Below are 523,205 nucleotides of genomic sequence, written 5' to 3'. Positions count from 1 at the left end.
GCTTAATCTGATACCCCAAAATGCTTTACAAGGTGAATAGACACTGCTAATACTTAAATAGGCAGGGTGATATTTACAGGTAGGGAAGGCAAGGAAGAGATTAGTCACCTTACAAAAGGTCATACAAATGTCAATGGCAGGAACTGGCTTTCCGATTGTCCTGTCTAATTCTGTATCTGTGGGGCCACGCTTCAGTAATCAGTGCTGTTTTCAGCTACGTTTTGGAACCTCGAGTACAAGTAATTTGAATGTCTTTCATATAAAGGTAGTGGGAAATGTATATATTGAAAAAAATCCATTAAGTAATTCAACTGACGTTTGCTAGATGCACAGATACAATGGTAAAGAAAACAATAGAAAACACAATCCGTCTGCCTGGACTGGCTCATCCCCTCACACAGCGCACTACAAGCTGCCAATGTCAAGAGAATAAGTCAGATAAAGTGATATTGCCTAGACCTAGTTCTTCCCTCAGACCTACATTCACAGATCTGCCACACCTCAATGGAAACGGCACAGTGATATCTGCAAGTGGGAGATTTTAGAAGCGGTGTTGGTAGAGTGAGAGATTGATGTCTCTGGTTTTAACGGCATTTTATTTTAGAGCTCTAAACTACTGTGTATCAAAGATCCTACATTATTTTCATCAAATATTTGGGAAATCATCATCAGAAGACAGACACTTTCTGTCCATTAACCACATCTACAACAGTAGAAAAATAATTTAATCTCATGGAAAAACTGGTTAAGTGCAGTGGTTAGGAAGATCCTTGACCCTCTTCTGCTCCACACAATTTCACTTAGTTGTTCAGACAGCTTCTCAGAGATGCTTATTTTCATTAGAAATCTCTAGTATTAACCATTTCTGCCATGCCTATCGTCCAAAGCAAATTAAGGCAACAAAAGTAAAAAGTTCCAGGAAAAATTGTCAGTCCAGCAATGTCATGAAACTTTTAAGACGAAAGATTAGTCTTTTTTAAGCTTTGGCTTGCCAATTTTACATATTACTGTTAGGCGCTCTTCATTACCAGTATCAGTATGCTCATAACTTAACTGAGGTGAGGTTATTATTAGTATTTGAGTCCAGTGGAGCCTTGCGTGAGTTTCTGCACACCGTTTGGCAACCAAGCCTTTCCTGACCACAGAGGCACGTGCAGTCCCCAGGCAAAGCAGCCACGATCCCTGATGGCCGCTGGATTGCGCAGAGCCCTGCTGCAGCCTGGCCAAAGGACCTGCTGCTAAAGGCACTCCATCGCTTGCCGTTAATTCACAGCCCCAAACTGGGAGTTACGTGCTTTAGACACAGTGCTTATGCCTAAATGCTGGTCAGGGCTTCTGGTTTTGACACACACACAAGCGAGAAAGAAAAGCTGTGAATCAGGATTATTTCTGATTTACACTAGTGCTGCAGGGGTCAGGGCAGAGTCGCAAGGGTTAGCACTGAGAATTGCTTTTGTACTAACTTTTCTCTTTCTGTATCTTTTCCTCCCTTAGAAAAAGATGAGAAGAGAACAAACATCTCACAGGCAGAGGTAAGTGAAATATTTTATTTTTTTTTAATATATTTATTGTTAAAGCAGGTCGGTCTGTTGTAACAACCCCTTTGAAACTCTGTTTCATCCAGGTTAATGTCTTCATTTACACTGTCACACCACGTTCAGTAGCACAGCCTTTTAGGAACTGTTGCTTTCAAACCAGAGCTGTATAAAGCTGTGTTGTGTCCTGGCTTTGCTGGATCTCCCTTCTCCCTGAGGCAGGGAATTGGGAAAGGAAAGTTTCCCCTCTGCCTTACTACCATGCACTGGCAAATCATAGTAAACCTGGCCCAAGGCGACCCCACCAGGTCACCTCATCCAGCATTGCTTTGGGTCCGCAGATCGCTGCTGGTCTACAAAACCATTGCAAACTCTTCTCTCTTCCCATCATTTTCCAAGCCTACAGCAGGTAGTGCACTGGTATCTGTGGAAGAGTTAAAATTTTGTCGGTTCCTCCGATTTCATTTTCTTACTTCCCCTTGCATAGCTCCTGCAATTCTCTGATCCCTGTCTCCTTCACCCATTGCTCAGAGAAGCAGACAGCACTTAAAATAGCAGCAGGATGTATTGATTGGTTCAGGTTTGGACTCAAATACAGACTTATATTTAGTTGGGCGAGGCTCAACAACCTATCCTGCAGTGTTTATAAATAGCTTTCTCTTTCAAAAGAAGACAATATTTTATTTATAAATGTTATCATTCCATCCGTTGTGATAAGGTAAGGTAATAGGATTGACCATACTTGTGTGAAAGTGATTTTCTTAAGAGCTGTCTGAAATGTTCCTTGAAGAAATAGATCTGATTCAAATTCACAGGCTATGTACCAGTCAAAATACTCAGGGGAAAAGGCATTTTTAGCAAATATTTGGGAAAAGACAACCCCACAACTAGAAATTGGTTAGATGAGCAAAAATAAAGCTTGCCTACACACAGCTGTTTTTGAACCTTTTTTCTTAGGAATGTGGTATGGTGTTTATGTCTTCAAAGGCTAGCTATATGTGTGTGACCTTATGTAGTTTTATTCTCCTTTGTGTATGGACATATTTCATGTTGGTACAACATGGACACCAATTTAACTGCTTCCATTTTGCGAAAGTTCCTCTACTTTAGCACTGGAATGTATTCTGCTTAGTTTTTTCTAGCTGTACATTAGTATAATTATACTAATATTACTCTATGTGTAATTTTACTACCATTATTTTGGAGTGATTTATCTTCTGTGTCTAGGTGTGATTTTGGTGGAATCATAAAAGGTTTAACTGTGTCTAAATATATCACTTAAATCAGGCCTAGTTAAAGGCTGAGTGATCTGTTGCTGAAATTATTTTAGGAGTAATAAAACACATTGAAGAAGCGCAGGAGGAGGGATCTTCCATTTATTTATGTAAAAAATTACATATTAATAATTATAGTAGTACCTTACCTGTACATATAATAATTTGTTACATTGTATTTAATTGGAATATTTGTTAACGTAAATCTTGCAACTATATTAATAGATGTAACATTTATTTGCCCTATGAGAGTCTGTTACATAGACTGCTAAAAGCACAGGCTATCTTGATTTTATGCCTAACAATATTTTTTTAGAGTGGAGGGTAATTTTCAGTAGTATTGGGTCTGTTTTGCCTGGGAGCCTTAAAGGTTGTCCATTAAACACGTATTTTGCCTATCTAATCTTAGTTTTCCCTGTACTCATGCGAGCCTGGGAGCTGGCACCAGATTTATACAAGATTATTTTCTTAGAAACTTCTCAGAGTGGTGTGCGCCCCCTCTGAAAGCAGCTGTGGGGCGAGCAGAAACCTCTCCCCGTGCCCATCTCTTACTGCCTCTCTCTGTGTTTTGTGCCCCCCAGTCGCAGAGTGCCTCTCCCAAGCAGAGGAAGCAGAGCGTCTTCACCCCGCCTGCCCTCAAAGGTACTGTGTGGTGCTGCCCCTGCCCTGGCAGGGCGCGTGCCCCTGCCGCCGCGGCGCGGGTCTCTCCGGCAGCGGGAACGCCGGGCACCTGGCCGTCGCGGTCACACTTCGAAGTCACTGTCTGGCATCGACCGTCTGCCTGACACAGGCCATCTATATGTCCTCACCACACCATCTTGCAGCAGTGGCAAATATTATTATTATTTTTTTTTAATAATCTTCTTTTTTTGAGAAGTCTTGATACTTGTATTAGTTTGATATAACAGGTATTTCTATGCCAACCCTTGAAGCCAGCTCCTGGAATATATGAATTCTATCAGCACTGGCCTATACAGCTCTCTGTTTCTCACGTAAGCTGCTCCCACGCGCTAGGCCCCCTTTCCAGGCAGCTCTGGAAAGAGCAGCCGGAATTGTGGGCTGGGGATCTGATCATAGAGAGTGTGAAGCCTTTAAGCCAGGGGTCCTCAAACTTCGTAACCAGGGGGCCGGCGCGGATGCAGTGGCAGGCAGTCATCTGCGGCTGCTTGGTTTCATCCCCCCACCCCCGGTGGGGGGGGCGGGGGGGATCTGTAAATACCGGGGGGCGGATTGAGGACCCTGGGGGGCCGTATCCAGCCCGTGGGCCGTAGTTTGAGGACCCCTGGTTTAAAGGGCTTACGTGCTTTTCAGAAATGAACGTAAAAGCAGCAGGAATATTAGCTGGGGTCGGAACAGCTACACTTAGGCCTTGTTTGTCAAATAACTCTGAACAGAGTTTGACCTGATGGTGCTTGCAGTGGAGCAAGATCTGTATCGATTCACCAGCACTTCTGACTGACACGTGTCAGCGTAGGACTGTTCTCAGCCTGTAGACCAAAGGCTATCCTGTCAGGTGTCTCTTGATAGATAATGAATATCCTCTATTTCCATTCCTTCTGCTTAACACAGTTTATTACCTGGCAAAAAAGGCAGGATAGATCTGATTTGTTGTGCAAAGTACTGCTGCTGCTTTTAGATAATTCACCGTATCAGCCACGTCTATGTATCTCATTCTGTAGCTTCAGTTCCCTAGTGCTTGTCCTAGCAACAGTGAAAACATCACTCAGGTGGCACACGAGGCTTACTATCTGTTTGTCAAAATGGGCTGAAGTTTGCATACTGGATATTAGAAATAATCTTATTACAATCAATTATAGTGCTTTGTGGAAAGAAGCAGCTTTGCGTGGGTAGCAGCAATACCTGTTGATCTCGCCGCTGTGTCATTTTGCTGTGCAAGCCCAAGCCAAATACTGCGCAGATGAAGTGCTCTGTGAAACAGGTCCTTACATCCCCGCCCAAGGGCTGCAGCCATCTCGGTGTTACCTCTGGTACCCTGCTGAGACCTGGGGAAGTACCTGGCATAGTTTGCTTCTACATCAGCTTCATTCCTAGGGAGCAGCAGGGAAGTAGGAAAGTATGTGATTCAAGATAGATCACAACTAACCCGAAATGTCTTGTTAACAGGACAAAACAAAGCACAAAATACCTCTCCTCAGCACCTTAATACCCCAAACTGCACAGTATTCCCAGACACACAGGTGGGCACCTGGAAGTTGATAACCCTTCCTGTAAACAGTCTGAATTGTTCCAGATTTACCATACTGTAACTGTCATAAATACTATCCTTTTTATTTTAAAATTACTTGAAGTAGAAAATGCATTGTTCCTTCCTCTTCATTGTTACAAAAACTTGAATGTTATTTTGTGTAGACTAAGAGATTAGGAGGCAAACGTAGCAATGTGAAGTACACAACACTGTGAAAGCGTTACTGAGAAACAGAGTTTTAAATTATTCTAGTTTTATAGCAGTTGAAGATAGCAATATTCAACAGCATTTTCAGAATAACAGGCTTCATAATTACACCCTATTCCCACGGCTTTGCATATGTTTATTTCCTGTGGGCTGTTTCTCCCTCAGTATACTCACAATACGGTACTCCATATACAGTAAAGAATGAGATTCTGGATGCTGAACCTCCCCCCTCCACACCCCCTTTGGCTGCTCTGCATCCTGCGGGGCTGTTATTAATGGAAGGTGGGAAAGGCTGTAATCCACTGCCTTGCATTCAAAGATGGAGATAACGAACCTCCATGAAACAGAAGTCATAGTGGAAAAGAGGGACACACACCTTTGTTTGCTAATTTCTCTGGCATTTTAGTAGCTTTTAGCTGCTGTTAACTCAAAGTTCCCAGAAATAAGCCCAGCCTGCAGGCGGGTGCAGTGAGCTGTGGGAGAGGCGCGGGGCCGTGGCACCAGCTCTGCTCTGTGCCTGCCGCAGGGAAGGGGTCAGTACAAACCGTGGGGACAGTCATGCTTCAGCCGAATCGCCAAGTAGCTCTTGAGATCGTTATTTCTTCAAAGCAAAAATATTTTTGCTGCACTTCCTGCAGGTTCCTTGAAATAGTTACACAACTGTGTGAGTGAGAGGTTGCTAGTTTCATGAATTCATGGCTGAGCAAGAGTAAATGAACCCACATGTTGCGATTACAAACAAAATAGGAAGTTGTTAACATGGTTGAAAGGAGCAGAAGCAACCTCAGACAGTACTGATGACTAGTTACAGTACCAGAACTACAGTACATGTTACATGGAATATGCAAATACATGAAAATATATGAAATAAATGAAAACACAGTCCTGCTGAGGTTCTGCATGTCATGGTAAATATATGGAGATCAGCTTGTTAGTTAAATGTGGGCATATTTTTCCCCTCTGCCATAGCAGTCACCTAAACTGAAAGACAATGTTGTTATCTAAGATGTCTCCTAAATATTTTGGTTCCATCCTCACAAGGGCTTCCTGCAGCTCAAGGCAGGTTTGTAGTTGCTGCAGCAAGCTATAGCAAACCCGTCTGTCTGCAGAGCCAGCATCATGTTGTGGTGCAACAGGCAGGTTCTTATTACTATATATTTGTGTTTACTTTGGCTCCTGCTTTTATTTTCCTAAACGAAAATGCACCAGAGTCCCTACAGACAGGACAAATAGCTGACTCATCTCAGAGCATTGCTCTTTTTACTGGAATACAGTGTGCTGGAAAAATCAATGTGAGAGCTATTGATTTAAGTGGTAATCTGGAGAGTGAATCAGACAGCAAACCAGATAACAGCTCAGTGCAGTGTTCTTGTTAGTATTACATTACCAAACCTAATGGATGTCACAGAGGTTTTCCATTTTGCTTTCAAAAGCATTTCTTTTTCTAACCCTGCTACACTAGTGTTTGTTAATTCCACACTCTTATGCAGCGTGCGATGTTGGCAAAAGCCATTATCTGAAGATTGCACCAAATTATTTGCAATTTACCTCTTCTCACATTTTTTTCTAGGTATAGCAGCACTCTTAACTGAGGGTTCTGACTGTTTGTGTCACTTTTTTCTTCTGTTACTCTTGGGCTTTGATGTCTGAACTTCAGATTCTCACATCCTTCTGTAACTTCCAATGCCCTACCATACTAATCTTGAATCTCCATCACTTTCTTTCTTTTTAAGCTCTTCATGTGTTGGAGGTTGGCTTGAACCTCCCTATGAAAAACACCATAAAAACAACCAGGGGAAGGTTTCTCAATTTGAAGAGTCGCCAGTTTTACCTGGGGCAGACTTTTCCAGCCAATTCTCATTGCATAAGGCTTGTTTCTCCTATTTACTAATCTGTTTCTCATTCTGTATGACAAAACCAAGAAGAATCCTTCGGTTCTTTCCCTCTGTATCAAAGCAGACATCCATCTGCTTTAGCACAAGTACCTATCCTTCCATCCGCCATCCATCCAACCACAAATAACATCTTTAAGGATGTCTTCATTGTTCTAGTCGGTGGGTTAGAGGAGGTCCTGGAAGTCTTGCTGGATTCTCACCTTTTTCCTCTCACAACTTGCCAGAGAAGTCTAAAATGGGACGATAACCCTCCCAGGTAGAGAGGGACCAAGTGGAAGGCAGCTCAGGCTGCCAAGACAGAAGCAGATTGCACTTATCCCGGGTCATGGTGCTTCCTTGACGCTCCATTGCCACTTGAGAATCAAAAGAGCACATTTGAGCTTCAGAGCTACAACTGCGACTTTCCATCCCGAGGCATAGTTTGTACTGAGGCAGGTTTCCTTTTACCTAGATAGTCATTTTTTGTTTGGTATCTCGGCTCATCCTTGGAAGGAAGCACGGGCTGAAGTGGCAGGAAGCAAGGGTTACAAAGGCAAACAGACGACAGCCCGAGCTGTTCCCAAACCTGCGCTGCTCCCCAGAGCTCTCAAGTCTCCACATTATCTACCAGATATTGCTATTAATACCAGCAGCTATTTAAATACCATCAAGGTCTCCCCCTGTGAAGGAAGTGCACGTTCCCGAGTGGTTTGAGGATTTCGTTAACAGTGAGCCTACTGGTGTGGGTGTGCTGGAGGTCAGGGAAAGAGGAAGCCCTCCCTTGTGCCTGTTCGCCCTGCAGGAGGCTATTTAGATCAGCACCAAGGTCCTGCGAATTTCAGCGGGCTTTAAGGAGAGTTCTTGCAGCTTTCTGTGTTCACTGGACCACCTTTGCAAATAGCTGCAAAAAAATGAAATCATAATTAAAGTCTTTCCCTACAGAGGTGAAAGGTACATGTGACTGTTTTCCCTCTCGGCCTTTTGGGAAATACATTCTTTAAACTCCCCTCTTAATGTGTTTTTCTTTGCATAGAAACAAAGACTTTTTCTTGAGCTAGACCCCAGCTACAGCATTTGAAATGGGATTAAATCTGAGTTGTTACAAATCTAAGGAACATTCAAAGACACCATTTCAGTTTGACTCATTAAAACAGCCAGGACTCACTGGCTGTTCCCAAAGTGTTCAGGCCCAGGGATTTGATACATGCATAATTCTAGTATTTACAATGATGGTTGATATTAAATGAGCTCTTTCTAGCTTCTGCCATGCATTTCAGATGCTTGGCTTGTTTAGTGCCTGCTTGTTCTTCTCTCCAAAGGAAACAACATGCAGAATAAATGATTAAAATCATGATGTCCCTCCTGAAATATGTAATTTATTAGAAGCAATTAGTACAGTATGTGGCCCTCATCCAGATTTGTAACCCCTTAGGCCAGCTTGATGATGTCTGATGCATCTCATTACTTTGTGACTGAAGGTTAACAAGGAACAGGGATAGAGTCTGGAGACATAAAGGATTATTGTTAGTGTGATAAGCACCGAGTTTGGGACCCACGAGAATCACTGTGGAACAAAAGTCTCAGGCTAAATTTACTTCAAGTGGCAGAGGAATGAAGTTTGTCAGTCTTAAGCGGTGAGTACAGAAACTTGTATCATTTTACAGGCTGCCCTCTTACACAGCAAACTCTGGGAATAGCTTCTAGCATTAGCTGAAGTCACCAGCATAAGAAAAAGAAACATCATGTTACACTAGAAAGAAAAATGTGGTGTCTTTGTGCAATTTCTGCTTCCTACACTTCTTACATTTAATTTTTAGGACATTAATACTAGCCACAATATAACACATCTCACACAGTTTTCTGACCATCAAGTCCAGGTCTATGAAAATTCACAGGCTGAGCTGGTGTGCAGTCAGACTTTTCTTATGTGAGTAAGTCACTTTGGCTCAGGGTTTTACATTTTCCCAGTCTCTCCAACGATGATCCTTTTGTTTTAATGTGGTTGTGCTGCACACGAGGTCAGAACAAGAGAAGGAGATGTCTTTCAACTGTCCTTGTGTATTTCAGACCTCCTTGCTTTTCCAGTGGGCTAAAGTGTTGTGATAAATGCTGGGCACATGGCTAGGACCACTCCACAAAAGCAGGCACCATCCAGTAGCTGAAGCAATCCCCGAGGCTGGGGCCAAGTCCTCCTCTGATGCCTTAGCAGAGCTGCAGTGTTCCTGGAGCAGCATCTTTAGCCTGGTGACACCCATTCTTCAATCCATTCCTCTTAGGTAGAAGATCTATCTTAATATGCTGTTTCTTGGGTAACAGAAAGCGAAGTTCTGCCTCGTTATTCATGTGAGCTGCTCCTGTTTGCTCACGTGTTATGATGTGACAAAGCACCTTCAGTGCATTTAGTTTCATGGGTGGAAGTCCCACAACAGCCCAGACCTCCTGCATCCATGGGGAAAGAAAATTTACGCTGCAGTCTTGTATCATTATGATTTTCCCTTTTGCCTAACCAGGTCACAAAAGAAAGGTGCAGCTTTGGTTTCAAAAATATCTTCATTTATATATCATTCTTACCCACACCTTAGTCAGGTTGCACCTTGATGCAACCACACCACTTAGCGTAGTGAGGCCTTGAACAAATTTTCCTGGTTATCTTTTCCAAGGTGCTACCTTCCTTCCAGTGCTTGGTCTCTTTTTCTCACTCTCTCTACCCTCCTCTCTCCTTCCTCAGACTCGTACAGTAGTATGATGACAGTAGATACATTTAAAAAAAAAAAATGAGCTGAATTAATTAGCGAATCACTGAGTTGGTGAATGGGATGCATTAGATTGCTGCCATCTCAAGTTCAGTTGGCTGCTATCAGTCTGCTACTGCCCAAAAAGCTGGCAGACGCTGCCGTAGTCTGTATTTAATTTCTTACTGTTGGCAGCTTTGAATGCATTTCATTTCACACAGCTGGCGGCTTCTGCTTCAAAATGGCTCTGGCCTTGGCTGCAATAAATACCACGGTACCTTTAGAGAGACCGAGGTGTTCAGTGGAGACTAAGCTTGACATCTGTTCTACAGCAAAACTGGGATGTTTGTGTTATAAGTTGTCATCTGCCACTATTACCTGGAGTGTGAAGAAGAAAAGATTGTGCCAAGCACTAATATTGGTCCCTAAATTATCACGTGTGGTTTGAGGGCCTGATCCAGCATGGACCGAAGTCTAAGGGAGTATTTTCACCGTCTTCATTTGGTTCAGCACGAAGCCCACCTATCAGATGGCTCTCTAATCGTCATGCAATGAATGCTGAACTGGCTTCTTTTTAAGGGTAGGTTTTTATTTTTATGGTAGAAGGGTAATCTTACAAATGTCTGTGAAACGGCATTTATGACTTGAAAATAGTGTTAATAAGCATTGTTGTACTAAATATAGAGCAGTGTAAACACCACAGTATTATTAATTGCTTCTAAGCAGTTACAGACAACATTAAAAAGTCAACCTTTAAGAGATAGCATAAAATATTATAGAAAGAGAATGTGGGAGACTTAGTACTCATTGTAAAATATAAAGTAGAAAGCCCAAGAAGGGCAGTGTGTGTTGTTCTGGTTACTTTATATCATGAGACATATTTATAGTGAAATTCCAAAGATTTTGGCAGTGCTGTGCTCTGAATTGAAACAGCTTTTGGAGAAAAGATAATATTTTTGTAGGAGAAGATGTAAGGTTCTTACGAAGCCAGTCATTTGGCAGGGCATTACATTTTATTTCCTGGCTTTAACTGTATGTTCTATGTTGGAGGTTAACAACCAAGCCACGTGGCAGACACTGACTCCAGCGAGTCCTATTGTAACAAATAGTAATTGCTGCTTTGTTTCATCTCAAGCATCAATCCTGAATTTGATCCCAAGCAAGATGATGGAATGAAGACCTAGGTTACATGTTGCTGCTCCTGCTTACAGTTTGGCATCTCCTGGGCTCCTGGACAGGAGCTGCAGGATCGTGCGTACAGCAGGGACAAGTGTGTTTGTCAGGTCCTTACCCCTCCACAGCTCTGTGCCACGGATCAGCCCCGCTGGGGAGAGCACATTCCTCTTACAGCACTGCCGGGGGTCTGGTGCGTGGGGAGGCAGTGGGGGAGCTTGCTCAGTTTATCTTGGGGGCTTCTGGAGACAGAGATAAGTACAGCATGTGAATAGAGAAGTACCTGTCTAAATACTATTTTTCTAAAAAGCCTCCGTACCATGTAGGCTCATGTCTCATCTAATTCACCTTCAAAAGAAAAGCCTTCCCTATGTTAGTATCTACCTGCATATTTCTGCAATTCCTCTGTGTCTGTTAATGTGCCCTCTCCATGAAGTCGTATTTCTTTTATAGAAGTCTCCACCCCAAAAAGGCAAAGCTTTCAAAAGGCAGCATGGCAGGCTACAGGCAAGCCCAAGGTTAACAGTGAGTTTGTATAACATCAATGGCATCACTGTGCATTGAACAGTGGTATTAGCTTGGTACAGCAAAACCATCCCGTGACCTTCCCAGCTATCACTCCATCAGCTGTGCTGGCCCTTAGGAGCGTGTGTAAGAGGGGCAGGCTCACAGCCCCTCAGCAGAGCTCCCACCACCCACACTCACTTCCCCTGGCATCAGGGCTGGGAGCTTGGAAAAATGCAATGATTTCCTTAAGAGCAGCTTCTGCCCACAAGTTGTTCTTCCAGGGGCAGCAGTTTACCGTTAATTATTTTACTTTCTACCGTCAAGTTTCACTCTGGCCCAAATAAATGTCCAAGTAGCAAGTTAGCTTTGTGGTATCTCTGTCTCTGAAAATGTGATCCTTATTTCTGCAGTTAGGCTAAGATAAACCTTGTTTCTGATTCTTAGAGACCATCTGTGTTGGATTTCTTGTGGTGGGGATATTGCCTGGCTTTTTATAGTTTGAATGTTCTTTCCCTTTTGAAGTGTATGCCTATTAGTCTGAATTTATTGAAAAGCAAAAATTTTATAAAGAAGACTATATGGTTCTCCTCCCCTCCATAATTTCTCCCTTCCTTCACCCCTTGGGATGCGACATTGCCCAGTTTAGCAGGGACACAGAGTTCCCAAAACCATCCACCAGAGCTTTGGCATGGAGACAAGAACACGAGCAGCCCAAAGATTTCAACCACATCCTTCCAGGCCCACAGCTAGGACTGAACACTCACATGAATTATGTGTGTGAATGTAACCAGAAAAACACAGGAAATACTGCAGCTAGCACGTGGATCTGAACAGGGATCCATCTTCCTGTGAGCTGCGCAGGCCAGAAGGATGTTGTTTAAAAACCTTTCATCTGGTGTAGCTGCTAATTTTTCTTGAACTAGTGGGAGGATTTTTCAGGTTTTTCACCTCTCACCCAACCTGTGAACCGATGTTACTCTGTGGGTCTTTTATAGCTGGACGAGACTGTCAGGAGGCTCCCACCAATCTGTAATATTTAAAGGCATCTAATTTTTAAGAGTGATTTTAAGAACACATTTAAAGGCTCAGGAAGGATGAGACCAGGTAAACGGAGAGCAGCAAAACCCCGCTGAAGCGATGAGTGACACTGGTGGCAGAGCCAGCTGTGTCCTCCATCCCAGCATAGCAGAGCACCCACAGGCTGGCCACCCCTCAAAGGCAGAAAGAGGCATTAGGGTTTTCATTTTCTTTCAGGAACGAGGAGAAATTATGTAAATTCGGCTTTCAGTCTCTTTGCAATGGTCAAGAACAGAGTTATTAAAGATAAAATAGTAAAAAATAAATCCAGTGGGATTTTTGGCTTGAAGCTCCCCCTGGTGACACGCAGGTGCAGTTCCGTACCGCCCGTACTGGTGAGCTACTAAATGGCAAGGACGGTTGTAAGGGAAGGAGTGGAATTACATTAAAGTCTGACTGCAATTTCTAATGCCAAGGCAATATCTGGAAGGTTTTTACTACTTTTCACCTGCGTGCCAGTGGTTTTCCCCAAATCTTTGCGGTGGTTAGAGCCTGGCTTTCTTCAAAGTCACTCTCGGTGAGATCAGAAGTAAGAGCAGCGTTAAAACTCATTTTTACAGAATCTATGACTCTGATACGAATGTACCTAAGCCTTTAGAGAAGAGTCTACCTTTTCTATACTTTGTCTATATTTTCCACAATGAAACGGAGTAAACTAATGTTCTTGCTTGTGCTTTCCAGAAAAATTGAGGACAATACTTGTTTTCAGGCTCTGACTGTTAATGTGAGCGATGGCGTGCTTCCACGCTGTAATTACATTCTGGTTGTACTGGATGCTGGCTCTGGGGTATTTGGATGCCGTAGGCAAAGCAGAAGAGGTAAGTTTCTCGCAAGCTCAAGTCACTCACACAAAGAGCCACTAAAGATTTTGCCCCTGATGTTTTGCTGCCCATGGCAACTGCAAAGTGAAACTGGTTGTATCTACTGTAATGCAAACAGTTTGCGGTGCCTGCATTTTATGTTGAATAACTGATTTCTTAACATCGGGGTTCAATTTTCCAGCAACCCCCAAAAATTTAGATACAAGGATTTAGTGGGTTTTCAGTTGTCAGTAAGCTTAATAACTTAAAATGAAAACATTCCAAATTTAAAATACTACTAAAGATGTCAAAATAATCTTTTCACTGTTTTCACCTTCCCTTTTCTCCTCTCCCAAGAGATCAGTGCAGAGATACTGCCCCAGACCCCTTCTGATATCTAAGCCAGGACTTTGGTTTTGCTGAATTTGTGCAACAGAGAAGCGCTCTGGTTGTGCATAAACATTATGTACTAAATTGTTTTGTGTTTCTTTTGGGGTGGGAAACCCCACCTATATTATTATGCAAAACTTCATAAGTCACTGTGTTTTACTTTGTCTCGCTTGATTCAAGGGATTTGTACCTTCACTTTGTGAAAATTGCTCCTTGCAGCAAAGCGATGCTGTTCTCTATCTCTCCTGTTGAAGTCACTGTGGTCAGGCAGTTTTGGAGAACCATTCTCCACCAGATGTTTCCGATGTTTTATGGGAAAGGTCACCACTTTCCCAGATGCCAGGGAAGGGTCTCCCCCCAGCCTTGCCCCCCGACCAGCATGTGAGTGAGCACAGTTCAGCCCCTGGCTGGGACTAGCAGAGGTACCTGCGTCCTCCTCTTCCTTCTGGCTGCAGCAGCTGGACTTAACAGGTCACCAGCCATCTCTTGAGAGTTTAAAGGTGTCAGCCTGCATCTTGGGGGGACTTTCCATCAGGAGCCCCAGCTAGGGGGTAAACAGCACCTGTCAGTTTGCTCCTGCTTTGCTGCTGGTTTGCTGATGAGGCAGCCCAGCTCCAGGGGCCAGGGTCCCCACGGCCCCCATGCCCCTCCACACCCTGCCCGGTGGACAAGGCCACCTTGCTGCCCAGGCTGGTCTCCCACCTCAGCTTCAGCCTAGTGGGGACGTCACGTAAGCCTGGGGTCTCTGGAAGTTGCTCTGTGCCGCAGAACCTCATGGTGTTTATTCTCTTGCTCTGATACGAAATCTCAGCCCCCGCAGGCCGCTGCGCCAGCCCACGGGGAGCTGTGCTATCCCTGCTCCTTCCCACAGCCTGCTGTGTCTGAGGAGATCTCAGCACACAAAAATATTTGCAGAGTCTCAGACTTATCAGGAAGTTAAGCAGGTAGAAATGATGAGAGATCTCACGGGGCGTGTCAGTCTAAATAGCAGTAGTTGAGCACGAGGTCAAAGCCAATGCTTCTGAGCGTATTTAAAACCTACAAACCTGTTACACGAGAGAAAGGAACTAGACATGCTTTTCTTGTCCTAAGAGTGCATTTTTTAGGGGAACAAAGTAGACAGTCAAGTTGCAAAATGCTCAGCAGTGTAAGGTCCGACAGCTACATCTGCACAAGCAGAGCTTGGTTCCCTCCCGAGGCTGACTGGCCCCACACAGCTCGCATCCATGCTGCACACCCTTCAGCGCTCCCAGATCATGGGCATCATCCAAAATACCCAGTGGAAATGTTCTCTGGCCTGTGCCTAAACCAGGCTGGGAATTTTCTGGGCAAGAGCCAGCTGGCTCAGACAAAGCTGGGGCCTGGGCAGATGGCTGGTCAGTGCAGGCAGAGCAGGTCAGTGCCCGGCATTGCCTCCTGGCACCTTTCAGTGTGGCCGTTAGCTGCAGCCTGCAAGATGGGTTCTCAGGGGCCAGCGTGCATTTAGGAGTCAGGAGCATGGATTCTTTGGAAAAGCCTACGTTGAACACTATTGAAAATCAGGGAAATCTATCTGCTGTCCACACTGCCTCTTCTACGCAGTTACTTTCCAGACTAGAGATGCAATTTTATGTGTACATACGGTTATGTCTTATGAAACAGTAATGATAGGCACGATTCCCTTGGCTACACTTCTCTGTGCTGGAAAATGAGGAGCTTGTATGCAATGAGTCAATTGGCACGAATGAAAACACAGGAAATTCAACTTAAACACAAGAAACACAAGACTTTTTTTTTTTTTCTTCTTTTTTTTTCTGTGACAGTTGTCAAACAGTGGAATGAGTTGGCTTGTGGCATCTCCATACTTGGGGGTACTCAAAGTCTGACTGAATACAGTCCTGGGCAACCTACTCCAGCTGACCCTGTGCTGCTGAGCAGGGATTTGGGCTAGACAGTCCCTGGAGGTACCTTCCAGCCTCAGCCGCTCTGTGATTCAATAGCTGTTTTACTTACCATTTATGAAATGTAAACCTTTCATAACATGGTAATGACAAGCACAGGAAAAACTTCATCCCACAGCTGCCTACATTAGAATTTCACCTGTCAGTCCAACGGCTAACATCACGCTTTGTGGCAGTACATTGTCCGCTTCTGTAAGAGCACTCTCTACATGTCAGTTTGGTTGATACTCTGTCTTAACGTCTCAGAATCAAAAGTTAAGATTAGGGTAGGCTGCAAGCCCCAAATAAGTTAGCTCTTAGCACAAGAAAAACTTCTCCAGCAGCAGGGGGTGTTGATGAAACAACAATTCTGGTCTCCCAGAAATACTCCGGTGCTCCTAGACAGTTAAGATAACTTGATTCATAACTCATATGGCAGGCTTTGCTTTGGGTAGCATGAAACGCCTGCTGCAGAGGGGGAGGGGAAGGGTTCAAATCATCTTCGCCTTCGGTCTTCTGAAATGGATCCCAGCTGCTTGAGATGATCTCAGCAGCTCACAGGCACAGAGGTGGTGACAACCGAAGAGGCTCATTCTTCCTGACAGATTCCTGCTTGGATGTAAGGACTACAGCTACAGTACCTGTAATATGAAGAAAATGGTAATTGCCTGTAATTCATATGCCACCCATGAAGCAACTGCAATGGGGATAATTTAATGTAAACACTGACCTATCAATCACTTGTTTAATCATCACAATGTTTTTGTAATTTTGAAGGTGTTTATAAAATACTTAAAAGAAAAGAGCTCATTTCAACGTTTACAATATTACTGATGTCAGGTTACGCTGATGCCAAAATCCTATCTCCTTTGTCATCATAAGAAGGATCACAGTGAAGATTATAATTATAACTCAGTAGGGGATTCATCAGCAAATTAACAGAGAAGCTTATAGACTTCTGACAGAAACCAAACAGACTGGATTAATTAAAAGTGAAAGCCACACAGCACATGGAATGTGTATGGCAGAGAAACACCACCTTGGATTTTTGGCTGACCAGCAAGCATTTTGGTCCCGTGTTCATTTTAAAAAGTACAACTCACTGGAAAGCTTTTCATTCGCGCCCTAAAAATCTCAGGCTGCACAGAGTATTCAGCTAGAGATCTAAATCTGTCATTAACGAATTCTGCGCCGTGTCTGCCCCAGACCATGGAAAGAAATAACAGCCACAAAAAGAATAACAGAAACAGAAAACATGGATCCAGAATATAAACTGAACAGAATGCTGAGGGTACCGTGCCAGGCCTGGGGCTGAAACAGAAGAAGCTGTGAAACAGCAAAAGCTGCTCAGTCGTTACACGCAGGACTTTGCTCACCCATCATGTGCTCAGGCTTCTGCTTCTCAGGATCACAGCTTCCCCTTCTCTGTCAAGGATTCTCTCCCCTCAGGATCGGCAGTAAGTTTTTTCTCATCTGTTTAGGTTTCACGATCTCAGAAAAATCCCCAGGTCAGCCAAAATATAAAGCAGTAGGGCCACAGTGCAGGTGTCCAGGAAAGAGCGAGCAGCTGGATAATGCTGTCTGTTAATGGTGAAGTCAGATAACAATGCCTAAAGAAAACTGAAATACAGTTGCTCAGAAATGGCTCGTGAAGTGATGGAAATGCAAATGTTTCCTAAAGCATTTTCAGTATGGTTTTGAATGCAAAAACCTTAATTTCCTTTGTGTTTTGAACTTGTATAAAAAAATTAAATTAATTTTACTTTAGTCTTTCTAAATTTTTATGTTTAACAAACTAGGCAAAATCAAACTTTTTGGTACTGCTAGTATTAAATGTTTTGATGAAATGTTTTTTCCTTTCTTTACTCATAAAGGAAAATGTGAAATTTCCAGGGTTTTTCTAATCACAAGCAAGCAAAAATTGTAAGGCTCCAAAGAACTGCAAATATTCAGCTACTGAAGCCTGCTACTGTCCTTTTTACAAATGCTCTGGCCTGGATCCATCCTGCTTAAACCCAGCCAGGCATGGAGCTACCCCGGGCTCGTTAGAGGCTGCCAAGTGAAGAATCAAGCCCTGGAAGCCTCTCTCTGCTGACCGCACAAGGCATCACAGGCAAGTGCGTTCAGTAGTAAAGTACCTGAAGGTCGGTGGGCATCTGTGCTTAGCCACACGCCCAGGCTTGGGCATCCCACAGGGCAAGTTCCTACGTTGCCACAGCGGCGAGCAGGAAACAAGGGAGATAGAGACCGAGGAAGCAGAGGTAAAGTCAGGTTGGCTCTGACCGTGTAACCTTTTTTAACGGGGTTTATAATTATCACAACAAGGAGGGAGAATCACATATTTTTGTACTTAAAAGCAAAATGGAAGCTGCCCAGGGTCTAACAAATAATTGTGCATTGAGCAAAACATTTGCCAGGCAGCATGGCCAAAACTAGTGAGACCGCAGGGGCACTTGCCCTGTGTAACTAAGGGCAGGCATTTCCAATTACTTGTTTTGATTAAAATCTTGGTGAAATCTGATCCCAGATTCTGTCTGCAGCTGACCTGTGACTGGACCTAAATCCAGCTGCTGGTCCTTGTACGATAATCCGGTCACAGCTGCCAAATACCTGGTACGCCCAGTCTGGAGGGGGTCTTACATGTCACATATCTCCTCAAGTCTGCCACGGTATTCAATACTGCAGAGGTACCTATGTCCCCTTGTTCCTTATACGCTGCTTTTTAAGCCTACCTTTCATAGTTAACAGAATCCTATGCATATTTAGGACATAAAAACATTACTCCCTACACAGGTTAAGTTTTGCAGAGAAACTTTCTGAGGAAAAATTACCTGCCCAAAGGGGTGTGAGCTGCAGCTCCAGCGCAGCGCCAAAGCTCGCTTGGGCTCTACAGAGCTCATCAGGCTGAGAATCCTAGTCGCGTAACTAAAGTCTACATCAATAAATGTCCCTAGGATTAAAAAAATACCCTTCTTTGCCATCCAGAGACCCAACCAAACACAAAATTATGGTGAGACAAATATTTGTTTTCACAAAGGGAATAGATCCATTCTCTTTTATTCATGTACATGTATTTTTGACATTGTCAAAATGTCAAAAAAGCTGTTTGCTTTTTTGTTTTTAAAGGGAATCTAGAAAATTACCTTCCTCAAAAAAAAAGGTTTGTGGAGGGGCCAGGCTGGAGAGTGAAAAGGTGGTTGTTACTGTTATCAGTGGTACTGCCACACATTGAGAGGTTATTTTGCTGTATAAGATTTCATTCCCCTGCTTTACTAATTGGACTTTTTATCACACATTTTTATTTACGAGCCAATCACTGTAAGCGAAGGGTAGGTAAAAATGCTGCACTTTGTTCTCACTGCTCAGAAGTTTGCAGTTGAGGAGGGGTGTTCCTTTTCCATTCTGTTTCTGCCACATGCCCTGCCAGAGCAGCAGCGTGCAGCACGTCTGCCTTGCTCCGGGCTGGCTGTCGCAGCCCCCCAGCAGCCGCGTGCCCCACGCTATCTTTGTGACAGATTTTGCAGCAGAGGCACGCTGCTTCATCTGTCCCCACTAGAAACAGATCTCTGCCAGCCAAGAAACTTTTTAAACCCTAATGGAAATTGCCATTCGAATGGAAGCCATTTTATTTGAAGTTAAAACATATGGCATGAAAAAAGAGCCATGCTACTGTTGTGTCACAGTGTACTTTTCCATATCATGGCAGCCGTAACTACCTCACATCCCAAGTAGGTGCAAATTTCAGCCCACTTAAGATCCAAACAGCTCAGGCTCCTTCAGTTCAGCTTCTCTAATACATCATTTCCCCCAACAATTAGTTGCTGAAGTAAAACCCTTTAGAAATGCTGATACATTTGCTTTGAAGACCGGTTTGTGCAGCCTCAGCAGCAGTTTTGGACAGGATGAATTTCTGCTTTGTATTAGAAAAGATAAAGTCTTGAATAACTGTGCTGAAGTAAGAGAAGCAGCCAGGAGAGAACATCAGAGGTTTACCATTAGGAAGTGGGGAAGAAAAAATTTTAAAAAAAGAGAAAATGTTCTTGGTTGCCACTATTGGCAGGAACAGATTAAAGGAAATTAAATTGGTATGAGACTCAATTCCCTTTCTCACAATAGGATATAAATCACAATTTAATATATTAATGTACTGGGGGCAGAACTCTTATTTTTTTATTTTTTTTATCCTCAGCAAAAGGAATAGTAGCTGCGAACAAAACATTTGTTCCTAGAGACAAGGGGAGGATCACTTTTGTACATGCTCATTGATCTAAGGGCTAGGAAAGGACCCTTATTTTTATATAATTGAATCTCTGGCATAAAGCACACCCTTCAGCCTAATTCTCCACTTGATCCCTACTTTATGTTGCACGATGCCATGTATTTTACAATGCAGAAGTTAAGACCTCATATGAAAGTTAAGATTTTCCTAACCATCCTTAGCCTTTCCCTTCACCTTCTTACAGCAGGCAGGATGGTAACATTGTTTTATTTTGTACATAGCAGTCTGTATAGCTAGTATTTGTCTTGTTTCTACTGGTAAATGGACTTAGATGTTGCAGTTGAAATACTGAGCATCGTTGCATATTGTCTTGAGCATCAGCTTTCCCAAGTCTTGACTGATGTGATTTTCTAGCTGTAAAACCAATTTCTTGTTTTTCCCTTCGTGGCTTATTTTAAGTTAGTCAGCCTACAGAGTGTCTCAAACTGGAAACATGAACTAGCCCAGAGCAACATGTGGTGAATTGTAAGAACGACAGAAGTTGCCTGGGAAAATGTAAGATATTTTAATATAAAGAGGACGTGCTTAGATAATGCTACTTGTAAACTTCTACGGCCAGTGAGTTCTAATACATATTTTGTGACAGTGGAAGAGCTATTGGCTTCTGTTATGGAATAGCTGATCCAGGTTTGAAAATATGGCCCTTTATTTGATGGAATTACTGTAATCTTTTGACATAAGGGAACAATTCTGCCAGTCCTGTGATTTTGATCTGCTGTTAGACAGACAGCTGCCTGGCTGCGAGTGGTGCTGGTGTTAAAAGTGAGGGCTTAGCAGTTCCAGCAAACAAACACATTGAAAGCCATGAAACTTGGCTTCCAGGGAGCTGCTCTCCGAGGGGGGGTCTGGCCATCCAACCTTCCCAGGACCTGCCAAAGCACAGCACCTTTGAAGATCTGCCTGCGCTGACTGAATTCGAGCACACTTAATCAACAGCTCTAAGTCTAGCTCTGAACTATGAAAAATTGGGATGAAAAAATGTCAGCTGAAAAACTTTAATCCTCTCCTGGTGGCAGCCCGCGCAGCGCTGCCCAGCCTCAGCACCAGTGGGGGAGTCATCGCCGCACGTTCCTCGGCACAAGCTGCTGTTGAGGTATTTGACCAAGAGCCATCCTCCACAGAATCAGCTGGGAAATATTTTCTGGCTTTCTGAAGGATAGTTAGCGTTGGGCTGAGATTGCTGGAAGCTGAAACCTCCACTTCGCTGCCTGCAGGGGCTTCTGCTGCTCACTTGAACCCTGCAGACTGGCTGACTTCTGCAGTCTGAGGGCTAGCGAGGAAGGAAGGGACCAGATGAGATGTTTACATACCAGCAGCAGTTGCCTGGGGCGACAAAAGCCTCTCTATTTACTCTTTTGGCTACTGTAAGTGGGAGATGCGGTCCCTTGGGCCACAGCGAGCTGACCCCTGCCTGTGGTGCATGTCCTGGCCAGCCTGCAGAGGACCGACAAAAGCCTTTCTGTGCTGGAGCAGCTCCTCCGTGCTTGCTGTATGGAGCCAGTGCGGCTTCAAGCCACTTCTGAGAGGGAAAAATGGAGTGGGAAGTGCTGTGAGGGAACAAAATGGAAAGCAGCCAGACATTTGCAACATGAATTTTGCTGCTTTCATACAGTCTTCATTGTGATAGTTTAACACTGAGTCTTTTGATGGGGAGAAAGGAGCACGAGACCCAGAATCTGTCATGTAAAAGGCTCACCGTGAGGAATGAGTATTGTATGACTACAGCGAAAGAGAAATTAGTAACAACCAGCAGACATTTAGAAAATTAGTCAGCCCCTGTTGCTTGGTTTCCGAATGATCCCTCACAAACATCTATGAGGCCATGGTGACCTGCTGGATATGCTGATGATCTGATCCAGATCAGATATGTGACCTACATAAACCTGTCATATTTGCCAGTGCTTCAGATCATTCGTCTTGATTTAGCACTTGTGAAAGAGATGCACGTTAGAGAAAAAAAAAAAAAAAGTAGATGAAATTGCATGACTGAATAATATCTTGGTCTCATAATCATAACATCTAAATTTTTTTCTCCTCCTCAGCCTCATCTTAGGTATAAAATAATGAAGCACACATTATTTTTTTTTTTTGCTGATTTATGGCTTGCTAAAATGTCAACATAGTTTAAACCACCACACTGGTGCTTCAGATTCTTTTTATTCTAAATGTTGAAGGCCACCATGTCTGCTGGCCTTTGAAGACTCTATCAGCTGTGAAGGACAAAGTGACAGCCTGACTTGGCTTTTCTTTGGATAATCTAAACAGGATTTTGAGAGGACCTAGTGTGCCAATTTTCTGTGTCGCTTTCTTTATCCCATACCTCAACTGTTAAAGCCACATAGAACATTAATTTACAGTATTTCACATACATTCACTGTAAATAAACAGTAGCTATTTTAAGTTATTTATTTTTTATAACTGGAAATTCAGATCAATCACGGAAGCTGACTCTTGTTTCTCCGAGATCAGTGAGAGGAAGCCCCGTTAACTTTGGGAGCAGCAGGACCAAGCCCTGTGTAGTAACAAGTGACCTGGTTGTGTTCAGACTCCTTGACCACAAAGTAAGGGCAGACCTTTGCCTGTTATCAAGCCTCAAGTAATTAGTTTGCCATGAAACTTTGGTTAACAAAAGCTTACAGGCACGAGTGCCATTCAGAATCCCTTGAGTGACCCCCACAGAGCAGCATTTGTCAGTCTTTCTCAGCAAAGAACAACCTAACTTTTAGAAAACTTCCGAAGGCTGTGTCAGGCAGACTGTTCTCAGTTGCCCGCATCTATAAAGCAAAATTTTCCACATCCATTTACTTTTATTTTGTCTTCTCTTCCTCACATTTGTTTTCTGTTTGTTCACTCATGCACATGGGAATTGTCAAGGTCCGGGTCTATGTGGTTTACTGCTGTCATGTCACAGATTGCTTTTTGATGTTCTTTGGGCTACTGGTGGCTCAGGGACCACTCAGGAGAGTGGCTGCCTTGGGACACACCACGGCTGCCACCCTCGGCGAGGCTGGGCCGCTGCTCTGGTGCGGGGTCTGCTCGGAGGCAGGGCTACCCTCCTGCCACGGGGGATCTGCCGTGATTTATGAACGTGAGCATCAGCAGATGAAAGAATTGTTGCCAGGTTGGAGGACTGAAGCCATTCTTGTAGGCGGGAATGCAGAAACACAAGGAAAGGTATGTAAAACACATTTTTCTCCTTGCATACAAATATCATGTCACGGTCGAGCTCTTAGTTCATACTCGGTAACCCCCCACTGATCACTGTATGCCACAATTGTCGTATTGTATCGATGTTAACATAGCACTCAGGAACCTGCACCAGGGATTAGGACCATGCCACATTAAACCTTGCTCAAACATTTAACAGAATTGGGTTGTTGCACTGGGGAAGTCCCAGCTGGGGTGTAGCAATCAAACCCAGGAACAGATGCAGAGTGCTAGGGAAGAATGCAACAGCCTTTGTCTCAGCATGTTGGTAACCAAAATATTCTCTGGTTGTTTCTTAAATTCCGTAACGGAGAATTTTGAGGAGGATTTGGAAGTGGCTGGGGAGGCTGGCAGTCGTATCTCTCCAGCATTCAGTCCAATGTGGGAGAAAGGATGAAAAAGCTCATTTAAAAGCCTAGCAATCGGAGCACTGAAGCTTCATAGCTTTTTGGCGAGCTGAATGGTAGAGGGAGGAGGGCAGCAGCTGGGGAGGCAAGTAGGGTTAAGGACAGGGTCAGCGCATTTTAAGGTGTTACTAACAAAAGCTTAAGCACTGAACTCTGACTGGTATGCAAGGAGAGCTTATCTAAACCACCCAATTAAGTAAAAACGGATTAAAGGTTTCAGGAACTGGTTGTACAGATGAGTGAGATAGAAAGCAGGTCATTTATGCAAAGAGGAAACAAAAGAAGGTTTAAAATAGGCATTTGGGAAACACTAACATTTTTCTGACTGATTTACTGTCCTGCTCTTGCATGGAATATAGACCTTTCTGTATTTCAGCTGTTTAAAACAAAAAAATGTATGTAGTAGGAATTATTTTTTTTTCTGGACAGACAAATTAATTTTTGATCAAGAAGGTCAAAGTTCCTAGGACGTGTGTTTCCAGTGTGTGTTCAGGGGGTAAGCCCTGAGTTTTACCATAACCAGTAATGACAGCTGTGTTTCTGATACTTTCACCAAATGGGACAGGGGGAAGACAAGACATCGAAATAAATTCGGTAGTGTAGTTGGCATGCACCTGACAATGAACATTGGAAAACTACTAAATCTGCTTTCTCTGAACTTTTATGAAGAAGAAAATGCTGAGAGTGGGGGCTGGTTAAGCTGTATTCTGTTGTACTGATAAAAGTCACAGAGAGGAAAAGCATTTAATAATTGCTCGGCTGCTATGGAAGGAGGTTTCTGCCAGGCAGCTGCTCCTGCGGGCTCTGATGGTCCTCGGCTTGTGTTGGAGGTGGGAACAGCAGGAAGCGTTTTGTGCTTTTTTTTGGGTGTGTGTGTCTCCCTGGAGCAGGGGGCTGTGCTGTGCCTGGCTGAGCTGTGCTGCAGTGCCTGTTGCAGGGAGAGCCTCGGTGATCTCCCCTAGCACTGACCCGCAGAAGGGAGCATGTTTCCTCACATGGAGCACTCGATGCTTCTGGAAACATCTGGCAAAACATCTTGTGAAGTATTGAGAGTCTGTGTCACTTCCATTGTACAGATGCCCAGCTGAGCAAGAAAGCAGTTTCTTTTGTAACAGGAGTGTGCAGGCTTTGTTTGTCTTACACAGTATACGGGTTTTAAATCTGTTACATCTGCAGGCAGCCAGCATATTCTTTTAACTGCAGTGACAGTCCTCGGGCACCGTGCACCAGTGGAGAGTGACCGAGACATTTACGATCTGCCCCTGCAAGCCCGGCAGAAAGATGCCCCATTTCAGCAGCAGCAGTAGGTGCGCTAGGACTTGCTCTGCAGGGCAGCCCGCTCCTATGCCTCCTTCTCCGGGGACTGAATTTTCTTCTTTGACATTTCTATGCACCTGGGATGTGATTTCTATGCAAGATATTGTCTGTAGGTGTACCGGTCACATACAAGCGATGCTCCATGTGTCTTGATTTTGGAAATACAGTAGCACTTGGTCTGATGCAAGCCCTTAATCCCCTTGTTTTCATCCCTTTTATTTGGGAACAAATAGAAACATACATACCTCACATATATATATATATATGTACGTATATGTCACATATATGTATATATAGATCACAATGGCCACAACCCAATTATGAGTTTGTACATTTCCCAAAATTAGTATGGAAATGCTGATTTAGCCTGGCCCCACAATTTTATGGAGTGAAAAGCCACCTCGTCCCTGAGATCAGCCTCACAGGTGCAATTACACCCTCCATCTGTGTTCCAGAGAACGCGAATACAGTATTGCAGGCACAGCCTAATGCATGGTGAGTAATTGAGGACCTCTCCTGGTTTCTACAACCCTTCAAAAATGACAAAGAATGGCCTCATACTGACACCAGGTGGTTCCTCTGCACCCTCGCATGCAGCCCACCAGTCCCATGGATTCTGTGGGTCAAGATTTCTCAAGGGATCGCTTAGTCAGCATTTCCTCCCCTCCTTGGACTTTGTGGGCACAAATACCTGGTAGAACTTCTCAGTCCAGACCAAGGCAAAGAAGGTGCTCAGCACCTCACTTTTGTCTATGGCTAGATTGCTCACCGAGCCGAGCTGCATGTCCACATTTTCCTTGTTTTTCTTTTACCGGGAAGGCGGAGGAAGAAACCCCTCTGTAGCTCCTGACACCCTTTCCTAATTTCAACTCAGTCTGAGCCTCAGCTTTCCTAACACCATCCCTGTATTTTGGGCCAGTATATTTTAATATATTCCTCATTTTTACCTTGTCTTGAATTCTATCCACTGCACACATCATCTTTTTGGCACTGGAGCACTGTCATGGGGTCCCGCTTAACCAAGACAGTCTTCTGCTACAGCTGCTTCTTCTCCTGTATCAGTGTGGGTCACACCTGTGCCTGGAGGAGGTTGCCCCTGAAGACCTGCCAGCTCTTCTGGGCTCTGTCACCTTCACAACTGCTTCCCACTGCATCCAACTTAGCCAAAGACCTGTGGTGGATGCTGTTTTTTCATTTGTTTTGTTTGTTGGTTTTTTTTCCTGTTGTTTTTTTAATTCAAAAATTCATTTCAGCTGGGGAGAAAACCCCACCAAATCAGGAAGAAGTTTCAGATAAGTCAAAAAGTACTTGACTGACAAAATCAAACCAGAATGTTCCATAAGAAAGAAAAGTTCTTTTTCCTGTTTAGTGGCATGAGTACATGATTTTTGTTTTGATATTCTCATTTTTGCTGGAGGAACCCGAACATATTTCTTTTAGGATTGGCATAAAATAGACATCATTATTTGGCCATTATCCTCTTTGGCCAGGTTTGTTTGCTTGGTAATTTCTAAGTGATTCGAGTTCTGAGACTCTGAAAATCAAGCTGCTTTGTCTGTGGCTCAGCTACACCTTTCACTGCTTTCTGAAAATCTGCAATGTGTTTTTGACAGAGAGAGGATCATAAAACTGAATAACCCTTCAAACTTTAGGGAATTCAAATTGCCAACCAGATTTCAGTCCTGGGTTTGGCAAATGTTAACACCGTTCTTTGGACAGCGAAGTGGGGTGAAGGAAGAAGTGTTAAACAGGATGGGGAGCTGCTTTAATTACTTGAGATGGGGAGATGCCTTAATTACTGATATTTCCCCCCCCCCCCCCCCCCCCCCCCCGGGAGACATTTAATTCAGGAGCACTTGTTTTTTTTATATCTTGTGACACTGCTTAGCCTTGTAATCTGGTGCTCTGGTCAGATGGAGAGAAGCAAAAAGACAGCTGTTGATTAAACAGCATAGATGTTATTTTGTGACTGCAAAAATGCCAGAAAGTTGTCCCATTCGCACTCATAATTTATAAGTAATCTAGAAATATGCTTTGAGGGAGTGACTTCATCTAAAAAGAATTACCAGTTCAAAGTGTATTAGTGCATGACTGCTGAATCTGGCTTGGCATTAAGGGTTTCTTTATCAGCATTAATTGGATTAAATTACCTGCAGTGAAATACGAGCCCTTTGAGGAAAAACAATTCTTGTCCTGCTGGCTTCAGAAGCACGAAAAGGAGGGGGTGGGGAAAGGGAAAAAGAAACCGAGCAGCAGCGTTCAGACAAGCTTTGTTGTAAGGCAGAGCGAGGGAGAGCTGGAGCACGCTGCAGGGATGCAATCATCGCCAGCGAGCGGTGGGAAGGGGCTGGAAGGGGTTAGCTGTCAGCTCTCCCAGCTGAGGAGCGAAGCCCCAGCCAGGGCGTGACAGCGCGCAGCAGCAGCTGGGCTGGGCACAGTGGGAACTGGGGACCAGCGGGATGGCTCGGACCCCAGGAGCCACCTCCGCACCAAGGGCAGGGCAGGCGGGGGCAGAGCAGCCGGAGAAACGAACCAGCATCAGGACGGTGCAGGCACAGTGCTTCAGGAGGGTGAGGGTGCCCACAGCTTCAGTTACCCGCTGCCTGGAATAAGGGACACTGATGGGACAGGGTAACTCTGGATCAGCATTTGCAGTCCTCCCTGTTTGCCACTGAAGCTTGTATAGTTTACATGGAACCAGTAACTTGATGTTTCTAAGTTGGATCTCTGTATGTACAAACAGTATCTTCTAAAATATCCCCCATATATCCCCCCAAATACCCTGGCTTTTGGTTTGGTTTGGTTTGGTTTGGTTTGGTTTCTTTTTCTGCAAGCAAAATCTTAGCGTCTGTATTCGTTGCTCGTCTTTACCGCTCTGCTTCATCAATGAATAGAAGCGAACCCCAAAGAAGAGCACTGGTGCCTAGTGATTACTATCTGAGAAAGCTGAGACCATGAACTTTGTTACCAGTGTATGAAGATTGAAAAGATGGGAAGGAAATACCCTTTCTAATAAATTAACATTACCATGGCAGCAGTCGTAGAAACGGTTGGGGTGACCTGAATAATAAGTTTTCACTCAGTCTCTAGCAGAATGCAACCTTTCAGCAAAGAACTCAGATATTGCTAAACAAAGATACTGGGTATGAATAGATTCAGCTTATAAAAAAAATATCTCTGTGGATATAGCTCCACCTCCGCTACCTGCTTATCCTTTGCTTTCTGTTGACAAAGGGCAGGGCACACAGCTCCAATAACCCTGCTGGAGAGACGCGAGCGCCGCTGTAGCGGCCCCTCTCTGGAGTTATTTTAGCTGAGCAGGAGATGTGGATGAATGCGCCACTGTGCTCCTGGGCATGCCCAGCTCCAGCGCCCAGGGCCTTCTGACCACTCTTGGCAGCCACTGTGGTGCAACGTTACGTGGCTAGGTAAGCTTTTAATCTGAGAGTATGATTGCTATCATTGAACTAGGTATTTTTATTACACCAGACTTTTTTTGTGCTGTAAACGTCTGACGCTTTGTGCATGAAAAGTCTCTTTTCAGGAAAGCCACCAATCTTTTCTGTCACACATGTTCTTCAGCTACTGACAGGAATTTCATTACCTGTATGTCGATTTATGCTACCTTACTTTGCTGTGTAGCTGGGCATCTTACTTCATAACGCTACACATAGGGTCAGTTAACTCTGACAACCTGATGCCATCAGCACACCCTGAGGCCTATGAACAATGACACCAAGCCCTGTGTCCACTTACTGGTCAGTGCAGGAAAGCCTGCGAGCCCTCGCTTCCAAATGACGCTGTGGCATTAAATGACTGGCAGAGGTAAAGGCAGGCCAGAGAACAGAGGCTATAAAAAGTAAGTAAGACTGATAGTTGCCTGCTACTTGAAAATCAGCGAGTAATGCTCATTGATGTCATTCCTCTCCATTCCCTCCAATTTTCACTTTGATTATTGCAGTTAAACCACACAGCCAAAAGTTTTCACTCCTGCCAAAAATACCACTCCATGAAACTTCATCATACTAGCTGTGTATCACATGCCTTCTTTTCTGTCCGTAACTTTCCCTCTTTCATCTTTGAAATGTTCCCTAAAGAAGGCCACATTCTGGCTCCCAGCAGTTCCTCTCTGAAGTACTGAATAGTAGCTGCTAGATGGGTACTGTGAACGCGCAAGAAATGGCTCTGCACGTCCAGAGGTAAACACAGGAGACAAATTCGCCCTACAAACACAGCATCATTTTGAAATGAATGTCCATTAACCTATAGTTTGATGAAATCATATTTAAAGTGTTTGTCTTACTAAAGGGGGTTGCTAAAGAGGCCAACTTGGTGGTAGCTGAGCACCCTAAGTGTTTCTCCATGTGTCACGGTTACTTAATTGGAAATGGTTTGATTATTGCAGGGCACACCAACTGCAGCTTGCAAGCATTAATTTATTTGCTTGTTTTACGTCTGAACAACAGTTTCCCAGGGAACCAAGTACTCTCATTTGTGTGGGAAAAAAAAAAAAAAAAGAGAGAGGAGCCCGGAGCCCAGCACAGAGCAGTGATGGCTCCTGTTGGAAGTCGAGCCTTCCCTTGTACGACCCATTGTAAGAGCCGGTTTGCAGCTATTTGTAACTTTGTTGGACTGGAGTAACTTACGTTGTAAGATCCTGTTTGCAGCTATTTGTAATTTTGTTGGACTGCAGTAACTTCTGTTGAAATTTTTTTTTTAAGTGATGCATTCGGAAAAAACTATCTCATATTTTGGAATGGTGTGGACATAAACAGTAGCATCTAGGAACCTCCAGGTTAAGTGGTGCTGGGACCACAACTCTTGAACATACACTATCAATTCCTCTCACTCACAGCTTGAGGTAATCTGGCTCTTGCCCTGTAAACCTTTCTGCATACAGGGTCCATCCCTTTTTTGAAAGTTGTGCTTCTACAAGTGTTATGACAGTGGGGTGCTTGATTATCCAGCTGCTTTTATCTGAAGTAGCTGGGCTGCAGTTTCTCCTCCACAAACAGAGGAACTGATGCATAAGGGAAGCTTTTTTTCTAAGAATTAGAAATAGTGAATAGAACTATGTATGATCTACAATGAAAGAAAAAATGTTTCCATGTTACAGAAGTAATGTCAGAAAACCTAATTCAGGCTTACATTTTCAAAATCATGCATTTTTGACTAACAGTGATGTTACCACTACAACTTTTTTTGTCAAAAACTAGGGGAACCAGAAACTAATCTTGCGTGTTTCCTGTTTAGATTTTCTTGAAAATAACAACCGTTCATCTCTTGTCTCTCCTCTCTGTCATCTTTTTAGCTTGTTTTTGACTCCTTTTTTAGCTCGAATTCTATCACACCAAGGTGGAGTGGAGAAGGTGGGATTAGGCCCACTCATTGAGCCTGCTTGCTTGTACTAAACACGGGACAGGAAAAATAACCTTGCAATTTGATTAGTTTTCATAGAACCTACTTCATTTGCTGGCTGAAACCATTCAGCAGCAGGAACTTCACAACTTTCGTCAAACCTAAACTTCTAGATACCCCATGGTAGGTATTTACCCTTTACATCCAGCCCCACATGGTATTCAGAGGTCAACAGAATGCCTTCTCCATGTGAGAAATGATCCAATCTGGTCATGGCTTCAGCGCCAGCATTCCCCCTCTGTTGGATGCAATGCCGTCTTTGTGTCAGGACAGCTCTGCAGGTCCTGTGCAGACTACAGGGATGCAGGCTGGAAAACACCTCTGGTGCATATGGGAAGGTGTGACGGTGGGGCACTGGGTCCATGTGAGCAATGGCTTTCAGCAGATCTGTCTCAGAAGGTTGAAATTCTGGAAGAATAATTCCCATGTCTACTGTCTAAGCCTCGAGAACTTTTGACTTGCTTGAGATGGTCAGTACTAATCTGATCAAGGATTACCAAGGGAAAAAGAGAAGAAAACACTGTTCTGTTCTACAAGGCATCTTTCAGGAGTATCTTCAACAAAATGTGATAGATTTCCTAAGAGCCTGTATTTAAAGAAGAGAGTATTTCTTTTGAAAATACACCATAGTATTGGTTGAACTAACTGAGGTTTGTGAAAAAGGGCGTCAGCATGGGCATTAAAAAACTTGCCATTAGTTTGGAGGTTTGACTCTTCCTTCAGGAAAAAAAGAAGTGACATGAGCTAACTCAACTTTAACCATGACTTCTATACTTTCAGGGATTAAGCATCTGAAGAGTCAGAGTGAGTCAGCGTTTCCAGAGGAAGAAGAGGGAGTCAGCGAACGGGAAGAGGAGTGGGGCCATTAGAGAGCGTGACGCTGCCTCGAGCGCCGTCGCGGAGTGACTGAAGCGAGCAGCCGTGCGTGTCACACCTTCCGCCACCACTCGTGCCCCCATGCCACCGCGCTGGGCGTGCTGGCGGCCCTGGGAGCGCCCTCGGCTGGGTTTGGCAGCCATCTGCAAATGCGTTCTGTGATCCTTATATCTGAAGATAAAACAGCTATTTTAAAGTCTTTTTTCTTTAATTTTCTATGACTTAGAAATGTAACTTGCAAACATGTTAGTGACCTGACATCAGTACTGCCAGAGCTTAACTACTGCGTGTGAGCTGTACTCTAAGGCCTGTTGTAAATAAAACCAACTTAAAAGCTACAAAATAAATAATACGTACATTTAGACAAGACTGTATATTGTACAGTGGGTTCGTCTAACGTACAGAGAAATGTTCGTATAAAATGATTTTTTCAGCTAAGGGCAGCTTTTACCAGTCTTGCTAGTTACTTGCAGTAACGTAGACAGAAACAAAGCAAGCAAAGGTGACCCTTAGTCTAGAGAAAGACGCGAAGGCTCTTTCCCGTGTTCCCTGGATATGCAGCGCTTCAAGTACTTGTCTTTCCTTTGGTCTGAGGCTGCTTAGTCACATCAGCCAAAATGGTTTCTCTTTACACAAGACCATTGCTATCTGGAGGCATTAGAAGAAGTTTCAATTTGGGAGTGACAGGGTGCCCCCCACCAGCTGAGCCAAAGGAAACACTGCGGTTCCCCTTCATCGCCCGCAGCAAACACAGGGTACAGCCGTCTGCAGCGGGGGGCAGCCCGCTCTGCACTTGCCACAGTTTCAGCCAGTAAATGGTACCATATCAAGCTGTGGTGACTTGGCAGGTGTCTGAGCCTTAGGGTTTTGGCTGAAGTTTGGCGTGGTCCATCCATCCCAATATTATTATTGGTCACACCAAGCAAACTCTATGGCATAAAATGAAATAACGTGGAGAAGGAAAACAGTGTTTCTTCAAAGTTGCATTTGATAGATCATTTCCTTTGCTATCAATGGCCAATTTTTAAACCAATTCACTGTCATTTTGTATTAACTGTTTGCCTTTGATACAAAGATTTATCATTGGTTCAACTTTCCACTCCTTTAAATCTCTTTTAAAGGCTGAACTAGTTAAAAAAAAAAAAAAAAAAAGAGATGAAGTGTATGAAAACACAGAGCCTGCTGTGTATGCCTTGCATGGTGATTTCACTCTCAATCCAAGGTCTTCTGCAAAGACCTGCTAACAACAGGATCTTTCAACAAGTGTTTTTGGGAGTCACCTCTTTGCCCTCCATCTGTATCTGTCCTCTTTGTTGCCATTCTCTGTAGAAAAACTGCAAACAGGACCCGTGGCTCCAGCTCGGCATGGATATACAAGAAGGACTCTTCAGTTGCACAGAAGCAGCTACAAGACTTACAGGACTGAGGATTTTTTCTGCCACAAACAACAAAAAGAAGGAACTGACCCTTCAGAAACCATTTGAATCGCCCAAGGTTAAGACTGGATTGGTAGCAAGAAGAGCTGGGCTCTGGTCCCAGTTACACCACAGCTTTGCTTCCACACAGCACCAGGCTCTTCACGTAGTTGTTCGTTGCCACAATACGCCCAGTTCTAAAACAGTTGTTGGTGTTTAACCTTGCACCATCTATCTGTGTTAGCTAATAAAGCACTTTTCATATTAATGGCTTTTTGCTGGTTATTAGTACCCACAGGCTTGAGATGAGAACTGTCTAGGACTTATGGGCAAATGAAAAAAATGTGCGTCACTTGAAATACTTGATACCAAGACACGGTATCAAGCACTTTGGAATCAACATTTCAAAGGCAACACAAAACACCTGATGAGAGCTTGGAGAATTCGTCACTAAACATCCTGTTTCAGGATGACTGTTGGACTTGAGGATGACTACACTTTATAAATAACGGGGGGGGGGGGGGGAAGAAAGATTTAGTTTGGACTGGAATCCGAGTGTTTCCAGGATTGTTACTGCAGCAATGAGAGGACAACAATTCTGCCTTACAGCCACGACCCAGAGAAAGCATCAAGGTCCGATAAGGCCTTGAGATAGCCACCCCGTATTTAGATGCATCTCTAAATCCAGGTCTTATCAGTTCCCCATTTCTAAATATTCCACCTGTGTTCTATCCTTTTAAAAACACATTTCTTTCTTTCTTGACCTAAGGTTATGCACGCATCATGTCTGAGTACAGGAACAGACTCCTCCTTTCTGGCAAACAGACAGGACTTGTTGCAGAGATTTTACTATGGATCCATCTTGACATCATTTGCTGGTGGGACCTCAACTGAAGGATGAAGTCACGATGCACGTTTTTTTATATGACAGCCATTTTTAGCTTAAAAAGATAAACAAACCTTGTTTGTCTGAGCTTCCACTTCTCAGGCATACAGTAAGTGGATCTGTAAGGAAAGAGTCAGTAAAACAACAGCACCCAGAAAAAGTGCTTGTCATGAAGCAGAGCTGAAACTGCAGTGGACTGTCAGTGAACCCCATGATAGAAATATCCAGATGTGGGGAAATTAGAAGGGAAGCTCAGGAAAAGCAGTCTGCTTACCAGACTAGGTCTTTTCTGGGGTTTGGCACAGCCTCTGACATTTGAAGACAGCAGCCTTAGAGAGCCTCTCATATGTTTTGGCGTGTAATTAAAAGCTGTGATTGCCTCACAGCATGATGAGCTCCACATAGGTTCACTTGAACGATGCATATCGCTTTGTGGAAGTCAGTGGTCAGTCATCGTTGCCCAGCATGCTGACGTCACCAAAATCATGGATTAAAACCAAAAAATCCATTAATGTCATCTTTTGTTCTAGTGTAAACGTATCAGTGGGGGATTGAGAAAGTAGACAAAAAGCGAACATCAAGTGTCTCAAAGCAAACGTCAATATGGAAACATCTCAAAGAAAAGTTGCAGTGACATGTTCCCCGTTTGAGCTGTCTCCTCTCACAATACCTGCTCCTGCTGGAGAATCTTACAGGTGTGGTACAAGCAGGATTTTTAGAGATGGGTTGTATTACTCTATTTTCCACAAACAGGCCGATGGAAAAAGAAAGCAAAAAAACCCTACACAGGCAAGGAATGAACATGGGTCTTCCTTCACGAGCAATTCCGATTTGTGTCTTTTTCCCCTTCCCCACTCCTCATTCTTAAAATCTACTGCCCTTCCATGCTGTGGTGTTTGCTGTTGTTCTTGCTTTCAAGGTATTGCAGGAAATGTTATTTGCCGAATTGAAAGGAAGCTGTCTCCTCGGACTGATCTCGGTCTTTTCCCAGTATCCCTTAACTCATTAATGTGCAGTGGTTTAAAGGCGTTTTGTTATTGCATTTTACAGCCTTGTTTCTTTTTCTTATGCCATACTTGTTATTCCATGACAGGTTCTTCCCTTCAGAGAGATTTATTGAGACATTGTGCTAATAAGTTACTTGGAAAAATTCCATGGTTTGACTTACAGGATGGTATATGTTGTTTATTCTCCAGGTGCAAAGCCAGATAATACTTAAGTAGATACAAAGTAAGAGCCAAGGTATAAAAGTCCTTTCTAAAACACAATTTCCACTGAAGTCAGAGGAATTTTGCCTGAGAATGGCCACAGGTTTTGGCCAACAGCATATTTTCTTTTGGAGAAATACAATGTGTAGTGTACAGGGAAGCTTCTCTTATACTGTTATCAATTTAATTACTGAGTTTCTTGTTTGGTTGGTTTGCTTTTTTTTTTTTTTTTTTTAAATTGCCATAAAGCTGTTGAAGTCTTCAGCGGCTACCCCACTGTCTTCTCATAATATCATTATTTCTCCCTGCTAATGTAAACTGAAAAAATCACCATTAGTTCTTGCACCACCGGTGTTATTGTACCAAAACTATCACATCCAACACAACTGTGTCAGCTCCACGGTGGGCTTCAGGCAGAGGTTCTGCTGCCCATGCTTGGGCCAGGGACTCCCACGGTGTCCAGGCTCCAGGGCAATCAGTAAGGAAGGGAATTCCAGTCAGTCTGCACTTCCCCTAACTGACTACAATACCGAGGGGCCAGGTCCCAGGTCAGTGGTGGCTTTTCCTCTTTAAAAAAAAATAAAAAAAATATTTTATTCCACAAGGGAAACTGTTGGGTCTCTCCCCAGAGCTGGTCTGGGTAGGCTCTGGTGCTGCAGGTGGCTGGGGAGGGACCTAAGTGTGGCTCCTGCAGGCTGTGGGCTGCTTTTGTAGGAGCCTAGCAGCTGGCACCGTCCAGTGCAATGTCCCTCCTCAGTGCAGGGCTCCCTCCCCTCATTTTCTTTCTCTTACAGATTGAGACACAGGGCTTTTGATGAGGAACCTTACTCCTGCAGTACACAAAGCATCATCTATCCCCTAACCCTGGGGGCGCAATGTAAGGGCATATTTAAAACACGCTGTCCCTAAAACTCTCCTTTCTTCCTCTCCCACAGCATTCCACGTTGGTGCTCAGGCCCACGTATGTTCTCTTTTTCTTTCCTTTTTTTTTTTTTCTTTTTTTTTTTCTTTAGCAGCCTAGTGCAATGGTAAACTGCAGCAAGAGTTTCAGTTGTTCTGTTGGACCCTGACACCTGCAATTACATTTGACCTTTTCATGCAGAGCATTACACTTGGCAACAAAGTGGATGCTAAATGACTCCCGTGCTTTGCTGTATTCTCTCCTTTATCCTCCAGTTAGGACAGCAGCACTTTGGGCAAATCTCAAGCAAGCTATTCGTGCACCCTCTACTAAACCTCAGGCCACTTGATAAAACGCCACTAATCTCCAATTACAGCAAAGTTGGCTGATGGAGTTTACACATGTTCAATGTCTGTATTTTTGCTATAGAGTTTTTTGAGTATTTTTTGTTTGGTCTGGTTTGTTTATTAAATAATCTGCGCTTTTTAGGGCAGAAAAAAACATTTTGTACTACTGCTAGGCCAAACACGCTCTGTTTCAATTTTGTAATGATTCATTTGCTTAGTATATACTGACCCTTAGTGGTAAGCTGAGATTTGAATTGCATTGCCAAGTCTCTAAATTTTGCTTTTCTCTTTGGTCCAACTGTTCAGAAAATGGCTAGAATATTTTCTGTGCATCAGGATACTCTACCTATGTAAATAGCCCACATTGCCTTCAACAGACATAATAGGCATGTTAAAATAATGATGACAGGTGTTATTAGCTCTTCTGAAGGGAGGGCTTGGGAAGCAGGAGTGTCGAAAGGTTATTCCAAAATGCAAAACAAAAACGCTGGCATTGAGAAGCAATACTCTCCACATAATGAGAAACAAATAAGAACTCAGTATCTGGCACTAACGAACACCTCAAGCTAACTGTGGAATGAGTATTAATTAGGTTTCCAAAATAGCATCTTTCTGAAAAGCAGCTGAGGTGTAATATTGCTCCTTATTAATCAAAGCAATGGGACAATGTGAACTCTGCAAAAAATAAATGGTTTGCAGATGGCTGTGTGCATCTTTAATAACGACAGAAGAACAAAAGTTACAGCTTTAAATGCCAGAGAGCCTTTCTGCATCTTCTCCTTTTCAGAGAGCGATATTTGCAGTTTTCGAGGCAGTGAGGAAAGTGTGTTGGTTTCTTATTACATTTTCCCTGCAGCATAAATTCTGTTGATGTGCTTCCCTAATCATGCTAATTATACTGCCATATGTTGCTCTCATCTTTCTTTTTCTCTCCTAATGGGACATAGATTCTCTCTTTTGAATATGTCATTTGTTTATTACATTTATCAAGGGTTTTAACATTATATGGGACTTTTAATTGCTTTTTTAAACACTCAGCAGATTGAATATTAAAAACAGACATGAAGGTCAATTATAAATAATATTTAAATTGCTCATGCCATTTTCATTCTCTAATTTACTGGAAAGATCAGCTCTGTAGTCCTGCTCCTGTACCTACTATTTACTTGAGAACACACACATTTTCCCCAGAACTACTCTGGCTGCAATTGCAGTTCCGCCCTGCCCCAAACTACCTTGTGACTAACAGAATAGGGGTCTTTCTCAGACAGGAACACTAAAATAAAGATGCCTCATGCATCATATCATAATGCTTGACATAAATATGCTGCCTTTCATTCCAATTGTGAACTACTAGAGTACGCCAAACAATAAACGTGAATGTTCATTTCTGACTGGTAAGAAAAATACAGTTCTCTGTCAAAGGAGAGAGGCCCCAAAGAAAAGGAAGCACAATGTCAATAAAATAATTTTAAATGGCTTAAAGTTGGGTAGTGCTTTGTGCCAAGACATTAGACCCTCAGAGTACCCTCCACTGTAGAAAAAAATCAGTAAACCAGCTGAATACAGAGAAAGCAAGAGACAACCAATGACTATCTAATTGCCAAATTAACTCCTGGTATAATGACAGTATCTCTCTTGGCTTTTATGGAATTGCATCGTAGGTGAATTTGACCCTTTGGCTCATTGAATTTGGATGAAGATAATCATATCAGGCATATGCAAATAAATAGCAAATGATTTCATGATATTTGATGTTTGTTCATGGTATTATGACGCAAGTCCCGAAGCCTAACTGTAATGAAAGTCCTGCCAGAAGGACTTTGCAGGAGTCCTTCTTAAAAGCAGGAGTGTTGCTTTTAACAGCATCAGCATTAAGACCTATGTGATGATGACACAGGTTTAAACCTACAGTCCAAACAAATGTCAAAAAACTTCTATTGTCCTTAACTGTGTTCCAGCTCAAGGCCAGATTGTACCTACCATTTTGATTTTGACCACCTTACTTACGTAGAATTTTATATTACTTCAGTTTTGTAATAGTTATCTATACAGGATATTACAAATGCATAAACCTCATCAGCTTTAAAGTTCATATATTATGTAACTTGTCAGAAAAGCATATTTGCTTCAGATATTATCTATCCAAACTCAGCTGATGGAAAATTATCCAACATTTCTCCACAAAATGTCTATGAACAAAGGACTTGCTTAAGCACAAGGGAAGTATTTTGCAGCCCAAAACAGTCAAAATCCCAGTTTTTGTAAGAGAATTTTCACATCTATAATTTTGTGGCTGTGACTTCCTTCTTTGTTCCCAGGGGACTACTTAGACATTCACAGTTTGATAAAACTTCTGAATGTTTGCCCTGGGACATGGAAAAGAGGCCTCTGGAGACCCCATTAAATAATTAAATGAACAGGAAAGTAAAATTATCCCAGGGAAGTGGCCTAAATGTTTCCACAGTGTGTTTGACAGGACACTTTCTTTTCCTCATAGTATTAAATGCCATTTCCACTCACTTTTCCATACTGGTTTAAAAAGATGTGATTTTTCAAAGAATGATTTAAAAGTGGATGCACCCCCCTCTGAGACAAAGCTTTGTCTGCTAAAATAAAATTAAAATCTCTTTGAGTTGCTTTTGAAGAATGTTAGTCATACATACTTTTCCTCTTTCTCACTTAATAGCTGTGTAGTATGTTAAAAATATAAATTTTAAGACACTTACCAGTGGGCATCTTGCTTTATCTGCTAATTTGAAGTTATCGCAGTAGTGGCTTGTTTCATTTCTGGCATCTAAACAACAGAAGAAGATCCTCTGCACATGTAGCTGGGGTAGCATCTGGGAAAAAGGAACTGCAAAGAATGTCACATAAAGTAGTTGTCTTGATTTTTTTCCCATCACGTACCTTGTCAGGATTTGCTACAGGTCTAGGTCAATGGAATTCTTTCCATTCACTTCCAGTCTGGGTAGGAAGGGGCCCTGTTTACTCCCTGGCTCCACTGAACACAGACGATCAAATTTACACCATGCCATGGAGATGCCTCTGAAAGTCGTACTCTTCCTGAAAAACCGTTGCTAACATGAAAAATCCCAGTGACTCCATCAATACCAACCTACGGTAAGAATTTTTTGGGGCAAAAAGAAGTTATATTGGTTATGGGTTTCTTCATAGAAGGGCCATTTTGGTAGTAAAGGCTAAGAAGGCAAGACTCATGTAAAGAAATTGTTTTCAAGAGTGCTGTGGGGATGCATGTGAGCTTGTACAGCAAACTGGCACAGTTATGGTAAAGTGCAGAGTCACAAGTGAGTGAAAGGGTTGGAAACAACCATTTATGCTCCATCACAGTTCAAAGACAATCATATGCAAATGAGCAAACAAGCTTCAGGAAAGCAAATTTGCAACTAACACTCAGGAGCTTCACAATCCTTGCCCTCAAATCAAATTTATTTGGGAATATCATCATAGGAAATACGGACAAATACAGCAGAATAAAAACACACAGTTTTAGATTGCCTTGTTGAAAATTAAATAAAAAAATACTGGCTAGATCATAACTCATAACAGTATTACGTAATATATCTGTCAGATATCTCAAGATAAAAATACAAAATAAAACTCTTGAGGGCTAATCTATAGCTACAGCTCCTCAGTGTGCTCAATGCAGGGGTACATGCCCATAATGCTGTGGGAGAGATGCACATACACACACCATTTCTTGTGGCCCCATGCAGTGTTTTGGTAGCGCAGCCTTACAGGTTTCAGGGATAAACTATTGTTCAGGGAGAGGCCTTCTCAAGAAGCCTTTCTGCCATCTGAACACAAATTTCACCCAAGGTCAAAGCCTTAACTAACATGTCTTGGCTATAACAGTATTCTCCACCAAAGAAAATTTCTCCTCATCCAAACAACACATTAAGCTTTGGGTCATGTCCAGGTAAAATCTTGCTATGAATAAAGAAAGAAAGAAAGAAAGAGAATCAGCTGGCATTAAGGAAAAACTAAGGACTCTTCTTGTGTTTCAGTAACAACTACCACAGTGATTAAAACTGAATACAAATGAGCAAATAGGATTATTTATACACGAATCACATTTCTATATTAATGAAAGAATTCTGCAGGCAATGAGTGCCCTCCTGTGAGATCAGGATCTCCTAGTTTCTGCAGTGGCAGATCTTGGTGCCGGCTATGATAACAGGACACTGAGAGCTCCGAAGGATGCTCCGAGTATTCTGAAAAATCTGTTATAATTTCTGCTTGTATTTCCAGGAGAAAATTCTTGCAGAATATATAAATCACAATGGGATAGACACACAGAAAAAAAAGTCAAGCTCAGCTATGGTAAAAGTCTGAAATTGAAAATACAACAAAAACATTAAATTCTGATTGCTCCAGACTTTCAGTCTCAGTGAATCATAAATTACAATGTTGAAGAACACTCTAGCAAACAAATACCTAACTGGCCTAGTTTTTAAAGGTATCAGTCATCTTTTGTTCTTTTCAAATTTGGTGGGAACTGCAGATGCTCAACATATCTGAAATAAGGTCTGAAGTTCTCAGATCTTAACCAAGAAGATTTTCCACTGCCGCAGCTTACCGCAATTTACAGTTAAAAAAATCTGATATGACCATTATGTTTCTTCTTTTGTCATAATGACAATAAGAAGCCAAAAGATGGTTTACATTTTATTATAAAGGAGGGAGAGAAGAAAAAAAAAAAAAAAAAAAAAAAGTCCAACATTCCCAAAAAGGATGCAAAGGTGCACGGAGTGGTCCAGGCTATTAATGAATCGCTCAAACACTAGCAGAGAATATATAAAGTCTTGACTCTTAGCAAAAAATATCGATTGCATTATAACATATATGATACAATTTCATTCATTAACATTTCATTCATAAACTGCACTGTACAGGAATTTGTCCATGCTAAATACAAGCCCTGGACCAAATACACAAAACAATTTAAACGCACTTTTTACATCCTATATGCACAAACATTTCTTAAGTTAAAACTATGCACACTACTTATGCATAGCGTGTATATGGCTTACATATTCAATGACAGGAATTCCACCTTTTGGCATGCCCTTATCCCAGGGCTCGGAGCTTGCACCGTTCCCAGCTCAATTTCATTTGCTCCGCTGTCGGAAAAGAGACAGTCAGCAGGTATGAACGTGTAAGGGTCCCTCAGTCTAGGGTGACTGGTTTACGATTCCTTCTTCAGTCGGGACAAAGTGTGCCCTGGTTGAGGTTGAGCCTGATGCCTGTCGAGCTCTGGTGAGATCCCGCAGCAGCAGGTGAACAGCACACAGGTCTGTCTTCCACCAGCCTCTGCACAGCGGGGAGTGCCACCGCCCCCGTGAGTCCTCTTCAGAGCGGACCTCGGCTGATCATAAAGACTTTTTGGTCAGTGAGGTAATAACCACAGGGTCCAAAAAGGAGAACTGGGAGTGCAGTGACCCAAGCCACCCGAGCACCTACAACACCAAGGGGAGCACAGAACTTTCCTGGCACGTTCCAGCAGAGGGAAATGAGGTTGGCTGCAGCTGCGTGGGACGCCCAGGCAAGCCAGGAGGGGTCACATGCAGCTTGAAGGAAACAGAGATGAACATGGAGTCTCTTTCTGGGCACAGGACAGGCTGGAGGGCTCATTCTGAGGCTTCTTGCAGAGGTAACTGCCCGTGTGCTCTGTTTTCGCTGCCTCTCAGAGAAAGATGGTCTGGTGTTTTCTTTTAATGAAACAAATGCTAGCAAGTATTTTGCAGGATCCATGTTGTCACCTTTGCATTTGAGACAAAATATGATATAAGGCCTCAGTGTCACCTTCCAGTTCTGAGAAGCAACACAATATTTTGCTGAACAGAAGCAATTTTCATGTATTCTTGTCATTGTCTCTTCTACCCTACAAAACAGTAAGCACCAGCTTCATGGTAGGGCTGACACCATCGGTGATGTCTTCCAAAATACTACAGGACTGAGGCCGTTTTAATCTTTAATACTGGATGCTAATTAATTAATTTTAAAGAGATATTTCAAATACTGATTTGTTAAACACCAGTTCTTTCCGTATGGCAGCCGCTGCAGTGGGGAAGAATCATCATCCACACAGGCCGGTTGGTGTAACTCCACAACTTCCCTGCACAGTATACATATTTTTATTTCCAGATATTTGAAGAAAGCTAACAAGTAGGACTTTTATGTTGCATGCAGCATGGTTGCGTGAACAAGTATTTATAACAACATTTCATTTTGACTTTCCATCTCCACTGGACGCCAGTAGCACTGCCACATAACAGCAATCCTGGGCAGATGATAAATGTCGTGTTTTCTCGTCTCATGGTTAACTGGAAATCTCTGGTGTCAGTGATGCAATAAAGTGAGGTCCAACTTTGGCTGAAAAAATTATTTTGGCTAGTTTAAGAAAGCAGAATAGAAGAGGAAATAGCAACAACAAATACAACTGAAAACTTGCGAGTTGTTAAGTGCCTTGAGTTGCCAGCTCAGGGTTTTACAATTTACACTTTTGATCATTTTGTCCAATTACTCTCCATAGAAACAGGATGATACAAGAACAAGTTGACACATAACAGCCTCTGAGAGCACGGGGTAGGAACAGCTAGAGTTCTTTTCTCCTGCAACAGAGGTCAAATGAAAATTCATAAGCAACAGATTTTTAATACTACTACTTCCAGTATTTAATATACATCAATCAAGGATGTTCTATTGCATGATCATTTAGTCTGACATTAAGGATGCAGAGATGTGAAAGTATTGGTTTTGCCTTCTTTATATTGAATGGCTTTTATGGGGACATAGAAAGTGGGGTATACCATGTCCCCATTTCAAACCCTTGTAATAAACCCACAACTGGAGTAGAACAAAGAGGATAAGAATAGCACTGAGTCTTTATAGTATAAAACTCTCCACATAATAAGAAATAAATGATAAAATTACCTGTCCTGCCTGCAGTGTCAGAAGCTTTTAAGAAATGGCAAATCTAGTTCTGTATCAGTGCTTCTTTTTGCTCAGTGGCTTTTACTAGATCTTCTGACTTCTTACAGTGTTTAGGCTCACCTGGAAGACAAACAAATGTGATTGGGAACCTGAGTGAGGATGTTAAACAAGAGAATCTGCACAGCCCTAGACAGACAGGAACTTTTTCCTCCTGACTTATTTAAGGTTAAAATGAGGTTTCAGTCACTGCTTGCTTTAATTGCTTTTTCACCAGGTAAGCATTGGATTGAATTAACTAATCATTATGGTTTATCCATTAGGCAAAAGATAGAATGAAAGCAATAGATCACAGCATGAAACAAAATTATGAAGACATTTATACCAGTAACTGTTAATAAAGTGGGTTCGGTTTAGGTTTATTTTATCTTCCAACTTACTGAAAGTCAAAATTCATCCTCTGCAGTGAAGTGCTGTTTAAATCCTCTTTAACGTAGGCTTTCAGAGTCAGCTTCTCTCAGATAATGAAAGATGCCAGTGTCAAGTTCCAAGAATTTAATTAATTCAATCAGATAGGAGGAGCAATGACACTGAGTGACACAAGCAGCTTTCAAACTAAGTATATACAACACGACTTTCAAACTGACAATCATAATATTAAGCTTGTGCTTAAACTATTCCTTCAGTAACTTTGAATGAGTACAGCTGAGGAAATTATAAACTGAGATAGTAGGCATGGGGACAATGCAGCAAGCTTACAGTACCATTTACTATCTACATAGTAACTTCTCAGTTTTAACCAGTTGATTGAGTGATCCCACCAGCGATTAATAATGCTGAACTGAAAATATGATAAAAGAAAAGCACAGAAGTCTCAGAAGTGGAGAAGATAAGCTGGGAGAAGCATAAAAGTTATTAAAATCACAACAGAGGCAGAGAAAGATTTTTGAAAGCCAGAAAACAAAGGTACAAGCAGTTGACAAGTAAAGCAGATGATGACATATGATCTGAGAAGCAAACTGAAAGAGAGCAAGATAAAGTTGAAGGGGCTCACAGTTTACAAAAGAGAAAGGGAAAAGAGGAAAGGTAGCTCATGAGAATAAGGAAAAAAGAAAATTAATAGCTATGAATTCACCATGACTTCATTGTAAGTAAGGAAGAAATGCTACTGATTTTACCCTTCTATCATTGCCAAGAACGGGTGCCGCCACTCTGCAACGTGGCCACCAGCAGATGGGCCGTATTCCCCCAGGCAGCATTCTTCATTGTCTCCCTTATTTTACATAAATTTAGTGTAGGTGGAATATAGACAACCAGTTCTCCAAAAGCTTTTAAAGTGTCAAAATCGGATTAACGTGAACTAAAACAACGTCTCCAGATCTTTCAGCCTGCAGTTGTTTTTGGACAGCTTTAGCAAAACTTTTACTACTATCCATAAAAACAAAAAAGGGGGTGGCGACAGGTATGATTGTAAAACCTAATGATCTAAATATTAAAATTTTATACTTGATGTAAAATGGTTAGTGGAATTTTAGGAGTGGGATAGGAACGGTTTGTGGAGGCCTTAAAACAAAACCATTATGTTTAGTTTTCATAAAAACTAGACATTAATTTCTAAACCATATATAACTTTCTTCCTGTCATTGCATCAGGTATTTTATGCGATAAACTCTGTCTTACAAATGGTTGCTAATGGCTGTTATCTTATAATCCTGATCCTTTTGATAAAGACATCATTTGGTCTTTTAATATAAGTTCCTTCCATCCTCATCCCATGCACGAACATGGATGCCTTCCCTTAGTACCAGGATCCTGATGTGCCGTTGCTCTCTTTAGCCACACAGCGTGCACAAGGGATGCTAGCGAACCAGGCACGCAGCCACCTGTGCCCACTTTGCACGGATCCAAAGGGTTCCACCCTCAGCTGAGCACCGCAGGGCCACCGCCGCACTCAACAGTCACTAGCATTGCACGGCACGGATGACTGCTCGACGCCGCCTGCGTGATCATAAATCAAACGGGCATGCTGTTGATGTGGGTCTGTCCGCTGCTGTTTAACCCGGTTCCCCTCCAGGGCTTTGAGGTACTGCCTGCTGGTGACGCGGAACGCTTTGTACCACGTGGTGCGAGCGGGTAGTCCTCTACTGCCATACAGAAGTGAAGTTACTGATGATCTGTTTTATCACAGATTTATTATCTCCTTTACATTTTGATATTACGGATTAATGTGGCTATCATCATGAGTGAAAAGTTAAAAGTGTGCCAATTAGCATTTATAAATCATTGAAACAGGGAGTTGTTTAATTAAACATAAGCAGTTTTTAACATTAATGTTCTAATTAATAAATCACTCAGGAGAAAAGGAAAATAATCACTTAAAAGAAATCACGTTATAATAGTTCCACTTAATCTTGTAACATTCAATTAAATGAAAGTGAGATGATGGAAAGGACAAAGGTACAGTGGAGGAAAACGACTTTCAGTCCTAACCCGAGTCCTTGTAATAGCAACCCTGCGGCTCTCCCTCTGCACTGCCCAGGACCCAGGTCAGGGCTACTCCTGTCAGTAAAACACAATAGTCTATGAGAACTAGACCTAGAAAAAGATGTGATATGAGGAGAGGAAAACAGGCCTTCTTTCTTTTTTTAATGGGGAGCCCCCTCACCATAGTACATCTAAATATTCGGTGACAGTTCCCAAGAAAGCAGGTAGATCATCTCCCTGTATTCCCCATCACTGTTACAATTCAATTGCTTACTCACAGAGAACCAAACTGAGTTTTCTGCTTTTTATAAAGGACAGAACAATGACAGCTAACATATGAAAATTTAATCTGAATAACTTTATTGCTTTTCTTCTTACTTTCTATCTCATTCTCCCAGCCCCAGCACCCACAGGTTCTTAATTCTCTCTCCTGGGAGTGAGCAAGCACTCTGGACATCGCTTTAGCTTTCTACCACCCATCCTCAGTATGGAAAGCACAGAGGTAGAAAAATCTCACACAGAGAGTGCAAATAATGTCCTGGTAGATGTATAGTGCTGCTTAGAATACTCAAATAACTCTAACTTGGGAATCAGGTTAAAAAATGTAAGGTCGGGTGTACACTACCTTCTGCTTGCTTGCAGTGACATTCCACTGAAAACCTCTGACCTTGGTTAAAAGAGTCCTGTCTGATCCGCTGGACATCAACAGAGGTGCAAAAGTGACACATGGGGATGCTACCCATGCTGTCTCTCCCTTCTGAGCCAAGTGCTACTGCATCATACACAACACACTCACCCTTGACCATCCCAAATATCACTTACACAGAGAAAAAGGAGGGGGCAGTGAGAAGAGAAAATAGACTGCTGTGCTCTTAGTAGTTATGAGGCTTCTACACACACTGCAGCAATGAAAACTCTTGCAAAAACACTAATATCGAGTATCTACATTTAGACAACGACAATGGCAGTTAATGGATTCCCTCCATTTAGAAAGATATTAAATCATTTCACCACGGTGAAAGAGGAATGTGAAACATTTTGGCCTAAGTTTTCCCTTTGGTATTGAATATTGCAGGCTAGACTAATACTAAACTCCTGCATTGCCTTTCTTTTCAGTTATCTTTAACATGGTGGCACAATCTCTGCAGAAGTACTTAAAGCTGCTGCTGAAACCCATTATTAATTCATTTTTTCTCAAAGAACCAACCTGAGCCTCACCACGTGTTATTAGAAAGTCTGCTGCCCCAACCCCTGCGCGCTACAGTGATGTAAATACCTGCAGTATACTTTTTTTTTTTAATTGGCAGGCACAGAAAAAGCCCGTATCATTTATTTATATCATCTATGACATAGTTGAGAAATTAATATTAGATCTCCTCTGTGGTTTATTAGAAGCATGAAGTTCTGTGAAAGGGTCAGTGCTGACTTAAAGGATTATAGTATTTAAAAAACATACAGATTTCTCACTATATAGTAATGGGGCTGGTCTGTCCTTAGGAAAGAAAGTTTTAAGAATATGATAGCATATCCCTTTGTAAATAATTTCAAAAGTCCAGAAAATATTCAAAATATTTTTCTATGACATTTAAATATTGGGAAAATAGGGAAAAATGCAAGAATGAAATGTCATTAAAGTATAAATCAAGCTATTTAATAACATAAAATCAGAATGTAAATGATATTCTGATGACCAATAAACCCCTACAATGGAAGAAGGTTCAATGGAGACGGGCAAGGGCGATGTGCCCACCAAGCTCAGGAGATAATGCAAAGGGTGACTGACTAGAGCTTTTGCAAAGGAAGCTGACGGTCTCAACACAAAGGGGAGAGGGGGGTGGCCTTAGGTTTAGATAAGCACTGATAGTGGAGTGGATCCAGTGGATCCATTATATCACAGACACGGGGATTGACCAGTGGTTTCTCCTTGCATTCCTCGGAAGAACGTGACTGCCTCCCCGGTTAGCCAGGCCAGCAAAGAGGGAGTGAATATGTGGTTCAGCCAAATACAGAGTATAAAAACTAAACAGCTAGCAAAAGAATTCTGAAGAGAGCAGTGGGCTTGAGCTGGCTTCAACCCGTGTATGCCTTACCGGTGACTGGGGACACCCAGTGTCATGATGGTGAGCATATTCTGGACACTGGTAATGGGACTCGCATCAGCATTGTGACTGAGCTGTGTATTGCTATTGCTCTATTTTGCTAAGTGTAACTTACATTTGTAGGGTGCTTTCAGTATATTTTGTATCACTCTGCTAAATCAGAAATCCCATGTAACATTAACTACCTTCATATAGGTAAACGTTACATCCTTCACTATTACATCCTTCACTTGTGGAATACCTAAAAGAACCTGGTTAGAGAGTATTAGACGCTGACATTAATATGCTACAGAAACCAGGCAAAACATTCATCAAGCTCTCCGTTTACCTGGGTATTTATCTATGCTGCAAAGTGAACACAAATAATCACTGAAGGAGATGGAGGAGAGTAAACTCAGCATACCACAGTGAACAGATGTTTCACATAAAATGACAACTAAAAAAGCCTCCAAACATCAAATGCCTTTAAAAATAACACATAATCAGTATCATTACCCTATGCAGAGCAGCACTCTACTGAAAGTTTGTGATAGTTTAAATCAGAAATCCAGCTTCACCTTGTGGTTTTCTGGCTTGAGTGACTGACTTACGAGGGGATCCATGAAATGTTTGTAAGACTAAAAGAAATGCAAACTTACTTTCTGTAGGCTTAAGCTGGCTGACCAGGGATGCACATTTCCATCGGAAAAATTTTAAGGATTCACAGGTCTAAATAGGTGAAAAGACACTATTCTAGAATGCAAGATCCAAAGAATTTGGAACGCATATATTCTCTGAATTTCCCATGACAACAGCATTTTGACAATATAATTTTTTGTGACAATATGATTTCCCATGACAACAAGTACCGCTGACTACATTTGTTCACAAACCATATCAGATGAACAGTTTTCAAACTAATTTGGAAACCTGTTCAGAGCAGAATTTTAGAATGGCAGGGCATGTGTTCAATCAACAGCATGAGCAGTAGCCTTTATTTTTCACACACTGTCACCAGCAGGAAAAGGCACAGTTTGTAATAAAGGAGGGATAGGAGAAAAATCCTTTCAGTTCCATTTCATTTCCAAGGATCTTTATACAGCAGTTTAAGCTTTTCAGGCACGGATGTTAAGTTTCAGTAGAAAACCCTACATTTCTCTACCAAAACTTTCCATGGCCATCAGCAGCAACTGAGATGTGTGCTGCAAAACCTGCAGTGGCTCAGATGCAAGTTGGGGGATCCTAGTAAGGGATACTGGCTCATGACTCTGCCTCTGGAGTTGCCTTAAAAATAATTTGCTGCTTCTCTCACTGTGCAATTAATCACTCAATGCAGTTATGTCTACTGCTACATCTCCCCTCTTTCTATGACTTGCTCTAAGTCCATGGTTTAAGTACCATTGCCTCTTCAGTGACCTAAGAGCTAAGCAATGACATTGTATGAACTCTGATTTTTAGTTCAGGACCTTACCAATACTATTTATTTCCACTAAATAATTAAACTCTTATTTCTATTTTATTATTTATCTGAAGGCTTTTTGAATATTGCCATCTCTAGTGAAGGAACATTCTTGGATTGGGGGAATTCATGTTATTAAATCTTTTTTACCATCTCCAAGAAAAAAATAGCTTCCAGATCACGTTTGCCTTCGGAAATACACCATTGCAAACTCAACCACTTCTTACCCTTTTCATAAATTTTGCAGTTTGAAGTATTAAAATACAAGGCATTCTGTAGAAATTTCCCTGCCTTATAAATGAATGGGATTAGCTTTTTCTAAGATAAGAAATCTCTGTTCTCATAGGGAAGCTGGAATGTAAAGACTGACAAGGCAACAGTGTGCACTAACTGCATGCAGACTTGTATCTGACACCTCAAACAGCATTTTTGTTGTTCAGCCATCTAAAGACCCCCAAGTGCAGCTACACCCCAACTGCCTTTTGCATAGTTTGAAAGGTAAAAGATGCAGCTCTTCCTGCCCTGTTCCTCATCCAGGAGATGGGAAACTTTTTTTAAGGCACTTAAATTTCAAGCTGGGCTTTAATACAAAAATTGGTGCAAATAATACATGTCAAAAGACAAAAATGTCAGTTATAAGACAACTTCAAATGCTGTGAAATTAATTTTACTGTAAATATTTTGATTTACGACCCTAAATTAACCATCTGTTATTTCTGATGGAAAAAACCTGTCAACAATAAAAGCATGGAGTGCTGGAAAGCAGAACTCTAGAATAAGTGGGAGTTCTCCATAAAAAGCATCTTTGAGAAATATGCCAAGTCATATACTTATGTCTAAGCTAAGCCTTATAAGCACTTTGGTGTTGCTGCTCAGACAATGCCATACTTCTGGTACAATATTGCAAGGCTCCCTGTCATAAAAGCATTAATGAGCTTAGCATTTTAATTAGAAGCGAGGAAAAGAAGTGTCATTACCTGCCTTGATTATTCTTATTACCCAAATACTTCAAAGCTTATTCTAAATATAAGCAAATTCAGAAAATAAAATTAAAATGAACAGCACCTTTCTCTTACTTTGGTATCATCTATTCCTATTGCTTGGGTATCTTGCCTTTGATACTGCATTATGATCACCAGATACTAAATCATATTCAGCTTATGATAAAATACTTATATTCTAAAAAATATTCTGACATGATAAGGATTTTCTGGCTGTTTCACTTGTCCTGCAAACTACAGTCAGGGGACTGATCTTTCTGATGAAGAGAATGACAGTCCCATGCCTACAACAGTTAGCATATTCCATCTACTTAAATCTAACTCTAAAGTTCACATTACAGTTAGTACAAAGGATGTGGCTTGCAAAATAATAATCATATTAGGTGCCTAAACTAAGGGGAGTGTATTTTAACAGCATAAGAATAATTACCTATTCGAAGAGAAAATGTTAGATAGTTCTGTTTTGAAAGTTTACCTCATTCTCCAATAACGAACTGCTATTTAATTGCAAATACACATCTTTAAATCATTAAATGACTAAATGATCATCTTTAAATGATCAAAAATCATTCTTTGCGTTCAACTAAAAGTCTTGGTATTGTATGTAAGAAGTTTTCTTCTAGATACCAAATAGCTAATATCAAGAAGATGGTATTTGCTTACATCAAACAGCTTTTAATTGATGGTTTGAGGACACTACTGTTTTCACACATGCCTGATGGTGTGAAACTTACACTGGTGGTTTGTACAACACCTTATTACAATACATTACTGTCGATGTTTGACAGGGAGATACCAGACACTGCTGCAGCTTCGCCCTGGACAGCTTCATTAAATTGACTGGTGCTCTGTGATGAAGTATTACCATTCAGTGGGTCTGTATTCTGTGTTTCTTGCTGGGCATCGGTGAGATCTTTCTGGTTCGGATCAGAGTTAGTGCATTTTTCTGAGTTGGATTCATCACTCAGAGGAGTGTCGAAAGAGACTACTTGTAGGACGATGGATCTGGGAGGACAGGCTGTACCATCGCCTCCCTGACTACTCTCATTTTGTATCCTTGTTGTCTCTTCCTGTAACTGTGCCTCTGTGGAATTTCTGCTTTGGTCTGTTTCCTGTTCACCAACATTTTTCACAAGTTCTTCTACAAAGAGGGAACAAAATATGTTAATTAGATAAGAAGGATATGCCACAGTTGTTTGATATCAGTAGTGACTGATAGAGCTGCACACGGGAACACTGTGAACATCGACTTTCTGCACGAGGACATGTGCACTGGTGTGTTTAATATGAGTCAGATTCTTCTCCTGATTACACTATTGCAACTGAACCATAGTGGTCCGCTTTCTGGTTTGCTCTCTAATTTGTGCCTCTTTTTTTTGGCCACAGTACAGGCAAGCAGCAGCATCAGACACACTGTAAGCTGAAGGATGGGAGCAGGAGGACCCCATGCTGCGGGCACGTCCCCCAGCAGTGGTGTCTGTCGCCACAGGACTAGGAGGAGCAGAGCTCATCAGTTCTGCAACAGAGAAAGGGCATGGAGGGGAGCACCTTGCTGCGGGATGGGGGAGGCATCAGAACTGAAGGAAAGGCCTGGAGAAAGTTGGTCTATCAGTCTGGAGAAGTCCAATGCCAGCTAATACAGAGCTTCAGCTGGAACAAGTTATAGAGGGTGACACACGCATACAATCCAGTACTGCTGCCATTATGGTTAATGGCACATACAGAATGTGAAGAAAAAAATATGAGGGAAATGGTGCTTCAGGGGACAGCAATTACAGGAGACAGCAATTAATGTTTGGAAGGCTCTATTCCCCTTGCTCTATTGCAGAAACCTGGAGAACAGTACAAAGAAATGGCCCAGAGTAAAAGGAGACAGAACAGAGCAGCACAGAGAGGTGGTACTGGGAGGAACTAGATTTAGAAAATGGAGAATGGAAAACTTGTGATGGAGAATGAAAAGTCTGATAAAAAATAACTGTACCATCTTTGTGGAGGGCCTGTTTCTCTTGCTATTAGAATCTCTGCTTTGTAAATTCAGATTTCAGAATCTGTATACTACTATAGAAGATACAAAACACTATCAACTTAGAAAGTGAAAGCATTGCAATTTCCACAACTCCTGCACAAAACAGCTGCATGATATGGCATAAAATTTCTAACTTGGCTGTGCACACTGTATTAAGGAAGGAAACTGAGCATTGAGATATTTATTGAGTTCAACTGGCAGCTCCCAGAAACCCTGGTTATGAGTGACCAGTCCGAATGTAGACCAAAAGTGATTGCATATGATAACTGAAAGACAGCCCAGTGTCACATTTTTACCACAGTGAGCATTTGGCAGCTTCGTCACATCACTTTTCTGAATCTAAAGAAAGTTCCCCCTGAAGTACAATTTGGCTTGTGAAATTGGATAGAAAGGAACACCTCCAAACCTGAGCTGATGTGCAGGAGCATGGAATAGTTAAATAATTTCCTGCTTTTGTCAGTTCTTACACTTTCTGGTATACTTTTAAAAAAATCAAGAGCTTTCAAATTTGATCTGTTTCTAAATTGTTAAGCCAGGTTTTTTTACAAACTTTAGAGACCTGCTTGTTTTGGACTCCAAATCCTCTGAAACTTGGACAGGTACTCTTTTTCTACAGACTTCAATGCAGCTCTTCCAGAGAAGTGGTTGGGCTAAAGACATTAAGAAATGTATATATGCAACTTGAAGCAATTCTGATGTTCAATCTAGATATGTTAACTCAAGCATCTGTCACTCATGGCATAATCTACCTACTTAAGGCTTTTGTCCCCCCAAAATGATTTATGTGCCATATTTGCCTCCATATGGCAGAGCTACAAGCATTTTACTGAAAAAAAGGAAGAGACCAGCAATAAGCATCAAAACTTTGCAGAAAATGAGAGGACTGACCCTGGTGCTTCTGGGACTCCAACATAAGTTTAAAGACATGTCTAAGGGTTCCCAAACAACTGTGATTTTTCCCAACCAACCTGCCATTTTCAAACCCAAGAATACATTGCAGTAACCCACAGTTATTTAGACATGTGTTCCTTCTGCTTTCAACTCCTTGCACAAAGATGTAGGAGGATATAAAACCACTGCAAACCACGTAATCCAGTGACACTTGATGTCACAGCATTGTGACATATAGAAAATGTAGCAAAGTTTTAATTAGCTACCCAAACTTTTTACTAAGATTCCGTTAAAAATAATTTGTGCGTTTATGGTTTTCTAGGGTGGCTACCTCCACCTTTTACTTCTCTTTTGCTGTTCAGCTGTATAAGCACAGGGGCTTGAATGCTGGGACTTTTGGGAGAGGGGAAGGGAGGGACATGCTGCTCCAAGCCTACTAGAGGGAAAAGGTGTTTAAAGTCATGTAGTTTGTCATTTGCAGAGGTGGCCCAGCTCTCTAGCGTATGCTCCAGGGGGATATCTAACAGGTTCCAGTATCAGGTTCAGTTATCATTCCTTAGTCTGTGATTTACCAGGTGCTGCCACTACAAAATATGTCTTCCTACTCTTAGCTCAGCCCATTCATTACACTTCCTCAGACCATGGTGAAAAATTCTCCTTTTTCCACTGTTCTTAACACTTTTCTGAATTAGCTCAAGAACTGCTTATGACCTAAATAATTTAGCACTGCAATTAAAATTACTGTCACTGGTTCAGATGGGACTCCTTTAGCCCCTGAATTTACTTTTGTCCAACAGATTAAAACAGCCCATTAGAGTAGATTTCATGTGCCAAACTGTCAGTTGGTTTCTGTGACTGTCACACACATCCTCCCACCACCCACCCTTCCTAGTGGCTGCTAAATCACATTAAGATGCTATCAGATCATCACTCTCAGATTTTCGCATTTTAGCAGCTGTTACTCTCTTCTTATTAGCGACTCTGCTGAGAAAATCCTTCAGACAAAATGGAACCGAACCCTTTAGTTATTGTGACTGGAAGTATGCAGGACCGAAAGTGCCCGAGGGGGGCCTGCAGGTACCCTGCAGAGGTCTTCCAGAAGAGACATTTGTTATTCAAAGTTGCTGCCCACAGGGGAAAAAAAAAAGCTGATCTCTACTCCAAAGACACAATAGTTGTCACTTTTTCATATTTTTACTATCAAAATTAAGCACAGGACAGTGCAAACCCCTTGTTCAGCCTCACATATTTTTCAAACCACCCCAATGCGGTCAGTCACCCCAGACATGCACCTTCGAGCCACGCAGCAAGTGCGCTGCCAAAAGGTGCTGAGGACAAGGCTTGTCACTGGTCACTTTCCATACAAGTAACGCAACCTTTGGTCGGGTCCTGTAACAGTTCATTCTTCAGAAGAGTTACATAAGCATAAAATGGGAAAACCAAGCAAAACTGCTGTTGTATTATCATGATGGGCCCATTCGATGGGCAGCTGGACCCTTAGTCTGTATGATATGTTCCCTCATACTATTATATGACCTGAGGTGAGTGTCCTAAGTTGTCTGTGTCTCTTTTTGCTCAACTGTACAGTGAAGATAATGATACTTATTTATCCCTGTAACTTTATGTACAATATCTACTGAACAGACGCTAAGCATGGTTGCTAGTCCATACCCTTTCATTCTTTTAGGAGTACCTGAGCTTGCCAACCACTGACCAACTTAATTAGTAAATCTTTAGAACATTTTAATAGAACAAAATAAGCAAGAAGGAATAAAAATCGTAGGCATAAAGACTAAACGTTTTATTTTATAAATGTTAAATCATTGTGATGTAATTTCTCTGTGTTCAAAGAACTGCTGCATATAGGATCTTACATAACATTTACATCTTTCCCAACAAGTTGTCTGTTTCTTACAGCTTTCTCAGTAGGTCAGTAACTTCCAGTCCTTAAAATCCATTTAGCAAACAACTTCTCTAACAAAAGAACTTCTCAGACTGATGTGAGCATCTTTACTATTTGCTACAACTACCAAAATTGCAAATAGCAGCAACTATCAATGCTAGGTGTTGAAAAAAAGGACAGGATGGAATCGTCTCTTTATCACTGTGTTGAGATGAACAAAGACAGATTATCTGGTGATTAGGGGTTTGGAATATTAATTAAACATCAAGGCTTTCAAATTAGAATCCCAGATGTTTGATCATTATGATAATTCCCTGTTAACAGCATTCCCTGAAAGGTCTGAGAAACATTCCCCTAATTCTCTGGTGGTGAAAGGTTGAGGACCCTTAGGCTATAGAGCACTGAGCTTCTCTGCATCAATTATACAAGATGTGGCCTTTTTAGCAAAACGGAGCCATTTTACTTAGTAACCTTCTGTTAAGGAAGCTCTCAGACAGCTGCCTAGGTAAATACACAACTTCCTCACAAACACAGGCCTTTCTAAAAATAAAGCACACTGTTCCTTGCCCAAGCTGCTTGCTCTGAATTAATTCTCAACAGCAACTATCTTTGCAGGGAGGGGTAGCACCAGCATCTCCAGGAAAGTTGCTCTGTCAACAACACTGCCAGTGTGTCTTGGTCTTCTTGTCTGAACTGCTTGGGCATAAGAGTCAGATCATCTTCAGCCCTTGCTGAGGGAGCCCTTGCTCCAGCTGAACTGCCTCCCAACCTGTGCTCCATGAGTAGCCTTCTTCTGAAAAGGTGAGAAGCCTGAACGAGCTCAAGTGACCCTCAGGAAATTCTGTGGATTGTTGCTAGTTACCTTTCTATATTACTTGTGCATCTGTATTACTACATTCTGTAAAAACAACTTCTCCTGAGCCTGTGAACTAATCTGGGAAAAAATGTCTAGTGTTTGTGGAGCCCACTGACAAGAATGCAGATGGTTCTTGTAACAGCACAAGTACTGTTTGTCATAGTCAGCTCAGGAGCCGTGTTTGGATATTTACACTAGCAGCCAGCCTGCTTACTACCATTGCACACTGTCCTCACGTGTGACCTCCTCAGTGCACTCAGCTCTTTCTGGCTTGTCATAAACTATTTAGCTAGGAACATCGATAGCCATAACAACACTCATTTCACTTGGCAGTGATTTACCCCTGATATTTCTTCCCTCAGTACGTGCTCTTACTAATATATAAATAAAACACAGTTTCACACGTGTGCCCAGAGCAACCTAAAGGGCTTTCATCAAGTAATAGAGTCAGAGAAGGTAACATGAGATCCAGACAGGATGGAACAGATTAATCTGAGGTTCAAGGTCTCAGCTTATTCACTTACAAGCTTAGTCAAACTTGAGTGCAATTTGAAAGGAATTTCAAGTGGAAAGGGGATGTATTTCAATATTTTTCCTTCATTACTAGATGTTAATTTTGCAGTCAGATTAAGGAATTTTAGCTGTTGCATGGTGCAGCTTCAGAGCAGGTACACTGCTGATCTGGACCAGTTGGGGAAAACTTCTCCCATTATGTGACAGGGAACTTCTGTGCTAGCTCACATAGTTCTCTATAGAGGGCTATGTTCACTTGGTGAAAATCTTCTCCAGCAGCCCTTAGGGCCCGCATATGGGCTAACTGCCCACACATTCCATTCCAAATGAATGGAAAATATCTTAACTTTCAAAAAACCTATATAACCCCCCCTCCCAGCTTTTAAAAAACTTAGCATCTGTGTACTAACAAAATACAAACCTGTACTCAAAAGTATTTGCACTAATCACATGATTCTATTTTAGAATAGATTCTAATCAGGCACCCTGAAGGTATCCATGCCATGCTCCAGCCACCTGCAGATGTTGTTGCAAGTAGTCTCTTTACGGGTACAGTTTTCCACAAATCTCTTTCTTGCTCTCACAAATGTTTTCCAAACCAGATTCAACCACAATCACACAGAGCCAATATTGTTCATCAAGCTCTGGCCTCAACACCAGCTATCTGCACTTACCCATCAGTTTTCCTAATGTACATTCTACTGTAATTACATAACTCTGTTCAGGAAATTACTTCATTAGTCAAGTAGACAAAAGAAAAGAAGGGCATCCTAGAATATGGACATCTACAATCTCAACAAAGTTCACGGAGCCTTGAACGTTAACAGTTTTGTTTTTCACAGTAGAAAGCATGCCCAGAGTTTCCCGGATCTTGCTTGGCCTCACATGAATATTGACTGTATAGAGAAGCAATCATTTACCGAGAAGAATTTTTAAATCTCTTGCTGTGAGAAGCTTTGTGTTTTCAATGGCTGTCAACAGCCCAGTACATCTGGGCTAAACGTATCAGTAATTTATAGAGCGCTACAAAGCACTGGAAATGAAGGGAAAATTACCTCTTTGATAGCACCCTACACCTCCAAAACAATACACCAAAAAGCCGATGTACCAAAATCAAACTGGTTAGTTACATGTAACTGGAAATGGCAAACTTCCAGACAGCAAGTTCTCATTCCTCTGTATTGAAGGACCTTGCATGTAGATAGCTCAGGGCTGCCTGATTTCTGCAGGCTGTAGCTAAGGGGTCTTGGGCACCTGATGGTCTGCTGTTACTACTGATCATCGCAACTTAGTGGTTTTGTCCTTTTGATCAGTCAGAATTAGCTGGACAATACCAAAAAAAGCTATCAATCATACGCAGCTGCTCATGAAGGAGAGACAATATGAGTTTAAATCTCCTCCTCAGCTGCCTCTTCTACCTAAGTCTCCCGTCATTGTCACAATAGGTGCATGGAAACTTGTTCTTAATATTCCCCTAATGAGAATATTAATTCGCAATTTAGCATGAAGTTAGAATTAAGCACTGCTCAGCAGTGATTTTCTGTCTTGTCTGACACCTCTTGGAGAAAAAAGGTGCTGCTTTGGATGATGGGATGAAAGACAAGGCTGGCACTGGACTCCAGGATACCATTCCCTGCGGTCACTATCAGGTCACGTACAGTGAGATCAGCCCCAGCTACTGAAATACTCCAGGTACTTACTCAGAAAAAACATAAGACTGTGGACAGAATACTCCCAAATGGCATTCACTTAACCTGCATCAAGGTTATAAACTGTATTGAACAATTATTACAAATAATTTCACACAGATAACTGTAACTCCAGACAATTTTCAGGTACAGCTTATGAATTAAGACACTTGATGGAGATTTGACTTTATTAACTATAAACCGGCAAACAAAGAGTCACTTTTTGCCTTGCTTGGGCCTAATACATGCTGTGATTGCCCAAATCTTTAGATCCACAGGGTCATTTAAATAATTGCCTACAGCATAGTCCCAAAAAGCCTGTAATACTGAATTTTGTTCCATACAGTGGGGAACAAATAGCATTTCTAATAGCAAAGTACAACTTTTATGTTTCATAAGAAATGTGGTATCACATACTACTTTGAATTGTTGATTTTGGCATTTGAAGCAGATGTCTGTATCAGTTATGATTAAATGTGCAAGAATGCGCATTTCTAAACCAGACCTCTAAAGATAAGCTGTGCAACACAGAGCCTTATTGTACAGGTTATAAGAGGAGTTCTCATCCCCAGACCAGCTACATCTCTTTATACCTCCTGGGAGAGGAAAACAGGACCATCTAAACAAACATTAAGACATAAAATGTATGAATACAAGACAACTAGGTATTTTTATAGGCTGAAGAAATTAAAAAAGAATTAAAAGTAGGGGAGGTCTTTGGGAGTAACCCATAAAAAAATCCCACCTTAGAATATCATACCTTCTACTGCCAATTCTTTCCATCTTTCTTTGTTTGCTTGAATGATCTTCATCAAATTGTCCTTAAAGCTTGTTAGGTCTACAGTTGCTAGAGAATTTTCTGTGTGAGTCCCTCCATCACTCGCACTTTTAAAACTGGGTCGTCTTTGTGCTTCGGCATTGTTTACTGCTCCCAAACTGTTTTGGCTGCAGAAGGGAAAAAACTCTAAATTATGAACACAGTCAGGCAATTTGATATTACACAGACAGTTAATTGGAATCTAATTCCTTAGGACATGCATGCAATCACTAGCTCAAAATAACAGTTTTCACCACAGATTCCCAAGATACAAGCTATTTCTTCATCTCATGAAGCTGCAACCTGGGACCGATTCTCAATGACCTTTTTCCAGGGATTTATTGAAAAAAATGTGGCAGCTGAAAATACATTACTTGTAAGTTGGTTCTTGAAAGAATGTTTATGTAGCCATTTCAGAGCACCTTCTTAGCTGTGTTTTTGAACAGTGAATGGTATCTTTGGGGCTCACAGGAAAGACATCTGATGATTGTTATTTTTTGACCCATTTTAAAAAAGCAAGACAAAAAAGTATATGACAATTAAGTTCAGCTTCAGCTGAAAATTCTCTCCAAGGTACGTGCCTTCAAGTATAGTCAAAGCAGGATTTAGTTCAGTGGCTTTAAAATCCACTTAAGAGCTACTGCAGCTACCTTACACATAAAGTAAGGTAGAAGTAAAATTTATTATTCATATATGAAAATGCAAATACATGTAAAGGTGGGGGAAAAAAATGAACTCTCTTTTTCTCAGGATTGAAAAATCAGACCTATTTCTGACCTTGTACAGGTAATCCTGTCATACCAGGTTTTGTTTACTCAATTACGCTGCATAGTTCAGCTCATTGATACTAAACACAAATGCTAATATGCATATAAATGGTTTTCCATTAATCAGAAAATATATCTGCAGTGAACATAGCAGTGAGAACTGCACAAGAAGAGTTACTGTCATTTCTGTGTGCTCCAGAGTTGTTGAATGGGATGGAACTGAAAGAATAGGTTATAATTCTAATGTTTTCCAGGCACCACAGTGAATGACACACTCCTGGTGTCCACCCAGTAGTTTCTGTGCAACTCTGCTGGCTCAGACATCTCTGTATCATGCTGTTGGCTCTCTATTCTCTTTGTAAGTATAGCTCTTGATTCCATACTAATAAAAAAATCACTTTATCCTCCACCTCACATGAGGAAGCTTTGCTGGATCATAAGCCTTTGCTCATCTCCACGTAGCCATGAACATCAACCAAAAATGAAGCATGGAGCTCCTCATCATCTGCAGCTCCTAACTACTCATTTGTGAAGAAGTGAAAAGGTAAACAAATTTGTTATCAATACTGCTTTATTTTAGCACTGTTCCCCAAAATACTAAGAACACTGTCATACATACCTATTTCTAGTAACTTCTAGTTACTTCTAGTAACCGAAATACATGTAATCACGATCAGAAAAGAGCTAGGTTCATCATTAAACTGAAGGAGGGTAGATTTAGATTCTTCACCATGAGAGTGTAAGGGACTGGAACAGATTGCCCAGAGAAGCTGTGGATGCCCCATCCCTGAAAGTGCTCAAGGCCAAGTTGGAAGAGGCTTTGAGCACCCTGTTCTAGTGGAAGGTGACCCTGCCCATGGTATTAGGGTTGGAACTACAGGATCTTTAAGGTGTCTTCCAACCCAAACCATTCTATGGTTCTATGATTCCATGATTTCACTATTAAAATCTAACTAATGCACAGAAAATGAAAAATTGCCCTGCAGAGTAGTTATCATATTAGTAGCGTCAGTGAAAGCTCAAATTACAGTTTTAAAACGAAAGAAAAGTAGATAACAGAGGCAATATTTGTAAAAGCAGCATCTCATTATCAAACAATGCTTTCAGCGTGGAGTCCCTTGGATCATCTGTCATAGCTAGTTTGTTTTATACAAAACTTCTATCATGATGCAAAGACCAAGAGATTGATGAGCAAACCCTCCCCACCCGTGCAGTGCCATCTCACTTATACTGTATTTAGGTCTCTCAAGTGCAATATAAGTGAAATCTGTTTTGTCTCAAGTGTATATATAAAATAATACTAATATGGAAAGGTGAAGAAAGAAAGTGACCTACAGCATAACAAAACACAGAAAGAACCCTGAAATCACCTTTACCACCTCCACTTCCAATTGCCTCTCAGAAAGGAAAGAATGACTTTTGTTACTGACAATTAGAATTGTACTGAAAATGGTTCAAGGTAAGAGAACTAAGAACTTCAATGACCTGTTGCAAAGATTATAGTCAAAGGAAACAAATTGCTATTAGGTATGCTGTAGAAAATCAACTTCATATTTTATATGTGTGTATTCTGCTTGTAAGTGTTTTTTAACGGTTCTGCTTTTTTATATGCACAATCATCCACAGCCAATTAACAGCATACTGCAAATACAACGCAGCACCACACGGTGGCAATACTGTACAGCTATTGACGCTACTTTTCTAACTTAAAATTGTGATGAATCTGAGAATTACATTATTATGTTAGTTCAGTAACTAAGCAGTGTGTTCATACCTGGGTGTCCCAAATGCAGGACTTCCAGATTTTGACGCTTCCTCTATAAGAGGCATAACAATTTTCTCCATTGAGTCCGTAAGAAGAGAAAATGTTGGTTCTACTATGAAGTCAATGAAACCTAAAGATGAAAAAGAAAGAAAATCAGATTTCACATTTCCACAGCTCTCAAATCTAAATACATGGTATCAGGCTGATTTTCTGGCTGTAGTCCTGATTCAATATAGTATACCACTGGCATAATCTTGAAGAAAAAAGCTCAGCTAGAACCAAAGCCACCTGAAGCTGTACAGATATAACTAGATTGTAACAATTATAGCTTTTCATTCCCTTTTCTTGTAAATTTTATGGACTGCAGAACACACCTACCATTTGAAATGAATATTAATTATTGAATAGAAGGGAAGCTACTGTTGAGCCAGGGGGCTAGAAGTCATACTGTCTCTTTTACCATTTGGAGCTTCTTGCCAAGGAGCTAATATTTCACACTGCTGTTTATTATTCTGTGGAGATAAAGTGTTATTTCACAGTGTGTAGGAGTGTTCTGTCAAATCAGTGAACAGAACAAGTAATATCCTTAGGAGACAGCATCTATCCCACAGTTCTGAGATGTCAGCTCTGAACAATGTCTTTTACATTTTAAAGTGCTCATCAAGGTATGGAATGGCACAGTGAGAGAATGAAGCATTATTCTCTGCTGAGCACTTAACGGGGGGGGGGGGGGGCGGGAAAGCTAAAACATGAGTTAGCAATGAATTTCCAGGTATCTTCATACCCTAACCATGCAACGTGGCACACAGGTGAGCAATGTACTTCATCCTAAGTTCCAACTTCCCTTCTGCAGCAGGTATGATGCTCAGGCACGTTGCCTTTCAATGCTGGTGAAATGGAATAAAGGACATTTTGAATGGCAAGATCAGACAGGACGACATGCTTCAGTTCAGGGATAAGACACCGTTACCTATAGAATTTCTCCCTGAGCACTGTGTTCACTCTTGTAAAAGGTACAGCTGTTGGCAGGATATATGGCTTTACTCAGAATGCTTCTAGGGTTTGTCCTTCTGACTAGCCCCAGTGATCTTTACCAGGTTTTGTCTCCTTATTGCTGATGGAAATGAGTACAGGGAGAGCCAAGAGCCACATTTCTGAAAGGGGGAAGTTGAAGTTTGACCACTGCTATCAAAACTGACAGGAACAGAATGCAGTGGTCCTTGTCAGACCAAGGAGGCTTGACCTGTGTAGTTTGACCCTGCCACACTGACAGTCTTAATTGCTGTCCAGAGATCTGATGTATGAATCAGCTTTACATTGAGATGCATCCACAAAACGGCACCAGGCTTTCAGCTAGAGACAGGCCTGTGAGTTCCTGAGCAAGAGTCAATCTGAAGACAAGATCTACCAAACTCTACAGTGTGCACAGCAAAAGTTGGGCTCATGTCCAGTACTTTGGTTAATCCCTCTACTATCCCCTCCTTGGCATCACATATACTAAAATTACTTCTTTTGAGACCAGCACATTTCTTCTGTACGAGCATATGAGTTTGGTGAACAGATAGGTGCAACGGAATACCTTCTATATGATGGCATTTGGAACATTTAAAAATCATAAGAAATGTCTGCATGCTTTTACATGCTCCTACACATACAAGCAAAAGAAAACCACAACTTGTCATTACCTATTTGAGACTGAGCTACCAAAGTAGACTTGCGGTCACAGAGTGGGGAAAACTGAAGACCCAAAGCAGCCTCCTTGTCTCCCTGCAAACAACAATGTTTAATATTATACGCACATATTTGACAGAGGGATGGAGAGACAAAGGAATCTGAATTATTCTTAGTATTTATTCAACAGATTATTTTATTCACTAATATTCCTAAATATAAAAACAAGCCACAGGCAAAACCCCCCTCATTATTTTTATCTTAAAACTTTCAGAAAAAGTAAAAGTCAAAATTCTAACCTACATTTGAAAGTTTTTTTATAAAGGAACTTATTGTAAGCAAGTTCTCCTCAAGAGCAAAGCAACTGCCAATGAGATTTAACATATATGAAGTTCTTCAATATTCACAGTTTAGTCCTGCTGGTCCCAGATGTCATGGGACTGGAGATATTTAGACATATTTGTAATAGTATGCCAAACGCTAAGTGTTTCCTTCTATTACATTGGTTTATCCGACATGTAAAATTTCTTCGATGGATTTACACAGGTCAAGGGAATTATCTGACTTGAACTCATTCTCACTAGCAGGCATGGCTCTCTGCTGCTGAAGCCATAAGAAAAAAAGATCAATTTCATTACAAAGGTGATTTGTACAACCTAGATCTGAAAATATTTCAGCACCTAATACACTAGAAGAGCTTTTTTGTCATAACAGTCTTAGTAGCCAGGGGTGTGTGTTATCTCCATTTTCAGCATGATACACTAATTGACTTGCAAAAGCTCAAACAGAAAGTCTAGTGGTGCAAAAAATCCTGAAGAGACATCTTTCAAAGGAGGCTAGAAATCGTGTAGCTGGACAAACCTGGCCCCCAGAAGCATTGACATTATAGACACAGGAAAACTTAAGTCTTTCAAGTAGGATGACTCTATGCATTACACTAGTCATGGAGAGTGCTGTTTCATGATCATTCAATGGGGAGCAGTACATGAACCTACCATTTTCCCAAAGATCTCACCAGAAACTGATGGATGATGGGGGTAATATCAACTCTCCTTAGTCTTTTCATCATGTATCATTGAACTAGATTTGGGAAAATTTTAGAACTATAATACCAATAAAACTACTTCAGCCACAGAAACAGATGTACCTCGCAGATTGCATTTCATGTGGAAGTGGAGCGTTTTATCACTATGGCCTTTAAATTTTACACCCAAGTGTTCATAATTTGACTTCAGAGTGTAGAACAAATGAACGCTTACTACTAGGAGCAGTGCTATAGTGGCATCCCCATGTAAATGCAGGAGCCAGACTGTGATATAATGTAAAGTGGGATTGTTGTAACTAACCAGTTGTGAGCCATTTTTGGACACAGGATTTACAAAGTAATATTAATTTTGTCATCTTCCTTCAACCAGGTATTAAAAAAGAGAAAATTCCACACTAGCAAAGAATCAGTTTGATTTTTTTTAATATTTTCAAGTAGCTCTTTGCCCCAATTATGAATTACTTTGCAATTAATATAATACATAATTAATACTTAAATATCATATAAGTCTAAGTCTATTGTGACTTGTAATAAGGGATACAGCATTAATATTGAAATTGATCATTATAATTTCATGAGACTTAAAACCAAGATAAAGATCAAAGCAGTAAAAAAAGACTCTCTGTGAGGTGGTGAACTCACTGGACAAATTCTCTTTTTATGCTTTTGGATCTACTCAGGCTGAGAGCAGAATGCTATAGGAGCTTATGTTATGTTATGATACTTCTTTGTGTGACTTGAACTATGCATTTCTTTATTTTTACAGTTTTGAGATGAGTGGGTGTATTTCTATTTTAAACAAGTAGCTCAGATCTTCCTTGGCATTACAACACACTTTCTGTAGTTGTTGCTTTTAATTTTAAAGCGTTATTTGGCTTTTTCCCTGAAGTTAACACTGGCACATATTTTACCCATTAGCTGCAGTTAACAAAGTTTTTTGTCTAGTGTCTAGGTGAATGTTCATTTTTTGCTGGTGCTCACTACTTTGAAAGCTGCCTGTTAAAACATTTTGGTTTTGCACTGGCAGTTTCAGACCGTTGCTTTTTCCTGTAAGGCAGCAAAGTAGTTGACTTACTATCTTTTAAGAAAAGCAGAGGAGGAATTAGTGGGTTTTGTATACATTTGGACTACTTCACCTTGGCTGACATGGATTTGGAAGTCACAGAGATTTCCTCCACACATACCCAGATCAACAGACCAGAGGATGCACAGCCAAGCCAGTGCATTTAGGAAGCAGGAGACCTCCTGTGTCTGCGCTGCTCAGTGCATTTCTGCAGGTACAGTTACTTCATCACGCCTTAAATGTGTTGGAGCTACTCTACATGTGCTGTTCTTTTTAGTACATATAAAGAGGGAGTCAATTCCTTGCAACTCCTCTACAGCCTGAAAGTCTTTCACATTTTATACTGCTGAGTTGCAGACATACATACATGGTGATTTGATGCTATTGTTAAATGCCTCCTCAAATCTTTGAGCGACTTATTTGGGATCCAGTTACTTCTAATGAAAGGATAAAGGAATAACAAAAATATTAGCTGATCCTAGGCACTCAATGACCAGTGTGGTACTGTTCACTGCTAACGCTACTTCCACTTGACTGGACACATTGCCTCAATGTCCTATGGGCTCTATCTAGTCTGACTGTGTCTAAAATGTTTTTACAGTTGGTCATTTCTGATCTTCTCAAGTAATATATACTGGGGTAATCTGCTCCTCCTTTTCCCTCTCATGTTCAAAATGCTCATCATTTCCATTTACAGAAGCAGACACAAACCCATGACTCTGCTCATTATTTCCACAAAACTCAGTCCATTTGTTATTTAGATTAAGACACCAGCTCTCCAATCTGCCTCTCTCATGCAAAGCCCAGATGAAGGATGTCCTCATGATCCCTACAGAGAATTCATATAAAGAACCTCTAGGAACCAAGCAAGAACCTTCTAGGGCAGATGGGCCTAACAACCTAACAGTTTAATATACTGACTTCTTTATTCTCTGATATATTCTTCAAGTGTGACCCATCTGATTTGAAAATATCAGCAGATAGCAAATTAATGACAATCAAGCTGAGCAAGACATACACTGTTCTGTTAGTTGTATTAACCATTTTTACAACCTGTGTGTAACTGCAGAAACTGTGTAATACCTAAACTGGATTTTGTTTATCAACTGTACTTCATTAACTGTTATGTTAAAAATGTGCATGGTCACAAATAGTCATTAGAGGGAGATTATTCCCCTTTTGGAGAAATGTTTTTTTTCCACCTGCTGAGGTGAGTAAAAAAAATGGCAGAAGTGACACCAACATCTACTGGCCTTTCTCTTTGAATACAGTATCTCACAGAAATTGAGTCTGTCACAAAGGTGTGTCTTCATTTTTGTTTTAGGGTATATGGCCACAGCATTAACAGGATGATAGTGTCTAACCTCCCGTGTTGGATCAGCTATTATTAAAGCAAAACATTCAGACCTATGTGGCATATGCATGGGAAGAACTCAAGGAAAAGAAATAGAAGGGCTTTCTGAAATGTGAAACGGAAACAACGTTTTGCCTTCTTTGCTGAAAATTAATTCTTCCTATTTTCAAGTCCCTCATTCTACCCTGCTGGTGCTTCTTTTTCACTCAAAGCATATATAAATCTCTGTCTACACAATGAAAACAGCTTGACAAGTTATATTATAATTGAAAGAAAAAAATGCTACAACACTCAGAATCCTGGTATCAGCTGAAACAGATATAAAGCTATAACAATTTCATCTTATTCAAGCACATAAAAGTTGAATTAAAGTCAGTGATATGTATGAAGAGTAAGGAATATATACTACTGACTATGCTTGTCAATCACAACCAACAGTATCCTTGTTGGCAGACTTAGGAAAAGATTTAGTTGTGTAACCTCTGCTTCTTGAATTAGATTTCTTAAAGGATTTAAGAAACAGCACCTGTCGAAAAAATTCTTCCATCAGGGCCATGGTCCACCGATAGTGCAGTTCCCAGGATTTTGCTGGATGGCTTATGTCTGCTGCATGTAGAATCAAAGACATGGCTTTGGCTTTGTCTACCCTGTCAATTCAAGGACATGCTCCAATTATCTCAAAACAAAAGCAACTATCGTACATAAGCTCATTGAAAGGCTACAGATAATGAACAGAATGGGAAAAAAACCTACCCCTCTGTCTGCTGTAGTGTATGTCGCATCGTTTTAATTTGTTGAAAATGGCCCGACATATCTGTAGACAAAACCATCTCAATGACCAAGCTACGCAACTCCCTAAAAATAATTAAAAGCGAAATGACTTATTACAATTCATTTATTCTATGTATGGTACCTTTGTTTAAGCAGTACTTGTTAATTTATAACTTCCTAAACAACACCACGAGTTTTATTACATTTTAAAAAGCATTTAAATAAATGATTAACAACTTGAATGTTGTACCCTAAAGCGATTCTGTGAAAGAAATGTACTTCAGAAAATGCACTCTGTAACCATTACTTCAGTCACACTGTTTTGTAATTCCTCTTTTCTAGTGTATAAGCTAAAATTACATGAAGTTCTGTTGCCCATTATAAGTCTTTCCTTATTTTTCCAGCAGTACAGCATTCAAAAAACCGGTTGGTCTCCGGGCTTACTACCACCCAAGAGAATATATTTGTGTCTTTTATTAGCACCCTTGTATTAGCACAGAGCAGGCATAACACTAAGCCTAGGGAGAAGGCTGTGGAAACACTCAGAAGTGCAACAGGTATTACATCTGCAACACCATCAACATTATACCACTGATTATGACCAACTATCCTTCATCTCAAAAATACCTTAATGCCTATTTCATGAACCAGAACAAATTTGGGAGTTATAATTTATGTTTATCATGGTATTATGGTCAGAGATGTTGGCTTGTCCATCAGCTTACTATTAAATGAATATGAAAATAGTAAAACATGAATCATGTAAGAAAGTGTATTAATTCTGATTGTATATGAAATTACATTAATTCTGTCAACAATAATTACTGATTTGGATAATTCGGTTTCCTTGACGTAGAACGATTCTATATAGACTATGTGGGAGTCTACCGGGTCTTTCTTTACATGCTTTTTAAATGGAGGGTTTATGCGCAAGTGTCATTTATATATATACTGGGGACAATTCACCACATAAAAACTTTGATTATAAGCACACCCCCAATCCCCAATCTTAAGGATGTCCAAATATCAATTATAATAGTAGTATCCTACTTTAGTCATTCTCACTGATCTTTCATACTGTATTCATACTTTTGATTTACTTAACATTGTATTTTTTTCATAGGACTATGTTTGAAAGAGGTAAATTGCAGTTTTCTTCAGAGCTGTTAGAACAGTTTGTTATAAAACCTATCAAGATTACTTTTGTGCCAAAGTAATTGCATATTTAATCTAATACCCCTATTGATTTTTGTGTATTTATTCCTGATTTGCTTTGATGCAACTGGATAAAGACTCAGTCCTCTCACTTCTACTCAGTAAAATGCAGCCATAGCAACTTGAGTTTAGAAAATGTCTTACCTTACCTGACCTCATAATAAGATACTAATTAATTTGCATCCCAACTGTTCCTCCTCCACATTGCTTTGAAACTGTACCCTTCAAACACAGCCAAACCCATTTAAAAAAACCCAACAAAACAACAGCTAACACTGCATGAAAACTGAGGGCTCTGCATTGTTTGTAAGACTGAAATAATTACCACTTCCCCTTTCTATGGGAGATTTTCTTTCCACGTCTGAACTTTTAAGAGTAATCAGAAATAAGCTCACCCTTACTACAGAATACCACACACAGAAGGAAAATGCTGCTTTCAGCTTACTCATACTGTCATGGCAGCAGACAAACCCTATTTCTTAACTCCATCACCTTAATAAGGATCAAAAAATGTAGCACTCAACATATTCTGAAGATTTCAGGCCACTGAAAATCTGCTTGACAGCAAAGGAGAAGCTCTCCACCTATGGTCTGCAATTGTTTCCTGCCTGCACCCCCATGCATCGTCAATAGAGAAATGGAAAATTGAGAACTGATGGGGAAATATTAAATAAAGCTCTACTAGAGCTACAAATGCTCAGTCTACTACCATTGCACAAAAGATTACTCTTGGACTTAAACCATTCCCCCTTTTTTTCCCCTGGAGAAAAAAAAGACCACCTCAGCTTTCACACTGAAGGAGACCTCAGCTGGTCTCACAGGTAACTCCTGGGCAGAAATCTCTGCCCCTTTTATCAAGCACTCCACAGCTACAAGGACATTGGGATAATACAGTTAGCACTGCTCATGCTACCATGGCAAAAAGATACGTATGTGTTTCATCTTTAGTTCTATGATGGGAAGCGGTAACAGTATTCACGTACAGCGCATAGCAGTTTTTGGGGCCCACAACTGGAAGATTAATGGTTTTGAGTATACAATCTCCATTTTTCTTAAGTAAACTGTCATGTCCTGTGCTGCCATCCTTTCTTAACCCTCCTATATCCATATGTCCTATGGATAGCATACTGTAAAACAATAGATGCAAGATGATGTGAAAAAACAACATGAATAACGCTGTAATAAACAAGAGACAAGGATTGGCACATGGAGTTCTCAGAACAGCAGTTAACTGATAAACAGAAACCAGCTTTACCTGGATTTGCCCATGTCAGAGACACTTAGTCAGCTGGAAACTAATGAAAAAATGTAGGAACAGGCTAAGCTGAGCGAAAGTACGCTGGGAACTGAAGACATAAGGTTAATCTCGCAAGTTATAGCAATCCTGCCTTCCTCAAACAGAAGACTCCCAAAGGAATTGGTGAAAGAAAAGCTGTTCATCATGCATTGTATACAATTCATACTGTTTTGTTATTCCTTTTTACATAATCGGGTAATATAACGTTGTATGCCTTATGAAGGGAATGGTTTGAGATATTAATACCACCTGACCACCTATAACTGTTCACATAACACACGGGGTGCTAGAAGCCTGGTAAATAAAAGAAGAAAGGAGGACAAAAAAGGAATCCTTTAGTTATACAGGGACGCTAAGCGACAGAAACAAGACAATATGGAAGACTGGAATATATTTTCAGAGTTGAGGAAAGTGTGAGAAATCACTATGAATGTCACATGCACTATCCACAAAGGACATCCTCATCAGAATGCCAGCAGTGTTTCCCTGCCCAGACCCAAACCCTATGTTTTAAACTTAATTGAAGCTGACAGTTTATTAGTGCATCTATCTTCTTAATGTTAACGTGTAGAAAAGCAAATGTAATACTAAAGTCATTCTTAGTCACTTTGCTTCATCTTGCTGAAATAATTAGCAGAAACACAGTTTAAATAGGCAGTGGTATTAATTTTTTAAAAAATGAAATCGCTGCATCTCAAGAAAACAGATCTGACAGTAGACAAGAAATTAATCAATGCCAGGAAGTACATTAAAAAGTTGAACAAATTATCATCTCAATTTACTGCCAATTTAATTCAGTGCAAACTTCAAAATTGTTAAGTCTAACAGCATGAATTTCAGTACAGATCCAAGAAATTTGCTCTAGCAATAATTAGAAAATTGAAGACCTTTTAAATGGCTAACAGATCTGTCATTGCACCAATGAACAACTGTATTTGATGATAGGGTAAAAGGATTTTTTTGATATTAGAAACAAATACCAGGAAACCATCATTTCCATGACCAACCCTCTAAATTAAAGCATCAAACTTCAACAGGTTGTGCAGGTTCTCGCACTAGCACTTTGGAATTTACTGGTTTGTAAAGTACAGACTGTAATTGCCTAGCTAAGTGACAAAACATGGAACTGAGTGTTCTGGTTTAGTTGCTTGAACTTATTAGTCAGTTCTTACATTTCTTCTAAGTTGTACTGAATAGCCGCAACAAGAAACCATAAAATCTACTTTCTCAGGTTGCCAAATTCCACCAGCTTCAAACTGGCTGCTTATAGTGGACTGGATCTGTGCAGCCACTGCATACAAACAAAATTTGCAACACTAAGATAAGATCCTCTAGGAAATCCTAGTTGGGTTACAGTGAAATTGGACTGAAAGGCAAGTACAAACACACTCACTGTGTGATTGAGCAACTTCTGAAGGAACGTGGTAGTTTATCACAGGTTCAAAAGCCACAGAGAACTGAAATGCAATAGAAGTTAGAGCAAAGGGTCTGTAAGTGGACTGGAAAAAGGACTGGGGGAAGACCAGACTGAGCAATCTATGCAGAGAAGTGTGCGCTTCAGAAATGTGAAGAGTCTATCACATTCCTCCCTTCATTCTGTTGCAGTCCACCAGAGCAATATGTATAAACATCACACACCTGGAAACCATAGGCTCCTCTTTCCATTGGCAAATATTTTCTTTCACAGGAGTTTCCATCCTATCACTCTTTTCCCCAGTGACATAACAAAAGGGAATGACTGGGACGCACTGTACTAGCTGGCAGCCAGATTTCTGTCAGCTGGACCAACTGCATGTTGCTGCAGGGATTCCCAAGCTATACTCATTTATGGTGGTCTCCAGTGATGAAGGAGCCAGGACTGGGGAAGCACACAAGTGTCTTCAAGCCATTCTTGGTCCAGTCCTGAACTGAAATTCAACTGCAGATCTGCCCCTTTCTACCTGGAAGCATTCTCTGGTAGGACACAATATGAAACAACACTTCAAAAGAACATACTCAAGGTAACAAGTCTCAAGATTTGAAAATCATCACCTCTCTACAATGATGGTTTTAAAAGACAAAATACCAGCCTCTGCTGGCTCTCTACTGGCACAATCACTTTCTCCATATTGAATAGCTAGGACAAGTAAAAACAGGGTCACAGAGCTCTATCAGCCCCAAAACTATCAGGCCCCAAATATTTCGAAGCAGAGCAAGGCCGACTCATGTTGGCAAAGAAAATATAGGTGTATATGACAATTATTGTTGAAGATTACAATTTACTTCCAGAGATCCTTCTCCAGAACAAAATATACAGCACAATTTTTGTGATAACTAAATCCAAATGAGTATCTTCTGAGAAGAAATCTTTTATGAGAATGAAAAGGTGTATGTTTCCTCTCTCTGATGTATTAAATAAAAAATTATAAATACTTTAATATTAAGTGTTTTAGAGTAGCTACAGTTAAATAATGAATTGAAAACCAAAAGGGTCAGCAGGCTTACATACAATAAAAGCTTTATTTAGAAGTGTTCTGATTATGTAGGTAAGTAACATAATGTAAATCTACCATGTAAAACAGTCCTTCATCTGTAAATATACACCACACCAAAATTTGATCTGACATTCACATATTTCTTCATAAATTTATAGCTTTGTGAAAATATATACAAAGCAGAGTATAGCTTTCTTATTTGTGGTGGTATCATTCATAGTGGAAGACTTTTCTGGAAGCAGAACATCTCTCCCTGACTTCACAGTCCACCTATTTAAAAGTTATTTTTTGAATCTCTGAATAATGGCTATGTTTACAGAAATACACAGAAGACTCATTTTAAGTGCTATAGGTAGCAATCAAAGATGTATAAAGATAACATCATTTTTAATAATGCAGAAAGTCTTATCTCTAACACTTGATTAATTTTGGTCTTGCAGGTATTTGTGACATCAATTATGATCCTGATTCTTTCAGCTGGTCATATTTTCTTCAGAATCATACTAAAATTAAGAAGCAGAAATTAAAAAAAACCAAGAGCGATTTCTGGGGTACTACTGTGCCTGGCCTTTGTTATTATTTTTTTTTTACTCTCCAGATAATTCATTTTTTAATGCTTAACCAAGATGTGACTACACTGTGGTATGTTACTCAGCAGAAATCCCAAAGGCAGTAGTGGTCAAGTTGGCAGCAGTGTGACTCTGCACTGAGGTTTTAACCCACTGTTAGACAAAGATAACCTAGCTCAAGACGGGCAACGTTGTGGTTTTCCTGAAGAGCTATCTCACCTGAGACACTGTCCACACAAGTCCAACTCTGTGCCTCATAAATGCACAACCTCACTTGGAAAATTATATGGAGTCTCTCAAACAGTACTTCTTTACACACAGCAGCCTTTCCTAAGCCCTAAATCTGTTACTCCTTCCACTGCCAAAGTTTCTTCCTGTAATTTGAACTCTTAAAATAGACTCCACAGGGAAGGCTTGGTGTTTTTTATTATTTTTAAATACTGGAATTAAGTTTGAATGTCACAGTAGGTCTTACCTCCAGTCATCTTTGGTTAAATTTGCCAGGATGTTCATCTCTTCTTCTTGCATGAGTCTATAAGCAGCACTTACATGATGATTTTCAAGAACAGAACGATCATTGTACAATATTGCAACATCTGACCTAGTGTTAAGAAAAAGGCAGAATTTGCAATAGCATCCTGATGATGGCACCGAGGAAGGTAGGACTGTCTATTCTCTGGGAGAACTACTGATATATATACCAAACTATGTTTATTTATTCCAATTGTATCAAATACTGATAAAGTTTCCCTCCTAAACGCATAAAAATGTATCATTAAACCATTGTATATACTGTTTGTGGGAAAATCATATTCCTAAATGTGTAATGTTTTATTTATATAACTGTGACAAAAATTTGTGAGGCGATCTTTCAGCTTCTTGACTGTAGATAGGATTGTAGAGCAACAGTAATGCTCTAATTAGGCTGCTCAAAAGTACACATTGGCAATCCAGCCGTTTAAAACGCAGTGCATTCACCAACAGAGGGGTCTCTGCACATAGCATGGGTATTAAGTTAGTACCCCTGTTCTGAGACAGAGGAGCTGTGGCCGATGTCACTCATAATTAGAAGGAGCTGCAAGTAATAAAATATTTTAAAACTTCAATTTCACATGTTTTAAATGGATGCCATCTTTTGTCAGAAAAACTGTGAAACTTTGAGCCTCGTAGCAATGGAATGGAAGAGATGCTAAGCTGAAATTTGATTTGCACTCAAGTGCTTCCGAAAGCCAGACCCTTGCATAACGTTATCATCCTTGATAGTATCCTTTCCTTCTTAACTAAAGACTAATCTACAATACCAAAATTACTTACAGATTTTCAAAAACTTTGATGTGGTATGGATTTATCATCCTTAGCTTCAAACTTCATTAATTCTTGGGGAATTTGTTTCCCCAAGACCTGGTATGACTTGCTAAGCAACCTCAGGTTTCCCCTCTCTGCTACACTTCTGTTCTGATAAAGCTGTTCTTGAGTATTTCCATTTGGCCAACTGAAAAGTCTGTGCCAGGAGAAAGGTGTGATGATTTAGCAACGTAACTTACTATGATATTAATATGGTAAATCCAGCCTTTTGTTCTGTTGAGCAATAACATATATTTAGTGTAACCACCCACATGTATGGTATGGTACCAAGGAATCTAAAAAATGAAAATAGGACTGGAAATTTTATTTAGCGGGAACAAACCATAACCTACCTAAATAATGAATATGTTTACATACATACTCCTACTAAAATCATGGGAAAATCTGTGATTTGACAATCACATGTTTATGAAGCACACTTTGATCCACATAGCTACTTACGGTTAGTTTTAAACAGTGCTAAGATTTGCTATGACTATGACAGCCATTTCATCAGCTTTTCTCAGGCAAAACAAGCCTGGAATGCCACATCAGAGACAAGTTCCACTAGTAGGGAAGAATGAGTTAATTACAAAACAAATACCTGTTTGCAAGTATGCCCAAGTAAAATTCAAAGGGTAACAGCTTAATTGATTTTCCACTTTTGCAATACTTCAGAGCAAAATATTAAGGACAAAAATAGAAAAGTAATATAAACTTGGGATGACAAACTGATGTTTATTTTTAGCCAGACTATGCTGAGGGAGAAAAGAATTCTGTCTTTATTTCAGCTGCAGATACATAATTTGTTCATTAACAAAGGGCACATCTCTGAGCACAAGTATGTTATGGATTTAATTTAAATATAACCATTAGGCACTACATCTGTATAGGTGAGTGTGAGGATGCTTCTGTTTGAAGTAGTAGTATTTCTAGCACAGAGCTGTTTTGTTAGAAAATGCCAGTGCTTTGCTGAATTTTTTTTAACAGCAGGTAAAGCATACTCATCAACTGAGGATACTAAAAACAAAGTACAGCCTAGTGTGACAGAAGTGTAAGATGCTTTGTACTAGGTTAAGTATCGGGTATACGATTTATCACCCATTAATGGACTGGGCAGTGATTTTCCTTTGATAAGGTGAAAATATGTTAAGGGAGAGAGGTATATGCTGTTGTTCTGGACCAGAGGCTAGGATGACATGCTGCACCTGCAGTTAGCCTGACTTTTAAACTGGATTTCTTTCTAGATTTCTTTTTCGTAACTACTGCAGATGCTATCAAAACAAGCTAGGAGATGACTTGTGGTAGGTATTTCTAAAGCTGTACTTGAAGGTTTCTCCCTCTGTACTAGGACCCTGTAAGTTTAATATGCAACTTCCAAAAAAAAAATGTAGCAGCCGAAGTAAAGTGCAGACACATTGCTGAAAGTGGAATGGTATTTTTATGGGGACACTGCAGAAGAAATTTTTAAGTCAAAAGTATCAAAATTTAAGCAAACATACAGAGGGGTGAGGGGCTTTCAAGTCTGTGATCTGAATCTCTTTGAAATCTCTCTTGACATATCAGCTCCAAAATATAATGATTTCAAACACTATGGAGCTAACTCCTTACTTTTCCACACTGTCTTTGCTCATGTCAGCAGTCCCATTAACTGTACAGAGGTCAAGGAAGCAATTTGTAAATTCAGGAATGACCCGGCTGCTTCCTGGCTGTATCAGTAAGAGGTATGAAACAGTTCAGACCAATGAACAGCAAACTCCAGATATGACCCTTAAGAGAGCACCTCGCTTACCTTGTCTGAATATGAAAATTGTTTGTGGTCCCAGTATGTTCATAATCATGGACGGCAGCTGCAAAGATCATTGCTAAAATTTCCAGTTCTGTGAGCCAGTGCTGGTAAATGAAAAACAAATCTTAGTCATATTTTCTATAATAGTCTAACTCAGATTAAGTACTACAGTACTGGAAAAGTTTTGCATTATCTTCAACTTAAGGAAACTTTACTCTTGTCTTATTTCAGGTAACTATATATCCTTAACACTTCACTATTATACAGTAAAATAACTCCTTGTACTTATGATTTCTCTACGAACAAGTCAAAGTCCTTATGGTCACTAGCAAAGTAAATATTGGCAGCCAGAAATACAGTAAGTTATTAAGATAATTACATGGTATACTTTGTAGCTGTTTCAAGTAGGAAGTACCTAACCTGCTAGCCCATACATGGCACTTTCCAAATTATGGTATATTCATCTAAAAACCTGTTACAAATTGTCTTTTAGTGAACAATATAGACAGTTCATAATAAATTCTGATACAACATCAGCATTAACTATATTTTACCAGTGTTTATAGCACTAAAATTAGGCCCATAGGAGATTTTTCCATTCTACGTTTTATCATACTTCATACTAATGCAAAAAAAGGGTGCATAAGGCTAGTACACAGTAACTGAGAACAAAAGGTAATACAGGTCATGTATACAAAATAATGCAGACCCTAGAGTTTTGTGCACTTTTGTAACTCTTGCTAACCGAGCCTGTTCTCTATCAGTCTGTTTGTAAAATAACCTCTGCTATTTTATCTTTCAAGTTCTATTTCTTGAATGATAAATCATCCTTAAGGAAAAAAATTACTCCATCTAAAAATGAGGGCAGAAAAATCATATGATAATTAAACCCCGCAGTCATAGGACTGATTAAGTCAAATGCCAGTCAAGCATTTCCACACATATTTCAATTTTTTTTAGGGTGGAAGTAAGCTTCTGTACTAAAGGATCAAAGAATGATCTCATCCTTATATGCCCATATGTGCACATACGTGTGCATGAATGGATATAAGGTGTATAAGCCGCCAGAAGTATTAAAAGCAGCCAGCAGTAGTACTTCTTTCAAAGAAGAAGAAAGGAAACAGTCAAGATTCATAAGTAATAAGAGAATAATGAAATAGGTCATTCAGTGACAAAATAAGACTGCTGAGGAACAACAAGTACTGGCTGTTGGTGAAGCAGTATAGATTTTAAAAGGTCACAACAGAGGAATGAGAATGTACTGTAAGCAGTTCTAAAAATGGAAACGATGACCTTCATCATATTGTGTGTCACAAGAAACCAGGCCATGACCAGTCCTGGCTTTCACAATGTTTTCAACATACCAGACAGAACAGAAACCCAGAAATTATTAGTAACTAAAGCTAAACATAAACTTTCGCTTTAAGACGCCTTTTCAAAGATCAGCTTGTTTAGTAACCAAAAGAGTTGCTAGACAATGCATTTATAAGTAGAAGAGGATTTCTTACAACAATGTCTACAGGCTACACAGAAACTTCATACGTTACTATATGACAGCAACTACTCTAGGGACTGTAGCTGTACAGGCAAATTTCAGATCTGTATTCAAATCACAGACTCAGAAAACTACTCTAGCTAAAGGATTTCTAAGGCAGTAGGAGAAAGCTCTTAGAAAGACACTTAACAAGTGTTTTGCTCAAAGGGAGAGGGAAAAGCAGGTATCTGGAGGGCTGCAAGATTGTGAAGAGCTGGAACCTACTTCCCTCCGGGAAGATACTATGTAATGCAGGTGTAACACCTATTGGAAAAGATGTTTACTACTGAGAGATGTTTTCCAGCATTATAAATTGCTTGTAAGTAAATAAATACATTTCAACTTTTCATGAGCTCTGGTTCAAACTATTTTTTTAGACAACAGTGGATTAAAAAATGAGTAAGAAAGGGAGTCTCACAATGCGCTTATTGACAGTAGAGACATTTTTTCATTTAGTTTGAGCAATACAGGTATGTGGGAGGAGAAAAGGGATAGTGGGAAGATGATCGATGACTCAAAAGTTCTTTACAAGATTTATTCCCTGGGACTTGGATTCTTTAATCTTTATAAAGATGAAGACTTCATAAATCCAAGGTTGACTTATATTTCTCAGTCGTATCATCTGGGATTTAATCTCTTAGGAAGGCTAATAGACTATGTGCCATCTGTGATATCTAACTTTTTAACACATTGATCTGAGGTGGCTGGATCTTGTTTCTTAAGATATTATAAGTTGGAAATTACAATGATCATTTCAGTTCTTTAACTGTGACTCTGAATATGTGTTATTCTTCACCGGAATCTCTCTAAAGGCTTGTGGAGAAGCATAAACTCTGACCAGCCAAATTTTTTGGTAGACGCTGAAATGTGGATGTTTTCCAGGTGCCTATAAAAGGTACAAAATGTATGATCTTAACAACTGGAATTGTGAAAAGGATTTTCTAAAATCCAGCTTTTTGAAACATTTGCTTCAGTATGTCTTTCAGAAGCGAACAACGAAGACAGCAATTCTTTGCATGATTTGGGAGTCAGTGTTAGTTCCTTAAGATACAATGAAAGCATAAGAACTTCAAATCACATACCAATCTGCAAAAAATACATGGGAATTTGATATAGAATTGCCTCAAATTGACTCCAGTCCAGGTATTTGTTAGAAGATACAACAGAGAGAAAAGAGGCATTACAACGGACAGACTCTGAAAAATATTAGCTTGAGAAGCAAACTTCAAATTGTTATTGAGTAGGGTTCTGCAGGGTTAACCAAGGAACAGGAAAAAATCCCCCAAAAATAAATGGAATGTTTGCATCATACTGATGCGCTCTCAAACTGCAAATGACGTTTGGGACATAAATACTTTGCAAGCTGCAGAATCACTAGGCCCTCTTTCAAACACTGATTTCTATAAACGTTCCTTCTGCCTGGCAAGCTACATCTGTTTGAAGGCACTCTTGACTAAGTGTTGTCCTAGTTAGATATCTTTCTAAGAACTTTCCAATATTATAATTCAGCAATTCAAATGTATTTAAAATATGGTCTAATTATATAGGAATATTTTGTAGCAGCATTGCAACATTAATGAGGTTTTACAGCAAAGTAACAGCAATGAAGTCTAAGCTTTTCTGAAAACAGTTATCTAAATCACTTCAAAGTGCAGTTAGAAGGTTGGGATGCTAATATGGTAAAACTTGAGTTAGAGAGGCCTTTCTCATCCTCATGTATACCCTGTAGAACAGCAGATACCCAAATATGAAACAGGTTCCTTCATTCAGTGTTCAGATATACACAAAGCATGTTGTGAAGTTGTTTAATCAATGGTCAAACATCTCAGATTAACTAGGATAGCTCTGGAAGTTGGAACCTTGTCCTGGCACCACATAGAAAATCTGGATGCTATTGGTTTTTTTGAAGGGCAGAGGGGCACAGTTACAATGGGCCCAAGGGATATTTGTGTCGTGTAATACAATAAAGATTTTCCTCCCTGTTAATTTGCTGATCCAGCTGTATACCTACAATAAAAACATGTCTCACATCACTTAATGCTTGCAGTTGATCTTACAGTAGAAGACAAGGGTAGGATAGGAACTATGATCTAATCTCTTCAAGCTTTTTCTTTTTAAAATATTATTTTGATAGGTGAACATCGTATAAAACAACTTTGGTTTGAAGTCATCTTGGCAAGAGCTGTCTAGCCTGTCCTTCAGTCTGATACGGAAGTTCTTTCTTAAGAAAACACCTCCATGTGAAAAGGAATCTTGGCTGGTGAAGACTCCAGGCTTCATTCTGCAATTAGTACTTTTGTTAAAAGGTAGCTTTAAAAACTTGATGCTTAGAGGCAAAACACTCTCTTCAAACAGTAGAATCAAACCCTACGATGCCTAGGGACTTGTTCTTTCCTCCGCTGAAGCCAAAGACAAAGCTTTCAGTGAGAAAGAGCTTAACATAAGTGAATGACTGTCATTTATTGTGTATATATTGGAGCACAGACATATAGAGTCAGCCCTAAAACTTTCCTTTCCAGAAGTCTTATGGATTCGTTTTATGACTCTGCAAACAGAAATAAGGCATTATCACTTCCCACCCCTTTTTTTTTTTTTTTATTTGAAACAAGTGCATTCATAGTGAAGACAAATCATCAAAAGGCCATTGACAGAGATGCCTGTTTTCTTTCAGTCAGTATTTACTTTTTTCCAGCAAGCAGATAGTGAGGAGACTCCCATTGCTGGTATTAAATCTAAGGTAAGTGTTTAGAATAAAAATGCTTGCACAGACTCACTTCAGTTCCCAAAGCAAGCACTGAAAAATATTGGGATATTGCAATAGTGCAAGGCAAATACAATCTCCTGCCTAGTATATGCATATACACAATGCAAGAACAGTCCTAATTAAGGTTATAAACTAAAAGAAAAAGCAGCTGCAGAGTATTTGAGTAAGCCTGTACTGATTCAGTGTATCTTTCAATGGCCAGGACCTCAGCAGATGCTGAAGTTTCCTTGCCTGATCATACCTCCCAGGCTCTCATGTGGAAGCAAAAAAATTCTCACCACTTCTGCAAATGATCTCCTTTAATACGATATATAATAGCCAAGCCCAGGCAATGAAAAGCAAAAGGGATTTAAGGAGGATTTTTTTTTTCCTGCTTTTTCACTCCACATCAAAAGAGTTCCATCCTGGAAGAACTCTTAAAATGACAAAAAGTTCACAGCTTGAATGGCAGTTTGGAATCTATCTCTGCACAATTTTTAAGGGAGCTTTTTCCTTAAGAAAAGACACATATGCACAGTTATCCAAAACAGTACAGTCTGAGAAAAGCAGTAAATCGAGCTTTGCAGTATTTCTTACCATGATACCAGTGTGAATCATTATGTAATGCACCGTTTGAGTAACATCAGCTGCATGGATCAAATTGTGATACGGATTTTTGTATTTGCTGTAACCAACTTCAAGAGCTTCAGCAAATGAAATAAGATTGGGAACAGGGATCTGGGGGGAAGCAAAAATTAAAATAAATTTTTTATCCTACAACAGCTGCAAAGTTAATCATGCAATAAATAAGCCACAAATAAATATACCATAGAATTTAGTTAAAGAACAACAAAAGAAAACTTTAAAATGTAAAGGTCTTCTATGCATCATGGACTCTTCACCCAGTTCTTGCAGATGTTACATCTCTCTACATACACCATGCACAGCATGTGGTTAGTGTACAAGAGACTGCAGAGCTATCAACCAAACGGTTTTCAAGACACCTCTTGTCTGTCTGTACCAGGAACGCATACATTGTTCATATATATAATAAAGGCATGGCAGATAGGAGTCTAAACATAGGATTATCTCCTTTTCTTCACCAGTTTTACCTTGCCTGAGACAAGGTTTCCCTGAATCTAACAGTATGACTTCCCTTCCTTTTCTTCCTCCAGGCAATGTATGAAGTACAGGTATTATCTAGTCCCATTTATTTTCCCATTGTGCTGTTTTTTGGTGGGATAGAGTTAATTTTCTTCATAGTAGCTGGTACAGGGCTATGTTTTGGATTTGTGCTGGAAAAGGTGTTGATAACACAGGGATGTTTTCATTATTGCTGAGCAGTGCTTACACGGAGCCAAGGCCTTTTCTGCTCCTCACACTGCCCTGCCAGCAAGAAGGCTGGAGGGGCACAAGAAATTGGAAGGGGACACAGCCAGGACAGCTGACCCCAACCGACCAAAGGGATATTCCATACCTTATAACGTCATGCTCAGAAATAAAACGAGGGGAAGGTTGGCCACAGTGCCACTGCTCGGTGACTGGCTGGACATCAGTTGGTTGGTGGTGAGCAATCGTTTTCATTTGCACCACTTGTCTGTCTTGGGTTTTATTTCTCTCTCTTTGTTATTTTCCTTTTCATTCAATGTCTTTATATTATTATTATTATTATTACTGTTGTTGTTGTTATTATCTCCATTATTAAACTGTTTTTCTCTGAACCCACGATTTTTCTCATTTTTACCCTTCCAACTCTCTTCCCTGCATCCTGCTGCGGGGGGGGGGGGGGTGTGAGCAAGAAGCTGTGTGGTGCTTAGTTGCTGGCTGGGGTTAAACCACAACCCCCATATAATGTAATGACATTTTCCTTAAGATTTTTTTCTTTATTTAAAAGCCCTGAAAGGCAAACAGTGGGATCGAGAAACAGGCTCCACTGAGCCTGTACTCTCTGAAATTTTGTGTACTTTTGGACTGTGTTGTTAAGGGCAGCCAGTGTGGTTCTGACTTCAAGCACCCAGAGCTTGAAGGGAAAAGCTTGATGGGAAAAGGTGAGTCTGGGTTATTGGTTAAAATTAAAATATTCAAATCAACTTCAGGGTGAGGCAGCCTCCTCAAAAGGAGCATGGAGTTTTGCAGTGCAGAGATTCTGAAACTATAATGAAACTTCCATTCAATACTACTACAATGATAAATACGGCATTTTTATCTCAGCCTTTCGAAGCTGGTTATAAGTACTCCATACTGTATTGCAACATTCTGCAAACACCATGGGAAAGCAGCCTTATCTTTATATATCTCCCAGGTTGGTTAGGAAAGGAAGGTTCAGCTGAAACCCCTGCACAGTGGTAGGCAGCATGCTATGATCCAGACCATGAAAAAAGTACTTGGGACTAACGACAGTTTTCTGCCTTATTGGGAATCGTTGTTCTATGAATCTGGGACACTGATTCAGTACTGCTGAGTGAAGAGGCTGGATACATAATCTGTTTATTTGGCACTCACAGCATTTATCTGCCCACTAGTAACATCCCACCCCAAACTGACTTAGACAGGGCTCTACAGAGCCTTCCATTTTTTGGGTTGTAGAAAAATTTGCAGGCTCTGGGTGAAGTTCCATTTGGTAGAACTATTGGCCATATTACAATGTTCGATTTGCCATATTTTTTGAAATTCTGCACTACATTGTACAATTAAAAAAAAACATTTCAAACATATCCTGGTTTTCTTGTATTTTAAATCTAACATACTTATTTTTGCATACATATTTTTACTTCTGACTAGTTTCTGACCTTGAAACGGCTCAAAAGGTCATATCGGGTAAACAGCTCATACATCATAAATTTCAGACTGTGCTCTCCACTTGCTTCATTTAGGGCAAATACATCAAAAGACCATTTATCAACATCCTGTAGATGAGGGAAAAAGAAAAACAAAACATAAAATTTCCATCTGTTTAAGTATGTTTCCAGTTAAACACTGGAAAAGATATTTGGCGGATTTTTGAAGGGAAGAGGGAGAATTTGGGGTTTTTTTATTGTCCAACTCTTTCCAACTCCTACTGCAGGTAACACATTAATGACTATTTCAATGTTAATGATGAAAATAGTTGTGTCAGTTATGAATAAAATACTTGTAACATGAACTATGCCACTTTGTATGCTTTGAATCAAAGGCATTAATATTTAAAATTAAACTATCTGTGTACAAACTGCCTATAGAACCTCAAGGAGCTGATGTGAATACTCATCCTTTAAATAGGCTATTATGAAATGTCATTAACACTATAGCCATATAGCAATTTGAGATTTATATATCAGTGACTCTTGAAGGGGAAAAGGTGAGCTACTACATTCTCAAGAAATACCAATTTTTAATTGCATACACAGCTACAGGAAATTTACTCCTACAAAAGATAGCCTTTCGAGTAAAATACAGTAATGCCTTAAATTCACAGCAAATACTGTACTTGTTCCATAAGCTGCAGCTTCCTTTGTTAGCTCTATCCCAATACTACTCCTTTTTCTTTCCTAAAAAGGAAGCAAATGCTGCTGAGACACTGATCACCATACCACTGGGAGCTGATAAAACCATGTCTCACATTTCTATAAAAATTCTATACTAATTTAAACCTATTGCTCTAATAATATCTAAATGAAATCACAACTAATCAGTGAAACAATAAACAGAATCATATGCTAGTTCTGAATTTATATTTTTAATTTCTCTGTTCTGTGTGCTCAGTTCTGTAGTACTGACTATGGCTAGGGTATGTTCAGTAAGAAAATATATTAATTTCACCCTAAAAGTCACAAAACATAAGTACAAATTCATTCAAATTCCACAATGATTAAACTTATTTCACCTTAAATGTTACAATCACTTCTGCTGGGTAAGCCAAACCAACCATGCTAGAAGTTCTTCGGTACATCCTAAAAGAACAAATAAAGTGTTAAGGAATAACACTCCTTTAAAAATTACTGAAAAAATTTCTCTTTTTAATTCATCTTTCACGGTCTGTGAAATAAGACTAAGATATTTAAGGGTCTGATCCCAAAGATGACATAAATCTTTTTATGAACTTATGAGCGAAGCCCCTCTGCTGGTATATTACTCTTTCACATTAGTGCAGGCTTTGCTACATTTTAGTGTAGAAGTTTCAAAACCATAAAGTTCATTCCCAGAATTTCCCGAAGTCCAGGAGATTTAATCTCAAATTTAGAGGCTTCATCTGGATTTCTGTATAGAAAAATAGAGCAACTGCAGAAACTGAAACTATATTCTGGCTCAAAGATTTGCTTCAGGTTCATCCCACCAGTTAAGGGATCTGCAGTGACAGACACTGTGGTTAAATGCAGTACTTGCTGTAATAAGAAAACAAAGCTCTCACCTTTCAACAAAAATCCCAGCCTGTACAGCATGAACAATGCTTCGGAATTTGGGCTTTTCTTCAGGCCTCCTCTTCACTATCCCCATTTCCCTCGTGAATGTAGAAGCTAACCAGTCCCGCACTTCCAGCGGGACCGAATCTGACTGGATGTCAGAGAGCTCATCCTCAGTGTCCAAAAGCTTCCTGCAAAAAAAAATTAATACAAGGTAACTGAGAAAATGACAAGACAGAAGCAGAATGAGTATGGACAGGTGATCAGCTAACAAAAGTTAATTTAACAGGAGCAGAGAACTGACTCAGCACATCACTAAATGTGTTCTCTGCTAGTCATACTGAGGCCACTGGGAAGCTGGGCACAGCAGACACTTTCCCCCTCTCCTGCTGCTCATGTTCCAGAAGGTAAAAGATACTCAAATGCAAGATATTCAAGTAAAGACAAAAGATTTTGTACAAAGATGTCACAGCTATGGTGGATTGAAGTGTAATCAATGAGTTATAAAATCCTAAGGAGACATCTAAGACAGAGGTTGGCATAAACACCTACAGGGAGAGGGGTTGCTGCTGTAACCGAGATCACCAGGGTCCACCTGATCGCTCCAGCAAAACAGCACAAAAGATGTTTTGATACTTACATGCAAAGTAAATGATATTACACAGCAATGCTACAGTGAATGCATTTCAGTGAACACCCTTCATACATGCTCATCATGTTTTTCCAGTGCAATAAAAGTATTAAAGAGAATGAAATCCTTCTGTGTGGAGATCTGTATTCCTTTTGAAGGCAGGGTAACAAAACCATAGCAGTAAAAACATTACACAAGATCGGATTGCAAGTCAGCTTTCACAGTTCTTTGTTCAAAAAGTTAGAAAAGTTATGTATACCTCTTGCAAAATAGAAAAAGTATTAAAAACAAACTTCAGCAAAACTGGAGGACATCACTTTATTTAGAAGAAACATGTAACTAAGTATTATCTTAAAACAGACTCAACACTTCAATTCTACACTTCTATAAACGTACCAGATGTAGGAACACAACTTTTTCCTTGCTGTTATTTGCCCATATCACTTAGTCTGCTGGGGTTTTCCAAGAACCAAATCCCTTATTTAGTCAGGTAACAAGTTTTCCTTCATGAAATTACGCAAGAAACGCCAGAGTCAGGATGACCTGAACATATGTAAAGCATGCCACCTTTTAAAATACTTTAATAAAAGTGGTACCAATTGTATTACAGGCATTATTTGATTACATAGATCTATTTTTCTAACACTGCTTTTCTGAAACTGCTCAAGTTTGTGTGAATTGGACACAAAGCAATGACAGACAAAGTATTTATCAGACAATGCACTTGTCAAGTTAAAACTTGGGTCTCTTCTCCTGAGCAAAGAGGATTCCTGGAGAATGTATTTGTGGGAATTCATCTAACAGCATTTGCAGACGGGCACTTGGGAGAGGAAAACTACCACTTTTCCATTTTCATGTTGTCACATCTGCCACTGTCTTTTCTCTCTACTCTTAGCATAACTCTGTTGACTCTCCCCTGTTTGTGCACTCTCTCCTCATATTTATTCAGCATCTCTTTCACACCTTTCACTTTCTCTGTTTCTCTTCTTCAATGTTTTCGAAATGTTGCCTAATCCAGGTCTCCTCTGGCATGGAGAGGAATTGAACAGCAACGTGGATGATGAAGAAAAGCCTGAATACAGTATAGTCCAAAGGAAGCCCCACATGAATCTAGGAAGATGCCTATAGGAAGCATGACACCAGAAGTGTCATATACATTATTGGTGAATGGTGAACATAGTATAGTTGTGCTCATCTGCCCTGTTCTCAGTTTCAGCAGCTCATCTGGCTGGCAGCATATTTTGTGAGACTTTTCAGCTGGGTTTAAAAAAAAATATCCATAAAATGCCCCCAACACCACTACTGTTCATTGGAAGAACAGCAAAAACATTCCTATTTTTTAGGGACATAGAATCAGACTTGCACTCAACACACAGCGCAAGAGGAGCAGAAGGGACAAGAGTGATGAGGTTTTCTGACAGTGAGACACAGACCAAAACTCAGTAATTTCATTTGGAAGAGAAGGACTTGTGTAGAGGAAAGGATTTCAGCAAATTATCTTGCAAAACCGAACCAAGGCTGAGACTGGCTATAGGTCAAAGGCTAAAAACTGATTGTATTTCCAAAATAGAATACCATGTTATAGTCCACTGAAATCCCTACTAGTCTAACACTGTTATGAAATATCCCTGGAGAGATCAGTACATTTTATTTCTGAGGAATATTTGTCATTTGATGTATATGTAGTATAATCAGGAATAAACTTTATAATCCCTAAATCATATTTTTGTAACTACTTCAACTCTCAAATGAGATGAAACTATTCCGGTGATTAAAGGACCATGGGCATTAGGCTACCTCAGAGCACACAGCAGTGATATTGCACATCACCTGTGCAGCACGGAGCAGAGCTCTGTATCAATTCACTATAGTTTGATGCAGATCCAAGTTTGGGACCAAGTCCTGAGCTCTGCAGATAGCAGCCACCAGCATACAAATTAAGGCTAGCAAGACACACTGCAGTTTCTCTAGTCTTTTAAACCATTCATCTGTAAAACAGGACTACCCAGTCTGTAAACTACAGCAACAGGAGTTACTTTACGAAGACAGAACAGAGAAAACAGTACCTGAAAAAAGTGTTTATTTAACCAGTAATTTACACGAGACCACTGCTCTGTTAATGAGAGGTGACTGAACAACATGCTAAGTACAGGGGAGAGAGAGTTTCAGTGTCTCTGGTTCCCCCTTAAACAACTTGGGAAGCAACTGCCACACAGAATTAGGTTGTAAGCACAATCCCTTGTCAGTACAAGCCCTTACAGATCCCTCAACACATAACCTTAGTAACTTCTCAAAAAGAATTCATTTCTTTCAGAAGTCTGACTGAAACAACATTTAAGGAGAGGAAACAAAGACTCATTATTCATCTCATAACTGTCTATTTTCTACACTTTCCTAGCTTTTTGAAGAGTAAGATTTATATTGGGAAAAATTACTCATGGCATATGCATTGCTAGAAATGGCCTTTTAATAAATTCACCAGTGACTGACATTCTTCTGTAATTACAAGGACAAGGCCCATATATAGGTCCACACATCTGAATAAATGGATGGTTAGATGGATATATAATTTGATGGCAATTTTATTTATATAGGGAAATAAATTACTCCATACATTGCACCATACAAACTATACGTAATTATCATAAATGCTTAGAATCCAATATTCAACTCATTTCATAGTTTGTAACTTGTGCTAGCTTTTACTCATCTATTTATACCTTGACTATAAAATATATTATTTCCATTATATTTCCATGGGTGTGCATATATATGTATACATACACAGTATTGTGGATTCTGTGAAATACATCTAATAGTTCACCTTTTACTTGCTGGTTTCAAAAATACTTCTTTAAAATAACCCAAATGAAGCAAATTTATATGAGACATAAAACCATCAAACTGTTTTTATCAGTAACTTTACTATTTACAAAATGCACATATATATTAATTCTACAAAACTTCTAATAATTATTAATTAATTCTAATAAACTAAACGTAACAAAAAGAATCTTCAGCAGAAGTATCAGAATTTGTACATATTCACCAGAAGTATTAACAGTAGTTCAGCAGTTACATTACAATAATAGCTAACATTTTCTTTTTCACCCAACAAGAACCAGTTTTTGATTGGCCACCACCATTATTTTTGTATATGGATCTTGTTCTTTTTATGTCGAACTATTTTGCAGCTTGTTTGCTGGCCCCTAGTCTACCAGTGCACATCTTTGCAGTGAATATATCAAGTAAATCACAGAGCCTCTACATGCTCGTCCTTCTTGTTGGTGCTACTTCTGTTGCCCAGAATGTAACTGCAACAAAAGTTGACTCTTGGAGCAGATATATATGACGTCACTCTGATGCAATCACTGAGCATTATAAAATGATAATTTCTCTTCTACAACATTGTTTATAATTACTGGGAAAAATTGTAACTGTCCAAAGTGTATATTCAGAACATTCGTATTCCTGAGTTCTTATATTACTGCTGTTTTAATTTCTATCTATTTAGAACTGACAACTTTCAAAAGCTTCAGTAAAATCAGTGAATCAATAGGATGTTACTGGTGTCAGTTTTGCCTAATGAAAATTATTGCACAGATAAATGGAAAATATACTTATAAATTCTGCATTCTATAATTCTACTCTTATGTAGACTTCTCGCTCTAACTTGCCACTTTATGAATCACAGCTGAATAGGTAAATTATGAAGAAGAGAAAGGTGAAATAGTATCAGAAGAAAGGGTCAAAACAAAGAGAAATATAGCTAAACCACTGAACTCTCTACCAAATATTACAGGGATTTTTGCAAGATTTTGCAATATAATTAGTAACTGTAAGTTGTAAAATGCAATTTGTAAATGGTAATATAATTTTGCAACATTTTGCAATATGTAAACTTTTAAATAGGTTCAAAAAATGCCATTGGATAAATTCACAAGCAGAATACCAAGGGACTGTAACTGTCAAACACAAGGCTAGAATCTCTGCCTTACAGATATTTGGAGTGGAGTGACTGCAAGATCCACAGCCTCATCCTCTAAATCAACCACACTGAAGATCACAGCTGGTGGGCATTTAATTTCTGTTTTAAAGTTACATAGCTGTTCCACAAAGTCAGCCTTGAAGTAAAACTCTATTGAGATCAATCCCATTCAACTGGGAGGCATGAACTCCAATATCCTAGTTGAACTGAGTAAGTTGAATTAAATAAATGCTAATATACCAAGGCACACATTTTAGCCTTTTCTTCCTAAAGCTAAGCAACACCTAATAGTGCTAATAAACAGCACAAAGTCAGAATTTCAGTTACATACACTTATTTTGCTCATATATCATTAGCCAATTGAGTAGATGCAATACAAGGAAGGGATACGTGTGGGAAGGGGAGGGGGAGGCCTGGGTTATTTAATTCTACTTGTTCCATGAGTGGAACTCCTATTGACAGTTGTCGGAATAAGTAAGATATGGCCCATTGCATTTCAGCTCAGCAATCAACTAATATTGCAGTCATAGTAACTAATAACCTGATCTTCTTGTCACAGTACTGTGGTTTTTGCCAAGAATAATTTTTCAAAATGCAAGTAGTGACAATTTCTAGCTCTCTTTTCATTTAATCAGAATTTTAAATATAGTAATGGACTAGTCAGAAGTGTGTTTCTTTTCCCTTAGGAATATATCAGAGGTACTATGGAGGAGAAGAAAGAAAAGAAAATGAAAAAAAAAAAAAAGATAATGGCTATGGAGAAAAAAAATACGTCAGTGCTGATCAGTCATGCTGCCTAACAGAGATGGTGAAAGATCTCCAGAGGAGGGATTGAGAAGGCGGTATTAGCTCTTTAATTTTGAGTGCATTAGTCAAGCTAATGATCAATCCTTAAAGAGTGAACTGATTGAAGTCCTCCTCTAGGTCTAGAATGCAGAAAGCAAAGAATTTATAGTCCAAACAGCTGATTCACATTTTTATCAATTTGTATTCTTGTGTCTCACTATCTTCCTGAATGAGCATGAATCAATATATTCAATCATATTTACATCCTCTATAGTCCATTACAATTTCCACTAACATCCACTAAAAGATGGTCTTAACTCCCACCGAGGATAAACAAATTGCAAAAAAGATTGAGGTGTGTTTTAGTGCCTGAAGTACTAAAGTACCTTTCTGAAGGAAATTATGAATTTACCAACACGTTGTACTCTTAAAATTTAGCACATTCTTGGAAGAATAGTCCTCATATTAAGACCTACCAATTAAATTAATAAAAAGCAAAGACTCTGGATGAAATACAGTTATTACAACAGCAGATAAGTAATGGAGTAAGGACCACTGCTACTGGAAACATTCACTTGTTGATATGTAGTGCTTATTCAGAAATAGAGACATACATACCAAAGGCCATCAACAATATTAAGATTCAGGTCAGAATATTCAAGATTAAAAAATATAATTTTTCAGGAGTACAGCTGTGAGCTAATGTTTTTCCCTTTTTTTAATTCAATTGCTTTAATGTGGCAGTCTTAAAGCTCTGTAGGGCAGGGACTATCTAAGGGCAATACTGTAGGGCAGGGACTATCTAAGGGCATTACTCAAATAAATAGACAGCAATAACTTTGAGATTGAAAAATTCAATAACTTCAGAAAAGGGATTCAGGCCATTTAGTAAATATCCTAAATGAACTGAAGAGTTTTACTTAGAATTTAACATATTTTCAGTGATTTTAAGTGCATTTTTTTTATATAACTTTGATGCTGTTGTAATCTTCCCTCTCAGAAAAAAAACTTTGGCTTAGTAGAAAAGATTTTAAAGGCTTATTTCAAGCTTTTATAAGGGTGGAATATACTGAATTAATCTCTACACAATAAGCTTTTTCTCAATAGCAGCTTTTACAAAACTATCATTTGTAGATTCCCTTAATGGATGAACTGAAGGATTTACTTCAAATGGTACATTTGTTGCTGACAAAGCAACTTCAGGCAAAGTACATTTAACCATTGGTTGGCTATGGAGAACAGCAGTATACACTCACAGCAAACTTGACTGAATATTCAAGATTATGATTTAACTTCATGCTTAAATAATTGCCACTTCCAACCTCTCAACTAAGTCAGCTCAGAGAGGAATCATATAGAACATATTTTTCATCTGGCAAATAATTTACCAAGTAGGGCATCCCAATCCACTTGTTTTATCCTTGTATCATGAGGCAGATTATTTCCTTTAATATTCCCAGATTTTTTCAAAAAAGCTCATTTTGAGGAGAAATATTGTCTAGATCCTTCAAAAGAAATAATGTCATTGACCACATGTCCCGCTGTTCTGTGAATGAAACAGTTACCTTCGTGTATAAATGAACAAATTAATCTGTCTTTTCAGGTAAACAGACTGGGAACATATGCTTTAAAATTTTTTTACAAATATCTACATCTCTATGATGTAAGAGAATTTAACTTTCTCAACCCTTGCACCTGCAAAGAGATTTGCTGGTGTGACTATCTCTGCTGGTTACCCTGAATGGATAATGGTAACCAGAATTAGCACAATTTCTTCCATAACTAGAGCCTTACGGTCACTGAAACTATGTGATTCACAAAGTCAGCTAGATATTGCACGCTACAGGTAGAAATGGAATGGAACTGGTCCTGTAACGTCAAGCAACAGATTCCTGCTGTGAGGTGCTCAGAGCAGCTGATGTAGTGCTAGCCTAGAGCCTTGCAACACTGATACTAAAATACGGCTTGTGAAAAGGAAATACAAGAAACAAAAGATGGAGCCTTCACTGACTTTCATTCTCATTTAAAACACAAGAAGCCACTAAACCTATATTGTTGGTTAGAAGTGAGAGAAAGCACAGGGGTATCAAATAAGTAACTTAGTCCATTATTTTTTGAGATACTAATTAATAGCCTAAGACAGAGCAGCTCCTATGGACTCAGGTTCCATTGCAGTACTGAAATACTTGAAAACACCCAGGAACAGTCTTGTCCAGCTTGCAAACATAACCAAAACTGCATACTGAAAGCTGCCCAAGAACAGGCTATGCTGACCATTCCTTACCTTGGGATCACCTGGAAATGGAAGAATTTCATTTGCTTGTTGGGCTGTTGCTAAACTCCATTCACACTTCCATGACACACAGCTCTGTGAGCACCAGCACCTAGTCAGGCATTTGCTCCTTTCTTCTTCCTCAGGCTCCACAACACAAAGATACACACATGCATGTTCCTATCACAAATACTTCTGTGGCACACTTTAAGGGTCACACAGATATTTGGTGAGATGAAATGATGAAAATCTTTCTCTTGCAAGTGACATGATCACAATTCAAACTATTTCCTTTTTGTCCACATTTTGAAGATATGTTTGTCCCTGCTTTAGGTCCAGAAACCACAGAAATATTTGTTGCATTACTGGAGTAGTGCACTGGAAACTCAGTATGGTCCAAGGTGTTTATTTACAACAGCAGTCAGTAAGCTTGGGCTTAATGAACCCCTTTTTAGCTAACATTATTCATATCAGAATGTGCACTTTTTAAAAGTAAGAGCTTTTTCTCAAGAAGGACTGTGTTTACCATTATATCATCATTGAAATACCTTTACTATTTCCAGAGCTCTCATGCAAACATATGTTGTTATAATGCTACTTACCCTTAATGAGATTTCCTTTAGTTTTGTGAATGTAGCAATAACCTGTATTTGTCATTTGGTCTTGCTGAATCAAAGATGCTCAAAGCAATTGCCAGCTATATAAAACTGATTTACTTTATATATTACTGAAACTCTGTCTCTTCTAAGTCAAAAGTTCTCAAGAGGTTAAAGCCTTTTAAAAGGGCATTATACAGCCTAAAACAAACTAAAAACCACATATGGAATTGAACCTGCACAGATAAATATCCTCCTGAAATGAAGTATATTTTCTAAAATATAAAGGCATTTAAAAATGTAGTAAGACCATAACTGGAATAAAATATTGTGATTTTATCCAGTACAACTTAAAAATGTTCTCCACAAGAAGTTTAAAATTTTTGTTTTATTTGGCTTTGGAAAATACCTTTTAATCTTGTAATTTCCATCTAGATTTTATTTGACTTATTTTCTTCTCCGCATAAATAGAGAGCTGTGTTTACAAGGAACGGAACAGCTGTCATGACTGAATTATCACGCTGTATTTATTTCCTGTTTCACTCTAAATATCCTTCTTCCACTACCTTGAGCCAAGTGGCAGGTACTTATGGAGAAAATTTTGTAAGATTTGTCAGAATTATTTACAACACCTATTCAGTAACTTTGAACTACTTCTACAGAGGAGATCTGCTGAGGGGCTGGAACTGTGAGCATTTCACTGGTTATTTTCAGCTGACAGTAAACCTCTGCTTCAGCTACCAAAGGGCTAGATCTCTTTCAAGGAAGTGTTTAGTGCAGCTTATAATTATTCAGCACTGAGAGATGCAGCAGTCCTACAAAGAGCTTGTTAAACAAGCTTATTCATTGACATGGGGCCATAGGTAATTAAGCTCATAGGAAAGCAGCACATACATATGTCTGATTTCTCTGTGCTTTCCAACTTTCCATCAGCCCAGAACCTTTTATATGGGAAATTGACAGTCATTGCCCCAAACCAATTTTTCATAGTTTTTGAAGGCTGTCCCTACTGTCTATCCCTTTTCTAAGGAGTCTGCTCTCAGAACTCCATAAATAAAACCTGCCGTGTTATGTTTCTGCCTTTTCCCCAACCCAACTGCATATAGTTTTAGAAAGAGCATGTATAGAAACGAGTATGTGTCCATAGATTTAAAAAATGCTATCTTATGCTCAGATAAAAGGCTATAGTGTGGAGCAACAGAGGAGCAGACGAAAGGAAAGTAAGAGGACCTGAGAAAAATACTTCATACTCTGCTAAAGGGTTTGAATTCTACAGCCAGTTCCAGCTGACTGTTGCACTATAAACAAAGATTCAAGGTGTCATCAGCTTACACATTTGCGTGTACTTCTATGTGCACACACAACTTTATAGAACAATACAGGGGTTCCAATCAACTCAAATGAAGTAATAATATACAGGGGAAAAAAAAAAGGGGGGGGGGTATCTCCTACTGTAAGAAATTGGATCTGACCACTGAAAAAACTCAGGCTTATGAAGAAAAAGTAGTTTTGCTAGACTAATGCCTGAGATTTAATTCTTAAGCAGCACAAATGGTTCCACAGAGCTGTGAAACAGGCCAGGCTCTTCCTTCATCCTTGGTTAGTTTATTGGACATGCCCTGTGAGATACTTCGTACTTGGATCTCTCTGTTGGCCTTAGCTTTGATTTTGCTTTTTGCTTTTTTCATCTCTGTGCCTGTGAAGAATTGCAGAAGGTCCTTCTGCTATAGGTGTGGGACCATTTTATTATACTGTTTAATAGGATGTACGTCATAACAGAAAGATGAGCTAGGACGATGCTCCTAACCCACCCTCTGTTAGTTGCTATCCCTAACCTGACTTCAGAGATATTCAAGAAGGCATTTTCTCAGCTGATATTGAAATCTGTCTGAAGGGTGGGGAAGAAGAGAACACCACAGACAGGATTCAGTTTTAGGTGGCAGGTTGAAGCCAAGGTCTTCCTCTGTTTGGATGTGTAAGCAATGGGTCAGTAAATTCATCTGGACAAAATCCAGGGCTCAAGCAAGGGCTTAAAATACAAAGCATGGGTATTTTTTTATGAATTGCAGAAGCTCTGTACTGAACCTTTGGTCCTAAGCCTGCAAGACTTTGTACCTTGTAGAACCAGGCATCATTAAATTTTCTATTTTATAAGCCAAATCTCAGGAACTATTATATCCTGTAAAGCATGCAACTTCCTTCTGGGACTTAGTTAATAAAAGTAATCTGTATTCAGATGGTTTTCTCACTGCTTTACTCTATGCATTAATTGTCATTGCTCTATACTATAGCAATTACTTTTATCCATACACAATCCATATGTAAGAAACTTACTCAAGGAATTCCAACTTTGTGATGTATGAAATTGTGTGTTCAGGCTCAGCAGGAGTGGGCCATTCTGCTTATGATCTAAACTATTATTTGTAATCTACTAATGAGTTCAGTTAACTCAGTTCCAGACTCCCAACAGTGGTAGCTCTGTGCAGGACAAAGAACCTGTATTAATTGGTGGGAATGAGGACAAATGTAAGCACGCAGCTAATTCCAGCCTCCGTTGCCATTTGACTCAATGATACACTGCTTTTGTTCCTTGAGGATTAGCTTCCCAGAAGCTAAAGAGACCTTTGTGTGTTTACCTTTAAATGTTTTGTACAGATTTAGACGACAGAATGCTGGTCATGCTGTTTAAAATGTGATTATTTTTGCAGTTTGCCATGCAAAAGAGTTTACTATGAAAGTACGGGTAGCAACCACATTGCCTCTCTACCACACAATAAGTATCTTAATTTTAAAATCATTTTTAATGGGGAAGTGTCAATATTTAAAACAGCACTATATATAATACTGTCCAACTAAGAAGCAGAGGCTTACCCTATGTTTGTTATAAATTTAACAAAGACCACCAGGTTCAAAAGATGCATCATTCTAAGTCTGAATTTCACGGAGCCTGCATTATTAGTCCAAAGAAGGCTATGGTCTGACCTGCTGGAGGGCAGCTCTACGGCAAAGGACCTGGGCGTGCTGGTGCACAGCAAGGTGCCCGTGATCCAGCAGTGTGCCCTTGGGGCCAAGAAGGCCGACGGCACCCTGGGGGGCATGAGGAGGAGCGAGGCCAGCAGGGGAGGGAGCTGATCCTCCCCCTCTGCTCTGCCCTGGTGAGGCTCATCTGGAGCGCTGTGCCCGGTGCTGGGCTCCCCGGTTCGGGAGAGACAGGGAACTGCTGCAGAGGGGCCGGCGGAGGCTACAGAGATGGTGGGGGGAGTGGGGCATCTCCCTGGTGAGGAAAGGCTGAGGGAGCCGGGCCTGTTCAGCCTGGAGAAGAGAAGGCTGAGAGGGATCTTGCTGATGCATACAATTATCTTAATGGTGGAGTGCCAGGAGGATGGGGCCGGGCTCTTTTCAGTGGTGCTCAGTGACAAGACAAGGGGCATAGGGGACGAACTGCAACACAAGAAGTTCCTCCTGAATACGGGGAAGCACTTCTTTACCCTGAGGGTGACAGCGCTGGGACAGGCTGCCCAGAGAGGCTGTGGGGTCTCCTTCTCTGGAGAAGATTCAAAACCCACCTGGATGTGATTCTGTGCAACCTGCTCTAGGTGAGCCTGATTTAGCAGGGGGTTGGACTAGATGATCTCCAGAGGTCCCTTCCAGCCCTGACCTTTCTGTGATTCTGTGAAGAGAAACTAAAAGCAAAACAAAATACTATAAACCAAAATTAAGAATATGGAGTATAAAATGTAAACCACTAAAAATAAAAGAATAAAAGTTGAAAAGTAGGTTTCATTAAAGTTATCTCCTTTTTAACTATTACTTATAGCATAAGTAACATGGGCAAGAAAATTTGTTTTATATGTCTGCATACATATGCTTCAGAAATATAGCTGTACTTATGGAATCATATACATAAACCATATGCACATTTATACAAGGAGTGCTCCCAAAATCTGGTAGGTTTACAAACTCTTTGTTGCATTGGAGAACAGAAGTATTCAATAAATTAGAGCAAAAGAAGATACCTGTCTTAGGCATTTCCCTTCTGACAGTACAGTGAAAAAACAGATTATTCTGCAAAATATTGGATGCAATAAATAAATAAGATTAATCACTTTTATGCATCAAGCTAGGGAAGAGCAAAAGCTTTATCTGTATACTGAAGTAGAATTCTTGAAAATAGTCACCATTATGAGGTCATAATGCCTGTAAGATTAAGAAAATAGCCTAGAGGACTATGAAAATCCTCCAAACCACTATAAAATTATGTTTATTTTCATTTGGGCAGTTTAATATTCCTGCTGTCAAGTCCTATGAGGGTAATTAGCTTATTTAAAGATTTTTTTACAGCAAAAATAATCACAGAATCATTTAGATTGGAAAAGACCCTTAAGATTGTCAAGTCCAACCGTTAACCCAGGACTGCCAAGTCCATCACTAAACTATGTCCCTAAACACCACATCTATACAATTTTTAAAAAACTCCAGGGATGGTGATCCCACCACCTCCCTGGGCAGCCTGTTCCAAAGCTTGGCCACTCTTTCAATGAAATTTTTCCTAACATCCAACCTAAACCCCTCATGGTGCAACTTGCAATTGTTTCCTCTTGTCCTGTCTCTTGTTATCTGGGAGAGAAGACCAACCCCCACCTGCCTACAACCTCCTTGCAGGCAGTTGTAGAGAGCAGTAAGGTCCCCCTTGAGTCTCCTCCAGACTAAACCCCAGTTCTCTCAGCTGCTCCTCATAACACTGGTGCTCCAGACCCTTCACCATCGACATTGCCCTTCTCTGGACATGCTCCAGCACCTCTGCATCACTCTTCTAGTGAGGGGCCCAATTCTGAACACAGGACTTGAGGTGGGGCCTCTCCAGTGCTGAGTACAGGGGGACAATCACTCCCCTGGCCCTGCTGGCCACACTGTTTCAGATACAAGCCAGGATGCTGTTGGCCACCTTGGCCACCTGGGCACACTGCTGGCTCATGTGCAGCTGGCCATCAACCAGCACCCCCAGGCCCTTTCCAGCTGCTCTTCCCCAAGCCTATAGCATTGCGTGGGGTTGTTGTGTCACAAGTGTAGGACCTGGCTCTTCTCCCTGTTGAATGAACTTCATACAACTGGCCTCAGCCCATCGGTCCAGCCTGTCCAGATCCCCCTGCAGAGCCTTCCTGCCCTCCAGCAGATCAACACTCCCACCCAACTTGGTATCGCCTGCAAACATACTGAGGGTGGGCTCAATCCCCTCGTCCAGATCGTTGGTAAAGACATTAAACAGAGCTGGCCCCAGCGCTGAGCCCTGGGGAACACCGCTTGTGACCGGCCACCAGCTGGACCTAACTCCCCTTAAAAAGGCTTTACTGAGGTCAAAGGCTTTACTAAGTTCCAGGTAGACAACACCCACAGCCTTTCCCGCATCCACTAGGTGGGTCATCTCATCGTAGAGACCTGCTTTTCATCAACCCATGCTGGCTGGGCCTGATTACATGTTTGTCCTGCATGTGCCATGTGATGGCACTCAGGATGATTTGCTTCGTAACTTCCTCTGGCACAGTGGTCAGGCTGACAGCCCTGTAGTTCCCCAGATCCTCTTTCATGCCCTTCTTGTAGATGGGCATCACATTGTCTAATTTCCAGCCTTCTGGGATCTCCCTGGCTTGCCAGAACTGTTCATAAATAATGGAGAAATGCACCTGTTGCTGCCAAAGCCTATGTATTTTCAGCTGCACCAGTTTTCTCTGTGTATGAAATGTCTGTTACCTCTCTTGATGCTCCCACACAGAGCCAGAAAGACTGGATTCCTCATTGTAATGATACTATTAATTTCCACAGAGGCTGCCTCAGTTTAGAAACCAATACATTTCACGCTGTCCTGGAGCTACTACTTAGAAAGAGCTATGAATACTACACCAAATTAATCACAGCGTTCGGGAGGTGTATGAACAGAATAACCAGTGGCTTATGCCCTTGTCCTTCTATGCAGCTTTGACACGGGTCCCATGGTTATTAATGCAAAATATGAGATTAAGCTCTGACTGCTGGTGGTGACACAGTATCCTGTAAGTATCCAGGGGAGAGAGGACTGTGATCTTCCAAAGCTTCCTGAACATGTGAGAAGTGCCAACAAGATTTATGTTTGGAACAATTGCTGCAAAATGAAATTTTATGGCCTCTATTGTGGTAATACGAGCCCAAAGAGAAGTTTGTTGATCATTTCTTCTATCTGTCTACCTAAGGACCTGTATCAGTTTAACTACAAAACCCTCGTTTAATTAAGTTTAATTTAACTGAATCTGTAAACAACCTCATAACACGTGAGCCCTCCGGAAGTCACTGAGGTGCCTAATACTTTTCAAGTTGTGTATTTAACTTGGGACTGCTAGCAACACTTTTGAAAGTGTCCCTAAGAACTATATTGCAGCTGAGAGGCTGCTCAGGAAAATCTCTAAATTATTAAGAGTTTTGTCATCTTTTAACAGAAACGGACATGCATGCACTCTAAGGGCACGACACTAAGTATAAGTGATCCTGCCAACCTCATCTGTAATATAATCTCTGAAAAATGGACCACCGATACCAGCTTCATTTACTATTGTTTTTCTTAAGTTGTTTTGAAATGGGTAGGCCTTCTAATGCCCAATAGTAGATGCTCCAAATTCCTGACTAGCAAGGTTTGGTGTGTGAATAACACTCTTCAAAGGAAAAGAAATGGGAAAAAGTTAGAGCAGTACTTTAAGCACTGTATCAAATGCATAGATTTGCAAGCAGGGGTGCGGTAGAGTGGGGTGTGGGGTGGTGGGGGTGGCGGGTGGGGGTGGAGTTGTGACACAGGGAGAGGGGCAGGGGGGAGTCCATGAAATAATCAGTACAATGCCAGACTTCTTAAATGTAGTATGGAACTGAGACATATACTGTACGCTCCAGCAGTATTGAAGAAGTTTTGGCAGACATCTTCATAAGATTATTCTGCTTAGAAAAAAATTAAAAGAGGACAGCACACTGAAATAAAAACTGTAAGTTAGCTAGCTAACTTCAATATAGTACATATCTCAAAATTCTTTCAAGAAGCCAAATACTTAGAAATTCTAATTTAATTGTAGTCAACTCACATTAAAGATGATTGCCAGTAATACTGCCAGTAACAATAATCATAAACAAAGCATCAAACATTACAAAATAAATCACAGCTTTTCATGAATTTATGTATTTATAGGCCAGATTATAATATTCTGACTCATCTCTGTGAGCATTTCATTCCAAAACAGCCCTAAGCATGATTATCGGTATGTGGCCTGTGGGGGAAAGGAAATCCATCCTTCACAAAATTCTTATGATTTTATGCTGTGAACATTTGACAGCTGAGGGAGATAAGAACTAGGCAAACTCTACAGAAGATGGTTATATCTGACCTTTGGAATTTTACTTGCTTAACCTTGTCACTAAAAGATCTAAGAGCCACATATGATCCTTCTGATGTGCAGAGACCTTTAGCTCCCATCAGTTACAATTGCATACAAAGACCAAATTTCTGAAATGTGATTACCAGCATCCTTTCCTTCCCCCACCCCCTCCTCAGACTTACCTGGTTTCATCAATATAAACTGCCTCCAGCACAGATGCTGCATATTCAATATTCTTTTTTAAATCCACCACATTGATGTCACCCTTCTCCAGCTGCTTTACCAAGCATCTTAATCTGTGAAAAAGCAAATAAAAATATTAGTGCGTTGCTTATATCAAATTGTAGTGACTGCATTTTCTATCTGAAATACTGGAACCAATACAAAGGCCAATGACATAAGAGACCATCACTGCATCTCTTCTCTTGTTTTAAAAAAATCTGGGTTTAGAACACACAGAGCAATGACCAGCTGCATGTTTTTACAGCTTGCTAAATTTTCAAATCTATTAAGAAAAGGCATATACTTTCCAGTAAATCAGAGAGGACTCAGTAACTACCATCAGAGCAAATTCATATTAATTTGTGACATTACAATTACACCTGAGTCTCTAATTCTCTTTAAATAATAAATAAAACTTTGCAAGTTGTCTTACCATAATTTTTCAGTTGTCCTACTATATTTTTTCTGTGTTTAGAAGGTTGATATTTTTTTATACCCCCTATATACTGATTTTGCTTCATTTAAATGTCTTTAATTTTTATTTAGGCCTCCAGTATGTTTTTGCTACAGGATCTGTATTTCTTATTAGCATGAGCTAATGCAGAGCTCCATTGTTTCTGTGTTTAAAGAAAATTCATCATTATACCAGATGAAAGGTGATGGCTATGGCATTAGAAAAATCCACGTATTTTCCCAAGTGTGCTTTTACTTTTAGTTTTGAGAACTTTCTTTTACATTACAAACAAGGATATGCCCAAAGAAGATTTTGGAATGCATCAGCTCATGCTTCTGTAGCGATACAATTATACAGATGAACTCCTTGAATACCAGATTTTTTCTAAACTCTCTGATGAGAAGAAAACTTCTGACACTGCTCAACCATACACAGTAGTCACAGCACTGAAGTGAAATGAAAACCTTATAAGTAACTGTGTAGACTGTAACTAGATGGATGCTTAAAGTAGCATGGGTATTTTCCTTCTTTCTGTGCTATATGTCTGAGTTGAAATAATCTTCAGTTTTGTGTCATGTAAGATAGATTCCTGTAACTAAAGATACATCATTATTTTAACATAACTTTCACGAAATGATCTTTTTTCTGTGTATGAAATGTGAAAAAATTGTGTGAAACAAACATTTAGTTAAAAAGTGGACTGAAATTTAGTCAGCACCAAGCTGACTTTCAGAAAAAAATCATACTTATGACATGAAAGAGCACATATAAAAATATACAATCTGTTATATAATTTTATATATACTACACATTAGTTTTATTGGGTATATACAGTACTTGGTTGGACCTAATTAAAATGCATTACTTTAAAAAATGCAGTGACATTCAAAACAAATCTCTCATAAACTTGGAAAGTACTGTTCCATTACACAAACGCTTTATGTTTTTTCTTTATATTTATTTGGCCTATGTATAATTATATCCAAACCTGCAAGGACAATTTTAGCAAATGGAGTTTTAAGACCAGCCTCCTCAGTTCTCTGAAGTATTAATTCAATTCAAATTAGCACAACACAAATAAGGCTCTTAGCAACGATAATTATTTGGTATTTTACACGGTGCATTGCACATCAACAGAATGGAAAGTTTAGTGTTAAAAAAGACTTCTCAGAGAGGTGAAGTGGGTAGATGAAATACTGTAGGAGCACATCTCCTGGACAAAAAATAACCTTATGCTTGGGAAGGCAGTTCTAGTACAAAACTCCTTCCACTTCAGGGGTACCTATAGACTGAAGAAGCTAATTCACAGACACTCACCTCGCAGTACACACACTGTAACTTCTCTGGGATGTCTGCTTCTCAGTAATGCACGCAAACACACACACAACCCCTCCTGAGCACCAACGCCAAAATGCCCAGGTGAATCTGGCAGCACCATCACCACCACTTGCAATTAGCCGTAGGGTGCCTCTACCACTTGCATTGTTCCCTCCGTGTTTGACTAAGTGTGTCCCAAAACCACACTTCCACATGTAGAAGCATAAATAAATTTCAAAACACAACACTTCACGGGGAAGTGGGGGGCGCACTATGGTAGAACAATATTAGCTCAAAATGTCTTCAAATCCTACGATTTCCAGTGATTCCACATTTTCTCAGGGCACAGACCAGATGACAGATATATGGAACCATATTTACTCTCGCAGGAGCAAAGGAGTCCCTGGGGGAGCCTTTAAGCCACAGTGGCAATTTCCCGCTGCATAGGTGGCAGTCTGCGGCTGCAACTCACCCTGTAGTTATAGTTCATATTCGAGGAGGAATGCAGGACACAGTAACAGACCAGGCAATTTGGAAAAGCTGCTCAGGCAAAATTAAAGTGATTCTGAAGGGGTTACAGAATCACAAAAGGATAAAATTTGTGTAATTCAATAAAGACCAGTGATCTTGTTACCTCACGCAGCCACGCTTTCTGGAGATGTCCTTAAGAGTATCTGTAGCTGACCCAGTGCAGATCTATCATAGAACCCCAGGATAATTTTGGTTGGAAAGGACTTTCACCTGACTCAAGCTCTTGTCAAGGAAAGGCAAAGCTCGTTGTTAGTTATAACTTCAAACTTAGATCAAATTTCTCAGAGGCACTTCCAATCGAGCTTTGAATTCCCGGAGATTTCACAAACTCTCTGGGCAATGTGTTTCATTGTTCAACATCCCTCAGGGTGGATTATGGATTATGTTTTTTTCCTAATATCTAACTGGCATGTCCTTTGTAGCAAATTGTGCCCAGTGGTCCCCAACCTTTGCTGCAGACATCCAAGAAAAATCTGTCTCTATCTACAGTACAACTTCCAACTTGGAAGCTGGACACAGCAATAAAATCTTTCCATAGTGTTGCTGATCAGACACTTGTCAGGTGATAATCATGAGGTTTATCCCCCAGAAGACAGAAAAATGGCAAAATTAAGTGGGTTATAACAGAATATGAATGATCTGAATATACACCACATATTAAGTATTAAGGTGAAACAGCCACTGCATTTAAGAGCTGACATTTCAGTAATGAATCTAACATCTTAATAAAGCACAAGTATGTCAATTTATAAGACAAACCAACAAGTGCTAATACTCATAGCCGAGCGTTCTGCAAGACGAAGAAAATTGTAAAAAGGACAAGGAAAAGTTAAAAAACCCCAACTATAATACTCTAGCTGTATTGCACAGGATTTTTATTTCTTTGTTTTAATTAAGCATGACACATTGAAAACAAACATGAGAAATACCATTATTTTCAAGTGAAAAATTACAATATATGGATTACTAGAAACCTTTTGTTATGACAAAGGATATAATTCCTTCTTTGTGTTTCTGGCAAGATGGAAATAAAATACTGACTATGAAAAAGGAAAATCCCAGATACAGTTGTAATATTTGTAATACATGGCTATAAAAGACTAGACCTGATCATGCAAACAGATGAGAGATACTGGAGAAATATCCAGAATATGGTAATAAAGATTCCAGAGTGATCCCTTTGGGTGGTCACTTCTGTTCCCCTGCTCCTACCTGCAGTTACAAAGCAGCCAACTAACATGGCTTCAAAATGGTTTAATCTTTACTTCAAGGTTTCTTACATTATGGTAGGGAAAAACACGCTGATACTGGGACATTTTTCCAGTCAAGGCAAGGCCAGGATATCAATGGAGAGCAAGGATTAGAACTGACAATTCTTGACTTGGACCTTGATGTGTTTTACTTCCCTGAAATCATACAAGACACAGTTTCAAATACAGTTACCTCATATTTCTTCTCATTAGGAGTCCTCTCTCTGTAAATTCTGATACTGAGAAATTCAAGAAAGATATATCATATTTTCAGTGCTGCAAATGTGTTTCACAAAATTACTTCTCAGTCACTGCTGTGTCTGAGCATATGCACAGGAAGCCTTGTGGTTGCTAAGGGTTTCACAAATCACATTCATTTCATGATTATTTTAAGCATATGAGTGGTACACACTGATCTGTAATCATGATTCAGTCATTAGAAAATAAATATTGAATATGTTGGTAGTTCAACCAACATTTAGATATACCAAAACTTCAATCCCATATTGAAGAATTAAAATAGAAGTTATGCAGCTATATAAAACACACTGAAATTTACACTTTCTTAAAGATAAAACTGCATTTTCATGGGGATAGAATTGCATTGGCTGTTTAAATATCGATCATGTTTATGCAAGATTAAGTGGTTTTCCTTCAAGCAGGCATTCTCTATTAGGCTTCAATTCGTTTTACCTTAGTCATCCTATAAATGTATTATTTAGCACTCTAATACTGTATAAATATTATCCTTTGGGTCTCATTTAGTAACAGGTTCAAGTATGTTTAAAGGCTTAATCAAAATTTAGTCAAAATTCCAAAGTTTTCTTTAGCACCTAGCTAAAATCACAGAAAGCCATAGAGTCTTACAGTTTCCACCTAAAACCATAAAAGTGATCCAAGCTCTCTAAAGCAATTTTGAATAGTTCTCAACAAACCTGATCAAACAAATTGCAAGTGCCTGAGAAGCCGTAGTGTCTCATCTTCAGTAACATTAAAGGTCTGCTGTTTGAGGCTCTACAGCCTTTCACCATCACATCCATCATCACCACCTGCTGCTCTGGAGAGACAGCCCAGAGAGGGGGGGTTAATCTGGGATCCTGTTGATGCTGCTTTTCCCTGCTGTCTCTCTCACCTCCCCCAGTTACCCATTCCTCCCTGAAAGTAACTTTCACCATTAGTCGATGTATGTCATCAGCACAAATTCTCACACATGAATTTCTCTCACCTTTCCTTGTGCCCACCCAAGATACAGAATGAAACCTGTTTCAACCAAGCTTTAAGTATCTTTCAAACTTTTATCTCACTTCTGCTAATGAACCATCATCAATGCTAATTTGGCTCCTCCCTTCAATTGCTTTCCTGGAAAAATCCTCAAACTTCAAATCACTTACCATGTATATATGTTCAGGTGTTTTATCTGCTTTCTGTTAGATACAACAAGTAACCAGCTAGTCTTACCTTACTCTAAACTCTGCCACATTTCTATTGCCTCAGTGTCCATTTCCATTTTCTGATATTCCCATTTCACAATCAATCCATGAAATCGCAGACAAATAATGTACAAGCTATAGGACTGATTTTTAAATCGCAAATTATCCTTCTAATGATCTTTGCTGAATATTGATTTTTGTCTGAAGATTGACATTTGATCTGTAATTTTCCCCTGAAATGTATGTATACTGGAGTGCTAGCTAAAGCCATTTCATCTTGAACTTATAAGCACTTAAACTGTCTGTATGTCTCAAAGTCCTCATCATAACCTAACTAAATTCATTATCAACAAGCTGGGAAATCAAACATAAACTCATCACCTGCCAAAAACCATGCTTGAAGACGATGGAAGACTTTCAGTACGTCTTACTTGCTGAGGCTAATGCGATAAACACAGAGAAAAGGCACATTGCCCTTATTCCCCACAGCCATTTAAAAGCTTTATTTTTCCTGCAGACAGCAGCTCTGAGCACAGTGATCAAAGCAGCTGCTAAAAGGCAGAATTTAAGCCTCTAAATCTTCCAAGCCGTCCCCTCCATTATTTTTAAAAAATATTCCATGACAGAAGAACGATATTTCTAAATAGATCACCTCACACTCACGTTTGAGCGTTGGCTTTACATTCCAGCAAGAAACTTGAACCCAGACCTCTGTGCCACCTGAAATTATCCAAGGAGCGCAGGCCTGGCACACCTCACTGTGTTTGTTTCAGAGGGACTCTCTTAGCCCTGTCTCACAGCTCCCAGTCATCACAACTGCATCTCCCGTACTTGCAAGAAAGATCATGACCTACTGCCTCAGGGATGGTCAGAGTCTCATGGGAGATGCTTGCTGTTTTAAAAGAGTTCCTGCTAGAAGGCATTTCTCCAGATGACAGTATTATGCCACAATCCCTCTGCATTTCACATGATCCAGGCTGTTTTCATATGACTGCGATGCACTAAATATTTTACCATATCACACAACCTAGCAAATGGAGTCTCTTGTCAGCAACTACATAAATTTAATGGTCTGAAAATGTCTCTCTTCTCCCTCTCATGTTCCCTCTGCTGCCTAGTCCTGCTGGAAACTACATTTTGCTTTAGCTACTCTTGAAGCTCATAGATCAGACAGTATCTTCCCATACAGTGGTATCTTATCAACTTATCAATTATCACGAATGATAAGGGTTTGGAAATGGATCTCTCATTTCTCTTTCTTTTATTCTGTCTTTCTGCTTATTCACCTTGAAGTCATTGGTATACCCATCCTGAGTCAACATGCTGAATATCTCCTTCATTTCTTGGGATGAGAAAATCTGGGTTGAAGAATGTTGATACTCGTTCTTTGAAAACAGCATGCACAGAGGTAGAAAGTCCTTTTAGAAACATTATGAACAAGCTGTCATATAAAAAATCAGTTTATGTTCTTTCATTTAAAACTGCATTAACCAGAACTGGTAACTTTGTTTTTAAAGTATTTCTAGACTACTGCTAAGAAAGTATGTTGCTGTCATTGTGAAGGCTTTTGAAAGCCTTTTTGGAGAAATTTCTGCAGTTGTTAAGGACAGAAGATTGGTAAATGTTTGGCACTAAAAATAACAGCATTGCCTAATGATCAAAGTCTTCATCTATGATACCATGAGTATCCTTTACTTGATAAAGTCACACACGAGCAAACAACCCAGGAAATGCCCTTCGTTAACATTAAAATAACAACACTTTATTTTGCGATTTCTCTGTGGAATAAAACTACATTAAATACTATAAATTCTGTATATAATTAACATTTTGATTTCCCCAGGATAGAAATTAGAACCAGGACAGAATTTCCTTGCTGCATACCACAGGTCAACATAAATAAACGTGGCCAAACCTTTACAGCTAACACTTCCGACAACTTACAAAATTTGTTTCAGTAATAGATCTTTTTGAGACATCAGACTGTAGAGTCTGGGTCCTGGTAAGTAATCTGGGTCCTCTGTGCTTATTTAAAAATGATTTTATATTTATTTCTGACCTGTTAACTTCCACGAGCAAAGCATGGAATATAGTATCATTTGGTTGCTCAGTATGCCATCTTCCATTCTATTTCTCTCAACATACATAGAGCTTATCGCTGATGTTATATTAAGTCAACAGAGGTCACAGAAGGACTTATATAAAAATATAGGTCTTTTGCAGAAGAAAAGCTTTTTGAAATGGCAGTCCCTCATATTCTGTCTAAGAATCTGCTCAGACATGGTGCCCCAGCTATCTCTGCGCCCTATTCCACCCCCCTTTTTCTAGATATTATTGACCCCCCATACCGGACAGCACACGTGTGTGTGTAACAATATGTCTTCAACCTGATATTGCCAAAACTGTCTGATTCACCTTCAGGATATTTTACAGCAGGAGGATTTCTACTGAACTCTTTCCACAGAACACGATTAGGGGTCTATACTATCAGCTGAAACAGGGTACTTCATTCAGCTAGCCTAACAGGTCAACACAACAACCAACACAACCACCAAGATAATCCTACTTCAGTCTAAGCTCTAACTTGTCATTGGTTTAGAAGTCCTACTTATAATTAAACACTTGAAGTACCAGAAAATAGAAGTTATACTTTTAATATATAATCACACTTTCCAGATGGGATGACAGAGCCAATTTATCGTGAATTTTGTTTTTAAAGTGTATCAGGGGTTCTGAGAAGCGAAGTACAAATTTCTATTTGTTGGGATAAAATGGTGAAATGTAAAAAATACAAATTTTGCATTATGAACTGTTACAGATCATTGAATAAACATTAAAATACTTCAGGAGTTACCTTAGTCTGCCTAAAATGTTGCAGAAAAAATACCATCACTGTAATTCAGATGTCTTTTTACTGAATAATTAACAGCTTCAACAAATCTATTTTCACTAAAAGAGTTTTTCATTCAAAAGACAGAGCAAGACATAAATGCTTTAGCACAACAGCTGTAGTAATTACAGTACAATTTTGCTGTAAAATCATTACCATCTCAGTAGTTCTGAAGAAAGGATACAGTACATGTAATGTATATGACAATGTAAAAATATGAATAGGGCTTTTATTTAAAATTGCAATACTGCAATTAAAATGAAGAAAAAAGAAAAAAATAGGATATGCTAGAATCTAGCACTCTATGTTATGTGCGAAACTAACTTCTGGCATTTAGGATTGTTAAAAATAAATGTTCTGCTGAAGAATTGCCAAATCAAAGTACTTCAAAGTAGGTCTTGGTAATGAGAAGTAGAACATTAGGAAAGCTTAAACACACTTGAGAGCTGTATAAATGTTTAAATGAGGAAAGAATCAAGCGGGCAAACTTTCCCTCTGTATTCTTTAAGAATGATCAGAAACAAGATGAGATGTAACACCACCATTCTTATTTACACATGTGAGCTTGATCGAGGATTTATCTAAATGAGAAACTAAATTTGAATTAAGGTCAAGCAAGAAACAGAAATTCACTATCTGTTTTTGAATAGCTCCATCTTCGACTACTTCAGGGTGAGCAGAATTAAACAGAAACAAGTACCTTGAGCTCATCAGGAAGAATATTTCCAAAAAAGTAATTCTTGAACAGTATCACATTAAACTCATTATCTATCATATAGTATATATGGGCTATATGCATATTGGGTTTGGTTCTGGAAACAGTTGTGACAGGAACTGAAGCAAAAAAAAATAGAAATCATTTGTAGCCAATGCCTGGTACATAGCTGCCTTTTTCCTCGGCCTGTGAAGTGCCTGCCACCTCAGTATATAAGGTTCAGGCTTTGTAGCTCTGGGAAGGTAAACTGGATTAGAGGACATTCCTTAGCTGCTGCTGTTTCCTTTGCCTTAACCCACGCTATTCCCAAGACTTTCCCCTATTCCTTCCACATTTATTAAAAACAGAGTAATAGACTGTGAAAGCATTATGCAGAAAGTAGCAAACTTCAGCCTTACTCTAATCTAGAGGACACCTTGATGGGACAGGCCACTATCCTTACCGCAGAATTGCCTACGTTTTTTCCTGCTGCGCTCAGGACTTCAATGAGTTTGGGTCTTTGTTCTTACGCATCTCATGAAGTACTTTAACTCATCTGTCCCGATAATACATATTAACCCCAACTGCTGATCATATTGTCTTGTCTAATTTGAAAACATGCTATTAAACCAACCTGATTATCAGGCTATTCACTAAAAAGTGACAACATTTTCATAGCTTCCAATTTGATGTTCCAGGTTTGAAGCAGAGCATCGCTCAGAAGTCGTAGTCCAGAATCTATCACCAAAAGTGTTACTTCTGTCATATTTTGTTTAAACTGAGAAAATTTAGCACCGACTGTAATTCACCTCCAAGATATTATTTTAACACTTTTTGCTCATCATATATGTAGCTGACTGTAATTTGCCTGTTGATGTACATTTTACACATACTATAAGCAGAGGATTGAAAAATCAGAGCCTAGTGCTCAAACTGAACATGACAATACTCAAAGAATATCTGTGATCAGAATAACATGGAAATTACACTCGTTCATCAAGAATTTTGCAGCACAGAACATTTTACCTAATATCTCTCTATCTGCAGTGAAAGAAAACACAACACAAAAGATACCTCTCAGCCTGCATGGATTACAGCTGAATTTTTCAGAACGCATCATGTGTCCTACAGAAGACACATATGGTTCTTTATTTTACAAAGAATGTTCTTTAATTTATTATCACTCAGTTCTAAGGAGATACACCATTGTACAGCTGGCCTTGCTAACTACAGCATCAGATCCAGCATCCTTTCCTAAGGCATAGTACACGGACTGTGCCTGATAAAGCACCTCTTGTGTTCTTATGGCAAAAAACACTAAAAATAATTCTCAGGCTTTCTGTCCAACACAATGACCATCTTTCTTAGTTGCCAAATGATGTACTGCTCTATTACTTCCACACGAAAGTCCTACACTGATTTCAAAATGAGCCACAACCAAATTCATCCAGCTGTATTTAATTACTTGTGCTTGTTATCTACACAAATACTATACCAGAAAGAGCTTTCAGCTGGAAAATTACTGGGCTTCTAAGCACACAGTGCTTTGTAAGAAAATTTCAAAACCAGCTTTTAATAACATAAAGTTCTGTTTTTAATGTCTATGCCTTTCTAGGAGTCAGAAATTAATATCTGAATTCTTCAAGGTGATGACAGTATAGCATCCCTAAATGTACTCCCCTAGGGACATAAAATCTAACCTGAGAAGTTCAGCTCTCTTATGGTCATGACTAACATAATTGCTAAATTGTGCTTCATTTTTCATCTCTCTCCTGAATGAATCACTACCCTTCAGTCTCTTTGCAAAGCCTTGACATTCCTTTCAAGTAAGAACCTGGCTACATTTTAATTTCAAAATAGAAAACTAGTAAATTCTTTGTTCAATGTTAAAAGATAATGTTTGTTTACACACTCACTAAGTATCTTGGAATAGCTTGTGTGTATAAAAGATCAAAATAGACAGTAAACCAGTTTGTTAGAAAGTGTAACTACATACTGCGATTTGCCTGTCATATTCTCAAACAATACATTGTTTTATTTCCCACTGCTTTTCAGATTCCCCTATTGCAGCATGTTTTATTAGAATCCTCAGTTTTGAAATCAAATTATTCACTTTAATCTAAAGTAGTGTTACTCAGGGCAGTAAGCCAGTAGTTTGCCCAAGAAAAACAAGCCAGCTTTAATACAGTAGCAATGAATGCAGTGTTTGATCCTGAGGGAGTGCCTACCTGAATAGTTCCGTTCTGGTGAATGTGGTTTTGCATGTGTGCCTTGATCAAACAAATCACAAAAATAAGAGCTCAGGGTTAATGAGAGTATTTACAGACTGTTTGATTGTGGTCACTGGGATAAAAGGTCTCGGCAATGTTATTGCCTTTACAGATTGAGAATAGTCATGTTAGACTGCAACTTACTCTGCAAAGTTAATGTGAAAATGACAGCAAACTAGATGGATATCACCTTTTTGGATGCTTACCACCCTCTCCTAGATCAAGAAATCAGAGTAACTGCTGAAGACTGTCTATGTGCTTATATGGCTTGGATACCAGGGTCAGGACCCTGGCTGGCTATCTGCTACACAATGCTCAATGACACTGTATTTGCCCATACTAGGAAGTGAGTCTTCTAAGTAATTTTGTATCTATCTCAGCTTATTATTTCTGTGGGTTTGGGTTGGTTTTTTTTTTAATGCCCTATTCTATGATTATTGGTGACTAGAAATTCAATTGCAAGGAACATGAAAGGAACTTGTGGACTCTAAGTGATTTTTAAGTTGATTCAGGGATGCAATTCTGAAAGATGAGTAAGAGATTTCAGTGTTAGCATTGGCCAGAGATTTCCATTTTGTGCAGTGATACACACGGAGAGAAAGAGAGAGAAAAAAAACAACCACATTTCTTAACATAGCAAGAATACACCTCAAAAAAAAAAAAAAAAAAGGTAAAGAAAAGAAAAAGCATGAAAAACACTCACCTGGAAGATAAATACATAGCTGGAAACTATGCTCCAGTTTCTTAAAAACTTTCTAGTGCCAAAGTTGTTAGAAGTATTTCCATATATAAATAAACTAAATACACATTGAAGTAGAAAAGGTGCACTCATCATGAGGCTGGGGGATCAGATCAGGCAGTGAAAAGATCTAAATCCAGCTTTTTAACATTTAAGGCAAATGCAATAGTTGTTAAAGGAAGGATTTGCTTCCTTTTTAGGTAACCTGTGTTGAAATGCCTGATTGATTAACTGAGAGTATGCAAGAAAGTCAGGTTAAAGCCCTCTTCTACCACAGTCAGCCAAGGAATATGAATGAAATGTGAACAAGCCAGAGTAGAGACACCGACATTTAATACAGTAACTAAACTAGCAAAAATGTTTATGAATAAACTTGCCCAAGGCTTAATAGTATGAAATATACAGGAACAGCAAACAGTTACGAAGTACATTTATGTGCACCCAAAAGAAAAAGATATGATCCATGGCATAACTGTTGGAAGAATATTGTTTGAAGTATTTTGTATCATTTTGTATCATTTTTCTATTAATCTTCAGGTTTTATTATCTTTGAAATTTGCTGTCTAACAATGTTATTCTAATTTGCATAGATCAGCATACATCTTAAAATACTGCTAATATTCTACTGTTGGGTACATATTAGTGTATTTTATGTAAAGAAGAAATATAAGTAAATGCAATGTAATAATTTTTCTCCTGTAGATACTAGATCAGGTATTAAAGAAAGCCATTTGTATTACGGTGAATCACATTTAATGTGAAGTTAATCCAGAGAGTAATCTAAAGTATGCTTTGCTATAAAATATCTGGTTTCTACTCGTTTTCAAAATGTACTACTATATAAATACTTGATTAAGCTTTTCATTCACTATGATTATTATTTTGAGGTCACGTCAGCTGCATTTAGTTTAAATTTTAATCCAGAATAGTTAATCTCAGACTCTTCTGGAATACTTTTCCTAAAGTTCAAATAAGAGCACCATGAAATGAACAAACACAAAACTGCAGAGTAAGATATTCTTACAGTACAAAGAAATAAATCTTTTCAAAATTGATCTCACAAAATGACAGCAATAACTCTCAAAGAGGATTGATCAAAAGAAGATCTAACTATTTCATGCTAATAGAGTTTGCAGGCGCTTACTCAATCACAGCTATTCTGCTAGACTCTGATGTATTTAAAAAAGAGATCTTAGCACTTCAACCACAAACATGATTACAGAAATGACATAAAAATTTACTAAATTTTCACGACCTCATTTATGCTATCTAGTTGTCTGACATGAATTTCAATTATTTTTGCAGTAGGAGGAATTAATTAATTCCACTCAGAAGCAGAATAGCTTGACATGCAGGTATACACTTGATCACAGATTGACATGAGCCCCCAAATCTGACAACATATAATTTAATCACGGAAATAATTCCTTTGTGAGGTGGATTTCTGAGTGGCTTATCAGCTCTGGTTACAACCAGAGTGTCCTAACATTTTAAGGCTGAAAATCCAGGCCACAATTCTTTTTCATTAATTACATTAACCTCACCAGTCTAAGTGCATTGTGCACCTACAGACTCTTATCTTTCAGAAGCCTATGAAAGCTGCTCAGTAAAGCAATTCAGATTTTTTAAAACACCAGTACTCACTTAATTTTGTCCAAAAATACATAAATACAAGTGCAACGATCACAGCAATAAAACCTGAACCTTTTCCTCTGCTTTGCCATTCATCTTTTCATTCGTTTCAGGTTGCCTCCACCTCTGACCAAACACAGGCACTTCCCTCCTCTCTCCATGTATTCCTGTCAGGACACATGGACACCCACCGTCCACTTCCATATTCTAGTCACGATCATTAACCTATGCAGCATTCCCTCTAATCTTGGGGCCAGGCATGTGCAAGACAAACGTTACCCCTGTAGGCCTTCCTTCACTTCAGTTCCTCGACACTTTCGGTCTGAACTGAGCCTGGTCCTTCCCAGTTTTGTTTCTTGGTGTTTGGGTTGTTTTTTTTCCTGCTATTCAACTCGCTGCACTCAAACAGACATGCCAAAGAGGTGAACTGAGTACTGGCATTAAGAGGGCACTTTCCCTCACCTGGTCTTTCGTCTACAAAATATGCTACATGTAATTGTGTAGTTCACATACTGAGGAATTTTATTAATACACAGCTACAGTTTAAGTTTTGATGTATGATTTCATCAAATTTTTTTAAGTGTTTATCTACAATGATATGAAAGGAACATACTCGCAAGTATGTAACAGTCGAGTCACTAGGCAAGGCAGCTTCCTACAGATTATTCTCAATGGGTGATGTTCACATGATGATGATACAGGTATTTATTTTCAATATTTAATTGGTGCAAAGCAAGTGAATATGAAATACCTTACGTTTGCTAAGACTGAAGGCAACTGCTTCCTAGGTCTTCATCACTCTGCAGTTTAATGCTGATGTCAGTAATAGTGTTAGTCATCACAGGTCAGAATTTTAGGTGGCATAAATCTCACAGACATGGAGAAGTTAAATCAGTTTACATGAGCACACACGTTTTCTGATGCATTTTGTTATAATGGCACAAATTAAAAAAATCAGTGTTTTCGAGGTGTAGACTGCTTGCACGGATTTTTTTTTGTCCAGTATATTTTCAAAGTTTCATTACAAAGCCATTGAACAACTTCAATTATGAAGACAGAAGAGTTGTTTAGAAATACATCGATACCTTATGCATATAATAAAGATATATGGATTAACAGTTCATGAAATATATTTTACTGCTGTCACCAGTGCAGCACAATTCGTGCTTCAAATTGCGCTTAATTCAGCAATATTTCAGTCCTGAAAATACATAAAATCATAAATTCTATCGGTTTGAGATAGTAAATTGTCCAGTATACCTTCTTTTCACTACAGGCCTAGCTGACAAAGAATTCAGGACAGACTCCTCTGAAAATCCCCAGTACAAGCAGAACTACACTGGTGTCCCACAGAGCCAAAGAAGCAGGCATCTGAGCCAAGCAACTGATGTCACCAAGGTGGGACTGGGATTTGGGAGGCCGAACAGCTCTCCCAAGCATAGAAGAAGGACTCGTTATAAAAGTATTTCTCAAACAACACAAGTACCAAGTTGTCTCTTACTATATCTGCATCTATATATCCAGATTATCGGAATTTATGACAGCACTAAACTTCATTGAGAACAACCTTTCATCACCACTATTCTTGTTACACACCAATAATTGACTTGATCAGAATAGATGGTTTCCGTTGCAATGCTGGGCTTTTTTTTCAGCAATGCAGCCTCTTCCAAGCTACAAATTATAAACTGAGTACATGGCAGAATGATTTTGAAATTGCATAACATACTGTAAGAGGAGAACAAATCATCTTTAACAAAATAATTATTTGATTTTGCAATCCTTTTATGCACAGTTCATTTAACTCCACCAGATTTCTACTAGCAGAAGGCTTAAAAATTATGTCTTAAAATACCAATTTTAGGTGTCTTATAAAGCAACTCAAATTTTCCTTTCTTTGATGGTGGTAGAATAAATGCCACCTTAAGTGTCACTGTTTTTCAGTGACCCCTTATAACACTGCAAATTTAATACATTAGGCCTAGGTCTGCTTTGGAAATTATTGTTACATTTTCTTCAGATTTTTTCCAGTGTTTTATTGTGATGAATAAGGCAGTTTTTGAATTGCCTTTCTGAATCTTGCCAGCAATTCCCCATCCCACTTTTGTAAAACTGTGGCACCTTTCCAAAACATATTGACTCATAAATCTTATTTAAACAGAAAAATCTTTAAACAGTATTTTGTGGACCTACATCAGTGAATGAACATGGAAACTCTTGCTTTATACATAGGATTATAGGAATCAGATAAATGTCAGTTAAGAGGTTTTTCAGACCTTTTATAGAGATTTGAGTTTTAAAAAGAAACTAAGATAAATATATCATGATAATCCTATTCACAGTCCCTATAGAATCTCTATTTATTAGACCTGTTATTGTATTTAACTAGCTGCTCATAATTATTAAAAAGATAAACACTGTTGTAAGATGGATTCATGGTAGTATGTTCTCTCTATTAATAAAAATATGTCCCTACAATTCCTCTACTGTTGGATTAGATGGTAGAATTATGTTATTTGCCAGAGCATTTACAACATCCTCCTATAGAACTGGACTGTTTTTATTTAGCTACTGTATTTAGCTATCATTCTAAAATCTAAAATGAGAATGTCTAATCTTGTAGTACTCACAGTACACCAATATGTTACTTTTATTCTCCTAAAGTCACGTTGTATTCCGTATTCAGATTTGACATGATCTCAATATTCGACATTTATGTTTACATTCAATGCTATAGACATTCTTATCACTTAACACAGTAAACAAAAGCAGAACTTCCTCAGACCTCCAATATATCCCAGAGAGAACAAAAAAGCTATTTCCGAATAATGTGGATTTATCAAGTAGGCTATGCATATGGATCTTTTTCTCAACCAAAATTTCATTGAAAATTATACAGTATCAGAAAAGCTTTTGCATTTGAATAATTGGCATTTTCTTATGAAAAGCAAGCCTGTATTTTGTCAAAAACCTCTTATCAGTACAGCACAGAACAGTGAAAGCATTTTGCAGTCACTTTCTTTTTTTCTGCGTATTCGCAGTGGTACATGACAGAACAGATTTATGTCTTCAGCAGTTGATTCTCACATGCATCAGCCTCTGGGCCATCTGATAAGGATTGTTCTGTTTCTCTAAATCAGTAAGTACATAAGCCCTCTTCTTAGCTGACGTAACTACATCTCAGCCAATTCCTGAATGTCTGTTTTATCAGGGGAACTCTCAGCTGCCCAACAACAAACAGCAGTCGGGTCCTAGTTCCTAGCCTCAATGGTTGTGTAATCCAGTTTGCTCACAGCCACTCAGACTAGGACACCAGGATGGAGTAAGAACAAGGATGTCCAGCTACGAAAATAAGCACATAATTTTATGATTCTCTAGTTTCTTTGTGTGCATACTTTAGGCAATTGACTCCTTTCGGAGAGGAGCAGGTAATAAAGCATTGACAGAGAAGGAGGAACAAAAATCATATGTGTAAAAATTCATAAGGAAAATAAACGAACCTATTAAGTTCCCGTTCATGTTCCTTTAACAAAACTAAATTTCCTCTTATAACTAATCAATAAATTACTAGCAACATTATTTTAAACCACTGTGGACATGTTTTCAGCTCAACAAAGGGTGAAAAATTCTGTATTTTATGCTCAGACCCCCGAGTAAGAGCTATTTCCACATAAATCAACATACTATAACACCTAAGCTAGCTCTACTTCCACCAGAACAGGAATAGTCATCCACTGATATCAATAGATTCAAAATTTCCAGTTGATCTCTACGGAGCCAACTAGACAGGACACATAATTGTCATCGCTCTAGAACAGGTGAGATGACCTGTACAGGAGACTTTTGCCTTGTGCAAAAGTATTTGATCTAAAGATCTGCTCACTCAAACAGATTTGGATTTCTGTATTCTAGCCCTCTTGCCAGGAGCTGCAATAAATATTAATTATGATATTTAGAAGGTTTTAATCCCATATTACCTATGTATGTTTAGAAGACAAATTTTCTAGACGGGATTATTGGATGGATTAAAAGAAAGATAAAGGTTCTGGAGGACTGAAGCATATTGTATCTACTATACAGAAATTTCAAAAGTTCCTGAAGGCAGAACGTAGATTTTTGTTCCTGTTTTGTTCAGTCATTTTTGACAGAATGATAGAAAATTTCAGATTCAGTTCTTCATCTCTAGAGAGACACAAATCAACTGAAAATATCTATAAATGTCAGAAAGAAACACTGTATAAAATTGCTTGAAGAATCATAACTGTTATAATGCCAAAAGATCCCTTGAACTTTAACCTGCCTATCAATACAGAGAGCTGGCCATTGGTATTGGCTGGAGAGGTCATGTAGCTGAAAATGCCTGGGACCGATCCAAGCAAAGAAAATTAAGGAAAACTATTGCCACAGCAAATGAGTAATTTTCTTTTAATCTCTTGTCTTTGAGATGTATTTCTACGTATCACTGTAAAAGAAGCACTTCCAAGGAATTGCATATACCTGATGTACTGGAGGAATTGGCTTCCTCCCATGACCCAACAAACAGTGCCAGAAGTAGCATGCAGGCAGCAAACCATTCTCAAGCTAGGTCAAAGCAAAGGAGTCCATCTACAGAGTAATCCAGTCTGTCTTCAGGTTCAAGGTTTGGCATAAGTTTCAGCTCTGATATCATGTTAAAAATTCAGTTATTATGAAAACCTGAAAATCAGACTTGGAAAAGTATTAACAAAATGAATAATCAGCCTTAGATATGGAAAAGAGGAGGGGAAAAAAAAGCAGCATTCATAATTAAACTAGAATATACCACAACTGCTACCAATACCCATCTCAAGTAAGGAAATGTTTCTTAAGTAACAAAAGAAAGGTTCCTCTTATACTGATTTTGCTCTAAATCCTCAGCATTTAAAGCCGTGCAGCCAGTTCAACATTTGTATGTCTGAAAGGCATCTCACTGGGAATGCTTTATGCCTCTTTTTCTGTCTTGTTCCCTGAAATAGAAGGAAAAGCAATATAGGCACGTAACTATGGAGAGGATTCAAAGCTGATTAAATGTACACAGACTACATCAAAAGAGACAGATTTTCCATTTCCATCAGCCAAAAAAACATATCAACCTCTTTAAAAAGCCAGCACATATAAATAATGTAGCTGCTTAGGTCATCAGCAAAGCTTTCTATATAGTAAAAAAATGAATTATAGTTTCCTGTTCCGTTATTTGTTGTCTTTGGTTACTACACAGGTGCATGGAAAACTTTTCAAAGTAACGTTTATCACTGAAGAAAGAAAATTCTTGAGAGCTACAAACTGGCTAGCTTCTGTAGCAGGAAGAAGAGGATTTGCTTAATGTTGTTCTGGCACACAAAACATAAATCTGGTCTGAGAGAGAGGTGCTACATAATCTAGTCTTTTGCTTCTTTCACAAATTGTATGCTGCCAGCATTGAGAGAAGATTTTACAAGCCCTGAAGTGCAAAGCCTTCTGTGTAAATATACATGTTCATTTTTAGTTATTAGCTCTAAAAGTTGTGTGGCTTTGCTCTTTCAATATTGTGAACGAGGCAAATTTTGAATGGTCTGTTGTTTATCAAAGTTCCCATCAAGAACAGCTGCTGCATAGCCAGAACCAGAGACTGGAGAGCTCAGTTGCAGTCGTGTACATTTTACCCACAACAGTAAGCAATTCTGTGTATAAGCAGTTCCATTAGCATCAAGAGGGAGAGGACGTAATTAACGATTTGTACAACCTGGCCTCAGAACAAAACAAAAACAGGAACTTAATTTCTGATCAGCCGTCTTATCCATTAAATATACATTATGCCCAGAAACAGGAGGTTCAAATCAGTTATCTAAGACAGGCATCTTGTGCCATTGGAGATGCCCTGGAGTATCTCACCTGGTCCCCAGCTGCTGCTCCAGAAGAGCACAGGTGTCCTGCAGGTCCTGTGTCATATCTGCCAGCCCTGGGTGGATGTCTCAGGCACCCTTAGGTGTCTCAAATGGCACTAGATGCCTGTATTTGAGCGACTGATGCAAGCCTAGGCTGTCATGTCTTTACAGGTTAAGCAGATATACGCTCCTTCAGACAGAAGATAATCAGTTCAGAAATCACTGAAATCTACTTGAAGATAAACGGGAGAAGGGTTACATTTCTTCAGAGACAGAGAGTGTGTGGGATGGTGCTACTGCTGCAGTATGACATAAAAAGCCTGGTCTCGTACATGTGTTGTGAGAACAGAAAAAAAGAGAGAGCCACAGAGATGGAGACAGAGAAAGCGCATACATACTGCAGTCTTTGGAGATGTCAGGAGCACAGTTATCACTTATTTTGTATGATTTTTCAGCTTTTGTGATGGATTATAACCTGGCTTAACAAAGGAGGCCTCGTCATTTACTACCGTGCCTAGGTTTTACCTTGCTTCTCAGTCAAGTGTGACACCTGAGTAACACGCAGAGGAAAGGAACATACATTCTTAACATCAAAATATTTTTAAACCACCAGCATGATATTAAAGAAACACAGATTAAATCTGCCTCTGCTGCTGGGCAAATAATGCACTGGCCACAACATAAGGGGGAACCAAACACATCAGATAAAATGTATGGTAAATTTTTGTTGTTCTCTTTTGAGATCAACTATGCTCTGTAGTCCTAGCTTGGACCCTATGCTCCTAATCCAATTTACTAGTTACTATTAGGTCTGATTACCAGGTTACCCAGGGAACATGCAAGCACTCCAGCGTAAGGATCTCCCTCCTCCCCTTTCCTGCCTCCCACTACTACATCTTTCCCGTCACTCCTCTCACCCCTCCAAACCAAGGACACACACTGTGGTTCCCTGGGGAGACACTGGCTGAGGTTATTTTTCTGTCAGCTGCATGAGATGGTACCTGCTCCCGAGGAACAGGACTAACATTGCTGCTCATCACAAACAAAGATGTAATCCAGTCTCTCACCTGTCCTTCTCATGTCATCTGCTCGTTTGACCTTAAAATTCCTCCAAATCACATCTTGATATTTTAATGTGAGGACAGAAAAGGAACTAAAGGGCAAACTTGTTTAAAAGAGATGGTTATCTTAAAGACAATTTTCAGACATAAGCTAATAATAAAAGGCTACATAAAATGATAGGATCTTTAAAAATAGGTTATCATCTCACCCTATTTAAAAAGAAAAACCCGTGCACAATAATTTAAAAATACAGTTTATAATGTTCAAACACACTTTTTAGGCTCTATGATTGCATGTGAGGTCCAAAACTTATTTAATCTACTAAACAAGAATATTTTTAGAGAGTTCAAATAGTACAAGTAAGATGGATACTAGAACATTAGACACATACATTTTTATGTCAAGCTGACACTTATAGTTGGGGAAGAATCAGCAGCTGACAAGAAACAACTGAATGATTGTCTAAATGGATAATTACCAGAATATCCTGGCTGGATTTAGTGAATCTGCATCTTGTGTACTCCCACTCTAACTAGGACCACAGGGAGTTCAAAAGGTTTATCTGACAGGAGGTGCATGCCTTGTTCTCCTTAGCTCCACTGTTTCATTTATACAAAATTAGAGACTATAATTTATGCACAATACTTTATACCACAGGCCAATAAGAGGAAATTATTAAACCAATCAAAGTAAAACTTTCCTAGGCAGTTTCTAAATGTAGAATTCAGAGCCACCTCAACAGTGTCTCTGTTTTTTGCCGTGATCATGGTACAAATACATCCTCAAAGAAATGATCAATAATACTTTCTGTTACATGAGGCTCTGAAAATCATTAGAAATTTATGAATACAGTTGTGAAAGTATGAATGGATTCATGGCCACTGTACATGATATCCTTATACATAAACTTTTAGTTATCTTTTTCTTTTTTTAAAGAAAACAGCATTTGTTAATACAATGCCATTTTATCTGCTACAAACTAGAAAATGAATGTGTTCAGACTGTGGAAAGCATCTGTGGTATGTATGCAAGTAATTCATTTAATAGCTTTATATGTTCAAATTGAGACATTATTCTGGTTTTGAGATTCTCATCAAAGCAGAGAGTGGCCTATGGCACTACTCTTGCCATATAGAAGTTTTCTCCTAAATAGCCATTATAGAAGTAATAAAAACAAACACATCCTTCTACCTTTATATAGTCTACTCCACTAAAATGAGATGGTTGCTTTATTGTTTAGGAAACCATCAAAACGTATAAAGGGTCTGTATGACAGAGCAAAACACTGGCCTGGCAATAATTCAGACACCTTCTTCAGCTCTTTTAAGACCCCAGTGACCCTCTCATATTTCTTTCCCACTTAAAGATGTCAGAAATGCTATTGGCCCCACGCAGCACAGCATCTGGGGTAGCTGCATAGTAAAGATCTGAACATGGCTGTCCCAATGATGAGACAAAATTAAGTTCAGCCTGCACTTCTGAGAACACTTAAATTGGCTCTGCTGCAAATCTATAATTGTAATAGTTACAGTTTTCCAAAGGAAAGAAGTCCTATTTGTTAAATCAGAAAGTCTCGCTTGTGAACAATGGAAAATACTACTAAACTCTACTTGTCAAATAGCACCAGCTATTTTGCTGCAGAATTGCACAGCATACCATATCACGTCACTGGAGACTAAAATAAAACCTTCCCAGAAACCCAACTGCCCTATAATACTAATTTTAAGAGATTCCAAAGTTATCCCAAGCAAATGGTTTTAATCTAAATTTGGCTATTAATTCCTATAGTCAAACTGATTTTGAAAAAGACTATGTTTGGGGTAAACATAACAACATGGAACAATATGTTTTCTCTGTGCACCACATGAGCTGTATGTCACTGAATGTCAGCTGAAAAGTAGAGCTAAAGGTTAAGAGGACATTCTTTTTTTCACTTGTGATTCTGCCTCGGCACTAAACTCTCAATAATTATACAAAGGCTTCTTAGCCACTCAGTGATATCTGAAGAAAATCCTTCATAGCAATATGTTTCTGAATGTGTTTCTAGAGGTTAGAAAGTAATGTGTTAGTTACAAGACCATACCTTCAGTTGTACAAAATACCTCGGAGTTCTTGTCCGTCAAAAACCCTCAGATAACATCAAAAGGGACTCACCCTTTTCATGCCAGGGCCCATTCATCAGTCTGGTGTATTTATTTTATTATAGTTTTGCCTATGTACTTGATGCTACCACCATTAATGAAATTTCATCATGATATCATGTACCAAAAGAAAACAGAAGCAAAAGATAGGAAAAGAACTGGTGCATCAGCAGAGGAGTATAATAGTAGTAAAACTGTATGAAAGTTCCTAGCTGCCAGCCTTTTCCTGCCTATTTTCTATGGAAAACCTGAAAAGATCACAGTCTCATCCCACTGCTTCCTGAGACAAGAGTAACTCCCACTGTTTAATTAATGGCTAACTACCCTACCACTGTTTACATACTTTCTGCTGAGTGAAGCTTTTATTTATTTCGTGTGATTGAGCCTGGTGTTTTGCCTAGAAAACCGTTGAATTCAGCATAGGGCAGCTGCAAAGGCCTGAAAGTGCTGAAGTCTCATGAGTCCTGACAGAGGAATTCCCTTCAAGGTCAGGGACATTCATGCCCTGCACATTCCCCAGCCAGAAGAATTTCTTCACAGGAAGGTAACATACAAAAAATTATGTTGGGAACAAGAAAAAAACTCCTACCATTCCTATCTTCCAGTAACTAAGTAAGGGAAATTTTTATCCTTCTCATTTTCACATCAGATAATATTCATTTAACTCACTCAGTCTTCTTTAAGCCAGGAGATACATTGTGTCCAGATTCTGATAGTTTAAATTATGTCTTAATCTGAACTTTAAAATAAAACCACAACTTTTATCTTTTCCAACAAGAACAGGTTGTGACATTAAAACTATGGATCTGACCCAGTGATTTTCAAATAAAAAGACACAAACCTGCTTTGCCCTTGGCTTTGACTTCAGAAAGTAATTACATAAATGTGAAAGAGAATATACACACACATTACTTTTGATAAAAATTATGGTGATTTTAGGTTACCTGGCACTTTTAGAATAGTCTAGAATTTTGTGGAGAATGTTAAATCGGAGGTTTGCATTTTCCAGAATCAAAAATAGGTTCTGACTTAAAAGATGGTTTTCAAAAAAAACCCCAAAACAACTAAAAAAACCCACACGGTCACATAGAAAACATATGTTACGTGAAAGGAATGGGGTTTTTTTGAAAAGTTTCATTAAAATTGTAAATTTATCAATCATTAAATGGCTTGAAAGAAATACTTTCAGAAGAACTCTGCAGTCAATTGGTCACATTTGATAATTTGGAATTACAAGTAAAGGCTCTAAAGAATCAGCAATAAGCTGCCTGATCTTCTTTTAAAACCTGCATATTTTGCTCTGCCATTACCTCCTAATACCACCACCTTGGCAAAGGTTACTCTACTGTATATATAATCTGACAAGCTGTTTCAAGTTAGTCACGTCTCAACTAAAAATTTACTAAAAACTTTACAGAATCCTACCAATTTCTTGTCCCTGGCTAAAGAAAGAGTTTTTAACTTCCTGGAATTTAAACATTGTGTATCTACTTGACTTCCATATTCAGTCTTGAGCAAAAAGCAGCAATGCATATATATATATATGTAGTAATGTGTGGTTCTTCACATTTTATAATGAGTACATGACTAAGAGTTTCTATGCTATATAGATATAACCATATAGATATAAGCTTTCCTAAACTATTTTGCTTTTAATTGATGGGAAATATACATATATATATATATATATATATATGCGCTAAGTGTTTGAATTCCAAGGCATCCAAATGAAGATAGGAGTAAACTAACTGTAAGAGTGTCAGAGATGCATGAATTTCTATCATTGAGACAATGTACTTATTTATTTCTTGGTCACGATGGTTTATTTGCACAGAAATCAGCTGTACTAAAATGTTAAGATACAGAGTGGAAGAGCCTGGTAATGTGGGGTTGTATTTAGTAGAATAGATTATATTTTCATAGCACTTTCTATCCAAAGATATTGTGACATTTTATAAACAAGCTGAGACTTACACACCAAATTTTATCTCTGTTCTACAAATAGGGATACTGAGGAACATGAGAAGGTAGGTACCAGGGGTCATGGGAAATAGGACACAACCCTCTTGATTCACAGGCTTATTCTTGCCACTCTGTACCCTGGGTTTCTCCCATATGCTGAAAAAACAGCAGGGAGTTAGTTACATTGCCCAAAACCACTACTGAAAACTACCTGCCTGGCCAAACCTAACTTTTAAACAAAGCTCAAATGTTTCCTACAGGTTCCAGTCCTGATGTTTGCATTCTAGTCTTTAAATAACCTTTCAGAAATACTTTCTGTTTTGCTCAACATGATCATGCTATTCTCCAGTTTAAAAAACATAAATAATGGTTTCAGAGGAGCTGACTGTGGCAATTATATCAGATGGTTAAACACGAATAAAGAGCTAACTTAAAATTGCACATTTCATTGCAAAATGCAAACTTTTCATTATGTTGAAAAGTTACACAATGTACATCCTTTCTTTCCTTACTGAATAGTGCAGGGAAATGAAAAAAAAAAAAAAAAACCAAACCAACAGGTTATATTGTAACTGATACAACACAGTGGATCCATATTTGCAGGTAGCTAACTCACTTGTTAAAGAAGCGAAAATTCTCATATTACTTACCAAAAAATGACAAAAAAGGTTGAAATTTTGAGTAAGGTACTTGTTTATAATAATCAGTTCACCCCAAAAGCAAGTTGTTTAATGCAGATTTCTTGTAACAAAATCAAGAATCAGTAAACATAGAAAGTGCATCGACTTGAAAAAAAAAAATTGTCATTTTTTCTTTGACTTTGCTCATTAGTGTTCTACCTTTTCTGTAAAATGCAGCAGCTCAAGTAGCCCAAGTAAGATAAATTTATTAGTCAATGCAAAGGAATTTGAAGGATATCAAATGTACATGGCAACAATCCTATGGGAAACTATGGTATATTTTCATTCAATATATTTATAATATTGAAAATTGAGACAGGTAAGCCATATATAACCATTGATCTGTCATAAATCTGTGAAGGCAATCTTTCTAAGAAAATTGCTTTCATTGTCTTTCCTAATTCTTTATTTCAAGATGGATAATTCCGGAGTGCCAGAAACTATAATCAGTCTGACAAAAAAGGATTGATTTCCAGCTGCATCATGTTTAAAAACGATCACAAGGTGGTGCTTCAGTTCTCAACAAATTTATGGAACTAATGATAACTCTCCAATATCGTAAAATTCAAATTACAGTCATGAAAGCTGGAGTCATCTGAATATATATGCAAATACAGAGCTAGAAACTGGAGACCATCCTTGTTTCCAAGTGATGTTTAGCTGTACAACTCAGTGCTGCTATTTGTTACCAAAGGGACTTTTTTTGCTAGTAAAATAAGCAAGGATAACAGGATTTTTTTTCATCTACAGATTATTTTATAATTGGTATGCTCAAAAGCACAATAATGCTTAATGTTTCATGTTTCTCAAACCACAGGAGAATAATTGTCTGATATTTTCAAAATTCTTGCACAGGACGAGAGAAATACCTATGTATCATTAAATGACACATATCCTAATTTTGTTTAATCTCCCTTTCTAAGTTTGTCTTTGTTACACAATGATTGAATTCCCATCACCAGCTCTACTCCTTCTTAGCAAACAGCGACACTAGGGCACAGTTACTACCTATTATTAAGTAAGTACTTAAACAGGCTGCCATATTTGGGATTAGATGCTCAGAGGTATATTGATGCCAAGATTTGCTGCCGTAACATAAAAAGCAATTTTTTTGTGCAGAAATAAAATTGCTTCAAAAGCAACTGGGAGAGAGGACACATAATATTACAAAACTTCTGAGAATGCACAAACCTTTTTGCTGTCAAACAGGACAAACAGCTCTACATCGGAGAATGAATGGATGGTGTTTCTCATGTGCAATATTTACAGTATTTCCAGTTATTTACTACTAACCTCAGAAATATTCATAACACATACTTCCAAAAACATTTACTTTTCTTTTAGTATTTAGGCCAATGATAGCAACCCCACTGAAAGGTACTGATGAAGAAACTGATTATTTAGCTACATTTTTCTTTTGAAAAGTCTCCACAATTTATTGCTCTCAAACCTTGTCCCCATCTATAAATAAACTCCACAGGACCAAAATGAAATACGTATCGTACCGTACTATAACCTTGAAAAGTTTCTGAACCTAAAACATGGTATTTTTCAGCTCAGTTAAGAATTCCTGTGATGACTGCTTGTCCAATAGCCTAATCTGCTCTGCAGATGGGGGAAACTCCACCCACAAGCAATGGTAAAGGCATATGAAGCCACTAGTGGAAGCAGTAGTTTCCTGAAACTATCAGAAGTTCACCACTTGCCTAAGGAGGAAAAGATTAAATACTTACAAGCAGATGCCTCTTGCTTTATTTTCTCTAATTCAGTCTGCCCAGATGCTAAGCACATTTTTCCTGCTATGTCAGAGGTGCATATTGCTTGGAAGACAAGTTCAAATAATTGATTACCAAATGTACAACTTAAATTCATAACTGTTTTTCTGATGTGTAAATCCAATTAGTTATCAGCAAACAAAACACGGAATTAGTCTTTCAGTCAGCAGGCTACTTAAGCATGTGGGCAACCAGCCCATTTAAGTCAACTGCCAACTTCCACGTTTAAACTTCACAGATTTGAGAGTCAGAACAGAAAGCTTAGCTCACCTATTCTGACAACTTGCATAAAATTTTGCAATTGTTCAAGCTAAACAATGATCAGTGACTCTTTCCAGTCTGCTTCCTCCCCCCACAGTATTTCCCAAGCAGAGCTATCGTGTGGATTTTCACGGCTACTTTCTGCAGAGCCCTAGGAGGCAGAACACAGAACCTCACCAGCTACCGACCACCAGCTGCAACGCGGCCGCTGGCACACAGACGTACCTGGTGGCATGTCAGGAGATCTTTACAGAAAAATTTGCCTGCTTTCCCAGTTCCTCTGCATATTAAAAGTGTACCTCAGTGCCCTCTCACTAGATCCTCAGGTAGGAAGATATACAGAGCCAAGAAACTTGACACAAGGGCCTTAATTTTGAGTTACCCAAGAAAAATCAGTGGTGATTCTTATTTTAAATCCATTTTTGAACTTTAAAAATACCAAGCTGTAACTGCAGAACATTAGAATGGATCATTCAGAATATGGTAGGGGAATTACATGTGGATTGCAAAATATTTTTAATTCTTCCAGTCTTTTTGTACAACTTAGTTTTGGAGGATTTATTTCAAAAACTTCAATACTGCAGTGTTTAAACTTCATTGATTTATGCTTTATGGTGCAATGGCATTTGTCTAATTGTGTTTTTTTCATTACTACAAAAGAAATAGCCAGGCTTTCTCAACACAATGTTGCATTATTTTCCAGAAAGAGAACTGCTCTACTTCTCCCAGATGTCCATGCCCAGAATTCAGTAAGCATGATATATTGTCTTCATAAGGATGTTTCATGGCAACACATCAGCTAAAGTGTGTGTATTATTCATCATTAAACAGGTGGTAAAACCAGAGTTCTTTAGCTAATAATGTTTTTTTAAAAAAAGAACACTAAATTACATTATCTCCATCATTGGACTCCAAGGATGGACCCTCTTCCAAACCCAGCTGAACACCCTGCAAAAATCTGATCAAAGTGGGCCCTACTTTGGGGGTGGGGGTAAAGACAACCTCCAGAGGTCCCTTCCAACATGAATTATTCTACAATCCTATGATCTGCAATCCAGTAAAGGCTATTTAAAAATTCTTTCTTCGTGATTTTCAGAGCCATTGCTTTCTCACACTGTGAAGTTACCTTTACTGAAGGAAAACCAATACAATAAGCCATAATAGCTAGAATAAGCTTGGAATCTTGGGGAAAAAAAAGATATGAAACAGCTCCTTATCTACTTCATTGAATGAAGTTAAAGTAGTCTTTGCTACTGATAACTGAAAGCATGAGTTTCTTGTGAGTTATTAAACACAGTAGACCTCCTTTAATCACACTGTGGTTCCTGCTGTCTTCTGCAGACTTTAAAGGAAGAGGGAATTTTGCCTACCTGATTATGCTGCAGGTTAAATGCCCTGGGTCTTTATTAGTTCCAGATGTTAAATCAAACATATCTTCCTAACTCAAGCAACATTGGTCTCTTCCCTTTCCTTCGCCTTTCTAGTGAAATCATATTAGTTTATGAGCTTTTCAGTAAAAACTGAGACCATTGCTTTTATTTTTGTTCATGGTAACATAAGCATATCTACACTGGGTCACAATAAAAGTCTGTCTAGCTCAGTATGCAGTTTTGAAAACGGCCAAAAGCAGATGTCCAGGGAAGAGAAAAAGATCATAAGTAGTATAGAGTGATACTGGATATTCTCCCAGCCTCCAGCCACGTGGGGATCAAGGACTCCCTGACACAGAGATAGTTTCTACATATCTAGATATATATGACTTTTCTATGAAGTTGTTTAGTCTCCTTCCACATGCATGTAAACGTTTAGCATCCACAATGTCCTTTGGCAAAGAATCCCTCAGTATAATGTTATGTTGTGTAAAGGGCCATTTATCATATATTTATAAAATGTCATGATGATCTCTTTTTTATTGCTCATTTTTTTCTTGCTTCTAGCCATTCTTAACATATTTATAATTCACAATTTGAAATCCTGTTGGCACTATATGCAGCAGCAAAATACTTGCCCTTTTTAACTCACAGTTACCTAAGCAAGTCATCAAAAGGTTTCATCACAGACTACAGAACCGTGTGCAATACATTTAAGAGATATTTTTAACACTCACTTTTCAGGGAAGGGTATAAAGCTCAGTGCACTACCCTGCAAACTGGATTCCTGCCAGAAAATTGTACGCTCCTTTTCATAATAAGTGAGTCAGGATACCCTTAAAAACCAAAGTTTTCATCTTTATCTCTCTTGCACATATCAGGAACACATCTTCCATAAAGACCTAGTTGCTCCTATAAGTCTGCCTTTCATTTACTTACTTCCTTTATTCCCAAAATACTTCCCTATATTTAGTTTCAGTGGCCGTCTTCTTAAAGACCCTACTTCGTTGCCCATAGGGGCAGGACACACTGGTGACTGCTACCGCCAGTGCCTTCCCAAGGGAATCGCTCGATGCCATGCACTGTCATCAGGTTAAGAATAAAGAACCTAGTCAGAGGGCACTTCTTCTGCCTCCAAGGACGTAATGACTGAGGAGTGAGATAAAAGTATCCATATCTAATAAGAACTGACCAAATACTTCATACAGAGTTTTCCATAAAACCCTTAGTTGATTTGCATAAGCTCAGTAGGTCCAAGAACTGGAGACGACAAATCCCACAGCACAGCTGCTTGAATTACTCCTGTATTGGGACAATTAACTGCTCTGTGTGCTCTGAAAGTAAGATTAACAGATTTTCTTCTAGGCATTAAGGTGGTCTAAATGTAGGTGTTAAAGTCATGGTTCTTAAATTAGCTGATTACTATGAATCTGCCAGGATACAAACATGTAGCCGAATAGTCCGTTAAGTCGACTGGTACTTTTAAACTGTGCTGATGATTGAAGTCACTCTCATATAAGGACTTCATATAAGCAAAGTCTTCAGATTTTCTTTTTCATTAAACACAACAATCATCATGAACAGATTTACATGGGAAAGAATTTCATATGTATCAATGAGTGCTCCAAATACGCTTAGCTAGAAGGAATTAGCAAAAAACCAAAAAGCTTACCAGTATATGGACAATATACATATCTAATACCAGCTAGACACCTGTGAAAAGTAAATATTATAACCAAAGGAAGTAAATAATGATGCTGGCAGCTATCAACAAGTCATTTGAATTTGTAGGTCCATAGAAATTCAGAACAAACATTAAGAGGATAGCATACTGATTAGCTGGGGAATTACGGAACCATGAGCAATTTAGCTTTTTGGGTTTTATGACTGAACCAAATAATCTCAAGCGCCTTCTTGACAGAGCAGTAAAACAAGTAGATAAATTAGAGTAGAAAGCATACCACCAGTTTTCCAGAAAGAACTGGACACTGGAATACCTGGAAATGTAATTCAAATTGGCTCACAAAGGACAGTAGTTTTAAGAACTGAAAATTGGCAAGAAAATCATAAACAGAGTAACATCAAGAGAAGAAGCTGTACCTTTGCTAATATCCAGGACTAAAACATCTTTCTTTTTTTTTTTTTTTTTACTTATTATTTAATAATGGAAAAACATTAATGAAAATTTTGGATTTCAAGACAGGTGAGAACAAAAAGGATTTAAAAAGTATTTCAAATGCACAGAAAACACCACTATGAGAATAATCTCACAGCATTGGAGACTAAGCAAAAGCTGAAAGAACATATTTCAGCATGCTTTTGAAGGGGAGAGCTGAAAATGAGCACTAGAGATGGACTTCAGGGGACCAAATATTCATGCTAGCATGTCACTAAAAGAATCCTGTAACTTTGAGATGTTTAACTACATCTTGAAAAACAAAGAAAGCATTACTTCTTATATGACTTTGGCACAAGGAAAAAAGAAATTAAGTTTTCCTATAACAACAAAAATCCATGTAAAGCAGAAATTGCTTAAAGAGAGCATTAACTGGGAGCTTGAAAGACTCAATTAAAGAGGAAAGTTAAAAATAATTAAGTATAGATATGTTCACATATGACTAGACTGACAGCATCTACAAATATTTTCAGACTATAAAGTAGAGTAGTTATTCAGTATGAGACTTTCATATTAATAGCCTGAAATTAAACATGGAAAAATTGAGGCTGAATATCAGGAAAGCTTCCTGGCAGTGAAACAAACTGAGCTCCCAAGGGAAACAATGGAATCTACATGGCTTTAAACTTTTAAAACTAGACTAGACAATAACACTCAGTGTAGTTTGGGGAATATTTTTGCATTGGAAAAAGATATGGCTGCATGACTTGATACTGGCAGGTCATTGCCATCTCTGCTTTCCATATTTCTGCAAAGAAATATACACACACACACACACAGAGCTGCACTGTCAAGAAAGTTATCTGTCTCTATTTTCATAAACATTAGCAAAAATTGCAATCACAGTTCCCCCCAAAAGACCTGTCTTTAAAAGGTTTTAGTTGTTCAAATGAAACTATTTGTTTCCAGTTGTTCACAAAAAACTATTCAATACATAGGGCAGAGCCTGAGTTCATGTTTGCTGTGCACCATAGCTTGCTCATATATTAAAATAGAATAAAAATACATGATTTTGGGGGAAGCGGGATAGCCAATGTTCTGCTGATTTGATGTACTAGCTTGTAAGCTAACTGTGCTGCCAAGTAATATTGTTACATGCTTTGTGAGTTTAAATTGTTGCCATGGTGACTACGGTTAGTCTATAGGTGTCTTTTTCTCATTTAAAATCTAAGGCGATGTTTTTAATAAAGCCAAAGGGAAAATATTTTTAGTTTAAAGTTTAACCGTCCTGTTAAATATTTCCTTTTAATAATATGCCAAAACTTTTTAAACCCTCTTGATACTCATTCCTTTCTGCACACATTGTTTTCTTTACAAACAGAACATTTTATGTTTAGTGCCAATTACTGGTCTTGCTTAACTTCCATATAAACTCAACTGACGTCAGCCAGAATGCACAGGTGTAACTGTCCACAGAGCAACAACTCAAACTTAGCCGTAGTGAATTAAGTACGCTATGTGCTAATATGCCATTAAACATCGTGACTATCCCAATTCAGGACATTTTAACAAGTTGCAGTTTATTGACATATCTCTGCAGATTAAATCTTTCCTGATTTAAGTCTCTGAGTTAACTGCTAGGAAATAATTCTACCTTGTGCGCCCTAAATGAGAAAAAAAATATTGCCCAGAGCAAAGTTGTTCTGCCTGTTATTTATGCCACAGAGAAACAAAAGTTAATATTCACTTACTGGCTAATCTTTGTAACATGGAAACATTTTGCTTTCCAAAATTAGATGCTTGATTCAGGGTTAGTTAGAAAAAACTCCTGTTTGTTTGAGAAACAAATCTGAACAGGCAAAGTATTTGAAGCAGTGTTCAGCAACTAACATGAAACAGGATTACAGAGGAAACAAATCACATACCAGGAATCTTTTTTTTTTTTTTTTTTTTTTTTTAGGAATAAAGAAGTTATTTAATTAGAAAGAGCTTTTCATTCTGAGGACAATTAGGAGGCAGACCGTTGTTGCAATACACTAATCTTGTACCTTTTAAAACTGTTGTAATAAATTCTGACATACTAAGATAGTATTACTGATGGAAAAAGTAACAGTGAGAAAGTGCTAATAAATCCAAGAAAAACATGATACTTATTTGTGAAACAGAAGATTTGATGGCACTGTAGTTAAGGATGCCTTGTGGCTTTTAGAGCTCTGTTTATATTTCCAATACACTATGCAAACTTTCTTCAGCTAAAAAAAACATGCAGTAATGGAACCAGGGGGGAACAGGCTACACTGCGAACAACTACTCTTGTGATATAGCCATTACAGGGGTCGTGTCCCCTGAATGGCTGAGAACTGTGCAGTTCGTCTTCCCAACTTCTTTTGCTGTACAAGAGACTTGCACCTCTCTGCAGACGCCAACATAACCTTAGACTGTCTTTAGGGGTGAAAGTGGAATTTAAACGGTAATAGGTCTACTACTGGCCCTAATTTCACTGCAAATTAGCACTATATTCAGACATGTTAGCATAATTAAATACGCAAGGGGAGTTACATCACTGATGCGGAAGTGATAAAACGTACCTACAGGGACCCATCCCTGAGATCAGTATTTCATAGCCTTTAATATTAAAAACCTGGTGTGAATTATTGACTGCAATGGTGAATCTGGTTTACCAGGGCGAACCTTTGCCTCACTGTTTTACACAGAACAGCTCTCTATCCATCCTGCCAGACCTAACTTCAGATTCCACCCAATGAAGGTAACAGTGACTGATACCCAGAGTGCAGTGACCACACTGTATTCTCCCCTGTCATCCACGTGCTCCTTCCAGTTTCTCCAGATGGGACCTGGTAGGGTCACAAGGTGAGTCACTTCAGCAACCTGAGCTGAAGAAAATAAAAGCCTCTCTGCAACCCAGGTAAACAAAAAAGGGAACGGGGCTTCTCCAGGCTCACCTGCCTAAGCTGACTCACCTCTTGGCTTCTGCTGCATCCTGCCGTGATAGGGAGAGGAAGAAAACATGCAGCCAAGAAGACCTTGGTGTAGTGCAGGTGTAGTGTGAAACTTTACTTTTAGTAACACTGCAGGGTGTGAGTCCAATCTCAGTGGAACATAAAACAGGTTGTTTCTTACCAAAGCTATCCCTATAACATCCTAGGAGCTATCGTGTCTGTGTGTGTACAATGAAGGTCCCATGGCTGATGGGACCAAATAATTGTTTTCTTTTAGGGAATTATGTACCTTCTAAATTCATATGACAGTACAAACTGACACGCTAAGAAGTTGGGGGCTGTTTCTGGTTTATGGGTCACTCAGTTTGATAATCACCTTTGTCTTTTACAGCAATCTTGTATATACCCTCATAAGTTTGTTTACTTCCAGCAACACATCAAAATTAATGTGGGTTCTTCTTTACACAAGGACTCAGAAAGAAGATGCCAAGAAGTTTAGATGCAGGCAGAAACTGTATCTTGAAAGGAAATACAACTCTTTGAAAAGGTCTTTGTGCAAGGTCGTACTTAACATCAGAACAAGAAAACACTGCATTAGCTGAATAATCTTTGTGATCTCAGTAGAGGAAAACCTTGCCAGTAAATGTTTTCAATGCTAGTCTTGACATATTTCTTTTCCATACCCACATTTGTAGAAAGACTGTTTAACTAAACATTAGAGCCTTGAGATGTGCTCGCATGCAGGACTGTTGCTGTGCATGCTGTAGCTTAGACTAGCTATTAAGCCACTTCTGTCTGGAAAAAAAAAAAGGCAACGCTGAGAAATACAGTAGATTGACAAAGTTGTGGCAAAAGAGAAGCTGGTAAATAGCTAAACTGTAAGGAAGAAAACCAATATTAACAGAGTGTACAAAAGTTCAATTAAACAGACCAACAAGAACTTAAAATATAAACAAAAAGCTGATAAAAATCAATGAGATCAAAGGGACACTTTCAGCAACCAAGGTAATATGAATTAGGTAAGAAGTAGCAGAAGCAGCTTGTACTGATTTTCCCATATGAAGTCTATTTCAGTATATGCACTATCCCAACCAAGCAGCATGAGGAGAAGGTGTTTTGAAGTGGTAGCAAATCTACAAGTAAATCTGCTTTTTTATCTATTTTGAACTTTTCTCCTCTGTCTTGGGAAAATTTTAAAACTGCTGACGGGCCCAGCATGGAAAATCATTACTTAGTACAGTTTCCCCTGCAACTGTTTTCTTACCTGTGCATGCACTAATGATCAAACAGTTCTTGCCCACATTTCTTTGAAGAGGGCTGCATAGCACTACAGGCAACTAGGTAATATTATATGAACTATTTGCAGGCTTTCACCTTTTTATGAACAAATATTAAACATAAAAACAACACAGGCAGAAGAATGCCACTCTTCAGAAAATATTTTAAGTCAGAAAATATCTACTTTTTACATTGTTTTTTATAATTTTGTTCATAAAGTAGTGAATGATAGCCCTTATATTATTTCTAAAAGCGTATCTGGGGACACGATCAATGCCTGCAGCGAAGACCTCAAAAATTGACCACTGAACATGAACATCCATGTTTAACACAGAATAGGAAGCAAAGAATAGAGTTTCAGGCACTTATTCAGGATATTTAATTTTTAGGTCACAACCTTACCCAGACAGATACCACTTAGAGATAATGGACAGCTGACGCTCCACAACTGTTGATTCACTATTTTTCTAGTATCCCTTGAAAGGGATCTGAGCAATCAGCAGGTTTAAATTAAATTATAATTCTACTAAAGTGCTATTTTGAATTCACAAAATGAATGTTTTGCCCTCCTTTTTCAGAATATATCAGAATCCCAAAATACAGCCCAGGTTTCAAAATGTTTGTGATTTCTTTTTAAAATACACAGTTTCACAGTATGATATACATCAGTCTATCAAACCCTTTTTATAGAATGTGGTTTAAGATTACTTCATTGGGAGGAAGGAAAATTAAATCTTTTTTTTTTTTTTTAATCAGAAAAGTAACATGATGTAAACAAACTGTAGGCTGATCACCAGTTTTGTGTCAGACAGAAATGAATTCCCAGATTCCACGGCTAAAAGGTCTTAAGTTCATATCCCTTTTTTATTATTAGATATTTTTAAAAAGAAATCAAAGTTCCCTTTTTTCATCAGTCAGAAACTGTACTGAAGTAATTTTATGAATAATTCTACTCTACTTTCATATCAAGACAGAAACTAAATAATTAACAGTTGTACTATGGCAGACACATTTTACACAGATGAGAATAGAGAACTTACAGTCAAGAAAAATAACAGAGAAAAGGTTACAAAAGGAATTTTCCCATGAGCTTTTTGCTCCCTACATGCTATAAACCTTCTCATCTGAGAAAACTCAGATGGTCACATCATACCAAAAATTACCAAGTGAAGGGGGGGTAGGATAGTAAGTGACTTGGAAAAGCAATAACACTGTTTATGCACTCTTGTTTCCTTGTTGATGGTAGTGCATTCACATAATAAACTAGATTTTAGACGTTTTCTTTGCAGTAACTATCAAGATACAGAAGACAGAGCTTTATGAACTAATGCAGAGAGAAGCATAACTAAAAAAAAAATACTAAAGGCAGAATCAAGTACTTCACCGTACTTTTCTGACTCATATACTCCCTGAGAATGCATGTTATTTTTATTGTTTAGTAGAAGTCCCTAGACAAATGTAATGTTGTTCATTTGTTTCTCTTTAACAGCAAATTTTGTAATACCCTTTTTGGCATGACCACAATAGATTGTGGAAATATTTAATAGCACTGGTTTATGTTTCACTTTGTTCTATTTCGACAAAGTTTTTAAAAGAGAAAATAAAAAAGGAGAGAAGTTTGCTTCTGCAGAGAAAGTAACTAGGTAACTACTGCTTTACAAAAGCTATGCATCGCAGGACTTCAACTGTAGGAGATCAAAAAAGAAAAATCACTCCCCAAAAATGGGCCAACATCTAAACATTCTGCTTTCTGGACTTACTGCACTGTATTGTACATGGAGCTGTCAGGAAGAAAGCAATCTGAATATATGCTGAAATTGTGCTGGTCTGAAAAAAAAAAGTTTCTCCCCCCCCCCCCCCCCCCCCCCCCCGAATGTAAATAAAACCCTGGATGTATGAGGGTTTTTGATCTGCTTTACTGAGCAGATTCTTACTCAGCCTTGTAGAGCAGTTGTAGCTTTAATCATTTTGAGAATCTTGAATTTTTGCCCTGAGCTTCAGGTCTGCAGGAACCAGGAATCTCACAGCAAAATTGCTAACAAAAGCACTCTGGAGAACAATGTGACTATCTTGGAAAGTCCCCTAGCATAGCTGCTTTGTAATTTCAAACCCAACCCTGTTGGCATAAAGGAGCTGTGGAGATAGAGCCCCTCTCTAAGTTGGACAGAACCCCCTGGGGACTGTGCTTAACAATCCCAGCAAGCTAAAACTCTGTCTACTAAAACTCAAATGTAGTAGAAGGTTACTACTATCAATTTGACATAAAACTTCATGAAGTCAGTAAAAGGTACAATGCAGATGACAAAATTACCTTTCTGTCACATTTCCAGTGTCAGTGAAGCCAAGAATGGCTCTAAACAAAAATCAATATGATTTTGTTCAAGTGGAATACAGTATTTTTTGTGTAGCTTCAGAAATGGCTCTACCATCTTGGCTAAAACCTTCAAACGAGTTAAAAAAAAACCAACAAAACAAAACCAAAACACACATACACACCACCACCACCCTGCCTCAGCCCCAGATCAGCCAGGGAAAGGCACCGAGCACGGCAAATTTCAGTCTAGGTTTATAAATGAAGGAAACAGGTCTATAACCAAAAGCGTTAAGCAACTTTCACCTGATTGCATTTTGCAATTTCCATTACTTCTGCTACATTTGTATATTCGTCTTTCTTTTCCACTTGAACTGTATTACTGCCCAGAGACCTTTCTGCACGTAAAAGTTCATTCTCTTTCTGAAATGCCTACTCTCCCCCATCTTCTCCTGCAGCTACCTACTACAGCACATGCTAAAAATACTGCATTATCACTGAACAGAGTACAGCCACAGTATCTGGCTCTTATTAAGGCTGTAGATGGGGCATCACTGTCTTAGCAGGCTATGACCTCCCATTCAAGAAACGGCATTCACAGGATATAAATCTGTTTAAAGATATTTTTCATTTCCCTTTAAACATCATTTCCTCACAACATGTTTTCCTGTGCTATTCCAGCTCATATTCACATGAACAGTTTGATTTTGGAAATGCTCTCCAGCTTATTAAATTTTTATTGTGAAATATTTTGATTAGAAGATGAAGCACTCATCTCTAAAGCAGAATGGAGACAGTAGCCTGTATGCCCCTTAAATGAGCCAAGGGTTTTCCTGTTCACTTCCATCACAGTTTATCACAGCCAGAAATCACTGTACTTTCCATAAAGTTCCGTAAATACTGAGAAAAGAAAAAAGCAACTTAATTGTATCTATGGAGCACTTAAAACTTAAGGATAAGAAACAATCCAGGAAAAAAAAAAAACAACTTATAATACGTTAAATGTAAGAAACTATTTTTGATACATTTACTTATTCATTTGCCCGATCAAGAAAACACTTTGTCCAAGGTCAGATACTGTCAAAGGTTTCCATATTATGACTCCAACTTAAATAACAAAAATGTTTTTTGAGATGCCGCTCCCCAAAAGGTCAATAAAAAGGGAGGATATTTCTTTGTGTTGACAAGTATTCAAAAGCAAAAAATCTCTGAAAATAAAGACTATGCATGTTTCTAACAACTATGTATGTAACTCCAGAGTAAGTTTACTTATTTTATGTATAACTTGACACATTTTAAAATAAAACAGAGTGATAAAAACAATCTATTATTCTCAATAACACATATATGTATATACATTTCAAGTCCTGAAGATGTTCTAAAGGTCTCTGCAGTTTCTTCATAAAGCTGCTTTACCACTGTTACTTACTGCCAGGGACAAAAAGTTTTGTAGGAGTTGCTGAGGGGTAGTCAGTAGATGCTAATATTGGAGGGAAATGTGAAATAAATTCAATAGTCAGATGGTCCTCACAGAAATCCCATCAGCTTCTTCTGCTATTCTAAAAGTATAACTCTAACTGAGGTAATCCTAGAGGTCTTGGTGGTAAAATGAGGCCTTAACAAATAACTTTTTCATATGAACGTATTTACTGTTCCACATTTAATTTTCTTTAGGTTCATTATCTTCACTCATGGTCAACAGGACATCACTCCTATACCTTGTTTGTGTTCTACCATATGTCTATAATCAAATATCCACAAATAATATTGTTGTGAATACTCCTTCAATTGCCTCCAGATCTGTCAACACTAAAGAAAAATTTTAAAACCTCACATTTCCTATGCCTCCCAGCTTTTATTCCAAAAGCCTGTTAGCCCTCTTGTATCTGCTTCATCACATCTTGTATCTGATGCCAGTATCTGATCCTGAAACATTTTTCAGCATCTTGAGATTCATTGTTCTACAAACAATTTTAAGAAAACATGTTCAAAGATCCTTAAGGAACATTTTCCGTTTGCACCTTCCAAAGCACTACACTAATTGTGACTGCAGCTCAGTAGGAACATTGGTACCAAATGTCTGAAACAAGTCAAATACTCTCAAAGTAAAAAATGGAAGGAACCACTAGAAGGTAGTAAGTGTGTTTTACACAAAGTGCACATTTCGAAGACTGATTAATTGATTTCTACCAATAGCTTTTAACTTTTATTCTTTCAGATTTATACCTTTTTTTATCCTAAAAGGTAACTTTATATTGCTACATCTATAATTTTGTCACAGTTTCTACTCAAATTAGGAACACTTTAAACTGCAAGCCTTAAATATCAAAACTTCACTGACAAATTTTAAATTAAATAAAATGGACCTCTGTTATAAGATTCCAAGAAGCAAAACTCTTGTTGCTGAAACTGTAAGACAGTAGTCATGTTTAATGATCACTTTAGAGAAAAGACAGTCACAATTCTGTCTAGCCTTAATTTATATTCTGAACATTGAAAAAATTAGAAACAAACAAACAAAAAAACCCCATAAATCACTCTCTCTACATTTGACAGCATGTGTACCTAGCTAGAGCTACAAAAAATTAAATCTAGATTTGTGAAGCTGCAACAACCTGTTTCATGCTGTCAGACAGAGGTTTGGGACCAAAAAAAGTTTTACTTACCATAAAACATTGTTTGCATATTTGCAAAAAAAAAAAACCCATGTCAAACAAAACATGTCCCTGTTTGGATTTGATGTTGCACACATGGTATTTCTTGATTCCATTTGTATCTGCCTGGTAAAAGTCCATGTTTGGTAATCCTGGAACATTCTGGTTTTTAATAAAATTGTTATGTATTTGGTAATCCTTGTAAGAGCTGTTTATCACTTTGCCAGAAGCTTTGCATACGGAACTGTAGCATTGATATAGTTAATATCTGGCAAGGAACATAATGGAATGCATTCCATAGGAATTGGTACTTATGTTACTAAGCTGAGTAGGTGCTTGGTACTTTCACACCAATGGAATAAGCCTGCTCCATGAATCTAGAGAAGAGTCACAATGACTGAAGCATCCCTCACACAAGAACAGATGCAGAACCGCGCGAAAATACTTCTGACATGATGTTCCCAATTGCCTCTTGAGGATGAAGATCTGACTTCCGATATCTGTACTATTACACTGGAACCTTCAAGGTAAATTGTAAAGCTTCCTAAGTTTTTTTCAGTAAAAACTGCAGTTCTCAAAGAACTGTCTCAAATGCTGAAGAATGCCTTACACGTGTTGCAACGGATGTGAGAATCTACTGAATCAGCACAAAGCACCTTCAATGATGTTCTGTTTACAAGCTGAGCATCATTAATAAAGGACTTAAGACTCCCTCAGGTCCTAATGAAATTAGTCTGCAAAGAGGGTCTGGGAATCCTATGCTGGAGTATATAAAACAATTACAGCTGGACTTTTACATATGGAAGAGATTAAAACTACTCTTATTCAGACTTTTTGCTCACTGCTTCTACCACCAGAAAGTCCAGCAGAGGACAAGTAAAGAACCGCTCACATGAAGGCCCACACTAATGACAATCTGCTTTCTTGGAGATTGGTGGTAAAGAATCTGTTGCTTGCCAAAGGAATTTCGACATGTCCACCAGTTCTAATGGGTAAAGCTATCCGTCCAGGCACAGCTGTGTGCAATACATCCAACACTGTAAGCATCTTCCTGGACTGCTTCCACATAGATGTCAAGCAAGTTTTCTCATAAGATTTTGGAAGGATTTGTAATCATCTGGGATAAAAGAGTATGATTAAAGGATGGCTGGCTCAGCTGGTGCTGACAAATATAATGGCATCTGCTATTCCTCCTCCCGAAAATCCTTTTCCAAGTGAACCAGATCAGTAACAGACTGAGCAATAGGAGGAATAAATATATCTTTCATGGTTTTTGTGGTGAAACCTTATGGAGTTTTGAGACACCCCATGGTGACCAAAAAGAGGTAACACTTGGAGAGCTGAGGCCCAGACAGAAGGATCCCTGTAAGCAGGAAATTAAAAATGTCTGGTGCAGGGAGCTACAGAGAGACAGGATCCATATGGTTTGGAGTGGAAAGTCTCTGTTGCCATGCAAATCAGACGAGTATTTCAATAAACCTAGATCCTTTGGAGGGTACCAAGATAGGCACCAAGAAACTACATAAGGGAGTCCAGTAACACTGTGTGTAACAAATCTCTGTTGACTCTCACATAGTGTTAGAAGGCTGGGTAATAAATTAAATTGGAATTATTCATTGATAAGCATGCATTTGCTTTTAATTAATAAATTGTTTAATTGCGATCTCAATTACTAAGATCTGATAAAAAGACTCACATAATTGAAATGATAGAAGATTTCATAAAATACTGAGGACAATCAATGCAGTTTAATCCACACCTGATCATTACAGTTTGCAATTGTTCAAATCTACCCTCTATCTGATTTATGGAACAGGTCTCCAATACCTTACGGAAATGTCCTAATTGTCATGCCATAAGACAATCACAAAGTAGATCTTCAGTCACTCCTTTACTGAGTACTGAAATAGTCACTGAGCTAAGTTTGAAAATGGATATTTAACTTGGTGATTGAGACATTAGCATGGGAGCCATAAACTGGAATTGGTTTCTGTCCTGGTAGATAATTAAGCGACAAAATGTAAAAAGACTCTTTGAGGCCAAGCGCAGAATACCTTCCAATCCAGTGATTAGCTATTTTTGTATCAGGTGAGATAATTTGAACTAAGTCATATTTGTTTCATTTTGAGTGAATACATATCATAAATCTAATTATTATTATTTTTTTAGCTTTTAAACACATAAAGATCTGTATACATGTGTAGCCTTGCACAGGTAACATGGACAATCTCTAAAGCCATTTTACATTTTTTAAATTTCCTGCGTGCTGTGGAACTGTAATATTCAGTTTCCCTCTGCAATACATATCTGATATTGAAGTACTGCAGCATGTAAATGACGAAGATAACATTAACAATAGTGTACAGACTATTTCTCAATTGGTCTTCACACAGAGCAGCACCAATCTTAAGATATGTAGCATCTGTATGAACAGTTGGACTAAAGCTTCTGCAGAGTTATATGATAGAGCTTTAAAATTAAAATATTTGCACTAAAGAAATATCTTGCAAACTGAATCAACAACATTTTTATATACCATATTTACTCAAACTGTGGACTATATTCCCTTAAAAAGAAGAATTTACAATTATGTCCAGGATGCTGACACTTTCTTTACAGTCTAACATCTCACAAATATAATCCCTTTTATGCAAATGTAATTTGATCATCACTCCATCTACTACAGAAGTCTTAATGTTTTACTTTTCCTTAGTAGGAGAATGGAATTAAAAATAACTCTGTGTTCAATCCAAATCAGTGTTGGGCAGATTGTTTATTTACCTTCTACGGACCGATGCTGTGAAACCCTAGCTGTCAAGTACAGTGTTTTCTTACGTGCACTTTCATTGACTTCATTAGACTTATGATGACTACCCATGGGCAGAATTGTTCACAGAATCACATCTTTACTTAGTAAAGAAACACCATCAAAGGATAATCAGGAAAAAATACGGATATAATAAAGTCAATCCCTTTACCAAACTAGTCTGCAAGTTTCTATAATTGCATACTTGGCAATTTCAGAAGGCAGTTAGTTTTACATGGAAGTTTTAAACATCTGTGCTGCAGCCTAAAGAATACCACATTAATGGATCTGTTCAGGATCTATACAACATCTTGAGACAGTGGTAATAGCAATACAGTTTGTCCAGTCACTCTTTATTCTGTGAATATTCACTATACAAATTAAGGAGAGTTTTACATATGAAAAAACCCAGCAAATCTTATTTTAAATGAACACTTGTAGAACAGCAGGTGCACTTTTAAACATTTAAACATAAAGATTTTTTAACGTATGTAATCCATGCTGTTTGTCTACTGTTTTCAATTTCACTTAATTTCGTAAGAAAAACTACACTGGACATTTCTTCTGGAGAGTCTTCAGCGTAGTTAATTAATTTTGTTTTCATTCCTGAATTTTTTCACAGCTTATTTACCAGCACAAGAGATATACATTTGTATTTGGTGTGTTAGTCCATGCTAAGTTGAGTTTGAGTCACATTTTTTCTTTAAATGAGAGGTGGTAACTCATGGCTTTATTGCCCATGTGAGCAGTTCTTTCAGTGCCAAGTCAAACAGAATAATTTCAATCTCCTTTAGCAATTATTTAAACTGATTTCTTTGACTGCAACAGAATGAAGGAGAAGCTGCTGCTACTAGGACCCAATTCCTAACAGCTAAGACACAGTAATGACCATGTAGTCTTCCCAGACTTTTGACTAAAGCCCTGGTTCTACTTTGTTGCTTATACTCAGTCCTGCAGCCCTGATTTAGTTTCTCCACTTGGTAGATGAGTTTTAACACATACTAGTTTGTAATGTGTGCTGTAAGGTATGGTTAGGCATTACTATGGATCTTGATGTCACACTAATCTGGCTGTGTAAAAGTACTCTGATGACCCTGGGAGACAAACTGAATTAGCCTGCTAAGTTCACCTATTGAACCTATAGTCTCAGAGTCAGGCTTTTCTGTTGCTAGTTCAGATGTTACAGAGGGGAAGTGAGTGGAAAGCAAAATGATGTCAACACCACTATCTCCTATTCACTCTGCATCTGCTAAGTCTTGGCCCACAAAACATTCTTGACACTGGGGACATCCACCCTGGTGCTAATAACTAGACTGTATTCCTGCCAAAGAAAGCTGGGCAGAAGCACCACTCAGTCTGGGAGATGTCTGCCAAGGAAGTCCTTCCATAGTTCAGGAAAGGAGCAGGAGGTCATGGTTTGAGTGTGAAAATTCCTGGAATAATGGACTTCAACAAGATGAACGTAGTACATGGATTGAGGGAATTAGCTGACTAGTGAAGACTGCAGTTACATCAGCAGCTGTGTAAGACTGGCCACTGCTTACTCACATTTCAGACAGTGTTCTGCCCTCACTGCAAATCTTCTAGCCACCAAGATCCCAAATCTCCTATTAAGCGAAGTGATTCCTGCTGGTGAGAGAACTCGCACTTCTCTCTTCTGCTAGAAGTCAGTGCAAGATAGTGGTCAAAAAACGTTCTGCCTGAGGTACGTGTTCTCTGCTTGCTGCTGCTCATCCTTGGTGATGCCAGACACAATTCCCAGAGCAGTGAAGCAATCAGTAGCACAGCAAGCATTCTAAATCTTACTTCCAGCTGAAGCTAAAGGCCAAAAAGAGATAAATAAGTATCAGAAATAAGTATGTAGCCCAATAGTGGCAAGTAAAAAGACTGGAAATATATAGAGCCTTTGGGAAGAAGTACCTTTATTAAATGACTACCACAGGGACCAAATAATGAAGCAAATATACAGAAAATTACAAAGATAAGGAAGAATAGAAATTGCCAAAAGCACACAAAGATAATGAGACAAGAGCCCTGAGGTTTTTTTCATAAAATAATATGGCAGATAACACAAAGTATATAGGAAGGAGTTGGGAGCAACTAATTGTTTCAAAAAGCAGAGATATTTACAGAAGGAGAGGGATTATAGGTCATTATTTTGGGTTTATACACAATAACAGAAATATGCTATGATAGGGAAATGCAAAGAAGTTTTGATTAAATTTATTAAATATTTGGAGGTGACAGTTATAGGAAAAATTAAGGATCAGAAGAAATTCAGTATGAATGGGAATGAAATCAGAAAGGCTGAGGCATAAAATTAATTAAACTAACAAGGATTCATATAGGCCTAATGAAATTCACTATTACATACTTCAGGAACTACCTGAATCTTGTTCTCAGCCATTACAGCTTCAAAAACAAATAGGGAGGGTGTATTAGAGGGCTGAGGAAAGGCACGTAGTACCTATCTTTGAGGAGGTAAAGAACAACCTGGGAAATACATCTGTCCATTTCACAGATTCACAGAAAGAAAAAAATGTCAGAGTTAATGATTCCATTTATAAGAGCATACATGTTAAAGAAGTAGTAAAATACAGCCAAAATTAATTTCCCAAAGCAAATAATGTCAAACTTCTTTACTTTTCTTCTTTGCTAGACTAACTGGTCTAGCATGTAAGGAGGAAGTAATTATGTAATATATTGACTTTAATAAAGTCCTCCTGTCCTAATGAGACATTCTCATAAAGAAAGTAAGGAAATACAACTTTGATGAAATTACCTAAGATGAGGATATTTCTGGTTGAATAAATAATTAGCAATGTTTCATTGCTGAAGAAGGAGCACATTTCAGGCTGGGTATCACAAGATACCAGCTCAGATCTATTGCATATTCTCTTAGATAAAGAAATAAAGCTCAGTGACAAGAGCTTGTGAAAGTCACCAGAGTGGGTAAAGTTGCAAGTACCTAGGAGCTCGGGTAAATATTTCATTTGGAGAAATGGTCCTCATTACATGAAATAAAATTTAATATAGACAGATGAACATTGTTATAGAAAGGAGATGGAGACAATTGATGAGGCAGCAACAATGTAGAAACTTATCTGGAAACTATACTGTGAATGGTAACATGAGTAAGAATGATAACATAAAAAAGCAAGTCTTGGTGAGGCGATATAAAAGAAAGCTGTGTATACAATAAGACATACCATTCTTCCATCAACTAAGCCCTAAATAATTTGTTGCTGGAATAATCTGCCTGTATGGAGGAATCACAGTTTGAAGAAAGCTGAAGATGTACCACAGACTGAAAAAGAAAACAATAATAAACCCTAGAAATTTAAAAAACACCACCTGAAGGGCAATATTGAAGAACTGGATTAGTTTTCTCAAGCAAAGCTAAAAGCTAGAGGTACACATGGGAAAGTTATTACTAAGAAGCTAACGACAAACCATTCCTCCATACACTGAGGAAACAAACTTTTCAAATTGGGCATGTTTTTACAGTGTATCTCATTGTAGTGCACAGATACAGAGAATATGCAAAGAAGCTGGCAGGTTGTGGAAGCGTTCAGTAGGAGAGCGAAGCTCAGCCTGCACCAAGATACAGACTTCGGGGTTCCTAAGAAAACCTTTATGTAATCTGGTTTTACATCAGGTAATAGAGTCATTAAAGCTGTTTTTCACATTCCAAGAGGATGGAATGTAAAAAGGGAGACCTGGTAGTACATTTTAATTTGGGCCCTGAAGGGACAATCATTCTGGCTAGATCAGTCTTGCTGAAAATTGTTTAAAATCCATAGGCATTTTTACAGGGACTTGGTAATTTGTTTGGGTTTTTTGGTTTGTTTTTTTTTTTTTTCTCCAAAAGAACAAGAAAATACTGTTAATTATTTAGAAACAACACCCCAGTTATTCAAGTATAATATCAAATTAATTTTCATTTTAATGCAGCATGTTACAGCACTAAAATCCTTTCTCCAACATTAAGGAAGCTATTAATTTGATGTACAATAATGTTGAAACAATTCCTTGTAATTGTTCATTATCAACAGAGAAGATTACTGCAATACATTAGTTTTACAACAATGCATTTTACCTGTTTTACATTAAAAAAAGTTCCAATCTGTGCCTACCCAAAGCCACAAAAAAGCACATGATTAGTGTTCAAATGAGAAGTTAACAGGACCTGTTACTCTGGTGCTTGAAACTGGGTTTTCTAAAATTAGGGGTTTCATAATTTAAGAAAGGTCAACACAACACAAAACACTTCTCAGCTGATGCCACCAGGAAACCAAACCAATTTCCTCAAAAAGTACAAATGTTTACCTATAAAGTCTAAAACAACCACCACAACATGGCAAGAGCAGCATTCTTTAAGGTCCGAACACCGACTAAAAACCTTTGAGGTCCAACAAACAGAATGGTAGTACCGACAAACTGAATCATAGAACCATTTATGTTGGAAAAGACCTTTAAGACCATCGAGTCCAACTGCAAACCTAACACTGCCAAGTCCCCCTAAATCATGTCCCTAAGTGCTACATCTGACTTGATTTCAGATGCAGACTTTATTTCTTGATGTTGGGCAATGTTTCAAATACTAGATGCAGACCCAGAGGAAAGCTGTATGTCAACATTTCTGGTGATCAGGAAATTGCTTTACTTAATTTTTGCAAACTGAAAAAAAACCAACCCCACCAGGATGTGTTTCCTGAGTGGATTTTTCAGATCACTTAAGGAGTCAGACATTTTTAACAACGAAAAATGTTACAAAGCTCACTCATGCCAGTTGGGAAATGACTCAACATCTGATCCTGTAATGTAATATCTCTTGAATTCATCATTAACCTTAGAAAAGTTTGCCTGGGAATAGTACAAAACAGCATACCAGCAGTGTCCCAGACAGACCACAGGCCAATATTAAATATTTAATGTATTTCACCAGTGTCACTGTCTGTAGTCTACCTATAGGTAACATAGAGTAATTAACACAATTTACAGTTTGGTGTATTAAAGGATAAGCAAGCATGAAAACCTGCAAATGACCATATTCTCATTAATTTCTTTGTCAGCTCACCACCTGCTTATCTTTATATTTCCACATTACTCATAATATTGTTACTCATCCTCTTCCTCTTTTAATCTTGCTGTTATCCATTTTTCTCTTTTTCCTTCTTTTTTTTTTTTTTTTTACTTCACATAACCTCTGTAAAGTTTCTCATCCTCCTCCCTTTCTCAATTCCACAAACTCCTACTCAGCATCTCAGTGTTCCCCTGCCACTAAAGCCACTGACTTTTATATGTATTTAACATATTCAACTCAATCATCAAGTTCAGTTCTGGTGCTGACATACTATATTTAAAATTCTGACTCTTCATCTGCATCTCTGGGGGGGTCTGCAGAGTCCACCTATGGCAAAAGGGCCAGATAACATCAGCTGTTAAAATAAGAGCATGAGCGTAAATAGTATGTGTGGAAGGGATACACAAAACTCTCGGAAAGGGTGCTTTCCCAAAACTGTTTACATTAAAGAGCAAGATGACCATCAGCCACATTAAACATTAACTGGGGAATTATGAAGAGACTTCTGAAACAAAAGGAGTTGGCTTGGAAAAAAGGTATAGAGGAAGAAAAGACATTTGGAACAGCAGGAAGAGACCTTGGAGTGGAAACAGCAACACTCGAAACCTGGTTTGACACTGCCAGAAGTCACTGTGCAGTCATTGCAAGCCCTCCCTCAGCGTGAGCTTGTGGGGTGCCTCGGCAGCTTTCAGAGCAGCGATGGGCACACACAGTGCTGAAGAAACCTTTTCCAAAACCCAGTCTCTTCCCCTCCCACTACCAGTGTGCAGTGATCCCCATTTAAAAACAGTGAGGTCTGACTCCTCCTCCACTCTGAACTATGAACCGATCTCCACCTCCAGCATCAACTACATGCTTGGCTTTCCTTCTTCTTAACCCACCTAACATCCATCTACAGCCATACCCCTGATTTATCCTCTTTTTTTGATGAGATTACTAATATTTTAAACTTTTTATGAATCTATCATCGAAGTGCAATGACAGTATCAGTACACCACTTAGCTAGCATAAAAGGGTCTGAATCTGGACTGAGCCTACTAGATGGTAACATAGTACAAAAAGTAATAGACAGTGTTGGATGTATTCTTCACGACTAAAATTGAGGGTAGAATTTTTCATAATAGTACAATGATCTATTAATACGCATAACCAGAAAGCACCTATCACACAAGTTCACCATGGGTATAATTTTTACAAATATTTGATCAATAAATCATATTTCAATGATTTGCAATTTCTTTGCTTGCTCTTTTTGTAACCATCCAATATTCCTGCCTTACATCTCCTAGTATTATAGTCTTGATTTCAAAACTTAAAAGATGAAGTAATGGAAAATATTTCTTTTTCTACACTGTCACGCATGCTTCTTGTTAAAAATTTTATGTCTCCACAACATAATGCCTTGTGGAGACATAGGGAAGCTGCAAATGAGTTCTGCTTGATACCAGAAGAAAATCTACATTTTTCCTGTTAGTTCCACATTGGGCAAGCTAATTTTACACTGAGGTCACAATATATAAATGAAGACAGAGAGTTTTATTTAAGGCTACATACAAGTTTATGCATACAAGTTAAGATATTAATTAAGGCTAACATAACTGAACTGCTTGTATTAGCCAAGTTAGTATTTCTAGATGATCCTGTATTATGCATGAAGCTTTCAAGTCCTTTGTATTCTCCCCTTTCTCCTCGTGAATTTCAGGTTTCCAAACTCTGAATAAAACCAGATTGCCAGAAAAGAACATCAAAGCAAGTGGTATCATTTTAAAGGTAGTGTTGCAATGGCCAACTAGGTTCTTATCAGAGAACATACCAGTAAGTCCATTTTTGCACACTAGCAGCTGAGCTCAGAAAACCACAGGTTTATGCCAATGCAGCCTATACTGTTGTCTATAAAGGTCATCAAAGCTCATATTTTTAAAACAACTTTAAAATCATTCTTGAGAGCACAATTCAGAAAATACTTAGGGATAACAGTTCCAAAGCTTTATGTAAACTGTTCCCCAGTCTCTCTTTTGGCTGTGACGATTTTCTTCATGATTTTTTCATTATTGCCTCATAGGCATCATAGTCATGTCAAAAAGTCAGAAATATCTAAAATATAAATGATTTTTAATTCCCTGCCAGATCCTGTTTTCACCTTCAGATTCACTGAAAAAGTAAACCAATATAGTTGTCATTCTTAGATGGGTAGACAGTTTGTCATTTTTTCTACTATCTGCCTTTTTCATGTACATAAGAGAAATTTTGAAGAATTAAAATGAATGCTTGCAAGTGTAACCTTGTTCAATGGAAATGTAAATGTTTCAGAAGTCAAGATTCCCGTAATAGCCAGTAATAAACAGAATATTGGTTTGGATTCTTCTTCACTGTTCTCTCCTGGTCTGGAAATCAAGTTTTAATTACATTACCTGACAGGTCCTTAAGGGCAAGCCAAAATATTATAAACACAGAATACACTGAAATATTAGATCTATGTCAGGGAAAAAATGAAAGCATTATTTTAAACGTCATGTCTTCCTGATATACCCTGTTCTCATTCCCCTATTTAGTGAAGGTAATGTCCAAGCAGATTAATGAACACGTGCTAATGAGCCTCTCAACACTGTTACCAACCCCAGCATACATGGTTCTGCTACATGGGTGAATCAGGATTTCTTTTGCTTCAAGCGCATTTATGTGCACACAGGCAAACTGGAAAGCCAGAAAGTCATCCTAGTTGGTTTTTAAACTGATGGTCACAAGACCCCTGTGATCTAGTCAGAATTATGCTGGAAGATATTCAGCCTGGTTTTATAGAAACAGCTGTTTAAAAACCACACAAAGGAAGTTCTCTTCCTCTTTTTGCCACTGCTTCTAGCAGGAGTTGGCCTCCGCTCCTGCCTCCACTAATTTCCACACCCAGATACGGAGGCAAGAGACCTGCTTTCATCCCGGTCCCCGACGCCAGCCGGGTGAATAGCCAATGCACTCTTACCACCACCACAGAGACATGAAAAACTCTGCCTTTACAACATGTAAAACCTACCCATCGCTTAAGCAGGCAAAACAGGGCATATTGCCTTTGCTAACTCCTTAAGTTTTCTTAATGGAGCCACTGCACTGGATAAGCCACAGTTTTCATCACGTGCTTTCTTACATGGATACGAATCATGCTAACCTGAGACAAGACAGGTGCTGTGTAGTCTGGGCACTGTAGGAACTAATGCTTTGGGAAAGAGAAATGAATATTCTTACCAGGTGATTTAAACCTATGACTTTCCAGGAAAGGATAATGCAAGGGAAGAGCAAAAATAAATCTCTCACACCACACTGAAGGCTGCAAAGTCTGTGAAATAACAGTGACTCTACCTTTTGCTACAGCTCCTTTTCCTACCAATTTGAAAACATAAATCACTACTAATCTGTGCAGTGGGTCAGTGCTTTGCTTTTCACCGTATTCATTTACGGTGTTCTTCACTCACTGGCCTTGTCTCAAAAACATGAAGAATGCAGCATAACAGGGAGGGGTTTATGGCTATTAGGTCTGACGAAACATATTTCCAATACAATGTTTCACAATGCCAGGACCCCAAATACTTGCACATACAATTTACTTCTTCTATTTGCCTCCAGAGTAAGTTAATTCCACCCCAGAATGAATTATATTTTCATTCCTGGTTTTTCAGAGAAAAAAAGGAGAAAAAAAATTCCCCACCAGGGGAAAAAAATCAATTCAGCCTCAGATCTCAACAGAATGCTATTTCTTTAATGCCTATTATGCTCTATTTCCTAGGATGTGCAAAAAAATCAGTCGTCTTTTGAACCTTCTCTTGTACCTTCTTCACTGCTTTTTCCTCTTTAAGGAGTATTACTACAAAGCTAGGTGACAGCTGTACAGTCACTGCTCATCACTCCTATTTCTTCAGGGATAATAGAACTTCAAGTCTTCCCTTCTTAACTCCTCTGAAAAGCAACTAACTATGCCTGATCTGCTGCTGCTCTTCTGCTACTATCTGAAAAACTGCCTCCTTTTGATCCTGGCTGAGGCATAACCTGACTCTGCTAAGAATGTCCTTCCAAACAGGGCAAATTATTAATTCCAACTAAAACTAATCCTTAGAGATGAAAATGTTAATCACTGAATGCACATCAATTGTCACTTAACGCTTCCTCTTCAGAAGTCTACAATCAAAGTTAGTGTTAAATCAGTTCTTTATTATGTAGGAACAAAGCAAAGAGAAAGTTGTAAGAAAAAGCTTGAGATATGTAGGCAAGATTGTTTTTCCTATGGTATGTTCCCTAGAAAGTATAACCTAGGGCAGAACAAAACTGGATGTACAACAATATAAACCAAAATGCTTTTCACTTAAATAAATAAAACCCTCACTAATGAACTCTCCTAAGTTAGGAAGTTTAGTAGACCAAAATACAAAAAATGCAATAGTTCTTACCCATCAAAAGCTTCCCTTTTCAGCTGTTGAAAGTACCAGAATAAATGGTCCTTTTCACAAGACTGTTCTTAAAACCACTCAGCATTCCCCTCATCACTCCAACAGCAATCTAGACTACCATTACTGGGATGGCTATAAACGCTCTTCTAATTTCCTATCTCAGTGTGGTTATTGCCAAGCTACCTATATTATAGAGCATGCCGTGCTATAATGTATTACCTATTCATTTAATTTCAAACAGGTTTTTTTCTTGCTGAAATTTCTAAAATTTATTTATTCACCTTTTTCTAGTATGATTAAAGGGTTGAATACTAACATTTGGACAGCTGTTCAAATGTATCTGAACAGTTTGAAGCTACAATAGCACATGTAAGACATTTGCTCCTTTTCTTTTGCATTTCTAACATACTTGGTTCTGCCTTCTTTCAATCTACTTATTGAATAAACGTGTATCATCTGTCTGAAAATCGGAGTCTCCATGCTTTCTCCCTACTTAATCTACTGTTCTGTCTCTCCTGCTTTCTTAAGTTTACAAAATGCCACCTACTGTCCAAATTTTTTGATGCACTGCATTACGTGTTATCTTCCTTTCCACCATCTTCTGGAAGTGTCATGGTTCTCAAAACCAGTGTAATATATTAGCCTGAATTTCTAAAAAAATTTTACACCCTTCACACTATTCTGGATACTCCTCAAGAATATCTTCACTTATTGCTTCAATCAAATTATTTTTTCATAGCTTCTTATCAGGCTAGGAACAGACGTTGCTGTCCTATCAATCCTCCCCCAAAGCCCAATTTTTTTTATTATTAGTTGTTTATACCAACCTCTTTCTCCTGCCAATTTATATGTTAGCTTTTCTAAGGTACTGCCATTTAAAAAACCAATTATTGACAGCTTAAAATTATTGAGTATTTACCCATTAGTATAGCCATTAAAGCCACCCAGGAAGGGGCAGAAGCAAGCACGTGGGCAGAAAAGATCTTTAGCTGCATCAACATGATGGTCATGGCTATGACTTATATGTAGCTTAACAGAAGTTGCAGCAAACTTTGCCATTAGGGCAAAGGGCAATCAAGAAACAGAGCGTGATTTCAGGGTCGTCTTCTGGTGCTGTGCTTTTATATTCCAGCCTTTTCTTAGAGCAAGAAGCAAAGGATGACTGCATCTTCTCTTCCCTGCCCACCTACCTCCTACACCACAGGAATAAATTGTCACTCATTAAATTAATATGCTACATTAATTTACAATTAAACTATCACTAGCAATAATGATATATAATGTATATGCATGGTAATTGCAGTGCACGATTCAACATAAATCTGGCAAAGTTTCCCATACATCTGCTAACTCCCTACACCCAGTATAAAGATAATAATAATCTGGACCCATTTGAAGACCACTACAAATGAAGGGAGGAAACATCCTTTATTTATGTGCTTCCACGCAGATAAAATCTACTGCTTTCTAGGGTGTCCACAGGTAATAGTTTTTTTCTTATTTACTGAGAAAGTTGCTGCTTCTTCATGTTATTCTGATTTGGTACCTTTTCTGCAGACACTAATTGAAAAGTTGCTAACACCAGTTACAGCCATGCAAAACACAGATATACCCGTTCAGTACATACTATACTGAAGCCACAGGATGAAGTGATTAAGATAGAATTCACAAAGAGGGGAAAAAATACATTAGCATAGTATTAGGATGTATTGGCTTGTACTTTGTAAAACTCCTGAATATTTTGAGTGTCCAGGAGAGAAGAAAAAAAAAGAAGGAAAAGAAAGAAAAGAGAAGCCATGTAAGGGCCTTACACTGATGGGATTTTTTGCTAGAAAATACTTGTTAGTATATTTTTTCAAGAGACAAAGAGTCTCTGCCAAAAACTTACAATGTCTAGAAGTCGCAGAACATGCTGTTTCTAATATTTTATTACACTGCATGTGTGTAATAAAGTGAAGAAAACCTCAAAAGTTATTGATATGGATTATTCTTATTCCACAAATTACTGCAGTACAAACATTTCCTGGAAACCAGGTCTTTGTAAACATTTACAAGATACTATACAGTATATACAGTATATAATTACCTATGTGCTCTGTAGTGGTGTAAAAATCATGCTGGAATAGTTTCTGCCAGATTCTGCTAGTTTTTGGAGTTGATTTTAGTATAGAATAAAATAATGAATCAGCCATACATATTTTAAGGGACTAGAAGCGAGAGACCAAGGACTGGACTGGGTCATTTTCTTAGTAAAGGAGTTTTCAAAGTTTCAGAGAGATCCAGATTAGTTAATTACAGTTAATACAACATTCATATATATAGTGAACAAAGATAACTGGGAAAACAGCAACAGTACAAGGAGCTTCTCTCACATGCAGATACCACAGAAAAGATAATAACAGAGCTCCCCGAAGAGTCAGAAAACAAGTGTTTTTCAACCTTGTTCTTTCTCTTGCTTTCAGCACCATGCGCTGAATTTTCCTGTCACTACTGCTCTAAGGGAAAACCCTTGATCCAAAATTGCATGAGACCACAGAAAATGTACAGAACAGAAGAGAGGTATTTTGAAGCAAATGCATTAATATTTTTAAACACATTAAGAGCCTTAAAACAAAGATGTTACATAGCAAGAACAAATTCTTTGTTATTATCCAATATCCTTTTGAAATCTCAAAAGGGCATGGGTTTCTTGAAATAGTTCCAGGATTTCTTGGATCCTGCCAAGGCAGAGACACCAAAAGAACAACTTTTCTTGTGATACTGATCCTTTTGCTTCCATTCACAGTCAAGACCAGGAAGACCAAAGTCATACAACCCACCACACCACTGCTGAAGATGGAAGCAGAGTGCAGAAAAACATGACCTTCAGTATAAGAATAACAACTGTGGAGATTCTTATGTTAACAGAAATCATAGAAATTTGAAAACTAAAACACCTATTATGTCATCTAATCTATGCAGTTGGCAGGGAAGGTTTTGTTCCCTAAAGCATTTTTTATATGGCTTTGTTCAGTCCAATTTTAAATGTCAGAGCTATGAAGCTCTCTGCTTTCTTTGAGAAAGCTGATTTGTTTATTGTTTGAATTAATTTCACCGTCTCCAGTTATAGCAAACATGCTTAAGATACTGTTCTTAATAAAAATACGGAATGTCCTCAGTAACATATATGAGCATTAAAAAAGCCAGTGAATACCCAATCTACAGGTTTTGTTGAAATACATCTTTGTATATACAGTTCTTTTGATACTAAGGAATGCAGAAATCTCTAAGTATTTGGCAGTCAGTTTGTGATGCAATTACAAAACTTTATCCAAATTTATGTGCTTTAGTAATCAGTTCAATATGGTTCATAAGACTGGCTTTTTTTACACAGTTGTATTTCTGAATGATTTTTTTTAGTTTTTTCCAAGCACTACTGACAGCAAATACCAAAAGTTACACTTTGTTCCCAGTATTTTTAAATGTTTACTTCTTCATGAATTCAGAACTTATAAAAAAAAAATTTAAATTAGCCAGAAATATATTTTTATTATTGAGTTTCCACCTTCAAACATTAATACCTATTCCACTCTTAAGGAAAGGCTTGGTGATATTGAAGGGATTATTTAGAACAGATACTCAACCCCATTTTTTTCACTACCGGGAAGGCAACTGAAGTAAAAGTACGGATCCACTGTAAATGAATTTTGCCAAGTAGGAAGATACTTGTATGTACTTACTAAGTTATAACATAGCTCTCAAGAAAGACCTGATTTTTAACAGTAACTACAAGTAGTGCTGGCTGCAGGTGAGACATGGGTAAATATAAATATATAGAAAATTTGGGTAATTTGATATTTTCTTCTTTTCCTCTTGAGGGAAAAATTGACTAGACTGAAAATTCAGTTATCTCAATGCAAGATTTGTGCCCAGTAAAACCATTTCACCTACACGGTGAGAAAACTACAGTATTAAAAGGAGTGAGGTTAAATCTTCACAGTTCTTGTATGAGAACACTTTTTCACTGCAGAAATAATTTCCAAAGTCATAAGGAAAATGAATACACATTAAAAAAACCCCAACCAACACCACCAAAAAACAGCGCTTTCATGTACTATGATAGCATCTGTATTTACTGTACATGATAGGATCTTTATGGCATACGGAGATTGTCTTTCTCTTTGAGCTGCCTAAAGTATTATGCTGGTCTTGACCTTGGAAACATTTCTTAAGCATTTACTGTAGTATATACAGAGATCTTTTGCCAGAAGAGTCACTGCAGAGCCATGGACGCTTAGGGGGCTTTCCATATTAGGGGTTTTCTTGCTCTGGATTAAGCATGCCAACAGTAGTTAGTTGCCATTCTGTATTTAGAAAGGATTCTCAGAAATAGATTTCAGTAAGAAATGTTGAAACTTCTTGTATTTCATTGAGTTAAGTTCACTCCCACAAGACAATTTAGGGAAACTTCCATTATGAAAGCTTTTGCAAACTATCCAGTACTACACTAGCTACAGAAGGTTTCTATAGCAGATTCCCGAACACATCAGGAAACATGTACTTATCCACCTGCAATTCTAATGGCTCCCAAAAGACCATGAAGGATGTGTGTTTAAAATACTATTTTTTTAAAGTCACAGTTTATGGAAAAATTATCCTGGATCCTTAAAAATAATTATTGATATTTAAACAGAAATCTATTCAATTAAACTATTAGCTTAAACAAAAATATATGACTTCAGGAAAATATCAAATGTCTCTTAATCATCAATCATAAGATTTCTGTGAAATAACTTCTTAACTCCACTGTAATAAAGCGCAAACTGATTAATTTCTTTTATGATATAAATTGCACAGCAAATCCACAGAGGACATTCAAATTTACAGTTAACAATTAAGCCATTTCACTCCCATAGTAACCTTTTAATGTCCAGATTCTCCTTCTGCACCATAACTGTAACCCCACTGAAAGATTTCTCCACATGGAACATCAGTAGGTCATAATCCTGGCATGACTACCTGTCTGACCTTACTCTGGAGTTGCAATAACAACTGTTACTGTACTCCCATAGTATATGATAACAGTAGTGGCCATCCAACACATAATAATCCTGGATTTGCTCTGGGATCATCTATGATCTTATATTTATTTGTCATATCATCACTGTGGTTACAATACCCTACTGATGTCACCCAGGAGGAGCTGGAGTTTTGTTAAAGATGTCATCAGCCATAAACAGAAGTGTGAACTATTGCAGGTTTATTTAACCTTACATCCACTGCATCCTGTTCACAGTAGTTTTAGAAACATTATTTCCTACTCGAGGTCACTTGGTCTGAAGCTAGGACTGTCCAAAGGAAAAAAAGGGGTCTCCTGTGGTAAAAAGCACAAGTAAACTAGATCTACACCTCATCTGTAAAAAGAATTGTATAATTGACTTTAAAACATAAAATAATTAGAAATAGGTTTCATAGATCAAACTAACATATGTAGGAAGCAGTGAAGAACCACCTCCCAAAAACTGCAACCTGTTATTATTTAAACTTGAACCCTTCCTGTTAGAAGAGTCTTACAGATTAGCTATACTATAAGGGTTTGTCTGCACGTCTCAGCAAGCGAGCTACTTTACTCTGAAAGGTGTATCATTTCAAGTATTAAAATTCTGCCATCCAGACATAATCAGCTAAACCAAGAACCACGTTCCACTTTTGAACAGTTTTATAATTCCAGAATACACTAAGGGACTGCAGAGCTGTAGGAAAACAAAACACGCAAAAAAAGTTTTCAAGAGCTACGCTGCTCCTCTTTCATAATAAAGACAATCCCACACAAAACTTTAGAGAACGCAGATGACAGAGAGAAGAAAAAGAACTTCTATAGGCTCAGTACAAGTGAAAAAAATATATTCTGAGCATCAAAATCATCTAAGATGTTACTAGCCTATGCAATATTAAACTCTTGAACAATTTTTTGAGTGTTTGCATGTGAACTTCAAGTTAAGAAATAGGATGTAAAGTTCCTAACATTTTCAGTTCAAAGGAATAATAGCATCACTTACCTAAAGATCGGTCTTTGGAGATGCTTTTTCTTGATGGTAACACAATCATCCATTTAAAGTGGAGGAAAAGACTTCTTCCAGCAAATAACTCCAAAAAGACCAGGGAGTAATTTGGAAACTTGTTCTTAGCTACTGTGCTGCAGAGAGCACAAAGAATGATATTTTGGTGCTGGGGGAAGCCTCCCTCCCTCTTTCTGACAGTGGAGCAGAAAAGGGCCATAGAGGCCACATAAGCCAGGCACAGCCGTGCACTACCAAACTGGGCAGGCTGCGCAAAACTGGAATCAAGTTGATCGAAGCACGGTATTATACTGGATTCCTTTCAACTGTGCAAGAAAAAGGGGGAGCTTTGCCAAGTGCTACCCAGGTAAAGATTTGTTAGATTATTCCAGCCATGAGAGCACTTCTTACACATGCTGGTCAAAGTCTTAAATGCAGAGTCACTCTCTCTCTCTCTCTCTTTAAAACACACTGTTCCGAGGCTCAACTTTTTTTTTCTTCAAAATAAAAGTTGTGCAGCTGTTTCAGCATTCCCATGCGAGTACCTTCAGAAAGTTTGTTCTGGTAAGAGAACTGTATACAAATTAATGAAGACGGATGGATCTGGTCTGTGAGGCTGGCTCTACTTCAGGAGATTGTAATTATTTTACAATCTGGCTTTTATTCACTCTGGATGATGTGTGGATATAACTATGCAAATTAAAGCACTGCTCATAATTTTTAGCATTCATAACCTAATAACCTAGACTTGGCTGAAGCAGAGTATGGTGTTTGCAGCTAGTAGGACCATTACTACATAAAACAAACTGACGCTACATGAGTGAGGAAAACAAAAATGACCAAGTTCAGATAGTGACAGTAGCAAACTGTTACTGTTTGCAAGATAAGGTTTCAACAGAGATCCAAACTGAAAAGCTTGCTCTGACATCATGCTGACATAAATCAGGAAGAATTCAACCGCAGCAAACACAGGCTGTAAACAAAGCTATAAAGCAGAAGCGGCTGACCATGGCTCTCAGTGAACTGAAGCCATGAGTGGTTCAGGTAAGATGCCATTTCCCGGCACTGGGCTTGACAGGGAGCATGGCACCTGGCCAGCAGAGCAGCAAACCAGCAGCGAGCCCCCGCCGTGCATGTGGCGGTAACGGCCTGGCCACGTCGTGCCCGCGTCCCGCGTGCCCCCTTCCCGCCGCAGTTCCTGCGCCCCTGCCACCCAGCAGTGCAGCTCCCTGGCGGCTTCGCTCAGGAAAAGCGCTCCCCATGTGCTAGGCAAAGTTACAAACACAGGACAAGTAGGATCAGGAAGACCGGGCATCTTTTGCAATTGCATTGTTGGTTGGAGGGAGAGAGGCGTGGTGGATTTACCCGGTTAAGTGCCTAACACTAGCATTATCAAATTTGAGAGATGCTGTAAATCCACTGAAAAGGCAAGATAAGTAACACTGAGATGTGTCCTCGGCTGCATATGACCAAGAAAGTTCATATTACATTATGCACGTATTATTATTAAATTAAAATTTCCATGAAATAATGCTGTACAACAGATAATGAACATTCCAGTAACAGATAATTTCACAAAGGAAAATTTAGCAGTTTAGTGGATTTACTGACAGGTAAAATCTCTTCCTAGAGCTAATATATAATGCTTATACAACTGAGTGTTCACGTTTGGTTAGGCTGAAAGGGCCCAGAAACTGATCCCCACACGATATAAAACTATTTTCTTCATGCAGCCATGGAGTCATTATCTGAAGGAAAAATTATCAGATAGACATCACCAGTTACTTTGAGTCAGTTCAGTTTCACTTTGCCCCACTCTTCATTTCTACTCCTTTGAGAAGCAGAGGAAAATATATCTTCACCAGGAAAACAATTATCTTTATCAGATCACAGATTAGTTTTTGCCAAGATTTTGAAGGATCTGGAGATCTTTCTTCAACAATATGCAGTGTTCAAAGTGTTGTTATATTTTTAAAGACTTTTGTAATCATGATCTTACTTACTCTTGCCTGCCAAGATTTGTAATTTTTCATGTAGTTTTCCGGCTCTGGGTTTCAGCATTTCAAAACAATTTGCTGCTTGTTGAAGTGCATTTGCTCACTGTCTATACAGAAAGCTGAAAATGACAAAGAAACCTCCCTTTTCCTTCTGCTTCACATTAGGTGCATAGGACTGATGCAGTTCTGTTATTCAGAGGGATTATACGTAGCTCAGGGTAAAAGTTCTGATATCTTTTGAGAGTTTCAAGAAAGAAAAAAAAAAATCTCCAAACTCTCTGTGAGAGCTATACCAAATATGTTTTTCCACTGAACTCCCCAACCTTTCATCTGGTAGTTTTATTGGTCCCAAAACTAGTATGCATCTTAAAAGCAATTTTTTTCTGGGTCTAGTCTAATGTACACTGTTGTTCATGGGACTTCCATTCAAGCATGGTACTGTAAAAAGTACTATTTGGGGGAGCTGAAATTTCTGCAGTGGAATTACTTCGGCTACAAGGAATTTTGAGCTGTTAACAAAAAAGACCAGGAAAGAAAATATTAATATAAAATGGTGATTTTTTCATTCAACACAGCAACAACCCACTCGCTTTTTCCTTATAATATTCAGAAGTTATGACTACATGTTGAATTCACACAAATTTTTCAAGAAAGGATATTTCAGAAAGATACGCTAGATTAACTAGACTGCCTGAAGCCTCAGTCCCACTAAGATTATTCCTGTAATGTTCATTGGAAAAAATCACATGTATGAAATTCACCAGCACATAACTTTTTGCAGATGACAGTATCAGAGCATATTGGAGTAATATTAGTCAATTGTAGGATATACCTGGACCTGATCCACAGAATGCACTGAAGAGGTGCATTTTTATTTGAATGAGGAAGTCTTTCGCTTGAAAGCATTATTGCAATTTTAAAAAGTCCTCTGTAGTCTTCATACCTCTTACTTCAGACTAAACCTTTCAGCACTAATTAGAATGGTAAAAATCTACTTAAATGATGTCCTAGAGATGAAACTCAATCAGAAAACTCCTAAATTGTTTTTCAATTCATTTTCTAAAAGTCATTGCTATTGTTTGCCCATCACAACCAATGACCACTGCTCCTTCTATGTGATGCAAGCTATTTTTAATTTTATTTACCATGCATATGTTCACGTGAAAGCAGACTTTTTGGACCAAAAGGATGTAATATTTAGCACTTTAAAAACCTGGGTTTCCCTAACCTGAAGATGAATAGCAATAGTTAAGTAATTTGATATCTAGTACTATGTCTCAAGGCAAAAGACTCGTGTGATCTAGAACCCAAAACACTTTATTCTGCTTGTTTTAATGCCACATTTTTCTTATTGATCTGTAGCTCATTGCCAGAAGTCTAGAAATGTAACTATTTTTCCTACTTTAATTTCAAAGCTATGGGCAATTAAGATGGTAAATTTAAGAACCTATAATCTGTATGTGTCTGACAGTTGATTCTTTCTATTTTCTAGCTAAAATATCTACTGGCTAATGAAGATATGTATATGCATTGCTGGTTGGAAGTAAGGGCTCACCTATCTCTGTAGAAAGATAGACAGGTGGGAGGAGCAACAGAAAAGTACCACAAAGAAAATAACAAATGCATGATCAACCACATATGGGAAAAAAGAAACTATCTTTACAAAACTGCTGGAATACAATTCAGAAAAATAACTGGTAAACTGTACAAAAAGAGTAGCAATTCTGTCAAAGTAGAAAGATAATTTACCTAGGAAACTTGCTGTCCTATGGCCAGCGCTATTACACATTTTCTTCAATAGCTTGGATAGAAATAAGTGTTAAACTTAGCCCAGCACTGACAGCATTAAGCTAGTAAGCTCTTCAGAATGTCCTTGACAAACTGCATAAATGCTCAGGAAAAAAAGAGAATGCAAAAAATACTAAGCTCTGCATACACATAGGAACAATTGGCTGGACAAGGGGCCATTGGCTAAGCAGCACTTCAGAAAACACATGGGAAGTAGCAGTGAATTATAAAGGAAACCTACTATCACAGTCTTACGAAAAAACAAACATCACCCTGGGACACATACTAGGGAGCAACCTCTCATTCCCTCTGTATTCCTATAACTCACCTGAAGCATTGCTTCTTGCTTTGGGCAAATGGATTCAGCAGAGACATACTGGACTAATCCTTGAGAAAACAGAATTCTAGAAAACATTTCATATCCAGAAAGGCAGAATGTCACACATAATACAGCCTAAAGAAAAGAGAAATAAAAGAAAATACTAAATCTTCCAGATGAAAAACGTAGGTGGTGTAAGTTTATGGAAACAGACTATTTTCCTTATCCTTGTGGTCAAGAAATAATGGCCTGCAAAATAGCTCATAGGGCCATATGAATAAAGATTCAATGGTAAAAAGAGGAATTTTCAATGGACAGTAATTAATTGCTGGGGCAATGTGTTCATGGAATCATAATGAGTATTTTTTTAAGGGTAGATTTTTAAAAGGCTGTATAAACAACTTTCAGAAATTATTAGCCTAGCCTTGGAGAAGGAAAGAGAGTAAATCTCTGAATACTCCATCCAACTTCATTGTTCTAAAATTCTTTAGTAACCAACTGCTATTATCAGCATCTAACTGAACCTGCTGTTTAGTTTGGGATTTTCTGTGCACAAAACCATTTACCAACGAACTGTACCATTTGGACTTTCAACTCTTTAAACTATTTGCCACTTTATGTGAATTTTGAACTTTGGTCCTTAATTCTGGCAACAAAGTGTGACACTTAAAGCTTTATTCCATTAGATGCCATAATCTTTGTTCTGCTTCCATAAGAAAGCAAGGGGTCAGAGGCTTTCCCCTATTGTTCATGAGTAATGAGAACAAGTGGAGAGCTAAGTTTCATGCATCCATTTATTTTCTGGACTAATTAAAGGTGGGGGGGAGACAACAACATGCTTCTACATGCTTCTCTTCTTAATTTTTTTGAAATGTACAGGTTTGAAATATAAAAATCAAAAGCAGGACTTATTACAAGAATGCTGGTTTACTTTTCAGCATAATACCTTGCACCAGTTCACCATTTAGGGAATTGTAATACAATTAAATCACTAACTAAAGCACAGAGGAAAATTTTTACAAGAGTAAAAATCTTGTGCAACTCCCAACAGGATTTTTATTAGAGTATTTATATGATTGGTGGATTAAATCCACTCCATAAAGGCTGCATACAGGCCAAGCATTTAAATTTGATGTATAAGAAATTGGAGCGGATGACATGAAATCCATTTATGCCATCGTTGTCACTTCATCCAGAAAGAAGGTCTTCAAAGTTTCTCTACAAGACAGAATAGCTGTCACAGCCATTTCTTGATAATGAAAGGGATATGTCTCTCAGCACCCCTTTTACCAGCTTCCAGTTCATATGCAGGATCTCCAAATCCATCTATACTGAGCCAATAAAATGTCCCAGGTGCCTGATTTCTTGTATTGCCCCCAGACACAGGTTAAATGTTGTAGGAGATGCTGCGATTGCCTGCCATAAAAAGGGTAATCTTTATCACAAGCATGTAATGCTTAATATAGACCACTACCTACTAGAACTGTGTTTGTGTAATGGTTTAAGAGCTACATTATAGTTACCCACATTCTCCATATAGGCACCCATATTCCTCAGCACAGTTCATCCTGTCATGGATCAGGCTGAATAGTTTTTCACCCAACTGCTCTACCAGGTTTGCATTAAGCTTACTGCACTCTGTGTACATAAATGTATAGGACAATCTCAGTTTACTTCATGTTGACATCTGCAAAGCACACACTAAAACTTAAACTAATGACTCCTCTAAGCTTGAATAACTAGACAGTACTGAAGATAATTGTGACTCAGAGTGGAGACAGAAAAGTTGGCAAACATTACTAGATCTATTGCAGTGCATGTGGTAAAGCTCTGTGGAAACTGTTGTGCAGGCCTTTAAGTTCTGGCTTCCTTTTTACCTCTTGTAAGTAAGACTATTTATAAAATTGTTTTATTCTCTCTTGCTTTTGCTGTTTACATGCACACACAAACCGAGCAGAGACTTACGTCAATGCCGTCACGCAGGAGATTAATTTCCCTGCTAGGAGTTTCCTGCTCAGACTGGAGCATAGGAACTTGGCTTCAGAAGCTTCCCAGTCCTTTACTTTTGCTTTTATATTTTACTACATCTTAAGAATCCTAGGAAAGCTCAAAGTAAATAAGTAGAAATACCAAATAATACAAATAACAGTGTCTCATAGGGACATTAATTTTCCTGGTTAATAAAACTCTTCTGAAGAACATAACCAGTATCACAGTTGTATTTTGTTTGATTCTACCTGATATTATTAGGATTTTATACTCTGCATCTTCAGTGAAGGGGAAGAGGGAGATGAGAAGGAGAGGAAAGGAGGGGAAACAAGAAGGAGGAAGAAATGCCTTTGGGATATATGATGCTAAATTAGCACTGAGATACACAAGTCAAAACATGGCATTCTTTGGTTTTGAGCCAGTGCAATATTATTATTGGCCATGTTGGATGGAATTGCAGTCTCTATTGGAAAACACTGTAATTGATGTGCCATGTGGTTTTTAAATGTATACATATAATGGTAACTACATACTGGACAATAGAGCAACTACTGACTAATAGACAACATACTGTTGTATGCCTTAAAGAAAGGGAGGGGAAGTGCAATAAAATGCCCAGAACTTAGTACAGAATATCAAGCAAAAAATAATGGCTAAACTCTTTAAAGATAATGATTAAAATGTATGTCAATATAAATATTTGGTACAATAAACAGAAAAAAAAAAATAGTTTAGAACTCCAAAATTATCCACAAAGGAAAAACATGACTAACTGTGGCATATGTTAAGAATGGTTGTTGGACAACAACAAGATCATGAGACCAAAAGAATTTATCTCCTAAACTGCAGTTCGCCATGAAAAATATACGGGCATTTAATAGGACAGAGGCTATGCTAAAAGGAATCAGAAGAGACATGGTAGGCTCTATCAATTTTCTCTATGTACAATAGTTCTTTTCTGAAAAACTGGGATAAAGAGGACAAAATCTTTCATAACTACCTCTCCCCTAGATAGGTTTTTCTTCTTAACTCACATTCAAATCCAGTTTTAAATTTCTGTTGAGGTGGCAGATTATGAACTTAAACAACCATCAGTCATGCGTAATAGAAAAAACCATTGTAAGACAACAAGAACTGTAGGCCCGTTCTGATGAATGGTATGCAAAATATAAATGTTAATTTTTAATGGTTTGAGTTTTTTTCAGGCAATTCTGCTTCACCTACAATAAGATTTTAAATTATTTTTTTCCATTTTAGATTTTGAAAGTATTTTGCACTGCCTTTCATCATGATCTCCAAGTTCAGCTATTTCTTAGTTTTCTAGAACTCACTTCATTTGCATTGGTTAAAATACTCTGGGTCTTTGCACAGTCTTCACATTTTCTGGTTTTCATTATTAGATTTCTGGCATCCATTTTGAGTGACATGGAAACTATGTGGAAGTGTACACACATGCATTTCTTTAGGGGATTAGCAGTATCCGGGAGTTGCTGCAGTATCTTTTCCTATCAACTATTTGTTCTTTGGTCACATTGCCACTATCCATTGGTTAGATACAAAAGAAGGTACAACAGCAAAAAGTCTACAGGTGATTATATATCATCTTACAAAACTGTTCCTTGGAAATAGCAACACTAATAATACCAGAGCTTTGCCTTCTGATTGTGACAATTGCTTTTAAGTAACAGTTTCCCCACAGATGTTTTGAAATCTGATGCTCATTTTAAAGTCTTACAAATAGTGTTAAATAAAATTCTGAGTTCAGCTCTATGCTCAGATACGTAACATGGCCATAGACAAAAAATGTCTTGTGCATGACTCTGAGATCTATTATGTTAACACAATAACATTTTGATCATTCTTCTTTCTTTTACAAAGATATTAAAAAAACATAATGCATACAGTAATGATCTGAATTTTTTTTCTTCCTATCTAGATTCTATTATGACCTTTGCAATACACAATACTTTTTCTCAAGGATAAGAATACTCACAGAGTTGTATCTTTTATTCTACATATAAACTACCTACATTATTTTCTTCCCTATACCATCTCCCCAAAACCACACACACTTCTTCCTAAGTCTCCATTTACTGTGATGACATCCTTCTAAGCACGCCACATTTATGTGTACTCGTGACATAAGACTAGTGCGAGGTTAATCTCTTCTAGCAAAACTTTAAGGAGACCCATTAGGAAACTCACCCTGTTTTGTGGCAATAGCATTTCCAGAGAAGAAAAACAAGCAAAGGAGAAATGTAGACTGTTTGTATATCAAATATTTCTCTCTCTCTCTTCCCAGTAAAGTTAATTCTTAGTACAACTGAACTATGTAAAACAAGGCTCTCCTGCTAATAATTGTAGTCTAGGTATGAGAGAACTTTGCACGTCAAATGCATCAGCTCATTTAATTTTAAAAGTACATATGCAAAACCAAGAATCCTTCAGCCTCTTGCTAGAGAAGGTGAGTACAATTATGTAAGTGTGGGAAATACAGTATATTTGCCACTGAAATCACTGGTTACAATCCTGAAGAAGGGTTCACTGGTGTGTTCAGAACCTGTTACTCCTTTGGATAAATTTTGACAGTCAGTTAATCTGCAGTGAGTGAGCTTGTCAGAAGATCACTTATTTAGTAAACATTTTTTAAAAATAAAAATTATGCTCAGAAGTAGTTCAGTGCTTACACTTTTTATCAAGCATCAAAAGTTTGGCAGCATTATAAAATAAAAAGAACCTGACTAAAGAATATGAAACACACAAAAAATTATAGTTGATAAACAAGGAATGAGTCACCGTTTCCTGCAAGGTCTCTGCCTAGGTCTTTTTTCTCTTCCCATCTTCATGGAAATACATCTTTTTTCATTCATACATTTAAAATCTCATTTCAGAAAAATTAATTTCATAACCATACTAGAAATGCAAACTGAAAAAAACCTAAATATGCATTCATTTTATACCGTAATCTGCCTGAACTCAAGGCTGAGGCAAACTAATTTTGCTAGTTAAATTCTCTGAGATGTCTGAATGTTGGTATAATCTAATTGGCTTTATTACTCACGCAATTATTTTACAGATTAATTTAACATACACGTAATGGGCGATGCTCCCAGCCACAGAAAATGCACTGTTTTGCTATCTACTAAAAGACAAAGCACACACTAAGACATTGTTAAATTCCTTACCTATGGTCTGTAGGTGTATCTGGGCCGAAGAATGAGTTGATATTTTTCATTCTAAAGTCTTAAAATTGAACTGAAAGCAACACATAACAGATTTTTTAACAAAACCTGTGTACTGATGACTTTCATGGAATTATAAAACTTCTCATGAGTCACTATTGAATGATAAATTAAAACACAATATTCAGTAAGAAAAGGGTTTTCCAGTAGCTAAAAACCTCTTGACAACAGCTGGAAAATAATTTTAATAAGATGTAGGCTAAAACTGACTACTGTATAATATTCTTTCAACTGAAGACTGTGTGTATTTTCTATCCTCCCAAAAGGTGTCAATTCTGTAGCTTTTATTAGAATTTTATCACTTAATTCCACTCATCCCCTAATGGAAGGATGAACAGTTTTGCTTCACACTCATTTCGTCTCACCTTTTTCTCTGGAACCTGTCAAAAAACATGCTGAGTTGTATTATTTGTTATGATTCTGGACTATGTTATATGACTACCTTCTGACTAGAATCAGAACAATTTGAACTAAACCACAATTCAGATAAGAATCATTAATGCAAAGATGCAAGATTCTTCTGCTGAGTTCCAGGAGCTTTATGGCTCCCCTGAGTCTGCACACTGAAATATTGTGCACTTTCGTCATATTCTTTACAAATTCTCGTGACAAAAGTAAAAGTTGCCTTTGCATTGTGCAATACAGTCGTCATTTTTACATAAATATCTTCTTTGACAAGTGTGTTTTCACACCAGCATTTGTTTTCTTGCTCCTACCTATTAAATGTTTGACACTAGCAATTAATTCCTAATCTAATTTTTATGAGTAACAAAATCAGCTCTCTGCTGATGTATAATATACATTTTTCCCTTTAATATAAATACATATTCTCAACAGCTTTTAAATACCACTCCCATGAGCACAGTAAGTCTCTTTCATTATACATATTATTGTCAAGCAGTAAAGCATAATAAGACTAATTTAAAATTAATTATCTAAATAGCCAAGTAGCAGATTTTTAATTACTTAGTTGCAGAATTTATAGTTAAGCAGGGAGATCTGTACATTCATTAAAGCTACTCTGCTACTATCCTGACAAGACAAGCTAGAACTGGAATTAACATGTCCAAGATGACAATATCCAATCCAGTCAAACAATCCATAACAGGTACCACCACATGTATCACAAACTGATGTTTTTGCTGAAGCCCAGTAGGTATGCCATAGGGAATGTCAAGCATTCAGTGGATCTGCTATTATCAGATTTTTATTTTGTTTACTACTCTATGCTTTTGAATATTCAGACCAGACTGCTTGGTATAAGAATTAAATTCATGAAATATTGAAAAAAGAAATGTAAGACATATGTTGTCATGTAACTAGTCCCAGTCAGCCACAGTAATCAAAGCCCATCACACTTAACAATACCAATTCGTAGATTAGAATCAAAGAATTGTTTAGGTTGGAAAAGAACCTTAAGATCATCGAGTCTGACCATTAACCCAGCACTGCTAAGTCCATCACTAAACCATGTCCCTAAGTGTCACATCTACACATCTTTTAAACACCTCCAGGGATGGTGATCCTACCACCTCCCTGGGCAGCCTGTTCCAATGCTTGGCAACCCTTTCAGTAGAAGAAATTTTTCCTAATATCCAATTTAAACCTCCCATGGTGTAACTTGAAGGCATTTCCTCTTGTCCTATTGCTTGTTACTTGAGAGAAGAAACTGATACCCACCTTGTTACAGCCACCTGAAAGCACAGTGGTAAGGTCTCTCCTCAGTCCCTTTTCTCCAGGCTAAACTACCCGTTTCCTCAGCTGCTCCTCAAACAACTTGTTCTCTAGACCCTTTACCAGCTGCACTGCCCATCTCTGGACACACTCCAGCATCTCCGTCTGTCTTGCAGTGAGGGGCCCAAAACTGAACACTGTTTGAGGTGTGCCCTCACCAGGGCCGAGTACAGGGGACAATCACTTCCCTGGTCCTGCTGGCCACACTGTTTCAGATACAAGCCAGGATGCTGCTGGCCACCTGGGCACACTCCTGGCTCATGCTCAAGCCAGCCATCAGCCAGCACCCCCAGGTCCTTTTCTACCAGGCAGCTTTCCAGCTGCTCTTCCCCAAGCCTGTAGCGTTGCATGGGGTTGTAATTTTAATTCATTACAATTAATCTGCACAGTTAAACAAAATTCTATTAATTCAGTATTTCACACCATGAGTTGCAGTAATCTCATCCAGGACATTCTGAAAAAGCATAGAGCCTTTTATACTCATCAGAGAGAAGTTGTTATAACATCAATTCTACTGATGTCAGTAGCATTCATTGCATGATTAACTCACTGTCAATGTGGTCCTCAAAGAGCAGATGGAGCAATATTCATCAAATACACTGTATGTGGCAAATCGTGCTCCCAAGAAAAAGACCTATCCAGTTAGGACAGGTCCTAACTAATCAGAACGTCTGCAAAGGAAAATAAAAAATGTGATGTGAGACACCCTTCAGAAGGAACTATTCCTGTTCCTCTAAAGAAACAGGTTTTAGTGGATCTTGAAATACACCTATGGGAAAACACATTCTCCTCTGAATTTTACCCTTGTCCCCCTGTAAGAGCCATGAACTTGGGTAACACCTGTCAGATGCACTTCCAGAAACAGTAGTAAAGCTCACTGCCATTTTTCAAGTGAGGAATTACACCCTTTTATCCATGAACAATACGAGCCATGAAGATGCTCAACATCCCTCCACATAGCCAGTTAGCAGCACTAGTTTAGCTCAGAAACAGGAATATTAAAGAGAACAGCCTCTAGCACTACCACTCAGCCCTGAGCTAAGCAGGGCATTTAGCACGGTATCTTCTCCAAGCCTTATACTGAGATAACCAGGCATGGGTCAAATCAATCTTTCAGTAGCCGATGCTCACCTGCCAATGCCCTGTGCCTCACTGCAAACTATGCATACGGAGCTTATGGCCCTTTCTCTGATACTGCTGTTCAGTTTCTTGAGGCCCATCGGTTGAACCTTTCATGTTCAGGTAAGCCTTATCTTCAGATTGAGACAGCTGCTCCTATTCTTCAGTTTTATTTGAAGTAACCCACAATATTTATTGCAAGGTCACTATAGTAAAATACTTTAGAATACAATAGAATGATTCTGGATTGGTAAAGTGAATGACTTTGCTCTACAGATACATAAACTCAGGAAAGTATTTAACAATGGGGAGCGTTTAAATAGTATGTAAAATGAAATGAGCATGTTATAATTAACGACTATATGCTAGGTGCTAAAATATAATTGTTCATTTAACAGCCTTTCTTACAGAGTGTTTGAGACATTTATGAACTGGCTTTCACCCTAACTCTATACAAGCAAGCATCTGTGCCCACATGATTTCTGTCAGTAAGATGTCAATTACGACTAAGAATTTTTCTCACTTGGATCAATGCAATGCTATTTAATTGTCCCTTTATCCAGATTATGTGAATTCTTCCATTACACTCTTTGACCCTTAGGAACTTATTCATTTAGCGATATTACAGGAAGTAGCTCAAAAAACACAATTAAGAAAAACATTTCACAAAAATCATATAGCCTAAGAAAAATGTTACAGGGTACTCAGTTAAACTCTACTAAGGTTGTTTTGGCATGATCATTTTTAGAAAAGAAACACAGAGAAAACCATGAAATGCCAGGAATATGTCTATATAAAAACAAGTTGTTTTCTATTTCTGATAATGTTTGTCTTTCATATTCCTGTGTAAATCACTGGGTTTGTGATTCGGATTTCTCTGGTTTGGGGAACCATATCTTTTGAGAAGGATTTCAGGGTGAATTCAAACAGTGACTGTTCTGTGCAGAAGCTCATGTTACAAAGCCATGGAGGGCATAATGATTTGGGATTATGATGAATTAGACTTCCAAGTGGTATCAAAAGCAAGAACATGTCTGCAGGAAGGGATCCATTAAAAGCTCCCAGAGACCTGAGGCTTTTTGGAAATGCAAGGAATAACGACAGATTTAAATAGTGCTTCATTGGTCTCTTCCAGCAATGGCTGCCAGCAGTGAGAATATAAATCTGAAAGTAGGTTTAGTTCCTAGAATAATTGGTTCTGATGCACTTCACATCTCAGTGTTTTCCTGTTAGATAGGCAAGGAGACTATGAAACTATTGGCAGATGGCTGAAGAAAATTGCATTCCATCTAAAACTGAAGATTTTAAAACTGCAAACACATATTCTTGAAAAGAGTGAAAATTGGAAGACCTGGTCATTCATTAACAAAAGCATGCAGTCTGAATCTCTGAAAACAAAACCAAAACCAAATAAATCATGATGGTGATCTGGGAGAAGTATCTCAGAATGATACTACTAAAAGACTGTATTTGTTCTTGACCAGTTAGATTTGCAAATAAAAAAAATGTTGCACTTCAGGTTGACATTGTGAACATATAAAAAGGGTACAAAACCTTTCAAGAATAATACTGTGACTGGCATGTAGAGCTCAAAATCAGATACATAAGCAGTATTTTGCAACCAACAGAAACAATACAAGCCGAGACAATGACCAGTGTTTGGAAAGAGATGCATGATATGCAACAGTTAGATCACTGTGACAGTGTTCACAAGTGCTAGCAGAGATTATATCTCCCAGAGTGATATTTTACCTGTTTCACAACAGCAGGACACAACTTCTGTTCAAGATGGTGATTACTACCTCAATCCTTTTCCATGGTATTGTAAAGCAGATAGTTTTTTCCCCATCCTGTTTGTAGAGCTGCTTACTGTCACCTAGATGTGGCAAAACTCTGGCAATTGCCCTGCATTTTGGGACCACAAGTATAATTTTTTAATTCTAATTTTGCCCCCGCTGTATTTGCAGTGCTTGCTGTAAGTTAATAATACTCCAGGCTATACAACAAAACCAAACGTGTCTCAGCACTTCTGAGCCAGTGGATACACCTTTCTATTCTGACAACAAACATTTGGGAACTCTTTTGCTAAATATAGTTTCCAGCCAGTGTATGATTCTTAGAAAGTTCCTCCAAGCCCTAAAAGCCATTATATGGATATGTTTCTCAAGGAACCACAGAACAAAAGAAGTGATGGAGCAAGTCACTGTATTCACTCACTGTGACAAGGGCAGAGGAAAAACTAAAAGGCAAAGCCACCACACAACAAGCATCATACTTGCACTGTAATTTCAGCCAACTAGTATCAAAGCATACCTTCAAAACTGCAGGAAAATATCCTTCTGTTGGTAACTGTTGCAACCCTTCCTCCACCTCTATCTAAAGTGGTGTTAACAAGTGAAATATAAATATAAATTGGATAAAAACCAATTTCACCAACCATACAAAGCCACCTTGGAAACTAAATGCATCATGGCTAGTAAGTACATTATCCTCACAGTTTTTCTTAGATTAATCTAAAATTATGATGTTGAAGTGACAGTTGATGCATAGCAGACAGCTTCAGTTCTAATTTACAGAGATTTAGCTTGTTATAGCTAACACTGCACAGCGCCTTGTGTGCTTATACCGTCAACCTGATTGTTTGACAGAATGTCCTTTGTAAGTGAAGTGAGTGCCATTCAGAATAGGTTAGTGGCAAAAACAGCCTAGTTATGTTTCCTTGTTGTACAAATATAAACTGTGAACTGAGAGAGAGGACCCTGGGCTGGGACATAAGAACCCTGAGCTTTTCACTAGTCCATTGACTGACCTTGGACAGGTCACTTTCAACTCAGACTGCCTAAGTTTCAACACTGGGAGCTGATGAAATTTCTTCCTTTCAGAATGTGTTTTGATTTTTACGGACTAAATTTCTTTGAAAGAGCTACACATTCTTTCTTCCTTTATTTCTTCTCCTGTATCAAGCAAATTTTCATTTCAGTGGCTTTGTAGCAAGTTTCTTTTGAAACCCCTTTCCTATGCAGTCATATCTAAAAATATCTTTTTCTTCCCTCTTACGTATCGTGCCCTAGTCCCATACAGATCTCATCAATTTGTGCATATGTAAGTCACTATATCTTATTAGCATTTGCTACAAATTCAGTATGTCCTTTGGTATAAGCTTTAAGGAACTGCTTTGAAGTGACAAAAGGCAAATATCAACTTGTTCTCAAGGTTTCTGCTTGGTTCCAAAACCACACTTACAATTTGGAATACTGCAGCAATTTCATGAGCTATGCAGGTGGTTTCTATCACACCATCATTCATATTTTTGGCAGGTTTTGAGTCTGCATAATATACCCTGAAAATTTCTTAATGTGATCTGTGCCAGGAAAGGAAAACTTATGTTCTGCCAGCTTGCTGACAAACCCTATCTATGATATCAGACTTTGCTCAGTCAGTAATGCAAGTAAAACCTCAAATCGCAGTGAGAATCTTATAGAAGGCGGCCACTACAGTTGATGAGGCTGACTCACTAAATCACAGGGTTACATGTAATTTGTTGCATAATCATAACCTTGGTTTTAAGTAAAAAATATCTTAGTCGAGTCTGGAGTTCAGCAAACCTACCTACCCTCTCCTATCAGCACAATGCAATCTTTCAAGTTAAGCAACATTATGATGCAAGAACAGCATCTGTCAATAACTCCCCTCAAGCTGAAGATAGAAAACGAAGGATGGTTATCCCGTTTCAGCTTCTTAAAGGACTCTTCAGTAACATCTTTGACTTGGGGAGTGTAAGGAGGAACAGTACTGAAATTTCACAAGACAGCCTCATACAGGTTGCCTGGAGAAGAGGTCAAAGACATGAATATTTTAGACTCTATAAAACATGTAGAAACATTGCAGGTGTTCAGTGCCCTTCCTAGCTACCTAATTACTCTAATAGAGAATGAAATAAAATCTGCTTTAATCTCTAGCACTTTTTGATACTATGACATTTAAAAAGGCAAATCCATGTAAGAATCTAAACTGGATATCACAGAGCAGAAAATATTCATTTATCTCTTTTCCTGATGTAAAAATACTGAAATGTCTACACTTTGACACAGTCCAATATCTTCGCACATTCTAAAGCTGAAAACTACTTTGAAATGCTGTTTTGTCCTACCGTAATTAATCAGCAGCTGGGCATTGTGACTGAAGGAATTTAGAGGATAATCTGGGTTGGGGCCATTCCCACACCCATCACCTTACTACTTCCATTGAAGTAATTTCCTCCTTCCCTCCTGCCACTCTTAAAACTTCTTTTGTTATGCACCATTTGATTTCTTCACTACTAGTACTAGTCCAGGATGAGACATGTTTTGAGAAGGCTTTGATTCTAACGTACCACAATACTACAATATAACATTTCAGGAGAGACCTTCAGCTAGAGTTGAATGCCACAGGATCAGGGAAATTAAGGCAACTTTTTGCACCTAACCTCCCTGGATATGAACAGAGCTCAGGTGACATGAAAAAATAAATGCTGAAATACTAAATAATACAATTTACTTGTTACATAAAGATTTTTTGTGAATATATCAATCATTCATTTATAACAACTTGGGAAAATTTTCATGCACTGTAAAATTTTTAAACAATGTATTTTAAACACTTGTTTGATGTGATAGTACCCAAAATTCCCAGTGGTAAACAGACATCATTGTACCAGTTGCTACAATACAGAACAAAAAGCTGATTGCTACCCCAAAGATCTCACAACATAAGTTATCTGAGAAATGAGTACATCGATACATTGCCAAGTCTGAATTTTGTTTTAAACTTCCAGCAATGACTGGTGAGAATGAATCAGCATGCCACAGTCGTTTACTTATAGGGAGAATCAATTATGCTTTGAGTCATTTATATACAGTTCAAAATACAGAGAAATTACAACTATACCTTGTTAAAATGAGACTCTGTTTGCTTATAGATAATTGCCAGGGAGCATCAAAAGGAGTGAAGCTGTAAGTGATTTGCTTAAAACAGAATAAACACACAAACTGAATACCAAACTGGATCTCCAATGTCCAAGTTTAGACAGTGAATAAACGTCCAGCTAAGAGGTGGAACTGGTTTCACGTTTCAGCAGTTAGCTTCCAATAATGACAAGCACAGTAGCTAAACCAGCTGAAATGCTTTCTTTTGTATAGCCAGTACCCTAACCTCAGCACACAACGTTTTTATGTGTGTCACATATGTGTGTCACACACGTGACACATTTCTTGCAGGTCTTTCTAAGGAAGGCAGCTCTAAGAGTTCTGGAGATCAGTATCATTTCCAGTTTTAAGCACACACCTGTGCTGCTCTGATTTTTTCAGTTGATTCAGTTGAAACGATAACTTTCTGAACTTACAGTAATATTTAGCATATATCTAAAGGGTGCAAATAGATAATGAATGGTGATTGCAGTGATAATTATACTTGCCAGGAAGTGATGAATCACTTCATACTCTCTTGCTGGTCTTAATTTAAAACCTGGCACTTATCTTTGTGGTTTTTGGTTTGGTTTTTGTTTTTTTTTTTGGCATATGTCCAAAAAGCTGCAGCATATTTTTCTAGACCAAGGGTTAAAACAGACAGAGAAAAATGTAACAAGAAAACAACTGTTAGAAGAAGAGAAAATAAAAGGAAGAAAAGTCAATGACAACAAAAGTCCAAGAATTTCTGAAGATGTGGTCTGAGGCTCTACTCAAACTGTCAGAATGTCAAGCTTTCCATACAGGTATAGGAAGGAAGTATGGAATAAAGCTCTAGAAAAAATTCTAAACAAGAACTAAGAGGAGTTTTAAGCTATGGGATATGATGAAAGAGCTGCAGAAAGCAGTTACATGTAAATGGATCTAAGAAGAGGAGAATGGCTAAGAAGATGGTGTTGAGTTTGTTTCTTGTGATATGTTGATACTTCAGTGAAATAATTAATGTTATGTCCATTATCTGAGCAGAATCTACTAATGGTGGAATTTATCAACATCACAGACTGAAGCAAGACTATCAAAAGTGCCTTAAAGTCCTCTGCTTAGTTTCCATCAAAAGTTAAAGGCTAGGCACTTAAAGACCCTAATTACTTCCTAAAAGTCCAGTCTTGATTTTCGCCATTTTATCTGAAATTTAATTAAAAACTTAGACAAAAGTCAAGTCACTCCTGAGGTAGTTTCTCATGTCCAGCACACAGCTGGGCTCTTCACAGAGGTAAGCTAAGAAAATAATGTTTAGAAATTTTGATTTAGAATAGTTAACCAAAGCAAAGCAGCATTTTCTACTGTATTTGATTATGGCATTAATGGACAAGTAGAATCAGTAGCATCTTTTAAGGAGGAATCTGAAATAAGAAATACTTTCTTTATGCTTTTTCTCAAAGTGACTTTGAGCACTGAGGATTACACGAACACTGAGATACCTGGCAAGCATTTGATTTGAACATTTTCACATTCATGTTCTCCAAGAGCCACTGGAAAAGAAGGTCTCTGAAAGGCTTAAAAGTAGCAGGCAGCACTGTTTGATTCTTCCATGTGTTGATCTGACAAGAAGAGATTAGAAAGTTCAAGCATCTGCTCCTGACCCGGACACAAAAGTACAATAAAGATTTTCTTTTAAAAAGCCTGCTTGGAGTAGCAGTAAATGTTAAATAAAATGAGTACTGGCAGCCTGTAAATTCACTTACAAATAGCCTAGACCTTTTTTGCATTTAAATTGTGGGGGTTTTCTCATTATGAGTATTCTGCATTTCATCACATTTGTCAGACTTTGACTTCTGGGAAGTAGCACCATTAACAGTGCAGCCTAACAGCTACACCAGCAGTCTGGAACCTAAACAGCCCAGAGGATAATTCTCAGAAACCTCTAAAGCCCTTTTAGCAACTGTACTGTAAATAATAATAAGTTCTTATAAGGATAGAACTTGCACAGGAACTTAATGATCTTCTTGCTTTTTGGTTTTTTTGGTTGGGTTTTTTTTTTTTGGGGGGGGGCGTGTCAAGAAAATATTTTTCTGTGAGATTCTTCAGTATACCTATCTTCAACACCTATTTTAACTGTGGAGACTGCATTGCCCTACTTTCGTGCCTCTTTAGTTTCCAATTCTTGTCTAAAGTACCAGTTGCATGTCCTGGATTATTTTTTTTTTTGTTATTCATGTGCGTTCTCCTGCTATTTCTTATGGGTCTAACATTATTCAAATTGGAAAACTGACAGAAAAAAATCCAGAATGAATACAAATAGTACTTTTAAAATTTATTATAACTTTCAAAAACTGTGGATGAGCCTGTCTGTCTCCAGCCCCTCAGATACATTTTTGGCAATGGTATGCAGTGCTGTTATCTCTAAAAATTATTCTTACATTCTGTTAAGTAAAAAAAAGTATCCAATTAATTTATTTCTCCACAATTTCTGAGGGCAAATTGGTGTGAATTGAATTGATATTGGTATATTTAACCTCACATATCTAAGTGTTCTAAAGCATTCAAATTCACCTAAGTAACAACATGTGAAAAAGTATCAGATTTCATGGGTATTTTGAAGGAAAAAATATCACTGTTAGTAAGAGGAATTTTCACCCCTAATATATATATGTAAGTTTAACATATATTTTAAGTTTAATACAGCTGAGTATGAAAAAAAAGTAAGTATTTATTCTATTTTATCAGCAAAAGTACATTTACATAAGAATCAGCAAAAAGGAGATAACTTTCTGTTATACATGAAGGCAGCATGCTTATCATGACATTTACGCCTACTGAGATGTTCATCTGGGAAAGTCATATTGACAGCTTAGTACTTGAAGCCATCATTGTTCACAGACACATACAATTAATAGCTAGACAGTAATGAGATGTAAGTCTATGTGAGTATGCAGAGGGCGGAAGGTTGTAGTGCACCCACATACATCCACTATAAAAACTCCCTATCGCAAAGGCTGCCTGTGTTAGCAAACCAGGATAAATCAAAATAAAATACCATTTTTGTGAACGCTGGATAGAGCTACTTTCCAAGTCTGGATAACTGTCCAGGATCTTTTGTTTGTAGGTTGAGGGGAAGAGGGTGAGGAGAGGTTTCAGAATTTGTTCTCCCTGTGTGTCGTCATCTTTAACTAGATACCGCGACTTTGCAAAGCAGACTTGGGCAGTTCCCATCGTGATAAATCACCTGAACAAATCAGTAATCATGTCTGGGGCTCCTACTGAGTCCCCAGATGAGCTGATTGCATAAAATATCAGAAAAGTAAAAGATGCATGAGTTTCCCAACCTTGAAAGAGTTTGCAACCTGGTAAGAAGCCTACAGAATTTAATATTTCTTATGCTATGGGAATTTTAGCGTTTACTCAGTTTTACCAGTGAGTCTGGATTTCAGAGGCCTCAGAAGTCAATCCAGAGAAATGACATCTCAGGCAGGCATATATCAGCGGAAACACTGAATAATCAAAAACTGCAGAGGCAAGCAGGAGTAGAGATGAGGAGAACTCAATATAACTTTCTAGTCAAGTGACTTGGTTAGCTGATTTCGCTATCTTTGGCATAAAAAGAAAAAAAAAAGAAAATACAAAAAAGCTCAAAGTCCCTTTAAGATGAAAACCAAACACAGAAATCAACACTGAAATCACAGATAGTGTAATTATCTAGAGTGTACAGCCCTCGGCTATAGCCTTCACTACCCATCAGCTCCGACTCATAGTTCTGTACATATATGATTAGTTACATCCACAATCAACAGCAGTCAGAGATGTGTCTCATTGGCTAATATGAATGCGTGCAACACTTCCTTTCCTGTTTTTCTTCGTTTCTTATCTAAAGCAAAATATCAGGCATATTAATAAATCCTGATAATTTGTGTTAAGATATATTTCCCTTCTCCATTTTTTTGTCATAACTATTCCTCTGAAATACCTTTTTAGTACTTTTGTTATTGCAAAGAAATAACAATGAGCCATCCACCCAAAAAGCACGTTTCCCAAAGCCCTATTAACATACGTTTATCTGAAATGTCTTGGGTTTACTTAACAGATTTTACTGAGGAAGAAATCCCTCAGGACCGCCAGTCATTCATATGACTTCAGCCTCTTTCTCTTAGAGGTAAAGCGTTAAAAGAAACTCTCCTGATAGCAGAACACAGTGACACGATCAAAACAGTATCAACTGAAACTAAAAATTAAGCCTTTATTCTGTGTCAGGTACTAGTTCACTCTCTTGCTTTCAGAACAACAGGTATTTGCTTAATAGTCCCAGATACATTGAAATTCTTGTACTACTGGAGCTCAGAAAAGCTACTTGAAATATTCAAAAGTTGTTTGATCACCATGAATGTAGACAGTACAAGCAATACAGTCATAATGAACTACAGCAGATGGGAAACACAGCATTAACAAGAATGTGGAACAACGACCTAATTTATACCAATAACTGCAATTAAATGTGAGTTTAGGATTTTGCAACCTAATCACTCTGTAACAAGCAGGACAAAAATATTGATCAGCATTTTTAAGTGGAGGGCAATCTGAGCATATTATTTGAGTACACTGTTTAGAAGCCGACTGACAAAAAATGACTAGCGAGGGGGAAGGGGTGGTGAAAAGATACCCTTTGGGTTTAGCTTGAGTGAAAAGTACCTTAACCATCATGAGAAGACTTGCCCGTCACAATATTTCTTAATGCCAACGAACGAGAGATAATCTATTGGTATAATTTGGTCTGTTTTGCTAGAACAAACGAATTTAGTAAGGAGTCGAGAACTTGCAATCATGTCAGGATTTCATGTGGTATTGAAGTGACTAAACACAGAAGGAATGCAGCATGCATCTTTCAGCAAAAATGGAGGGGGATAACAACCCGCTCCATAAATATTGCTGTCATCTACCTTTAAGACTAGTTTTTCAGACATTAATAGGAAGAGAATCAAATAACACATTTAGAAACAAAAACAAGTGCATAACCTAGAAAGGAAGTGAGCCATTTTGCGAAAAAGAAAAAAAAACCCCACTATTTTTCTCTGCTGCTTTCTCTTTGTGAGTCATACTCCGGGAGTGGTACCAGAATGTCTTGTTGTCCTATTTCTATGGGAAAAATCTTTGAGCAAGTTCATTCTTGATTAAGTTAGCATGGTGCCAAGCAAATGTAAAACATTGAATCTTTGATTCAGTGTTTTCTATTGTTCCGATTGCACTGGGGGAGGGAGGGAGGCAATCTCATGGTTTTGTTAACAGTGCTTCAGCACTGGCATTGCTGTGAACAGCACTGGGGTAACATTTCCTTGTGTTTGTCAGCTTCAATGAAGGAAAACCTTTTTGATACCATTTAGAGATTTTGGTTCTCAATACACCAGTTTCAGCAGTGAATTCGTACTTGCACCCCAGCTCTGACAGTTTATTCCCACTCCATGCCACATCCATTATCCCTTTAACTGTGCCAATAAAACAGGTCCTTGAAATTATCTGGATTCCTACAAACAATTGGGATTAAAGGTAACTTGCACTTCCCCACCCTTTTTTGAAAGAAGAGAGAAGAAACCAGCTTAACTATTGGAGCAAGCACATGTCATTGTGCAAAGCTGTGAACTGAAGCTAACACAGATAGGCGGCATAATTTCTGGTGTTAATAATTTCTCCCACAGTATAAATGCGACCTTTTTACACTTAGTAAATCTATTAGGAAAGTTTTAACGTGAACAGAAAAAAAAGCTATCTTTCATTGAAGTACAAGTATCTGAATAGAAGTGTTATAATTGTATAATCACATCACTATAATTGGTATTATACTGCTGCTCAGATAATGCCTTTGCTCATTTTCACTTTCATAATTCATTTACACAGATAAGGCAATCTGGGCAGCTGCAATCATGTATCTAGGCATTGGTGCTTTGTGGAAAATGAAGTTAAAAATTAAAAATGGTAGTCCACATACACTTGTTCATTAGCAGTTTGCTTTTGGTACAGAGATAGTTTGCTGAGTAAAGCATCTCTTTTACATGTGTAACTGCTGAGCTTAATTTTTTACACATGAAGGAATGGCAGCTTCTAGACTCACAATGTTAGGAATGGCTTTCAGTGTTAATTATGAAGAGAAGCATAGTGAAACTGAAATATTTGTGATAGGAAGAGACATTTTGTAACAGGGTAATAATGCAAAAGAAAAGAGTTCTTTCAATGTGGAAGGCTGGATTTAATCATGAAGTGAAGCAACAAAGGCTTTTGTGCTTCTGACACTTTCCTCTGAGGCAACTCAGCAGGGAAAAAACATAACTTCTATTTGTTATACACTTTGAGCAGTGCTGAGTGTATAGTGAGAAGCCTTCAGCTGCCTGGAAAAGTGCAAGTACAGCATTTAAAACTTCATCATTTAGTGTGGTATATACTTCTGCTATTATACCAAATATAGTACTGTGTAATTGTATATGTAAGATATTGTGCATATCATGCTAGCTGCATGCTGCACTAGAAAGGAATGCAATGTAATCATTTGGTTTAAGTGGGGGTGGCATTAGATAAAACTGTCCCTTTCCATCTATCTCTCCCTTCCTCCCTGTTCCCATTCCCCAAATTACTACAGAAAAACTGATAAAATTTTAGATGATGCTGTGCAACTGTTTTTTTTTTCTTTCAGCGTCTAACTCCCCCCATCTGCACAGTCAAAGCTTCACAGTTGCATTAAACACAGTGAGATCTAGTCGTGACAATCACAATACAAATTAAAATCTGCTGATTTTATTGTTAAAAATAAATTTAATGACAAACTGGGATACAGTTGAGTATGTGTGAGCTGAGGATCCCATCCTTAGCTTGCCTATCTGCAAAAACAGAGTTCATAAGCAGGAGTGGCAAAAATCCAAATCATAGCAATAAATAGCAAATTTGTTGCAATCTGTTTCTGTGTTACTACTATAGCTGCAGCCAAGTGATAGACAAAGGGAAGTAAACATCTTTCTTTCCTTTGGGAGAAGGGGGGAGGAAAAAGAACAGGAAGAAAAAAAAAGAGAGAGAGAGAGAAGCTTCAGGGAATCATTCTTGTCCTATCAGGTGGCTTGTTCACTTAACAAGTAAGAAGAATCGCATCTAATGAACAACTAATTCTGAAAAATTACAACATACAAAGGACATAGCCCAATGTTCACACAAAGGACTGACCGATAAACTTAGTCAAATTCCACTGCACCTACAAAATACTGTGCTCTTTTGTCACAATAAAGTAAATATGTTTTGAGGTCTCATTTATTGTGTTCTAATTCAATAGCCTCCAATTATACCGGTGTAAGTGAGACCAGAAGCAGGCTAATTTTATTGAATTACGGACTTGATGGAGAAATCACAGGCTGAAGTTCTATGATCTATGTTCTACGAGCATGGTATCAACTGTATTATGTTAATTATGTCACAAAAACTATTACATACCTTTTTTTCCCTCATTCAAAAACTCCAAACCTTTTTCACACTGTACATTTAAGAAAAATCATCAGACCAAAATCACATTTTACCTAAAGGAATTAAATGAATGTTGGATCTTGACATTTTCTTACATCTCTGAACTGTAGTCTTGCAAAGCTACAAGATTTTCAGATCTTTCAGACTAAACCACAAAGTCCCAGTACAACCAGGAATTAGAGTGTCTTTAATTATTATTAGTTCCTAATGGATTGGATAAAAGCAGATGACTGAGCAAGTAGAACCCATTGCTTAGCCATGAAGTACTTTTTTTGCTGAGATACAGAATGGCATTTTGCAGTAACTCTTTTGTGAAAATCATAAACTAATTTTCAGAAGTGAAGCATCATATTGAGATTTTTGCACTCATGCCCATGTATAAAGCTGGAAATGGTCCCATGATGTAGTAGTCTGCCAATTTCAGTAAGGCATGGGTGCCAGCTAAAGACAGATTTAATATAGCTTATACAATATAAAAAAATTTCAGTTTCATCATAATGTTAATCATTGTCAAATGATAAAGAATGCATCTTAGTGTGAGAAATCACATCTGTTGTCAATTTACATTGTCGTTACCAAGTTTTACACAGTATCTTTCTGAGTCTATGTCAATGCAGAGTCACGATATGTAAAGCTGTAATACTGTTTTTCATTACTGGGAATGAAAAGAATACAGCCAATCTCTAAAACTTCTATGAATTCTACCTTTTCCTCAAGACCTTTCCCCTTCCTCAACTGAAGTTTATGTCTTAAAGTATAAAGTTTCATTCTATTCCCTTGGTCATTCAAACTAAGAATGTATCTGAGATTACATTTAACAGATAAAAACAAAGGTTAAAAATAGCCACATTTCTGTAAATAGCAACTTGATTCAAGGACTCTGTAACTTCTGAGTCCTCCTCTCCCAAACCAATGAGATTATTTTAGCAACAATGATGAAAATGTTCCGAACTTTCAGACAAAAAAGTCTTAAGTAAAACTTGTACGAAATTATATATTTCCATTAACTCATTATCCACTCTACATTTTGCTTTCATCTTGTATATGAACACAAGGATATTTTTAAACCACACACAACAGCATTCTGAACACAGCCCTTTGTCATAAAGAGAAGATCAGCACAGTGCTGGAAGGCTAAATCTCATGCTAAGACAAAGCTGACTCTCTTGTGTATATAGAATGAATCTGGTCCAAGCTGAGTGTAAGTCAAGGGAAGTATAGGTGACAGAGATGGCTCCACATGGCTTATGCCCACCTCAGCCACCTAATTTTTCCATGAAGTGATAATATTAACATCTTAGGGCATGATTATTGGTGTTGAATTTAATTAGACTGTAGCAGAGCTGTCATGTGATGTTAATAGATATGCAAGATTCTGATGAAAAAGTAGATATACAATTAGAGGACAAAATCAAAGCTGAGATTTTTCGATAAGAATTCTAATACCGTGTTTATTTTAAACATCAGGACATGCATTGTTGTATTAAATCTGTCACAATTTAGTCTTCTAAAAGTCTCTATGTGAACACAAACTTTGGTTTAGGCTGTAACAGTGATAGGAGAAACTCAGAAAGTTTGGATTGAGCTATAAACTCTTAAAATCTTCTGAGATGCTCATATCCTGTGTTAACCTCATATCCACCTCTAAAGCAGACTTGCAGCTGTTTTATATTCATTTTTAAACCTTTTTGTCCCTATCTGTTATGTAGGCAAACCTTTTTCTCTTAGCTAATGTTCAGTTTCATACAGCATATGAATCACATTTGCTCTACAACAGGACTTTACGTGCATGTTCTTGGAATACTGAAGAATGAAACATGTACTGGTGAAGGAAAAGGGAAAGTTTTGTTATATTAAACCAGCATGAGGAATCATAAGGCCTAGGCCAAAAGTGTTAATGAGCTGTCTGTTTTGCATTCTTGGAAATTCAATTTCTGTTTCACAGGACAGAAAATACATTACCAATCTTTCATTTCTTACCAAAAAGATCACCTGATATAACCCACTTAACAGTAGAAAGCTACCAAGTATTCATCATACTTTTTATTACAAAGCCAGAAAACCAATTAATTATATAGGTTCAGAAGTGTGTTTAATCACAATATTTTAACACTTTCATGCCTAGTTACTTCTACACATTATATATTTAAACACTTCTGGAACAGTAGGGATGTTCTAGCAATCAAATGGAGAGGGAATCCTTTTTTGATGTGGAGCTCACAGAAGGCAGACAATGGCTAATTAAACTATTCAAGAGAACAACTAAAAATAGAATTAAGTATTTCTCTCTTGCAGGTGAGTTATCACTATCCTCACAGTTACCACTAAAGTATTTACATGTGTATGTTATTAACATTCTTCATTCTGACATGTCTTTGAAAAATATTTTTTAGTATTTCCAGAGAAACAAGCAATACTAAATCAATCTGCTTAGAAAGCAACTTCAAAGGCCCAAATAAGCCAAAGTTACCTACAGCATTTTAAGTTAAGAGTATAATACATCTGAAAAAATTTACATAAATCAGAAAGTATCTAGTAGAGATAAACTTATTTTGAAGAGTATAAATTTTTTTCACTCCTTTTATACTCTCTCCACTCCAAGAACACTTTCTATGATCTAATGATTACAGTTTTCTTTCCAGAGGTAAGTGTACCATTTCACTCAATAAATCAAAATAGTTACAAAGTTTTGAGGAGTCTTCATGGTGGGAATAGGCGGAAAGGGCTCAACACATTCTGGCACAATGTAGTAACGTGCCATTACATTAAAAGCATCAAATACATGCACTACACGGAGAGACAGATATTCATTATTAACGTGGGCTTGTAACCAAACTAGGCTTCACAGAAAAAAGAAGAAAAAAACCTCAACACACCCCCATCCCCACATGTATTTGTTTGTATAACACACTTAAAGAACTGTAAGCACAAACACACACAAAATAGTCACAGGTAAATTAATTTAAAGTCTCATTTTTGTTCCAGTTACTTAAAATTAAGACCAATAATGTCTGCTCAAGAGAGATATAACACTAAAATAAGGTTTCCTTGTCACAGCAATATACAGTAGGGAAAAGACTATTTTATCTCCACCTCACTGCCATTGACTGTTACAGCATTAGCCCATAAACCTGGTTTGTAAACTTGAACTGACATTGTAGCTGGTGAAGGTGTCTTAGCAGCCATTGAAACATATATTCCAAATTACCACAGAATTAATATATGAGCACAGAAGACCTTCTGTAATACTTTAGCAGTTTTCTGTGAAAGAGAAACATCTCATTTCCAATTACTCATAAAATCCAAAGTATTTCTATTTAAGTTGTAAAGAATTAAATCAGAGTTGGTCGTTAATTTCCTAATGGAACGTTTTCTCCAAGGGAGAAGCTTACTTATATACCATTTTATGAGCAATCTCAGAGATTTCCTGACCACTGGGTTGCTCAAAGCTGTGTTCCTGGTTCATCTTTGGCAGCACAGGGACCATAACCATTGGTTTTCAAATAACTAGTTTACTGCCACCACAGTTTATGGTCTTGGAAGTAGAAAAAGTCAGAAAGAGATGCTGATTCAAAGTTTTTTAAAGACATTTCAGAATACTCATTCTTCTGAAGATTTAATCTTGGTAGCCTTTTCCAGGCTTTTAATGTATTTAATTTTCTTTAGAGCAAGAAACCTGCATTGCAGCCCACCGTAATGGAAATTGGTGCCAATGACATAATGCTTTTTGCAGGGCAGTTGCCTGTGCATTAGAAAATAACACACTGATGACAAAAAGGGACTGTCAAAAGGGACAACCATTTGCAATTCCAGCTGAGCCTGGCACGTTTGGCATATGTGCCAAACAGGTGTCTCTGTTATCTTAACTGAATGTATTTGGGGTTAGGAAATACAGCGATATTAATAAAAATCTTCGTTTTAGCAGAAAAAATTTCTAACCTTCACCAAACCTTTAATGAAAGAGGAAAAGAAAGCTACTGAATATGATTAAATAAAAATACCTCTGATGCCATGTAAAGGAAACTATTCAAAACAAACAGTAAATAAAAATATTAAACATATTAACTGCAGGTAAGCATGATGTTAGATTTTGATTTTTCAATAAATCCTTCAGACAACACAACAGGAAGAAAAACCCCAACAATATTATTTAATTTCAATTTTCCCAGGCAGAAAAAAAGTTCTGTATTGTAGAAGAACAAAAAGAAGTACATACTACCCAGTAGTCTGTTCCTTAGCGCCTTTCTGGCATGGAACACACTAACAGTGAACCATTCACATGTAACTGCCTCCAAACACTATTTATCAGAGAAATTTGCAACAATTACATGTCTGCATAATATTTATGGAGGCTACTGGTTTTCCTGGGGGCGCCAAGAGTCTGGAGAAGGGTTGGGTCAAACAAACTGCAGCCAATGTCAAACAACAGATAATGGAGCATAAGTGCTTGCACAGAAAAACATCTTCCTTTAGATCTCTCCCTGTTACATCACACTTCATCAAATAATATCTGCATTATTCTTAGAAGGTTGCACTGCTGGAATTCAACAGTTTCTAAAGCTGAAAAATGCATTAAATAAATAGCAACAAAACCAGGCAAAAATGCTGAATTACTATGATTATAAACATGTGATGCCACCATGCAGCAGCCATGAGATCAGTAAGAAAGACTTAAGGAAAAGCTGCTTTTTTTTTTTTTTTTTTTTTAACTGGAGGGATATTTCTAGAACTACTAGTTCTGGAAAAAAGTAAAGTTTTAATGTATGTCTCGCATTTTTCTGCTCTCCAGTACATGATACCTCAAGGTATACTGGCTTCTCTTGAAGTTCTAAAACTTTTCAGATATATTTGCCTAAATTGCCAAACAGGGAAGCCACTTAGGAATACTTTTTTCCCCATCACTTTATGACACTAACTCAGATGAGCATTACTTCTCTTACTCATTCTAAAGAACCTGTATTAAATCCCATGACTGTTCAGCTTCATTGTACAGACCATGAACAGCAAAATGGCAGCTATTCGAGCCAAGTGTAATCAAAATTTTAATATAGCATTTTTCACCTTTTTTTGATTTGCAGACACTTGATATATTGCCAATGGTGGCAGAGAGCTTTATACAGCAAAGGCAAACAGCAGGCTTAGGAAGGTTTCAATTTCAGTTCTGTAACTGCTAGTTATAGATTACAAGGAAATACTTGACTGATTCAGTTGAGGTGCAAATATGTGATTACAATTGTCTTCAGCTAGCCAAAGTACACAACACAGATGTTTATTCTGGCCTTCTTTCAGGGCAGCTTTCTGTTGGCTACAGGAGCACAGATGTTCTCTGATGCGTCATAAAGCTGGCGTGATGTGGGCAGTACTTATCTTCATAAAATTCGGTAGTTCAAAGTTAAAGTTTCAAAAATACTGGAAGAAAATTGAACCCTCAGGACAAGTTCATACTGGATCAACACTTTCTGTCACGTTTTGATCTAATATGAGGTAGCCTAGAACAGGATTTACAGTATCACAGAACTAAGGACTTGAAACAAGAGCAATTTAAAACTATGATTGTTTTGTTGGAGAACTGCTTAAGCAGGATTGTCTCCTTTAACTTCAGATATTCCCACCCTCAGACAATTTCCTCCATTATAAGGATGCAGCCAGGTATGGAAACACAGAAGGAATCCAACTAGGAACTGGCTGAAGTTTAAATTTATAGTAGGGGCAAAAAAAAAGTTTTACAGATTATTTTTAACACTGAAGAAATCCCTGCATGGCATCAAAACCAGTCATACTAGAACAGCTAAGAAAGACAGCATAGAGGCAGCAGTGAAGGCTGGGAGGCAAGAATGAATCATGGGAAACAACTTAATCCATGATGGCTGCTGAAAAAGGTCATCTTTTAGGGACCATGTAGCTGACAAACTCCCTCAGCTCACAGAACACCAGTTTGGAAAGCACTTTTCTAGCAGAATCCACAGGAATAAATGCAACAAGTCATCATAACAGTGTTTGACTTACCCTTATGAAATTATATATGCTGGCAAACAGAATCACCCAAACTTTTAAGAGTAATTCACATACTCCTTTAAGATCACTATTTCTTGCATGTATGTATTCAGAGAATGTGTGTCTATGGTCTGAGCCACAGACTACTCTGCAAGCAGCTGCAGCCCTTGACAGATACTGAATGACACTTGTAGTTCTTTACAAGTCTAAACAGTTTTCTAAAAGAAAGGAGAGGCCAGGGAGAAGTCTGGCTTCTTCAGTCTGCAACACGGCCTGACTAATTGTAAAGCTTTACGGACCACGAAAACTGAGTCACTTCATTGTCAGCTGTAACTTTATAACTGATGTACTCAATTTCTGTTTAGCTTCCCTTAACCACAGCAGAGTGCAATTTTCTCTCTTATCTTGGTCACAATTGATCAGTTTTCTCTCTCTCTTTAGTAAAATTAAAGGATTGACTTAATATAAAGTTCTGACCACCTCTATAGCTCCTCTCTATGAAGTCCTGTTTAAAAGTTCCATTAATTGCATTGGTGACCTCAAGTACTTCATGAAGTTGTACAGGAAGGCAGTAAAGGAAAAACAAAAAAAAAAGCCTCCAAACATCTGCTGTAATTAGAGAGAGTAAAGTACCCTCCATCACTCTGCAGTCTGTGGGTCAAGCTTAGCTCATGTGGTCCTTGGTTGGTTGGTTGATTTTGCTTCCCTTTGGTGGGCTTTGGATGTTTTGTTTGATTTTTTGACAAAAAAGAAAACCTGCCAGTTAGATATGACAAAACAGTGGCACTAGAAGGACTTGCTACCATACAGTAGATCTTAAATCTTTTCTGCAGTCCTTAGTTTTCTAATAGTCGCCAGTAAATGGCACCAGAAATAATTGAACCTGTTTTGTTCTAGCCCTCCTCCAGAGATGATATCAGGAGTAAACCCGATCGGATGGCAAACAATGCAACCAACATGGAACAGTATTAGATCCTTAGTTCACTCCTAAATGATTATTTTGGCACCTTACAGGAAAACTTCTGTCAGGCACAGACGTTTTGATAAACTTGAGGTTAAGTTTCTCTTTTGGATGTATGAAGGCAATGCCTATTTTTATTACAACTTCCAATGGTAAATATGTAATTGTAGTATTTAGGCATTTGCATTTTTCCAATTCTATATAATTAGCAAGACAAAAGGCATTGTTTTGCCTATCCAGATATTTTGACTTCATTCTGTTGTGGAGGTGGAGCAGAAACTGGGATTTACATGTGGGAAGGCAGTATTCTTCTCCGAGTTTTTGACCAATAGCTCTGAGAAACTGCTAACTGTTTTGTGGCAGGCTTCAATGTGTACCAGCTAAATTGGAGAATGAAGTTTTTGAAAGAAACATTTATAATAATTGGTCACTCTGCAGGACAGACAAGGGTCCCTGCACAAGTAGCTGACGGGAGTTCAACGTTGGAGGAAAGTAATTATTTATGTAGTGGATTATATGCAATCACTTTCTAGGCAGTGATATGAATTGAACATTTGTAAGTTAAACAGTCACAGAAAGCATCTTTTAGGAAATCTTAGAAATGTTTGATGTAGCATAAGTAGTCTCAGAAGTCTAAGCTAAACAAAAATAGAGTACAGAAATTTGAGACTTTGTTTAATTGCAGTTTAGGAGTCAGCTTTATAAAATGTTATGTTTAATTTCCTTTGCAGTGTTCTCCAATAAAGTACTTAATTTTAATTGGAAGCAGATGTGAGGATTGGATGTACATTTAAGGGTCTACAAATGAGGAATTTCAATATTATATTATATTATTTAGGAACCATGAGACCTGTAAAGAAACACTGCTGCTGTTCTTAGTGATATCATAGGCAAATTATGGCTTATGCACCACTCCTTCTAGTAGAGCTTTCTATAAGCACAGCAACTCACCTATCCACAGTAAATTTGAAGATTAACATTTACTCTAATCAATCAAAAGCAATGATATATGCCAGAAATTCAGCAAAAAAATAGTATGAACAAACAATTGCATCTTGTAGTACACAATAATAATGGAAATAACTTTCTAAAAGCAAAATATCATTATTCTAATAGGACTAGATAAAAGAGTTCTCTATATCTTTATATATCTCTATAACCTTTATATCACAGAATGTTAAGTTTTGGTAATTATAATCTCTTCAACTGACCATTACTGGACTTCCATAGTTTTGGCAAATTGAGCATACAAAAAAGGACAATAAACAATCACAAACACCAAATACATATAAAATAAAACGTGAACAAAGGAACTTAGAAAAACAAAGGAAAGACCTCTGTTTTATACGGTATTGGAAACTGTTCTATAGCTTTTTCACTAGTATCTACAAATCTGCTGAAGGAATGACTGGGTGAGGTTCCCTAACTAAAGTTACCCATTCTGGTCCCTTTTAGATCTAACAGGCTGCTAATCTGGGTTCTATCTGATGCCTTTAAAAGCGTTCTTTCTTCTGATAGTTCAGCAGGTGTGGAGGAAGCCATTTCTGTACTTCCCTTGAGATCAAGCCAGTGACTAGGGCCCCTTTCTCCCTCCACAAAATGTGCACACGTGCAATGATAGGCGCTTGTCACTGCAGCATTGCAGGATCATCAAACTGGGTCTATGAGTCAGTCCATCCTTTTTAGTGTCTAAAAGAGTTTAGACCCTCCTTTCTGCAGAAACTGGGGTCTATTAGGTTTGATATGGAGGAAACGAAAGGGAAGAAGGTAAGGAAAGAAGCTTACGCTTTTCTTCAAATCCCTGGTGTCATCCAAGTTAGCACAAATTAGTTTTAGGACAATGATGGCAGTAACACATATTCTCTTTTTAAACACCAGTAACAATTTCTTAAAGTAGCCTATTCTAGCCACATGTGAACTCCAATCCCCCAAACCCTTGAGACCTTGGATTTTAACTTTCTCTATTCAGAGATTTTCTGGCCTCTTACAGACAATTCTAGCAAATATGTGCATCTATGAAAAGCAAGTTATTTTCTCACTAATGAATTCAAAGCTCAGAAATGGAACTCAGTCCCTAATACTAGGTTCAACAGTAGTGGGGATCACAAGAAGCTACTTGCAAAAAAAGATGCCTACTTGCAAAATAAGATAAGGGGGGGGGGGGGGGGGGGGGGCTGACTGTTCTGTGAGTGACACTGAGTGAAGTGGCAGACAGCCACTTCAGTATACTGTAAACAGACAGCACACAATTCCACAAAAAGAACACAGAGCCAAGTCAAATCTAACTGCAGATTAAGGAGAATACCAAACACTGTAAGGCCAGTAAGCATACAGAGCTCTGCTTTAACTCTGATTCTCAGGGTTCTGAACCAAAATGGTTTAAAGAATCTGCTTCTCTTTCAGAGCTCAATACCATGCTCTATCAGCACCTGAAGATAAACTTTCCTAGGCAGCAAATTTTCTGGTCCTATTGACACCAGAATGCATTTAAACTGAAGGCTTAGTTACTCGTTAAAAGAAGATTTCATCTGATAGATAATGAAAGGCTAAGGGAGTAAAAGTGCAATCAGTGGCATTAAATGGTCTGAGAAGGAGTACCCTGGCTAGGTTGTGACAAAATGTCTTCTGAAGTAGGTGTACAACGCTCCCCTTCAGTCAGGCAGCTGGTACTCCAACACTGGCTTGAATGGCTACAATGGGTTTTACTTTTCTGCATAACAAAGAATTTTAAAAGTCAGACTATTACACAAGTTATTTAGCTGTCACTTGTTATTTGGTTTTGCTTTCTCCCTGAAGTACAAAACATTAGAAGCTCACAGTCTGCATACTGAAAATGTCTTAATTCAAAGACATATGACTTATTTCAAATTATTATCAAATGACTTAATTCAAAGATCCAGCCAAGACAATGTACACGACTAATTTTCACAAGTCCTGTTTTAGTGATCTTCTGTTTTATACACTCAGGCATCGATAAACTCAGCACCAATGCTAATAATCAAGTTATTAATTCCAAATTAATCTCTGCCAAATAATCTCCTTGTTTGCAGCACTGCTGCAATTGCAATGTAAAGAAAATAGAGTTGGATTTTTACTTGCCATGCAGAAGCTAGAGCTTGGCTGTAGGGCCATGTGGACCCAATGAAAGTTACGTATGGTTTTCATTTTATTCAAAATGTCCAAGCCTTTATTACAGCACCTAGGGAGAGCATTAGGTTAGCAAAGTCTATGCAAGCCTATAGAGTAGAAAACCCACAGAAAAGCCCTTTCATTCAAGCTCCCACAATACCCAGCTTTTCTTATTGGGCATTCAAATAAGGATTTTCGTTTATCCTTAAGCGTATTCAACTCAACTATCTTATAGAACAGTCTGCATTTACAAACATAAAAAAAACAACGAACCACAACAAAAGCACCCCAAGATATATGACGTTAAATGTATATGGAAATCTGCAGCCAAATCCATAATTAAATGTCTATTATGTGAAAAGCTGAAATGCTAACAGAAAATAAAAGCTCATTTTAAGTAAGGACCTGCTGTGCAGCTTTTAAACACTATCCAGATAGTTACCTAAATGAAATTCAATGTTCCTTCAGAAATAATGATCTGCTTGCAAGAAGATAATCAGTACTCTCAACTGGCAAAATACAGTAAAACTGTGTTGAAATCACATGTACACACTGGTGAAAACTCTGCAGGCCTGTGGACTCTATCAGCAAGAACAGATTCAGTTTCCAAATTCACGTCATGTCTTGACTTCAGCGTAGATATACGACCACATACTATTTTAAAAACTCAGTAATTTGGCTTCATACATACTCAGTTTCATTAACAGTTCTCCTCCCTAAGATGAAACAATTCTTTTGACTGATGATTTATAAATGAATTTTTCCCAAATCAGATTATCCGTGGCGGTCCCACTTATCTGCCCCTCTCCCCTAATACATACAAACATACTTCTATGTATCAGAAAGATGAATTTTTTCCTTAATGAGTAATGTTTTTACTACAAACCGAGAACAGGCATCTGCTCTGAAAAACTCAACTCTCTAAAACTTCCTCATACAATATTCATAATATTGACTAGTGAGTGATTTCCAATTGACCAGCAAATAATTAAAATTAAATCAAGAAGCCTCAAAAATAGTCAGCTGACCATGTACCTAATAATATAACCTGTTTCTTTTAAAAGGAAGTATTTTAGCACTATCTTGTCCTGCAGTCACAACAGTCATGAGATTGGCACCAACCTGTGAAAGATGCAGTTTTCAAACACTTAAGCTCCATTTGATTTTGATACACCACAAACTCCAACTATTGTTTTAACTGCTCCTAAAGAAGCATAAACCTTATTTCCTGGAGCTGTTGTACTGAGTGTCACTAATGGTTAGTTATTTATGCTGGTTTGTTTAATGGAACCATTCCAGAGGCAGCTGAAAGGAAATGTTTCAACCCAAGAACCCGAAGTAACAGAGCACTTAAAGAACAAATAAAACCAGCAGCTTAGACCCTACACAAATGGAAGTCTGCATAAACTGATGAAGGTCTCTAGTAGCAGAAACGCAGAGGCAAGATGTGTGGCATCAGGAAACAGTAAAAATGTTTGTTTTGCTATGTACACTTTGGAGTTTCTAGGAGCAAAATGGTTCCCAAAGTGCATAATCTTAAATGGAGAGATTCAGAGCAAATATTCAAAAGCATATCACAGAGAAGTTTTGATAAATCCCTGGCCACAACTGAAAAGTGACTTTCCAGTGAAGCAAACCAACTTTCCCTTGAAAGAAAGCAGATGGTGGAAACTCCCTTTCCCACAGCCAGCTTGAATCTCTACCCATGCATAGGGAAAACAGGCAGTGCTGTAGCCAATGCATCTAATCCTCTTAGCACTGTAAGTAACCCATTCTCCTTCAACAGCTGAGGCACTATATAGCATTTGTGGAATACCTCTAGAAACCCAGCATTTCAAATCTTTCTAGAAAGAATAATAGTACCATTTCCTTGCTTCCAAAGCAAAAAATGTAACATGTATTTATTTGTAACATTCTGACATCAGATTTCAGAGCAAAAACAGACAAATACTTAAAAGAAGACACTGAAGTTTAAGGGGTTTAGAACACATTGGTTTGATAGAGTTTCTCTCTGACAGGTTGCAGATGTTTATTTTGCACCAAAAGTCTACATTGAAAATAGCATTTGAGAGGAGTGAATAAGACACAGCAGGTGCATAGTGCCCCCCCCCCCCCCCCCCCTTCAAATAGTCCTTCAATCAGTTTTTAGAATGAATGAGCACCAAAATAATTGGGGGGGGGGGGGGGGGGGCAGATACAGCATCCTTCTAATAGCTAAGCACCTTTTAATACAGACTTCTTTACCTGCACTCTCAAAAGGCAATGTATTGATACCTCCTACGAAACTGCAATAATACACTTACTTATATGTACTGACAGGAATGATGAAACAACTCCAGCAACACTGATTTTCAAGATAACATTTACAAAATCATATCAGAGCTATGGAAGTGTTAACCTGAAAGGACTTACCTGCATTTCAATGTGGATAACAACTCTCACTCTCACGAGTTATATATCTTTTAAATGAGGTGATTGAACCGTATACATTATGAGAGCAAATACTATTCACAGCTGAGAGATTACTCTCCCAATTTGCTAATTAGTCATTTTAACAGACAAATGAAAACGATCTTTCCCAGGGAACAGAACAAAAGCCAAGGAGAGAAGCTACTCACATTCCTTTGAGCCGTTGCCACATTTTCTCTGTGTGTCCTCCTATTTGATACTTTATAGAGGTGCTTTCCAGTTCCCGAGTTGTTTCCGTCGCTCGAGCCCCCATCGTTATTGTCCTACAGCGATACAGTTATAGTCAGGCTCACCAGCAAGCACAAGCATTCTTTAGTCCACTACAAATGTCAGAAGATCCACGCGTGTTAGACAATAGCTGCTGACATATCAAAACACATCAGAATTACAACTGCTGAGGGACGATCTTGCCTGAATCGCTATTCCCTTTGATAGACAAATCCACTCTTCCCCGCACCCCCCCAAGCACAGAGCAAGTACACACAGCTCCTCTGACCTCACGAGTCTAATCCATACGGGTGAGCCAGCTACTATACTACTGACTGCTCAAGCTCCTTTCTCATGCACTTTTTCTGCTGTAGGAATATGCACAGAAGCACAAAAGATTCCTTAAAATGGACTACAATTCATTGCCATGCAGCATAAATGTGAATGGCTTTAACAATCCAGAAGGAAAGAAAGGCTGGTTTCTGCCCTGCAGGTTGGAGAAACAGGCTGCAATAGGGAAGCAGATGGTAGAAGCCAGTATCAGCCACATCACCCTACAAAAAGAGTGCATGTTCAAATGTCAGAGCCTTCCTCTTTACTTGATCCTCAATTGTTTCTTAATGAATAAATATCTACCAGCCTGTCAATGAAAATATGACTGTACAAATGCAAAGTCAGTAGTGAAGACATGTATAAATCCCTGCAGAAAAGAAATCAGAGAGCTCTACAGGTTGTTATTGAAGGAATATGCTGTAATGATGACTATTCACCTTCTCCTAGCAACTCCACACAGTAGGCAACTGTCAATTTAACTGGTGGAAATGCAGCAGCTGCAAGACAGTCCGCTCAGCGAATCCTGTGGGACAGCAGTATGAGTGTGTCAGAATCTGATGCTGAACTGCATGTGTCTGACAGCAAAAATCAATTAAGTGCATGCAAACAGTAAAAAGGGTTGACAACTAAACGGTACACCAGCAGTGCAGCAGATTGCCAGCTCTGCTTTTCAAGTGCAAACCTAAGAACCTAGTTGTACAGCCAAAATTGGGGTTTGGAGAAGGCAAAGGAGAGGATTTCCTCGCTGCTTGCTCAGCCACAGACTTCGGTTTGCAGAGCAGCTCCTGTACTCTGTAAATAGCACCTGTCTTGTTTGGTGAGTCAGTAACAATCTTCATTTCTGAAACAGCAGCCAAATAATCAAATATACCAAGACTTATCTCGGTGATCATGTTTGTTTCCATCAGAGTAAGAGCTCTGCAAGAAGCCAGGCAAGAAGGGTGTGCCAAGTAGGAGTAAATATGTCTGAGCTTTGCCAACTACTTGTGTCACTGCCAGCCAGGAAAAGGGGCTTTGGGTCCACCATGCCATAGTGAGGATGAGTGTTCACAAATGCTGACTGGAAGGAGCCCTAAGGGTAGGAGATGCTTACCTCAGTACAGCTGTAACTAGACAGCTTTATCAGTGTTAAATTTTACAAAGATGTGAGATGAGAGGATCCCATCTATTGCAATTGGCAGAAATTGATAGTATCATTATGTACTCAGGATTGTACAGAAAAATAAAGAGGCCCACTGCTTTGAAATAATCCTAACACTTCAGAATCTCCTAATCAATTTCCTTTCTCTAGGATACTTTTAGGCACATCATAGATTTAAATATACCCTATGAGAGTTATAAACCAGTTTGAGATGTGTCTTTTACACACTGATTTCAGGTGGATAATGAAGTAGCACATTTAATTTACTTCTATGTATGTAACACATAAAATTTTAGATTGGTATTAATTCACAGACTTTCACAGAACTATTCCCGACTCGGACATAGAAGAGTCAATCCCATAAAATTCTCTAGCAATATCTGAAAAACAATCACTGGGAGCAAAATCTCTTACAGTTTTCAAACAGTATCATAAGACAACAGTGAAGAAATACAAATAGCTGTTTTTCAAAAACTGCAAAACATTTATTAGGTTAAATGTGGCAGTAGTGCCCTTGAAAATTCACTGAGGAACCACTTAAAAACTTGCAAACTTTCCACTCCTGTTATGCATGGAGTCCAACTAAAATTTGTAAGAAAAAGTATAAATATCCTTCCATGGAATAACTAATGAGAACATCTCACACTAATCTGGGTTCTTCCCTGCTTTTTAACTGCCAGACATCTGAAGCAACACAAAGAAATTAAGTATTTATAGAAACTACACAAACCTCCAGGGACAGAGGGAAATGTTAAGGGCCTGTTTTTTCTCACAAAGTATTCCTGGCTCTTGTTGTCCAATTCTACAATGAAAAAATAGTGGTGTTTGTAAGCTGTTCTCTCTCCACGTAGTGAAAATACATTGCTTTGATTTATTGGAGTAAAGTATTATGAGCAGGAAGAGAGGAAGGAACAAACTGCCCAAACAATATCACTGCAAATAGAGATACACCTGCTGTCTCCACTAGAGAAGGAAAACTCCATGAAGCAGCTACTTTAGGAAGTCAAACCAATTGGAGAGATACCATCTGAAATGATAAGTTGTCTTAAATAGTTTTTCTCTTTCCACCTCCTGTTCTTGTTCTGGTTTCCTGTTCTTGCTCTATCTAACCCAGTGTTTGTGCTGCAGTCCCAGCAAGTTGTTCTTACAGTTCATCTTCTTCCCATAAAAATATAACTTTTTTTGCTCTTTGCCCACAGCTTTTTCTTTTTCTTAATTTTAGCTTAAAATTTTCATATTGAAGTGAACAGTAAAGGAAAGCTTCTATTAGTCAATATGGATATATTTTAAAATAGAAATAATGAACTTCTTTACTCCTAATTATGGCAAAATAAAACTATCCCAGTGCCACTTAATCTCAGATCAGAAGCTGCACTTAATGAGAATGTATCCTTTGCTCCTTTTCTTTCATCAAAAACACTTCAGTAGTAATATCAATGCAAAGAAATAATTTTAAAATACACCCAATAACAAAAAAATCAGGTTGGTTTTGCAATATTGAGTACTGAGAGACCTTTACAGTTATGCTAAAATCACAGTTACAATGAAAACAATTTACTTTAAAATTGGGAAAAACCTACAGCTAGACCAGTTAGAGATTAGCTATAGAAATGGGAAAGGGATTGTACAGGTTTTGATGAGGAGAATTAGACCTCTGTTTTTAAATATATCCTCTGCTCCTGAAGGGAAATTAAATATGCTGCTTTGTTTGAAATTATCTTCAAAACATCTAACTTATGACAAATGGAGAATAAGGAAGTGTGAAGAGGCCTGCAGGGTGACTTGTCAGACTAATACTCATCCCTCCAAACCTGACACAAAACACAAACCTCCCTGTAGTGGAACTGCAGGAGAGCCATGAACCAATTAAGAAATTTGAAAACATAAGGAAAGCCAAAACAAAACCAATAAACCCTCAAAAAGAAAAAAATATTCTAAGTAGTGGCAGCAGGTATTAGATCTGTATGCTGACTATCCTGACCCTGATCTAGCAAGCAATAATACACATTTAATGTCAAGCAGGTAAAGCATTGCATTGATTTGCTGAGTAAGACAGAGTTCAACACTACTGCAAATAATGGAGTTAAATCACTGAAGAACTACCTGCAAGTGGACTTGAGTGTTTCATGGTACTTCATGAACAGAACCCAAGGTATGACTGTGAACAGAACTTAAGGTATGACAGAGATCGCATGTCACATTCTGCTCATGCCAGAAAAGGAATGGTTTGGAAGACAGTATTCTCCACATCTCCTTCTGCTGCCCTCTCCATTGTCTATTACATTCACATGTGTGAAGTGATGTGCAATCCCCTTCATAAGCACGGTTTCCAGCTTGCTTGCAATGCCTAAATGTGTGAATTTTTAATCAATAAGCGCAGCAGAGGGAAAAGGAATATTTGGTCTTGTTAAAGTTCATGGACTTCATTACATACATACATCTCCAGCAATCCGGCAATGGCAAAATACTGATGTCATGGTAATCTTGGATTTTCAGATTCTCCATGGAATGTATTAATAAAATTAGTAGAGTTACATAATTAAGGAATAGCAACTTTAAAGAGCTACACATACAGCCTACACATTGCATTGGCATTGACTCAATTAAGTAGGTAGAAGAGTTGGGATTGATATATTAACAGTGATTAGATGACCTAAACAAGGAAACTCAACAAGGAACAATTTCCCCCTAATTTATTTTATTTTAGTATTTTCTGCTACATCTGATTTACTGTATTTGAGGCTTTTCATATAATCACTAAATTATGTTTATTCATTTACATGTCCTGCAAGTACCAAGCTTTAAGTATAGCATGGAGAAAAAATATCTTCTATTTGTTTCCTGTGAGTTTGGCATATCATATTGGTAATGAACAGGGAGTCAGATTTATTGAAGCTTTTAGGCAATTAAAAATGAAAACAAATACCTGTGAAAGCTTGCAAGCAAACTAGCTGATAAACCTCAGGGCACAACTAGACATGTATTTGCAAACCTACTTACGACATACTAAAGACCTTGTCACATTTGATTGCTCAATACTGCCTCTTACTAGAGGTCACCAGCTCCAAAAGTCTTTTGTGACTTGTGTGTTTATACACAGACCAGTTCAGTGCCAAGTAAAGTTGGGCTGATTAAAGCAGATGTCTTAAACCTGCACTAATGCTGTCTAGGACTTCACTGCAGTCAACAGAATTTAGATGTCCACGTGCCTTAGGCAAGTGTCCAGGTACCTTAGGCAGGCACATCTATTTTTAAGTTTACTTTGAATATGATCTTTCACTCAATTTACTTTAAGGAATCATTCATTTACTTCAGTGAAGCAAATAATCTGAAAAATTCTGGGAGATGGAGAGATGGCAAAAAATGAATAATTGCAGAGATGTGGAATGCATGAGAAGCGTGTTACAGATAATCTGAACAAAAAGAACTGCAGAGGAAAACTTGCTACTGCATCATCAGTAGCAAGACAGAAGAAGATAAAAGATGACTGGTTTTTGAGCTGCAGGACTTGGAAAGAGGCCTTGGAAGCAGAGAGTTTGAATGGTGTTGTTAACGCAGACAGACAGCTATCAAGAAATCAAATGCCCAGTGGAAAGTCTGTTGCATGTCAGTGGATGAAATGAAGGAAGAAGTTGTTCAAGGTAAGGTGATAAATGGATTATCTTGACCTGCTTTGTAAGACAGATGCTCAGTTAGCAGTTGCATGCTACATCTTTCTCCAGGTATGTGAAAACTGGTTAGCAGAAAGTCGCTGGTAATTTAAGCTGAAAGAGAACTGTTTCATACACAGGAAACAAACTGGATGTTGAGTGAAGAAAAATGAAGAGTACAGAATAGGTCTGAGGTTTTCTTTAGCCTTGCTTCTCATTAAAAGGGACTCTGTTTCAACTTTTCAGTACTTAATTGTAGTACTTCAGAAAGAGAGAGGCTGTGGTTACCTTATTTAAAACATGACTATAGAGAACCACTAAAAACCAGATTAAAGTTTCTGAAAACAGGAACTTCAGCAATTGCATGTAGCTCATACAGTGTCACAGGGCTATCAGCACAACCAAGCACAAGTTACAGGTAGTTAAGGTTTGGTGGCTTTTAACTTCTTTATTTAGGATGAATTGAAAACTGGTTTTGAAGAGCACCAGCTGAAGTTGAGGAGAAACATTCATGAAACTAACTTTTAGGAACTTGTTAGCAGTTTGGCTACAAAACTTAATATGCTGATTTTTGCAAAGAAAGGAAACCATTCTAGAACAGGCAGTAGTGTTGAAATAAGATGGACTGAAACTGCCAGAGACAATCACAAGCATAATGGTCTACTTCATAAGAACATGAGATTGTTACCTTCCAATGTCAAAAAGGGCAAGACGGCCTCCAGAGTGTAGAATACACAGTTGTAGACTAAATATAAATGTTCCCGGTTAGTTGTGCTCCTTTCATCAGAGGCCACTGCCTGTTTTTATCACATTTCATATATTTTCAGTCTCTTCTTTAGGAGTTTTTATGAAGCCATTATAATTTTGATAATCATGCACGGAAGAGGTAATGGTAAAAGTCATTTGAACACAAAAGCTGTGGCTAACTGTGAAAACTTGTAACTGCAAGTTATTGCCATGAGCATTTAACTAGAGAGAGAGAATACAGAATACAAGGCAAAAGGGATTAGGAAATCTGGATTTGGCAAAGCATTTGCCAGTTAATCCCACTGAACTACATCAGCCGTAAAGAAAATAACTAGTACATGATGGCAAGATGTGTGTAGACAAAGACAACATGAAGTAAAGTTGTTTCAGCCAATTATTGTCTAAAAGAGGTTATTTCAAGCATTCATTTTGAGCTACTTGACAAAGGAAACAAGAAAATTCTCTTTTGCTATAAGTTACTTACACAAAGACCATAGCAACAAGAAAATGTTTCTTCATATTTATAAAAGACAGAACAGATGCCAGCAGATAAAAAAAAAAAAAAAAAACAAACCAAGTCTCTTCATCTCAAACCAAAGATGTCAATTAGGGAATCTACCCTTACCATAACTGTTGTTATTGTAAACCAGCTTTCCACTAGTAGTTGACCCCAGCAGGTGGAATCAATTCATTACACCCCACATAACAGTCCCTTTCAAACCTGAACTACAAATCTGAGCTTTCAGGACAGAAGGGCAAGGGCACCCCCTTTAAGGCACAAGATCTTTTGCATCATAACCCCAAGCATCTTCTCTAAGTTTGGTGCAGTTCTGCATGTGATACCTTGAAAGCAGATTACATCAGAAAGTGCTTTCAAAAGTAGCAAGGTCTTCACTCATGCATGCTTTTGCTTTAAAGTAAAATAAGATGTTCATGACCTCCTCCACCCAGGTTATAAAAGTAGTGGAGGAAATATCTACTTAGCAATAGCAGCATATTGCATCTATGAAACAGCCACTTGATCAACATAAGAAAGCAGTAAAAACAACTAAACACATAACCTGATTCTTTTCATTTGGAAATGCCCTAAATGCACAGTTACTTTCTTGCAGATATTACCCGGACCAGCCTTGTCTCCTGCTTATGGGGCTGGGGTGCGGGGGGGGGGGGAACGGGGAAGTAAAAGAAATCTGGTTTTCTACATTTTATTGAATGTGGAGACAGCCACAACTATTGTGTTGCTGTTTAAAATCTATAGGTTATGCTCCCACCATCAGAAGAAAGCACGCAACAAAGATCAGGGTCTTTCAATCCTATCTTCTCAAACCCTGGATGCCTGTATCAGTCCCATAGTTTTATCTAAAATTTGCATTTGAAAAATCAGAAAAATTCAGAAGGTGTGTACAGAAAGCTAAACCATGATTATCTAAACTATAGTTAAGAGGATTTGAGGTTTGGGTTATCAGAAAATGGCTTCCCCCCAAAAAAATAAGCAGTACATGAATACTATACTCCCCTCTTTCTTACTTTACATATTCTGATAAAAGACAAGCACCTGTAAAGTAAAAGCATTCTAACCTGGCTTGTCAGGTTTCACTTGGGGCCTTTCCTACCAGTGAGAGAAGAAAGCCCTGATCTCACAACAAATCTCTTTCATCCTTAGAGAAAACATGAGAAAAAAAACATTCAGTAGTGATGACTGGCAGCTTAAAAACAGGGAAAATAGAGGACAAGACTCAACAAAACAAATCAATAGTTAACAGGAAAATTTGTATTTTCACTTCACAACAACCCTGATAACTACTTAAATTTATGTAAGTGTTAAGGAGTAACAGAACAGAACTAAAATTCTCCAGGAAAGTAACTGAAAGTAATTCTATACCTACTGCATTACTAAATGTGGAACTCGACATCATGTAGCAATGGTGAAGACCGAAAATATAAATTACTTCCCAACTAGATAGGATAGCAAACACAAGTCCAACAACGGCTGTTAAACAAAATGGTTCACATTAAACCTCCAGCTCAGGATGTATACAAACTGTGGGATGTTACAAGGGAAAAAAGTGTATTAGAGAAGGATTGCTTTACATATTTATTATTTGTAATATTCCTTTCCTAAGTATTTTCTCCTGCCCATCACCGGGAACAGAATACTAAGTGATTAGAAATATGGTAGTTCTTACATCTTTATTCAATATAAAAGTGCTTCTTATCACATAGAAAAATATTTCTGATTCATTAAAAAAAAAAAAAAAACCCAACAAAAACCTGTATCTGTAGATGTAGTAGGTTTTCTCCTTAATTTATTATGCAGTAGTCTCCCATAAAACCTTTTCAAAATGCCTTCTGCTTCAGCAAACAAGATGATGGAGTCATTGGTACTGCATAGACATGCTAGGAAAGTAAATATATAGACAGTCACTAACAAAGAGCCAAAAATATGTTCCATGCATCCTTCAGCTTGGCCTGGATAATTTGCTATATAGTACAAAACCTACAGAAGACATGGAAAGAACCTGGAAAAAATCAGCAAATGCAAACTTATATTTCACAGCTTCTAATTTAAAAAAAAAAAATCAATCTTTACAAAATAGATATCCTCCAAAAGTCAGTATGAAAGAAGATAATTGTATTTAATATTATTAAGTACATGATGTGACTGTGTTGGAGAATGCACAACATTATCTCTGATTCAGAATTAGTCTGTTCAGAACCTCTACACTTCAGGGAATTGCTACATAACTTGAAATCTAAGTGCAGCTGAAATCAGAAAGGCCTTTTCTTAACATATTCTGCAATTTAACCTTAATTCCAGCAAGACAGATTCCAGCTTTTGGCTTTTAAACATCTTAAAAGATGAGTTGAGTATTATACTGATGGTAAAAACTGGCAGCACATTTAAAAATTAGTTCAGCAGTCTAGCATGCAAAAAGATTAACGACAAGAACAAAACTCTGCTGACAGTCAGATGTTTAGTATCACTTAAATGTGTTTAGTATCATTGGAACATGCAAGTTCAACCAAAGTGTAAAGGTAAAGTTTAGGTAAGTTTTAAAGTTGTGCTGACAAAATATCTCTGTGTCAAGTTTTTCATATCAGCCCATGATTTGGTATAGATGTCTATGCATACCTTTTCCAAACAAAAATTAGAAGAGAGAAATACGTGATTTCAAGTCAAAAAACAACTAAAATGATGAATTTTCAAATAAAACATTTGTTTCTTAAATGTTAGACTGGTTATAATGACAAGTTCTAAAAGCATGATTTAATTATCTACCTTATTAATTTGTATTTTATTGACCCTTGAGCAACTGAATGCTAAACATATGTTGAAAAACTGATTGTTAGTGGAGGCCAGCAAAACTACTCACATTTACAGGCTGAAACCTGAGGCCAGAGGAACAACTGAACTATACCTAATGCCAAATGCTTTACTGATGGAGCAGTACATTAACAATAAGTTTACATCTTTTGTCAGGTATACAATCAAAAGAGCTTTTTTTACTGTAAGAATAGTTGTAACTCCTCCACCACAGACTGTTTTCATTAAAATGCATTTTCGCACCTGACATATTCTAAGACCACTGATAGGACTGCTGGGTAGAGTGGGAACTGAAAAATACCATTGCTCCATCTCTTAACTTACTTACTCCATACAGTTACTAAGACTGATGACTAAACTTTGATATGGCCAGTGAAGTTGCACTAGCAATAAAAACTTACAGAAGAACAGCGTAAAGGAAAAGTACACTTCATGCAACTCACCAGAATCCTTTTTTGGGTTATCTTATTTTTCTTCTGCTTGTTTGTCTATTTATCATTATCATGCTTCCTGCCTGTATTAATCTCCACCAACCACTTTTAGCATATTTAAATAGCTGTAAGCCTATGACCAGCAAAAATATGAGTAGAGATTAATTCAGACTGAACTTATGTCAGGCACTGGGAGGTGGAAGAGTGAACTCGCTCTGCTGTGTTAAAAATGTAAAAATACTTAATAAAACAGCGAGGTGGTTTCCCTTGAAATAGAACACAGACTGAGCATAAACCAAGCATGGATTTATCAGCTTGCAGAAGTGAAAAGAATTTCTGCTTGATCTGACACAGCTACTTTATCAGATCAGGGCTTTCCCTGCTCATTATTAAGTCAGAAAGGTAACTACGTTGCGAAAAAAGGCAATTTCAGAATATAAATCAGTAAATGCAAAATACAGGAAGTGTTTAGGAGATCTCAGGTAAACTCTTCTACCCAATTTTAGGACCCAAGCTTTAATAGTTTAGACTGAGTCCTGAGGTGAACAATGAAAAATGGCATAAGTATAGATAAATATAAATAAAGTTAGCATAAAGAACGGATATAATAATTGTATTTAGTAGTCTATAAAATTCTATAAAAATTCTAAAAAGTCTATAAAAACCCAAAACGGTTTGGTTAGATATGATGCTTTATATATGTATCTATATGTATGTAAAGGATGCCAATACTAAAAAAAAAAAAAAACAAACAAAACAACCAGTGGTTGTCAATATATAGCTAGGGTAGCAGAAGTAGTAATCAGTTTAATTTGTAACAGACAAAATTTAGGCTAGAAATTGAGAAATACTCTGCAATTACATAGTTAAACACTAGAGCTTAATACCAAGGGTGATAATGGAACCTTTTTCACTGAATCTTAAGAACAGGACAGACAAAGATCTATCAGAAATATAGAGAGCCCCTTGCATCTTTTCTATTTTCATTTTTTTAATCCTGATTTTGTAAACAGGTGTTTTAATTAACCTGAGTTGAGATATTCAAATATATAACATGAAAAAGAAGAGAGCAGCAGGTCCAACAGAGAAGCAATGGGATAGCACATTACAAACACAAGAACACTCAGCTACTCACAGGAGAATTCTCATGACTGGTAAAATCTAATTTTCATTTCTATTAATAAAGTACAGTCATTTTCTTACAAAGAGAGAAAGTGTTCTTAAAAATACCCATGCTATCAATCCAACATTCTAGAAACACTTCAGCACCAAATAGCAGTTTGTACTTCACTCAAAATTAAAACATTTCTGACTCTCCAGAAAGTACCTACAGAAAGAAATGAGCATATGTTTATGGCCTATGATCTAAAAAGTGCATTGTTGCATCCAGTCAGGTGCACTGCTGAACACAGATTAGCACACTAGTTTGACCAATTCCACATCACTTTCAAGAGCAATGGTAACGTTGAAGTATATCTTTACAGAACATTATTTTTTTAATTTTACAGATTAGAGTAATAGATGATAGTAAGAAAGAACCAAACTTTTTTCTAAATTGTTCCAGTGTTCAACTACTCTTTTACTAAAAAACCTGCCCTTCATTTCCAACTCTTTAGCTCCAACTTCCAGTAATAGGATTTTTTTTCCATTTTCATCTCGCCTTATAAACCCTTTCTGCAAACATTGCTTCCTCTTGTCCATACCTACGGATCATATTCCAATCACCACATAATCTTGTTGATAAACTAAAAAACCCAGAGTTCTTAAATCTCCAACAAAAAGGTGCATTTGTCACTCTTTTACAAGATCAAAACAATTTTCAGTGTTTACTAAAAAAATTTCATTGTGAAACCTGCCTGAGTGTCCCAGCTGAGCTCTCACACAGTTGTATTTTCTGTGCTGCCACAGCTGTTTTCTGTGAAGTAACTTAATTTGTCATCAGAAACATTAAGTTAATGGAATTTTTAAAATTTTTTTAATAACTAGTGGTTAGCAAAAGTATCATATGTTTAATAGCTTCCAACACTGATGGGTTCATAAATCAGATTATTTATATGACTTTTAATAACAGGCGAGTGAAAGACAGACCATAAGCCTTTTCTTATTTAAGACAACAAGCCCTTTCTTACTTCAGGCTACAAAATGGCATGGGTGAATTTGTAAGAAAAGAAACCCATTAAAACAGGAGAGAGGACTAGTGACTGATTGTTAGTTCAGAACTATTTAAAGCATCTTTACACTCTTAAACCACTTCTCAGGACAGCATTTGATGCTTAAATGACGACCATTAGGACAGATGTCTGACTAACAGTGCAGAAATGGAAAATCTAGAAAAGGAATTAAAACCTAACATTTTGTTTTTCCTCTGAAAAAAGAATTACAGTATATCCTCTGAATATTCCAAAATGCTAAGTTCGGGAAACATTTGAAGTCAAACACGTAATTATCAATATAGATAGAAAAAGAGGTGCAGTATGTCTATTCTAATGTAACAGCTAGTTTTACCAAACATCACATGGTGATGTGGCTTTTTTGTTTGTTTTAAGGATGACTGTACATTAGGATATACAAAATATTTACTATATTGTGATGGAAAATGAGGAAAGTATAGGACGTTTAGTAAGTCACATTTTAACATCATCAACATTCATTATAGGTTCCAATAGACATCAAATTTTTTTTGCAGTTCATGTAACATTTTTAGTCTGGTTAAGATCTTAAATAATGTATTTTTATTTCAGGCTACAAAATTTTTCACTAGGTGCAGTCTATTTGAGGATTAAAGGGATTTCCTTCCAACTATGTACCTTCCTGAAAAAATTGAAGGAAAGCTGTTATTCAACAACAACAACAACAACAAAACAAACAAAGAAACAAACAAAAAACCACCCAAATGAAAACCCAAATAGTTTAAAACTTTTCTGGTACCCAATATAAACAAGTGGTCCAAGTAATTAATAATATTTAAATAATGTCAGTGAACTTAATGACATTAGCTTGCACTTACATACGTGAAAAGCAGTTCATTTACCCTTCATGTAGAGTCAAACTTTGGTGAGTCCATACTGATTTTAATGAGTCTGTAAACTAAGGAGTTCTGCTTTGGGCTTTTGCTTGAGAAAGTGGTAATATAACTCAGACAGTTTCACTGTTTCCACAAGGCCCGATTCAGCTCTCATGGAGGTCTTCTGGCCTAGGGAACTTTTCTTTGTGAGGCTATTGTGCGTTACCAGCATTGACACAAAAACTGCAAAAGAGAGGCCACACGATGACACAATCCTTTGCATTGTGTGTTTTCTTACAAATGAGTCTTAGGGTGGTAAGTCCCTTAGAGCTGCTGCACTATGAAGGATTTCTCCTGTATGTCATGGAGCAGGAATTTTACACAACAGGAAATATCTCCTGTGATCCTATTTTTAAGTAAAGGTATTAAATTTTGACAGATAAAACAGAAAGAATGTGCTCCAGTCATTAATCTTAAACTTCTAATATCAGCATGATTTGACCTGTAACTCTAAAATTCTTGCAAACATTTACACTAAAGAGTCACAGCTCAAGTTTAAACTGAAGCACCTGCCAGAGTATTACCAAGATCACTAAAATGCTGGATATGGATGGAATACTATCTTTCTTTTTGTTCATTAAAACAGCCCGGTTTCTGGAATATGAGGGCTATGAAGACCTTTGATTTGATTACTGCACGCCAATATCCTGTCTGCAAAACCAGCCAACACTACATATCTAGAGAACAAATGTGAAATTAAGTAAGCATAGAATAAGCCTTCTCCAGCATCTTCCCAAACTTTTTGAGCCAGAGATTACTTTGATAGCATGTCCCATGGCCCCTGCTAGATTTATTCCATATGAATTTGCCTAAAGCTTTCTTAAAATCCCTTATTCGTTGTTCTCCACAAGATCATGGGGCAATCCTTTCCACACTTCAATAACCCACTATGGAAAATATATTGACATTTGTATGTTTTAAGTGTAACGCACGCTTATTGTGTATGATCTCCCTAAATTCTTGTATTAGAGGAACATATTTCCTGTTCACATTCTCCATACCATTCACAGTTTCATACAATTCACATGTAAATGACATGGATTTAGAGTGGCATAATATTTCATGTTGTAATCTCAGTTCTCTTCCTAAGAATTGCAAACTTTTCTTGCGTCTTTTCATAGTTGCTGAGCCCTGAGCTGGCTTGTTGAGATAAATACTAAAACAATACCGAAATCACTTCCTTGCATAATAAAGACATTACAGAGGCTATTACTGTGTACGTATAGTTCAGAATTGGTTTTTTTCCCTGTTAATGATGCTTCATTTATCCACAAATTGTCTAACATTCAAATTGTATCTGTCAGAAATCATAACATTCTTTGCTCATTTTTAGCAAAGGGGGGAAAAAAAAGCTATCAATTACTTCTAGCATGCTCTTCTAATTCAGCCTTTTCAGCATTCCATCATGTGGATTTTGTTCCATTATGCATTCCAACAAACCTTCACAGAACATGAATTACATATTATGCTTTTCTATAGTTACACAACTAAGTTTTATTAAAAGACTGTATTTCAGAGAGAAACATATTTGTTTTGCAAAAACACTACATATATTCAAAAAACTTCGAACTGTGTTCTCTGAAAATAGAAGTACAATACTGAATATAACTGGAGCTAAACAATGTAGTTCTGTGAAAAAATGCTTACTTCAGAGATTTTTACAGGAGGTCTAAAACTCAAATTACAAACTTTTCCTTTTCTGTCAAAGGTATTGATGTTTTAAAATTACACAGTTCAGGAGTGAGACTGTCACTGGAAAAATTGCAAGCAGCTTACCAGTCCTCATAACATTTCAAAAGGTAGGTATCCAAGGTGGCTCTGTTTGGTGACACAGTACCCTAAGCAATGACACCATTCAGCACATCCCAGCTGAGGAAAGTATTATTCCTTCTCCCATTCAGACATGAAAAGCAGTTCTCCACAAACCCTGCCTTCCACTTACCACAGCAGAAGAGCTTACAGTCAGAAGTGAGAAGGTACACACTGCCACCTCATTCTCAGGAAAAAAAGACCATTACTGGGGTCAAAATTTGAGCTGCAGCAGAGGATAAAATAAAACAGGAAAAAAAGCATCCCTGTGCAGATGTCCAACAGCAGAAAATTCCCACTTTAGTTAACTAAACAGTGCTAAAATTTTGCTGAAGTGTTGCGCAAATGGTGGGGTCAGAGTAAAACTTCCTCACTGTGAACTTAACCATGCTATGGCATATTTGCAAATCAGAACTTGCCTGAATTATGTGACTGATGAGTTCTGAAGAGGAAAGAGCTTTTGAGACTAGAGAGGCTGATTGTTCAAGAGTGTTGCTAAAAATAGCAAAGGTTTACACGTCTTATGTGTCTCATGAACATTTTTTTTTAATATAACTTCCTCTATCTTTTCACAGACTTAATACAGAAGACCAGAGAAATTAACGGGTAGTGGATAACACAATTTCTAATACAGTTTTAAGGTATGCTCACCTTGTATAATAAAGCAGCTAGATGTTTTACAAGAATTTTGTACCTGGTCTGGTGAAAAATTATTAAATTGATTACTGCTTATGAAAAAGACTGTCTCCCTAGTTAGGAATTGCGTGACTTGGATAGTGAGCTCAGGGAGTCAAGGACAACTTTAATGAGCAGGTGGTGTTTGTCCTGAGCCCCCTGAACAAGCAGAATATAAGCATGACCATCTAGACAATAAATATCGTGTGCAGCTGTGTCATGATGGTAGTAACTCCACCATGCTTGGGCATCTGGCCAACGTCCCTGGCACATGTGAACCTTACAAATCATGAGATACTGCTTGCATGCACTTAGCATAAACTTAAAAGTACACTACGTTTGTAAACTATTTTTGTTTTTCACTGAGTATTAAAGGCGGGCAAGCTCTGGGACTGGGCCAGAAGCCTTACCTACAGGTGGATGCACCGCACAGGAATTTTCCCAGTTACCAAGAGACTCCTGGCACCAGCTGCAATGGGCCTTCCTAGATGAGCTGTGAGCCTGGATGACGTTAAGGTGGTAATTGGTGATGTATCCTTTTCTTAGTTTCTGTAACAGTTTGCAGTAATGATTTGATGCTTCATTCCTATGCTCTTTTATCATATTGCGCACAATAACTATAATGTTTCCCTTTATCATTGCATGCTATTTGCTTTTATTATATTGTAATATAAGAAAGTGGATTTATTCTTATGTTTGATTTTTAATTCGTTGTTGCTTGGTATGCAGTCAATCAGCAAAACACCTGGTTTTCTGAATTTCATAAATAACTGGTGTTGGTGTGGGAAATTGCATTAAACGAAGAAGAAAACAGAAGGAAAACAGACAAGTAAGCAGCAACATACTTCACCAAGTGCTATGATGAGTATACAAGAAAAAAAGCAGGTGTAAAACACACAAGTATACAATACAAGTATAACACCACAACATGATAGAAAGATTTCATCTTACACTTGTCTTCAGAATTCAAAACAACATTGTTTCTGCTCTTCTAAAAGAATAAAACAGTATTCAACTACCACTTCTGAGATCGAAGAGATTAATTACATTAGGAAACCCAGCAAATGTTTTCTAGCATTCACAACCTACTGCTTGGTATTTTTTGCAACAGAAAGTTAACAGTATGTCTAAATTTAAAAACAATAACAGATTAGATCACATAAAGACTTTGTATGAGCCGAAGTCTGGAAAGAGGAGAATGTAACAGTTAAGATGAAGGTTATGTTGGTATCCTCTTATTTCAGCATTATGAATCAGTAAATCCTCCACAGAAAAAAAGAGGGACTAAAGCTACACAGGTGCAACCTAGCCAACCTTTTCTTCTGCAGGAATGGCAAACCTGCTCCTCCCTGCCTTCTCTGATTGGTCTCAGCCAAGAAATTCTCATGATATCTATATAGTTACTAGCATTGGTGAAAGACAGGTGCGCACATAGGTGAAGATACTATCTGGAAAAGGGGAAAAGAAGGGATAGTAAAGAAGATTCCCAGGTATCTTCATTGGAAGGCACTAAAAAAATATAGAAAAGAGCATTTTACTTTTCCCTAGAAAGGCTTGCCCTGAGGCTTCCCAAGTCCCTAAGCATCCTAGCAGACACTGTGGGAGTGAAGCAGTACTCGCTGTAGAGGGAGAAAGGGAAGGGATCACTCAACCAACTTGGACATCAGCAAATCCACAAGACCAAATAGGAGGCATCCAAAGGGTGCTGAAGGAGCCAAACGACAAGGTCCTTGTGGGGCTGCTTTCTATGATCTATCATCTGTGAAAGAGCAAGAGAATTGGGTAGCCTGTAGAAAAGAAGGTTCAGGGGAGACCTTATTGCTCTTTAAGGCTACCTAGTCAAAGGAGACAGAGGAGATGGAGCTAAACTCTTCTAAGCGGTGCATGTTTATAGGACAAGAGGCAACAGACAAGTAGAAATATGAGGAATTCCGGTATTTGGGGGGAAAATTACCAGGAGAGGTTCAAATATTTTGAAAAGAATTTTCACCATGAGGGTGGCTAAGTAGGGGAAGAGGTTGCCCAAAAGGGCTGTGGAATTGCCATCTTAGGGGGTGTTCAAGGCTCAGCTGGACAGCTCCCCAAGTACCTTAATCCTGTTTGACTGCATGACCTCCAGAGGTCCCTTTCAGCTACAACTGGGGCTTTATGATTCTAACACAGCAAAGTACTGCCACCATGGATAAAGCTGTATTAGCAAATCTGTGCTTTGCACTGCAGTAATTTGGGACTTTTCATTTTCAATTACTTGGAATTTCTTTTAAAGAAGTACTTGAAATCTGAACACATTGTCTCCAGTAGCAGGATATAGATGATATGATTCACCTGCAGAATTCATTGCTGCAGGATGCAATTGATTTAATTATGTTATTAAGATTTTTAGTAGATTAAGTATAAATAATAATAACTGCTATTAATGTAACATGGGATACAAATAAAAAGGCTAGCAATTTTCAGGCTTTAGTCAGACCATAAGCATATCTCCAGATGGAACAAAAATAAAATTATCTTGTTACAATAATACAAAATCCTGGCCAGGTATATCTAGTAGACAGTACTATCAGAGACAGAAAATGGAATTGAACTATTTCCTACATGATAGTGCTAGTGTTTTCACTGTCAGATATTTGAAGGACTATTTTGTGAGTTTGATTTTTGAGGGTAAGTAACAGACAATACTGCACATCAGCAATTATTTTTCTGCCTTTCCCTTTACTCATTCCTCCAAAATATAAAAGAACAATTATGACGGTATGCAAAAGACAGACAAAATACTGAATTTTTTACTACTTACAAATTATCGTTGAAACAGATGCATCTATTAAATCCATGGTTTTGTATGCAAAGGTACTACAAAATAGATTTAAAATTTACTATTCAATAACCCAAAGTATAATGGTTCATTCAGCCCAAACAAAGGCTAAAAACATTAAAAGGCTAAAGCCTGGAAGAATTATCTGCTTTGTTTTAAAAACACATTTAAAATGAAGAGACCTTAGCAAATTTAATCTGTTATAGCTGACATCATTCCTGGGCATGGATTCAAATTCCAAATTTAATTTCAGTGAAGCTTTAGTAAAAGTAATGCCTTCTGCAGATTCAGACCCATCTGACTGACATTATGACAATAACAAGTAACTTAACCAAATACAGTTTCTGTAAACAGTTCTTACAATTAAGGACAGATGAAATATATGTCAAACTGGCTTGGGACATTCTATTGAATGTTGCTTACTATTAGCATCATTTATGCCCTTTCAAGTAAGTATCAGCACAGATATGAATGTATTTTTTCTTTTAGATAGAGACATGCTTTGTGTCGCAATTTGCTGACTTGATATATTGATATGGTGAAAATTAATGTACTACTGAAAAGAGATGTATGGGAAGGTGGGCAAAGCACAGAAAAGAGAAAAGGAAAATCAAAGTTGGGGAAAATCTCTGCCACAGCCCTATCTCCATGACATTTAGCAAGGTTTTAAATTTGAGACCATGGTAAAAAGAAGATTAAAAGTACTTTTATTTATATATTTTAATTTTTATGGTAGATATCAAAGGTACTTAACTCATCCTTGTTAATGACTTTGTGAAATTGGCAGGAAATTGCATGAGTTGAAACTTTCTTGGGAAATTTTTAGATTCCAACTTCGCTCAGAAAAATTATCTGAAAGTACACTTGGCAGAGTCTTCTATAATCTCACAAAAGGCCACATTGGAATTTGCTGAGGATTGACAGAGCTCCAAGCCATATATTTGCGTATGCAAGAAACATTACTTGCATGAAAAAAATTGCATTTTTTCATACAGACTGATATTTAGGCAAATCAATTAAATACTAACTTACATAACAGCTCATTAATCCTCATTAGTGTGCACTTGTATAGTCCCTAGGACTTCTATTTGTAAGTGTCTGAGAGGGTAAATACTTTTCAGTTGCAACAAAACTTACACGTACTTTATTTGTCTTATGTCTGATAAATTACAGCATTTAAAACAAGCCCGCAAAGGTGCCAAACACATAGTATTAAAATCCTTCTCCATTCCCTTATCTGTTCCTCAATTCCTTCCCTCACAGGAGCAAGAGTTAAAGAAATAAGCATACCCCAAAGTAAAACTTAAATTAAGATATTAGCCATATCAAGGAGCTTTTTTGCAAACACATTCCTACCCCTTAGACTAGAAAGCTAGAGAACATGCAAAAAGAATCCAAAACCAACCAACCAACTCCGCTAACTCACTCAGAACATCAAGTTATTCAACATGTTCATGGCCTTTGGGCTGACCACTGGAAAAGAAAGCACCCATCAGTGGAAAACCTACTTAGGTGAGTTTCCTTAGTTTTACCCTCCTAATCAATAAATACCTTCAAAATAAATTTCTGTTTGTAAGAATACCACAGTTGACTATATACTAGAAAATGGTATTTTAGAAAAAAAATCTGAGATACAATAGTAGAAAAGTTCCCTTTGTGGACTATGAATAAGCCCAAAAGCTTCTGTGTTAACAAAGTTGTTATACTTAGTTAAAATGAGCACTGAGAAGGCACAGGTCTTTACTTATTTTATTAGAATAAATGTCATTTCTCAACACTGCCCCACACAATCACTAGCAGATAAAAACAATTCTTCCCACATTGCAACCACTTCCTAAACAAGCTGGACCTTCTATTTTGATAAATTTTTTAGTCCCCATTACTTTTCTTCAGCCTCCACCTGTCACTCCCTAAAAAAGGGGAGAAATTTTCTTCAGCTGTGACCTCTGCCAACAGCAGAAATAAGTTGGGTGGGGTTTTTGTTTGTCTGATTTTCTGTAGGATTTTTGTTTCGCTTTTTTTTTTTTTTTTTTTTTCATTTGGGTGGTTGGTTTGTTGTGGGTTTGTTGGGGTTTTTTTTTGGGGGGGTGGTGTTTTAAAGCTAGAGGAAGAGAAGAAAAAGAAGCTAAAACATACATGATTTTAGAATTCCTCAGGAAATCATGAAAGTTAAGAAGCTCCTGATGATAACTGAGATAGAATTTCAAAAGCAAGCCTGATCTGCTTGATTAGAAATATTTAACTAGGTTATAGTCTTTGCCAAAGGCAAATAAACCTCAGAAAGCCTTCTTCCAAATTATTTTTTCACACAGCAAAACCAACCATGTCAGGCATGAAACAGCTGATTTCCTTTAGAAGTTGTGGATTTAGAGTTGCAAGGATTTTAAAAGATGATAGCACCCAATTTTTAGCAGTTTGCCAAATACGGATTTCTTGGCAGCTCGAGGCCTGCAGAGCAGCATTTTCTTACATAAGGCAAGGCAGGGGCAGCGCCACAGGGACACAATGGTAGGCCATAAATGGAGAAGTTAACCAAGGCCATGACGGATAACTTCACCCCATCTGTAATTTACTGCTTGTTTGTGCATCTGTAAGACACTGTTCACGATACAGAGTTAGTATAAGCACATCCTTTTAAACACTTTTCTAACACTTTTTCATATCAATTATTGTAGCTGAAAGTCATAAAGAATCAGATTAGAATAATAAAATGTGAAATATTTGGTATCTCATAGTTTACATAAAGCTCAGGCAAATGTAAGAGATTATAGCATGTGATGAAAGGGCTGCATCTCTGGGATAAAATAATGCAGAAGAGAAGAAATGATGGCTAGCTTTCACTGTATAGCTCTATACAGTAAATTAACACAAGGCCAAGGCACCAAGGGCTGCATAAAAAAAATTATACTTGGCACGGGTGTAAGTTTCAAAGAAATGTGGCCTTTCATAACTAACAAATATTCAAATATTTTGTTCTGTGGAATCATTTTAGTCCAAAATTTCTGATTCTTCCTATTCTCAACATACTTTTTATAGCAAGTATCTGGTGGATTAAATGGAGTATTTTTGCTAGAAATTTAAAAAATATACAGTATCTCAAGTTTCTAATAATCTCTCCATATTTTCCAAAGCAGCTCTCTGTTTCATTTTGCGTACAAGCTTTCAGCTATTTATATGAACAGAGCAGCTTAGAAAGATCTTTTGTAATGCACCAAAAACAATAGGAGAAAAAATCCATAAGGTTTATGTTCAATGTTCTTGCTGCAAATTCAGTGTAAGTAAAACCAGGCCTAATCCAAAATCAGCATAAACCCATGGCAGCCCAAAGGATGCCACAAAATATTTACAGACATGCTGGAAAGCTCAAACTGAAAAGAAACAAAGGAAAAATAAACTGACAATGGCAAAGAAAACAAACATCAGGAGACAAAACCAAAACACTCATCACTGATCACACTAACACAGAGATAATTTTTTACCCATAATCTGTTCACTGTCAGGCACTTCATAACTGTCTTCAAAATCCAAGAAATAACATGGAGTTTAAGTCTTAAAAGATTTCTCTGATGAAGAATTTATGGTCTCTAAATAAAGTTTCTAATCAGACTTGGCATTTTTATTTAAAGCAAGAACAGCAGCAAGAACAATGATGAAATTACAAGACTGACACTTTAAAGAAATTAAATCTTTGCTTTTTATCCTTCTATTCCTTCCATTTTTGTCCTTCTCATATGTATATTTAGGGCTTAATTATACAGAAAACACAATTATTTGGTCCCAAGCCAAGAATCCACTGGCTGAACAAAAAGTGTAAACAGGAGAATAAATTTGAAAAACAATCTTTTGGATTTTTAATTAACTGATAAAATCTTGGAAATCTGCATGAATTACACACTGAGTTTTAGAAAAGAAAATAATAAAAACTGTAGCTGTGGTCCTACTTCAAAGTATTTATGAGAGCGTATTCTGAAATACATTAATACCCATTTAAAGATGCTTATGCAGAGAAGTGTCTCTTTATAGTTTGAACGCAGACCTGCTAACACAGCAAGGCAGCTCTTCCTACAGTGGACGTTTCAGGGTAGTTATTAAGTGAACTGTGAGCAGGCTGCTGCGGGTACCGATAGCCATTAGCTACCATTGCACAGATGGTGCACAGCGACAGGTAAGTGGGCTTGCACACTTCACCTGATGCTACGTGCTGAAGGCATCCAGTACATCTGCTAGCTTTTCTGAAGCTATGAAGTATGTTTAGACTCTGCCTCAACCTACAACACAATCACAGCCACTTGTCAGAGGGTGCATCTGCTGGCCCCTAAATAAATAAATAAAGGAAATCAGTAATATCATTGTAACAATACTACTGGTATTACTACTAATCATCTAATTAATATGTTGTAAAAGCAGAAAGTAGAAACTCTTTAGCATTAGCTGATTGGGTTTTGGATTTTTCCTTCATATCTGAAGGATTCAGATTCTGTATCTTCAATGGGACAAGTCAGCCCCTTCATGAGCCATTTTATGAACCTATTTCTCCTTCATCATTAAGCACTCAAGGGCAGTTGCAAGGATTCCACAGAAATACTAGCATGGCTGCATAATTATATAGTGCACTCGCTTGAGGCTGGGTTCTCTAGGACAGCCACTGGACAGCGAAATGAACCTGAAGCTGACTTAGGAGTCTCTTCAGTACAGAACAAAAACAGGTATTTTTAAAAAAAATATTGTTATAAAGAACATGTAGCATATACATTCTGCTGTTTTAAATTGCTATTAAAAAAAATCAAATTTTTGTGTTAATTCAAGCCATAGCAATCTAGGTCCTTAGCTAATCTTTTGATCATGGGAATTACTGGTTAAATCTCACTGGTTTTAGGTATCACTGAAGATGTTATTCTTAAAACTATTAAAATAGGGCCCTATACTTCTTGGTTTTTTCTATTAAAAAAATTATAGCATCCTGTTGCTGTCACAGAGTTTAAATCTGGGAAGGAATAGACCCAAGAGAAGAATCCTCAAAAGTAAATTATATGAAGCATGGAATATATTCAATGTACCTTTATCCTAAAGAAGGCCTTTAGGATTCAAAGATATTAAGTCATACGCATTCTAGCATAGCAATGGGACACTAACATCCAAGTTTATTTTAACTACAGAGTTGTCAGTCCTTCCATCTTCCTTACCTGCAGTCTCATTTACATGAATGAACAGTCTCCATGTTTTCCAAGTACTAAAATTGCAACACAAAAGTTCCATAAATTTGACCATTTCAACAGCAAATGCATCATATCCAGAATGTTCTTAGATGTAAATTCTCCCTTATTTAGTCTTCAGTGAAGACCACAGATGGGAGAAACATTTGTTCACACTTCATTACAGAGCAGACTATTTAATAATCAACGTGATGGAACACTGTTCATTTTGCCTTAAAATAAGTAGCTTTTAAAAGAAGTAAGTTCCAGTGGTTAAAACTAAAAGTTTTCTGTTTCTTTTAAATGCAGCATAGAAGTTCAATGCGTGTGCAGTCCAAAATCTTGAAAGACTTTACAGCAGTTGCAACAAAATTTATACACATATAATCGTCTGTATGATCACCCTAAAGTTGTAATGTAATTCTGACTAGTTAACACAAGTACACTGTTGATGTTTAGTGAGAGTAGAAATTTAATACTCATTTGAGAATTGAAAAGTGAACAAACTGATGCATCAGTGATGAAACAATTCTGCAAGAAATGACAGACAGGGAAGGGAAATCAACCATGTGCTATTTTCTTCGTACATAGTACACAGAAACATGACTTGAACAGGCACTTACCCTGTCCTTGCTATAACAATGGAACTGCAAGGCAAAGCTAAAACAAACCTCTCTCCCAAGCAAACCATTAGTACTTTGGGAACATTTTAATACTATGCAAGAAAAGCATCTGATAAAGGAAAATAAAACATAAACATAAAACAGCTGCATACAGCAAAACTTGATTTAAGCAAGGCAGTGGAAATAATATGTCCTAGATTAAAGTCATTTGTATATTCCCCATTCTCTCTCAGCTACCTGCAGAAAACTGCCTGTATCAAAAATAAAGATCAAAATGGCTAATGTTGCATTTTAAAGGACATCACATAACAGGGCACTAATGTTTTCAGGTTTGATTATGCACTGTTTTCTGTATGATCACCTACTTCTTTAAGTTGGTGCAAGATGTAGCCTTCTGTAAATACAAACTCAAAGCCACTGTTACAAATTGCTTACACTCAACTCAGTCATCCCAACAAAGCCTACTTGTAATCAGCAAAAATTTCATTTTCATATTTTTTGCTATGTTGTACACAAAGGCATGTTCTGCTTCAGTCTATTCTTTTCAACTACATTTTTTCTTTGTGATGCATAGTATAGAATGATAATATTTATTATTTTAAGTTGGTTTATTCTACCACATACCCATTAGCGCCACTCTTACACTTCACAAAGAATTCATTCTGGTACACAGAAACATGGGTGTGAGGATACCTGTGCAGATGTTAAGCCCGTGAGGAAAATATAGAAGAAATACATGTGATACTTCCTGTATCCACTCACACTACGGGAGAACATGAGAAAATACTCCTTTTTAATATTATAAAATGTTCTTAAAAGTAAAGTGAAATCATTTTGTAAGTAAACTGATTTTGTAACTACACTGACTGTTTTTCCAGATACTAACCATTCAAATAAAAATCCAAGTTTAATAGTTCTTTATTCTTATACTTTTGTATTTCTGTATCTATCTTCCATTGATAAAAAGATGCTTTTTGACGGAACCGCCATTCTGCTTTCCAAATCACAGCTCAGATTTATTAACTTAACAGATTTATTAATGACATTTAAATAAAACATGTCTCAGAGTTTATTTTGGATTATGTGAGTACAAAAGGAAATATCCTCAAGGTTCAAATGAAAAGGAGTCTCCACTTACAGCAACACTATGAGTAAGAGCTAACAAAAACAAACTGTTGTGGTTTTTTTTTTAAAAGTGTGCCTTTCTTGATGTACGGCTTTTGCAGATGAGGATTCAGTATCTTTTACCAGTATCACACTAAATGTACAATTATAAACTATTCTAATTCAGTTATAGATACATACACACTGAGGAGCCTTTGAAATAAATGAATAGACGTGATATCCTAAGAATGTGTCTGACTTTTTTTTCATAAAACTTCCTTTATACTCACTGATACACAGATTCAAACTGGAAACTTTTAATTGCTGTGATTCATTTTTGGAAAGGAATAGGGTAATTTACGCACATTATACTGCCATAAACTGGTCACACCTGCTAGATTTAGAATAAAGTACTATTTTATTTGCAGTTGTTTTCATTTATATACTGAGAACGTAACTTTTCCTAGAACCTAAGTAATATTCTGCTGTCTGGCCAAACTTTGTTAAAGGAACACCATTAATTTAGCAGGACCCTTTTTAAAGAGTCTCCTCAAATACTTCATCATTTTAATTTTATACGTTATCAGTGCTGCCATCTTCTCAATCAAATTGGTTTAATAATGGACATACTGGAAAAAAAGGTTGCTACAAGTGCACCTGCCTAAGAATCTGGAGAGGGAGGGTCTATTTTTGTCACAGGTTGCCTGTATGATCTTTCCTAACTTGTTTAGTCTCCCCATGCCTCAGACTCCCCTTCAGCCAGTGAAAGCAAAGCATGTGTTCTCCATTGTAGGTTTGGTGGTGTAATATTTTATCATTTTCATTCATTCCTTGACGTGTCCCTTAAAGAGGGAGAGGGGAAGCCAGGATGCCAAACCAAAAAAGGGCTTTTTTGTAGTTATCTGGTATGCATTACATCTGGAGGGATTTCAGTGGTGTTCTGGTTTTTTGGTGTTGGGGATTTTTTGGGGGGTTGCGGTTTGTTTCTTGGTTGCTTTTGAGGGGTTTGTGTTGGGCATTTTTTTAGTTCTCAGTGCTAGAAATCTAAAGACTTTCTGTGTTAGGATTGTTCACCAAGTTTTTCAAAGTTCCTGTCTCACTTGCTGGAATTCAGTCTGTGTCCCTCCAAGAGAATCCTACTGCAAAACCAATCCAACATTGTCTGGAACATCCAGACACATTTGCAAGTATTTGACTTTACAAACTGCACACACTGTATAGCTCACAAGGATGACCTGGAAACACTCCTGTAAGGTCTTATCGTACCTGGAAGCATACGGAAACAAAAGAAAAGAAACAAACAAAAAAAAAATCTCACAGAAAAGCTCTCCTATACCATACACTAAGGAGCACTTTGCTCCTTATGGCTACATAAAACACAGTGTAATCCTTCACAAACACTTTTGCAGATCATGTTAGATCACTTTGTACTGCCGCTACATGAATATTTTCCAAACTCAGCTGCCCATAAATGCTAGAACACTACTTAACTGCTAAAATATTTCAATCCATGTAAACAATTCTTTTGACATGTAGTGAAAAGGTATAGATTCAGCTAGAACTACTGCAATATACTTGGATTCTTCACTGAGCTCAGTTTCTTTTCAAGCAAATAAGTATTTGTAGTCCATCAATGCAATAAAAGCAGTTTTAAAGTACTTGAAATTTTATGCCTTACATGGGCCTTTAAAAAGCATTAACACATTCAAAGGCTCAGGCATGCATATTTTGGTAATTATTGTTTCAATTATATTGCATTATATCTTAAATGTATTATGCATCTTAACTGTATCTTGAGACATCTGAAGTATTTATTGTTGTCTGCTTGTTCATTTATTTTAGTTTGCTGTATTCTGTCACATTTTCTTTTTCTTCCTTCTTTCCATCTACTTTTTGTTCCCTACTAACTGATCCACTGCTGTCGCATGTCTAGGCCAGGTCAAGTTAAAGACCCAAATCTCTAAACAACCATTCAGATTCTGGTTACAAGACGGACCCAAGTAAAAGCTCCCAAGGTTGACTCTCACTAGTATTTCTAGAAGTTTCTTTTCTCCTAGAATACAGAGTACAGGCACGAAGTGTGAGTTTTAAATGAAAACCAAGTTTTGAAATCAGTCTAAATGGGATGAGATTGCAGAATTGCTCCTGCAGCCACTCTCCTGCCATGAGCAAAGGCTAGTTGCACAAGAAACATGGGGGGTTCTGCTGCCACACAGCTCTTGCACCTCATTTCAACTTGTGTCATACTGAAATGCCTTTACTGCCCCCTGACAATAGTATTTCACTGAAGGAAAAAAAAAACAAACCACCAACAAACTGGAAAAAACTCTGTTCCCTTCTGCTCTTGCTACAAAGTAATATTATCCACTGTGCTCTGGGCTCCCTCTCATCACCCACCTAAATAAACTTTTCCTCTTTTAATTAATATTTCATGTCACTCAAGGATGCCAGCTACAGCTAGGCCACGCAGTGTACATTCTGTAAAGCTGCATTCTTCTGCCTTTACCAAAAACCTTTGGAAATCACTACTGACCCAGATTTTCAGATCTGTCTCCTGCTTAATGCTGACCAAGATAAGATACACTAGATGAGCTTTTGTTTATTCTGCCAATTTAAGCCTTTCCTTTAAGCAAATCAACAGGCAAGCCTTGTGGCCTAACTCCACATTACAAACAGCTTACAATAAAGGACCTGAATTGTAAAATGCGTTATACTATTGTATGACTAACAACATTGAATATTCTCTTCTGACATTTTCTTCATTCACAATAATTTGTTAAAGAATATGCTTAATGAAATAGTGAAGATAGTAAAATATAAAATCTGCTTGCTCCTTCAGCTCCTTTATTTTTTCTAAGGAAAAATGCCCCGTGGAGATCCATCCTCCTGGGAGAGCTGGGGTTTTACTCCAGTCTACTCACAGCTCAGTTAATTACCTCAATAATAGATTGCAATAGCAGTAAGTCTATACAGCTGAGAGTATGATATCTCCTCTACATGTGTGTCAGGGGGATTTACTCCAGAGAAGCTCTGATCTAGTCCCTTGGATCAATCACCACTTAGTGTCTGGAAAGCACTGTGTGTGATCCTGGAGCAAATGTTATTTACCTTTACCCAAATAGAATCGAGTTCATGTCCTCCAAGACATATTTGTAGTATGAATGGAAGTGTGATAACTGAGGAAGATTATGACCTTCCATGTCCATCAAAAGTATTGGAGAAGGTGAGTAAATGCAGTCACCTGTTTTCATTTGCCATAAGAAGAACAAAGAAGTTTCCTGTGTTTCCTGCGGCAATGGCACATGACGAGATGCTTTGAGCACATCAAACAATAACCTGTAGGAGTCAATAATCTGAAGGAAAAACACATCTTTAAGGCTAGAATTTTTAAGGTCAGGAGCCTTCCTAAAACTGTCATTTGTTGACCAACACTTTTGAGCCAGAAAAGTAAAATGGGGAACAAAGGGAGAAGAATACATATATGCTTCCTTAACTCTACAGCAAGAAGCCAGGCAAGGAAACACAGTTCAACGCAGAGGCTCTTCAAGAGAGCAAAGACACTGGAAAATTTAGTGCAAATACTGCTTATTATCCTCATGTAGCAATTCTTATTTCTTTTAGAATTAATCTAGAAGCAATTCATTAATAATAAATATGATTTAAATATTCTATTGGGACATCTCCTTAGTTAGGATATGGTGATTCACAAAAGCATGGGGGGGGGGGAAACAGATGCAATGATTTGCATAAATATAACTTGTTAAAACAATTTTTGATTGGAATGCAGTTAAAATGTTAGGGTTCTACATGCTGTACATTGCTACATTCTTTTTTATACCAGCAATGCCCTGAGTTTTGCTCTGAAGACAGCTGCTATGATTTTTAAGACCACCTAACCATTTTCCTTGAACATTCCTCAGACGTAAAAGCTATTTTCCACACTTTGTTTCCATAGATACCGTGATATTTTTTTTTATTAATCAGAATGATAGCCTGCAAATTGCTAAGCAAACACATCATCAGCAAGCAGTTAATATTCCACACTGTGTCTGTTTAAACAGGGTTCCACTGTGATCACATTTAATTTTGGACAGTTAAGGCAGAATGGGATGGGACAATGTGATAATTTCCAAATGGAGATTTTGACCCTTTGGTTCAAGACAGAAAACCAGGCCAGTTATCACTTAATACCACAGTTGCAGAGCATACTGAGAAAAGCAATCAGTTGCTGCTTAGGGGAGGAAAAATCCCTGTCAGGGAAAGCAAATTAAAGCATCCAAGTATTTGACTAAATTGATTTTTAATCCAGGAAACCTAAACAGACAGACCAAATAGCAGAGGGGAAAGGGTTCTCTCAATCTGTCAAGTTAAACAGAACAACTCTGGAAACATGCATTCAAAGTAAAGGCTCCACCATCTTTTGCAGAGGCAGCGATTTGGGGTTTTTTCTGTTTGTCTGAACAGGACAGCACAGTAAAGCAAAACAGATGGGCTACTAACTATTACTGGGCTCAAATTGCTGCATTAGGGCATTCCAGGACAGAAAAATCTCAACCCTACAGCTTTAGCATATACATTAAAGTATCTGAAAGACTGAAGTGGGAAGACTCAGAAATATTCAGAACTCATAAGTATTTTAAAATAAAAAAGATAATTTAAAATCATATCTACAAACATTTTCTCTCTTTCCTTTATCTTCTCCAAATAACTGCTTAAAAAGGAGAATCAGATTATCTCAAGAATATCTGCAGCAAATTGAAGACATAAAATTAAGCATGATTCCAGACCAAAAAGAGGAAAAAGGAAGTGTGTTGCAGAAACACAGTATTAAAACTGGTCCTCCCTGAGTAATATTTACATGAGGCAAGTATTTGATACTCATGCTAAGTGTCTCATATTGAAATATTCCCCAGTATAAAGCACAAATGTAAGGTGCAATTCCAGTCAACTCTAACCAAGAGAATACAGTATTGTCATGGATTAAAAGTAATTCTGTGGACTCATCTGTGCCCATCTCATATATTTATATATTCATATTTATCAAATAAGGCAGCAGAATGCTGGACCTCCCAAAACAGTCATATAACTAGGGATGATCTTAAGCAAAATTAGGCTTCATTTATGTTTGTGACAGAAATAACTTCCAGTTTCTTGGTGTTGCTGTGGCTAATGTATCTGTCATGATGTTAGTCTGAGAATTGTTTTTATTTAAATTTCTCAAGCAAGTCCACCACCAGTGGGCAGATATTACTATGGCAACTCAGCACAATTGGAGAAACTGTTCTGAAGTTGTTAGGCAACACAATGCCATCAGCTACTGATGTTGCTTAAGCTTAGTGCAGTTCATGCTGTCTGGAATCATCTAATTAAGTACACCAAAAAAAAAGAGCACTCAATTGGGAAAGCGATGTGGAAACAAGCTGTCTTTGTGATAAAAATAAAGAATAACAATACAGGTGAAAAAGAATAAAACAGAGAAGTGGCTCATTTTTTTCTTAATAGAAAACAGAAAAATTAGTTTAGTAGGTATCTAATACACAGGTATGTAATTCTTAATAAAATTTATATAATTAGGTGGGGAATCATAGTGCAGAATTTTTTAAAACATATGTAAAAATTTTTTTCAAAAATTACATTCACTTTAGAACACTCTTTTCATTCATATCCCTGCAATAATTTTAATTTGGACTATATTAAAAAACCACCTATATAAAACAAATCTTAGTAGCTTTCCTGAGAAAGAAAATTCTTAACATAGTTTGAGAAGCACAGATCATGAGTGGAGCTGCCCTTCACTCTGGCTATCTAAAACATTAAGAACTCATGGTTACAGAGATAAGCGCTTTACCTCACATAAGGGATAGCTCCTGCAGAGGAATGAAGTACAGTGCCAGAGCAACATGGACAAGTTAATGCTCCTGCTGCCTGCCATGTGTTTGCTATGTGGGGAAAAAAATAAATAATAAAACCCAACTTCATCCTTTCTTTTTGGCGTGATGGAACAATAAATTCAAACAGAACTTTTAAAGCAAGGACTAATCAGTGAACTAGGAATTGTTATCTAATGACTTACTGTTCCACCTTTCTTCTGTATAGTGAGCTGAGTATATGTTATTGGTTTGGAAGGAAGAGAGACAGCAATAATACCTTGGGAAAACATTCTTCTATATGCAAAAGGAAATCCCTACTGCCAGCATCCACTCTATTGCTAATTGTCAAAGGAAATGGAGAACAGCTAATGCCACAAAGATGACTGGAAAAGATTTCTTGAAATGTGCAAGTGCAAAGGACTGAAGACAGTTTGGGGTTTTGTTGGTTTGTTTTTTTAATCTACAGTTCCAGACATGCAAACAATTTCAAAGGGCTTTAAGATGCACCAAGTCAAAGTATCACACAGAAACTTGTTTTGCCACTTCTGATTATATGTGAAATGATTTCTTTGGGCCCAATACAGCTAAAAAAATAGAGTGCTTTATACCCTGAAGGATCATAGCACTACCCTTCTGCAGACAGAAGCACAGAAGCACTAAGTGATAACAACTGCAGATGCACCTGCTTAACTCTCCAAAGTAAAAATGAAATCAGTTACAACAGCTTTAAGAATTATCTGCTAGAATAGATGTAACTCTCGCATTTCTGCCCTCAACACCTTAAGGACTGCATCTCTCCAATGGTGCTAGTTACTCATTCTTGCAACACTACCTGTGATAACATTGTGTGACTTTACATAATATATCCATGGAAAGCTCAGATGTCCCTGCCTGAACAGGTGGAGCTCTCTTAACACCAGTATCTTGCCTCATAAACCTCCAGATGACTTTGAGGAAAGTGGCAATTCATTGGAGATTTTCTGTTCTATTTGAAACACAGTAGCAAGACAGGGGAAAAAGTATTCATAGATCCAAAGAGTCATCCTGAATAGCATTCATCAAACTCTACTTCAGCCCCACCTTACCTCTTCATTTCACATGCACTATCCATTGGAGAATTATCTACTGGTATTTAGTTTATATTCATTGCTCCACTCCTCCTTGCTAGGAAATACTGACCTGCCTAGTTGTTAGCAATGGCAATTTAATTACTTCTTTCCCAAAATCCTAGCTGGGTTCAGCAAAAACATGGACTTACAAACTTGGGGAGGTACAGAAGGAGAAGAACTTCTCCTTTGTCTTTAAGAACTGCCTTTCTCTTTAAGCAGAAAAATAACTTCTACAGAAGTGTCAGAAAATCCTTTTGAGCTAGAAAATTATTCAGAGTATAAATATCAATTAACTTGTAAAGTCAGACTTCAACAAACCATAAGGAACCATGTGGGAAGATTCTTAATACACCAGAGAAGCTGAGGGTCAGTATAAGAATTGTAAAATACCTAATACGCCAGTCATAGGAGAGAGAACATGGGTTTTAATGCAGGTGGGACTGTCAGGCTACAGAGGTGCCCAGGATGTTCGTGTTTCAGTAACTACTATTCAGTTTATATTTCATTGGTGATACTAGTTATGATGTGAGGCATGTAAATATATGCATGTTTCACTAATGACAAAATAATAGTTATCAACCTACTGAAATGCAAAAATTACAAGAGTTTTGGCCCCATTTCTTTTTTGCATTGTTTCTTCCAGCAAAACAAGTGGAAGAAATTCATGTAATAAATCTCCTCAGACTAAACCAACACTGAGTCTAAACATCTATTATATTTTGTTTAGAACTCAAAAAGAATCCAGGAGGATCCACTGACATAGCCTGTTGCTGGACACTCCAAATATTTATTTTACATATGTATCTTTACTTGACAGCTTATGCTATTGAAAACATGTGATGAATAAAGAATAATATGCAGTGTGTGTAGTGGAATTAACTATTTTCTCTTACCTTTTCTCCTAATTAAAGTAAAATGGCAACAACATAACTCAGATCTTTTTCTCAGTTGCTTCTATTTGAAGATCACTTCATAAGTGAAGACAGCTATTCTTGGTCAGTTCTGTATACCAGATTTTCCAAAGGCATCTACAAAACACTAGACACCAATAAAGATATTCTTGGGTCCCTTCCCGATTCCATTAAAGTCAGTAAAGAAATGTAGTTCTGTGTAATGGCAGATAAATCAAAGTACTGTGTTGGAAAACTAAATTTTAGAAAGCAGCATCTTCTTCAAGCTATAAAATCTGCAGTCAGTAGTGTTATCTCCAGTGAAGCAAAAACCATCTCTACAGTCACTAATGTTGTTGAGTGACAGCCACAGAAGCATGTCATCCGTATACATTGTTTGGCACGTGGAATTGAAAAGTTCTAGTTTGCTATTTTTTTTTGGTTTGGTGTTTTTGGTTTTTTTCTCTGACAAGCAAGGCTTCAGTGTGCTGAAGCATGTAACGATTAACCAGCTACCTGTTCAACAGCACTGAACACATCTTTGGGCACCCATCTTTGCTGGAATGTCCTCAGCCAATATGCTCCTAGGCATATGTTTGCTTTTTTCAAGGTTACACATCTTCTTGTGCCTCGTAATCAATGAACAGTCTTTTTTACCAGCATTTATCAGCAGTCTTTGATAATCAGGGACATCTCAGTTGACTAGAAGTTAGCCAGTATGACACCCATCTACAAGAAGGGCCAGAAGGAACATCCAGTGAACTACAGGCCTGTCAGTCTGACCTTGGTGCCAGGGAAGGTTGCGGAGAAAATCATCTGGAGCCCCATCACGTGGCACATAAAAGACAACCAGGTCATTAGGCCCAGTCAACATGGCTTTATGAAAGGCAGGTCCTGGTTGACAAACCTGATCTCCTTCTATGACAAGAAGACTCAGCAAATGAGGGAAAAGCTGTGTGTGTTGTCTGCCTACACTTTAGAAAAGCCTTTGACATCGTTTCTCATAGCATTCTGCTGGAGAAACTGGCTGCTCATGGCTTGGACAGGTGTATTCTTTGCTGGGTAAAAATCTGGCTGGATGGCTGCAACCAAAGAGTAGTGGTGAATGGAGCTACAACCAGTTCGCAGCCAGTCCAAGTGGTGTTCCCCAGGGCTCAGCACTGGAGCCAGTTTTGTTTAATATCCTTACCAACAATCTGGATGAGGGGAATGAGTGCACGCACTAAGTCTGCAGATGACACCAAGTTTGGGGAAGTGTTGATCTGCTGGAGGGCACGAAGGCCCTGCAGAGGGATCTGGACCAATGGGCAGAGGCCAATTGTGTGAGGTTCAACAGGGAGAAGTGCTGGGTCCTGCCCCTGGGGCAGAACAACCTCATGCAACACTGCAAGCTTGGGGAAGAGCGGCTGGAAAGCTGCCTGGTGGAAAAGGACCTGGGGGTGCTGGTTGATGGCCAGCTGAACATGACCCAGCAGCGTGGCCAAGAAGGAAAACAACATCCTGGCTTTTATCAGAAACAGTGTGGCTGGCAGGACTAAGTGATTGTCCCCCTGTACTGGTAAGGCCACACCTCAAACACTGTGTTCAGTTTTGGGCCTCACACTACAAGAAAGACATTGAGGTGCTGGAGCATGTTCATGGAAGGGCAGTGAAGCTGGTGAAGGGTCTAGAGAACAAATCTTGAGGAGTGGCTGAGGGAACTGCTCATGTTGTTTTGCTTGGAGAAAAGGAGGCTCAAGGGAAATCTTATCACTCCCTACAACTACCTGCAAGGAGGTTGTAGGCAGGTGGGTATCAGTTTCTTCTCCCAGATAACAAGTGACAGGACAAGAGGAAATGGCTTGAAGTTACGCCAGGGGAGGTTTAGATTGGATATTAGGAAAAATTTATTCACTGAAAGGGTGGTCAAGCATTGGAACAGGCTGCCCAGGTAGGTGGTAGGATCACCATCCCTGGAGATATTTAAAAGATGTGTGGATGTGGCACTTAAGGACATGGTTTACTGGTGGACATGGCAGTCTAGGTTAATGGTTTGACTCTATGATCTTAGAGGTCTTTTCCAACCTAAACAATTCTCTGATCTTCTCCACCACTTTCAACTGGTGGGCCTCCAGTTTCTACTAGAAATGTTAATTCATACAAGCATAACCTTACCTTTCCCAATATTAAATTTCCTGTTATTTTGTTTCACAAGGTCATACAATTCCTTTTACGCAAAATGTTTACGACCACCCTCACTAATTTGTACCTTCTGACTTTGTGGCATAAATAAACTGAAATCAGTACATTCCTACTTATTGTACTATGGCTGTTAGTAAGTCCAAGACCAGGCTGTAGGCTGATTTTTGGGAGTATTACCTAGTAACCTTACTCCACCCTGACTATATTTTTTTTTGTCTTGGCCCATTTTTGTCTCTCTTTTCCATAACTGTTTGTCCCCAAATGTGGTTGTTTAATTATTCTGTCTTTCAAAAATGTGTTTAGAGGATTTTTTTTTACTATTGTTTTGATACAAAGGGGTCTGCATCTTGTCTGTTTCACTCCCTTTCTTCAATTCTCTTCAATTTCTTCAATTCAAATATCATTCTCCAGTCTTCTGTTATCAACTAAATTAAATAAAAAACCTCTCACATTCCATGGCTGTTAGATGTCTGGAGAGGAAATAATTTGATCCCTTTCAGGTGATCATATTAAAATGTTTTGGTTTTCCTTCCAGATGTAGGAATGCTCATTTTCATGCAGTTATTTCTGTTAACCACCCTTTTTTTTCTCTATGTTATCAACCTTACTGAAAACTGGAGCGAAGTATTCATTTGTCTGGGGGCAATATCCACACTATCTTTAATCTCCAATTAGAAAATAACGGCTAACAGAGAATAAAGTCAAACAGAAAATGACATTATTATGAGGCACTTAATTTTAGATATAGATTGTGAAGCGAATGCTATTTCTGGTGGCAAATCCTTAAACAATCACAAAGCCATCGAGAATGGATGCTATTTAGGTGTGATTTTAGTAATTAGTGAGGACATAATATAAGAAATTCCTTTAGGGGCAAAAGAATGAGCTGAGGAGAAACAGCTATTTAGTTCTAATTAAATTGAAAGATAAGCAAAAGGAGATATAGTCCAAAGATTCAGTTTTAAGTGTACAAACTTCGATTATTAAGGGCATGATTTGGAAATTACAAAGCTTTGAGATTCAAATACAGAAGAAACTTGAAATTTCTTTCAATTAGTGGTTCTCAAACTCCTTTGCCAGTGAACTGTCATGCAGCGGTGAAGCATGGAACAGGGTCTCTCTTACATAGGGGGCACATCTATAGGACTGGCCATATGGTTGGGAAAATGGTAGGAGACATGAGCTGCTATTTGCATCTCATGTTTGCACTATCTGCATTTTTCTCAATGGAAAGTGTACCTTTACGTACATTTTTAGCTGTGGTATGTCAAGAAAGCACATATATACACATATGAAGATAAGTCCACCAAAAGTTCTCAGTCATCCCTTTACCTCCTCTTTATCACTTACAGACTTTACTAGTGATTTTAAGAATATTATTGAAGCTGTCTGCACAAAAGCAGACTGTTGCTGCATACTAGCAAATCACTTTGGCTGATTTTTATTATTATAAATGTGGCAGTCCTAATCATTTTCCAGAGGCCTATCACTGATCCACAGCCTGTCAGTGACTGCCAGGAGCCTCCCAGCAGCCTGGCACTTGCCCTTTCCCACTGTTTCTTGGGTTACAGTACAGTCATTCATGACAAGGAATTATATTGAACCTATACTCCAAACACAGAGCCAACATTCAAAGATCTGCCAAGAATTAAGACAGATCTAGCACAAAAGCCCAGGCCAACTCCCTCTATTCATTGTGCACAAGAGAAGGAATAACATATTTGTGACCCTAATTGTTCCCACTGAATGTCCTCCATTTGAAGGCAAGCATTTGAAGGTATGCTGCTGCGACACCAGATTAGACAGCCATGAGCATGATCATCTGTTGACATTGGTGGACACAGCCACCAGAAAGGGCAGGTCCTCTCCCTGTATCAGCATGCCCTGCAGAAGCATTGTGTGCGCCACAAGCACCTCCAGGAGGCCCAGTACCTGGGCTTAACATACACTGTGCAATTCATTATAATCAGTGAGGCTGACCTCCACTTCACCAGGTGACACTACTACAGACAAAGCTAAATGTCATACTTATATCAGAATGGCTCGCTAAAGCAGGAATTCCACCAGTCCTGAGTTTCAGGTAAAAGGATTCTGCTCTGGAAATTGGACACAGCCCACAGTATGGGAGAGATGAGAAGATGAGAGCAGTAGAGCTGAAGTGCTCTCCAACAGCAGGAGTCCCTGAAAATATTCTATGTGACTCATTAGGAATTATTCTTAAGCTGAGCAGAGAAAATTGAGTCATAAATGATTCATCCACTTACCAGATGGGAGGAAAGCATATATGAAATTTGGGACTGCCACTTTGTGAACATCATGAGCCACTACTGCTTGAACTGTGAGTCAGCTTCGCTGCCTGCCACAAAACTGGGAGCAGAGTGATGGATGCAGAAGCAATATATGCCTTCACCTTCTGGCTAGTCCCCTTATCAAAGTGTATCACGAAGGAAGGGTGTTTAGAATATGACTTCCATCTCCATTTAGCTACCAAGCAAGCACAGATGTTAACTGGTCTTATCCAAATCAGGCTTACATCTTAACTTCTACACAACTGCAATAGGCAGTCAATAAAAGTTCAGGAGATGAATAAGACTTTTTCATGTCTGTTCTGTTGCAGGTAACTTCTTAGCCATTAAATACATATTTTTGCTACCAAAGCAATAGGGCACATTAAAGGCTGGTGATCAATGCCAGAAATCTGTAACCTTGCACATCGTAACTGTTCCAATAAAAGTGGAAAATGAAGGCAGAAAGAAGGCAACAGATACTCAACTTCAGTGACACTGGCCAAATTTCAGGATTATGCACTTCATCTTTTAGAGTCAGAAATCTCAGATAGCAGAAAGACTAACTTCAGTGTGCATTTACATCAATCCCTTAATTTGACCTTTGATTTTCCATACTGAAAGCCTCTCTGAGCTGCCTGTGTACGTGCTGGAAAGTCCATAACACCCAGTCCAGTCCTTGAAGCCCTAAGCAGTTTCCTCTGAGACTGGAAAGCTATATAGATGAGCTTCAGGCTGACATCTAAAAATACAAGGCATATGGCCACCCATTCTTTTTCTGGTCTGACATCTGACAATTCAAAGTTAGTCAAGGGCCCATCAGCCCTGCCCTACTCATTTACTTACTAATGTCATAAGCAGCCAAGTCAGACACAGCTCTTAAGTTTTTTGTCTTTAGTCTTATGGTCCAAACATTCCAGACTTCCACCTGAGTGATGCAGCAGCCTCCCTGGCAGTGCGTTATTCTGCAGCTTCAGCAGAACCATGTTCACTTGACATACTGCATTGGGACCTGAAGATGTAGCTTCTATGGGAATGAAAAGCATTTGGAAACCAGGGTCTGCTAGGTGCCACTAGTCCAGAATTTAAACCCCACCTCACTGTGGTCACTCTATAGATGCATATTTCCTTGCAATCATGGTATAGGTACCCTACTGTAAGTATGATACAGACTTTCATAACTGCACAGTCAAAAATCCCCACATTATTACTTGTCACAGCCACAGAAATCAGCTTAACAGGTGTTCCAGTATGACTTAATGTACCTTAAAGTCCATGAGCTATTTTCAGGAATACCTTACGCCAGGGGTCCTCAAACTACAGCCCACGGGCTGCATACGGCCCCCCAGGGTCCTCAATCCGGACCCTGGTTTTTACAGACCCTCCCCCCCCCCCACACCCCCCGGCAGTTGGGGGGGGAAAACCAAGCAGCCGCAGATGACTGCCTGCCACTGCATCCGCACACCGGCCCCCTGTTTTAAAAGTTTGAGGACCCCTGGCTTACGCAGTTCCTGATAAAAGTATCATGGTTAACCATTAGCATTTAACTAAATTCAGCTGCAGAAGCTGTTTTCACAGTACCCAAGGAAAATTCAAATTAGAGTATTTGGTCCTTAACGTTAAATAGCACTGCATATCTTCTGACAAATCCAAACTACTTCCCAAGAAACATCAGCATTGTTACATGTCATTTTTATCTTCTTCCATTTTGGAACATAAGCAGAAAACTGGTATTTGTATGTATTAGTTCCTTTGACAGTATAATACCACGGCTACAAGGCAGAGTGGGTTTTCTTATGTGAGAACAACCCCCTCATGGTACCAGGCTGTCATCATCAACATCTAACAGGCAATTTGTGTACGAGAATGTAAAATAAGAGATTAAATATTGCCAACCATAAAATTCTGCTTAGAAAAGTGTCTTTATCAACACTGGAAGTACAAGTATTGCTTCTGATTTACGTTTCACAAATAATGACTGATGCCTAAAAATACATCACCATCATTATTATTATCATCATCAGATATCCAGCCACATTCCTGAGCCTTCTCTTGCCTTTCTTTCATGGGGACAAATCCATACTAGTGATTTCCATGCCAAGTATTTTAAATATCTGAGTAAAGTCTGATTCAAGTCAACTCTCCAGTTTTTTTGGATGTATGTATTCATGTGTGGCAAAAACAAAAATACAGAGATTTTCATCCAGAACAGCAATTCTGTTAGGAAAAATATAATCCTGGCTGTAGCATTCACTTTCATTCTTGAAAGAAGAGCCCCTAGTAGTAACTAGAGTTCTCTCCACCCATTTCTTTGGAAAATGAGACTTCTCTGTAGCTACAATTGCAAATCTGAAGCAATTAAGTAATTCCTTATTTCCTTGTGGAGGCTAATTTCAAAAATGCAATATGCAAGGTATGACAGGAAGAAACATCTATAGTTACAGTGCTCAAACACAGCAACCTTGATGAGAAAATTCCAGATAATTTTTCAGTTTACAGCTATTGGATGCATTTCAGTCTTTCATTCCAAGTCTTTCTGGCCTGGACCCACAAAGGGACATAGATATGTGATCTTCGTGGGTCATACTTGTCAAAAAATTGTTTCACCACCAGGCTGACAGGGACAGGTGGCCCCAAACACTCATTCAGTGCTTTTCTTTAAAGATGCTGCATTTTTTGCACGAAAGACTGAGAAACAGAACGTACACAAGAACAGCCTAACTACTGCCAACCAGCTGGCTAATGTCCTAGGAGACACACAACTGCATTATCACCTGTGTTTCAATGCTTGCTTCTGGTGTTTTGTAATAACACGCTGAAATATTAAGAAGTGGAAGAGATTTCAGGCAGACTTTGCTTAGCCTTCAAAGGACACAGGAAGTTCCTGCTGACCACCTAAAATGTGACTTAATACCACTGTGTCAACACTATTGACTCACCTTGTGTTAAACATTTAACTTTTTACCTTAAAAGATTTGGGAATCGACCCGCTGGATGTGAATCATTAAAGCTGTTTATTCAGCCCTGGGTTCAAGCAATAAGGTCTCCTGAATTTGAGTTTTGCTTAGCAGACTACTGCTGAATTATCCAGAAGTATGATACCCGATTAAAGCACAGTCCTGGGGGTCAAAAGATCTGGAATGTATTGCTTTTGTACTCTCCCACTGAGTCCTGCATTAAAATAAATGATCATGTTTTTGCTTTGGCTTCTTTATCTGTGAAAGACTGAACTGTAAAGCAATTCAAAGTTATATTCAAGAATTTCAAGATCCATACGTAACTCCTGGGAATGGAATATTAGGAGAAATAGATTAACATTGCTTTTGAACTGTATGTTTTAAAATGTTAGAATTATGAGACTTACAGAAACTGTCATAATAATAATTATTTCCCCTTTGAATGCTAAAAATTAGCCTAGTTAAAAATCTTGAAAGATTCATTGAAAGACATCATTTACATCACAAAAGTGACCCCTCTGGCAGAACAGGGGACATCAGAAACTCCCCAAAGAACTAAGTCTGGCTTCCTGAGTTAGCCTGTTCCTCTCTCTTGTCCTAAAGACAAGACAGTAATTGCTGAATTTTCCTTACTTTTACCTTAAGGTACCAGACACTGAGTGGCTGCAAAATAAACCGGAGTTTCTTTGAAGAGTGGAGTAGGTTTTACTAGAGAACAGGTACTACAAAACTGGGCAGTGGAAGCCAAGTCGCCTCCTATAGCTATCTGAACATGTGCTGCTCACATTAAATGCAGTCCTTGATGTGACCACAGAAGATACATAAAGCAATAGAGGATCTAAGGTCTCCTACTGTTGATAATGACTCATATCCTGTATTTTTCACATAAGACAGCAAGTTCCAGCTATTTATGGTACAGCCCATTAAAAATTTCTTTTCATGAACAAAAAAATGCTGTCAGTTGCCATTCAGGAGTTGATGTAGGAGGCCAACTAGCATGTTACAGAAATTATCAGAGAAAAATACTATATCCACAAAAGAGCCAAATGTTTCCTCTTGAGCCCATTGAGACAGCAGATGCATAGTCATAAGCAGAATCTTTTGTTTCTGAAGATTTTGTTCATACACAGATCACCCTAGAAAAAAAAAGTGTGGAAAAAAATGGTATGAATTATTTTGGCCCACTCAGTTCTATGCCGTGGCTCTCATGGACACAAAACTCTTCCCTCTACTCTGTCCCAAAACACGATGTGAACATACCTATACCATTGTGCAACTAGGATGGGGAAAGAGTGGAGTGCGTGCATGTGCCTGCCGTTGACTCGTGTTATACTCAAGATCTTTCAGACAAAAGGGGGAATACTATTTAAATACAAAGCTACAATTTACATTAGTTTAATTAAAGCCTTAACAGTCTAATCAAATAATTATTGTCCAGTTAAAATGTGATACTAACATTTATAGTTCAAATTCTACTGAGTCAAAACCGATATACACAAGCTTTCTACTATCTACCCATTTCTCTGTTGTTATGCCCAGCCTTTCACTGCCCCTTTGGGTCCTAAGATCAGTCACTTTGGCCTACAGGAATGCTATAGTGAGCTGTCAGCGTCCCAGATCTTCACTGGGAGGAGCACAATGGTGGTGATGTTGATGAGGGGAGAGGAAGGGAAGAGTCTTCCCTTTTGCAAGAAGTGTGGTATTACATGGATAGTTTGTTCCTCCTCACCCTATGGACCACTTGGGGCTATTTTTATACATTTTCTAACATGTTTTTACACCTTGTTCTTTCACCAGGTGTTTCTACCTAGTGGTTATTTCCTATACATATTTTATGCAATTGGAAAAAAAAAATCAACTACAGTATTACTACATTATAGGAACTTAAAATAAAACTCACAGTTACTGCTGTTGAATTTCAGTTGTGAACAAAGCAGTCTAGTAAAAAGATTAAAAGACATTTCTAGGTAAAAGTGCTGACTTTTGCCAATGCAAGTGGAATAAATTTTAATAGATGCCTTGTTTTTTCAGTTACAATTTTTGACTGATTTATCGTATCCAGGTGCTAAACACTGTTCGTATTTCACTACATATACAACAAGAGTGCCCAGTTGCACAATGTAATTCATTTCAAAGTAGTCCCTGATTGCTGAGAGATGGTTTATAAAATCAAAATGGCCCTTTAAAATATCACCAGGCAGTAAATTTTACAAGTGCTGGGCTTCAGTCATGTAGGAAATTAGGTGCTAGGAAGCTTGAATATGATATTGATTGATCTCTCCAGAACCACATTCTGGTATCATTCCCCTTGGAATCAACAGGAATTTTCAATGGAAATCAATAGCAGGATATTACACTGTGATTAAATGCCTTAGGGATGATGTGTATAGTGAAAAAATGTTGAGATCATTTAAGACGGGATTATTGATGGCATAAACACAATCCAATACAGAATTGCAGTTCTCCTGTTGTGAGGAAACTTTCACATAACCACAGAATGGTCAAGGTTCAAAGGGACCCATCATAATCATTCAATCCAACCCCCTTGCTCAAGCAGTGTCACCTACAGCAAGTGGCCCAAGGCCACGTACAGTCAGATGTGAGTATCTGCATGGATGGCCACTCTATAACCTCTCTGGGCAACCTGTGCCAGTGTTTGACCACCACTTTCGTAACAGAAGTGATTACTAAACTGTGTACCCCTATTAAGAACTGATTGTGTAAATAATGCTGAAGTGAGAACAGACGAAGGTATTTTGCACGATAAACTATACATGCCTGTGCTGTCAGAATTTTCCCCATGTATGTAGTTTCAAAGTGGAAATTTTGCTTCTTCACAGAAGTAGTCAAGGCCAGTTCTGACATGCTGGTCTTTGGAGACAAAGAGAGCATCTGCAATCTACATGTACAACCTCTGATCGAAATACTTATACACAGAAGGGATGAAGATGGACAGGAGATGTCTCTACCTGGTTATGAGTCCCAAGGGATGGTTACTTTATGAGCATAAAACACATGCATTGCTTTTATCTATAAATATACCCAGACTAGAACTGCAAACAACAGGACAACGTAGAAAATGCCAGCAGGTAACACAGGGTCCACTGTTCTGACCATGATTTTAAACTAAGATTATCCATGCCAAAAGCTGCCATGAAAGACCAGAGGAAAAGCCAAGTGCACTATTCAGTAAACAAATATATCTGTTGTCAAGGTCCACTTATGCAGCTGCTTCAGTTTCTGGTACTCTGCAAGATTCTTGACTGTGGAATGGTCACAAAAGGAAGGATTTCCTAAACCTGAATTCCTGCAGTCCCATTCCAGGGAAGAAAAGATCAACAATACCCCTTCACCCCACCCCAGACACCCCACCCACACCCCCCAAAAAAATAATGATGAGGTGTGTGTGCTTCAGGAGGTCTCTAGTTCCAGTTCCTGCTCCAAGCAGGGTCAGCTATGAGGTCAGATTTCTCAGGGCTTTAACCAGTTCAAAAACTTTTCAAAATTAAATTTGAAAATTACTCCTCTGAGCTACATCTCCATCAGCAGGGAAAACTGGTAAACTGCCAGAGTATGGCCGATTTACAATCTGCTGCTGAACTGGAAAAAATATGTTGAAACTGCCAGCATCAAGGTCAACAGACAACTCAGGATTCAAGACATTTCTGAACTACTATGAAACTTCCTGGATTGTTGTTACAGCATATAAACATGAGACAAAGAATCCCAATTAATTTGTGCACAACACTGGACTCTGTGGGACATATTTGAAATAACCGTTCTGTGCTTTAGAGAACTCCGTCCTCTGTCATAATAAGAAACTTTATTGCAGCAATAAAGTAATTTATATGGCTTAGACTTTGAGGCTCAGACTTTTAAGGTTTCTTGCCTCAAACAGATGTGCAGTCCAGCCCACAGGGACTCTTAACCTGATACTCTTCTGCCACACTGGTATTAATCAGAGTAATATCTTTACTAAAGTAAACTTTTTCTGAATCATGTGTTTGGCCAAATCACATTCAGCACAAGAGGAACACCACGCAAAAAGCAGGAGTAGGACAGAGATGTTCTGCCCAGGGCCAGAAGTGCTTCTGCTTTTGGCCAGATTATTCTGGAGATGTAGAACAAAATTATTGCATAACATCTGGAATTCTAACACATACTCATATCCTATCAAAAACTAATCACAACAGTTTTACATTTGGAAAAAATCAAGTAGAAATAGTAACTAGTGAAGAAGCATTTAGTAAAAATCCTCCAGAAATTTCCCAAGCTTACAACAGCCCCAGTATGAAAAAAATCAAGTACCATCTGAATATTTGCAAAATTGGTAAGGCAGAGGGGAAAAATTCAAAACTGCTTTAACAACAGCAAAAAAACACCAAAAAACAACCCTCCATAACAAACACCCTCCCCACACCACCCCCCAAAAAAAAAAAAGAAAGAAAAGACAAAAAAAACCCCACAGCCCTTGCCACTCACAGGTCACTGCAATCCTTCCAGATGCTGGTTCTTGTAACTAGGTTCACCTGAAGAATTTATAGTTCTAATGTTAAAAATTGGAAAATAGTGATGAGTGGATAGTTTCATTAAACTTATTTATTTCTTTTTTTTTCTTCATTCCATGTACTTTATAGAAGCCATTATCAGTAGCTCAGGTATTATAATGCAAAATTTCTACTAAGGAAGCCTGTGCTCATGTGCTTGCAAGAAAACATGCAAATGCAAACTTGACTCCTTGGAGCATACAGCCAATGGAAACAGTGCAGCATAAAAAATCGTGTATGTACTACAATAAGTGCTTTTGCTAATCCTCTGCCTGTTTGATTGATTTCTCAACCATCTCAAAGAATGACACTATATTAGTAGTTCCTACATTTACTTTCATGTAACTGAATATAAAAATAAGGATCAAATTGTCAAAGAAAGAATAATCTGTAAGCTCATTCCAGTTTATTTGACGTCAAAATACAGTCCATCAAAAGAGTCATTGTATTTATTTTTTTTAATATCATCTCCACACATACTCTAAAACTTAAAAAAAAAATTAAAATAAAAATCATTGAACAGTTTTTTGGAAATATGCCTAAGTTTATCTCTTCAAAGGTACAAACAAGCAGGAAGGATACATTTTTGCAGCACTTTGAAATTCGTGTTTCAGAGAATGGTTTATGAAGTCTGGGAGCATGCCATGCAAATAACCTTTCCTTTCTTCCAAATAATTAAAATATAAAAGACTCTTAAGTTGTATCAGTTTTGGCAGTGACTGTCTTTCAAGTACCTGGATTTAATCATCAACAAGATGCCACTCACATTCTCTTCTGTTGTACTCTCATTTTATTGTTTGTTTTTCCTATTACAGAAATTCTCTAATTCTAACAAGAAAATTCAGAATTTAATCCTCTAAAATGTCTTTCTTCCATCCACCTCCCCTTAAACACATTCAAAGCTCACACTAATCCCAAGACTGGAAAAGCTGATAAGATCTAAAGGCTGGAGAGAATACAATCGAAGAAAAAAGGAGAAAAGCATCCTGATGTGAAACATGAGATTTGCTGCCAAGCAGGTGCAGAATGTTTGCATATCATCACGCATATTTTAATTTGATTGTGTCTAACCTTTCATATACTTGAAAAATGAGAGTAAAAGAAACATCCTCTAGTAGTAGCTGTATTAATGGATAACATATTTCACACAGAATGGCGATGAATTATGTAGTTTGTAAAAATGTTATTGCATATGTGAGATTAAGGGTTTCTTACTTGAAAGAATTATCAAAAGTTACATGGACTACTGCATTAAAAATGCTGCCTGAACACAAGCTTATCTAAGCCTGTTTTGTATTGCTTCTATAGTTAAACTGAGGCCCTGTTATTCTAGTTACCAAAACGTAACCATGAGCCATTCTCACCCTCAATAAAAGGAATTATTTCAACCCTGAACAAGCTCATGTTAGAAGAATAAATATACGAATTAAATGAATTCTAGATTTGGGAAAAATCAGGAAGTCCTAGAGGATCTGAAAACAACAAATTGCTGGTTAAAAAAGCCAATCACATACTTGCACCACATACATGTTTTGACAGAACAAAGAAAGTAAATACTTCCTTTTTTGTAGGATTTTCTTCTTTTCTACCTGTTCTTAACTTGGAATTCAGTTCTCCCCACATTCAGTCATGTAGGGATGAAGACCTCCATAAAACATTCTAATTTTCTCATATTAAAAAAAAAAAAACAAACAAACCCAAAACCAAACAACAAACCACAATTAAGCTATAAAAAACAAATGTTAACTCAGCAACTTCTCACTTGAATACATACTGAGAACAGAAACAGACACTGACTTTAACAACTAAAATAAACCTTTCTGCTTCTTTTGCTGCTCCTAGGAAATCAGCAGCCCAAGCAAGGAGTAAGCAACTCTGCCTGGACTGCACCTGCCACAGGTAAACATCTGCAAGTAGATCACAGTATACCAGTAGGAACATTGTAATAACTCATTGCTACGAAAGACAGCAGTTCTTCACTGCCAGACCAGCTCAACTGCACCACACATCTGGCCACAACTTAGTCAGATCAGATGCAGTACTTCTCCATAAAGAGATGTTCAGGAGGTTGGAGGGTATCAGTTTGAGTGCTGCGACTAGCTAATAAACAAGTCTGTTTTAAAAAACAAAGAGGCTCCACCCCTAGACCTTGCTAGGATCTATCTTTGCCACCCCTAAGGGCTACTGCTATGTCAGCTCAAAATTAAAATCCCACTAAGAAAATCAGAAAGTTGGAATAAAATGCTTCTGAACAGAGCAGCAGCAGCAAGTATCTCTACTGGCAGATAGACTGAGAGTGCTGACTTGAATGTGCAACTTAGAACATGGATGGTAATTTGTATGCCTAAAACACAGATCTTAAATTACTTCCTTTAAAAGCTGGATACTTTTAGAAGAAAAGCTTACTGAGGATGGCAAGGAGCGAGAATTAAACTGACAGGAAAAAATGTCTAATACAGGAAATGGTCTGGGTAACAGCAACTAACACTTTAACTACTGATATAAACAAAAATTAGTATCTGCAACACTACAAGCACTAACATTGTAAATAGCAGTGCTTTCCTCTCCTGGAAGCCAGTTTGCCTGCTTGCTTTCACTTAAGGTTCCATCAGCATCACTGTTTAGTGGCTGTTGCTGCAGACATAGGGTTAAAAGCCAGTGCAGACAAGACCACTCTTTCCCCTGCACAGCAACAACAGCAGACCTTTACTTTTAGGAAAGCAAGGAGCTTTCAAATGCCATGCTTCACCATGCATCAACGGTATAGTCCTGTTATAATGGACCCCACTGGGAAAGCAGAGCAATGACACTAGGAAAGGAGGACACACTTCCAACCCTTTGAAGGACCCTAGACATAAGTGGTAACAGTCACGAGTGCAACTGCTTTAGTTCATTTAATTCTCTAATGCCAGACAACAAAGAAAATGCTTCAATGGACCACATGAATCCAATCTAATACCACACTGCTACCTAAAGGGGCAAGCTCCTTCCCCTTACTCTAAGTATTACTGCTGCTTCCCTTGTATTAATGGAAGCATTTGTGCAGCCACATGGTGAGCTTATCAAAAAACTGATTTGGCTGGAATTAAGCCAGCAAAAAACACCATAAAAACTGATTCATTTTCAATCAGCATGGTGCTTTGCTCCAGCATACTGTGCGCTCTGTTGGCAACAGCCCAAAGGACAGGGCAAAACGCATGGCACAGGATGAGAGGGAAGGCAGGATCTCTCTTTTCGGTAGAAGTCTGGCTTAAAAACACTGATGTCAGAGATGTGGCATTAGTTAAACAATCTGAATGGAAATTCTGGCCATGGACTGTACATCTTCTATCCTCACTTAAGATGTATTGAAAAAAAAGCCAACATTTCCTTAGTAATTAAAATCAGAGATATTTGGTTCAGTAACGCATTTTTGACAATAAGGGAGTGCATATGATTTTCTTTAAGCATATAAGTTTACTGATAAGGGAGTGCGTATGATTTTCTTTAAGCATATAAGTTTACTGAAGTGAAAAGTAACACCGTTCTTGTCTTTCTAGAGATGAAACTTAGTATATATGGTACACATTTCATAAAACTGAGAGCCTGCTTTGGAGACCAAAATAGTAGCTCCGCAGTCAGTGCTCCAAAACATGAAAGCAATGGCTGGGTATGCTATTGAATGAATCATAGGTGGGGAGTGAATTAATCAGTGTAAAAACCTCAGTGCATAAAGTAGAGAAACTAAAGGATCTGCAGCTTGAATTGTTAATTTCATTGTCTTTTCAATGTATTTCCATGGTACAGCCAATCTTTCATATCCCCCTGAGGCATCACTACTGCTCCGGGCTCTTCAGGGAAGCTAACCACATCTGAACGGCTTTAGTTTCACATAATTTGGATATATCTGCAACCAAAGCTTTTCGATTTCATTATTGACCAAAGAGCACAATCTAATGTCTTCAATTCTTTTTCCTCTGTAGTCACGTTTTTATATGTACTTAAGACCAACATGACTATCATGCAGAAGTGGTTATGCAAAACTATGCCTATTTCTACCATAAGAGGGTGGGGGTGAAGGAACTTATGCCTTTCAACAAGGAACTTTAATGCGGAAAAACACAGTTTATTTTAAAATGTCATTCCTATGACATTTTTGCCTTTTTTGGAGACATGTGGCTTGTTTAAAAGATACAAGCACTTCAGAGCCCACAGTTCCCCAAGGAAATGGAAATGTGAGTCTAATTTCTTGCAGTTGCATAGAGACACAAAACCCTCAAGCATTAAATCTTAACTTTTTGTTTGATTATTGCTGAATGACAACTTCAGGATCTTTAGGCCTTAAACAACTTCCTTTCCTAAAACATCCTACCAACCAGACCTCCCATGAAATAAAACTCATCTTTTACTACTGGACTTGCAAAAGCCACAACGAAGTATTCTCAAATCTTGTAGCTGATTTAGACTGCTAATAAGAATCCTTTATCAAATGTCACAAAACCTGTGATTACACCAACTCCATTTGTGGATGCCTGATTGCAACTGAAATGAAATGCAGGAGGTATTCAACTGTGCATAAGGATTTAATTAAATCCTTCCAATACGTGGCATTATAGATATTCATAACACTGAATTTTGATCCCAGAATTTTATATATTTCAGCTCTCTGTGTCTTGAATGGAAGTTGTTACATATTCAGTATTAGACATGAAAGAAAACAGAAAGAATTACTAGTATATGTATACAGCTATATAACATCCTGCCTCTGAAAAGCATGCAAAAGACATACACAGACATCACTGAGCTCTACAACATTCACTCATACAGGACTGCTGCAATGCCACTACTTGTACAACGAAAGGTAACACCTTTAAGGAAATGCAGGCATTTTAAACTATAGGATAGCTATATCCCCATTTCCTCCCACTCTCTAAATGCCAATGGCATTTACTGGCAACTGGAAGTTTTTCCTCTAGAAAGCAGCATCTCCAACATCACAGCATTCTCCCGGTACTCAGGAGTCAAAAAGAATTGGCAGCTAAAGGCACTATACCAATCTACATATTCTTCCCAGATTATAAAACTCTTGGTATTTTGGTTTGTAGTGCAAAAAGGGCATGTTTTTCTTCCTTCTCCCACTGGTATACACACAGGTTTTCTCCACATCTTTGCCCCATTCATTCTAACTCAACAGCTAGTAACACAGGAGCGGCCTTGGTTTCTCCCACAACTTTAAGCTGACCAGTTCAGTACAAAGGCATTTCTAACCATAGGAAGTTCCCATTTTAATAAATGCAAGTTTCTAATAGTCTCACTACACAACACACATGAGATATAACATTGTAGTCACTCAACTCTGACCACAGGGGTAAAAAGGCCCCCGAGAATGCATTGCAAAACTATATATAACCTATATATTAACCAAAAGGGCAATTGTTTGTGGAGTGGTTTTGTGACAGAATTCTGAATTACAACACTGTGTATGGTACAGAAAACTGAACATCTATAAGAGGCAGAAACAGATTGATCTTAGCCTATTAAGAATGAAATGGCAAGACATTAATGCCCATAAATTCATGCTAGAAAAATAGGTGCATTTCAGATAAAAAAATATATTTAAATTCTAAAGTGATAGAGCAGCCTTTATCATTGTAGCACATAGCTAAAAGAAGTAAATTAAACACATACATACGATTCCTGTCACCTGAAATATCTAATGAAGCACTCCTCTCTCCTAATTTAAGTGTTCTGCTACTGTTCTCTGCTGCACCGCTCTGTTAACATTAACCTCCATGTGATTTCTGTATCTACAAAAACACACACTTATGTTACTGTGGTTACTCTTGTTAAACAAACCTGCACACCATAAAGTCACACTTCTGTAAAGGATGTTGCAATATCTGTTATCATCAAGTAATATTTAGGAAGATGTATCTATTTAAAATGATACGACAAGTGATGCTATACTTAAGAAACAGGATCGCCTTCAAAAAGAAGTATCAATGATTCCACAAAAAGCAGAGGACACAGAAAATGCTGCTGTTCGTCATATGTATACTCATGTGTGTGTATATATACATGTACATATATGTGTATATATATGTGTGTATACACACATAGTGCTAAATATTACAAGGTTTTTATACCCAGTTCTACTGGGATTCTCTAACATATTACTCAGATGAATAAAAGGATGAAGATTCCTTGTGTTCAGCATTTTTAATAGATTAATTCAATTTTTAGAATGGCAAAAAGAAGGCAAAAAGATCAAGTCAAGAATAAGTTATCCATTGAGGCTGGATTTATGTACATCACATTATACTTGCTAGACAACGCTGTAGTCTCTAAAAAAAGTACTTTCTCCATTTCTGTATGTGCATTAATCTCATTTGCAACACATTCGAAAGATCAGCCTTCATCTTTAATGGTTGCTTTTTGAAAAATAGAACAGTGATCTCAACAGCAATTTACCCATGCTGCAAGTGACACATTCAATCTGTCCTTTCTAAACAAATACATAATGCATTTAAATAAGTAATCCTAGATCACACTGTTAGTCAGCACTGGAATATAATTTATCAGCACCCATTTCCAGTTTAATTTGCAAAAATAATTAATCATATGATGAAATTACAATTATATAGAGAAGAAACTATGTCATTATCTGTCAAAAGTAGTGCTAGACATATCTCTTACTCATCTTTGGATATGCAAGATTCTGAAAAAACTTCTAAAATCAGACTTACATGTAACATGACCTTTTCTAAAGTGAGCAATTAATGTTCAAATCAGGCAAAGAGAGAGATGTATTTTTGAAGACTAAGACAATCAAGTAGAATTTTTGCACTGCTCCCCAAGTATGTGGTAAAAAGTAAATGGCTACATAAAATGCACATGGCAAACAACAATTTGGAAAAAAATCTGATGTATTTTGATTGCATAAGTAGCAACAGAATATTTCCTACAAATGACAATGGTGAATTTATCTGCCAGCACTAGCACTGGGGACATAAGATGAAGGATAAAAAATATAACACATTACAGAATATTAAGGTTTAGAATATTTTGAAAGTTTTTGGTCAAATCCTGTAAACAAGAGATTTGCTTTAGTGGAATCAAGATTCCACATGAGGGAATAAAAATCAATAATCACTTTGAACCCCTTAGTCACACTAATCTTTACATAGAATCAGATTATTTGCCAATATTACCCAAGCTTACCTGTACTGTTACATAGTAGGCAGCACCTCCTGTTTACAGAAAGCCAGTTACCTTTAACAAGGGTTCACTCAAGTGTTCCTCACAACATGAGGCATGAAAAGTTATTAGAACAGTGGGAGCTGTTCACCAGTTAGCAGGATTAGGTAGGCCTTTACTTCTTAAACAGGAAAGTGAATATTAAGTAACCAAAACACAATCTAGTTTTCAAGGCAGTCACAGAAACTAAGTTGAATACGAGGTTGAACAGTAGGGAATTCAGAAGATAAAACCGCCACATTACAAGAATTAGATGAACAAAACTAATCAAAATGTGCTCTATCAATCACCAGAAATTCCTGCCCAGATTCAAAATACTGCAAGACATCGCAACCCTGAAATTGAAGACATTTAATATCACAAGAAGAAACAACAATTTTGTATTTTCTGATAAAGTAATTTCCATCTTCCACATTCAGGTTTCATTGTTTCAGAGAAAGGGGAGAACGACAGAAGCCACTTCCTTATATTGGGTCTGGAGAAAAGGGAGAAGAGAGAGGAAACTCTCTGGTTCACTAAATAATATGGTGCAAACCAGCAAGATCAACAGGGGTCAAGACAAGGGGTCAAGACAAGTTCCCTCTTGTCCAAGGGGAACTGACTCCTAGTTTGTTAGCATCACAGAGGACATCCTTCAAAACTTACTTCTGCAAGTTCCTAACTTCATGGTCACCCCTACCTTGTCATACCTCTCTTCCACAAATTTATCACCCTCTAGCTTAAGGTAACTTAAGTTCTAATGATGATACTACTTTTCATTCAGCTTAGACCACAGAGTCTTGTCTTTATACAGTAAGAAATTAATTACTGTTCAGAAAAACATTACAGTCTACAAAAAGCATCTGCCTAAATATAAGAAGCCCGCATCTGGTTACGGAGTCAAGAGAAAAGGAAAGTACAATTACCTTACAAATTCTGTAGGATGGAGAAAATGTCTAATTCACAAGTATTTGCTTTCGTCTTTCTCACAAAACAAGAAGCAATCCCCAAATGAGCCATATTTCATAGAAAATTACTTTGCATACCTCTCAAGTATAATATTTACTTTGCATAATCTTCATGATTATACCGACATCAGTCACAACAATCAAGTCTCACAAAAATAACGCCTCAAAAGGGATATTAAACAATTAAACAATCAGTATAAAAAAGTACTTAATTTTAAAGTATATTATTCTGGTATTATTCTTTGATTATAGACATATAGTGAAAACATAAGTCTACACTCCTACAGCCTTTGAAATGCAGTCCTGGACATTTTATTGTAGAAACATGGGTCTCCATCACTCAGATTAAACAAAACCCTTCCAAAAATGTTGTACCTAGTTTGTAAATCAGCTAGAATAAGACAGGCACTGGAGTAAGGCTGTTCATCAGTCTACCCAATATTTCAGGCACACTGGCCAGCACGTTGCTCTTAAAACGGAGCCCATTCTTGAGAAGCTGGTTTACTCACACCAGTAAAAAACCAAAATCCCTCATCAGAATACAGCCAAATAAACTCAAACCCACATAAGCTTTCTAGTTACTTCATGGTGTAGTATGGGGCACAGGGCATGCTATTCCATGGCACAGGGTTCTGCAGCTATGCTTAAATACATATTCCATTAGAGTATTCTCTTTCCACACCTTCTGGTCAAGACAACTAACTGTAATACTACAAGGCTCTACCAAGAGATTCTTATCGCAGATGGAGCTCCACCCTTTCACATATTTCACACAACTGAGCAGTATTTTGTTTGCATTCCCTCTCTGACAGTAATTGTAAATACGTAAGAAAAGTTGTATTATGAGTTTCCTTCTTTACATAAGAATAGACTGGAACAAGTAGACTGGTACTTGGGACTTATTTTTCCCCACTTTGTGGCAAAAAAACCTGCTATGGTTTACTTCTGGCAAGTTAGCCATCACCTTTATTATAAAAATGTAAGACAATTTTGTTCAAAAGACACTTCAAGATTTTTATCTTAAAATACAGTTGCATACAATCAAAATACTGGAAGCAGATTCACCAATTAATTTTCAGTAAATTTATTTCAAGCTTACTACTCAGGTAAACAATTACAGAAAGCTAGAATTATTTTCTAAATGCATCAGTATGATGCAAGACTAGCACATATTTTGCTTTGTCTAATGGAAAGACCATTTAGGCTGTATAAAATGCTAGTGATGGAAGTGTCAATCATTCAAACAACTAAATAGCTTTTTTCCTCCAAATTACGCTTTCAGAAGATTTTCATAGCTACTTAACCTCAGTCCCTCACTACTTGTGAGTTGTTAATTGTCTTAAAGGTTCCTCCTCTCACTCGTGTCCAGTAAATCTTTATCTCCAGCTACTGGGAAAGTTCTGAGATTCACAGGTCTGTGTATTTCTCCAGACTCTCTGAACCTGAACTTCAGACACTGAAATCTAGCATGTACAGTCTTCCACCAACACTTGAATACTGTTTAATACATCAACCCCAGCCAGGTCAACTGTCATCTGAAGAACACTTAGAAGCCTACAGCCCGCAGGCTGTAATTCAGGAAGCTCCTTTCTCCATGTAAGACAAGAACCTGCCTCCACAGCCAGTCCTTTAAAGAAAGACTTTCTCCCATTTCAGTTCATTATACTCCACATCTAGCAGAAAGAGCTACTTCAACAGTACTATCAGGTGCCTTTTAGAGCCAAATCCCCCTAGACAACAGGTAAGTGAAGGCTGAGGAGGCTGAGCAGGGAACTGACAAAAATTAACTGGGATGCATATGCCCCGGTGGGACAAAGTAACACATTATATTGCAAACAGCAATGGCTAGTAAGTGGTAGGTAATTACAAAATGTTTCTTAACATGACAGTTTGGATGCAACTAACCTGCTAACTTGGGACTATATTCTATTCTTGGTGTCACTGGTTAGCTGAAGAGTTTAGTAAATCATTCTCTTTCCAGCTGCTTATTGTCGTCCTTGTTGAAATACAGTGTCACACCTTCCAAATCTACTGCCTGTTTGCTTGTATGATAATACACCCCAGGCCTGTTTAAGTAAGAAAGAAAAGTTGTGTCAGAAGAGCTATATTCCTACTGGTTAAACTAACCCAGCTTATTTTTACACTAGTGGGTAAGAAATTGCTTACGTTATGGATCTTCAGGAAAACAGGAGTGCTAGTAACCTGTGTCAGTACAGGTGGAACTAGAACAAGACATGCATCTAGACTTAAAAGTTAAGTTTCAGAAGGCTACATAGCTTTTGCTTTTTCTTTTGCTTAAAGGTGCATATAAAGCTACTTGCTACTCCAGTATTAATCTGAGCATTGCCAGTTTTAAAATGGGAAAAGAAATACCCCTTTGCTTCAGAGGAATGTTCTGAAGATCAGCGCGTTGATATTTAAAAACCTTTTGTAGATCTGTGCTAAGCACCACAAAGGCCTCTAAAATTAACAGTTCTGTCTTCATTCTGTGCTAAGGACAGAGAGCAGAAATAGCACTAACTTGTCTTCAAAAGATGAAAAAAATATAAATAATAGCTTTGCACTAAACATATATAAACTTTTAATTAATACATTTTGATATATTAAAACACATAAACAACCATAAGTTGCTAATTTTAAAGAACTGCAAGTGGCTGCAATTTCTTAATATTAGGAGTAATTTCCTATTAATCTTGACAAAGCTATTTCAGATAAGTTCTTTGTGATTATAAGGCACCTTGGACTAAACCACAATGGGCTAAACAATCTGAACTAAACTACAAATATAGCGCATGGTGAAAAATGGTATATACACTGAAGACAGACATTTGGGTTACTATTTTCTGAATATTCTAAGTTTCCAGAGCATTCTAAGAGCACAACATAAAAATGGATGGAGAGAGTGTGTGCTGATTAATTACATACATCTCTGTTCCTATTTGAACTGTACATACAAGTTACCCTGTGAATAAATTGCAGTACACACTTACATAATATGCTAATGTGAAGTGTTGAAAAAAATGCTTGCTGTTAGCTAGAAGCATGACAGAGTGATTTGAATGCAAGTAAGAAGCAGTTAATACTGAATACTGTCTCTGTAAACTGATTTTGATGGATTTAGCGCCATCATTTATAAACCAAGAGACTAAACATGAAGTGCAATTAGGATACTGAATGTCTTCAGTACCAAATCCCTTGTGAATTCCTACATGAAATATGGAAGCTGTCACTCAAAATGAATAAATACTGCATTTTAGTATTTTATAAAAACAACAGGTTTTTCTCCACTGTTCTCTATTAATCCAAATTTTGGAAACATTCCATCTCCTGGTTCCTTGCAAGTATCCAGCACAGTGAATATAAGGCTGGGCAGCTGAAACTGAACTCTGCTTTTAACTCTGATCCAGACTTTCATTCTCCCTTTGGGTGAGTCCAGCTGTATCCAAGGTGAAACTGGGAATGCTTCCCATTTTTTGATTTAAGTGTTTGCCTTGACTATGTAACAGGAGGAAACTGCGTGGGCACTATCACCTGGAAGTATCACAGGCAGAAAACCCATGCAGGATGGAAACAACGTCATACAGTGCAGGTACAGCCTTGAACAATTTGTTTTAGACAAAACCCTTGCTAAATTCTAAAGCCTCTTTATTTAGTGAGGAAAAAATAAAATCAACAGGTTAAGGACTAAAATTAAATAATCACTATAGCCATGAACTATAAACTGCTGTAACGTTATTCAAGGTCTATTATCCAGTGCCAAGTAACACACAGATAGCTAGTTAGAAACCATGGCTAAAAGAGTTATTACTGCATCACCCATATTTTATGTGCCCACTGACATGTGTCAGGAAGCTACATGCAATATACAGGCTTTCACCAAAACAATGTAAAAATACGTGTTCTGACCTTCTCAAAAATCTCATGTTTGCACTCTGCCTGCACAAGTAGAATGCCTCAAAATGCATGTACTCAAACCTTTCCTCTGTGATGCGTTCTTTAAAAGAGAAAGGTCATAAATTGTGTTTTATTATGCAAGCACAAGATTGAAAATTCCTCTGTTGTACACCTTCCACAGTATTAAAAAATACAGATAATGGTAAGGTAGAATTGACTTCATGAACTGAAAAATTTCTAAAGATGTTTGCAAATAAGTGTCCTACACTACTGTGATTTTTTCTTTTGTACCTCAGGGCCAGAAGAGACTTCACTTTAAATTACTCATTAACAGAAGCAGTTTTATTATTTTTGTAAAGCCATTTCTCTCAATGCAGAAAACTGTGAGATGGGCTCCCTCTAGAGTCTTAACTCTTACACAAACTTTGAATCATAAAAGATTGCATAGGTCATTTATGTGTGCCAACATCTTAGTTCCCTTCCAAAACAAAAGTTCTGAGATACCACTAGTGGAAAAAAACCTTCACGTTCCCAGTTAAATAGGTTTATGTGTTTGACAGATCAATGAAATTCTTAATACAGTGCACTAACTTTTGCTTTTCTCTATATCACAAGATCCAAATTAATTTTAAGATATTTAAAAAACCTGAAGCTAAACTTAGAAGTGGAATCTTCTATGTGTATATTTTGAAAAAAATTTTAGATGAATGAATTATGCATATGTAAAAACATCCCTTTCACCTGAACACCTCTCAAAGTTCTTTCAGTAATTCAAGTAGAACTCACAGCAACCTAGAGTTTGATCTTGTTTGATTCAGGTCAGTGAATGCTTTCCCCCTGGTATGAGCATAAGAACATGCAAAAAGATTATTAGCTCCACAGCAACTAGTGAAAAGCATAAAATGTGTGGGTGGACAACTTCTGTCATCAACTAATGAAGTATTTATTATAAGTCATACCCATGGAAGACACATTATTGTATTCCACCAGAAGACAGTAATGGTGGAGGGAGGACGGTGAGTAACAGAACAAGACTGGGCTGCGTCTTCGTTCCTGCACCAAATATACCAGGGAAGAAAAGCTGAAGCAGCATCAATGGGTGAGTAGGCTGAACCAGGAAAAACACTGGCATTGTCAGTTTTTCTTCCCTCAGCAAAGGGAAATCATATTGTGAATCTCAGGATACAGTCCCTGACAGATTTCCATGAGCAGCTCCACGCAAATCTATAGCACTTACTTCTCCACCTAACACAAACTGCAGTGATGAATCCTAGGGACAAGGAATACAGCAATTTTACAAGAATAAGCTGTTTCATTTAATTTTCTATAAACTGGTAAAACAAAAAAAAAATGAAAAAAACCCTTTTGAATATATAAAACCAAGTGTAAATATAGCACCTCCCCAGCCTTGTGTTTTTACGTTCTTTTCTTTCCCACTCATGGGGAAAGAAAACACATGACTTTGCCTTCAGAAAAACGTATTATATTGTAGATGTGGCAGCCTTTTTAGAACAGATTATTACTTCCTTATAAATCTTGACAGTTACAATGATGTAATTAACACAGCTGCACATATATGTTACAACAAAATAAACATGTGGATTAAAATCTGTCATTGACAGAGATACTACAAATCATAAATGCTTCCCTCACTTCCTAATGCTATGATTCACGTTCTTGTTTTGCTCTACAGTTCCAGAGCTCAATCTCATATTGTACTTTAAAAAAAAAAATTAAAAAAAATCATCACATCACTAGGTTAAGATGGCTATTGTTTTCTTCAGAACAGTTAAGAATAGTTTTCAGGGTTTTTTTTCCCCCACTGCAGATTGTCATTTCCCTTTGCAAGGTACTAGATTCATTGCTAGGTCTGATATCACAGTCATCCTCTGCAGAGTCTGGCAAGGAAAAGATGCAATGAGTAAAAAGTCTGACACCTTAACTGTCTCACTCTTCCTTAAATTCTAAGGATGCACATGGAGAGCTGTCTGTACAACCTCTTAAAACAGTGGCACCGCTTAGAAGAATACATTGAATGGCATCATGCAATCCCTTGGGCTTTTGATACATATATGCCAGAGTTCAGTCAGTTCATAGGACTACAGGTTTAAAGAGCAACAATATTATAGAAAAGTTTCTCATTTTAAAAAATCACCTTGTAATAGTAAGTAAGCATCAAGACAAATAGAAATAAATGCATTATGTCACAGTTTATGCTTCAGTGCAATATCACACGTGTAATCACATCACACAGATTTTCATTACTAATGCAGTTAAGACTTCCTTCTAGATCTACCTATTAATAAAACAAGCTAGCATCTGTTATAATGGGTGGGGAAGGATCGTCAAATGTTACATACAACATCATATACATTTTTGAACACAAAATTAATTCAGGACCTTCTACAAAGCTCGCTCTACCTTGAATTCATCTTAGCTTCCTTTCTCCTTTCCCAGGTCCTACAGCTCTCCACAAGCTCAGTAAAATATTTTTGCGGGTTTTGGGGGGGGGGGGGGGGGCGGTGTAGCATGCTTGGAAGGTAAGTTTTTGAAAAATAATCTAAGGAATGTATCACTATCACGTTTGTTCAGGGAGAATCCCTTTTGGTCAATCCATATTTTATTTAAAAGGCATTCAGTCAACGTTCGTCCCAAACCTGAATACACTGTGTCCCACAATACACCATCAGAAAGCATAGTAATATTTAGTCTGTGATTAAAATAATTTTATGACAACATCCTACAAAAAATATGCTCAAACATGAATAAATTAAGCAGTTACTCTAAACCACTTGTCAACTGATTTCCTTAGGAAATTAGCAGTCACAGAAGCCAATCCACTGTCCTATCTCCAGCAAGATAACTTTGCAGCTCCAGGATGTTCCTGCAGCTAGTCCAGCAGACTGTTTGGCCTGGGGCTGAGCTGAGGCTAGGCATTCAATATTCCTAACCCAAAAGCAAGGCAGCACACTTTGGGGGGCTCTGATTTGTGAGGTAGACAAGATGGCCTCAAAGCAGAGAGATCTGAGCCTTAAATTGCTGCATCCTACTTGAGACAGCCCCCACGTTTTCTCCGTTCCTCAGAGGCAACAGTTAAAAAATAGTCCTTTCAGCTGAGCCTGGTACCTTCTGATCCAGTGCTCTTCCTAACACTACTACTGCTAATCCATCCCACTACTGAGATCAACACGATCGCACAGGCACAGCTCCTCTGCACTGCAGTCCATTTCACCTGCAGTCAAACATCCTTGACTTTACCAGCTGCAGCCCAGACTGTAGTAGGGAACCATGTCCAGGTGGAACCTCAGCCTAGGTGGGACCCAGGTACCCCACCAGTGGGCCCAGGTCCCACTGCAAGGCCACGCACAGTGGCAATACCCTTCTCCAACAAAACTGGGATATGCCGACATCTCAGATCTGCCACTTTTGCAGGACAGGACCGAGCTCCTCGAGTGCTGGCCCACAGATGCCCACACCTGCCATCCCCCAGCACAGCTTCCACTACAGCACTGGTTGAATACTGGTATCAAGGTTGTTTACTCTAAAAGCAACTACAAAGCTCTTACTAAATATCGCATTTTTGAACAAATGCCAAGCAGTTAAAAACTGCTTACATATTTACAACAAATATCAAAGACAGTCAGTGTGGAAGCATGTTGATTTGCCAACTATGTATGAATGCTAGTTTACATAACAAAAATGATTCATGGTAACTTTGGTTTACACCACATTCTGATAAATTCTTGGATCGTGTCAATACATTAGGGTATTGCTACAGCTGTTAGAACTATTACCTTAATTGTACACACTTAAGTTCTGCAGACATTCACACATAGAAACATCCTTTTTGCTTTTTAAAGTATAATGCACTTCAGTGCAGTCATGGGTTGTGGGGGTTTTTTGAACAAATGCACATGAATGCAAAGTGCCTACAGAAGTGAGACCATGTGTGCTAAACAGTTTCCTCTTACTTTGAAAAGTATTTCTTTAATTAATAGCCCTAATACTTTATAATTTCCTTATAAGAAATCACATATTATTAAAACGTTTCAAATTAAACATAAATTGAGGACAAAGTTAAAATCAAACGTAAGTTTGGGGTTTTTTTTCTTAATTCAAATACCACTTGGTAAAGAAGTTGAAATAATCTGAGATTCCCAGCATTACGAAGAGAACACCATGATAATACTCCACGAGTTCAATAAAACTACACCAGTTCACGTCACAGAGAAAGCAGTTTTCTGTTCAGGATCCAGTCCAGCAACCAGACTGGGCATTTAAAACACTCTGTGTTTTGATTCTAGCACATGCCTTTACTGCAAGAGTCTCAAGTGCAAACTGTCTAAAATGACAGATGCTTTAAAAAGCTAGTGTTAGTTAGAAATCTTCAATTAATAAAGTGAAACATAATAATTTAAGCATAGAAGTTAAAACTATATGATGATTCAGAGCATGAATTAGGAATCTATTTATGGATCATGAATTTTAACAGGAGCAAAGGGAACAATTTTAAAGGAATATAGATAAAAATAATTCCATTAACATCAGTTTCAAATTAATGAGCCAAGTTTAGTTGGTTATCATTCCTCAGGTTCATTAAGGCTGTCTGAATGTAAATCAGAAGAAATTTAAAATAATATATCAGGTTTATCCATCAGGCTTTTTAAACATTTTCTTTTCATCAGAAATTAGAAATACAAGGTGAATAAATGGGCAATGCAAACAAATCAGTTTTAAATTCTCTGTACTATCTCAAAGGCTTAAACTGCAGCACCTTGTACAGTCTGATGTATAAACAATGATATATGTTGTACCAGTGGAAATGAATGCTTTCTCTTGCAATGCCACCATCAGAAATCAAACTAAGCATGACAGCTAATACATAAACCCCGCCTTATGTTAAGACAACTACAATATAGGTAGAAAAGGTCATGTTAATACAGCCTGTAAAGGTATGCAATGTGATGTTCCAGTTATTCTAGAACATGCTCATAATGAATAAACCTCCACCTACTTGCAAAGTGGAAGGGGCAGTGTTGTCACTGCAAAAGACAGCAGTCAAACACCTGCTCCATTCTTCAGGAGTAAAATACTAAATAAAACCAAAGGAATTACTTATGTGCCCAAAGGGAAGATGATTCTAAGTCTCAGTGACAACAGAACAGTTGTGCTTCTAATCTGCAAACAAGCTGCCACACAGTTTACTCCTACTGTGTATGAGAGTATGTAGAGATTTGATGAAGACCTATGGTTTCCACTACAAGCTGCATGTTACAGTTCAGGTTAGAAGAAATGCAACAGCCCTAAGGAAATACTGAGACACAAGAATACAACTGTGACAGACTTGCATGCTGACAAGGGGAGGTACCCTGCATTAAAGAGCACCACACAGCCCCATCACAAACCCCTCGCTCTGAAAAGGATTTACAAGAATAATGCTTATGATGTCAAGGGAACTATTTTTGTGAATAAATGTTCATCAGTGAGAGTGAAAGTTCAGAACCTAATCCATTAATATGAAAAATACTGATCTTAAAATAACCAATGCAATATGACCCCAGCATTCACTTTCACTGCCTCCAACAAGCATGGTTTGATATCCTCTGGCCTAAAAACGGCCAGCTCTGCCTACTCCAACCCAATTTGCCTAATCACTGAGTCTTCTTTCTCTTGTTTGACTTTTGTCTCTACTGCCTGCAAGTACAGCTTTTCCTAGTCCAGGCAGCTAAGTTTGGACTAAAGAGTCTACAGGGAATAACTGCACTCTCTGAAGAGCACAACACCCAGGCAAAAAGCCACAAATGGAGAGTGGAAAACCTGGGCTTCAGCCTGGAGCTAATACTTCAGCCGCAGATAAACACACACTAACAGACAATGTTGAGGAGCAAGAAAGCTGTGCACTGAAGGGACGAAGCAGTACAAATACAGACTTGTCTCATTTCATCCTAATTCATATCATCAGCTTGAAGTCAAACAATTTGATTTGCTGTTCACGGGCCATAGCAAGTAGTTTGTAAAGATGCGAAATCTTAGTACTGTAGTAAGAATGCTTTGTTTTATTGCCAAACCATGCCAGAGAGCTTAGAAATGCTGAAAAGGGGCCAGTGCAGCATGCAAAGTGGCAGTAAGTCAGCAGAATTAGAGTAGGATGCTAAAAATCTGAAAGCCCCAAAGGGAAGTTTAAATGATAAATAAGAAGAAGCAAGCCCATCTTGCATATAGACTAAATACTGTGAACATTAAGAAAGACCAAACAAATGGAAGCATTTTTGGTTTTGGTTTTTTTCTCTGTACACTGACAAATGACTGCCACCACTATTCTCTTCAAAGTGACACATCCACTATAATTTTTGAAAGTTTCTGCTTTGGTTTTAGACTCAAGAGCTGCGCTGTTGCTGTTCTTGTTCTTTAATAAAAACTCCTTCAAGGATACTAGGAACTGAATCATCAATATTTAAAACATCAAATATTGAAATACTCAGCCAGCTCCACCATCTGCTACACTGTGGTGGTTTGCATGCCCCCCTGTATGGGAAGTCTCACTTCAGGAGATGTGGAGCTCTTTAAGAATCAGGCAAGTTTATGGATGCATTGTATACAAATTAGCCACACTTGTCCTTAAATTATTACTGAATTAGGAAAAACTGTGAAGCCATGACAGAGTAGGGGAAGACAGGAGTTTTGGAATAAAGTCTGTCAACATTTTTAACCTTTTAGTGGACTACAGTGAAGCCATCTAAACATCTCTTCAGCTGTCTGCAAATCCTATAAAATACTGCAATTCAAAGCCTATTTCTACAAAACAGTTTATCCTGTTTAGACTTAAAAAAGCATCAGTGTTAACGCTTCATATTATTATAACAATGTCTGTAGATATTAAACTGCATTAAAACAGGTATAAAGATTTCTTGGAGGCATTAGGAAACAAAATGAGGTACAAATCTGGAACGTACAAGGGAAAAAAAACACTTTGTAACATCATAATCGAGAGTTCAAACGATCAACAACGGACAGATCAAGTCAGATAGAAAGTACATTTTTGTGTTCAAGATCTGTAAAGAAACCCTTAAACCGTGAAGTATACATTACAGGAAATTTCTGCCCCCACAGTCATACCTCATTTTATCTCCTCATCTTTTCTAAACTGTCAGAAACTCTCCTTCTCACAAGCACCTTGCAAACAGCATTTCAATTGCATCAGTGAATCTCCAAATACACTTGAAAGTTACAGTCAAATAATGCTCTGCCTGTTCATAAAACACTCCATTTACAGAAGATTTTGAAAGTTTGCTAACAAGGCTATGGAATTCCTAGTGGGCTCCTTTGAATGTTTAGGTTTAGTTTGGATTTGGCAGGTACCTTTCATTTGCGGAAGGGCTCCCCAGGAATTCTGCCACTGGGAATGACTGAAGAGTATCCTTTCTGCTCACACCCCTCCTCCCACCAGCTCCACAAAACATGATTTCATGTTGATTCTTCAGCAGTCTGCAGCAGAAATTAGTTTGCAGACACCACGGCCTGAAAGAGCTATATCCTATGACACTTGCAGCTATTAAGTATCAATGAAATAGTTTGCAAGAAAAGCCCCAGCTGACAATTGGAAAAAAGTAAAACCCAGTTCCTCCTAAATTAACCGCCATGCGTCATACGCCTTTGAACTGCCACAGCTGATTTAGCTTTTGATCTGCTTTAAACTGCTTAAGTTAAAAAACTTAAATGACAAAATCGATAAGTTAAAGTTCAAAATGTGCTAAACTGAACAGAATTTCCACTCAAAATTCCCTTCATTAACAATTATTGCATATTTCACAGCAGGAAAAAAACCCCTAAGTCCTTAGGAAAGCTGAATGCTAATTTTAAAGCAATCAAAAATGCATAGATCTTTTAAATTACAAGAAATGGCTCTGTAACATCTTGACTATTTAAACAGAAACAGATGGTTTACATGGCTTTACTGCTTAATTAAACATTTTACATGTTCTATAAAATGGTATCTGATGACATTCTTTCCAATTGGCTTTGCAAATATAAATTTGCAAAGTAGTTTTATGTATGCACCATATTAACCAGAAAATTAGTTAAAATATTCATATCCAGTACTAACTTAACAGACTAGTTTCAGTTTTCTAATACATGTGAAAAATCTAACTGTCCACCTCTTTCTTATTTCTTCTTCATGACAATTCTAACACTTTTTCATAATTCTACTGGATTCCTTTACTTCAAACAGTCCTAACTTAAAAGCCAATATTTTAGATTTTTCCTTCTTATCCCCTTTACAAAAAACAAAATAGTGAAACGGGAAAAATAAGATGGAATTTATTTTACGAAGATCTTAAAACCAACTCCAAACAAGATATAGGTATGGATGCTACTATGATAGTAAGATACAACTACTGATGAGCATGAAAGATTTGAGAGTGACAATAATGAAGAAGGTTTGAAGAAATTGCTTAGAATTCATGTCATGAAAGACAGACAACTGTGGAAAGGTATGCTGTCCCCGGAGGAAATAAAATCAGGTTACATGGTTCCACAAAGCCACAATCACATGTTGGAAGAAAAAAGAGGGATGCAAATAAAACATTGAGCATAGTGGGTAAAGTTTTCACAAAAACTTTACTGAGTACAAATGTGATGTGTTAATTCTAGCAAAAGGAAGGGTATCACAATTATTATTTATAGTTACTGGCATGACTTTTTAAAGCCAATTCAAAACAAACATAGTAAAAGATAGAAACAGGCAAACAACAATATAATCACTGAGCCAGGGGCTTGTTTAACTGTGTGACTACTATAGACAAACTTATAGAATGAACTTTGTTCTGTTCTTACAGCTTATAGTTTAAATTGGTGAGAAAAGGTAACATCATTCATTCTGTGCACAAATGGCCCTCTCGGTTACACTTCAGTACAATCCTTACGTAAGCAGATGATAAATGTCTGTCACAAAGCGAAGCATGAAGTTGCTTTTAAGCAACTCGTGAGTCACGTAAAGTCACTAGGGTCACAGTCATTACAGCCTCCACCCAAAATCAAAAGCTCTAGGCACTAGGGCATGTTACACATTTTAAGCTACAACAGCATTTCCTGGTTCTTTCTGGGCATTTATTCAGCACTCTACAGCTCAGAATTCCACAAAACTTTGGGGGCCTCGTGTGCTCCTCTTGACCCAACACAAGCCCACACCAATGAGCAGGGGAGCAAACCAAGCCATTAACAAATATGCTTAATTGAAGAAATACAGCCATGTCATTGCACAGTTCTTTACATACAACCAGTACAGTGTAGAAAGAGAAATAACCTTATTTTCATCTAGACATGCAGACATGTATTTTGACTAAAAATAGCAGTTTAAAAAAAAAAAAAACAGAAACATTTTAGTGAGTAAATCAGAACATCAACTTCAAAAAAACTTCAGTAATATGATAAAACTAGGATAGTTGCTAAAGTGATCAGAACCTGTAAGATTATAAAAGTGTCTGCTCCCCATTTTCTTTAACACTCAATTAGACATTCAAAACCACTGACAAAAAGAAAGCAGAAAAATTCACGAAGCTCCATACCATTAGGAGTCAAAACCAAATACCTTAATGAATATTTTTAGACATGCATTGTTTTCAAAAACAGAACAGTAACTTAAGTTAAAGCTATTATTAACATTTTAATCATGCCTGAAGACCAAGAAATGTCTAGCCCTGTATTCTTTTAGCTAAACAAGAGAGCTTTTACACTTTCCTACAATACATCATGCATTACCTTCTAACTACATATGAGAGAGAACTGGTTTTGCTTACCTAGCAGTTGCTTATATTCCTCTAAGTGAAGCCTGGGCTAAAAAAGAGGAAGAAACACCTGATGGTTAGTTACACCAAACTGACTTAAGACTGACACACTTCATATGTTTTAGGATGCATTCTTTCCTTAATACACCTGAAAGCCCTTATATATCCTCATGTGCTAAATTAACATTTAACTATTGCAAGGCAATATCCCCACCCTATCTGAAAGATCCCAAGTCACTGAATAGGCACATAAAGAGATAAATATTGCAGCAAAAGGTCAGTCCTTCTGTAAAAATTCTCATTTAAATTCTGAAAATTGAAAATTAAAAACAAAGGAACCATCCACTGACCTCCTTTGTCACATAACTGTTAGGAAGGAAATATAAATGGTTCAGTAGATAGGTTTTTCACCATTAGTTTGACAGATGTCTTTATTTCTGATTTCTGAGATACGCTCCACTGGAGTATAATATCTTTGTCTTTGTTAACTAAATAATTCACAGTGGAAACATATGTTCAGATAGCCAAGACTAAGAAGCAAACACATAAAGCATGAATCAATTCTCTTTCAACAATGAGCTTTAGGTGCTTCTATGTCAGTTTGACATTGGCTGAAGTATCTTAACTCGAGTTTGGTTTTGTCTATGTAAACAAGAGTAAGCTCAGAGAGTGAACCGTAAGACTATTTGACGTTATTTCAGACAAAGCAAGGGCATGGAGGGGCAAACTGCAAGAAATTCTGGATTACAGGCATTGCAATATAATCCAGAATCTCTGAAACAGAAAATACTTGCAAAGACTTCTGGCAATGTATACGTATTTGAGAACCTGCTTTCCAGGCCCTGTTCATAAAACCAAGTATGTTTTTTCTCCACAAACAGTAATAACTGGTAGCAAGCTCAATTGTTCCTAACCATACTTGAACTTTCAGAAGAAATCCACCCCATCCCCCAAAACACCCCGTCACTTCCCAGTCCCTTCGTAACAGGACAGGACATAGCCCCACCTCAGTGAGGACCAGCACCCGACCTGAATCGTGCGTTGTGTGATACTTGCTCCACGGTTCCCTGCCCAGCAGGAAGAGCTGCGTGCAGCGGGAAGCCTTCGGGGGAACGTGTAAGGCCTGTTTGTGTTCAGAGATTTAGGCCGCTGTGGACGTGTATCAGGAAAAGCAAGTGATGGGCTGCAGGGCGACCACCACTGTCCCTCTGCCCGCCCTCGGGAGCCGCTTCCCTCCACTACCTGCCTCGCTGAGGCAAGGGCACCTGCCCCGGCTGTAGGCAGCGTCCCTGAGGAAACGGGCCCCTTCGCTGTCTCGTCTACAAAGACCTGTGAGGCATCTCCGGCCAGGGCTCAGGGCACAGCCCGAGGAGCCCGGGGTGGGCTCTCCTCAGCAGCCGCATCGCGCCGCTCTCCTCCTCATGCACTCGCATCTCCCCACGCTCAGCCTCCCGACCCGCCAGCCGCTCCTCAGGGACGCGGCTGAGCCCTCCCGCCTGGCGGCGGCCCGCGGACCCCGCCACGGTGCCGCCCACCGCGCCTCACACCCGGCCGCGGGCGGCGGGAGCGCGGGCTGCCGAGGGCAGAGGGCGGGCCCGGCTGTGGGAGGGGCCGGAGCGCCCCGGCAGGGAGCGGCCGGGAGCAGCCGAGCCCCCCGCCCGAGGCGGGCGCGGCGGCCACGTCAGCCCCGGAGCCGCCCCGCCCGCCTCCGGCCCCGCGCCGGATCCCGCCGCCGGTCGCCCTTCCGCCCGGCGCCGGGGTGAAGGCGCCGCCATCCCATGCTGCTCCGCGCCCGGCCCGCTCCGTCTGCCGGCTCCCGCCAAGCCGCGCCGCCGCCGCTGCCCTCCCTGCAGCCCGGTAAGCGCCGCGCCACCTCCCCGGAGCTCGCCCGGTACCGCGGCCGCGCCAGCGTGGAGGGCGCCGCGCGGCGACCCCGCCCCGGCGACGGCCCCTCGCCGCCCACCCCCTCTTCCGGCCGCCTCCCGGCCTCGCGGCGCCGTTACCTCCGGCCTCGCCGCGGCGGGCGGCACCCGGCGGCCCTCCCGGAGGCGGCGGCGCATCCCTGCGTCCCGCCGGCCCCCTTCGCCGTGGCGGGGCCAATCGCGGGTCGTCGGGCCGAGCGCGGGCGGCCGGCGGCGGCTGCCCGGCCTTCCCCGCCAGGGGCCTGACGGCGGGCCCCCGCCCCGCGGCGGCTGCGGGCTGGCGGCCGGCCGGCCCCCGGGGAGCCGCGTCCCGCCGCGGCGCTCATAGTGAGTCTGAAGGAAAAGTGAGCGCTGCTGAAACCGCCCTCTTCCCGTGTGTGAGCGGCCGGTGTTCGGTGTCGTTCGTAAAGCTCTGCGCGATTACCCCGCTCCCCATGCAGGCAATAGAGGTGGCCTGTCGCTCCGGAGAGCAGGTCACTGGCCATCAGGGAACTTCAGGGGCAGTCCTCACAAGCTGGCAGTGGGGTTCTTTGCTGTTGTGTGTTTACCTGAAGAAGTAGGAGAATGTACTTAATTGCTCGTTTCTCCCTCTTCTTACAGGTTGTAACTTCTGCGAGAGTTGTGACATGGAGTAGGACAACCATCATTTTGAAGAGCTCCGTCATAAATAGGCTGAACACCCGTGTATCTGAATGCTGGCGCGTTTACTGGAGACTCTTCCCAACACCTGCTTGAATCAGAACCTGTAAACTTTCCAAAAGCTTCCTAATGGAGTTCCTAGTTTCCAAGGGAGATTATAGTAGATACTTCAAAAGATCTTTACTGCTGCTTTCAGTATGTGTAATAGTTTTTGTGTGCACTGATCAGGACTACTATAGTTTACTTGGAGTATCCAAAGAGGCAAGTAGTAGAGAAATACGACAAGCGTTCAAAAAACTGGCATTAAAGTTGCACCCTGATAAAAATCAGGTAAGTTGCATCTTCAGCAGGTCAAAGTTGTTGAGTTAATGGATCTTCATGTTTAAACAGAAAGTGGGTTTAGTTTATCTAAAATGTTTCTCTGTTCTTGTGAAGTAAAGTAATTGCGTGGTAATGTGGTTCAGCTCAGATTTTCTGCAGAAGAAACTTACAGAAAGGGGTAGACTGGTCATATGTGGTTGTGTTGAATTTCAGCAGTATTAAATTGCTGTAGTGAAAAAAGGTGTTGAGATCATTTAATTCTCGATTATGTTTTTGTAACTAGCGGAAAACTTAGGTCTGTACCATATTACCTGGCTGGTAAACTTTAGCTTAGGGGAACTTACTGTTTCCCTGACATGAAGTGTCATTGAGACTGATATCAGTGTCCAAGTATTGAATAGGACAAAGCAGAAATCCTGGGACTGCCAAGCCTTAACGAGGGAGGGTAATAAGGAGCTGTAGAGTAACTAGAGAAAAAACTGGGAATGGCTCAGTTTATGCTACCATGTTTTCTGAAGTACAAAGGAACCACTTTTAAATTTAAACATCATCAATTTTTCCTCACGATTTCCTGAAATAATTAGAAATTCACAAGAAATACGAGGATTTGGATCTTTATGTGTGCAACTGCATCCGCACAGAGCCCCAGAGGACAGTAATGTACCATATGAGCTCAGGGCCTGCCTGCACTGAGTATGTTGGAGCCTCTGAGATTGAAAGAGAGAGCCAAATTTCAACAGAGTTAGAAATTCCAACTTGTAGTTATTAATTGCAAGTTTTGTTTTCCCTATGTTGATACTTTCAGAATAAACAGATTCTGTAGTTTCCAAAGATGCAAATACTACTAAAGATTTGTCAACAGATTATTTTCGGTGTTAAAGATGATACACAGAAGATGTAGCCATTACACAAATTCCACAATAGTAATTAGTTTCCTATGTATCTAGGTAAATACCTTAAGAATCTTTAAGAAAAAGTATCTTTTGAATGAAGGATGTAAGCAGAAGTTAAAAGGGTGGGAGAACGCTACAGATTTTGCTCATCACTTTTATACTGCACCAGCTTAGAACCCGAACTGCAGGTTCAAAATGCGTCTGCAGATTTTTCACCGTTTTAGTTCTAAAGGTACCTAGAACCAAAATGCTTTTCAAATAAAAAAGGGTGCCTCTGTCTACACCATAAGATCAGAAGGGACGAACCTGTCTTTAGGTCAGAGATTTTCAAATGAGTGTGGATTCTAGGGGAGTTGAAAACATTATAGAGAAAATAGTGTGTCTTCATTCTTGAGTACTTAATTTTTTTTCCCCTTCCATTGAAGCAAGAGTTGAAAGAAGAGGGGTCACTGGAGAATGTTACAACATCCTACCAGTTCGTTCTGTATTTCAGTTGGTACTTTAGTGAGGATGAAGAAATGAGAAGATGCATCTGGCTTCAGGAAAGGAAAACTTTACTGTAGTTTGTTGGGAGATCCCAGTGTAATGTCTGCTTCCATCACAACTGACATCTTTAGTAGGGATATAAAAACACTTGCAAAGCTTATTTTCTCAGCATTATATGTACAATATGGTTTATTGATTACTTACTAATTATAGTTTTCCTTACATAGAATGATCCAAATGCACATGAAAATTTTTTGAAAATAAATAGAGCGTATGAGGTACTTAAAGATGAAGATCTGCGGAAGAAGTATGATAAATACGGAGAGAAAGGTCTTGAAGATCAGCAGCAAGGAGGTCGTTATGAAAGCTGGCACTTTTATCGCTATGATTTTGGTAAGTTACGATGTACGTTTGTGATTTGCTTACACCAGTCACAGGTAAAGGCAATATTCAGATCTTTTTATGCATTTCTGATGTGTCCTCCAAATTTCTGCCCACTCGGTTGTTCTCCTGTAGCTGTCATTTTCTCTGTGGACCCAGTCTTTTATTTACCCTGTTAAAAGTCTACCCAAAAGTACCAAAAATGTAATACTCTGTTTGTCTAGCCTTTTGTTCCTGCTGCTTACCTTTTTATTCGGTTATCTAACTTCTTGGGTTTTTTTAAAGTGCAAAGCCGTTTTTTTTCCTTCACTTAAATTCCAGTATTAGTGTTTCATCAGTCGTCTTTTTGACTCTTCAATGCAGGAAGATGTTTTCTGTTTAGATAAAGTATGCTGAAGTGGATTTTGAGAGATTTTTGCACTGCTAAGCCTGGTTTATATGCAGTTATACAATCAGATCGGTAAAGAGGTAGTAGAAAATGGAAGAATAGTAATGGAATCATACCTAAAAGGATCTTGAGACAAGTTATTTAATGTTTGTCTCAACACATTTTTAGGTAGTTGTAGGGAAAGGCTGGGATAAACTGTTCTCAGAGCTGCTGAGTAAGCTAAAATAGGGAGCTGAAGAACATGGTTTGATTGATATTAAAGAAAAAGCTGAAATGAACGCCCACCTTGGCAAAATTTTTTTCTTATGTGGTTTGATTTAGTATGTCCCAATCTCTAAAAAATGAATGCCTGTGCAAATTGAAATTGGATAAACCAGAGGTACAGCTGTCACAGGAAAATACGGAAATTATCCTAAAACTTCAGATAAACAGATTTAAGAAATTTTACCTGACTGAAGTTGCATTGCTTGATTGAGAAACAATTTTCTTGAATGTCTATTAACCAGTAGTTTGGAGAGTGTCTGTATTCTGTATCTATGTTTTTATATATGTGTGTGTATATGCAAATATACAGATATTTTGTATATCTATACACAGATGATCATATATATTATATTACATGATATATAAATGGATAGTAATATAAAAAGTACCTTGTCACCTTTGGAAATTAATTTCTCTCATTGTTTATTTGCATTTAATCAGTGTATACCTCAGGTGAAATGGCATCTCACCATGTTAGGTACTGTAAAAGGTCTGTAGCTATAGTAGCATAATATGATGCTGTCTAATAGTATTTCTGGTCTCTGCACTGCCTTTCGTGCATACTTGAAGTAGTAGACTGTTTTGCAGTGATGTTCTGGGTAGGACTGGTTAGCCTTTTAGAAAAGCTGTCTTCCTTACCTTTATTCTGTCCGCTTTATTCTACTGTGTATTCTGTACTATACTGTACTATAGTATTCTACTATATAACAAGTGCTGTTAGTGGAAAAGCTTGTGGCTGAAACACCTTTGTGATCTAAATAGTTAGGATAACCAGAGGCTGAGAGAAGTGAGAGCTTCAAGATGTTACATGTATAGCAGTCTCACTGAGAGCTGAAGCTTCTTGATTTTGACCTGACAACTGGTTGATGTTATTTCTAACAGTCTTGCTGTAACAGTGGTAGTTCAAGTTCTCTGCTCACTTGGTGGCTGGTCTACTTAAACAACAAAAGAACTGTTCTGTTCTGATGGTGACTTTTCTAGCATGAGGGTGCAGGAGTTAGCAAGAGATTAAATAAACTAAGTTTACCTATTACTAAACAAATACAGCTTTGTTGCCAAACTCTTTGCCAGCTTACTGTTTCAACTTGTGTACTGCCTTCTGTCTTGTGAATAAGATGATAGTTTGTGTCTTTGTTTTAAAGATGGCAAAAATAAAAAGCAATTATTGGTGTGTTTTTTTAATAGGTATTTATGATGATGATCTTGAAATTATAACATTGGATAGAGGAGAATTCGGTAAGTTTTAAATAAATAGCTCTATGTTTGACAACATGGCAACCCAAAGAAATAATTTTTACATTCTGAGCTGTACAGATATAGACTTCTATTGCATATCTATGCAAAAAAACTGTCAGAAAATAATCTTCAGATGAGAAAAACAAACCCACCTGTAACGCTTCCTGGTAAACACTAGTTAGTAAGCAGATCAATATCAATAAACAGCTTAGATTAGCTTGAAAGGTATTTTGTGAGATCTGTAAGAAGAAATTATTTGAATTAAAATTCTGTTTCTCCTAATTTATCATTACTATCTTTTTTGGTCTCTTGTTTAAAAATTCACTTGATTTTTTCTATTTTTCTATTTATAACTAACTACTTTTTCTAACTTTTCTATTATATTTGTATTTTTATTTTTTTTTAATCCAGTCAATTGTGCCTTGCACAAGAGGTTCAAGAGCAGAAGGTGATAACCAGATATTAAAAACACAGCGAAGTAAAACAAGGTCTAGAAAGACAACACTGTCAGTGGGGATATCATCCAGGTTTTTTAATTTTAAAATTACAGCTGTTCATAACTAAAAGAGACTAGAGAGAAAAAATACTGGATTTTTCATCTGCATTTTGAGTACCGTTTGCTTTGTACAGACAGACTGGATCTACATGCTGAAACAGTTTTGTAAACTGTTCTAACAGCAGAGCCTCATGATGCTCTCCATGAGAACCTGGTCTTACTTTGGTTAATTGATTTGCTGAATCTGTGCATTCTTTGTAAGGATATTTTAATATAGGCAAATATAACTTGGAAAATTCACTATAAAAATTATATCCAAAACCAGAGAGACTGAAAGCCATGTAATTCAAGCTGATAACCTCTATGTGTGTATATTTTGTTGCTGCTGTTTTCTTTTAGAAGCAAGAGTATTTAATTATGTTTTCCTTGACTTTTCTAGTAATTATATTAACTTGGATTTTTTAATTGCTTTTTCACTTATTAGAGAGGGATTCTACATAAAAAGATTGCCTGGTGGAACCTAGAAAATACATAAAGTGATATAAGGAAATGAAAAGTTCTAGCGAGTAAAAATCTTTCAGAAGTCATTTTTTATTTTAAGGGTAACCGGATTTATGCTATCACACGTTTCAGCTAGGTTAATCTGAAGAGAGTACATTTATTCTTAATTAATAGAACAGACGTTGAAAGTCAGGGTGCTGATATCCTCTGAAATACAGTTATTTTTTTTGCACTTGCCTATGGCAGCTAGTATGTGCAAGTGAGGTGCAATCTTTATCCCATCCGAGTTACTGTTACTAACTGTGACATAAATACTTAATTCAGCTTTTAGGGAAAACAATATAGGACAAATTTACATTATAGATATAACTACATTGTAGATTTGCATTACTTAAAATTCTATTCTCTATCTAGATGCTGCTGTTAACTCAGGAGAGCTGTGGTTTGTGAATTTTTATTCTCCTCGATGCTCCCACTGCCATGAGTTAGCACCTACGGTATGTGTAACAAGCAAACATACTTGGAAAATTCATTGCTTTTAGCAGCATAAAACTTAATGAAGTGAGTTCTTACACTGAAACCAAAGACAGCAATTCAAGATGCCAGGAATAAAAGATGTGCTGATTTTTCATAATACCTGTATAGGATTATATCCTTTTCTCCCCCCTTTTTTTCTAGTGGAGGGAGTTTGCCAAGGAGATGGATGGAGTAATACGCATTGGAGCTGTCAACTGTGGCGATAATAGAATGCTTTGTCGAATTAAAGGGATTAACAGTTATCCCAGTCTGTATGTTTTCAAAACTGGAATGGTGAGTGATAAAACTTAGAGCATTTTTAGAGAGATTGGAATCTGGAAGAGTAGTTCTTTAATACTTGTTCAATCGTAGATCTTTTATAAAAAAGATCTTCCTTTTAATATATTACTTCCTTTTAATATACTACTTCTCTCTTTCTTCATCTTTGCTAATTTGATTTAGAAAGTTAACTTAAAAAATAGATATCCGGTTTATACAGTAGTTTTTATGAATCATTTTATTGTGCAACATACCACTTCTGATTTGGGAAGATACTGTCAGCAGCGGTGCTGTAGCAAAGCAGCAAGTCTATCTGAACAGTTTCTCTTACAGTATTGTAATGGACTTTTTCAAATACAAAGAATAGTCTGGTTTTTTTGAGTCTAAAGAATATGACCATGTACCTAAAGAAACTTGGAAATTCCTTCCATAACATTTCCTCCATGCTAGCTGCATTACGTACATCATGCTTTATAGCTGTTTGCTAAGTAGTGGTGCCAGGGGTGGTGTACAAATTGCACTTGAATAGTTGGTTATGTTTTCACAGTGATAAGATTTGAGAAGTTGAACATAGAAATTGTGCATACACTAAATGGGCTGATGCAAGCAATTTTTATTTAAATAGAAATATAATCATTGGGAGTTGGTGTTTCTAAGACTAAATTATCCTTGTGTTGCTGGACTAGGAAAGAAATCACATTACAAAATGTATATAAAAATTAAATTCCAAACATTCTTTATTCTTTTGTCTTCTATAGCAACCAGTGAAATATTATGGAGACAGGTCGAAAGAGAGCTTGAAGAACTTCGCCATGCAATATGTTACAAGCATAGTCACTGAGTTATGGGCAGGTAATGTTCACGTGTTTTGCTTGAGTTGTTCTTGAAATTGCTTTTACAGTATAAAATGTGGCAGAATCTATCAACTGTTGCTAAGTGTTATTTTTGAGATTTAAAAGTTGTCTGTAATTTGCTAATATACATATAAAACCTTGTTTCATAGTCATGTTTAGTCTCAAACTGATGCAAATTGTTTCACTCTTAGGAAACTTCGTTAATGCCATTGAAACTTCATTTGCTTCTGGTGTTGGTTGGTTGATCACCTTCTGTGCTGAACGTGGGGGTAGGTGTATTAAGAACTTTCCAAATAAGGCAGACAGAAAAAAGTACTAATGTTGATAGTGGCATAATCCCTTTTGCTTCAAATAAAAGCTGTAAAAGATCCTAGATGATCACAGTACTTGGACTGTGGGTCATTTAAGCTCCATTTCAGAGGCAGTTTGACAAAAGGGGTGTTAATAGAAAGATTATGCTATTGAGTGCTGCTTTAATGACTTATGTGACATTACAGAAGCACAAGTGTAACCCCTCAGGAAGGGAACTGCCAGAAAAGGCCTCTAACTTTCCAGCTCGGGCTCAAATGAGAGATACCGGATAAGAACATGTCAGCTTGTCATGGTAGCTGAGTAGAAGAAAGGATGTATCTCCACTTTAAATCACCAATGCTCAAAAAATTACATCAGTATTTTCTCTTAAATTAGGTTTAGACATAGTTTTGGCTCTTACTACTGATGTCATGACGGAGTTCAGATTTGCATTTTTTTTTGTAGCTGTTTATCACTGAATTTCTTGGGATCAGTATTGGATACAGTGTATGAGAAAGTTGGGATCAGTATTGGATACAGTGTATGAGAAAGTTGCCTTGGTTAGCTGGTAGAGCTAAGTAAATGTGCTACACCTTTGACAAATAAAGATTTCTCCTTCTTACAAAGAGACCTTTGTTCTGTGAACTGAATAACTAGAGCTGCAGTCTTGGATTTGCATTTGTAAATAGCTTGATTTCAAGTTGCAGTCCTTTTGATATTAAATTTTCAACTTCGGTCCAGTTAAAGTGAGCTTGATGCATATTCTTATTTCAGAAAAAAATCTGCATCAGAAGGTAACTATTGAAAGTCTGGATGGGTAATTACAGCATATGATGTATTTATTATAGTGAGTTATGATTTGAATCACAGAAAATTGGTCTTTCCATTGAAATCTCATTTGAAGTCAATGTATAAATACCTCTTGGGGTTATTTTTTTTAGAACATTGATCTTGAAGACATTTTAAAGGTCAGTCTTGGTATAGCAAATAAAATACTAGGGTTTTTTTTAATGACAACTCTGTTGATGAAGCAAGACAATGTTATTCACGTTATTTTTAACTTAAGATTAGACAACCATCAGGTGTTAATTACTAGATACTACAACTTCAAGTCACTGAAATACTGGATGAATAGCCAGGAAGTGTGCCCTTTGAAATGGTCACCTTTTTAGGGAGGAAAGGGGTAATTTTAAACAAGAGTAGGTTTAGTGCATTAATAATTTGAAGGTTTATGTTGTAAATAAATCACTTCTATTTTGCAGATTGCTTGAGTTACCAAACGCGCCTTAAGCTAGCTGGCATGTTGGTAAGCAGCGTTTCACTTTGAAAGCACTACCTGTTATATTTAAAACAAATTAACAGAAGTGAAAGCTTCAAGTTGTAGCTAAAACTCTCATTGAGCTTAGTGGAACCAAGTTTTCATCCATTAACTTTCAGAAGAGAAGAGTGATATATCTTTGACTTACTAGCAATTGGAATAACACTAAATCGTAAGATAATTTTATGAAATATGAATGAATGTTAGTTAATGAATTACAATGTGATTTCCTTCCATTTTCTCAATGTTGTATATAATTGTTTCTGTTGGGATTTTCAAAAACATTTCTGACCCTGAAATTGAAAAATAATCTTCTCTGGTTTTGTGTCAGTTTTGTGGTTTTATTTATTTTTCTTTTTTCTTACAGGAAGGTCTTGTTAATGTAGGCTGGATGGACTGTGGCACCCAGGGTGAGCTTTGTGATAATTTAGATATCTCATCTAGTACTACAGCATACTTTCCACCTGGAGCCACCATAAATAACAAAGAGAAAGGAGGTGTTTTGGTACGAGTTGTTCCTCAACTGTTCTGTATCTAGATAAAATAAGGTGATGACAAAGGAATGTGTAAATAATTTTCAGACTGATTATATACAATTGAAAAGATACTTTTTTCTTCTAAGCTTGGATGCCCTGGTATGAGTTTGTATCCCTCCTGGCTTCTAAGGCAGCGGTCCCCAGTTTGCTGGTGTGCTTGAAGAGTGAACAGGAGCATGCTGCAGCCTGGAGCTCTGCCTAGCCACCTCAGGAGCCTCCACGAGCAGCTGTGGGAACACGGGGTGGGATGTGCTCTGTGACAGGCCCAAGAGCTAGTTCTAAAGCTGCTCTGCTACCCAGCTATCCGGGGCAAATTTGGGGGTCTCCTCTTCCAAGTAACAAGCGATAGGATAAAAAGAAATGGCCTCAAGTTGCACCAGGGGAGGTTTAGATTGGATATTAGGAAAAGATTTTTTGTTGAAAGGGTTCTCAAGCATCGGAACAGGCTGCCCAGGGAAGTGGTCTTTTAATGCCCTGGCGGTAGATATAATGCTTAAGGACGTGATTTAGTGGTGGACTTGGCAGTGCTAGGTTAACCGTTGGACGTGGTGATCTTAAAGGTGTTCTTCAACGTAAACAACTCTACAGTTCTGTGATTTGCCACATGCCCCACATTTTTATTCCAGAAGGAGTGTGCCCTGGGTATCACGAGTTTGAGAAATACTACTCTGAGCGGAGTACTGCTGTGTGATAAAAGTACTCCTACGATGTCTGTCAGTATGGATTGTATTGTTCAGCCCTGTTCTAATATTGCAACCTCCTCCTGGGTTTGTGTGGTAGTTTTAACTTCCTTAATTGATGGGAGACACTTTTCAGTTTGAAGCACAGCTTGTTCCTTTATTGTCACTACTGTTACCTGTATCTTTAAAAGGAGGAAATTAAATTTGTAACCTACTTACTTTCAACCTTGTAACTTACCAACTCTTGAGTTACTGATTCATATTACTTCCTAAATTTTTTAAATTACTAAAACTTGCATATCTGTACAGTACAGTTAAGGAAGGCTGTAAGACTAGATTGAAGATCAACTTGATTGTCAAATTTGGCTTGAAATTTTAATTTTAGCCCCCATTTTGACAAAATGTGATATTTTGAGTTTAATATTGTAGGAAAAGCTAAAAAGCAGTATTCTGAGAGGGGTGTTTGTTAAATTATATATATGCAAAAGAAGTCGATCAAATAACATGTTATTAACTGTACCCTTCAGTTGACGGCAAGGAACAAATCAGAATAATTTCCCTGACACTTTGAGTACTAATCATCAACAGTCAGGTTGATGTTTGTAATTCCTTATAGTAAACACAGTTAACCTTTTTTCCTAGTTTCTTAAGTCCTTGGATGCCAGAGAAATATATCAGGAAGTAATGCAGCATCTGCCGGACTTTGAAGTTATCTCTGCAGCATCGTTAGAGGTAAATTTAAAAAAAAAATTAAGATTTCTTTAAATAATGTACTTTTGTATCTTTATCATTACTTTTTACACTTTCAAATCCTGTTGACACAACAACCTAATATTTGTTTAACTGAAAATTACTTTTTTTCTTTGTAGCCAAAATTATTTAACATTGTTTGTCTGTGTTTACTTTTGTTGTTTAGCAAAAAAACAAAAGCAAGGGAGGGGTTTTATTTAATAGGAAAATAGAAAACCACAGAAATTGCTATTGCAACTTACTTGAAAGTTACAATTGCAAAGTATTTTAAAAATTGACTACATTGTAGAGAATGTTCTAAATTTTGTCAGTAATGTAAGAGAGAAAAAAAAAAACTTGTTGATCCATGATAAGTTATGTATGAACTGAAATTGGGAGTCATAAATGTTACTCATGTCTTAGAGGAAAAAGAAGAAGAAACCTCTTTTCATACTTGTAATAGCATTTACCAGCTTGATCTACAACAGGAAACGCAAAAGGAAACAAAAAGTGTAGAAGGTAGCGTGTATCCAGCTTTTTTTTCAGAATTTTTTTTCCTCTTTCCCTCTTACAAGACAGTAAAAGGAAATTTAGTGGCAGGACTACATGAAAGAATTTGTTTAGTGTAGGAGGTCATTTGGAGATCAGCTGAATAATTGAGTGTTTGCCTTTGTAAAACAAAAGGAATTTACAAGTTAGTGTAAGTTGGGAATAATTTTTTTGTGTGTGGTTTTGTTTTGTTCCTTTATTTAAAGGACCATCTGGCTCATCACCGATGGCTGCTTTTCTTCCAGTTTGGGGAGAGTGATAAATCAAATGTACAGGAATTTAAGAAACTTAAGTTTTTACTTAAAGATGAACATATTCAGGTAAGTGCTCACTCATCTAATGTGAAGTACCATTTACATTCAGAGAACAAGTTATGTTTTTCATTATTATCAGCTGTTACTATCACCTGTGGTACTGAAAGAGATATACTCTCATATGGTATATCTGTCATAAAATTTTTAATTTAAAGCAAGCAGTGAAGTTTCCCATACAGTTTGAATCATTTAAAAGTAGTTAGGAAATATTTATCTTTTAAATCTGCTCTCTCATGGGAAATGCTGCAGATCTCATTCAGTTAACAATTAAAAGTTAACACTTCAACAACAAATGTATATGAAACGTTATTTTAATTATTCACAAAACCCTATAATTGTCTTGAAAGTTTTCTTAATAAAAAAATCAAATTCAAACTTTGTACTGAAGACATATGGATTGTGTTAATCTGAGGTATGAATTTTTGAAAAATTGTTGCATTGACTAGAAAAATTTTAATGTCAAATCTATTTTAGGTGTCTTTTTGCGTCCTTGCTATTTTATTAGAGGGCGAAAAAAAGAGGATTCTTTTAAGATTTTATTCCCCATTTTGGCCTTTAATTTAAAAATTAGCAAGCAACCTAATACAGCTGTGCTAGTAGTTTTCCTCAAACGTCATAGTTAAGACCTCTGCTTACTTTTCCATATTTTTACCTTTTCTTCCTTACTCTTACTGACTTTCAAAATATGTTAATCTATATAAATTAGGATACTGTAATTAAAATGGCACTGTCTGTTAATTAGGTTGGCAAGTTTGACTGTCTTTCTTCACCAACCATCTGCAACAAACTATATGTCTATCAGCCTTGTTTAGCAGTCTTCAAAGGAAAAGGAACTGGAGATTATGAAATTCATCATGGTAAGGGAAACTTTGACAAATTCAAGTCATTACATAATCCCTTTGAGATGACACTATCTTTGGCCAAGTGCATTTGTTTTCCCAAAGAACCGTTTTGTAGTTCTGGTATTTGCTAATTTTCCTCTGACCTTACTGTAGCCTTGAACAAACCTACCAATTCCTGGGTTTTTTTTCCTGGGCAAGCCAAGGGATTTATTTTGTCTTTATTATCCTGCCTGTTTCAGTGTCATTTACACAATTACATACAAATGAAATCTCTGAAGCTGATCAGGACAGCTTATACTTTGAGTAGGATAACCACAGTGGTGTAAGGCACACACTTCACAGAGGCCTAACATGCTAGTTACACCGTGCTGCCAAGCTGAGAAGCTCAGGATTTGATTATATGTCTCACTGCACTAAAACTAGTTCCATGTTTTGTTGGCTAACATCCAAGAAAATCTGTACTGAGACTTTTACCACTTACTTTCATTTCCAAAGTAGTAGTTTCCTTCCAGGAAAGGTTGGAACTTTGTTACTATGTACCGCTGAAAGGATTCAAACATACTGGTTGAAGAACTGAGCCTGAAGCAAAACCTGTAGCTTGCAGCAATAGGTGTAGCTTCATCCAGAATGCATCATCACAAGGCAATGATGCAAGATGAAGTTCTCATTTTTCAGCCTCTGAAGTATTAGAAACAGCTTGCTAGAATTAAGTTTCAACCCCAGTACTGTAATAAAGGAGGAAAGTTTTTGACTGCTTCGAAAAGATCAGTTGTATCTAAGAGGGAAAGATGATTTCATACATTTAATGGTTCCTGCTGGGAAAAGCCTTCTATACTTTTTGCAGTTCCCCCTCCTGCAAAGAAGCCAAGAAAGGGTTATATACATACAGCATTTTTAGATCTCTTTATAATGGCATAGGTTACAAATAATGTAAGAGAAATACATAGGACTACAGTGCATACCTTCTTTTCTGAATGGTTTGGTTTACTATTTACAAAATAGATGGCATCTAGAGCATTTGCAAGTCATCTTGCTCCAGTATTCATAACAATGAATATGCGAAAGAATCAAGCTTTTTTATATGCCGTGTTGAAGAGCTTTCAGCAGTTTAAAAGCTTTTTAATATGCTGTGTTGAAGGGCTTCAACAGTTCAAAATCTAAGAACAAAAATAAATCTTACTAAGTCACTGTGCAGTGACTTCAGATTTAGTTACCCTGAAGTTCTTATTCTCAGTTCATTTCAAGACACAGACTCTCATTTCTGCTGACAAGTATGTTGAAGGGTATGAAGAGATTTGATCTTTGCCCACTGGAGCTGTGTCAGCAGGAACTTCAGTTACACCTAAATAGCTGTGACTTACCAATATAATTTATTTTGCTTGAAGTTTTCAATACCTTTGCCAAGGCAAGTGTATCTAGAATAGTAACTTTTAATTCCAACAAACACTAGTAAGATGGTATAACAGCCAACAGACCATTCAAAAAAACCAGTGATTTTATTTGACAAAAACATGTTATGTCTTGGATAAAACATTTATTTGGCTAATATTGGGTAAATATCCAGTTTAATATTTAGCCAAATATCAACTATCACCTAGAGTATGTCTTTCCTGTGTAGGTTAGGACAGTTGAACATTGTCATCCTGTGAAAAAGCAAGCCAGTACCTGTCTAATTTATTTAGGCACGCCATGTTTAAAGATCAGCCAAGGGAACTACGGGACTCGTGTTGCTGCGGCTAAGGTTTTTTTAACGAAATCTCTCATAGAGAAGAATAAATTTTCCTTTTTACATTTACATTTGAAGGAAAGAAGATCTTATATGACATTGTTGCATTTGCCAAAGAGAGCGTCAACTCTCATGTTATCACACTGGGACCTCAGAATTTTCCTGACAAAGAGAAGGAACCATGGCTAGTGGATTTCTTTGCACCGGTAAATATGTAGTATCTACATTTCCCTTCTTCTAAAATCTGTTAGGTAACTATGTAACAAAATACTACCAGTATCTTGAAAGTGTCCTCCGTCATCATGAGATGGTACTGTAATTTCTCATTCCTTGGCAGCACTAGTTCCTAGTCCGTGTGGGTTTTGTATTGAGTGGAGTCTGTGGTCAGAGCAGCATATTATTCATCTCAAACCGTGTACGTTCTCTTGAGAGCCAACTGCAGGGAAAGCAATTGCACTTACTTGCATTTTATTTTCTAGTGGTGTCCTCCTTGTCGAGCTTTGCTACCAGAGCTGAGAAAAGCATCAAAACATCTTTATGGTCAGCTTAAGTTTGGAACACTAGACTGTACTGTCCATGAAGGGCTTTGCAACATGGTAAGATGCAGAAACTTTTTTAAAAAAAAAAAAATCCTTTCAAAGAATATTATTTTTCTTCTAGTTGGGGCAGTGGGATGGGGGCAGACAATGCCTGTTCTTTAATATTACTTTCTTAAAGGGTAGTAAACAAAAAGGGACACTTGTATCATTGTTTTCAAAGGAGCAAACTATGTAACCACTACAGATAATATATTAATGCAAAATACAAGTCACACCTTGTTCTGATTTCATAGTGTTGTTGGAAGACTCTGGAAGTGTCAGAATTTAATAATTCCTGGGGTTTTTAAGAGGAAAAAAAGAATTAAAGCAGACCCAGAAAGTTTTTCCTAGTGTGTATATACATATGTACATGCATTCTTTTGTTCTTCACATAGAAGTTTAAAAACCAGTAAAATATTTTAAAACACAAGTTTTATACTGATATAATGCTCTTTGAAGGTGTCTGCAAAACCACTTCTAATTCAGTTCAACCTTAACTGGCTTTGCTTTTTGTTTTATAGTGCTTAAGTAGTGCAGGATCAATTTCAAATTAAAAGAAAGTTTATTATTTACCAATTTGCATTTTATTTAAAGATATAGTAATGGAATTAATTTAAAAAAAATCTTGACTAGTTTTTCATATTTAAATTTACTTAACTTTTACTTCAGTGAATTTATTGTGGTAGAAATTACTGTCATTACTTTTCCTGAATTCCAGAAAATCCCACATTTTGACAGCTTTCCTGCAACTGGCAGGAAATTTTTTTTATTTTAATTTTCACAAGAGCTTTTTACATTAATGTTTTATTTATCTTTAAAATGTGAACATCTTAAAACACATGAAAAATAAGCAAAAAAGGACAAACTTTTTTGTTTTATTTAGATGTATTTACACACTGAAGAATTCAAATCATTGAAGCATCTGTATTCAGTAGTAAACAATACTGTTATTCATACAGTACAAGTATTTGCACCTGAAGACTGGGAATAGCTTTAAAGTTAAGGCTTAGAAGGCCCATGGATTAATTCCTTTATTGTGGAGCACAGCAAAAGGACTACTGGCTGGTTTTCAAATTCAGAACAAACTGTGCCATCTCTGAATACAATTGGCAACCTACCTGTACTGATTTGTATTGTTTCAAACTCCCATTTGCATCTAAGTCTGAGCAGTTGTACTGTACAAACTGTACAGCTTAGCAGTTGTGAGCCACTGATACCAATGGCAGTTAAAGTACAAGAAGCCTAATCGTTCCTTGCAATTTCTTATTGTTTGTTTTTGTCAGCATAACATTCGAGCTTATCCAACAACAGTTGTGTTCAATCAGTCTGATGTTCATGAATATGAAGGACATCACTCTGCTGAGCAGATCTTAGAGTTTATAGAGGTATGTAAATTATAATTCTCATTGCATGCTCTGTATGCAGCTTATCCACAAACTTGTTCTTTAGTTGGAAGAGTCCAAGATTTTTATTTTTTAAAAATAATAAGACTAGTAAGATAAAGAGTGGGGAAAAACCCAACCTTTTGGGCAAGGGAAGTGATCCAGCAACTGTCCGTCTGGGACTTGACACCTGATGGAATAATTTCCTACTCTGTCGAGTAATTTCTTCGAGATCATTAGCAAATAACTTAAGATCCCTTCCAATCTGCAGAGTAATAGTAATGATTTCTATCTCATAGACAGGATAAAGAAATTAAAGGCATGAAGTGCTACAATATTACAGTGAAAATGCCTCACGTACACACCTTAACATAGGAGGTTCACATTTTTGTCAATTAGCTTGCTGCCCTCCATGCTTCTCAGCTGTTTCTTGGTCTGTCTTAACTTGCTGAACTGCAAATCGTTGGTACTTGTCATTGTTGCTGCCAGAGTTCTGGCACCCATCTTTCCTCCAGCATTCAGGTTCTCTCACTGCTAGATCCGCAGAGTGTTTTCTGCTCTTTGAAGAGACTATTTGTTCTCTCCAGGTAGCCCAGGAAAAGCAGGTGTAATAGCACACATGCAGGAACAGGTGGACATAGTCTTTTTCAGCTGCTATCCAGAGGCCCCTAGTGCACCAGAAGAATACGTATGGTGTTGACAGCCTAAACAGCATGGCTGAGTCTCATAATGCCTGTTCTTGCCAAGGAAGCTGAATTTCTTGCCTTTTGCGGCCCTTTTTGGAGAAGAGGTAGAAAACTTTTGCAGCCTGGCTATAGTTTTTTGATCACTTTCCTCAACAAATCAGGCATGTGATTGTAATGAAGGGATGATTTCTGATGCTTCCATGCCTTTCAGTGGCATGGAGTCCTCCCTACCACAGCATCAAGCATATTTCACTAAAAGACGAACATTCCCAGGATTTGGTACAGTCTGTTTGTATGTGATGGCACTGGATACGGGATAATTTGTTCTTGCAAAGTATGTATATAAGCTGTCTTCACTTTAGGATCTTAGGAATCCATCGGTGGTCTCCCTAACACCAGAGACATTTGTCGAATTAGTTCAGAGAAGAAAACGAGAGGAAATCTGGATGGTTGACTTCTACGCTCCATGGTGTGGACCTTGTCAGGCTTTAATGCCAGAATGGAAAAAAATGGCCAGAGTAAGTGACATTCAAATATTTCTCTGCTTCTGAGTCTTCTTCTGTGCAATTATTGAGATAGTACAACTGCTGTCTTAGAGATCTGTCAGCCAAGAAAGACTAGTGATTAATACTGGGGACAAACAGGGACTTCTTACCTGACGACAATTTTATATTGTTTCAAATACAACGTTTTTCTTTAATTTTTTAAAAGTTCAGTACATCGATGTTGTATGCCAGTTTTTTCCTGTTGATACATGTGTGTTTTCCAAGAAAAGATTCAGAGTAGCTAACTTTCATCGATGCTTAGTGCTTTATATAGACAACAGCTCTGCATTTGTTTAAGACAAAATATGAAAAAACCACATTTGTCCATAAATAAGAATTGGTTGAAATAATTTGCCGATTTATTCTCAGTATTCTTTATGATCATTAGTCATCTTTAGGATAGCACATAGACCTTGGGGAAACCTCTGACTTGAATTTCAGGTTAAAGGAATTCGGTCTTCTGCATCTTAATTATTTCCTGTACTAGGAAGACTCTTTTCTGAGCTCTCGTTTTCTTCACTGAAAGTAAAGAAATGTTAAACATACACTTTCAAGGCTCATTGTCAGTTAGCTGAATTACACACACATCAATATGGAATTGTTGGGATTGGGGAGGGTGTTCTTGTTTTGCAGGGTCATTACAATGTTCTCTCATTTGCAAAGGTAGTATTACTTTAATGAAAACCATCTGGGTCTTCCTGGACACGTTACCAGGAATTTGAACTAGAAACTTTAGGTAGAAAAGACAGGGCTTTGGAAAAAATTCCATGACTGTCAGACATTTAGGAGTTCTCGCCAGGATTCTGTATTCTAGTCAAATGTCTGTGAAGTGTCAGTAGCTCTGTAGTACGTGTTCAGTAATCATCAGCTTCCCTGCCCGTGTCACGTGGTTTGGGCCTTTGCAAGAAATAGTGTGGTCAAGACACAGGTCAGCTGTGCAACCGATAGCACATCCGTACTGTCATAATTACTGAGCCTAGGATATGAAACACGGTAACAGGTAGTTCTGATACTAAATAATCACTCATATGCACCTTTGAGGCAAGGCAGGTGCCTCATGAGCCCTGTGCAGGCAGCTTATACTCAAATACATGTGCATGACAGGAATGCACCTGGCTGGCTGCCTTTCATTAGGTGCCAGTGACCCACCTACAGGTAGGAAGAAAACCATGTGATAATCTTGGTTTCTTTTGTTGGGTGTTTGTCCCCAACTAAGTGATTAAGACTTACATTCTGAAGCGTTACTGAACTTGTAGTACAATTGATTAGCATATTTGATTGTAGGTTTTCTTCTTTTTTTTCAGATGTTAAATGGATTAATCAACGTAGGCAGTGTGGATTGTCAAAAATACTATTCTTTCTGTCACCAAGAAAATGTTCGGGGATATCCTGAAATAAGACTCTTCCCTCAAAAATCAAACACAGCTCATCAATATTTGTAAGTAGGTTACTTCAGTTTGGGAAATGTTAGATGATGTGGAACAAGACAAATAAATACCTTCCGTTCTGTAGAAAAGGCTAGTCACAGCTGTTAAAGCAGGCTGTTACGGTATTACTTTTATATTACTATTATATTATGTTATGATATTACTTTTATATTACTATTATAACATTACTGTGCTAGATATTACTGACTTTGTTACTTCAAACTAGTGCCATTCTATTATGCCATTTCATTTCAGTAATTTGAACTGAGACTGCTTCAGGAATCTTAATTTTTATTTCTTGTTATTTATTGATTTGCAGTTTTCTAACTTTAATTGCCTGTAAAGTCAATTATTTAAATCATATAATATAAAAATACTACTAGGCCTAATTGATTGCAGCTTTATCTTTAGGGAACAGTGATGTAGCCATCTGATCATCCCCCCTGCCAGCGGTCTGTTAGGATAGACAATTTTTGCAAAGGTGCTATCTCTATTATCCCATTCACTGTGTCATTAGTGCGGAAGCATTAGTCATTAACAAAACAAAAAAAAATTCTATGGGAAATAAAATCTGGCCAAAACCAAACAGCCTGTCCCCTCTATTCCACAGTACTGTTCCAAGATCCAGGGATTTTGGGAAGCACATGAATATTTAAAGATAGATAACCATCTGAAATAGCAGATGTTTTGCTTCATTATTTTACAAACTGGAAAGTTCTATTAAGTGTTGGCAGAGAATAAACTGTAATGCCTCTCTATCATAGTGTTTAACAGTAGACTTCAGTAGCTTTAATCATTGGAATGCTTGCTTTTACTCAGTTCTTCTAGAAGAAGTTTCTTTGAAAAGCAGATATATTTTTCTTGGTGAAAACAACTAAGTTGGTGAATATGACTGTTAAGTGCCAAATTCCTAATCACGAGTGAGCTATTTCCTGCAAAAATAAGGAAGTCTGTCTCTTAAAATAAAGATCACCCAAAACTATCAAGTCAGATTTTGACCAGGTAATTGAAAAATACTTCGTTATAAAGTTGTAAATTAGTGGATATGAATCCTGAATTAATCTTTTTTTCTAACCTGCCACTGGAATTTCAAAACTAAGCAAATGTCCTGGAAGTCCAAGTAACCAGTTTGCCTGGCTTTTCCACTGTCACATTGACGGAAATATATATATATATATATATATATATATATATATAAAAAAATAACTCTGTTCTTGTAATGAATGAACATAAATTAGGAAATATATAAGATGTTTCAATTTAATTCTCATGTTTCTTTGAGCCTGAAATTTTATCTGGAGTTATTACTGAAAATCTTTCATTCTAGCTATCAAAGCTTATGTGCTCCAAATCAAGTTTCTTGCTCTCTTGACATAGAATTTTCTTCTCTTCATCTTCTAGTCCTTAATTCTGTATCTTTGAATTGTATTAATAAGATTTTTATTTATTCAGATTTGAAAGTGAGGTAGAAATACATCCTAATACATCTGCATTTAAGTTCATTATTTTGTCATCTCCACTCTACGGAGTGTTTTTTCAAACAATGCAAACTACTGTGCAACTGGATTTTTGTTTTCTTTTTAATCTTTTAATAGTAGCTACAATGGATGGCACAGAGATTCATATTCACTGAGAGGCTGGGCATTGGGGTGAGTTACTGCATTAAACTTTGTTCACAAGCTGCTTATATAGTTTGCTTGCTAGGAAAAATTAATGTTTAAATGCTCTGTAAATCAAGAATTAGAAACATTCAGGTATATGTATTGCTCAAATTGAGATGTTAAAAGTTTCCACCTCTTTTGATTCAAGTTTTTAAAATACGGAGAAATACCATATTCCTTACTGTCAACCCATTTTCTGAAGACCATATTATTATTCTGTCTTCCACTTTTACAAAGCAGTTGTCTTATAGTACAAAGGGTAAAAGTAGGGATTTTCAGACTAGTAATATTCTTTATTTCAGAAATTTTTCTTATGCTTAAATGGAATTTGGGTATGTTTTAAAGTTTTGAATGGATTATGACTGTTATTTTTCTGTTCCACAGATATTTACCACAGGTGTCTGTAGACCTGACTCCTCAGAGTTTTACAGAAAAAGTTCTCAATGGAAAAGATCACTGGGTCATTGATTTTTATGCTCCTTGGTGTGGACCTTGCCAAAGTTTTGCTCCTGAATTTGAGATCCTTGCAAGGGTAGGTTTTTAACTGTATTAGCGGATTGTTATAGTGGTAATGGTTAAAATACAATTGATTGGCACTTTCTTTCTTAGCAATCATCCAAAAATCACATACCCCCAGTGAGCCTCCTTCTCACTGAAAGTCCACGCCTGTAGGTCCCACTTGCCAGTGTGCATTGTCCCTTGCACAGACCCTCTATGGGGACAGATTTCAGCTTATGATGAGGTGACCTTTGGAACCGTGATGTGCTTTGCCCTCAATTCAAGTAGTAGTGCTCCGCTGAACATGCAGGGACTTCTCATACAAGGTTAACAGTCTGAGAAGCAAGCAGGCAACTAGCCTTGAGATATTTAAAAGATATGAGCAACACTTTTTGTTTACTTCCAGCTGCGCTGCTGGCTTATTCATGATTTGCTTAGTCACCCATGGAAATGTGAAGTTTGTTTCTAATACGCATTTCTTTTTAGAATGTTAAAGGAAAAGTAAAAGCTGGAAAAATAGACTGTCAGGCGTATGCTCAGACCTGTCAAACAGCTGATATCAGAGCCTACCCTACTGTTAAGTTTTACCCCTACCAAGGAGCAAAGGTAAAGTGTTTCCTTTGTGTGCGCTGCTGAATGGGTACTGTTAGTAGATCTATTTCATGTCGCAGTAAGACTTAAGAGATTATTTCTGTAACATATTAAAATGCATTATTTTGATATTCTGGAGATGCAGTAATAATAAATTTCAGTAGTACTTAAAATAGTAGGACAATGATAACGTAAAGTTTATTACTTTTCAATAACACATTGTTACTGTAACAGAACAGTAAAATGTGGGCTTAACTAGAACCAGGGTTTAATTTTTCAGGGATCTCATGTCACAAAGTGTTTTTCAGCCTTAACTAATTCTACCACTGGCTACCCAAAAGCAGGAAAAGTCTCTCTCCAAATGAAATACGGACAACTTCGTTTTGGCTAAGGAGAAATCTCTTTCAGTGTAATCGCAGTATTTCATTATAATTATCACTTGAAAAATGATTTTATGATTGAAAAATGACTAAAAATACTGTGTTCTGTCTCAAAAATAAACCTTATCAAACCATTTCAATTATCACTGTGACTCTGAGATCAACATATGCTACTAGCAGATCAGTAGTAATAAATTAAAAAATTGAAAATTATCCAAATAGGTCTAGGAAATTGCCTTTATTCTGGTAAAACTACTAAATTACAAGAATCTTATAGTCATCTTTTTAAATGTATCAATGCTGAAGAGAAATATTCAATGCATTCCGATAGTTAAACCAATTGTTTTAATTATACTTTCCTTTTCTTTTTTTAACTGAATCTATTTTGGAAAGTTTTAGAAATCCTTCTTGCCCCAATCCCATCAAATTCAATGAGACTTTTCTGTGGTGAGGAGGAATGGCTTTCCAGCTCTCCATAGTAGCGACCCACACAGACAGATTTCACGAACAGAGATTACAAAGTGGCAGACTTTGTAATGGTTGTCTACGTTACTGAGCTGTATAAATGTGAGAAAATTATAACTATTTCAGGTTTCTTGTAAGGATCAAGACAAAATCTACGTAGTTCAAATCTTGTGTCATTTTGAAAACTAGCAGCCAAGAGTGGTTCTTACTATAATTAGCATTGTTTAAAAGGAGCTAAAAATATACCTGTGAATCATAAATCAACTTGCCAGAGCTACCCTGTCTTCCTCCCTGCACTCCTCTTGAATTTTATCTGAAAGTAAGCGGATTTTCTATTCGGTGTAGAGAATGGTTAATGCTACACAATTTTTAATATATTTTTTTCCCAGAAAAATGTTCTTGGGGAATATATAGACAGCAGAGATGCAAAAGGTATTGCTGACCTTTTGAATGAAAAATTAGAAGCAATTCAAAATAAAGGAAAAAGAAAAAAATCTAGAAATAAGGTAAGAATACTTATTGTGGGGCCTTTTGCAAAAGACTGATATTATTGTAAAGAATAGCTGCTTTAAATGAAGTTAGTATTTGCTCTTTGTGAAATATTAAATGCTGTATCTTCAAATAGTACCAGGTACATCTTACTTCCAGTCGTGTTTTGGTTACTGTTACTTATTCAAACTCAGTTCTCCCCTGTCCACAGGTGTAGCAGAGAATACTGCAGCTGCAACACTAATTATGCCAAGACCCAGCAGAACTTAGATATCCACAGGACATATAGATGTTCATGGGACAGCTGCATTAAACATAAGATGGTTGAGCTGTACTGTATCCTTAAGTGTCATCCTTAGACTAGATTTAGCAAGCAGGCACCAAATTACAGAGGCTGATTAGTGCAAGAATGGGATTGACATTTTAACTCAGAAGTACCCTGAATTCTATTTAAGAGAAGCAGGTTTCCAATTGAGAAATTAGTACTACAGAGAAGTCTAAAATCACAGAAAAAACCCACCAGTAATCCTGTTTTGTTTTTGTTTTTGTTTTTTTTTATTTGTACTTTCAGAATAACTTGTTTATTTTCCTGTCACTAGGATGAACTCTAAGTGGTACTGGAGGTAGATATGACTCGAAATATTCTGAAGCTGTGAATATAGAGGACACCATGAGGAAAATATGAGGCTGATTACTTTCATGACAGGAGAAAAGAGATGAAAACTAGTTTGACTTCACAGGCATATGTGATTGTATGAATTCTGTTAAACTGTGGGGAGATGAAAGCATTTTGGTGGAAGCGTTCAGTGTTTCTGCAAATGAATTCTGCATGTCCCTCCTCTGACAAACCAGCTCCCCTCGTCCTAGTCAAAACATTGGAGCTGACCAGAAATATGGACTGTATCACTTTTGCCTACTCATTTACTGGTTCCTTATATTTTTCTGTCTCTTTTCAAACTCTTTTTGAATGTGGCACTCAGCCTATGGCTGAATATGCACTCGAACCACTCTGCAATGCAGAAACACAATGAGGGATTGTCTATTTGAAAGACAGTTTTACCTGATGATTATTCTGCTTTGGGGTTGCATTATGTCTAGTCAAATGTTAATAAATAAAATCAAGAACTGGTAGCAGGACAGGTTTGTTGAATTACATTTGCTTCTGCCCTGGAGTGGATGACTATGTTGTGGCACTGGTGGTGGTGCCCCGATGAAGAGAGCTTTGAAGAGCTTCTTTAGTTGTTTGGTTTGGTGGGGGTTTATGTTGGTGTGGGTTTTCTTCTTTTTTTAAATAAGGAAAAAAAGTCAAGGACTTTAAACTCAGTGTTTCATGGGCTTCCACAATTTCAGTTATGTCATTGAAGCATCTGATTAAGTTATTAGGTCATAACTTTATTATTGTCTTTTAAAATATGAATGTATTCTGTGGGCATATTAATCTTTTTTGGTATTACCACTTTTCTCTGCAGACATGTTTTGGAGGTTTTGTTTTTTGTATTATCTTTAGGCAAGCAGGAGAGCAAGTGCCTTTTAATAATGGACACTGTACATTGTCTCCTCATACATGTTAATAGAATTCCCACTCTTTAATCTTTTCGATAGCTTCTCAGTAGACAAGAAAAATGACAAAGGACAACAAAACAACTGCTGCATTTAGAGTTCAATGTTAAAATGTTTCACATTTTCAATAAAATGCTGCTGAGACCCTGTCAGATGAACTTTTCTCCCTGCTCTTCATGGATTTAGATTTGGCATGACTAGTCACTATAGTGTGAGTATTATAATTTGTAAATACATTATTTACAAGTAATTTATTTTATAAAGAAGGCAGCAAGAAATAAAAGGAAGAGGTTCTCATAACTATGAGCCATTCACATGGTTCTTCCCCTGTGTTCAGGGCTGCCACTGTTGCTTTGTGGTTTTGCAGTGTTTTGATCTGAGAAAGAAGAGAATGTATTGCATCTATTTTTTAATAAATTAGGCCTTTCCCCCATCCAAATCAAACTTCAAACTCAGTCACTGGCAAAAATGAAAATTTTGGTATTTTGTGACTCCAATACAAACTCTGTTTTAGTCAGTTTACACATGTATGTTTAACTGTAACTTCGCTTCCTACCTCTTACCTTCTTCCTGGAGAATGAGGTCATGGTTACGTACTCTAGGATCCTACCGTTAAAAATCTAATAAATAACCTACTATAGGGATGTGTGCAGTTTCTTCTTTATTCCTGTTAGTGTATGGTTTCTCTCTTATTTCTGCTAAGAGGAACAGACTAGTAGGACAGAAAAAAAGTGCCACACAGCAGTCTCTCCAGAGGATGATGGTAACATACAAACTTTCTAGCTTTACTATGGGACTATTCATACTTAGAGTTTTTGTAGAAAGTTACTTTATCACTTACTTGGGGTTTAGTCATTTGAAGCATATAGATAACTACTACGAAAGACAAACACTATTATCCTCATCAAAGTATCTTCTATACTGACTGACTTCGTGTTGGCTACTGGTTTTGAACTTCAGTTAGGCTGTGGGGAAGAGGATTTAGTCTAAATATTAATAAAGTTAATTTTTGAGATTGAATTTTGTATATGATACTCTTTACATCCAGGTTTTTGAATTTAAGCTAGAGACCAAATGGATGTGCATGGGGCAAACAGAGGGAGAGCAAGCAAGCTGTGGGCACTGCAGGTTTCTGAGTTTTTCCAAGTTTTCACAGGTTTTTTTGACAGATGCCCTTTTTGAAAGTTTTCAGTATGCAGTGAGTAATAAAGTCTTGCCTTTGTTCCTAGCCATACAAATAAATAAAATCTTTCATACATAGCTGTATCTCCAACCTTCTTTTAAGAACAAATGCATGTAATTCCATGATCCAATTTTTACCAATAAAGGGCTTAAACTGGTTACTCAAGATACTTCTGGAGCAGCACTGGTTTTAAATAAGAACATCTTGAAGTAACCAGGTCCCTCAGTTTTCTCCTGTAGAATTATGGAGGTGTCAGCATTGCCTCATGCTTCAGAAATCAAAAACCACACCACCCCACCACAAAACCACCCAGAACAATAAGAAATTTCAAAATGCAATAAAGAATTGTATTGGTCAACAAATATTTTGGAATATACTTCCCCCCATGCCAAAATGCCAAACATAGTTCAAAACAAATAATAGTCATATTTTAGTGGCTGGTTTGATACTTAAAGTTCATTTCATATTTTAAAAGAAAAACTTTCAAATGCACATGCCCATCAATAAATCCAGTAGAAGATGAACCCAAAACAGTACATGAATGAATGCTCTGGTTTTAAGTAATGTTCCACCATTCCTTGCTCCCCCTCTCCTAAATAATTTATTTTAAATATAATTTTACATTCATTTAAATTCATTTTAAACTTAATTGCTACTGTCATTGTATGAACAAGATTGTTCCACTTCTCCTTGTAGCTAGCTGTAGATAGTGTTTATTATTCTTCTTCACTCCTTTCCTAGCACCGCTAGTGAGACAGCACCGGGGTGGACAGGTGTGATGGGCTGCGGGTTTGTGCGTGCCACAAAAAGCCTCGCTCAAGGCAGAGCAGGGCACGAGCACTCTCCAGGGCCTCTCCTGCTTAGGACCTGCCAGGATATTAAGTAAAGATTGGCAGCCTTGCCCTGTGTCTGAAGTTGCAAGCAGCAGACCACAAGGTCAGCCTTGTACCTTTTCCTTCCCATGTAACTACACACACAAAGGAAGAGCAACACGTAACGAAAACACAAAATACGAGTGTGCTGTACACTAGGTGGCATAGCGCATATGGAAGCCTAATGGCTTTTAAATTTATCTCTGGCACCCTATTTTGCTCTAATTAGAAGGAGGACTTCTATGGCTGTTGAGTGGCAAGGAACTGATTATCCGTCATGCCTTATACTAAAACGACAACATTCCCCAGACACGTCTGGCTCCTTTAGCTTCTACTGGTGCTAAAAGACATAAAACTAGAATAGAGAGGATATGTGCCATGCGAAGGCACAGACCCCAAGTCAGTGAAGAATTGAGATCGTTCATTGCATACGCAAGTGCTGGTTATATACAATCACTTAGCCACCCACGTTCTGCCCTGGAACATGCCTGGGCACAGCACAGCACCTGGGAATTTGTCCGCGTGTAGCAAAGCGGTTGCTCATTACGAGCTGTTCACACACTTGTGGTTTCACGGCCAAAGTTAGCTGCTTCTCTGTACACTAACGGTTCTGCCCATTCAGCCTTGCTTCTCTACAAGCTCAACTTATTTTCATCCCTTACACTTCCCCCTTTTTTATTTGTTAAATCGGATAAGGTTAAGGCTGTGTGAATTTGAACCATCATAGCTTGATGGACAGCCCTTTGTATCATGGCTCGCATCAGGTGCTTCAGACACGGTCGACATATAACGACGGCCAAAACCCTTAGCAATGTAACAAACCCACACCAGTATTTTTCATATCCAAGTACCTAATCCTAGTGTCCAATCCCAACCTTCAAAAGGATTCCATCTGGAATCTTCCTTCAACTTACACATCAAATCATGTAGCTGTTTCAAACTTTGATGAATTGACACTGAGTTATCACTCAAATTCATACAGCACATTCCATCAAACTCCGCACATCCATGCCCATGAGCTAATAACAAAAAAACCAATCGCAGCTTTGTTTTGCCAAGTGGCACATCGCACTGATTGTACCGCGATGGTAATTTTTCAAGGGCCAAACCAGGTGCATCAGTCTGTCTGCATTACTCTGGCTTGTTCTCTGGCTCGTCGTCGGTAGGAGGTTCGTGATCAGCTGGCTGAACAAGCGGAGCGGGGATCCACCGAGGCCCTGGAGCTGCGGAGACACAAGCACACCCTTTCCCCCACGTTATTAGTTCTACCCCACTGGTTAGCTTCTGGGTCTTTGTAGCAGACCTGGGGCAGTTCCCACCAGGCAGGACAAGAGAAATGCTTATGTACAGCGCTATGGTCAGAAAAGCGACTTAAAAAATGGATCACATACAGAGCTTGGCACAGTTGTTCCTGTGGTGAGGTACCCAGCCTATTCCCCCTTTTCATTTTTGCAGCATCTTTAATTGACCCACGAGTCCGTTCAGCAATGCCCTGCCCAGTGGGTGAGTGGGGAATTTGGATAGGTACGTGAGAAATACGCAGTTCCAATTGTAAGGGTGAATCAGTCGAAGAGCGAAGCGATTTACGCCGAGGAATAGAAAAGGCGATGGTTCCACTGAAGTCGGCCAAAGCAGACGGTAGCGAGAGGCTTTGCTTAACCCAAAAATCAGAATCCTGTTTGGCCAAAGGTATAAAAATGGTGGCTGGGTCACGGGCCGTAAGTTCCTGCAGACGATGTTGACTCTTTTCAATGAGGATCGCAAACACGTCAGAAAGTTGTCACTGTTTTGGAAATAAAGAGTGAGGCAAAAAGATCCACTCCAAAATTCTTACTGGATCCCGGTGGTCAGCTGCCCATTGAAACAGAAGAGCATAAGGCTGAAATGCATTATAAATCAAAACCAGCCAAACAAGCAGGGTTAGTGTAATGCGATGACTCCGATGCTCCTCTATGTTATTAGTTATGGTTTGCAAAGCCCTTCTGGCCTTGAAGGTGAGCGTACGTGGCAACAAACTAGAGTCTCCTTTTAACAAGGTAAACAAAGGCGCTGGGTCTTGTGTAGCTATTCCCAGATGTGGCTGCACCCAGGGGAGAAGGCGCGAGAAGTGCATGGAAGGTTATTTGCACGCTCTACTGCCACCGACCTGGTGAGCTGCGCAGAGGTCCTGCTCCATTAGAAGAGCCAAACTGCGAGGTAGAGCACCATGCACGCTGCGCGCAGAGCTGGCAGCCTCCAACAGAGCAACCGCTGCGGAGCACGCAGAGGGCTTAGCCTCTGACCAGGCAAATGGGATGCTATGAGACCCAACTGCTCCAGCGCATGGAACAGACTCAGGTATATTTTAGTCACTTTATTTGTATCTATATACAATACATTTTGATTCTCCAAGTAGTCAAGGCAGTTATTCTCAAATAGTTTAGTACATCAATTCTATAAAATACAGCTGAACCAAAGTAGATTAGAAATACATACACTATGGTACATTAAGTGCTTTGAATAATGGTTAGTCCGGCCACCTGCTGGAGAGCAGTTCATTTGGTTTTGGTCATTCTTGCAGCGGAGAGTCTGCTCCACAAGTAACTCCCCTGAGCCCAGCAGAGCTACTTCACCAACAAGAGTCCTCCCCCTGCTTTTGGGGGACAGAACACATAACTGGGCCACTACAAGGCATTTTGCTGTCTACACAATGACTCAAAGCAAGTCATCAATTCTAACGGGGACAAGATTTACACATTGTCACAAGGCCTCCAATCAAAACAACAGAAGAAAAAGAGCCAGCGTAGCTCTGAAGAAACGCAGTCTTCATGTCTGCGACTGGGATTTGCTTACACACATATACAGTACACTTGTACTATAAAGCAATAAAAACACTCTAATCAAAGGGTTCATGTAATACCTCAGCTGTTCCCCTAGGACATCCTTAGGCATGCTGCAGGGACACACACCTAACAGTCCCACAAGGAGCTCTCTCAAAGATCTCTTCCGCATGACACATCGCTCTCCTTTTGAGAAAGTCAGCTTGTAGCAATTGAAATACCAGGACAACTGAAAGGGGAACATCTGAGGAGATTTGTTCAACTGCTGGGATACCAACTCGAAATGTTTACAGCTCTAAGTCACATCACACTCAAAGGCATCCCAATTCCAGTCGATACTGCAGCCACCCTGTTACCCATGACTAGTAGTTTGCTATTTACTTGGGTCTGGTCCAGACTAAACTATCGGCTACATCCTGACCCAAAGTTAGCTGTTGATGCCAGCTCAAGATCACTCCTGCAAATCTCTCTAACCGCTACAACTTCAGCCCAAGAAAGTCACAATTCACACACCTGGGCTCCATGTCCACAGGCTGCAAAACAGCTGGCCAGTGGAAGGTTCTCTCATTTCTGCCGTGCCGAGGGCCTCATGCTGTCATGTGCAGGGGAACATTAGCTACAGCCAGATGTCACGTTGCTTTAGAGCCAGCTGCTTGGGAGTCTGGAAGACAAGCAGTATAGAGCAGCCACACATCACCGGAATAATTTACTGGTGACAGGACTAGCACATCACAGCTCTACATTAGCCTAGTGTAGATGCCATGACACCACCCATATTCACGCTCCATCAACCAATCCACTTACTGACAAAGGTGGAAGATAACATAGCCAGCGGCTGTTGGGTCACCTTAGCTGGTCAGGCAAGTCAAGTTTTTTTTCCTTGTAAACTTTAGGAGGGGAAGGAGGAAGAACACATGTAAACTTTAACTGAGACTGGAACAGATTCAGCCTGCATGGCGAGCTCTTTCCTATTGATGGACCAAGACAGAAGGTAGAAGCCACAGAAGCGAGGGCAGCATTGAGCTGATGGACTGGTTGGTTCCTCATTACACCAGGCCCCACACCGAGCCAGCCACCCTGCGAGTACATTTCAACACAGGAGGTGAGACATGTCCCAGAGGGGGTCAGCCGTACCCGATTCACTGTGCCGGACCGAAGGGATTCTGGGCCAGAGGGAGCAAGTAGTACTGTATCATCTTTCCACAGCACACATCACTGCAGTTTCCACTGCACACCTTCACCACCACACCCCCAGAAACAACGTATACATTGTACGGAGGAAGTAAGGACACTTTCATTTCTGCTGCTTCAAGATCAGCGCCTTTGCTCATTCTCCAGTAGGGCTTCGCAATGGGGTGGAGAAGATTTCTTCCAACACAGGTAACTGCTGCTCCTGACAGCTCAGACCTGAACTGCACTGGTTGGATTTGGAGCCAGCTTCTCAGTTCTCAGTGCTGGCATTTTCCTTTCTCAGTGCTGCCCAGCTTTTACTCCTAAACAGAGACACCACCATCTGCTGCAGAATAGTGACCACAGGAGGAGTGAACAAAATGCTTATTTCAATCCACAGTTACAGCGAAGATGGCATTACCAGGCAACCGGTCAGAACAAGCAAGTGGTCATGAAGAGCTATACTGTCCCAGATCCACGTTTGTCTGAAGTCCTTCCATCAGAGACTGGAAGTCAAAAGGACAGTATTCTTGCCTCAAACTCGTAAAACCCCCTCTTATTTACTGGCCTACATTATATATATATTATATGAAGCTAAAAAGTAAACTCATCACCTACAAAAACAGGTAAAAATTATTAAAAATGGAAAGAAGTGCTTATTGTCATAACACAGATTCACAGATCTCTGCACACCTTGTCCATCACGCAAGATACCTGTTAGTTCAGGTTTTTCTTTTTACAGAAAAAGACAACTACATTCATCTCAGTGGTGCAAAAAGAAAAAAATTTAATACTGCTGAAGAGACAGTTTTGCCATTGGGACTGCACAGTGTGATGAGATCTGGATGCTCATTCTCATCAGCATGTCACAAATGCAAGAAAAACATCCTCCTGGCAAAGTTTCTCCATGAGGTAAAAGGCATTGTTTGAAAGTTCTGGGGAACTGAAAGGGATTTGAAGTGATCTGCCAGGAATGATGGTTTCATTAAGCAGAAAGATGTCACTCTAAGGCAGTATGCTTCACTCTATCAAGCAACTTCGTGTGTTCTGCTAAGGGAAGTGTTAATCATCTTCATAACTATAATTGATCCAAGTCTTGTTGAATTAAAGGGTGTATTTTTTTAGTTACTCATTTCCAGAGATTTGCAAAACATTCAGATCAAAGTATTGTTTAGGAATGAAGGGATATGTTTTGGGGTTTGCAGTATGCTGATGACTGACAATGCATTTTTATGGGATTCAGCTAAAACGAAATTAGGAGAGATAAAGACAGAGTTGTACTGCAGTAATACAACTTAGAAGATGTAGTGATATGACATTATAGTTATGGAGCTGCCTTTCGAAAAAAAAAAATACTGTTTACAGAACCCAGGAAAAATTGAAGCTACAGAGCATAAGCAGGACAAGTTATTCATGGATCCTAAACTACAGACGACAGCAACAATAGCAGAACTCAGGAGTTAACTTCATCCTTCTCTCGCCCCACCCCACCTCCACACACAGAGGGAGGTTTATTTCACATTTGAAGCATCACACATCCACTACAGAAACGTAAGCTGCTCATACTCAACACCACATGGGCAGCGCAAGACTTACAGAGATCCTGTACTTCTACACCACCATGAACTGGAGAGTATCTGTTCCAGTGCTCTTACTGGGACATAGCATCACCTTCCCTACCGACAGGGGGAATGTCTTAGCAACGCCGTTCAGTGGTACCTTACGGCTTAGCTCCTTAGTGAGGCTGGTTTGCTTATCAGCCTCCAAGAGAGGATTAAAGTGCAACAAGCAGATTTCACACTTCACGACATGACGCCCGTGGTCAGTGTAGACATGGAACTGCAATCCTCTTGCTTACTGCTCAACAGACCACAGGAAGAGAGTGGCCTATAATGTCATTGTCCTCTTGTGCTTTCCCAATATGGGCTTTAGCTTAGCAATTCAGGCCCAGTCCTGTCCAGTGGTCTGGCACCATCAGGAAATACTTGTCCATAGCTTCACAAAACCTGGTCCGGTACAGTTCTGGAGAGACCACAGTTGGCATCTTACCTAACGTGTAAGAGTCAAGAGCAGTTAGAAGTGAGCTGAAGAGTATACTGCAGTACAGACAGATGTCACAAGATTACAACACCAGGCAACGTAATCATGAAGGCATACTGTACATGGAAGGGTCTTGGAACCAACAAGCACTATCAGCTGTGGGTTTTGTTGGGGTTTTTTTGGTTTTGATCTTAAAAATTTAAGAGAGAATACAGATCCAAGTCTGGAATGCTTAGCACTGAATTGAGATACCTGAAGTGAGAGGAACCACCTAGGCTTTTTATATCAGCCCTGATTGTTTCTTTTTCTCTTCTCCTGTTCATGGGTCTTTGAGGTTTTGCACCAGAAACGCAGATTTCTTCCATGAAAAATTTCACTATGGACATGCTTTTATCTCCAAACACCTCATCAGTGGTACATCAAGTGTACCCCTTCCTTTCTCTTTCCAGCCCTCCTAACATGGGGCCAACTCTAGGCAATGCCACACAAAGTGAGGTACTCCACTCACTTCCACAAAGGGAACATCTCAGCTCCTCAAAATACGGGCAGCCATTTGATAAGGATTCCTCCATACTAGCAGCTCAGCATATATCTCATTTCTGGACTCAGAAAACATCTTCTGAAATCAGGCAGCAAGTTTTTTTGCTAATATCTCTGTATGGAGATCTAAGTTACCAACTACTCGCATAGAAACAGAACAGTCTGATAAGTAGGTGACCTTTACCCCATTCCCAGGAATTATAGCACTTAAAGGGTCACTTACAGAGGCAGATCAGTGTATTAGTTTTTCTGAAACTTGTTATTCCTTCCCCTGCTCTGGACAACTTAATCTAGTACGGCAAATCAACATGGTGGGGAAGTTGTGGCTTTATTAGCACATTACTGGAAGCTTCCAGGTAGCAAAACATCATCAAAAGTTTTGCTTTCATTCTGGACTTACCTTGTCCTCCCAAAATGCCAGTTGACTTCACCACCATTTCAAGCTTTTTGTCCCAGGTAAAAGTGCGAATATAGTCTGTTGAATTAAAAAAAAAAAATTCCACACGCAAATATGTCATATCTGCCATAATCCAAGTAATGCTGTTCTAAAATGTATCCATTTCCCCTCAGAAAGGGCAAGAAAGCAGCAGGCTTCCACAGCCAGAACTTCAGTGTTCCCCCTACCAGTTGCCTCACTTTCTGGGGTATTGATTATATTTGGGTAGGGCGAATATGCTAGCTCAAAACCCCAACGAGATCCCAGTCAACTCTTCCCGGCTCTGCACAAACAGACTGCCCAGGCACGCTAGCGTTTCAAGGGCTCATTTACAAGAGTCACATAGCTGATCCTCGTTCCAGAAACACACCGAGGCGGCCCGCTTCGCTGTAACAGCTCCCACTACTTTACCGCAACAGCTAGCAGTATCAAGACTTGGACACCTATCCATTTAAGCCAGTAGTATTCCCCATTGTGGTAGCCACCTAAAGGTTCGGTAACAGAAAGCAAACACTTTTCACTTCATGATACGGAAGATTGGAAGAGGGGGCTGCAAGGAGAAGACTTCAGAATTGTTTCCAAGCCCGAGGACGAAGCCACAGTAAATTTTTCAATACTGTGTTATCACTATCTACTAACATTTGACAACAAGTGTAATTATACCGTTTTGAATTTACCGTTTCTAGATTTACAAAAGGCCACCTTAAGTATCCACATGCTTCACTTCAGCTGTCCTTTACACAAACCTCATCAAGACCTGCCAGTCTTAAGACTTACCGATTTATCTGAATATTCTTTGAAAATGCTCCCGTAGAGTGCTTTAGGACTGATACCCGTTTGTGCACTAACTACTGTCACTTCAATCCCCAAGGGCCTGAGCCCCACGCAGCAGGGCCTACAAATAAAGTCTTTACTTTTTATTTAAGTTCCTTAGAGACCTTAACTTAACTGTTTCTTGTATCACATTAGGAAATCTAAAATAGGTAGAGATTCTGACCTCAGCTTCAAACTTAGTCCAAGCTAATAGGTTTTAGTTCTGCCCCCACAGCAAATACAGCTTCAGTACCTCGTAAGTTCTCAGAGTATCGTTTAGAGAACATCGTGACAGCCTGATAGAGCGGGCATGCTCTCTCTTCTTGAAGATTTGTGTTAAACAAGCTCCTTCAGATCATGAACAACTGTTCTCACCACACCGAAGGAACTGTTAGCTTTAAACATCCTCTAAAATATACTGTTTAATCAGGCAAGACTTTCCATAGGACAGTGAACAGCTGCAAGTACAGAAGGAGCAGAGTCTTATCCCATTTACTCAAACATTCAAGAGTGTACAAAACTAGAAAGTAAAAAACAACTTGCAGTTCTTTGTAGCTGGGCCTTCGGTTCTCAGCCAGAAGTGTTATTGGAATGGCTTTCAAGGTTTATCAGAAAAAAAGTAATTCAGAACTCCTGGCTTGGGTCTCATCTGGAAGCATTTCTGAGCTAGGTTTCAAGACCATCTCATAAGGATGTTGTGAGGTTATGCAGGGAGAAAATTAAAACGGCAAAAGCCCAGCTAGAACTTGAGCTGGTCACTGCCATAAGACAACAAACAGCGCTTTTACAAATACATTAGAAACCAAAGGAGGGCCAAGGATGATCTCCATCTTTACTGGATGCAGGGGGGAAAGAGTGCCACAAAGGATGAGAAAAAGGCTGACGTACTTAATGTTTTCTTTGCCTCAAGATATTATAGCAATATCAGCTTCCCTCTGGGTACTCAACCCCCTGAGCTGGAAGGCAGGGACACAGAGCAGAATGAAGTCCCCACAGTCCAGGAGGACATGGTTAGTGACCTGCTGCTCCACTTAGACATGCATAAGTCTCTGGGTCCAGATGGGATCCACCTGAGGGTACTGAGGGAGCTGACAGAAGAGCTCACCAAGTCACTCTCCATCATTTATCAACAGTCCTGGCTAACCAGGGAGGTCCCATCACCATCCCTGGAAGTGTTCAAAAAACACACAGATGTGCTGCTTAGGGACATGGTTTAGTGGTGGACTTGGCAGTCCTGGGTTAGCAGTTAGACTTTATGATTTCAAAGGTCTTTTCCAACCTAAATTACTCTACGATTCCCAAAATCACTTTCACATCCTGTAAAATGACTTCACCTCCAAGTTTTTTTGCACAATACATGTTTTCCCCTCTAAAGATGAATGCCTACTTTGCAGTCACAAGTCAGAGGATACGGCAAGGTAACTACTGCATTGCCACCCATATTACTGAGGTCAGACTAGGTGATCAGAAATGATCCCTTGATGTTTAACTTCCTTCTGCCATGCCTACCAACACTGTTTCTCCTTAGATGACCTCCACATAAAAGTTTAAATTTATATGGCTACATAAACATTACTGAACTTAACTTTAAAGATTAAACACACTAAAAAAATAACCTTCCCTACTTCACCGGAGTCAAAATATAGGTTAAACACCAACTTGACTGCTTTTTCGCTACCCATGAGGCCTCTTGCTTATATTATATGAGACTTCCTGCCTCCACTCTGAACACCCATGAGAGGTGAGGGTGGTGTTCCATCAGGAAAACCAGCTTTCCTGACATGTATCTCTGTGGTGGTGGTCCAGTTCAAGGACTATAAACACCTAAACCCAAAGAAAGCAGTTTCCCCAGCTGAAAGCAAGAAAATACAAAAGACAACCTACCGATGATCCCAACCACCAGCTCATTGTTGGTATCATCACGACCCACCAGTAGGGAATAGTCGATGATGAGGTGGCTGGAGAGGAACTGAGAATCACTGTGTATGGAAGCTCTCAGCACAGCCTTGCAATGGCAACGGATGTACAAAGGATTGTCCCGGACCATCTTCAGAAGGTTCTCATCCAGAAGGACTACATCACAGCTTTCCTTGCCTGTGTCTGTTTTGACATTTCTATTCCGGAGGGAGCCCTTCAGGTCAAAAACCTGCAAATGGAGAACAGCGCTAATTTGTTCCATTGTTCTGTGAGGTTGAAGACTTCACCACACCCAACTGCAGTGTTTAAGAAGGCAGCACGGCAGGGCAAGTCTTTCCTTCTCCACAGGAGGACAACAGTTAACAAAAAACACTTTCATACTACAAAAATAAAAATTTTCTGAGTGAAGAGTAGCATATGTAAGCCTTTATGAAAGCTCTGCTACCTCAGTTCACATGTTTTAGGCAAGTTATTTCATTAATATTTAATGTAATTTAAGGGGAAAAGGGTGTCTCTAATTTTATATTGTACAGGTAAACTCAGTTTTCCAGTCAGCTTCTACAGTCTCAAATGCTGACAACAGTAAAGTCACTGAAGAGGGAGGCGGATCTTGCATGAAGTACTGTTTAACACGTGTTAGCAAGAGACAGACCACCATTATGTCATAAAGAATCTCTGGAGGCCGCCGGTCCAATGCCCTGCTTGAAGCAGGTCCTGTTAGAGAAGGTTTTTTCAAGCCCTGTCCAGCCAAGATTTGACTAACTTCAGGGACAGAGTCCACAGTCTCTTTGGGTCTGTTTTAGCACCTGACCACCCTCATGATTAAAAAAAAAAAAAAAAAAACACCAAACAAAAACCACAAACAAACAAACAAAAAGAAAACCCACAACATCCTTTACTTCTACTGAGAATTCCCTTCAGTTCACTTTCTCCCACAAATATCCCCTGTTTGAGGTCAGGCACTGGGAGGGAAGGCAGAAAGCATTGATACTACCTAGTTTTAGAAGCGACATTTGTTCGAAATTCCTTTTCAGCATCAAGTCTGTATTTAAAGAGAATTTTCCCCCAGTCATTTTAAGGTCTTCATTCTACTGTCTTATAAAGGCCGCTTTTCCTTTACTAAGAGCAAGACTGAGCTCAAAATCTTGTCCCACACATGAAGTGGTTCAGGGAGAGAACAGCAGGTTCAAAACATGATTAGTTCCCCCTCCATTGCACCACCTCCACTGGTGAGGCTTTCCTTAGCAAAATTAGTCTGTAATCCCAGTTAGTTCTTCTAAAAACTATGCAAAAAGGTTTCACGTTTCCCTGATCGGGCAGGCAAAGTTTTCTCTCAGACACTGCAGATGCAGGAACAAGTGAGACTTCTAAAAACTGAAGCCTGCCCTACAGCCATCTGAACTAGCAAATACAGGCAGCAATTTACCAAGGGTCACATAACAAGAAACAGGCACAAACTCTCCCAGCTTTGAGCAGCGCTAGACACAGACAGCACATGCGAAGTTAAAAGTTACCCAGACAGCCACTCGTAACCCCGCTGGCTCCCAGTCAGAGCTGCGCTGCAAGGGAACACAGCGCTGAGCTCTTACCTGAGCCATCTTCCTGCCATAGAAAAGATTTTCCATGACAAGCAGATCCAGCTTCTTTTCAGTGTTGTTTTGAGAGTTCTTGTATCCAATTCTATACACTCCAAGGATTTTGGCCAGTGCTGTGGGCTTCTGATGAAGAGAAGACACGAGGTAAGATCTCTCCGTACAGGCAATCGGCAAACAAATACTAGAGGCACCACTGTTCTCTCTGTATTACAGCTTAGAAGCCGTAGCAAAATTCCTACTTTTCATCTTAAAAACACATTATTAGTACAACTCATACCCTCCAACACTTTGGTTTTACTTAAATGAAAGGGGTTAATGGAAACTGTTACTGGTCTGTAAAATACAGAACACTGTCTAAAATAAAAGGTTGATTTAAATACCTTCTGCTGAACTGCATTAATGATGTAAGTGAAATAGTGTGGAGCAAAGTCAAGGAATGATTGAACTTCCAGACGAGGCATCTGCTTCAAGATGAATCTATCATCTGTTTTAACATCAGAGGCAACAGGGTTACATACAGTAAGTGATCTACTCTTTGCAAGTTCCTTAGGTCTGTCACACAACTGAAGTGGTTTGACAAATTAAAGGACTACAATTCTTTTAAATCCTTAGCTACAGAAGCTCTTTTCTAGAAACTTTTTTACTTCATATATTCTGAATTTCAGTCTTTTTGCAAATCAGGGAGAAGAGACTGTCTGTGCTAGATTTACCTCAGCTATATGGGCTTCTAATACAGACAACAGAAACAGCCTACAGACTTTTCCCTTCAAGACTTGTTTTAAGTAGAGGCCTACAATGAGCCACAATTAAAAAAAAAAATCCTATAGATGAACTATAGCATGTGGAATTAATTATAAGAAACACTGTGTCTTTAATAACCAGCTTTTCTTGAATTACACTCAAGTTTTTGTTTTCTGAAGCCTGCCTAAAAGAGTACAGCCCTTCTGCTCAACTGGCCTCCCTAGCTGCTATTACAGAGTAACAGAACTACATTTTGTTCTGCACATACAAAGAGACAAATCATCTGATATTGAAGATCCCAAAACAATCCACTTTCCCTTCTGAGTGGCCACTGAGTCAGCAACCCTCTGGCTAGGCATAATCAGGAATTAAATGACACTAACGACCACCATCCCCAAATAATACCCTCTCGTTATGAAGGGGGAAGAGGCTGCATTTACCCTCAGTCACATAGAACGCAGCCCCAGATTTGCCACCTCGTGCCTGCCAGGGCATAGAGTGAGAGAGGGATCGGATGAAATCCTCTTCACTGCTCCCCAGTATCACTTCACGCATCTTGTGAAACTCGCCAGCGTAATAAATCCGGCAGTAGAACTTGGCATTTGCATCTGAAAACTCTGCAAAAGAAAGGTCTTCCTCAATAACAGCACGTAAAACTTACTGACTACCCAAGATGACACTTAAAAAGATTTTATTAACGTCTAGAAGAATATTATTGTGCTCAGCATTCCTCTCTCGTACCTATTGTACTTCGGAAGTTTAAACAAACAAGATTTAAACGGAAAATGTACAGGGAAGTCAACCCCCTTTAGGTTAGCTCACAGTATATGCCATGGAAAAGCATCCAGACAAAGGATCAATTAAAGAAAAAAAAAAAGTTTTATGGGGTATTCTTGAGAGACTGATTACAGTAAGTAAAAATTGCATTGCTCTGTTCTTGATTTATTTTTCCTTCGTTCTCAATGCAAAGAAAAATTAATTAACTTCAGGATTTCCATTACATTTGTATGAATAAAGGAGTCTGTCAGCTAAGACTTCAAGTTACTGTTTACAACTACTCACGGAGTTCCACATGGGGATTCACCAGCTGTTTCTTCTGTCCATCTCCTCCATCTACATCATCTGAAGGCATAAAGGGACAATTCATTCAGGATTGTTCATTATTATTAAGAAAGCCATGTAAGATACTACTTGTCAACTCATACTACAATAAAAACATTTTATTTTTTCAAGAATACAGAGAGAACTACACATAGGGAACGCGAGATACAGCTACAATGATATATGTATGCTAGAAGAGCAGTGCTGTTCATGGGTCAGATAACTACAGGCTTTCTCTTCATTAATTTTCCATGAGCTGGAACAATGGAAGATAAAAAGGAAGTGAGGAAGAGAGAGTAAGCTGATTAACTAGAGTCAACCAAATCCAAAGGCATTCAAACCCAGACTACAAAATGTCCCTATAGTCACCGGGGTTTGAAAGACCCTATTTCCCTTCTCATAAAGCAAAGCAATGTCTTTAGGAGGAACCTAATTTGATGCTCAAATCATTCATTTTCAGTGCATATTGAGTAATCTTGGACTGTTGAAGAAGTATGAGCAGAGTGTGTTCCGGGCCTTAGAAGTATGGTTAAGTTTTGGGAGAAGTAACAGCCCAAGACAGAAGATGGACTCAATAGTCTTGTACCTTGAGTCTCTGCTCCCTGGTTTTCTGCTCCCTCTTTGCCCATCTGTCCAACCTGGTAGTAGGCACTATCAGCACCACGTAAGGTCTCCTTCTTCTGGGAAGACAGGTCTGGACTCTTCCCTCCCGTGCCACGGAAAAATGACAACACACCAGATGGTTTCTTCGCTACAGTGAAAAGGAATAAAGAAGTTGGCCTTGGCATTTCCACAGGCAGTTTAACAAAAGCATGACTCATATGAGCATTCTCCATTCATTGTTCAAACTACAGGAATGAAGTCGTTACACTGTAACTCATTTGCTATTCTTCAGGCAACCAAGGTCCATCAGGTCAGCTGATTTACGTGTTCCAAGTACCATGCTGGAATGGTGAGTCACTTGACAACACAGATCAAGTGTGAGCATCTTTAACGTAAGAACCTCACTTCTCCATTTCAAAATATTTTAACTGCTATCTTTTTAAAGATGACAGTGACAAGAGATCGGAACATACGGGCGTCATACCCCACTGAACAGACTGAACTCAAGAACAAACCAAGGTCTACTACATCATAACATACTAAATCAGGGAATGATAAGTCTGAACTTGTAAGAGTCACAGAAAGACATCATGGGCACAGACTTTAAAAAAAAAAAAACACCACACACATGCCCTCACCCCCTCCTGTTCTACATCAAGTCAACTCTAGGACTAGTCACAATTTCAACTCAGAACGCATTTTCTTTGTTCTCACTTAACTTTCACAAGAGTTAGAACTCAGGTTAAGTGGACTCAAGTCTGAGCTGAGATTAGCACCATAGATAAGATTTTGGCAAAATCATCTTACGCTGTTCTGGTTCTGCATTGCGATTTGAAGGACCCATGTTAGCCTCAGGCAGGCGGACAGGGCTACTGCTCTTTGGTTTGCTGTCTGACATGCTGAAAGGAGAAAGAAAAAAACCCATAAATACTGCTACCCAGGCACACACTGTACAATGTTACTCCTGTACGTTTATTTCTCCTCCATGCCTAACACTAAATACTGCTAAGGGAAGAGGATGCAGTTCAACACTGTAATGGTGTTAGACTCTCCAAAGCTGTTCTCCACCTCCTTGAGAGAAACCTCTTGTGGCTCCATAGCAACAGTTCCATCCATCACCACACGCAGAAGTAAGCAGGCCTAGTAATCCCTACCATGCACGCAGTCAGGGGATCAGGTGATGGAGCCAGCACAGTCCCCAACGTGAAATGGAAACTCAAGATACTGCAAGTACGTGTTGGCTGCATGGAATGCATCAGATTCCATCAGGAAGCTAGGGTGCTAACAGAGGCATATTTTGAGGGTCCTTCTCCATCCTAGTTTTGGCTTATTCACTACAATCACTGTGCCTTTCACTGTGTACTACAGCTCCTGCACGTAACCTGTTCGGCTGTAGTCCTTCTTCAGAACTGTTCTTCAGAGATGCTTTGGACAACTCATCCAGGGCATTTCTGTACTCCTTGCAACTGAACGGAAAAGAAAAATAAAAGAAAGAAAAGAAGGAAGAAAAAAAAAAAAAAAAAGGAAAAAATGTTAGCTGTTCTGTGGGAGACTTTGTAACACTAACCCAAAGACTCAGTTCAGAGTCAACCACGGGGGAAAAAAAGCCCTCCACAGTACAAAAGCCTTTCCATCTTTTCTTACAATTAAAGCTTCATTCCCTTACAACAGAAGCTGCTCTAGATCATACCCCTTGTTTCTCCCTCTTCCACAATTTGAGAACGTGCTTCTCTAGAAGTCTGCCATCATGTGACACAAACCCCAAGATTTACTGGCACAGCTAGTTTGGAGAACTGAGTAGTAGCAAGAGCTACTACAACCACAGGAAAGTATTCATAATGCAGTCTGTCTCTTGCCTAACCATTGCTCCCTAGCTCAGTTGCACTTTATCCAGGCTGGAGAGATGAGCAAAATTTAGTAGCACTTCTTTCTCTAACAATATCACGTTACAGGGAACGCTAATTCATTTTTTCATACTAGAGTTTGGCAAGAGAAAACCAAAATCCAGCTGTAAGTTGGAAGACCTACTTTCCCTATCTCAGTAGTAAAAGGAGAGAGTGTCAGTTCTGGCAGAAACTCTCAACACTGCTGAGTGAAAAAATTCTGTCACGCTTGTTACATATCACTAGGATTTAAATATTCCTTGCACAGAAAAGCTGCCAAAGTACATGTGCCAGATGCACAGCAAAATCACACCAGTACCTGAGAGCAAAAGCTATAATGGAGCTTGGTTCTTTCTCGCAGACTGCAATAGGTACACGTTCATGTTCATACATTAGGTAGTGCTTATCCGGGTCACTAAATGAAAATGACATAGGGAGACTGTTAGAAGATGGTAAAAGTTTGTGGAAAGAAAAAGTTTTGGTCAAAACCCAGATCTCATCACTGCACTCCCAGGCACAAGCTGCAAGTCTCAGCGTGGAACCAAAGCTCCCCAGATCAGCTTCTCCCAATAAGCACATTCATAGCGATGTGGTTAAGTCTAAATGGTATGTGTTAGGGCAACCAGCACTTCAAGCAAGCTGCTTATATCAGAACACCAGCTCCAAGTTAGAGTAAGAGTCTGTTTCTGCTTAGCAGCCACTGTTACTAACGGCACCAAAACCTGCCTGAGTTTGGGCTGACTGTCCTGCAGCATGATCTGCAGAGTGAAGTTAGGGGACACACCTGCAATCTTTTCTGAACAAGCAGTTTAGTACAGAAAAATCCCCAAAGCCTCCTGGGTTTCTGTAAGATTTCCTTTTACTGACCTGTAAGGTCCAGTTATTTAACTTTTACCTCATTAGCTCACGGCCTCCACTACTACCCTGGGCGAGGATTCAGAAGTTAAACTCAGGCTGCCAAACGTTAGGCTCATGTCAAACAAGAAACACTACAAAGCATGCAGACCAAGTAGCTGAAAGACTTTCCAGCCTGCCCGTTTTCACATGAGGGGGGGACTTGAGGGCACATGCAGTAGCCACTGAACCTGACCTACACCCAGGCAATGCCAATTTGAGTCCAACCCTTGGAAGAGGTCTGGAAGCAAAAACAAGAGGCAGCATGTAGCTTTAGTAAGTCTTTGTTAAGGAAGGACATTTCTGCTCCCTCCCTGCAGCAACAAAGCTAGAAGGTTTCTCCCTCTTCCCCTCCCATAAGAGATCTGAGGAGGCATGCTAGGAGGAGGAGAAACTGATAACATATAGGGACAAAGGTGGCGCATTAATAAGAAAAGCGGGTAACCTACAAACACCTAGAAGGGACACAGAAAACTTCTTACCTCGACCAAGTTCCATAGCTTATTCAGAGGCAAACCCAAGTAAGGACTTAAATTATATACTGCGCAAAGGAAGCATCCATGGCTGTTTGCAATTTGACCAGGCTACTGGTTTTCTACCTCATATGTATTATGCAGTACTTACAAGGGAAATGGAATGGGGTTATAGTTGTTTCCAGGCAAAAAGTTAGCCAAAATAGCTTTCATAGTAGACTTCTCCTTCACTTGACTGTCTGTAGATCCCAGTGAGTGTCCATCAAACACATCTGAAACAGAGATAAGTTAAGTCTGCATCAAAAAAAACAAACTTCAAGCTGTAAATTCAGAATGAAGGCTGCAGACCACGGTTACCAGGTTTACTAAACAGATCTCACACACAAGCAAGAGAAAGAATACAAGGCCACGACTGAACTATACCTTCTGAGCTGCTTGTTGTATCCTGTTCAGACAGTGTGTTGGCACCAGTCATATGCTCCGATACTACCTCTGGAGAGGTGGGCAGCTGAAGATGGGTGGAGCCCGTGGAGCTCTGACTTGATAAAGTAGTCAGGAATCGATCCTCTGAGATTAGAAGGACAAAAGAAAGCATTTTACATGGCTATCAGAAGTAACATTGCTTGCTCCCAGGCCAAGCTATCACCAGTGTCTATTTTCAGTAAGTTTTTATTTAAAGCAGGTAAGGCCACCCACCCAGAGCAAAGAAATGGGCAAGCCCATCAGTGTAGCACATAACCTCCAGAAAATGCACATACTTATACCCACTACTCTCAGTTCCCACGAATTCTCAGTATGCCTCACAGATAAGAGGTCTCAGCACGCACAACTACTTCACAGAAGAGTTGAGAGGCATTTCCCCAAATTCCTTGTTATTTAGAAAGCCTCAGAGTTTTTAAACAAGCTCAAAGGAAAACCCTCGCTGGCCCCTTTAGCATTGGTAGTAATACAGCTTCAGATTAGAAGCAGACTTTGCTGTTTTTAATAGTAAGCTAGAGATCAGCTTATTCCCATCTGACACAAGGAGCATTCACCATTCCTCCAAATTACTGAATTTGACAAAGGCTCCCATGTTATATCAGGGAAAGGGTTACAGCAAGCTTCTCTTGGTAGTTTAAGAAAAATAAATAAACGAATAAACAAACAGACCTTTTTCTCCATTTTGCAGTGCTGGAGAAGCATTGCGTGGGGAAGCATCCATGCTACTGATCTAGGCAGAACAACAAAATGCCGATGATGACGCCAAACTCTTTATAACAGCTGTACCCCTTCCTCTGTGGAACACTTGCAAAAGCAGATGTGCCACAACAGAACACTCCCCCCCACTGTTCTCAGCCTCTGTACTGTCGCCATATCTGCCACCAGATGAAAAAGACAAGGCAACAGCAACCCAGCCTCACAAGATGGTTATGACTGCCGCCATCTCTGTATGCTGCTTTAAAGGCTACACTCTTCTTCCATATAAACCTACTTGCTGCTAGATGAAGGCAACGTGCGTTTTAACATCCAAGAAATGCGTGTGAAGTGGAAAGGACGTGCATGCACACAACAGAGCAAACCCAGGGTCTCGTGGGGTTACTTAGTGCACCTTGCTAGTGTTAGAACTACTGGGAGTTCAGTCGCTCTGTACGATGCTTATATTGCACTGCCTTGCGGTCTGGCCATTTTCCTCAAGAGTGTCAGCTGCCCAAAGGCAGCATGCTGGCAGCTCCACCCTTAGACAGAGCTCGAGGCACCAGTTCAAAATCATTTATACATCCCCTCAGCCAGTTCCCCTAGGACATATCACAGAACAGAGATGAGCCTGCAAATTCATTATCGGTCTTCCCTGGTTTCTTTACTCTGCCTCTCCTGATATTTTTTTTACTTTTCCCTTTTCACAAGGGATAAACCTGATGGGCCTAGGGTCTAACAAGGCGACCTCATTCTTATCTGGGCATACACTTGACAATCAGCTCTCCACTGTCAGTATTCATATTAACACCATGCAAACACCACAGAAAATCACCAAATCTTAGTCATAGTCTTCTGTATAATATGGCTCTTGATTCACATCTTTAGGAAAAGATACATGCAATTCAAGCTTTTACAGCTGAAAGCTACATGATGCAGTAAAACAAGTTTACTAATTATTAAAGTGAACTGAAACCAGTCTTAAGACTACTGTGTTGCCCCAGGGGGGTAAAAAAATAATATGTTTAAGTAGCTTCTAGCCTGCTACTTATACCTTGCTTTCTTCACCTTGCCTCAGTCTCCCGGGGCTGGGTGGTACTGATGGCCGTTTTCTCCCTTTCTCTTGTTGGAAGAGATCCTGCAATCTTAAAACAAAGCAGGGGGGGGAAATAAAAAAACACCACAAAACACACCACCAAAGAAAAATTAACCAAAAGGTAGGTTACGGATATTAGCTGTGAAAGGCACAAGTTATAAAGTTTCTCCACAGTAGCATGCAGCCTTCACAAGTCTTTACTGCAAGCTCAGATGCTTGCTAACATGTGCCAAAGCTATGTTTCAAATGGCAAGACACAACATTTTCTTCACCTCTGAAGTAATTCCACCCAATTGCCTACTCATGCTCCCCTCTTCCCCTCTCTTCCACCTTTATTCAAATGACACTTTCTCCTCTCAGATGCAAGCTGTGCTCTACAACACAATACTTTTATTATACGGCCTCAAATGATTTTCTGTTCCAATCAACCAGCTCTGTGGTCTTAACCGGCAGAGGACATTCAGCACAAGCTGTTCAGATTATGTTATGACAGCAAGGGTGCTATAGGAAGAAAAAGTACAGAACCTCTTCCCACATACAACCAACACATTATCAGTGTTGCTCACGGTTCCAGCACGTGCCCTCTTACCTGTTGTTCCAGGCTTGCAGCATCTCACAAAGTCCTTGCTTTTTAGCTATCAAAGACTCAAAAACAGATTGCAGCTGTTGAGGTGTATCTAATGATGATGACAGCAGCCTTGCTTGGATTTTCTCAGTCCAGTTTCGAAATTCCCCCTCTTCCATCTGCCAACAGAAAAACTGTCAGTGTTCTGTCACCAGAGATGACACTAGATCCGAGTGGCTTCTCCACACACTTTGCAGCCTATGGTCTGCCAATGCAGAAGGAATCTATTACCTCCTTTTGGGCAAAAAGGTCTTCCATCTTCTCTTCCCTCGTTTTACTGAAAGTATCCGTTTTCAGAGAAGCAAGGCGGTCATCAACAGCAAGATACACTTGTGACACCCTGTGAACAGGGATGCAAAGAGTTAAGCTGTGACTACTTAGGACATCTTCAACATCCTTTATTAAAGTCTGAACGTGTTTAAGGCTAGCGTTTAAAAATGCAAAAGACAGCATCTGAGAGTCTTCTGCACAGTAGGCTGTCCCACTGAATTTATAGAGAAAGTTGGAAAAAAATTGTTAGTATAGCAGAAACCTAGAAGTTACACACATTGACGTTCCTCTCCACCACTTATTGTTTGCAGTGGAAGCTGTCAGAGCACAACACAAAGGTCACAAATACCTTGCTAGCAAAAAGGAACTGTTGTGTCACCTGTGTCTAGGAAGACTGGGGCTGCAAGCTAGACCTCCACCAGCAGGGCTCAGGGACAGCCAGGGTGAGAGTACCTCTGTTTCAGCTCTAAACAAAGCTCCACGGGTTTTGAAGTCAGGCAGTCACAGAGACATCAGCCACATAGGAATGCCACCACCGGGCAGAACAGCAGTCAGGCTGGATTTAATAGTTTCTACCGTGCCCACCTCCCACCTTTTTTCTCCTATGTTTAGAAGGTGTCTAGGCTTACAGTAGTTTACCTTAGACTACAAGAAGGTACCAGACTGTCTGCTGTTACCATATTCAATAGCTAACAAAGGTAACGTCTTTTACATACCAGAGAGTTTAGTTGCCACGCCACCAACATAACAAAAACAGTTCTGTTAGGACAACAGATCTGAGCAACGCTTTTGCAGTTTTTCTGGCCTGAAGGCAGGATTTAAACTTGGTCAGATCTTCCAAAAAAGGAACATTAGCAAAGTGTAAAAAGCATTACCTGCAGTTTTCAGATTAAACTGTCTAGGACTACCTCCCTCTGTTCCATTTTTAATATTAGAGAAGGAATTAAAATACTTCATGAGTGCCCGAGTAGGCATTTCTAAAGAAAAGGTGACATTTCAGACACCAGCTGAAGGTCAAATTTTCAGTGGCTACTTGGCAACATCATTTAGAAATATGCTGTATCACTCAGATATCAATGCAACATTCAGGGATCGAGAAGAGAACCTTAAATTTCTACCAGCTATGTTTAAGCTGAATTGCCACCAGACGAAAAAGTAAGAAATTAGTACAGAGCAGGTAAAGGTAATAAAGGAGATTCCAATGTCGACTTCCCTAGAACTATATACACATATAAAGGTGTTTTAAACCACTACTTTCCAAATAAAGAATGAATGTTTAGCAAGTCTTATTTATAGTAGCAAAAATAGTTTTGTGTTCTGCTAATAGAAGTCCAAACTACAAATAAGCTGAGGAAGGCATTGAAAACAAAGCTTACTTTTGAGAGAAATCTTTGAGATCCTGTAAAATAGTAACCTTTAACGGAGCCTGCCGTTTGATGTAGATCTTGGGCAGTGGGACACACACTTCAAGCAGCCGGATTGGGGAGTAGCTGTGAAGGCAATACAACAGCTATTAACAAGATTCTCCCCACACAGTGCTAATTCCGCACCATACTGCCGTTTGTGGCCCTTATATGAAAAGATACCGTATCAACGTGTCCTGGGCTTTAGTCACTTTTAGTAGCAGTAACACCCAGTTCATTTATCTCCTAAGCAAAATGTAAAACCACAGACCATATTGCAAAAACTAAGTTCTGAACATTTTCAAGATCAGACAGCGAAAAGCATTTCCCTTTTGTATGACGAACTGGAGCCATCTACTCTTAGGAACACTGCCTACCCACCCCAGCCAGAACAGCGATGGCACTCACAATGCCCTCTGCAAGCCAGCACACACCCCTGCTCCTGTGGTTACAGCGCAGTTACGCTACCCCATGCTATACTCAAAGCGAAGGACAGACCTGATGAATCCTTACTAGAGGTACTATATGCTTCACATAGTACTAGAGAAAGACAAGGAAGTTTTTAGCAGTGGACCTCACCTGAAAGATGCCACCATCTGATTATAGGAAAAATACTGGTGATAGTCATGGTGAATGGAATGACCACAAGGCTCGGCATTGGCCCTCCGAGTGTACTGGTGCCCATAGAATCGCAGCTCAAGGTATTTTGCGAAGGACATGGACCAAGAATCATTAGAAAGAGGAACAACGGGTGTCACCTGAAAAATTGAAAGCCAAGTGTTTTAATTTCATCCTGCCACCAAGATTAAGGACAGGCTAACCTAGCCAGTAATCTAGTATTTCTAGTACCACAAGTACCCATGGCCCGAAACAAACTAAACAACAACAAAGATAGCATTTATGCAAAGCTAAGGCTAACACATAGTTAAAAATCAATTGGATAAACAACAGCTGCTAGTTGATGATGACAGCTGCTAAGCTGGGGGACTCCAAACATAACCTTGATAGAGACTTATCTCTCAAATGCTATTTCCCTGCATAGAGACAATTTCCAGCAACAGCGGTTTCATCATATACTTTTCCCCCAGTGATTCTTCAGCTACAAATACGCTGGTGTTGCTCTGCAATGTATTTCAACTTCAGCAGTGCTTGCAAGCTTATAGTAGCCAATTGCTTTATATATACTTAATAGCCACAAACATATTAGTGTTTACATGAGCACACAGAAATGAAAGGTTAGAGAACAAGCGTATATACAGCCGTGTAGGGCTTGCCTTCAGCAATTACATTAACTTCCTCCGGGTATCATTAAATCCAACAGCCATGTTTAAGCCGGTGTAAGTATGTGAATTGAGTCATCCACATGGGTAATTGAGATGTTTTGCATTTCAGGCACTACATGAATCTTTTTTTATTGTTTTATTTCTCATCCCTCTGAAGGCTCTCAAGTTTTGCAATGTTTAGCTTGAAGTAAGTATCCAGTTGGTAATGGTTTTTTAGCTAAATTACAGAGCAAGTTTCAGACAATACAGAATCTTACTATCTTGTGGGTTTTTAAAGCAATTTATCATTCCTCTAATGAAGATTTTACTTACTTTCTAATAACTGCTAAAGGAAGTCTAGACACCACATGGACACACTGCACTGTCCAGTTCATAGCAGATCAAAGAATACCAAGTGGTTTTAGCCAATTACTAAGCCAGCAGGTCTCAGTGTCTGCCCTTCCCCATGTACGCATTCCTCTGACACTCGTCCCGATTCACTGCAGGGAAGGGACCATACTCTTCACCTCTACAAGGGCAACGCCATTTTTTCAATGTGTCAGAAAGTACAGGGCCAGCCACAACAGGAACATTAAATTGGAACAGCGATGATTCTTAAATTCACATCCTTACCTGTTTGCACAGTCTACACCAGGAATAAGTCAGAATGGTGTGCTGGTACCCAGGGACCGGGGAGTCCAGCTCCTTTAACACAATTTGCACACAGCCTTGCCCGTGAACAAAGCGACGAATGTGGTGCACCATTGGTGTTTCACAGAACATGCTGGGGCACTGGTAGGAAGGCCTTATGCAGAGAAATGGAAATACTTATGAATGATCATATGCTAGGTACTGCTGAAGAACTGATTCAACATATCTAAGGTGCCTTTTAATATCACAGTGCTATTTATCTTTCCTGTAAAAGTCTCCAAAGCCTCTAGTGAAGGCTAGTGTTTAGGGAGTGTGAACTGTAGTCATTTAAAATAGCATGTAGGGAAGTTCCCTTGCCAGCAATGTATAGGTCCCAAAAGCAGTGACTAGACACTGGTTGCCATCACAATCTTTTTACAATGTATCGCTTTCTACCAACATATTCCATATAGTCCACAAAAGAGGGATCAAACACCTGGAAGTGCTTGGCCCCAAATTAGAAAACAACTTTGGCAGTGCACCATAGCAAAGGCTACTGAGGACAAAGATGTGCCAAGAGTCTTCAGAATGGTAACATTTCAGCTCCTTAAGGAAGAGGTGAGCAAAATAGTGCCATATAACTAACCTCTCTGAACAGAAAAACCCATGACCTTTCTTTGGATGGGTTTCTTTTAGGTCAGGGAAGAGAGACTGACATCCGAGAAATAAAAGCTGAATCGTTTAGGTACCAAAGTGAAATAGGAATTCTTCACAAAAAGGCAGAAAGATCCCAAAAGAGCCCAGATCCTCCTTGCTTATACTGCAGGGGGGAAGGAAAGAATTTTAATTCCTGAAACTACGGAGACTGAGAAGCATTTGCTTTAGCACACACCAGCTGGTCAGCAGAGAGAAACAAGAACTCAGAAGTGGGCAGCTAAGCCCCTCCTGCTCAGTGGTCAGCACAAGGAAAATTACTTGTTCCTCCAGGGAAGGCTGAACGTTAAGAGCATTTTGCTACTGCAAGTGACCAATGGAGAAAACTGGGTAATCTTGTCTTTTGAGGAGCCACAGGATACCCATCCAGTTTCACAGCCTGCTGAGACTCTGTGTGGTGTTCTGGCAGTACTGGTTATTACTGAAACATAACAACGTGCACCTCTGTCAGATGAAATAAATTACACAGTACTCTGCCAGGGCTAAAGGTCTTCTGGACTATTTACCTTAGCCACCTTGCAAATAACACAATGCCTTACTCTGAGATGTTCAGATAACACTAGAAGAGTAGGTTTTTTCCCCAGAACTTGTATTTAAGTTCAAATAGGAACCTCAGAAAACTGTCATCAGTACAGTTGTTTCCCTTGGAAAACAGCCACTTGGAATACATGCTCAGACTATTAACTAGGCCCTCAAAGCCCTGATCGCTACAAGAAAGCGCTGAGTGCACACATCCGTCTTTATGAACTTACAAGTCTTGTTTCATAATCTGTTTCACCTGCTCATTAAAGGAAATAAAAGGGACAGGAACAAAGTGGGAAAGCTGTGGATGTATTTGCTTGTAAGGTATGAGCATGAGTAAGCGAATTCTTACATCCTGTTCCTATTTCACTGCAGCATGATAATACAAAGGGAGCCACAGATTTAAGTGGTAAGCTTTACAAGGACACATCTGGCTCTGCAGACTTGCATGCTATTGTCCTGAGTGCACAGGGAGTCAGTGAAGAGGGCAACAGGTCGACTTCACACAGCGATCAAAAGCTTTTGTTTTGTTTAGAATGAGACTTAGAACGAGTTCCTCCTCACCTGAAACAGTAGCGCTCCAGAAAAATCCCTAGAGTCAGGTCATTTTTCCCATAGAATTCCATGGTCACAATCCTAAAGCAGAGAGAGAAAAGCTTTAGAGGGTGGATATTGCCACTGTTAGCTGTGCAATAGCCTTTAGCTGCACAGATTTACACCTGCTGCTAGCTTTTTGTCAGCCCTGTACACCTTCAAAGGCTTTTTTTCCTCTTGGCTACCCTTCCTTAGATCCCTGCTGTCAAGTTTCTTAACAATGAGATCAGAGTCTTACAAGAACAACTTTCAACTTGACATTTAAAAGTCAAATACAATTCAACCGCACTTCTAAAGATCATTTTCAACAATATCTATGCACAGAAGTCTAGAGAGCTTGAAGCCTCAAACACTAACATTTAAACAGTGACAAAAACGGTACAACCAGAAGATGAAAAAAACCTTAAGAAAACTTTATTCTTCCAGAAAACTCAATAGCAACTTTTGTTTTCTCAGAACCTGAGGGGATCAAGCCATTTAAAATGTGTATCAGTTGAAGTGTCACAATTCAGACATCTCTAATATCAGTAATTTACATCCTCTTACTGTTGCTGTTCCGTAGGCTTATCCCCACCTTCTTTAGTTCATTCCTAAGCTTTTACAGCAAGTCTAGACCTTTTCTTGTAAGTGAGCCACCTCTATATTTTCACCTGAGTTGGATGATGAAACCCCAAGACTTGCCCCGTTTAGCAGAGCTAAAAGCATGTCATAAGTTGCACACAATTAACAAATTACAGCCCCCTAAACTGGAAATTCTTAATGCCACTGACTATAATATGAGAAAGTTAATAATATATTAAAACGGCACTCTCAGATAATACAATCTAGAAGTATTCTGAGATTCCCTCAAGGTTTGTTTTGGGGCTTGGACATTCTTCTGTGTTTATATACACTAACTCTTCCCCACAAGACTTCATGCAGTGCCCTCCCCACACATTTATTACTCTGCAGTGAAAGGACTAACTAAAGCATTCTGGTTTAGGCTGGGCTTTTTCATTCATGCCCTGGGGATTACAAGGGCTATGGTATACTGCTCTGGATCCACCCAACCCGGCAAGATAAAGTTACTTTGGCAACAGTTCCTGTTACAGGATGGGCACAACCTACCAAGGAATCCTCAAAGAAATACTGCTATATGAGGCAAACACTGACCTTGATTTGGGAAGAAAAAAAAAAAAAAAAAAAAAAAAAAAACAAAGAAAAAGCAACTATACAAGTTGTAGAGGAGTCATTTTCGTACCAGGGGCTAACACAGGCACTTGGAGCATTGCTGGACTGAGCAGAAGAGCTACTGAAGAGAACACAGAGCCTCTGATGGTTTACTGGACTCAGGCAATCCACCTGACAGAGAGAAAACAACTTATTTACTGGTTACAGAGACCAGACCACATAGAACTCCCAACAACAAAATGCTATTCTAGTAGTTTTATTTAAACATGAGTCTCTGCTTGCTCCTTTTGTACAGATTAACCTTGCATTATCTCTGAGCTTCAGGTCGATTTGTACCATGTATAATGGCTATCTGCAGTTTTTAGAACAGCATAACTAACATGCATAATGAAACCAATGCATACGCTTTTGTGCGTGGAAAGCTAAAGGAAACAAAAAACAACAAAAGCCCCAAGACAAAGATCTAGAGTCTCCAAAGCACTGTACAGTTTAGGACATGTTAGAGTCAAAACTCTGCCAATATATTATGCCTCAATTACTCATTCCGGCTACAGAAAGACTCCAACTTTCTGTCCTTGTGAAGAGATTTACCACGCTGCTGCTGGAATGGAGCTGTTCCCCCTTCCACACCCCACACAACTATGCAGTTACCAAATACTTTTCTTTGATCACTGAATAAATTTAAAACAGCATGAACCAGTCTGATCCAGAGCAAAGGCTTGTCTTACAGTTTCTAAGATTATGGCCTGTGAAGCTACACAGATTTACGTTTAAGCACCAATTAAAAAGTGACTTCTGCTCATGAACTTGAGAACAGACTGGCTCAGCAACTAAAATGTTTGACTATCTCACTCACATTCATAGACTTTTTCCCTGAATGGCTTGCAGTTAAAGTCCCAAGATCCTTTTCCTCAGATAGAAGTTAGTTGTTTTCATGGCAGTTTCCAAAAACTTTAAATATTTTGATTACAAGCACATACTGCCTGCCTTGCTTTGAAATTTCAAAAGATTTCCTGCAATCCCTTATGAGATTCTCAGATTTCTTCAGATCACCCGAACTTTTACAAACAATCTAATACTTCAATGTAATCAGAGCCCACTGCTGTTTCCATGGAATAAAACCTCTGAAGATGCAAACATTACACTTCTGGAAATCACCAGTATCAGCAGCAAGAAAGCTCAGTTTCAGAAACTTCTTTAAGTTTGCTCTCCCTTCATGTACTCATTTCCAGGAATCAGTCACGTACAGCTGAGCTGAACAGGCAATGTACTACACTGACTCCAGGCTGACTTTATATATGATTTGAAGTAGTGTTTCACTATCTCTTCCCTTCTCAGGAAAATTTTTGCAATCAGTCTCTTGTTCTGCTTTCTTATATCCACATAGTCCCTGGTTGTATTGGCTTGTCCAGAGCACTGCAATCTAAAATGCAGTTTTGACCCAGTCAAAAAAAACCAAAACAACAACAAAAGACAACCAAATAAAACCTCACAAGCAAATTAAATCTGCTCTGCTTTAACATTTAATATCAGACACTACACCACCTGTATTACCAGGAGAAACTGACGTAATCTGAGTTTTCAGCAGCACAGCTTTTAATCTTACCTTATGAGACCATGAGGATTCACTCTGAGCCAGTCCTTTCTCATCCTCTTCAATTTTACACCCAGTTTTTCCAGTAGGGACACTAGACACATCCTTACTTTGGGCAAAGGGATCTGTGCTTTTCTGTAGTATTCTCCCTCCTCTGGCCCGATAGTCAGCAAGCATTCTGGCTAAGCTCTGGCTATCACCTAGATGTTCTGCTATTCTAGTATTAACCAACTCATGAGAAGGTAAGATTTGGATAGCCTTGGCTTGGATACTCCCATTCATCCCTTGTAGCCCAGAGAGATCCCGCAATAATTGTCTCTTTCTTCTGCTCTCCAACTCCTTGTATTCCTTACTGAGGAGAGGAGACCAATAAACTTGCTCAGGGAAGTATTCCCGGGCAGGACACCTCATGCCTTTTTCAGTCAAAAGAAACGGTTCGCGAAACGTCAGTACAGGAGAAATACAGAGAATGACATCTTTCAACTCCTGCTTGAATGCTGCCGAGTAAGTCTTGAGACGGTCCTCAGAAGAAGTTACCTCTTCCGTGACATATAAACCAGTATCATCCTGGAGGGGGTCTCTGAAGACTCTCATCTGACTCTTGGACTCCTGCAGATCATCTGCCTGTTGAAGAGGCTCTAATGTCTGGCCATCCAGAGTGACCAAGTGCTGATCCATGCCATGGAGAGGCAGCAGGGATGTTTCAGGTATTGCTGGAGGTACAGAGTTGAACACTGGAAATGGCAACTCCGCTTTGTGGTGCTCTTGCTGTTTTGAGGATGCTGTTGCCAGCTGACTATTCTCTTGATCGCCTCTCTCAAATAAACCTCTTTGTTCAAGCATGCTGACCTCATTAGAGGACACAGACTCAGAGATCACAGGCAGCTTTTCAGAGGTTAGTTCAATGTCTCCAACGGCTGTGCTGAAATCATCACCACTGAAGAGGTTCTGTTGTTCATTTTCATCTCCTGGCTCCTCAATAAGGGAGTGAAAGGAGGTGGTTTTGGTCAGAGTAGGGGGCATGGCAAACTCATCCATAAGGAAAGAGATTTCTAGCTGGGAATGATAAGCCACACAGACCATGAAGATCAGGATCTCCTTCACACGGGCCAGCTCATACTCTGCAGCACCACACAACTTGATAGTGCAGCCCAGGTGCTGGGGACACCCTTCGAAGAACATCAGGGTTTTTGTCTGATCTAAAAGAAGGGAAAAAAAAAAAACCACCAACAAAAAGACACCCAAAAACCTGTAAGAATTTGGATGACACCTAAGAGCAGGTTACCTATAGTTCTCACACACTGAAGAGACCGTAACAGAAACTAAGAGCAAGTAACATTGGTAGCACAACCCAGCTGCAGAAAATCACAGCACTGTACTGAAATAACTTATTTTTGCAAACATAACAAGCATTCGCTATAAAAACTTCTCCTGCTTGGTAAAACAAATCATCGTAAACTCCAAGTGAAGGCCACGTGAAACACATTGGCCTAAACAGTGTATTCTAAGATCAGTGTAGATTCTGCAGCAGTGAAGCAAAAGAACCACTATCCTTCCAGGCATATTTGCTCATCTTTACAAGTCAAAAGCCTGCAAGATTTTGAGTGCAATTTAAAGCCTGGGAGAGGGCATGGGGAAAAAGTGGAAGTGATGCCAAGACTGCATCTCCACAAAGATATGTGTCAATAGAATTTATGTGTGCCAGTACCACTAGTAACCAGAAACAGCATTTTTTCCTTTGCAGACTTCCATTGCCTAAAGGGGGTTACAAAGAAATCTGGTTTCTCAAAGGTACACAATGACTGAACAAGGGGCAGTGCACACAAACTGCAACAAGGCAAATTTTCATTGGATATGTCAAGGCTGGACCAGATAATCATAGAACAGCCTGGGTTGGAAGAGACCCCAAAAGATTCTCTGTTTCTGTGTAGAAGAATTTTTTATGGCAAAGTGATTAAGCAACTGAACCGATGCCCAGACAGGCTACAAAATCTCTGTTCTCTAGTATTTTCAATAGTTGGCTGACAAAGACCTGAGAAATCTGATCCTGCACTGAAATTAATCCTTCCTGTTCAAAACAGGAAGTTGGACTAGACAAGCTCCAGAGTGGCGGAAAGAGAAAAACCAGTCTGGAAGAAAGAAGCCAGCCTAATTAAAGTCTGGTACGTCTCATCTTAGTAAGATCATGCTTTTGTGTCTGCAGCCAGTTCACTGTAGTTCCAAGATCTAACAGAAGTAAAGAAAGAAGAGCAAGAAGGATAATACTTGATCACACAAGGCAACCAACAGTTCAGGTCTAATTAAGAGGAGCAAGCATTTATCCTTTCACACACACAAGCTAAGACACATCAAGCTTTACTCACCATTGGGCAACTGAAAAACTTGCATATAAAATTTATGACAGGTTCCCAAACGTGGTTTGGTCAACAGTTGATCCATTGACATCACTAAGTCTCCCTGGGTCATTCGACTTACCCGGTCTAACACTTGCTGTGAAAGTGGAAAGAACAGTAAGAATCTACGGTGCAAAGAGGACACTAGCATCCTTAGCTTGCTCTAAAAAACCCAACCAACCAACAAAAAGCCAGAGTGATCCAGGAAGCTTCTCACTGAGATGCAAACTCGGGGTTAAACCCAGTCACACAAACACACACCCACCCACAATATACCAGAATCTTAGAAAAGCAGTTGGGTAAATATTTCTGGTGAGAAGTTAAGATTGTGCCCTTCCTCGGAGACGTCTGGATCTATTGAAGTGAAAAGAGCTCCAGGAGGTACAGTGCCGTCAGCACAGGGCTGGCTATCAGGAGCTCAGCCAACTCCCACAGCTGCTCTGTTTGGCTGTCTGTACCCTGTCTCACAGGGACAGAGAGGCTCTCTGGCGACCAGTGAGGACCCATGCAGGATATCTGCCACAAATAGGTGTCAGAGTTAACTACAGTCAAGCCAGGGTACAAGGACCTACCAAGCAAGGACACAGCAGAACAGCTGTGAAGAGCTGAGGAAAAGGCATTCGCTAGGTTTGCCTAGTTTATCTCCTTGGAAGAGAAGTACTATCAAAAAAGAGCTCAGGTTTAGTTAGAGAAGAAAATAAGAAAACTCTTTGCTTTCTCCAGGGAGCTTGCTGTAAGAAGAAAATACAGAGATCCAACACAAGGCCCAGTCTGACAGGAAATGCTCACCGGCTTGACATTGATGACCAGAGTGATACCATGCTCCAAGAGCATGTCCTGAGCAATGCGGGACACGGTCTTCTCAACAAGGACCAAATTAGGCCTGACATCAACTATGCGCTGTACGTAGTTCTTCAAGAACTCCCTTTCCTGCAGACAGGAACAAAGTTTGGCAGTTAACTACTGCAAACCCCTCTGAAAAACGCCACTTAAATGTTTAATATTACTTACTCATATATATATATATATGGACCTTTCCTATAAGGAGGGAAACTTGCTATCCAGAAAGCACTGTCAGCTGCCCATTGTGCCCATTTCCCCCACCCCCACAGCACAACATCCAGTTTACAGTAATTTGTTATACACTAATTGCGCACGAGGATATAGTCCAATGACAGCCTGAAGTAAGAGACTTGCAGCAGAATCCAAACATGCATATATGCACCTATCTCCTTACATGGAAAAAAGGCTTTATGCTCAAAAGGTGCTAGAATTAGAGCATCCTAAACCAAAGCTGTTTGCAACATTACGTTCTCCATTTTTAGATACATGCTAACGTTGAGTGCTGGCAGTCAGGGACACTTCCATTCATGAAGAGTATGCTGATGCTCTACACCCCTACAAACCTATACACAGAGCGTCGGTCCCTCAATCTGCACTTGGGGACAGTGCTTCTGGAGTGGGATCCCAAATGCTGCACACTGTAAAGTTGTTCTTCTAATCTCTCTGGGGCTAGAAGATGAAGCCCGCTTTCTGGCTTCATCTCACTGTTCCCCACGCACTTTTATTACCATGCACGGAAAGAGGAAGCAGGCCTGCAACTCCGTCAGAACTGAAGGCCTACACTGCTATACAGCTTCCCAAGCCAGGTATTCTCAACTGTGTTATTGTAGCTCACATCAGTCAGGTTTTAAAACTTCCATGCCAGAGAAAGACACCACAAAACCAGTTTGCCAGCTCCTCAGTACACAAACATTCACATTAGGGTAGCAAAGATAAAAGTTATGCCAGAAGCTAACCTTCTCAACTGAACTACTATTTCACTAGCATTTTCTGTCCATTAGGACTTTCATGCAGATACACAAGTAGTTATGATATATATAAAGTAGTTACGAAGCAGACTAATAATCAGAGACCAATATTTTTAAAGTACCATAGATACTTCTACCCCATTCAGACAACGGACAAGTCTCAGTTTAAGCTTTTACTAGAAAACCAACTCACTAGGCAGAGACAAGTTCCATTGCAAAAGCTTTCACACTTGCAATCCTGTCTAACAACCCCCAAACAGAAATGGTCTTAAATACATGCTAAGGAAATAGTCAAATACCAAAACAAACGTTATGGCCCAAGCTCAGCAGAGCACCAAATACCCTTGCTATGAGTATGCCGGCAAACACCTGAAGACAGATTCTCAGACAGGAATGCAGTGCGTTAACAAAAAGGTCAATCCATTTCAGCGTTTTCTTACTTAAGGCACCTCCCCGCTCACAGGGGCAGGGCATCTGTTCCAAAGCAACATTTCGTAGTTCATCACTTCATTAGGTTCATTGTTGTCCCATTTTTTCAAGCCTGACAAGAAGTAACACGGCTGCAACCTAACTCTCAGCTATACTGACTTTTCTAATGTTTCTTCACACACCTAAACCGTATCTAGCTCTGACTTTTGAACCCTAAATTCCTTTTACAGCATATCATTAAACCCAAAATATTTTCTGGAGTGCTGCATTTAATTGTGAGGATCAAAAGATCATTCTCAGTACATGTAACTCAATAACAAAACCCCTCATCACGAGACCACAAGTCTGTACTGTATTTACTGCAGCAGTTTTCTTTGCTAGCTGCTCGAAGAGGAAATTTTTCTTTCCTATGTGAACCCACTCACTGAAAAAAAAACAACAGATGTGCACTGATCATCATTTTGTTTGTTCTAACCAAGAACAAAAGCATGCTCTTACCTGAAGTACTATAGGGTCTATGCAGGTAAACTTTGTTTCTTCTCTGTAGAGGTACTCAATTGAGCACTTCAGCAGAAGAATTTTGGGATTTTTTAAGCAAGAGTTCATCTAAGACAGATACAAAAATAGTTAAAATAAAACCACAAACACCTGAAATGGAAAAAGTACACAAGAAAAAAAGACAGGCTTCCCCATGATTGATTCCCTGCCCCTACCCCCCAAAGTGTCTTAGCTACCATCCTCCTGCAGATCCAACTACATACACATTCTTCCTTCTTATGAAGATGTTACATCCAGTTGTTGGAATTTCACAGCACTGTCCAGTAAGAGTGCAATGCTAGAGGTTTCTACTCTCACCCCCAAGTCTTGATACACTTTAGAGCAAGCCTCCATCCAGATCACTTCTAGCTTGACCTCCTGCCTTATTTGAAGGCTGACATTACTATATTGTCTTAAGTGCAAACCACAAATGCCTTTTCCCGGCTAAAACTTAGGGTAACTATTAGATGCCTTCTGGGGCGGTAGGGGTGGAAAGGATGTTTTTCCATACGTGCATGAGGAAAGCTTCCCCCCCCAGAATCTCTAGGCTACAAGAACACAGCTTGACAAAGAAATGCTTTAAAAGCTGTTCTTGTTTAGGGTCTTCAACTAGATAAAGTTCACAAACCTCCTGAGTGGCAAGAGAAACTTCACAACGCAGAAAGAAAATCACAGCACACTTGTTTCCTCAACATGCACTACAGCCAGCACTTGATCAATCAAGCCTACATTACCTTTTTGTGTGCAACATTCTTAGTGCAAACAAATCCATTCACCACCATGGAGTCAAACTTCTTTCCACCAGGAATCTAACAAAGCAAAGAACATTTTTAGAACTACTACACATTCCCATAACTTCTAGTGCAGTAAACCTAACACACAGAATACCTCTTGTGGCTGATGCGCAAGCATCAGCTACACCCTCAATTATCAGATGAAAGATCAGATACAGTCATGCTGGACACACAACTCTTTTCCTTTAAAGTCTGGCAAACTAAGGACAATATGAAAACAAGTACTAGGTTCCAGGATCTCTACACCCCTCCCAATACATCCGTGTTTGTTAAGCTGGGGGTACACTCTGGAAGACAATAAGGGAAGCTAACTTCTATAGGCCACAGGGAGCATATATGTTTGCACATGCCCTTTCCACTAACAACAAACAACATGTAAGGAAAGAGAAGGGAGAGGGGGTGAAGGAAAAAAAAAAAAAAAAAAAAAAGGAAACCAAACCAACCTCTACCTACTATTTGAACACATGAAACACTTGACTGGAGTGCCTACAGTCACAACCAATCACAGGAGTAATAAACAACATGGAACAGGTTTCTGAATAACATGTTTCAGTGGACATTTCTGTTACCAGCATGCAAAAACAGCAGACAGCTACAAAGAGCTTTCACTTCTGAACATCTGCTCTTTGAACTGGAGTTTCAGGAGAGGCAGCAACAACTGATGCTGTCTGAAGAGAAGCTACAGAGCTACTACCAGAACCATAAGGCTCTCCTCATCTCTTACATGGCTTCCGAACAGAAGCAGCCTCCCAAGGTGAATTTTGCCAAAGAAAAGTAAACTCAAGCCTTCGATCCACAGTCACACTAGCTCCTTGGATGTTACTTTCACATCAGCCTCTCAGAAGAAACTGCATGCCACAACTCCAGCCTTACAGTTCAACAATGCCAACACCAGGCCATCTGGCAGAACTGGATGCACCATCCCATAATAATTAAGTTTTCCTCTTCAAGAAAGTTGGCTTACTTGGCATGGGAGGAGTTCAGTCCTCTGTAATGGATAGTTACAGGGCAATAGATTGCTACATAGAGTCCTGCAAGCTACTTAGGCAGCATTCAGTACATCTCCAATCCAAGCACAAAAGCAGCAGAAACCAAAAAAGGAAGCAAGTCATTACAGAGGTGTTGCTCTTTGCTATTTTCTGCAGCCTACAGTCTGAAAGAAGAGGTCAGCTCCAGGGCATTAAAGCATCTCTCACCGGACACAAAGTTTCTTCTGCAGAGCTTTTTCCAGTATCCCATCCTACCCAAAGGCCATGTTGGCCAGTTACACCACCGCACATGCTGGGGGCAGTAGGAAGGGGACTCCTCCCTTCAAACAAGGGGTGCTGCCAGCAGCTGCATCCTTTTGTTTCCCTACATCCACTGTGTGAAACTTACTTTTTTGATGTGGACAAACTGACGGATATCCATGTCGTCATCTCTGTTCTTGACATCAGGCCGTACAGTTTGAACTACCTGGCAGACCACAGGTACAATGATATCCCTCCAGGACAGTGACAGAGACTCATTGTACAGAAGCTGCTGAAGCAGTGCCATCATGTGGTTGTGATTAGCCGATCTGTAAAAAAGGCAAAACAAGTAAGATTTCTTGTGAGAAAAATACAGAGCAGTGATTAGCTGAAGTCACATTTCAGAAGTAAAATTAACATTTACAGTGCAGGAAGTCCTCTGAAAGAACAGCTGCCTAGAATGTTCTACAGTCAGCTGTGGTCCTATACTTCAAAATATAAAAACTCATATGAAAAAAGCAATCAAAATATACTGCAAAAATGCTGTTTTCTTAATGCAGTTTAGTTCCTTGTACTGTCCACTGTAGATCAAGTCCCACTGAAAGCTGGTGGGATAGAGGGGCTTCAGGAATTGTAACTCAAGATATTCAAGTTCCTTTTTCTACATGTTTCTTACAGCAGTCTTTCCATGGCTTGTTTCTCTCCATTCTCTTCTCTCAGCAGATCCAGATTGCTGTGGTGCCAGCCTAGCGGTGTGAAAAAGAGTTCTTTGGACTTCTCCTCCACCCTTCTGTTGAATAATGACTCTGTGAGAGACAAACAAACCTTGTTAATATAAGGTCACAGCTGAATGCCTGTGTCTTTCTGAAAGGCTATTTTGAAAAGGAAAGAATATACTAAGACATAAGTCTAAGCCTCTTGAAATACTCAGTTTGAGCTAGATGTCATGGTAACATGATGCTGCAAACAGTATTGATTGTAACAGTGGTGAGTGTACAAAGGAAAAGCGAGCTACTTAAATTTTTTTACTGCCAGTATAGAGCAGACAGTTGTTTCTTCTGGGATTGAACTGTTAACAAGTTTAAGATAAGAAAAAACAAAACAAAACACCCTTATATCCTATTTTAACTATAAATCAGCAACAAATTCCAAATAACATGCATATTCATAATGCCCTTTAGACTTAGAGCATTGGTCAAAGGCACTAATTTGATCTACAAAAAGCTGCTGCTTTGAAGACATCTACATGTAAGTGGCATTAGAAGATCTAGATATTTCATTCAGGCTGCAGCACAAGTTATCAAAAATATCTTGGTAAAGGTCTTGTCTAGCACACCTCTAAAACGTATTTTAATGAAAAGCTATGCTACCAATTCATATGTCAGATTTTGACTCTTTATGTGACTTGCAGCCCTGATCCCACACACCGCTACTGCTCAGGTGTGGATGGAGCTGCCAGCAGGCTGGTTCATCTAGCCTGTGTCACAGTGTTTAATACTACAGAGTTCTCAAGGATCTTCTTTCATGAAAAGCTTGCACCACTTAAGATCTCAGCCCGCTTTCTCACCTTGATCCACCCAACCATCATGCACACAAGAATCTCTCTGCTATGATAAATAGGATGCCAATAAAGGCTATATCCACTGAATACAATTTTTTAAATCCTAAATATCAATATAACCTATAGCTTTTTCTGCTTTTTGAAACAAAAAGCATGTTTCAACAGTATAAGACAGTCCTCACTTGGAGGGAGGGGGCCTGTCCTTTTCAATCACTGTATTCTGTGGGAACTCCTTAGAACTGTTCTCTGTTTTGCAGTACCACGATCAAAGGTTATTTCAGCACAGCCTTCCGATTTGAAAGAGTTCCTAGGTTATTTCCCACACAGGTCCTATGATATTATAGAGGGAAGTTATAAACTTCCCCATTCCCATAATGGTTGACTATATTATAAGCCATTTATGTTAGTAGTGTATAATTTTCCATCAGCAAGTATGTAAGCCTTCAGATTTCAAGCTTAAAACTCCTCAGAGTGCATGATCCAACCGCAAAACCCTTACTCAGCAGTAATCTGAGGAGTACTAAAAAAAAAAAACCAAACCAACTTTAAAAACAAAAACTAATTTCTTCCAGATGCTCCATGCCCAAAATTCGCTGTGTAGAAGATTAACAGAAGTTACAGTGTTTTTTCCTCTTTCCTTTCTCCTGAAAAAGCTCAGTGAAAAACTAAGCATCAGTTTAATCAAAGACTTTCTTCTTCTGGCTGCACAGACATTGGGGTTTCCCCCGCTACTTCCTTCTCTTACAAGCTCACTAAAATCAACGGCATGAACTGGGAGGAAAAGAAACCCACAAGTGCACCTGGAAGTGCACAATGGAAGGCACAAGGGTTTTAAAACTCACAACTGCATCTAATGGTGTTTTATTTCAGAAGCAGTAGTGATGGTGGCAGCGGCAATGACAGGAAACCCAAAAAGATTTAACAGATGAAGCTTTAAGCTACTCTGTAGAAGCATTCCAACTAATCATACCACATCTTCGTTTCCTTGCACAAAGTTAAAAACTGGTTACTTAAGTTTGGGAGTGGGGAAGTTGTGAATAGACTTGTCACACGTATTTTTAAAAAAGTTTTTCTTTGAGTGCTTTTGAATGAAGAAATCTGAGAAGCAAAAAAAGTTTAAACTTGCACGTGCATTCAAAGAAGTTAGCTTATCTACCAGTTTTGCCACAAATAAGTTCACATTTACTGTCAAGTAAATATTTCTAAAGGGTCAGTGCCCTATTAAAGGAGTATCAAGGAGTCTTCATCATTATATTAAAACCACACAACAGCAACATTTGAAGTTTCTCCTTACCTTTAATGAAAGCATCACTTATAGAGAACATCTGCTGCCCACCGTTTTCAGGATTCAAGTACTCTGAAGGAAGAGAGAAGAGGGAGGTAGGCGGAGACAAAAAAAAAAAAAAAAGACAGGTTACACTGGTGTGCCCATATAATTACAAGGTACACGCCCACACCAGAAGACACAGCATTACTCATCTTAGTGTTCGGTCACCAATTTAGCAACAGCTTGATGAGTGTTCAAGACAAGAATATCCTCTCATTCTTGTTCTATCAAAAAGTTCTAATATGACAAGAAAATAGTACTTACTACTGTGAAGAAACAAAACCAAAAGTAGACATGAGTAGAGACTGAACTAGAAAGATAAGATTTTGCTTTTCCAGTTGACCCACTCCACATTTTTCTGCATCTAAGTACAAACATGTTAAGCTGCAAGCAGACACCGTAGGAACATCCAGACACTGAACAACCTTCTGGTCTAAAATACAGCTTCAGAAACCATTTTGCTCTCACACTCTGCTGAAGTACATCAGACAGAGAGAGGCCAGCCATAAGATTTATCTTACACAGTGAAGGAAACAAAACACAGCCCACCTTTCAAGAGCTAAAAGTTTACGTCTAAAATTAAGTGTTTTCAGGAATCCATGCTGACAGAAGCGGACTCCCAGCAATAAAGGAAAGCAAGAGATATATCACTTTACATATAGGAAGTAGCATGAAGCTCCATCTACTACCCTTGCTTAGCTTGCTAGATCTTGATCTTTCATGCAGGCTGGCTGGCCACAAAAAGCTTGTTTTCTCCAGAGGCCACTAGCTTGTTGTGCCTTTAGTCAGTTCCTTGCTTCTATAAAAAGGGATTGTACAATGCAAAAACAAGAGCAATGGCCCAATTGCTTATACAATGATCCAAAGTCCACAGCTAACCCTTAATCACCTTTCCTGAGACCAGTCCAGACCTACTGCCACAAACAGAATGCAAAGCCAGGCAGCTTTCAGACACAAACAGAAAGCAACAGAAAGTTGACAGGACACAAGCAATCACAAGTCTCTGAACAGCAGCACTCGAGACCCGTTACATACCACCATTTTAAAAATCTGAGCTTGTCTACAGTTGCCCAGCCTGCAAACAGATAATTAATGTACTAAAGGGAAGTTGCAGGCCTCCCTTGCAGCTCGATGGTTATTTGCAGATTCCTTTTGTCTCTTATATAGATTAAGAGTTTAGCATTACAAGCAAACCTACTGCTTGATAAAAGCTGGCTCACCCTCAAGACTACCTAGACTAAGTCATGTCACACTGCATCTACACATGAACATGCATACTAGCACCTCCATCCCTCTCTGCCTTGCAAGAGCCTCAGGGCAGCAGCTCCTGCTGTTAACACAGGCACATTTCTTACCTCAGATCACCCCTACATGCATCATTGCTCCACAGAATGTTGGGCAGGGGGGAAGGAGGAGGAGGTTCCTGTAGCATATTTTGTAGTCTTGTCTGCAAACCGTTAGCTATCAGGAGACTATCTTACAAGCATCCCTGAACAGCTTCACCAAATCAAAACAATAAAGAACCAAAAAACCCACCCCAGAACATACAAATTCCTAGGTCTGATATCTAAGGGCGTCATTAGAAGCCAATACCACAGTGCACACAAATTCACAGGTCTCCAACAGAAACCTGCAGGTACAGATTTTATACACCTTACAGAATGCTCTGGTTAAACATCAAAACAGACTGGCCAGCAACAACATCTTTTACCTTATATGAACAAATATGCACACATCCACAGATATCCACTGAAAACTAAGGCGCACCTCCTCAAAAGAACGGGCACCAAAATGACTCCTGGCAACAGCACACTAATCCTTGGCAAGCAACGGTGATAACTAACTGTGTCACGGTTATTCAGATCCTCTACTCTTTCCCCCTCTAACTAGATGCAGGCATCAAAAACTAACTACCCAAAATACTTGCTATCAGGATCAAGGATACCTGGCTGCAAAGACATTTAGAAAATAAAGTTTCCTGTACTGGTAACTGTATATCTTTAAGAACAGCAACTAAAACCCACATTTTAAATAAGTCACTTAATTTCTTCCCCAAATTTAAATGCAGAAAGCAATCTCACTTTGTTTCCCATTTTGATACACACCATTAAGTACCATTGCGTTTAGGCAGATGATACTATGAATGAGTCACCATACTCACTTGTAAGATACTACAAGCCAGCTAACGTGGAGTCACTAGAATTTCATAGAAACACACAAGACATTAGTCAGCCTGTAACATCACAAGAAGTCCTGCCATTAGACTCAGACTATATACAAACCACTCTGTTCCAAAACACAGCTGGTACATCACAGGCCATTGCTTCAAAGCAGCTGACCTCTGTGACTGATAGAAATTGCATATCCCTTAATCATTTGAAGAAACCCACTAACCGCTTAGATCAAAGTTGACCTGCACTTCTAGCACTGATGTTTTGTCCCGTCAGCCCTCCCCAATGACTGTAATTTACAGAGTTGTGAGTAAACTGAGTTACACTAGCCTCAAAAGGTGGGTGTGATCTTTAGTTTTACTTAATTTTCTTTGAAATAATGAAGTCACTGTCATCCAGTCTAAGGACAAAAGTCAATCCCAATGAAATCAAGCCCAATACATGTGTCCAGATCAGTCATAAGGAAGTTACTGACCCCTGACAGTAACAAATGCACCATGTCACTGATTAACTACAGTACTCTGTTCTTAAAATCACTGTGTCCCATCTTGCATAGAAGCTCAACTATCTAGCCTTCGCTGTTTAATTACTATGATTCTCTGTAACATCCTGGATGGCATCTTTTGTTGAATACACCCAGGATAAATCAGGAAAACAAGCTGAAAGTCTTTCCACTCTTTAGTATTTCCAGGTCAAAGTTTCAGAAGTCATCCATTTCACTACTCTAGGCACTACAGTATGCACTGTAGGTTTTGACCCACCTAATTTTTGAAAGCCTTGAAAAAAAAAAAAAAAAACAAACCAAACAAATCTAAGTACCCATGAAATTTCTGTCTCCCTATTGCCAAAAAGTGTTTCTTGCTATTCAAAATGTTGTCATTCATTTTAACTTGTTACTCTTTGGTTAGGTCTTTTTCCTCCAGAGATGGTCATGCCAGGAACCCTCTGTATTTGCAGGGGACACAGATTTTTCAAAAAACCTGCAGAATAATACCTACCTCTGCATGGTGTGTTTTTTAATGACTCACACCCCCACCCTATCCTAGTTCTGGGCATATTACTGAGACTTTCCCCTCAAGGGAAATCCATTCTCTTAAAAGCAGTTTTTCCCAGTTTTCTGGGAAATTCTATAAATTACACTCCTGCAGAATAACCTGGGTAAGAGACCACACATTTCAGGCACAGGTAACAAACACCAGTCAGCAGAGATTCACACAAGATAGCAAAGTGCTGTCAACATATATAATTCAAAGACAGAACTGTCTCTCTCTCTTCAGTCACCTAACCACTTGCCTTTTCTGATCTTCTCTGAGCTCTCCATCATCAAAGCCTTTCTCACAAGAGCTTCAGTTCTGGCTATAAGAAGCCTTGATTTGGTCAACAGTTTCCAAGAGAGGCAGGCTCTCTTACGTTTCCCCTTCATCATGTACTGCTCTTTGTATAAGGAGACAAAGACTGAGATAGGTCTGAAACCAGGACTATCACTCTGCTAAGTCCTTCAACACTGACCAGAATCAAGCTGAGTATTACCTGTTTTACTGCCAACACACACTCATAAAGATAAACATGCTACAGCTGTAAATTCAGAGGATACTGCAGCACACCTGGGCCTGTTTCAAGCTCATTTAATCCAGCATCCCTCCTTCCTAAAAGGAATTCATTAATATATTCTCCCCCTCTACACCTCTGCTTCCTTGCAGATGCGTTAGCTTTTCATTTGATTAGGGCATGAGCCAGAAACAGGTTGAAAGCAACCAATAACGAGCTGGTGTCAGCCATGCTGACAACCCATCCCTACTGTTGGGTCATCTGACAACTCAAATTTCAAACCTGCTCTGCTCCTCTCTTCGGAGGAAAAACCAAGCAGTTAAGATTTCCCTTCTTCCAGACATACTTTTAGCAAATAGCAAGAAGTGACTACAATGGGCACTGATAAATTCCTTCTCTAATTTGCCTCACTCTCCCTCCCGTGTCTAACATACTATGAAAGTCAGCTGTGACCAGTTCTCCTCCCTCACTCTCTTTGGTGACCGTTTCAGAAAATGCAATCTGTTTACAGGCATAAAGCAAGTCTTGCATGCTGATCCACAAGTCTGTTAGACTTTACAGAAGGATGAATTCATTGGAAGGAGTCCAAATTAATTCACATTGGATCATCTTGTAAAGTTGGAAATACTGAAGGGAGGGGAGGGAAATAATAATTAAGAATAAGAAACTCCTTAGAAGCAGCCAAAGACAGAAGTCTACAAAGCTGATGTAACCTTAAGTAAGGAATACATCTGTTGCTACCCAGCATGTAAGGCAACTAGAATATACTAGACCCAAGCCAGTGGCAAGCCCCAATTTCAGTCAGCCCTTGTCCAAGTTAGTGAATGCAGTTGTCAACAGGCAGGCACATTATCTTTCCATAAGGATTTTGCTTATAGTTAAGAGTCTTTCCATTTAGTACTCACTTAGGAGAAAAAAATTTCAAAAGAAGTCTTCGACACTGAGTATTTTATTTCTTCCTACTTCACTTAAGTGGCTGTTCTCTTTTGAACAAATGTTACATACATGGATTAAGTTAGGCCTCATTGCTCAACAGGTAAGATACTTCTGTCAAATGTAAGCTTATTAACATACAATTAGAAGTCAGCACAGAGCTCTTCCATATTGTGGGGTTTTTTTGTTCTTTGGGGTTTTTTCTTGCTTGCTTTTCCAGTTTAATCTCAAACTGTAGAGACATGTATCAAACTGGTTTATGCACGGACTATTTTTCCACCCCTGTTAGCCAGAAACTGTATATATGTGGATCTACCCTGTTATGTAGGTATGCTTCAACTGCAAAGAGAAAGTCACAGGGGAAGTTACACACTCTGCAGAGAAGGTGTTTCAACAAGTCTACTGAGCCTCCTCAGAGGTGAGCACATCAAAACTGCAAGTGAGTGCCAGCTAGATATCATTATTTCCCCCTCTGTAAGACAGCTACAAAAGTAGTGTCCAAATAGGTCAGTATTACTAGGGCCTAGCTCTCCATCATGTGCAACTCCAGCTGGTGACTACCTCATACCTTTTTGGTCGGCAGGGTGAGGGGGCACATGAGGGTACTTGGAGTGCTTCTTGATATGGAAGTTCACGTTGTCCAGCTCCACGTTCAGGCTGATGGAAGCGGCTGAATCACTGTCCATTGTGGACTGGAAGCTGCTGACTGAAGTGCGCTTGCTAGGGCTGGCGGAGTCTTTTAGTGTTGGGTAAGGGGGAAGATACGGGGAGGAAAAGGGTTCAAATGGGTATCATGAGGGTACCGGAGAGGAGAAAAATTGTCTTTAATACATAAAGACCAGTGTGCATTACTAAAGGAATACAGTATTTTCATCGTTCTAATCTTATCTTCATGTGTGCATGCTGACATATTGGGCATTCTTTAGCGCATTACTGTAAGGCCCAAATTAAGCAGAAGTCTGCCCGAGAAACAGACGGCAGCAATTTACATGCTTCTCCTCCATTAGAAGTATGAAGCTTTACCAGTTCCACTAAACACAAAATACTGTATATCCACCATAAGAAACAAGAGGACTAGCTAGGTTATAGTTTGCTTAGATCCTTACAGCCCATGCACGCACACACACAAACACATACACATATAAAGCAAGACACGGTTAAACTACTGTGTCCTGAGGGACTGGGGATAACGGGGGAGAAGGCAGAGTGAGAACAAGACTTGCGTGAAACTCACTGGCTAAGTTATCTTCTCCTTCATCAGCAATCTGCTCTGTGTCACTGTCAAACTTGATGTCTTTGAACCAGGATGGCTCTGAGTGTCCTTCTACAGAGTTCACAGAGTCACTGTCTGGAGATGGGGTTTCCGAGAACTCCGTGCTCTAGAAGACAAGGAAGAAAAAAAGGTGTTAGAAGTGCAGCTCTGCCGAAATATTAAGCAGCTTTAGAAAGCAGTCTGCTACAAGTGCAGATCACATATTTTAAAAATCAGATACTCTCAGTGGGCTGAGCCAGGTTAGTCATAGAGCCACCCCCCTTGCCATGAAATAGTAACTCTTTGGGACAGGAAACAAGTACTTCTTTACACTTCCCACGTGCTTAGTCTCTGCCTTCTCCTCACTTCCACACAAGTTGTGACTCAGTGGCACTAAAGGACATGTCTATTCTACTGCATGTTTTCTGTCACCACATCCAGCTCAGCAGTGTTGAATACTTGCTATCCCCAGCCAAGGTGGCGATGACCATATCCTTTGCCAGAAACCAGCACACGCAGCTTTTGGAGGAGGCTAGTTCTAAGTTACTGGAGCGATCCTGTGACTGACCAAAGTAGCTCTAAGTTTACTCACAAGTCAGGCTCTAGCTGGGGCTACTGCATCAAAGCAAAGCCTGGCGAGGGTGCCAGAGAACCTGGAGAGCACCTAAGCAATTTCCATCAGTCATCCTGATGCCTCCAGTCAACTCAAGAGGAAGTTCTCACTGTCATTCCTTAGGCTACAGTGAGCGCAGCAAGCAGCTGAGTCAACACCACTGTTTCTCCTGACTCTGTCCAGGGGAAATGAGATCAGACAGCACTTTCGGCTGATAAGAACAAGAATTGGCTTTAAACCTTGAATAACACAAGCCCCCTACAAGTAGTTACAAACAGGGATCAACAAGCACTTGCTAGTTAAGGGAAAACTTTTACTAACAAACTGAGACAATGCAGCTGACTAGCTGAGATACCAGATGAAGCCTGGAGCAATCTCAACGGAAGACCATGTGACTGTGGTCAAGAGCTGAAATGCACAAGGGAGACAAGATGCTAATGGCTACACGCTTTCTGACCGAAGTCTATGAGACAGCTGAGCCATTCTTTGTTGTAAGAAGCTGCAGAACATGAAAGACTCGGCTGAAAGCTTTCAGGTAATAGCAAGGCTACAGATAGATCTTGTTCAAGTTAAAAAGTGTCTCTCAGTCTCTCAGGCCAGTAACTGCTCTTACCTCTCAGCAAGTTTGACTGCAATGAAATACAGTACGATAGCATCTCTGGTCACTGGTTCCCTGCGTCCCCCTCAGCTAGCTAAGCTTATCTGGAGGCATGACAAAGACTCCCTTCCAATCTTGCATCATGTGGCTAAGGTACTGAATTCTTTATTCTGCCATCACTGGAGATCAGAAGGTGGTTACCAATATAATATGTAAGAAGATCCAATACTGTATATCTAAAATATTCATTCTTTGGAAGTTTTTAAAGAAGGAGTTTTGAAACAGAAGACCACCACTGTGTCTCAGTCACCAGTAACTGCATACAGACTCCAGATCCTGCACATGATAGCACAGCTGCCACAAGCACAGACTGTACCGTCCCAAGGCCTCCGTGGAAGATGTTCGCCACGAGACGCACTGGCCTAGACTGGAGAACCTTTCTTCCACTTTAAGCAGTACTACATATAACAACTCATCCACCACATAGGACAGCCTCAAAGTTTTCTGGGCAAATGCTGCTTAGGCTTTCCACTAAGGAAAAAGGCCTGGAGCCCAGCTCTCTGTACAGGAGAGCTGATTCAGAAAACATACAATGGCTGTTGAGAACAGGATTAGAGAAGATTCTAGTCAGCAGCCAAACCCAGCAAGAACCACAGCTTTCCTACTCCTTTTACCTGTAATGGTCTGTAGAGAGCATACTCATCTCTGAAGAGCTGATCATGATGACTGACACATTCTAGCCAGCGTCCATCAACTAATGCTTGTCCTATTGCAATGGCTTGGACCCTGGAAGCATAAGAATAGAGATGGTTTTCTAAGTCTAGTCCTAAACACACATGTTTTATGGTACAAAAGGAAAGAGTAATTGGTGACACACTATTTGACTCACCAGTATCCCATTGCTATGTTTAACCAAACACTAGTTAAAATACTGTGGAGAGGCAGCAGTGTACTGATTCAAGTATGGAGCTACACAAAGAGACGGCCAGAACTCTCAACTCAGCTGAGGTGCCCCACAGATGATTAAGACATACTGCTTGTGATCCTCTAATATTGTTTGGTTGATTTACAGATACTGAGCATCTCTGCTGAGCAAGGACTGCTGGTCTATGCTTAAGAACCATCTCAGTTTTATCCTGTTCACACATAGTTAAATATAACAGATTCTTTACACTCGCTTACAAGGATAAAAGTCTGCCAGTCCCACCAAAAATCTAACCACCAAACACTATTACACATATATAAAATATATCTCTGATCCCAGGGGCAGACTTGCTCTTTGGAGTATTACTGAACATTTCTGGACAGTCTTTGTAATACACTCACTGTTCTCCAACTGTTCGAGTAATACTTGTCCCATAAGCTACCTCCCACACCAGCTCCCAAACCAGACAGCCCCCTGTGCCCTGTTGTTTTGGGCCACACAGAGTTAGAACCCTACCTGCTTTGGCAGGCAGCAATGAATAAAACCGAATTTTCTTTCTTTCTCACCTCCCTGCAACAGAATCTATCTCTGCAATCTAAGGTAGCCTATATCAGCTAAAACTCACAACCTTCTGTCACAAAGACAGAAGACACCTGCTGTCCTAAAGCACCAGGGTTACCTTGTGGTTATGTGCCCATTTCTAATGAGCCAGTTGACCAGCTCTTTTCCCACAATACAGTTGGGATGTGTCCGCAGCCAGTAGCGATGGTCTTGAAATTCCATCCCACTGTTGTGATGGCAGATTTTCTTCCAAAGATCTTTCAGCTGGACTGAGTCCTGGACAAGGAGATGTGCAAGTTACTTACTAGTCTGACCTTAGCACTGGTTTCAAGGACATCAACCCAGGCCCTCAGATCAGCTTCCAGATCAAGAGCCCTCTGCAAACAGGCATAAAATCTAAGCTGTTCTGCACACCCTATGTGAAGGTGCAAACAGAAACAGCAAACAAATGTGAGATCAGCTCCTTCTATCCTTCCTTTTACATAAAGTTGAGAACAAGAAACAAACAAAACAGGTACCTTCAGACTGAAGGGGGTTTTGTTTTTAATGCAGCAAGGTTTTGTACTGCCTACAAGACACATCCTCATTACTACCCTCTTGCACTCGATTCTCAAACTCAGGGGGGTGTGTGTAAGTATAGAGGACAACGAAAATCCATCCTTTGGAAAAAGGCTTTTTTATATCATCTGTGCTCAACCTAGGCTTTGTGAAGCCTAGTAGTCCATTATCAAGCCCAGATATAAAGCAAATACTTGACACAGCAACACACACTGCTATGTTCAAGTTACTGAGGATTCCTTTTTGTATTGTCCATTATCAAGCCTTTTTTAGACACTGCTAGCTTTGGCTACTGAGCAAAAAAAAGGTGTGCACCCCTCCTAACTCAACCATTTCTGAATCTCTGGATCTCTTCCTCTCACCACTTGGAACAACTGCAGCCTATACCCTCAACTTATTTTGGAGCCTGTTGAGCATGTGTGTCAACTCTTGTGTAGGCTATGCTCCATCCAAACTGAGCTGTCGCTGCACCTGGCCCCTTTTGCTTTCCCTTATGTGCCCTGGCTTGACACAGCACAATCCGTTGTTGCAGAGTGGGAACTGGGATTATTTTGAGCGCCACAGAACACCCCAAGGGGTGGAGAAGAGACACTGCAGCTCACTTTCTCAAATACCTCACTCATTCTATTTTTGTGTAACAGGGCGGAAGGGAAAGCTGTAATTAAATTTTACCTGGTTTCAGTTTTCCAGTTAACTGCCAGACCCACATTATTGCACTTTCCCAAGGGTGCCCTGAGATCCAAGAGTTTTGCTCCACTTCTGTTACTGGACTGGCTTTCTGCTTTTATTTCCAGCAGTGACTGTCCTGGGTATTATCATAAAACCAGTGTCGGTAGCTCCCCTTCCATACACAGCACAGAGTCAAATGGATCAGTAACAGAACACATCACAGTATCACAAGATTTTGTGCAACTGGAAATTTCACAGTTCAGCTGCCTTGTAGTTTACCCTTAACTCACATGGTAAATTCAGTAAACTTGACAAACTGGCAGAACACAGCAAACGCTTTCAACTCAAGGGTTTTGACCTCTAGTTCACAGAAATATGTGCTCACCCCAGTGTATGTAGACCCTCCCCTACCTTTTATGTCATGAGCAAAGTTCATTAGTCTTCTGAACGGAATATATTAAGCTTTAAATTAATTCTTGATATAGTCAGCTCCACATGCTAAGGGCATTAAACAAACAGTGGGAATTCACAGAAAATCCTACATTAATTGACACTGCATCTTCTGCTCTGACATGAACAGAAGTGATACTGCCAATCCTTTTCTCCCCCAAGGAAGGAAACAGACAAAAAATTGAACACTGTGAAGCTGAAATGCACTGGGACTTGATAATCTTGGTCCAAGTTGCATTCATAGCATTTAAAATTTTATTTTTCTCTCAGTAACATATATGCATGGGGCAGTGTGGTATAAAGATGTGCCTTAAAAATGTTTCTCCCACACACGGTTATGCATTCACAGCACATCCAGTAAAGGAGTTGTACAACTGAACAGGAGCTAGAGTGTTTTCACACCTTCAGGAATATTTGTATGCATTCTGCTGACAGCAGGTAAATACCTGACAACACAGAAATTAGCCTTCCCGATTTAAAACTGGCAACGGGGAGCAATCTTGAATTTGCTAATGTGTGAAAACCACTCCCTTCCCTTCTCTGCATCTTTTTTGTCCCATTAGTTGGAAACACTTCCCCTCCCTCAAAAAAAATCCCTACCGTTTTCTACTGAACACGGTGCAGTAACTGCCACCTACAACACCGCCTCTGTGGGGAGGAGATAACAGGATTACATAGAACACTGCTGTACATTGATTTTTCTTTGAACAAGTACGTCACTACAACCTTCTACAAAATGTTATATTTATTCTGCAAACAAAGAGGCGGGCCAAGTTATTTGGCCCGATAAGCTGTAACAGCTTTAACTCATTCATTCTGTATGCAGCCATTTAAAGTTTCCTATGTAGCCTATGAAAAATACAGAATCACATCATTGTGATACAGCTGCAACCATGATGGGTTTAACCCACAAGAAGCCACCACACACCAACTCCACACTGCATAACACACTTTCCAAGACGAAACCTGTAAACACCTTTATGTAAACACTGCATGAAACTATGATTTGTTTCAGGCAGATGGAAGCACCCAAAGCAGCATCAATATTCTCCAACCCTGCCCCACCTGAATGAGGGGTCCAGGTAAGGTAAGAGTGCTCAGAAAAGAGCTTTTAAAGGCAGCAAGATACTCCTGCATGATATAAGAAAGACAAACTTCACTGCCTTCACAGAGCAAGACAAACAGAAGCCTGAAAGGTACCAGAAGGATTTTGCGCTCATCCTCGCTCGTCTCAGCCTTCATATGCGTGCGACTGGCCTGTGGGCTGACAGATGTCTCATAGGCAGGCACCATCGGTGAACCTGACCGATCCAGTGATAGGTTAGTGATGCTGGCTGATCTGTAGCGAAAGAGAGAAATATTGAGATGTAAGTGTTCATTGTGCAGTGCTTCACCAGAGCAGCCATTGATCTTGTAGTGTGCCAAAAAGGAACTTAAGCCTGTGACACTGTTCACTCTCCTCAGTACAGACTTACTGCTTAAAGACTCTTACCCCATCAAAGCAGAAGAAAGGATCCCTAGGAAGCAAGTGTACTGCTTTAGAGCATCTAAGTTAAATATAAACTTTTGTAAAGCTCTTTGTAGGAAGCAGAATTAAGTTAAGACACAGCAATTCATATATGTCTGCATTTGAATAGACTGAGGCAGGGATGGGATACTGGTTAAGTAGAAGCTCCAACAGTTTGGAGGCAAGACAGATGGCATGCCAGCAACAGATCCCATTACAGGATCCATGTAACAGGGCAGAGATTCCCCTTCTCCTTGTCTTATTTAAAATTCCTTCTCTCCAGCCCTCTGAAATATATGGTTGAAAGCTTGCAGAGTCTGGAAGTTTGCACACCTATTCCCCAGCTGGCAATCTTCCTTGTACTGTGATACGCAATATCCATCTGATCTCAGCTCAACTGTTAGGAAATCTTGGCTAGTTCCAGATACCCTCTGCTCCAATGTCCCACAACTAGAGTAAGCCTCTCAATAACTAGGGTGCAACTTCTCATCACACAGCAAAAAGCATGCAGTGTAAGCTATTAATGCTAACAGCACTCTACGGAGCGAGGATGGAAAACACTTCTGCATACAGCAACAGGGAAGCTCAGAACACTAATGCTGAACTGCCTCAAGAGGCTTGCAGCAGTCTCAGTGATGAGAACTGTTGCCAGCCTATAGCCTTTGGAATTAAACTCCGATAACTTCACAGAGTTTGCTAAGTGGCTAACAGACACTCTAATTAAATTCCCAAGAATTCTCAATGGTTTGTGCGGCTGAGTCCTGGCATGAAATAGTAATGCCACCCTATTTCAGATTTTGTACTGCAAGAAGGCGGCACTGAAGGTGCAATAGTCTCAAAATCATTGCTTTTTCCTCCCCTGTCTCTTGAGGAGGAATACTGGTCTGATAAAGGTTTTTAGTTAGGTACTTTTTAGCAGAATCAAAGAAAACTATGTTGGCTCTACATCCATGTAAAGGTGACAAGCAAAAATTTTCTGTCATAGTCAGGCATTCAAGGCAGGCTAAAACTCTGCCAGTCTTCTACTGTTCAGATGCTCTCAAGTTTACAAAGTTAAAACTGGAAGAGTTACACAGCTTAACAGAAAGCATTCTTAGTGGAAGATGAGACTGACATCAAAGTCCACTATTAAGCACTCCTCCCGTGTGCTTTTTTTTGCAACAGTTACTTTAACTGTACCACCTACCTGTAATCAGCAGGTATTTTTTTGTGTAAAAGGGCATTTAACAAGCACTCTAACAGTCAGATTTCATATCTGTGTCTTTGTCATCACCAATTACATCTGGGACTTAATTGTATTTATCTTTTCTAAAAACAGAGGGGGAGATTTTGCAATGGCAATCCCCATCCTTTAGAAGAACCTGCAAATGAGAAGTTCAAATCCCTCTGCTTGCAATGTTTGACTGTTGTGCTGGGGTTTTTTTCCCCTATAAATAATCAGTCTGAGAAAAAAACCAACACGTCCCCCACCCACAGGGAAAACAAATAGTATTAAGTAACTTCTGCTACCTGCATCTAAATGCACTCAGCCTGCACCTTTTTTGCTTTGTCTCATCTACAAAGTGGCATGGTCAAGCTTGCCTCAAAGAAACTTCAACAGCTGCTTTGAGAAGATCTAAAGGCTAGCATTGCTCAGCCCAAAGCCAATAGCTTTGCTTCCACAGGTTCAGAATTTGAGCAGAGATAGGTTATACCTCATCGTTATTTCTCAAACAGGAGTCCAGACAGGTAAGTACTATGGTGAGGCCATGATTAGCCAGAGAGTTAAAATTTAACTTTAATGAGTGGTTTGAGCCTGCCAGGTCCATCTTACAAACCTCCTACTACTGCATGTGTGAGCAAACAGCAAAGGCCTTTTAAAACAGACAACGTCAATTCAAACAGGATGCACGACAGCATCCTCAAGTTTTCAGACATGTCTTGACATCACTGCAGTTATTTAGCATTGACCTTTTAACTCTGAATTCCTTGCCATTCCAAAAATCTGGAATTGATTTTTGGCACGAGTTTATCCACCAGTACTTTACTTCCCCTAGGTGAGATCTTTGGTTCTCAGCTGTACAGTGTGCACCTATCTTCTCCTAACTGTTCCCATCTCACAGAAGATAGATTCCAAACAGTCCGTTCCCTGAAAGGCACACCCAGCATCCTTCTCAGCAGAGTTCCCTAGTCTTTGCTGGTCCTGCCAGATCCCTCTAAATTGCTAAACATTCTGCATTCCTGCAGCACCAATGTAAAGAAGTCTCCGAATATCTCTTGCCTCCAACACTGAAATTTGGATTATCTTTGCTCTGCTTCTCATATCCTTGCCTCACCTTCATTCCTCCAATTTAACCATAACAGAAGTATGTAACCAGAACCACAGCAGAAGCACTATGAAGTGGAAATTACTTGTTCTTCTAATACCACGGTATTTAAGCTCAAGCATTCACAACTTCTGCTGAAGATCTCACATTTCCAAGTTTACCCAGCACTCTTGCATAAAGACCTATGATGGGATTTTAGCCTAAGGAAGCCTGGTAACTTAAAGATCGTAATTAATGAAAGTGCAGATGGAGCAGATAGAGGAGGTGGAGGGGAGGAAACCCACAAAACAAACAGATGAACACTACACCTCTGCTCCTCCATGACCTCAGTCTTTGCCTACCATTACCATATCCCTGTTAAATCCCTTTTCTTCATCTTCCTCAGAACCACCTTCCTTAGCCAGTTCTTCCCCTTTCTGTCCTCTTTACCACCACCTCTATTTGACTGACTAAGCAGCAAACTACAGGTTCCTCAAAAGTGGTATATTTATTAATATGAATATGTGCCTAAATGGTCTTTCTGTAGCATTACATATGGGTAATGAGGTGTCCCTTTTTAAAGATGAAACAGCATGCTCAGTAAAAACAAGCCCCAAAATACAGGCTTTACAGATAAGAGTGTGCTAGGAGTGCATCCAGGACAGAAAATATTCAGATATGATTAGTTTACCTGTTCCTAGCTGGTGACTTCCCTGCATCCTCCTGCACAGACCCAAGGCGTGCAGACAGCGTGGTAGTTGAAGAGTCTGGGTGAATCAAACTGCAAGGAAAAGGAGCATGTTACAGATGTTTGAGAGATTTGCCACATGCAGCAGCATCAGAACAGTTGGAATTAAAATAAGGTTAACCATAATGTTACCTCTCATTCACACCCATGACTTAAAACAATGAGGGAATAGGGAAATCTTTCTCCAGCTGTGGGCCAATGATATTTGAAGGACAGTGCTCAAGTTCTCTCCATTCAGACATAAGTCTTGGACAATACAGACTCTTCCCACTTCTCGTATTATCTTGCCTTCACACCCTCTTCCCCTATATCACTTTCTTACACATCCTCCTTCTTTGCAGGCTGTCATTCCACCCTTTGGAGGCAGAGGCATTACCCTCATCTCCCTAACACATCATCTTTGCAATCCAAGCAATGCTATCTATAGCTATTGCTAGACAGCTTTTACCAAGACAGCCTGACAACCTTCTGTAACTGTTTAACCTGATCACTATCACCTTTGCCTTCCTTCCCCTTCCGCTGCAGGAGGGAGGACGGCAGATATTCATACACCATCAAAGTAAATTCCTACTGGCAAAACTGTTAACAGATAAAAGCCACTACACTCCAACTGACAGAGCCATACTGGCTGTACTCTGGGATGTAGACACGTTACTAGCACAATAAATGTTCTTCACGAGAAAATGTACACAATACAACTTTGCCTGAGTACCTGTACTTGCCAAGAGTACACCACTCCTTCACTTTTAAAGGTCACAGCCCTTCAAGTTAGTTAAAGCAGAAGCCCATGCCTCCATGTTCCAACTGCTCAAATAGCAGAGCAAGATTAGACAAGTAAATACAGCATCACTCCCCTAAATGCTTTTCTCACTGTTTTGCAGTGTATGACAGCAACAGGCAAGAGCCTTATCTCAAATACATTATTTTGGGAAGAGACTCAACTCCCAAGTTTTCTTCTGAAGCAAACCACTTCTCACACGGAAGCCATATATTAGAAAAAGAACTTTACTTCCATTACAAAGCTGTGAGTTGCCACCTTCCACTGTGGTGGCATTTAAGTTCAATGTCTTGAGTTCACACCCTTGAAGGTCAATCAGGAACATACCAAATGCAGTATTAAAAAAAGCACCATAACCCACTGCAAAGTTTTACATTTTACGAGCAACACTCACTGAAGGAAATTACCTAATCTCGCTCTCTCCCTTTCACACACAAAAGCAGCCCACGTTTACTCAGTGTTCCCCAACAAGACTAAGTGTTCTACTACAGAAAGTTACTAGGCTTTCAAGAATAGCCACTATTTCCCTTGAGTACTACAAGCTGCCCAAAATAAAGACATAAATACTTGCTTTACATGTTCTGCCTACAAGCTGTTGAATTGCTATAATAAAGATACTAATAACACATCAGAAGACAGAACTAATGATACCATCTATTATTTTGTACACCTGAAGAGAAGCATTCCGAGCACACATACTTACTCCCCAATTCAAAATCTGGTAGCATTTATCCCAAGTATTGCAACATTACTGCTTTAGGTGACCATGACATTAAACCAGAAGTACTTTCCTTTAGGCCTAAAGCCAGCTCTTTAATTGCTTCCATATAGGAGCACCATACTCTGAAAAGCAACATGCAAAGCAAGAATCAGGGCACTTTCTGAAGACAGTTGTTTCTGAGGTTTTCCTTTTAAAACTATCAGAACCACCAGAAGAGATTTGCTGAGAGGCACATGTCACTAACGCTACCCCTCAGTTAAAGAAAGACTTTGACTCAAGATTGTCTCCGTAGTTTCATACCTGCCTGTTCTTCTGTTTTTAGTGAAATGAACACAAACACCACATCTCACTATTTCTCCAGCCCACCCTTAAATTAAATAAAGGTCCTCAGAAATTAGCTTGTATACCATTTGATAAGTAGTACAGCGATCTTTCATTCATGGCCTGAAAATTAAGAACGCCTCATTTGAGAGCAATAAGAAAAAATATACTTTGGAAGGAGATCAGAGAACCTTTATAGCTGTCCTTTCAATCCCACTTCAGTTGAAACAGGTGGTTATTTCCACCTTTTCTCTTTCATTTACACAGACAGCATCTCTTTATTTTCTCGCTCAATTGAAAACCTGACAGGTAAAGCATCAGTGTTACACTGACTTGCCTCTCAATACATTGGCAGTTAGAAGGGATGGGGTTTTGGTTTGTCTTTTTAAACTCTGAAGCTAAAAGCCTGCTCTGCAACTGGTATAGAATCACCGATTCAGTAGGTTAAAGGAAAAAACTGCAAATAATTTAAAACTCCACTAGGAAAGTTGCCACGTTTCAACTCAAAAAGAATACTAGAAACAAGCACAGGATTAGAATCTTTTTACAGATCTACTACTAAGTTTCCCAGATGGAAACCACCAGCTTTTGTCTAGGTGTGTCAGCCTGAAAACAGTTACGATTCTGGAGCTCAGCATGAAACCATTCACTTTACCTTTGCCAGGTTAGATCCTCCTCCAGAAAGATGTTGCGGCTAGCTTTACGGCTCCCAACTGGTGTGCGCGGCTCGCCAGGATCCAGCACTGATACAGAACATGCAGAATCTGACAAAGCATTTAAGTCTTCTCCAATGGAGTTACTGTCTGTGGAGTGTGCATAGCTTAAGGCTATTTTGCGGCAGTAAGTGCAGGCTCGGAGATCCCCTATGGAAAGAGGAACCAGAGAGTGTAAGTGAACAGGAACAAATAGTACTCTGTTCCTACAGGATGAAAGGTGTGTAGGGTAGAAAAAGCAGGGTTTCCTGTTTCAAAACCTCTTTGCTTGTTTAAGTCTACTTCTCATATCCCCTTAAAGAGCAAAACCCCAGATAACTGTACATTCAGGGAATTCCTCCAAGTCAAATGATGGATAACACGCGAGATCAGTAAGAGAGAGACAGGTTGTGGGGGTAGGGAGAGACAGCACATGTGCACACTGAAATCATGGTACAACAACAGCCAGTCAGATATGACATACCAGCTGATGTCTGGAAATAATTATCTCCTTCAGGAGACGTCTAGAGTTTGGTAACTGGTGAGCTTCCTTCACTCTCAGTTAGAACATGTGGCTCATAAAATTTTAAAACTACCATCACTAAGAGCAGCTTTTACTTGAACACGTTTTTTGCAGTGAACATCCTTGTTAAACAGTGGCCATTTTTGACATCATGGATGTAGTCTTGGTAAAAATAAGCAGGCATGGCATAATCCACCATTGTGCATGAAGAAACTGGTAGAATTAGGTGCTGTGATTCTTTTTGCTTATTTCTAAGCTCACTAGAGACCTGTACAGCATTCTCTAGCAGATGCCAGAATATAAAATGCAGTAGCCCAAACAGAGCTGAGCACACAGAGAATGTTCTGCTTCTCAACAGGTAAACCCTACCTGTGTAGCCCATGAATTTTCCAGGGATTTCCTGGTTGCAGCATCGACTACAGAAGATCTGTCCACAAAGTCGACAGTGGTGCCTCCGCCGGAAGGTGGTGAATTTCTCACTGCAGTCATAGCATTCTTTGCACTGGCTGTCAGGCATCCAGTACTGCTTCAAGTCACTGTCCTACAAGGTAAGGCAGCAGAGAAAAGCCTTTTTTTGTAAATAAAAAAAAGCATGTTTGGACTCATGATTGCTGTATAGACCATGCATATGAAAAGGACACTCTCATATATTCATATACATGTGTGTATGTTCACACTCTCGTGTATAAGGCACACATATGCACAGAAAGGATTTTTCATGTGGTTTTACAGGGAGCCAGAAGGCTGAGAGAATTCTTAGCTGTGAGAATAAACCTAGTAAGCCTTTGCCTTCTTTATCCAAGATGCAAGCAAAGCAGATAAAAACTATCCTGAGCTGTAGAGAAAGGTCAAGAAGAAACCAACTTATGAAGTATTGATTGCTCTTCCCTCTCACTCGCCTCTAGCATATGACAGGCCCTCAAACAAGCACAGTTAAACAAAAAAAAAAAACAAAACCAAAAACCAAACAGAACAAAGAAACCCAAAACCTGCACATTAGTTGAAGCTGTTATCCAGAGATAAATCAAATTATCAGGAATTACCAGCAGCGCAGGAACATCATTTCAACAGCTAACACTGGAATGTACTTTGAAAGGACTATAGATACATGTGAAAAGTTCTGTTATATGATCAAATTCTTCAAAACCTCAGTAAATGGCTGTAAAAGTCTGTGTCCCAGATTGACATTGTTTCTAAACTCCAGGTTAACTGCCATGTGAAGACAACTGTGGAACACACATTCAGCAGATTTACAGCATGCATACAGCCACAGGAATTTTTGTCTTGTTTTTAAGACTTGAAAACAAAGAGTTAAAACTTACATTTGGTGTGGTAGCTATAAACAACAGAGCAAGACAAATCTCTCAATTATCATTCTGAGCACACCAGCTACAATTACCACAGATGGAGACAACTGCTAATGGTCACATGACAGCTCTAACTGTGAAACACTGCTAGAGTTCAGTTCTGGCAATAAGCCTTTTCAGAGGGACTGACTACCCTGAGTTTTTCTTAGGAAGGGGAAGTGCTGCAAGATTTTTCTCAAAATAACCCAAGAAGAGAGTAACCACAGAGAAGAAAGGTGATCCATATTCTGATTTTCACATAATCAAAAAAGCGCACACCCTGGGGGTTTATTTTTGGATGTTCACAAAGTGAAGTTTGACATAGCTGCTAGACAACTCCGAGACCAAAACAGCTATGATCAACGAGACAACAATTTCATGCTGTCCTTACCCAAAAAAACTTGTACAGAGAGAGGCTGAAGACTGCTCAGTGTAGTCTATAGTGTTCCAAAGAGTCTAGAAATTTTTACAATGAACACTAAGCTTCAAGCAGGGAAAGATGCAGCAAAAAGCTTTGCCACGGAACTGCTGCAAAGCTACAGGGGATGTCAATTAACAGGTTTTGCTACAGCTCTGCATGATAAGCCAAGCCTCTGGTTCTGCCACAAAAAAAGCAGCTGTTCCAAGCATTAATGTCTCTGCCCACCATCTCTCTCACATTGCCTCTGCCCCACTTGCACCTGACTGGCTGTTTAGAAACCCGGCTATTGCTGGTGACACCTTCCAGCTCTCTGCCTTGCTCAAGTCACAGCCAACGCTCATGATAAGAACAGCCTACAAAGAAGAGTTCAGAACACAAGTCTGGCCCCTATTTGCAGTAAACGTTGATAAGAGCAGCCCCTTCCAGGATCTGACACATACCTCCTATAACAGTAAAGTGGTCTCCTGCAGAGACAGACCAAATCCACAAGAAACTGTTGCCTAGAGCGACTCAAGCAAGACATTGCTGCAGTGGAGGGAAGTGATGCATTACCATTTGCACGGAAGTCAGTATGCTGGCAACTAACATACTGCTTTCAGAGAAAGATCTAAACATACACATTTACTGCTGCATCCTGTTTTTTTGAGCACTTCTCCAACACCTTCAAAGGTGTCTGAAAATCTCGAGGCCCTTCAGAAGCTGCCACAAACTGAAATATAAATAGGGGCCACACTCAATGCCCTACTCACTGCAATGAAATGCTTTTGTTTCACCCTCAGAAATACTGCCCTTTCCACCAAAGCAAAGTCACTCTTACAAGTAGAATAGCATTTTAAGTTAAGTGAGCTTACGCCAAGTCTACCTGTAAAAGCTACCAAGACAGAAGTCTTTTTCCTCTTCAATCAGTTTAATTAAATGTACTTTTACCTGTTCATGTCTTGCTCCCAGACACAGCTATTTATATCATCACTTACAAATAGTTATGGCTTCTTTTCTCAACTGGATCCTCACCTTAAAGGCATGGTCCAACAAAGCAGAGGAAGGTGAAATCAACAAGTCAGTAGCAAACACCAGATCCTTACCCAGCTGAATCAAACTTGATTAACACTGATTAATATTTGCTTGAAAGAAAACACTGCTGACCAATCACTACCACAGTAAGTAGCAGATTTAATTAATTATCAGAATTCTCATTACTATTTTGACAATCAATGTGTTTTACCTGCCCATGGTTAGTGTCCTGGTTTCAGCTGGGATGGAGTTAACTTTCTTCTTAGTAGCTAGTGCAGGGCCGTGTTTTGGCTGTGATGTGAGAACAATGTTAACAGGACACTGATGTTTTTAGTATACTAAGTGGAGGAAGGTTTCTTGGGCCCTGCCACTGAGAGGGCTGGAGGGGCACAAGAGACTGGGAGAGGACACAGCCAGGACAGGTGACCTGAACCAGCCAAAGGGATATTCCATACCATGGGATGTCATGCTGAGTATATAAACTTCAAGGGTTATCTGGCAGGGAGGATTGTTGCTTGGGGACTGGCTGGGCATCGGTCAGCAGGTGGTGAGCAGTTGTACTGTGCATCACTTGTTTTCCTTTCTCCCTTTTCCTTTAGATTTTATTATTTTCCCCACTTTCCCATTATAACTGTTTTTATTATTGTTATTGTTCTTACATTTTTATTCTGTTTAAATTATTAAATTGTTCTTATCTCAACCCTTGAGTTTTACATTCCTTTCTGATTCTGCTCCCCACCCCTCTGAGTGAGGGAGAGTGAGCAAGCAGCTGTGTGGTGCTTGGTTGCCAGCTGGGGTTAAACCATGACAATTAGGAATAAAACCATCAGGTAACACTAGATTAGGTAACAGAAGTGGGAAGGAGCCTAAAGTGAGAACACCTGGTCCAGGTCCAAGAAGCTGAGCAACTGAAATGTTTCACTCCCACAGCATGACAGAAGTTTGACACATCAAAAGTCAGCATTAAGTTCCATTGTTTCCCCTGCACTCACACAAGAATTTGTGAGTTTATTCACTCATCCTTCAAACATGTGAACCCCCCACACACAATGTACCTAAAAAATGATGCTTAGAGAAGCCTGGTAAACAGTTCAGATTCTAGATAATCTGGCCTACAAATCCTTCCGAAGTACCTGGCTCTTCCCCTCCATGATTTCCTTGAGGCGCTTTAAAACGGTGCTGAGGCTTCTTAACTGAACTGCTGTTCGAGGATCATGACCTCCAAGAGGTGGTTCTACTTTCCTCCGATAGTCTGGAAGGGAAGGGACAGTAGTATTCATTTCTTCCATGATACATCAACATTCACATCACAACACAAAACCTCATCAGAGGGAGAAATGTTCACATATGTATGTACTTTACGAAGTTACAGTGTGTATCACTTTTTGACCTTGCACTCCTCCCCCAAAAGGAGCGTCTGATGTCAGATAGCTTGCTTTGATTGACATTTTAAATACCATCCTTTGTTGACAAGAACCGATTTAAGTTCTCTGAGAATGGAAACGCCTTTTAAAGAAGGGACTTTCAACCTACTGTATGAACCTTGTAATGAAAGTCTTTTATAAAGCACTGAAGTCTCATTTTAGAATGCCCTCTAGAATATTAATACTTCCAAAATAATTGCAACAATACTCCAGGGCTGGTGTAAGTCAATGCCTTAACCTGAATTTATTTATAAATTATTACAGCAAGTCTCAGGACTCAATTGCTCAGTTGTGATTAAAAACAGTAACTCGGAATAAAATGCTCCCAGAAGTCCTCATCTTTGAAGTTCTTTTCTTATTTTCCAAGAAAAAAGCTGAGTTGTTGAGAACCTGTACAGTCATTCTTGATTAACTATAGCAGAGACTCCTGAATAAAAAGTTAACACAGTTAGTTTCTTTCCTATAAAATGCTAGATTACTTTGAAGCGTTGCTGTACAAGTTACAAAAAGGATCCTTCTCTCCAGAAGGATCAGGACACACAGTGCTGCATTGAACATTTAAACATTTTAAAGAGTCATCAAGAACTTTTCTGAATAGTTTAAAGTTTCTTACCAGCTTCGTTGCTCTCCATCTGACTAGCATTTTATTTTGATTCCCCCTGGCACTGGAAGAACAGACATGGCTGCTTTCTGTTTACTGCTTCAGATACCACTGATGTCAGCGGGAATGCTGACAGCCCCGGCAGAAGCGTGTTAACTATTGCTGTGCAGTAACAACTAGGCTATTCCTTTGTGTGCAGATAAAACCCCTTAGAATAACACAATTACAACTGCAGGATTCCATGCCCCCTCTTCAGGTTCTTAGTAGACTTTTTAGTTAATCAGCCCACATATAGCTGCTTAATGACCTATGTACAATAAAGAATCCACAAGAGGAGAGGATTTTAAAGAGATTCTAGAGTGTTTAAACCCAGTCCTGTGGCTAGCCACTTGGAATTAAAAAAAAAAAAAAACAAAAAACAACCAAACAAATACACTTCTGCACAGTACCAAGTCATGAATTTTATAGTGATTAAAGGGACTTTAAATATTTCAAGAAAACATCAATACCATAGTAAACTTTGCCTCCTCCTTACTTCTATCACAAGATCTATGCTGCATTTAATTCCTGGACTTTCCTGCTGTAACTTCTGAATTCAATAGTATCTTCTTTCCAGGAATGTTGCTTCCAATTCAAAAAATTACTATCAGGCCTCCTTGCCCAGCTAGTGACAAATCTTGTCAGGCAAGCAATTCCCAAAGTACGAACACATACAGCAATGAGGAAATGCCACAGGTAACTCCACACTGAGCTATGCACGTTACATAAAACAATGTCAAAAGGATGACATCTACATTAGAAAAAGCATTCCGTCAGCAGTAGGAGCACATAGCTAACCCGTTTATGACTAGAGAAGCTGACCAATTCTCAGATTAAAATTCAGTTGGCTTTTTTTCCTTTTCAGTCATGTGATTTCACCCCTTCTGGGGAAAACACACTGGAGAGCAAGAATGTAAGAAGTTATTATTCTGCAGTACAGGACACACTGTGTCCAAAACACTGTCCTTATAAAAAGACTCACATGTATCAGTCTTAGGTTGACTCTTAGTCCTGATTCAAATTCTATTACTATAAATACCACAGCCATTTTCTCAGTTAATGCACGCATGATTTACAGAGGTATGTTTTCAGCATTGTAACTGCATTTCCTTATTTCACCATTAAATCTGCAAAACTCACACTCCCTTCCGTAAACATGCAAACTGTAAGAGTATTTTTCTTGCTTTGCCCACATAACCATCCAAACTTCCATTAGTTGCACTTCTGAAGAGATTTCATAACCTTTTTTTTTTTTATTTGATCCCAAGAGGGTTGACCACACTTATGCATCTAAGTAGTGGTAAGCTTTTTCAGGGGTCCTGAAGCAGCAAACTCAGTATATGCTGCTAAATAAATAAAAAACCCCAAAGAAACAACACGAAAAACCCACACACCTCCACCCAAAAAAAACCCACCCCACACACCCCACCAGCCACAATTAAAGCTACATACAAAATCAGCTTTTCAAAATAAAGTTAAACTTTGTTTAACTGTTATTTAATCCTTTATGACAATCAGATCAGCTGCACAAATTTTTGCTTGTGATTGTCCAACAAGCACAAAAAGAACTCCAGGAAGTCAAGACAGCTTCCTCGTGGTTTTAGTATACAGAGTCCTTATACTTTTTCAGTCCGGAACTCTATCACATCTTCATCCATTTACTCTTCTTCCTTAGCCAAACACTCATACAAGACAGTCATTTTTCACTTGATATCATTTTGCATTTAACAAACAAAAGCCAGCTGCATCTCAGCCCTTCAGTGTGACACTCCAACATGAGCGTGGAACACATCTTTTCAGGAGTACCAGCTTATGCAGCATTTGCATTTTTCCTATCCATTCCCTTCCCATCTACATGTTTGCTGAACAAAACCTCACAAAAGGAACCCCATCTAGATTTTCCATTTGATTTATTTCTGACCTATTTCTCCTTTTTAAACTAAAAAGTAACTCCTACAGCTACTACAGCTAAAAAAAAAAAAAAAAAAAAACCAAAACACAAAACCACAAACTCATATTTCAACAGTACCTCTCATCCTTCTGATATGTATTCATAGCTACGTACCTCTCATCCTTCTGATATGTATTCATAGCTACGGATCCTTGGCAATCCTATACATCCTTTGAAATACTGTATGTTTTCCTCCCTTTTTTCCTACTCTCCCCAACTGAACTGTGATCACTAGGAAGGAACCCGCAACACCATTCCAGCTATGATTACCTACTCGTACTCAGCACACTCTTCTGAGTTCAGGCCACGGAAAGATTTGCTCAGTAAGTCATGCCGCTGTTCTGCATCCTCAATTACTGAATCACTTCATATATTTTTCCAGAGTTTTTCATGACCCTAGCTATTTTAGCATTTATTTTAAAGTGAATGACAAGCCAAAACCACTATAACTACTTTGTTAGCAACTTAACTGCTATTTTCAGTTTACAGACAGAGAGCTGACCATACACTAACACAAGAGGCCCAACCAAGAGCTTCATAAGGTTTCAACAATAAAAAAAATACCCCCCGCCAGGGATACCACAGTTTTGCTAATACAAATCAACAAGAATTGATTTCTACTTATTTGCTGCCAAAGCATATCATTTCATATTTAAGTTCACTGTCGCAGTTCAAACACTGCATCTTCCTCAAGTCACTGCCATAAAAAGTACCGACACAAAAAGGATGAATGCTGTCCTTAACTTCATTTTACAACATCCATTTTCACTTTCCAAAACCTTTCTCAATAGAAAAGGTACTCTGGTAATAAGTCATGTTCCTTATGATTCCCAGTAACCACCACACAGTTTCCTCAGGCCTTCTTTCCCCTCATACAATCGTTGGACTTCCTTTACTCCTACTAGGCTCCTTTGCCATTCCCTACCACTGCCAGTCTCCTGCAATTGTCTAGCACTAACAGCACTATCCTGCATGACAGAGTAACAAGTGCTTTTACTACCAACGCTCCCTCTCCAATTTCAGCATTTCTAGTTCTCCTTAAACTGGATTTGCAAGCTGTGACATTATTTCAGTATGAGACTATTTTGGTTCGATGCAGCATCTTGAAAGCACTCGGCTGAGAGTACACACAGACACACGCAGTCCTACACAACCAGCTGGGCCCACTGACCCTGTGGAAGTGACACCAGCTTCCCAGCACCCTACTCCAGCACATGAGGATGCAACAGATCACCCAAGAGGAAGGCCGCAGGTTTCAATGCAGAGTCTCAGCACTGGTTCTTCAGCCATACAACTCACAAAGCATCTTTTACATAAACCTAGCGTCCAGCAGCTCTTCCTATTTTCACAAAAGCCAGTAAGGTGCTATTGTAACACTTTCATGTAAGCAGGCCTGAAGGGAAGCACCCAACTGAAACCCTACATATTTGGTGCTAGCCAGTTTCCTGCAAAAGCCACCATCCCTCCATGTTGTTCCGTGCTTGCAGTTGTCAGCCAGCATGGTCCCTGAGCCATGAGAATATCTGCTGTGCAGACACTGCAAGCTAGTAGACAGATGAGGGGTGGGATTCAGCATCTTCAGGAGCAATTGCATTCCATTACTCTTTAGAGGCACCAGCAACCTTTTATTTATTTATTCCTTTTGGTTTGTTTAAGCTTGGCATGTTATTTAAACTCAAGTAGGATAGATACACCTTTGTGAAAGGCTTGAGCATCTTCCTGCCTACATTTGCCCATGTTACCAAGTGTCTGAGTAAAGGTCAAGCCTAGAAAGACATTTAACAGGCCTGCAGATACAAGGCTGCAATAAAACTCAACTAGGTTAGACACTTCACTGTCGCTAAACTGAGTGGGTGAATTGATCCACCAATCCAGGTGTTTCTGAAAATCACATTAGGTCTTTTCATTCTTTAGATACAAAATAATTTCTAACATTATTTGTGCAGCCCAGCACCAGCTGCAATGGCATAAGTAAAATTCTCCTCTGCTCAGTGTTCAGAAATCCTCAAAGACCTGATTATTGAGCACCTTTTAAGACAAAAGAAGGCATGAAACTTAATTTTATAAAGTTTGCTTCAAAAAAAGCAATGCCTGATTTTTGGAGAGGGAAGATGCAAGTATTTTTCCCCACTTCAAACACAGTGAGATGACCTGAAAAACTCCTCTGAAACCTCCCCACCAATTCAGTACATTTTTATCTGCATTACAGAGAGTTCATGTTTGTTAGAGCACTGAGGTTACTCGGGGAAAGATACTCAACAGCAAGTCAGGCCACTCAGCATGCACTATCACAGAAATTTCTTCAAAAAAACAGCAATTCCTGCTTAATCTATCTTTACTTCTTTCCAGGCTGATTCATTATGAGATTTTCTAAGCATACTTTCATCCAAACCCAGGGATATGAATGAAGGTACTGAAAAGGAGCTGGAATAATGCAGCAACAGTTACTTCCACATACCTGATGTGAAATCTCATTTCCCTGGTTGCCTATTCCCAGTGGAAGTCAAACAGCAAGATTATTTCTGCCATTCTGAGTACTGAACAATCTTCCTCGCCTAAAGGTTTCTAACCCGTAATCCCCAGATAACTTCCAAGTTATTTACAAGAGGTAACTAAGAATGAAGTAAATTGGCAAATCAGCCAAGGGCACACTGCTGTACTTGGGTCATTTGAGAAAAAGCTTAAAAAAAAAACCCAAAACACAAAAAACAACATACACACACAAAACACCAAAACCTTAATCTGTTTGTTGTGACAGATACAATTGAATAGCACAAAAAGTACTAGAGAGCAAGGAGGAAGATAATGAATGTGTTCAACTGAGACAGCATGCAAATGACTTAAGAGATGAAAATGCTAGTTACCTGTACTGGCCTTTTACCTGGTTACCAAGACTAGACATCTTTCTAAAAATCCCATAAAAGTTCACAATTTTTAAGGTCTGATTTGTTTCTACTAAGCACTAAGGAAATACTGTCCTGCACAGGATTTTTACCCAACTTAGCAGTTTGCTCAAGGCTATCACAACAAGTGGCCAACAATAACCTAGCAGACAGCAAGAGGGACTCCCACAATCTACTCACTAGCCCTTCCAGATCTTCATAAATTCATTACACAGCTGCACCTTTGAAATGACATTCAATTTCCATTCCAGCTAGAAGAGGTTCAGTATAGCATTTGGCCATAGTTCCAAGGGTAGGAATAAAAAACATGTAGACACAAGTTCCTGTTCAATTCCCCTCAAAACATCTAGAAGCAAAAAAATCTGCATTTATAACTCCCTTGAGGTCACAAACATCGACCCCACTCAGAATGAGCTCTAAAGTTATAGTCTGTATAGTTTATAAATGCAGCTTTTAAGAAACCAAAGTCTCTCAAGACAAAGTAGAAATTTTCAGGATCAAGGTTCAAGTGACTTTAAGACATTGGATATGTTTTGGCAACCTCTTTTGTTCCAGACCATTTTGTAATTAAGACAGCAGAGCCCCAGCAACAGTGTCTTGCTGGAACACTACAGGTGGAGGGAAAATGCTTCTGAGGTTGAAGTGCAACCTCACTCACAGAAGCAGTGTAGCCTGATAGAAAATTCTGCTATCAATCTAGACAGTCAACAAACGTTTGGTCACCTCCTTCCACTTCAGTCTGAAGCATCCCAGACTGCCTAGTACAACATTTGCTTGTAGCACAAAGAGCTGAAATTACCCAGGGTTGAAGAAGATCTTCTTTGAAGCTCACCAGTCAGTTGTTTTTTGTAAGGAACCGGTGACCTCAGAGACTGAGCCCTGGAGGGATGCTGAGGACTGGACCAGCCACCACTCAACGCTTGTGGATCACTCTGTCCTGCCTCTGCTCTCTCTGCCGGGGATGAAAGCCTGCCATCATCTGGAGGTGACAAAAAGCAAGAAAACAACTCTCAGACATGATAAAGAAAACCAGTACTGCATGCAGAACTAGGGGTAAAAAACCTCTCACGAATGGCTCATTTGAATCATGATTACACATAACAAAAGACACCAATTTTTATAGTCTGAAAAGTACCATTCAAAACATGGAAACAGACCAGTACGCAGGACTCGTCTGTCAAGGCTCTGGCAATTTCAGAAGCATCCCTTATGTGAAAAGGGTCTAAAAAAACCCAAATCGGCAAGCACAAATTATTCTTGCTATCTGGAATGGCTACGCTTGATTATCAGCTTCTGCCTTGAAAAGTTTTTCAGTTATGCTGGAAGCCAGTACTGAGGTCACATTAAAGTTACCACAGCCTATAATAATCCACCTGTTTCCATCAGAGGATCAAGTACAGACAGGTTCTCATCGATTCCAATAACATGCTCATTTCACATGCTGTTTCAAGGTTGTTTTCCCATTCTTTCAGCACAATACTTTGCTGACTCCAGCTACATTTGTACAGAGACAAACAAGTGAAGCCAATATTGACCACATCTTACGTTACTTTCAAAAAATTAATAGTGACAGGCAATATTCTACTATGCAAATTAATAGCATTCACACCAGGTAGGTTTTTTTCATTTTGCATAAGAATAGTCTGGACAGATCAGTTTGCTTATGCAAAAAGCTATCTTGGCCCTTTTTTTCCCTAGCCCAAACATTGCAGAAGTATGCTTAGCAGAGCTGGATAATGAACAGACTAAACAAAAGCAGCTGACCAGCTTGCCACCTCCAACAAAGAGATACACAGCTTTTGTACAAAACTGAGATATATTAATTCACTGCTCTTCACAGTATATTTCTTTGAAACAAAAAAAAAACCCTCACATAGTTCTTTAAGAGCTTGCCAACTGAGAATATATGTTTCATGATATATGTAGCATAAAAGCAAAAATCAAGTATTACTTCTTAACTTACAAAATTTTCACATTTCAGACCTCTTGATGGGGAACACCTAAGCCATGCACATTAAGGGTGGACCTCCCGCAATATTGCAGCTCGCCTGCCACCCAGCTGAAGGTACAACGTGGGCAGGAAGGTGAGAAGCGGAGGAAGTCTGGAGCAAGACCTTGCATTGGAAAGACAGGCATACATTTTGCTCATATAGGCTGGAAGAGGGTTATTCCTGCTTTTAGCTCCCCAAAAAATTCATACAGGCAAAGGAAATCCAGATGCCCAGCTAAGAAACTATACAATATTATCTGCTAACTGGCTTGTCTCTGACCTTCATGGGCAGCCACAATTTCTAGCTGCAAGATGGTGCTTCTCCCACAGCAAAGCTCTACTACGTCACCCCAAAGCAGATGCAACATCTCCCCCAGGAGAACTGATTCACCACCCATTTGGCCAGCCATCTGACATCATCCTCTTATATTCAGAGCTCTTTTTACAAGTTTACGCAGCAGCAGAGGGCATCAATAATACAGCGGACACAATCCATGCACACACATGCCCCCAAGCACTTACCTTTGCTGAAACGGAAGAGATTTACAAAAGAGCTATAGGCTGATTTAAAAGGCGGCTCATCCTGGTCTGGAGTCAGGGGTTTGAAGTGAGTGAGATGAGATGGACTACTAGGAGGATGAGGTAGATCACTGGTAGGGTCCAGTGTCGGAGACCGTTTGTCATCTGCGGCCATTTCACGTGCCCTGGAAAGAGTTCAGCAACATGCATTATACACAGGGTGGTGAAACAGAACATCTTGTCAACTGAAGAGAAGGTGTCACAATGAGATGCTAGAGGGGACATTCACCCCACCTACCACAGACCCACAGATATCTGCTATTAACACAGGTCAAGAGTGCTGGAGTCGGGAGCCTATGAACCCTGCCCAATCACTGGCAAGAGATCAGCATCTTTGTAGAGAGCAATTCAGAGCTCCTAGTTAAACATCCAGAGCAATCAAAGTAAGTAAACAGCCACTAGACTGTTTTATGGGAACTTGAAGTTTTCAAGTGGAGACTCTGCATGTGTATCACAAAAAAGTTTTAACTATGACTTCTGCAGCCCTTGTAACAAGAAAACTCAAGACAGGCACACCTGAGCAAGCACAAGGCATGGTCGTTGTTTCACCAGGTTAACTCAGAATGAGGAAAAGAATTAACTGCAAACAAAAGCAGGACTAAAAGATCGAGTTTGGTGGCACACTGCTTCCTTCCCCTCTGCACTACAGTACAGGGCCTTGTGCAAGCTACCAGAGAAGTAACCCAAACTGTGGATTATTTGTTGTCCTAACGCCTCTAAACTTCCTTGCTTTCAAGAGCAGACACATCAAGGAAAAACAAACAGCCAAACAACCAAACCACATTCTATATTAGGAGAAGCTACACTTGTTAAGCCTACTTGCGATGTATCAAAGCCTTCAGATGGCCAAGAATCACACTCTCCCACAGCTCATGTTCTTTACCCTCAATACACACCTGATTTCTTCCACTCTGCCTCACTAAGTCTGCACTTCTAACCTGCTAGGCAAAGGTGCTTACTACCTTCATCTTTGTTTAAGCAAGACTTAGTGAAACATTTGACAGAACAGGAACATACGGAGCTATGAGTGATGCTTGACTTTTATGCATGCCAAGGATCAAAACCCTGTATTATCAGCTTAGCAGCTGATACACGCTCCTTCATGAAATACCAGTTTCCACAACTTCTCCCTAGAATCTACAGGCATATTCTCCTGACCAGAACATTTTATTCCAAGTTCTAAGAAGCTACACTAAAAATCTGCACAGTCCAGAGAAAATCCACATGGTTGACAACTGATACTGGAAGTGCTAACAAGCTGCATGCAGCTCATGTGGCAAGGTTTGACCACTCCTACAAGGAACGAAGGAAAGATGTTATCTGCAAGTCATATGACTTCTCAGTGGACTTTTGCTTGCTGCTTTGCATAGTAAGCATGTTCAGCTCAAGAGTTTCTCCTGATAGTCATGTATCCTTAAGAAAGAAAAGAGAAAGAAATCATTCACAAATTTCAAGATAAACTTTGGTCAGGTTCTTTATGTAAGGTTGAGCCTTAGCATCCACATTCCTCTCCCCTGTAAGTCATGTTACTTTTTGCTATTGTTCATTTCAGCAAGATTATTCAGCCAATGACTTGAGCATGCTTAAAAACCACAGTTCATGAAAAATGCCTTCGAGAACATATCTTCAGGTAAATTTGGAATTGTTTCTTCAGTGCTCAAGGCAACTGATAACTTGCTTTTTAAATGCTGAATGCACAGCACGAGCACGCTCCCACACACACCACTACATTAAAAAGCCCATTTCGAAGTCTACCAGAAAAAGTTTTATAGGAAACTATGTTCATCTCTCAGCAACTGGCTATAGCCTGGCAAGACAGAAAAACAAGGAAGTCTCTGAACTTGCATACAACATATATGAGATTCTGGAAGAATAAACTTTAGCTTCAAGGGGAAAAAAAAAAATCACCCACGCAGTAATTGTTTCTGTGACAGCAGTACTAGCCTAATTAAAACAGATTGAAGAGAAGAGCACCATGCTTGGCATTAGCTTCAGAAACACCTGGGTCTTCTATGCTGCACAACACATTAGCTATGGAGTGTGTCACCCTTTCTTAAAGTGCTTTAGTTCTCCCGCTACAATGAAAACACTGCTTCCCTCCCCCTCCCCCCCACCACACAGGAACATAGTTACTTTTTTCTATATTATGGGAAACCAGAAAGCAAGGCACACCTAGCAATCACCAGGCACAAAACCACACCACATCTTCCCCAAGACCCTTACCCAGCCGCCGCGGGATGCAGCTACAGCCGCTCTGGGCTGCACCGCCCTCCGCAGCCACCGACGGGGCGCAGGGCCAGGCGCGGCCCCAGGCCACCGCACGCCCCCGCCGCCACAGCCGCCCCGCGCCCCTCGGCACCGCCACGGCCGCCCAACGCCAGCCCGGCCCGGGCGCTCCGTGCTCCGCGGATGTCACGGCAGGCACCCGGCTGGAGCGGCGGAACAGTCGTTATTTAACCGTAACTGCGTGACACAGGCGCTTCACCGCCGGCCCCTGCGCCGGAACCACGCCGAGCGCCCTGCCCTGCCTCCCCCTCTCCTCAGGGGACAGCCTGCCCGCGCGCGGCCCGGGATGGCGCACCCGGAGGATTCCCCGGCGGGACGGGAAGGGAGCAGCGGGAGGCCGCGGGAAGCTGCTCGCAGGCAGCCAAGGCGCGCCGCCGCCACCGCCGCCAGGGACCGGGCCGGGACCCGTAGAGAGGGAGCCGCTCCCACAGGCCCACACGAGAACCGGCCAAGATCACCCGAGCTAGACGAGCTGTGCTCACCTGCTCCCCGCGGGCAGCGGTGCGAGGTATCGGGGACAGGCCCAGGGCGGCACCGCCTCTTTTCTGGCCCCCTCCCGCGGCCCGGCCCGGCCCGGCGCCGCGCTTGCCGCTCCGCCGGCCCGCCCCTAGCAACCCGCCGCGCTGCCGCCAGCCCTGCCCAATCGCCCGCCGATGGCGGCGCTCCTCGCCGAGGCAGCGCCAATCGAAGCTCCGCGCCAATCCACCCGCCGGCCGCGGCCGCTGGGGCGGGGCCCCGCAGCCGTCCCGCCCCGTCGCTGCACTCCGCCTCGGCCCTGGTGCGGTCCCGGTGCCGGGCGTGGCACTCTGGGCTGCAGCCACCAGCCTAGCAGGGGGGGAGCCCGCGGAGGCGGGTGTTCCTCCCCGCGTCCTACTCGGTCCCGGTCCCCGCGGGGCGCCATGTCCTGCCCCACAGGGCGGGGAGTCCCGCTGCTGGGGGTCACAGTGCGGCGGGCACGCCAGGGCCGTGCCCGCCAAGGTGTACGCGGCGCGGTTCCGCCGGGGCCCCGCAGCCGAGGCGGGCCCGCACGGCGCTCCCCCTGCGACTCGCCCCAGCTGCCCGGGCGCGCCCGACCCCCCGGCGCCCGGGCCTTCGTGCCCGCCAGCGCCATCGCTTCCCCTGTGGCGAGGCAGCCCACTTACTGCGGCTGTCTGGGAGAAGGCCGCGCTGCGGGCTGCCTGGCCCGGCGGAACGGCAGCGGCGCGTTACGTGCTGCCGCGCCCCCCTCACAAGGCGGCATCGGGGCGCAACACCCGGGCGGGCCGGGGAGCCACGGCGCGGGCCCGGGGCCAACAACCGCTCCCCCCTCCGCTGCTCCGCCGCTGGGAGGAGGGGCCGGCAGGGGGCGCCGCGGCGGCGGAACCGGGCGGGGGCGGGGGCGCGGCCCCATAAAAGGCGCCGTGCACAGCCGGGCTCCGCATCGCCGTGAAAGCCGGACCGGCGCCGCCCGCAGGTAACGGGGCTCGGCGCCCCGCGGGTGAGGTGGGCTGTGGTCGCGCCCTGACCCTTTGTCCTTCCCGTCTCGGGCGCTGCGCCCCCCGCCCTGCGGAGGTGCCCGGAGGCAGTGCGTTTGCGCTTTGAGGCCTTTTTGTCTGGCCGTTCGAGGTGGGAGCTCCACGGCAGGGACCGCTCGAGACGCCCCGGTTGCCGAGCGGGTGCCGGCGCGCTGCAGCCACCTCCCTGGCCCAGGGCTGGGCTTCCTCCCCTCGCACCCCGGGTACCTGCTGGCAGTCGGCGGTGTCGCCTCATGCCGGCTGCGCTGGGTGCCCCTCGCGTACGGCGGCGGCCCTGCCGGGCGGCGCCGTGCCCAGGTGGTGCCGGTGCGTGGGGCTCGGCCGCGGCCTGCGCGGCGCTGCCTGCCCGTGCTGGGGGAGCCGGGCTGCGGGCGGGCACGGCGGGGAGCGGCCCGGGGAGCGCGCCTCACCTGCAGGGTCCGCGGTAACCCTGAAGCGGGGCGGTGTGGCAGTAGCGACCGAGCGTAGGCCTCCGGAGGGCGAGGGGTATTTGGAAATTCACAGGATTTCTTCTGAGCTGCCTTGGCTAAATGCCTGGGTTGGGTGTATTTAAGGCATGGTTGCTGTAGGAGAGGGACCTTGCGGACTTTCGGCAGTTCTGGAGAGTATAAAATCGAAGGGGAGGAGTGGCAGAAGAGTTAACTCCGGGGAGCGCCTGCTCTCTAGAGGAGCTGCTGGGCACGTTGGCGCCGGGAGAGATGCTGCTGTGCTGCTGCCCGTGTGCCAGCGAAACGGGGGGCTCCACCGTCTGAGCAGGGAAAGTCCTGGGGCCGTAAGATAAACATGTAGGGTGCTGTCAGAGTTGTTCAAGAACCTGCTGTTTCCACGTGTCAGTGGAGATGTATGTCGGTGGAGGTGTGTCTCACGTACCATCGTTATAAGCCTGGAGACAGCTCTGCAAAACCTACTGCTGTGACTGGCACACTCTGATTTGTCTCATTTAAGCAGGGAACAAGCCGTAAAACAGGTGATGGTGCGTGGGTGTCTGTGTAGTTTTTAGTGTAAATGGATTGGACTGAAATCTACTGAGTAGTGATCTTGTGCCCAAGCGGCAGGAGTGTGATGCAGTCCTCATTTAGATAGTCACAAATGAAAATTTGGCCCCAGATACTTGCATAAGTAAACTGAGTTCAGACACAGTTTGGTCACGTGAAGGTAAAATTTTCCATAAAGACTGGAGAGGCTGAATACAAATCAAGATGCTATCTTTCCTTGGGATAGGAGTGCCTCCAGCTAGTTAATTTTTCAATTTTATATGCTCATAATAAACAGTCTCAGTAACTCGCAAATTATTATTTCTTGCTCTTTAAAAAGTTTGGGAAAGCTTGGTGCCGTAGCTACAACATAGCTTAGAAAGTTTATTCTCTTCACAGACTAAAAATATTTAATGGATTGGATTTTGGTAACGCAGCACAAGTTTAATTAAAAAAAAAAAAAAAATTGGAACCAGGAAGCAGTCTTTCCACATGCTTGTAACCTGGGGCCCTTGCACTGCAAACCTCATGCCTCTGAATAACTTCATCTAGGTGAATAGACTCTGTGTACAGTAGGACTCCGCATTCTGGATAAAGCCATTGGTATCTGTGAGACTGCAACCTCGGGCATGAGAGCTTGGTATCTCACTGTAGTAGCCTAACAGCTGCATACAAGAATGGGACTGTCTTGGGAGGAGGAACTTGCCAAGTCATAGCTCTTGCATAATCAGAGCTGAGAACCGAGAAACTGTCTGTTAGAAAGCAGAGTGCTGTGTTACAGCAGTTGGGTGGCTTGTGGGGTTGGGTTTTGTCAAGGAACAAAGTGCAAATAGAAGGGCAGAGTTCAGGTTTATTTTTTTAGACTTTGTGAACAAATCTCTTGGGAAACCTCTGTTCCATACAGAAAACAAATCTGTCCAGTATTTGTTTTAACAACAGAAATAAAGCTTGCCATGAGAAAGTACTCTTGATGTTACCCTTGGATTTCTGTACCTTTTTTCTTCCTTCCTGGGGAAGAAAGCAAATAAAGACTCTGACAACGCATTAATCTTAATAGTGGCAGTAACACGAGCTGTCATTAAAATAATGTCCACTAATCCCCATTTTTTCAGAAAAAAAGGGAGAAACAGGCAACTGGACTAGAACTTATATCTAAAAATAAATAGTGCTCCTATGTTTCTGTGGTATTTGGGGGAAGAGTTTGGCCATGCTTTCACATTCTTTTGTACAACCATAATTAAAGCTCATGCCCTCGGAACACACACCCTTAACTCTCAGTATTAACCTTTATTTTTATCTTCAGCTAGATCTACCTAGGAGCTGGGGCTTTAAGAATAATACTAGTTAGCATGAAACTAGTGATAAACTGTGGTTATTTTCAAGTCTTTAGGAGATTCCTATATGCTGTGTTAGTACCACTCTTGTCGTTGTGCTGTAAAAATACAGGCATGTGTATTGGTGATGTGTGCGGTCAGTTTTTAATGGGGGTTTATATCTATTAACTTAGGTTTATATCTATTGCAGCTCAAGATGTCTAAAAAAATCCATGGAGGCTCTGTTGTAGAGATGCAAGGAGATGAAATGACGCGAGTCATCTGGGAACTGATTAAAGAAAAGCTAATTTTTCCTTATGTAGATCTGGATCTGCACAGGTAATGCCTCTTTATGATACACAGTCATTTTGTACTGCAGTTTGCATGTGTCATTAGGCATTGATCATGTTTCACTTGGCACTGAGGGCCTTACAGCTCTTCCTGCACTAGTGCAGGGAAGCTAACTAGCCCTTTTTATACTGGTAAAGTAGCCAGCAGACCCTCCTGGTTAACTTGTCTAAGGGCCAACCTCACTAAGTACTCTGGAGAGTATAGGCTCCTAGTGAAGGTGGTTTTGTCAGTATGGCAGCCCCTGTGGGGTTCCTCACAGCAGTAAGCAATGAATGCTTAATTGTGAGTTATCTTTCTTTCTGTACTGTACCTCTGGTACAGGTCTGTCATAGTTATGGTCAACATTTTTATCTCCTGTGTCTCAGCTTTCCAGCACCTGGGCAGTCTGCATGGTTTCCTGCAGCCTAAACAATGAGAAACATGCATGAGGTGTTTCAGCCACTCCCTGACTTGAAGCATAGCATCTGTGGACTCCGAGTAGGTTTATGGCTTCTAGCCATCTCTGTTTGAAGACCTGTCTAGAGGGCAAGAGGGTGGTTGTAGGGCACAGGCTGCCCTGATGTCTGTAAGCTTGAGCTCTGCTGCTGACAGTGTGAGTTGGCTGTTGCAATTACTCCACGAGCCTAGGTTGTGCTCTCCTGCTCCCTTCTGGAAAAAACAAACACTAACAGCTGGTATGGTAAAAGGGACATACCATCTACAGTATCTGGTCAAGCAGAACGGGTAACCTCTTCCCTTTCTAGCTACTGAGCTAGAAGTATTAGATAAGTAGCTGCATTGCCCCTAGCCATGTGGACAGAGGCCTTCAATGGTATCCGTCATCATTAAACCTGCAAGTCTGACCTCTTCCTCTGCTCCTAGAGTCATTTGTATGCCACCTACATCGGGCTTTCTGCTTGCTGGTGTTGAGAACCAAGCAAACAGGAACCCAGAAGCATAATACGTGCACACAGTCTGGAGAAGATCCCTTTCCAAAGAGGGGTGGGAGGAGGGAAAGCAGACCCCTGGCTGGGGCAGCACAATGGCTAGATTCATGTACAGCTGGCTATGCTTCAGGGCTGTCCCATGCTGGGCATCCGTTATTCTCCAAAAGCTATTAAAACAGTGAGTGTGGGAAACGTGCTTCCTCTGCACTGAGGGAAATATCGGCAGTTTTGCTGCCAGAGCAGGATTGTGGGTCCATTGTCAAAGCAGCTTTTAAGCCTGGTGTAGCTTCACATGTTCAGTACATGAAGGAAGCCAGAACCCTCAGCACAAGAGGTTTGAAATAAAGGCCCATATTCATTTGGAGATTGTGCTGCTCTGTACCATTAGAATCCCGGACTGGAAGCTTGGAAGTGAAGGCGGAGGAGATACTGGCTATGTCCCATGTTGGCAGAGAGCCTCAGCCATAAACTGAAGCTGTCCTTTCTGCAGCCTCCTACCAGCAGCAGAAGTGTCAGTATATGAGCTTGTTTTCTTCCATTCCAGCAGAATTTGCACTTGAAGAGGGATAACTTCAGTTATGGCAGAGTGCTGAAACCACGGTCACAGGCACACGTGGGGTCTGGTTTCTTTCCTGTTGGACACAAACAAATGTCCTGGGAAGTTCTGACCGTCTTTGTGGGTTTCTTACAGCTATGACTTGGGCATTGAGCATCGTGATGCTACAAATGACAAAGTAACTGTGGAAGCTGCTGAAGCCATAAAGAAATACAATGTTGGCATAAAGTGTGCAACCATCACTCCTGATGAGAAAAGAGTGGAGGAGTTCAAGTTGAAGCAGATGTGGAAGTCTCCCAATGGGACCATTAGAAACATCCTAGGTGGCACTGTCTTCAGGGAGGCTATTATCTGCAAGAACATTCCCCGGCTGGTGTCTGGATGGGTGAAACCCATTGTTATTGGCCGTCATGCTTATGGGGATCAAGTGAGTCACTTCAGTGCTTACCCCTCTCTTTATCTGAGCAGGCTTAGTCCTGAGTGGCATAGAGCTACAAAGACTTAGACATCCTTGTGCTGTTGCTTAATCTCTTGCACTCTACCTGGGAGTGGGCACTTGCTAGCACTTTGTACAGCACCTGCCAAAGTGTGAGAGAGCTTGGTTCATGCCTCTTTCTTAAACAGTGTAGCTGTATAAACAGCATGCAGGGCCCTATGCTTGGACTAGATAGGCCTGTACTTAAACACAGGGTATGACTCCTGCAGAAATAAATAAAAAAACCTTAGAGCTCTCTTTCCTACATAGCAAAGTCTTGAGAAAATATCCTTTACATCACGCACCTTATTACTTCTCAGAAGGACTTTCTTGGTGGCAGGTGTTGCTCACAGTAAAAATGGAACAGAGCGTGTGATTTTTAGAAGTGGGCAAAGTTGCATTCTGTGTGTGGGTGCAGTTTTGGGGTTTTGGGTTGTTTTGTTTTTGTTTTTTTTTAAATGATCTGCTTCTAAAACTTACTTCCGCAGAACTCTTGCAGAGTTAATGTTCATACTGGGCACGTCAGGCTGTGGTATCAAAGCAGGGGAACATCCTGTATCAGAGCTCTCCTGCCAGAGGTAGTACAAGGTCATCAAAAGCCCCTAGCATGGCACGCAGTGCAGTGGCCTTTGGGCAGCTCAGAGGACAAGAATTGACCACGCAGTTCCTCATGGGTAATGATATGTGGTAAAGCAGCCAAACATGACAAAAAAAGTCTTCAACAAGAGCAGAGTGCTTTAAATAGATGAGTTAACCCACAAACTGAGAGCAAGTCGTAAGATTAGCTGTGTTGGGAAGGTAAAATAATAAAATTTCCAAGAGGAAGACAATTGCAAAGCCCTGACACTAGAATAGAATGGGGTTTGAGGTCCTTAACAGTACTGAATAATTGAGAAGGTCAAAATAATAATAGGAAACAATGGATTAAGGGGGAAGGATTGAAACCCTGCCAAAGTATGAGATTAAAGTGAAAGGAATAATATAAGAACATGTAAAGGACATATGTGCAAGACACTTGTGTAAACTCAGAATAGCTCAGGGAATGAATTCCCTCAACAGAAGGGGAACTATGTGAAAGAGTGATGAATTTCAAGGAAATGTAACCTTAAATAATACTGTTCAGGACAGCTGGGAATATGAGACACCCTTGAAGTACATGTTGACTGCTCTTCTGTGTCTGTATAGCTCAGAGGAGCAACATATGTACCCGTTCACAGAATTCAAAGAACTCTTAGTAAAGATTGGCCTTACAAATGTTATATGATGAATAGAAATAATGGCTGTTATTAAGGTGCTGTATGATTCCCCCTTATTCATGAGATCAGTAGTTCTGATATGAATAGCTGGTTTTGAGGCAGGGAGAGGAGCCTTTCTACTCGCAGACCATACAACACTCTGGATACTCTGCACTTTAAAACTTCAGTGCATCTGTGAGAATATGTACTCCACCAATTAAAGTGGCCAAAGAATCTGTAAGCTTTTTCCTTTAAAAAGGAACATTTCTTCTGAAACAGGTGAACTCTTAACTACTTGCCTTTTTAATATCCAGTAAAATAATCCAATGGCTGCAAGGCTGAGTAAACAGAGCTTGTTCAATAGGTCTTTTGGTATGACCATTCATGCTTTTCTGCACCCTGCCCTCACAAATGTGGATTATCTTTTATGGTTTCTGTCCTCCTGATAGATAAAATCATCATGACAATTTTTTATTTTTTTTTTAACAGTACAGAGCAACTGATTTTGTAGTACCTGGGCCTGGAAAAGTAGAGATGACCTACACTCCAAAAGATGGAGGCAAACCGGTCACATATCTGGTCCATAACTTTGAAAGTAGGTATTACCTCTAAGTTGTGATTAAAACTGATATTTTGGGTTTAATTCAACCTTGAAGTATAGGTCGTACCTGTTTGGTGGTAAAATACAACTTTGAGGTAGAGTGAGGGAGAAGGTCTGGGCCTTCTTCATTTATTTGGGAAGTACTGAAAGTTACTTGAAATCTTGGGGTGGAAGAGTTATATTAAACATACAATCATACCAGGCCACCTGTCATGCTCCCTTTATGACGACTCTGGTAGCAGCATGTGTGTTTTCCTCTCTGATCAGAGGAAAACTTGCGATCTAAACAGGGCTTGACCTGAGTGGAGATATATTTGAGAACAATTCAGGTATAATTCTTCCTGGGTTTAGTTTGTCTTACAGGGTTCTGTATACCTTTGCAGTTTGTACCCTTCTTTGTTAAGCAGTCTTTTTTATTATTTTTTAATTTTTTCAATAGAAAAAAGAAGTGACCCTTACTCTGCAGGTGGAAAGGAGATTAACAAGGATGCTCTTGACTGTGTAGGCTCTAACTGTTTTAATAGATGCAGTCCCAAAGGTATTGGTGTCCCTCCTAGCAAGATGGCTGTGCTGGTTGTAGACGTTGCTAGACTCAGGAGGAGGAGTCCTGAAATTGCAGGGCTTTATTGCATGAAAACACGTGCATGTTGCTAGAACCCAGGGTTTTCTTTAGGGTCAGGATTCAGGAAAACATCACACGAGTAATCTCTTGTTTATCAGTGATGAAAGGGTTCAGGATTTGAAGGCCTAGGGTGACCTGAGTATGTGCAATGTTTTGTTTCTAGTTACAAAAAAAACTAATACATCAGGGTAAGCCACACCTAGTTAGTATGCAGTTGGCTTATCAAATGGGTGCCAAGACTGCCATATGACCCCCCTTCTGTAATACTTGATTTCTTTGGCATTCTTGCTCACAGGAGCCTAAATCTCTACAATCTCTTATCACACAGTCTTTCACCCGGAGTTCACTTGCTTCACTGCCGGTCCTAATCTATTTTCACTTGATAGGTGACTGGTGAGCCTGTATTGAAGATGTCTGGCAGTTCCAGCTGTGAAGGCAACACAGCTGCCAGTCTGATTCACTGCTGTGTTGCATCAGTGACAGAAAGCAAGGAAGTGCAAAGATGGCAAATTACTGCTGTTGGCCTGGGGGAACTCTCCTCCCAACAGTTAACTGTTGTGCCACTGTATCTCCACAATGCATAAGGGAAGCATGTTCTGTTGCTATACGAGTATGTTCAGCCTTGACACTGAATCAAGAGATTTCAGTATGATTGTACGATTGCAACAAGGGGTTGGGTTTTTTTTACCTATGTACAAACAGTATTTGAGTAAAACTCAGTAGCTGTCATCCAGCAACTATGATATCATGGCTCCAGAGGACACTGTCTCTGTAGCTGATCAGACCCTGTTCTGTCCTGGACTTGCTGAGGGAGGCAGGGGGACAACATGTATTTTCACTGTTAATAACAGGGATTTCATTCCCTGCCAGTATCAACTTTAAATGACCTTCCAATCTTGGCAAGCAGATAAACCTCTTGCTTTCCCTCTTCGTTCTGTATACATGTCCATATAATAACAACCATCTGGAGATAAGGAAAAATGGATATTAGGAAAGGGTATTTTCAAAAATAATTTAAAAAAAAAAAACTAGGCACTACACAACAGACTAGAGAGGTGGTGACAGTAAGGTGCTTAAAATAAAGTACATGGTATCTGCTTTGCAGTAGAAACACAAAGAGCAGTGCGCAGAGTATGACAAAGCTTTTTCATGAAGCCCTAGACCCTACTTTCACCCACAATCAGCCTCTCCCATGATCTGAATGCTGCTTTCTCCCAGGTCAGCTGGGCTGTAAGTTAAAGGCACTTTCATTCAGGCTGCTAACACATCTGCATTACACAAGTCATGTGAGTGTTGGTAGTTCCTCATAGCCTTCTAGGGGCTTTGCTTTGCACCCAGGTGGCTGGCCTATGCTTCCCGCAGCTTGCTGGAAGTGAGCCTGAGCAGGTGAAACAAAGCAGTGGGACAGGCCAGATGCGGGTGCTGAAATGATGCAGGAATACATGTGGGGACCTGCTTACACAAACTAGGCAAAGCTGCCTCTGACTGCTGGAGTTAGTTCTGCAGTGCAGTCAAAACCTGAAGGTGCAAGGCACTTAAGATGGGAGCAAACCATTTCTAGCTTTGACCAAGGCCCCTGCTCCAAACTGCTGCCTGCTGCTTTGTTAGAAAAATACTCTGTATTACTTACATGGCTAGTGGGAGTTCAAGCACACTCACTCCTGTCACAGTTTTTCTGTTTAGGCTGGATTAGGAAGACACTTCTTAGGGGGTATTGGATCACAGTATTAACATGTACCTAGCTGTAAAACAAAACTGCCTTCCTATCCCATGTGTTACAGGGCTGCTGGAGGTTTGAGCTGGTAGTGCAAAGTGAATCTTCTCCTGAACTGAGATTATTAATAAAATTAAATTGAGAACTATATCAAGATACTTGGGGATAACACCAGACTGTCTGCCGGAGTATGCTATGGGGAGAGTGTAAAATCCTTAACCAAAACTAAATCCTAGTTGATTCTCCTATGTTCTTCTTCCACTAACAGACTGTGGTGGTGTAGCCATGGGAATGTACAATCTTGACCAGTCTATCAAGGATTTTGCCCATAGTTCCTTCCAAATGGCACTGTCTAAGGGCTGGCCCCTCTACATGAGCACCAAGAACACCATCCTGAAGCGATACGATGGCCGCTTTAAGGACATCTTCCAAGAGATTTACGACAGGTAACTAGGATAGTTGTGTACTTCTTACTGCAGTCCTCTCCAGCCTTGTGAGCTGCTACAATTAATTCAACATTTTCAGACACTCAGTAGTACTTTGGGGGGCTGTGTACCTTCCCTGTCAGTTTCCCTCGTCCTGCAGGATGCAGTGCTCAATATCTAAAGCTCTGCTAAATGTGGCTGTGGTGTTCATCTCTCCTAACAGGGTTACAGATTCTTTATGGGCTTCTCTGCGATTCTGAAGGAGACTTGCAGTGGCCTAGCAAAGCAAACAAAGAAAGAGTAAAGAGGATGTCAGTTTCTTTTAAGTTGTTGTTTTTGTGGGGCTTTTTTAATCTTAACTCTATGTACCTCACTGTGAACAATTACTTGCACAAATTGTGCAGTCCCTGCTTGTATGACAGGGTGTTCTGTTTTTTGTTTTCCAGAGAATACAAGTCCCAGTTTGAAGCCAAAAAGATCTGGTACGAGCATAGGCTGATTGACGACATGGTTGCTCAGGCCCTGAAATCTGAAGGAGGCTTTGTCTGGGCCTGCAAGAACTATGATGGGGATGTGCAGTCTGACTCTGTTGCGCAAGGTATGAGATGTTTCCTGTGCTACACTGAGGTAGGCTCAGTAGCAGTCCCTTGTGAGCTTGTATCATATGTTATGTAGTGGCCCAGGAGGTGGCATTGGGTCTCAGAACTTACACCTCTAACCTGTGGCCAATCACAGAGATACTAGGCAAAGAATTTCTGATTGTGCTTTTCCAAGAAAATCCATTGAATGTAGACTGCTTAGTTATACTTCTTTGCCAGATGGCAGTTATACCAACATAATAACTGATAGGCTTTCCATTCTAATGGAAGGTATCCAGACAGCTGGGATTTTGTCACTGGCAGCTTGAGTTAAGCTGACTGGTGGTGAGCATACTGGGAGGTGCTGTACAGATAAGTAAGAAAACCTTCAGGACCTAAAGCTAACTGTCAGTTGTAAAGAGAAAAGTTGGTATGTTGAACTTTACAGACTTGTAGTGCTTGATCAAAATCCTATATAACCAAGCTGCATCCAAATATGGATGCAGAAACCCAAAGGACAAGGTGTGTGGCTTTATGTAATATACTCTTTCTACAGTAATGCCAGCAAACTGCAGAACAAGGATGCATATTTGACTAATGAACAAAGAAGCTTGCAAAGACACAAATCTCTGAAACCTACAGGGTTAGAAGTGATGTGAATGATCAGTTTTGCCAGCTCACAGTTCCTTTGACTAGAGCAGATGCCCTTGATATGAAGTAGATTTGTTTCCTAATCCCCCTGTGCAGAAGATAGTGATTGGCAGCCCAACACTGCTTATTTAGGATTCTTTGTTACCATACTGCACCTTTTCAGTAAAAATCTGTCTGGAGCAAGTTACATGAGAATACTGATTTTCTTGAAATGGTGCAGAATGTCTGTGTATCTGTATCTTATGGTTCAGCAGCAATTTCTGTTCAGACAAACTGTTATATCTTGACAAGTTGGGAGTAGCCAGGTAGTTGCAGCAGCAGCACTGTTGTTCAGGAATACTCACATCAAGGCTGAGAAGGATGTAGGGGGATTGTAGGATGGGGGAATTAAGGGCAATTTAAGGGGGCTGTCCAAAGTAGACACTGAACTACTTAAACTTGTGTCCTGTAGGCTATGGCTCTCTGGGGATGATGACCAGTGTGCTGATCTGCCCTGATGGCAAGACTGTTGAAGCAGAAGCTGCTCATGGCACAGTTACTCGTCACTACCGCATGCACCAGAAAGGCCAGGAAACCTCCACTAACCCCATTGGTGAGCTGCTTTTCACTGCCCTTCAGTGATCTCTACGTGTGAAAGAACAGGTTAGGAGTAGGAACATCTTCATCCTTTCTGCAGAGAATTGCACCACTGAGTGGTGAAATGGGTAGTTCATAATGCATTTTTCTTCCATAGAGATAGGTGCAGCCTGGAGCAAAGACAGGCTGGAATGGAGTAAGTGCAAGCAATAAGCTAGACCTAACCTAGCCTTTGAAACATGCTGTGCTCTTCCGCAAACAATGGGTTTATAGCTACAATGGCCTTAAAGTTTAGGTTGGTTGGCTTTTATTTTACTCCCCTTCCTAACGCTCCAAAAGACCCAGCCACCCCCCAAACCATTTACATACTTTAAGTGTAGGTGCATCTAAAACGGGACATGAGGGAAAGAATCCTCTGCAACTGTGCAGGGACCAGAGTGTAATGTTATACCAGGAAGAAGACTGCACCCTTCTATTGTAAGGACAACTTTCTGTGTAACCAGAGTCCCACCACTGGGACTCACTGCCTCCAGCTATCTCTTTTTGAGTTGGGCAGGAACAAAATAAGAGAAAATGGCATGCACAAAGAGATCGCTGGAGGCAGTGAGTTTCTGGGGTTTGTTTTTCTTTAGAACTGCACAAAATGCAAAAGATGCCTAGGTGAAGCTAAGTGTTCTCTTTCCCATACCACATTTTCTCCTTTTTGGCTGTTCTCAGTTTTATTAATATTAAAAATTACTGTTCCACGTGACAGTTTAGAACAACGTCCAGGGAGTTCTAGAAGGACAGAGTAACCTAGTGTTCTCTCTCAGCCTCCATCTTCGCATGGACAAGAGGACTCGCTCACAGAGCTAAGCTGGACAACAACACTAGCCTCAAGAACTTTGCAGTTGCCCTGGAAGAAGTCTGCATTGAGACCATTGAATCTGGCTTCATGACAAAGGACCTTGCTGCCTGTATCAAAGGCCTACCTAAGTAAGTGGAAGAGTAATGAGCTGTGCTTGGAGGAGGCTGTTTTATTTGGTGTTTCTGAACAGCATTTGCTGGAAAGTTATTTTAGTGTGATGAAGAATTGCAGGAGTCTGGTCACAGAACAGGGCTCACCTGTACTCAGTGGTGTACAAACAGAACGTGAGACTCCCTGCCCCAAGTAGCTTAGTGTAGGTTGCTCTGTCCCTGCTATCGTACCAAATACACGGGGGAAGTAAAATAAGGAACTGCAAAGATTTCTCTTATGACGGGCTGGCCACATTGGCCAGATCCTGCCCTGTCCATTTATTAGGATGGAGACCTGCTTTACTGCAAAATACCACCTGGCTACGTCTTCTCTGGAGCCTTTTGGCAAAAACCATCAACCTGATGAGTAGGAGATAACTCTCATTGTTTTAGAGGCCAGGCTTAAGAGTTCTTTGAGCATTTGAGTTGCTTTACAACTAATGTCTGTCTTGTGTTGCTTCTCCCCTGCAGTGTCACACGCTCTGACTACCTGAACACCTTTGAGTTCATGGACAAGCTTGCTGAAAACTTGAAGGGGAAGCTGGCCTCTCTGCCCAAACCTTAAAGTTCTACTCAAGCTCCACTAACAAAGTGTCTCTCGCTTACACCAGAGTGTAAGTGGCACAGTATCACACTTGTGTAACATTTCAAATGCTAGACAAAAATGAATATGTACATTTTTTTAAAAATGTTTAAAAAATCATGTTTTCTTAAACCCCTTGAGCTGCTGGGCTGGGCCTTACTTTTGCTAAGCAGCTGAATGTGATAATACTCAAGCTCAGTGTGGGCCTAGATGCCCAATGTCATTCACCACAGGCCTGAGGTTTCTCACCATGACTTTGATCTGTGTTTCTTTTATCTCTTCCTCTCAGACTGAAAGCCAGTCAGCGTCACAGCTCTGGTCAAACCAGCGGTGACTTACTGTCCAACAGACCTTAGAAATCAGAACCGTCCTCACCTTTCCACTACTGTCTACTCAGTATAAGTAGCTCACAGGGCTACGCCAGCTCTGCTGCAGCCCTCCTCTTAATTTATCTTTTCGTGTCAACCGGAGCATAGTATCCTGAGACTAAGGGATTTGGTCCCATTGCTACAGTCAGGACTGGCATTTGGGAATAAGCACTTATAAATGCTGGAAAGAAGCCTATAGGCTGAGCGCCTAGTAAAGCCATGCTGCAGTGTCTAAATGCAGGCCATGCATTTAGTTATATTTCTTCTGACTGGACGTGAAATGTAGGAACTGTTACCTCTTCCCCCACCCCACAATTCATAAAGGTGCAAAACTTATCTCCAGTTGTCTGGGTTATTACTTACCCTTCCTCTTGTCATACAGCAAGTCAGATTATGACTCTGAAAAACTATTCCATCCATGGTTGTGTGTTTGGGGTTTTTAGTTCAGACTAAAATAAAAGCCAACTAACGTTCTTTGTGTCTCTCCTTCCTTTTTGTGATTAGCAGATATGGGAAAATTCTGCCTCAGAGAGCAACTCCAGTACCTTTCAGCACAGTCCAGTACATGCTGGGACAGACTGTCAGAATGCAATTTAAGCACAAACTGATCTCTCGCTTACTGATTTGTTCTGGCCCAGGCCAAGCTGTGATCCATAATGTGGTGTCAAGCATCAGGTAGTGCACAAGAATGTAAAGGTACCACTTCCATTGAGATTTTGTTTTGGGACTAATGCAAAGTGAAATTGATGCATCGCTACTCAACAAAGATCAGAAACTGGTTGTACGTGAGACAAACTCTCACGCTGCAGCTGACTACCTGTTAAGTGTTGGTTAGGATAGAAATGCAATGTTAGACTAGTTATTAACTAGTCTATATATAACTAGTTAACAATGTTAGCTAGTATTAACATTTGTTTTGGGATGAGCACGTGTTTGAAACACAGCTCTACCGCTGCTAGTAGCTGTCAGTCTGCCTTCAATACGAATGAACACAGTAGTCTGCTAGTTTGTTAACAGGAGCGTGTAAGAAGTGCAGCTGCACAAAGTCCCATTGCTGACCCATAGAAGCAACAGAAACAGTCATATGGAACATCTGGGGATTTATGTTCCTGCCTGGCTTCTGACATCAGTAGCTCAAATTATGATGCCATAGGCAGGCAGGTCATGCTACAATAGCACCTCTAACAAATTCCCTGTTATTTACTAGCTCCTATGTGGCTTCCAGAGTACCAGAGGCTTGGTACTTTTCAGGAAACTGAAGAAATAAAGGGGCATTTTTAAATCTTACACTTCTTTTTTTTGTTTTAACTTACGTACTTAAGTACAGTTTGAAATGTAAGCAGTGTAGTAGTATTTACCTGACTGCAGATAACACTGTTTTCCCTCTGTACTAATGTTCTGGAAGGCTCTGTAGAGCACAGCAAGTCCCCATCTGTCCTTATGAACTGATGGATGCTGCTGCAGTGCTGAGGAAAGGAACACTTGGCTCTGTGTTGGGAGAAGCAGCACTAAGTGTGGCCATAAGAACAGAGCATCCCTCTCCTTGCTCTGCCGTGGAGAACCATGGAGAAAGAGGAAACACTTTTCCTGCTTCCAAGGAGGCACATTCCCTTCGCCTTTACTACCAATACAATCACTTATTTTCCCCACTGCTCCCTCAGATGTTTAGTATCAATAAATCTTCAAAGTTAGACACCAGCAGACCCTAAGAAAGCAAGTCCTGGAGGCCAGCGGGCACTCAATCTGCAATGGAAGAGCACACTATTTCCTGAAACGCGATTGTGAAGCAGCTGGTATACTGCGAGGCAGGCAGCGCTCCCAGGCAGGGCCCTCGTACTCCCACCGCCAGTGGCAGCACTTTTCACCAACACTCCCATCAACAGACCCCAGCAAAAGTTGTCTCCCATCAGAGTACAGCCCAGCTTACCTTTACCACTGACACTGATGTTGTTAGACGTGTCCATCTGTCCCCCAGCTACTGTGTGCTCAGGACTGGTGGCAGGCTCTGTTTTCAACTCCATCGGTATGCAAATCCCCACGGACAGCAAATACAGCGAGGGGATCTATCAGTTACTGACACGGCTCCCTTCCAGAAGAGCAGAGAGCTTTGACTTTAGGGCAGCAGTCAACCCTAAATTCAACTTTCCCGTGGACTGCTCTACCTGTACAGAAGCCACTTTTCACAGGAAATTATGCTAGGCAGCATGCCTCTTCTGCTTGCTGCCAAAGTCTGGGCTGCTTAAACACTTTCATACCCTTTCAGTGGCCTTGTGGGGGTCTGCCATGCTGGAAGATCAGCCCTCCAAGGCATGCTCTGCCCAGGCTTCTGCAGGGCCAGGAGAGAACCGGCAGAGGCAGCTAGCTGTCTCTGGTGCCACAAACACTTGCGCACAAAGACTCTGCAGACAAGCACCCCAGCATTTAAAGGTGGAAGGGAGAGGGCAGGAAATAAATATCACAAAGCTTTTATACTGTCCACATAGGAGAGTTTATTTATATTTAAAAATAAAAATAAGCTATACAAAACATTAAAAATACCCTAGTAAAGACATACTAGCATCTAGGAGCTTGGTGGCTGCCTGTTCAACTACTATTTTCCTTCTGACTCCGTGTCTCTTGCAGTTGTTACTAGCTCGCCTGCCTTGGCACTGGGACATCCTTCAGGAAGCCATACTTTTTCCTCTTTGATCTTCTTGGTCATCTGGCAAGTCGTCGTCTTTTTGGGTTTCTTGAGAGGCGAGTAGAAGAACTCCATGTTTGTAAAAGGGTCGCCCCGCCTCAGTTTACTGCAAAGCCAAAAAGGTTAGATCAAACCATCAAGGTATTTCTTGAATGCAATGAAAAGGAAAGAGATGAATAAAACCCAAGAAAAATTAGTGATGCACAATGCAACTGTTCACCACCTGCTGACCAATGCTCAGCCAGTACCGCAGCAGCAACTGGCCCCTCCTGGCCAACTCCCCCCAGTTTATATACTGAACATGACGTTGTGTGGTATGGAATATGTGGTTTGGGCCAGCTGTCCCGGCTCTGCTCCCTCCCAGCCTCTTGTGCATATCCTCACTGGCAGAGCATGGGAAACTTGAAAAGTCCTTGACTTAGAGTAGGCACTGCTTAACAACAACTAAAACATTAGTGTGTTATCAACATTACCATCACTCTAAATCCAAAACACAGCACTGCACCAGCTACTAGGAAGAAAATTAATTTTATCCCAGCCAAAACCAGGACAGCTGGTAGTATTGGAAGTATCACTCAGTTGTACAAAACTTTAGATCACAGAATGGCAGCCACTGAAGTCAGGGCTTTCACTTAGCTGTCTTTATTTAGCCTGTATTTTATCCTCAGTGCTAATGAGGGATTAGTGTGGAGTACAACAGATACAGTCAGCTAAAAGATGTGCTCATTTCAGCGAGGGAAATAATATCTTTGGCAGCTTGTTACCAGAAGCCTGCACATGCATCTACCCTAATGCAGAATTTTGGCTTAACCACACTGTAGTAGGAGGGTCACAGAAACACAAAGTGGCAGAGGGTCCAGCCCTGGAAAGTGAGCACATGAGAGCATAGCTGGGGTTGCAGCATGGGAACAGTCACAAAAAGGAATAGTTTAAAGCCCAACCTGTTGAGCTTTGGCTCCTTGTAGCAGGCTGGTTCCCGCCTCCGCTTGGACAAGCGCCTTGACATTTCTTCAGAGCTGCAGGAAGACAGAGTCCTGACATTGGTCAAGTCCTGCAGTGGCCTGATCTCTGCAAAGGGAGACATTCACATGAGTTGATCGAAGTGTTTCCAAATAATTTCCAGATATCCTAAGAAATACAGCTGCCAAATAGAGAAGGGCTGCATTACGAGGTTTCTCTGAACACTGCACAATCCTGAATCCAGTCATGTTCCCCCAAAAACTCAGGACCACCTTTGTTCAAAAATCCCAGACCTGCTCCTTAAAAGTCAGCTCATGAATCAAATTAAGTTCCTCACTGGAAAAATGCAGGTCAGTAATAATACTACTAGCATCATTGGGCCCTGGTGTGGAAGAAAAATGACACAAAACCAGTAGTTAATAATTCTAGTGCCCAGGAGTTTACAGCCTGGAGGACAAAGCAAGCTTACGGCACCCAAACAAACTGAGAGACTTCCAGCGCGACATAGGACCCTGCCAGTATTTGCTGCAGCTTTCAAAGTGAAATCAGCTAAGAGGGGGAGGGCAGGAGAACAAAATTCCTCGTTCTCTACAAAGCACAGCCCACTCTAGCTATAACAGGCCTGTTTGTCAACAGCTACAGGAAGGAAAAACCCCACAAAACAACTCTCTTTACAGAGTATTCAGTAACAGCAAGCTCCCAAAAAGGCTCAGCTTTACTGTATTATCAGCCAAGGGATACACCCTCCATATCCTTTCAGGAAACAAACCAGAAAACCACAACCAAGAGAATTTACATAGCTCCTGAAGAATTTCCATTGAAGATACCACCTAGGTGTAAATTCTGAAACCTATCAGCACTAACCACTCTGGACCAAAAACCTGCTATCTTTATTCGTATTTGTGCCCCAGTAATGCTGACTCTAGTAGAGTCAGCATCACATTATACTTTTCAACTGCTTGAGTAACTGATGTTCTAAATGGACTGGCATGCCCTGTAGATAACTGGTAAAACACAGCTCGCAGCACATGCTCCTAGTCTTTTCCCAATATCCACACATGAACAAGTGACCAGAAATTCTTACAAGAATGCTGATAAATCAAAAGCAAATGCAGCCACAGAAATGACTGGCCAGCATAAATGGTGTACTGGACACTGATCTTTAACTCTGAAAAAAATGGAGAGGGGGGGAAGATAAATATAAGCACTGGCTGCATGGATTTTTGGCACTTTTCTCCAAACACAGGCCCTCTCCCCAGCCTACTACTTACCAGGTTCCTGTGAGGATGAGCTTTGAAAACTGGATTCAACCTGGTTTCTTTCCCCAGATATTTCCTTTGCAGGCTTTTCTTTAAGTATCAGGGAGCTTGCTGGCAAAACAGAGGATTTCTCTGGCATTCTGTTGCCCTTGGTACTTAAGCTCTTGGAAACCGGTACATCTGTAAGCCTGGAGCTAAGAGGTGAAGCTGCAGAACAGGTCACAGAGGTGGATTCAAGACTGTGTGAAAGGTCCATGAGATTATTTGTAAGTGGTATCTCAGCTATCTTCTCCTCCAGGAGGGCACCTGGCTCAGACAGCAGATCTTTAATGAAAGAAAATTTATCCATCAGGACAGTTTGCTTGGATGCAAGTTCCACTGAACTTCCAATGTGTGCCTTGGCACCATCACTTTGTCTGGCCAGGGAATCAGTCTCTGGAGGTCTAGAACTGTTCCTCTTTCTCTGAGGCTCTGGTTGGGTATAGGCCTCTATTTTCAAAGCATTCACATCATTGTCAACTTTACCTTGCCCCTTTTCTTGAAGGCCTCCTGTCTGTTTTTTATTCCTCTGAACAGCTACCATCCTCAGAACTCTGGGGATTTTGCTAGCTTTGCTCGAAGCAACAGGCCTGGGAGATACAGTTTCACCCCCTTCACAATCTGTCTGGACACAACCCAATTCTCCTGGAAGAGCCAAAGGATGGACAACATAAGTTTTCCTGCTACGTTTAAGATCACCTGGCAAATCCTTTGTGCTCTCCTTAGCTACTCCTTGAACATCTATACATGCCCCAAACCCATCAGCTTCTTTTCTCTGATCACAACTGCTTTTCCTGACAGTGTTCTTCCTGCTTGTCTGGGTTTTTTTAGGCCGTTCTTCAGCTTTGGCCTCCGGTATTTGCACGCTTTTTGGCAGATGCTCCTCAGAGTCGTCTCTTTGCCTAATTACTGTAGTTTTTCTGTTGGCTTTCTGTCTGATGCTCTTTGTGCTCATGCTTAAGTCCTCTTGTGGAGCACAAGCACTTGAGGCCTCTTTCCTCAAGAAAAGTGCATTTTGTAGACTAGAATAATCTGAAACCTCATGACTTGAGAGGGCAGTAACTGGGCTTTTTGACAAGCTCTCCATACTCTGGATCTCAAAGACAGCTCCCTTTTTAACCTGCTGCAGTAAGTCACCACTTCCAGGACTGTGCAGCTGTGCTGGATTCACCACACATGTTCTTCTGCGATCTTGGATTTCATCAGGAGAGTGAGAATGTTGCTCCACACCACAGCTTCCGTTATTCCTGTTGATGGCCCCCTTCTTCCTCATCTCAAAAAAGTCAGGCTCACTAGAACATGTCGCAACTTCTGGCTGAAGAAGCTTATTTGCACTTTGAGCACTCTCTTCACCTTGAGGTATAACAGAACTACTTTCTTCATTGTTTTTATTTGCATTTGTTTTCTTTTTTCGTGTGCTTGCTTTTTTAACAGTTGTTTTCTCACCAGTTTTAGAATTACTTTTGCTTTTACCCTTTACAGGAACAACCTCTGGGACTTGGTTATAGCTGGGGTCTGTTTCAACACTGCACCCAGTTCCTTTAGCCTGTGACTGATCACAGAAAATCTCTTCACCCAAAGATTTTCTATCAGGAATAACAGTGGTTTGAGTAGGTGAAACCAGGCAAGTGGGAGATTTCAGCTGTGGCTGTGTGTTGCTTTTATTGGAGCTGCTGCTGTCCTTTGTGATGCTCCACTGAGCTGGCCAAGTGGAACTGACATGTGGGAAGATATCCACAAGAGAAGAAGATGGAGTGCTTGTTGCAAACAGGGTGGATCGCTTTTTCCTCTGAGTAACGTGCCCTTGTGATAGATGATCAAAGACATTTTTCACCATCTCATCACCCTCATATGAAAGAGGATGACTTTCCCAGGCAAGCGCTGGCAAATCATTCAGATTTTGTTGGGTGGCACACGAGGGATCTGTTGGGAAGACTAAATTAATTACTGAGAAACACAGCAGGCAAATGACAGATTTCTCCATACCGCTAAAAGCCATGCCCCACAAATCCAGAACAGAAAACCCATGATTTTGTCTCTACAGGGACTCCCCAAACACACTGTGTAACAGAATTGTGCAGCTGCCTCCCCTCAGAACAGAAACGAAGCCCAAAGCAAGATCCCTTAACCAGCCTGATATTTAGGAATGCTTATGATCTGTATGAGAGTTATTATTTATATGGCAAATTCACAAGGAACAGAAGATATGCATCTAGTCAGATTCTGCACCTTCAGACATTTCTGAAGTTCAGTGCCTATTACTCAGAAGGCCTGAGGGCTCTTGAGCTATTGCAGATATGTTAAATATCCCCATCAAGACAGCCCGTTCTGGAATAGATAATTCTAGTGGTATCAGCATCACTGAAACATGCAGTTCCTAACAGTCACTAGATGCTGATGGAGTGATAGTTAAGAGCTAACTGAAGCTACGGCACTGCCCTCATTCATTTCAAAATGTAGACATGCAGGCATACTAGAAGAACAGCAAAAGATGCAAATTTACCTCCAAAGACGCAAGAGTCAAGAAAAGCCTCTTGTGCTTCCATTCCAGTCAGCTTTTTCCCATTCTCTTCCTGGTGAGACTGAGGCTTCTCAGCAGGCTGCAGTGACAAAATGTCTTTGGAGGCAACAGGCACAACCTCCAGGGGCTCATTAGAAGCAGGTCTATGAAGATCTAGTGAGGATGTAAGAACTGCTGTGGAGCTGCCACCTTGCTGTCTTGCATTACACAGCTTGGAAATGGGCACCCTCATTGGTATTCCTGGAGCCCTGGTGAGAAGAATTAACAGCAATGGAACACGTTTCATACCTGTGACAGGCCCCAGAAACCATCAAAAGCGGCTGAAATACATTTATGAACACTTCAAGTGCTGAAGAACACAGACTGCATAGCCAGCACAGATTACCCATTTTTGTGCAAGTACAACTTGTACAGAAAGCACACTGCTGCAGACACAGAGACAGGGGAAAAACAAGAGAGGCAGCAAGGACCTTTCAGCACACAGGTTGCTACCACAGATTCATGTCACTGTGGAACATCAACACAGCTGCTTGGAGGTATGCGCATGGGCAGCTCCAAGGGCTCCTCTGCATTCAAAGGGGAAACCAGACAGAGGAGAAACATAACTTCAAATACATTGTAAGAGATCCTGCTCTGACCTTCTTTCCAGAGCGCAAGTTTACAACATACAAGCAGGTGATTATTAAGCATTTCTATGTAACAAACACCAAAGCAGCAGCACTCACTCACTCAAGGAAATCTTGCAGCGCTCACCAGCTACAAAGGAAAAACTACCTGAAAGCAATGCACTTTCATCAAAGGAGGGAGAAAGACCAGTTTATGCATAGCCTTAGCATTAGGACAAATAAGACAAGGAGTGGCAGCACAAAGACACAGAGTACAGGAAAACGACAAGCAGTGGCGGTTTAGAGAAAACATCTCATGTAAACCAGATAACCAGACAACTGGGCACACATATAAAACACGAGAGGAAGTTTAGCATATAAAAAATCATGACAAGCTTGGTGGTATCTGACATTTTAACACCCACCTCATAAGTTGATCATCTGCAATACTATCGGCCCAGCTATCTTCAGTCACGCTGCTCTGCTGGCCATGGGACAAGGATGCAGAACTTGTTTGGAACTGGAAAGCAGAGAAACAGAAGGGTGGTTTAAAGCTCTTGCAATCTCCCTTACAGCCTCCTGCACAGAAACAGCAGCTGTTTCACCCTGGAAAGTATGTGAAATACTGCTGACGACCCTCTCCCCTTTAAAATTGCACAAATTATGGAATAAGTTTAGCAGTCAGATTCTGTCTCCACAGGCTTAAGGATGAAGTTAAACCAGTTCAGATAATCTGAGACTAGGAAGCAGGACTATTTCCCACCCACAAGACAGAGGACATGGAAAGCATCCTATTCCCTATCCCAAGTTCCCATGGCACTTGGAGAAAATAAAAAAGAGAAACTGAAGTCACAACCTGTCATAGCAGAAAAGCCTTCTGGCCAGTACAGCAAATGATCCAGAGGAAAGCAGTTTAAAACTGTAGCCTTTCCTACAGAAGTTACCCTGGAAATCCTTAATACTGAGCTAAAAACAAGGATGCAGCCAGCACAAGTCAAGCAAGCGAAGAAAAATAGATGAAGCACCAAACACTGAAGCAAGCAGGCAACACAAAGCACAAGACAAAAACACAGCCCCCTTCCCAGAGCAATGTGCTCATATTTCCTGTGGTTTACCTCAGACAGCCAGGCCATCTTAACACCATACACAAAGCTTTCAAGATCCTTCAAGACATTATTCTGTGTTGAGGTAATAAAGAGAGATAAATAAAGACATTAAATCAAAACATCTATTCCAACAAGGACACTGGTAGCCAGAGCAAGGCATGCTCTGGGAGAGCACAGCTCGGAAGAGTAAACAAATGAATGGTGACATTTTTCATGCGCAGAGAGTACAGACGATCAGTGACAGCGCACTCCTCCCAGTAGCATCTCCCAGACTGAGATGCTAGTGCTGCATACCTCGCTCACCGCCCCTCCCCATCCCAGCCACACAGTTAGTGCCATACCAAGAAGGAGAGCTTATGCCGCAGCACAGCATTCTGGAAGTGGCACTGCTTCACTTCCTTCTGTAAGATGGTCTTCTCCTGGGTGAGGCGCTGTACATTGGCTTTCTCTGCATTGAGGGCCAGGGCCAGTGCTTTATTGTTGTGCTTCAGAGAGACTTTAATAGTGGAGGAGTTGTCTGTGAGGGATATAGAAGTATCACACAGAATCAGCATCCAAGGTTTCATCCACACCTCTTCCCTGATCTACTATTTCCTCTTCCCAGAATAGCCTCCCTCAGGTTCAGATCTCTGTAACTCAACAGCCCCCTGACAAAGTCAACAGTATAGTTCCTTCCAGCAACAGAAATCTCCAGAGAACAGCAGGAAAAACCTGCAACACTTCAGACACCCCCTCAGTGGGTCATGCTTGGTCAACAAGGTACTGCTTCAGTTCTTACTGAATGATGGTGTGGTTCAGGTGCTGAGCTTGAACAAGTCACCTATAGCTCTGAATCCCCACCTTCACCCAAGATGAGACAGAAACACCTCCTTTTGTTTGTAGTAGCCCCTAACTAGATTTAGATCCTTGTTTCCCAATTTCAAAATAAATAAAAGTAACAGCAATGCCTTATTCAAAGTATCCAGATTCTCTCAAGCACTATTGTTGCATTACTTCCCCCATAAAACCAAATCAAATCACAGTTAGGCTAGCTTCTGCACAGGATTGCATATACACTAAAAAACACTTTCCATGACTTGTTTTTGCTGTTTGGACCCTGAGGACTCGGTTACCCAGCCATGGCTGTCCAACGCCAGCCGAGGCACTGCCAAGCAGCCTGCAGCAACCCCAACAGCTGCTCCAAAGGTTCCCCGCGAAACCTGACAGTCACAGGTTCATCGGGCACCTTCGGGCACCTGAAGTGGCACTTGACACTCATTTGCAGGCTATGGAATTCGCTAGAAACCCACTGGCAGAGAAGGCACTGCTGGAGGTGGCTGTGCATGTGTGATCGCCACAGCCAGAGGCGGGCACGGCTGGCTGCCTCCGCACCGGCTGCAAGGCAGAACACACTCACTGATGATTTTGGTTTTGATCTTCGATGCAAGCGAGGCACTCAGCTTCGCGTTCTTCAGGGGCCCCTTCTTCTTCTCCCGCATGCGCTCCCTCACGCCGCTCAGGCTGAAGGACGTTTCGGAAACCTCCCAAGCTGCCATGGCTACAGAGAGCGACAGAGCAGGCTCAGCTCCCGCACCCCTCGGCAAGTGCTCACGGCCGAGCCCCGCCGCTCCCCCCGAGAACCGTCCCCGCGGCCTCGCCCCCCGGAGCCCCCCGGCAGGCCCCAGGCTACGGGACGGGCCGCAGGCCCGCGGCACCGCGACGCGCCTCGCCCCGGCTGCTGCCGGCCTCGGCGGCCGCGACAGGAGCCGCGACAGGGGCCGCCATGACCCCCCGCCTCGCCCCCCCGGCAGGACCCCCCCCCGCCTCGCCCCGCCCCCCGGCAGGACCCCCCCGCCTCGCCCCCCTCCACGGCTGGACCCCCCACCTCGGCAGGACACCCCCGCCTTGCCCCCCCCCCGGCAGGACACCCCTGCCTCGCCCCGCCCCCCCCCACCCGGCAGGATCCCCCCGCCTCGCCGCCGCCGCCCCCCCCCCCCCCGGCAGGACCCCCCCGCCTCGCCGCCCCCCCCGGCAGGATCCCCCCGCCTCGCCGCCCCCCCCGGCAGGACCCCCCCGCCTCGCCGCCGCCGCCCCCCCCCCCGGCAGGACCCCCCCGCCTCACCTGCGCGGGCGCCCCGCGGCCGAGCCGGCCCTCCGGCAGCGCTGCCCGCCGGGAGACTTTTGAACGTACCAGAGCCGGCCGACAGCTCGCCCCGCCCCGGTAACGGCCGCCTGCCTCTGCGCGAGGCTCCCGCGCGCGTTACGGGCTGCGGCGCGCGGCCCCACTGCCGTCAGGGCGCGGGCGGCTCGCGCCTGAGGGAGCTCGCGCCCCCGCCGCCCGCTCAGGCTGCGCGGCCATTTTGCGCTGCCGGCGCTGAGGGGAGCTCTCCGCGCCCGTCCGCGGGGAGAGGGGACGGCGAAATGCCGCAGCCCCGGGCGCTGCGGCCGAGCTTCTGAGGCGGGGCTGCCGCTGCCGTGCCCCGGGCACAGGGGGGTGCAGCCGCTGCAGCGCCTCAGGAAAGCCCCAGGGCTGCTCCCGAGGGCCACCCAAAGTCGGGGATGGCTCGTCCGCGGAACTCGGCATCCGGCTCGCAGCTTTCGCCTGCGAAAAAGTGACGGTTTGCGGGCTACTTAAAAGGAAACCCCAAAAATCTTAATTACGTCTCGGTCCAAGTTAACGCATTGCTTTCCAGTCAACCTTGAATTTGCCCTCAAGGTGATGATGCATGTGCAGATGTGACTCTCGTCAAATGTTTTAAGGAAACGACATGTCAGGCAAAAGCAGCCAAACGGCTGAAGGCCGGCAGCATGCGGTGGGGTGCAAGGGAAGCCTGCCGTGCAAACAGGGCCGGTGGAAACGCCGCTGCCTGCCGCCACGGGCGGTGAATGGTAGCCCTCTGCAAGGATCCTAAATCCTACCCGTTTCTTCTGGTATTTGTTAATACATTACCTGATGAGCATTAAATAATGCAAATTATTAAATAAATTTATTCCTTCCAACTTAATTAAGTAGTCGATTGACAAAACCCTCCATACCAGCCCTGAAAATCAGACCAGCAACATGTAACGATGCTGCAGAACCGACGGTTGCTTTATTTCTTGCTCTGGGAACCTGTGATCCACATTAAATGTGCTACAGGAAAAGACTTGGGTATCCTTCCCTAGTACATATCCTGTGCTCCATGCATGACAGATTCCACAGTTCAAGAAGCCTAAACTTGATCTTGCTAGGTTTACGAAGTTACTTCACTAAATTTCTTAAGCACACTGGTCAGCAAATTAACAGCAGACAGCTTAAAAACAGAGACCCTTTCGCACACAGCCCTGTTTAAACAGTGGAAATCTTTGTCAGGTGATTGCAGATATCAATTACTCAGGTTTCAAGTTGAACAAGTTTGTGGAAGTAAAAAACAAGCAAGGGCTATTAACTGCCAAGACGACACTTCATGCTCAAGAAGGTCCTGAGCTGCAAATCAGTGGGGAATGGGAAAATACACTGAGAAAGAGCACAGTGAAATGAAGTATGAGAAAGCACAAAAGAAATAAGGAAGAGAAAGCACAACACAAATTCTGTAAATACCAAGTAGGCTTTTTCCTGATCATCTACATCTCATGATAATACTTTTGCTTTAGTGTTTTCTTAGGCCATCACAGAGGGGCAACATTATGATCATGTCTCATAAGCCCATTCCTATTGTTTACTAGGTAATCAGTTAATAACATAAGAACATTCCCAAGCAGGGGGTGGCTCATTCCATTCAGAACTACAGCCTGGCAGCCTTCCTAATCTACAAAATCCAATAGCCTCTCACTGACTTGTTAGCCATCACAATACATGGGCTACCGTCAGCAATCCTGTAGAAGATGTGCCCTGTATCCATTGGAAGGACATCAGGATTTAATAAGTCACGTTGGGATTTCTTAGCTGTTAGAATTTCTCCAAATATTGTAAGTGAAACCATAACACTGATGAAAGAACAGGTAGCAAGATCCTTGCTATAGATACGCCATAAACACTGCAGATAGAACCCCAGATAGGCTCTTGAGAGGTATCACGTCTAGTTTTTCACCATTTTGTACAGTGGAATGCTGGAACAGTGGAAGCTGATAGCTTCTTTTACAAGCAATTAGATCCATCAGAAAACCCAGTGAACAGTCCCTCCCTTGTTAGCAAGTCTTCTATGTTTCCAACTAGTCATTCAGCAATGAAACTCAATGCTTAGAAGTGTAAAAGGATCATTTAGCTTGAAACTGATAACCCGACCTGAAGGTGCACGTTTAATCTCTTCTCTGTGGTGGATTTTGTTTTTTTCCCTTTTAATTTCTCTCAGCTCAGCAGCATTGTTTCCAAGCAACAGGAGAGAGCTGCAGTCCTGCAATAAGCCGTAGCCTAATTTCCCTGACACACAAACTGAGTGGCAGAGGCAAGAAAGGAACAGCAACATCAAGAGGGAATTCCTCCTGAAGTCAGAGAGGCTCCAAACCCAGATCCCTATTCCAAGAGGCCTATTCCAAGAGCTGACACAGGTAGTGCATGATTTCTTCTATACATATATGAGAGAGAGGTATGTCATTACTTTGAGTCTTATGGGCCAGAGGGGTGAAGCATACACTTTGGTAATACAATAACTTGGTGGGCCAGGTGCTGGCTTCTCTCTTTGCTTTGTCCTGTCAGGCCGGTCGATACTTCATTTCATCCAGCCTGTCTTCTTCCCAGTCCATCCCCTCCTTGTACCACATATATCTGATTAATACACACACCGTGTGGAGTGCAAGCCACGTGCTAAGAAACTGGGAAGCAGCAGCAGGCCAATAGGTTGCATTATATGAGAGAATATACATCACTGTGATGAAGATGCAAGCAACCCTGCAAGCTGACAGTCAAGATAGATGGTCATCTTAAATGGATTCATTCTGTCCATTTCCCATTACCAACTCCTTACCCTCACTTTCAGGACTGTGCTTGTTGTCTTCTCTTTCTTGACTAGGTTTTTCTCAGCCTCTGTTGTAATCCTACCTGGGAAATGGTTTTGGCCAGATTTTTGTAAGGGGTCTCCAAGTGTCCCATACTCTTAATCTGTGATTCAGATTTGCTCACAGACAGAGATACTTGACAGGATGCACTTTTCTCTTTCCTAGATCCCATTGAGCTTATGTTACAGTGACAGCTAGAGAATGGAAAGAAAACACCTCAAGAAAGAGCTTGGAAAACTCCTGTAAGTAGTAACTGACCACAACCGCGTTCATTGCATTTGAGATGGACTTGTTTTCATTGCAAAGGGTTGTACAACCTCGCTGGATGGCAACTGTAAAACCTTAGTCTTCTCTTGCTGTAAAGTATGCACAGATTTCCTTTGAGATGCTTCTAAATTTCTTATATGCAGTCTGCTGTGTGAGACCTGACTGCATATGTGACAGTAGAGATGTCACAAGCCCAGAACTTGCTCTGTTTCAGTGGGAGTGACCAGGGAGGTGCAGAGTTCCTCTCTTGCCATGCAGCCACTGCAGCTGCTGTCTGTAAGTGGTCTCCTAGTTCATGCAGCAGTGTCTCATGCTCTTTGATGCAGGAGTGCCCAGCAGACAACTCCTAGGGGTTGTAAGCAGTGTCCCCTCTATTCCATGCAAGTCTTGTGCCCATCTTCCCTAGGACTGCTTGCATGGATCAGTAGTGCTTAGTCTGAGGAAAGATTGCAGAATCAGGTCTCCCCTGAATGAGAAGAACAAGCACCAGTGAAGCACCTCTTTCAGTCTCTTGGCTGTGCAGTGAAATCCTTCTGTGAGTCCCCAGACTTTAAAAACTTGATTCATATTTGTACTTCTTCCTAAATTTTGGAGCCATTGGGGAACACAGCAGTGTGGTTTGAGGGAAGCTAAGATTAGCAGTGATGCAGAAAACTAGCAGCTTTCCTACTTAGGAAGTGTCTGTGAGAAATCCGGCAAGAGATTCATAGCCCTGAATCATAGCAAATTTGTCCCTGGTCTTGCACTAGCTTTAGAGTCATTTGTTGCATTTCTTGTGCATTGGATTGCTTATAACCAGTTGTAATTTGGAGTTATTTTCTTGCTTTGAGGGGAGATTACGTTGGCATCAGACTACGAGAAAATGAATTCGATCCGAGAGGACAAAGGCAGTCCACCTTTCTAGATGACATGGTAATCACCAGACTTCTTACTTCCTCTCCTCTTTAACTGCAGGGCTACTGCGAACTGAAGGATGGCTGTTTGGTACAGCTAAATAACCTGTTCCTACAATGATCAATAGAAGCTCATTACTGAAATGACTATCTGAAGAGATTGGCTGCAAATAGCATTCCAGTGTAACATATCCAAGATAATTCAAGTTTTTGCTGATTTTTCAGCAAAACAAGGCTCATCCACAGAGAACATTTGATAAAGTGCAAGTCAACTAACCCAAGGAAATTCTTCACAAACTAAAGCTGTCTGCTTTAAAACATTGTTCAGCTAAGCTGAGAAAGTCTTCCTGGGTGTGTTTAAAATCTGTGTTTAAAACCCCTCAAACTTCAGCAAATGTCTTACAACTGGTGAGGTACCCAGTGTAGTTGAGACAATACCAGGTTCCAGCTCATGTTTCTGTGTATTTCTCTGGTCTTTCTGTCATCCCTCAGTCAAGCAATTACAGCAAAACAAAACACATAAGGTTCTTCTGTCTTTCCAGGTCCATTACAACTTAGCCTTCAGTGTTGCTTTGCTGTGGCTAAGTGACTTGGATGCTCAGACTACACTGACAAGAGAAAAAAAGTGAGTATTGCAAGGCCTTACTATTGCAGTGGGTTACACCAGTGTGAAAATGGAGTAAAAGCAGCAGTGAATCAAGCCCAGGAATACTTTTTGCATTTGTAACACCAGACTAATGATCTTCTTGTTCCAAACACTGTACAGGAATTTTGCAGCTCGCAACCAATACATGTATCCCAACCGAATTGAGAGGGAAGCTATGATACTATCTTCATATGCTGGAATATTAATGGTAAGAGGGCAGGAAAAATAGCAATGCCTTTTACTGTATGGCACCTGTCTAGAAACAATCCCTGTACACTGGATGACTTTTTCCATTGAAAGCACAGTATACAAACAGTGTAAATATAACAAATCTGTCTCATTTCTATCAGGTAGCCATGAAGTTGTACTCAGCCTTAGAAAACAAAATAGGCAGTTTCAGTAGGTGGTGCTGTGCATGTGTGTCGGTTACTTATCTTGTCTCGCCCAAGTGCAAAACAGTGAGCAAGTCTCAGGACCGGATCTCAATAGATTTGTACTAGCAGCATGAAACAATACTAGGAGTTCATGTGAAAGCTATTTCAGAGACCAAAGGAAGGGGATATGAATGGGATTTCATATATTCACTTTAAAGAATACTGCTTCTGAGAGGTGAACATCTCTCTTCACCTGTCTTCACAGAACAGCATTCCTGTTGAAGAGATCTTTAAGATATACAGCATGAGGCCCTCAGCAACACACTGGCAGAGCTCTGCAAATGTGAGTCACTTGTTGGGGTTTCAGCATCTTTAATAGGGGTCTAAGGGAAGATCTCTTACCTGTAATGGCCTGTTCCAGCATGTCATGCATTGGGCTGGCATTCTCAGAGTGCGATCCACATGTGGATTTGTTTCTCTTCTCACTCAGAGTAAACACTACTGAACTATTCCCTTCTCGCATCTGCCATTACAGCTTAGAGCCTTGTGGGTGGCCTTTCAGCATCATAATGACATGTAAAGCCTCCTTATGCAGTTGTAGTTATCTATGGGTTACTTCATTCCTGCTGCTAGTCTTGAAGGTGTGTGTCAAAACTGCAGAGTACAGCACATTTCTGCTTGCAGATTGTATTGTGTGGGTCTATTATTTAGCTACTGTTTATTCCAGCTATTCCACACTAATAAAGGAAGAGGCTTCATTCTATGGAAAGCAATCACTACTGCTAGACCAGCAGTGGTTGAGGACATGTGGATGATAGCTGGCAACATCCTACAATAAACTCCAGCATCTCCTTGTTACAGCAGAATATAAACATTCAAGTAGCATTCAAGACCACAAGCTAGGCATGACAGTGTGAATCTTATCTGAAGTTAGCACTTTTCTTTGAGATTGTCATCTGGCTGCCAAAGATGTACTTTGTCTGTGCCCAGCCTTCTTCCCCAATTCACTCAGGTTTCAAACCCGAAATCATCAGAAGACAATACATAACCTTTGCTAGCTCCTGGCCTCTGGTGCTGCCTTGTACTCCTTGGCCTCACTGAGGAGCTTTTGCTTTGCTGGGCGGTATACCCCTGCAAGCAGTTGTATAAATAAGTAAAACTGTCCTTGCACAGCCCACCTCTTCACTACAGTTTTTCTGCCCTCCTCTTTTGTGTGGACTCTGCAGATCCTTTATGGTCTCCTTGACCCATTCTTACTGCCTTGTACATGGATAAATCTCCTAGCTAAGGAAGTGTGCTGTAGGTCTGACATAAGGCATTTGTCAGAGGAACCAAAAATGTGAAATTTGGCCAGAGACCTTTAACCCTGCAAGACAAAGACTTCCTTCCATGCCTCCATGTTTTTTGATAAACTACTGTATGCTGCTTAGCAGAGTGTGCCAACACTGCAGGTCTTAATCTGGGGTCGTGTTTGGGCAGGTTCATACAGTCAGTTCTGTGTTTACAGAAGGCAGTTCTCAGCAGGGCACTGACTCTTGCACAGTGCTAAGACCATTTTTACTTGCAGTGCATTGCAGTCCTGTGGAAGGTGGACACAGATTAAACAGAACAAACCAGCAACTCTGTGACTGCAAGGTTATCTGCGTTACCTATGCACCGCCAGGGAAAAGCAGCTATAGAGTCTGGAAGTACCCTTGTGCCAAATCATACGATAGTAACAGAAAACTTGCACAAGGTTTTAAAATTCAGTTATTGCAGAGATAAGAGGTAATGTTACCTTGGCTTGCAGATTAGACTGTCTGACTTTGGGCAGATCATTTAATCTTTGTCCTTGTCAATCTATGCCACAGTCTGGGTCATTATTTGCAGTTAAAAAGCCTCCAGAAAGAAGGAGGTTATGTTTGCTTGGGCACCGTGCTCTGACAACATGGCCTGCTGTCAGCCCATACACCAGAGTTGTTTGGGTCTAGTCAACTCTCAAGACAGGCAGCAGAGTGTGTAACTCCTGCTTACCTTCATCTGAGATTGCCAAGAGTGTATTTACATAAGCAAAGGAATCTGATAGTGTTTAAGGATCTTCCAGACAAGTCACATCACTGCTCTTTGGGAATGAAACCATCTATCTAAGACCATCAGCTCTTATGGAGCTTATAACACCTGAGCAGTTTTAGACATCAGGACAACTTCTGCATTGGCAGTTCAAACACCTTTCTATTTGTATCGGGCATAAATTGCAGGGTTTACAGCTTTCGTGCAAGTTCATACATGGGTTCTGTGTTAGGCATAAATGTCAGAGTTCAGACACCAAGGGCTATTGTGGTGACCAATATGGGAGGAGGCTGTGAACTGCCCTGTGCCAGTTGGCTCAGAAACCCATATAAGCAGCCAGGCATGAGCCAGACCTTCAGCCAGAGGAGCACATAGCACCTCTACTCAAATACATTTAAGAAAGAGCAGCAGCTACTAGGGAAGGAGACATGAGGACACATCTAAGGAGGTAGGCATGGTGGCTATTAAGAGGGACATGCTTTTAGAAGGAGGCATCCTGTCCATGCCATGTCCTGCAGGGCAAAAAGCACAAAGGAGAAGAAAGAAGTCAGAGAAATGCCAGACAGAAATCATTTGCATGAGCCCAACCTCCTTTTCTGGCCATCACCTCACAGAAGGAATTGGGACAGACTGAATGTAACCATGAAAAACAAGGGAAATTGAGACTAGGCAGGGGAGGAAAGGTGCCTACTGTATTTAATCTTGATACATTACACCACCACTGGGATCAGAAACCTCAAGCAGCATAAGGGCTACTTCTAAAATCCCTACTCCATCTTTATAGTCTAAAAGTCACCTGTTGGATGCTAGAACGTTTGGATGATGGGTTTAGAGGTTTATTAAGGCTTTTTATTGGCGTGCCTCTTTATGGCTTAAATGCCTGGCTGACCACAGACTTCATGGTTCCTTTCTGATTTGCACACTGGTGTGGGACTTTGCCAACCCAAGCAAACAAAGTGCTAGGGCTGGGAAAGCAAAGGCACATAAAAGCTCCTTGTGTTCAATAGCTGACCTTCAGGGAGATGATTTTGTTCTTCAAAAGGCAAAAGCGGCTTGTTTGGCTCTGTTGTGCTGTTCCTCTGTTGAACCTCTGCCAAAAATTATCCCCAGGCCACCAGCAAAAGAAACTGTGTATTTGGTCCATGCAAAACTGGATGCAGATGACACATATAACTGAGCAACCAGATGGATTTAAAAAAAAAAAAAAAAAAAAAGGCCTTCAGTAGACAAAAAGGAGATACTTCATCCAGCCTTACTGATCAGATCTCATATTGGCCTGCAGAGGTTTCACCAATTAAGATTGTTTAATCCTACTCTGCCTTGACACCAATACCTACACTTAGCCCCCGTCTTCAAATGGTATCCCATTCCCAAACATCTTAAAAGGCTTTCATCACTGCTAGCCTCACACACCTTGCAGAATCTACCCCACACTTTTGGACATCATCTGCCCTTCAGGTCTGAGAGTGTCCACCAAAGAAGTACCAGTTCAGTGGTATCAGTGATTCCGAGCTTTGGCCATAGCAATGATAAGCTATTGGCCCCTTCTCCCACCAGTCTACTGCCTAGACTGGTGTGCCATGAGCAATAAAGTGGGAAGAATCTCCCATTGTATAAAGGCATAATGCATTTGGATCCTATAATAGCTGTGCCTTCTAAAAACATGTTGCATTTTAAACTCAAGTAATTTTTCCTTTTTGCCCCATTAGTAATGGTAAACTAGCTCCAGCCTCCTTTTTTTTGAACAGAGCAAAAAGGTGAACTATTCACCTCCTCCTCTGCCTTACAGTGTGTGAGGCAGAGTCAAGAAAGGGGCAGTTTACCTACTCATAGCCACACTAAGATGTAACCCAGCTCCTGAGCCTTTGGCATAGCACTTTCCAGGGCAGCATTCCCACCGGTGTGCTCTAATTATCTCTGATGTGGAGTGGGGAAGGAGGCTATGCAAATCTGAGGAGATACAGTGTGCTTCACAAGAGCCTTGCCTGCATTCAGGTCAAGTTTCTCTAGCAGCCTACATTCATATAAGTATAATTTCCCTTAAAAAAATTGAGGAGGTGTTATAATCTTTAATTTATGACTCAAGTCACAAGAAAGTATTCTGTATGGCCCAGCTATTTAATGAAAGAGCATTTGTGCTGGAATATATAGATTTTATTTTCAGTAACACAGACTTTATTGATGTTTCCCAAACAACCTTTAAAAGTTGCTGTGGAACTGTAATTAGGCTATAATAGATGGTTCACCTGTAATTCACAGTGTTTTCTGGTGCTCTGAGTTTATTTTTTTTTACCGTCCATGCTTAGCTATACTATTAATGACCTACTGCCACCTGGTGTCCAGAAGGGGCTAGCGCTCACTCCAGTTCACAGTTCATGCATCAGGGCAGCCTTGGCCATAACCTCTCTGTTTAATTTTCCCATGTCAAGAACTGGAAATGCCACTATGTGTCACGTAGGGACATTTCACAACGTGTTAGGAGAGGTCTTCCTTTCTGCTGCTGGGATAAGTCGGTGGATCAGCTTTCCCTCCTTTTACCGTGAACATTACACTGTATTTTTTACTATCATGCTTCTTATGGGCAGGAATCCTTTTCTCTAGGAATTTCCAACCCAGAATATTTTTAGAAATCTCCATTTTGGGTTCATACCATACACTGCAGAGGAGTGATGTTTTCTTGGAAGTTTTCCAGCTACTCATGCTGTTTTGTTTGTTGTTGTTGGGTTTTTGGTTTGGTTTGGTTTTTCTGGGGGGTAGTGTTTTTTTTTTATTTATATTTTTGATTTATATTCTGATGTTATGCAAGCAGAGACAAAGAAAGAACAGAAAAAGTCTCTCTGTTCGTCTCATGTTACTGTGCACTTGCCTAGCTAGATCCTGTCTCTAGTGAACTCAAGGGTACTTCCTTGATGGTCATGAGGTAGCAAAGTTACAAAAGTTTCTGAAGAGGAAGATAAGACATTGTTATCAGGATCTCCAGTTTCTGTTTCAGCCAACAATGTTACTTAATTTTAATCATGGGCCTAAGATCATTCCTACTCTGTGAGAAAGGAACGGAAATGCTTTGCTGAATCTGGAAACTAAAGGTAATTTATTTTGCAAAGCCCTAATCAGTTTAAGAGGTTAAATCTACTGTTTTCATTAACAGTAACTCTTGGAGCACAGCTTATGCCTCCCTAAGAGTTCTAGATTCAAGAGCTGGAATCTAGCCCATCTCAAAATTCAGTTTCTGTGGATCTCAGACTTTGTTATGTTCTCCCTCATTTCCCATCAAAGTAAAATGGTGGAGATTCCTGTTATCCGCCATTGCTTCTGAAGCCTTAGCTTAGATCTCCTTGAAAACTGAGTACTAGCTTTGCCAAGATACATAGATACTTAGGGAGCCTAAGTCACATCTTAGTGGGATTTAGAATCCAGAAGATTTCTGATTCATGAGAAGGGAGATCCTAGCCTGAGGTGGACGTTAACTGTTGCTATCCTGACTGCTGCTTTTAAGAGTTCTGTACACCATTGTCCAGACATTTCAGGAGCTGCCAAGTGAACAGCTGAGCAGCTGCAGGCTGCATGCCAGGATGTTATGGCAGACCACAGTCCCCAAGCCACACCAGTACATACAGGGCTATAAAATGCAGTAGTTCATCTGCTGTGTGGGGAACTGAAATGTCTGGGCAGCAGGGATGGGCACTTCAAGAACCTGGGTGGGCCAAGCAGCCAGGACAAAAACTGCCAGCAAAGCTGTGCTCATTTATCCATCAGGACCTCTGAAACAGTTACTTTACTTTCTGCTGACCGCAAAAGAGTATGTCCATTTGGCTTGGCACATGGTTTCTGCAGACATACTAATCTATGAGTTGTTGTCCTTCCAGGAGCACTGGATTCAGCCTTTCAAGATCTCCCTGCACCCATTTGCCATGCTGACTGCCCCTGAAGCTGCAGAGTACACCTGGAGGCAAAGTGAGCACATTTCACCCTAACTCACACAAGGCCAGGACAGGGGAACATGGGGCATCAGCTGCTGGCTCAGCAAAGCCACCAAGTTGCAGCCTGCTGAGCTCCAACAGCTGCACATGGAAAGGATAGTGTAAAGTTTGGTCTGTGCCTATTCTCTTGCAGGGGGGAAGGCATAGGCATTTTCTTGTGGTAGCCTAGAAATAGCATCTAGCTCAGGCTCCTGAAGTTCATGACAGTTGCAAAAGCAGCATTTTCCTCAAATTGAGGTAAACAACAAGACTACACATTTCTAGTAGAATCACCCTTCATTCTGACAATCACTTGTTCTTAAGCTTGGACTAATACCATGACTTTTGCAAAGGTCAGTTATGCTACTGGCTTGTGAAGGAGCCATCCCCTCCTTCCCTGCTTCTTCTCCAAGTGCAGCAAAAATGAGAATAACTTCAGGAGCATCAGAGAATTTGAAGCTGAGATCCCTTACCTCCAACCATGTATTGCAACTGATGCTATGCAGCAGGTCTGTAAATCAGCCTGGTGGTACTCCATAAGCCCAAGATGATGCGAGGCTCTTTCTCCCTCCCAAGGCATCAAGTACCAGACAGCCACAGCATATCAAAAGACCAACACTTGTTCAGCAAGGAGAGCTAAAAAGGACAGCAAGCAACTGGATTCACTGACCAGAGGAAAGCAACAGGTTGACAAAGTAGGTCTGAAGAATGCACATAAGCCAGTAAAACTGTTTTTGCAACTACCACTGAATGTCACAGCTGCAGTGGCACCTCAGACCACCCACAGCCCACAAAGCCCTTCTTGTCTGCCCTTCTCAGCACGCTTTAGCGTGAGATGTTTCATGGTAGCACTGATTTATACCATAGTGTCAATCCTAAACTGGACTTTCATGGAAACTCTATCATATCTTGGCAGGAGGTGTCACTTATGAGCTGGAAAGTCAGCTCTAGTGATCCTCAACATACACATGGAAGGCATTCTTCTGGCTACTGTCCCTGCAAAATACATTCACTACTGTCACTTTTAGGTTAAAAAAATCCAGTTGAAGACTATTGTTTAAAAAAAACTAACAAAAACCTGACTCCATAAAGAACCCAGCAATGTCAGATTAGCCTAGCATGTACGTGAATTATGCTCTGCTTTTCTATTTGTCCATGATTTGCTAAAGCCTATTGTTTGCTGCAGCTCCACTGAGCAGGAGAGCTAAGAAAACATTCCAGCAGCAGGGCTGGATCTGACCAAGTAAAGGGGCTCCCCCACATCCCCGAGTTCAATGTGCATCACATGTCACACAGCAGGAGGGAATCTGATCTGCCATGCAGTCCCCATCTCTCCTGATGGATTCAGCCCTGCATGCTGTGCTTGTGCTTATTAACATTTGCATCCTGCAGGGAGCTACAGAAGCAAAATAAAGAATCTCTCCAGAGGAGCCTGGAACAGATTCAAAAGCAAGGAATGCAAAGGAAGCAAAGGCATAACAAAGACCTAGACTTCATGTACCTCACTTAGCTGTAGGTGAGCTGGTATCTTCTACCTTAGCTTTGGTAATACATTTGTGACTTGTGTTTTGGGGTTTGTGTTTGGGGTTTTTTTTTTGCTTGTTTATTTTTAAATCTTAGCAGTCATTCCTTCCTTCCCACCCCTCATACCTTGTATCCAAGACTGACATTCCCTCCTCTTCCCTTAGCTACCTCTCTCCCGCTTCTCTGCCAGTGTGTTGGGAGCTTACATTTTCCCAGTGCATCCCTATTGCTTCTCAACACACCATGCAGAGCCAAAGAGAAGATGCAGCACTTCAGAGGCAGGGAGTACACACTTCCCCTTGTCCACAGTGCTGTGCAACTCCCACACATGATCCAGAGTGGGGCAGGAATGAGCTTCCCTTCATGTAACATGAGGGTTGTGCCTTTCAGGATGATGGCATTTTCTTCAGCTCTCCCCTTTAACCATCTTGCTGTCTTATTTCCATAAAGCACTCAGCTCAAGAAAAAGCCTCTACCTGCCGTGCCAGTGTAGCACTGAAGCCTACCTGTCTTCCATTCCCCATGTATGGGTCTCTAACTGTTTGCCTGCATTATGTCCGTGCTGTGCTGCCCAAGAACACTCCGTATTTCCCAGATGGGCTGACACAACCCTAATCCTTGTACTAACTCTGCCCTGAGATAAGAGTTGGGTGCATGTGGTTCTCCTTCCACAGCCCTCTTCCTCTGGCTGGAAGCCTGGGCACACAACATGGGGTGTTTCTATAGGACTGTTTCTACTTAATTCCATAGAAGTTTCAAGGCTCAATGGGGTAGTAGAAGTGTTCACTACTGACAGGTGTGTTTTACACTAACTGCAGGGTAGGGAGACTCTATTAGAGCTCTTTGCGTATAAAAATGGTAGAAATTAAGATTCCCAGCTACTTCTAGCCAGGGGCTAGATGTCCATCCAATGTATGGTTGCATATTGTACAGTTGCATTAGCCTGTGCCTCGGAGATGGTCCTGTACTATAACACAAAATATCTGCTGAAGGGCAAACCAATAAATATTTGTGAAGCAAACACATTTTTCTTCTTCTGCCTGCTGATTCTCAGTCACTGAGCCTACTTACAGAGATGCCAAAAGATAGCACTACACAAGAAACCCTGGGAATGGTTAAACTTAATCAGGCATTCAAAGGGTCTTTTCAAAGTCTTCACTTAAAGCTTGCTTTCAGCTCACCAGGTTCACAGCTTTGCTTTTTTTTTTTTTTTAACATAATTTATCGCAAATTTCCTGTTAAAAATCAGTCTAAAATAAAATGTAGTTGAGTTGCTGTAAACGTGTCCTTTCAATTCTTAGCTGTCCACGGGGTAAAACCTAACCGCAGTGTGCTACATTCAGAAATTACAGATTAACTGGTGAGTCTTTGTGCTGATATTGGTGGGGCTTCTTAGCCACACCGTGCATTTTCCTACTTGCCTTTCAAGCTATGTGAGCCAGAATTCAAGGCCTAAGGGATTCAGATGAGAAGGCTAGAGGGGACTTAAGATCAACAGCAGCATCATCCTCCCTTACTCTGTAGCCATGAATTTCTGCAGCATCGGCTGTTTTGGCCTGGTTAGCTCACTCTGCCGGCAACATGATTGCTGGAAGGCACTAATCCCATTTAGCAGTTCCTACCAGCCTCTCCTCCATGGCCTGTCTTCACTGCTGGGACAGGTCTGCCCTGTCACATTCCGCACAGGCTTATTTCTGGAGCTCAGAGCATCCATCAGCATCTAAACAGAGGCTTCTGTTCTTGCAAACAAATTCAGTAGAGCAGTAGGCAGCAGCCAGTGCCAGGACCTAAGCAAATTTCATTCCAATTCAAACAGCATCAGTCTGACCCCTTGAAAGCCAAAGCAGAGAGAAATTGTACTTTGAAATGAGGTCATTACAAGAGGGGAGGAGGGGATATTGCTGCTGAGCGCATTAGTAGGAGAACAATGGTGAGGGGGTGGTTAAGATTAAACAGCTAGAGAGAGAGAGAGATTAACACCTCATGACTGATTTTTGTTCGCTGACCTGCAATAAAATAACCAGTAAGACCCTAACAAATAGGTGATTAGCTGTGTTATTCCAGTGTTGTCTTTGCTATTAGAGTACTGCCATGGTCTTTACATTGGCTAATATTTCCTGGATTTATAGATAAGGCTGGTAGAGTTAAGAGGAGTAAGCAACAGAAATCTTGCTATGCTAATAAGCATAAAAAGTGTTTAATTTTCAGAGTGCAAGTACCTGCCCCTTTGCTACTCCCTTCCCTGTTGGCTGGCTGGTGTCTGTCTGCACACAAAAATCAAGCCCAGCGGACCAGGCAGTTTGCTGTTCACATTTTCAGATAACAAAAATCAGGGAACTGAAAGGTACTTGTAGATATGTGCACAGTGGGACTGGCGAATGACAGCCTTCTGTCACCCTGACCAAAATGTCCTCCTTTCCTGAGCTATATTGTCTCCTGAATAAATAAAAAAATCCTTTGCTGTGACCAGACCAATGAGCCAGGACAACTTCAAACTCTTTTCTCAGCTACGCAAGAAGCAATGGACATAGTTCAAAACTCAGATGAGATTCAGAGTCACAAATTTGTTCTACAGGACCCAGAAGAGACCTCTGATCATCTGTGCACACTTAGCACCAGTTGTTACATGCATGCAGTTGGTGCCTACCACTGCACTGCAATACTATCCACAGTGGGAAAGTTCTTTCTAAGGGTCTGTTCTTTCTAAGTACCTGGAATTATGGTACAGAGGCCTTGTGCAGCAAGTGCAGAACTGAACAGGGCATCATCCACTTTCCCTTCGGCAATTTAAAAGCTGCCCATTGCATCCCAGAGACTGACTCCAGTAGCAGAACTCATGGTGGCAACTTGGTGCTACAATTCACAGCCCAGCTTCTGACACTGAAATCAGGTGGTTTCAGATAACACTCTTGGCTGTGAACAACCCAGCAGCTGAGGCACAGGCATACTGCCTGCAGGACCAAAGCTGCTAACTTAAATTGCCCCACACAAGCTTGTAAGTCAGTCTTGAGACCATAGCCAGAGTTACTAGAGCACTGCCCATGCAAGCAAACCCCAATTTCCCCCTCATTTCTGCTACAGTAATCCTGACTTCTGACTTGTCACTACTGATTCTCTAGCTGTTCCTGAAAATTCTCACTCATTTTGGTGAAGAGCTTTTTCCTAGTCAAATGTCAGGTGGAAACATCTAGCATCCATCTTGGAATGGCAAAATACCCATTTTGCGTGAGAGATTCGTTGATCTGTAGGACAAAAATATAACAAATCTGTTCTGGAAAGAATCAATTTTGTCAGGGTGGAATCTAATGTATTAAGTGCATAGGACTATACATCTTCAAGAGGCAGCCAGAAGCAAGAACAAATACCAGAGCCAAAGCAATGAGAAATTCAGTTTTAATCAGTCTCTCTAAAACAATGTAAAGGATGCTGGCTCCATGAGGGGAGTCATGGTGGAAGATCCAGCATCTCTGCTGCACTTTCGGTACCTAAAAATAGTTAGAGATGCTCAAAACAGGAACTCGCCTGGACTGGCTCCAAAAAGGGGTTCACTTAAAGCAAAGCAGAGTCAGAGACAACACCAACTGCCAAATTCTGCACAGATCATCACCAGGGCAGGTGCTGTTACGGAAGTGATCTACCAGGTACTTGCATACAGATATTCCCATTGCCAGTGCTAAACACATAGTTAATTTATGTGAAGTAAGTATGTTGTGTGGTTGCCAAAGACATCCAGGGCTAGACTTAATGGGGACTTGCATTAACATCCATTCTTCAAAGACCTCATGTGCAATCCATGTAGCAGTAACTGTTTCTCTATATCATGCATCATCCCAAGGATCTACCCAGCAGTTTGCAACATGGTTGGACTCAATCTTAAGGGTCTTCTCCAACTGAAATGATTCTATACACAAGGGGTTACACTTTGAGATAGAGTCAGATGTGACATTAAAGCACTGTAACAACTTTGCACTAACTCTCTGTATTAAGTATTTCCTGCATGCTCACACTGCCTGTTCCCAGTTCCATTGAGTCCAGGTCAGCAACCCAACCAGCCAGCAGGCAAATATCAAGCCCTGAACAGTGTACTTACAGTAACAGCAACAATACATCAAGTCAAGTACAAAAGTCAAGCAAACATCACGACAAGGAAATCCAACAGGATGAAGGCATGTGGTTTGAGGTAACCCAGAAAGCCTGGAAGAATAGGGCTGAATATACTGAAGAGGACAGGAAGGTATCAAACCTATGTGGAAATGGTGAGTGCACATTATTCCCTGTCATTTAATAAGGATACAGTTAAAAAAAACTTCAGTGAAGTGATTTGTGATGGAAGGATGTGATGGTGGAGGTTTCCTATTCCCCCATCTGTTTCCCCAGAATACACTCTTGTCTTCCTCTTTCCTTTCTTGTTACAGCACTGAAAGCCCTTTTCTTTGGCCTGAAACTTTGTAAGCAAAGCTGTGCTCCACTAAGTCTCCCAAACCTTGCCCTGCTCTCCCTACTTACAGCCACAAACAGTCATTTGTTCCACTGGAAGTGGAGAATATGTAGTTGCAAACAGAGCTCTTTTAAATTAATTAGATCTACAAAGGTGTGCATCTGCATGCCAAGTTAACTGATGAATCATGTCGACAAGGTCTTTACATGCTTGAATGACTTTCCCCAAATACATAAGATTATAAATTTGTTTTTGGAGTGCAGTAGTTTCTTTTGATCTGAAGCCTCACCTACTGGTGACATAAGACACTTATATAACCAGCTTTGCATATTCCATGAAGCCATTTGTTTTTAAGAGTCCAAGATTTAGGTGCAAGAAAATTATAATCAGAATAGAATAAGTAAAGGTTTGTTCCAGTCCTGCAACAAACAAGAAAAAATACGACAAAGGAAAAGTTCCCAAACAGAGGAATATAGTTTTCTGTAACCTGCTAGCTGTGCTTCAGTGTTAAAGCACTGTGCTTTAGCATTAAACAGCAATCCTTCCTGGTTCCAGATAAACAGCAACTTAAGTTTAATGCAGCTTGCTGCCTTTGAATTTTTAAAACAGACTTTCAAAGGGGAAAAAATTGAACCAACTGATTTATGATGTTAGCCAGTAATTCAAATACACTGGTAAACATCTAATAAGAACTACTTGATTTTAATCTTTTTAGACTTCAGGAATGCAGCAGTTAAAGACACAACACAAAAGGACTGCAACTTGCAATCACTATTTCCTCCTCACACACCTGTGTTAAAAGCTGTACACAATAGAAGGGATTAGTAGGCAAAAACTAATGCCATGTGGGATGGAGACTTTTCCTGTTTTCAGGATAAAGCGGTTAACAAAATACTGAAATTGATGCAAAGTTCATCTGCTCTCTCAAAAGGAAAGATTACTAAGGGACAAGCTTAGGCAAGAGGTATTCGAGACAGAGTGGGGAAGGAGAGGAACAGGCCTACACCACAAACTGCTCAGGTCTGCTGAGTTCATTAGCTTTCAGGCAAAGCAGGTTCTGTAAAGAACCATTCTTATACACACATCTCCCTTTGGGTCAGGTACACCACATGGACAGTTGATACCAGCTGAAAGCGTAGTACACAGTTACACACTAATTCACTTGCACATAGCATCAGCAAATGCAGCCCAAACCCCAGAAAAATAAAGAGTCCTACATGGTAAATGCAATAAATACCATAACTACAATAAAGACAAAACACGAGATCTCCCTGCAACTTAGAAAGGGCCTTTTTGTGTTACTTTTTGCAGATGCAGCATTAGGACTATGGTATATAAAAGCAACCACAGTGTTTGCTCACAGCTTTCAGCCTTCACCTCAGCAAACTGCCAAAAATGGGAAAGGTAAGTGATGCCTCAGTACATCAGTACCCTGCTCTGACACAGACACTGAGATGGAGTATGAGTCTTTGCAGATGTTTATATTGCAGATCATTTTTTTAATGAAGATGAGCTCCTGGGGCCACTACTATGAAAGTAGCACCTTGACCTGTGGTTCTATGTAAAATCATGCAATTCCATCCAGGTGGAAAAAGGCAGCTGGATGATTTATGAGAACCCCACTTACTCAGGACACCAGTACTTCTTAAAAAGGGGAGACTATCCTGACTTCCAGAAATGGCTCAGTCTCTGCAACTTCATCAGGTCTTGCCATGTAATCCTGTGAGTGAGTTCTTGGCAATGTATCACAGTTTAAGAAACTGAGTATAGTTTATCCTTTAAGAATACAGTTATACCAAGCAACTTGACAGACAGGCAAAGATCGCTAAGGCAATGAAGAGTTTCACTGATGATGAAGGAAATAATCTGTTTAATATCAGTGATATTTCTAGGCCTGTGCATAACTTGGAGATGCTAAAAGAAAGCTGAGTGACTATTTCTAGGTCAAGAATGTTTCTGCATTGCACAGGGAAGGGCTAGCAGGGCCAGCTGATATAAAGTTCTGCTGTGGGCTGGTGCGTGCAACTTGCTCATGACCATACTGTGTTACAATTCAATGACACAAGAATACCTTAAATCAGATTTGCAATGAGTACGGCTTTCCTAACATAAAAACTGTGCTGGTTAAATCAGACAAAGAATTAATACTTGCTAAAATACCTCTCTGGTTAGTAAGATATACTATACTGTATAAGCCATAGCAGCAGGAACACTCCATGTGCCCATGCTTCATATACCTCAGGAGTTTGGCACATGGCAATTGCCTGCACACCAGTGTATGATGGGAGCATATAGAGTAATGTTGTAAATGTCTTTTAGTAGCATAATTCTGAAAAGGCCGCATTATTCATGCCTGGTCACGAGTAAGTGCCACAGATCATCTCAAAGTCACATGAATACATTTTCTTCTATTGTCACAATATAGAGTCCTTATAAATCCCATTTCTTTAAATCATAAAGCATTCTCCATTTACTTCTGCTACACATGTGATCATAGCCATTTGCTGGCACATCTGAGTTCCTCCATGTGGGTAAAAATTGAGCCTCCTCTATTACCTTCAAAAGGGTGAATCTCTAGAATAGAACACAATTTCTCAGAAATGCATGTATTAGCATGTAAAGGCAAATATCCCTTTTTCTGTATGTCTGTCTTGTTCCATAATGTCAGAATCAGTTAAACTTATGTCTTTCCTACATTTTTACTGTGTTTGCCACTAGAGAATTCTGTTTCCCACAAGATTCAACTCTATGAAAAAGAGGAGCTCCAAGGCCAAATGTTGGAGCTTATTTATGATTGCCCATCAGTCCAGGCTATATCCATCTTCCCAAGATCTGCTCCCTCAGTGTTTTAGGTGGCTCTTGGATCTTGTATGAAATGCTCAAATTCAGGGGCTAATAGTATTTGCTGAAACCCAGAGAATACAGAAGATTCCTTGACTGGGGGCAGTAAATGCCAAAATTGTCTCTTTGCACAGGCTGGTTGACTTGTACTGAGTTATTGCTCCCATGTTAAATAAACCATGAATGCATTACAAAATCCTCATTCAAACAAATCTTCCTTCAGTACTAAAAAGAAATTAAAGTTGTGCAGTCCAGAGGGAAACCCGATTTCTCTCACATTTCAGGGGGAGAGGGGGAATGCTTTGAAAAATATTCACAGTTATCCAGCTGTTCCACAGTACATGATAATTTAAATATAACTGCATATTGCTAACCCTAGTGTGTTGGGGAAGGTCTGATTCTTTCATCTGAGTTTGTCCAGTTTTACAAGTTTTGATCTAGGAGTAGCTTCCAGCTCTAACTTAACAGGGTTAACAATATGCAGTTGAACTTTTAACAGTTCAGTTTTAATCATGTACTGTGGAACAGAAAAGTAAGTCCCATTAATAGCTATATCCAATGAAGTACTAACTGAGGAGGAAAAGGACAGAAAGATACAGAGGACCTCAGAACAAGGTGAATGCTGTATTTGGCATCAAATTCTTCACACAAACAAGCTGCTTCCATGCTACCACCAGTCCAGCAAAGCTTTTCAGTCTTATCCCAGCTGATACCTCCAGAATGAATTTTTCCAGATCCTTTAATCACATCACCTTTATACAGCAAGTTTTAGTGAACTTGTACTTCATGAACTAGTTGTTTAGCTGCTGTCAACCACCCTGCCTTTACTAACTTCAGAACTGCACTGATCTGCTGCAGCAGATTGAGCCAAATGCCTCAATTACCAGGCTATTCTGCATGCAAAAAGAATTAAGTAAGCATACCAGTGTGGAGCAGAAACAGGACAACATCTTGCTGTGCTGGAAAAAGTCTATTGCAGGATTGACTATCATTGAAATAATAACGTATATGCCTACAAATCATCACTGAATCCTGTGTCAGCAGGTACTCTGTGCAATAATGAATGAGAGCCATAATAAAATATAATAAAACAGTTAAGAGATTTCACATCTTAACATTCCTCTTCTCATTTAGTTAGTAGTGTCTAGATATTTTTTTTTCAGACAGTTAGGCAAATATACTACTGCTATTCAGCAAGGTGCTGGAGACCTTTGGAAAGAGAAAGCAGTACAGAGAGCCCAGAATGACTGGAACACTCTGCAACCTTAACTAGTACAGGCTTAATTTAAAATCATTTCATCTGGGCTTTGAATTGTAGGCTTTGATTTTGTTTTGCCTCGTAAACATTCTGATAATGGAGTCCTTGAATAAAGCCAAGCAACTTCTACAGCAGTGAGGTAGACTGCTTAAAACTCACAGCTCTACTTGCTAATGTCAGAGATCTCATTTAGCCATTATTTCATTCTCACATGACCCACCAGTAATAGCTTGTTAGTGATCCTCACCAGTCTTTCCCTGACAACACTGGAGAGGAAAATAGAAATATTCTTCACCATTATTGTCCTTTCTTTTGTACATGGGACACTATCTCTGCCCTTCTGCATGTCCTTTACAGCACAAAAAAGGCTGTTCAGCTGCTGCAAATGGCTGGTGTACATAAGAACACCACGCTTCAGCCAGAGAGAAATGGAACATGAACAATTCAGCTCTCAAGGCAGAGGTCTGAAAAAGCATGTTTCCTCTTGTTCACAAATGTCTAATATTGTACATTTATAGAAAGCGCACATTTAAGCAATATGTGTGTTAGCATGCTTAGGTTAGCATGCTAACATGGGTTTGCAAAACAATGCAGCAGTTCAAGCACAGTATCTATTTCCTTGCTTAGGACAGGGAACAAAAATACTTCATTTGCTTTCAGCAAGAATAAAATAAAAACCAGACCATCTCCCCAGAGAGCAATTAACATATGCCTATGTATTCCAACAAAGTATCCAGTTCAATTAGTGCAATTGGGAAATACGGCTACAAAGTGATGTGTAGGCTACATGCTGGCATTCCTTTGGTCAAGGCAAGAACGAACAGAAATGTACTATTCAGTGATCAGAGAGATAGTTAGGATGTCTGGATTCTTGACTCTGCTGTGTCCTAGAGTTTAGGTATGGCTACACCTCTCCAGATTTCTCCACCTGAGACAGGAATGGTGGCAATTCATAGTTTTCAAGGAGCACTGAGAGTTTTTACTTGCTTTTGTTTTCAAATGCTCAGAAAATGTTAAGCAGACATTAAGAACAAAGGTGCCAAAGAAAAGGAACACTACAAATTCACAGAGAGCACCAAAGTTTTCACTAATGTCTTCTAGTTTCCTGTAGCTTGCTTTATGGTTGGTAGCAGGCACTACAGTTTCTGGCATGCATGATATGTTTCTCTGCACAAACACTGCTATTTTCAGATTATCCCTACACTTGAGTTTTTCTGGGATGCAACAGCAGTCAAACTCCATGTAAAAGCAGCTGTCATAACAGCACACTAGTTGAGGGCGGTTGGAACAGATGTAAATAACCAGACTCCTCAGGTCATGGATACCATTTGGCTAACAAGATATTTTAGCTCCCAAGTTTAAGATCAATTCACAGCCCTTCCTGCAGTGAGCAGCCCATCTGTGACATAGAGTCCTGGGAGCAGCAAGTCTACAGGATTCAAGGAGAAGCTGGATCAGTACTTGGAAGATAAATTCATGGAGGGGCAATTAACCAGCGAGAAGTAACGTCCTGCTCAGGAAGCCTCTTGAGCTAGAAGTACTTGAGGTCTTGAAGATTGAAAGAAGTATCATCTGTATTTGCTTCCCTTGGTGCATACTCATGGTTGTAGTTGCTGCCAAGTTACTTGGCTAGCTGGGCTGCTGGGCTGACCCGTGATGGCGGCTCTACATCTGTAGCTACAATGAGGAATTCACACATCACTGCCTCTACTCTGGTCTCTCAAGTTCCAAACTTCATCACCAAGCCAAGTGCCCACGGGCACTATGAAGGACCATATGGGATGCTCCACAAAGCAAGCATGATCACAGAAAGAACAAAGAAAAGTGTAACACTTGAAGCCTGTCACAGATCTTTGAGAAATGCAAGTACAGGCCTGCACAGAGAAGTTGCTCCTGTAGGTGAATTCAATTTGCTTAGCATTAACCATCAGGAAGAAGTTATTTTTGATCCAAAGAAAGCATGGAGGTATTTAGAAGCAACTGCTAGACTTAAAGTCATACCCTTCCCTCAGTCCGCTTTCAGTATTTAAGGCTACAATTTCCTCACTGAGGAAGAACCTCTGAGAGAGGCTAACAGGAGTGATACTATTTACAACACCCATTAGAAGCACAACTACAGCTGTGTAAAAACAGGCCCGCTAAAGATTTGCCCATGAAACTTTGTAGCTTCATGAAATCACCACACAAGACTTACAGTGAAAGACACCTGCAATAATGCACAAATTCGTAGCATTTTGGTTGAACAAGAAGCCAGTGAGACAAAACGATCCACTATTGCTCCATGCAGTATAAGCAGGAAACATGAAAATGTGACACTACAGGTGACAGTGTTTTGTGAAGGTTAGTTCAGAGGTGGGTGTGGAAGAAAAGGAATGCAAGCAGGAAAGAAGGGAATGGTCCCTTGGGGTGGGCGGGGGGAAGTTATAGAGAAATGTTCAACACTCCAGAAGAATAAGTAAAAACTGTGCTGTTTATCTTTTTCCTTTGAAAAACAGTCTTGGATTTATATATATATATAACATTAGTTTGTACTTAGGCCTTCTAAATACTAGACTGAACAGAAAATACTTAAAAGGCCTGATGTAGCACTGGTAGAACTTTTACTCAGGTTACATCCCATTACTCAAATGAGACAAACTGAGAAAAAAAGTTCCTGCTAGAACCCCAAGATGATCATCAGCAAAATAACTTTACCTAAATAGCCCAGAATACATGAGCTTCAGCCTGTACTTCCAATAAATCCACTTTGAGGCTGCCTATTGCCCAGACTTCTAAAGATTCCTGCAATATATCAATTGACTGAGAATTACACTACACCATATCAAGCAAGGGTGCAGAATGCAGTTCTGAGTGCCTTTTGTGATTAATCAGATCAGACTGAAAACTTAACAATGTTCTTCCTAAACAACTTTAAGTTCAACTGCAATTAAAGTTTCTTCAGCTGTAGAAATTATTACGCTGTTGTATTTGCTTCAATGACTCATATCTAATCTCCAAAAATATGCACATCTCTCAAGTGAAACAATCCTCTGTGCAGATTTGAAAAGGCTCTCCTCTGTCTTTAACAAGGCATATCCATCCTTCAACTTCTAGTCTCTTGAACTTTGCACTACGTTAATACAGAATTTCAGCAGTAAAGCCTGGATGGATGTAAACATTTTTGATTGCACCATTTTCTCACTCATACACGTACTCTTACTATTAAAGGAAACAGGCAGAAATACCTGGTCTGAAGGCTCTTGAAAATCAGGACAGTTTTTATTAGCATACTGTGAAAACCATTTTATAGTGCCATCACTGGGAAACCATATGCATTAAAAAAACTTTGGCTCATATAATCAGGGAACTGAGAGAGATTAAAAATGAAGTGACAGGAAACAATTCTGCTGCAGCATTTCCAGCACTTCCACTTGAACATGTTCCATCAGTAAAATAACAGAAATATTGCTTGACCTACCCTTGAATCTGTTCCTCTGCTTACTGACAGTAATAATAAAGTTGGTACCCCACAAACTACTGCTATTACTTTTGTTTAGAGAATGACCTGGAGAGGGGGAGAGGAAAAAAATTCATTCTCTTTACTGAGCAAAAAAATATTTTTTATCCTGTTCCTGTGGATGCGGCACTGTGCATTCTATATAAAGTACTGCTCACTCCTCCTGCATGCTGAGCTCTCACAGCTAAACCCTGGCAAAAATGGCAAAGGTAAGAACAGCTGAGCGACTGGAGCACTGACAAACAACCTAGGGCATGCATAGCTCTCTGTAGGCAAGTATGTTTGCAAACAGTTTGTTGGTCTACCAACAAATTAGCAGAGGGTAAACCTAGAGTGATTTTATTATCTAGCTCTTTGGTAAGTTTCCTAAAGAAAGCCTGTAGTTTGCTTGCAAGCTTTCAAATGCTAAAACATTTACACATAAAAATATTTTGATTTTATTTTTTCTGTCTGGCTAGTTTCCCTTTGAGTTTGTCAGCTACTGAAAGAGATCTAAAGTTTATATATTCTTAGACTTGTAAGATGCACGGGAATATAACAGTTGAAGTACTCTATTCCAAACAAATGTAGTAAATATTGCCAAACAATGCCACTGAATTTAAGTGTGAATCTAATGATTTTACCGCTGCTAAGATATAGCTGCCCAACGGGACCTAGAGTGCTCAATTACTAACCTGGCTTAGACACAACAGTCTTGTTTTGCTCCTTCGTAGCAAGAGAGGTGAAAGCTTCAGCACTGTTCACATCTAGGAAAATTATTCCTTTCTCCAAACGCTCCCAAAAACTCGTCATGAAGCTGCTGAGAGGCTATTTCCAGCATGACATCATGATGGAAGTTGCACCCCAATTCACAGAGTCCCAAAGGGACATCCACCACTACCACAGTCATTTGTAGTACTAGAGATATGACAACACCAGTTGTGCATCCTATAGAAAGAGGATAAGGGCTTTGCTAGTCTTTGGGCCTGGTAGAAGTGTCCCTATGGACTCCTGCAGTCTTCAGATGGCTTTGTGCAATCTAGCTTTCACTTTCCAGTGTGACTGAGGTTACTTTTGTTTTATTGCAGATCACTTTCTTTGACAACAGAGTCTTCGAGGGCTGCTCCTGTGAAGCCATCACAGACCAGCCAGACCTGCGTGCCTATCTCAACTGCTGCGACTCTCTCAAGGTGGAAACTGGCTGCTGGATGGTCTATGAATATCCCAACTATATAGGCTATCAGTACCTCCTGAGGAAGGGAGAATATCCTGACTCCCAGCACTGGACTGGCTTCAGTGACTCCATTAGGTCTTGTTGTATCATCACAGCTGTAAGTTTTCCATATTGTCTCCATGTATGTTACTGCCTATATTAGAATCACCTAATGGGGTTTAGACTCCCAAAGAGGTAGGTAAGTCAATTGGGATTCTTAGCCAAACAAATGGTTGGTTAGTACTTGGGGGTGGGTGGGAAGGTTATTATATTAATTTTTATTTTAATAGTATGTTTACCTGTTAGTTTATATATATATATAAGCACTTCACCAATCTTCTAAAATCGCTCTGGTTATACATGATCTAAACTAGTAAGTTCAGTACAGAGCTGAAAACAAAACCACATCTCCTATGTCCCAGTCAATGCTCTTCTTTCAAGGTAGACAAAGTTGGGGACTACACTACTACAGAGGCAACCTGACACATCCTATTGTAGAGCCACCACCATGTATTTGAGCTGCAAATGAAGGCATATTTGATTCATGATAGATTGGGGGTTTTTCTGAATACTCCAGCCCAGAATAGATCTACGTTTTTTTCTCCCAGACTAATTCCCTGAAAGAGTTTTACTAAGAGGCGAGAGGTTGCCAAGATGTGAAAGATTTCAATACTCACACATAAGGCTAAGGATTTGAGATCTGGCCCAAGAACAGCCTTAAGAGTGGAAAATGTCCCTCCAATATTCACAAAAAGTTCATCCGTGTTGTACGCTTTATCTATAATTCACAGTTTTCCTGTCCAGTAGAAGCTACATAGACAATCACAGCAAGTTTCCAGATACATTCCAACTGCATAGGATAATATAGCTTGCAATTTGTGTTTGGTTGGTTTTTTGGGTTGGTTTTTTTTGTGTGTTTTTTTTCTCTCCAGTGACACAGTTCTAGGCTTTGCTGAGCTAAGCCAAGTTCTGGGTCCAAGTGCTGAAAACTAGTGCACATTCTTGTGTCCTTTCAAGCTGTAAAGGGAAAGAAGTCAGATGAGAAGGGTGAGAACAGGATGGACTGATGGGAAGTATCTGAGGAGCAGAGAAACTAAGAATTAATATGGAGGTAGAAAAAAATTCCTAGAATTAGGACACATTTATGCATGCTTTGCAGATTCAGAACAAGACTGTGCGGAAAGTTTGATTGCACAGACGTAGATACTAAAGTGTTGTTGGGGTGGTTTTGTTTTTTTTTTTTTAAACAGAGTAAGATGTTGGTTTTGCACAGCAGCAGTACTCTTGTGTCTATACAACTGCACTTGAGCACCTGCAAAAACTGTATTGAGCATTGACGTAAGAGCAGAAAGTATTTTTCAACATCAAATCTTTGCTGTGCTAGATATAAGAGTCAGAATCAGTCTTGAAGCAGTTTATTACCTTAGTAAATGAAAAGCAAAAAAACCTGCCCACCTAAAGCCATGCAACAAAAATAGGACCAGGAAAAGCTTCCCTCTGTCCCAGCCAGAGCCTTATCCAGTTATCACATCAACACCTAGGGACACCGAGGGCATGTGACTGCTGTGGCAATCCAGGTATATCACTGAGCTTATTTCTCACCTGCATGTACAGTTTAAGTGTAGTGATCTTGACTGGACCCTGCTTCTGCTTCCTACCGTACTGCAACGCTTTCAAAGCAACTGCAGTTCTACTCTCACTGGAACAGAAAGGACTCACAGCACCGCTGCTTTAAATTAGGACTCAGATTTATTACTGTTAAACTGACTTTTCTGCACATACTAGTGGCTATTCACTGTTGTGTTGCCAGCATCAGTATTCATCTAGCAAGCTGCAGTCACCTAGAACTGCCACCAGGCATCCTGTGCATCTGTGGATTTGCTTTCACTGCCCCAGGACCTCAGCCAGCTACAGATCTATAATAGGAATTACTTTGGAGGCAGAATATTGGAGTTCATAGGTAACTGCTCTTCTCTCCAGGTTGACTTTCACTACAGGGACATCCAGTCTTGTAACACACTTGAAGAAAGCTGGGTTTTCTATGAACAGCTGCACTTCTGAGGACCACAGTACCTCCTGAGGCCTGGTGAGTACCGATGATTCACTGACTCAGGTTCCATGACTGCCAAAGTTGGAAACTTCCAACCAATGTGGATATTTCCTAACCAGCACTTTCCCAAGCTATACGTCAATAAGCAGTGCCATTAGTACTTTATTAAGGCCAAGGAGTTTCAGAGCCTACATGGATTACACTCCCTTTTCTTGCAATGCTTGGCTGGGCTTTAAATAAAAGGCTGAATCAGAAAGTGTCTTGACTACAGTGGGCTTCAAAGACTGTGCTTGCTGGTAGGAGTAATTCTCCTGAAGTCAGTGGAGATGAGCTGGTAACACGCAAGCTCACAGAAAACCTGCAGCTAAATTGCCAAGTTGAATTCTAATCTGCAGTCTCAGATCAATTTAAAAATAGCATCTTTGAAGAAAAATATTATTTCAGACCTTAGAGGAAAAAATAAAATACATTATTCATTTATGACAATGAAAAACCAAAAATCCACCTATGACTGAATCCATGGGACCAAATCTGTGCTTGAATTTATTACAGGGTGTACCTTACATCATGAATGGTCTCATAAAAGCAATGTCCTTCTCATAAATAGTTCTCCTGTGAATAGATTGGCAAGTTCTCAACCACAGTATCATCATGGAGGTACTGCATACCAAGCCTGCAGCTGTGACACAAGATGACTTAAGACAGAGCAAAACATTTATTTACCATGTTTATTAATAAGAACTACTTTTGTCAATGACTTTGTAGTGCTATAGGTATCAAAATAAACCTTACAGTTGCTTATTCACTTCATGATGGAAAACCAGCCTTGGTGCCTAATAGTTCCTGCTGCCATTTGGCATTAAGTCCCAAATTCTGCACAGGATTGCATCGCTCCTATTTCCAGCTCAGGGCCTACACTATGCTCTTTTGTTTAGCCAGGACCTCACACTGTTTGTAGACTTGAACTCATGTTGACCCTCCACAGCACAGAGAAGTAGCCACTTTCCCTAGAGTCTGGGGTTAGAAACCAGAAGAGAGACCCATTATGTTAGAAAGTCTACAACCGGTTTTGTGTGCAAGTGGGCCCCCACAAGTCTCACACATACTTTAACAGCATGCTGTTTATACAACACTGTAGGATCTTTAAAATTCTGCTTTCAAGTTTTACAACACTAGCCATCATTCAGGTCTCCATATCATTTCTGTGTCAGGAGTTCGGCTAGCAGGATCCCTGGAGGATTCACAAGAGCACAGGGAAAGGTACAGCCTTGGTTTCACACCCTACTTAGAAGCAGGCACTGTGCTGCAGCCAACACCTAACATCTGAGAGGTCACAGTGCTAACATTTTGGAAGAATCCCATCTCTAGCAGCAGCTGGTGCTTTCCTAAGCCCATTTCCCTTTAGTTATTTCCCCTCATTTGCACTCTTCACGGAACCAAGAAGAGTTAGGCCCCAAGTTGCTATAGCAGGCATTCACAGGACAACCTTACCCTGTCAGCTGAGAGGGAACAAAGTTCAGACAGATCACCAGAGACCACCAACACCTACACATCCTTAAACCTTGGTTGCTGCCATGTGGTTGTTTTTTTCCCTGACACACTGATTGCTTTCACGAGCCATGCTGCAGATCCAGATCTGCTGAGCACTGCAACATATTGAAATCATTTATTAAACAACTTCTTAACTAAAGCAGAATAACTTGAAGTGCAAGTATGGTAACTTTACTGATCACTGGCAATAACATGGTGGACAGTAAGTGAATGGCTAACTTGGAATGAAATGTCAGTTTGGTGGAAGAAGCAGAACACTTTTGCCATGCAGTCTTGTGCAGCAGCAACTGGCATCTTTGAGCCTGCAAAACAAAAACAGCTGTAGCATGAGTCCACACATGCTAGCGCTAACATAGCTAACCTGAATGACAGCAAAAGAGAGGGGCAGTTCTAAGCCTGAACACCCACCCACGAATCTTAACTGGCTGTTAGAACTCGTAAGAATCTAGGCTGACCAAAGCACATAAGCACATACTATATATTTAGTCTGGAAGAGTCTTTAAGATGTATCCTACACAAGAACATTCCTAGCACAGCTGCAAACTTAAGTTAGGCCTGTGGTAAGGGAGCCTGTGCTACAAAAAAGGAGCAGAAGAGATCAAGCCACTGCCTGGGCCTTTTACAGTGGGGGATTCATTATATTGAAGGCCCCCTGTGGAAACAAGCTGAAAGGAGAAAGCACAAAATGACTCGCCACAGTCTCAGGCTACCCTGGGGTAAATACCTTCCTGAATTTAAGTCTGGTGAATGGTTTAACCCCACATATATGAAAGCAGAGCAGCAATTTTGCAAACAACTAACAAGCCCTGAACTACCTGGGGTACGATATGACTGTGGTGACAGAAGGAAGAATAAACACTAATTAAGTTTGCTGGCTTACCCAATAGAACAATTGCACAGGCATTTTGTGCAATCGTAGCCAGGGAAACTCAAGGCAAGCTGATCCTGTGCTTCTTTCAGCAAAGTACCATCTCAGAGGCCTTGGCATCTTGCAAGGGCCAGCTTGCTCCTTTCCAATAGCCACTCCAAATGCAAACTCAAGTTAATTTGGCTTGAATGTCTAGAAACTAGCATCCACAAAGTCCTATTTCTTTACATACAGCAAAAGGTATCATGATCTTGGAAGTTTTATATGCACCTGCCAAGGCCGCTCACTTACTTGGAATGTAAAGATTATTTCTTGCTTCTGTGCAAGGGTCTGTTTGTAAAGGAAGATGGAAGAGCTGAGAGACAGGGTAATTTCTAAGCATATTTCAGGTCCTCATTGTTAGTACACAAAGTATTAGCCCCAAGATATCAAAGAAAACCTCAGATAAAAGCTTTGCCATAGACCTATCTCAGCATGATTTTTACTGGCCTGGGGCATTATCTCAGTAGATGCCTTAGAGCCAAACAACAGGTTTCAGAATATCTGAAAGTCAGATACAGATTTTTGCCTTTGTAATTTACTTCTGCAGAAAACAAGTATAGCTTAAGAAAAGCGTTACTCTAAGGTGTGTGGTTTTTTCCTGCTACTTCAGAGGTCCTTGGACTCAAAGCTGCAAACCAACATGGTCCATTCTTCTGTTGAATCTTTCTTTAACCTCAGATTCATGCCTCCTCCCTATCCACACCCTTCTCTACCCATTCTGTCACCTGAACTTGCTGACTGACAAGTTCGGTCCATAGTAAGATGGCTGAGTTACTAATATACAGCTACTGAAGAGAGTACAAAACCACAAGTAATGAACAACGTATGATAAATAACCACTGTTTTAAACAGACAGTTGCCACAAATCAGCAGCTAAGGAACAATGAAAAACAAACAAACACTGCCTACCTGGCTATTTAAGTTGCATGAAACAACTACTACATAACTATAGAAGGGACAGTGATGAAAAGGCTAATAATTAGCTTTCACAGCTAGACCAGTCCTTAAACACTCACATTTTAAAGTGCCTATATATTGCTGATAATACTTCTTTTTACATCTTCTTCCATTCTTTGACTTCCATATCCTTAGCTGAGTCTTTACAAAGTACTGAAATATAAATTCATTTAGAATTATACTATACCTGTGGGGACAGAGCTGTAGTCCACCTTTCCTACTGACCTCTCTCATTATCGCTCATATTTGCATATAAGAAAAAAACCATAGCAAAAACTTGTACTGACAAAGAGTAAACTTAACCCACACTCAGTAATACAGACATCCAAAAGTCCCCTTAAGAACTTTACAGTGAGCTACCTCGTTTAGGAAGACCTCTAGAAAAATCAGACCAGGAGACCCTCACCCTGTGTGCCACTAGAACAGACTGTCTTGTTGTAAAAGGCAAATACTTTATTTTCCTCTAGAGTAGTTATATGACACAAATTGCTTACACAAGCAGCAATAGCTGCCTAGGCCTACTACCAAAACTGTATCACCCCAACTCCAGCAAAGTTGAAAATGGCTACTTTATAGTCTGTGAGCATCCTAATTATATGGGTGGTGGCATTTAACAAGGGGGCAGGAGTCTCCCATTTCTATTAGTGGATGGTTTTTTTGTTGTTTCACTAGACCCTATTGTAGGACTTCTGTACATGGGAGCAGCTACAGTTTGGAAAAGTCAGTAATGCAAGAAAGCAGAGTGTTACCTCCAGGAAGGATTGAGGTTTGTATACGGCTTTCCTTCGGCCTGACTTCTTCAAAGGAGAAATCTGTAGAAGTTTGAAATAGGCTGTTGTTTAGAAAAGGCTCTAAGAAAACGTGATAAAAATCTGTAACTCAGAAACCACACTATGAAGAGCTTTCTCTTCCCATATTACTGTGGAAGGGACAAATAATAATGGTTTGCCTTTGCTTCGAAGGTGATGCAGATTGGCTATTTGGGCAGAGCTCCTAGCAGTAACTCAAGCCCTGAGAAAACTCTGTCATTTTAGAGAAGGCAGAATGTCCTCTGTTCCTGGAGACTGTTCACAGAGAGGGGTCCAGAGTGGTTTAAGCATAGGAGATCCTGCCCTGGGGGCAGAGATGAACTCTGATCTTTTTTTTTTTTTTTTTTTCTTGATGAAAAAAATCATGTTGTAACCTCAAGGTGAGAGGCTGTTGTGGCTAGCAGCAAGTACCACAGCACATGTATCACAGGACTAGAAATGATTTTGCAGACTCATTTTTGTCAGTGTCCCTCCATCCATGCTAGGAACTATGTTTAGATATTGCAGTAAAAGATACTTCTCCCGCTCCTGGACTGCTGATCTGCATGAAATAACACTGAGCACAGATTGGTCCTTAAATTCCTCCAGGGAATCTTCATCAGTCTTATAAAAGCAAGACAAATAAGCAAAGGTATGTTGCATGGACCAATCTCAGACTGTCTCTGGGCTCTTGGTGATACTTATCCATCCCTAGCAGTTTTTTATACAGCAGACTGTATAATGATATTGCACAGTCATTTCCCTTGCAAAGGATTTCCAAACCTTGCATGAAACCATGGCAGCGGTGTGGAAATCTACTGCAAAGGAATCAGCTGTGCAATGAAAGCTGCATCACATGAAGCTGTATAGGATTTACCCAGCTGAGGAGGTGACCCAGTGGCAGGAGGACCAGGGCTGTGGCCAGAGGTTGCAGGACTGTGATTCTCCCAGCCAACGGGAGAAGGCACAGGATTCCTTGAGTCTACTTTGCCCTTCTTTTGAGGCTGACACAACGATAATTTCCAGCGCCACTTTCCAAGGGAGCAGAGGGATTTGGCGGGAAGCCCGTTCCCCGGCGAGTGCCCTGTGAGCCCCCCTGCAAGGGCCGTGCCACTGGGCACGCAGGAGCCCTTCGCTGGAGCACTGTGCCTCCACAGGGGCAGCCTGCTACTGGCAGGCCAGGAAGGAGCCACACCGGGAAGCTGAGGAATGTCTTATCATATTTCTCGTTTAGAAATGTAACTTTCTTTCAAGAGCGTTTCCTCAGCCCTACACAAGCTCTCCATACGATGTTACGGGCTGCTTTAAGGCAGTACTTCGGTGTGTGCAAGCCCACACTCCTCAGGCTACGCAGGCAGGCCTCTCTGGAGCACACCCAAAACCACGTATGTGCTTGATAACCTCTACCACTTGTAAAGCAGCATGGAGGTTTCCTGAGGTGCTCTGTCCCACAGGATTGGGAATGTCGACGCTTTTACGGGCGGGCAGATGCTGGTACGGCAGAGGGGCCTGCCGTCTGACAGGAACCAGCTGCTCCTCAGCTGAGGCGCGGCGGGCTGCGGCACGCATCCATCCTCAGCGCCCCGGCCCAGCCCGCCCCGCGGGACCCCCTGCTCCCGCCAGCGGCCCCGGGCAGAGGCGTTGCGCCGCGGCCGCCAGGCTGGCGCTGGAACCGGAGCGTGGCCCCCGGCGCTCCGCCCGGAGCGGAGCGGCTGCTACTGCCCGTAGCCAAGATGGCGCCCACGGCCTCCCCGCCCCTCGGCAGCGGCCCGGGGCGTGTGCCGGAATGCGGGCGGGGCGGGCGATGTGGCGAGGCCCGGCCCCCTCCGCTGCCTGGCTGCCGCGCGGCGTCGGCCGGCCGCCCCCCGCCGCGGCCCGGGTACGTTCGGGGAGAGGCGGCGGTGGTGCGGGGGGGGCCGAGGGCGCGGTAGGTGTCGGCGCGGGGCAGCTGCCGTGGCCCGGGAGCGGGCGGCGGGGCGGCGCGGGCCTTCTCCCGCGCCCTGCGGGGGACGGGACAGGCCGCGGCTGGCGCCTCTGCACGGGCAGCCACTAATCTGCGGGAGACGTCGCTGCCTGGGCCCGCCGGGGGCCGCCCGTGGAGCCGGGTAGCGGGGCAGTAGGGCGGTGGCGGCGGCTGTCGCTGTCGGCCGTGCCCCGGCGGGAGGGTGACCCGCCTTACCGCCGCCTCCCCGCGCCCTCTGGGCTCCGGCTCCCCTCAGCACCCTGCTGCTGCCCGCCGCTGGCTCCTGCGGGAAGGGGAAAGCGCCGCGGAAACGAGAAGCCAGGCTCCTCCGCCTCGGGGGTAGTGGTGTCAGGGACGAAAGCGATGCCACCAGCTGCCGCCTAATTCCCCAGGTCGCGCCTGGCCTTTGCGTACGGATTTTTCCTTCCTTCAGCCGGGGCCTGAAGGGTACGTTTTCACTTTCAGAGATTAAAACCGAAGCAGCGCTGGCGAGGGACGGACATGCTTGACACTTGCCTGCGGTTGCTTGTGCTGTGCTACGCTGTTTACCCGGAAAGGAGAGACTGAGACGCTGTTGTTTCCATCCTCGCCTTCTCGGGTTATGATATAACTGCAATAATAAAGCACAAACTGCGTAAGGAGCACCTGGCACCTGAGCATGGTAGGGTCTTGAACGAAAGTAGCTGGTGTCGACGAGAAGAGGAAGGGAAGGAATGGCATCCCGGGAGAGGCTGTATGAGCTTTGGATGCTTTACTGCAGTAAGGTAAATATTTCGGGGTGGGGGGTATTTGTGTGTCTTTTTGCTCTTTTGTTTGGAAGTCAGGTATTTAAAGTGTATCTTTAATTAACGCTTTTTTTTTTCTTAGAAGTTGCATAGACTTGTCCAGCTTCTCTGAGGTTGTAATGCACTTAAACTACAACCTCATCTCTTGGTTTGATGTTCAGGTGGGCCTTTTTTGTGCGTGAGGTGTGAATTAATTGCACAGTGTTCATGGCTCAGTTTAAGCAGTTGTAGCGATATCTTCTAACTATTGTAGTGATGTGAATGCACATGTTCACAGGTTTATACTTAAGTTTTCTGTACAGCTCCAGTTTTAATTTAAACTATATTAGTGAAAGCCTTCCCAAAGAGCCAGATTATAAAGTTACTCCTGAGTCTTCCTTTGCTGGTTATCACCATAATGTCTAAGTGCTCCATTAATAATGATTAATTTCCTTCACCTGGCAGGACTTATTAAAATACTGTCCTGTCTCCATTTGCATTTTGCAGGGTAAAGCAATTCATATGTTTAAAGCACAGGTCCTAATTGGTGCCAGGTGTACTGAATATGTACACAAATAAGGCTGAAGATTATCTAAATAGATATCTGTAAAATAAGGACACAAAAAATAACCGTAAAGGCAGGGGAAAGGACTTCTTACTGTCATATAGGAATGCAGTGGCAGGGATAGCTTTTGGTGGTGTTATTCTTTGCCTTTGTTTTGCCTTTTCTTTTTGCAGTGTCATGCTTCATATGTATCACAGTTTCTTCAACTTCTAAAACCAGTAGAATAAACATTCTCTTGTTCTTCCCAGTTCATTTCTAGATAAGGCCCATCTGGGGAGTATAGAATGTGAGATTTTAAGTACAGACCATTTTAACAATGCAAGTGCACAAAGCAGTGGATGAAGGTTGCACAAAGCAGTCTTAATTGTACTTTCTCTTAATTTTTGTTTATGTGAGTTTGTAACCCTAATGCTCTATATGTAGTTAAAAATAAAACGAGTGCAAACATAACAGCATGGTATGACTTCACCCACCTGTGTGGGTGATCTGTTGGGTTGAAACATATTTACATAGAGCTTTGCCTTTTAAACTAATGTAGTAATGCCAATGGTAGTAGGAAATGGACTAGCACTGGAGGAGATGGATGTTTTGCCAGTGAGTTCATCGGTGTGAGAAGAACAAAGGCACTTGGAACAGACTCCAAGAATCTAGGCTTTCCTCAGCTTTGGGAGACAGGGCTGCAGAGATGAGCCAAGCTCTCAATTTCTTTGCCCAGCCGTTCTTTGGCTCTTTCTTCCCTAGTTCTTTATAAAACTCTCTTGTCTGTCTTACACTTTCTCCCCCTTTGCTGGAACCTTTCATTGAGATCGTATGCTTTTCATCTCCATGTTGTCCACATGCTAGCAGGAAGTTTGTGTAAATAAAGGAGTGCAAGTTAAAATGTATGCTTTAGATCACTTAATGTTCAGTTTCTTTCTGAGAATTATGTGTACACAGTCTAGTCAGCTCCCAGGTGGTGGAGGATGGACTATTAAAATAAAAACAACAGCATTCTTTTATATACTCAGCTTCCATGAGCTGTTGGTGGCTTTTTTGGCCTTTTTTTTCTTCCAGACCCGTATATTAAGGGCATGATTAGGTGGCTTCATGTGTTGATAAGAACTTGTTCTTAAGTAGGAAAAGGTAAATTTTTAAAAATAAAATACCTTGCCTTCAAAACTTGAAGGCAACTAGATTGACTCCAAAGAGGGAGTCTTTACTTTTTCAAAAAGTGCTATACGCAAAACTGGTGTTTACCCCCACCCTGTCCAGGTTAAAATGTTATCTCATGCTGCTTGAGGCAGGCATCCACCATAACAGTGTTTCATCTTGGAATAAGTTTAGTGATGTTAAAAGCAACTGAAGAAAGTAGGTCTTAGGATGTAAAATGTTGTGAAGCCTTAACATACATTAGATTGTTCAGTCATGTATTGAAAATGTCTGTGTGCTGTACTTTGTTCTCCCTGAAGCACCTAGCACAATGGGAAGGTGTAGCAATAATCACCAGTGACAGGATACAGTGATTTAGGAAAAAGTCTTTTCATGCTTGGGACTGCCCAGGGAAGTGTAGTATCGTGTGTGTGTGTGTATATATATGTATATATATATACACACTGTATGTTGTGCTGTCATGACTTTGTTGTGGCTGACATCCATGGAAGGAAAGCTAGGCAATTTTTCCAAACTACAAAAACTGCTGGAGAGTCACAGTTGGGTAAGGGGGGAATTTGTTGTGCCACAAATCAGAGATGTGTGGCTTTAGCTTTTGCAGTCTTGTTAGGTAAAAAACCAGTGAAATCCAAACTCCTTTTCTGTATGATGCTTCAGATTGTTCTTAGTAAGTAGCCTTGTTTGTCTTGCCTTTTTTAGATAATTGAGTCCTTTGTGATAATATGTTAAATATAGCACCCTGTGCTACAGCAGCAGGGCTTTTTACGGCTTTGAAGTGATGGATAATGCTGTGTTACCATCTTACCATCTATCCTGGGTCATGACTCTTGTTCTTTGTGATCACTTGATATCTCTTGGGTGTCAGTTGCAACAATTACTTTTATGCAGAGTAACATCAAGAAGGCATTTCTCTATTTTCATTGCCTCTTGTGCATTTTAGGAGTTGGAGATTAGGGCAGAGAGCAGCATGTAACTTAGGATCTCTACAGAAGCAGTCTTCGGATAATGCCATCTGTGAGGTGGTTTCTTCTCCCTTTTTTCTTTCTTTTAAGGTTGTTTTTAAGGCTGCAAAAGTTCAATTTTAGTTGGTATTCAGTTGTTTTTCATCTTGCAATTTCTAACCTAAGGTTGGGATTTGGTTTCGGATTTCTTTTTTTCTACTTCTGTTCCCCCGAAAGCCATCCTGTAGGGCAGTAACTACAAAGCTGCAGATCAGTCTGCTGTTTAAGATGCCTAATGAAAGCAGTAGCCACACGCAATTTAGGATGCTTCTGGTGTTGCATGGAAGCAGTTCAAAAATTCATTAAATTTTAGTGAGCTTTAGATTTGAGTCACTGGGGTGGTATCACAGCACTGTATTGTTAATAGTCTGAGCTGTTCCTGCATTGAGTTTTTTGTTGTTGTTGTGTTTGGTGGTGTTTTTTTTTTTAATGATGATGTCAGGCTCTCTGTAAAGAAAGCCTTGCTAAGGATGCAAGTTGCTGACATGTTTTTTGATGATTTTCAGTTTCAAATGGTTTTATGTTTTCTTTTTTTCTGTTAAATTCTCTGTTAATGTACAATGCTGTTATTCGCTTGAATATTCATATGGCTGTAAGCTGCTGTCCTCTCATGCAAATGTAGGAATGTGCGTGTTTTAAAATAGTCATGTGTAGAATAGGTGACACAGGTCCTTTCTGTAGAAGCCACTAGGAAAAATTTTCTCCAGTAGGCTTGGTAGACAGTGGTAGTCAAGCGTATAGATTGTCAGTTCAAAGCCTTCAATAACCTACACAGGAGCATGAAAAACTTAGATACCTTAAAATGCTTTACTAATGTAAGTGTACAGCGGGAGAAGAGCTCTTGTAGGTGAGCTTGAGTGGTCTGGGAAAAGGACGTTTTCATGTGTGTCTCTGACCTTGGTATGTTCACGTGAAGAAGCTAATCTTTACCAGTTTTGCCTAGTAGCCTTAGACCAACATGGCTGTAATAATATTATTGTTGTAGTATTAGTTGCTTAACCTTTTCTTATATGTTAGTTATGTATCAGTATACACAATTAATTCTTGTTTTATAATCTTCTGAAGTAACTATTACTGCTGATTCAAATGAAAAATATTGAACCTCCACCTTACCTGTAAGATTTATGTATATTTGATATTCTCCAGTTGTTCTGGTCTGTATTTGAGTCTTAGATATAAAGCATGTCAGTATTTCTGATATTTTATATTTTACATGGAAAGGAATCAGATACTTTTTCATATGGAAGAGAGATTTTTCTCCTCTATAAAAAAAAAAATAAATATCCCCAATTGCCTTCAGGAGAGATTTCAAAAGCATAAATGGAGGCACTTAGCTGCCATATGCACCTCAGAAAATCTTCAGTTTTTGTTGCATTAGAGCGCTTCTGAATTTTTTCTTACAATCTCATCTTCAGTAAAGCTCTGATTTTATTTAAATGCAGCTTTGTCTTGTAGGTGATATAGTAGTTAGAAAGAAAAGCCGTGAGTACGTTCTTCAGCCAGCTTCTAGCCTGTGCTTCACATTTCCAAGAGGGGACACACAATCTTGGTGTCATTAATACAGTAGGGACTCTGTGTGGTAGCAGCTGTAAAGCAAATCATAATGTTCTGCTCTTTACTAATGCAGGTAGCTGAGACAATCGCATCCTTTGCTGTGTTAGAAGCAGCAGACTTTTGTATGAGCTGTCATCTTAAACGCACTTTTTTATGTTGTGCTGTATTTCTCGGTTTTATAAAATCTAATTGTATTGAGATAAATGTTTTCTCTCTGGCATAGTGAGGGATATCTATATATTATAAATATATTGTAGCACAGAACAAAAGCTAGACAGAAAAAACCCCATTAAACGTGGCTATATGTGTTACCCTAGAAATGTCCTAAAGTGGTTAGAGTCCTGTTGCTTTGACTTTTTTCCTTCTCTGAGGTCCTTATAGGTTGCCTTACAGGAATCAGAAGGCGGCGGCTTGAATGAGAAAATAAGTGGTCTTGGGAGAAATCATGACTTCTGTGTTAGTCAGGAGCTGACCACTGTAATGAGCAAAGTGCAACAAACTGTGGTGTGCTAGCAGTGCTAACTTTTCTGTAATTGCATGGCTGTCTCTACAAGTGGAAGACTATTGCAATGCAAATACATAGAAACTAAAGCTTTAGCATATAAATGCGTGCATTTAATTGGCTTGAGTTAAACTTACATTTGCATTAGGAGGACTAAATGGGTCATTTAAATTAATGCGTACTCTGTGCTGTGAGAAGAGTCTGTAAAAGAGAATAATTTCCATTCATTCCCTGTTCCCATGTCTTAATCCTAGCATACTGTATAGAAGTGAGATGATAAATTTGACCTTGAATTGTGAGAATAAATCTATATACCTTTGGATCCTTCAAGGATGTACTCCTTGGGAGGGAATTCTGTTAGCGTTAGCCACCTTGTGTTGGACAAAAACTAACATAAAAAGGGCAATCCTGACAGTCAAAAAAGTTGGCTTGAAGCAAGAACATACCAATTTTCTCAGTGCGTGGTGTTATGATCTTGCTAAGCTGACCTGCTGGTCGGCTGTCACTTAAAAAAGGGGTCCTGACATATTGTCAGCATCCTTTCACTACTGTTTGACAAAGTACTGCCTCCCAGACAATATTCTATACTTCAATTGAATCCTTCTGTCACCTGCACCAAAGATTGGGGCATTTTATGTGATGTTCAGCAAGCAATAGCAAATGTATATCTTCCGGGAGAGCATTATAAAATTACAAGGGATGGTTCATCAGTTTATATTAAATAACGTGAATTTTTGCTTGCCAGAGATTTTTAACCTCTGTCCCCATATAAAATTTGTAAATAAGCTGAAATTTTTGCTCAGATCAGCTTTTAGACATGATTTTTGTAGGGCTGCAGAAAGTGCTATGATTGCACTGGATTTGTTGTTGTAGTTGTGTTTCTCAAAGAAACATGGTTTTAGCAGAACTATGCTTAGTTTTGGTGAGACACAGTTGTGGTAATTCAACAAGAATTTGATCTTTGATATTAAACTGTAAGTCCAGTGTGAAACACTGACCTCTGCATCTCAAATATGATCTCATCCTGACTTAGCTTGCACTTGTCTTCATTCTTGTGCAATTGTTGGTTTGTCAGTGATTCATATTGCATCACTATATATCGCCTTTGTTATGTTAGGATAAAGAAGTATTCAACTTGCAGCTAGATGAACGCTTGAGCAAACCAAATGTTCACTAAAAGTAGTTTTTCATAAGTCCCTGTCACATGAATTCATGCCTCTGGTAAAACTAGTGAGTGAAGTTCTATTAAACAATTGCTGTGTGAAATATCTTTTCTGCAAATTGTTTTAAATAATTCTGCATTCCGAGAGAGTGTAATTTGTAAAGGACCATGTCACAAGTCACTTGTGGACATGTGTTAGTGAAAATATCTTTGTCCTGCCCTTGTGAGATGCTAAACTAAGAATGGATGTAGACAAACAAGAACAGTTGGTCTTTGGTTCTGAATATACTGTCTGCTATTTAAAGACATGTCTCATAATTTTGATATTTACAAATATAGAATTTTTCATATAAACAACTGAGTGTATATGTACAAGACAGTAGTTGCTTAACTTACAGTAGCCATTACTTTCCGCAATTAGGTACCAGGATGACCTTCTGCTGATGGTTGTTCAGTTGACTTGAGGAGCTGACAGGAATGGAAATTGTACTGTTGCCTGTCAAAATGAGGGCCATCCATGGAGAGAAAAATGAGATTTGTGAGGAAGAAAAAAAAAAAAAAAAAAAAGCACTTTGCAAACTTGACTTTGTTGAGGAGTCCCCCATAATACTCATGCTCCTGGTGTGTATGCAGTGAAGCGTTACTTAATGGGAGTCTTGTGGTAACCACATCAAGCTCTGCATGTATCAAACATACATGAACACTTTGTTAGCATTATACAGCTGGGATGTGATTGCTGCCTTTGAAGTCAGCTATCTTCTGTTGGATTTAGGTTTGATAAGGACTTGTCAGTGTTAGGTTAATGGTTGGACTCTATGATCTTAAAGGCCTTTTCCAACCTAAACGATTCTATGATGCTGTAACACAGAACAAGGACCCTGCCACAGAAAATACAGGCTTCAGGATGAAATGAGACAGCAGATAAATCTAAACAGAGAGAGATGTAAAAAACCCGTAGCATTTTGCAAGCTACAGAGAAATTATATTTCTTACCATTCTACATTTGGCAATAAACATATATGTAGACATTACTTTTAGATAAAGAAGTGTCTGAGGTTTGTCCAGCCTTTTGCTGTTAAGATTCAGGGGTTTATTGGTGTCCAGTATAGGGTTGAAATTCTTCCATGTCCACAGGTTTGCGGATTAGTGCTTCGCAGAATAAATGAGAAGCATCCAGTTCTGAACATACCAACAAATATATTTCACGTTAATGAACAACAAATATATTTCACACTTTTGGTGAAAGAATCAAGTGTCTCTTAAATGGAGTGGTTTATCACAAAGCTAGAAACACAGGTTTCTGGTTCTGTGTGCTGATCTACTAATAATACAAGAATTTACAAGCCTATGTTTGTTATATGATGGTGTGTGGTATCTTCAGTTATGTCACTCTTAACTTGGTCATCTGGTTCAGATCTGGGGATAGCATGTGTCCTGATAAAGGAATATTGCAGAATCAACTCAAATATGCAGTACGTTTGTGCTGTAATATGGAAATGGGAGAAAGGCTTGTCAGCTGCCTGTTGAACAGCGTTGTAGCTTAATGCCTGAACCCAAATGTTGTCAACAGATACTGTTAAAATATTTACAGGCCTCAGAAAGGTTAAACAGCTGCCATAGAAGACGGAAGGGCTTCTTTAGTTACTGAGCTTTTCCTGATGAAAGAAATATATATATTTAAGGAGGAAAAAAACCGCCAAAACATGCACATGTCTCAACAGTACAGATAAGCATCTTATTTTTTTAAGAAGTCATGTGTTCAGATAACTTTTCCAATATATATTCTAGTGAATGGGAGGCTGCAGTAGAGGAGGATGGGAGATGCAACAGGCAACACCAAGAAATGAACACTATACTTGATTGTTCTCATCATAAACACTGTTTTAAGTTTGACAATTCACTAAGGTCCCTCCATGCATCTGCAGATCTAAACATTAGCTGTTTTATTTCTGCGCTGATAAAGTATTTGTTTGTGGTAATGTTTATTCTGATATTTAAAGCATTTATGATACTCTGTCGAATTTATGGTTGAGGATTACATGTATCTATGGTAAGTAATAGGAATAAGTGTTTAAATAATTGTTTGACCGTTGAGTAACACTGCTAACTATGGCTGTGTAAAATTAGGAATTAAGTTTACCTGTAAGAATGACTAATTATATGAGTATCTAAAAGCACAAAGCACAGCATATTTTAAAACAACGAGGATATTTAAGAAGTTAAATTCCAAAGGTTTTAAAGGCTTTTCAGTTCTTTATCTAAAGCACGTTTGAGGGAGGCACAAACAAAATCTCAAAATAAATTCATGGTTAAGTGCTACCCTTACATAGCACAAAGAGCATACAATCAAAGCTGATGCTAAACCTTTAATTATCTAATAGATAGCAATTTAACACAGAAAACATTTTTTATTTATATAACCAGTCCTAGTAATTCTGCCTTTTAGACTGAATTTGAGGCAAGGGAGGGATGGGGATGAAGACAAATCTTTGAGGATATATTCCTGAAGTCTGAATGAAAACGGTGAGTTTGCTTTTAATCATTAATGTAGGGAGAATTGGTACTGTTTTTATTGTAAGTTATCATTCACCAAAATCTGCCTAAGAACTTGTATGAGTGTCCCATAAGACATTTAAAAACTAATAAGGAAGTGAAGGCAGAGGTTGAAAAGGTAGCACTCTCATTGGAAAGAAGAATTTAGCATTAATGCCATAACAGTCTGTAAAAAGCGAAGTGAAAATGGAACAGTCTGAGTTTGACTCCTTCGTTAAGATAGCAAGATTATTCTTTTAATATTCCTAATAATTTTAGGAAAACATCGCATCTTCATATGGTTTTCTCCCAGTTTTCACTTGGAATGTGGACGAATTTAGGAACAAAAAAAAGTTTTAAAAGTTGTTGAAGCTTCTTATTCTAAAATTATCCTGCAAAAAGAGTAAATGCTTGGCTTCTGTGGAAGAGTGATGGAAATGCTAACTGACAATATATGTGGGGGCATCGGTTCAGAGTTATCAGTGACATAATCCTCATAAGTTTTATAGAAAGTGTTTGTGGTGGATGCAGGCTGCTTGAAGTCACCTTACTAACTGTCAATAAATGTTTGGCTAATGCATTCAATGATATAAAACTTTTTACTCATTTACCTGTGCTTTTGCTGAATTTTTGACTGGATGAAATGAACAGTTTTGTTGATAAACGACTGAAGCTTCATGGGAACTGTAGGCTAAATGGTTCAGCATTTTCTAAGAAGCAAGGAGGGAAAAGGCTTTATTTTTAATTTTAAATTATTTTTAATAACAATTTTGGTTAGATCTGTAGTGTTCATGTGCATTCGAGGGCAAACTTGGAATCTGGGAGGGAAAATACTGTGATAGGAAGGGATGGTCCTTTAGTATTTGTTATGTATAATAACATAAAATGCAAAAAAAGTTTCAAAAATGGCAATAAGTACAGTGACTCAGGTATGACTGCATACAGGTTTTTCTCTCCAGGACCCTGCATTGCTCACAATACTGGAATGGGTAAAAGCTTTTGGAAATAAAGCAGGGTATAGAGAACAAGGGTGTTGATTGCAGAAATCTGGCCTCATTATTTACCTGTACTACTCATTTAAAAGCTGTACCAGTAGAAGTGCGGAGAATGCCAAGCAGCAGTTGCACAAGTAACGGAAATTCGGCTATGCCCTAGTTTTTGAATCTTTCAATTTTTTTTTTAAGGGTGCTTTTGAAAAGCAGATTTGGGGGGTGGGGGTTATACTTTCAGTTTATAGTTATCTGCAGTAGAATGTTAGGTTCTGGTGAGGTTGAGAAGACAAACAGCTAAATCCATAGCTAAAGAAATAAAAATTTGCTTTAGTTAAATTTGGTGTAATCACATGACACTGAATGAAATACAGACTTCTTTTTGATAAGCTGTACACAAGTTCTCAGCCTATCTGCTGGAAAACTTGACAATATTTAGCTGTTGATTCAGTGAAATAATAAGCTGATGCTTTTACTGCACCACCCAGCTTCCTTTCAGCCTGCCTGTATTAAACTTCTATTGTCTCTTGCATCACACTGGAAGTTAGAAACTTTATGTGGCAAAAGCTGGCATTGTGTGTGTTGTTGCTAAAGCTCAGTGCTTTTCTCATGTAGAATGATGGCGGAACTTCGAGTTTCAAAGCATGCATGAAACTCTAAACCTTTCTTAAGCAATAGTTTGAATTTTCATTACATTTAGGTTTATTTTGACACCATGTCATTTTAGTTGCCTTGGAGTTATTTAGGACGCTTCTTGTTTTCTTAGGCTTAAAATACAGCTTCTGCTTTTTACTACTGTTGGTTCATTATGTCAGCTTTGATGGGAAAAGTGAATATTAATAGAATGTAGTATGTCACCTTATGGTAAATTCCTGGTAAGTGCCCTGTGCAGTGGACTCTAGAAGGCTGAAATACTGTATGCTGGTTTGTAAATGGAACTTAGTGGTACTCTCTATCAAATGTGAAGACACTAAAATCCGAGCTCAGATTAACTAGATTCATCTCATGGATGGCATCAGTCACATGCCAGTTCCAAGCCACAAGGCTGTAATTGTATTGTCATTCAGAAACAACCAAAAAAAACCACCTCAAAAAACTCAACCAAAAAAAGAGCAAAAGAAAAATAGAGGCTTTACTTCCATTTTAGTAAGAAAACTTTCTTTTTTTTTTCCAGTTTTGTGGGGGGATCTGAAGTAGAAAGGAAACTGAGTAACAGCTCTCAGATGATTACCCTTTTAACTGCAGAATATTATAATTACTTTTATTGTTTTTGAAAAGAGAAGAAATATATTTAATCTGACTTGGAATATTTATGAGCTACATTTTATCATGATTGACAGCTATAGATTTATTTTGGTATAAATCTCTGTGCTAAACGAAATTTCTTATCTTGTCCCAAAATAGTTCTTTCTGTCACGATTCACTGCAGTTCCCATTTATGAAACAAAACACCCCCTCCTCTTTCTTTTAATTCCAGAAATGGAACAGAATGCTTGTGTGAATTTTGAAAAAGGAGGTTTATAATTATTTGCCAGGAGCCTTTCTTCTTTTGGATCAACAGCTGACTCAAAAATTAGTGTTGTGATTAAAATGAAAAATTGTGCCTAAAGGTGATTCCCTTGATAATTAGAATTGATTGATCGATTGACTTTATCGAGGCAATTTAGCCAGTTTAGAATAGCTTCTCATGAAGTCTTTTATTAATTCTAAGTGTAGTATTGCTGCTATAAGTGAAGCTTTTCAGGTTTTATTTTGGCATTTTACAGATTTGAAAGGTTCACAGAAAGCATAAGCACTTTGACGTATTTCAGAATAAAGACTGCTTGGAGATCTTGTGCTGAAAATGTTGCCTTTTTTTGTCTGAAAACATGAGTAGGAAAAAGCTTACTTAAAACAAACCTTCTAATCCCCCAATGAATAGTTTTATTTCAAACAGTCTTGAGAAACGTTCTACAAGTCTGCATTAGGCAGACTACTGCCATTATTAAGACTATTAAATTCACCAGTGCTCTAAAGGCAGTATTTCATGTTTAATTTCCTAACGTTACCGTTTGTGCGCCTAATTCAGCCTTAACGCCAAGGGATTGTTCTTATTTTAAATATAATGCTTGGGGCTGGGGGATTAGTTCCCATAGTGCCAGTGCGATGCAATGGTGCTGCCTCTAAGCTGAACCCGCCGTGCAGGCTGGCTGCCTGTTTGATGGCTGCGTGTTAAATTTAACGACTTCAAACAACTGTCCTGTCAAACAAGTCGGGCTTGTCTGACACTCGGACTCTGAACTGCCCTGCAGGGAATTTTTGCCTTGAGAGCACGGTATGTGGCACTGCAAATAGCCTCGCGTGGATCCAGCTTTTGTTTTTAGCAACTTAAAACTTCCGGAACGGAGCTATAAAAACTGTGCTGAGCTTTGCCCTTCCAGTTGTGACTGTTTGCTTGAACCCTTAGTAGAAATGGAGGCTACTGTTAAATCGAAAAGCAACACTTACATAAATAGATAAATAGTGTCGTTTGAAACATTGGGTAAATGTGCCTGTATTCCACAGGAGTGTTTCAATGCCGCTTTTGTGTAACACGTTTTCATTGAACTTAAAGTAGGCTGAAAGAGTTCGGTACTACCTGGCTTGATACGAATTTTAAAAATGTGCAAAAAAATTCTTGCTGAGCTTCTTGCATAGGCAAATGAGTTACTGGGGGGGGAAAAAAAGAAAGACTGGATTAAAACATTTCTTGGTCATTCATTTAATCACTCTTCATAAACAGCAGAGAAAAATATTGTAATGTCTAGAAAATTTAGTATATCAAAGACAAGAGCCTGCCGCAAATTAGTGTAGATTTTGGTTGTAGTTTTTAACTTCATTGCTTCAGAGAGTGTTACATTTGTCAAAGGGCATTTGACTAGACCTCCTCTCTGCCATCACCTTTGTTTGTGGTGTGAAACGCTGAAGTACGTGTTGACATTGAGAGCTTGTTTCCCAGTTTCACCAAGTCTAAAGATGGCCTTGCTAGAATTTATAAATATATACATAAACTGTTAAAATGTTAGATTTCATGCGAAACTTGCTGTTTGGCAGTGTTTAGGCACAGTATTGCTATGCACACTGTAGACCAGTAGACTAGTTTCACTTAGCAATTATTTTTTTTCTTTCTAGCATTGTAGTAATTGTTGGTAAAGAAAAAACAAAACAAAACACAAACCTGTTCTGGATGTCTTGCGGGTAATGGTATGGTGTTTGGGGTTTTTGTCTTTTAGGTACCAGTTAGAAACATTGTACTGCTCAGGCCTGGCAGTCTTTCTTTTTAAAGTGTAAAAACACACGACAACAACTATTACTGTGCGTAGAGGATTGTAAGAAAATGGAGACCTAAAGGGTGGTGTGTTTTCTTGCTGGGAGGTTTGAGTTTTTGTTGTTTTGTGTGTCTGTGTGTGTTTTTGTGTGGTGTTTGTTTTTTTTAATGAAAACCAGAAGTATTTAAGGAAGGGAAGGAACACGGAAGTATTTTCCCTTTTAGGTGCTCTGAGCTACATATGATTTAATAGGTTTAAAGTACTTATTTTTTTTCATTACTGCAGGTGAATGACTTACTATAGCTGTTTCACAGGCCTTCATTACACTATGCTTAGGCTCTGCAGACTTGTGGCTATCAACTGAAGGACTTTTTTGGTTTGGTTTGGATTTTTGTTAGGCTCGCACATGTCCCTACAATGACAGCCTTAAGATAGCCTTGTTAAAACTCTGGTTGTTTCAGTTTATTACTATGAAGTGAAATGGCTAATGTAAGTTGGATTTTACCTTCTTGGAATTTCAGTCTGTGGTAGAAATTATCTTCCAGAAGTTTTAAAGCATACAGTTTCTATAGAGTTATTATTCAAAGAAGATACAGAAATTGGTCTTGCATAAAAGCTAGGCAAGTTTCAGGTAAATGAAATGCTTCGGCTTGTGGCTTAGCTGCAAGGTTTTGAAAAATCAATGTCTTCTTATCTCCTAGTGATTGGAAGGAAAGTTGTAACTGGTGAAAGGTGTTTTATTACCATGTGCAGCTTCTGTCTGCTTTTACTGCTGTTGTCGAAATCAAAAATTTCCTTCTGTATTTTTTGCTGATCTCATAGGGCATGTCTGCAGAGTCTGTGTGGCAGGACTGGGAAACAATACCAGTCTAAAATTGGTTTATCACAGTTTGTCCTTGAAGTGTATTACCAAAACATACATTGTTTTGTAAGCTGGGCTTTAAAAGCACCGTGGGTCTTCAGCCAGCACCAGGGAAAACATTTGGAGATGTGGTCTGACATACAGCCTCCAGCTACCTGTGTGCAGAACGACAACAAAAGGGTAATTATGAAAGTAGGGAATAAGAGAATATATTCCATAGGTTTCACTGCTTTTACTGGTAATAAGACTTTAGAGTATTCAGGATGCTTTATTATGGTCTGGCTAAGTTAGACTGCTTCCTTAGGAGGACTGCAGGTTTGATGGAGGAGCTTGCTATTTATAGTTAATCAGTTGGAGCTGGGGTTGAAGTTCAGTGATTTGTTGCATCACAGAACTAAGTGTTGCCATACCCATGGGATGCAGTCTTCTGCCATGTGGTAACACAGGTATTTGTCAGACTGCAACATATCCTGGCTTGGAAAGTTGATCTTTGAAAAACATTGGCATTGAAAAACACAAATACATTCATGTTAAAGTTAGGTCGATTTGTGTTCTGCTGTTAACGTGACTTACCATTTCACCACTGAGAAGATACAGGATAGCTGAAAAGGTGGGTGGGAAGAGAACTCAACAGAAATAAATTCTAAAATTCACTGAATTTAAACTTCAGGTTAAATGGCCCAGCTGACGTAAAAAAAAAAAAAAAAAGTTCAAGATAAAGATGCTGGGTAAGATAAATGCAGCATATGTGGTGCACAGGAAGCAGCTGATACCCATTACTACTGTCTTTATTATGAAATTACAATTTTAAACCAATGTAAAAAGACTTTTTTTTCCTCCTAAACTTATCTTATTTCTGGTTTGGGAAAGTAAAAGAAGCATCTGAAACACATAGGCTGGTCTTCAGAAATGTGTGTTTAGCTGTGTTTTGGGAATGGACGTTTTTGTGTACTTTGCCATGGGTAGTTTAATATCGTAAGTTTTCTTTCTTAAAACTTCTTCAGTAAACTTCAGATTTCTTGCAGTTTTCAACAGATGGCTGGTGCATGGGGCTGGGCTGATTGCTGCTAATAAAAAGGAAAACCTGAGTCAGGTTCAAAGTTGGAAAGCTGTTTTTAGCTTGTTTCTAACATCTTCAAAGTAACTTAGGTGTCCAAATTTGTAGCAAAACTGTTAAATGTTGGGTCAGTTTTTCCTGGAATGGTGTACTCCTAGTTTGTAAGTCTTAATAAAAAATCAATTTCTGGAAAGATGACATACTTTCTAGTATATGGTTTATAATGGAGATGTATTTCTCAGTGTTTCTTACGTTGCTAAAGTGATCTTGTTTACTTTTTGCCTTGATCTTATTCCCCCCCCCCCCCCCCCCCCCCCCCCCCGGAGGTGTTGAGTTAGTGCTATTGTCTGGATGGAAATCTCAAACTCAAAATGAGTCAAGTGTCATGTAAGCTATTTTCTGCTGGCACGTACCAGTAGTTTTATCTGATATTTTGATATCAAAGCTGATTATTTTAATAACTTGGAATAATATATAAATAATTGGCTGGCAGGTAGAAGGGAGTTGGGTTAAATAGCATGCTGCAGGCAACCATCAAAGAGTACTGCAGTTCTTGATTTTTACCAGAATTGGGATCAGCTTTAGTAGCAAATTGAATGGAGCAGTATGTGCACTACAGGTAAGCAAAAACTTTTGGCCTTTTATAACATCGGTGGCCTACTCCTGTTATCCACATAATTACTTTTTCTTGCCTATTTTTTCTGCCAATGTTCTCTCTTACTGCTAGTCTACACTGATAGCCTGCCAAAGGCATTATAGTTTAAGGATAACGAGGGTTAACTTCATCTTAATCTTGAAGATGATTTAGGCTATATCATTAAAAAGGAGCAAGCAGACATTGAATCTAATTTTGTCTTTTGTTTTCCTCTTACCTTTCTCTCATCTATAACCTTTTGTTAAAGCAATTTTAAGTCAGATAATGACATTATTTGCACAGCTTCCTTCATGGTACATGACCAAGGAAAACTGAGTTTTCTTAGAAAAGTTTACTGTCAACGACTAGTGATGAGCCTCAGCTGTGTCAACAATCAATTTTAATTTTGTAATATGAATAGAATCTATTTAGTCATTCATGTAATATTTCAAGGAGAACTTGTCCATGCCAAGAAAAAACAAAGCAGTTCAACCAAAAAAAAAGTCAAATGAGTTCAGTTTTTGCACATGCATGGGCACTATCATTAGGGACATGGACATGTGCATATGGCAGTTTCTGTTGGTTACTTTGCCATGGATGCCATTGCTTTGTCCTGTGTAGCCTGAGCTATATTGTAAGTGCTAACACCATATTCTAGTGTTCCTCATCTTTATGATCCTGTGAAATAGCTTGCATGTGGCTAAAATAAGTTGCTGTGCATTACCAGAAAGTTAAAGCTTTAAATGTACAAACATTTTTAAAAGCCATAATGTCTGAAGACTGCATCTTCTGCTACTTCTAGCTCATTCTTTAGGGTGTTAGTAAGTCTTGCTTGTTGCCTATCTTTTGGTTTGATTTTCAAGGTGTTTGATCTCTGAATCTAAGAAAAGTGTATTCTGTATTCACCTGTTAAGATAATCTTAATCAACCTCTGTAGCTTAAACTAGTATCTTGGAAATCTTAAATTTATTCTTTATCTCAACAGCTTCCTTCATTCTGTATGTTGCAATTTAATCTTGAGGACAATTAATGAGCGTATGTTTAAGATAACTTTATTGTTTGGTAGTTTAGTGCATATTAAATGTGAGAACAAGGCTACGTTACACTTACAGGGTGTGATACCTTTTTGACAGATTTTTAACAGAAAAAGAAAGGGAGTGAAAAATTGAAAGGGGAATAAAAGCAGAAATGAGAAGAAAGGTTATGAAGGAGGGATAGATTAGGAATGAAGTGGAAGAAGGGGAAATAAGGAAAAATGAACAGGAAAATGCAGTAAAGGCAGTGGAAGCAAATAATCAGACCAGATAGGTGTCTAGCTAAGGATTTTATTTGGCACCTGTTGTCACAGTATCTGAACACATGTCATATGTAATAGTGATAGTGAAGTAAGCCATGTCTGGGTGTTTCTGACACTTCTTGCTTGAGTTGGAGGGGTCTTGGGGTTATGGGGAAGGGTGAAGTCTAGAATGAGAAGGAGATTCCTATGTGTTGTAACTCTTGTACTTGCTGTGGAAAGATGCTGTTAGTTTTGCTGCATTTCAGATTCTGGATTTCTTGGATATTTTTTTTTTTTTTTAACCCCCTGGGAAGCTGTTTTGTAGGTAGCTATTTTGCACTGACAGGACTCTCTGTCTGCCTTTCTTGGTGACTCTTTTATATTGACATTACCCCAGAATGCTGTCCTTAGTTATTCATAGATTGCTCCTTGGTCTTAACACTGCAGGGAAATGTTATTAGGAAACATCTATGGTGATATAAAGGAAATTAAAAAAAAGGAAGAGATACAGAAGAAGCAAAAGAGAAGGATGAACAAAAAAATCTTAAAACTTCTGCAAAATTTTCTAAGTTATAGAGTGGATGTAGAAATAATTTGAAATCTGTAACACTTTAGGCAATATTTTAAAGTTATTTTGAAAATTATTTAGAACATAAAATGTGGGACTGCATGGGTGCGTATTAATGGACATGCCTGTAAAGTCTTTGTGGAGGAATATGTTAGCCATGCTCTGGCAGCTTGCATTTGAAAATTAAGTGAGACTAGCTCAAATCACATATTTTGACAGAATTTTCCTGTGATGGTCTAGTATCTTTCCTCCCGGCTTACACAGTACCCAGCTGTGAGGAACTGCTGGTCACAGAGTCTGTGTGCTCTACTAAGAACAAGTAGGAGGCCTAAATTTAAATTCCTGTCTGTTTTATAAGTATCTAGTATACAAGTCACAGGCTCTGCATTGCCTCTTAGAACACTTCATCTGGCTCTAATGTACTGCTAGCTGCTTCCTTACATGATCAATGAATGAAGCAAAAAGCAAATTTTGTGATTAGGACTGTCATTTAAGTTCTTATTTAATTTTATAAGCTGTAAAGAATTTTGTGTACTAACATCTGTGCTATCAAGACTAGAATATACTAGTAATTTTGTAAAGCTGGTTTGTATTACTCTGGAGAGTAAGTGAAGATTGTTGGGGTGGGAAGCTAAAATTTTTTGGTTGGCATTGGTGCTAGGAAGAGGGAACACATGAATTAACCAACAGAGCAAGAACGTCACATCAACACAACGTGGCTGACACTTTCAAAGGGCAATTGTTTTTTAATTTAGTTTTAAAAATCTTCGTATTCCCTTCTTTCTCCCAGTTGAAATGCATTAAATAAAAGCTTTCCATTCAAATTAATATGACAGAGTTGTTGACAAATGACCTTGAGTACAATATTGCTTAATGTTCTCTTCTTTTTTACAGAAAGATCCGGATTACCTGAAGCTCTGGTTGGATAGTTTTGTTTCTAGCTATGAACAGTTTCTGGATGTGGACTTTGAAAAGCTGCCAACTAGGTATGTAGAATTACAGACATGTTCATCTTTGTTTGATATCTAAACCAGACCTGGCTGAGAGCCCAGACTTGTTCAATGGTATTACTGCCTTTAAACAAAAGAAAAATTTTTAGTTGTTGAGTGGCAGTCCTATTCTTTTGAAGGTCAAGTTGGGTTGGGAATGATGAAACTAGGCAGATACTGGTATTTGTACTATATCAGGACATGGCATGAGTGTTTGCTTGTTCTTGCTCATAGAAATATAATCATTATTCCTTGTCCATTTTTTGAATAAGTGTTCATTAAATGTTGCATATGAAATCGTATCAGTCGGTATTAGTGCTTGGTATATGTATCAGCAATGACTGAAGAGAGGATGTAGGTAAAGAGTTTTGTAATTTTGTTTCAGGGATTGCTTTAAGATTAAGTATGAGATGAAATGCGTCATGAAAGTTTTGGATATCTTACCTGAAAACCTTTTAAAAAACAAAATACGCACAAATGATAGACTTTAAAAGAATTTCTTTGTGAAGACTTCAGTTCAGGGCAAGAGTATTGCTGACTTCACTCATGTTATTGACCACAAATTCTCAGATCCAATCATGAGGTGGTACTGAAGTATGATTTTGGCGTTTCATACTTGTATTTTGAATTTGTCTGCTGTGTTCTAAGGATTGTATTTTCAAGACTTTGCAAATAAGAAATAGAAACTTAGGCGCTGGATGTTTTCTCTTGCTTTTGAGATGCTTGTATGAACTAAGGGTTTTAAGAAAAAACAGTTGTTGTAGGATTCAGAAATCATGCAAACTGGTGTCAGTATTTTATATTATGGGCATATTATAGGTGATACCAGTACTGGTGTTTGAATGCAAAGAATGGCCCTCCTTGCATGGTGGCTGGAGTCCAAGCCCTGTTGAAATCAATGGAAATTCTTTAATGGGCTTTGGATCAGATCCTGTTTGAAGTGTAAGTGATAGTTTCTACTGTTACAAGGAAATGAAGAATGCTGCAACTGGATCTCAGTGGATAAAAAATGGGCTTCTTGGCTCTTTGTATTAACATTTTCCTCATAATGCCTGTACAAATGCAAGATATGTACTGCACTTACCATTAAGCCAGACTTTCAAATGAATTCTGTCCTCTTTCAGAAGATTTGTTTTCTTTGCAGTGTCAAAAATGCATCTGACTCTTTAGTTAAGGAAAAAAGTTTATCCTTTGTTACAAGTTATTTTTAATGTGCTATTTAAAATTGAAATCTGAAGAGTCAAAGAGATTACCTTGGTACTTCAGGTTTTTAAAGTATTTTTTGGTTTATGTGTGTTCGTGGCTTTTTGGCCTTTACAGTAGCATAACAAAAGACAAAAACCAAACGTCAATTTTAGCAGCATCTTCATTGTGCTAAATGATGTTTTCATGAGCATAAAAATAGCGTGTTTTTCTGAGGTTAATGACAGGATTAGTGATTTAGACTGGAAGAATAGGCCCATGTGGATTTAGACTCATTTGTGTAACAGATGTAGAGAACATGTATCAAAACAACATAGGGATGAAGGCAGATCATTCCTGTGCTTTGATGGCTGGATTAAATATTATGCTGTTTGAGAGCAGACATTAGAATTTACAAAAATTGCAGTTTCAGCCCTTATCTGCATTTGTGAGATAATCAGGCATGTGAAGAGTGACGTTTCTCTGGGATTTGTCAATATATATTGCAGGCATTTACATTGTGGAACTGGTAGTACTGAGCCCACAAAAAAAGAACAAGTAGGTCACTGTGGAATTACCCAATGCTGATTTCCAGTGATTCTTCTCTTGGGGCCATAGGGCCCTCTGGACTCAACTTTTTTTACTGGAGTTGCTTATTAAATAACAAATTCTGTCTTTTGGTCTTGGAAATTGTGTGATGTTAACCAAAATGAGCAACTGAGTGGACTAATACTTTTTTTTTTCCTTATATAAATCTTGGTGTGCTTTACAGCTACATGCCTGAAAGACCTTGTGTACTGAAGGGCAAATGCCGGGAAATAATGAAAAACTGTGTAGGGAGAAGAAAGCTTGTACAGATTGCTGGACAAAACTAACCTTTTGGAAGACTAGCATGAAGTTTTGTGTCCATGTAAAACATATGTGGGTTTTTTAGCATCCAAAAAGACACCACTTAAGAAATGTAATGAAACTATTAGTGGTTTTGGTTTTTTTTTCCCTGAAAGAAGGACTCTTAATTGGCACTGTCACTTGCTGATTTAACTGGTAAGAGTATTTCTTCTAGAAATTAAAATATATAATTTCCTGAAATCTGCTTTGGAAATCTGAGAGATGCTACATAGTGCAGAATTAGGAAATCTCATCTCTAAATATAGAGGATGAGTGTATCCACTGGTATGATTTGATTGTGTAAGTAGAGCTTATACAGTTATGCAGCTTATAGGCTTATACAGCTTCAGTTCTACTTCCATCTTTGTGCTTCAATCCTGCATTTTTAAGTGAAATGGTTCATTAATGGTGTTTTCAGTGATTTTACTGAAAAGGTGAAAATAGCTATGCTGGTGACTTCGAGCATTGAGCACCTGTCTGTTCTTTCCCTAAAAACATTTATTCATCTCGGATGTATTTACTGTGAAAAGAATAAAACCTTTACCAGCTGGTGGGAGGGTTTTTTGCCCTTCATTGAGAGAGAGAAATTGTCATTTGGTTTAATATGTTTAGAAACAATAGAGGTCTCCAGAGTGTTGTCATGCTCTTTTTCTGCTTTTGGTTTGCCTGATCTCGAGCAAAGGAACTTAAAGGAGGCTAATGCAAAGGATATACCCTAGAAACCATACTTTGTTAACTTAGTGACTTAAAACCTACATAAAAATGATGCAGGAATCATGATAGGAATGCTGATTACATTGTTTCATGGTTGTTGAAAAGTAAAGCCTGGGTTTTTGCAGCACTTTGTTTCAAAGTGCTTACCACTGGCAAAGGAGAGGTTGAAAGTCCCGGTGTGTGAGTTTAAGGTGTAGTGGGTGAATAAATTCAGAGACTAATTTAACTTCCTTTCAAACACCTGACTTGGCAGTTTATATTGCTGTATAACTATGTTAGTGTAATGCAAGGAAATTATAAATGAACCCAAATATGTCAAGGTATTTGTCACATTTTTGAGGCACGGTATCAGCAGTCAAATAAGAATGCCACTTAAGGTATGATTTTTGTGATTTTTTTTTTTTTTCCCATTCCTTTTGGAATATTTAATTTACACAGCTAGTCTTGTTGGGAGAAATTAATACTACCTGTTCACAAACTTAACTTTCAGATATTTGTGGTGGTATATTAGTGATTTGCTCTGGGGGGAAAATAAGTTTATTTATAAATATTTATATTTATTTATATACTCCATAATATGTTGAGTTTGAGTAATCCAGATTAGTATTTCCTGTGCCAGTCTCACATAAGGCAGTAAATGCTCATGGGTTGTGCAATAGCACAGACAGGCAGCTACTGCAGAGAAAACATTCCTCGGGACATGAGGCACGAAAGGTATGCTGTTTGCTCCCTTGTAACACATTTTATGGTTTTACTGGAAAATACTTGTTGGCCATTTTAGGGAAATTATATATGATTTCAGATGTCAAAAATTATGGCATTCCTAATACAGAGATCGCGAATTATCAGACTATGAAGAACCATGCTTACGGTCCCAGACGGTATGAATCTGCTGGCATCTTGAGGTGTAAAGCTGCTATCACAGAAATTAGGATTTTGTTCCTGGCAGTTGTGTTGGAAAAAGTAGTTGCTCTCAGTTTTGTGGTTAGTGTGTCTATCAGTTTAGAGCCTAGGCCCTATAAAATTTATGTTAAGACTTTCTGAATCCCAGGATCTGAAAAGCAAATTGCACATCTAACTGGGAAGAAGCAAGGGAATGAACAGTATTTGGTTCTCTGTATATGTGTAGATAACACTTGTTTTCTAGGTCATGGGAGCTTGCTGCTCCTGATACCTGTCTGGTTTTACTACATTGGGTCTTAGTTTTTCCCTTCTGTATAGGCTTCCTTTTCAACTTCAGAAGCTAAACAATGTATTGTTCCCCATTTCCCTCAAAAAATTGATATCACGGTGTTTAGTGTCCATCATTGCATTTCTCCACGCTTTTTGATGCTTATCCGTGTACAGATGTATGTATGCAAGTGTCATATTAGTGAAGTTTTGAGCTAGCTGAATTTTTTTTGTTGTAATTTTCTCCCTGGCTTTGGCCATGTTGAAGGCTTTGTAAGCTGTAAGGCTTTTGCTTGTGTCTTTCGTTTTCTGTGTAGAGTTCATAGAGAATGTGTCAGGGTGAACAGCTGATGCCAAAAGCAAATTCTCTTTAGCATGTGCAACAGTGGATAAACAGTCTTCATCCCAGAGAATGTGCTAACACATCTATATATTTCTATACTGTTGCTGAAATGGGTTTCTGTATGCTGTTTCTGGATCATTGGTTTAGCTACTGGTTTTATGTGTGTGTATTTCTAAAAACGTTGCAGTTTAACAAAACGAATAGGTAAGAGGACATAACGTTCTTCAGGGCAGTGTCTGGCCTTGGTAGAGTTGTTAGATTTAACACAAACACAACAGCCTCTCCTTTTTTTTTCTTTTTTTTTTCTTTTTTTTTCTTTTCTTTTTTTTTTTCTTTCTTCTCTCCTACAAATAATTAGATAGCAGAAAAAACCCACAACTATTTGCTGGATTTATGATATCCAGAAACTAATAAGGATGTGTCAGCTTTTCATGCAAAATCGGTGTGCCACGAGTCAGATGGTTTTTTGAGGGCACCCTCTCCTGCACATTCAGACCCTGATTTTCAAGTCTTCCTTGGTTTAGTCTTATTGTGAACAGCTTTATTTTTGTATTTAGTCTTATTTTTATGGCTTTTTATAATTCATCTAAGATAGACATGAGGTTCACTGTGGATGAATGCCAGCTGGCTTCAATAACTGTTTAATAATTGGTATTTCTTTATTTGGGCACTTTAAATCTTCAGTAGAAAGTTGACAATGTTCCCCTTGTGTTTAGTTCTCATGTTTCATTCCATTGTGGCCATCCCTTTCCTTATTTAGGGATTTTCCAGGCCACTTCTTTACCTGCTGAAGATCATGCAATTTCTGTGTGGCAATTAAGGCAGATAGCTGCATGGAGGAGCATTTAGTAATCCAGTTACGGATTTTTTAACTTTCTTTTTTCAATGCAGTTCATTGCTGGGAAAAAGGAAGCTCAAGCTGGGCACTTTGCCACCAGGCATTTGTGGTTCATTAGCGTTTGAGAGCCATCGGTTCGGTAACCTTTCTTGTAGAGGTTTACTGGAACACTACATGAGCATGTTGAAATTGATGGGTAACATGTCATTTGCTTGATTAACAATTTTGTGTGTGATTTTTCTTTTCAGGGTGGATGACATTCCTCCAGGAATATCGCTGCTTCCTGATAATATTCTTCAGGTCCTCAGGCTCCAGTTACTGCAGTGTGTACAGAAAATGTCAGATGGACTAGAAGAGCAGCAGCAGGCTCTGTCACTTTTACTTGTGAAATTCTTTATCATCCTTTGCAGGTATTTGTTTTGATTGTTACCTTAACAAGGCTATTCAAGAAATCTTGATATAGCTAACAAATACAGATTCTAATGACACATACAATGTAATTTGACACCTCCTAGTAGAAACAGAAATGCCATATCTCACAATCTTCAAAATAAAAGAAGGAATAAAAGAGAGGGAGGGAAGACATATCTTCGTAATAATGTTTGCCATCAGAAATGGAATAAAAGGGGATTAGACACTAAATTCCTTGTAATTACATAGATATATCTATGGGAGTTCAAGATACGGTGTAACCGATATGAGAAATACTTCTGAAAGAAACTGCACCCTCTTAACAAGAGCTTGATATGAAATCACTGAGAGTGAGTTGTACAGGAAGAACTGTTTCACATTCTTAACATGCTTATAATTCCATAAACAGCTTAGGAAACTGATTTATTACCCTATTAACGCAACTGGCTTCCTCCAGAAACTTACGCCTTATTTTGTAATTCTGTAGAAGCAGGTGAATAAACTGTTTTTAGGAATCTATTCCTCACTATTTCTTCAGCCTTGTATTGTAAACTGCATTAAGAGAGGAAGGGGATAAAATATGATTGGGAATCTTCTTTTCTGAGGAGTATTTGAAGCAACTTTTTGTTCTTGAGTCTCTTGGCTCTCCTTACCCCTGAAACAATACAAAGGGCTGTAGGACAGTGTTTAAGCATCCTGGAATATTAAATATAAGCAGAGTAGATGGTGGTAATGTGTTTCTGAATTACAAGCTGTTGTCAGTCTTAATTGCTGAAAAGTTATCCTTATGTCATCACTTCAGTATCTGATCTTTGTGACTTGTCCTTAAAACTGAGGAATAACATGTCCCATGCTATTTCTTTGTTGTGTTCTAAAATAATTTTTCAGATATTGTTTTCCTGGGGAGAATTTAAAGTGAATAAATGCTTTTAAGAATTATGTTTGCTAAAGTTCTATAACGTATATGTGCTAGTAATATGGGAGAAGTGGAAGTTACTGTCTTTGTTATCAGATGTCATTTCTGAGCTTTCTATTTAGAGTATCCTGGGAATCTACTTAACCTCTGAAACCCCAAATTCCGGATAGAATTGGCCTACAGTGGAGTGACTCAGGCCTTTCTTTTCCTTCCTGTTAGAAGAAAACTTGTGAGCTCTGTTACTGTGACAGAAATAAACATTTGAGTACATGCAGTCTTTTGCAGAGTATTTTTGAAATGCTGATACACTTTTGTATGATTATAGATAGAATGCTAAAACAAACATTGTTTGAACTAGCCTCAAATGGTACACTGTGTCCATTTCTGTGGTTTTTATGTTGTCTTCATAGAAATTTGGCTAATGTGGAGGAGATTGGGATGTGTTCATACATTAACCATGTTATCACCATGACTACGTTATACATTCAACAGGTATGTGGTTAACAATTCTCATGTGTTGTTTTTGCCATCCAATAAGTGTTGTGTGGGGAGCAGCTTGCGGGCTCAGAACTATTCTGGAGGGGATCAAGATTATTTTTCAAATTCTAGCAACCTTCTGACCAAAGCTTTCTTTTTTTCCCTCAGTTAAAAAGCAAAACAAAAGAGAAAGAAGTGGCAGATCAGACCCCCATGGAGGAGTTTGTGAGACATGCCTTGGCTTTCTGTGAAAGTCTCTATGATCCATATCGAAACTGGAGGCAACAAATTGCAGGGTATGTGTGGACTAGGACAGGATTAGAAATACTGTGTTTTATGATAACATTAGATGAATAATATGTAAAATTTCTGACAGAACTACTGCTGCTTGATGTTAAATAAAGAGTAGTTACATTGTATATTCTTCTGTTGCATTGTACAACTGTTAGAATTGATAGACTTGAGCACTTGATACTATGTTTTAGGGTGTTTGGGTTTTTTCCCCCGAAGATACACTCCTTAGAATAGAAGGAAATACTTTTTTCTACCAAAATTAACGTAATGAAGTAGGCATACTTGAAACTGAACTTCGTTGCCACCAAAGTTGTCAGAGTACTAATATATCCTATTCCTTTTAGTGGAAAGATGAGTTGTGGGGCTTTTTAAAAGGTGGGAAATGGAGAGACAGGATATGTGAGCTTATACATAGTCTTGTATAGTTAATGTGTTCTTCTGTTGTGTGTACAAGGGCTGGAGTTGTTTGTTCTTTGCTGCTGTCATTCAGAATTGCTTTTCCTTCAGGTCCTCAGTTTTATTTCTATCAGGATCGTTTTAGCACATGCATCAAATGTTGAATCTGTGCATGCAAATAACTATAGGCATAGAGATCTCATATCTCATGTGACCTAGTCTTGTAAAACCTCAGGTCCGTTCTTGCAGCATACATTCTGTAGAGCTAGTGCAGCATTTGTGCTAGCTCTGTGACTTGCATTTGTGCGGCAGGTCATTTGTCCAACTGCGTGCAAACAGAGCGGGGATCACGTGAGCTGTGTACTGTGGTTGCTGGAGTTTCTTTATAGCTCAAAATCTGCAGTGTGCCAGAATACTGCATAGATCGTAGTTTTCACAAGGCCGTTATGGAAACAAAAGGTGATGTTGTCAATAGCATCTTGAATCATTGTGCGCCAAGTTTTAAGGACCGTGTAAGGATCGTAGATTCTGGTATTTTTGTGCAACATGAGAATTCTGTTTTGTAAGACAGACGGTGAATTGACACCAGTTCTCACATATGGCCTACCAGTGTACTGTTAAGCTCTTCTCAGTTTTAGTGTAGGTAATGCCAGCACATCTCATGGTATCTTGGGTAGAGTATAAATACTCAAAGTCAGTGCATTACAACCAGTAAAGGGGCAGAATTTGGCAGTGAATCGATACAATCATGCTACAGAATAGTATTATGCTTTCTGAAACTGGATCCGATTTAAATGTCTTTTAAAAATTATAATGTATTTACTGGCACTCTAGAAGTTAAAGCAGAATTAAATTTGAAGATATACCAAGAGGTATTTCCTCCTTTCAAAAAACTAGCCCAGTTTTCTAAAGTGATGGAACAAGGAAGCCAAAAGGAATGGGGGATGCAGACCTGGTTGAATTAGGACAAAAGGAGTTATTGAAGATCACAGTGTAGATACGTTACATCTTTGAAAAGAAATTAGTAAGTGTATCAGTAGAACTATATCCCTTTAATTTGATGGTGCCCCACCCACACCGCCTCCCCATAATGAGCCCATCATGTTTTGTGCCTGTTTCAAATTGCATGGTAAAGGAATTTTGCAGTCTAGCTGGTGGCTTAGTTAGAATAAGCAAGGAATAAATAACAGATTGCTGGCTATTTTTTTATAACTAAACTGTAAAAGGTTAAGGTATTTCTAGGAGGAGAACAGTAAATATGGGATTAGCCGTGATACATTTTTTCAAGATGAAATACTACTTGATCTTTTTTTTTTTTTCTTCTTTTTTTTTTTGATCCTGTAGGCAAAAGATAACTCCTGATTTTTTGGCAGTCTTTTCTATTATGAAGTCATAAATAAGCAAGTCATAAACAAAGGTATCATGTCTAATTTCTTTGGTGTATCTTTTTTAATGTAATTGCAGACGTTTCCTTAGTACAGTTGAAAAGAGCAGACAGAAGTATAAACCAGCTTCCCTCACTGTTGAGTTTGTCCCTTTCTTTTACCGTAAGTATTATAAACAGCATGTTTAAAACTAGTCATCTTTGAAGGAGTGAATTCAGTGATTTCAAGTTCCTTTCCCCTAAGAATGCCTGATAAATGTAAAAGCCCCTTACTTGCTTTCTGAGGCTGAGTGAAGTGGGTTGCTTTGTTTGCTATTTTTTTTCTTTAAGCATCATCATCTTGCCATTCTTACTCATCTTTGAAAGCCTGAGTTTTTTCAGACTTTCTTTCAATGCCTAACATGATTTTATAGGGTTGGTTCTGTGAATTGCCAACTTTCCCATTTATTAGGGTACATACAGTGATTGCATGTAAGATCCCTGTAGCAACTGTAATGATAACTTGCATGGAGAAATCATCTTAGGAAAGTGTTCATGCATTTTTGTCTCTTAATATAGCTTAACAGCTAGAGAGAAGGGAACTGTGCTATCCAACTAGCAAATGCTCCTTGGACTGTAGTTTGGGAAACTGCTCTGTTTTGTCTCTGCTTAAGTCATTAAATGTCGCGATGGCTACTTTAGAATTCATGTGTTCTTACAGATTGGCTGTGTGGAAAAGGAGGACTTATGTGGCCGTGTTCTATACTTGAATCTTGGGAAGGTGGGATGCCCAGCTAGTTTGCCAGTTTTGCACACCCAAGTGCTAGGGCCAACAGAATTGAAGCAGCTAGTGCCAACAGAACTTAAGCAGCAGGAATATGCTGAAGGGGTGGGGGTGTGACTGAAGTCAGCCCTTTTTGCAGTTGTTAACTTGGCTTTAATAGAAAATAGGAAGGTTCTGTTCCTAGAGCGGTAGCATTTATGAATTCGGTGTCTCTAGGTTTAAGTTGGATATTCCTTGTGTTCCTTGAGATTCCCTCTCTCTGTAATGTGAAATAGCCTAGTTCCCCAAAAGACCAAAATGCTGATGCCAGGAAAATGCCTTTATCTTTGTGCCAAAGCACTGGAAACCCACTCTAAAAGCTGCTGCTGAGGAATGTCATCTGCAGGTTCCCTCCTCCCCATTCAGTGCATTGCACTCTGGTTCCTCCTAAATCCCTGGAATATTATATACTGTGACTGAGCTACAAATGTACTAATTAGCTGGCAGATACTCATCTGCTGGTTGGCCAGCTGGCAGGAAAGACAGAAGAAGAAATTGCTGAGCATGTGCTTTAGACAACTGCCATGGCAGCACTCATTTGAGGCTTTTTTGGTCTACCCAGTGTAATGATTTATTCACAATCTGCTAGGTACTGCTCTTTTGAATTTGTTGGATGCTTCCCCAAAAGATTCAGAAGCTGTAAATCAAGAGAGTGGTGGGACTAGCAGACTAACAGTGTGATCATCTAAGCTTTCTTTCCTTTGAAGAACAAATTAAAAAAATACCTGTGCAATTTCCTTTCAAAACAGGTTTATATATTCAGTATATAGTCAGAAGTCTTACTTGCTGACTTACTTGCTTAATTGTCTTAAAGGTTATAGTATCATTTTAATCAATATAACATTCTTGCATTTTCAGTTTCTACTAAAATCTCAGTTTTTACAAACCCAAGTCATTATCGGTTCTATCTCATAAAGTTACTGAAAGTTTTATTGAAAGGTTAATTCCAAATAAAATAATCCTTTACAGTTTGTTGCAGCTACTTTGAGCCCAGTGTTATTGCTATAGCAACAATATCCAGGTTATATCTATTGCTAAGAAGAGTTCCTCAGGCTGTTTATAGCTAATCAGATATGACATAAGAAGAGATGCAGCGTAATTAAAGACACTACTGCTAGAAAGGTTACAGACCTGCACAAGCAGCCCTAGGAAGTTTGGCTTAAAGGGGACAAGCTCAGGGACTTTTTCTGAGCTACCTGCACTGCATATGGCAGTAGACTTTCTGTGCCAAAATTGCTCCAACCTTTGTCATTCTTGCTAACTGCTTGCATGTTAGCATGTCCTTCTGTTTCTTATTAGTGTGGACAAAAAGGGCTCAATTTACATTATGAATCGGATCAACAGATGTTGTATGTCTATCCTTCTGTCAGCCTGCATGAAAAGCTTTGTGCAAGCTGAAGGTCTAGCCTGTGAATTCCTGATAAATGTGGTCCTGTTGTGTTACTTTGATAATGCTGAAATTAATGTGTTTGTGTCTGATTTACTTAAAAGAAAGTCGAAATTACCTAGTTGAAATTTTGTTTAAAATTGCATGATGACAGGGAGCTTTGTTTATCATGTTATTTTTGGTAGGTTTTTTTTTAGAGGAAAAACTTTATCTAATTTAAATGACCAAAGTAAGGAATCCTTCTTTTTATTTAATCCAATCAGAATGCTTTCAAGAAAGTGAACATCTCAAGGAAAGCCTAAAATGTTGCCTGCTACATCTTTTTGGAGCTATTGTGGCTGGTGGCCAGGTAAGCATGTTCTAAACTCTTTTCAGTTGCTGAAGACTCCAAATGCCTGTTCATTGTTTAAGGCTTAGAAATATCCCATAACCCATAAATGAGAAGGATTTGTTATTGACTATGTATTGTTTGTTTGTCTTGCAAAGTTTGGGGTCGTTCTGTGCAATAGTATCTAAATGTGAAAAGCTAGGTCCTGATTTCAAATAACAGTAGAAATTTGCTGTCTACAATAACTACACGTTCATATGAACTTACTGTAATATTTTCATATCATAAAGAAAAAATGTGGGGTTCCCACCTGCAAAGGTAGAAGTTTTGTTACCAACATGTGAAATACATTTAGCTTACTTCCCAGTGTTGGAGGTGGGCTGTTTCAGTAAGAGGCACAGAGCCTTTATAGCTTGGAAGCTGCTTAAAATCTTGGAAAGAATGTGAAGAAAAGGGTATATTCATCATCAGTAAAGCCAACATCCAGTCTCTTGCCTGGCTTCTTTAATATGCTACGTAGTCTGGTCACAAGCAAATGTTACTTCTGATGATCCAAAAGAGAGAGCGTTTTAAAGTGTCAGGGAGCAGTAAAGCCAGGCATTGCTCCACCAGGGAAGGCAAGCTGAGACTGAGCATGATGACCAGGCAGGTCATTTAAAAATTTTAAAGTATTGTGAATCTGTTTTTCGATCACTTTTTTTTTCCCCCATGGGTTTCAGAGGAATGCTCTTCAAGCAGTATCTCCTGCCACCGTGGAAGTCTTGATGCGTGTCTTAGCAGACTGTGACAACTGGGATGACAGGAACCCTGAGGAGGTGAGCAGGAAGGCAGAGCTGACTCTGAAGTGCCTGACAGAAGTTGTCCACATCCTTCTAACCAGCAGTTCTGACCAGCGGCAAGTGGAGACGAGTACAATATTGGAGAACTATTTCAAGCTGCTTAATTCAGACCACTCAGCTTTACCCAATCCGAGGCGATGCAGGCAATGGGAGAGCAGATTCATAGCACTACAGATTCAAATGCTGAGTGAGTACCCACTTGTGCAGTTCTTTTACATATCTCTTGATAATAACTCCGAAGCAAGTAATGACTGAACTGTGATAGTAGTATGACTGAATGTTCTACCAAAACATGTTCACTTGGCTTAGCAATTGAAAAATTTCAAACATTTCTTCATTGGCATTACTTTAGATGTATTCTTTTTTTAATCATTCACTGCAAAAAAACCCAGAAGAAACCTGAGCAGATTGCTCTCATTTAACCGGTGTCAAGATTCACAGAGTGCCAGTCTCCATTAAAAAAAAAACCCCAAAACTTTTACTAGGCAACAGGTAGTGCTCATAGCATCTTAATAATTGCAGAATAAGATGGTTCTATAATAATTTACCTGTGTGGTGGCTATTTTGTGATAGTTCACTTTTCAAATGACGTTATTATAAACAGTGGCCAAAAGTGATGGTCTGAAACACTTGGGTTTAAGTCACTGGATAAGAGCTCAGGATTTGGAGGTTTTTCCACTTTGATGTTCAGAATGGGAAATATAAATAAAAGTATTTCTTTTCCTAAACTTCCAAGAAAAGAGGCAGTAAAAAATGCTTATGGTATAAAGCTGCTGTGGACTGTAGAAGTGTGCAGAGTAGTTACTTGATGAGGAAGCAAGTGTTTGTGTGCTTTAAATAAAAAGCATGCTGCTTATGTACTCACAAATGGCAGTGACTTTAAACGGAGCCCCAGAGAAATCGCAGATACTCAGTAACTGAATTTTTTTCCAGATGCAGTAGGTTACATGATAATTTTTACAGCATCAAAATGTTTGGCTTTAGGCCTAGTGCTCTGTGCTTAAAATGCATGTTGTTCTTGGTCAAAGAATTCACAGCACATAGTTTGTTGTATAACTTCCCGCCCCCCATGTTTATTATGTACTGTGCAGAAAAAACAAGTTTGATGGATTTGGGAAGTGTTTTGTCTTTTGTCTTTGATGCCAGTTCTGTTTTAATTTTATAGATACCATCACAGCCATGTTGGACTGCACAGACAGGCCTGTTCTGCAGGCAATTTTCCTTAACAGTAACTGCTTTGAGCATCTCATTCGACTGTTGCAGAACTGCAAGGTAAATTTTCCCTTATCAGGATATTTTTAATAAAACAATTACCTATATATGTTTTTCCTGAATTTGATAAAATTTTATCATGTCTGCGTACTGGAAGTAAACTTTGGATTAGTTAGAGCCACTAATGCCATGAAAGGTCTTGAAAGATCCAAGTTGCTCTAAAAAAGTTGGGTTTTTTTCTTTTTTTTTTTTGCTTCCCCCCACTAATGAAGTAGAGGTGTTTCTTGTCTGTCTTGTCATTAAAACAATGAATACTTATTTTGAGCAAAATACCTTTATAGATCCTGCTCAGTCTGTAAAAGCTGTTAAGGGTGTTACTGGAGCCAATTCCTGGCCCCTCCCCGCGCCCCCCCCCCCCCCCCTTTTTGGTGGTTTGTTTTGGTTTTTTTGTTGCTGGTTTGGTGTTTGGGTTTTTTTTATTTTATTTTATCCTGTCACTGGATTGCTAGGAAGTCACTTACAACTGCTGCCAGACGGAGGTCTGAATTCTGATTTCAGAGGCATATTTTTCCATTTAAAAAAAACCTTACTGGTGTGCCTTTGTGTTTCAAAATATTTGAGTCTTGTGTAGCTGGCATAAAACATGAGCTCAAGCTGTTACAAATGTTATTTGATTGTTCATCTCCTTCTATACAGGATTTAGTGTTTACTTAGATGTTGTGTTTTCATCTCAGTTCCAGATGGTCATAATTTCCGAGCTAGTGTCTTCCACTGATTGCTTTGTAGATTTCATTTTTTCCTGTGCCAGAGAACATAGATGTGATATAACTGTGGAATATTGTGTTTCTTTTGGTGATATGTTGGTGACGTTACTATTTTGAGCTCTTCTAGTAGTAGATAATTTAATGCTAGCTACAGTATGCAGTTTGATTCAAATCCATTTATATTTTGGATTAGAATGTATTTCAGTGCAGTGATATATTAAAATACATGTGTTTGGTTTATCTCTTTACTGTAGTTATGAGTGGCAGAATGCCATCTGACTTGGTGTTTTGAATGGTGTTTGTAGTTTCTTACCTCCCCCTGAAAACACATTGTTTGACCTTTCCATTCTCCTCTTCTGTTTGGGAATCGGTGCCTATTTTTGTACTGACCTTGTACTCCATAAGAAATTTCTTTTTTAGTTTCCTATTAAATGATCAAGCAGTGTCATGTTTACCTGTTCATGGAGAGGAGACTCTTGCTATGTTCCTACTCTCATATAAACAAGTGATGGGATTTAAGAAAGCAGGAACAGCTACTCTATTTTTGCAGCTTGCTGCTTTTATTTTTATTTTGCCTGTATGTCAGTCTTAAGGTACCCTCTTCAGAGTTTTTTTTCCTGTGATACAGTCTCACATATTACTGTGATTGATTGGATATTATTACTGACAGTTTGCTATATAGTGGGGTTTTTAACTGTTCACAGTCAAAATACCCCCAAGGATGAGAAGTGGGAAGAGGGTGGAGACTGGGAAGGTGTATATTTGCGTTTTCCAATATACTGTATCTCTGTTGTTTTTCAAAGCCAAAGAGCAAAGGTGAATTTAGCTGTGGAATATTTTTCCGTTTTAGCTGAGGGTGGAGACCCTATTTCTGGATCTTTTTTCTTTACCTATGAAAATCTTGCTACTGGCTTCACCAGCAAGCTGTGTAAAGCATGTTGTGCAGCGCTGCAGATAGTGGGAGAGTCTGTACGTAATCTGAAGGTCAGAATGGGAGTTGGAGCTTGCAAATCTGAAGTGCAAGAAATTTCCATGGAAAGGAGGGGTAAAGAAAATCCATGTAACTGTTTCTGCTACGGATAACCCAAAGAACTTAGGGTATTGAAGGCCATACTTCTAGTCATACTTCGTAGTCATCTGCGTTCAAGAGTGTTCTAAAATTTAAATTTTTTGTTTCATCTTTGCTGGTTTTAAGGCTTATAGGCAAACTCTCTTCACTTAATTATGCTCTAGGGTTAGAGATCTGCACAAAAGCTTTTCAGAACTGCTGGGTTAAGTTTTGATGATCTAAAAGTTGCTTTTTTGCCCGTGACATCTGAAAAGAGGGACTGCACTTTACAGATATCAGGCGGTGGTTGTTCTATACTGAATCATTTAACAAGCTGCTTTGTCGGTCCTAAATCTCAAACTGTCGAAGAGACTTTTGAGCAAAGCACAATGACCTGTAGCAGTATGCCTGGTTAAAAAAACATAATATTTATTTTAAATAGAAGAATTTATTACAAGATCCACATGTTTTTAGGATCTATTTCCATTTTACATGTGTTATCAGAATTGAAGTAACCCATGTGGAAAATTTGATGGTGTTTTTTGCATGTCTGCATTTGCTTCTGTTTAATGTTCTTATTTCCACTTGTTAATGTTATAACCTTCTGAGGCATATTATAGCTATTCTGCAGTGCTAAGTGCTCTTGACTCTGGTGTAGCTTTCCAAATGACCTGTGTTTCTAACTATGTGCTTTCACACCTATGTAAGTCAAAGTAATATCTTGAGCGTTGTCCTTCTATTTGTCCCGATTTATAGAAGTTGATTTCTCAGGTCGTTCGTCTTTAGAAAGACTGCCTAGGAGATAACGGAATAAAATGTATGATGAAAAAGAGACCACCACAAATGCTTAGTTTTTACCCACTAAAGGAACCTATTGGGGTTGTTTTTGTTTTGTTTAGTGTTGTTTTGTCGTTTGGGTTTTTTTTGGAGGGAGGACTTTAATTTAAAGATTTTGATCAGAAAGGTTTTTAAACACCTCAATAGAATCTAAAACCAGAAGATAAATTTTTGTCCTGATTAGGTGACAGCTAAACTTTGCACACAAAGTGACTGCAGTCAATTATAAATTTGAGGTGAGCTTTAAACCTGCAAATTCAGGAACTAACCAGGCATCTGGCTGCTATTCACAGAGCAGTTTCTTAGCTGAAGATGCAGTATAGGTGTATGTTTAATTTTAAGCTATTTACAACCTCTCTGGTTCTTAGGATGATGGCAGAGGTATTTTACCCTTCTTCCTGTCCTAATGACTGTGTGCCTCAGAAATTCTGCTACTGTTGCTGTTTGAAGATTAAAATATTCTGTTTTGGTATCTTCAGTCTTCACCTAGGATGAATCATAAGTGGAAAATGGTGAAAAATTTGTATTCATTTCTTTGCTGATGCCCCACTGTTGTGTCTCTTTGAATTTTTGAGAACCTCCTGTCTTGTTGCATATTTTAAATGAAATGACAGTTGCTAAGCCAGTGACCAGTATAAGTTCAAGATAGGTCCATTTCCTTGTCTCGGCAATCACATATTTTCATTTAATGTGGAGGGCGAAAGCAATTACTATTTAGCAAAAATACATTGTAATCTTCAATACTGTAAGAATTAACGGAAGGCTAATATTAATGGAGGATTGTCTCTCACTAGTGTGAGAACTTTTTTATCTTTTTTTTCCGTTTTTATCTTTTTTCTTCTTTTTCTTCTCCTTTTTTTTTTTTTTTTAAATGTGAAATACAAATCCAAGGCAGCTTTCAAAGGTTTGGCTGCTGGTAACTGTTTAATGCAATTATTTCCATTATTCTTGTCTCTGTTTCTAACAGCTGTTTTTAAATGCTAACAATAAAGTGGCAGACAAGAGTGAGAAAGACCTTGCCAACAAATTACTGACAGAAATGAATGAGGACCAGGTACCTACCTAACCTGTTTTTTGCTTCAGTTCAAGTCAAGACACAATCACAGGAAAATTGATTCCTGTGCTTCACCTTAACCATCCTCTTTAAGCCTTCTGCGGCAAGAGGAACTTGTGTTGCTACACACATCAGTATTTCTTGTCTCTGGAAAATAATTTTTCTGTATAAAAGATTTAATTCAATCTCAGTTTTATTAATCTGCTTCAAATTGCAGATATTTGCAATACATTGAGTCTCAGTTATGCTTCTTTTAAGGAAAAGGTGAAGTACATGAATGAAATCAAAATAAATTCTATCAACGTGGTGGTGATTTTTTTTTTTTTCCTTTCCTTCCTTTTCCTCTTTTTTGCTTCTTTGTCTCAGCACTGTGGTGTTTTGGATTCTGGGGCCTTGTTTGTGAATCTCAATGGTTGTATTTGATGTCCTGATTTTTTGCTTGTCATCAAGAACAGATGTTCACAAAACAATGGACAGGCTGAATCAGGGAGGTAGGAATAGCCTGTTGTTTTAATTTTCCCAAAATATTGTGGGAAGTTTCATATGTAAATTGTTGTCGCATTGATTTTATAGTAGAATGATTTGTTCTGAGTAAAAATGTAAAGAAACACTAAATACAAGGTATGGTAATCTACGTATTGTGCTTCTAACTAACAGCTTTGACTTCTTTTAGAAACTCAGTGTAACACTCTAACCGCATGCAAATTTTTCTTCACATCTAACACTATCTTCTGATTCTTGATACTTTATTTGCAAAGTGTTTGATAGAGTATTTCAGAGATGATGAAACAGAGTGTGTTTGTTTGCACAGTTTGGCTAATTGGGTTCACTGATGGATGCAAAATAGTACTCCAACGTTTTTGCCCTTAAAACCACCATAGAAATATCAATTTAAATGAGAATTATATTACCCCCCCCACTCTCAGAAGATGACTTAGATTGGAAGATGATGTTAATCAATATGATGAGGCTATGGGTGAGGCAGCCACCTACTGTGCTGGTGTGACTTATCTCTTATAATTTGTGTGTGTGTTATATTGGCATGTAGGGACTTGGATGGAAAAGAAAACACTTTACAAGAACTGCAGGTGCGCTTGTCCAGCAGCACATACACACATACTGAAAGAGGCTTCCTAACTTGTTTTCCTCCCTCCCTCTTGAGGTTGTCCATTAGACGCATGAGGAAAACCTGTTTGTCCATCAGAATATTTGAAGTGCAATGTGTGTTGTGAATGCTTCTCTCCTCTGGAAGTATGTGGTTAGTTGTCTACTGTTACGTGATTCCTTGTAGGCCATGGGGTTATAACATTTAGACTGGTGGGGAGATGATTTTTGAAGCATGTTAGCAAACTCTTGGTTTCCTTCCTGGCAGGAGGGCACAGTATAGATTTTTGGAGCTGAACTGTCCTTATGCATTTGTGTGTAACTTTTTTTTACCTACTAATTTCAGGTGTTTCAGGGACACCTAGATTGCTTGGCAGTATCAACCATTCAAGCCCTCACAGCAGTAATGCACAAGTCTCCAGCTGCTAAGGTAACAGTATATATGCAGAGGTCTGTTTGCTGTAAGCTTGTTGATCTTGCTTCTAGTTAGTGTTTTTATCACAATATCTTGATAAACCTTGCCAATGAAGATGAGCAGATGGTGTTGATGCATTCCTGCCAGATAGGAATAGCTGATTAGCATCCCTTATCCCTTTATATGTGTCTAATGACTGGACACTGAGCCATCTTTCTATCAAAACTGCAAGACCAGACAGTTATTGACAGTTGCAACCTCTATAAAGGAAGTACATAATTGCTTGTCCCATGAGTATGTGGGGTACAGTTAATGGATATTGGCAGGAATTGTCAGGCAGGAGCTTGTGTTGTAGTTTTATCATGGCTTTAAACTAACTTGGGATGGTATTGCCGTCCAAATGGTCTTGTTGTTCCCCTGCCTGTCCTTTGTAGTTATTGTGGTTTGATAAACAGATAGGTTGTGGTTAGTTTGTGAATCTGACTGGAAGCTAAGGCTACAGAAAAATCGTGTATTTGCTCTTTGATTACTGAGTTCATTAGAGTCACCCTGTGGTTGAATGATTCCCTAGTCTTGGCACAGGGAAAGGGTTGTGGATGCACAGTGGAGACTAAAGGAAGAGTGGGAGTCATTCAGTTTGGTTGCCACTTGCAATACAGTCTGCATGATAAGTGACAGGCTCAGTTATGCTCCTCCAGAGCATTACTCAGAGTGCTTATTTTTCCACTGACTCTGGAAAGCCTGGGAAGAGTTTTGCTGGAGGTGGAGACTGGCTGTGATTCACAAAGGGTCAGTAAAGTTTTCAGTTTTACCTCCACTGCAACATAATGTATTTTTTCTTTCCATATTTACTTAAGCAATCATCTCACTTCTGTTGACAGATTGATCCTTAAAAAAAAAATTCCAACAAAACCCCTCCAACTTCATTTCAGTGCAAAGTACAGCTGGGAAAAGAGTATCCATCCAAGAGTGTGATATGTTGGCTGTTAACTAACTAAACCATAAATGGATGCTAGTTTGGATTTTGCTACTTGACTTTTTTTTTTTTTCTTCATGTAAAACCAATTTATTTTCAAAAAACTTCTCTGGAACACTTCTCTAGTTTTTGAAGTGTTTAGGATGGGTGGCTTTTAATCAAGCTTGTCGAGGAAAAACTTTCACTCAGAAATTAATATCTGAATACTTGTAATTCTCAGGGTAATCCCTTCATTTCAGGCTATAGCTTGCATTAAAAAATGAAGCTATTAGTATTTTGTGGTAGAATTATCATGTTGATTATACACAAGCAATTATATTCTTGTATAGGTAGTTAGTAAAATGTAACTTTGATCTTTTGTTTCTCTGCATGCTGCAGGGAGATCCTTCTCATCTGCAGTGTGCTGGAGATAGCACAATGGAAATACCAAAAAGAGTCTTCTGGCCTGCAAAACATTATTCTGGCATTCCAATTTTTTTGTGTCTAATATTGTGTTAAATTAAAACCTGCTGCAGTAGACAAGCAAATCTTGTCCATTTTATTTGTTAGTGAGACTGGGATTTTTATCCTCAGGAGGTCTTCAAGGAGAGGATTGGTTATGCACACATATATGAGGTACTAAAATCGCTGGGTCAACCCTCACGGGAATTGCTGGAAGAACTCATGAATATGGTGAGATGTGCTTGCTTTGAATGCTGAAATGCTTATATCTCTTCAACAGTATTTCTATCCCTATTTTATCATATTTTATGTCTGAGTTTTCTGCTGTTTTTCAGGCTGTTGAAGGTGACCACATGGCTGTTGGGATACTAGGCATTAGTAATGTCCAGCCCTTATTGCTGCTTATCCAGTGGCTTCCAGAACTAGAATCACATGACCTGCAGATTTTCATCTCAAATTGGTTGAGGCGAATCTGCTGCATTAACAGACAGAGTCGTGCCACATGTGTCAATGCAAACATGGTCATCCGTATCATTGAGACACTAAATTCCCACTCTGTACTCCATTGTACTTGTGCAGAGAACCTGATTGCCCTTTTGGGGTCTTTGGGGAGCCAGTCGATGGGCTCAGAAGAACTGCTTCAACTAATACGGCTCCTGAGGACTGAGGAACCAAAACAAGCTCACCCTTACGTTGTTCCAGTGATGCGAGCCATTCTAGCAATGGCCCGGAAGCAGGGCATGGCTAGTGCCTTGCAGTATTTCAACTTGTACCACAGCATGGCCGGAATTGCTGTTCCATCAATTCATAAGTGGCCAGGCTCTGCATTTTCTTTCAACGCTTGGCTCTGTCTTGACCAGGACCGGGTGGACCCTAGCGCAACTAGCAAAAGCGGCAAGAGAAAGCAACTCTATAGGTATAGTTTCTATAACTACTCCAGCAGCACAAATCTAGGTCATTTGTTCCCTGTCGCATATGGTACCCTATGACATGTGGTACTTCTGCTTATCTTCATAGAATGCAATGTATAATGCTTGGTTTGTGGAAGGGAGTAGTTTCATCTGTCACCAGAGCCAGGCTGTTACAGGAATAAGCATGTTTTTTCTCCAATATAATGCTCTGTTGTCTACAGTTTCAGTATCCATAACTACAAATTGTGTTAAAGTTCATAGCTTAAACAAACAAAATATAAGAAACCCCCACCCCAGAACAGAACAGCCTTCTCACTACGTCTTGTAAAAGTAATGAGATCTGTTTTCTGTAGGAGAGCACAGTGAAAAGGGCACTTTCGTTTGCTTACATAGTAGACATTAACATGGCTGGTTCTTGGTATAATTTAACTTTCTGGGTACTAACCTTCAACAGCAAACAAAATGCAGAATGGGGGAATACTCGTTGAAGGATCTCCTGCTCATTTCAGTCCATTTTACTGCACTGCGGTTTCAGGGGAAATATTGAAGAATGCAGCTCTAGTTGTAACAGAATTAGTATTTTCCAAACCCTTGTGTTTTAGAGTGTTACTTCTATTTATGAGTAACCATGGTGGCAGGTGGAGACCCTTTTGGATTCCATGGCTGCCCTGTGTATTTGTGTAGTGCAGCCCTGATGAAGGGTGCTGCCTGATGAACTGCCACAACAGACTTTATAGGTTTGTCAGTGTGGCCCGCTAATGATCTTAAGTAGATTGTAGTTCTAGAAAACCAATGTGGAATTGCACTAAAGAAAAAAAGCTGTAATTGTATTTCAGTGTGATGATATACCAATAACGGACTGGTTTTCTACCATTTTATGTATGATTTTAAAGACATTATTCTAGTTTTGGGAAACTGAAACAGTAGTGTATTGAAATTAATACAAAAAAGGAGATGTTTAAAATTGCAGTTTCAACTTGAAATGTTAAACACATACCTGAACCAAAATAATTAAAAATTATCTAGCTGCTATGTTTTATGGTGTTTGATTGTGAGACAGCTTATATCTGTTGAGGTTGTTTATCACATTCATGCTTTCCGAGTGTATTTGTGCTTTATATCAATAGATGCAGATATTAGTACAGTAGTTAAGGCATCCACTTGGATTAACGGTGCCTAAGGGTATGTAGCAGGTTTGATAGCAGTTCACAATTTATATAATTTTGTTTTGGTATTCAAGTGCTTAAAAAATGAAAGGTTTCTCAAGGCAAACTTGTGCTTGCAGGGCTGATTTGTAGATAGCTGCTTACAGCTGATTTTCTTCATTATATGAGTGAAGCAAGATATATAAGAATGACTACATTTGAATCTGGCACTAAGGCAAGGTTCTTTTTGATAGATAATCACAGGTAAAAAAATCACAGATGACACGTCTCACAGTTTTAATGCAGATTTAGGTATAAAATTAAACATTGAACTTTCTGCATTTTCTAGAAGAGTTATTTCATGTGCTGTTTTGGTGTTTACAAAAAATAAAAATCTGTGTATGACACTATGATGTGAAAGGAAGGAAATGGAGAAAACAGATCTACTAACTGTAATAGTAACGTCATGAATCTGCAATAGTAGTAGCTTTACCAGGGGCTGATGGCCACAACTTAATTGACAGAAAGTGGCACCGGTTGCGGGCCAGTCTGTTTTTTATTACAATATTGTACTTTCAGAGATTGCGGCAGGCAGGACTTTGCTTAAGCTGTGTGGGTCAGACTTGAAGCATTACTTGTTGGGACTGAGGTTATGTTTTCATGTAAAAGATGGATGGTTACAAGCTGCTTTGAGAGCTTTGTGGATCACCTTTGGCCTGCCTGTCCTGTGCCTTGGGGTCCCTTCCTTGAGGCAGTTCTTTGTCTTGGCTTTTTTTTTTTTTTTTTTTTTTTTTTGAACAAGAACAACAGCCAGTCAAATAGTAAATATTGGACCAGTGACAAACGGCTTCAGTTGGTTCTCTCCTTAATGAACGTACTCTTAGATGATTTCCAATAGTTTTGATGAAGTAAGTGATTGTGTGTTTTGTTGTCTCTTTATGCAGCTTTTTTACAGGAAGCGGTATGGGTTTTGAAGCATTTATTACGTGCTCTGGGGTACTGGTGGTTGCAGTTTGCACAAAGAGGGAATATGCAACGGTGATGCTACCTGACCATTGTTTTTTTGATTCTCTCTGGGTAAGATCTGATACTGAAAAACATTTTGTTTAGGGTTGTACTGTTAGCTCAAAAGTCAGTTTTTTGGTTGTTTTACAAATGGTCTGTTTTGTCATATTGAGATCATTCATTACATTAGAACAGATCTAATCTTGAATAGCACAGGCAGTTTCCATGTAGAACAGTGGTTGATTGAGCTGAATTATGCCTATGTTATTAGGCATTTGTTATAGATAAGCTGGTTACAGGACAGTACTTAGAGATTTTTTTTTTTAACATGCAGACTTTTTTATATTAAATTATAACAAGCATACATGGCTGTGGTGCATGTGAATGAACAAAATATGCTACTGTTTCTGCTTTGCCCTTTTCTGTTCCCATACTTAAGGACTGATGTGCATTATCATAAAAGAGCTGTATCTGTTTCTCTTCAAAAACCTGTTTATGTGTAAACCACTTTAAAATAGAAGCAGCTGATAGGTGGTCTTTTCTTCTTCTTGATGCTTTTGGATTTATTGTCTGAAGTGGTTTCCTCACCAGATTAGTAGAGAAGGAAGCTAAATATTTCCATACAGTCATTTCACTGCTTTGTACTAATGACTGAATTCTTTTATATCACCTAACCAGCACAACATAACTATTGTTCACATGCCTGGAAAGAGGCCCTTTGGTCAGAGCCTTGTGTACATCTACGTCAATGGACAGCAGAAAGTCTCTGCCCCACTTCGATTCCCTGCCATGAATGAAGTAAGTTCACCTCCTGAGTCATACCCCTGTTGTGGTGAGCTCCCATGGAACAATGAGAACATAGTTGCCTTTTCTAATTTGGAAATTGTATAAGAGTTTAAGATGGCTTAGCCTATTGCTAATAAGCTTCTGTTCAACTTTGGACAGTATCCAGAGTATCAATTATATAATTAAGCATTAATTAATGCTTGTTCAGTCATCTCTTGATTAGATTGTGGGGGTTTCCTCAAAATAATTACCTGAGCGTACTGACGTAATTTGAATGAAATGTAATAAATCACAGCTCTACCTGTAGGATTGGTGTGACAGTACCCAGTGAGGAATATTCACAGTTGTTTTCAGCAGTAACTTTTCTTACTGGTATTTTCTCTATGTTCCCTTAATATGCTAATCTTACACCTGCTTTGTTAGCTGGATAAGCAGGTTAATCTAATAATTTCAAGTGTGTACACAATTAGCCTAAAAAAACACACCAGCCATCAGAATGAATATGTGTCATGTTTGGTTTACTTTGTAAACATTGTCCATTCTTTTTGTGGAACAAATCCATTTTAAACAGGGCTACAACACTAAACGTTCTTCCCTCTTTTGTAAGTTCTAATTTGGTACTTGTTTAATATGTTGAGTGAATACTTAAATTGGACACAGTCATAGTAAAATCAGTATAACGTTTAAAAAATGTGAGTAAATGTAATTTCAATTGCAAGATAAAACTCTGGATTTTGGCCCATTTGTAGAATAAGCACTGTAAACATCAAGGTAGCTAAAAGCAAGACAAGTAAGCTTCCCATGAGAGCATCTATTTGAGTGAAATAACTGATACAAGAAATGTGCAGTAGCAGATATGCTGGGCTAGTATTTTGATATGTAATCCAGAAGAGGAGTGTTTACCAGGGTATCCAGAGCACCATCCTTCCTGCCTCTGCTCCTGCCACAGGTGACACAACAGCTGAGGTAACCAAATTGCTCTTAATTGGAGCAAGGGCACTCTACTCTTGTGGAAGATATATTCTCTTTTTTTGGCCTACTGTGCTGTGCTGTACCGGGGCATGCTGGAATTTGTTGCTCTCAATTTAGTTGGTTTAGTTCAGGTTTGCCAGAGAGAGTCTTCAGATTTACTTTGTAAACTGTGAAAAAAGGAAGTTAGATTTACAGTATGTGTTTTGGTTTTTTTTCTTCCATGTGTGACTCTTCAGTCTTTTACTTCTTGCTGCATTGGTTCAGCTGGTCAAAGAACAACAACTCCTCCTCCATCTCAGATACCAGATCCGCCTTTTTCCTCCCCTGTTATGCCCCATCGGACATCACTTGGGGGCATTCTCTCTACAGGAGGTTGGGGTGGGATGCTTGGAAAGCCAGAGCTCATCACCAAGATGATCTCAGCAGGGACTCAGGACAGTGAATGGGGATGTCCGACATCTTTGGAGGGCCAACTTGGATCGGTTATCATCTTTCATGAAGCACTACAACCTCCTCAGGTGAAAGCATTGTATTTAGCAGGTAAGTAGTGATTGTACTAGTTTTAGTGGCATAAAAGGAATGAGTTATGGAAAAGACCCCACTGAGCTTTGCTCTACACAGACACATAATGAAGAAGTTACAAACCAGAAGAGCTGAAGAGCTGACCTAAGTGAGAGGGCCTTGTAACAAACAAGCTTAAAAATGGAATAAACTATTTTAAGTATTTTCATTATAAGTGTTGTTTAAAATGTTATGTTTGCATGAGCTCATCTATTTATTTTATGTACAGAACTGCCAAAATCAAAATGTTAGGTAGTATTTTCACTTGTAAGTTTTTACTTTTTTGCTACAGTTTTCCTACATGTGAATTTACAGTAACTCTTTAAAGTATTACTCTTGTTTTGATAGGGTACTTAAAATTGATTTATACTTGAGGATTTCTCCACAAGAATCAGTTAATAATTAAGGGGCCATTAAAAAAAAATACTCTGATAAGCTATGTCTTACAATTCAAGGTGTTAAGGTATTAAATTCCATAATGACTTGAGCTTGTTAAAGATGAGCATAAAAACACTTCTGTCATCTAAGGGAAATATTTTGTATTACTAAACAAAATTATTTTGAAAATTAGTCATTTTCTGGACATTTGGGCTTGATGACAAAGAGATTGTTGACAAATATGAGATAGGCATTTGTAAAGTCAGAAACTTTAGAGCTGTTTGAATGTATAGAAAACCACCTCTTTGTATAGTTGTAGCTTTTTATCCACCTCTTTGTATAGTTGTAGCTTTTTATCAAGAATGTATTTCTTTTTAAGCAGACCCTATGGAATGAATGATTTAAGTCATAGAGACTACTTCAAAGCATGTCTCAAATAGGTATGGTTCAGAGTGTCCTATTTGTTGTTGCAACAAAGTATAGTAGTATAAAATTTGTGAAGGTCATCATCAATATCCAGTGGACTCCTAAATATTTACATTATAAATATATATTTTTTTTCATAGGTCCAAACTGTTTAACTCCATGGAAGTCTCAAGAAGCTGAAGTAGCAGATCTTCCCAGTAAGGTGCTGCTTCATTATACACCAAAGGTATGAAACAATACGTAATTTCTCTTTGATTGATTACACAGTGTGCAGTAACTTCACAGTATGTTCTAGACAGTCTTTTTTTTTTTTTTTTCCTTTGCTGTTACTGTTCCATAGAACAGGTGACCTTGCCATCTTTATGCTGTGGTTATTATGGGAAGATAAGGAGCAGCGAGAGCTTTCTTAAACTATAGTCCTTTGCAGAGACAGTAGGTTTTACTCTTTTTCTTGGCAAAAGGGCAGAATTACCTTGTACAATTTTGAATGTCAAATCTGAGATAACATTATATGATGTTCCAAGGGTTCCAAATTGTTTAAATACTTTAATATCAGCACAATGGCACTAACTTCCTGAAATGTGTATCATTCAGAAATCTGAAGTGTTGGAGGATCTGTAACTTGTTTCCTAAATGATGTTGTAGCCTCTTCATTTGTTTAACAGGCCTGCAGAAACCCAATTTGTCTTGACCTGTCTGCAAATCTTTTACATGGAAGACTAACTGGAAACAAAGTAGTGAACTGGGACATCAAGGTAAATGCATACCGAGGAAGCAGAATCTGATGTAAATGACAGTGGTTGTGTGTGTTCACCTAACTTTTGGAATGCTGCAAGTTGTTATCATAATGCAAAATACAGCATGGTTTTGTAATGAGAATTAATGGGTTAATGCTGTAGCCAGAGTACTGTTACATTACATCTATTGAGAATTTACAAGGGCTAGCTACTGCTCTTAATGTCATAGATAATGCATTAAGATATTTTGGGGTAGCTGACTGCTCTTCATCATCTGTTCAATGCATGTTGCGTATTGAAAGCATTTGGTCATCTCTAGGGGATTCTGTCATGGTTTTCTTACAGTCTTAAACTCTAAATTAGATGAATTTAGGTTTAAGTTACCACTTGTGACTTTTTTGCAGTGTTATTCATATGAAAAAAATGTTATTGCAATGCAGTCTAACTTCAGAAAAGGTGTGGAGTTAAAATACAAGAATCTAGCATCTTTTTAGGAGATAAGTTAATCTAGCTATCTTATTTACTTCTGGTTTGGGATTGGCAGGGCTAGGTGATCTCACAGTCCAAAAGCCTCACTTCAGAGAAAACGCCAAATACTCACTGAAGTGGGATACCTAATTCTGTCTCTGCTTACATGAGTTGTCCAATATATTTTCCTTATTGTTGGATACGTTGGGTTATCTGATTCTTACAGGCTATGCAAATCATCTTTGCTTAACTTCTGCTAGTAGTTGCAATTACAGCACTACTGTTATATTAGTATTGGAGCTTAAAATTTAACAATTTCTGGCTAGACCTGTTTCTAGTCTCATGCTCGAACATTCTGTTATAGCAAAACTGACCTATATTTTGGTCGGTCTTTGTTTTGTTAACCAACATGTAGGGCCCTTATGCCCTTCTGGTTAATCAGTTCATTTCTTAGTCTCATGCCCCTGACAGTTCAAATCTGACTTTATACAACAGAATTAAAACTTGCGATTTGTCAAATTAACACTGCCAATGAGATTTAGTATTAGTGGTTCAGACTTTCATGGTGCTCCACAAACAGAATACCATTTAGGCAAGTTACATGTCCGTTACATATCTTCTGTGTAAAATAGTAAATGGTCTTCTACTTGCCAGGTCATGGAGAGGAGGAGGAAACAGTGAAATGCACACCAGCTTAATAAATATCTTTGTGTACCTGTCTGCTTTTGTTCCCTGATCACTAACACACATTAATATAAAAAATCAGTCAGGCTTAGTTCTGTGCATGAAGAAATAAATTTATTTGGACTGACAGTTTGGTCCAAAACCAATGACATAAATAAGGATTTATTTATTTTAAATTTAGATTGAATGTATCCAGTACTCTTTAATAGGCAGAATCTTTGATTAAGGACTGTTAGCTTTGAGAAAAAATAAAATCCAAATCTGAGTGTAGGAAACTTGTGAGTAGAGTGCCACATATTTTTTTTTTTTGTCTTGAGGAAAAATGTATGAGCAAATAAATACGAGCTGGTCTTTTTTTTTTTTATTTATTTTTAAAGAACAATGAACAATCAACTGTACTGGCACACTAAATAAGGAAATATTGTTGGAGCTACACTGTGCATAAGCTGACTTGTGGACAGTAATGATGAGAAAATTTAGAAACTTCCTAGTTAATTTTGCTGATATGAATAGTCTGAAAATACTGCAGTTTGTTATCTGTACCCAGTAGTGGGAAGAGGTGTGGGTGAGGAGTGTTTGTATCTCTAGCTTTATGGGAAAATAAGAGTAGAAGTTTTAAGAGAATCATTCCTTAACAAACATGATGGGGTTTAGCACCCTCTTGAGGAAGACTACACTGAGGAAAAAGTTAATGCCTTTGCTGCTGTATTGTGGGTCAGACAAATTCTGGTTTTCAACTTTAAGTTGAATTCCATTTCCAAAAACTGCAAGTCTGTGATGCCTTTTGTTTAGCTCAAGAAACATAGAAAGCTACATCCATGAGACCAATTTTACAGATTTAAAAAAAACCCCTTAATTTAACTGTGCAGTTTCGTTAAATTTACCTTTGTGGGCTAGAGAAGGGGGGTGTCATCATAAAGACACAGGGATCAGAGTAACGATTGAAAAAATAGAAAATGATGGAGAAAGAAAGGATGATTTTCTCCACTTCTCCCCAGTATTTTTGGCTGGGAAGGGAGAGTGATATCCCACATTAATAGACTGGCTTGCAGGATATTGGGGTTTTTTGGCTGTGAAAATTTTACTACACAATAGTTTTCAATTGCCCAGCTTAGTCCAATGAATAGGTGTCTCTGACTAGCTTGCCGAGACCCTGTTTTTTTAAGTGACATTGTAAATCACTTCTAGAAATCTTCTGATTTGAATACATTGTACCTTACCACAATAAGCATTGTTTGAAGTCTCTTGCTATCCCAGCTTGGGCAGGGAAAGGCGGCTTAGGAGACGTGAATTTTTAAAAGAGGCTTAGAATTGAGGTATATGTAAAGCTACTTTAAAAAAAATTAATATTTTTTTTAAACTATCCGAAGTTGAAATCTTGCAGTAATAAAAGTAAAACACAGGTGTGCATCCTCTTTTCTTACTGCTTGCTGGAAGTAACTTAGAAATCTGAAAAATAAATTCTTCCCATTTTTAAAATATATTTAGCAGAAGATTCTAAGATCTGTATCCCTCAGTTTCCCATGTTTCAGTTGGGGGAGGAGGAAGAAATGTCAAAATGCACTTTCAAAACAAGAGCTGACAGGAAGGTGTGTGTGTAACTACAGTGTCTAAAACTTGCGCAGCTCTTCTTAAACAGTGTTTTAAACTAGTTTGAAAGTGGCATGTTCTGATTAATTTGTTAGTATGTAAGATTTCTTGTATTTGGAGTAAATTTCTGTTACATAGTTTAGGGGATTTTATTTATGATTACATTTCTCTCCTTTTCCTCTTGATTTAGGATATGATCAACTGTATTGGTGGAGTAAACGTGCTGTTTCCATTGCTGGAGCAGATCAGTTTTCTCGGTGGACAGATGCCTGAGAAGTCTGAAGGGGAAACTCTACCTCCAGAACTAGTTACTCCTGTAGAGGGAGACTGGGTGGTATTGTCATCCACCAAGGCGTCAGGTAGGAAAGTACACTTGAACTGAAGTAATTTTTAAGCTTGATTTTTAAAAGCCTTCCTGTGAATGACAGGAAGTAATTTTATTATGTGCTTGCTTTTCTGGAGTACCTATGTAAAGCTGAAAGCCTTTCTGTTCCTAGATATCTGATGTAGGTACTGAGCACCAGGAGTTCAGCACTATGTAAAATTAACTTACTAGTGTATTTCAAATGTAGCTACATTTGAAATAGCATTATTTTTCTTTTCATCTTTTACTATTACATTAGTGTAAAAGTGCAGGCTTTTAATTTCTGTTCTGAAAAGTTGTTCTGATTATTTTGAGAAACTACGTTTGATGCAAAGTCTACTAATATCAATAGGAGGAGCTTTCCTACAATTTTAGTGCTGGGTCAGACAGCCACACAAAGACTTTGTAGGGTCAGAACAGTACTGTTTAGCCTTTAACCAAACTTTTACTTTTTTTAGGAAAATGTTCAGACTCCTACCTCTTGAACACTCTATCAGATTTCAGTATTTTTTAAAAACAGGAAGGAAGCTTTGAAAATAGATTTGTAAAAACTGTGCTAATACTGACAACGAGCTTGATCTTGACAAAAAGAACTGGGAAATAAAACAACTGGGAAATAAGACCTTGCAAGGAAAAACAGCTTTTTTGTGTGTGTGTTAAATATGAAATGGTAAAGTAAAAAAAAAGTAATACATCTTTGTCTCTTAATTTTTTGCGTATCATGGCTAGAAAGTGTCAGTTTGTAACTACAGAGGGAGAATAATTACAGCATATGTAAAAGGTTGTAACTGAAGAGAAGTTTGTCTGTAACCTACAGCCAGATGGATGAAGCAGCTGAAGTCAGGACCAGGGTCGCTTTGTTCTGGAGTGGCATGGAATGAATGTGACTCTGCACTGGAAGAATCTAAAGACAGCCTACAGCTAGGGAACAAACAGAAAAGGAGTTGAGAAGTTCAGGAAATAGTGAGGAATATGAACACCTGATTTTACTTCTTCCCCTCTACTTTTATGCAGTGGTCCAGCAATAAACATGAGGCTTTTGGTACTGTTCTGTTTTGCAGAAGCCCGCCTGGAGAAGAACATTGTTGCAACTTTCATCTTGATGATAAAACACTTTATTCAGAGACACCATGTTAACCAAGAAAACCTCATTCACTCCCATGGAGTTGCCACCTTAGGAGCGTTGTTACAGAAGGTGAGCAAATTTGAGAAACAGCCTTCAGTAGTGTATTACTTCGAATTCAGTCCTGATGACTTCGAAACATTCCTAGTTTGGCCGGATTGTGAGGGTCTTCAGAGGTCTCAATACATGTTTTTCTTTCTTGTGTTTCTGAAAACAAGGAGGTGTGAGGAGTCGGTCTTGATCTGCTAAGTGAAACATGGTGTTTTGTCTTTGTTTCATGTTCTGCCTTTTTTTATTATAGATACTGTGTTGTATGATTATTCAAACACGACTGGTTTTGTGTTTCTTGTATTGCTTTAATGGAAGCAGACATTGCTGTAATGGATAAAAGAATCTCAAAATTTGGTTTTAAAAAAATATAAAGGATTGTTTAGGAAATTGAATATTTTGAGTGCTAATGCCTGTTGTTATTTTGAAAGGTGCCAAGCAACTTAATGGATGTGAATGTACTCATGGCTGTACAGCTGTTGATAGAACAAGTCTCAGTAGAAAAGAACATGCAGCTTTTGCAGCAGATGTATCAACACTTACTTTTTGACTTCAGTATCTGGAACAGTGGGGACTTCCCCTTTAGAATTGGTGAGTACTTCAAGTTGGGCAACTGCACAAAGAGACAGTATTCTTCACTTGACATAAATAAGTATCTAGGTTCTAATAGAAAACTTCATATTGTAGGGCATATACAGTATCTTTCTACAATCATCAAAGACAGCAGAAGACTCTTCAGAAAGAAATATGGTGTGCAGTTTCTTTTAGACACGCTCAGGATTTATTATGGGTATGAATTTTATCTCTTTTACCTCATTTATTGTATGTGGCTTTTTCCCCCCATTGTCCTAGTGAGAAAACTAATAAATAAAACTGCAGGCTGGCTTTTGGTTGATTTAATTGCTGCTTTTCCTTGGCTTTAATTTTTATGATAGGATTCTATAAAATACATGTCAATGTTAATGCTTGGAAGCAACATCAAAATTACAAAATGGAGGATTTTTACCATTATGAAAAGAGAGGATGTTTATAATTTTAAATTCTTTTATATCCTTGTGGAATATTGTACTTACTGAACTAGGACTTTCTTAGGAATTTAAAAGTTTAGCTTTCAGTCTTGGTGATTTATATCTGCTTATGAATATACTTATGTCATGGAGAAAGACTGGCTAGAGACCTTGCTTTTTCCTTTAGAAGGTGGGAGGGGGGAACCTGAAATCCTGACCTGTATCAAGTCAGTACAAGTCTACATTTCAGGGCTTTTATAGCCTTAGTAAGTCTAATTTACTATTGGTTATTACTATTCAGTTGTATTACATCTGTAAAAATTGATAGCTTGTGCCATGATATCTGGGTAGATGAAAAATTACAGAACTAGCATGATCAAATCACTATTAATGCGTCATGAAGAGCTTCCTTAGGTTGTCTTTGTCGGTGTATAGGAGTGGCTGCAAAGACAGTGATTTGGCTCCTGATGACCTTAGAACAATACGGACATCCCTCTATGGACTGATCAAATATTTCCTGAGCAAAGGTGGAACACATGAAGAAATACAGAGCATTGTAGGATACATAGCTGCCACCACTGAGGAGGAGCAGGTATCCAGTATGGCATAAATTAATAGTTTAAACTGCTCATGTTCTGATTTTTCTTCTTGGTGTTTAGAAATCTTGTCTTGTGTGCTTAAAAGGGGTGGGTGGGGGGCACATACGCACAAAAAAAGACCACAAGCGAAGTGTTAATTATGCCTGGTTCTGTTTAGTTGTAGTTGGGGCTGGTTATAGAAGCACATCGGAAACCTGACTAAATGCTCTGCAGCTGGCCATATTTTTGCTGGTTATTTTTTTTCTCCTGAAGAGGGCAGAAAGCACATGATGTGTAATACTGGCATTAGGAAAGTTCTCTTAGTTTACCAAACCAGATTAATTGGGCTTGAACTGGTCAGAAATTGGAATGATGCCATTTCTATTTTGTAGACATCAACAGAAATTGAACTTGCTTTGTAGCTCTAATTACAGTTTGATAAGTTGTTCTCTATATAGAAAAAATGTTTCAAAAAACCAGAATTTTAAACGCAGTAATATTGAGCAGACAAAATGTTTATTTTATAGCAAGCAAAGAGTAAAATTTAAAAGCCAATAAATTTTTCCCTAAACAGACCATGAAGCCTGAATGAACTGTGGATTAATTTAGTTGTCTTAATTCTGCAGCTCTGTGGAATTCTGGACGTTCTCTTCAGCCTACTTCATTCTAGCCCAACTCCAGACCAGCTTTTTTTATTGCTTTTTGAACCAGGGAATGCTGATATTCTTTATGCACTGTTATTGCATCAGAGGTACTCTGACAGGCTTAGAGAACTTGTGTTCAAGGTAATGAATTGAATTATAAGTTCTTAAATTAATCAATTGAATGTAAATTTGCATTTTTCAATGGTCTGACTGCAGAAGTGTATGTAATTGCAAAGATAGTAATCATCAAAGTTTTCATTTATTTTTCTGTCTTCTGTTATGGTTTTTTTTTACTGCCATAGTCACAGTGGAATTGGTGTTCTCTTGAAGTAAAGTATTTGGATCTTTAAAAAAAATAATAGGTCCATGTTGTTTGAGTTAGCGTACAAAGTAAACCTGAAAAGCAGTGGACCAGCATGTTATATAGTGCACAATTAAGTTTAAGAGGTCTGGATGCTCCCTTGTTTTTATTTTGCATTTGTGTGTACTTTTTCTTGCAGATAGTGGAAGAGATGCTGAAATGTACTAAAGTTTATGAACGTAGTAAGCACCGTATGAGACTCAGAGAAGTGGGATACTCTGGACTGGGACTCCTTCTGAATGAATCACCAGTTACTGTTTCTCTGATTAAAAACCTCCTTAACCAAGTTCTATATGCAGGTAATTGGCAAGTGTTGTGTCAACCATTAGTGCTCAGAGGCAAACATACTTGTTTTTTTGTTAGGAAAACCAGAATTGTTACCTTACAAAGCTGTTCTATTCAAAGTTCCCATTAGTTTCAGCTAATGTCTTCTAAATTTAGTTCTCTGAAGGTAGTTCCTTTTACTACCCTTGGCTGTAAAGGTGACCTCCAAGGCAATTTTAAATATTTAGCTGTTACATTCTTTTGCATGACACTGTTTGTATTGTTTTTTCTTTCTCCCCTACAGATCCTGCTGTGAATTATAAAGATCTCATAGCTATAGTGCATCTGGCTCATAGATCAGATATAAATGTGAGAGTGGTTATCTGTAGAAAGGTTAGTTGTCGTCTTTAAAACTTGAATACTGTTCTTTAAGACCATAAGCTGTACAGTGTGGTATCTTAATTATTTATTTGAGACACAGTGGTGGTATTTGTTGCTACTGTTTCCTTTAGCAATTATTTATGTTAAAAATTAAGCACATCTGTCAATTAATGTTGATATTTTTTTTTTTTTATTCAAGTCCTTTTAAAAACCAAACCAAAAAGCAAAGCTTCATTTTTCTCTAGAAGATTCTCTTAATTTTCTAGATTCTCATGATTCTCTAATAACTTGTATTTTCTACAGGCTGGAGAGAATAGACTCCTTGAATTACTGAGTTTTCTCAAAGGATGCTTAAGACAACGATAACAGTTTTGTTTGTGTTCTTAATACATTATTTTGATGGAAAATATTATGGTTCAAAAGAGTGGTTGTGGATGCAGGGAAGAGACAGGAAGAAGCGGTGACTTTTTCCTAAACTAAGTGCTCTCTGGCTCATATAATTGGAATTAGTACTCAACGTAGCTGTGAGGCACTAATTGTCTATTTAGGTTTCTCTAAGTGAAAAAAGTGAAATGATGATGTACACTAGTGGTAAGCTATTAATACCGTAGCTTTCTTAATTTTATCTATTTAATAGTTCCTAATCAAACATATTTTCTGTTTTAAATTTTCTTTTTTTGTAGTGGCTGAATAGGATTATTAGTTGTGATAACTGACTTTGCAAGAATTGTTGCAGAAGAGTGGCTGAAATGTGACACTTACCAGTGTGCTTTGATAGCTTTTTTTTTTTCCTGCCTACTCCTGAGAATTTTTTCTTTTTTCTCAAATCTCATTAGCAATCATATTTCTAATGAGAAGAATGATTTTGTGGCTTCTTTGCTTATTACTAACCAATTGTGGCTTTTTTGCAAGGTTCTAAAAAAATGCAAAAAAGTTGTAAGATCATGAAATGTCTAGTTGAAAAGCTAGAATGAATGCAGTTACAAGCTAAAATTAATGTGTAGGTATGGGATATCTTCTCCTGTCTTTAGGTTTTGCACCTCTTGCATTCCCAACTGGATGCAGCACAACAGATTTCTCAGCAGCTGGGCTGGCAGGACACTTTGATTAGACTGTTCCTGAAAGAAAACTCAGAGGTCCGGATTGGCTTTAAAGAGAACAGGGCTGATTCCTCAAGGGAAGAGGAAAAAAAGCCTCCTGCTGAAGAGCTTCAGAAACAACCTGATAAGACAGATGGAGATAAACCTGGCAGCTTTGCATCTGTTAATGGTCTGTTTGATCAGTGGAGTTTAGAAGACAACAAATCCCTGGATGTCCCTGCTCATTTCTCTGTTATGCCCCTGGAAGATGCGCCTACAGCAGAGATGTCTTTTAGGTCAGAGGACCGTGAAGAATTGTGGCACAGTAACCCTTCACATTTGAGTTTAGATCTGTCCAGTGTTGACTCTTACGAATTGGGTGACATGGTGAATCAGATGACAGATAGCCAGCCCAGCACGCCATCACCTACAGAGAGCACAAAACCATTCTCTGGGCACCATGACAAAGAGCTGGGTGTTATAAACGACATGGGCTTCACTGCTGATCTTTCGCTATTTGAAAACCAAGGAGTAAGTAATTCACTCTCGACGCAGTTAATTTATCCAAATGTCTGCAATTCCTTTTCATTTTTTTAATCATCTCCCTAGTGGATAATTACTGTCTTTTTTTTTTTTTTTTTTTTTTTGTCCCTCCCATCTTTCAACAGAAAAGTAAACAATATAGCACTCTTAGTGCTCTATATATAGTAGGGATATTCCCTTTTGCTGTGTGCCACCTTTTTTGGTTATCTAGTTGGAATAGCTTTGATGTTAAAAAAAATAATAATAATGAAACCACAAACAAACCAAGAAAAAACTACAAACTCCCCCGCCTCCCTTCTGTATTTCAACACACTTTAACTTCCAAAGGAGGTGTGGAGCAGACCTGCTGTGGAAAAATCAAGGGTATCTAAAGGTCAGGTTGAAATAATGATGTCAAAGTGAAGTCAGTATGTATTACAACATATAAGCAAGGCAGAGTCTCTTTTATATATAATGCCTTTTCATATATTTAGCAATTGGTCTTTAGACTGCAGAGTTTTCAGAAACGCTGAAGCGTGGAAGCATAGGGACTGTGATGAACGAGAAACATCTTGAAAGTTTTTCTAGACTAGGAGGGCTGTAAATATTTCTCTTCTTTTGTAGGGGGGTGATAATGAACTCATACAGTTACTTACAGACATCCTGCTGTGTATAATGTGGAAAGGCATTGAAAAATCTGACGATGCTGCTTGGATTGAGAGAGGACAGGTGTTTTCTGCGCTGACCAAACTGGGGATATCTAATGAGTTGCTGCGACCTTCAGATGAAATAAAACTCAAGTGAGTGTACACTTCAAGGACAGGCCCTTTCATCCCTTTTGAGGAAAAACAGAAAAAGTAAGGGGCATTAGTGAAGCTGGGGGAGGGGTGGGTGTTTCCTGGCAAGATGTACTTTTCTTTCCTTTCTCTTCACATGCTATCAGAAGTATATTCCGCTGCCTATTTAGTAGTGTCATGTGGCCATAAGGTTTTGAAACTGTATTGCAGGTTTCATAAGCCTCTCAAAATCTCTTTTACCTCATTGGCTTATTGAGAAGACTGCCGTTAAATCACTGCAGACTAAGAGCTTCAATTAAATACTTAATTGGATTTTTTTAAAGCCACTTACACTTAGAACTTGCAGTAATTGCTCTGGGATTTTGTTTTTCATGCAGCTTGCTGGAGAAGATGTTAGAATGGTCAGTCACTGACAACAGAGATTCAAAAGCTCTGCCTACACATGCTGAAAATGCCTTCAAGCTCTTGCTGATTGTACAAGATTTCCTGCAGGCAGAAGGACTAGTTAATTCAAATTTATGGACAGAAAAGGTATAGTAACTGCATAATGGAGGGACGGTATATAGCCTGAAATAGTAATGAAACAGTTGTCAGCTTGAATACAGTCATCCCTTCTAGGCACATGTTTTGAAACTAGATATTACAGAGTAAGGGTTCGTAGTGCAGTGGATAATATTGCCCCTTAGTGAGTAAAAAAGTGTGAATATTTACTACAAGGAATGTAGTTCATTGTGCAAATTAAGTAGGCCTGTAAGTCATACTCTTTATTGAAAATCCTGGTCTCTTCAGACTGGAAAAATACTTAAAAAATGCAGGAGCTAATGAAACTGTCAGTTGTAGCCTAAGCAGATTTTGCACAATTTATCAGTATGTATGACTCATTGCACGCCCTGAATAAAAGACCAGTGAAAACTCTTGCTCGTCAATTGCAAACTGAGAGATATCACTTTTGGACTGTGACCCATAATTGGAGTTTCAACATGATTTTGTGCATTTGTATGCAAATAGCTCAATTTTATATATCAGAAATGTGAGGTCCGAGGAAGAAAATGACTAGAAAAGACTAAGTAGTAAGGTAAAGAAGCTTTCTGTCACCTGGCTGTTTCTTCTGCCTTCTTGACATATGTTGTAGGCACCCATAATTTGCCTCAATGTTTATGTGACTTCTGGCAGTGGTCATGCTTCCTTCACTGAGTTGTCCTTGCTTTTCTGTTTTTTAAGGCTAAACGGGGAGAGGCATTGTATGGAAGCCATCATTATATCTTGATAAATCCTTAAAAGAAATCAGGTTCTTTAAGGGTGTGTCTTTGTAACTGTAATGTTAACAGTTGTTGACACAGTAATTCCTAAGCTGTTCTCCAAATTGTCTCCTTATAAGTAAATATCACTTAATCTTAAAGCTTTTAAATTTTTGTTGATCTAGCTTTGTGAAATCTAGGTAGAAATGAGATCTGAACTTTAGACCAATGAGAGTTGTGCTTATTGCCAACTCTGAATTGAAAATAACAGTACTTTCATACATTATCTTCCACTGTGTCTGAGGTGAATTTAAAGCAATGTAATATTCTAAGCAGGACAGTTTTCAGTCTGCCACAAAACCATTCATGTGATTCTGGGGCTTAACAAAAGAATGATTGTCCATTTGAGTAATTTTATTAGGGAATGTGTCAAGGTATATTAGTTTTAAGCAAACATGTCTGGAGAGTGAAATGTGCCATTTCTGTTGTGAATACATTTCACAAAGTTTGTATTGTTTCTTGTATGAAAAAACTGTCAGAAAGGAGTGCCTCCTAAATTATGTTTTTTTATTTTTTAAAAGACATTAATAGTTGTTAGGAAGTTTCAAGCATTTGCTAAATCAGATCCTCATGAAAGAAGCCTTGTTTTCCTTCTAGGGCACTGTACATGCTGCTATCACTGGTAAATTATACTCACATTACAGTCAAATAATTTAAAATACAAAGCAAAAGAATGAAATAAAATCCTATATATACTGAACCCAGGAATTACAATTTGGTATGGTATCTGTGCTATTAATAATAGTGTGTTTTCAAGTGTAGTAATCCTGCTTGTGAAGTCTCTTCACTTTTCTAAGGAAATGGCATTTACTGGAGTTAAATTATAGGAAAAACATAAGTATATATACTGTATGCTGGTTTTGGCTTTATTCAGGGGAGATACTTGAGTTAACATGCTGTGCTAGATAGATTTTTGTAGTTGGGAGTTGTTTCAAATTACTGGTTTAACTGCAGTGTCCTAGGATAATTTTCTGGTTTTGGGTAAGTTAGAAGTGTGAATGCAGCCTCTTCTTCGTGTCACCAGTTGGAGTAGCTGTTGTTAATTTTATTTCTTGCAAATGTTCTGTTTTTACAATAGCTCTTGGAAGAACTAGTGACTCTCATGGATAGCCTGTCAGTCTGGTACTCTGCTGGCCTAGAAGCAATTAGGCTTTCACAGGTGCAAGTCCAGTTGCTCCTTGGATTCATTGCACAAGATAACTTACAGGTTTGTTGCAATTTCCTCTAAGTGGTACTGTGTTTTAAGTGCATGTTTGATGTAAGTGTTGTGGTTTATGGGGGAGCTGCTCATACCAATGAGTAGACTGATGGGCGTCCTTCATCCTTCGGTAGGGAAGATGTTTTGTTAGTTCTTACCAGTTGCCACCATCTTGTCAGTGTGCACCTCCTGAGCGTGAGGTAGAGGACAAGCTGTTTGAAGATGCAATATGTAGGCATTAGTGGCAGTAAGGTAGTGATTCTGATCATGACTTTTTGTTTCTACCATAAAATACATTTAGCAGCACTTTCAGGTTTATCTACATTAAGTGCACGTGAACCCGGACTGTTCTGTCAAATCAACATTTGGAACAAAGTTAGCAGAGCTGTGCCTGGGATGTAAGCCCTTCACGTAAAGCCAAGGTTGTTAGTTTAGGTATGTGATTATATTAATGCAGCTGTGTGACTTTGGGGTTGCAGCTGACTCAGGTTTGGTCACAAAACTTGTTGCAGGATAAGTTAATAGTGTCCATATTTGATGCATGTATGCCTGCAGGGTACCCGGGATGCAGCCACAATATGTATGTAGTCATGTGCTAAAAAGGTAGATGCTCAAAATTACTACCTTGAGGATTGCATTCATCTTTCATTGTTTGTGTAGGTCTGTGCTATGGCAGCAGCCAAGTTGAACACCCTCCTTCAGACCAAAGTAATTGAGAGTCAGCCTGAAGCATGCTACCTCTTGGGGAAGCTGGAAGGCATCCTGAGCAGATCAATTGAAGAGAGGACAGAAACTTACTCATTTTTGATTCCTCTTGTTCGGACATTGGTATCCAAGATCTATGAACTTCTCTTCATGAACCTGCATCTCCCTTCACTGCCTCCTACCAATGGCAGCCCATCTTTCTTTGAGGACTTTCAAGAATACTGCAGCTCTGATGAGTGGCAAGTTTATATTGACAAATATGTAAGTAGTAGATGCTTTGTGTACGATTTTCTTCCTCTTTTTAGCCAGGAAAGCAGAACAACTCAGAAATCATGTTGTGCTTTTTGTTTTGTTTTGGTGGAACCAGATTATACCAAATATGAAGCAGTATGAAGATAATTCATTCAGACATGATCATGAGCAGATGGCACTTTATTGGAAGGATTGTTACGAAGCATTTATGGTGAACATGCACAGGCGAGACCGGGAGAGAGGAGAAAGTAAGCTTAAATTTCAGGTAAGGTTTTAAGTGAGTGCAAGTTTCTCTTGGAAGGACTATCTCAGGAGTTGCCTTCTAAAAGATGGAGAAAATAAGTTCCAGGATGATCCAATTTATTGCAGTCAGGTTGATTTGTTTTAAGATTTTATAGGCAGGTGACTATATACACTTGTAGGATATGTCTTTTAATTCTGTTCTTTCTCTTTAAGAGTCTTATCTGTAAGCAGAGTTATATTAGGACAGTAGGCCTTTTTCATAGTATGGCAACCTAGAATTAAGCTCAGCGATAAGCTGCATCTTCTTTTACTCTGATGTTTTGAATTATTAAAAATTCTCCATTATGAGATGAGTCAGTGGGATTATTATTTATTTTTTTTTACCCTACTTCAATACAATGGAAACATTTAAATTTAAAACAGAGAATGGATCATATTTAATGTGTGGAAAAATTGTTTCTGAACTGACTTTTCTTTATAAGATCCAGACTCAGTTTAAGCATTAGAATTAACTGGTAATTACAGCAACTAGTTAGCCATCTCTGGTTTTCCCTTTGCCTTCTTAATAAGGGCTCTTTGTAGTAAGTCCTTTTTTTTTTTTTTTTTTTTTCAAGCCGCTAAAGGAAGAATACAATGTGAGTCACATTCTAGAATACCAGAACTTAAATCCTACCTATTATAATAGTATTTCCAATACTGACCACTTTTCTCATGGTGAAAAATTGCGTTCATATGGATTCAGCATTGATAACGCTTTCTTCACATGTTTTAAGTTGAGGTTTGGTGCCATTTCTTCCCAAACTAAGCTTTTTCAAATTTAGCATCATCTTACATTTTCAGAAGGTTTTTCCAGTTTGTTTGTTCCTTCTTAATTTCTGAGAATTCTTGCAAGCCACAAAGCATGTTTTTGAAGGTCAGAGTTATTTCAATGCTAGATTTATTGTTAATGGTCTTTCAGGAGCATTTTGTGGAACCATTCAGCAGAAAGGCTCGACAGGAAAATCTGCGGTACAACAGTATGCTGAAGCAACTCCACAGTCAACACACAGCTACTCTGAGACAGTGGAGAGCAGCCCAGCTTTATTTGCTCTCTGAACGTGGTCCTTGGTCTGAAATGTAAGAGTAAAGTTCTTAAACCAGATATGCTTAAAAGGAATTTGCTCACATGACTAGCTTACTGTTTAGTGTTGTTAGAACAGTGTCAATTTGACTTTGATTCTTGAGATGTGAAGTTAATCTTGAATGCGTCTTTTATAGTGTTTCCTGCATTTAACTATGCAAATGTGAAGTCTGAAGTGTAATGCTGAGCTGATTACCTGGATACTAGGTTTTCTTGCTAAGTGACAAATAAAAATTAATTATCTTTAAAGTGATTGCAAAAACTTTTTGAGAGATCCTATGAGATTGGTGGTTCTGTTGGAAAAGAGAATACGCTTGTTAATAAAGACTTTGAGTTTTTATGAATGAAGCTAATTTCACTTTGAAATAACATAGTTTGCGTGTCTTAGCTTTTGGGGAAGTTCTGGATAATTTTTTCTTTTCTTTAGTCTTTTAATTGTCTTTAATTGAAAGTGTAAACAGTATTTATTTTCTACTGAAATAAACTGTTTACAAAGTGTTTTAGGATGATCAGAGCTGCAATATGAAATATAAAATTAAAATGCAGTTTATTGCTTTTGTGTTTGACAATGCATGAGTGGATGACAAGTGTTTTTCTAAATTTGTACTCTTTCGTAAGCAGTTCTTACAAGTCTCTACCTTCTTTTAACTGTTTTTTATGAATGTTCTTGTTTTCCTAGGAAGCAGAATCCTGTTCACTGGAAACTTTCAAATGTGGAAAATTTTTCACGTATGAGGCTAAAACTAGTGCAGAATTACAACTTCAACTCTCATCAGGATGCTAGTGACCTGAGAGATAATTTAGGTAAAATTGTATTTGCTGTTTCACTTGGAAATCTCCAGTCTTTACTGAAGAAAGATGCACACTTCACCTTTTGTTTTTAAGAATTAGTGTATGGTAGATATTTAAATCTTAATTTTTATTTGCTCTATAGTAAAATGTGTAACATGAGTGGTGCTTTGATGTGAAACAGTGTCTCCCTACTGAGTAGAATTTATTTCCCCTTTTTCATTGAAATTTGTATTTTTTGCTGGGGGGGGGGGGCGCGGGGAGAAGGAAAAGTTAAAGAACTCCTTTGTTTTAAAATAAGCGGCCACATAGCTTTTTTGCATAGGATTATTTTTTCAAGAAAAGTGAACAGAGATCTGAGTAAGCAGACAGTATTTGCGTAAAAACTTTTAAAGCTTACAATTAAAATATATCGATATGAAGCATTTTGTTTCAGAAATGTGCCAAACAGCTCAGTTACTGGTGTAAACAGTTCTTTAAGTTAGGTGTGTTGGATATCAAGACTAAACCCCCAAAAAATAACACTCTTGTAAGCCCAAGTAAGCAAAATGCAAACACAGTGTATTTCCATGAAATCTGTGTGCTTTGACAGTGTCTGGCAGAACACTGCAAAATACTTTATTTGAAATGTCTACATCAGAATTCAGTTTAAAATTTTTGAATGTGTTTGTCTTCCCTTAATACTATGAGGATTTGACATACATTTCAGTGTAGTTCAGGGAGTATTTTTATTGTTCTGCTTGCCCCCAAAAGTATTTAAGTCTGGTTGCTTCTTACTCAGTTAAAACCAGCATTCAGTTGTAGAAGATACACTCAGTAGTTCAGCTTTCCAAAAGTATAGCAAAAATTATTCTGAGCCCAGTTGTCTATTTATGATAGGTGTGCACCAGACACAGCCCTCTAGTGAGTCTCTGCTTCTGGAGGTGGTGAAGCAGGTGAAAGTGAGTGACTTGGAAGATGATGTTCTTGAACTACCGGAAGAAGACATAGCAGCTAGTTCCAATTTGTAAGTACAGCTGGATAGAACACTGTAAATTTGTCCAGTCAAGTCCATTGTGCCTGAGACTGAAATACCAAGCCTGAAGAGCAATGCTATATGAAATGATGTCTGGTAGTCTAGTCTGAAACATTCAAGACTGCTGATGGAAGTAGCTTCATATGATTATTTATGCTGTACTTTTAATGTCATTCAAATTTGATTCTTTTCTGAACTGAACTCTTTAACAAGTACCAAGCAACTGTATAATCTGCCCAACCCTGTAACACTTAGTGGTATTTTTGTAGGGACGAGAAGGATGAGCAAAGCCAGAAAGAAAAGCTAATACTGTCTGAAGACTGTGAACTCATTACAGTAATTGATGTGATACCTGGCAGGCTGGAGATCACTACCCAGCACATCTATTTCTTTGATTGTAGCATTGAAAAAGAGGAAGGTGAGCATTATCACTATCTTTTTCTTTTCAGTGCAGTTCAGCATTCTGTTTTTAGTGGGCTGAGTTTGACCTTTTTTTTTTTTTTTTTTCTGAGCATCAAACAGATTGTGAAGAGACAAGATGTGGATCTGTACTTAAAATTGATATTCTGCTTAGTGGTCAGTGGCTGGCTGATCTGTTCAGAATCAGGAACCTGGAACTGTACTCGCTGAGCTGCTAAATTGATTCACTATTCTTAGTATTTCTTAAAATTAAGTTTGCTGACTAAGAAACTGTCATTACCTCTAATTTGCTGCCTAAATGGCACCTCCCTGTTCTCTCTGACAAATAATGTGTCACTCATATATTGATTAAAAAGTAATAGTAAGTAATGATTAAAATAGTAGTACTATGTAAACATTAATCACCTATATTAATTTAGTGAACTTTAATAGAATATACACAGTTGAGTGTGAGAGGACTGAACTGAATTGCTTGACCAATAATGGTAAAATGTTCTAAAGCAGTGTATCAAGAAGTTATCTGTTTGGTAACTCTAAACATAAAAGCTTTTATTTTGAACCCATTCAAGAAAGAAAAGGGGTTTGGTTCATGTCTTGTCAACAGAACACATTTATAATGTGTCTTTGATCAGACAGCAAAAATAAATTCTACACTCCATCAGATATTTCCTGCTGCATCTTTCAGCAGAACAATAGATGAAATTAATATTTTCTCAGCAAAACAGTTAATCAAGCCACATATAAAGTTTACTTTTTCTAGGAATAACTCTGAGGTGATTGGAAATGAAACTGCATTATGTCTCTCTATATATGTCTATAGATTACTGCATTATGAAAAGGTTTTGATATATTCCTTGTCATTAATCAAAGTGCTCTTCCTAGGGGTAGGTTTTGATTTCAAGTGGCACCTTTCTCAAATCCGAGAGATACATTTGCGTCGGTACAACCTGAGGAGGTCAGCTTTGGAGATCTTCCTTACAGATCAAACCAACTATTTCCTGAACTTCAATAAGGAGGTATGGCTTTCCCAAATCTCCATGATTTATATAATTAGCACAAGTTTCGAGTTCAAGGTTATTGATTATGTCTTATTTGAATCTTGTGTCTTTCATAGTACTGTAAGACTAGCGGCAAAAGGTTTGCTGGATATAGCCATTATGGGAAATTACACTGCAGTCTGCGAAAACCCCGATCTGGCATGTAGAAACTGCTTAGTTGTGAAAAGATGGATAAAACAATCTTCTTTTTCCTGTCTCTCTCTGTTACAATAACAACTATTCAAGTAAAATTACATTTGTAGTAATCTAAATATCCTGAAGCCCATGCATTCTTTTCAAATATTCTGAGCAAATTAATTATAAAGCAAAGGAGACTTTCTGTTTTACCACAACATTGGAAATCTCTGCTATTTCTATATTCCGTTGTTTAGGATTAGTGAACATCCCCACGGCCCTCAGAACCCAAGGATAATGTCAGTAATCCTTTTATGTGGGACTAAGATAAATCTCAGAACTTAGGTTCAGTTACATACTAGTAGGTCAGTTTATGAATAGCTCCTACAAAGTGTGTGGGGTTTTGGGTGTTTGGGTGTGGTGTGTGTTTTTTTTTGGTTTTTTTGGGTTTTTTTTAAGTAAAGCAATCTTTGCGATAGTTTTGTAGGGAGAACGTTGGTGCAATTTTACTTGAGCAGCAGCAGTATTTCCTGGAAGACTTCTGTGGCAATGATGATTTTCTGTGTAGCATCTGCAAAAAAACAACCAAACAAACCCCCCCCATAATGTATGTTGCGTTTATATCCTGTGTAACTGAAGGACATCACATCCACGCATGTCCAAATGCAGCAAGAGACAGAAGTGTTTAGAAGTGTAACTGTGTTCCATTTATTTCACGTTTTAATTAGCAGAGAAGTTGTTTACTTGTCAGCTTCAATCTCCAGAACAAATTTTTTATTAATGCTGTTTTCTAACAGGTACGAAACAAAGTATATAGTCGCATACTGTCACTGCGTTCTCCAAATATTTCTGGGACCAGATCTCCACAGGAACTTTTTAAAGCCTCAGGTTTGATGCAGGTATGAGACGTCAGCATAAATGGTCTAGAGCTTTCCTGTGCTGAAGGAGTCCTGGAAGGTCCTGGACTAATGATTTTAGTGGTTGGGGGTTTTTTTCCCTCCAGAGTTTAGATGGCAACTGCCAAGTTGTGTACTGTCAGTCTGGTCCCTGAACTTTCACATGCATAATTGTTTTGTGTTTGCAGTCAGTGAGGTAAATGGGTAGAACCAGCTTCTGTTCACATGATTATAACAAGTATTCTAACAAGAATGGAAAACACGTAGCAGTCTTGCTTCTGTTTTTAGTCCATGATCTCGGGTGCATGTTTTGGAACTTCTTTCACTACATGTGCAAATAATTTTGCCTGCTACCTGTTCATGATGGGGCTTTTGACAAAACCCTTGTGAAGATTAAGCAGGAAATATGGTCTTAAGGGAATTAGTAATGCTGATATAAAAGGCAAAATGTCTGTATTACCCTAAACATGGATAAATTTTAAATGTAGTAAATGTAATTCTATCTTCAGTCTCCTTATGCCACAGTTATTGTTTTCTCTGAGGGAGGAAGATTTACAAATTACTTGTAAAATATTGGAAATACTTTGTTATTATCTTTATCACCCTAATGATAAAAGCAACGATGTGGTACATTTCCATAGTGAAAATATCATCAGTAATGAAATGTCTCCATCACACTACAGATAGATATTGAGCCCATCTGAACACAGCTCTGTCTGTTCTTTGGTTTAAAAATATAACAGTGGAGCAAAGACACAAGGACAATGGTAGTTTACAAATTCCTGTACCATTAACCAACAGAAGAATTTACAAATTCCTGTACCATTAACCAACAGAAGAATTTACAAATTCCTGTACCATTAACCAACAGAAGAATTTACAAATTCCTGTACCATTAACCAACAGAAGAATTTACAAATTCCTGTACCATTAACCAACAGAAGAATTTACAAATTCCTGTACCATTAACCAACAGAAGAATTTACAAATTCCTGTACCATTAACCAACAGAAGAATTTACAAATTCAAGTTTTTACTTTAGAACTCTAATGGGCTTCAGAGTTCTGTTCCCTTTTTTCTTAGTACCTGTTTAGCTGCCTTGGTTTTGTTTCATTTCTGTTTTTCTTCTCCTTTTTTTTATTCTGAGACTGCTAGTTTTCTGCTGCCCTGTATTTAAAACATCCCCTGGCATCAATCAGGGACATGAAATATAGGAGCACAAAGGGAAAATAAACTTTATTTAGGAGAAATTAAGCTTGGACTTTCATACCATTCTTAGTCTCGTGCTTTTCACTTGTCAGTACTATCCTCTGGCAGATAAATACTGATAAAACATGTAATTTGCACTGGTGGTGTCTTTGATGTAGTGACTTCTGTTGTGTCACTGTCGTCTTTTTTTTTTTTTTTTTTTTTTTCCTCCTTCAGAAATGGGTGAATAGAGAAATATCCAACTTTGACTACCTTATTCAGCTGAACACAATGGCAGGACGAACTTACAATGACCTTGCTCAATATCCTGTGGTAATTAAAAAAAAAAAAGTTTTTAAATTTTTGCCAAAGGTATGTATTATTTCTATTTTGAAAGGTGAATTTTTTAATGTTTTATTTTATTTTATTTTTTTCCCTCTAGTTCCCCTGGATTTTAAGAGATTATACTTCAGAAGAACTGGACCTGAATAATCCTGCAGTGTTTAGGGATCTGTCCAAACCCATAGGGGTGGTAAATGAAAAGAATGCTAAGGCTGTGAAAGAGAAGTATGTATTTGAACACTTAGTTCTGTTTCTGTGGTTTTTCTGAGCCTCCAGGCTAATAGCACGTTTTAAAAATAATGTTGTGACAGTGAAATTTTTCAAGCTAGTTTTATAACATCACAGATGCATTTGCAAATGTTGATTTGTTGTTCTTGTTCCTGCTGCATTCAGATTAGTTAGTTTATATGGCACTGAAAGGACAAAAAATAGTGTTGTAAATTTTGAGTTGTTTCTCAGTTGTGGAGGTAAAAACCTGAAAGGCTGTAGAAACAATTTAATTGCCCAGCAGCTTGAAGAGTCATACTGTGTCCAATGTCTGCTTCAAGTTAAGGAATATGAAATCATACTGATGAGTTGAATTGCCTGTGCTGAGAGGTAGCATTGATCCTAAATCTGTGCTTCCTGCTCTTTTTTGCAGGCATAGATTATTGTCTTTGAAGTACAATACAACTCAAGAACTTCAGTAACTCCTCTGTAGGTAGTAATGACATGTACTTACACCCCCACATCAGTATAGCGATCCTTCCTTTTTTGCTAGCCTGGGGAGAGAGTGTGCTACCATACTACATTGCACTTGTCAGGCATCTTCCAAAACCAGCTTTCTTCGGAAAAGAACAACGTTGGAGCATGGAGAATTTTCTTTGACTGATTAGGCTCTATCCCTGACTGTAATGAAACTGGTTCTCTAGCAGTATGTTTAGCTGTAGTTTCTCTTGACTAGCCTTGTGACACTGAGGAAATATATCAGCCAGATGGTGGCATAGTACTTCAGAGTGTGTTTGCCAGTAGAAAAGGAAATGGGCATGAGTGTTAAATGTCTTTTCTGCATCCTGACACAGTCACACCACACTCTTTTTTTTTTTTAATTATTATTTTTTTTTCTTAAATCTTGCAGGAAACTGTCACAAGTCCCTTCAATAATAAATACTCAGCTTAGTGATGTGGGGATTTTTGTCTGTTGTATGAAGTCCTGCGAAATCAGTCCTGCTTGCACTTTATCCAGTTTCTGACACCTGATAGCAAATGCCTAGGCAGAGTATAACAAGAGCTATGCGGTGGCTTCATCCGGTGAACGCTTCTGTCTTTCAGCAGTCTTCTGCTTAGGGACTCCCTAAGTCAGAATTTGAATCGTCATGTTTAATAGAAGTCCGTGTATTTTTCTATTATAGATTACTGTGATCATTTCTTCTGAATCCTTACCTCCACTAAGTATAATCCACATGTAAATCAGCTGTAGTGCTCAGTTTTATTTATAGAGATTTATTTTTTTAGATATGAGAATTTTGAGGATCCCCTTGGGATGATTGACAAATTTCACTATGGGACACATTATTCAAATGCTGCTGGTGTCATGCATTACCTCATTCGGGTAGAACCTTTCACAACGCTTCATATCCAACTTCAAAGTGGCAGGTATGCTGTGAGCAAATAAGCAGCACCTTTCTTTTTCTTCCTTATCATTTTAATGAGGGGAATGATCAACCTAAGTTTTCTGATCCACAGATTCGACTGTGCTGACAGGCAGTTCCACTCTATTCCTGCTACCTGGCAGGCACTCATGGACAACCCCAATGATGTCAAGGAACTTATTCCAGAGTTCTTCTACTTTCCAGAGTTCCTGGAGAATCAGAACGGTAAACTGACTGCTCAGAGTATTTTCTCAGAAAACTGCTCTTGTATTATTCAGAAAAGAATTGTTGCAACCATTTGTGAATGCTGTGGAACTTTTCTTATTTAATCTTTAGTGCGCTTGTAGAAATTACTTTAATCATCATGCTGGCTTCAGACTGTTAATGAAGACACCAGTTGTGTTAAGCAGCAGCCTAAATGTTTAAAATTTAGACTGGGGTCTTAAGGATGGTTAGAAATAGCATTGGTTACGCAATGTAAAATATCAGAGGTGCTCATCCAATCTTTGAAAAAGAAGCTAGCAATAGTTAATACTGATTAAATAGTTCGCAAAATTTAATACAGATTAATTAGCATTCTTTTTACTGGGTCCATTGGGTGATAGTTTGGACATCTTTAAACATGTGAGGTCTTTCATTTGTTCAAGATAAGCAGCATATTTTCTGCATGTTACTGTTCTCTTCCAATGCAGTGTTAAATCACCTGATTTTAGAGCCACGTAAGATTTCAGTATCCCTCAGAAGGAGGGAAAAAAAAAAAGGCAAACTGTTTCACTTGTATATAATGCTGATTGAAAAGACAGCATCCTGCATTCTCATAAAAGACTTAGCCATTTTCTGGTTTACATTTACTGCACAGGGAGTTGTTTCTCTACCTATTACAAAATTTAAAAATGGATTTTTATGTTTGTGCTGCTGCTAATTTAGCCTGCTGGCTACAATCTACTAGAGATCTAAGTTAAAAAAATTGGGAACACCCAAGTCACACTTTCAAAAGTCATTTAAGTATTAAGAGTTGTTCTAATGAAAGCTGGTGGGATTTAAGACTTCTTGAAAGCCTTGATTCTACAACCATTTAAACGTATAAATAACTTCATTCTTATGAATAACTTTATTTAAATGTTTTGGTCTCTTAATGCTGGTAGAACAAAGCAAATGCAGATATATTTGTGGATAGGTATGTAAAAGGTTAATGCTACTTTTAAGATTGGGACTTACGGTTGGAATAATTTATGTGCTTTGAACAATTGTTGTCCTGTATCATTTAACATTATAAATATTCAGAGCAGAACTTAGCCTCCTATGTTGGTGGTAGGGTTATTGGAGATTCACATTGAGAATTTTTCAATATCCTTCCCTTGTGCTGAGAAAAGAATGCTTTTTAGTCTTTATTGAGAAATCCAGATATTTGAAAAATTTTGTAGTAACTTAAACTTCTCCAAATTCTTCACTAGGTTTTCACTTGGGTCAGCTTCAGATATCCAAAGAGGTGGTAAATGATGTTGTTCTCCCCAAATGGGCCCACTCCCCAGAAGACTTTATTTATAAACACAGGAAAGCTCTGGTAAGATGATGTTTGTACATGTGAAATAATGAAAAAGAAAGCGCATCTTCATGTTGTCACTGTGGCTTAAGTGTAAAATACTGGGACTACATTTGAACTAGAGTTGTGGTTGCATTTGACATTACACGTACCATCAGAACTTTCAGTTAAAAGCATTGCGTGTTGATAAAATGTTGAAAAGAGAAAAAGGGAAGAACCTGAAGATACTAATCATTTGGGAGTTTTCTGCCCTAGGAGATAAAATGCAGGATTAGGTGGTTTTAGGTGATAAGGCTTCCTCTGCTTTTTAAAGATTATGCTGTATTTTACTAGGGAACTAGCATCTTAACTTCCCTTGCATAGTTGCATTTCAATAGTCTAGATGTGCTGCTTCACTGTACAAATTTTCCCTCTTACTCAGCAGTTACTGCCCTAACCACACATGGATGCTTCTGCTCTATAACTTGTTTGTAGATGCTTTTGGTTTAGGAATTAAATCTCTTTCACAGAAAATAGTAAATACTTAAAGAAGGGAGTGGTACTCATTCTTAAAAGAGCATTTTTTCCTTTTAGGAATCTGAGTATGTTTCTGCTCATCTTCATGAATGGATAGATTTGATTTTTGGCTACAAGCAGAGGGGACCAGCTGCAGTGGAGGCACTCAATGTGTTCTATTATTGTACTTATGAAGGTACAAAGCAGTATGCTCTCCTGTCATTGTCATCGGGCTTACGGGTTTTCAGTATTAGACAGAAAACACTAGATTTGTGAGCATGTCATACAGTAGCATATGGTAAGACAGCAGAATTTTAGATGAAATGTGGCAGCATAATAATTGTAATTTGTCATCAGATAACCAGGATAATTGGTGTTTTGATCAGTAGTTGTAAACCTGAAATGTTTAATAAAGTTGGTGTTTGGTTTTTTTTTAAAGGGGGGCTGTTCCAGTTGATTGTATTTTGTTTCTAAAAGTGCTTGGGGTTTTTTGTTAGTTTATAATTTCCTCGCTTAAAATCATTTGTGGGAAGAAGTTTCTTGTGGTTTAGGAGTCAAGGCAAGTTGCTTACAAACAACAAATATTGAAGACAAATGTTACTCTGTTAATTCTGTAGCTGGATTTTGGGTGGCTTTTGTGTGCAGCTTACTCCATGCATGAATTATATTAAATTAATATAATAAGAGAAAAGCCTGCAATTCCTGCACTTACAGATACAGGTACACTTAAAATTCCATGTGCAGAGTGGAGTTTTCAGATCGTATTTAATAGGGAGTGATTGGAGGCTTTTCTGGGGTAAAGTGTGATAATGCTGCAGTTAAGTTTTGCAACGTTTATTTACTGTATCAGTTCTCAATAAGTTGTTTGGATTATGTTCTTTTTTCTTGTTCTACCCTTCACCATTCTGCTTGTGATCCAGGGGCTGTAGATTTGGATGCTTTAACAGATGAGAAGGAAAGGAAAGCTTTAGAAGGAATGATAAACAATTTTGGGCAAACTCCCTGTCAGCTGTTAAAGGTAATGCTCTTTGTTCCCTCTCAATCAGACCTCTGTGGTTAAATCCAAGTGAGTTACAAAGGACTTCTGAGAAAAAGAAAATATAATGGCTTGTAATTTTAGGAATGTTAGGTCTTTGCCATGTACATTACTGTTTGTAAAGGTTACACTGATGAAAATATAGCACACCATTTTCAAAAGAAATTAATTTACTTTCAGAAGGAAAATTAGGTGCTTAAAAGTCTGCTTTCCCATTGTTTGCCAATAAGATTCTGAGTATCTAAGGTGACTTGAACAAGTAGATAAATCTGTCTGATTTGATATTCCTTCAAATATTGTCTCTTAGGAGCCCCATCCACAAAGGCTGTCAGCAGAAGAGGTAGTGCAGAGACTCACTAAAAGTGATACCTCTACTCTGAATCTCTTCCAACACCTCACTGAGCTGAAGTCATTCTTCATAGAGGTAGATGTGTTATTTGAAATTGTTTTAAAGTCTGATCTGAAACTTCTGATGTACTTGAAACAAAAGATCACAACCTAGATGGAAATAAACTTGCTTCGTATTTAAAGAAAATATTTCAAAATGCAATGTGTATAAAATGAGCTCTGTGTTTTTAGTTAGCTTCACAGAGGTTGAATCCCATAAAATGTATCTGCTGGCTGCTTGTATAGTGGTGTTGGAGTGTTAAGTTAGCCACTACACCAAGAAAGCTAAGAACATCGCTGGTGGTATCTGAGGACCCACTGAACTTGGTAGCTAAACTTACTGATTCAGGACAGAGCCAGGGTTTCATTTTTAGTGTTTGTGACAAAGCATACCTGTGTGAACTGAGTATGTGCGTACCGGTGCCTTACAGTGCTGTACAATCTGACTGATTCCAGAGGCTTTGGGCCTTACTCTTTACAGGTTCTAGATTTGTCCTTTAGCTCTTGCATATAATCAAAGTAAAACAGTGTCCTTCCTTGTAGGGAATCAGTGATGGTGTGCCCATTGTCAAAGCTGTTGTCCCCAGGAATCAGTCACGTTCCTTTATTTCTCAGGGAAGCCCAGAGATCTTGGTGAGTTGCATGTATCAATGCTATTCTTAAACTGCTGACAGTTAAGAAGGTGTATTTTTTTTCATACAGCTTGTAGAGAAACACTGCTTAATAACTGTTCCTGTTCAAGTATGTTCTTTTAACCTGTGAATGTCAGGTATAAGATAAATATTTTGTCTCCTGAAGAGAAGCCAGTCTGATTTTGTTGAATGGCATTTAGACATGAGTGTAGTGAGGTGTATTTTATATTGCCCACTTGATCCACTACCATGGATCAATTTCTTAATGCAATGCAGCCCAGCTTTAAAATGGCAGGATTGAGTTATTAGCATTATGTTTATCATGACTTTCCAACCCATATATTAAACTATACTGTATGTGGTGTATACACACTCCAAAGGCCTGCACTGTTCCTACTGACTAATACATGTGCTGGTACTATGGCAGATGGCCAGACGATGAAAGGAGGAGTGTTTTTGTATTTACGTCTGTACCTATGGTCTGCATACTGGCTCCTGTGCAGTAATGCCTATGTTTTGCAGGAAAGAATATTCCTTTCCAATATTCCTATTTTGTCAAACTTTTTTTGACAAAAAAAGTCAAACTTTTTTGTCCTGGCTTTATGTGGTATGTGCTTATGTAATTTGGCATTTGGACATGTCTAAAATTCTTACTGTGTTTTTTTTTCTAAATATCTGATGAAAATAGCCTCGAATATTTAGATTCCTTTCTTAATTTCTCAGAAATAGAACTGTAGTACAATTTTTTTAAAAACTTCCTGTATTAATGTGTTAACTATTGACAATTGATATTTCAAAGAAGAGAAGAAGCAGCTTAAACTAAATGACTGAATTGTAATTAAATGTTTCAGAGGTGTTGGCTGATGGGGTTTTTGGTTTTTGTCTCTACATGCATCCCCCCACCTCCTCCGTAGGTCAACCCTTCTGACCGATCTAGAACATAACATGCACTGTTCTGTGAATTATGTCATCTGAGCTGGAGATTATTTTTTTTAAAGAAATATGTGGGGGCCAGAGTTTGTGAGGTTTTTTTCTTTGTGGTAAATTGTCAAGAAGCTTATGCTAGATTTTATGCAAACTCCATTTCCATCAAAGGCAAGTGAAAAATATGCCTCTGGGTTTCACCAATTTCTCTGTCAAACTTTTGCAGGTAACAGCAAGTCTGAACTGCATTATTGGAACTCATGGTTGGCTACCTTATGATAAAAATATTTCCAACTATTTTACGTTCATCAGAGATACCACGGTGACAAATCCCAAGTAAGCAGATAATGAGGAGGGGTGCAGATGAGTGCATCTACAGTAGTAAATGCTGTAATTGTTCAATAATCAGTGGGTTGTGCTGTTTTCATTGGCTGAGTGCTCACCTAAGAATGCATCTTCTGATACTCTAATCTGTAATACTGTTCTAGTCAAGAGTTATGCAAGTGACATTTCAAGGTTCTTAGAGCTACTTCTAATTTTTTTTTTCTAATTATTAATCAGAAAAACTCTTGGAATCAGAGATGGACAGTCTTCATGCATTCTTATAGTATAGTTCAGGTGTATGTGGTAGATTTCTTTTGGGTTTTATGAGGTTCCTTTTTTGTCTTCAGTGTTAAAATACTTCGTAGGGACATGATTTATCAAATTGCATAAAGACTGAAAAGATCAAAGGCGAAATCTTACTTTCACTTGCTGATAGCAATGAGAGTTTTGCCATGCATATCAGGGGCCCAGAATTTGACATTTTTTTTTTTTTTTTTTTTATGTAGCCTATTCTGTAGATGAAATTTTTTATTAATTTTTAAGGCTATAGGAAATGCAAAATACATTGATTTGAACTAATGTTACTCTTAACGGCTCATAATTTGCCTATAGAACACAACGCAACATGAGTGGTCCTTTTGCACCGGGACTGGAGATAACCTCTAAGTTGTTTGCAGTATCCCATGATGCAAAACTGCTCTTTAGTGGAGGACACTGGGACAACAGTATCAGAGTGACATCTCTTACAAAAGGCAAGCTGATTGGACAGCACATCAGACACATGGGTTAGTAACTCTTTACATTGTGAAATGAAAGGGTTTATGTATTGCACCTTAGTGTTTGGTCTTTTTGTAGTCAGTTCACTTGGGCAGACAAGCACAGCTGTTATAAAGGAATGGCAGCGTAAGAACAGAATACTGGAACTGTGATTACATGTAAATACTTGAGCATGTCTCTTTAGTCATTGCAGTGCTGATTTAATGTAGTTTCAATGTAAGGCTTGACTGCTGTTCTTAGGTAGCAAGGCCGATTAAGTCAGGTTGGTGCACTTGGGTGTACAATGACTTCGTCGTTTAATACAGTCTCATCAGCCCTTATCACAGTGGAACATGCATGCTGACTGCAAGTCAGGATACATTGCTGGCATACTGCATGAACATTGTCACTCTGTGGAAATGAGTCTTAAATATCTATGTGATAACTTCCTGTTTTCTTTCCTTTATCTAGATATTGTGACCTGCTTGGCAATAGACTACTGTGGAATTCATTTAATTTCAGGGTCCAGAGATACAACCTGTATGATATGGCAAGTAGTTCAGCAGGTGGGTTATTTAGGCATACTCTGAGAAGCAGTTTCTGAATGCTTTTCTTTTTGTGCTTCTCTGTTTTGCTATGATGGCTTACTGATTTCCTTTATTTCAGGTTTGCAGGGAGGATAGTCCTCTCAAGTTGATTAGCTTAGTAATTTTGTTACTACTTCTGTATTTGAAACATTCACAGTACACATTAGTTACTATATAGCTGAAGTACAGTGTTTTAGAGGCACTCCTATAAAATTTTATAGATTGTTTTCAGGATAGGCTAACATTATCCCCCGTTGTACAGGTGGAAGAATGGAAGAAGAGCAACACTGCTTCAAACTGTTGGAATTAGTCAGGACTGTGTTTATCGTTGAGGATTTTTACATACCTCTGCTAATGTTCACTCCAGTAGTTGCATTTTAGCATTGTGTTTCCTCTCTGGGGAGTACTGATGACTACGCTAGGAATTAGCAAAAGACAACGCTAGTCTGTTACCTGGATTTAAGTGGCATGTTAGAATTCTTTAATATTGGTCTTGTGCTTTCACACAATGAAAGTGTTTGTGTGATGCATGTGTGTACTTATATTCAAAATGTGAGGCCATTTGCATTTTATGCATTTTAAATGTTCATTTCTGATTGCTGCATTACATATATACAAGTAGGATTAACTGCAAGGGGGAGCTGTTATGTTACGGACAGAACATTTGGTCAGGTCACCTTGTTCTTATCATTGAACTGAAGTCAGCAGGTTAAACTAGTACGGTAGTGGGTAACTGCTTGTCTTTTTGTGGAAGCTATCTTTATGGTGGCAGTACTTATAATTCTTTCAACAAGTACTTTGTACCAATTGTGCATGGTCAACAAGGTGAGACTAGTGCTCACAATAGTGGGTTTTTTTGTCTGAAATAAGGATAAATGTTGGATATCTTTTAGTTATATTTATCTTTCTAGTGTGAGTTAAGTAAGTTATACTCTGGAGGTTTATCTTTGGAATTGTTTTTTCTTAAGATTTTTAATGTTTTTTTTTGGTATTTTTTTATTTAATGGATATATAAATGATTTATGTATTGTAAATTCTTCTGAGAGTTTTATTTTGGTCTTTACAAAGTGGCAGCAATGGACTGCACACTGTCATTTCTGTTCTACTAGTCTGCTCTGCATTGTCACCTTCTTTCCCAGCTCTGTATTTTGACACTTATTCTGCATTTCTGCATGCATCAGGCTTTCAGGGCTTGGTTGGCAGTCAAATTGCTGTCACAGAAATGAGAATAAATGGTTCTCTACAGAACTATTTACTGTACCTTCTCTCTAAGCACAGATCTTGCCTTATAACTGGTTTAAGAATAGGTCTGTATATGCTGACAGTACACTCACTGGAACAAAAGTACTAAATAATTTTGACGCCCTGCAGTCATGTGGGAGAATGACTTTTTAATGAGCATCATTGCAAGATTTCCTTTGCATATCATACTACTGATAGTCACCGAGGAGGATTGTTTCCTTACTTTTCCTTAGAAAATGGAAGAGTTGCTGTAATTTTAAGCAAAATACCTTTCAGCTTTTCTTAACTCAGCTGTGAAGATAGTGCGTAATTCCAGGGTAAACTGCAAGAACTGAACAAGACCAGATACACAGCTGAAGTGGGTGGATGGGTGGGTGAAGAACTGCTGTTAGGACTGTCTACTGTGGTCCTTGCACACCTGGACATCTGAAGGGATAGAAACAAGTCAGCTAAGTAACTCTGTCTTTCATATCCATATAGTAAATGTGTGTGTTAATTCTTGTGATTTCAGTAAATAGGGCTGCTGACATAAAAGGCAATAAATTAAAATTGGAATGGGTGAGTTATGCCTTTGGTTTTGGCCTATGCCAAATATACATCTCGCACAAGTCGTACTGAAGATACCAGAAATTTATTTTTTGTTTGTCCTTCAGCTGCAAGAGAATGTGTCATTGCACTTTTTGTTACTCTCAGGGAGGAGTGCCGGTAGGCCTGGCACCTAAGCCATTACAGATCCTTTATGGGCATACTGATGAAGTTTCGAGTGTTGGCATCAGCACTGAACTGGATATGGCAGTGTCAGGATCCAGGGTAAGCATCCTCATACTTCTAATTTCTTTGCCTTTTCTCTACTCGAACCATAGAGCATGTTTGAAGTTGAAGAATAATACAAAAAATGTGACTTTCATAATTTTTTTTTCTTCAGCCTTGCACATAGACGATATGTAGCATCTCTCTGGCTGCCTGCTTCAATCAGGCTGTTGCAAACTGCTCTGCACAGCGTAGGGCTCATATACCATGTTGTGTTATTCTCCACAGATGAGCTTTAACGTGTGCGGACTTACGTGAAGATCTTAAGCTTCTCATGGAAACAATTCTGTGATAATTTCTTCCTTGCTTCCTTACCCTTGAATGTTCTGTGCAGCTTCCTCATGCTCTGCCTTACTGTACTACGCTGGCAGGCTGCTGAACTCTTGACTCTGTACTGCACATAATGCTTAATCATAAATGTGACCTATGGAATAGCTGATTTGCTGCCTATCCTTCCCCTCTTGCCTTGTTTGCATTTGTCTTTTCATGTGCCTATATTATATGGCCTTGAGAGGAAGGCTTCTTTGTGTAGTGTTCCTAATGCTCAGGAGTCTTGATCTCCAGTGAAGGATTTAAGTGCTTTCAAAATATTCCCTGTGTATTTAAATACTTTCTGTGTGTTGCGGTTAACTTTCCTGCTGAGTAACCAACTTACCCAAAATCTGGTCGCTGCAGGATGGAACTGTTATTGTTCGCACTATTCGGAAAGGTCAGTACGTGAGGACTCTGCGGCCACCTTGTGAGAGTTCTCTCCTGCTGACTGTTCCCAATCTGGCTGTGTCCTGGGAAGGCCATATAGTTGTCCACACCAGCATTGAAGGAAAGACTACTCTTAAGGTAGTTATGTTTATGGAATACCTCTGTTTCTTTCCCTGAAGACTATAATCATAAACATACCTAACTTTATCTTTCTTTCCCAAAATAATGAGGCTTCTTGAGCATGCCATGTCTGTTTCCTTTTTTTTGTTGTTGTTGCTAGCCAATTTGAATGAAATTTGATTAAAAGATAAATCACAGGCATACTGTACTCCTGTGAGTTTCGTGAAAATCTCCAAACACCTGCAAAGAAGATGCCCAAGCATGCACTAATGAATCTTCCTGGGACAGCTGCTTTGAAATGGAAGACTAGGGGAAGCAGCTTCCACTGTGCACAGAAACAGAGGCTTACAAGGGGAGCAGTAACTTCTGGGTGCAAGATGCCCAGTGACTACACTGGTGTTTCTTAGTTTTGGATTGGGGAGATAGCTATGAATTTCACAGTCTGGCTTACTCTGTCTATTGAGTAGCTGTGTGGTTGCTTTAATAAGGGTAGAGCTGTAACGATTCCTGTGAGCATGGGAAATTTCTTGGAAGACAAATTTATCAGATGTAGGCATGCTAGCTGCATTGGGAAAATGGGGAGAGAAGAGCCCGATGTATTGTTAGACTGGAATAACTTAAGATGCTTGTGTTAGCTGCATCTTTAATCCGTGAAGAATTCATTGCCTTGTCCAGAAAATGCTTCTAGATCTAGCTCTGTGGAAATACAGCTATTTTCTTCTGCTTTTCAATTTGGGGTGGGGGAGAGGGGGGGTGGCAGCAGGCCTGAAGGTGAGACTTCTCTCTTCCTTTCTTCTTCCTTAACAAAAACCCTTATAAAATAAGGACCTATCCATTAAATCCATGGATGTTTCCATAAAACTTGGAATTTATTAGATGGATAGGTAAGATGTTACCATGTTAGATCAAAGGGTGATGAGGAATAACTTCAGACCTTTCCGTACAAGACATGGTGTATATACACATTGCATATAGGCTTGGTAGTCTTGTGTCATTCAGCAAGGAAATTGTTGTCAGCAATATTATCTGTGGTTTGTTGCTGAAGTTAGCTCCTAATAGTGAGCTAAAGATACAAATAATACACCTTTAATCCATACAGACCTCTGTGACAGATTTTCTCTTTTATCTACTCAGGATAAGAATGCATTACATCTCTATTCTGTCAATGGAAAATATCTGGGTTCTGAGACTCTGAAGGAGGAAGTGTCAGATATGTGTGTGACTGGCGAGTATATCGTCATGGGCAGCTTACAGGGATTTCTTTCCATACGAGATCTCTACAGGTAATGTACAACTGACAGCAGTTTATTATTGAGATGCAGATACAAAGGCTTATTGAGAAATGGCTGTGTAATGTGGACTTTGCTTGGAGCTGTAGGTGGTAGCCATTACTTTTTTCTGTGTTCCTGAAAAAACTTGTTTTATGGGGGGAACTCTTTTAGGGAGACAAGAAAAACAGAGGTAGTACCAGACCCCTTTCTTCCCCAGCATTCATCCCAATTATACACCTAAAACTGACAGAATTTAGGAAGAGCTGCGCCTGATATCTGCAAGCTGGAATTGTCCCTATGTCTTATTAGTCACTTGGAGCTCAGCAACTGCAGGATCAAGTCTCAAGTAGTTCTGCACAGAGTTTTAAACTCCATTTACTGCTATGCTCCATAGAACTCCACTGCTTCTCAGAATGGGAGTGGTCTTTGTCACTTAGGCAGTTGCAGGATTCATGTTACTGTTCTTCAGTGAAAAAGTCATAACTTACTGATTTATGCATCCATGCCTTTTCTGGTTATTTGGGCTCTATTCTGGGATATGATTAGATCATTCCTTGTGGGTTTACAGTAATTGAAATTGCAGACTGTGTGCTTGGGAAACTGTGTTCTGTAGTCCATCCTGTGGAGAGCAGTTTCAACTGCAGTATGGTTCTTTGCAGTATATGCAAACAAATACATGATACGCTTTCTCTGTGTGGTTTTTGTTCGTTTCAGCCTGAGTCTGAGCATCTCCCCCTTAGCCATGCGACTACCAATTCATTGCATTTCTGTCACCAAAGAGTATAGCCACATCCTTGTTGGCTTGGAGGACGGCAAGTTGATTATCGTTGGTGTTGGCAAGCCAGCAGAGGTAAAACCCACCATCAAGAACTTTTTCTACCGAACAGTGGGAAGTTCACTTATTTCTGCTTTCCAGTTGAGCAAGAGGTCTCCTCTATGGCAGGGTAAATTTAAGAGCAAGTTTCAGTTTTCAGTGGGAAAGAAATAACTTTTGAGACTGGTCTACTGAAATTTCTCATTAAGAATGAAAGGTTTATAGGGATCACAGATGGGAAGCTCAGCTGGACTAACTTCCAGACTTTATCGCTGGCATCTGAATAAGCAAAGTCATAGTAGCTACCCTTTTCTGAATATGATAGTGTTGTCAGCCACTTCTTGATGAAATAATTTTCCAGAAGACAATTGGAAACAACAGAGAGAAAGCTGCTTTATTTTTTATGGCTTGACAGATATTTTTTAATATGCATTGACTGGCATAGGAGGAAAAAGACTTCTTTTTGTTAAGAGTCTCTAATTGCCATGCACAAAGAATCACTTGTGAAGGTTCCTGATATGCTCTGTGCTCCATATGGTGAACATAAACTTGTTGGTACTGCATATGCAATAGCAAATACAGAGCATCCATCTGCCAAATAGCCCAATTTTTCTTGTGCAAAACATAAGTTTTGCTTTAAGTACTTCTTGTCTTGACTTTCAAAGTACTTGAGTTAGCTTAAATCTGCTTTTCTTTATAACCCAATCTCTGTTGTGCTGCAGTGTATTTATTTGAAAATGTGATTATCACTTTTGCATGACCTTTAGTACATGCCAGAAAAGTGTGTCTTAATTTAAGTTTATATTTTAATTGTGAAAACAGAGCGACTTTATTTGCCAGTATTTTAAAATGTTTTAGCTAGAAGATACGTAGTTTAATATTTGAAACAGGCTGCACACAATGGTAGTCTGGTTTTCCTTGCAGTGGGTGGGGAGAGGTTTCCACTGGCTTCCAATTGGACAACTTTTTCCTACTGTAGAATTGACAAAGAGCTGCTTATGATGTGGTTAAACATATGTTTGTAACAGCAATTTTAAAGTCACTGTAATTTCTAAGCTTCCTATTCCATACAAAAGATCTTTTGTAGGCTGAAATTTATGTATCTCATTAGAGTGAAGGCTTTTTGTTTTGGGTTTTTTTCATTGCTTAATCACATCTATTTTTCTAACTATGGAGAAAGTATTGTTTCAAAGACTGAATTCCTTTTATGAATGTGGAGGCTTTCCAATAACTCTTTTTCCAGCATTTTCTGTTTATAATTCAGATGATCTGCAAGCTTAATATCCATGTAAATAGATCTTTTTTTAAAAAAAACACAGACATATAAGGAACAATGTTATGTCCCAGATTTTCTAGTTTTCTATAATGGTATCAATCAATATATTTGAAAAGTGTGTGTACGTGGGGTATTTATTTGTTGGTTGATTTATTTGTAGCCTGGAAGGAATACATTAATTACTAGAATTTTATCCTTATACAGAAGACTGTGTTGTAGTTCTGGCTTTCGGTGGTGATACTGATCCTTAGGATAAAGGGAGAGACTGACCTTTAATGTGCACAAAGTGAAATGCTGCTTGGTGTTAAGATTGGCCTCTAGTGTTTCTGCATTAATAGTATCCAGTATGAAGTATAATAAATGTTTTGGTATTTTTAACAATTTACTTAGCTGTTTAGGATGTTGCAAAAGTCTTAGGGATTATCACCTGTTAGTGTTAATCCCAGTCAGCACTGTGCCTTTTCTAGAACACTGCTGCTGCCATGATACAGTTCTTAAGATTGCTTAATTTGTAGTACTAACTGCTGGGAACTGTTCTCAAACTTGTGCTGTTAAGGCATGTATCATATTTGTTAAACTGCAAGGGATTTCATAACCTAATCAGCTGCCAGGCTGATCACTACTGGCCAATCATAAACCTTGTACTTAGGAGTAAATTAAAAGTTTCTGAAAAATTGTTGTCAGATTGCAAACCTACCAGATGCTGGATTTAATGTGGCCTCTGGTTGCTTGTTATCTGTCTTTACTTATGGAACATTCAGTATGAATTACTTGTGGTTTAAATTTTATTCTGAGCACTTTACCCAGGATCTTTGGAAGACTGTATAAATTTGACATCAGGAGAAGATAAACTTTTTCTTTTTCTTTCATTCTGCCATCACTGCCCTCCTGCATTTTGGTTATCTTTTCCTATTCGCTTCTAACAATTTCTGTTTGAAATCTCTGAAATAAAATGTCCTTTCTTCTAATTTGGTTCTTTTTTGCTTGACATTCACCTCTCTTTTTTCCTTCCTATCAGAATAGAAATCTAAACACTGTTTCTAAGCCATTTGAAGTAGGTTAAGTATTAAGTACGTATTACTTGGCAATATCCCTTTAGCTGTTCAAAATCAGGGAAGGCTGTGATTAGTGTTTGTTGTTTTTTGTCAGTCCCAAGAATCATCCCCAAGTGTAATTTTGGTTTAATTTCAAATATTTTTTGTTGTTATGATTTTGTTTATGCAGTGCATTGTAGTGTCTGCATTTCACCAGAATCAGTGTCTGAATTCCTTTTTAATTTATCCACCTTATCCCTTCCCCCTCCTTTTGTTTCTCTGAATTACTTTTAAACAGATGCGCTCAGGTCAGCTTTCCCGAAAGCTGTGGGGATCAAGCAAACGGCTCAGCCAGATTTCATCAGGAGAGACTGAATATAACACTCAAGATTCCAAGTGATTGCTGCTTCTACCTTCTCTCATGGATTCCAGAAACATGTTTAATTTTTTGGTCACTTTAAATGTATATCTCAACTTTCAGGGGCTTGATTCTTAAGTCTGTTAACAATGAACCTATAGTAGAGGTATAGTAATAAGCATGTGTACTCATGCAAGTTAGCTGGCTTGCATATTTTTTCTTAACTGTGTTGGATTGGTCACAGCAGAATCCCTGTCTAAATAGCTGCTAAAACTGTGTTTCAGAAAAGAAGGAAAGAAAAAAAAAATGAAAACCAAACAACACCGCCCCTCTTCCCAAACCTCCAAATGCAAGTTTGCTAATTGAATTTCAGATAAGTAGCGTTTGATTTGAAGGTGAATAGGGCTTGATGCTCCTTGATCACGAAGAAGATATTTGGCTTTCCTTTGGTAGCACTGTAATTCCCCAGCAGTAAATTAAAATTCTGGCAGTTCCAGTGGTTGAATTCAAAACTGGGATAGCTGACAGTTATGACCTTTTAAATATGGGGGGTTTAGCCCAATGAACAATTTCTTGCAATTTATTCCTGTAAATGGCTATTGCTATCTTCTTTTGCATAGTTCCAGCTTCAGGCTGCTCTGCAAGGAACATCTGTGTTGCACTACTTGATTATCAGAAATTATTTAAAGTACAGACATGAATAACTTCAGAGAAGTTAAAGGTGGTGAAGGAGCTGAAGGAGGTAGGAAATACTTGCTGCTGAAAATTATTTAAATGGTTAAACTAAACTAAGGCACACCAAGAAATTCTGTAATATATTTAATATCTTGAAGAGAAAGAGAGGAAGAATCAATATCTATATTGGTCAAAGATCAGTGTGTTTCTTTAGTCAGGTAACTCCTGTAAACAAAAGATAAATTTCCACTGCAAAATGATTTAAACCAACATCGCAGCACAATTTAATTAAATAGTACCTGTTTGATTCTTGCTTGGTGTTCACCAAACCCGTTGTTAGCCACGTGGTTTTTTTTTTCTGTAAAAACAATCAGGGAAACAGATCATGTATCCATTTTCAAGGTGTGTTTAAGACCTGGGAAAAGAAAATACCAGATCCTTACATGCCCTATATCCAACAAAGCAGTTTTGGTTTGTATGCTATATTTTGGAGAAGCCATCACTGAATTTCTTTGGTTTAGCAATACGTGATGATAGAAGGGTGTGTGTGTTCCTATCGTTCTGACATTTTTATTTTATTGTTTAAATTATAAACCCCATACTGTTAGAAAAGCCTGGTGCCGTGGGAAAAATAAGAATTTTTGGATCAGCGTGTGGAGGTATGTGTGCATGTGTATATATGTGTGTATGTTTGTGTATATATGTGTATATACATGTACGTATGTCTATTAAAAGGAGAAAATACCGTGGGGTAAGGGGAGTATAGATATAAAGCAGAGCCGTAAGTGATTGTTAGCTAGTACGTTCCCTTTTGGCTACCCCTTTCTTCCCTCTACCATCACTTTTCTTGTTATTTTTATTTATTGAAATGAATGTGTGTTGCATCTCCTATAATTGTTATCAGATATTCCCTGTGGCTGGGGAGCTGTTGAACTACCTGAGGAAATCTATAATGTATAATCTTTTCATTAACTTTTAGCACAATATTTATTAACATTGTAGAAATAGTAATACCTCTTTACCCTGCAAAAGGATAATCTTTAAAAGTTCTGTTAAGTCTCATTAAAACTGTTTTCTCCTCCTCAGTCTTTACTGGAAACAAAAATCCCTTTTAATGACTGATCAGTGTGCTGTGTAAAGAAAGTTGCATTGCTTTTTCTTAACTTTTGTAAGCTAAATAATCAGATTAGTGAACAAGTGCAAGTGGATCTATGCATAGCTGCAATATTCTGACTAATCACTGTGATAGACTGGATTGTCTGGAAAGTTAGAAGAAAGTAAGAATTACTTCCCTTAGTCACTTGCCAAGAGAGCATTAAATTTTCAGAAGTAGAGCAGTGTGGGTTTTTTCAGACTCCATGTATGTAAAAAAACCCAAACAACTGAACAAAAACAACGAACCAAAACAAACCACCAAAAATAACCTGAAACCCAAACACATCCCTTATTTTCAAATAAGCTATAGAGAAGTGAAAAATACTATTTTAAATCGATTACCTATCTAGTAAGAACACTAAGGATAGTACTAAGTATGCATATGAGAATGTGAAGTGTGCTTGTCCGTTATGGTTTTGTGAAGAAGGGATTTTGGAGGAGCTCTTTTGAGAGTGGTTTAGAAAAAATTCAGTTCAGAATATGAGATCTTTCTGTGTCATGGGAAGTTGAAAAAAAGAGCTCATTGGGGCATTGAGTTGATGTTTTTTATCAGTATGCATAGGTGTTGTGTTTAAATGCATATGTGAGGTTAAGTGTTTACTTGCAGGGGAAGGGGGCAGGGAATGATGATGTTTTGGCTAGCAGAATCAAGTGGAGAAATTAGGAGAACAGGTCTTTTGTAATGTTTGTTGAGAGCACAGCTTCCTTTTTGTTACTTGCACAGACAAGGTTTGCATAAGGTCGCAAACATCCTACTGGGGGTTACATATGTTTATACAGTACTCATATTTATCTTTTTGGTAGTTTAATATTAAAGAATACTGAACTCACTGTGTCAGTGTAAGTAAAATACAATGCCATTGCAATAATTGGGGATGAAAGAGTTTATGGTGAAGAGCTTTGATATTAGAATACCACCATTTCAGTGCATCACAAGCACTGGGTGATCCTCACAAGTATCTGGGACAGCTTTAGATGTGGACAGTTCTTGGGTTCTCAAACTCGAGGCTAGTTTGTGCTCAGCACAAGGCAGCAGCAGCAGCAGAATGAGGGAGGGACAGGTGAGCTCTGAGCTGCTTCTGCTCTACGCCGAATGGCAACATCCATTGCCTTTTGATCTTGTATTTGGTTCTTGAGGATAGGCGGTATATACCATCACACGCTTAGCGTTCTTCCTTCTTGGAAAGACCTTGGAAAGGAGGTTTGAAGGTCTGCACTTCACCTTTATCTAAAATCACCTTTAAAAGATACAGGTCATACATGTGAGCGTTAGCTGGTATGTTGTTTCCTTTGGCTTTAACTGATTTGTGCAAGTCTTTTTTAAAAGTAGAAAATAACTTTTCTGATCAGCTGTTCAGGCTGGTTGAATTGCAGTCTCTTATGCAGTGCACTGTGAATTAGTGAATTGACTTTCATATTTTTTTTTATTTCCTCAAGTGAATAAAGTTTAGGATCACATGTTGTTTTTCACGTAGTATTGGTGAAGTAAGATTCCTCTTTGGTTTTGAACTAAGATTTATTTAAGTGTAAAAAGTAAAGCTGTGAGATGAGAGACTTCTGATAAGGAATTCAGAATAAACAAGTCTTAAGTGACAGTTGTTTCATAACATTACATTTGTCAAGATCTTTTTGATGGTATCTTCTTTTAATTTTTACAACAACCCTCATGATACTTATCAAAGCTTAAGATATGCTTACCTTTGAAGCAGAGTAATTAAGTAGGAGTGTAAATATATGTAGCTAAACAAAACTGAAAACTGACTCTCTTTTCATACCTGCATATAAATAATATCAAGTAGTTAGCGGTATTGAGTAACTTCTCTGTAGCACAGTTTTGAACTTGCACACCAAAGGATGATATTTAGAAGACATCTCTCCTTTATTTCAAGTAAAATGTTTGTTAAATTTCTCTTTATCAATTTACTTGTTCTTGATAGTATTTTTAGTTGTCTTTATAGTGAAGAATCTTATCTAGTCTGTGCAGTTTTTGTACTATATAAGCATTCAGGAAGTGAAATGTTTGCTGTTCATGTTAGCATCTGACTTGTGTGAATTATTTTTTATCAATGTATTTGTTAACTAATATGTGCTCATAGGATATCTAGAAACCACATCTTCCATCTTCCATGTACCTTACCACCACCAGCACAAAATAATAATCCCAATCTTAAACTAACTGCACTTCTGATGGTTAGTACACATTGTGGAAATTAGCTCTTAGGAAGACTATTTAATTTAAGAAGAAAAAAGGAAAACCCAATAGCACAGACATGTATTATAGTTGCTTTGCTAATCTACAACATTGATAGAAACAAGCTTTTTTTTCCTGCTGGTATACCTTAGATCATGAATATTATCACAGAACAGGTTTATCAAAGTCTTTACAGGCTTTAGTCTAGTCAATTGGCTGCTTTATAAAGATATTCTTAAAAGTTGTATTTCTGTGCCCTTTAAATGAAATGCCAAGAACTAAGTTTCTGCACTGTAAAAAAATCTGTATGGGACTGGTAACAGTCCTAAATCAGTCTGCTTTAATATGGTCCTGCAGGAATGATAAATTTATTTTTATTTGTAATGTACAATAATTAGGTAGATCTTTTTACTCTTGCCTTAGTCAACGGGAGCTGTATACCTCACTTCCCTAGACCATGTCTCCCTCTTCCCTGTTCCTTCTGCAAGTCTTTCCCAATCTTAATTAACAAAACCATTAGAAAATATATGTACAACAATCAGATGCTCCACAGATTTTATACTATGTGTGTGTATTTACTTGAAAATGTGTACCGATATACCAATTACGGTATGGTAGGGAGCTTTAAAGCTAGAGAGGGGAGTAGAACATGTGTCAGCCTCCTTCAGCTCCTATATTCAGAGTCTGTGTAGACATTTCTCTGTATTGTCACCTGAAGGCACTCCTCTCTTCCACAGTTAAAGGCGCCTTGCTGGCCGGGTTAGATGCTGTGACTGGGTGCTCTGAGTACTTTTTTTTTTTCCCATTCAAAGAATTAAAAAACCCCAAACCAACACATATAAATGCATATCATAATGTGAACCTAAGACCTGATCTAATAAATACTGTTAGATGAAAGCACTACATAGGGTTATATTTACTTGGGTGGAAATTCAAACATGTGCTTCAGTGCTTTCTAGAGTGGGCTTTTCATGCTTCTTGGTTTAAAAGCTATGTCAGTTTCAGCTGTGAACATGACACTCCTTAGTAGTCTCCTTTTGGGGAGAGTAACAGTTTTTGTGCAGTCGTATGCATGTGGGTTCATTGTACACCAATGTTAGATTCAACGGAAGTGTTTGGAAGATATCTTCCCCTCCATCCCAGGGAGCCAAATTCTCACTATTACTAATTGCTCTTGCTAGCATGTACTTATAAAGGAAGCAAGGGTTTTCTGAAAAGCTACTGCAGCTAAAAAATATTTTTTGGGGCTAAATTTGGTTGTCCCCTTCTTCACTATTATAGTTATCCAGATGCCTGAATGCAGAAATACTTCTGAGTGGCGGCACAGCGCACTCTGCACAGTTTGAGTGCTGTTCATCTTAGTGCAGTCTTGAACACCCCATCTGTGAGGAACTGTTTGTAGTGTTTAATCAAAGGTACCCTTTGTTAGCTTTTAATTCACCTTTTTGCTGTGCATTTGTGGAAAATTGTTGTGTGTTTCTTTTAATTACCGTTTACCCAAATGGCCCAGATAAAATCGGTGTTTCACTTTTCAGGAGGGAGTTCTTCCAGTTGTGTGTTCTTTCAGTTTTCATCTACTGGACTTGGGAAATTTGGCAAGTATTTCCAGAGCTTCGGTCTGTGGTTATACTCAGCACAGACACAATTTCATAACACATTTTCTGTCCCAGAAGCATGATTGTCAGTATAGATTATGGTTTAAAGCTGCTAAGGTGTTTTGAGATTGAAATATAAAACATCTAGCCATATATATCATAGATCTAACTGAACTTAGAAGCCACTTCTTTATTTAGCTTCCTATCTAGTCAGTATTTTCCTCTTGAGGGAGCCGTATTTTATGCCTTGAAGTAACTTTTTAAAATAAACTTAGTCTTGCACCTGACAGCACTGCTTTAGTCATACATTAACTGTGAGCTGTTGCTTAAAGAAAGCCATGAGGGGGGAAAAAAAATGAGAACTGGCAATACGTGTTCTGATTCAGTCCCTTACTATGCAGGAGCGCTTAATATAAGATTAGATAAATGTAAGATTTAACCTCCATTTGGTCAGTGTTTTGATGGAAGCTGTGACACTACTCAGTGTGCTTGATGAATTTTTACTAATGAGGGAGTGAAAGCAAAGGCCTTACAGCAACAGTTAACCATATATTCTGATAATTCTTACAGATTGTGCAATTACACGATTACAAATGGATTTTTAAATGCCAAAAAATGCCTTTTTTTAAGAGCTAAATGTTAGGTCTGAGGAGTGTCAGAAATACCTGCTTTCAAAAATGACCCTTCAGGCACTGTAATGAACTTGCTGTCAGTCTTCTGTGCAATATCTTTCTCCCTTCTGGGTGCTTTAAGAGTATACTGTATGTCTTATTTTATTTTACCAGTATGTTTTAAGAGTGTGTATATTGGCTAATGATGGGTGTTTTTCTGTACAGCATGGTGGAAGATGTTTTAAAATTTTGCACTTTTCTAGGATTTGCAAGTTTGTAACCTGACAATTTTTAACATGCACACTTTTGTACATAATTAGCATTGTATATATTTAACATGAGTCTGAAGCAAATAAAAGTAATTGAATGCATAACTTCTCCCTTTATTAATAGCACAGAAATTAAACTAATAGTGTGGGATTACACTAAATGAATAATTCTTTCATTTAGCAGGTAAAGTTAGGCAGCAGGGACAGGTGGCTTGGATGTCCAGTCTTAATTGCATTAAAGTAACTTTTTTTTGGTGGGGAAGGAATCAAAGTGGATACATGAATGTACAGACCCTTTCAGACTAAGAACAGCAATGATTACTCAAGTATTGCAATAAAAATTGTCTTTTTGCTGGGAAGGAGAGATAAGAGTTGTGAATTAGGGTGGGGAAAAGACTCCACAAATGCATATTTATTTATAAAGCTAAGGTTCTCCACCCACCCTGGGATTAGAAGCATCTCTTTCCTTCCTCCTCATTGTCTTCCCATATATTTTTTCACTGCAGAATGTGCAAGGCTACAGATTCTGGAGATTACTGTCAATCAGGAGGAAACTGAAATCTGTTCCAGGCTCATGTTCAGTTGGTTTCTTACCCCTGTAAACAAGAAAAACCATGCTGTGAGCTTTAACAGGAGCTAGGACTGCTGTGCTTCCATCTGTTACTAAGGACAGAACAAGGCATCCTTATTCATAACAAGCAGTTTTGACTCCCTTCCTTGCCTGCATCATGGGGCATACATACTAGATTTCTTAGTTATATGTTCATATGTTTAAAGACGTGACTTCCCTTGTTCTAGAGTTCAGCGCATGGGGACCAAGCCAGTGTTCCCCTGGCCTTCAATAACAGAGCTGACTACTGGGGCTCTTTCTGCGAACAGTGACTGTAGTTTGAAAACACAAGCATCAATGGATGTAATGCCGTAGCACTTACTGGGTAAGTCAGAGTGCTGTCGTACTGCCTGCTCTTTGGAGCGTAAAGCAATACTTGTATTTTCCCCAAAAAATAAATGGAAGCAAGGGATTAAGTAACTTCTGATGTAGGGTACAGGCAGCATGTGCCAGGAGTCTTAACAGAAGTCTTCTTTCCTGTCTGAAGGAGGGTATCTATTTAAATGAAGCATTTACCTCTGAAACAGACGTGCTCCTGTCACTCCTTGCAAGGTGGCTTTGTTTCCTTCCACTAGCAGCATTGCACCTTCCCGCAAGCCCTAATGGTGATGGAAACATTAAATGTTATTTTCAAGCTATTTAAAAGGCTAGAATGCTTGTCACAAGCAGGCCAGTCTTAGTGCAGCTCGCCATCACTACAGACACGTCTTTCTCACTCACCTATTTCTAACAAAGATGTCAAGACAAAATTAGGAGAGTTATCTTGTTTTAGAAGCTGGTTTTCTTGTTTATTTTTCACTTTTAAAGGAGAAACCATTAAGGAGAAAAGGAAAGTGTGGGGGTTTTTTCCACAACTACTTCTGCTACCACCATTCTTAGATTCAGTTTGTGCCAAGCCACAGCCAGCTGGGTTTCCTAGAGCACAAACTACACTCCAAGCTCAAGCACAGGGACAGGAAACCCAGAGGTCGCACTTCCTCACTGTAACTACGAACATACTACTGAATGAGCAAATTCAGAAACCTAGGGAGATTAAAACAAATTGTAAAGTTAAGAATACCTGCAAAAAGATTAAGGAGCGGTATCTTAACATCTGCATGCACACCACCCCCAGCAGACAACATATGACTGGTGGCCAGTGACTAGAAGTTGCCAGAGCTGCCTAAAATACAGGGTTTGGCAACAGGACTCCAAGCATCTCACTTGTTCTAACCCATTTTCTGCAAGTGAGCGAAATCCAAGGTTGAAGCTCTTAGCAAGAATGTAACTGGCCTTCCATGCCGCAGTTCTGTAAGGCTTATCAGGCTGGGGAGCCCACACTGAAAGCTAGTAAGAATGCATTTAAAATGATTACCATACTTAGAGCCATGAGCTTCATGACTGGGAACTACTACTCACCAGAACGGGAGGGGTGTTTGGTTCTTCATGATACTGGCGAATTCTTTCCTCCCTTGTTTCCTGCAACAGTGAGTGTAGATTTAGCTGCCCAGGCAGTACGGTAGGACTTGCAGCTATCCAAGCATGACACCAACCGATTTCATAACATTAAACAAAGCTGGCACTTCCCCTCAAGGAGAATGGAGTGGCAGGTTTGACTTTAATAGATATGTATTCCACCCTTCATCACTAGCAGCAATTGCTGCAGGTTGATCAAATAACTCGCACAATCCCAGTCCCCAAAACCCTTTAAACTTACTTCCACTCAGTTAATCCAGTTTTTTGGTGTTTTTGGTTTGTGTGTTTTGTTTTGTGTGTTTAATGCTAGCTCCACGTGCTCAACCTTGGAGCAAGAGCACTGAGGAAGATGGTGGAAGCAAATGCCCAAGATGTCACCTTCATGAAAGAGGGTAGCGAACCATGAATTTCCACTGATAAAATATGTGCTTTTTTGTCCTCAAGTAGGTATTACACTGAAGAATTTCCTTCTGTGAACAGTTCTGCCATGTTTCCTGGGGGGTTGCTGCTGAACTGAGCAACAGTAGTTAAAAGAAATGGAACCAGAAGGATTTGTTGGTAAGGAAATACAGGAACCCAGCAGGGACTTGGTACAGCACAGAGCTTCCAGCCTCTTTTCTGAGAAACAGCAGAAGTTATTTATAGGGAAAAGACTGCCTGCTTATCTAGTGACAAGCTGATTAAATGAGTACCTACTTCATCTAAATTCTAGAAGCATGCTCTGATCCTCCATCTCTCTGTTGTCCCCTAATTCTTAATACTTCCTCTAACCATGAAGGAATTTTGACTACAAGGAGGAAAGTATTTGGGCTATTAAAACATGCACCACAGAAGCTGCTCCCTGAAGAATTAACTGACAGGCTATTCAAGAATCGGCTCCTCCATAGTGGAGATGTTAGTCTTTCATGCTTGATGGTTAAAATGTTTTTCTTTCAGCTGTATTAGTACCTGTGCTTGCTCAGTACTGGATGTTACAGGGTATGCTCTCTGCAAGGACACTGGTGCCTAGGTAGTTTCTTATACAAGATCGCATGCAATCTCAAGATCTCTTCTGATGGTTCCTTCAGATATTCCTTTAGATATTTAAGCCTCGTAATGTATGTTTAAGTTGGGTCTCCTCAAGCAGCAGGCGAGAGAGACTATGGCAGGACTTTCCAGAAACACAGTGGATTGCACATTTGAAGTTTATCTTTCCCTGTGCCATCCCCCTGCCCCAGGCCCAATTCCATGCCTAGGTATGAAGCAACAGTATTTTAGACATTGCAAAGCTGCTGTTTGTGAAAACATTTTGTTCCACTCTCAGTAATACTGTTGCCAACTTCTCTTCCCACTCAAAAGCCTTAGGAGGGAGTGAAGTGTTACTGCCTCACTAGCATTTCCAGTTGCTCAAGGGAGCAGCTGTTAAGGACATTCTATAGCTTTGTAAGGCCTCACAAATATACATTGTTGTTGCACCTCTGCACCCTGGTTACTGTGTTAGCTCTGGCATGCTTTACTTACACCCATGTGAGTGCTTTTAACATCTGGGTCCAGGTAGTGGGGGTTAATATTGAAAGGAACTAAACCTAGAGCCTGCAGGGAAGGTGGATAAACAATTGGCATGTCATTGGTAGTATTGATGCTGATGGTAGCAACGTTAGTTCCTGCACTGGATCCCACGTAAGGAATCCCATCCTGAAAGGACAAAAGCAATGATTAGTATGCAGTATTACAATCAGGAACTACATTTTTTAGCACCTTATATCATTCTCGGAGACTCAGCAATCAGATTGCACTTAGTCCACATCTCACTGCTAACTTCACAGATGAAAAGCAGAAGAACAAGAATTCAGGTTCTGAGGTGCACAACAGCTTGTATATGTCAGTCATGGTTGTCAGAGAACTACTTGTTGGATGTCCTGGACTCATAACGCTGTGACCCCATCACAAGAGAACTTTGAAGGTTGTTAGTACATATATTGGACTTTACTAAGACAGATTTATTATGTGTATTGCATTTACAGGAAATACCTGCGCTAGCTTTTAACTAGCTTCTGAAGAGAGCAGCCCATCTGAAGCTGAGTACAATGTTGCCACAGCATCAGCTTACCAGTACTGTGACCAGCCAGTTTAGTGCGAGTTCAGGTATTACTATATGCTGTGTTCTAAGTGGAAGGATTCCACACAAACATGCAAGTATATGGATAATAGCTTATTTTTACAAATTGTTCTATCTTGAGAGAACTGCTGCTACTATAAGTGTAACCAAACAGTTAACTAGACTTCACCGGGACTTGAACACTTTCTGGCTTTTCTGCCCACAACAGGCATTGAATTTCTGTATATTAAGACGGCCTAGCTACATAACCTTTTTTTCTTGGAAGCTGGCCTTTTCAAACGTATTGTGCTTGCATAAATCTGCCTGAAGTTGTTTGCAGTTCCATATTGCTAGGGGAACACCTGGCTTCTGTTCTGCTCCATGGATGGTATATCTTTGTGGTGCCTTATGAGATTTGCCAGCCAGAAGGGGTCTGCTGACCAGAAGGACTCGATGGCACTCATACCTCTCAATTCCAGATCAAAGAGGTACACAAGGTAATTACACCATTTTCAGTGTCAACAGGGCATTGACTAAAAGGCATGTATGGATCCAACTCTATTAATAGTTTATTAGCAAAAAACTGCAACTTGAACATGTCTGTATCTATTAGCTAAATAGAAAGTGGACACCTCAGGCTGAAAAGCAGGGTTTCTGGACATAGATTATGTCCTGCACTGCTCTTCATTGGTATTTTACACCGAGTAGCTTGCTTCTAAGGTATTATGCAGCATTGTACATCCCAAGGTCTTGCAGTCCCACATCTGGGAAACTGCCCTAGAAAGTTTGCTGACCTCAAGTCTTTTCAGGCTTCAATGACTAATGGCAGCCTTATTTGGCCACAGATCTCAGTCCACCAGGTTGTGTGAGATGGCTCAATATTTGAAGTATATTAGACACAAAGATGCAGAATGAACTTGGATTTGTCTGAACAAAAGCTTATGCATGAGATCCTGCCATTCAGACTTGGCCAGCGTCCTGTAGTATTTACCTCAAGAACTCTTTTCCTGATCTCCTGTATTAGACAGTTGTCGTAGAGAGCTTTCAGGAGACGGAATGTGTTCCCACCTCCTGCAGAGAGAGAGCCCAGCTTATTTAACATGTTCTCACCGCCAATATTCATCGAAGCTTTTACAAACTTGGCAGGCTCAATGATTTCTATGCTCTATTCAGGGTAGTATCCTGCACTGAGCAGCAGTAAAACCAGAAGCTTCAGAAGAGTGGTCACAGGGCAAGCTCTGGGCTCATGCCCCAAGTCCTTCTTGTAACACTGGCGCTGGCTCTTTGTCAGCAGACACTGCTGTAATACCCAGGAGCATGGCATTAGGACTATGCTCAGTTGGAGCCCAGTAGTCCCGAAACTTTTTAGACTTGATAAAGTGATGATCCAGCTGCAATGATTGTGTTTTATCACTGAAGTACTGTTCAAATGAATAATCTGAAATTTACTGGAGGTGAAGGTCCATTAACAAATCTCTCCTATTTCCATCCCCACCACTAAATGTAGGGTCTTACTGTTCCCCATCAAAGTACTGGTTTCTGTAGTTTCTAATGATTGCTAGGCCCAACTTTTTCATTGTTGTTTCTACAGTGCCTGCTCTGAGCTGGACTAACCCAGTGCCCTATGTAAACCCTGATCAGGGAGCAAGAAGTAAAACTTACCGATAAATATTGCTTCCGATTTCCTTACAGCTTCCACTGGATCACAAGATTCATGAATGCTGTCCAGCCCATAACCTTAAATGAAAGAGTATTTTGCTTGCCACTTCAGTTTGGTGGAGGAATGTGGTATGTTCAATTCCTCCCTCCCCCCGAGCCAAATGTCTTGCCAGACAACTAGGGAAATTTCAGAGAACTCTACAACATAAAGTATATGTCCTACATTGGTGCAGGGCTTCTGCATCCAGCTGTACCAAAGGAAATGTTTGATTTACAGATATACATGCTCTGTATCTTGAGAGCGGAGCATTTCACTCGGCAGGCACAGGCTGAGGCACGCGGTCCTGCTGAGCATTACCGGCAAACTGGGAAACGAGAAGGAAAAAGCTGTCAGTCTTCAGCTCGGCTGCAAGTCTGAACACGACGTGCCACCGCTGGGTCTAGCATTACTAGTGCAAATATCTGATCTGATTTATTTTTTTTTTAATGGTTAAAATGTCTGGCTTTGACACATTTGCCTTGCTGGGGTTCGCTGAGTACAGGGAGTGCCAGGAGAGCCAGAAGGTGGATGTGTGCTGGCAGCAATCTTTCTGCAAAAGAACGGAGCAAAGTGTGCTGCCCAGGGCAGTGAGTAGTGGTTATTACTGGGGTAACAGGTTATCCCGAATGGTGGTGGGTATTGGGCGGAGGTGTCGCTGTAGGCTGCTCTGGAAAAACCTTGGCTCGAAGCAAAGCTGAGTTGCTGTTCATCATGGAAATGCGTGGCCGGTTGAAGTGCGTTATAGTAAAGGGTTTTGCGTTAAGCGGTTGCACGGCTCGACCCCAGGCTTAAGGCGTCAGGGACCAAACCGCGCCCCGGTGCGCTGGAGCAGGTAGAGACGTGCTCGGTGTTTAGGAAACAGCTTCCTCCCCCAGGCGCCCAGAGCGCTCGCAACACGATTTCTTCTGGGGGCCTTTAGAGTAGCTGCTAGCGGGCAGCGGGCCCCGCGGCGGACCGACACCCCCCCGCCCCGCCCGCTCCCGCAGCGGCGGCCCCCCCGCGACACCGGCCGCCTCCCCCCTGCGGCGGCCCGGGGCGCTGGGGCCGGCCCCGCTTACCCCAGCTCTCGAACTTCTCCCTCGCGGTGCGGGCGTAGGCGTCGCGGTCGTGCAGGGCGTAGGGGACGAAGAGCACCCGCTTCACCGTCCTGCGAGGAGAGAGGGGAGGCGGCGGTCAGAGCTGGGGCGGCCGGGCGGGCTCCCGCGGGCCCTGCGCGGTGCTTACTGCCCGAGGAAGCTCTGGATGTGCTGCTGGCAGTGGCCCAGGTACCCCCCGCCGTGCAGGGTGGAGTTGGAGACCAGCAGCAGGCGCCGCGGGCCCCCCATGCCGCCCGGCGCCGTGCCCCGCCGTCGGTGCGCGCAGCCCGGCCCGTCCCCGCTCACCCGGCCCGGCCCGGCCCGCCCCTTCCTGCCCCGCCGCGGCCCGCGGGGTGGGGCCCCGCCGCTCCCGCCGCCCGGCCCGGCCATGCTGGACTTCGCCATCTTCGCCGTCACTTTTCTGCTCATCCTGGTGGGCGCCGTGCTCTACCTCTACCCGGTAATGCTGCTGCCGGTACCGGGCCCCCGGCGGGACGCACGGCACAGCCCGGCCCGGGGGGCAGGCAGCGAGCGGCCGAGAGGCCCGTCCCCCACCGCGCCCCGGGCCCTTCCCGCCGCCCCTGGGCCGCCCGGCCCCGCTCCGCTGCCCCACGCCCAGAGCCCGGGCCCATCCCGCGGCAGCCCGGCCCCCGCGCCCCGGCCCGCCGCGGTCGGTACGTGCCGGTGGCTGAGCCCACCGGGGGGCTGCGCCGGCTCCCCGGCAGCTCAGCTCGGCGTCCGTGCGGGTCTCCGGGGCGAAACCTGGAGGCGAGATCTGCGTGGCAAACCCGACCCGGGAAATCTGTACGCGGGGATCTACCCCCTCACCGGGTGGGTGATGCTGGTGTGCCCGGTGGGCCAGGCACGCGCTCACGGTCGATCGGCCCCGTAAGCCTTGGCAGGCGTGAGGCCTGAAGACGTGGCTTAGCCAGCTCTTGTTTAACGTTGCGAGTGGCGCAGCAGGATTGCGGTGGAAAATCCATCTGTCCCACTGGGAAGCTGTGGGACTTGTGCAGAATCTGAAGTTCGAGGGGGTTGATGCGTGTCCTTTTACCCTAGGCATCTAGGCAAGCTTCAGGTATCCCTGGGCTGGCTCCAGCTGATGAAAAGTAAGTGATTTCCTTCCCAGCACTGATCAAGCTCAGCGTTGGCAGAGAGTGCTGTTCATGACGAGGTATCCTCTTTTGTTCCTCAGGGATGGCAACCTGCCAGATATCATCACCAGCAGCAGTTTGCATGAGTTCCTGGTGAACCTTCATGAGAAATATGGCCCACTGGTCTCTTTCTGGTTTGGAAGGCGTCTTGTTGTCAGCCTTGGCTCCATCGATCTCCTGAAACAACATATTAACCCCAATCGATTGCGTAAGTGTCCTTTGCTTTGTCTTTGAGTCCACTGGTTCCTTCTGGCCGTGCTGGGCATCCTGTGTCCAAGAGAGCTGGAGTTTCGTTCAGAGTAGAAAGAAAACGAGGCTCAGTCTGCAGCTGAAATAGCGGTTAAGGTATGACTTTGGACTTAAGTATTAGTGGCAAAGAGTTGCTGCTGTCAAATGGCCATCAAGAAATGAGCATGCTTGTGCCTTCTACCATCTCCCTACAGGCAAATGTTTATGGAAAAGATCACTTGAAACAGCAAGGTGAAGGTCCTGTAGCTGCTTGGCATACATTTGAAAAGCAGTTTGAAATATAATTTAAGAGGGGAAACTTTGCTAAAGTAAGTCTGAAAACTACTGTGCTAGTTTGCGATAGCTCCCATGTGTGGTTCAGTGTAGAGGTTTTTAAAGTATTATTTGAAGTTGTTCTTTAACTTTTGTTTTTCTTTTGCGTGTAGAATTTTGTGCTCAAAACCTTTAATTGATCTTCCAGTTTTGGAAGTGGTCAGTGGTGCTGGTAGCTGAGTTGACAGTCTTAGTCCTGGGAAGGTATTTTAATTTATGATATAAACATTTTAGGTGGATGTTTTGCTTCCTAAGGGGATCACAGACGTTTAAGTTAACTCAGCTGATATTTGGGTTTACCCTCTTGTTTTTCCAGTTTTCATCTTGCAAAGTTGAATGAGGTGCTGGTTGTACACATCTGACCTGATCCTTTAGGCTGCCTTTAGGCACAGGCAGGTATCTCAGCGTTACTTAGTGCTGAGGTTGTGGTGGGTAAGCGTCCTGTACAGTTGCATGACAGGCTCAAAAAAATGGTGATGATCTGGGGAAAGAGTGGGAGTTCATGAAGATCAGCAAAATGCAGCTGATAGCAATAACACTCCAGAAGGTGGGAACCCACCCTGAAAAATCTGGATGCGCTCAAGTGTGTTTGGGGGAAGTTGAGCAGACAGTCACTTTCTCAAAGCTCAGGGCAGTGGTGACAGGCCCCTGAGCAGGCAAGTTCTCGGAAATGTTCTGAATTTGGGAGTACGCAAATACTGGAAAAAAACAGATACAGTGCAAATGCAGGAAACAAAGTGACCCAGGCAGCAACCGACTAATCTAGTGTCCTGCTATGCCAAGGGCTAAACATATTTTTTTTAAGGATGGGGATAAATAGGAAATACATGCCATACTTCTTTGGTAATTAGAATTCTAGATAAGGAAAGTGATAGAACTGTGTTTCTCTCGGGGTTTCAGTTCAGAATTTTCTTGGACGCCACTGGGATCATCACTGAAGCTGGAGGTAATGGGATATGAGAAGTGAAAGAGGAAGCGAGGCTGGATTATGTTGGGAAAGTGAAGTGCTGAGGTGGGGAGGTGAAATACTCCCACTTAGGTTAGCAGCCTGCCCTGATGGTGTTACGCTGGGACCCCTTGTCAGCACAAGGAAGCAGAGTCAGATGGGCACCCCTGAGGGCTGGGATAGCAGAAACGGTGAGAAGCAAAAGCAGGCTGCACTAATTGCCTGCAGGATGACATGGCCGTAGAAAAAAAGAAGAGGGTACATTGAGTCATGTGTTTTCTGTAGAGAGAGGAAAGCATCTAGGCTATTGCACAAGATGAACATGAGCCAGACCTGGAATCCCATGTATGGCTCTGACCTCTGTACTTGGGCATGATTTTGGGTAAAGCAAGTGCAAAGAAGGGCTGCCAGCGCTCTCAGAGGAGCAAGGAGCCTGTCATGCAGGAGGAGCCAGGGACAGTGTGTTCTGCCCCACAGATGGAGGAGCTTATGGTGGCTCCTTCTAAAGGCAGCAGTGGCAGGTTTAAGAAGGAGGGTTCTCATGATCTGTACTGAATTCAGACCTGAAAAAGCAGCGATGTTAGTTGTATCAGTGCTTTCCTTTTAGCACTGATGCTTGTCAGAAGTGCTCAAACTTTATTAGAGGTGAGGAATCTTACTGTTTTTCCTGGAGGTTTCAGGTATCAACAACACGTAGTAGCTTAGCTGAGTGGTTGTAGCAAAACGCTTGCTTCCTCTACCATTTCATGGTGAGTGGTTATAAGTGGTAGCTCTCAGCCACAAACTGGCTCTGGGCAGCTTGTAGTTTTGTTGGAGGCCTGGTCTTGCACACATCTCTTCTGTGCGCACGGTGCTGTGGGGCAGGAGACAGCCCACTGTGAACTGGCTCATATCCAAGTCGCGGCTCTCCAACACCACCAAAAAACTCTTGCCATGCAATTTCTCCTCAGTCTGCTGGGGCACCTGAGGCCAGAGCTGTTCTTCATAGGTGCCTGCTTGTTGGTTTCCAAGCTGGAGGTGTAGGGTTTGTCTCCAAGTAGCAGAGAAAGGTTCCTTTGATCACATCTGTGTGTCACAGGTATGGTCAGACTTCTGGGAGAGAGAGAGGTGCTGGTAGTGCATCTCTTGTGAGAGCCTTGAAGTTGGACTAATTGCATTCATAATTATTAACAGGCTCCCCATGCCAGCAGACTGTTTTTTCTCATGCTTAAAGCAATGTTTGAAGCTGGTATGATTTCATGACCTCTTAAAGCTTGGTTGAGATGAATTTGCAAGGAGAATTCAAAGGAAGTAAAATTTTGCTGCTGTTACTGGTGATTCCCATGAGAGGCTTTGGGGAAGCAGTCCGGGCCTCCAAAGGGTGTGGATCTGAAGAGAGTAGACTAGTTCAGGACTGCCGGGACCCACCTGGAACACTCCTATGAGTTGATGTCACCTTTTGTGTTGGGCCAGCGAACCTGAAGCACCCTGAATGCTGAAGATGGAGCTATGGGTCGTGGCCTGTTTGAGCGGGACAGCTTTGTTGCTGTTCTGTGTTTGTACTGTGCAGCTTCAGAGGTCCTGTCCGTCTCTGATGTTCAGTTCTGCTTGGCATCTGTCTTGACTATCCAGAGTTAGATCTTTTCTCTATATTTACTTACAATGGTGTCCAGGATAGCACTCTGATGCTCTTGTGATGAAGAAGAAGCTTTCCTTGTAAGTAGAAGGAACAGCTGAAATTTTGAGATGCTTCACTAAGAGGACTGAAAGTGTAACCCTTGAGGTGTTTTCAAGACAAGGGCAAAGGAAGAAGTCCGTGGAAGCGTTGGTAGGACTGAGCCCTGTCTCCAAGAAGTGGTTTGTGCCTTGTGGAGTCACTAGCCTCCTGCACCTGTGGAGAAATAGCCATTCCCAAACACTGTGAGGCAGGGCCAGCCCTCAGCAAAGGGCAGCTTGGGCTCTGCAGTCCTGAGTTCATAACAGAGGGTGTTTTAGTGGCATGGGGCTGCTAGGTTGCATTAGGGACAGGGGAGAAAACATTGGAGCCCGAGGCTGATCCAGCAGTTTTCTTCCATACACACCAGGAGAACTTTGCAGTTTCTGCAGGTGATGATGCTAAGCATCGTCTAGCCTCTCCAGTGCCTCTGCTTGCCAGATTTGCTGTGTGGGCTTTACCGACAGCCATGTGTCTTTTTGGCTACCCTAGTACTGTGCCTAGCTCTGCCAGGGCCAGTCAGCAGGGAAGCGTGGCATGAATAGCAGCAGCCACTCCATGGCAAAGTACCTTGGAGGAGGAATTGTCAGCAGCAGCCGGAGTCACATAGCAGCCTGCTCCACATGGAGAGCCACAGGTACCATCTGCTGTGCCAAAAGACATATGCACATACTTGTCATTTAAAGTTGGGGAGAGCGTGAGATGCAGAGCTTAAAAACATGGGAAGCGAAATGGTGTGAGAGAAAAGCATTTAGGAAAGTTTACCATATTTATGCCTCTGGCCTCATTAGCTGCTTTTGTGTCATTAGGTAGTAAGTCCTCTACAGGTGGGAATTATCTCTGCTTGTATGTTTGTCCAGTAGCACAATGAGGCCCCAGTCTCTGCTGGGAAGCCTAGATGCATCCACAGCTGATAGTCATATGTGTCTAGCCCAGCCCTGATGTCTTCTGATGCCTCAGGGGTTTCCCTTTCTATCTGGGAGAAATAACAGATTGTGATAAACAGTTGAAATATCCCTCTTGAAAACCCCCTGATTGCTGCTTCCAGATAGTTCCTTAAAGATTCTGCCCATTCTGCAAGACCCACAGGAAAGTTTTCAGAAAGAGAAACGCATATGCCATGCTTCATGGCACAGCTTTGCGTTGACACCTAATACACTTTAGCAAATTTAATAAGTAGAGGCCCTGGTGGTGAAATTCAGATTTAAAGATCTAACTGAAGTGACCACGGGTACGGAAGATGGAGGATAAGTGCTTGTGTTTAGTTTGTACGGTGTTGCAAGTGTCTGTGCAGAAGGAAGATAGAAAGTAAGGTAACAGAAGTAGGAAGTGTTCTGTAGCTTAGTGGGGTACCGTTCTCTGTAAGAGCTTCTCTGCCGGAGGCAGCCCTGACTGAGAGGTGGGTGTTAGTGTGGGAAGAGCTCATCAGCAGGGAACTCGGTGCATGCAAGAGGAATCACGCGGGAGCAGTAGGGTGCCCAGTGAGGTTTGCTGTGAAGCCAGGTAAGGAGTGCAGAGAGCAATCTCTGGCTAGGTCTCGCATGCGAGCTGGTACATCTTGAGTGCGTAGCCATGGTCAGGGCAGGAGGGCGCACCCGATGTCAAGGGGCAATGTGCTAGAGGGGCTGCAGATGAGGCTGCGGGAGAAGGGGAAGGAGCATGCCACTCTTCCCGTTGTCACTGAGTCAGTGGCACAACCAGCTGGGAACTGGCAAGCTGGGAACAAGCTTCCAAGGCGTTGTTACTAAAGAATTACTTGATAGAGCCAGCAGGCAGCCTCTGCAGGGGGAGTGGTACCCTGCCACACAGGAGAGACCTTATGAGGTCCCAGCCCACGCTAAGCAA

General features: G+C 39.6%; 10 protein-coding genes and 1 long non-coding RNA gene across 32 annotated transcripts in view; 6 read left to right on the top strand and 5 right to left on the bottom strand.

Annotated features, from left to right (window-relative positions):
• The window catches only part of PPP1R1C (protein phosphatase 1 regulatory inhibitor subunit 1C), a 53,360-nt gene extending 20,479 nt beyond the window's left edge, over positions 1-32,881 (top strand). The window contains exons 3-5 of the mRNA XM_080400319.1: positions 1,495-1,532; positions 3,391-3,451; positions 31,103-32,881. Of these exons, the coding sequence (XP_080256445.1) occupies positions 1,495-1,532; positions 3,391-3,451; positions 31,103-31,191 (188 nt within the window). The 3' untranslated portion in view covers positions 31,192-32,881. The remainder of the gene's footprint in view (positions 1-1,494; positions 1,533-3,390; positions 3,452-31,102) is intronic.
• Positions 32,882-38,819: 5,938 nt separating this feature from the next.
• PDE1A (phosphodiesterase 1A) lies at positions 38,820-264,809 on the bottom strand. 6 transcript variants are annotated; one of them, XM_080400265.1, is made up of 18 exons: positions 264,300-264,809; positions 262,309-262,345; positions 195,632-195,745; positions 100,249-100,362; positions 84,414-84,596; positions 83,889-83,955; positions 82,816-82,932; positions 80,624-80,764; positions 75,753-75,853; positions 73,092-73,217; positions 67,044-67,145; positions 66,817-66,937; positions 62,843-62,924; positions 61,167-61,287; positions 58,569-58,753; positions 50,797-51,072; positions 42,913-43,032; positions 38,820-42,590 (listed from the first exon to the last, which is right to left on the bottom strand). In XM_080400265.1, the coding sequence occupies exons 3-17, from the start codon at positions 195,733-195,735 to the stop codon at positions 42,956-42,958; spliced, it is 1,917 nt and encodes a 638-aa protein (XP_080256391.1). In that variant the 5' UTR covers positions 195,736-195,745; positions 262,309-262,345; positions 264,300-264,809; the 3' UTR covers positions 38,820-42,590; positions 42,913-42,955. The 6 variants fall into 6 exon arrangements, with proteins under 6 accessions (XP_080256391.1, XP_080256393.1, XP_080256389.1 ...); XM_080400267.1 differs by having other exon boundaries at positions 262,309-262,340; XM_080400263.1 differs by lacking the exon at positions 264,300-264,809 and adding an exon at positions 263,303-263,838.
• Positions 264,013-289,363, top strand: DNAJC10 (DnaJ heat shock protein family (Hsp40) member C10). Its single transcript, XM_080400262.1, has 23 exons — positions 264,013-264,153; positions 264,819-265,187; positions 266,785-266,950; positions 268,776-268,826; positions 270,238-270,320; positions 270,502-270,633; positions 271,377-271,470; positions 271,664-271,741; positions 273,026-273,069; positions 273,449-273,586; positions 274,940-275,029; positions 275,782-275,895; positions 276,632-276,746; positions 278,536-278,663; positions 278,937-279,053; positions 280,319-280,420; positions 281,466-281,621; positions 282,953-283,086; positions 284,671-284,724; positions 285,121-285,268; positions 285,721-285,840; positions 287,060-287,176; positions 287,759-289,363. Exons 2-23 carry the CDS (start codon positions 264,987-264,989, stop codon positions 287,768-287,770), a joined length of 2,394 nt encoding a protein of 797 aa, XP_080256388.1. The 5' UTR covers positions 264,013-264,153; positions 264,819-264,986; the 3' UTR covers positions 287,771-289,363.
• A 3,751-nt stretch (positions 289,364-293,114) lies between these two features.
• PIKFYVE (phosphoinositide kinase, FYVE-type zinc finger containing) lies at positions 293,115-362,265 on the bottom strand. Of its 5 annotated transcripts, none has more exons than XM_080400239.1 (42): positions 361,820-362,265; positions 358,995-359,176; positions 357,282-357,461; positions 350,698-350,816; positions 347,156-347,327; positions 346,227-346,434; positions 343,695-343,784; positions 340,412-340,550; positions 337,653-337,810; positions 336,723-336,834; positions 334,820-334,964; positions 334,154-334,321; positions 328,901-328,963; positions 326,722-326,851; positions 326,194-326,374; positions 324,757-324,831; positions 323,984-324,091; positions 322,035-322,175; positions 321,216-321,342; positions 318,865-320,051; positions 317,329-317,429; positions 316,059-316,130; positions 314,262-314,433; positions 312,946-313,124; positions 312,340-312,453; positions 310,925-311,033; positions 310,658-310,812; positions 310,027-310,117; positions 308,949-309,009; positions 308,223-308,366; positions 307,951-308,071; positions 306,752-306,847; positions 305,932-306,015; positions 305,357-305,448; positions 304,533-304,697; positions 303,908-303,967; positions 303,286-303,462; positions 302,485-302,588; positions 302,099-302,227; positions 300,477-300,738; positions 297,744-297,818; positions 293,115-296,812 (listed from the first exon to the last, which is right to left on the bottom strand). In XM_080400239.1, exons 2-42 carry the CDS (start codon positions 359,164-359,166, stop codon positions 296,697-296,699), a joined length of 6,354 nt encoding a protein of 2,117 aa, XP_080256365.1. In that variant the 5' UTR covers positions 359,167-359,176; positions 361,820-362,265; the 3' UTR covers positions 293,115-296,696. The 5 variants fall into 5 exon arrangements, with proteins under 5 accessions (XP_080256365.1, XP_080256366.1, XP_080256367.1 ...); XM_080400240.1 differs by lacking the exon at positions 361,820-362,265 and adding an exon at positions 361,275-361,780; XM_080400241.1 differs by lacking the exon at positions 334,154-334,321.
• Positions 362,266-362,503: 238 nt separating this feature from the next.
• Positions 362,504-376,269, top strand: IDH1 (isocitrate dehydrogenase (NADP(+)) 1). The gene is made up of 9 exons (XM_080400298.1): positions 362,504-362,790; positions 365,350-365,477; positions 367,107-367,398; positions 369,171-369,276; positions 371,887-372,064; positions 372,490-372,641; positions 373,724-373,864; positions 374,661-374,823; positions 375,316-376,269. The coding sequence occupies exons 2-9, from the start codon at positions 365,356-365,358 to the stop codon at positions 375,407-375,409; spliced, it is 1,248 nt and encodes a 415-aa protein (XP_080256424.1). The 5' UTR covers positions 362,504-362,790; positions 365,350-365,355; the 3' UTR covers positions 375,410-376,269.
• Positions 376,270-378,259: 1,990 nt separating this feature from the next.
• Positions 378,260-387,311, bottom strand: LOC308068874 (uncharacterized protein). 3 transcript variants are annotated; one of them, XM_080400260.1, is made up of 9 exons: positions 387,136-387,311; positions 386,362-386,502; positions 385,307-385,482; positions 384,975-385,037; positions 384,285-384,379; positions 383,237-383,502; positions 380,707-382,668; positions 379,417-379,543; positions 378,260-378,581 (listed from the first exon to the last, which is right to left on the bottom strand). In XM_080400260.1, the coding sequence occupies exons 2-9, from the start codon at positions 386,498-386,500 to the stop codon at positions 378,386-378,388; spliced, it is 3,024 nt and encodes a 1,007-aa protein (XP_080256386.1). In that variant the 5' UTR covers positions 386,501-386,502; positions 387,136-387,311; the 3' UTR covers positions 378,260-378,385. The 3 variants fall into 3 exon arrangements, with proteins under 3 accessions (XP_080256386.1, XP_080256385.1, XP_080256387.1); XM_080400259.1 differs by lacking the exon at positions 387,136-387,311 and adding an exon at positions 387,067-387,096; XM_080400261.1 differs by lacking the exon at positions 387,136-387,311 and adding an exon at positions 387,067-387,096 and having other exon boundaries at positions 380,707-382,656.
• A 238-nt stretch (positions 387,312-387,549) lies between these two features.
• On the top strand, positions 387,550-399,629 carry LOC308068885 (uncharacterized protein C2orf80). Of its 3 annotated transcripts, XM_080400303.1 has the most exons (9): positions 387,550-389,471; positions 389,587-390,160; positions 391,016-391,097; positions 391,621-391,703; positions 391,845-391,932; positions 392,364-392,441; positions 398,014-398,101; positions 398,683-398,801; positions 399,499-399,629. In XM_080400303.1, exons 2-9 carry the CDS (start codon positions 390,120-390,122, stop codon positions 399,517-399,519), a joined length of 600 nt encoding a protein of 199 aa, XP_080256429.1. In that variant the 5' UTR covers positions 387,550-389,471; positions 389,587-390,119; the 3' UTR covers positions 399,520-399,629. The 3 variants fall into 3 exon arrangements, with proteins under 3 accessions (XP_080256429.1, XP_080256428.1, XP_080256427.1); XM_080400302.1 differs by having other exon boundaries at positions 390,084-390,160; positions 398,683-399,515; XM_080400301.1 differs by having other exon boundaries at positions 389,620-390,160; positions 398,683-399,515.
• A 21,284-nt stretch (positions 399,630-420,913) lies between these two features.
• Positions 420,914-504,025, top strand: NBEAL1 (neurobeachin like 1). Of its 7 annotated transcripts, XM_080400235.1 has the most exons (56): positions 420,914-420,990; positions 421,540-421,838; positions 439,871-439,962; positions 445,349-445,510; positions 446,838-446,919; positions 447,073-447,200; positions 449,059-449,141; positions 451,431-451,516; positions 452,215-452,521; positions 453,500-453,606; positions 457,163-457,249; positions 458,700-458,783; positions 460,318-460,416; positions 460,521-461,101; positions 463,186-463,318; positions 463,925-464,044; positions 465,241-465,544; positions 466,510-466,595; positions 467,035-467,124; positions 470,039-470,207; positions 471,274-471,407; positions 471,815-471,974; positions 472,071-472,173; positions 472,826-472,982; positions 473,595-473,753; positions 474,113-474,272; positions 474,542-474,630; positions 475,650-476,228; positions 476,844-477,019; positions 477,394-477,547; positions 479,393-479,521; positions 480,173-480,478; positions 480,585-480,734; positions 481,671-481,828; positions 482,512-482,636; positions 483,501-483,627; positions 483,906-484,054; positions 484,939-485,072; positions 486,026-486,127; positions 487,550-487,645; positions 487,755-487,879; positions 489,149-489,289; positions 489,380-489,510; positions 490,740-490,849; positions 491,402-491,519; positions 492,244-492,341; positions 492,667-492,783; positions 493,290-493,379; positions 494,529-494,638; positions 495,239-495,411; positions 495,854-495,948; positions 497,905-498,021; positions 498,697-498,858; positions 499,975-500,123; positions 500,826-500,961; positions 503,534-504,025. In XM_080400235.1, the coding sequence occupies exons 2-56, from the start codon at positions 421,788-421,790 to the stop codon at positions 503,633-503,635; spliced, it is 8,172 nt and encodes a 2,723-aa protein (XP_080256361.1). In that variant the 5' UTR covers positions 420,914-420,990; positions 421,540-421,787; the 3' UTR covers positions 503,636-504,025. The 7 variants fall into 7 exon arrangements, 6 of the variants coding, with proteins under 6 accessions (XP_080256361.1, XP_080256363.1, XP_080256359.1 ...); XM_080400237.1 differs by lacking the exon at positions 457,163-457,249; XM_080400233.1 differs by lacking the exon at positions 503,534-504,025 and having other exon boundaries at positions 500,826-503,527.
• Positions 465,718-466,497, bottom strand: LOC308068897. Its single transcript, XR_013930182.1, has 2 exons — positions 466,275-466,497; positions 465,718-466,244 (listed from the first exon to the last, which is right to left on the bottom strand). It is a non-coding gene; the product is annotated as an uncharacterized lncRNA (long non-coding RNA).
• Positions 504,026-510,182: 6,157 nt separating the features above from the next.
• LOC308068884 (alpha-aspartyl dipeptidase-like) lies at positions 510,183-517,402 on the bottom strand. The gene is made up of 8 exons (XM_080400300.1): positions 517,155-517,402; positions 516,989-517,077; positions 515,894-515,968; positions 515,223-515,302; positions 513,655-513,828; positions 512,098-512,157; positions 511,216-511,298; positions 510,183-510,685 (listed from the first exon to the last, which is right to left on the bottom strand). The coding sequence occupies exons 1-8, from the start codon at positions 517,394-517,396 to the stop codon at positions 510,607-510,609; spliced, it is 882 nt and encodes a 293-aa protein (XP_080256426.1). The 5' UTR covers positions 517,397-517,402; the 3' UTR covers positions 510,183-510,606.
• The window catches only part of CYP20A1 (cytochrome P450 family 20 subfamily A member 1), a 15,649-nt gene continuing 9,769 nt past the window's right edge, over positions 517,326-523,205 (top strand). The window contains exons 1-3 of one of the 3 annotated variants that reach the window (XM_080400297.1): positions 517,326-517,466; positions 518,066-518,115; positions 518,202-518,368. In XM_080400297.1, coding sequence (XP_080256423.1) covers positions 517,395-517,466; positions 518,066-518,115; positions 518,202-518,368 — 289 coding nt within the window. In that variant the 5' untranslated portion in view covers positions 517,326-517,394. The remainder of the gene's footprint in view (positions 517,467-518,065; positions 518,116-518,201; positions 518,369-523,205) is intronic. The other 2 variants (XM_080400295.1, XM_080400296.1) reach the window with 2 other exon arrangements.

Source organism: Falco punctatus (genome assembly GCF_963210335.1).
Source record: "Falco punctatus genome assembly, chromosome: 8".
Lineage (NCBI taxonomy): Eukaryota > Metazoa > Chordata > Aves > Falconiformes > Falconidae > Falco > Falco punctatus.
Note: the sequence above shows the minus strand (reverse complement) of the source record. Positions and strands in the feature narration are given on the sequence as shown.

Coding starts and splice junctions, on each gene's coding strand:
- PDE1A (XM_080400265.1), bottom strand. CDS start 195,735: ATGGGGGCTCGAGCGACGGAAACAACTCGGGAACTGGAAAGCACCTCT. Junction 82,933..83,888: donor AAGTGATTGTAACATTTAAG/GTGAAATAAGTT, acceptor CCTCATCTACAG/GATGTTGATAAATGGTCTTT. Junction 80,765..82,815: donor ACCTTTTGAGCCGTTTCAAG/GTCAGAAACTAG, acceptor GCTTCCCCCCAG/ATCCCTGTTCCCAATCTTAT.
- DNAJC10 (XM_080400262.1), top strand. CDS start 264,987: ATGGAGTTCCTAGTTTCCAAGGGAGATTATAGTAGATACTTCAAAAGA. Junction 273,587..274,939: donor AAGAGAAAGGAGGTGTTTTG/GTACGAGTTGTT, acceptor CTTTTTTCCTAG/TTTCTTAAGTCCTTGGATGC. Junction 275,030..275,781: donor TCTCTGCAGCATCGTTAGAG/GTAAATTTAAAA, acceptor CTTTATTTAAAG/GACCATCTGGCTCATCACCG.
- PIKFYVE (XM_080400239.1), bottom strand. CDS start 359,166: ATGGCCGCAGATGACAAACGGTCTCCGACACTGGACCCTACCAGTGAT. Junction 308,367..308,948: donor ACTGCAAAATGGAGAAAAAG/GTCTGTTTGTTT, acceptor TTCTAATCTCAG/AGGATCGATTCCTGACTACT. Junction 303,463..303,907: donor GAATCCCCATGTGGAACTCC/GTGAGTAGTTGT, acceptor TTTCTTTTGCAG/AGTTTTCAGATGCAAATGCC.
- IDH1 (XM_080400298.1), top strand. CDS start 365,356: ATGTCTAAAAAAATCCATGGAGGCTCTGTTGTAGAGATGCAAGGAGAT. Junction 373,865..374,660: donor AACCTCCACTAACCCCATTG/GTGAGCTGCTTT, acceptor GTTCTCTCTCAG/CCTCCATCTTCGCATGGACA. Junction 374,824..375,315: donor TGTATCAAAGGCCTACCTAA/GTAAGTGGAAGA, acceptor TCTCCCCTGCAG/TGTCACACGCTCTGACTACC.
- LOC308068874 (XM_080400260.1), bottom strand. CDS start 386,500: ATGGCAGCTTGGGAGGTTTCCGAAACGTCCTTCAGCCTGAGCGGCGTG. Junction 382,669..383,236: donor TGACTCTTGCGTCTTTGGAG/GTAAATTTGCAT, acceptor TAATTAATTTAG/TCTTCCCAACAGATCCCTCG. Junction 378,582..379,416: donor AAGGAGCCAAAGCTCAACAG/GTTGGGCTTTAA, acceptor TTGGCTTTGCAG/TAAACTGAGGCGGGGCGACC.
- LOC308068885 (XM_080400302.1), top strand. CDS start 390,120: ATGGAAAGAAAACACCTCAAGAAAGAGCTTGGAAAACTCCT. Junction 390,161..391,015: donor AAAGAGCTTGGAAAACTCCT/GTAAGTAGTAAC, acceptor TCTTGCTTTGAG/GGGAGATTACGTTGGCATCA. Junction 392,442..398,013: donor ACTGGCAGAGCTCTGCAAAT/GTGAGTCACTTG, acceptor TTGTCCTTCCAG/GAGCACTGGATTCAGCCTTT.
- NBEAL1 (XM_080400233.1), top strand. CDS start 421,788: ATGGCATCCCGGGAGAGGCTGTATGAGCTTTGGATGCTTTACTGCAGT. Junction 463,319..463,924: donor GTTTTTTTGATTCTCTCTGG/GTAAGATCTGAT, acceptor TCACCTAACCAG/CACAACATAACTATTGTTCA. Junction 490,850..491,401: donor ATAAACACAGGAAAGCTCTG/GTAAGATGATGT, acceptor TTTTCCTTTTAG/GAATCTGAGTATGTTTCTGC.
- LOC308068884 (XM_080400300.1), bottom strand. CDS start 517,396: ATGGCCGGGCCGGGCGGCGGGAGCGGCGGGGCCCCACCCCGCGGGCCG. Junction 517,078..517,154: donor ATCCAGAGCTTCCTCGGGCA/GTAAGCACCGCG, acceptor CTCTCCTCGCAG/GACGGTGAAGCGGGTGCTCT. Junction 512,158..513,654: donor TTAAAAGCACTCACATGGGT/GTAAGTAAAGCA, acceptor TCACTGTTGCAG/GAAACAAGGGAGGAAAGAAT.